The 517,897-nt window shown below is 38.8% G+C and overlaps 1 protein-coding gene across 1 annotated transcript; it reads left to right on the forward strand.

Annotated features, from left to right (window-relative positions):
- Window positions 1-67,959: 67,959 nt before the first annotated feature.
- TRPM3 (transient receptor potential cation channel subfamily M member 3) lies at window positions 67,960-453,148 on the forward strand. Its single transcript, XM_005154951.2, has 25 exons — window positions 67,960-68,118; window positions 323,354-323,433; window positions 324,119-324,323; window positions 332,155-332,368; window positions 335,951-336,075; window positions 341,820-341,991; window positions 358,629-358,803; window positions 369,114-369,237; window positions 383,578-383,650; window positions 391,145-391,245; window positions 393,039-393,173; window positions 395,784-395,834; window positions 402,448-402,588; window positions 403,951-403,980; window positions 405,110-405,399; window positions 406,268-406,496; window positions 408,869-409,036; window positions 417,514-417,654; window positions 422,000-422,128; window positions 424,239-424,490; window positions 429,814-429,988; window positions 439,116-439,266; window positions 439,805-440,004; window positions 440,904-441,036; window positions 451,699-453,148. The coding sequence occupies exons 1-25, from the start codon at window positions 67,960-67,962 to the stop codon at window positions 453,146-453,148; spliced, it is 5,103 nt and encodes a 1,700-aa protein (XP_005155008.1).
- Window positions 453,149-517,897: the final 64,749 nt, after the last annotated feature.

The following is a 517,897-nucleotide window of genomic DNA, read 5'->3' on the forward strand; positions in this document are numbered from 1 at the left end:
GGGTTGATGATAGCTGCATTATTGGGTGCAGTGGTCAATGAAGGTCAAAAGGACGTGGACGTGTCACGGCTATGTTTGTTTAAGGTGGTGCTGGTGTCATCTTGGTTTGTGAATGTGTATGAAGTGCAAAGAAAAGCAGTAATGCCTGAGTTTTAAAACTACATTTGTGTGAGCTTTTCTCTGTAATTACTTTTCCATGCCTGCTAGTCATATTTGTTATAGTACTTATGGGAAGGTTCTGTTCTTTCCTAGAGTTCACAAGCATGTTTTTCTTTTCCAATGCCACCTTCTTATCCTGTGTCTCATGCTAGTTAGATTTCTAAAGTAATACTCAGTATTGAAGTCTATAAGGCCACCATTGACTTGAGAGAATTTATGAACTTTTTAATTGTGTGGCCTGGATGTTTTGCAATTTCACATATTGGATTGTATTAACAATTGTAACTTGCTAAAAAATAAAGGCTCATTTGGCTGTTAACTCGCATAACTGGAATAATGGGACTGGCAAAGTCATAGAAGTCCACCTCTCTTTTTTATGTGGTTAAAGTCTGAAAAACAAACGAGTTTTCGATACAATAGAAGAAAATTTGGAAGAGAGCAATCTGGGTATCTCCTGAGATCAGCTTAGCCTCTTCTAATCTTGTGCCTGCTCTTATGTCCTTCCCTTAAAACATACTGGAAAAAAATCAAAGAGACTTGTGTTTTTGTTGAAAGCTTATGGTTGTTGAATTTGGTGACCTAGTGAGAAATTGGCTTGGTCAGATAGCAGAGAAATTTCAAAATAAGCAGTGTGTATAAACTTTGTCCTCAAAGGCCAACTTTTCTATTTCTATCGTATTTAAAAGTACAAATCAATTTCGATTGCCATGCCTGGGAGGCAAATTCTTTATTTCATCTTTGTCCAAGTTTAACAGTGTGACAGCTGAATGTCCTGATTTGCAATATTTTTTTTCTGAGGAAATGTTCTTAGGACATGCAATGGCCTGTCTTTATATATAATTTGTTCTAAGCAGAACATAAGAATGATGTGATATTTCAAGATTACTTTTGTATAAGTTTATAAGTAATAATGTTGTACTAGAACTGCTGTAAGCAGAAGTACATCTGTCTTTTTCCTGTGAAGCATTTCCTAGCTACCCTAGGTTCAGTTCAGGGTGTGCTTTTTATAATTGGTAGCTTTTAGGGATGGATATCAGATGATGATGTGTCATTTTAATATCTGTGAGGCTCTTCAGTGGAAGATGGTTTACTCCATCTGCAGGGTGTGAACTGTGATCTAATAATTTTCTTCCATCTCTGGTGCAAATAGCTGGCTCATATGCTCAGTCATAGCAGACAACATCACAGTTATCTGTGGCCTCATTTTTGTTTCTGAGAAATGATTCTATGATGAGCATCACTCAGTAGTATATATTGCACTTTTCTGCTTTTTAACAGGGTTTTTATTTGGTAATAGTGTAATACGAATTTTCATATGGCAGCAGGTTCTGGGTTACATTTTTCTTTTTAATATTCCTATATTTATATCACATTTTTCTGTGCTTCACAACAGTGAAATGCAAAGTATTAGAAGATGCGAGTACATATAATCACATAAATCATTGCAACATGCACAATTGCCATTGGGTTCCTTCTGCTAACTAGCAGACAAATGTAAATAAGAGTTCATGGAGACAGAACAAAAGAAATGGAAGGTTCAAGAAAAAATTGTCTGTACTCTCTTTTCCCTTACAGAATCACAGAATCACAGAATCCTGAAGGGATTGGAAGGGACCTCGAAAGATCACCTAGTCCAACCCCCCTGCAAGATCAGGGAAACCTAGGTACATCACACAGGAACTTGTCCAGGTGGGCCTTGAATATCTCCAACGTAGGAGACTCCACAACCTCCCTGGGCAACCTGTTCCAGTGCTCTGTCACTCTTACAGTAAAGAAGTTCTTCCTGATGCTAATGTGGAACCTCCTATGCTCCAGTTTACACCCATTGCCCCTTGTCCTATCACTGGATAGCACTGAAAAAAGCCTAGTTCCATCATCCTGACACCCACCCTTGACATATTTGTAAACACTGATGAGCTCACCCCTCACTCTCCTCCAAGCTAAAGAGACCCAGCTCCCTCAGCCTCTCCTCATAAGGGAGATGTTCCACTCCCTTAATCATCTTTGTGGCTCTGCACTGGACTCTTTCAAGCAATTCCCTGTCCTTTTTGAACTGAGGGGCCCAGAACTGGATGCAATATTCCAAATGCGGCCTCACCAAGGCAGAGTAGAGGGGGAGGAGAACCTCTCTTGCCCTACTAATAACCACACCCTTTCTAATGCACCCTAGGATGCCATTTGCCTTCTTGGCCACAAGGGCACATTGCTGGCTCATGGTCATCCTCCTGTCCACCAGGACCCCCAGGTCTCTTTCCCGTTCACTCCTTTCCAGCAGGTCAACCCCCAACCTGTACTGGTACATGGGGTTGTTCTTCCCCAGATGCAAGACTCTACACTTGCTCTTGTTGAATTTCATCAAGTTTCTCCCTTCCCAACTCTCCAGCCTGTCCAGGTCTCGCTGAATGGCAACACAGCCTTCTGGTGTGTCAGCCACTCCTCCCAGTTTAGTGTCATGAGCGAACTTGCTGAGGGTACACTCAGTTCCCTCATCCAGGTGGCTGATGAAAATATTAAACAGCACTGGTCCCAGCACCGACCCCTGAGGGACTCCACTGGTCACAGACCTCCAAGCTAGATTCTGTGCCATTGACCACAACTCTCTGCCTTCTTCCTTTCAACCAGTTCTTGATCCACCTCACTACCTGATTGTCAAGCCCACACTTCCTTAGCTTATCTATGAGAATGCTGTGGGAGACAGTATCAAATACCTTACTGAAATCAAGAGAAACTATATCTACCGCTCTACCATCATCCCTCCACCTAGTCACTTCCTCATAGAAGGCTATAAGGTTGGTCAAACATGACTTTCCCTTCATAAAACCATGTTGGCTGTTCTTAATAACCCCCTCATCCTTGATATGCCTAGAGATGGAGTCAAGAATAAGTTGTTCCATCACCTTTCCAGGGATGGAGGTAAGGCTGACTGGTCCATAATTATCCGGGTCCTCCTTCTTGCCTTTCTTATAGACTGGTGTGACATTTGCCATCTTCCAATCCTCAGGCACCTCTCCCATTTCCCACGATTTACCAAAGATTATGGAAAGTGGCCCAGCAATGACCTCCGCCAGCTCCCTCAGCACCCATGAGTGAATTCCATCCGGACCCATTGATTTATAGATGTCCAGATTGCATAGCTGATCCCTAACCCAATCCTCATCTACCAAAGCAAACTCCTCCTTTATCCTGACTCCTTCTGGGGCTACAGGAATCTGGGGCCCACGGGGAGAGTCTGCAGGAGTAAAGACAGAGGCAAAGAAAGCATTCAGCATTTCTGCATTCTTTGTATCCTCTGTCTCCAGGGCACCCACCTCATTCAACAGTGGGTCTATATTGCCTCTTGTGTTGGTTTTATTTGCTATGTATTTGAAGAAGCCCTTTCTATTGTCCTTAACCCGACTAGCAAGATTAATTTCCAAAGAGGCCTTAGTTGTACTAATTGCCTCCCTACATCCTCTAACAACTGTCCTGTATTCCTCCCAAGTGGCCAGCTCCTCTTTCCATAATCCATAGATTCTCCTTTTCCACTTGAGTTTGCCCAGCAGCTCCTTGTTTAACCATGCTGGTCTCCTAGATCCCTTACTTGATTTCCTACTCATTGGGATGCTCTGACCCTGAGCTTGGAAGAAGTGGTCCTTGAATGCTGACGAACTATAATGAGCCCCTTTACCACCTAGTACCTTTTCCCATGAGACTTCCCTTAGCAGTTGATTGAACAGCCCAAAGTTGGCCCTTCGGAAATCCAGAACTGTGGCCTTGCTAGGTATTCTATTCCTCCTACACAGGATCCTAAACTCCACCATCTCATGGTCACTGCAGCCAAGGCTGCCATTGACCATCACCACTTCAACCAGACCCTCCTTGTTGGTGAGTACTAAATCTAGCAGTGCTCCTCTCCTAGTTGGTTTGTCCACCATTTGCATTAAGAAGTTATCATCAATGCACTGGAGGAACCTCCTAGACTGTGAATGATTGGCTGTGTGAGTCTTCCAGCAAATATCGGGGTAGTTAAAATCCCCCATGAGGACTAAGGCATGTAGTCACGAGGCTACTTCCAGTTGCCTGTAGAAAGCCTCATCAACTCCTTCGTCCTGATCAGGAGGTCTATAGTAGACCCCCACAGCTGTATCACCCATATCAGCCTGTCCCTTAATTCGTACCCACAGATATTCCACTTTCTCCTCATCTGCCCCTGGACAGAACTCAATACATTCTAGTCACTCTCTCACATAAAGAGCAACTCCACCACCTCGCTCTGCTGACCTATCTTTCCTAAAAAGGACATAGCCATCCATGACCACATTCCAGTCATGTGAGGTGTCCCACCATGTCTCTGTAATTGCCACCAGATCATAACCTTTAGACGGCACACAGACTTCTAACTCCTCCTGTTTATTCCCCATGCTGCGTGCATTGGTGTACAGGCATTTCAGGGAGCGAGCAGAGCATGCTGATGGCACCCTTGGGAGGTGGGAGGCCTTCTGGTCTTCATTAATAGTAGAACAATGCCTCACTAGTTCAGCTACGACCCCCTCGCACTTTGAATCTAACCTGAAGCTCTGTGAGTTAGCTCTGCTAACTCTTGTCTTAGTACCCTTTTTCACCTGCAGGACAGGGTCTAAACTATCCTTTCCCACACATAAAACAATAGATTGATAGTCCTCCCTAGTCCGCCATCCTTCAAGCCCTAGCATGTTTCTCTTGGGCTTGTCCCTTACAGGCCCAGTTAAATCCCCTCCCCCCTTCATATCTAGTTTAAAGCCCTGTCAATAAGCCCTGCTAACCCCTGCCCCAAAACCCTTTTCCCCCTCTGGGACTGGTGCATCCCACCTGCCAACAGCAAACCAGATGTCTCATGTAGCAGCCCATGATTGAAAAACCCAAAACCCTGCCTTTGGCACCAGTCACGTAGCCATACATTAATCTGCAGACTCTTCCTATTTATCTCTTCACCCTTGCTTGTAACAGGTATAGAGGCAAACACCACTTGCGCTCCAGACCCTTTAACGAGTTGTCCCAGGGCCCTGAAGTCTCTGCCCTCCTTGTAATAATTTCATCACTGCCAACCTGAAAAACCAGCAGTGGATAGTAGTCAGAGGGCTGCACCAGATCAGAGAGTTTCTTTCTAACATCTCTAATCTGAGCCCCAGGTAAGCAGCAGACTTCGCTGTGGGATGGATTTGGTTGACAAATGGGCCCTTCTGTTCCTCTCAGAAGGGAGTCACCCACCACAATTACTCTTCTTTTCTTCTTGTTTGGGGAAGTTCTAAGGCATGGGGGTGAGTGACAAGCCCTAGGTGACTCACTAGATAGATGTACCTCTCCATCTCCATTTACCTGGCCCTGTAGTTCCAAGACCTCATACCTGTTATTCAAGGGCAACTGGGAGGGAGGAAGGGATTGCGAGGGTTTTCGCTTACCTCTCCAAGGAGGGACCTCCTTCCATACATACTTGTCCCTTAAGTTCTCTCCTTCTGTCTGATGGTAGGAGGGAAGGGGATCCATCACTTGTTCAACCACTTCCCTCTGCCCCTGCCTTAGGGTGTGGCTCCACCAATCTATTTCACTTTCGCATTCTCTGATGGCTCTCAACCTTTTAACCTCCTCCCTCAGTTCAACCACCTGCCTGAGCAGATCATTTATTTGTTCACGGCGAACACAAGCAGTGTCACTGGCTCCCTTCAATACAAGTGCTGGGCTCAGGCATTCGCTGCAGCCAGAGACCTGCATGGCTGCATGTCTGCAGGAAGGTCAGTCTGGATACCCAGATTATTACTCACTACCACTTTTGATCATGTTGTAACCATGACCTATCTGGTCAATCGATCCGACTACGTCTCTCCACACAAGCAAGCACTCCTTCCCCTCCTGAGTTCCAGGCAAGTCCTCTTGATGAGGCAGTTATCCCGCTTGCCTGCCCGCACGAACTGCTGCGCAGACTGCCTCGACCTGCTCTGTTCGCCGCACTCCTGGTCGCTGCGCTCCCGGGGCAGGTTTTTAACCACTCGCAGCTGGTGCCACTCCTCCTGGCTCCGCCCCCGGTGAATCAGCTCCTCGGGTAGGCTGAGCTGCCAGCTCCTGGGTAAGTACTGTTGAGGACTTGGGGCTCCCTCCTCAGTGGCTCTTGTCGCTCTGCAGTGAAGCTCCTGGACGCTGATCTCCCCGCTCCGCTCCGGTGTTGCAGGTGTCCTCTCTCCAGCTACTCACCTCAGCAAATGAAGCCATATACACCTTTCTTCTTTTGTTTTGCAGGGAAAGGGTTCTCTCGGTTCATAAGGGCAGGGATGCTGCTCTGTTTAAGTATCTTGTTCCCATAAAATATTCATTTCTCATATTTCCAATAAATTTTTGTGAGTAATTGTCCATCCTCCTTCTCCACTAACTCTATTTCCAAAGGATCCTGGGGAGTGGGTTGGACCTCTTCTGTTTTCTCACCCTTTTTCTCCCACCCCAAATCTTTCTTGCTGAGCGTTAGAGACCCTTTGCAATCTGGGAGTCAGGGTGGGTTTGTTCTTCCATAGCTATCATGTTGAATGAACCACATTAAATACTTAATGCTCCAGAGCACAGAATTAGAACCAATATGAAGCTTAGAAATGTTGATATCCAGTCTTCATAGGAATAATTGGCTGCTATTTTTCTTATGAAACTTCAGCTTCATTGCTTTCACAGATAAGTCATTGTGCACTCTTCCCTCCCTCCCCCCTCACCCTCCCCAAGCAGTCCTACGCAGACTCCATGACATCATTATTAATAGTGACATACAAGTTTCTAAAACAAAGCTAATAAAGTTCATGCTAACAAGCATATGCCAAGCCTACTGATTATCCAAGTAATAAGCCACGGTCTTACGTGAACTGCAGTTTCTAATTTCATATTTGTTTAATATGTGAGTTTTTATATAACTGTATTCCCAAAACAGATCCTAAGATTACCAAAATATTTTTTGCGTGCAGTTTATTTCTTTCCCTGTGCAAGCCTGGTGTTCAGGATCTATGAAATGATACATTGGAAATTGCCAGGAATCTATAATGAAGTTGTTAAGGCAGGTTGCTGTTGAAGGGTCCCAGGACACATTGCTTAACAGGGAAGCAAATGCTCTGTTAAGAGCACTGCCTGTTGTAAGCTTGAGTCAAAATCATGTATTCCCTCTCACAGGTGGAGGTACATATAATAAAACCTATATGTGAACCCACATCTACAGTTAGTTAACCAAATTCTGATCAAACACTTAAAAGACTCAGACACTGAGTTTTGATTGAAAACATTAAGAATTCTCAGAAATATTAGGCAAAATTAATAAAGCTGAACAAAGATATGCCATTTGCTAGAATATACCTGTGATATGAAAGTACAAACTGAGATGACATTTCTTGTCAGGCAGGCACACAGCAGTAGAGGTGCAGGCAAATCCTTGATCTCTAAAGACAGTCATTACCCGTGACATCTTTGTAAATTTTTAAACTTGTCACCCCACAGACACTTAACCTGTGAATTATCAATCAGCCATATGAGCTTAAAATTGTAGGAAGAAGTGTTTGAATGTACATGTGGTTTTTTGTTCTTGGGAATTGTTGCAGAAGTAATTTGGCACCTAAAGAGAGCATTTAATTCTGCTTTTCTTTTTGTAGTCAACACTAGCTTTAACTTCTACTTCTTGCAAACCAAGTTCTTGTATCTGTAAAGCTCCTTCTTAAACAGTTAATGAATCCAACTACATGCAGAGCAGCCATCAGTGAGACTTTCGAGACAAAAAACACCTAACAAAGTATTTTCCCAATGTAACGGTAGAGCAGAGAGGAGTATGGGTTTTGTGTGTGTTCACTGACTTTTGCAGATTTGTCTACAAAATTTTCCCTTGCATTAACACATTTGTGGTAGCATGGCTTATTTTTAATGTGAGATGGATAATTTGCATGGATACAATTGCATATCTTGTTTTGGAAGATGGGAAGCCAATTATATGGGTATCAAGATAATGCAGTCCACATGCACATACATAATTCATTAGGAATGGGGTATCCAGATATTCAGGACTGGTTTTTAAATCCAAGGCAGTAATAATGTATATATAAATTATTTAATTTCCAGCCAAGTAGCCAAAGTTTATCCAGAAAAAGCTTCTTTCAGTGAGTGTGTAGAGGCTGTCCCAGAGAAAATATGGAGGGATCACAGAATACTCAGAAAAAGAACTGAGTCATCACAGAAGAGGATGAGTTTAGGAACAAAATGTCTGCAAATGCTGGTATGATTTTCCTTTTTCAGATACAGTCATAAACAGGAATGCGTTCCCATGCAGGAAACAGCTCTTCCGTAAAAGGGGTCAGGGAACAGAGTGTATTAGGCCAAGGCAGTGGCAGAGCAAACAAAACAAGTACAGCAGCTACTGATTTCCTTCCTCTGTCATGCCACAGTGGAATTTATTGCAGAGCTGCAGAGAAGCAATTACTCTCGTTCTCAACACCATGGTCAGCTCTGATTCAGATAGAGTGTAATGCATGCTCCCATTCTGACAAATGCTTAGATCAAAAGGTATCAACTAGGGAAAATAGATGCAGGCAAGTGAATATATTTGCTATCAAAATACATTTCACTGAGATATTACCAGAAAAAGGGAAGTTCTTTCATGAAAGAAAGCATGATGTTACGAAGTGCTTTACTTTGAAGGAAGTTACATTTTTGTACCTCCAGTTAGCTAATGTTCATGAATCAAGAAGCGCTATGATGTGCAAATCTAAAACTTTACCCCTATCGATTTTACAAGCATTGTCAACAGATGCAGAAGAAGCCCTGCTGTTCATGACATGGTCTCCCACTCAGAGAAAACATACGCAAGCTCCCACAAGAGAAGCAGAGGTGTCACACTTGCCTGGCCAGAGCTTACAGCCAGTGTGAAAAAGGATATGGTTGAGCAGCCCAGAAATAAAAGAGAATCTGCAGCCAAATAGTTCTGAAGTGAAACATTTTGGAGGGAAGCTTCTTGAAGCACAACTTTCCTGAACCTTCTAGGAGCATTAAATACAACAGGATAGGTCAGCCTCTGGGAGGCTTGTGCTTAGATGCAAAAGATGTTTCTGGTGTGTCTCAGCTGCAGCCTGTAATGGTAGGGTGACAGGAGCCAGTCTGAGAGGAGTGGTTGCTTGCCGGAATGTTTGCACCAGCAAAGATCCAGCAGAGGCAGTGCCAAATGGCAAGGATCTCACATTGCTCTTCTACTTGGCACCTGTAGAGCAGATATTGCATCTTCTTAACAATATCTCCCTGCTAGGCAAAGCAACAAAGAAAGGATTGCCACCACATTAACTGGTTAAGGTGAAGCTACTAAAACAAAAAGCGGGTCACTTTAATTAATGCATTAATGTAAACCTCTAAATTGAAATCTTGGTGAAGGGAATTAGAATAACCTCTGGGTGAACTTAGCTGAAGCTATCTGCTGAGCTTCGTATTAAAAACACAAAGTGTGGGTTGTTGTGAGCACAGCTGAGAGTATCTTGAGTGGGAGCACTGCGGAATTGAAGGAAGGATTAAAGGAAACAACACAAATTATTGAAGAAGAGCTTTTGCTTGCTTTTAGCTCCCACTGCATCTTGAGCATTAAATTCCAGATGTTCCAGATGTTTGAAAACCTCAAACATGTCCATCTTCAAACAAAAACCTGTGAGTGATGCTGCCTCTCAGTATGACTGAGGATCCTGATTTAATCAACCAACAAATATGTTCTCAGATAGCTCTGCCACAATTCTCATGCCATTTTACATTTTAATTAAAAACACAACAGCAAAACATCAGAAGCTGTTGCCTCTTGAATAAAATATGGCAACCATGTATTGGAGACTAACAGAAATTGAACTTGGCTGAGAGGTAGGAGTCTGATTTTCTTTGCTAGCTAGACTTTTTCCTTCTAAAGCTGTGCTTATGTCAAAGTAATGGCTATAAGTCTGCAGGCTCTGAAGAGCAGATCTGCATGGAAATAAAGATAGCTTCCACTTCTCGGGATCAGACTGAAAGGTGCAGATGGATACAGAGGATGGCAACTGCATTGAGGTATTTGATGCCAGCTGATAACTGCAATAGCATCCTGCTCCAAAAATGCTGTAGCAGACACTCTGGAGCTGTTTCTTCCTAACCCAGTGCCTATGTATCTTCTTTAAATACTGTGCAGCAGATCAGGCCCCACACATGTCCTGGCAGAGGGTATCAGAAGGGGCTGCTTCCATTTCTGTCATCTGAGCCCTTTCTTCCTTGCCTGTTCCAGAGTTCCTCATCCCAGATCAGTTTGTCTCCAGATGTCAAATGTCTAAAACTCATTAGTCGACATTAGTTCAGCCTTAAACATCTATTAGATGTTCTTTCTCCTGTTCTTAGTCATTGTGGTTTCCCACACCCATCAAGAAAAAAGGCAGCCAGAAAGACTACACTTATTATTAACTCTTCCTCTTCCAATGGAAGGGTAAAGTTAAATACCAATTCAGTATAATCTGGAGAATATAAAAAAACTCCAATTTTTTTCACTTTCTACTGGCCATTTTAAAAGACTGCCATCAGTTTACTTTTTTCTCACTCTACCTAGATAGTGGAAAGACATTCCGCTAGCATTTATGTCTACATCAGTAATGTCAACAAAGCTTTCTGAGGTTTTTGTCATAAGCCATGCTGCACAGCTTATATAGCAGAGCAACAAAGCTGGAATCAAAATGATTCCCAAGTACTATGAAAAAAAAAAGCCTAAGGAGCCAAATAGCATTTTGAAATTATTTTTATTGTTTATATGTTGAGTAGGAATTATGTTATTCTTGTGCCAGTTTGGGGGTTAACAGTGTTTCTTTTTTCTTGTGGGGCTTCATGTTTCAGCAGAGGGCACTGTGACCTTACTTAGAACTCAATCTGTTCATTGGTCCATATGACCATGGAAAAAAACCTATACCACTTTTCCCCAGCAGAAGTCCTTAAATCATAGTGTTATATATGCAGGATTTACTTATTCTCCATTTTAATCACTCTCTCACCATTGTGGCTAAATGACTGGGAGGAAGTGAGAAAAAACACTTCATGGAATTAATACTTTTTTTTTTTTTTAATCTTACCTTTCTGCAGGGGAAAACTAGCTAAACGGAGGCTTGAACTTTTTTCCTCTAGGGTAACATATTTTTTCCAAAGTACAGCCTGTGGCATAGGCATTTTAACAAAGACTTCACAGTTCCTGCTATATCAGAGGATAACAAAAAAACACCCTTCAATACTTCCAGTCCTCACTGATCTGTACAAGTCACTGAAGCACAACTGCTGTTCCATGTGTTACCCACAACGGGCAAAAAACAAACCCACCTCCACTCTAATTAAAACTGGGGAAGTCCAGAACAGACTGTAAAATTGGCATTGCTGCTTTCCTCTGAGAGCTGAGCCATTGATACCAGCTTCAGACAGACCCTGGTTTCCCTTTGGTCTCAGCTTTTGAATTTCAGCACCAGCACACTGGCTTCAGAGGCTTGTTCTGCTGAGTGAGTATGTAGGCACTAGGAATTTGCTAAAAAGAGGAAGAAGTCAAGGGAAAAAGAGGAGGAAGAGCGTCTCACTCTGCTTCCTCCTCACCAGGCTGGGACGTTAATGCCAGCTTGCTCTGCTGTGAGGCATTCATAATGAACATCTCACAACTACTAGGGGAGGCACAGTTAGGAGTAGCAGAGGAGGCATGAGATGGTTCCCTGTGGTGCAGTGCGGCCATGAGCATCAGACACCACTAGCCAGCAGCATGCCCCGTCTCTAACCAAAGTTATACTAGTCGCTGCATGTCTGGTATCGAGGAGCTGTCTGTGGGACTTCATCCACTTAGTTAAACAATGTGAGCTGAACAACTCCTGTGTGAATAGGAAGCAGAGGTTTTGCTGCCAGTTACACTTGTACTGATTCAATCTATTCAGCTGCTACACAGAATGTGGCAGTAAAAGGACAGTAACGGAAAGAGATCTGTCATGTGAGTCCGTTTAAATAGCTGATATTCCCAAAAAGATAAATCAGTAATTCTTTCAGATGTGTTTGCATGTATCTGTAGCTATTAACAGTGAAAACGTGAGGTCAGGATAAAGAAATCAGATTAATACTGGCTCGTAGCACCATCCTTTTTTTTTTTTTTTTGCATTGAGTGGATTAAATGCAAAACTTTCAACTTCTATTTTATGGAAAAGTGGTATTTGTATTATTCCTCACAAGCTAGGAATGCTTATTTAAGGTGTCTCTGTTTATTTTTTATGGTAGTATACATCTGAGGAAAAACAATTTGTTTTTTGAGAATGACTTCTTTTTTCCCTCCTTTTCTGGGATCAATCATGTTGGGTTTGCAAAGCAGAAATACTAACACCAGTCACTTGTGCTTTAGAGTGAAGGATCATAATAGTATGTTCTAAGGATTGCTGTGATGCTATTTTTTTGTGACCTGAGACCCATTCTGTGTTGTTGACCTGCTGTTGTTGGTTGTGATTCATTATATGAAGCTTGTATCAAAAGACCTCTGGGAACATGAGGATCCTTGTGGTTTCCAGGCTTCTAATGCCAATGCTAGATAAAGGTAATACAAAAAAGGGAAATTCCTGGGCAACATGGTAGAGTCCTGTCACACTGGAGTCAGATGTCTTGAGAGTTACTTCTAACCCCATAGGAATGCAACATACCTGAGAAGCACAATAGTTACGTGTAGTTTGTAGCCAAAAGTTGGTGGCAAAATTGCCCACCACCTTGTTGACAGGTTATCCTACCAGAAGTTGTCAACAGGCTCCTTCTAATAAGACAAGTGTTTCTTCACAACATATTAGATAACAGATGTACCTGTGCACAAAAGCCTTATGCCATACAACACTACTCACTGTTACTATTTCACCCACTGCAGCCACAGAAGAGTTGCAGCAGTTCAGACATATACAAAGAAATCCTACCTACTACACTGCCTTTTACTAGCCACTGCCAGGACTGTATAAAATGGGAGGCATGGAAAACAAGGTTACATGTTTAATTTTTATGTTTTAAATGATTTAACATTGTGGTAAGAAGGAGGAAAAGAGACATTCGGTGCACCTGTACTGGCTTGAAAAGGAACAGGTAGTGACCATAGCAATGCAAATAAACAGTGGCATAAAACCTTCCCTTCATGTGAAAACGGAGTTTGCATAGCCAAATTGTCATTTATATCTGTGGGTTTAAAACATACCCTTTTGGTTGGGTGATAATAATTTGTAGCAAGCCCATGGCAACAGAAATGACTTAGAACTCCAGGCTGGCAGTGTGAATAGCATTTTGATCATATAAAGTCATCACTCACATTTCCTGTGGGTTTGGTTGCACGTTGCACCCATGAAAACACAGCTGTGCCCTGTCAGGCTTCAGCAGACTGCATTAGAAGTTGGTTTGGTGTAATGGCATTTCACAGGGGAGTGTCCAAGAGGAAGAAGTGGTCTGAAAGGGAACAACGGTGAAGGTGAGCAGCTGTGGTGCAGAGCAGGTGATGGTGACACGTGCAACATGTATGCAAGGCTAGGTGGCCCATCTGCTGCAGGAGGGGTTATGGGGTGCTGCAAACAGGAGCCTAAGGAAACGCAGCAGTGGCCATGGATGACTGGGGCTGGCAGTGGAGCTGGGTCTCCCAGGACCAGAACAGGATGCCCAGGTGGCCCCTGGGCAGGAGCACACTGCATTTGAGCAAACATCCATGAAACCTCCCCTCAGCCACACGGCTGCCACACTTCTGCAGCAGCCATTGGCAGACAAAGGAGCAGTGAACTCTCACAGGGCAGAAGAGAGGGCAAGGAGACTAGGATGTGGATGTCAAGAAAGAGAAAAACTATTTGGTTCATCTTTTGTTCTCAATCAGCTCCCTTCCTCTGCCCCCTCTTCATTTCTTTACATGCTCCTCCTGCAGAGGCAGCATCTTTCCTGCATCCGTATAAATTACACTAATTATGCTGATAACTCTGAATATACTAATTTATTTAAATCATTAATTCTATTTGATCATTTCCTTGCAAATAATTTAATTGACTCATTTGGGTCTTAATGTTCTTCCCTTTACAAATATTGCAGATTCTGTGATCATGGCTAGGTTTTGATTTGAAAGTGGTACAAAGGTGTTATTAGGTGGTGATTATTTATGCTGTAGTCACTTATGCCTAATTTTAGATCTGAGAGCTGTGAAAGTTATTCCCCCTCACACTTACCATTGGTTGAGGTATTTCATTTTAATTTCTGCACAAGTCCACCAATTCTCACCAATTTCTTTCTAGTATGCCTGTTCTCCTTCTCCCAATCTTTAGTATAGTTCTGCAGACTTTTGGTTAGCCCACTCAGCAGCAGTTTTCATAACAGATTTTGTAACATCTGCTGTTGTGTACACACACCAAGTCTAGGTTTTAGTAGCTCTCTGTATGACAATAAATACATGTCATTGTGTAACACAAAGGGAGCCAGCTGAAAATTGTATATCTGTTTTCTAAATGCTGAAATTTTAGCAATTATTTGGAAGCCCTTCATCTTGTGATTTGATGTGATTTAATTCTCCAGGCAGGGGCTTGCTTTTCAAGCTACGTGGGGTGCAAGATGACCAAGACCTTATGAAAATTTCTTGAATATGGACACTGGTTAAAGACAATAGTCTTCTCTGTGCTAAGGTTCAGAAACCTTGACCTGAAAAGGTGGCATGGTAAGGAGCGTAAAATCTTGAGTCAGCCCAACAGCAGCTGCTTACAAAAGCATGTCATTCAAACTCATTAGTTTACAATCTAAGCACATGTTTAACCCAGCAGGAAACACTGTATTATAAATGCTCTTGTACGCAGTACAGAGCCAAGAGCAGCAGACTATGTTTACCTCAAGACCAAGCTTTGTTATCCTGCAATGCTGATGTGTGAAGATCTCCAGGCATATTCATATAGAATCATAGATTATCTCAAGTTGGAATGGACCCATAAGGTTCATCAAGTCCAACTCCCTGTTCCTTGCAGCACTACCTGAAACCAGACCGTATGAGTCAGAGCATTGCCCTTATGCTTCATGAACTCTGACAGGGTTGGTGCTGTGACGACTTCCCTGGGGACCCTGTACCAGTGACCCCAGCAGCTTACTACAGTCAGGCTCTGATGAAGTAGTAGCATTTTGAAAAGAGCCTGTCTGTGGGAAAGGTATCCATATTGGCATGTGCTGCTTTGTAACAACTCCACTTCTCTATTAGGTGTTCCTGCTTTGCAACTGCTGGTTTCATATTGCAGCAAAAAATGGTTGCTTTTACGAGAGCTGTTAGACAGTTATTACAATACAAATATTTTAAACATGTTATTTTCTCTAGCAAGATGTACTGTTCAGATACTGAGATACTGTCCACAAGACAGTAAAAAAAGATGCAAATGGATAGATCTTTAAATATACTAATACTTAGGGGATCTTGCTGGTATCTTTGGCTCTCAGTGTTCACAGACAGTATACACTACAGCTGCTCTTTTGGGCCCCCATTTTCTTAAATTGAAGTGTCATGGGATTGATTAAATTCTCTTCCTTACATGGGAGATTATCACGTAACAGCTTCTGTATTCAAATGGTGATTTCATCCCCTTTGTTGGTGCAGAAGACTTTTTTTTATCACATCCCATATTGATAAGGAAACTTCCTTTTCTGAAAATAAACCTTTCTGTCACGTAGCTCTTCATCAAGTACATAAGATTCAAATGGAGATTTTGTGGAAAAAATGTTTTGAAGCAAGATCTAGTTTTTCATCAAATAGTTCAAGCTATCCAAGTTAACCATGCATATCACTATTCAACTTCCCCTGTCTATGCTGGACTTCATAAGTAACTGAATTTTTCTTATCACAATTTATTTCTGTGGAACTTATGGAATGAATAGTTTTTCCTTTTTCTCTCCTTTGTTTTCATTCTTGTCTCCATAGTGTTTATCTTTTATTTTTGTTGTTCCTTTCTTCTTGTTTTGAAAAAGTGGCATAGTCACAAAATAGGCTTGTACAGAAGAGCCATTCTATGCCTAAAACCTCACCTACAGACAAAGATGTTAGATTGCAGATCATGAAGGTATTTATGACAGATAAGTATGGTAAAGGAGAACTAGTCATCCTGTGCTAGAATTCTGTTAATCAGCTAATCTGATCTACTCAACTACAGAACTTGTGGAAGCCACTGCTTTGATATTTGAACAAGGGAAATTATGTATCTCAATCCAGAAGCATTTATAGGCTGTGTACCCTTTGCTCCTTACTGTTTACATGAATGCCAGAGACAGACAGCTCTGTGGGTTTTCATGGTAGTGACCCCAGAGCCATTGCCTTTTTTTTTCTGACACTGGTATTGCTTTGCTGTTCATCACCTTCAGCACGCTTACTTGCAACCCCACAGCTGCTTTCTGTTCACAGCTCTCTACCCTTTCACCCCCGCTGTGGGGACAGCATTTTCCAGAGCCCCCAGTGCACTGTTTTTCCCATATTGTTCCCACACTGCTGTTGATAAACTGTTGATCTCATGCTTTTGCACATGCCCATCCCCGTTCTATTGTTGAGGCAGGCTCTCATGGGAAGCAGTTGCTGATGGATGAGATTCATTCTCTCCTTTCCCTATCCTGCAGCTGCAGCACTGGCTTTCATTTGGAGACCCAGTAAGGCTCCTGCGCAAAGCTCAACAGCCAGCCAGGCACACAACACCTGCCCACACCAGAGCATGCTTCTGCCAGTGGTAGGGCAGCACAGGTGCCAGCAGCCAGCAGGGACTTCAAAGAGGTCTTGATGAAAACCTGTAGTGTTGCTATGGGAAACTGTTTTGAGGTATATCATCTGCTGCATGAGAAAAAACACTTCACCTTGGAGGATGTTCCTCCAGGGACACCCAATACTTTTATCTCTCCCACTCCCCTCATTTTTGCCTAATTTTTTTCTCTGTAAATTTTCTTTTCTCTGTAAATGTAATCTTTTTTCTCTATAAACGGCCTTTTTTACCCTCAGAGTTGATAAATGTCACCAGCTACAGACCCTGACCACACCTTGTTGTGCATGGAAAACTTTCCCAACCTATTTTTTACAATAACTTTCTCCCACTGCTGTGAATTTTTGTGAAGAACATTTTTGTGAGAGGCCTTACTTAAATTTTATAAGAATTGTTATATATGTTATATTTGTGTAGCATGCTTAGCAGTCCTGACCCTGGAAAAGAAATAAAGGGTTTTAAAGTAAAATAAGCCACATCAGTGTGAAAGCTGTCACATTCAAACTTTCTATCTCATTAAACGACATGCTGTGCTGCTGCAACCAGTGTCTAGATTTAGCAGGTTAGCCTTGTAGTAATGCTTCAGCAATCTGTCCTGTTAGGGACCACAGATGCAGCCATCTTATCCACCCCTTCATTTTCCTGTCTACCTCTTAGAGTGCTTCAGCGATGAAGGCGCAAAGAGATCATACAACTTCTCATTAACAGCCTGACTGAAAATCGGAGTTTTTCCTCTATGTCTTCCACTAAAGATTCAAATGTTTTTCTCTGGTCATATTCTGCTCTTCCCTTTCATTACTGATTACACTCAGGAAAGAAAACTGTGCTCCCTGTAAGACTTTTGCTCCATTTTGAAGCCTGTCTTAGCATAATAGTTTCCTGTGACTTGGCATATCACACATTCATGCATCAGCTTAAAAAACACAAACTAGTGAGCTTCAAGATGTTCTGCAATGGTGCATGCCAGACTCTTGTAAGAAAAATATTTGATGACAAATGCAAAAATATTGGTTGAGATACACTTCTTTCATGACTCTTTCCATTTGTGAAGACTTTTGCAAAGGTGAAATAGTTTGATTGACAAAGGGCATGCTTACATGGGCACACTGAAATCGCATGTAAAGCTGTGATGCAGCACTACCACATTTGACAACTGATACAAAAGTTTTTGCTGCTTTCACAGTAGAAACTCATGCCCAGCTTTACTGTGTTTTGCACTCTCTAAGTTTATGTTGACATGTTAGAAAGACAAGTTTGAGGTAAGAGGGATCTCCAGTCCTTTTATATGCTGTTATGTCCACTGAAATCTTCTTGGCTTTAAGAAAAGAAGATAAGGAAACATCTTAGTGCTGTCTATCACTACTTAGTTGCCCAGTTGGAGAAATTCCCACAAGATATTAGGAAAAATCTTTCTGTAGGGGTGGTCTGGGGTCAAGTTCCACGGGTGTCTCCATGCCATCTCCATCCTTAAAGCTATTACAGCTATAATAAATCCTGAGCAAGCTAGCTGTGACTGAGCAAAGGGCTAGACTGGAGACATCCAGCCTCTCAGCTTCTGTTCTGTAATTACATCAGTCTCCTGTTTCCTCTTCACCAGGCTGAACCAACACTCCTCCCTCAGGTTCTCATTGCATGCCAGGTGCTCCTGCCCTGTAACCTCATCAGTGACCTCCACTGCTCCTTTATGGACGTCTCTCTAGTGCTGGGGAGCCTCAGGCTCTCCTCCCTCAGCTTGATGCCTGTGGTCCTGCTAAAGCTGCCCAGTATGTGCTTGGCCTTTACTGGAACAATTAATCTCAATACCACCTGCCTACCTCCCAGGATGCTAAATATGCAGCACTTTCATTTGTACTGGTGAAAACTGCTGCTGTTCAACAATAAAAAGTAATTCTGGCTTGAATTTTGGAAGGCACTGCTTGATTTCTTTTGTTTGGATTATAACACCACGGTTTTATTAAATGAAAATATGCACACACACATGTACAACACATACATTTATGTCTGACTATTTAGTCTTTTATACTCAAGTACCAACATATGCCTTAACAGTACTGCAGGTGCAGCTATGGAAACCCTTTGAAAACTTGGCACCTTGTGCTGAAATTACTGAACTAGACAATCTAAACATGTTTGTATTGCAGAATACTTAAACTATACAGCTCAATGCAGTATCCTGGTTAAGTCTTACAGCTATTTTAAATGCTCATAAAATAATTCGAGACCTCGTGTGAGGACAGCAGTGTAGCATACGCATGATAGTCTCCATTTAGCCTGACCTTAAAATAGATTTGAAACTTTTATCTCGGCAAAATCAGTAGAGACGCATATTCAAGGATGGAAGTATAATGCAAAATTTTGCAAACTGTTTTCTCTAATTGTTTTTTAATGGCAGGGATTACTATCTTGCATGTGACTTGTAGAACATTTCACTGAATTAAAGTCATCAAATGAGGCTTGTAGGTGTCACTAACTCTTATGTGAACCCAAATATGTGGTATAAAGCTGAAGTATAAACATAAAATCAGAGTTATATTAACAGTCCAATTCCTCTATGGATAAACTTTCTTGATTTGTTTTGGCTTATTTTTCTCTTTCTTTGAAAGAAATTCAACACCTCCTGGAAAGCTGCATGGACTGTTTCTCAATTAGCATCCACTGCCTCATAATAATTTTACTGTAATATACTGATAATCACAACAGCATCTTACATACAAAAAATAAGTTTTATTTTCCTGAAGATAACAACTATAAGAAAGTAAATGGCAGAAATAGTGCAACCGCAGAAATAGTGCAACCATGGTAGTCTAGGTATGTGAGTGAAGCAAAGCCTGTGGACACTGGTGTTTTGGGGGAGGGAGAACATAAGCTCTCAGGAGCATAGTCCTGCTTGGAGTCAATCTGAGAGTGAATCTGCAAGCTCTGTTTCAGAAAAGTTTTGGTTACCTGGAGAGTGAAAGTTCCCTTCCTTGAAGATACTCTTTGAATATGAAAGCATGCAGTTTCCTTTGTGTTTCTTAAAGAAACAGTGTCCCATGTGTTTTGCTACCTTGTATTCTGTCTAGACTGCAAGAATTTTAAATAGAATGTTCTTCTAGGCCCTTCTAGCCTGTTTTATTTTACTTCCGTTTTGTACTTTCATTTATTTTAAACTAAATTCAATTTAACTTCATTTAATTTAATCTAATTTAATTTAATTTTACTTTTAATGTTAACCATGGTGCTTTCCCTTTGTCTTAAGGTATAAGTTTGCTCATTTTAGGTCTGAACCTGGTAGTCTTGCCTGTGTAGCACCTTCATGGGGAACTTTGCTAGCTGCTCATCTCTCTGTCACTGCCTGATTCCTCATTTTCCCATTGCTCTATTTGGTCCAAATCCTGTCTTCTCCTATCTATGGCAGCAGTTCCCAGTGATACTACTAACCCCTCATCCCAGTCTGTGTCATCCCTGCTGAGCTGGACCCTGTTCCAGAGCCCCAGGCCCTCCATGGCTACTGCTCATCTCCTCCAAGGCCCTATGGCACAGTCTGCACTTCTTCACACTGCACCCACATCACTTGCACACACTTCTTGATGAAGGTTTGTTTTTTGTATGGCTCCAGAGGTTTGGTCTGATTCCTGTGTCTAGTCTGATTCCTGAGTCTGGCCTTTCCACCGGGCATACCCAGGAGTTTTTTTATTTCACTTCTTAGATCTGGTTTGTTGTTAAGTCATTTAACATCTTACATCACTTTATGGATTGTAGGAGAATAGATCAATTTTTTTTTTTTGGGGGGGGGGGGGGCGAGGGGAGGGGGAGGAGAAGTAAAAAAAAAAGAAAACAAAAGCAATGAAAAAGTACCATTTTGCAAACAAAATGAGTATGAAAGAGAAACATCCAAAGAGAAAGGCCTGATACATTTCTCTATGCATTAAAACATTTCCAGATTTACAGTGTTTTTACACAGACTATTCTGTGGCAGATCCTTATTGCGGATCAAACTTTTTTCCTTTTCTGTAAAGTGATTTTTGATGCAAAAAGCTTTGCAGAACACCTTTTCACCAACACAATCTAGTTTTCTCTTCTGTGGTTTATTTTACATTAGCTGCAGTGCCAGCAGTGTCTTCTAGCCTGTGACTAGACCCTGGAGGAGGCTGAACAGTTTCCAAACTGTAATTAGACCTCACTCTTTTTTAATCATTTAATCAGAAGAACCCACAAATGTAAAAGAAATTGTCTAAATATTTATATACACAACAGAATCATGATACAGCTGATCTCTCATCATACTGGTTTACTCTCAGATTTGTACTACTAGAGGGCACAAACATGAGAGCAATAGACCATGAACTCACAGAGTCCACATAATATGACATACTGTTAAAAAAATGACAATGATTTTCATAGCCTTTATTAGCATGTATGCAGAGTGAATCAGACAGCTTCCACTCAAGCACAAACTCTTTTCCAAGTCTTCTGTAGCCATAAAGTATTTCTTCTGTGGGAGGGAATGCAAAATTGATTGACTCTGAGCAGATATAGTTAAGTACATGTAACTAGTGTATAGAACAGAATTAAGATTGAGAGGTTATTAAATAGTTATAAAGGGCTCATTCTTTTATTCTTAAATGCTTGCTTGAACAGACTGAGTAACAGCTTAACTTGTTAAGGAATCTATTATTAACTAGGTTGTTCCATCTATCTCCAAATATTAATATGGAAAAAAAACCATTAATATTTTGGATGTAAAGTATTCTCTCATTTCTGAGATTAAGAAACATTGCCCTGAGAACAGATAAGCAATAAGACGTCTGCAATCTAGGATTATTTGGGATATGTCCCCACCCTGGCCAATGCCAGCCCTGCACACTGGTGGTAGGTTAAGACAGCAGCATTTCTTGTCTCTGCCATGGATGGTAACATCCTTCTCCCACTAAATGGCAACCTATAGAGTTTGAAAATGCTGTGATATCTTTCTAGAAGTCTGAATGTCAGAGTCTACATGTGAGTGCTGTGAAAAATCCACATGCCACCTGGCTGGCTCCTTAAATTTTAGTTCAGACTCCTCTCTGCTTGAAGGATTTTAAATGTGTTGCCAAAACAAGATAAGAATCAGTTTGTGAATGACTTTCTAATCCTAAAAGAATTGAAAAAAGTAAAAAGGCTTTGAGTCACTCAATTTACCTGCCCAAGGGATTGTATTTCCTGCCAATTATACAGTTGGGAAAATTAAGTACATGAGCTGTACAAAGGTCTGGTTCTGTTCAGAAGTGATAACAGAAGTTAACTTTCCAGGGTCAAAGGGGAGACCTCCCCAGATAAGTTTTCTTGACCAACACCAGCTATTTGCTTTGCAATCTTTTAATATACACATTTTGTTTGAAGAATTTAAAATTACTTTATAAAGAAACACTACTCCCATGTTAGTGCTGAGGAAAACCAAAAAAATCCTTCCCGTAGTCACAAAGTGCATCAGCAGTACAGACCTTAGTGACAGTTAAGTCTTGTGCACCTCTTCTCCAGCTGAAAGCACTGTGAATTTACGGAAATCCTGTCTTTAGGAAAAATACTCGTGCAAGTGAAATTTCAAACTGCCTCAAGAAATTACGTACTTTTTAAAATTATTTTTAAAATTCTCATTACCTAGTTCCCTTTATACAAGATAAAATTCCCAATACAAAGTGGAGCACCCAAGTTTTCTCATTAGTCAAGCAGCTCAAGATATCAAGCATTTCCAACCTCTTTTTAAAAGTGTTTTGCATTATGTATAATCCACCAGACTACCATCTTGATCCTTCTAATTTCCTAGTGTATTACTTTAATTATTTTGTTTGCTCTCTCTGATAATATCAAAATCAAGCCTTGTTCAGACAATCCTTCGTGATGGAGAAGGAGAGTTTATATTTGATATTGGCATACAGAATGCAAAATGATGTCTATATAAATAATTGGTTCAGTTATTGTATTTTTATGGGGAGCAAGTTTTGCAGTAAATGTCCTATAATACATGAAATGCAGTTGAAGTACATTTTGTGATTTAGTTTCTACAATACGGGCACTCTGTTCTACATGTTTACAAACATACCAAAGATAACAGTCTTTAGGGCGTATAAATTACATATCTTATTTACAATTCTGTATCCAAATAAGTAATTCTTAATCCACCTTTCCTAAATGTGTAGCTATTACTGCCCTTCACTTCACTGATGGCCAACAGGAAACAGAGAAGTGTGTAGTGATTTTCTCCATAAAACACAAACTTAGGTTTCTCACAGACTGAAGATGGGAATTCTGAATCCCAGACCATAGAATACTCTTCAGCAGTATGCACTGTGCTGTGTCTCCAGACTAATTCTTCTGCAGTAATACAAACTCATAGGACTTTGCTCTGTAGGCATTCCCTTCCCATATGGTGGTATAAATATATTGTTGGAGAAACAGTTCAGCTGATACTAGATAAGGGAGAATCCAGGCTCTCTGGCTGTGGGGGGTGGCTGGTGCCTTGCAGCAGTGAACCCGAGCTCTTCTCTGATCTTTCACACTCACCCGTGGCTCTGAGCACAACCAGCCTTGGGCAAGGCTCCTAGGAAAACAGAGGGAACACAGTTCGGCTGGTCTACACATGGATTTGGGGATATGTTTATGTTGATTTAGAAAGGTTTGTAGCTCTTTGGCTTGCATCAGTGAATTTATATTATCATCATGTGGCTTTCAAACACAATGGGTGATTGTTAAGATTCTCTGTAGGAAAATAAAATAAGGAACATTGGCTAGCTAAAGAATTCCTTCTGCCTGCTGTTCTTCTGTTTGCCTAAGATTGCTGCAACTTTTTATGAAAAAGGACACACCTTTAAAGTAAATCTCAGCTGGAATATTTTCACTAACCTTAAAGAAAGGAAGGGACACTGTGGCAGCCTGGAGTTTTCACTGAAACTAACACAGGTGCAAGCATGTGTTGAGGGAAAGGCAATTTAAGGCCATGTATGGAAGAAGTACTCTGTATTTAATCAATCTATCAGTTTCTTTCATGGAGGTCAGAAAAAAAGATTCATGAAAGTATTTCTCTTTGCCATACTTCTGGTTTGGTTTTGTTTGTTGTTGTTGGGGAGGGAGGAGGTTGTTTTTATTTATTTTATTTTATTTTATTTTTAATAAGGAGAAATTTCAGGTCAGAATAGACACTAGGGTTCTGTTGTTTAGATAGCTAAGAAAGTTGAGGAAGCTTAAAGATGACCCAAAGTTATCAGCATTCCCCAGCTGTCAGCCAGCAGTGCAGATAAAACAATTGAATGTCAGTAATACAATGCTGGGTTTTAAAACCATAATAAAGCCTTGATCTTTCAGCACATCTGCTACAAATTTTCTCCATGTCATCCCAAAGTGTTCAGAAGTAGGATAGAGAGCTTCCTCCCTCCTGGTAAAGAGTGAATGCTGTGCAGAGATTGTGAGATGTCATGCTGGAGTGGCTTGACAGACAAGCCAAAGATACAGAGGTGGGGAAAGACATACATGAATGTTGGTATGATTTTCTTTGAACTGGAGAAATTAGACTGTCTAGATGGGATGTAATCTAAGTGTGAAAAAACTCAAAAATCCTTCTCACTTTTCTGCCCATAACATCACCAACACGTTTGCCACCCCCATGAAGACTGGTGGGTTAATAACTTTTATAAAATTATATTACTGTAAAACAAAAGAAAACAACAACACCAACAAAGTTGTTGCTTGTATTAATTCAAGATTATACTTGAGGGTACCTCTTGTTTAAGTTTGAAACTCTCCAAAAATTAGCTGTAATTCTACGTCTCAGCTCTCTGGACAGCCTTTTCTCCATAAAAGCCTGTCCGATTAGCACTTGCCTTTTAAAGTAGGGATTACTTTGTTTTTGCCATTTCTTCAGTGTGCACCTACACCTACACTACCTCATGTGAGCCCCATTTTTCTCTGTGTAGTCACCTTGAGCAGTCAGCTGGAAATAATTCAATATTTTAAACTTTGGAAATAAAATGGATTTCAACTAGATTATTTTACAGTTAATTTTTTCATAAAGCTTTAGAGGTCAAAAGATAGTATCTTTTGGCTCAGAGCCTGGCCAGTAGTTGCCTTCAAGACTTATTTTAGAACTGCAAAGATAGATAAAAGATTAGTTCATATCTGAATTAGTTTCTGTTTTGCTGATAGGTAATTGAAATGTGCTCTTCCTTGACTGGGGTTTTGCTTTTTGTTTTTCATTAAGGATATGAGCTACATGCCAGTTGCAAACAGAGGTTTAATGTTACAGTAGAAGTTTCTGAGCAAAAACTGTGTTTCAGCTTTCTGGCTCCATAGAAAAGCCAACATCACATCTTAAAATTATTGTAACTGAAAGGTATTATTCTGCTTAACTATAACAGGAAATTTTTTTTTCATTATCTTCAATTGTAGTTACAATTGCCAACTATCCCTGTAACATTTAACTCATAAAAACATCTTTCTGTGTGCAATCATACTTTATACAGCATCAAATGACTTACCTGTATTCACGTAACTTGACATAGATTTATCTTGTGTTTCTTGTGTGTTTTTTAACATTCAAGAGTTTTCCTAGAACGGTCTCCATCATGTGGAAAGTACTGCTGAATTTGAGGCTTGCTTTCCAGAATCATCCATTTGGCTTTCCAGAATTATCAAGACAGCTCACCACAAGGACAGGAAACTGTGATTTGAACAAACAGGGTATAATAGCTTTCACACCTTTGCCTGTCTTTACCCACATAGTGTCTTCCAGGAAGCATAAGAAATTCTCCTTGTGAGGTATAACCATGTTTCCAGCTCCTGATACGCTCTAATACAGCAGCCTGCAGTCACTGGAATGTCTGCAGGCACTTTGCTCTTTTCATATAGGAGACATTTTTTTCCCTGTCATTTATATTTCTGAGATGGATGGCCTCTGCCTTAGTTTTGTTTATTATTATGAACTTTTATTTTTTATTTTTATTTTATTCTCTTTTGTTTCTTTTTTGTTTTCAAATATGTTGAGAGTTAAGATGAATGTTGTCATTTGTAAATTACTCAGCTGCAAATCATACCTATGGGTTGGAACTGTTAAGTATAGCTTTGTGTAAGTATCAGAGACTCCTTTCAGGGAACTGAATTCTGATGTCCAACTCAGCAGAAAGAGTCTCAAGAGATTCTGAAGTGCAAGCAGTATATTGAAGGAAGCACAGCATGTTAAATATTAAACAAAGAAGGCAGAAAGTACATAATCAAAGGGGAGCTGTTAATAAGAGTAGCCAAACTGCAGACAAATATTATGGTATTACAGCAGAATAAAATCTGACTTAACAGGTAGACTTGTGCTGATCCCAGAGCTGTGGGTATGCTTGCATTTCATCTGTGCACTGCAGTGGGGCTGTTCAGTAACTGTTGTGAATAGTGTGATATCGATGAATATTGTAATCCCAAACAGGCCCAACATGTCAGTGGTACACAAAGGACTGCCAGTTTCCCTCACAAATTTGCTATGCTAGGATGTGCCTGGTCTTTTAGGCAGAGAGGATAGCTGCAAAACATATCTTTTTACAGTGTGAAATCTTCAGCAGATACACCATAAAACTTGCCACTCTCATGGCGCTCCTGCAGCCAATAAATACGCAGAGAGAAAAAAACAAGACAGAAAAGAGGCAGACCTGACAAATGCCATATTTGCAGTAAATAAGAAAATCTCCACAATTTTGTGTAGTGTAACTATGAGCAGAAAAATGTGACAAACTACAGTTCTGGTTTGAGATGAGAAGAAAGAACTCAAAAAGGTTTGCGGCTGCTTATTTCAGAAACCAGTTAGGAAAAAATCGTTTACACTGTTGCCTACAGGTCCTGCTCAGCATCAGTTAAAATAATAGATGTCATTTTCAATGCAAAAATATTTCTTTTCAAAATAGACTCTGACTTTTCCTCTTCTGTTGACCTTGTTTCTTACAAAAACTGTCTTAAATGCTCCTTTCCTGCTTCTCTTTATGTTCACACTAGACTTTGAGGGAGAGAGTGTAACTTTCAGATGAAAGTGTCTTCTTGATTTTTCCACCATGCATATATCCACAAGATAACACATTTTCTCGCTGAGGAAGAAAAAAATACGCAAAGAAATATGAAGTTTTTCATTAGCACAATCTTTTTAGACTAGATCAGACAAAGCCTGTCAGTGCAATCACTTTATAAGGCTATCATACATCCAGTAAGTCCTTTCCTTTGAAAATACTCACTGTGAGCTCTGGGTTTGGCAGAACTTAATTTGGAGACATTAATCTTTTTCTTAATGCCCCTTCCCTAAGACAGAATGTAAATTCACTAATTTAGACATCCCCAACTGTGAAATTGTGTATTTGGCATTTGATCTAAAAAGGGCTCAGCTGCTTCAGGTAGGATCCTTGTGTTCAACTGCTTCACGTGAAGGAAGTGGTTCTGGAGATGCTTCTGGAGAAGCCTGAGGTTCTTAATGGTGTCTTTGCCTCAGTCTTTACTGGCAAATGCTCCTACCACACAACCCAAGTCTTGGAAATCAGATACAGGGACTGTGAGAATGAAGACCTTAGGTCCACTGTAGGCAAGGACCAGGTTCGAGACCATCTTAAGATTCTGAGTGTGCACAAGTCCATGGAACCTGATGAAATCCACCCGCGGGTCTTGAAGGAGCTGGTGAATGAAGTTGCAAAGCCACTGGCCATCATATTTGAAAAATCATGGCAGTTGGGTGAAGTTCTTGATGACTGGAAAAAGGGAAATATAACCCCCATTTTCAAGAAGGGGAAAATAGATGACCCGGGGAATTACAGACCAGTCAGTCTCACCTCTGTGCCTGGAAAAATCTGGGAGCAGATTCTCCTGGAAATCATGCTAGAGCACATGAAAAACAATAAGGTGCTTGGTGACAGCCAGCATGGCTTCACTAAGGGGAAATCCTGCCTGACCAATTTGGTGGCCTTCTATGATGGGGCAACAGAACTGATGGACAGGGGTAGAGCAGTTGATGTCATCTACCTGGACTTGTGCAAAGAGTTTGACACTGTCCCACACGACATCCTTCTCTCTAATCTGGAGAGACATCAATTTAATAGGTGGACCACTCTGTGGATAAAGAACTGGCTGGATGAGTGCATACAAAGAGTTGTGGTCAATGGTTCAATGTCTGTCTGGAGACCAGTAATGAGTGGTGTCCCTCAGGGATCGGTGTTGGGATCAGTCTTGTTCAACATCTTTGTTGCTGACATAGACAGTGGGATTGAGTGTGCCCTCAGCCAGTTTGCCGATGACACCAAGCTGTGTGGTTTGGTTGATACGCTAGAGGAAGGAATGCCATTCAGAGGGACCTTGACACGCTTGTGAGGTGGGTTGATGCCAGCCTTATGAAGTTTAACCATGCCAAGTACAAGGTCCTACACCTGTGTTGGAGCAATACCAAGCACAGCCTCAGGTTTTGCAGAGAAGAGATTCAGAGCAGCCCTGAGGAGAAGGACCTGGGGGTGTTGGTTGATGAGAGACTCACTTGGAGTACTGTGTGCAGTTCTGGTGTCTTCAGCATAAAAAGGACATGGAGCTGTTGGAGCAAGTCCACAGGAGGGCCACAAGGATGATCAGGGGACTGGAGCACCTCCCATATGAAGAAAGGCTGAGAAAGTTGTGGCTGTTCAGCCTGGAGAAGAGAAGGCTGCGTGGAGACCTCATAGCAGCCTTCCAATATTTTCATTAGGGACTGTATTGATAAGACAAGGGGTAATGGGTTGGAGCCTAAACAGGGGAAGTTTAGAACGGATATAGGGAAGAAGTTCTTTACTGTAAGGGTTGTGAGGCACTGGAATGGGTTGCCCAGGAAGGTACTGAATGCTCCATCCTTGGCAGTGTTCATGGCCAGGTTGGACAAAGCCTTGGGTGATATGGTTTAATGTGAGGTGTCCCTGCCCATGGCAGGGGGGTGGGAACTAGGTGATCTTAAGGTCCTTTCCAACCCTAACTGTTCTATGATTCTGTCTTTGTTTAGCGTCTAATCTTCTCTACAGATTGTAGAGATTGCTCTTTTGTGACCTCTTTGATTACCCCTGTTCACACCTATCCTGGCTGGGTGATGTTTATGCCGAACACCTTATTTTCCGCCCTTTCCGACTGTAACTCCCAGCAGTCTGCGCTCACATTGGCTTTCTCTGGCCCTTAGATGTGCCCAGTTTCTGACAGGCTGTGGTTAACAAATCCAGGTAGCAAGTGCTCCTGTAATTTGCTGGTCTGCACAGTCTTCCTAGTGCTGAGGAAGGGGGTTAGCTTATAGTGCAGCAACAAATTCATTGAGCTATTTCCTTGGAGACTAGGGGACAGGAAGCAAGGAATGAGGATGAGGTAGTAGTGGCAGGTTAAGCTTGTAGGGGGTGATTCATAGATTTGCATTTTCATCTCTGAGGTTCCAGTGATTCCTTCTTTATATGAACTATCAGGTAGGATTAAAAAGAGATAGGATAAATAATGCATGGTGTTATTGGCTGAAAAATATTGCTAGAAATCACTTCAAACAGCATACTCTATCATATTTTTAGATTTTCAGAGCCCTTCCATTAGTGCACATTTAAACATGTAATATTTTCCAATTAAATGTGTTGTTAGGAATTATTCATTTTAATAATTAAAGCATTTCCAGAGCTCCCTGAAGAGCGTTACCATGGAAGATCAGACCCTCTGCTGGGAACACTCACAGCATGCTAGTGTACAGTATAGGCCAACTGCTTAATGTCAGTTGTGAAGAAGCATGAAATCCAGTCCTGTGGCACATTAGCTTTGGTTGCACATATCTGTCCTTCTGTGGCTCTGCCAAAGTTTTTCAAGATAACTTTTGAATTCTGTGGCTTATGGAACTTGCTACTCAGATAGGCTGTGAAGCTGTCAGCCTCCCACTGTAGATTATGGTGATGGCTTCCTCATACCTTCAGTCCTCTTAACTTTGAGAGCTGACATTGCCCCGCCTTATGCTAACCCATGTTCTTGGCATGCTTCTCTTTAATGATCAGAAATTAAGAAACATCTGCTCCTTGTGGATATTGAAAATCCAAAGGCACACACTGGAGAGGAAGGCAACTTTAGCCAATATTCTCATTTCCCACTACCATGCAGCACATTGGTTGGCTACCAGTTGGCTTGTGTGACTGTCACCCTCCCACTAGTGATGGCTGATGCTCTGTGTTTGTGGGTGGGCACATGAAGTGAGACAGACTACTAAGTGCTTTAAAACAAGAGGTATGATACAGAATAATGCTCCACTACCATCAGATTTCCAGTCTATATTCAAAGACACAAACCTGAGACTAAATTGAACAAAAGGAAACCTGGCAAATGACATGTGAAGATGGGAGTCATAGGGGCCAGGTATTCCCTGAACACCTTAAAATGTCTTTTGTTTTTATTTTGTGTAAATAGAGGAGGAAGAGGAGCAGGGAACTGGTTAAGATGCTGTGTTCTTTCAGGCAAGCAGAGAAAACTGGAGAAAACCGAAGGAAGATAATTATTAGTTAATTAATTAATTTTTAACTAAGGCAAGCAAACCAATAAAATAACTTGAAAGAGACAACATAAGTGCTACAAAACCAGCTGTCAACAAAATCTTTTTTTTTTTGTTATTACAGATCCCCTTGCACTACCTGCTTCCATATCTACAGGTAGAGAAATCAGATTGGTTAGCAGTACTGATACCCCTTAAAAATCTAACAACTATCCAGACCTCTTACATTGTCCTGGTGAATCAACAATGCTGTAAAATATTCAAAGGTATTCTTGATCTGATTTTTGATGTTTATTTCATACCCTTACATCCTTGGAATATTTACAAATGAAATTCACAGTGCATGTTCTCCAGACTGTAATTCAGAGATGTATGAGAGCTCATCAACAAGTTTGTGGGGAAGTATCAGTGGTCAAAGCTAAAAATATTTCTGAATAATTTGGCTTAGAGGAATTCCTTGGCATTGAAAGAATCCTTAGAAAAAAAGAGCTCTGAAACCAAGCAGAATCCCACTGGAAAGAACTGAGAGAACTTTTCATCTTGAAAATATCAACTAATTATCTAAAAGAAGCTGAAACCCAGACAAAACATTCAGGCTAATTATTTATCCATTCCCTTAACAACCAAAAACCAACATCTTGTCTGAAACTGGGATAGACTCTTCTGAAAAGCTTGAAAGGTCACAGCAGACAGGATGATCATTTTCTGCAATACATATAATACCTGGTAGCACACAGTTTTATTCACCCAAGGATTGGAAAAAAAAAAAGAGAAAATAAAAGCCTACCTGGTATAAAGAACTTTCTTTCAAGGACAAATATGTTTCATTGGTTCTTCTTTTCTGGTGTGTCTTTCTCCTCTCCTTCCTTTCTCCTCACCCCCCCTTCCCCCCCCTCCCCCCGAGAGTGAAAACACAGAATTAGATTAACTATTTTCGTGTGGGATTTGGAATGTTATGATATCCTCTCCTGTATTATAATTGATTGGTAACCTGCATACATTATGAGAGTGGAAGTGTGATTACAAGCCATAGGGATATTCTACAGTCAGTACTGGCTTCAAATCTTGCAGGATTGCTGCTTAGGTGCTGGCTGACAGAATTTAGCAGTGCATGGCTGCAGCAACCAAGGCAAATAAAATCCTGAGCTGCATCCACTGGGTTCTATGATTTGATGATTCCACAGTACTGGACAAACCTTAAATTGTCCAAAGATTTTGTTTAGCTATATCCAGTTATGCTTTATTTATTTTCTATGTACCAAGCTCACAACTTCCTCTACATAGTTATCTTTTTTTAAAAATTATTCTAAATTTATTTGAGCTTGTGCAGAAATTTTATAATCACCCTGGTGTCTGTGAGACATCAAAAACAGCTATACTCATTTACCAAACATCATCACTAAGGGTGGCCTGGATCTGGCTCTAGGTCTCTTCCTCTGTAGCCTAAGTAAGTGCAGTTTGTGTCTGATACTCTCTTGAATGTTTATTCGTTATAGAAGTGACTATCCAAAATTTTGCATAAAAAGTGTGTTTGCCTGCATTTCAGTATCACTTGCTAACCCCTATGAAATGGACTCTGAAAAGTGTTGGCTATTAATTCTTATGGTTTTTGTGTTTCTTAATTTATCATCGACTTTGACAAACCCAGACTGAGTTTCACAGTACTAACAGACAATAAAATAGCCTTAAAATAATTCTCACAGCTATTTAAACTGCTAAAATGACTTTGCACTCTCAGATGAGAGCAGTGCAAGCAGCTAACATTACTTATATGTCAGGTTGAACACTGATTCACACAAATCATTTCTCTCTTCTCAGTGACTTGTCTGGTTGTGCAGTTTGTTAGAGAAGCTCATTCAAGACACATTGTTAAACCTTGATGTAACTGTAACAAGTGAGTCAAATTAGGGATAAAAAGAAGCAATTGTTTTACAAGTTTTAAAAATGATAAGTGTTTACACTCCCAATACTGCAACCTTCTTTAGAGCTGCCTCTTCAACAGTTCACACTGGTGCCTCCAAGGTAATGAAGTAAGGTCACAGACATTTGATCTTGTCAGCCTCTTTTCTAGTGGGTGAGCATGAAAGTGGCCCCATGACAAAAGAGTCCAGACTAATATCACCTGGGCAGCCAAGTGTTGTACAGTAGAAAGAGAGAGAGGGAAATGGCCCTGGCGAGCATGCAGCTGAAGATTCAGAGCCACTACCTGAGTAAAACAAAGCAGTGATCTCCCAGCTATGGCTGGAAACCAGAGTAGGATAATCAAGCACTACCTTTTTCACAGTCCAGGGGTTTACTTCTGATGTACCTCACAGACCATGATGGCTAAATCTAAAATCAGAACCTTGTCTGCCCATTTTAATCAGAGCCCCTGCTGTGCTCATTCCAGCTGCCAGTCTATGATCTCCTGGCACCAAATCCTCCCCCTGTGCCTGCCATGGCAACCTCCCCCACCTCAACATGCTCTAGGCTGTCACTGCAGCTGGGACCAGAGGGAGTTCAGTGCCTCTGAGTTCCAGGTTAAACTGGAAAGTCTGACAAGGTTAAAACCCCTCCAGCCCTCTACCTGGGAAGACCTAACTGAGAAGACATTCCTGATCCTTTGAAATTCACAGCACAGTGTATAAAGGCAAACCAGCATTAGTTTCACTGCTTTTGCCTTAATCCATCATAGCATAAACAACAGCCAATGTGGAATGAATTTCCCAAGAATAAAGTCTGTAGGGCCAGTTCTGATCTCATAGGAAGTCCCTATATCTAGCACTCCTTTGGTAAGCCCAAAATCTGCAAATACTGTTGATTTATAGCTAATTCTTCAGGCACACAAAGATGCATAAACTATAACTAGACTGAAACACAGACAGTAAACATGCTTAGCTGTTGATAATAAATTCAAATAAATGGCAAATTCATATATGTCTGTACAAACATTTTGCTTATCTGAATTTCTCCATCATTCTTGGACAGAGGACAAATTTCCCTATGGAGTCCAGGATCCCCAATCTTACAAGAAGTTTCTTTACTGAGATGCAGGGTCTCAGTTTCTCTCTGCCTCATTTCACCTTGCAGTAATTTTCATTTTGCAATCAGTCATACAATTAAACAAGAGCTCTGTACTACACATGCACATTTTGTTCTCACTTCCTTCTCACTTCCTTGCTTCTAGGACTGATACTAATATTTCAAGTTTGCTCATAGAAAAAAACACCAAACCAACAAACGTTGCTTTGGACACCAGTTTTTCTTGAAGCTACACTTGTACTGTTTTCCTGAGATTCACCTCAGTGGAAGCCTTTCAAAAACACAGGTCTGCGTAGTCACAGTTTGCATGAATACCATTGCATAGGAGAATTTAAAGATGAGAAGTTTGTGACCTGACCAAAACAGACTTAAGTAGCTACTGAATCAAATCAGTAACAGGCTCTTAATGTTACTACACATTTCATTCTGTTTTTTTCACAGTCAGATAGATGACAGTGGCACTGTTTGTTGACTGCTAAGTGCAACAAATTTCCTCTGAAATTTTTAATACTTTCAAGAGTGAGGGAAATGGAGAGAAGGGAGACAATCACTCACAGTAATGAAGAAAACTTGGCCTGCTTACTGGCTTGTAGTCTCCAGAAAGAAACCCCTGAAGGTAGTCAAGTTTGGCTGTGAAGGTTTTGAACTAGGTTGTCATGAGACTGCTAGAGCTTGTTTGAGGAGGTGAGAGGAATAAGAGGCATTGGTCCAATTAGAGATCTGAAATACATCTCTGTAATGCCCTTCTCATCCTGGTATCTTCCCTGTTAGCTGACAGGATAATTAGAATATATATAACGACTACTTACACCCTCCCCCAACTATGCAGTGCAGATCTGACCTGTTTCTTCTCTGTTCATCTCCCCCTCCACCCACCTCCAACCTGGCTACCAATCTGTGAGAGTTTTTGCTCATTTGTTACAGTTGTGCAGGCTGGCCCTGCTGTGCATAGAAAAACAAACTGGCTCATTTCCTCTCTGCATTTTTACCCCATATGCACAACATCAACACAGGGCTCTCTCAAACTATATTACTATAGCAACTGGTCTCAGATGCCTCTTAGACCTATTGTTTCAGCAGAAACATTTGCTATTATATAAAAGGTTTTCAGCTGGATATATTAATCTTTTTTATTTTACTTTAATTGCTGGGTTTGTTCCTATTAACAAACCAAAAAAATACAAAAAAAAAACCCAAAAAACACCAAAACATTCAGAATTAGAGAATCAATAAGGTCATTTGGTATCTGGTAAGAAACAGCAAGATAAATACATAAATAAATAATTCAAAAAGAATTAGTGTCAAAATCTCACTTCAGGTGAGATGTTCCACTTCAATTTTCAGTGTTCAAAAACCAAACAAATTCTAGCAAACCACTTAAAGCTTCTTTTCATTGGCAATATTGCACAACCTATGGCAAGGAAGACTCAGGTTTATGAATTCTTTATTTTTTTTTTAATTCCAAGTTAGCTAGTCAGCCTAACCTCACAGATATTCAGATATTTATTTATGTGATCATGATGGATGATTCTTTGAGCACATGAGGATTAAGAAGAAATGTGTTGTTTTAGATTCAAGTCTAACATATGAATTTTGGGGGTAGGGAAAAAAAAGCAGCTTTCTTAATGTTCTTATTGTAAATTGAATGTTTCTGATTGTAGTTTAGTACTGAATAAGATTATGTCAAGGTTTTGCACTCATTGAATTGGCTGCTCCAAGGGGTGAAAATCTCAAGTGTTGTACTAGGTTTGAATGCATGTGTGAACATTTACATAGAAACCAGAGTTTTAGAAAAGCAATACAGTACAACATAAGAACAGCATATGTTTGTGAAGATGGTCAAGAAGCCTCTAAGTTACCCCTCTATGCCCAAGCTGTCAATGATTATCTCAGCAAGATTAGGAATAGTAGCAAACTCCATACAGAAATACTGTGCATGCCTGTGACTGCTTGAAAAGGGTAATGAATCTTACTGTAATTAAAAAACACACGGAGGGAGACATTTTATGTGCCATTTCCCTGTCGTATGTTACCTCGGTTGTGTTATGTTACCGCTGCATGTCACTGTTAAGACAGCAGCAGTGAAAGATTTTAGCAAGGTTTATGGAGTTCTGATGGGGTCACCCTGCTGCTTCCAAGGAAAGAGCCACACTCATTAAAAGGAAAAATAATTTTGACTTCTACACATGAGTAATTATTCATTGCATTATGTTGTTATAATTAAAATCCATAGAACAGCTAATGACAGTCTATGCTTTGTTTCTGGAGTTTACTTTGTCACTTTATTTCACATAGAATTTTAGTGGCTGCACTGAATTTTGGGTATTATTACAGTTATTTTTGTGCTTTATACTTCAAAACAAACAATTTAAGTGTCAGCCTACCTAAATATTGAAATGTGAAAACAACCTTTGAAAAACCTTGCAATGTTTCAAATTCTTTTCACTATACTACATACATACAAATGAAAACTATTACCCAAATAGTAACATGTTCACAAAATGTTTGAAACTCAGACATTGCTTCACAGCTGAAACAGAAGAACATCATAAAATATACAATTATTTTTCTTCCATTGACACAACTTAGAAGACTTTAAGTTACAGAGAACATGCATTTTGACAGAACAATTAATTTTTAGCATTCATCGATCTTGGACATTTAAGGTGATGGGTGTAATCTATGTTTTTACATTGTAAGATTTTAAATTTGTTTGGAGCTTTTCTTTTTAATGAAAAATCTTCATTATTTAGTTTTTCTTACCAATCCTCATATCTTTTGTTTTAAAATAAACTACACTGTAGTTGTTCTTCTCTCCAGGACAAAATCTGGAGAAAAGTCTGACTCACACCTGCTGTTTCATCCACATGTTATCTTAGCTGTCAAAACCTCATTGGAAGCAAATAATATGAGTGAGATGAAGAAGATAAAGACCTTTGTATCTCTCCAAGATAATGTCTTTCTTTTCTTTCTTCTTTGTTCAATAATTATGTGATTTAAAATTTATTACAATTTATTGTAAAAAAGTAAAAGTCTCTGCAAATAGACAAAAAGTGAAGAATTCCACTTCTTCAACATTTCCGACATACACACACATTGAAAGACAGTTTCCAAAGCTTAAAGCTTCCAAACATTACTCTTAAGGATACAGAGACCTGTCTGTATATGCTCCAGAAGACATTCTTGAATGGACCTGGTACTGATATCTTTTTTTTTTAAGGCAAAAAAATAAAAAGACTAACTTACAGGTGCAGAAAGCAGTATTTGGGCCTCACTGTATGTATTGTATTGTACGTATTTCCTTAAAACCAAAGAGGGCTGATTCTGCTCCCTTTTTTCTGCTGTGGAGATCCATATATGGAAATCCACATTGTATGAATGGATGTTGCCTGCTGTCGGGTACAGATCAGTGGTAGGCAGGAACCCAGGGACAGGCAAAAGGAGCTGGAAGCTTACATACCTCTGGGAACAGCCTTAGGAAATATTCAATGTTCACTTGGACCAGGGGATAATTTGCAAGAACATGCTTTACTCAAGGAGGGAATTCTGCTCTCCGTTTCTGGGATTTGTAATATTTTCAGTCATTAAGTAGCCATTAGACAACAAATGCATGTTACAGCATATATAACCAGCTTTCATGTGGGGATCAAAACCTGTACCCCCTCCAGGATATATGAGCCGCCTGCTGCACTGGGGTACTGTCCTCAGTTTCTCTCAGTCCCACAGGACTCTTGACTTCTGTTGTGGTGCAGTGATTAGGGTGACTGCTGCAAGATGAGAGAGAAATTTTAGATCCTCTGGAGCAGAGAAAGGAACTGAATTTGGCTTTGTCATGTAACAGGTGACCCTGCTAAATGATGGAGTTTCTTTTCCTCCTTGGCAGTCCTTGGTGACCGTTTTAAATGAAATCAGCATTTGCTGGAGTTTTCTGAACAGAGGTCTTGCTAATAGGTATTTATATGCAGTCTGAGGTACAGCTTGGCTAACAGGGTGCTCCTAAGGAAGCTGAGACAGGAATTCTTCTGGTTGAATGCCACAGTCAGGTCCTTGTGTGAAACCTGTACCTGAGGTTCTTGTAGTTTCGTAGTATGTATAAGGCTGTAAGGAAAAAACAAAAATGGAGGCATTTAAGGAACTATGTCAAATTTTACAGAGTGGCAGAAAAAGAGTCACAGGTCTGGGTTTACTGAATTACTGAAATATTTCATATTTAGTAAACTGAAATTAAATAAAGTCATATATAATTTCTGATTAAAAAAATCCCATTTTTCATATTGTTTCTGCTCAGAGTATTATTTTTTACTTCATGAGTAAGTCGTTCAACATCCTGAGACTTGTCTGAAGTCACATTGAGGCAAGCCTCAGTAACACAATCTGATTTTGTTGTTCTGCTAACAGTGACTTGAAATTTCTTAAAGATCCTTTGCCTGCTTACAAGATGGTGAAATGATCTGATGAGTGTATTGCTTTTGAGGGCAATAAGCAATGCTTGAAAGCAGAGCTCAAGCTCTGTAGGGGTGCTTTTTCTGGTAGCCCATGACCCTGAAGAAGTTAGGAAACAGCATCTCCTCCGTCCCCATGTGACACTGGCAAAGCTGATTCACTACAGCCTTTATTTATTCAGCCATAAATAAATAAAGTGAATTCTTAAGTAACCACCAACTGTTTTATTGTAGTTTGCCATTAGTGTGAAAGGTTTGCCAATTTATGCATCTAGCAAGTAATGATACCTACTAGGAAAAGGGGAAGCTCTTCTCACAAGAGAAAGAATTCATTCCCTTCCTGAATTCAACATGACTCCATAAGCAGAGAAAAATTAATCTATAAATAGACCCATTGAACCCATGTGCCACAATGCATTTCACACCAGTTTTAATAATCATGATCAGTGTCATTCATAGATTGTTTGAAGAACCAGCTGGGATAATTATCACTTGGCTTTGAATCCAGCATTAGTACTAGAATTAGGAAATTGATCATTTTATCTCAGGTGACAGGTGGCAAAACTTCTTTCCTCCCCAGGTATCGATTGTCTCTGCAGTTGATAAAACACCAGGGTTTACTGCAGGAGACAGCTTGAGGTGTACAGTGATTAGTCTTCCTTTGCACTCCCCAGCTCAACAGGCAGAAATGTCAGAGGAGAGGAGATCAGCTAAAGCCAGTCACGGGAACCTGCGGCAATAACAACATGCAAGAACTCTAAACTGCTGTGAGGGTTGATTCTTCTCCCTCCACCCCTGCTTCTTCCGCCTCCCTGCTGTAGAAATGCACCAGTGTTGCACTCTGCTGATAGACTTGAACCTGTCACATTTCCTACATCTCCCAGAATGAGGAAAAGGCAGCTGGATTCATAGCAGCTCTTCTGTGGAGAGTTGGCTGCCCAAATGAAGAATAAACAAGCAAATTTGGTGAGTTTCCTGTTCTATTTAAATTACAAGAAATGAAGATTGTGGTGGTGGTGGTAGTATTTTTTAAAAAGGCTAATTTCAGATTCTGGAATTGCTCTTTCCTAAGCCTCTAGAGACTGTCATGGTTGGGAAACTCTGGGAAGAAAATTTACTTTAAAGGTTCCCTCTGAGATCAGGTGCACTGTGGAGCAAAATGACTGTGAAGCCACAAACACCTGAAAATACCAATCTTCCCAGCTAATGCAGCATGAGTGTACTAGAGATATTGTATCATATGGCAACAAGCTGTTTCTAGATTTGTTATTCCAGGAAAGGCAAACAAAATAACTAATATAGAAAAGTTTCAAATCTCTTAAACAAGCTGACACTGTCCATGGAAGTGAAATGCTGAAGTTCAAAACTACCACACACTTTAATGTAATAGCTTTGTTAAGTAATACATAAAGCTCAAACAATAAATACAAAATAGAAGAGTTACATTTTTTGAAGGTATGAAAGAATATTAGTATTTTGCCTTCCCTGCTCTGATTGTTGAATGTTTAATTCATGTACACAGTATATACACAGAGTGCATGCCATTTTGGTCTTTGTTACTTGTAGATTTTTTCTACTTTTTCAGTAGCATTTGTTGTATGGGATAAGAACCATCCACTAGGCAAAATGACAGCTTGCTTCTGCACCCTGTTCTATAAGCAATATACAAATGCCTTTTGAGGGATGACACTTTGATGAGAACTTCTAAGGAGGAATATTGTTTTCCTTTGCATATGAATGAGATGTTTTCACCTGGGGTTTTGCTTTATTGCTTCGGACCTCACATTTCAATAGCGTAAAGAGACTAATTTTTTAATGTGCAATAATTATTTGTATGTAATTTAGGTGATAAAATACACATTTTCTAGCTCTGTGAAGTGTATTTTAAATGGAACTTACTAAAGTATCACTAGAACGATACAAATAAAAGGAATTTTCTCACAGAAGGCTAATTTGGAAAGAGTTCCCAACTATGGTAAGTGGCTTTTCTATTTCTGAAAAGATAAACCATGATGTGATCTGTCTTGCTTCCTGTGCTTTCCATACAATGATTTTACCAGAACTCTTGTTTTAGAGGTACTGCTAAGTCAGGTAAGTGCTGAGAGCTGTTGGCTGACAGTGGTGTTATGGCTGAGTGCAGAAGCAGCCTCCTTTGGGCAGAGCAGGGGCTGGACAAGAGAAAAAACACCACTATATGGAACTGCTGTCACAGCCCTCTGGCACAGGAGAGTAAGGATCTGTGTTATAGGCTTGTGGCTTGCTGTAAACATTCAAGTTGTTTTATTGACACCATTAAGACCTGTTTATAGATGTCTGGAAATGATAACATTCTCATTACTGAGAGAAGGGGCAGATGAAATGGAAAATGGATTTTCTGGGTCTTTTCCACTTCTATCTCAGGTTTTAGAGCACAAAGGTTTTGAGATGCAAATGGAGGGAGTATCAGGTCTGTCTTGCTTCTGTGCAGCATCAGAGGCAGAGATGTAGAGGCTCTGATGTTGTAAAGCATACCAAGGGAGCTGAAGACTTTCAGGAGTATTACCTTAGCAAGTGAAAAGTGCAAGGGCTTAGTTACTGCTTCTGAAGGATTCTTAAAAATACATGTTGTTTACATTCCTAGCTATACTGCTACAAGTCTCTGAAAAATATCTGAGGATGACAGCCTGGGGGGAACTCAGGATTGGACACTGATATGGCTTATAGTCTCTGGATCCCAAACATGTTTCTATAGTTGCTTAAAATTATATATAAAATTTATTTTAAGGATCTTAATTTTTATAGTACAATGATAGAAGAAAAGTATTTTTCTATACCCCACTCCCTCCACACAATTATAAACGCACAAATACCCTCTGGAAATTGCTGGCTTTTCATAAAGTTGCCTTGTGGAGATCTTCTGATCTATTTTTTTATATTTTTGTACTTTCCTCTTCTGATGCAAAGAATTGCACAAACTCAAGGTATCTGATGATTTTTAAGGTCTTATTCCCACTGATCTGAGTGTCATATTGTTCTCTACAGCAATGCTAACTGTTATGGCGTAGTAACAGTTGAAGGTGAAGGCAGTAATAACCAACAGGAGAGTATCACTAAAACAGTAAATGTAAGTTCACATGAGAAAAAAATAATATTAAAAAAGGAAGAGAAAATTAGAAAACAATGTTGTCTGATAGCAAGAATTCTTCAGAAAGGTGAGGTTCCTTTCAGAGAAGCATCAGTACATTTCAAAGTGCCTAGAATGTAATTTAGAAGATTTCATTTATAATAAAGATTAAAGGATTAGTTCTTTGCAGGTTTTGCTTCTAGACATAGAAAATGATTGCTCAGCTGTGCACGGCATGCTCCCTGTATCATGTTTCTTTATTGCAAGAAGAGCAGATGTAGTCACTACCTGTACTTTTTCAGGCTGCTGTGTTCTTGCAGATTAGTAGTACAGGACAAACTTAGACTGAACATTAGCAACCCAATCTTCATGTATACACATGAAAACATATTGAAAACCATTATTGTTTAGAAAGTATGTCTTGAAAAAAGACATCATGATGATATTTTAACAATATCGGCTATGAATATAATTCAAAGACTCCTGTTGCTTTTCTCCAAGAATCTGAAGTGTCACCATTGGCCAGGAAGAACCAAGTTTCCCAGGGTGGCTCTGTTAAAGCCTTCCTGTGACTACCACAAAAGAGCAAAGGAGCACACAGTTTTCTGCATTATGCATCTCTGAAGTAGCTTTCCACTGAAAGACTGAAGGGCTTTGGCCTCCTAGAATCTGGTTCAGTTGGTGTCCTCCAGCTCCCTCCTTGTCCCAAGCTCACCAGCCCACATCAGCAGGTGGAAGGCCTGCTTCAGATATCCCACCATGGTATTGCAAGTGACATGTTTTCAGTACCATCAGTCCAAAAAGCATGTGTGAATTAGACATCACAACAGTTCCCATTCACAGATCTTAAACGGTTGGATTCCTTCCTGAATCAGTACCAGATGGATCATTTTCTAGACTGTGGGCATAGCAGCCCACTTGCTGGCAGTAGCTGTTAACACTGCCATTTTCCATCCATCTGGGTATCAATCCGCTCCATTCTCTGACACTGAGCTCTCCTGGCTGAAGGATTGCCTCCCTGCTTTTGGAGTGCTCCAGGGGTCAGTGCTGTTGTTGATGAAGCATGCTGCATGGATCTTTAGTGCATACCAAATTGTGTCTTGCTGGGAAATAAATGATCTACCAACAGGCTGACTCATTCTCTTGGCTGGAGAGGTAATTCGTCAGTGTCTGGGTCAGCAGAAGTTTATTACAACTGAAAACCAGCTGTGGTGATGGGTATATGTGTATGGCACAAGGGTTATAGTCTTAAGAAACACGTGTGAAGTATTCATGGCATCCAACAGCCTCTCCTCCCTTCCACCATGAATGGTCTGTTCCTGATGGCATTGCTTCTTGAGATAAACTGTTCTCACAGAATTAGTTCTAGAGCTACACCAATTGCGCTGATCATGAATTTGCTTTTGTATGATCTTTTGTTATCTTCAGTATGAGTAGCACACAGAGTCACAGAGGAGAAAATAAATGTTTTGGAAGACACTAATTTGAAAGAGAGAGGGGAAGCAGCTTTTATGGAGGGCCAGGGAAGGTGTTTTGTCTGAAATTTAAGCAGATGCAGGTGAATTTTGCTCTGCCTGAAATGGCACCTTCTCTTAAAAGAACATGTACATGAATAGTTTGAAATATATTTTATGGACTGGATACTTTCTATGGAAGAAATGTGTATTTGCTAAGCTTTTCTGATAAACTTAAAATAAAAAGCGTCCTCTAGCTATAATTTTAAATATGATGGGTTCTGTTGTTGACAGCTAGTTACTCTACCATGATCTCATGTGTGATACATGAACATGGTGAAGTTGTCTGGATGAAATGTAGACTTCATCAAGGCCTGAGGGCCACTCAGAGTTAGAGCAAATGGTTCAAGAGATGAAGTTGCAAAGCTTTTATCTATCTAAATAAATGATATTTCTACAGTGCAGTATCTCTTAATGATTTCAAAATTGAGAACTGACGTGTCTAACATGAATAATTCCTTTAATTTTTCTCATGTTCTCCTTAATTTCTTACAGCAAGTTACAAAGTTTTCACAGAAAGTTGCAAGGTTGTAAAATTGCAGTTTTTATCTCTCTAAATAAATGAGATTTCTACAGTGCAGTATCTCTTAATGAGTTCAAAATAAAGAGCTGAAGAGTCTAATGTGAATCATTTCTTTGTTTTTCTCATGCTGCACTCCATAATTTCTTACAGTGAAATTTAACTTCACACAAGCACTGAAAAAGGTTGTCAGGTTAATAAGGGTGTTGTTTAAACTGCTAGGCTTTTGATTCCCGCTCAGGTGTTCCTGAAGACAGGGTTTTTTTGGCTGGTGTTTGCAAATAGTTAAATCGTGACATGTACCCTGTGAAGTGTGAGTGTCCAAGCATCTGCCAGGCTTGTTCTGAAACTGCACTATATTCTGGGCTGCAGGACAGAGCCACAGCGAGGTCAGATATTCGTGATCTGGCTTTGCCCTCTGGTGGTCCCCTCTAGAAAAATTCCCCAGGTTGGAGAGAGGAAAAGGTCTAAGGAAATGGCAGGCTAGTGTGATGAATGTTATAGTAACGATTTAGACAGGAAGGTTTTGGAGCCATCAAGGTTGGAACTAGATGATCTTAAGGTACTTTCCAACCCTAACTGTTCTATGATTCTAAGACTACGGAGGACACTGCGGAGGAGTTTGAAACAAGAAGGTTGAGTGCTCCTTCATTGAGGCAAGCTTAAGAAGCTGTTATTTTCCTAACATGCTGTTACTCGCTGCTGCTCTGAGCAATGCTTTGACATGACAAATGCTTAGAACTGAAAAAAACCCAAACCCCAAAGAAAGAAAGACTGCTTTATTAAACGTCAGTTCCTTACATGGTTATGAGGACATAACCCATAGGAGCCTGTCCTATACCTCAATATTAGGAAGTGTGGGAACCAGGAAGTTTAATTAGAGGCATCTTCTCCTTGCCCTTCAGAAAGCAGCCAGTAACACTAGGGGGCTTTCATGAAGTGTGGCTAGTCTTTCATTTCACAGGCAAAGGTATATGGAGGGGAGGCAACTCTGATTTTTGCCACCTGGGCACTTTATATGCTGTTAGTTCTACATGTGTGGGAATAAAACTTCTGCTTCTTCTCTTGACAAAGGAACCAGAAGGTATTTGCACCCTATAAGGGAAAGAAATGCTCATCTGCAAATGCGGTTGCAATGTAAATCAGGTTGAAGCAGCAATTAGAATAAAGAATAGCATGTTGTGGTTTGAGAAGGAAAGTGGCTATTATAGGTAATATCAAAAAATTGTGCAGGATTTGAAAGTCTTGATGTAGCTTAATTTAATGGTTTTGCTGCTTTTCATGCCACTTTAAACTAGAGAGCAGAGATTAATGCTTTTCAGAGAAAGGATGTGTGTGTTTTTCTTCTTAAAAAGAGATATTTTAGTTTGGAGAAAAAAGGTTCAGAATAGTCATTGTTATACCTAGTCATATAAAACAATTCTCCCTTTTTACTTGTTTTAGTATTTACAAGCAGAAAGCTGCCAGTTAAATGAAAATCAATGCAATGAAAGTGGATATGCTTATGTAGGGCTAATTTGTTCAGTAATTCGTCCTGAAAAGATCACACAGGGAAATGGCTACTGATAAATGACTAAATAAATCTGGGGCATGGCATGGGAGTATATGTAAAGGATCCATATCGCTATTGGCTCTGATTCCAGCATTAAGGTTTTTCTCATTCCATTCTAGTAAATAGTTTTTTCTTAACATAACCTTGCCTAAAATGCCCTGAAATAAACAGTTACCAGATAAATAAGCCATATAATCAGAATTGCTGTATCAGTTATCATCTATATTTTCAGAAAAAATTGTTTGCATATTTTAAAATCTTTAATTTTTCAAGTTTTTTTAAATTAAAATGCTATATTGGATGAATAACATTTATATAGTCCATTCAAAACAGAACCTTTATTTTTTCTGTCAATTAAATTCTAAATGCTACTCTCTAAAAACATGCTTTCCCCAGTTGCTGGAGATGAATAAGCAACACACTTTTCATTCTTTTTCTCTTTCTCTTCCTTAAGCATTTATGTTCTTATTATTTATTTTATGTTCTTATATACTCCCATATGAAGACAGGCTGAGAAAGTTGGGGCTGTTCAGCCTGGAGAAGAGAAGGCTGCGTGGAGACCTCATAGCACCCTTCCAGTATCTGAAGGGGGCCTACAGGGATGCCGGTGAGGGACTATTCATTAGGGACTGTAGTGATAGGACAAGGGGTAATGGTTTGAAACTCAAACAGCAGAGGTTTAGACTGGATATAGGGAAGAAATTCTTTCCTGTTAGGGTGGTGAGGTACTGGAATGGGTTGCCCAGGGAGGTAGTGAATGCTCCATCCCTGGCAGTATTCAAGACCAGGTTGGATGAAGGCTTGGGTGATACGGTTTAGTGTGAGGTGTCCCTGCCCATGGCAGGGGGGTTGGAAGTAGATGACCTTGAGGTCCTTTCCAATCCTAACTATTCTATGATTCTATTATCTATTATTATTCACATAATTATAGGGTCTTTTTCTCCCTCAAAGATAAAGAAATATAATGATCAGTAACTGCATGAATCTAGACTTGTAAAAGCAAACACCAAGTCTGGATATCTAGTTAGGTGGCAAGAACGCCAAATATTGTGTACGACATGGAACAATTGCTTTGTTAGCTAGAATTTATGCAATTCACGTAATAATAATAAAAAAAATAAATAAGCTGTTCTAATTATTCTTTAGTATCACTTGAGTTTTCTCAGTAGGTGTCTTCAAAACCAATATTAACAATGGAGATCTTTGTGGGCATTGACAAGAAAGACATTACATGACTAATGTACAGCATCTAGAAACATATAGAAACACTTGTGAAAGGGATGACAAATGGGTAAAGGAGACACAGTAGAATAAGTAGAACATAGGAAAGACGGAATAAAGAATTGAACTTGAAGTTAGAAATAAGATGTTCACATTTTTATACCTGAGCTTTTGGACAGGTTCAAGAACTAAAATATGATGAAAACTGTAAGTAAGGAAAATGGCCTTGTCAGGCACCTGGGTAGCTGTGGTCTAGACAATGAGAAGGAAGGAAAATCTAGACTGACACTGAGACCTGCAAGACGAAGGCAAAGAGACACAAGGCAGCATTCTGCCCTGTCTGGGTACCAACAACTTCTGCAGACACTTAGGTAATTGTGTTTTGGGTTAGAAGGCCAAATTCATTCTATCCCTTCTGCTGCAACTGCCTGTACCTTCTGTCTCTAAAGTCCTTTGCGTTTTTGTTTTTTTTTTTTTTTAGCTCTTTAATACTTCCCACTTCTGCTGGCTGCCGAAGAAAATAGGCAGGAACAATAAATTCCATAGTAGAGTCACTTGAGCTTAGTGATCACTTCCATATCATAGTTTAAGTCAACATCCAGCATATTTTACCAAAGTATACAGATTAAGAAGAAACATGGTCATACTTCCTTGGTATTGAAACACGCTTGCTGAAGATATGAGAAGCATCAGTTGTTTAATCACAAACAATTATAATTTGATTATGAGTTGGTATTTATGTAGCATGTAACAGCAATCTGATCACTAAATCCTGCTTGGAAAATCTGTTTTAAAGTGCTGTCAGGCTTCTTAAATATCCTAATATGTGTAAATCTCTTCATTCTGATGCAACTCTTGTTTTGTGCAGCTTACCCATTTATACCCTACCTCTAATGTCTAGTTTATGAAGTATTACTTGTTTTGTACAACTCTGAACCACTGATTTCAGGATTCTTCTGCTAATCAAAGATTTTACTAATTCAAAATAGTCACATAAGAAATCCGGAAAAGACTGTGACCTGCTATAAATGAGCATGTTGACGACAATAGTTTAGCCATATTTCAGTTTGAGATTGCTTCAGTCCTACATAAGCTTACACGGATGATAGCTTTGAGATTATTTACAGTTTCAGGATGAAAGGTCTCCCCCTTTTCTCCTAACCAGGAAATCCTGACACAGAACTCAGTCACACACTAGCTTCCTTCAGTACTATAAACTCTTCATATTTTGTACTTTGGGAATTTTAATTTTAATGTCAATATCATGTTCTTAAAACCAATTCTTTCATTGTGAAACCAACGATCAGTAGAACCTCCTAAATTTTTATTTTGAAATAGGGACGATATTGTAACTGAGGAATTCTCCACCATGGAGTGGATAACTACTTCTAGAGGTGTCTAAAGCTGCATGTCTGACTTGTTTGGCTGTATCACCAAGTTGCTCCTGGGTCTGTGCAGACCTGGCTCTCCCCAAGCCCACTTTCTTGCCAAAATGGGTCAAGAGTTGTGTTCCAAATGCCCAACAACCAGATAGGTATCATTCAGTTAGTCCCCACAGTAGTTCTCACACAGACTTGTATGATTTAAAGAATCACAAAATACACTGTTCTTGAGTGAAATTTCTTATGTAATCACTAGAGAAGGGGCTGTGCTGATCAACAGCACTGGTCATGGTTGAAGTATTTGCTCTGCCCAGGATGATATGGCTCAAGCACCTCCTGTAACCCCTGGGAGAGCCCTGCTCAATGATCTGGAAGCTGGTTTGAGCAGGGACAAGCCCTGCATCTTTTTTCAAGCTATGCTCTTGTGCAGAGTCAAGGGTTGGGCTCACAGGATGCAGATTTGTCCTCAGGTGGCTTTTTCCTCCTACCTGAGTGCCTTATCTTATAGATCCCTGTCCTCTCCTGGATAATGTTTTACCCACAGTTCCACATTTCTCTGCCTCTCTGAGAAGCTGTGCAGGTTTTTTGAGTGTTTTCTCTTTAATAGCCTGGTACAAACTGTTTTATGGTCAGGGAACAGACTCTGTCTCCAAGCAGAATGTGCTCAACAAAACAAAGCTGGCTTTTTCAAATGCATGTGCTGTGAGATATCTTCATCTTACTTGTAATAACCTAAAAAACCTAGCAGGCACAATACTACCATTAGCTTCATAAAATCCTTGTCACAGAGGCTCTGGCATACATACTGAATTAGACACTTAAATGAAGTTTAGAGCACTAAGCCTTTAGTGACTCATTAAGCTGTTAGAAAAATCCCCTATGCGAAAGAGTAACTTTAAACAAATGCAAGCTATTTCCTTTTCAGGTAAAATAAAGATCTAAAAAGTATACATTTTTGAGTTTGTGAATTGGGAAGAGAAACCTATATTTATTAATGTTAAGGATTTTGTGAACTACATCAAATTGTGGTGTGAAATTAATGTCTTATGATGTAAGAGTAGCTGTGTGTCTAGAAGGTATGTAGATGACAGAATAACATGTCAATTCCCTTGGAATGGACTGAAATTGAGTAATCAAAACAGAAAATGAAAAATAAGCATATGGCTAGGCAACACATTATCCACTATTCTATGTTTTAATTAGAGCTAAATATTTGAAGTGGAAAGTTTCGTCTGTGGTGTCATAAAACTACATCATCATAACAAACCTAGCCATATTAAACTTCCCAATCTCTATGGCAACAAGCTCTTTGTTTCAAATTGTAATCATTCAATTGCTTGTAGGTAAGCGAGGCACAATAAAATACAGTGAAATGCTGTTAAGAGAAACTTTTTCCTGTATGGAATGGGATTTTCTCTCATAACTTCTACAGTGAGTTCAATTGTAAACAATTGCATTAGGGCTTATTTAACTCTGTGCTTTAAATTTAAGAGGAAAAGACTTGGATCCCTCATTTAATTTGCTGTGGCATTTGGAAAATGTTTTTACAATTTTAGTCACAGGTGGTTAGTCTTCCTACTGAAGAACTCTCTTACGGGCAGATTGTTCACTAAGTTGTGTTATCAAAAGAAGTTTGGTTAAAAGATTTTTGGCCTAAGCTCAATTTGCACTCAAAATGTTCTAAAAAGTACTTACACCTTTGCTGGTATGGTTTTTCTTTTTTTTTTTTTTGTTTTTTTTTTCCCCCCAAACCAGAAATTTAGACTTTTTCAAAGCTGAGCATTTTGGGACTAAGAACTTTCTTGTAAATTGACTCTAGGCATGTATTCTAGGTTTTCTGCTGTCCTGCTGATGTATAACAAAGAGAATGGAGTTGAGAAACTTTGCTTCTATTTCCTTTAAAACAAACATGGCTTTTGAAAAAAAAAAAAAAACTTTATATGCCTTAATTCTACTAAACTTGTGTGGAACTTGTGGAGGTTTTTTTCTCCACTTTTCTGTCTCTCAATAAGCAGCAGTAAGCTTCTAAATGATATTAATAGAGCAATGTTACTGCTGCTTTTGCAGAGCCCAGGTGAACCCAACAACTTTGCAGAATACTCCAGCAGTCAAATTTTCATCTTTCTGACATTCTACTGGCAGAAGGGAACTGCAGGTGACTCTTTCATATCAGAGATCAAGAAAAACAAGGTGGAACGGTTTGACTCAATTTTGCGATTTGAAACAGATGTTAAGAGGAAAGGTCTTAATCTCCGACCACAAAGCATGCAGTGTTTTACGTAGGTTAATGCATTAAAGTGGCTGTCTGACTGGGTGATTCCTAGAGGTGGAGACACTGTGAGTGAGTGTCATGGAAACAGCAGTCGTCCAGGGATGGCAAGGAGGTCAGAGCACCAGCAGATCCATCTACAGGAGTTAATGCAGAGCCACCTGCAAATCTTAATGCAGGTAAGTGTTTATATAGAGGGATCTGTTTCATTAACCATTGTGATAATCAGTACCACTTTACATGGCTAAAGCTTATTTTGCAATGACCAAAGGAGTGATTAAATTGCTATATAACATCTATAACAACTGTTGAGTATACTACAGCCAATACAACTTCTGCCTTTGCATTCCTTTGCATCCTTGAATGCTTATGATCTTTTGGGTAACTTCTTTTCATAGGCCTGAACTTTATGCAGCTGTCTTTCAGAAACAAACAGATTTTTTTTAACTATATGACTCTATATTAATGCTAGCACTGAGGCAGAGATAGATATTAAGACAAAGTGCACTTTCCTAACAGATCTGCATGCTGTTATAGGGAGTGGTTTTTTTCATACTGGAAGTGCCCACTCCTCACTCAGAGGAAGAACTGCCTCATCCACCATCCAGGAGCATTGAGGTAGAAGGGCATCACCTGGTCACCCTCGACCTTGGTAGAGAGCAGGCAACAGGGCTCAGCGGAGGAGCTGTAATAGAAAACCAAACTTCGAGATGGTAGAGGTGACTTTATCCCTTTCTGTCTGGGGGAGATGAAGCTTTAGGGCACCTACAAGTGGGTGCAGCTTGGCTTTGTCTTGCTGCAATTTCATACACTTAGACCTAGAATTGAGAAGGACAAAGGCTGTGGGGGCTCTTCCTGCAACCCTGTGCCCCTTCAGTCAATTCTTAATTCTTTGGAGCCTGATCTTTGTACATGAGGATGAAACAAGAAGTGGAGAACACTAACCAGCTGATGAAACAATTGCCAGGTTCCTTTTAGTAAACTCTTACTTTGTGTACTGCCCAGGGGCCTCCCACTAAAGAAAAATCTATGAAATGAGTTGGTTATAATCAGAAATTCATGTAAGCAAAGTTCTTGAAAGGAGAGGGTTTGGCTCATTTGTGTTTTTTCTGCCCTGAATCAAACTACAAGTATTTTTAAAAGGAGGGGGGTGGGGGAGGAGGGGAGGTGTCCAGTAGCTGAAGACTTTTTTTTGCCAAATGCATGTCATGTCACTCATTTGTACCACAGATGCTTGTGCGTCACTGCCTCCTCTCAGATTTCTTAGGATGGTATGTTTAATGTAGCTCTTTTCCTGCTTTCATTCTCTTCTTTTGAGCACTGTATATTTGCTGCTGATTGAATAAAATGGGGAGAGAGATTTCAATTTCTACTGATACATATTTCCTAGGTCATTATTCTTTCTTCAATCAACAGTTCCATTTCTTATTTAATAACTCAACTCATAGCTTACTTTCCAGGCACCGTTGCTTAGGAAGAAATTTTGTGGGTGTGTTGTATTCTCTAGTCTTTCTTAGATTTACTATTTCTATTAATTTCTCATGTAGTAAAGTTTAATCTGCTAGTAACTAGAGTCCCCTCTCCTTTTCCCAGGAGAGGTGAGGAGAGGGGGACCGAGTGTCCTCTGGCATGGAAAGGAAGAACATCTCTCCTCTGTGACAGATGATCAGGGGACTGGAGCACCTCCCGTATGAAGACAGGCTGAGAATGTTGGGGCTGTTCAGCCTGGAGAAGAGAAGGCTGCGTGGAGACCTCATAGCAGCCTTCCAGTATCTGAAGGGGGCCTACAGGGATGCTGGGGAGGGACTATTCATTAGGGACTGTAGTGATAGAACAAGGGGTAACGGGTTGAAACTTACACAGCAGAGGTTTAGATTGGATATAAGGAAGAAATTCTTTCCTGTTAGGGTGATGAGGTACTGGAATGGGTTGCCCAGGGAGGTTGTGAATGCTCCATCCGCTGCAGAATGGACTCAGTCAGAGATCAATATGATCAGACAAAAAGCCATTTATTGCAAAGCATTAACTCTTTATATACTATTGCTTACACACACCTACAGCAATTTGGCATATCATGATTGGATACTTGTCTTGAAGACCCTTAGTGACTAACATATAATTGGTTAAGCACAGGTGTGAGAACTTGACCTCGAATGCTTGCCAACAGTCCACAGTTCTCATCACTCAGTGAATTCCAGCTTCTTCTTATCTTGCTTGCTTAAGCTTCCTCGGGCCTCTCATGGCCTTGCTGCATCTTTCAGAGTTATTCAGAGTTCATGTACCAAATATTCATTCTCCTGTGAGAAAACACTGTCTCCACATCCATCCTTGGCAGTGTTCAAGACCAGGTTGGATGAAGTCTTGGGTGATACGGTTTAGTGTGAGGTGTCCCTGCCCATGGCAGGGGGGTTGGAAGTAGATGATCTTAAGGTCCTTTCCAACCCTAACTATTCTATGATTCTATCAGCAGATCTGGTTGACAGAGGTTTCCATGTACTGTCACATACTTTAGGAATTGCATACACAAGAAAATCACTGCTGTAACACAAATGTCCTGAAGGAGCCAGTACACTAGAAAAACATGTCCTGGCTGTCATTGTAACATGGTGCTGAAGCTCCACATACACCATACGTCATGGCCCACAGTGCTTTAAGTCAAGGACCTGATCCTGGCATTTGTGCCTCCATAGCTGTTGTCAAGCATTTCAGTCATGGTTCTGTCACCCAGTGTGTGCTTACAGGAAATTTGATGTGTCTTTTTCTCTTTTGTGAGTTTAACCTGGCCCACAGTAAGAGATCTTAAAGCTGAATCAAATTGCTTTATATTTACCATAGTCTGTAGCTTAGTCTGTAGGCACTTACTACTACAAGCCAGCTTCATTAACCATGACAAATTGATCATTGCTGATATTCAGCCTATGAATGTGCCCGAAGGGAATAAATCAGGACTTCTTGATTTCCTCCCACAGTGAATTCTGGTTCTGCTGCTGCAGTTCTTTTAGACATGGAATTACTAGAATCTTGATTAAAAAAGCAGGGAACTTTTCTCATGTAAAGACATTTGTGTATTGCACCCTTCTACTCTTCTACTTGAATGGCCTTACAAATAATATTCTTGCTGTTTGCTGAAGTAGCCATTATCTCTAAATTCTGGAGCTCTGGGTGCTATTGTGTAAATTTAACATTAAATCATTGTTCACTTCTCCTATTCAAAGTGTGTAGTATAGCACTAACTGTCAATTTACTGAAGGGATACTAAAATGACCATTTTGCCTTTTTGTCCAAAAGCACTGGCTATGATTCCCCTTTTTTATGTGGTGTATCACTGTTAATTTGCCACTTGACCATAACCTTCCCCTCTGTGTTCTGAGTGCAAAGAAATCACAGCTCTCAAGGGGTGTGTGTAATGATGTACAAGACAGTTACCTTCACTGTCATTTAATTGTCATGTCTTCTGAATACTCTTTAAAGATAGGCATGGCATATGGTTGTCTTCACCTACAACTGCAAGTTTACCCTGTTATAATATAACCCTTGCAGACTTTGCTCCATTCTTTTGCTCCTGCCCTAATTACTGTAATATCCACATTTAATTTGCATGCAAGGTTAGGCAATCAGCCACATAATTTTCTTTTTAATCTTTCAACATTTATAAGATTGGGCCTGACTGTATGCATGAGAATAATCTGTGCTGGCGGTCTAGAAAATATAATTGTATGTAGTTGCTATGGTAAAGCTCTTATTAATAAAAAGTTGGGTGGAAGGGTTTATAACAACTGTCATTTTTTTCCAGAGTTCATCTTTTTGGATGAATGGGTACTTCAGGTTAGAATTTGCTCAGTTATTTGAATTGTCTGGGGTTTTATATTATAAATAAATGTTAATGTTGTGGGACATATGTTTTTCAAAACCCTTGTTTTCATGCTAATAGAGGGAGAATTGTCTTAGTAGCTCAGTACAGCTGCTGCTCACTTTCCCCAGATGCATCTTTTTCAGCCTTTTTATTGTGGAAAGATACTCAGTGGCAAGAGAGATGGGATGTAGCTTTTCACATACGTCAATAGGAGGAAAACACTTCACCACAAGGTCATTAAATTTTCAGTATCTGCAATACAGAAACATAATCTTTAAAAGAAACCAGTTTGGAAAGAGACCAGGCTGAAATGGCTTCATTCCGCTGAAGGCTGATTCAGGTGTAAATGTCCCCTGCAGGACATGACCCAAGGAAGGCTGGTGACACTCAGTACAAGCCCTGTGAGAAACTTCTCTCAACCAGGAGATATCAAAGCAGACACTTCTGTGGTTCTGCGTAGATTTTTGCCTTAAACGCAGTGTTCAGTTATGTGGCAACTGGCACTCTTATACTGTGTTTTTCTGAGGATGCTGGGGGAGTTTCTTAGGTAATCTTAGTCATACTAAGATTTCCTCCTTTTTCTATGTTTTGCAGCAGGTAAAAGCTCTTAGTCACTTCCAAGAAGGGATGCTGTCCTCCATTTCCTAACCCTGGATGATAGGTACAGCAGGCGTCAATGGCATACATGTTACTTCCTGGTTTAAATTAAGAATAGATGAGATTTATTTCACCCCTGTTTTTATTTAATTCCTTGCAAATGAGGGTAGATATCTTACAAGAGCAAAGCATTGCGTATGCAAAAGCTTGGGGGATTTAAATATGAAATTGAGATTTTGTGTTTTATGTGCCTAAAAAAATTGACTGTGCAAAAGGCTTCCAAATGAGAAGAATTAACTACCCATGTCTTATATTAGAATAGGTTGGCCATTGCAAAACACTTCCCATAGTGCGGACGATTTAATCCTGGCCTGAAAAACTGTGCACTGGAAGCCTATTCTCACCACCTTATCATATGTCCCTTTCTGATGTCAGTTGAACTCTGTGCTCCTAGTAGGAACCCTTAACTTCAACCAGCCCCTGACGTAGAAATGAAGGCCCTGCACCAAATAAACTTCCTGTAGTTAGGAAGGTGAAACTAAAAGAGATCTGGGCCATAAAATCTCATAATTTGTTCTCATGGGCAGCTTGTTCTGTGTTATTTCAGAATATGTCCCAAAGAGTTTAAGCAACAAAACATCTCTGTGTAAATGACCTGCACTCCAGATAAGCCAGTTTGGGTGTTGGATATACTAGCCACAACCTCTTTACTTCAGCGACAGAGTATGGGAATTATATCTTTTATAACATCCTTTATAATAAACTTACTGCAAACAGAACCCAGAAGTTATTCTGACTGAAAACCATTTATGGTTCCTCTTTCTGTGGCATTTGACCTCCCAAGTAGCTTTGGGAAAGTTGTGGGAAGTTTTCACATTTATCTGAGCTAGTTGTTGACTTTAGCAGCTACGCTGCTTCATTTTGCACCAGTAAACAGGCTCTTTAGAGGAAACACAGTACAAGCCACCAGGGCTGGATCTTTTTGCCACTTGTTTTTCAGCTGTGAGCCTAAAGATGCCAATATGTATGTAATTCTGTTTAGTTTAGCTCTTGTGATCGTTCATTTTTTTTCTCTTTCTGCATCTGCAGGAAGGATAATCTCAGAAACAGCAAAACTAAGTAGGTGACACTCTAATAGGAATCGATCTGTACAAACACAAAGGAAGAATACATTTCTTCTGGTGTCTTTATTCTGCATGAAATGTATTAGCTGTGAATAATGCTGATGTGAGCTTTTGCATGGGTGGTTATTTTACACAGAACTTGTTAAGTATTCTCTCATTCCTTATTTTCTTTTTGTGTTGTACACTTTGGTTTTTTTTATTTTTTTTTGTTTTGCCTTTTGGACCGAAGTTAGTTAAATGTCTTCATGCTATGCTGGTGAAGTTTTCTTCTGAATTAACTAATAAAAATAAAAAAGTTCTATCTACTTACAGAACAAAGAGAAATGCAACAGTTGTGAAATGATTAAAAAACCTCATAAATCCAGTCTTAACACTCCTGAGAGTGGCTGGTACTTCATTCCTACACATTGAACAGCTGTAGAAGACATCTGTAGGTTGTCAGTTTTGAAATATCTTTGCCTGCACAACAAACATTGGCTCAGATATACTCTAGTACATATCTAGTTCTCCAGTACCTTCAATAACAGAGACCTCCCATAACCTGAGTCATAAAAGGCTTAGATTTCTTATATTTTTTGCACATCTTGCAAATCCAATCAGGTTTATGTACTTTTTAAAAAATGTCCCATATTAGTCAGCTACCCTCAACTGATACCAATAAATATGTAAGGAGGTTTTTGCATTACTTCGTCACCATATACTTAAGCATGACACAAGCAGTCACTGCAGTCTGCATGAATGGAGTGTCTTCTGTGCATCCAGCATATAAGCATCATTCATGTTGCTTTTCGTGACATGGCAGTCTTGTTCTCAGTATTTCTATTTTACTGTGTTTTTCCCCTGAGATCTCAGGCTTCTCTGATATAAGGCACATTATTCTTTCACTGGAGTGAAAAGTGGTTTGGTTTTTTTTTTTTTTTGTTCCTGTGGTTAGGCCTTGATTCTTGGTAAAGTTATTCTTGTGATCGATGACGTTCCAAATGTTCTCTGTGTAAACAACCTCTTTGTGTCCTACCTGGGGCACAGTGACTTGGTCTCTACTTCAGTTCACATTTTTTTTTTCTGTTTAAAACATTTAGGAACACAGAATGTACTCCTCTTTCCACTCCCACTCTTCCACTCGACTCTTCTTTTCAGAGGTTTCTTAATTTGGTAAAGTCAATGAAAACCTTTTAACATTTCTGGATAATGAGTCTGCTGCAGCAGAACAACTAGTGTCCAGAAAAATAATGTGTTTGAATGACTTTTTCTTAAGTATATAGAAAAAATGTGTTCACAGAAAATAGCTTTGGGCTTTTTGTGTTTGTTTTTTGTTTCATTTTGCTGTTTGTTTTTTACATTCAACAGGCTTTCAGATCATCATAATAATTTGTCATATGGGGACTGGTGGGGATCAGAAGAGGTCAAAGTAAGCTATTTGCTTACCATTACTTCCTAGAATTGCTCATCTGCAGAATCATAAATAGATGTTATACATAACAACAGCAGGTGGCTAATTAAAAAAAAATACTGGGGTAGGTGTTAGGGAGTTATGCAAATCAATGCAATATTAAGAATCTGTTAATTTTATTTTTGCCTACCGTCAAATAAGTGCTTACTTTTTATTGATTTTTTTTATTTCTATTTAGCAGGATCATTCAGCAAAATTAAAATCAGGCTTATGAAATTTGAATAAGGGATTTTTAAAAATAAGATCTGCTATATATATATTCCAATGTGAGTGCAAGCTGGCACAGACTAACCACAGGATTTCAACCTTGTTTTGTCAATAAATTGCAAGAATGATGCCCTATATTTCTCTACAATCTCTATAACTGCCCTGGAGTGTTACACTGGCCATGCACTGGATGTGTAGGGCTATTACACTACTAGTAATTCAGTATTAACCGGATGCACATGTACACAATCTTTTTGGTCATTAACACTTTCAGAAACCTCTAATATCTTTTTCAGAAGAAATATTCATTTCACTTCCCTTTCTTAATGATGGGACTTCTGAGGAATACAAGATTCTGTAACGTCTTAAAAATATTGATTTCCTCACCACATGTCTTTATGACAGCTCTTCTCTGGCATTCCATTTTTCTCCTTGGCTTATGTGAAATCCTTTTGGCTTGTCTTATTTATTCCTTCACTTTATCTTCCTTTATTTCCTTCTTTCCCCATCTTCTCCCTCATCCCCTTAAGCCCAATATTTTCTCAAAACACTAAGCTAAAATAGTATTGTCTTCCTGAATTTCATCACAAACACACCTCCCCACCACACCACTCTTCTTGTTATGGTAGAATTAATACAAGATCAGCCTCTTAATACAAGAACTCAGCCCCAGTGTAATCCCTTTAAATGAGCTGTACCTGTTTATAACATCTGAATGTTTAAAATAATTTTTCCTGAGATGTTACTCATGCTGGCTTCTTTTTTAAAATGAATTATCTATAACCTCTAAAAATATAAATTTTATTTGTTATATTTTTTACTATGACACTATCTGGAAGAAAACTCTCGCACTGTACTTTTATAGCTCCATACCTGTAAAAGCAAGAAATTGCCATGAAGCGTGGTCATGCTCCCGTTATTCTATCCTCTACCAGAAGCTCTTGTTCCAGCTGTATATGTACACATTGAACTAGATCCTTGCACTGGTATGGATTGCTCATTTTAAACACTTAAGTTCCTTGGCTGACTGAGATAAATTTTAGCATAAATAAAGATTACTCTTTCTTTAGTCTCTAAAATGGATGACTGTGGCACAGATTCCGTGTCCTCTATCTTTTTTGCTTCCAATCCAAATCCCCATCTGGCTTCAGAGACTTTTGGAGTCCCACTGAGCAATGCTTTCTCATTGTAAACCAATCTTAAAGATTTATTCATACATATTGCAGGAAAAGTAATGCAATGTAACTCAGTGTGAAATCTTCTGGAAGGAAAACTTGATACTTCTTTATGAAATTTTTAAGCAAGTTGAGTATGTATTCACAATTGTTCTCTCATCATCTTCATGTGCTCACTCTTACACTCACACAGGCTAACACTTGCAAGCACCAAGATATATGGATTCAAGTGGTCATACAGGTGTTTCGATTCATGCCTACTCCATTCATACACCAGCTTTAATATTTCTGTTAAAAACGCATAAAGCATCAAAATGTGAAGTATTTGGAAAAAAAGTCATGAATAATTGACTTAACTGTTTTTCTATTGTGAAGTCTATGTCTTAATAATAAATAAAACATAATTCATTTGTACTTCATCGTAATAAATCTTTGCTACAAAATCAAAGTGCCTCTCATTTCAGTAGAAAAGAAGAATGTTAAGTGATAGCAAATATTCTTTTGTTGGTATAAATCATCAATCACTCTGAGTATTTGATTACATTAAGTGACATAGCTGTACCAAATCTGAGAAGGAATTAAACTGCTGAAAGAACCTGGGGTACCATGGTAACTATTATTTACAGAATTCACAGGTTACAATTGAAGTTAAAAAGATGTCTATCACTATTTATGGAAAATACCTTGTGCTAATACTTTTGTGCTAGTGAGGCAAACCACAAGAAGTCCATTGGTTTACTTTTAATCCCAGTCCAGAGAAAATACTCTTTATACGCTTTAAGTCTAACAAAAAACTTTCTAATTGTAACTGACAGACTAAGAACTTGGCTACACATAACACATTATTGGAAATGGCCCTTATAGGACATTTCCCCACTTTGAAGTGTGCACTGCTTTCTTCTACTCATTAGTTAAATTCCTTCAAATTGCTACAAGCAGAGGAAGGAATACAGTAGAGTAAAGCTAGTGTTGTATATTGCAAAAGTTTGTACAGTTTCAAGTGTTAATCTATTTATACATGTATATAGTTCCACAGGTAAATGCATTCATGCCCAAGAAAGTAACCTCTGTATTCTGGGATTTTGTTTAATAAAACTATTACAGAATGCAATGCATAGGACCAGCTTTCTTATCTAAAATGTTGGTGATGTGAAAATCAAACCTTTAATAGCTGACACTTCCGTACCTTGTGTAGAAGTACTTATGTATTCAACAGTACTTCATGAAGGAGACGGAGCTCCAACAAAAATCACTGGCAGTTCTATTAATTTTGAATTTGATATTGGCCCAAGTGCTTTGCTGGATTAAGATTTTAATTTTATTTGAAAGAAAGTATTTTGATATTCAACTCAATACAAGTCATAGTCTTTACGTATGTGAATAACATACAAATTATTAAGCTCCCATCTCTCAGGTGTCAGGAATAAGAATTAGATTAAAAGATCACAAAATTTGTCTTACACAAATCTAATGGCTAATGCTGGCTGGACTATTTCAATATTGATCCTCTACAGGGCTTCCCTTCTGCAAGGACTCATGCATGGTAGCCCAGATGAAGAAATTCTGGGGTCATCCCCATTCAAAGTTGGCCTTAATTCTAGCAGAAGGACTAGAAGAATGAAGGCAATCTTAAAGTGACAAGATTCTTATGGTTTTATCAAGAAAGAGGAATTAATAACTTTTGCAAGTGAGACACACCAGTTCTATCTATCAGATAAACACAGACCACATTCAAGCTGATGACCTCTCAGTGTTGGGAGGTCTTCTTTAGTAAGGGCCGTATGGTGGTTCCCACAAGGATTTCTCTTTTAGAAATAAAGTGAGTAAAAACATATCTTAGATTTACCAAGCTTTCCAGATCTTTTGAACTGAATGCCTCTGCTCGTTCCTTAAATAAATAAAAAGGGCATTAAAGAGACTTAGAATAATCTGAGAAAATAATTGTAAAATATTGCCCCTCCCTTGTTCCCTGGAAGTTTTTCTTCCTTATTTGCAAGTTGTTTTCTGGGTTGTCTGGGGTTCATCCCCTGCTACTCAAGCATTTGTATGACAGCTTTCTATAGAGAGAGCAGATCAGTGAATTAGTTGTGATATTGGATATTAATAGTCTAACAGGGAATAGAGATGCAAAATCAGAGGAAGGACATAATATTTCCTGATCTGAATAGATTAACTGCGGGATAAATACGTTGTGTCATCAAATGTGCTCTTTATGCTGTATTACCAAGTGCTAAATGTGTCTTGAAATTAATATTCAATTTAATATTTCTGTAAAAATAGGCTAAATTCCAAGTCAAACAATTCTTTGTTTTGTTCTGAACTCACTGTCTGGTTTTTGCATAAGATAAAAACAGCCTTAGCAAAAATACTGTAGAGTATTTGTTCATGCTGTCTGCTTGCTCTCAAAGGTATTACAAATGTTTCTGACAATGCTGTGGTGGGGACTGTGACCTTTTGATGTGAACAAACGGGAGAGACAAAAACTGAGCATAATTAAAACTTAAATGTTGAAAGTTTGATCTTCCAGCCTGTGCTCAAAATGCCTTCTTTCTGAGTGGGAGTTCACCTTGAATAAATACTACACTAACGGCTTCTAAGAAACCATGAAAAATGTGCCTTTGCTTGTCCTGTTATACTTTAATGAGATGTCTAGACATGTTTTAGAAGGAGGCATTATTAATCACTAGTATTTTTCTATACTGTTTCTTTCAATACTGATCCAGAAAACTCTGTTTGAGGTGTCCCCCTGTCTAAACACTCCAAGGCAAGAATGATCAGGTGGCTATGGCATTAGACAGAAAAAGAGAATACAGGTTAACAACACTTAGCTGAGTTTTAAAGTTGGTGTGACTCACATGAGGTCACTTTAACTGTTCTTCAGACATAAATTGCCAACAGTGCTTTTCTATTCAATTTGCTACCCTATGATGATGACTCAGGCAAACATATATAAAGTTCATTTTCTAAGAATCTGTATTATTGGTATAACCAATATCTGCCTCCACATCTTTCATATTGCATGGAAGAAAACTCCAGTGTTTAATCCAATGTTTAGTTTTGAAACAAGAAGCCTATTCCTGGTTAGGTTATAGCTTTTCTTTCCATCAAGGACAGACTCAGTTTTTAATGTAAAAGGTTTCATTTATAACCTTCAAAAAAACAGAGACTGCTGTAGATTTGTGCTTTAGAAAATAAACTTTACTGTGATAATTACCAAGAATTTCAGTAGAGATATTATTACCTAAAATCTATTAGTTCAGACTTTCTGGTGGCCCAGCCAGAGTATGAATTCTAAGTGAGTTAGTTTCAGGGCTGGTTTTGCTGCCTGACTATGGAAAAGTGACCAGTCACCTTCATTTATTGTACAAACAGTAAAGACTGGTCACACCTTTTTTTTCAAAATCAAAGTTGTGTACCGTTGGAGTCCTGCCTCTCTCAGAAGATGTTATGAATGAACTAAACAAGCATTTTCAAAGTATTAACCAAAGAATATTGGTACTGATTTATCTGTCTGTCTACAAAATCGGGAGAAATAAAAAAAGAAAACAAAACTGTGTCAGGCAATACAAATGATAAGCAGCACGTGTAGTACAGAATTTCTGAAAAATAGTCCTGCAAGACTTTGATCCTGGTGTATTTAACTTTCTTAATTAAAACTCTATAAACTGGAGAATGGAAAAAATCTTCCATAATGCCAGTGATACAAACCAGATGTGTATGACCCACTCCCAGCAACAGATCCTTGAAAGAAACAATTATATTGTTCCCATTTTGAGAAAAGTGAATAATTTACACCAGCTCTTTGATTATTACTTTTTCTGTGGAAGGCAGAAACTTTGTGAGAAATTGCTTTTTTTCTAAAATGGAAAAAACTTTGGCACAGAACTTTGCCTTTGAAAACTATTTTTATATCATGACCCACACTTTGAAAAAAAGAATTCACAGACAACCTTTCTGCCCTTCTGCCATTGTGCAATATCCTTGAAGTAATTACTCCCACGAAAACATAATCAAAGAAAAGATGTAATCTTCATTTATGTCTTTTTGTGGAGTTGGCAGAGTTTGTGAAATAGTTGCATAATTTTCTGAAGTTTGAGGTGGTCAAGAAAACACGATCAAAGAACTGGGAATGAAAGCACTAAAGATATTTCATATTTGTGATCCACTTGTGATGTAAGATCTTACAAAATGTTCATACTGTAAAAGAATGTAGAATTTTCCTGGGTTTAACTTCATGAGGTTTCTATCATCTTGTTTCTCCAGCCTGTCCAGATCCCACTGAGTAGCAGCACTGCCTTCCCCTCAGGTACCTACTACTTACCCCTAGTGTAGAATTGTTTATGAACTTGCTGAAAGCAGACTCCACCTATGTCATTAGACATCAAACAGTATTGATAGTTTTGATCTTCGAAGGCTGCTACTAGGAACGAGGCACCACTTGGACTTTGTGCTGTAGTTTATACTGGTCATAACTGTTTAACCCTAATGGCTCAGCAGTATGCCATTCATCTTATTAGGCACTAAATCTTATTAGGCACTAATACAGCCCATATCTTAGCAGTTTGGTTAGAAGGGTACTGTGGGAAACCGTAGAAAAGACTTTGCAAGTCAAGCTATGTAACATCACTGCTCTTACCTTGTACCCAGAATCAGTTATTCCATCACAAAAGGCAATCAGGTAAGTGAGGCTTGATTCCTCTATGGTAAACGTATTCTAGCTATTCCTAATTATCATCTTGTTCTTAATGATGCTGGAAATGGCTTTCAGGAGTACTTGCTCCACATGTTCCCAGGGACTGAGGTGAGATTGACTAACTTGCAGTACCCCAGACCTTCTTTGCCTCTCTTGGATGTTGGTGTGATGGTTTGGGGTTTTGTTGTTGTTGTTGTTTTCCCCTGGTCAAAAGGAGCCTCCCATAATTGCCATGGCCCTTCAAAGGTGACTGAGAGTGGCCTCTCACACTGATGTCAGCCAGCTCTTCCAGCACCCTTGGATGTTTTTTGTGAGGTCACATGGACTGGTGTGTGTCTAATGGGTTAAGCATGGCTTTACCACGGGAACTACCTCACTCTTACAGGATCAACTATACATGTATCCTAGCTTTTGTATTTGTGCAATGAAAGACAGAAAACAAGAACAGATAGCCAGTTTTTTCTCCACTTCCAAAAATATTGTCACCACACATTCTTAATTACTCATCCCTAGTGCATTTTTATTTCAACCAAGCTATTTAGCTAAATTATTTCCTGAAAGTCTCTGATAATAACTTTCAATTTAAATATTTATGATATTAATCTTGTTTATAATTAGTTTTTAGAGGGAAAACACAACTGAGGAAATTACTATGAAGTAGAACTAGACACTTGAATTGGAATCCTTCCTTCATTTTCAGGAAGGTATTCAAAGAAGACAGCCATCTGTCCTCCTCTGGTTTCATCCCTAGCTTTTGAACATATTGTTCAGTTTTACCCAATGAAAAAAAAACCCATAGAAATGGCAAAAGTATGATATTTAAACTCCCATAAGCCTCACAAAACAACAATAACAACAAATGTGTTTATACTAAACAGCAAGATGGAAATAAGCTGTAAGAAATCTGAGGTTTTACATTGACCATCTGACTGCCGTTCACCTAGCCCTGGGTGACCTGAAACATGTGTTGGTCCTTGCCCAATGAGACTGACACAGGAGTTATTAGAATAGCTAATAATAGGCTTGCTACTTCGCCTGAATATAGATAATTTACTAGATATTAGAAAATTTGAGGACCTTGAAAAGGTTAGACAGATCTAGCAGGTTAACAAATGGTTACAAGGGTGGTGCCGTAGTCAGGTTTACTTAGATAATGGGACTTGTTTTGGGAAACTGTGTTTACTGGAGGCTGATGGGGTTTGTCTGACAAAGAAGGGGAAGAGCTGCTTTGGTAGGAGATTTGCCAGGCTGGTCAAAGCAACTTTAAACTATATTTGCTGGGAGAAGGGGGCTTCGATCTATTCCAATACTGCCAGTCAGATATAGCACCTGTAACAAATGCTAAGAGCAATGCAAAGCTACTTCAGCCACTCCAGCCAATGAGTGCTCAACCACTCAGCTCCTAATGGCTTCACCAAGGGCAAACTGTACCTGACCAATTTGATGGCCTTCTATGATGGGGCTACAGAACTAATAGATAGGGACAAAGCAGTTGACGTCATCTACTTGGACTTGTGCAAAGCGTTTGATGCTGTCCTGCACTACATCCTTGTCTCTAAACTGGAGAGACGTCATTTTGATGGGTGGACCACTTGGTAGATAAAGAATTGGCTGGATGGCTGCGTGCAAAGAGTTGTGGTCAACAGCTCAATGTCCATCTGGAGATGGGTAATGAGTGGTGTCCCTCAGGGGTCCGTGTTGGGACTGATCCTGTTCAACATCTTTGTCTGATAGTGACATGGACAGTGGGATTGAGTGCATCCTCAGCAAGTTTGGTGATGACATCAAGCTGTGTGGTTTGGTTGATACTCTAGAGGGAAGGGATGCCATTCAGAGGGACCTTGACATGCTTGAGAGGTGGGACAATGCCAACTTCATTCAACAATGTGAAGTGCAAATTCCTACACCTGGAAAGCTGCTCAGAGGAAAAGAACCTTGGGGTGATCACTGATGGCAGAACACAAGCCAGCTTTGTGCCCAGGCAGCCAAGAACGCCAGCAGCATCCTGCCTGTATCAGAAATAGTGTGGCCAGCAGGGCCAGGGCAGTGGTCATCCCCCTGTACTCAGCACTGGTGAGGCTGCACCTCAAATACAGTTCTGGGCCCCTTTACTACAAAAGAGATATTGAGTTCCTGGGGTGGATCCTGAAAAGAGCAACAAAGCTGGTTAAGGGTGTAGAGAACAAGTCTTATGAGGAATGGCCAAGGGACCCGGGAGTGTTCAGTCTGGAAAAGTGAAGGCTAAGGAGGGACTTTATCACCCTCTACAGCTGCCTGAAAGGAGAATGGAGCGAGGAGGTGTCTGGTGTCTTTTCCCAAGTTACAAGTGATAGGCCAAGAGGTAACAGCCTCAAGCTGAACCAGGGGAGGTTTAGGTTGGATATTAGGAAAAACATCTTCACTGAAAGGGTGATCGGATACTGGAACATGTTGCCCAAGGAAGTGATGGAATCACTGTGGAAGTATTCAAAAAACATGCAGACGAGACCCTTAGTGACATGGGTTAGTGGTGGACTTGGCAGTCCTGGGATAAAGGTTGGGCTTGGCAATCTTAAAGGTCTTTTCCAACCTAGTTGATTCTGTGGTAAAATTCCAATTGGCTATAAGGAAAAGCTTTTTCATTAAGACCATGCTTAAGCACTGAAGGCATTGAAACACTGTCCAGAGAAGCCATGAAGTCTTCAGTTCTGGGGATTTTCAAGATATGACTGATTAAAGACCTGAGCAAGTTTATCTAAGTGTACCTACTTTAAAGCAGGAGGTTGAACCCAGTAAACTCCCGTGGCCCCTTCCAACATAAATTACACTATGGCTTCTGTCTTGTTTATGTAAAGTGTAGTGAAAACATTTTATAGGTTCTGAATGACTGCTTCCAAGCCTCTGGGTAGATAAAACTTGTCCCAGATAGTTCAGTGGATCTTAGACTCTGCTAGGCTTGAAGATTTAAATCAGGCAAATGGAGCCCTTTCACCACTTACTGATATGCCTTCTTCTACTGCTTGATAAATATTTGAACGTACTTATAAATGACTGTGAAGAGCAAACATGTAGATGAAATGAGAAAGGCTGAAATAAAGATACTGGGCTACTGCATTCATAATATGCGGTCATGTCCTTCTCTGCTCAGGATAAAACCACTTCCCTGCCAGGCATAGAGTCTGGGTGATTAAAGCCATAACAGCAATGTTTACTAGCATATGAGGAATAAACATATGGTGTGTATAGTATAAATATTAGAAACCAATTCTATGTAGGTGGTTATTACACATAAATGTTGCATAAAATCCTCTCAGATCTTGTAACAATCTGAATCTTAGTGTTACGGTTTACATAAAAGTGGATTGGCACTTAGATTGTCAGGTTCAGATGAATTATGGATTGAAATAAGAAGAAGGAAGCTATTTTCTGTGCTGAAACCTCAACCTTAACATCTGAAAAGGAACAATATTTTCACTTCTATTGACATGTGAACTGCTTTTCACAATATTTGACCTTCTGATGTTACTCAAATGACCTGTGTTATAAACTACTTTTACTGAAGCTTAAATTGCTCTTGGCTATGATTTTGTTCTATTTTAGTTTCAAGCTTGTAGTCTATTTAAAATAGCAAAGCTATTCTATATAAGAACATTCGCTTGCTTTTCTGTTTTATATTACATGGTACTGAAAGCTGAATAAGTAGTACAGCACTGTGTAACTAAACAGGCAATAAACTTCATATTCTAGCTACCAAAGAATTAGAAAAGACTATTGACAAATAAGTAACACAAATGTTTTTGTATCCAGTCCATGAATTCCTTTACAGACTCTTATTCTTCCCTCCCAACAAGACTGCTGAAGAGCATGTCTTCTGGGTTTATGTGATTTGAGTTTTTAAAAATTAACCTGCTTACAAATTTTTGTCGGATTTGAAAATCATTAGATTCCTCTACTGCATAGTTAAAGAAAAACACTGGAATTCAGAAATTTGATAGTTATGACTAGGAGATGAAGATATCAGAGGAGTTGATCTATAAATATCATAAAAATGATAAAGCTAATTGACTTAATCAGCAAAGATGACCCAATACTAATGTACCTCAGTGGGAAGTAAATGAAGCTAAAAGAATTCATGAGAATAGTTCACCCAAATGAACTAACTTGTTATAGTTAGACATGTTCGAATGAAAAGACCATCCAATAACATCTACCACCACTGAACGGAAGGCACCTAGTCAGGAGTCTGATTAGGGGTGTGAAGGACATTAGACTACTTAATGCCATAACAAAATCCTTAGTCAGTAGCCTCCAATCTGTATTTCATACAGAATTTAACATGTTCTTTGGAAACTCTCACCCATTTTTCTTGCTTATTATTATGTCATTTAAACATACCATAAGGCAAATATATCCTTTCATAAATCATTTTAAGTACAGTGGCTATAACTAGAATAATATTATTTATTGTGATGTCATATCATCTTTTAAAAATACTTAGCTTTTACATCACCTACTTCAGAAGCTTCAAGAGAGCACTGTACAACTGACTTTTTCAGTAAAATGGTACTCTGAGAGATCCTTGTAAGAAGGGCTAAATCATAAGTACAAGTGGTTTAGTGCCTGCAAAACACTGTGCGTTTAATGATCCCTGAAAATCAGTATCTATCAAAATTCTTTTTTAATATGGCTGTGTAGCGCAAGATGAAGTATTTAGCTTGTAATGCTGTTGCCTGAGCTTGTGCACTCACACGCTGACTAGCCATCTCGTTAGCCCAGGTGTGAGGACTCCCACTTCCTGAAAGTGCAAAGAGCTCGGAGAGCAAAGGAGAGGCAGCTTTCCTGTATGGCACAGCACTAGTGTCCTGTGCTTAGCAGGCTGAGCTGATAAGCCTGGTGTACGTGTTCCTAAAGTGCCTGTTTGGGCATACTGAATCCAGAAACCTGACCACGGGTCCTTCCGGTATTTGAAAGACCGTTAATTCCAGAAACACACCCACCCACCCCACCCCCCCAGTGAAATTTGAGAAAGAAAAGCAGTCCTCCCGCCCCCAAAGGTGTGCCGACTATCAGGTATCACTCCGTCTTTTGCTTCGGACTTGGTGTTTGCAGTCTCTCAAGTGTAAGCAGCAGAGAAAACCGATGGACTTGGTGTGGAAGTTGCGCACCTGTAAGCGCTGTTGGACTGGAAGAAACAACATGTTTATTGCGGGTAAACTAATTGTGCCACTACCCACACAGCTCTCGCTGGCCCGCTCCCTGGGAGGGTGTCACCCTACTCCCTCCCAGCACCCCTCCCTTCCCGGCGCCCGCCCCACCACGGAGACACCGGAGGGAAGGCAGCGCCGCTCCGCCCTGGCCCGCCTCCCCTATCCCCCCCGCCCGCGAAGTCTGGGCAGCACCGTTAAAAGTAAGGGCGGCGCGGGGAGGTGTGGGGAGTGTAGTGGTGTTTGCTGTAGTGGTGTTTGGTGCTATGGGGCAGAGGCAGCAGAGCCCCGGGGCGGCGGAGCGGGGTTGTGCCGCTGATGGGGCGGCGAGCGGCAGCCGCGGGCGGCTGGCAGAGTCCTGGCGGCGGCTGAGCTCTCGGCGCGGCTCTGCCAAGCGGGGCGGACCCTCCGCGGCCGTGCCGCCGGTGAGTGCCTGCGACTGCGACCGCTACCCGGAGCGGACTCGGGCTCCTCCGTGCGGGCACCTCGCGAAGGCGGATGCTGGGTGGGGGTGATGTTGAGAAACCTGTTGCACGTCGGGGACGAATGACCCTTCTGATGCGCTGTGTCTGACTGTAGTTTTAACAGGTGCAAGTTTCCCGTTTTCCTCTGTGTGTGCCTGTTCGCTTCGCGGCGAGGCTGGTGCTTCTCCGGCCGGAGCGGCAGCTCTCGTCGCCGGTGTCGGTCTAGGAGCCGCCTGGGAGTGCAGTCGGCGTGGCTGGGAAGTAATAGCTTGAGACTTGTGCTTGCATGGTGCGGCTGAGGAGGGGAGCTGCAGCTGTCATAAGCGAAAGACTAGAAAGCAGGTGCACTAAAAACATGCGCTTGAGAACCATAAGCGTACTTCGTGCGAAGGTGTATTCCCTGGCAGTGTGTCTGCCTTCAGCCAGCCGGGTGGGATATGTCAGGAATCTCTGAGGTGGATGGACAGGCATCTTGATGAAGATGCATGGCACAGCATAGATTGCCTACAGAAAAGCAAACATTTTGGCAAGGTATATACAGAAATTGAAAGAGCAAGTTGAGTATTCAAGTAGAAGTGAGTGGCATTAATTAGAATGCTTCATGGTCTTTCTCTGTGGGATCAGAATGCTAGTGCTATGTGCTGGGAAAACATACAAAAATTTTGGATGAACTGCTCACTGTCACAAGTACAACCTCAGGCCTCATGTGTTTAGAAGCAACGTTGTGTGTTTGTACTAAAAGCTGACTCCATAAGGTCTGGAGTAATATGCATCACTCAATAGATCAAGTGTATTATTTCAAAACCAAACACTGATATATAAGCTTTTGGGCTGGGGGGGGGAAGATGCCCACAGGTTGAATGCCAATTGGGGAAATAACAAAGATGAAGAAACCTAGGGTAGGAACGATGCCATGGCAACAAGAAAGCATCAGAGAAAGTAATATTCTCTTATGGAGGGGGAAGAGGATGAGCACCACATTCATCTGTATCAGACTGTAGATTAAAATACTATAATTTAGTTGTTTTGTTTTTTTTTTTGTTTTGTTTTGTTTTTGTTTTTTTTTTCCCAGGATACACTAACTTTTTGCAGTAGATGCCTTAAATTTAATTTCCAGGTGAGAGTTCTGTTTGCCACAGCTTATCAAAAATGCACAATGAAGTTGAGGATGGGGTTTGGTTGGTTTTTGCTTTTTTTTAAAGACGTGTTGAGTTTCTGTTCTTCCAAACAAAGTACTTCTTGTGGCTTACAGCAGAGATGAATTCTTACTCCTGCAGAACCCAGAATGTGACTCAGGTTACAAGTGTTTGGCCAGAACTGAAAGTCTGTATTAATCTTCAATTAATCTTTACATTTCCAGAATCTTTCTAAATGGATAAGCAGCTTCTTCCTATTATCGTCTCTCAAGCAGTAGTTAAGTGGTGTATTTACACTGGAATTGCATTACATTTAAACTTCTGAATTCCATGAATTGCAGGACAGATGGGAAAGGCTGACTCTGATTTTTTTTTGTTTGTTTGGTTTTGTTTAATTTGTGTTAGTTTTTTTATAAACACTTTTTTTTTGTGAATGGGTACCTATTAGTTTGTGTTTTCAGTTATACACTTTATTATAAGAGAGCATAGAATTTTTGAAACCACATTTCACTAAGAATAACTCACTAAGGATCATTTTCAAAAGCAGTGACAGAAAATACTAATCCTTAAGACATTTCCCACCACCATCTTTTTTACTCCCCCTCTTCTCTCCAAACAAAACCTGAAAAAAAAGTAAGATTTAAATCCTTTTAGCATTAGCTCTTCCCCCCCAGCCTTGCTAGCCTGATTCTGTTTTCCTTGTAGTAACTTGTATTTGTCTTCCTCAGTTTACTTCTTAAAGGTTGTCACTTCTCTGAGGAGTTTCGGGGTGTTGAATTAGGAGGGTGGCACAACTGACTCAGTGCACATGTTTTTTTTTTTTTTTTTTGCACACTGTTCTTCCCTAATCTTGTAATAATATTGTTCTGGAGTCTCAGATGATTTCTGTGGCTTTTAATTTAAGAAATGTTAGTTTTGGTCAGTTAGTCTTCTGGAAACTGGACGGGAAGTGTGGACTTGCTTTCTTGCTCCTAAAGCAGGCTAGTGTATCAGCCTTTTGTAGCATACCTTAGGGGAGAGGTTGCTACTGTTTGTAGACAGTTTTGGATAGATGAAAACATAGAAAATTACTTCTTTAAAGCAATCTCTGGGATTTAACCATGGGACAGACTTACTTCTTTAAAACTGGGATTTATTCAAAAGAAAACGTAGAGTAACCCAGGGTGGTGGTGGTGTGTGTTTCATTTTGCATAAAGGGTCTCATCTGAATGTCTTTTAAAGCCATTTAGGTAGGTGTTCTTGTTGTGCACAAAAACAAAAATTCAGTGTTTTGAAGAACTAGTTTATCCATGTTATGTCTTGGTTTAGATTTGCTGTCAAATGCAGAACTTTTAAATTAGTAACTGCACACTGTGTTCAGCAGTGAGAAAAGCTATTATTTTTCTGCATCATTCTTATCAGGTACAGTCTGTACATATCTTATTTTTTCAACCTTTCTTTATGTGATTGTAGAAACTGCCCATCCTGATGTTTCACACCAAATCAGTGAAAAAGTAATTGTAATCCTGAAAATTGACTTTTGTTTTATTTCTTTCATTTCAAAAGAATAATTTATAGTCTTACTTCTTTGCAAAAACAGTTGGGATTTCTTTTTATTTTGCTTAGTTTTTGTATTAGTCCTTGAGTGATGGAGGAGGATTTGTTTTATTGGCAGCAGTGGAGGAAGGGAAAGATATTTGAGATAGGTGATCTAGCCAATCTTAGCTCTTGCAAACCTATGTGGCTGCCTCTAAACAATCTCTATCTTTAAAGCTGGTATTTTTATTTATAATGTACTGACCCCAGTTACATTTTGAGTAAAGGGGTTACATATTGAGGATCTGAAGTACAGCTGCTGCATTAGAAATTAAGCCTTTTCTCTGGTTTTCCTCTTTCCATCATTTGCTTTTGTAACTGATAAAAGAAAGCTGCATGGAAACCCCCTGCTCAAATTGGTAAATGTTTTGCCATTCAGAACAGCAGATCACATTTTGGATGTTAAATTTATTCCCATAAAGAGGTATGTCTGTCTTCTTTCTATGGAGATAGTGAGTATCATTTATACTTACAGCCTCTGATTTCTATGAGTTTTTCAGCCCATTTTGACCAGGGTCTGCACAGTATAGTGTTCCAGTTTAGTAAAAAATGAGACGTGGCTATTCTCCTGTACAGTTTCTGTTTACAGCAACTTATTTTCTTTATTGTTCAAAGCTAATAGGTTTTTCTTATTGCTTTTGAGCAGAGTCTTCCCACAGGATATTTATATTAGCTCAGATACAAAATGGTAAGTGAGAAATGTACAGACACAAAAAATACAACTTTTCCCTTTTACTTTGCTGTGGCATCAATGAAATCACAGCTGTGAACCAGGTTATTGGTCCTGCCCTGGACACTGAAGATCAAATGGGATGAGTACAAAGGATTGGCAGGGAGAAATCAGCTACCTTACAGCAAAGCTGAGCTATTACATGTGTATGTGGTTGGGGAACAGTACACAATACAGTAGTTGTCGCCCAGTGGGTGAAGAGTTGGATTTCAGGGCGACTTGTTGTGGAGGAGATTTGAGGGCCTTGAGAGAGTTTAGTTTGCCCGCTGAGTTCCACATCTGTGAATTTAAGAAATTAGCTGTAGTTTTCTCTTTGTCAATTACTGTGGCAAAAGCATCTTTGCCAAGAGGCTGGCCAGCTTGGTGAGCATTGTTTAGAGGCAGCCATGTGTGTGACTTAGCTAATATTAGCTCTTGCAGATATTTTTTATCTCTAATATACATCCTTTTCTCAGCTCCTTCAATAAAACAATTCCCTCTTAATCATTCAGGGGCTAATTAACTAGGAGTTACATGGGAGAGAGATTACAGCCCAGAGTAAAGCGACAAAATCATGGGGCAAAGGCAGAAAGCGAAAATGCAGGGTGGGAAGAACAACTTGGGTATGTTAAAACAGGACAAAAGCACACCTATTTCCGGAGTGTGCATGTAACACACACAGCCTGGGAGCTGAGCACCAGGACAAAAGTTTAGCATATGGCTATAGAGCTGCAGCATCACTGGGTATCTGTGATGTGGTGAGAGGTCAAGTGGCTGTCATGCTGTGATGGATGGAGATGAGCTCTTCAGGAGAGACAGGCAGGGAAGAGGAGTAAGGAGTCTGCCCTCCATGTGAAGGAGCAGCCCAGATGTTTGGAACACAGGTCTGGATAACAGCTTGTAGGTCAGGGTTAGAGGAGGAGGAGTCGCTAAGTGTGACACTGTGGTGGGATGTGTTACAGACCACTGACCAGGGTAAAGAAGTAGATAGAGCTTTCTCTGAAAAATCTGAAGAAATCTCTGTGTCACAGACCCACACCTCACTGGAAACTTCAGTGTGTTAGGATGCCAGCCATCCAGAAGATTGCTGGAGGGTGTCAAAAATAGCTTCTTTCTGTTGAATGATCCCCAAGTCCTTGTGCAGCACACCGTGCAAACCTTGTCCATTGAAAGTTTGACCCATTTTGCTCATGCAAGCTATTGTTTGATTTTCTTTGAAGGAAACGGCTGTATTTGTCTTTTCTGCTGGTAAGCAGAAACAATGCTCTCATGACTTCTTTCTGCACTTAGGCAAGGCAGTACAGGTGGTGTAATTGTTGGTAATGAGTGGGAACTGCCCACAGGCTCCTTTCTCAAAATTAGTTGGCTTATTTCTCCTACAGCCAAGGAATTTGCAAAGTGAAAAAAGACAAAGTCGTATGTGCATTGCAGCACAGCACAGGTCAGGGTGTACTCAGCTTTACTAGTGTATGGATCACTGACTCCTTGATGTGCAGTAGTCTCCCTGTCAGGATCACTACAAATGGAGAAGGTGATACACTGATAGCAGACACAGATAAGGTAGGTTGTCACCACTTTCTTTGTTGTTACCAGCAAGGTCTGCCAGGCCTCTGCTCTTACTGACAGGTCTCAAGGCAGAGAGGAGCTACCAGCTGGGGACAATGGTCCAGTTGATGTTCATTCAAGAGCACTTGACCCACACACACCCCTGGGACCTGTGGGGCTGCATCCCGAGGTGCTGAGGGAGGTGGCTAATGTCCTTGTGCAGCTGCTCTCCATCAGCTCTCAAAGGCCATAGAGATCAGGGAGGTCTCAATGAGTGGAGAAAAGCAAATGTCATCCCTGCCTTCAGAACAGGGCAGCAGCAGCCTGAGAAGCTGCAGGCTGGGCAGCCTCCTGCCAGCCCCAGGTAAAACCAAGGAGCGAGTCCTCCTGGAGCCCACGCCTGGGCACAAGAGGAAGCAGGCAGTGATGGGCGCAGCTGGCGTCGAGTTTCTACATGCCATGCCTGACCCATCTCACTGCTTGCTGTGACAGGATCATGGGGTTGAAAGGAGAGCAGTGGATGCTGCCTGCCTCTGCTCTGGGCTTTCAGCACTGCTCCACCAACATCCTCCTGCCCGGGCTGTGAGATTAAGATCTGGGAAGGAGGACACAGGGATGGGTGAGGACCGGCTTGGATGATGGGCTCAGGGAGGTAGTTGTGGGTTGGACATTGCCTGGAGGCCGGTATTGAGCTGGGTCTGCTGGCTCTGTGCAGGGCATGCACTCTTTAGCACCGCCATCAGTGACCCGAGGGGGATGGAGTGTATGAGTGAGCCTGTGAGGCTCTGGGGGTGGCCCTGGGCACTGGTGGGCAGTGAGGTGAGCCAGGGCCACAGGTGTCCTCAGACAGCAATGAGGGCCAGCGGTGCCTGGGGTGGTGTGAGCAGGACATGGCTCGAGAGCCAGGGGAAGGTAGGGTAGGGTCTGTCCCCTCTGCTTGGTGTTTGTCAGCCCCTGCCTGGGTACCACCTCCAGTTTGGATCCCCAACACAGTAACAGCACTGTCAAACTGATGGGAGCTGAGGGAAGGTCATGGAGAGGGTGAGGCTGGATCCCTTACCCTGTGAGGAGAGACTGCAGCACCAGGGCCGGTTCATCTGGGAGGAGCAATGGCTTTGCAGGCACCCATCAGCATCACTGGCAGAATGGGAGGGAACAGAGATGTAGCCAGGCTCTTTACAGTGGTGAGTGGTGGGAGGGAGAGAGCAGCACAGGTGAAACACAGGAGGCCGAGGCTAGAGGGAAGGAGGAGCCTTTCTCCCAGAAGGACGGCAGTGGAGCTGGAGCCTGGGGGGTTCCACACACAAACTGGTGAAGTCCTGAGCACTGCCAACTGACTCCCCTGCTGAGCCTGTTGTGGACATGGGCTCATGACCATGGAGACCTCCCCAAGTCCCAGCCCACCTTAGTTACCCTGGGATTGTGTAAATCAACATTAAAATGTCCTTTGGCAATTTACAAGATACATGCTAGCACACCTAGTAACTTGTCTATAATCTTAATAACTTCTTGAAAAAAGTAAAAGCATACCAGCATTAGTTATCAGAAGTGAAAACACACTTCTTAAGAGAAGCAGAAATGTAAGTTCCAGGGCAGGCACTGGTAAAATAATATGATAATATTAAAAAATGGAAAGTAACACTTTTCCTGGCCATTCTTCTTGCACTGGTGGGAGGGTGCACCCCCTCTCACTTAGTCCTCCAACCCAGCCCTGGCTCCTTGCTGCCTCCTTCAGGAGGAGCTAGTTAAAAGCAGATGTCTGTTGTATTTGAATAATGCTTTTCTGATTGTTTAATTGTACAGAAAGTCTAGCAATAAAAGATCCAATAAAAATGGAAACAAATCTCAGTTAGTGGTGTAACTTCGAAGTGAGAGGAAGGCTTGAGTTCATGAAGCCCACAAGATGTGTTTGTGCGGGCTGTGCGTTTTATGTTGTGCTGCTGTAGAACTTGCAATGTAAAATGAATTGTAACAAATTTTACTTATGATCTGATTTTAACATCTTTGAAGAAAAAAAATTGGTTTCATTATAAATATTTAAGTTGTTGGTAGCTGAAGAGAGAATAACCAGTTCTCTGCTCAAATACTTTGAAATGCCTGACAAATTGGACATTTCGTCTAGCTTTTATTTTAGGTAATTGCTCTTTTTTCTCAATTTTGGCATCTATGAAATGTGTTTTTTAAATAATGTCTAGTATATAGTGGAGTGGTTTGGGTTTTTTTTTTTTTTTTAGTTTGTTTCTGTGTGCTGTGGATGAACAACAATTTTTTTGTTGTTTTTTTAGTTTTATTTGGATGGCTTCATTGCAAAGCCAAAGCTAATGGCTGTTTATACTTCAGACTAAGCACAGTGTTCAGCACCTCAAGATCAGTCTTCTTCATTAAGAATCTCTCCTGAATATACTGCCTAATATCTCCATATGGTTGGCTTCCAGTGAGGAAATCTGTAAAGAAGGTTCTTGTCATAGACCAGTCCGATGTACTTGGCTGGATGACAGATCCTTAGCTTGTTCTTTTACTTGTGGGGGGGGGGGGGAAAGGAGTATATTCTGGGCATTACTTCCTTGGTGCATGTGTGGTCCTGTCAAGCAGTGCAACAGCTGAATTTTTAAAGGTTAATTATTTATTATGATTTTAGGGATCATGTGTGTTTTGTTGTTTTTTGTTGTGTGTGGCTTTTGGTGGGCTTTTTTTTTATTTTTTGTCCCCTCAGAACTGTCCTGAGGAAAATGTTTTTGCTTGCATGTTGCCATTCTTGTGAAGGACTTCTCTGTTGTGTAGACTAAATAGTGTCTGATACTGGGAAAACGTCCTCTGTTAGTAGTATGGAGTGACTTTGAAATTACTAGATTTTGTGCTGAAGAGAAAGTTTCAGCTTTTGGGTTTAAATAATTCTGGAAGATGCTTGTATTAGGCAACCCTCAGAAGTCCCTTCCATGCTAAATCATTTTATGACTGTAGCTTGAGATTAGTTCTCTCTACCTTGTAGAGCAGAGTGTGGCGTAACTGACTGCACTCACCTGTCATACAAGTCACTACAGAGCTAGGGTGTGTGTGATTTTTAGCACAGAAGATGAGGAATACAGAAAAAGCAAAGCAAAACAAAACAAAAACACAAATGAAGAGAGGAAATTAATTCTTATTAAAATGGTAAACCAGAGCAATAGTTCAGTTTCCACAATTCTCATCTGTTTGTCTTCCCTGAAAATACATCAGGGGCTATTATATTTAAGACAGTGTGTCTAAGAAAAAAACAAGGACTGAAGTTACCTGGGTATCTTTTGTTCCTTCTTGTGAAAATTATAATAATAATAATTAATAATTAATGTACAGTCAATTCTGTATCTGAAATCAAACTACATATATTTCAAAAGGAGGTGCAAGTTTAGTAATTTGAATGACAGTGTTGAACTCTATGGGCAGAATGTAAGAGTTATTAATAGTTAGGGTTTCTGACTTTATCTCACTTGCTTCTTTGGGGCCTGATAATTTTTAAGTGGTGTCTGCTTTTCCTTTTTAATAAAAGATTGATTTCAAACTGAACATCCAGAATCAACAGACATCTCCTAGAATCTTGAGCACTTATAATTGTATGTTGTGGATGAACTGTGAGTCTGAGTTGGCAGCGTAGAAGTACTGTTCTTCCTGACCACCCTGCAAAAATTCAAAACAGGCCCCCGAAGGCTTGCTTTCCTAGAGGACCTTTTATCTGTTGCCTGTTTTGTACAGTTGCTCAGGTATTGCCTAAAAATACCAGATTTCATTAAAAAAGAGAAAAAAGTTTTAAATCCCAAACAAAAATTTAGGAGTAAGTAAAAAGGAAACTATCAGTGTGGGAAGATAAGAAATCCCTACACCTGTGACTAGGAGCATGAAAACTTGTATCTAGATTAGTAGACACCTTCAGCTTCCACTCTTTTGCAAGTGAGATCTCTGTTGTGTTTTGATTTGTGTGGGGTTTGTTTTTTTATTTTCTACTATTATTTTTTTTCACCATAGGAAGCAACTATTATGAGACATGCATGTAGGTTTTTGGAATTCACCTGAAGGTTATGGTATGTTCTATTAATCACATTTTAATGCAGACAAGTACTTCTCAAAGTATCTGAGATGTTAATATTGGTTAAGAAAGCAGGAGCAAATTTTTTGACACAGTTTGTACTTTCTAGTCAACCACTGTCCAGAAAGTAATACAGGTATCCTATTATAACTCATTTGCTATGTTTGCAGCTGAAAGAAACTCTTTACAGACATAATGTAATACTTTTCTGAAGCAGCACTTCAACAATCCTGTCAGATTTCAAAATGAAAATGTAAAAGAAGAAAGAAAAGTCTTATCTCCTGGAACAAGGACTTTTTTTCCCCCCTGTTCTTATGTTCCTTCTGCTTTTAGATAACGTATCTTTTTAATGACGTAATAGAACTGTTGTGTAAAGTATATGCCAAGCAGGCAATCTCCTGTTGCAACTTTCTGAAGTTTGCTGTGAATTGCAGGGAAACTTTCTTGTCATAAAACCGTGTGAATCACAGTGACTGCAGAAGTGCAAGCAGGAAAAGAAAAAAAGAAAAGTCTAAATAAGCAACTAAATGAAAACTTTTTGCTACTTATTGCCACAATTTAAGTGCTTCTCTGGAACTAAAGTGTAATGAGAAAGTATCTGATGGTGATGTGCTAATTTAGCTATTTCTTGTCTTTATTTTTCATAATTTCCCCTGAATTATAATAACATGATATTTACTGTTGTTATATTTTTCAGGATTTTATTTGCACATTTAATTATCTTTTTATGAACACACATCAGATGTTTACTGTTTTTAGTGGCTGAGTTGAGCTGGTTTATAGACAAGCTCAGAAAAAAAATTTAGATCTTGTTAACATAAGTGTAACCTTCAGTTATGTCAGAGTATTTATGCTTAATCCTATCATAAATCTAAGATCAAGAATAAATGTATGGAGAAATATGTATGTGTATATTTATATGTGTATATGTGTTTCTCAAAATACTGGAAAATCTTTTCCAATTTTAAGACCAAGAAATGAAGAAGTTTCTGCAGCAGAACCTTATGTTTGGCTTAACAAACGGTACCCTATTTCAAGTTGCTCATGACAATTTTGAAATACTGTTCAATCCATAGGAGGAGTGTTAGCAGTGTTAACTAAGAAGTGAATCACACAGGCTTCTTCTTTGTAGTTATCCTCTGCATGTTTAAAAAAATTAAAGAACCAGTTTGCTTTGGCTGTTGGGTCTTATGTATCCATGTACATGGTTTGAAAATGTTAGTTATGGAACAGTAAATTCTGTGAACTTAACACTTTCGTGAGGGGTTTTGCTTTCAAAGCAATCAAAACTAAAGGCAAAACCTGTGACTTCTTCATGAAGAAGCAGAAGTGGCTTTAATAATTCTGTGGACCTAATAGCATGGTGTTTCTGTTCTCTGATCACAGACCTCTGTTAGTTAGTACTCCTTGCTCCTCCAGCATGTGCCCTTACACTGATCTACAAGGTATTCTGGCACTGGGCTCTTCCTTCATGTTGAGCTATTATTCTTGCGAGTGAATAAGGTCATTCAGGAAGGTTAAGATGCCTTCTTCACTAGACTAGTTGGTACATTGAATATGCTAATGGGATCTTCTCTCCATTTTAACACTAGAACTAAGGAGACTCTAGCTTGGAATGTTGAAATTACTTTCTTTTTTGGAAAACCTGAAACAGGCTATATGTTTCACCATTTGCCCTCATTTTTTCCTTTAATTTTGAAGACAGTTAGTATGGAGAGCCCAAATCTGCAGTAAGTTTACTTCTTCAGTTTTCTCTAGTTCTTCAGTGTAAACAGCCTTTGTTGTTAAAGGATTCCCAGGCACCGAGAAGTTCTTCATGGTCAGATGTGCTCTAGGGAATTGCATTAGTGGTCCCCCAAGAGAAGGGGATCAAAAAAAAAAGGGGAGGTGGGGGAGAATGAAACAGAAAAATGTGGCCTCTGCATGTGGCTGGATGACTTAGAATCTCCTAAGAGGCTGGTGGGAAGCTTTGGATCAGGTGTCATAGGAAATGAGTAGTATGTAGTAGTATCAGAAATTGTGAATCAAGCTCAGGGACAAGTGGAAAGTTACTGAGGCAACAAGACAGGTGAAAAAAGATTTTAATGAGCTTGGCAGTGAAGGCAGATGTTCACAGAGGTGTGCATATTTGTTCTTAATTCAATTATCAAAATTGTGACAGGGTTGAATTTGATTCAACGTAATTGCTGTGGAGATGGACCTTTTGATTTTCAGATGCTCTTTTTGTTTTGAAGAAGATATTTTCCTAATGTTTAGAGTTATTTTAAAAGCTAATGTTAAAATATACCTGTCAATCATTTACACTGACAATGGAAGAGTACAAGATACTGTGTTGTATGAAAATACAGTTTAACCAGAATTAAAGGTTTCAGCCTCTGTGAATGATGACTACAAAGGCTCAGTTTCATTCCTGACACAGTGCATTTGAAGTTGGTAGAATGCGCTACCACCCAACCAATGCGCTACCAAGAATGCGCTTGTGCTGAGCATATAAAACCTTCGAATATAAGAATGCAAAAGTGTAGGGGTACTAGAAAGCTTTTTAAAAGTCAGTCTTAGAATACATTCATACAAGGCATTAAGGTGGCAACCCCTTAGTTATGATTTTCTCTGTCACTAGATTTGACAGTCTTACTAAAACTCCCTGATGGCTCTTTCTCTGAAGTACTAAGAGGACTTAGGGGATGTCTTATTTTACATTATTGCATCAATTCAGTTATGATGCAAGTAGAGTAGTAATGTTTTGTCCCTATGTCAGTGTCGAGTGTGACAGTATAGATACCAGTTCATGTTCCAAGTAGGGTGTCAGAACCAAGACTGCAGAATGAGCTGGTGAAAATCTAAGATAAGTAATTAAGAAAATGCAAAATAGAATATGTGGATTGCAGTGCACAACATTATTAAATGATGGTGCAATAGAAAGCAGCAGTTTCATTAACTGAGACACACTGCTGTTGATCACATGATTTTTCTGCAGTAAACAGGGAGTACAACTAGCAACATCCTGAAATTGCTCACAGAAGGATATTATTCAAAACCTAAGCAGTTAATATCCTTCTGTTAGTATTAACTGATTCTCAAATAAGGGATTAATTTTGAGTCAGTAAAGAAACACACTCATAGTTTTGGTTCATCTTGTGTTTTTCTTATTGTTATGAATAAGATGCTTCTAGGCTACAGAGATACTGGTTTGGATTTTGTTTCTGTACAAACAAAAGTTCATCACCACAGACTAAATAAACAATGGCTATGAGGTAAAGCCTATGTGAAAGTCGCTACTTCAATCACTGTAATCTACTGACCATGGTATCTCAACGGAAAAGCTATGGCAAATGGCAACTGCACAAAAATATCTGTTAAAAGCAGAAGTTTGCCTTAGCTATGTCAGCTGGTGTTTTGTGCTTTTTTTTAAAGGTGGAGAAACTCTGAACACTTTAAAGATCCCTATATGCTATGACTTAATTTGACTTACGAAAAATGCAGTTTAACCAGCTCTTTACACTCACCAAAATACTTGTGCTTTACTTTGCCCATCATAAAAACCTTTTTATCTCACTTTTCCTGTTTCATCAGCTGTGGAACTGTCTGAGCCTCCCCCATACCAGTGTCACTTTTTAGGATTTAACTATCTAAAGATGTCGGATTTTTCTTGGAAGTCAGTGATTTATCTATGTATCTTTCCCGGCTTGTCCTCTTCACGTGTTAATTGTTCTATTCTTTCCCTCAAACAGAAACTTTCTGCAGCACTGCAACTACCTCCCCTTTGCATATTTTTCTCTTTCCAGTCAATTTTTTTTACATATAAATATAGTATATATATGTATACATACATGTAAAGTCTTTTTGAAAGTTGAGTCATAAGGATGTGTTTATATTGCACTATTTTTGGAGAATGAGCAGAAGTACTGTTATATTAAAAAACACTAATGTGCTAGCAGCCTTCCAGTATCTGAAGGGGGCCTACAGGGATGCTGGGGAGGGACTATTCCTTAGGGACTGTAGTGATAGGACAAGGGGTAACGGGTTGAAACTTTAACAGCAGGGGTTTAGACTGGATATAAGGAAGAAAATCTTTACTGTTAGGGTGGTGAGGTACTGGAATGAGTTGCCCAGGGAGGTAGTGAATGCTCCATCCCTGGCACAGTGTTCAAGGCCAGGTTGGATGAAGCCTTGGGTGATAGGGTTTAGTGTGAGGTGTCCCTGCCCATGGCAGGGGGGTTGGAAGTAGATGACCTTGAGGTCCTTTCCAATCCTAGCTATTCTATGATTCTATGATTCATCCCGCTTTTCCATTGGATTTTAGATCTGTAGAAAGTACAGGATGCCTGAAGCAGTGATTATGCACCATGGGTGTTTCCATATCTCCTACCTGCTATATTTCTTTTGGTTCCCATAGCCTTTCCTCCTTTATTTCATCTTCTTAGAAACAGCAGTGTAGTTAATATTGTGATGCTTGGGCTTTTACCTGTCTCTTTCCGAGTCGGGTGAATTGTATTGTGGGCTGGAACTTAAGAGTTGTCTCAGACCCAGCCTGCTAGAATTGAAAAGGCTAGTGAGAATATCTCTAGATGGTCAGGGGTCTTGTGACGTAAACTAAACCACTTAAAGTTGAAACTAGAGGCAAGGCTTAACAAAGGTTCATGTCTAGATAAGTGTGCCTGTTTCGCTTATTATATATATATGTGTATATATATATATATATATATTATTTCTTTAACTTTTGGCAAATGGTAAAAGAACATCATGGCAGATTTGTATATGGACATTTCCTGGGCCCTTTCCAGCTGATCACCTGGCATTATAATAGGATAGCAAAGTGGTTCTGATACCCAGACACAGACTTGAGATAGTCTCTGACAGAATTAGTCTCATAGCTCATTTTATTTAATGTAATGATTTTGACTGTGTTATCTAGTCTCATACTGAGAGTATCAGGTCTATTCTAGTTGCATAAATGTTGAAATATTTTTAATTTCCTGGAGGCAGTGACTGTTAAAAAAAAAGGGAAAGTTCATGCAGTCTTATAATTGTGTAGTTATTCTTCACATAATAGCATGGCACTAGAAAGCTATAGTTAATTGTGCCTCCTGTGCTAAATGACCTTGCTGAGTGTGATGTTGTCATCATAGGCAGCTAGGGAGATCAGAGTTGCTAGCATCTAGGGTGTGTGTTTCTCAAACAGCTGTGTGTCTCATTGCAGACTGTGTTCTAATGGAAGGAGCACTTCAAGTCAAATTAAGAAAGTTGCTGATATTTCACTGTTCATTTCCAGATGAAGTGTCTATAACTTAATAATCAGACCTAGAACACTAGGAATAGGATCTCAAACACATTTTGTGAAAATCCATGGTTTATTATTTCAGTTTATTAATGTCAGAATTTCACCTGCTGTAATTGCCAGGCTTCTGGATCTCAAAGTTCGCCTTAGAAAGCACTGTTTGGTTGTCAGATAGGTGATAAGTCTCAAATTTTTATCAGGAAATTCAGCTGTTAAAATGTTGATTCCACTGTAACCAACTGGTGTACTGCTGGTGTGGTAGATGTGTATGCATGCATAAAATACACTTAACATTGGTGTTAAGTGCTGGTTATGGATACGTAGTTGGTTCAGTGTATAATGAAGCAGATACAAAAAGTATAGCTTACATGTATCTGGACATTGTAAAAACGTCCTCTGCTTGCCTTCACCTGTCCTTGTTTAATGGGCTTCCTTGATTTTTCTGGTATTTTCTGAATTACCCGCAACTATAGTTCCAAATGTACTGTTGAGCATTCAGAAATGCAGATATATGTGGTGTACGCATGCAGATGAGAATCTGATGCACTTTAACTGCTCTGGGTGTGCACACATGTGCACATAGTTCATCAGCTGTTTTCCTTCTTGAAAAACACACAGTCCAGGACAGCATTAGGTCACAGGAGCTGTAGCTGAATTAATGAATTCATTAATGAACCAAACCACGTAGAGGATTCCCAGATTTCTAGATAGAAGTTTGTCCTAAACACAGTCCCCCATACTGCTGTGGTTTTAAGGTGGACCCTCCTAACTAGGCATTACGTTGGCAAAGCTGCAATGTTTTTAAGAAATAGAATATTATATTTTTAGATTTTCCAGGGTTATTTGTGTGGATAGATTTTGTGGTTTGTGTGGGTTTTTGTGTTTGGCTTATTTTTTGTTGTTTGTTTTTTAAAATTATTTTTCCAAAAGGAAACTTCAGAGATAAAAGAACAAGACTTCATTTTCAGATGAGCTGGTTGTATAAATAATAATAAGAATAAAAAAATTGTTTAGATAACTGTGTCAGACCTCTGCAGTTGGCAAAATACGAGTTTTGAACAGTTGAAGAAAATGCTTCTACAGTTGGACTTGGTGATCTTAAAGGTCTTTTCCAACCTAAATGATTCTATGACATTCTCATACATGCAAGTAATGAAGAAAAATATTTTCACAGGTACAGTAGGAAACCTAGTGAATTTCTAAGCCTGTTTCGAACCATATAGTGTTATGTTTATATGGAATTTAAAGCAAAAAGAAAAATCTTTGTTGAAAAACTTAGTGTTTGCATCTGACATTTTAATCTCTGATGGATACAATTGCTTTTCATATTTAGATAGAATCTTTGTGCAGTTACCAGCATACTTTCAGATACTGATGTTGCCCTTGTCTCTTGCATAGAGAGAGCCAAGTTCATACACTTCCCAGGACAGTGAACAAATATTAAAAATATCTGAAATACAGATAAATGGCTGTCCTGGGTTCAGCTGTAATGGTTATTTTTCTCCTTAGTAGCTGGTGCGCTGCTGTGTTTTGACTTTAGTCTGAGAACAAAGCCGATAGCACACCAGTGTGTTAGTTGTTGCAAAGTATTGTTTACCTCTATCAAGGACTTTTCAGTCACATTCTCTGCCAGTGAGGAGGGGCACAGGGAGCGAGGAAGAAGCAGAGACAGGACACCTCACCCAAACTAGCCAAAGGGGTATTGCATACAACAGTGCGTTATGCACAGTATATAAACTGGGGGAGTCACTCGAGGGGCAGATCGCTCGGATCAGACTGGGTGTTGGTCAGTGGATAGTGAGCAACTGTATTGTGTGTCACTTATGTTTATTCTTGTTTTTTTTTTTCCCATCCTTTTTTAGTTTTATATTCTCTCCCCTTGTTATTTCTTTTATAATTATTATTAGTAGTGGTAGCAGTAGTTTTGTATTATACTTAAGTTACTGGACTGTTTTTATCTCAGCCAGTGGGATTTGCATTCTTTTAATTCTCCTCTCCATCCTGTCCGGGGGGGAAAGAAAGGGAAGAGTGAGCAAGCAGCTGCGTGATTCTGAGTTACCATCTGGGCTTAGACCATGACAAGGCAATATCACAAAGGTATGTGTTTGAAACTGTTTTAAGACTATATTCTTAAAACCATATGCTGTGTACTTAAACTGCTATGCTAAGTAACCTGGCATAGCTTCAATTTGCAAATAAAAAGAACTAAGATGCAATTGTGTCCTGCTAGTAAGAAATCACATAAAGACTTTGAAAATTTAATGTCTGCTTTTTTATATCATAAGTATGCCATTAAGAAAAATCTCTTATGACTGATTAAGGATCAGCAGTGCTGAAGTCTGGAAATACACAATCCTCACTGAAGAAGGAACCTTTTCTTCTTTGTCAAACGGAATTTTAAGCAGTGATTTGGCATATTATGAAACACATCCTATTGTTTATTCTAAAACTCATAGAGGTCTGATGGTAATACATAAAAATTAGGGAATTTTAGAAGTCTCTTCCAACAAAAGGAGTTTTCTGAGGCCCTGTTTCAACAATGTAGACAACCTGAGCCTGATCTTTTAATTTCTTAATACTTGCTCTGAGAGGTAAGGGTAATAGTCATAATTTCAAATAGTTTATAGATCAATACAAGCACCATTCCTGTTTTCAAGTTGCATTTAAAAATGTTTTTGTGCAGATGACCATCTGCTTTTTCTTTGTCTGCTTCAGCATAGTATGAGGAATGTGAGAGGTCTGAAATTCTTGCCTAATTTGCCGTGTTTCAGTGCAGGAGAAGTCAGAATTCAGTTGCTACCTGAAATGTTGAAATGTTACATTTACAGAAGTAAAATGGAAGTTGGAAAGGGAATAATCATCAGAATATTTTAAACAATCAGTATATTTGAAATGCATAAATGTTACAGAAGTATAGGACTTTATTAAAAAGTGCTTAAATAAAAAGTCACTTTTGGTATTATATATATATAAATATACACACTAATATTACTAGTATTTTATTTGTAGCCTTAGAAATATATATATTACAGAATTCTCAATTGAATTTGGATCCTGTCAGCAAATGCCAACAACAGAAGGAAAAACTCCAAAAAATCTGTTAACAGCATACAGTTAGGTCTGCCCTTTAAAAAGAAGTACCATAGCTTTTGGGAGAGAAAAGAAGCATAAAAAATTAATCTTTTTGAAGGGCATGTCTCATCACCATTTTTTTTTCTCTGAACAAAAGGCTGAAATTTTTGTTTACATTTTGTTTTCCAGTGTTACTGTGGGGATGTGTCTGCAGAACATTAGCAACAAAATATTGAAAACTTTAATTACTGTTGTAGACAAACAAGGAAGTTAGACATGTGTAGAAGTGTACAGGCTATAGTCTATCTACTGCAGCAAATAGTAATGGAAAGTTTATAAAAAAAAAACAACAACAAACAACTCAGTGCATCAAGTCAAATATTTGACCTGTTAAATTCTGAATGAGAGTGATATATGTTAGAATTAGTTCCAGATGGTAATGATAGATTTCACAAAGTTCTGTGTTTGGCCACCTCAGCTCTTGACTTAACCTGAATGGCATGGGCAACTGTTTACATGCTGTTTTCTCCATAAAGTTGTCCTGTTAGTTTTTAGTGAGTAACAGCTAGAAGTCTAGCTTCTTCTCTTCAAACATCTTTATCCATCAACAGTCCTTCTCTGTGCTTACTCTAAAAGAAGCAGAAGCAAATTTTACTTATCCTTTTTTGTTCTTTTTAACATACATGAGTAAAGGCTATAAAAACTACGAGTTACTGCTGTGTAATTCTGCAGAATTCCAAAATTAATTTCTCTTCTGGAAGTATATTTCCTGATATATTTTGGTGGCATATAGTTTTATTATCTAAACTCCCTAGTCACTTAACAATTGTTCAGTGTATGATATCGCTTTCTGTAGTATGAAATGATCTGTTAGCTGACATGGATAAGTTGTCCAGGTATTTCTGTGTGTAACTGGTGCTTTCCAATATTCTGTCATTGTCAAATGTGACTGCTGTTTACTGGGACAGTTTATTTATGTTAAGGCAGCTAATGAAGTTGTGGAATACGCCTGGCTTCCAGAATCATACATGAGGAAATCTGCTGGTAACCTCCCTCTTGTTTGATGCATTTTTATTCCCAACTGCTGTTTCATGTGGTTTTTACTTTAATAATTTTATTCTCCCATAGTTTATCTAATCTCTTGCTATGTGGCAGTGTACCAAATGTTTTATTACAGTCAGAAGAGATAAAATTTACTATACTTCCCCTTTGTTCACAAATCTGTCTCTTTATCTAAGAAGGTCCATCTGACATGCTTTGTTTAAGCCAAATTTCCTCAGATTTTTAGTCATAAGCATAATGGAAACAGCTAGCTGGTTGTGATTTTCCGTTTGATGGGTTTGGGTTTTTTTGTTTGGTTGTTTTATTTTGTGATTTTGTGTGTTCTTTTCCTCTGCACAGCAATATGAAAAAGGATGGGTTGGGGTTTTTTTTGTTTGTTTTTGTTTTTTTCTTTGGATGAGGAGGGCTTGGGAGGCTCAGAAAAACAAATGTATGGACTAATACAGTAACAGCTAACAGCACTAGTGATAGGGTTTAGTCCTGCACTTAAGTGAACAAGAAATGTAACTTCATTACTGAAAAGAACCAGGGAAACCAAAACATTTGGCATTTCTATTCTTCAAGCAGCCTTTTGATTGCCATTTGTGTGTAAGTGTCTACAGACTCCCACATATGTATCTCTTTTCTCTTAAGTCTTCTGCTTTCACTGAAACAAGTTACAATTAAAAAAAATAGCCTTGAAACCTGGCATATATTTGGCTTGAATAAACAGTGCCATTACATAAAATGCCAGACTTTTTGTAAAGGCAGACAGTGTCATTTGTGATACAAGTTTGACAATTAATTGAATCTTCATACTGAAACAAAGGCAGTGAGTACTGAATACATTTGACAAATAAATTCTGCTAGCAGATGGTGACACCCATCCTGTCTTTTGGTGAGATCTTGCTTTCCATTCTCCTTTCTGTGTGAGGGCTTCTGGAAAGATATCTGTCATTCTGGTCAGAGAGGCAGAGAAAGAAATTTGCTATGGGGCAGATGAAAAGGCACAGATTAGAAGAACTAACCTTCCTTGTAGCAAAGGAGGTCTGTGTGCACAAGGTAAACATGGGAGTCTTGCAAGGGGATTACTACAATGCATGAATAATGTCAAATGTAAGTATGTGGACAAAGTCTTGATAATGTCGATCTGGAACAACAGGGGCCCACCTTGAAATGAATTGTGTGATGTGATTCAAGTGCTGCAGAGGATACTGTGTTAGTTCTGAGGGTCTGCTGCATATCCCTAAAGCCATTTCCACAGGCCAGTCATTCATACCTGACAAGTAAGCTTATTTAAAGTTTAGTGCTAACCAGGAACTCTAGACTTGCCAGAGGTGTGTAGTTTCTTTTTTGCTCTGTGTCCTGATGAAAAGCTTGCGCACATTGGAGTAGTATAGCCAGATGAAGGCTGTGTGGAGACCTCATAGCAGCCTTCCAGTATCTGAAGGTGGCCTATAAGGATGCTGGGGAGGAACTCTTCTTTAGGAACTGTAGTGATAGGATGTATCCTGGGCTACATCAAAAGGAGCATGACTGGCAGGTCGAAGGAGGTGATCCTGCCCCTTTATTCTGCTCTTGTGAGACCTCACTTGGAGTATTGTGTGCAGTTCTGGTGTCCTCAACATAAAAAGGACATGGAAGTGTAACAGGTTCAAACTTAAACAGGGGAAGTTTAGACTGGATGTAAGGAAGAAATTCTTTACTGTAAGGGTGGTGAGGCACTGGAATGGGTTGTGAATGCTTCATCCCTGGTTGTATTCAGGGCCAGGTTGGTCAGAGCCTTGGGTGACATGGGTTGGTGTGAGGTGTCCCTGCCCATGGCAGGGGGGGTTGGAACTAGATGATCTTAAGGTCCTTTCCAACTCAAACTATTCTATGATTCTATGAAAACTGTTTTAATCATAATGCCTCTTCCTTACTGAAGAGTAATCATTTGAAGGTATCTTAAACTTTATTTTTCTACTATGTTTAAGTCTCTGTAAAAAGGCAACGAATGTCCAAGTGAGAAGTACGAAAATCAGTTAGTCTTTTTGTACTACAATTATTCACGGGAAACAGTATAATTCACAGGTTTTGCTGTTATTAAAATTACTTTGTATTGGCAAAGGAGAGAAGGCATAACACTTCACTGCTGTTGACTGGGCAGGCCAGTGCATGTACTTGTGTGACTCTTGCAGCTGATGGCAGGACCTTCCATTCCAGGAAGCTGCCTTGTTGAGAGCTTGCTGAAGATAAAACTTTTTTCCAGGTTCTCTTCCTTAAGTAGCATGTAATCTAGGTCTTTGCTTCCTGATATTCACCTCAGCCATACCAATAACAATCACAGATACTAGCTACAGTTTGTAAGATTGTATTATTTCCCCTGTTTCTTACAAATGTTTGCCTTTATGCTGGCTCAGTCATAAATTTTCTCCTTAGGGCTCAAGTTCTGCTTCCTAACTAACAGTATAGTAATAAATTTGACCACTGTGTAAAAACAATTCTACAAAACTTCTGCATGAAGATAGGAAATAAAAATACAGGCTGAGCAGATAATGGATTGAGAGCTGCCCTGAGGAGAAGGACTTGGGGGTGCTGGTTGATGAGAAGTGCAGTATGTGCCAGCAGTGTGTGATTGCAGCCCAGGAAGCCAACTGTGTCCTGGGCTACATCAAAAGGAACATGACTGCCAGGTCAAAGGAGGTGATTCTGCTCTTGTGAGACCTCACTTGGAGTATTGTGTGCAGTTCTGGTGTCCTCAACATAAAAAGGACATGGAACTGCTGGAACAAGTCCAGAGGAGGGCCATGAGGATGATCAGGGGACTGGAGCACTTCTCCTCTGAAGCCAGGCTGAGAGAGTTGGGACTGTTCAGCCTGGAGAGAAGAGAAGGCTCTGGGAGACTTGATTGCAGCCTTCCAGTATCTGAAAGGGGCCTATAGCGATGCCAGAGAGGGACTCTTCATCAGGGACTAGTGATAGGACAAGGGGGAATGGCTTTAAACTGGAAGAGGGTAGATTTAGATTAGGTATTAGGAAAAAAGTCTTCACTGTGAGGTTTGTGAGACACTGGAAGAGGTTACCTAGAGAAGTTGTGCCTTCCTTCCCCTTCCTGCTCAAGACCAGGCTGATAGGGCTGTGAGCAACCTGGTCTAATGGAAGGTGTCCCTGGCCGTGGAACGGGAGTTGGAACCAGGTGATCTTTAGGTTTGGTAGTTGTCAGAGGTTATTTTCCCTGGGTGTCTTTTTCACTGAATTGTTATCACTGTATCTTTTCTGAAAGATTAATGAGCAGAATTCTCTCAGGAAAGTACCAAATCAAAGCTATTTGTCTTACATCATTTCTTCCTCTTATTCTTAACGGTTTGTTGAGGTCATGTCATACTTTCAACGAAATAGTAAATAGAATTGAACTGATTATTAAATCAATTATGGACAGGCAAAGGACTGAATATAAGTTAGTGCATGAAAGTGTAGTCTAATTGAGCTGAGAAAGGGCTTGCTTACTGAAGGCTTACTTAGAGGAGCTTTAAAAATTATATTACTATTTTAATTGGGACATATGTGCATTGTGTTTGTTACTTACATCAAACTATTGTACAATTTGGATTAAAGATTTCAAAGGTTAGGGCACTTCTAATGTTTCCTAAGCTTCCACTCCATATCTACTTACAGTCATAAAATGTAGTTGATAAAAAATTACTGTATAATTATTGTTGCATACTTTCATATTTGTGCTGGAAAATAAATCTGTTTTAGTATTTTGTGAATCAGTGTTTATAAGCTGTGTTGCAAAACTGCTTATAAACATTAAAATGGTAGCACTGTTCTCCAGAGCAGAAGGTCCCTGCTGAGAGCTAATTGCAAGGAAAAAGCTCATCAGTGTATTATGTGGTTTAATTTAACCATCTGTATTACCTTGACATTACAAATAATATTTATCTCACTTTACAGCTGATTTCAGGAAGCTCAGCTGCCAAGATGCGAAGTTTAAAGGAATCCGATAGTAGGAAAACAAAGTATTCCTCTAGATAGGAAATTAAGAGCGAAGATTGGGAAAACATTATTTCAATCCTGTCAGTAAATATATTTGATGTTCCAACACTGGAAAACATCAAAGGCAATTCAAGTATTGTTTTTTTTAAAAAATTATTAAGTTACTCCTACTACACAATCCTTTGAAAATAATCTTCGAAAACTATTTGCACATGTGTATTTACAGAGGAAAAAAAAAAGAAAAAGAAACCAAAACAAGGAAACATACCACAGCTGAAGATTAAAGCTGCAGGATAGGAAGAAGTATAGATACGGGCAATTTCTGCTAGCAGTGAAGTGCCATTGTTATAACAATGTTGCCGTAATATTGCAGATATTTTGAAGATATGGGGTGTTGAGGTGGGGTTTTGTGGTGTTTTCTTATCTCACCCATAATTATTAAATACACACTTTTGCTTTCTGGAGTATGAGAGTATTCATTATTTATGTAACGGAGTGTGCAGAAACTCAAAAGAGGATGTAAAATGCTGGCACACTTCCAGGAAAAGACAAGAATCTTGACATGGGGCAGATGCCTTGATTAATTCTTCCTACAAAATGGTAGACTTCTTTGTTTGATGTTGTTTTTAAACCTTCTACACTTTGATAGTAGTGGTGATTTGGCATACATCTCGCAAGTCTGTGGGCTTGTTTTTTTCCTAGGGCTTCATCTTGTATCTGTTCAGGAATATCAGTAATGCACACACATATCCACTCATTCTGAAAAAAAATAGATAAAAATTCAGCAATATATTTGTATATTTGTATCTGCGTATATGATATGTGTTACTTAACCATATCAAAACCAAGAGGAAGAGGCTTAGGTTTTTGTCATTTTCTGCCTCATGCAGTCTTCCTCATGATTTCCTTAGCTGGAACCAGATCTGCTGTAGTTCTTGAGCCTGTTAAACCTCCACTCAGCACATGACTAGAGAGAAGTGACGGCATGATTTTCAGTACTATAGCTCACAATCACAGATGTGTTTAGACAGTCCTGTCTGTCATTTGTACTGTATGTGAACAGATTGGGCCCTTAAAAAAGTTTCTGCACTTCGTTTTGCAACTGCAGAAGCCAAACCCTTCTTCATAAATTGATATGCTGTTTCTCCTGAAGGACTTGTGGGAGGGTTACTCTGAGCTGTGCTGCAGAGATGTGTGCGTGAGCACAGGCTTGCTCTGTTGATGGCTCAGGGACCTCTGAAGGTATTAGGGAGATAACAGGCCCCTTTGTGAACTTTTTATGAACCCTTTCTACTTACAGCATAATGAGATTCTCTTCCGAGTCTCTTCTGATGTGTTATGTCTTAAACCACAAAACTTGCAATAAGGGTAGGGAAGACAGGCATTGTTTTAGGCTAACACAACTAGACTAGAGCTGTTTTCTTGCCTGAAAAAGATATCAGTGACTGTTTTTTATAGCATCTGTATAATGAAAATAGGATTTCAAAAGCAGACCATCTTAAGAACCTGAATGTACACAAGTCCATGGGACCTGATGAAATCCATCCGCGGTTCCTGAAGGAGCTGGCGAATGAAGTTGCAAAGCCACTGGCCATCATATTTGAAAAATCATGGCAGTCAGGTGAAGTTCTTGATGACAGGAAAAAGGGAAATATAGCCCCCATTTTCAAGAAGGGGAAAAAAATGGGTGACCCGGGGAATTACAGACCAGTCAGTCTCACCTCTGTGCCTGGAAAAATCTGGGAGCAGATTCTCTTGGAAGGCATGCTAGAGCACATGAAAAACAACAAGGTGGTTGGTGACAGTCAGCATGGCTTTACTAGGGGAAAATCCTGCCTGACCAATTTGGTGGCCTTCTATGACGGGGCTACAAAGTGATGGACAGGGGTGGAGCAGTTGATGTCATCTACAGTTGACGTCATCTACCTGGACTTGTGCAAAGTGTTCGACACTGTCCCACATGACATCCTTGTCTCTAAATTGGAGTGTCATCAATTTGATAGGTGGACCACTCAGTAGATAAAGAACTGGCTGGATGATCGCACTCAAAGAGTTGTGGTCAACGGTTCAGTGTCCAGCTGGAGATCAGTAATGAGTGGTGTCCCTCAGGGATCGGTGTTGGGACCGGTCTTGTTTAATATCTTTGTCGCTGACATAGACAATGGAATTGAGTGTGCCCTCAGCAAGTTTGCCGATGACACCAAGCTGTGTGGTTCTGTTGATACGCTAGAGGGAAGGAATGCCATTCAGAGGGACCTTGACACGCTTGTGAGGTGGGCTGATGCCAACCTCATGAAGTTTAACCATGCCAAGTGCAAGGTCCTACACCTGGGTGGGAGCAATCCCAGGCACAGCTACAGGTTGGGCAAAAAGGAAATTCATGGTAGTCCTGCGGAGAAGGACTTGGGGGTGTTAGTCAATGAGAAAATGAACATGAGCCAGCTTCAGTGTGCACTCACAACCCAGAAAGCCAACCGTATCCTGGGCTGCATCAAAAGGAGCGTGACCAGCAGGTCAAAGGAGGTGATCCTGCCCCTCTACTCTGCTCTCATGAGACTTCACCTGGAGTATTGTGTGCAGTTCTGGTGTCCTCAACATAAAAAGGACATGGTACTGTTAGAAGAAATCCAGAGGAGGGCCACGAAGATGATTAGGGGACTGGAGCACCTCCCATATGAAGACAGGCTGAGAAAGTTGGGGCTGTTCAGCCTGGAGAAGAGAAGGCTGCATGGAGACCTCATAGCAGCCTTGCAGTATCTGAAGGGGGCCTACAGAGATGCTGGTGAGGGACTCTTCATTAGGGACTGTAGTGATAGGACAAGGGGTAATGGGTTGAAAGTTAAAACAGCAGGGGTTTAGACTGGATATAAGGAAGAAATTCTTTAGTGTTAGGCTGGTGAGGTACTGGAATGGGTTGCCCAGGGAGGTTGTGAATGCTCCATCCCTGGCGCTGTTCAAGACCAGGTTGTGGATGAAGCCTTGGGTGATATGGTTTAGTGTGAGGTGTCCCTGCCCATGGCAGGGGGGTTGGAACTAGATGATCTTGAGATCCTTTTCAGTCCTAACTGTTCTATGATTCTATGAACTTCTCTTTGTAATATGCTCCATAATTAAGAGTTTGCAAAAGGACCCTCAAAAATTCATCTGGAAACGTTATATCAATTTATACCAGGGTATCCTATCTTACAATGTACGTGAATATAACATGGAGGAATCTGTTCCCTTATATAAAATGTATAATTGGAACTGACAGGAAACACTGGCTGGGTACCATCTTGAACTTACTGTAGCTCTTGGATTTTAGTATTCTTGTTGAATACTATGGGGCAAGCTTGCTCTCATAAGAAGTCAGTATTTCCCTGGGCCAAAGTTTCATTTTATTCTAGAACTTTTTGACTAAACACAGCCTCAGCTTAGTTTGTGGAAGTTTTTCCAATGAAATGGTTAATAAGTAAACAATTTTAGTTCCTTTTCATCAATAAGTAATGACAAAATGGCAGTAAAGTCTTTGTGAGAGACCATGCAGGCACAGTGGTGTGTGGCTGGCACAGAGACTGGCAGCAGCTGCTGGCAGCCACAGAGACTGGCAGCAGCTCTGGAGATTGCTCAGTCCAGTCATCAGCTCTGAGCAGTCAGCTGCAGCAGGTTGCTTAGAGCCATGTCCACTTGATTCTGAATACCTCCAAGAATGGACTCAGCACAGTGCTCTCTGGGCAAGTTGTGCCAGTGAATAACAACCATCATGGCTGAAAAGATTCCTCCTTCTGTTTAAATGGAATTTCCTGTATTTCAGTGTGTACCCATTCCCTCTTGTCCTGTCACTGGAAACCACTGAGAAGAGTGTAGCTTCGTTGTGTTTTCTCTTCCCATCAAGTATTTATATACATAGATAAAACCCTGTGAGATTCCCCTTTTGCTCCTCCATTCTCAGCCCTCTCACCTTCTCCTCAGGACATATGCTGCAAGCCCTTCAATCATCTTCATGACCCTTTGCTGGACTCCCGTGGCTTCATGTCACCCTTGCAGTGAGGAGCCCAGAACTGGACACAGCACTCCAGATGTAGCCTCACCAGTGCTGTGCAGAGACAAAGGATCACCTGCAGCAGCTTGCTGACAGTGTTCTTCCTAATATGCTCAGGATGTCATTGGTCTTTGCTGCAGCAGCATGTTGCTGGGTCTTGGTCAGCTTTGATGTCTAGCAGGACCTGCAAGGCCTTTCCTGACAGGATACATTCCAGTTGGTCAGATCTCAGCCTCTGCTGGAGCCTGGAGTTATTCCTCCCCAAGGACATGACTTAGCATTTCCCTTTATTGAACTAAATGATGTTGCTGTCAACACAATCTTCCAGCTTGTCAGTGTGTCCTTCTGAACCATTTGGTCTGTCAGCCACTCCTCCCATATTTGTATTATTTGCAAATCTAATGAGAAGTAGGTCTGTGTAGAAAAACCTGTCTTGCTGGAGATCACTGCGTGAAGAGTTTTATTTCCTTTCTCGAAAATGCATCAAATCTTTTCTGTTTATGACATTGATAATCTGATTCTGTGAATTGATTTTGTCAGTACCTTCAGCTCTGGCTGTTGGATGACATCACATTCCATGCTGAGAAGGAAAATCCTCCTTCCACTGGCAGCTCAGATGTCTTTGAATATATAGTTGAAATGGTCAATTAACATATGAAGTTGTTAAAGGTATTCAGAGGATCCAGGAGACTGATCAGATGTCTTGGCAGATCTGCCTGATAACTGAGCTCTCAGAGCCTGTGAGTTACAGGATAGGAAGGATGTCTGATCTCTGTGGTCAGTAGCATGCCAGTGCATTGCCTTATTTCTGGAATTTGATTGCTTATTAAACTATATCAGGCTGTATGAAACAGCTAGGCTGTATATCTTTTTTCTTGAAACAGGTCTTCATTCATAATTACATGGAATTAAAACATCTAATAGGAATGTGATTGAGGTATTTTATTTTTCAATTGAACAGTGGAATGACCCTTAATCATCTCTAAAATGTACCAAAAAGAAAAAAAAATTGAGAGAACATCTACTTGTGGAATATCTTTAAATATATTCTAGTATGTGATTTGGGGCAAAGGCTATTCAGTTTTTTATATTGTTCATACAAGAGGGAAAAAAGAGAACATATCTTGTAGTAATTCACACTAGAAGAGTATGTTATAATTCAGTTTGAAAGGTTTTTCATGAAATGTCTCTTAGTGGCCTGTATTTTTATTTTTTCTTAGAAGTCAAAGAAGACTTCTTCATTTTAAATAGGCAGTTTTAAACTGATTCAACTAAATTGTAGGGAAATGCTCATTGTGAATGCTTGGGATGTGCTTCAGGGAAGTCTTTAGGTTACATCCTTCCTTTCTTTTCAAAATGAGAGCTATTTTATTCAAGTTTTTTGTTCTTTGAAAATCAAAGTGAGATTCTGACACGTGGTGATTCTAATTCCTGGGGAGGAAGAGGAAATAATTTACTGGGTTGAATAGCATTAATTTAAACAAGTGTATGTAAAATTAGTTTAGGCAATTTTTAAGTAAATCCTGCTATTTAAATTACCTTTTTGTTGTGTTGATCATTAATTGCAGGATTCTGTCAAAGCTCAACAAAAAATGCCTGAAAACCTCCAGCTATTTTTATAATCAGAGTTTACCTGCATGCACTGCATGGCATTTTGGTTACAGACACATTGAACATTCAGTAATATAAACTAAAGTAGGATTTTATGTATGACCAGTTTTGCAGAACTGATGTTAGCTTTCCAGCAAAGCAGGCCAGTTTGGTCTGTGGCTGTCACTGCATTTCTTGATAATTCCTGTGTACCAGCAGGTATTGGCAACTTGTGACTTCAAATATTTAGCCCTGTATTATTTAGGATGTATTCAAGTATCATTGTTTGACTTTGTTGACAGCTCTTCTATATGCACAATAAAAATGGAGAAAGCTTCCAGCTGTGAGAAGTGAAATAAAGTAATGAGGAATACAGCAGTACAAGCAGGGTGAAACTTAGCTGCTCTAAGAGTCAAGGATTTATAGCCAAGCTGTACTCCCTTGCTGTAAGGAAGAGAGGAAGAACTGGGGAAAATAAAATCATGGCTGTATGGAGTTGTAGGTAACAACTAGTGAGTGAAGGAAAGTCTGAAAATTACAGTTGCAGATTTTTGTGGGTTTTTTTTTTTCCTAGTGGTAGACAGATGTAGTTATTGTTCCAAACATTTTTTTTTTTTTTTAGTGGGAAGAACTGAGATATGCATGACTCCATGATCATGTATGATCCTGACTTAAGATGTCTTTAGTTAGAATTGCAAATGCAATTCCAAATAGTCATTACAGTACCCTTTTTATCTAGCAAACGGGTCAAGATATTTTTATTATAAACCCCAAGAGTAACATTATTGTTATGAAGTTAGTAATGAAATTGCATCCTTGGAACCAGTACTCAGGATTACAAGCAATTCCCTCAAATCTGTGGGGAAAAAAAAAAGAATACTTTTCAAATATGTGGCTGGTTTATGCAGTATATTTTTCATAAAAAGTAAAAGCAAATATTTTTCTAGTAGTGCTGCAGTTGTATTATGATACTTAATATATTTCTTTTGTGTTCTCTAAACTAGATACACTTATTACCTGTTTTATTCTGCTTTTATAAAGACATTATTGCAAGACAAAATTGCAGTGGTGATGAAAATGTTACACATTTTAATGACATAAGCCTCATACTGCAGAACATGTAAATCATTGCAGAGTGAATGTAAATTGCTAGAACCATTTACAGCCTACTAAATTTTCACTCAAAATTAAGCAAATGGGTCAGTGAAGATGATGGACAGGTTTTGTGTGCATTAATGAAGCGGAGAAAGTATAAAGTGGCAAATGAAGTCTTCTGTAATATAACAAAGGTGGCTGGTGCCATCTTCTGGAGGTGGCAGTGATGATTCAGAGCACCTAGGATTCCAGACTGAAAACCATGGAAGTTTGAAATGCAGTTCAGGGCATTTGAAACAAACAAACAAGAAAATATATTATCTACAAAGCTAATGCCAAGCATTGAGAGAAGACATTGTGCAGCTTAGCAGCACTTGCTCTATCTGGGATATTTAGAGAGGTTTTTCAGTGCTGGTTTGCAATTTTTGGCAGCCCTGACTCAAGATAACTAGAAGCATTCATCTCTTTTTTCACAGAAAATTATCTTGTGTTAGTTATGTAACATTTTACATTAAATTCCATGGGTTATTAATTTTTAGTTTGGGGTTGTATCAGTGCTGGTTTTCCAGGAGCAGCCCAGCCATAGAGCTGTTGGTGTGCGGAAGCAGGTGTGTGGAAAAATGTATGGGACCAGGATCCTGTCCACTCTGCGAGATCACTGGCAGATTTTGTTGTTCCTTGCAGGTTCTGTTTTTCACTGCCATTGTGCAGCTATGTATATGTATAAATGTCTCCTTGATTGTTTGTTCAAATGAAAAGATACTACATTATCTTTAAAACCCCAAACTTTTCTGATCTGTGTTTAAATGCTGCAATTTATTCCTCATTCTTCCATTCCTTTGACTTCTGAGAGGGAGATTGTCTTCACTATGCAGTTGAAAACTTTTTCTAACAGTGTTGTGTGACTTCTGTAATTCAGGTCTGCTACTTGCATAAAAGAGCTTAGAAAACAAAGCGAAACAGCAAACATTACAGAACAGCAGGTGATGAGGATGTGGTCTGAGTCTTGTGTTTTTTACCGCTGGAATGAAACACTAGAATTTTTTTAGACTGATTTAAGGCTTCAGTGAATTAAGCCTCATTTTTTTTAAAGTTACTGATTTCTTAGAATTTAATGATTCTATCTTCACTTTTCACAGTGGTTTTGAGAAACACACCTTAGGGACTTTATGGGGAAGGTACTGTGCTCAGCTTTTAGAGGAGGTAGGAAGTGACTGGGGACAATATAACTACACAGCATGGTAGCTGGCAGAAAGATGGTCTATTTTGGTTATGTACATATGTGCAAGTGCTGCACAAAAATGCACCCAATAGTTAATGCTGAAGTAAAACAATAGATGGATTTTTTTTCTTTTTTTTTTTTTTCTTGGAGATCATAGCTTCCTGTATGCTTGTGTAGGTTTTTGTTGTTGTTCTATTTCCAATTAATATATAGCAGAGAAAATCAATTGCTTGCTGTTTTCCCCTTCAGTTTTGCTGTGATAGGATACTGCTGTACCATGTTGGTCCCTGCAAAGCTATTTAAATACAGGCCAGAGTATTTTATGCAAGTTGCAGGAGAGAACCTATGATTACTCCTTTATTTTTGTATTACAGCAGTATCTAGCTGGTAATGTGAAGATAGTTGTTGCTAATTGCCTTTATAAGCATGATAGCATAACTTTTTCCCACCCCTAGAATACTATCTGGGTACCCTATCCTCAATCTGTTCTTCTCAGCATATGGTAATGGTTGCATAGAGCAATATGGATCAAAGCTCCAGTGTCCATTGTTACTAGAAGCATAAAAATCCCAGTAACACAGCTGAACTGTACATAGATTGGTGACATTGTATCTCCTTTAGGGTAGGCTGATTCAGCTGTAAGTTGCCAAATAAAAGTTAAATGCACCTAATAGTATTTAATTTAAAAGTAGGTTCTTACTTATATGTCAGTTTCTCAAAAGGTGTTTTTTTTATTCAGGTATCACTTATCCTTGAAAAACTGTATTATGCACTGATGCAGAAATTAGTAAGGCATTGGATAAACCCACTTTTTTAGGGAAAAAGAATTGCTCTTCTGATTAAAAACATAGGGAAGTAGAAAATGAAACTTATTACTGGTATGTTGAATAGAGAGAAGAAAAGTTCAGATGCCATTTATGGTTGAACAGAATTCAGTGAAACTAATAATTAAAAAATCCCTAACCTATCCACAGTCATAATTTAATATTCTCAAGAGAACACCAGGATGGTTGAGGTCACTTTCAAAATAGAAATCAGTTCACTTTGCAGAAGGAAGGTATCATTAGGGCAGAAGAAATGACTCAGTCTTGTAAAGTGCTGAGTACCTGCCAATGTTTTCTTAGCATCATCTTTAGTATGAGGTGATATTGCATATATGTATACATATACACATACCTATTATGTTTTGCGTGTGAAGCCCATATGGAAAGACATTTATAAGAGACACTAAACACATGCAGGCTGAGGAATGTGGAAGGAATACCCCTCCTGAGAAGTGCTGAGCATGTTCAGCCTCCAGTGGGTAGATTTTGTAAAACTGGATTGCATTGTGATGTATAATGCTACAGGTGAATATTGAGATGGTTGGAAACAGCATATCCTTTTGCAAATTTGAAGGGGAGGTAAAAAGACAGTTTCTTTCCTTTATTTCCTGTGGGAGGGATGGGAACCAAAGTGTTCCTAGACTGTAATGCTGATGTGTGCTCAGGTAGTGGTGACTATGTAAATTAATTTGTGTGAGATTATGGTATAATCACAAATATAATCATATATGATTGAATAACTATTATAATTGAAAGCTGCTGAATGCTCAGCAGTGATGGGGAAAATATGGAGAATTACTTTGCTTAATGGTTGCTTTGCCAGCTGCTACTCAATCTCTGCATGCAAGATACTTTCATAGTTGACAAGTCAGGTTGCTTCATTGTCTCCAAGGAAGTATATACACATGGGGGAGTGGCTCCTCTGCAGAGCCACATCAGGAAATTGTTCTATCTGCTCTCTGAATATTGCCCTTTAAAAGACATCGTTAGTTGGGTAGTCAGAATATATCGAAGTATTTTACTGGTAAATACTGCAGTTGTAGTACAGTGCAATTATTTAAAATACACATTTACACGCTATATATTTCTTTAAAGCACTAAAGCACTAGTTTTCTTTTTTCTGTTTATTTGATTATTCAGAGAAAAATGTCACATTATTCAGAAAACATGTATTCAATTTAATGATAAATTTTACAGTGTTTACTTCTCAGCAGCATTTGGTGTTTAATACTACTTGTAACTGGGAAATTGTTCCTACTGCTCATCAGTGAAAACTGCTCATTCTATTTATTTGCCTCAGTGCAGTCTGCTCTGGCTTAAAATAACAGGTTAATTCTTTATTGTGACAGTTTGACAGTGTACAGAGGGAGGCTTGTACATGATGTAATCAGTTTGTTTCTCAGGTTTGTAGCATGGGAAATTTGTCTTACTGCACATGCTAATCCTGATCTTTTCCTCAGAAATACTGCCAAAATTTTTGCCTGTTTGTTGCTTTCAGCAGTTCCATCTTCTTCTGTCTTTCATTATCCTCACACTTTCTGACTCACTCATATTGCACATAATTCCTGGTTTTCTGTTCAAATGTAGTTTAACTAAATAATTTCGTTTGACAGTATTTGTCACTATGCCTTTTTAATTAAATTAAGTGCTTTAATCATGCACAATTTTTCCTAACTTCCTTTCTCACCTGCTTACTTTTTATCATTCTTGCTCAGGCTTATTTACATCATTGATGAGGATTTGTTTATGTTCCCCCTCTGCTTCTGTCTATGCACACAATACGTTAAATGTTCTTAAGTTAGTTTAGCAGGATAATATTCAAGCTTTCAGATTTAACTGTAGTCTTTTCTCCATCTGGGTCTTTATAAATACATATCCAGATCAATGCCTCCTTTTATTTATTTAATTAATGTGGCTTTTTTATTCTACCATTTCTTGAATTTTTTTTATGAGCATATGTTCTGTGGGAAAGGACAAATTAGCCCTCTAGTATTTGTACAATATTTGGTATTCTGGGTTTTTAAAAATAAATATGTGCTTGGCAGTGCCCACACATAAGAGAGAAATCTGGCACCAAGCACCTGCAGTTTAATTACATCCATTTTGTATTTTGTACTGAAAATGGGGGACAGGAGGAACTTAAAAATGGAATACAGTCAGGATTTAATACTGAAAATCACAAAGGTAGCAATGCTGCTCTCAAGTAAGTGTTATAACATACAGGTAATGTATTTAAAATCATACTTTTTACAGACCAAGAGAGTTTCCCATCATACAGCTCTAGTTGAAAATCTTGATTACTTCCATTAAAATTATGAGAGGAATCCGTAGAGTTGTTATGTCTCTCTAACAGAGATAACTGTTGAATAAAAAAGCTGAAATGGATTAATGCTGTTTTTTGCTTTCCTGATTTCACTTTCAAATAATTTTTGGCATGTAGGAGTAAATGTTTTAATCTACTATGCTATATGTAGAATATTTTCATAGAATCATAGAATCATAGAATGGTTTGGGGTGGAAGGGACCTTAAAGATCACTTGGTTCTAACCCCCACCCCCTCCCATGGGTAGGAACACCTTCCACTGGATCAGGTTGCTCAAAGCCCTGTTCAGCCTGACCTTGAACACTGCCAGGGTTGGGGCATTCACACTGTCTATTTCTAGCTTAATTCCTACTTTGGGGAAGGTATTTATGTCTGAGAAAAGTAGACAGTAATGAGGATGGCCTTCTTAATTAATTTCCATCATTTTTTGAATACTTAAAGAAATTAAGGACTCCTTTGTAGGAGAGTAAATCCCCGCTTTGTCAGAGGCTGCAGCTCATGTTATCGCATCAAAACTGAACATTGAGATATGGTCAGGAAGGTTCAAGACCAGGTGACAATGCAGATGTCTTGGCTTGGCTTAGGTCATAAAGCAGTCAACTCCTGCAGTCAGCTCCTGCAGATGCTGGGCCAAGCTCAGAAGAGTTAAGATCAAGTGGACTTTTGTACAGAAAAGGAAATTTATTTTTAAATTAAATTTCTTGAGTATTTTAAAATCAATTACTTATTAAAGATAACACAATATTATTTAAAATTTCAAATTTATCCTTTTTCTTTTAACTTCTTTTGCAGGAGCAGTGTCTGAATTCCGTAATAAATCTTCATTTTCACAGCAAATATTCACAACTATAAAACAGCGGAATCAAAAGTATCTATTAAATATCTTGAAAATTGACAGTAGTTTTCATTCCTATTTAACACAAATCACCATATCTCAAAGAAAGTAGCAGAAAGAGAACTTCCTGTTTCTCTTTTATTAGCTTTTGGTCATTTATGCTTCAATAGCCCCCAGTAACTGTAATAATAATAAGAAAAATGAAACAAAACCGCAGTTGAACAAATGCAAGGAAATAAACTAATGCACAGGGGAAAAGACATAGAGAATTTTAATACAGACATCTGTGTGTGTCTAAAAGATTAAGCCAGTGAAAGGAAAACACTTACTTTTAGTGATGTTTTGAAAAGATATGATACAATTGAGAATGGGCCATCTAATTACTGGAATGGGACTGAATGCTGTTTGGTAGTTCAGGTAGAACAAGTAGCTTCTTGAGTAGGGGAAAAATAGCAGTTTTGGTTTTGATCTTTTACCCCTTAAATATGAACAGATAAGTTGCAGTCAAGAAATGTGTCAAGTTTTTGTACTGCTTATCAACACCTGTATTAAAATCAGTCATGGCATTAATAAACACATTCAGGTGATACACATAGTCTCAGTTCAGTAAGTCAGGAGCTTTTTGATCATGAGCTTTTTTTTACTATGAGAGCTAATCATAAGGTGAAGATTAGAACATCATTTGTGTGAACTTGTCATGTCTAGCATAGCAAATATGCTAGAAAGTGCTCCCTTAGGCACTGGTGTAGTTATTTAACCTACTGTTTAAATGTCACTGCTTGGCTGATGTTTTTGTTTCTTCCTCTTCTTAGAGGCAGGAGTAGTATCTGGTTTTAGCTCTTTAGGAGCAATAATTAACATAAATTGGTGAGTCATACAACATTCTGCTGCAAGAAATAAAAAGAGAGACTTAATTCTTCTGCCACTTGAATTACGCACTCTCTAAGCAATTCCATAGTTAAAATAATCTCTAACAGGTTAGTGCAGTATCCCTTCCCTGTTAATGCAGACTTTAGCTAAATTTTGTGAATTGCTAAGAGGCCGCTGTTGCCATGAAGGAGCACTTTTCTCATTCTTACCCACCTAGCACAGAGCGGAGCAACAGTGGGGAACTTTCACTGACAAACGCTGTCAACCACTCATGCAAGAGGTCATTGGAGATGATTGTGGGAGTCCACACTGGTTTTACCAATGTATGAATATCATGCCAAAGTTATTGGAAGGTTTAACCTTTTATAGAAGTTTGAGAACTTTGTGTCTTCTGGCTGAGGTGCTATGAAGGTGTAGTGGATTGCAGCAGCATATTTAAAGTCCTGATTAATTAAGAACATTTAAAGGAAAAATTGTCAATGTTGGCTAAATGCATATTACACAATGTGCCTAAAGATACAGTGTCTTTTGCATATCCAAGTTTCTAATCAATCTCTGTAATATCTCAGTTTTGTTGTTAGTTTACTTCTCAGATGTTACCATAATTTCAGCTGAAATTGCAAGTATCTACTTAGAAGCTGCTATATCTGCTCCTAGAAAACTACTTGTGTTCCTGCTCTCTTTGCTATGTGTCTAATATTTCCAGTCTTAGTTACATAAAAATGTCTATAACCTTTTAAAAACCAAAGATAGTTATTTTTTTATCAGTATTAATTCTCATATACATTGCGTTTTATGAACCAGTGCATTTAATTTGATGGATTCTTAAAATAGTTTTGCATCACAGGCAGGAAGGAACAGAAGGGACAAATTATGTAAGCAAAGGACATGTCTAGGCCACAGATTAGACCAACATGCTCATAATTAGCTTTATTGAAAACTGTTGTGAAGGCCTCCTGAAACAACAGTGACCTATAATGTTTTATTTCTGTCTTACCCACTGTTCTGATCAAATAAAGGCCACATTAATACATCTACCACTGAAAGTCATTGACAGTATTTTTACTAAGATCCACTATCAAAGGTTTGTTCCACCTCACCCTGAGACTGAGTGATAAATATTTCTTCTTTATGTGAGATGTCTGCTTCTATATTTTATTTAAAGTCCCTGAAAGAAGAATGAAATTTTTAGCTCAATGTGTATGTGTATCTCCATGGAAAAAATGCTATTCTATTTGATCAGGCCCCTGTTGCCCAGAAGAAATGAAAACTAGAAAATCACCTGCTTTTTCAGCTGTCTCAATATGAGCGTGTCTCAGCTAGCAGAGCAGTTTATGTGCTTGCTCAGGCGAGTGCGAGAAATCTCTGACTTTACTGAGCCCTGTCATTCAGTGTCTGTAATAGATATACTATAGAATCTGTGTTTTACAAAAAAAAAAAAAAAAAGGCAAAATTCTCTTTGCATTGTCTTCCTTTATTTCTTTATCAGCATGATGGAGCTCCAGAAGGTGGGAGCTGATGAATACATTTTTAAACTAAAAGCTGTTGCATACATCACACTAAAATGTGATATAAAAAGTCTTAGATATATATTTGTGTTTTCTAGATTGCAAGTAGAATTGATAAAACTGTTTTTTTAGTGAAGAAGGATATAAATGTGCATTACTGGAGTATGATTTCTGAAAATAGGTTAATATGGAATTATAATAGGTTTAGGTGAAGTGTACTCTGTGTTTCAGCAATGTTTAAACTTCAAAGTCATAGCTCTTTTCCAAAATTTAGTAGTATTCTAAAAGGGATGGATTTTTTTCCTGAAGAATTTCCCAAAAGAAATATGACACCACTTGCTGGTTCTGTGTTTTTTCTGTGAGTCAAGCATCAGCCGTTTTTTGAACAGATACATAACTGTTTTTAAATACTAACCTTAAAATTATTCACATCTGTGAAAAATCTTTTGAGTAGTCTACTCATATTTTATGCTATGCAGAACATGCTAGGGGCTTATCATGGTAAACGGAGATAGATTTAGAGGAAAAATTTGGAGGAGAAAAAGGCTATTAAAAAGCTAAATTTTTAGAGGAAAAAAGCCTATTTTGATCATTTTCCTACTGGAAAATGAGGAAGAACATTCTATGTAAGGTATAAATTAAGACAGAAAACCAGTGATGGATTGTGAAGAAAGAGTGGCAGTATTTTCCTGTATTTTTCATCCTGAAGATACTGTTCTATAAAGTGTTTTCTGCTTAAGAATGTTGATGAAAACAAGAGCTTAGAAGGAATGTTGGTAGTATTCTAATCACTGTTATTTTTCTTAACAGAGATATAAAAACAAAATAGCTCAAAACTTAAATTTTTCTGGGAGATGTCATCACAAACATATGGGCTAAGGAATCTGTATTTCAAGATTTGCACACCCCTTATAATGAGTCGAGCATTATTCTAAAGCATGCAATTTACTTGGAAGAACAGTTTAACAACTATAAGCATATGTAAATTTGAGACTAACAGACCTGTGAGGTAGCACATGCTTAGTGATGCTAAAACCAAGTTTCTGTAATTGTCCTGGTTACAGCTATAGGGGTCATTTTCTCCTTCTTCGTAGCTGGTGCAGTGCTGTGTTTTTGACTTCAGCCTGGGAACAACGCTAATAACACTGATTTTCTTAGTTTCTGCTAAGTATTGTTTACCTCTATTGAGGACTTTTCAGTCTCATGCTCTGCCTGAGGAGGAGGGGAAGCCAGGAGGAAGCAGAGATGGGATACCTGGCTCAGACTAGCCAAAGGGATATTCTGTATCACAGCATGTCATGCCCAGTGTGTAAAGTGGGGACAGTTACCCGGAAGGGCTAGATTGCTGCTTGGATCGGGTTGGGTATTGGTCAGCAGGTGGTGAGTGATTGTATTCTCTTCCCTTGTTATTTCCCTTATCATTATTATTATTGGTGGTAGCAGTAGTGGTTTTGTGTTGTACCTTAGTTACTGGACTGTTCTTATCTTAACCCATGGGAGTTACATTCTTCTGATTCTCCTTCCCATCCCCCTGGGAATGGGGGGGACAAATAAGAGGGGGAGTGGGCAAGCAGCTCTATGGTTCTGAGTTACTGGCTGGGCTTAAACCACAGCAGTAATGAAGGAGTCATTGTTTGAGACTTCTAGTGACTGAGTATCTTGAATTGCCTGTTGGTTTTCTTAGTGCAGCTGATAGAGTGGGAAGAGTAATGGAGGATGGTCTGCTCTGGAAATTTATGTCTGTTTTTTGGCATGTGTTATAAAGAATCGACATGTATAGGAAATGATCATGGCAAGTCAGGGCAGTTAAAGGCTTGTGCAGAAAAAGGGCAGGTAGAGTGGCTTCCCAAAGAAAATGTAAAACTAGAGAAAACAAGCATAGAAGTGGCAGTCATAGTTAGGGCAGTGGTGTCTACTGGCTGTCACTCAATTCTTCTGGAAGATGCTATGGCCTGATATTACCTGCAGCCCGCACTGTTTGGCAAGAAGCACCCTGTCTCCCCAGGATCACCTATATTTGTCTTAAGAAAGACTCTTAAGGTTTTAAAGAGTTGGCTGTTTCACTGCAGCTCTCATGCTTAAATACCTTTCCCATTTTTTGTTATAGCTGTGATGTAAGGAATTAAAAACATGGGGGTTTATTCTTTCTCAGTAGTTTTGTGGATTTCTAGGTAGAATAAACTCGACTGTGCAAGTCCCCAGGCAAGCTGATCTAGCCTTAAAGCTAGCCTTGCTGAGGAGGTTGAACTGAGTGGCCAGTGCCCTCAAACCTGGCAAGCGTGTGTGTGTCTGTTCAGTTTCTAGCTCTAGAGCTAATTTCAGTATGCTCTCATAAGTATTTAAGATGAGTCAATTAGTGGTATTGTATCATGCTAGATTTTTTGCTTATGGTCTCATGGCTTTCCAGAGAGAGGACACTCCTGCTACTACTATTTGCCTGTGTTATGGTGACTTGAAGTAGTCATTGTTTATGTAAGTATGCATTAATACTTTTGTACTGTCTTTAATACAATTTGGCTTGTAAGAACATAATTTGTTTGAAATAAGTGAGAGCTACACTATTAAGTCTTTGTAAATTTATGATTAAGTGCTTGATCGGTATTAAATTTAATCTTTAAGAGATGTATTTTGCCTGATGCATGATTGCATGATTTTGACTATGATCTGTTCATCTAAATTTTCTACCTAGAGACTGACCATTCTGGAATTCTGTCTAGTTGAATAGGCAGATAGATAGAATCTCATATCATCTGAATAATAAATTTTGATTCTTTTGGACTCTAAATACACTTGCCATTAATTTGCCTAATAGAGTACACAGTACTCTATTAGGAGCAACTGTAGGATGCTGTAGGATGGAAATGTGTCTTAACCAACTAACCAACCAGCCTAACCAGCCAAATTTGTCTTAATATTGTCTGTATCTTTCTTTTGTCAGAAAATTGGTTGTCTTGACATCTTGCTGAAGTTTGTAATTTGTAGACAAATACTGGGATATACAGGATCTTGAAACCTTCTATTTTAAACTCTTCAGTTTGAGATTCAAAGTTACTGAACTTGGGTGCTTGACATTAAATGCAAAAAGAGGCTGTAATGATGATTTGTTTTCAAATAGGCTAATACTCAGGTGGTTCAGTGTGTGTGTGTGTACACTATGTAATCTTCTGTTGTGTTGCAAATTATCACGTAAAAAGCAAAAAAGATAGATACAAACTCCTTCAGATCTGAACAACAAGATGAAGTTGAATTGACTTCAGTTGTGCAAATCAGCAAGTGACTGAAAAAGTCTCCAAAGCTTTTATAGATAGACATTGGTACACACCACAGAGTCAAGCTGCTATTTTGCTCTCTCTGGACAGGAGCCCTCCCTTGATGAAGGTCTGTTGTGCATGGTACTGGAATATAAGTAGTTCTGGAGAAGTACTGAATTATTTTGAAAAACCACAATCAGTTAAAGTACATGGATATATATTGCCCTTTTTTTTTTTTTTTTTTTTCCCAATACCAGAACACTATTTGTATGTTGGCAAGAAATTACCATGACCAGTTTCTTTATCCTGTCTTTGAAGATGCTTCTTGTATCTTGGAGAAGGAAATAGATTCCATACAAGTGGAAGGGTTCCCTTACCCCAAATGTATTATTAGGCTTAAGGGAAAGGGACACAGGGATGCTTTGTGTGAACCTTTGAATTATCTGCATTCTCCCAGCCTACAACAAGACAAAGGGATATGGATATATTCCAGAATACTTGCAGAATTTTGAGGAGAAGCTTTGTGTATGGATTTTAGAGCAATTTGCCTTCTGTACTATATAAAAAACCATCTTATTCTGCTCAGGTCTTATTTTAATTTTGCTGTCTTTTTCTTTAGATTTCTGTCTTGTGATTCTTTTTGACCTTCATGCCACCCACTCCTATGCACAGCCAACTGCTCATGGAAGAAGGAGCTTTTAGAGTAATTAACATTTAAAAGCCTTACCCTGTATGACTACCTACTGACCTTGTCCAGCTTTATGGTGTCCCTTCCCATTCAGACAGTCTCTTCAGGCTTTTCAGCTGTCCATTAGATACACCAGATGCACTTGCTTGTTACTCACCTTCAAGGTCTGTTGCCCTATCCAGTTTTAATGAGCATGATCAAACACCTTTTGTTTCTCTGCCTCTTCCAGCTATAAGCAAAAGGCTCCTGATACTCTTGATTATGCTGTTTTATACTTTATTCTGGGCCTCTGATTGACATTTGTATCCACCCACTTCCCTACTGTTGTCTGAGAAGCAACCTCCGTAAGTGTGTAAGTGCAAACATTTAGTCATCTTGCTTTTTCTTTCCTGTGCTGTTTTTCTCCCATTCCCTCCTCCTTAGACAGCTAGGGATTTGTCACAACACATAGTGGATATACTTAACATTCTTTTTAGATGTGCTCATTATTCCCTTTAAATACATCTAAACATAATAGAAAGCACAGGTCTGATGCATCTGTTCCACAGTCCACCTATGCAGATAAATAACCAAGTTCCCACATAGTTTTAAAAGAAATATTCCATAGGTACCTACTGAAATATCTTGGGATGTTGGAAACTCTGTATCAGTTGCTGTTTTGAAAACAAGTGAGTGCATTTGAAATAAGGAATGTATGTGCCTGGATGTCACACCCCAGTATTCCAATATAGCGTCCAATTTCTACTCCTTTTTCTCCACTGAATTAGAAAACGTTATTTTTAAAAATAATTTTATGAAATAGGTTCAAATTTCAAAGCTAAGTCCTAACATGCCAAATTCATGTGAATTGCCTTGAAAATTTTGTAGTCCTGTGATGTGCAAGGTAAGTCTGAGGAAAATTAGAATTTGTCTTTATTTTAAGTTGATAATGCATAACAGAATTAATATTTTGTGGGAAATCAGTTGAGGAAGAAATACATGCTCATCTAAGTAGTGTTTCTCCAGATGTGTGTTTTGAGATGCAGGGTTAATTAGGACTGTATGAAAAACATATAGTGGGACATCGTGAAACCAGTTAGTATTTCAGTAATGTGTTATGAAGCAGGAAATGTTAAAAACTGATGCTTTTGACACCTATGGACTGCTGTAGAGTGCAGAATACTATAGACTAATATTTCAATAGTGGGCTGAAGAGTTGTGGAAATGAATGTGCCCACATACTATGTAGCCATAGCATAGAGGTAGGGATTTAGGATGTTTACTGCCATGATGATAAGTATTCTAAAATACACAAACCCCCAGTATTTACTAATTTATTTATTTATTAATGCAAAAGACCTAATTAACTGTCTGAGTTAAAATCAGTGTGCTGTATTTACAGTGAATTCATATTGTTCACAGCTTGTGGTTGCTGAAGGAATGATGTCTAGCCATGAAGACTAAATCAAGGACCCTGAGAACTATTTCAATAAAATGAGTCTTTTAACTATGTTGGAAGAACACCAGATTGCATTTTTTTTGATACCCTAGAGCCAGTGAGGTCTTTAAGTTTATTTAAAAACTGAATTACTTCTGAAGTCCCATATACCTGCATGATGTCCAAACAAAACACTTCCTGATAGTAGTTAATACTGAAATACAGAATATAAACAATTGTGGAGGAACATAAACTCCAAGGTGATCATTTGCTGTAACTTGTGTCTCCAGTCTTTGTAAAGAAGCAAACTGATATTTCTTGAGAAACCTAATCTCTTTATCATTCGTATTTCCTTGAAAATTTATATCATTTATATTGAAGTTAAATACCATGAGTTTGAATAATAAAAATTGTCTTACTATATGAATGTGCAACAGAACCAAATCCTGTGAATAAAAATAGTTCAGTTAAGATGGCCTTTCCTGGGTCTTCACATCATCACTACTACGAGCTGTCACCTAAAGCAATTGTATTTCTAAACCATATTGTCCCATCCCCAGAACACATTGAGTAGGTTTTGTAGATCATAGACGTAGGGCCCAGCAGGATTTTACCTAGTCCCTAGAATGTTGTAGCTGAGGGAGCTGGATTTATAGAGCATCTGGCTGTAAAACTTTGTGGTAAGTTGAAATTTCATCTCTTTTTTGGGATAACTCATTCCTATTAGTCAATCAGATTTAGCCTCACAAAGCCTCCCCTGTAGCCAGTTGCACAGAGTGCATCATAATACATGCAATAGCAATGTTGTGTTAAAATTAGTAATTTAAGACCAAAAATACATCCAGCTGATGTGGATCTGTGCACCCATTGTTCTTCATCATAAACGTTTGAGAGTTCACGTATGTATCAGAATGGAAATGAGATATCTAAATAATTTCTGTTTAGAATTGCTCAGTATCTTTGAGAACATAATAAGATCTCCAAACCAGAAAAGGAAATTTAGATGGGTTGCAGTACAAGTTTTGATTTTGTTCCCTAAATGTATTTACTAGGGAAATATATTGTTTTTCAGTAACTTTTACTTTTGAGTAAAAAAACACTCATCTTGTACTTCAAGCCTGGGGGAGGATATTGTTTAGCTGATATGGTATAATTACTTTTTATTCATTTTTTACTCCTAATGTACTATAAGTGGTTTCTCCTAGGACATTAGCTCATCCATATCCATGCCTCAGTCAGTAATTGCTGTTGATGCTCTGGGAAAATCCAGCTGTGATTTTCAGGAGTACAGTGCCCTTCCCTCTTGTATCTTTTCAACTAACCAATTTAAAACTTTCAGCTGAAGCCATAATTGCTTGCTCTTGGTTCTTGAGGTGTCAGATTAAGTTCCACAATCATGACAACTAGGTATTATTGTCAAAAGAGAGGTTAGGGAAAGCAAGTTGTATGAAGGCAGGAGAGACACTGAATGAGCAGAAAAGCATCTTGTTTCAAAGAGCTCACAAAGCCTTTTGTATGAAATTTGCTGGTTTAAATATAACTTGTAAAGTCTGAAGGTAGTGGAGCTGAGGAGTTATGGGTAAAACTGCGTAAGTACTAAATGTAAAGAAAATGCAAACACTTTTATCAATATGTAATAGAATTAAACTTCCTTTAGTGTACATAGCAGCATCATTTTTCTTCAATTTTATGTTGCAGAGCTTGTGAAAACCCATCATGAATAATTAAAAAAGAGGTTTTTTTTAGTTGATTTCCGTCTAGTTTTGAATAGATGAAGAAAACAAAACATGGAGATAGTTTGTAAAATCAAAATAATTTTATTTTCTTATTGTAGATTCCTGTGAATATGAGGTAAATTCTCATGAATATGTGAATATAGAAAGAATTACTATCCTGCATGTAGAGATGAAATATATACAACAATTGAGGTTTCATTTGGGACCACCAAAGCTAGACCAATAAACCTTTGTCTCAAGATAAATAACCAAGCCCTGTTTGAGGCAGAGGATTAATTAGCTTCATATGGACTAATAATTAACCTGGGGAAAAGGGGTATCTAGAAACAAACACAAACAAAAAACCCCCAAACCTCTTACTCTTTCTAGCCATAGAAAATTATGCTTTAATTATGAATGAGCCAAATATTATCTTTATGAGCTTACAGACAGCATAACAGAATAGCTCTGAGAGTAGTAACCTTATTCATTTAGCTCTTGAAATGTAGATATTATTTAGGAACTTTACAACGAGAGAGAATCTTCTAGCAGATCATAGAATCATAGAATAGTTAGGGTTGGAAAGGACCTTAAAATCATCTAGTTCCAACCCCCCTGCCATGGACAGGGACAACTCACACTAAACCATATCACCCAAGGCTTCATCCAACCTGGTCTTGAAAACTGCCAGGGATGGGGCATTCACTACCTCCCTGGGCAACCCATTCCAGTACCTCACCACCCTAACAGTAAAGAATTTCTTCCTTATATCCGGTCTAAACCTCTGCTGTTTTAAGTTTCAACCCGTTACCCCTTGTCCTATCACTACAGTCCCTAGTGAAGAGTCCCTCCCCAGCATCCCTGTAGGCCCCTTCAGATACTGGAAGGCTGCTATGACACGTGTTAAATATTAAAACCAAGAAAGTCTTCTAGTGATTATTATATAGTCACCATGGACACAAGTATGGTTTTCCACCTCTAGAATGAAGAATTGGAAAAATTAAGAATTTATTGGGCAAAATAGCCAAGTGCATACAAACATATTTTGGAAGAAGTACCAGAACGCCTTCTGCCCACATCAGAGGTTTAGGGAACTGTAGTTTTCCCTTCTTCATATAAAGTCATTCTTTGTACAGAAGCCAAAGTAAGGTCCTGTGTATTAAAACAATTTAACTCTTTGTATTCCTAGAACTTATCTCTGTTCTCTGTTATCTCTTCTCTGTTATCATTCTTTTTTCTTTCTTTTTTTTTTCTTTTTATTTCTTATGATGAATTCGTCACTGCTGGCTATATGATCTACTTTGAAGACTTTTGCAGTTTAGATCGATTTAGGTAATCTTTTAGAAAATTAATTTGTTTAAACTAATAAATTTTAACTAACCACTGTATGGCAGCTTTTACAATATGCATGTGATGTAGTTTAATTATAATTGCATCTTGAGAGCTATAGCTGCTGTATTTCATATATTAATACAAATTAAGGGGAACTAATTAAAGTAAGTACATACAGGTGGAAACTTATATATAAACAGAAAAGCCTTTCTGAGGTGTCATCTTCTCAGCTTCATCACCTTCTCTTCCAAGAACAGCATTTCACAAACATCTTAAATGATGAGCATAGTTTTTAGCAATCTTATCTGGATAATAAATATTTTATTTTTGTTTATTTTATAAAGCACATAGTTCAGGAGCATGAGTGCTAAAATTTTTGAGAGGAGAAATTTCTCCTAATAGGACTGAGGTGGCATGAAGAAAGATATCAACAGAGTAGTTTTACCAAGCAGTAATGTATTTTTTATTATTTGAAGAGCAAATAGAGATATTATTGTAATATTTAGCTCCAAGAGCTAATTTTTAATTAAAATTGCCAAATGTCAAGATACGAATCGTAAGTTGAAGATGGTGCTTTACCATGTTTTTGACTTTTAACATACTAGCCTCTTGTGTGACACCCAGCTATGTGCTTTAACCCAAGATATTTGCGCAGCCACATGCACCATCTGTTCCACTTAGTGAAGCATCTATCATTCCCTGAGCTGCAGCGTAAACTACAAAGTAGGGTTTATTATGTTCCAGTATCTGGGAATGCACAGTCACTGTAGCAACCAGCAGGCACAGCAGTCCAAATGTGCCTAATAGTGCTCTCAAGTTTTTTCCTCTGAGACCTGCACACACATATACCATAGTATTTTCATCTCCTGCTGTTATTTCAGACTTGCAAATGATCTGGATTAGTATTCCTGTGTCTCCAATAGTGTTTTCTTCACAGTAGTATTCCTGTGACTCCAATGGTGTTTTCTTTGCAGTTTCTGCTTTCTGGTTTTGGAACAATGTAGTAGTGAGCTGGTGTTAAAGACTGTCACAATTATAGCCATATATGACCACAAGAGTCTTAATGAAATGAGCTATTTATACTTTTAATACCATAAATAAATTGAAGCTGTGCAAAGTTCAGTCTCACTATCCACAGAGTAATTGTGGGATTATGTTGCCTGGATTAATTTGTACAGAGAAGATAAAGGAATGACGTAAATGGTATGCTTGGACTCTACTGATTGTTAAATAGGACAGCATTTCCTGCTATCAGTGTCAGATGAATACCCCATTTTAGCATGACAGGTTGGAGTTCAGAACTCTGAATACCTACAGTAATGTTTTTTTCTACCCTGAACCACCATGGCCAGACTGAGAGCAAGAGTATGGAAATTGATGGCTCTTACCTAGGAGAGCTTCAGTAAATAGATGCAGTTATTAGAAGAAAACAGACACTTTTCAAACCCAAGTAATGAACTCATATCGTACTCTGGAAATACTAAGTTGATGTCTTGGTTAGTAAGAATATTTGAATTGGTTCAAAGCCTGTAATAGTTTTTCTGTCTTCAAATGATAAGTTAATTAATCTGATTCTTATTTTGTCTACACTCTACTTAGCAGCAGATAAGTGAAAGTGGGGAAATACAAACATTCTGCTAAGAATATCTGGATAAGCTTGCATTTTAAACTGAATTTTATCTCAAAAAAAGTATGTGTTGCAAATTGTATCCAAATACATGTTATCCCAAATGAAATTTAATGGCATCTTGTAGCTTTATTTAGGTGCAGTTGATGTAGCAGCTGACTTCTGACATGCTGATTAGCCTTAAATCCCAATAGACTTAGTAACTTCACTAGTAGGAAAAGACAAAAGAGCATCCTACATGCACTGAAACTAGCTTAGTTTCTGGAATAACTTGTATGGTGGGTTGGCCTTGGCTGTATGCCAGAGTCCCACCAAAAACACTTTGTTGCTTCCTCTTCTCAACTGAACAAAACCAGACTCAGCACTGGGAAGTTAGTTTCATTTATTTCCAGTCAAATCGGAGTAGGGTAGTGCAATTCAGGGCCTAAAAGTTGATGGGATGTGAGTATACTTCATTGTGTCCCTGCATGTCTCCCTGGTCGTCCAGCTTCTGGCTCTGCTGCTTTTTATGGACAAATGTAATGAAAAAGTGGGACAGGTTAGCATTGTATTAATTGTATTCTCATGGCTATGGGAGTGACACAGGTACTAGGTGACAGCAGGTGGTAAAGGTGCAGTGATTTAAACACTATTCTACCTGTTGATATTGATATTTTAACCATTTCTCTTGTTGCCTGGATTTGGATGTTTGGTAACCCATGTCACTCAGATTTCTACATATCTAGATATTAAAGAAGTCCAAAATCTGTTGTTTCTAGGCACCATCTGCAGATATGCTTTAGGCATATATGCGTTCACAAAAAGAAAGTTTAATTGGTGTACCAAATTTGTAATAGATGATGTTAGTTGTCTGAGAAAATCTCAGAGTGAAGTAGTACCATTTTCTACGGGTTGTGTCCTTTAAGTATGAAAAATGGTGATTATGTATATTAGAGTCTAGTGAGTGAGAAAGCCTGTCTATATGCATGGACTCCTTAGCCAGCTGCCTGAAAGTACATGGATGCATTTTCCTCTGGCAATTTTGTATTTATTACTTGTATAGTTACGATCTGTGACTGAAGGATGATATTTATTTCCCTACTTTTTTCAGTTTATTTCTTCATGCATTTCATTAGATTCTAATGAAATTGCCACGCTTCTTAATTTATTTTCCACTTATTAAAGTGTATCTACTCTAAAATCAGAAGTAGAATCAGGACACTGCAGGCACTGAAGTATACTGTGGAGAAGAAAAGGTGGAAAGGCATGAAGTTGCTTTATGCTGCATGCCTCTCCTAAAACTCTTCTTACTGTAGACAGGTATAACCAAAGTATTATGAATGTGTCTAACTTTAGCCTTTCCCTGTATCCTTATCTATTGGAAGCACACTCTGAGAGCAGTTTTCTAAGTTACTTGTTTAAAATGACCAAGGTCTGTGGAGTTTGTCATGTTAGAGCAGATAAGAAGTACAACACGGTTGACTTTAAATTTTTGCAAGTGGTTTCGTCAGTGTTTATAGCACAGACAAAATAAGACTTGGAATCTAATCACAGATTTCAGTGCAAAAAATTTATCTTAACCTATTCCCTGAAGACTAATTATAATGGAAATTAAGAAAAACTCTTTCCTGGGGATATCTCAGGATAAACAGAAACAGCTGACTGGTCTTCAAATCCAAAAGAATCAATAATCTCACCACAGTGTGAAACCCTATTGCCCCTTCCTGCTTTATCTCAGTGGATTTTTTAAATTGAAACTTTGCTATATTGTTTTTATCTCTTTATGCATCACTTGTCACTTGTTAGTTCCATCTGCAAAGCACAGCAATACCATTAGTGTGAAAGAATTTTGTTCCTTTGGCTGCTGAAGTAAATTAGTTTGCAGTCAAAGCGAGAGCACGACACCTAACCTCAGTTAAAGGCTAGCTGAAATAAAGAGAATTTTACTTTAGATTAGAGCATATATGTGGTGCAAAATCTATTTAATCTAAGGCCATTAAATGTGAAATTTTGTTTTTAATGATATAACAGGTTATTACTGTGTTGTGAGATTTGTACTGTGATGTGTAAGAAATGCTTACTGTCTAGAAGCTTGTCTCTTACTAGTAAATATGTTCATTACCAGTTGAATTTAAATGATACATTATTACAGTTCTGTAATTGTAGAATATTAGAACAATTTGGATTGGAAAGGACCTTAAAGATAATCTAGTTCCAACTGTCCTGGCCACAGGCAGGGACGCCTTCCACTAGACCAGGTTGCTCAAAGCCCCGTCCAACCTTCCCTTGAACACTTCCAGGGGTGGGGCAGCCACAGCTTCTCTGGGCAACCTGTGCCAGTGCCTCACTACCCTCATTGTACAAAAAGTCTTTCTTATGTCCAGTCTAAATCTATTCCCTTCAGTTTAAAGCTGTTGCCCCTTGTTCTATCAATACAGGCCATGGTAAAATATCTCTCACCGTCTTTCTTAGAAGCCCATGTTAGGCAATGGATGGTTGCTGTATAGCTCCTTGGAGCCTTCTCTTCTCCAGGCTGAACAAACTTAACTTTCTCAGCCTTTCTTGGTAAGAGAGGAGTTTCATTTCTCTGATAATTTTTGTGGCCCCTTCCGAATCTGCTGTAACAGGTCTGTCTTTCTTGTAGTAGGGACCCCAGAGCTGGATGAGGTACTCTAGATGAGGGGTTTATGAGAGCAGAGTAGAGATGGAGAATCACTTTCCTCAACCTGCTACCCCTACTATGTTTTCCTTTTGTGCAGCCCAAGATAAGACTGGCTTTCAGGTCTGCAAGCACACACTGCTGGCTCGTACCTAATTTTTCATCTGCCATTATCCCGAAGTCCTTCTCCACAGGGCTGCTGTCAATCCATTCGTTCCCCAGTCTGTATGGATACTGGTGATTACCCTAACCCAGCTGCAGGGCCTTGCATTTGGCTCTGTTGAACTTCATGAAGGTCTTATGAGCTCTCTTCTGAAGCCTGCCAAGGTCCCTTCAATGGCATCCCTTTCCTCGGGCTTATAAACTGCACTCCTGAACTTAGTACCATGTGCAGACTTGCTGAAGTTACACTCAATTCCAGTGTCTGTGTCACTGATGGAGATATTAAAGCATTCTGGTTCCAGCATAGACCCTTGAGATACACCAGTCATTTCTGGCTTCCATTTAAACATTGAGCCATTAAGTGTAACTCTTTGGATGCAGCCACCAAACCAGTTCCTTACACATCTGATAGTTCATCCATCAAATCTATATCTCTCAGTTTGAGCAGCAAGAATATTGTAGGGGTTGATGTCAGAGGTTTTTCTGAACTTCAGGCAGATGATAGCAGTTGTGCTTCTCTTATCTGCTGATGGAGTCTCTCCATTGTTGAAGGCTGTTAGGTTAGTCAGGCACAGTTTCCTCTTCCTGAAGCTGTACTGTCTTTCTCTCATCACCTTCCTGTTCTCCATAGGTTTCAATATATCTTTTGTAAGAGTCTGCTCCAAGATCTCAATGGGCCCTGAGAGGAGGTTGACTGATCAGTAATTCCCAGTGTCTTTTGAAACAAGGGGAACACAAAATCACAAAATGGAATATATAAATCTTTAGAATTAGTTTTAAGCAATGTTAAGTTCGATGGCTTTGTAACAGTAGCAGTGGAAAATTACTGAGGTGCATATAATACATAGAAAAAATAGAGTACAGCTAGAGAACATACTGGCACAAGATAAATCAATATAGTTGATGTAGTCTTAAGAAAAACAGTCTAGAAAAACCGGACGCAGGGATAAGGAGTATCTGGGAATAGCAGGTGTCCAGGATAGGCTATGGGTAAACTAACTGATAAGTAGGAGGATAGGAGGGTTATTATGTCTCTGGTGCTAACGAACCAATTAAACTGGTACAAGCATCTACTGCGCGTGCTTCAGAGGCTGCCAGGAGTGATGAAGATTGTTGGAAGAAGTAAACGACCCTCAGAGACCACCACCACAATTCTGTGTGCATGCAGGGAGCTTTCTGGAAAGTGATGTAATCCATACGTAACCTCATGAATATGTATGTATGCCCGAGGGCTATATAAGGATGGCTTGTGTAGCAATAGGGAGACACACGTTAGGAGGAGCTATCCCCCGTGTCTCCTGGCACCGCAATAAAGAATATCTGCTTGTCAGCTTGAAAACTTTGTTGGCAAGTTTGTTCCTGGAGTTTTCTCCGAATCAGTTTGGCACCCCAGATGGGACCCTCTCTGCTCGGCTGCAGGACCCACTGAGGTCAGGGCTCCCTAGGGCCCTCGGGAATTTTTCCCAGAGGGACCCCTCGACTCATTCGGATCACTGCGGGAGCAGACAAGGACCATCTTCATAAAAGGTATTCTTTTCTTTTGGTCTGTAAGGTGCAGGGGGCATCTTGCATAAAGACTGCATTGGTAATTGGGTTGGTAAGCATATGCAAGGTTTGGAAGCCTTCCGTAAATCGAGATAAGAAATCTCGTAGGTAAAGGCGTATACCTGGCTGCTAGCGTGCATTTGGTATACACCCACAGGAAGCTGGGGGCTTCTTGTGGTTTGGGTCCTGCAAGACGCAGTGGGTGTCTTGTAGAAAAGGTTTTGGATTTTACTGGTATACACCCTCAAGAAGCAGGGAGCTTCTTGTGGTTTGGGTCCTGCAAGATGCAGGGGGTGTCTTGTGGAAACGGTTTTGGATCTTGTTATGGTTTGTTACAGTAAGGATTTTGGTCTTGTGATTTTGGTATTGGTGACAGGGTGTTATAACTGTGTTATTAATTGTGGTTTGTTTGATAGAATTTTAGTCTCTGTCTGTTTCAAGTGTTGTAACTGTGTGGAGTGTGTCTATGGGATCCCTAGTGTGTGTGAGTGAGAGATTTATAATGGAAAATCAGCAGAGTGAAGAGATCATGCAAAAGAGTCATTTAGGGTGCATTTTGGCACACTGGAAAGAACTGGGAGGGTCTCCTGGGGGCTTGGTAAATAAGAAAATGTTGTCCAGCTGTTTTGAAAAATTTTGTGACCGATGGTGGCCTTCGTATACTTTGGAAGATCAGGAAAAATGGCCTAAAAATGGAACCTGAACTATAGTTACAATTAATGTTGTTTTGAGGCTGCAAGGAAAATGGCATGAAGTAATGTATGCCAATATGTTCTTCACTTTAAGAGACCACCTGGAGTGACAGACGCAATGCAAAATTAATATAGCTCTGCCAGATCCATTAATTTTGGCTTTGGAAAAGGACAGGGAAAACCTGAAATTTAAGATGGAGAGATGTTGTTCAGCCTGTGATACTGGGGAAAGATGTTTAAAGTTAAAAAACAGTAATCAGGAAGATAGGCTGTAAAATTATCACAGGTACCTTCGAGAGGAGCACCCTCTGCATCTGTCCTATCTGATATTCATAAGGAGCAAGAGATCCCTGGCAGTGGCACCAAGCAGCAGATGCACATTCCGAGTTAAGAAAGGGTTAAACCAGAAGTGCTGTTGCAGAGACAGGCATCTGCAGCCCCTGCAGAGCAGGGTGAGAAACTGTGAGGAAAAAAAAGGGAACCAAGGGGGAAAGGAGGGGAGCTCGCGCAGCTCCTGTGTTTGAGCATGGGATGGGTGCTGGGGCAGGCAAACAAGTGGGAACAGACATGTTCATGGACAGGACTGAGGGGTTGTTGAATAAATGTGGACAGGAGGAAGCATGGAGAGCGTATAGGAATCGGGAACAGGTAGAAAAGGAAAAGCTGGGTCGTGCTATAGCCACGGCTGCGGTGGTTGCTTTCAAACTGGGGGGGGGGAGAGTTCAGACGCTGGAAGTGAGACTGCCCTGAGGGGAGTAGTGTCATAGCGTGGCTCCAGCAATTGAATTGGAACTAGTCTGACAGACACCTGGGGAACCTACCCTAGCATATCCACTGGTTAAAGTAAAAGTAGGAACTAGAGGAAATAAAGTGGAATTTTAGTGGATAGAGGAGCAACTTATTCGGTGTTAAATCTGAGAGAAAGGAATTTGTTACAGATGTGGGAGCTACTGGCCACCAAGAAAAACAGAAAAAAAAACAACTCACAAACAACCCGAGGCATTCTTTCTGAAACCCTTAAAGTACAAATTGGGAAAACAAATAGGAATGCATAAATTTTTATGCATGCCAAATTCTCTAAAATATTTCTTAGGGTGAGAAGCAACATTTAAAGAAGGAAGAATGGAATTTAGAGTTAAAAACAAGCAGTTAATTGCAGTTTTGAGTTTATCTTTAATTCAACGGAAAAGCAAACAGGAGGACCTCCCTGAAATAGAAGAAATCCTTAATCAGGTGTATCTGGGAGTATGGGCATCTTAAGCTCCAGGTAAGGTAAAAAATGCTTTGCCTGTTAAAGTGGAAATAAAAAGGGGGGCCTGCCCAATTAGAATAAAACAATATCCCTGAAAATTAGAAGATCAAAGGGAATTAAAAAAAAAGTCATTGATAAATTTTAAAATATATATTATTAATTGAATGTGAATTGGAATATAATATTCTGGACAGTAAAGAAATAGGGTGATAAAAGTTGCAGACTGGTTCAAGATCTCAGAGCAGTCAACAAAATTGCAGAGGATATTTGTCCAGTAGTAGCTAATTTGTATGATTTATTGACTAAATTGAATAATAATAATCAGAAATGGTTTGCCATCTTGGATTTAAAGGATGCTTTCTTTTGCTTACCATTGGCCAAACAAAGACATAATTTATTTGCTTTTGAATGGGAAAATACTGACACAGGAAGGGAAACTCAATTAACTTGGACGGTATTACCTAAAGGGTTTAAAACCATCCAGCAATTTCTGGAAATCAGCACGAGAACTAGGATCATGGAAGCCACCTGCTCAGATGGGGACTCTGTTACAATATGTGGATGACCTATTAATTGCTACAGAAATAAAGGAAGAATGTATCCAGTGGACAGTGGAATTATTAACTTTTCTGGGACTGAATGGTTATTGGGTATCCAAACAAAAGGCCCAACTAATCCAAACCCGAGTTTCCTACCTAGGATATGAAATAACAGGAGGACAGAGAGAACTTGGAGCTGCTAGAAAAGAAGCCATCTGTCAGACTCCACAACCATCAACTGGCAAGGAGCTCCGGACATTACTGGGAATGACTGGATGGTGCAGACTTTGGATCCATGATTACGGTGTTCTGGTACCACTATATGAACTGTTGAAGGGAAACCTCCCTCTTTAGAATGGATTGATTCAGCAGAGGGGGCCTTTAGAAATTTCAAAACAGAGCTAATGAGAGCTGCAGCTCTGTGACTTCCGGATGTAACTAAATCCTTTTGGCTATATTCCTATGAAGAACAGGGAATAGCTTTGGGGGTCCTTGCTCAAAAACTAGGACCCTACAGAAGGGCAGTGACATGTTTTTCAAAACAGCTGGATGAAGTGAGCAAAGGATGGTCCAGATGCCTAAGGGCTGTGGCAGCAGTTGTCATGAATATTGAAGAAGCTTGCAAATTCACCTTGGGGCAAAAATTACTGTGCTACTGTCCCATGTTGTATCAGCAGTCCTGGAACAGAAAGGAGCCCACTGGTTATCTCCTTCATGTTTTTTTAAATACCAGGCCACCCTTGTGGAACAAGATGATATAGAAATTGTGGTCACTAACGTTGTCAATCCAGCATCCTTTTTGCAGGAACAATCCACAGAGCCACTAACACAAGACTGCTTGGCCACCATAGAGACTGTATATTTGAGCCGACCAGACTTGAAAGAAAAACCTCTGGAAGATGCTGATTCTTGGTTTACTGATGGTAGTAGCTTCATAAAAAATGGTAAATGAAAGGCAGGATATGCCATTAACACCACTTCACAGGTAACAGGGGCTAAACCTTTACCCTCGAACACCTCTGCCCAGAAGGCAGAAATAATAGCATTAACCAGAGGCCTGGAATTGGCTAAAGATAAAAGGATAAATATTTGGACTGATTATGCACATGATGCTATCTGGAAAGAACGAGGACTTTTGAAAAACCTGCTACAGGAATTCTACAATTACTGGAGGCTGTTCAGCTGCCTGAAGAAGTAGCTATTATGTACTGTAAAGGACATCAACAAGGTGACTCTGATCAGGAAATTGGAAATCATTTGGCCAATTTTGAAGCCAAACGAGCAGTTGAACAATCACAAATCATGTCCTTAATCCCTAATGGCAAACTAACAATTGAAAAATCTAAACTAGGTATTCAAAAGAGGATAGAAAATTGATTGAGGATCTAAAAGGACAGGAAAATAAAGAGGATTGGGTTCAGATACCTGATGGGCGAATTGTAATCCCCTATAACCAACTCTGGAAGTTAGTTCAGGGAGAACATAATAAAACTCATTGGGGTAGCAACTCTTTATATAAATATTTAGACAAACAAATTGTAGAAAGAAATCTATATACCACAGTTCAATCAGTGACAAAACAATGTCAGCTATGTCTTAAGAATAAGCATAAAACTGAAAATAGAAATCAAACTGGGACAATTGTGAGAGGAAGTTACCAGGGACAGCAGTGGCAAATAGATTTTTCTGAATTATCAAGAAAAGGGGGTTATCGATATTTGTTGGGATTAACAGATACTTTTTCTGGCTGGCCAGAAGCATTCCCTTGTAGGATAAATAATGCAAGACAACTGATTAAAACATTATTTAATGAGATAATACCTTGCTTTGGAGTACCAGCGGCAATTTCTTCCAACTGAGGTTTACAGTTTAGTGCAAAATTGTTACAAGAAATTAGCAAAAATTGGAAATTGATTGGCAAGTACATGTTCCATACAGGCCTCGGGCCAGTGGGCATGTAGAAAAGATAAACCATCTGATCAAACAACAAATTAGTAAAATATGTCAGGAAATGAAATTATATTGGTACCAAGGTTTACCACTGGCTCTATTAAGAATTTGAACTAAAACTCGGTCGAAAGAAGAGGTTAGGCCATTTGAAATTTTATATGGAAGACCATAACAGTCCCAGTTTAAAGGAGAAAGTCTTCAGGAAGTGGGGGAAGGCTATCTCCAACAGGTATTGGTCAATCTGGGAAAAGAATTGGAGGAGATAAATAAGAGAGTAGCAGGGACAAGAGCAAGAGGTTTGGATTACCCGATTCACCCTTTCAGATCTGGAGACTGGGTTTACGTTAAGAATTTTTCAGGAGATCCTCTACAGGAGAAGTGGAGTGGACTGTACCAGATATTACTGACCACCTTTACAGCAGTGAAGATAAAGGAACAACCTGCTTGGATACATGATTCAAGAATAAAGAAAGCACCAGAACCAGAGAAGACATGGCAGATCGAACCTTCAGGACCTGTACGTAATTGTGTCGGTCATAATTTGGACTCATATGATAACTGGTGCACAAGCTTGGGACCAGAATTTATACCTGAAATTAATGCAAAATGTTACTGAAGTTTTTAATCATAGTGGCTGTTGGGTGTGTGCACAGTTGCCTAAATCAGGAGAAAGCCTGGAACTCCCATTAATTGGAGTTCCAATTCCTAACACTGTTTCATGGACAAATCTGTGGGTGAGCACTAGCAATTTGTATTCAAAGGGAAGGTTAAAATTTGGAATAGTTAATCCTAATCCAGGCAATAAATATTACACCTGTGCACAAAGATGTATTACACCAGGAACCAGGGTAGGAGATTATACTTGCTTAAATGTTGCAGATGTAAGTCACCATTCAAATTGCAATCACACTATTAATATAGATGGTATCCTAGTTCAGTGGTGACCTGTTCCTAAAGGGAAAGGATGGTATTGGTTATGTGGAGAAAATGCTTATAAGACTTTACCCCCCAACTGGAAGGGGGCAGGCACCTTAAGTGCTGTAATACCCAATTTTACTATTATCGACAGGTATCCTTCCAGAACCTGGATTAGAAGTCTTGTTAAATGGATTAAGCGAAGGTTTAACCCTACTATTGAACGGCACACTGCATTTCATAATTTTGTGAGAGGGCTAATTCCATTAAGTAAGTGAATTAGAGAAAGCAATTGTAAAAATCTCAGCAGCCATAGAGGAAATGGAAAGTAAAGACATTGATATAATACAGGCAGAACAACAAGACATAACGAGCCTATCTAAAAGTGGTATAAAACCGAATGGCTCCAGACATGTTATTGGCATCACAAGGAGGAGTTTGTTCCATAATCAATGAAAGTTGTTGTTCCTACATAGACCAAAGTGAGAGAATTAAAACATATCTGGAGGAAATTTGGAAACAAACTAAGATATTTCATGAGATGGGTGTGGATGACACCTCCTGTGGTTTTGAAGAAATATGAAAAAAGTTAACTTCATGGTTACCTAATCTCTCCTGGTTGAGGCAACTGGTTGCAAGAATATTGATGTTAATTTTTTTAATATTGATTACTTGTGGTATGATACAGTGTTCCCTCTGGTGTTGTAAACTATCTATGATAAATTATGAAGATTGGAAAAGGAATGAAATAAAGCACCGAGTAGAAATGGGAAATTATTTCAAAGGACTTTTGATGGTAATGGTAATATATAAAATGTTGCGAAAGAATTTGCAAAAGGGCAGAAAAAGGGGGGAATTGAAACAAAGGGAACACAAAATTACAAAATGGAATTTGTAAACCTTTAGAATTAGTTCTAAACAATGTTAAGTTCGATGGCTTTGTAACAGTAGCAGTGGAAAATTACTGAGGTGCATATAATACATAGAAAAAATAGAGTACAGCTAGAGAACATACTGGCACAAGATAAATCAATATAGTTGATGTAGTCTTAAGAAAAACAGTCTAGAAAAACCGGACGCAGGGATAAGGAGTATCTGGGAATAGCAGGTGTCCAGGATAGGCTATGGGTAAACTAACTGATAAGTAGGAGGATAGGAGGGTTATTATGTCTCTGGTGCTAACGAACCAATTAAACTGGTACAAGCATCTACTGCGCGTGCTTCAGAGGCTGCCAGGAGTGATGAAGATTGTTGGAAGAAGTAAACGACCCTCAGAGACCACCACCACAATTCTGTGTGCATGCAGGGAGCTTTCTGGAAAGTGATGTAATCCATACGTAGCCTCATGAATATGTATGTATGCCCAGGGACTATATAAGGATGGCTTGTGTAGCAATAGGGAGACACACGTTAGGAGGAGTTATCCCCCGTGTCTCCTGGCGCCACAGTAAAGAATACCTGCTTGTCAGCTTGAAAACTTTGTTGGCAAGTTTGTTCCTGGAGTTTTCTCTGAATCACTTTTTACCCTTTTTAAAAATGGATGCAATATTCACTTTCTACAGCCACCTGGGACTTTGATTGCCATGGCTTTCATAGCTGACTTTGAAGACATGCAGCAAGGAATGGGATACCTTTGTATGCTGTCACTGTAACAATAGCTGGGAAAGACTTACTCTCACAGTTTCACAGCAACAGCTGTGCTTCAGACCACAGCAAGAGAAATATTTTAAGTGTTCGTGCTCTTAAGACATGCCTTGAGCACTGACTTGACTTTCTTTCGCTAGATGATATAACTCCCATTATATTGTTAGATCCTTTAGATATTTTGTTTCCTGCTCCTTCTTCTTTTCCAAGAACCAATAGGTATATAAATGTACATTAATTCTCAGAAACTCTTGTTTCCATAACAGTGATCTCAGCCTGTGAGCAGGCTGTACTATTATATTTTTAATGCTGCTTCTAAATGGGCATTGTATGTGAGCTACTGCCTTTAAGGACATCGTCTTTGTTCTTCTGCATCATCCCTGCCAAGGGTGAATCATCCCTAAGATAGCTGGTTTACAGATAATTTCACTGAAGAAAATATTCCCCTGAGTTTTGGTCATTAGGGTGTTATTTTGTTAATAACTCTGATAAGCTTGAAAATTTTTTTATTTGTTTTTCACTAAATCTTCTCTTATATTTCTCTCTAGACATGATCATTTGGTAATTAAAATGATTTGCTAATTTAAAAAGCGTTAAGATTGAAAAGACTGCTCCTGTTTTGAAGGCATTTGAGTTGTTTTGGGTTGTGCAGTCTTAAAGATAATAATGAACAGAATTTGATTCCTTTTACTTTTTTTCTAATTAGTGGAGATCTGATTCCCTCGCAGAAATACTTGGGAACCCTGCCCCAGCTCCTGCATGAACTAAGGAAAAGACCAGGCAGTTTAGAAAGTCAGATTTGGGGTTTGGCTTTGTTTGTTTAGGGTTTTGTTGTTTTGGGAGGGTTGGTTTTGTTTTTTTTTAGATGAAGATTTTATCACATACTTCCTCTATTGATACAGAATCCCTTTATTCAGCTTATGTTTTAATTTTGATTATTTCATGATAGCAGTTAAATAAGACTTATATCTGTTGTCCTCAGAAAAAAACAATTTTTTCCCTTGAGGAAGTTCTCTTAACTTTTACAAATGACACATGAAACAAGATGGTTACTTTCACCAAAAACAAATTGACAACAACGTTAAAAAATGAGAATAAAGACAATGAATTTTGTGTGTAGTGTGATTTCATAGATCTAACAACTAAGTTGAATGTCCTTTTGGCATAAATGTTCTGTATATGGGGGCTACACAGATATTTGTAACACATTGTCAGTCTACACAGCTCCTCCATTGCTTCATGCTTCACTGTTTAGACTGGATGGCGACTCTAGTAGCTGATGAGAATCTTGACTGATGATGATGCTGTTTCCTAATTGGAACCACAGAATAGTTTAGTTGGGAAAGTTACAGCCCAAACTCCCATTCAAATTAGGGTCAACTTTGAAAGTAAATTTAATTCCTTATGGCCATGTTTATGCTCAGGGATTTAATTTTCAAACGAAATGTTTAATATTCTCATGTTAAAGGAATTTTGAAATGGTTGTATTAGAGGAACCTGAGATACTACATGGCATTGTGTGAGACTCATGATGCAAACACAAATAAAGAAATGTTTCATCTTAATGTGGTCATATAATAAGATGTGGGTGATTGCATTTCATGAGGATTTCTTATAAGGATGCTCAGTGAGGGAAATCGGCTGTGTAAACTGTGAAGGTTGCTGCTCATGTGCAGTTCATTTTAAAACTTCTGTAGCTCTCTCTCTTTCAGTTTTTTTTGTCCTGGAGAGAAAACTGCAATAATATGTTTTGTTATTAAAATGTATTGGATTTTTATTTTATGAAAAAACAATTGTATCAGGTGACATCAAAGACAGATCTAGCCTGGAGAATTTTTAGAGAGAATTTAAGGATAAATTAAGCCCATGAGGACAGTTTCTCACTGTGCTTTCTGAACTCCAGTTGTTTGCAGGTTAGGAATTTCTTTATCTGTATAATAATTTTAATAGAATAATTTTTTAGTTTTAGTAATCTGCTGCCTATTTCAATATAGACTGGCTACCAAGTACTCCAAAAAAGTGATAAATCAGCTGTGAAGCTATTGTGTGTTCAGGACTCTTGTGAATGCTCCATCCCTGGCAGTGTTCAAGGCCAGGTGGGATGAAGCCTTGGGTGATACGGTTTAGTGTGAGGTGTCCCTGCCCATGGCAGGGGGGTTGGAACCAGATGATCTTAAGGCCCTTTCCAACCCTAGCTATTATATGATTCTGTGTTTCAAGTGTTCATCAATAGACCAGTAAGTAGTGGTGTCCCTCAGGGATTGGTGTTGGCACAGGTCTTGTTTGACATCTTTGCTGGTGGCATGGACTTGACATGGATTGAGTGCGCCCACAGCAAGTTTGCTGATTACACCAAGCTGTGTGGTTCGGTTGATATGCTAGAGGGAAGGAATGCCATCCAGAGGGAACTTGACACACTTGTGAGGTGGGCTGATGCCAACCTCATGAAGTTTAACGATGACAAGTGCAAGGTCCTGCACCTGAGTTGGAGCAATGCCAAGCACAGATACAGGGTGGGCAGAGAAGAGATTCAGAGCAGCCCTGTGGAGAAGGACTTGGGGGTGTTGGTCGATGAGAAAATGAACATGAGCCAGCTTCAGTGTGCACTCACATCCCAGAAAGCCAACCGTATTCTGGGCTGCATCAAAAGGAGTGTGACCAGCAGGTCAAAGGAGGTGATCCTGCCCCTCTACTCTGCTCTTGTGGAACTCACCTGGAGTATTGTGTGCAGTTCTGGTGCCCTCAACATAAAAAGGACATGGAACTGTTAGAACAAGTCCAGAGGAGGGCCACGAGGATGATCAGGGGACTGGAGCACCTCCCGTATGAATACAGGCTGAGAAAGTTGGGGCTGTTCAGCCTGGAGAGGAGAAGGCTGCATGGAGACCTCATAGCAGCCTTGCAGTATCTGAAGGGGGCCTACAGAGATGCTGGTGAGGGACTCTTCATTAGGGACTGTAGTGATAGGACAAGGGGTAATGGGTTGAAACTTAAACAGCAGAGATTTAGACTGGATATAAGGAAGAAATTCTTTACTGTTATGGTGGTGAGGCACTGAAATTGGTTGCCCAGGGAAGTTGTGAATGCTCCATTCCTGGTGGTGTTCAAGGCCAGGCTGGACAGAGCCTTGGGTGGCATGGTTTAATGTGAGGTGTCCCTGCCCATGGCAGGGGGGTTAGAACTAGATGATCTTAAAGTCCTTTCCAACCCTAACTATTCTATTATTCATATGTTTTACATGGAACACTTGCAGTATGAAGAAATCTAACCTGTAAACTAAGACACTTCAGAGAAATTAAGAAAAAGTATTTAAATGTTCAATGGGCTTTGGAGGGCAATGAGTTTGCAGCAGGCCTTGTCATTTAGTCATTCATAATTCTGATGTCCTTATACTGTCTGGAAGATGCTCAGTGGGATTTCTTTCTTTTTTTTTTTTTTAATGTTATGCTTTACCATAACTGGATACTGCACAATATTTTTCTTCCAAATTCAGGAATTACATATGCTTTCCTAGCAGAACTATCCTTGTAGCAATATTTGGGATGAGTACAAGGCAGGGGGGCAGGAAAAGCTTCATTTACTGAAGGTTTCTATGATGTTACTTTCACTGTATCTGCATTCAAAATGCTGACACTTGAATCTTTCCAGCCGTTTCTGTGCTCTTTGTGTTTTGTAACTGCTTGCTTTGAGTTTCTTCTCTGTCACTTCATACTGAACTCCCATTTTTATTCAGGTACTTAATGATTATCTCACCTCCCTCATAAAATCTCAAAATCAGTGTGATTTCTCTGCTTAGGCTGTCAGTCACTTCAGCCCAGGAGGCCTTCTTTGAAGAGTCTCTCCTGCCTTGGTTTCCACGGTTCTGACCCATCCTTGTTCACTTGATGACTCTCATAAAATTTTTTCTATAGGACCTTTTTCTCCTCAGGTGACTGTCATGGGTCCCTAGCTCCAGAGTGTCTCAGAAATTACATTCGAAAACAGAGTCAGATCCTTTCCATGCCTGGATTTTAGTAAATCTCTCCACAGATCTTAGAACTTTTACCACTAGCACAAAGGGACAGACATGTTTTCTTAAAAATAGCCATTGTAAAACACTCCATTGCTTTTTCCTTCACCTTAGTGGCAGAAATTACTTCTGTGGCATTGAGCTGTTCTTTTCTGAACTCTTTAAGTTAATTTCATCATTCAGTAGATATTCCTTCCAGTGCCTACCATGAAACTCACATAATTTGACCTCTTGAGGTAGTCAATCTCAGCTTGAGAAGCAATTGCATCTGCAGTGCAATCTCACTTGCATCTTTCCTGTGGCATGATGCTATGTTTGGGATGCAGCATACTGAATCCAGATACTGGCACGAACACTATGCAGTCTCATTAATTTTTCCATTTACATCATGATTTAGAAAGGAAATGCCCTTTCAGTGATATTTTGGAACCTATTTTCCTATATAAATAGACTGATTTTTATTATTAATGGGCAAACATGCAAAGCTACAGATCATAAAGAAAGTCTTTGATTAAAACAAAAAAAATAAAAGTGAACAATGTTTTCAAAGGCTGTATAAAACTGGGTTCTTCATCTTTGGTATGAAAAAGGGCTACAGAGTTTTGTGTTTCTTTTGTGGTTGAATTACTTCCTCAAAAAATGATCCATCTAGGAAAACCAGTTATTTCTTAAAAATATAAGTCATGCAGCACATAGTTCTAACTTTCTTATTGACATTTGAGAATTATACTGCAGCCAGAATATTTTAGATCACCTTTTCTGTTTCAGAACAGCAGGATAGCACCTTTCATGTAAAACATTGACTTTTTATCAGTCGTAGTGAGAAACTTGTGGGATACAGCTTTTACAGCTTGAGCATTTCCAAGTAGATTTTCAAAGGTGAATGTAATGTGTTCTGTATGCGGTTAATTTGCCTTTGTTGTGAATGGAGCTGGAGACACCTAGTGGTTTAAATGGGTAATTCTGCAGACCTGAACCTTCCATTTATCAGTTACCAAAATAGCACTGCAAATAACATGCAAAATACCATAATATCAAAAATATAATTCAGAAAATAATAAGTTTTCACTATTGTTGTGACTAAATAGATTTAGTCCATTCACTTATTTAGTATCAAAATAACAAAAATTGCAGCTTTTGTTGACACATCTTTTATTTAATTTTTATTTCTAGGGATACAATACAAATCTATCGTCAGAAAATGTTCTCACATCACTACTCCTATGATACAAATGCTTCTTCTCCATTTTATTAAAATACAATTTTAAGAATTGGGTTTAAATTATATACTTCTATGGTGATTTGTAATTAGTGCTGACTGAGATTTAAGTGATTTACAATGCTTAAAAAGAAAAAAAAATTGCTCTGCTTCAAAAGTAAGGGCTTACTTCTTCAGTTTTTGTGCAGATGGTGCAACAGGTGTTGCCTGTCAAGGGCTTCTAAACTTGTATTTCTGCTTTGAAGTTTTCTTTATATGTAGATAAATATGTAGACAGCTTTGCAATTTTTTGGCACAATTTATTATTAGAGAAAGACATCTATAAAGGAAAGGTGAAAGCTGCTTTATGTTTATAAATTATTTTTGCTGCTACTTTACATTTCACTGACTAATTTAGCAGAAATATCTTGCTGAAATGTCATTCGAAGGTTGAATGCCATGGCAAAATATTCCAGAAACACTGTAAAACCAGTCTGCCAAAGCTTTCTTCAGGGACTTAAAAAACAGACTGTTTTCTTTCACTGAACAGCTTCCCCATTATGTGATTTTTACCATCTGAGGTGGTGATACTGCTCAGACTAGAGCTCCGAATTCCAAATATATTTCAATTTGTCATTTTCATAAATGACTAGTTCTGGTAAATATAGTTCAATTTTCCACAACTTGTAGATTGGATAAAATTTATTCAGTAGATCAGGATGTTCCCTGTAGGTGTTCTAGTATCTGTGTTGGCCAGTGGGACTTCCCGCGTGTGTCCTTTGTGCTGGAAGAGGTGAATACCCGTCAGCAGCCCAACAGAGATCCATGTCTGTAACCTGTCAGCCTTATGTGATCCTTCAACCAGGGGGACTGCATTCCCCCAAAACATACACACACATACTTTCACTTTAAAAATACTTTATTTAGTTAAAATCACAATTAGATTTTTCCTATGCTTAGACTCACAAAAAATGGTTGTACATGAGCTTGCCTAGACACAGGCAGTGCTGCTGAACTTGGTTGCTTACCCATTTAAAGCTAAGTGTCTGCTGCTGTAAATTTTTGTAAGTCCAGAACCCTTTTTTTGTAAACCTTTTGGGATTTTGGTACTTCATGGGTGATCTTTATAGCAAGACTAAGTCTCTTGCCTGCAGAGTTTATTCTGTGTGTGTAGAACAAACACAAGTAAGCATAGTGGAAAAAAAGTCTGTAGAATCATAGAATACCATGCTGGAAGGGACCTTCTGGTTGGGTTTTCAAGCAGCCTGATCTAGTGGGAGGTGTCCCTGCCCATGGCAAGGGAGTTGGAACTAAGTGATCTTTAAGCTCCCTTCCAACCCTAACCATTTTATGATTCTGTGATTCTATTCTGCGGTAGCCTCCTGATGTGTTTGCAGTGATGGCTTTGATGATACTTTGATGAACCAGCTGTTGAAACATTTTGTGATGCTTGCCCTCCTACTGGCCTCTCTTACTCGTTTCTCCCCTTCTTACCCAATATGGAAGTTTCTCCTGCCCACAACGATGCTGTGAGTAAGGATACAAAAGAAAACCTCTGACAGTGAAGTGTATCAGCCCAGTCTAAAACCTTTTCAAAGATGTGCTGAGAAAGACAAGGTAAAACCTCCCTCAGGCCTACAATGAAGATGCTGGTTCCCAGTTCTCATTCTTCTTTTAGTTAAACTCTGATCTAGTCTGGTTTATCTGCATCATTCCCACTGGTTATGTGTCAGTATAGTCATTACAATTGCTGTATATTAAGAATATGTAAAATTCCACATAAGACCGAAATGAGTGCATTCAAGGAGGACTTTTTGAGAAAGTAGTTTCTACAAGTATGCTGCTTCATGCAAGGAGAAGGAGTCTTTCCCTAACAGGGGTCAATAGAGGAATGCATGGGATGGATGTCTTTCCAAGAAAGGATTTGGGTACTTGTTATTGAGGTTTTAGAGATGTTGAGCAGGCAGTGCAACAGGAATGATCCAAAATGTTTTGGTACATATATGAGTCAAAATTCTACCATGTCAGTTGAGGATGATATCAAGTCCCCATAAAAAAAATAAGCAGCATGACATGACTATTTTTAATTTCTAGTGCACATGTATTTGTTGGCCTTTCTTAATTTTAGATACAGTCATTTTTATAATTTCTCCAGCAGAAATAAGTTTACAACTGAAATTTATGCTTGTACAGAAAACCAACCTGACATTCCCTGGGCACCTCTGTTAGCAGAATAATGAGACATTAAAAAGTTACAAATTTTGTTTTTATTTCCTATTACAGTGAATTCAGGGTTTAAAGAAAGTGGCAGGAAGACTCACTTGAAATAAAACAAAGCACTGAAATGCAGTGTTTTTTTTGTGTATGTCCGTGCTTGAGTGGAATAAATGGTCAGGAAACATATATAAAATTAATAGCTTGTTTTATTCACAAATACTTGTAGATACATGAATTTAAAAAAATAAGTTGTAACAAGCAGTTTCAATAAACAAGCAAAATCTAATGTTTCATACCTATATATTTAGATTGGACTGAATTATTTGAAGTAAACCTAAATTCATTTTAAGTGCATAGGTAATTATTTACAATGTGAAACAAACAAGAAGTGGCAGAGTATTTGATAATTCAGGTATCAGAACATTCAAAGGTACAGTTGAATTGTATTGAATATTGTAGTGAATATATTTAGCTTTGCAGTAAAGCTGCAACCTAACCTTTTGATTGTAGAGAAAAACAGTGCTATAGCTGTCCAAAACCTTCAAAGAATAATGTTGAAAATTAAAAACATGTTGGAGTATATAACACTATATCACCAGTAAGTAAAATGGATTTTTTTTTAAGTGCAGTACTTGGTATTCTAAAAAACAGTCTCTCATTTTCATTAATTTAATTTAATTTTTTTTTTTTCTGTCAGAAAATTAATAATATTCAACTTTGCAAAACTGCAAGATAGTTAATCTTTTTGCAATCCACATGAACAGAAAGTATTTTATTTTTTTATTGCAACATAGAGTAATTTATTTACTGTGAGGTGTCCCTGCCCATGGCAGGGGGGTTGGAACTAGATGAAGTTAAGGTCCTTTCCAACCCTAACTATTCTATGATTTTATGATTTTATAGTAGTTAAATGTAGTATAATCAAGCACACAAAATATGTAGGCTTAATGTAGGGCAACAGTTATAAAAACAGGTCATATGCTTCTATGAAGAATGTGAATATCTTTCCACCTACTTTGGTAGATCTTAGGAGCGGATAGTCACAGATCATAACAGCAGCAGCTGTTTCATCCATTTAGAATGACAGCAATAGCTGAGACACAAACACCCAAGGAAAGTATATTTTATGGCTGAGAAGGCTAGCTACAGAGTGTGATCTTCTGGATAGCACTACTTATTTTATCACTGAAGAAAAGACCTTTATCATAAGAGAAGGAGAAATTGAAAATACAGTTTTGCCTAGTGATAGAAATGACTGGCATGACAACGACCTTATTGTTACACAACCACCTTATTCTGAAGTTTTAAGATCCCAAAGCTATTAGATTTTCTTTGTTGTTTTTTTTTTCTGTAAGCACTTACTGTAAGAGAAATAAGAACAGAGAGGCACAGAGACTTTATTGATAATCATCCAGCAAATAGATGTGATTGTAAGATACAAACATAGGATAATTAAGGTTGACAGGGACTTCAGAAGGTCCTCTCATTCGTTTACCTGCTCAAACTATATGAGGCAAATCTATCTTAATGTGTAGCCTAAGCTAAGGCTTAGAAACACGTCCTTCTCTCCTCTTTTTCTGGAGGTATATGATAACTCTTTAGGTTTAGAAAATGTTTTGGAAGTATAACCAGCACTTAGCTTTCAGTAGTTATTTCAATACTAATAATTCTCACCTGTGAAAAGCAAGAAATACAATCAGTGCTGAAGAATGAAAAGTGGGTTAAAGAATGGCAGTATGAAAGATCTTCTGAGTTTGCTATTACAGTTTTAATTGTTGAGCATACTCTGATATGATGGTATTCCTCTACTCAAGCTTAAAAAAAGACACTCGTGAATCAGTCTTAATCATACAATGCTTGCATTGTTTTCCCTGTGTCTTATTAATTTTATGTTACTCTGTATTACCAAATACAGAATAAGCACTTGGTAGAAATTAAAAGAAGGAAGTTTTTAACTCTCTATTAAAAGTACATTAGTTAGTCCAATTGTGTTTTAAATTCAGTGAAAATATTTGTAGGGAGATTTCTGCATGTCTAAGGCTGATAAAATTTTAGAAAATGAACCCTTGTGCCTTAAACATTGATCTTTTTTGTCCCTGGGTTGTTCCCAGTATTTTGATAACTTCCAACAACTTTTTTTCCTCCTTTCACCAACTTCTTGCTATCTTCCACAAAGATAGTTTCACTTGTGCAGTGTCCCCTCGTAGATCTTGAAAACATGCTGATAGTAGCCAGCCAAGTTATTGTGAAGGACTTATGCTAAAACCAAGCAAGCAGTAAACATTTAATGCCTGAGCATACTGGATTTTTGCGTAGGTGGGCTGTTGGGAAAGTACAAATTATGAAGCGACTGTGTGGGTTGATTGGTTGTTTTACACAAGATCCTTATTTGAGCTACCTCTCAGTCCCCATTTTTTTCCTATTCCCCTCACCAACTGGGCTTGAAGATAGGTCCCTCATGATTTCTCTGTTCAGGCTGGGAAAGAGCCTGTATGCCACTAGTAAACAGCGTCACTTGTCTGATTTTTCATTTTTTCCTGTCTTTGCATCTCATTCAGTATTAATGTAGAGATAATGCATTTCATTTCTGTTGTCCCAAATTTTTACTGTGAGATTGAAACATTGCTTAGCTTCAAGAATTAGCATCAGAAAACACATGTAGGTTTCCTGCAGGATTTGGCATATACAAAACTCTGAATCTCTGACATATGATTATTTTATAAATAATATTCCTTTATGTACAGTCCAACCTTTTGTTGCACCAACAACTTCTAAAGTAGTGTGTCTTAAGTATTAATCTCCTTTATGTGCTTGTGCCACATATGGCTCTGTATTGCTTTTGGGCTTAATCTGAAGGATACCTCAAGGCCGCTTAAGAACTGGTGTTCTATAGTTGACAGAGGTCATGCTCAAAGAGGTAGGTTTACTGACGTGAGAAAACTGAATATAGAAGGCTTTACTTATTTATTTATTTATTTATTTTTACTGTGACACAATGTTGCTAAAAGATGGGAAAATGAAAACAATGAAAAACAGCCACGATCCACTGGACAGAGCATGAGCTCAGTTCAGTAGCCAGTATTGCATTAAGATCTGTGGTTTTAGACTTCTGTTACCTTTGCAGAAGCTTTTATGTGAGTATTTTGGGCTATTGGCGTTAGCAGTTGCATTTCCAGTAAAACTAAAGGAGTGTGCAAAGATAACTTCAGCAACAACTAAACCAACATTATCAGAAAGGTACAGTAGCTTAGGAAATGCAGAAGAAAATTTAACTAAGGCTATTCAAAACACCAGTTCTTCTTTAAAAGTGGAATTCACTGGTCATGGTTGCATGGATTACAATACTGCATGCAACATAGCCACATTGCTGTATTTCAAGGAGATCTATGCCATTTTGTCAAACATCTGCTTGTATTTTAGTAATAAAATTGAGCATTCATATCTTCGATGAATTAGTATCTCTGTTAAAGATCTTATAATCGTATGATAAAAATCATGTTGCAGTAGATCCTGAAAGTCATATCCATGTTAAATGTTTTGTTTTTTTTTTTTTTTTCCAAAATTGTATCCTTCCATGTACTACAAATAGTTTTATTCTGTTTCCTAGTTATACTGTCTCTTAATACACTGGCAAAGTAGCATTAATCTTCATGCAGGTATTATTCAGTGCAAGTAACTTCTTTTTTATATTTGGTCCAGGTATGAAAACCTAAGCACTGTTTGACACTATGTAGTTCTATTATTTTAGAAAGATGAAGTTCTAATTAAAAGACAGATCCCCTAGGCTACTTTTCCAGGATACTCATTCACAAGATTTCTTTTTTTTGTGTCTTAAAGGGTTTTTTATTCTGTTGTTACTTTTAGAACATTTTGGCAACATAATTTTTTATTCGTTTCAATGCCCAAGATATTTTTTTCCAAAGAATTCACAAGGGAACAGTTAATATAAATAATATTTTGCAGGAAAAAACTCCAGTAAAAATAAAAAAAAAAAACTTGTGGAATTGTGGCATAACCCTTTCCAGCTTCTCCATAAAGAAAATTCAAAGTCAGCTTTTTCTTAATTCAGACTGAAGTAATACATGCACTCAATTTGCATATGAGAGACTTGGGTGGGTGTTGCATGTTAGGCAGAAAGCACAACTTGTTCTGTTATCATGCAAATTGAATTTTGCTTTTTGTCAAAATGCTTCACAACCAGATTTTATCTGCCTATTCTGAGTCTTGCTAAGAAAAAAGTACACCCACTTACTGCCAAACTTTCCCCAAGACTTTTATGATATTTACCTCTTCACATACTCTCCCCTTTCTACTTCATTGTCTGTGTGTTGTACTTAGTGGCAAAAATATCTGTGCCTGGTTATGAAATTGACATAGTTGAATAACAATAGTGAGTACTGGAAGATTTTACAAAAGAGCCTAATATTTATTTAAGGAATATTATACAGGTATTACAATTTATTGTACTGGAATATATTAGGGAATATACTTAGAACTAACAGTAGTGCTAAGTGATTTTTTCTATATCAATTTTCTTGGTATTTTAACTTCAAGATTCACTACCAGAGAAATTAAATTAAGCTTTTTCATCTGATAAATGCATTACATATCCTTTGACTCTCAAACTGGAGCTCAGGAATGGATCTAGTCAAAGAACTCTGGAAATATATTGCCAGTTGTACATTTTCCCCTGAAAATATCAATGCATGGTGGTTTGGTAAAATTACAGAAAAGGATTGGGAAAATAGTGAAAAGAGTTGGGAAAATAATGAAGAGCATGGGGAAGATAGTTCTAATGATGCCAGATGTCCCAGTTTAATATTTTAAGGTAACAAATTTAGAAACTATTCTTTTATGTAAAACTTTTTTTTATAAACTTTTTTTTTTCTTAGAAAAGTGGCAGTTTTTCTAAATGGATAGTTGCAGTAAATGAATGCGGTGTGCTCTCTGAGCTGAGTTAAAAGATGGACTCAAGAATACAGGTAAATCTTTATGATTCTTTGGAAGAAAATCATCACCCTTGATTTGATTTAAAAAACACAAACTGACAAAGCCAAACATGACAACATAAATTTATCACACTACTATTAATACTACTTAGGTTTGAACATTTCTTTAAATAAAAAGATGAATAGCTTAAAGAACAGTTACCTCTTTATGATACTATCTTACTTATATATAGAATCATAGAATCATGGAATAGTTAGGGTTGGAAAGGACCTTAAGATCATCTAGTTCCAACCCCCCTGCATAGTTTCCCTTTTACTATTAACTGTTGCTCTGACAGATTGAGGCAACCTCTGCACTGAAAGACTGGCGCACAGATGGTGCACGGGGTCTGGGATCAAGTTCCTTTAGCAATCAGATTTTGCGTCTAACTTGTTTGATATATTTATATAAATTATTTTTTAACACTATAATGTTCTTTCTCCTATGCTTTTACAAGCTTGACACCTAAGGCTGGAGCCTCATGCCTCCTCCAGAACTTGGTTCATGTATCAGCTGCTGTTCTTTCCATCTCCCGTATTTCAAAATGTAATTGACCTGTCGGTACCTAGAGATCTAATGTTTGGGTCATCTCAGCACTGGGTTACTGAGGACTGCTAAAAAAGATGCCACATCTCTGAGCAGGAAGGCATAGCCTTCCTCATTACAATTTCTTTATATGCACAGCACTTCAGCTGCATAATGTGTTGAATGAACACTATAATTCTTACTGATGTTGAACCAGATGTTCAGTTCAGAGACATATAGTGGTTGATGCAACATAATTTGTACAGAATTTTTAAAAGCCTATGAGCAAGCACCAAAGTTAACACTTTCTTCTTCAGTTAATATATATCTTAATTAAATAATGCTTTTCAGAGTACCTTCGTACTTGACTAAAAGACTTAAAAACCTATACCCTCGTTGTTTCTCTATTATCAGTCTCAAATGGGTCTTTTTTTTTACTGCATTACAATGTGATTGACATTGATATTGGTCAAATAATCTAGTAAAATCTAGCTCCTGTCTCCTAATGGAGCTTTTTTAAAGGTTGGGGTTTTTTTGTTTTGTTTTTTTTTTTTTCTCTTCTTTCCATCCTTCACATCTGATGGGCTTTCATTGAACATGGCATCCTTTGAATGTGCAATACCTGTGTTGCATCAGCTCAGCTCGGTTGATCTCTTCCCTTTTAAGGCTTTATCAGAGAACAGAATCTATATATGCAATGTAAGAAATAATATGGAAGAATAATATGCAAATGTAAGAAATTATAATAAAAAGCTGCACCCAATTACTGAATTCATATTTTAATGTAATCGACGGCAAGCAATGTACAGTGACTGTTTCAAACTTCATTTACGAGAGTACTCACTCTTACTAGTACAACAAAACTGTATGTGTCCAGCTATATTGCTGTGTTCAATAGGAAAATATGATTCTGCAGAAATGTAATTTATCCAGTATAAAAATCCACGGAGTATTTTGAACAGGGATTCTAAAGCCTCCTATAATTTGGTTTCTACAAGTATGCTTTCAGATTAAATACAATAGGATTCATGAACCAAGTAAATTAGCTTTAAATGGCTTGTATGACACTTAGCCATACAAGCAATACTAATTTAAAAGTCATTGGGGTATTTTTTTTTTTTACTTTAAAATAATTTTTGTAATAGATATTCAGAATTAATACCGGATGATGTGCTATACTGTATTTAAAAATGAAAATTACCAAGAATTGGTAATAAAATAAAAATGAGAATTACCAAGATGTATTTTAAATCATACAGTGGATTAACTTGTATTTATAGAATCATAGTGTTACATTTAGAAGTGTTATTATTCAGACACTTTTTTAGTTAAATTTTTGGAACTTGTTCTACAGGTTTGATACTGTACACCACTAGATGTCATCGTAGTTGAATCCTACCTCCAGTTTTGTAATATCTTCACACTGCCTTTGGCCTCTGGATGGCATCTTTCAGTTGTTTCAGGTGCAAGGCTTTTTAATAAGCTGATTTACACAAAGCAGATTATTTTAATACTTCATTTAATACTACAGTGTCTTTAAAAGCCTATGTTCAGTTCACAAGCAAAAACTGATATGGATGCCTGAATACTGGATTTCTAATGAAGTCTAGGAAGATTGTACTCAAAAGACAACTGGAAAGATGTGAATATCAGTAGTTATATGATAGTGTTACTTGAGGGGAGATTTGTTGTGGTGTACCTTCTGTAAGAGTTAGGGACATTGTGATCTGAAAAATTCTTTGAGCCTCATCAGACAAATTTCAGGCTTATTGAGAAGAGGATGCAGTGTACTGTGCTTAGCATGTTGCTGAAATGCATCTGTGTACTTGCTTATTTGGCATTTATCTAGCACAGAAAGTGTAATAAAACTTCTTTTGAGTACTGGGACAGATAAGTATAGGTTATACAAGTATGCGTGTTACACAGGTATAATCTTTCAGCAACGCAAGTGTTTGATAAAGCACTGAGAGCATGGTTTGGTTGGACAGACTACTATTTTTCTACTTTTTTTTTTCCTTCATTTCTCCTCACTGTCTTTGCTTTCCTCACCACATGCAAGCTCACCTCTGTCCTGGCATCAGAAAGCCAATGAGGGAGGGGAGCAGGACCCCAGAGCCTCCCTCCTTCAGCTGCAGCCACCCAGAGAGATACGATTTCCTGCTCTCAGCTCTGTGTGGGATGTTTTGTCCTAGCTGTGTGGGTAGGTGTGCCCGTGGTGAAAATGTGAGTCACTTGCAGCAAGAGATGGTTGGCATCCTTTGCATCTGCAAGCAAAGCCCATCTGTGATGAAGGTGGGGAGAGAGGCTACGCCAGCTCCTTCCTCCATACAGAGGCAGCAAGGCATTTACTTCTCTTGCCCTGGTTTCCCTGCTAATCTGTGCTGCCAGTTTGTATGTGTGACTGTAAATTAAGCCTATGCATAGCTGGGTGGAGATTTTCCACAGCACAGAAGGCGTTGTTCTTGGGCATCTTGGGCACTATGAGGGTGGTGAGACCCTGGAACAGGTTTCCCAGGGAAGTGGTGAATGCTCCCTCTCTGAAAGTGTTCAAGGCCAGGTTGGATGGGGCTTTGAGCAACCTGGTCTAGTGGAAGGTGTCCCTGCCTATGGCAGGGGGTTGGAACCAGATGATCTTTAAGGTTCCTTCCAACTCTAACCATTCTACAGTTCTGTGATTTTGCACTGCAGCAACAGCTTTGCAAGTGTTTCTGCTTCCCCAGAACTGGAGTCAAATGGCCACTGGGCCACACTTGGAGACCTGTGAGGGCAGGCTGTTATGCAGGTGGGCTGTGACTCCAAGCAAAGGTATACAAAAGGGGTTTGCACTGTTTCTGTCGCAAAGCTCAGCTCTGCTTGCAGAGTTATTTTTGTAATAATCTCGTTAAAAAAATAATTTTATTGGTTGTTTAGTATTACATTAGAGAAATTTTAAAGCCTATTGAGATAGGGTATGATGGTACTTAGATCTTCACACAGATTTTAACAAGTCCCCATGGGCTGCAGTGCTAAATTTAGTCTCCCTTTTCTAAATTAAAATTCACAGAAGCTATTGGTTATACATCTATATTTCCTTCATTTACCTGTATGGGAATGTAAAGACCTATTCTTCCAAAGAAAGAAATTCAGCTTATCACTTGCATTCTCATACACATCGCTTTAAATGTACTTTTAAAACTTCTCTAGGATATTAATAAATTTCATCTCCAGTGTGAAATTAATCTTTAGACTTTCACGTTGATACCTACCAAGGGCAGGTGTTTGTTCTAATTAGATAGGTGTGCAGCAGTGTCATACGGAATTTGCTTTTAGAGACTTTTCTTACATACAGACAAAATTAATAGAAGCAGAGATAAAGCTCACAGACTGCTGAATATTGGTACAGGTCTGTATTGCGTTAACTTTTTTGCTCTTGAGTAAGCTCAAAACTCTTTTATTTTTTTTTTAGCCTGCATTGTTGTGTTAAGTGTATTTAGGTCCACCTCTGTGTATGGCAAATTAGAGTAGCAAGGGTTCTAGAATTCAAAAATAATTGGAAAATAACCCCAACCTGTCTTTTTGTGCTGGAAATGTAGTTTAGGACCTTGGTGGCTGACAGCTGTCTTTAAAAATGGCCACTAAGTAAGATGTACCCATGATCACACCTGTGGTTCTGGAAACCAGGTGATTTTCTGCAGAGTAATCACTATCCTCACTTCCTTTGCCTAAGAGTTAAATTGCAGCCTATTCTGCAATTAATTGCCTGCAATCTAGAAGCAGAGGGATACAGTTCTGCCTTAATTATTGACAAGAACACATCAGTATACTTAATGGGAGAGGTATGAACCTCTCAAGTGCATCTGTTCGTGTTTGAATGGCAAGCATAATTGGGAATACCTGAGAAAACCAGAGGAATATTATAAAGCCTCAGTGGAATGCTTTCAAGCAAAAAAGTTTCAATAAACTGAGTGCATTGACTAATGAAAGGTTAAATGAGCAGGCTGAATCATCAGTTCAGTCACTGCTCATTCTGATCATAATGATAAGATTACAGTGACTCAATCCACTCATTTATACAGTGTAGTATGTATAGTGCTTTCAGTTTGCAAATAATTGAATGAGACTTTGCTAATCCAATCTTGTATAAAATCTAATGTGCTTTATTTTAGACTGTTTGCTGTCATCACTGGGAAACATTTTGCATGGTGACCTGGCAATTTCATTTGTAGAGGGAAGGACTCCTTAACTTCTCTTTCTGTGTTCCATTTTCCCATGCCTACTTCCTGATACTCCAGCCCCAGCTATGTCTCCTGCACAGACCTGTCTGCAGTAATAGTAACAGCTAGTGTTGCACTGGGCAATTGCCAAGTATTACACTGCTGAATCTTTAAGTTCTTTTCCTGTTACACCTGGCTGCATTGACGCAGGTCCCAGTGACACCATTCCCATTGTGGGAGGTGCAGTATGTAACAAAAAACCTTCACCCTGGAGCCAAGCTCCTCCTGTTTGTTTCTTTGACATTATCAAAGTGTCTTTAGAGTTATGTGAGCTCCCAAAACCAAAGTCTTTTCTACTGCTGATGCCACTTAAGTGCAAGCAGTTTCAGCCTGCTGCTTTTTCTGTTCCTTCCCCTATGTCTAAATGCTTGTTTGTACCCAATAACATTGTCTATATTTTTTTCACTGTCAGTTTTAGATGGTAGGTTCCTTTCTTGGAGATTTCATTAGATTTCAAGAAGAAACGCTGAGTTTCCAAGTAACCTCAGAAGGGGCCAGAATTTTAGGTGTTCTGCTTTGTTTTTGCTAGCTACAAATGGTTAAGTACAATAGAAAAATAACAGGTTCTTTGTGACAGATGTTTTAGTTAGTGAATTGAACTTACTCCATATTGGAATTGTCTGTGAAAGTCTATTCTCTGCTGTACAAATTTCTTTATTTATTTTTTATCTCAGATAGTCTGCAATGGGTCTACTGTTTTGCCATAAATACAGGAGTAGCATGTGAGAGAACAGAACAGCTCTGTTTAAAATGTAGGATTTTAAAAGGTGGACTTAACCTTCCTGAACTCTCCAACTTTCTAAAAGTTGTAAGGAAATATTAAGGATGTGAAGCATACTCTTACTCTCTCAGGAAAACTTTAGGTAAAATGTATTCCCATCCACTGTGCAGGACTAGGGAGCCTAAGGATTTTTAATACAATATAACAATGGAAAGAATGAATCACGGGATAAAAATGAATGTTTCAGTGTTAATTAAGAGAAGCCAATTAAGAGCTCCCTACAAAAAAATTGGAAAAGATCAAATCATTGCATAAGATGTGATGTTTAAAGGTCAGAAAAATAACTTTATTCTAGCAACTTCTTTATGTGTAGTCTCTGCTTTCATTTATTATCATGCTGTTTGATGTGCCCTACACAGGAGTGCAGCAAATTAATGTCTTTATGAGCCCAGTGTGTTGCCATACTGAATTATACTCTAGAAGGCAGTGAAGGTAACAGGCTTTCTAGGCAGCCTTTACTGTTCTGCCATGTTCTCATGCACTAACTCATAACAAGACACCCTGAATGTATTCCATCAAATCTGATTTTATCATGTTCAAACAGGTTTGCTGTTATAGCCTTGAAATGTTTCTTCATGTTGGCTGTAAAGTCCCTTGTGGGTGTGATAACTGACAGGTGCTGCCATATTAAAACATAACCAAAAATGCTTTTGCAAACAAATAGGACACACAAACCCCTGATTTTTGTGGTATCTGTGATTTGCAAAGAAGCAGCTATTGCTGTAATGTAAGCTGTGTGAGAATAATAGCTTGCTGTTTTCTAATGTCTTTCAGAGGAAAAAAATCCTTGATCTTTAGAGGCGAACTAATAATTGAAAAACTAGGGAATTAAGTTTCTCTTTAAAATATGCAGAGAGGAAATGGTATCATTTGCGTTAGTCTTTCATGTGTAGCATGACTTAAATAGTAAGTGGTATCATGATAATAAAAGAACCCCAAACAAGCCACATTCAGAAACTGATAGCAGTTAATTTTTTCAGCTAGGTACTATTCTATATATTAGGTCTTTTTAAAGTGAAGAACTGAAACATTTTTCTCAGATGGCTATTTACTGCATAATTCTCTTACAACATTTGCAGAGTTCATCTGTGTAATTACTTACTCTGAAATTCACTGAAAGTATTTATACACAAAATCTCTGTAAGTAAAGCTACAGGAGGCTTAAACTTACTGGCAATATAGAGAGTGCCTGTTTGCAGAAAGGTGTTTCCTTTTGAAATTAAAAGGTTTTCATAAGTGCATATGTTGTCTGACTGCCTTTATTTTATTAGACCCAGGGCCTAAAAGTGCAAGATAAGAGCCTGGGTCACCACTGTTACCTCATGATAGTGACTGTCACTTATTGAAAGCTTTTGTGTGACAGTGCTTACAGTTAGAAAAGCATAATCCCTCTTCAAAAAAGCTTTTAGTTTAACATGTAGGGCCTGACTCTAGTGCACCTTGCAGTTCTGCAGACAACTTTACAGTCTCTTGAGCTGGCTGCCTTTTTTATGTGATTCTTTTGCAAGTATTGGGTTTCATACAACTGATTCATACCTGACATGTGCGGATTTTTTTTTTTGCCACATAAATATATTTTGTTGCTACACTTAAAAGGCAATGTTTGTATGATGCTTCAAGGATGTGTGTTGGAGCTTTGCTTCAGTATTGGCAACTGTCAGGATTTGTGGGTAAATGCTTTCAAAACCAGTGACAGAATTTACTTTATACAAACTGTTTTGAGTAGTTGATCTCATGAGGTTGGGGAAATGTCTGATTCAATTGAGCACTTAGCTTTCTGATTCCTTAATTTAACTGCAGTGCAGGTTTTATGCATTTATAATGCAGTTAAAAATAGAGGAGCAAGAATTAATGTAAGAGTGGTACATGCATGCAAACACTGTACCGAGCCAACCAAGAACTGAAATAACGTGTCAAAAATAGGTATTTTTTCTTGTGGAGGATTCTCCTCTCCCCCCCCCCCCCCCCCATTTTGAATAGAGGGAGACACTATACCATGCAGTAATCTCAGAAAGCTCAATCCAGCAGCTCCTTGAAGAGGAAAGTTAGGAGGTGATTTATCAGTGTCAGCACACACTTGGTAAAACAACATTATATTCTAACAGACAAGTACTCTTAAAGTTGTGGATGGAAGACAGCAAGTTTAATCTAAAATAAACACATGCTTCAACAACCACAGCATTGTCCATTGCAAAATATAAGTTGCCAGAAGCTACTGTTTGCTGGCAACTTTAAAATCAGAATTAGATGTTTTGTGATGTATATTTATTTCCATGCAGCAGTGATTCATTCAAGAAAGTACTGCTATTTTCCCACACAGTAGTTTAAATTGAATGACCCTTTCTGACATTTATGGATCCAGTATAAATCTATCTATACAACAAGGTATTTGTGCAATGCTGGTTGTTTTCATCGAGTTGCACTTAAACTTATTCCCTTTCTAAATGGGATTCAGCTTTTTTGGCTGATATTTTTATTCACAGGCATGACTTGTTTGTTTCCCATGTTTTATGGGAGTTCATAAGCAATAGATTTGTATTGCAGAAAGCCACCATATCACTGGTGCAGTAGGACCAGACTTGGCTACATACTGGGGGGGGCAGAGCACTACTTCTGCCATGGGTAACACATTCGCATTCAACAGTGGGAGGACAAGACAAGTGTCTTGTGTTGGAGGAAGCCTTGCATCAATCCACAGGCGGAGTTTGCAGAGCAAAAATAAAGCACCTGCAGACACACTTTTTGGTGGAACAGTTGCCCTCATAGGTACTATTATTCAACACCTGTTACGATTTCATGAATGGAAATTGTAATTTTACAAGGCAATAAAAATACTCCTTTTTTAGAAACCCTGCTTGAAAGCATTTAGAAATATGTGGGTGGAAGAAAATTCTAAGCTAAACAAAAAGATAATCTTCAGTAATTTCAGCACCTTTTGTTTAGAAGGAACAATATGGATAGTGTAAGAATTTGAGTTTAATGCATACTATTGTAATGTAACAAATTTCTAAGATGCTTAGAAATTCCCTTCTGTATTAGTTTTCTGCATCTCCATCATTAAGATTGTACAGGGCATTTATTTTAATAATGAATATTTTGTGCACAGTTGTCATGTTTTCTATAAATATTTATGAACAAGTTTTTGCAGTAGTGCAGATCCAGAATGGTTCAAATTTGTAGGTGTCAAACTCTGAAAGATGGGCCAATCTGTAAAAGGATTCTAAGTGGATGTTTTGATGTCCAGTTGAAGGTAGAAATCAAGTTGCAGTTCTGATTTTATTCCCTCCCCTGACACCCCCCCCCCCCCCCAAAGTTTCTGCTTTTATTTTCAATTTTATTTTCTTAAACTTAGAGAAGATCAAGGCTGAAGAAAACTGCAATAGATAGCTTGTGTGAGATGTAAAATTGTATGTGTCCAGGTTGCATATAACTATTCAACTTAGGTTTTAAATATACCACCTTATTTGCTGAGAAAACTTCATTCTTCTGGCCCTTTTCAGTAGCTAAAGTAATCTACTGGCATTATTTATTTATGCACAAGGATGACAGAATCATCCCATTAGCGGCTGTAAACAACAGCAAAGTATTTTTTTGAAAAATAAACCTATGCTTCTCCCCAAGTTGCATAAATACTTACAGGATGTGGTTTAATGAAGTCATTATCTGTTTTGGACCATGCTTTCGCTTTTTTATTTTTTAAAGTATATTTACTGCAAATTTTTACTCAAAAAGTACTGGAAACTATTTATATTAATAAATACATATATCAAAGAATTGTGGTCAATGGCTCAATGTCCGACTGGAGACCAGTAACAAGTGGTGTCCCTCAGGGATTGGGGTTGGGACCGGTCTTGTTTAACATCTTTGTCAGCAACATGGACAGTGGGATTGAGTGTGCCCTCAGCAAGTTTGCCGACAACACAGTTATGTGGTTTGGTTTATACGCTGGAAGGAAGGAATGCCATTCAGAGGGACCTTGACACGCTTGTGAGGTGGGCTGATGCCAACCTCATGAAGTTTAACCATGCCAAGTGCAAGGTCCTACACCTGGGTGGGAGCAATCCCAGGCACAGCTACAGGTTGGGCAAAAAGGAAATTCATGGTAGTCCTGCAGAGAAGGACTTGGGGGTGTTAGTCAATGAGAAAATGAACATGAGCCAGCTTCAGTGTGCACTCACAGCCCAGAAAGCCAACCTGGGCTCTCTGGGCTGCATCAAAAGGAGCGTGACCAGCAGGTCGAAGGTGATCCTGCCCCTCTACTCTGCTCTCATGAGACTTCACCTGGAGTATTGTGTGCAGTTCTGGTGTCCTCAACAAAAAAAGGACATGGAACTGTTAGAACAAGTCCAGAGGAGGGCCATGAGGATGATCAGGGACTGCAGCACCTCCCATATGAAGACAGGCTGAGAAAGTTGGGGCTGTTCAGCCTGGAGAAGAGAAGGCTGCGTGGAGACCTCATAGCAGCCTTCCAGTATCTGAAGGGGACCTACAGGGATGCTGGTGAGGGACTCTTCATTAGGGACTGTAGTGATAGGACAAGGGGTAATGGGTTAAAACTTAAACAGAGGAAGTTTAGATTGGATATAAGAAATAAATTCTTTACTGTAAAGGTGGTGAGGCACTGGAATGGGTTGCCCAGGGAAGCTGTGAATGCTCCATCCCTGGCAGTGTTCAAGACCAGGTCGGACAGTGTGATATGGTTTAGTGTGAGGTGTCCCTGCCCATGTCAGGGGGGTTGGAACTAGATGATCTTCAGGTCCTTTCCAACCCTAACTATTCTATGATTCTATTCTATGATTATATATATATATATATATATATATTCCGCCCACCCAAGAATATTTTGCATGTTGTTATTTGTCTCCTCATGCATAATATTCTGACTTTCTAGTTAAAGATGAGCTGAGGAAGATTTGTGTGAGTTATTTAAAAGCATGAATTCTGTGTGTAACTCCAATGCTTCACTGTAAGCTTGTTTTTTTTTAAGCACCTATATTCTAGTCAGCAGTTCTATGTTTTTTTCACCTACTTAAATTTATTAATTTTTTTTCAGTTACCACTAAGATTTCATTTTGAGAATCATCTCCTAGAAACTGACACACTGTGAGATCTTATAATTGAACTTATTGATGCAAAGTATTGGTGACTGAAATGCTAAATCATAGAATTACAGAATGGTTTGAATTGGAACGGACCTTAAATATCATCTACTTCCAACCCTCTTGCCATGGGCAGGGACATCTGCCATTAGACCAGGTTGCTCAAGGCCCCATCCAGCCTGTCCTTCAGCACTGCCAGGGATGGGACAGCCATATGATGATAAATGAATGCTGTTTCTGTGTAGTATGCATGTTTAATATATCTTGAGTGTTCTCACCTTGAAAATTGCTATAGCAAATTCTTGTTAAGGTTATTCCGAGTGAAATATTGTAACTGAATTTATGTGTTGCATGTAATCAGGAAAGTGGAAAGGGTTTGGAAAATTTTGGGCTCCAAGACCCTCTAAGAAATACTGAATTTCTTAGCTTTCCTGTTGCTACACCTCTTGCCAGCATGTTCTGTTTAATAGCTACCATAAAACCCTTTGTTAAAGAAACAATTGTTACTAACATTGTGTGGTTTATGTGTGGAAAAAATGGGCTAGGTGAACTGGGAAGCAGCTTTCAAAGTATTTTGAAGATTCTTCACAACTGTGTCTGACAGTGCATGGTGAATTGCCTTCTTTTTACTTTTTGCAGTAGCATACTTGATGCTTGCATCTATTGTTGGAATGAGGTGATGCTAAGTAGGCTATTAATGTTTTATAAATTACTGTTAAAAAAATCACACTCATGCTTTTCTAGTGAGCTCTGGATTTCTCATATGGCATGATGTTCTAAATGTTTATTGGAAATTAAAGAAGTGGTGGTGTTAAGTGAGAAGAAGGCCTTGGAGTCAGAAAAGAAAACCAACTGAAGTATTCCTTTTGCATCACATAAATTCATTTTTTGTATTATTCTGCTAGTAATATACTTTTTTTAATATATATTTTAATTCTAATTCTAATCGTATACAGCTAGAACAGTGGGGCAATATTAAGTGTCTAGGGGAAAACTGAGAAAACATATGAAGTACCATACAGAAGCTTTTTTTATAATAGAAATAATTTAGTCTCAGACTTTAGGTAGAGTGTATCAGTAAAGCCTGATTTCTTCAGCATGACTTCTATAGAAGCACGCTTCTCACTCAGCTGCTAAGATAACATGGGACTTGTTTGATGCAGTGACCCTGTCCACTCAACCTATTTATCGGTATTAAGGTTCTGATTTAATGGTACCTTACTGATTTAATGGTGCTATATGAGATGTATATCTTTTTCAGTGGATGAGGTGAAATGATACTGTGCAGCAACAAATCCCATCTACAGTCTTTGCAGAAGCCTAGCAGACTCTGAACTGTTCTGCAAAGTTTATCTCATGAATCAAGCAGCTGTCAGGATCTGAGTGGACGGATACATATTCCTTTAGTATACGTTCAACTGAATAACAGATGTACCCTATTTTATGAGCAGCTTATGAAATCATTTGCTTCACCTTTCTTACAGAATTAGTGGAGACAAAAATCGCATTCATGGCCAGTCTTCAGTTTTGACTTAGTAGGTGGAAATTAATGTGGCACTCTACAGATAAATTTTGAATCACAAACTACTGAGTGAAGGAACTTGTCAGTTTCAAAACAAAGTGATGCTTTGTCTCAGGAAAAGCTGGGGCATGGGACAAATGTGGTGTGAGCATCTGTACTGTTACCCAAGTACCACTCTTTCCAGCATAGTCAGAATATTTTAGGTTATTAGTGAAATCAGTTTGCAAATTAAATAAAAAGTGAAATGAATACAAGCAGTTAAATAGAAGTAAAGAAGAACTGAGAAGCTCCTAGGCAAGAATTGGAGCAATATTCTTGTCTCCCTGTTATTTGGATGGATACAATTAGTTTGTTCACCTGTCTTTTTCCTGATGCATGGTAACACTTTGAAGTGAAAAATGTGTTTTTGATACTCAGAAGAGTGTTTGGAGGTGGAAAAAATCACAGTGTGTCCAGAATCCCTCTTCAAATCAGTGCAAAGCTACCTTTTTTTGGAGGAGTTTTTTTCAAGGATAGTTGACCTTATAGTAAACTTGGGATGAACTTTTATAATCCTTTTTTGCCCTATACCCATGGGTCTTTCCTGCAAGTGATTACAATTTAATGATTTAAGTAAATGAGAAAATACAGCACTGAAAGCTGCAGCTGTGCAAATAGAACTGCTGATATCCACTTGCCTAAACTGAAGCAGTACTTAATCTTATTATTGATCTTTATGCTGAAAACAAAATCTCTTTTGTTTCTCATAGTTTTATCTTTTTTTCCTACTTTCATATATCCATGAATTTGAGTTTCAAAGCTTAGTGACCCTGTCATACCTCATTATGAATCAATTTTGCTAGCAATCTTAAACATACTCAGATTGTAGATAACTGGCTCTTTCTGTCTCTAATGAATTGTTTTCCTTCTTTGCTACAGTGACCAATTCTGTATAACTGGAAGGATGAGCTCAGTGCTCATATTAATTTAATATTATTAATATGATTATTTTTATAATTAAATATGATAATGATAATAAATTTATTTATTTATTATTAATATTATATTATTACTTAATAAATTAATGATGATTTAATGTGATTAGTATGATTTAATAGGATAATTTAATATTTAATTCAGTGCTGACACTGGAAAACTGAAACAGGAGCTATAAGCATTCTTCTCTGCAGTGAGCTCTGAGAGCCTAAAGTGTAGTTGTGTCCTGTCTTCTGGATGACAATGAAACTTAATCTTCTTTGCAGGCAAAGGGATTTGATAGGAGAATTGACAATGTATCAGGAAAGGGGTTTCGTTGTTATGTTTTGTCTTGTATTCCTTCTTTCTTTTTAGCATTTCCTGACTTTCTTCATAAACAAAAAAGAGAAACCTAGAGTATTAATGGGACAAGCACATTTAGATCAGGTACTGTGGAAGGTGAGAGCTGTAACAAGTTATTTAAAGAAGTGTTAAGAGGTTTTAGGGAGAAGATGTAACCATGTTTGCAGCAATGAAGAGCAAAAAAGTCTGAAAAAATACTAAGTGGAGAACGTCTAGCATCTTGATTAAGGCAGATCAACAGATCAGTGTGGCAAGTTTATGCATTAAGCAGTGACTGTGAGTGGACGAGCTCACAAGAAGCAGAAGGGGATAATCTAGCCTCCTACTAGGCATTGAAAGTACTTGTACCTCCTCTTTAATTTCTTATGAGACTTGGAAACAAAATTCTGTGGCATTTTACATTTTCAAAATTGAGAGTTTCTCTGAAGAGTTTAGTAGTAATATTGAAGTATGATTTTACTAAATGCCTTTTCTATATCAACTAAAAATAATGTATATTATATTTTTGCTGTCAGGTAATAATCTTTTGTCACTGCTGAGTGCAAACTTGATATATAGGTTGTAAAAAGGGATGTATGTTGCATTCATATTCTAACTTTTCTGGCCAGTTACAGCCAGCAGTTAAATAAATAATAGCAATTTCTTTTTATTTCCCCCAATATTGTTTAAAATCTCAGTTCTGATAGAAGTTGTTATGTGAGCTGAGTAGTGATATCTTAGTATAAAAGATCAGGAAAAATTCTTAAACAAAATATGTGAGCTCTATTAATAGTCTAGTACCAGACACTTACTGGCTTGATGAATATTTCACAATTAAACAGAGGTAGTGGCAGAATTAAGGGAAGAAGAAAATCACAATAACCAGATAGGCAAGGGATAATCAGCTGGTCTGTGGAAGACCAAAGTAAGTATGTTTTCAATAATTTTAAATAAAATACTGTTTTTTATTCTCTCTTGATGTCAAATGCAAAGAGATTTTTTTTTCCTCTCTGTGAAAAAAGAAAGACTTATTTCTTTTCATTATGTTGTATATTTATTGGAGTTCGATTAGAATTTTTTTTTTGTCTGCTTCCTGACAGCATGTAGTACAACTTCTACTTTAGCTAGGGATTGAAATTCAGTATTAATAGATATACTTAATAGGATTCATTAACAAACATAAGGTATCCCTCAGTTTTCATGTTTAACATTTATTTTGAACAATATTTATAATGAATGATTGTTACTGGTACTTCCGCGTCCCTCAAATACATCTCAGTGTCAATGTACAATTTCATTGGACAGATTGCAGTGACCCTATTGTAGTGCTATAGTATTTTGAATAATAAATACCTTGTGCTGTGTCTCACAAGTTGGTTCTTAAGTAGATGATAATGAGTGTTAAGAAATTAAAGGATAAATACAGAAATTCTAATTAATTTTATGCTGTGCACTCTCCACTCTATATCCATGTAAAAGTTATGAATTAAAAAGGAAAGTGGAAATAATGTGTCTTAACGTGCAAAAACATTTTGTTTAACATGTCCACTTTCCTAAGCTACTTTTTTCAAATAATAAAAAAATAAAACGCGGCATTTTTGCAAGCAATTTTCACTGCCAAGAAGCCATTCACAAGCAGACACTTGGCGAGTGAGGGGAATCATCTAGGGTATGCTTAGGTTTGAAAAAAAAAAAGAAAGGAGGTTTATTTGCAGGTATCTCTCTCCCTCCTCTGGTTATTGCTGTCCTGTGAAATTTTAATTCAGGCTGCCCCTACATCAGTTACCCACTCCATCCTGCCTCACCCCTAGAAGAGGTAACATACATATAATGCTTTCTGCTTCAGAAAAGTTTAGCTGGTTATGGTTAAAATGTCAGTTTTACCAAACCTCAGACAGTTAGAGTGAATATTGATAAGCGATAAAAAACAATGATGCATGTTGGTTTTCCCTAATGATTTTAATTTTCCTGTACAATATTTTTTAGAAAACATAATTTGAAGTGGTTTTATTCTGATGTTTTTTCAGCCTAAACTTTTCCTCAACAGGAAAAAGCAGTTAAGCAGGATTTTGAGAGACCTTTCCAAAAATTTAGTGCCAAAATTGCTCTAAAGTTCAGTTACTAAACTCATCTGAGACATACATGTTTGTTGTTAAACTGTACTTGTTTGAAAGAAGTAAGAATATAGGATAAATAATCTGTCATTAATTTTTCATATTGTAGTTGTGTCCACAAAGCACTGTGACTGGAAATAGGAAAACTGCATAGGCTGTGAAATATCCTGAAATACAGAATCCAAGTTACACTTTAGAGTTTATGTCACAAGTGTCAAAAATATTTCTAGAGGGACCTGAAGAAAGTGTAATCTAAGCTTGGAAAAAAGCAGATACAGTTTCAGATAGTAGCACTAGTTAAGACCATATAGATGTTTAAAATAGTAAATTAATTAGGGATTTTTACTTCAAAATTTTCATTGGGTGTCTTGATTTGCGTGCCAGTCATGAATTAATATGTTATAATCTCTGAAAGTAATTTGGGATTTGGGAATGAATATAGATTGCTGAAAAATCATTGATTAAATTAGGAGAGTGGAACTTGCTAACTGAAGCAAATGCCAAAACTCATCTCCATTCACCATGAAGCCCCTAAAGAAGGAAAAAGGCATGATCATGAGTGTATCATATACAAAAACAAAACAATCAGTCAAAAAAAAACAAAAAACCCAAACAAAAACAAAACAAATGAAAACAAAACAAAGAAAGACTGAAAGACATCCATGATGTTTCACAAATCTCTTACAAGAAAAAGGCTCAGCCTACCATTGCAGACTTTAGAAGCAAGAGAGAAGGTACAGTACTAGGTCATCTCGGCTAACCATGTTTCTGTTGACTTTCTTGTGAAAGTTGTGAAACATATTTTGTTGAAGTTCACTGTCCAAGAGTGGCCACTTGACAGTTAGTGAGTTTTTACATTGTTAAACCTCATCACATTTCTCCTGATTAATGTGCTTTTATTTTTAACAAAAGCCTTGCTTATGTTTTGTGCCGTTTTCACAAAAAAAAAAAAACAAAAACAAAAAAAAACCAAAACAAAACAAAGCAACAAAATAAAAACCAAACAACAACCAATCCACCTAACAAAACCAACTACACACATACATACACAAAAGTCAGCAACAAAATAGTGTTTCTAAGGCAAGTATACCTATTGAAGTGTTAATCGTTATCATTGAGTGGAAATTAAACAAGTCAATCAGGAGAGATTAAAGGACTTCATATGGAACAGTGTGTGGATTTCCCTTATCACACTGGAGCTCAAATTCTTCAGTTACTTCATGTTCTTATGTGAAATACAAGGCCTAAATAAAGCAGTGGTAATGTAACTTTCCCAGTAGCACACAAGACTTTGAAAGCAGTAATGATACAAGCAAACAGGAACATTGACTTGTGCCGATTCTGATTTTCTCTTAAGATCCATGAATGTTTGATCACATGACTAGAATTAATTTTCCCATCAGACCTGAATGACATCTCCTTATGGCTATCATCTAGCTGCTTTCCGTGCTGCTACATCTCTGAACTGCCAGTTAATTTCCAAAACAGTGAGAAAGAAACAGTTCAGCAGCAAACAAACTCCATAAAGCAGGAGGCTCCTAGCACACTGCATGTAATCCAGGACAGATGGGTCAAGCTTTGAATTAGAGCACAGACATGGGAAATCTACCCACAGGAAATTATTATGCATTTGTGTAGTAGTAGTAGTAGTAGTACCAAGGGAAGCTCATTAGGAATCTGGGTCGGTTGTCATAGCAACAGTATGCATAATGATTTCTAAAAGATGGAAAACACTTTAAATCATATCAGAAGCAGAAGAGTTTAGTTACATTCCTCTTTTCCAGGGTATTTTCAAGGAGAAATTGGGAGCTATTCTTTCCTCTAGTCTGCCAGAGAAAGCCAGGCTAAGAAATTAAAGGTTAGAGAATAGGGAAGTTGAGAGAAGACCTCTGTGTGAGAGCCACACATCTCAGTAAAGGTGTCTGGCACTCAGGTGGAACAGAAAAAAGGCAGATATGGTTTTAGAGTCACATCAGCACATATTTAGCATAGTACCCTGTTTCTCCTTGCTGGCCCACCTGTTGCATACAGAGATCCATCTGTCTAGTGTTCAAAGGTGTGAGTAACACATGCTGCCAAGTCCAAAATTATATGGAAAAATGCTCTGAGTAAAGGGTAGATACAAATTAAAAACTTAATCAAATTTGGAAGTCTCCCCAAAATATCATGTTGCTAGATGCTGGAATAATTTACTCTGCAGGCAAATGGCATCAGGAGGAGTAGTCAACAGCTGGTTCTGATGCTGTTGGTGCTTAGGAAGGTTTTCAATACAAACTAAGGAGACTAACTAGACATATATAGATATATAGATTATATTAGACTGTTGTGAGACAGGTTAGTGTTACCCTACTGGTGATGTGTTGTTGCAATAGTAATCCCACTCACGTTCCTCACAGGAGAAGGAAAACTCATATCTTGAAACCTGGGCAGATGGAGCTCGTTTAGCCCTGTATGGTCTTCCATCTAAGAGAAGGACACTCTTACAAAACCTACGACCTGAGGACTTTGCTGTCACCGTCCAAGCTTGCTACGCCCTGGCAGATAAACCTCAGGTGTAAAGGATGGTGCCAGTTCTGCGCACACTGTGCCTCACCTAAAACATCCACTACGGAGGCTGGAAGAGTTTACCCATTCTTGCAAAGCCCTGTAGTGACAGGCAAGGGATGAAACGGCAGGTGACAAGGTGCACTGGAAGCTGCAGATCCAACCCTGCACGCAGGCAGTTCAGAACATGGGTCGCTCAAGATTGTCCCAGGAGATGACAGTCCTGGTCGGAAACATCCTGAATACCTAAGCAGCCTTTTTTCCAACCAGAATTGCCTATCCCACACTGCCCTTAGTCATTGTGCTTGTAGTAAGTGTGGGTAAACCCCTTCCCAAATCTTCACTCGGGAAACCAAGCCATCAATAAATTATATATTATTATATATACTACATATTACATATATATTATTAAGGTATTAGATTATATACATTTCTAATTCACATAACCTTTAAGCTGAACTTTTAAAATGTAGAAATGCTAGCAACTTTTCAAAGGCCTTCTCATCTGTCCCTGTGACTAAGCCAGTGCACAGGCTTGATTAGTTTCTGTAGTTCTGTGTAGCATTATAAATAGTTTAGAAATTTATCTCTAATAAAGCGTATTTTATAGAAATCTGAGCAATAAGCTTTTGAATATAAGTGGGTGTTAAAAATGTATATAAACTGTATAATTACAAAAATATATATACCTATAAACATAAACATATATAAAACAATAAGTGGGTATATGAGAAACCAAAATACTTGTATCTAAGAGGGCGGTCAAAAATTTTTGAAGGCTAAACTGAATGTCTCATGAAAGAATAACTCCAGTTCAGGTTGTGGGGTAAAACACTCAGTAAGAGAGGCCCCTGTGGAAAGTAAAAACAAAGATAAATTAAAATCAAACCCACGCAGCATTTCACCAAGCAGGTCCTTCAACGTATTTCAAAGCACAGGCTGGACACCTCTGCTTGAGACTGTATGTACTGTGGAGTGATACAAGCCAAAATCTGAATGAGAACTCGGCTGGACACCACAATATCAGTACATGAAAACAGACAGACTGAGTTAATCATAGCCTTTGGGTGAGGCAATCCCATTTGGAAGCAGATGCAAGAACTTAAATGGATTATGTCACTTCTGGGATTTGGCACCACCAGCAGGCTCTGCACAGCATATACAAAAGGCACAGTATGGTTAAATGTATCGTCAACATCTGTGCCATCTCTCTGGTGTAGGAAGAGACCAGAGACAACACTGAATAATGAACTCTGTGTGCAGAGAGACTTGTGCCAAAATCCGCCATCACCTGACACTGCTGCTCGGAAAAGCTGACTACTGTGGGAGCTGTCCTGATGAGTGGCACTTGAGAATCGGAAAAGACATAATTTGGCAAACTTTGCCTGCCGAAAGGGATTAAAATAAATAATCTATGTCAGTATACCAAAGAAGGCAATGAGGGGTTTAGGTTTTTTTTTTTCATTCATCTTGTGTAAGTATGGACCTATGTTCAGAAGTAACCATAAAGCATGTCTACACAGGTAATCTGAATGCTATTAACAACTTCTGATATATTTTGGCATTAGTTTTGTGGAAATGAGGATGACAAGGAAATAGAAGAATCCCCTTTACAGGCCTTCTGTATGAAATTATTTTCCTTTTGTTAGTTGCCTCATACATTTGACTTGAACATTGCAATTTGCCATCTGCCCCTCATAATGTGCATGCTTGTTGCTGTCTTTAAATAGTCACATTTCCCACAGGTTCTTATCCCAGACAGCTTCAAAAATGCAGAATCAGGATTTGCTTATAAGCCCATTTGGAGAAAAGTTAGCAGATGTCATATGACAATAAAGCAAGTGCTCTGCTAAATCACATTTTTTCTGATGAATTACATTCTTACGTTGAAAAGTATGATGAGGCAAAGAATTGTATATAAAAGCTGCCTTATTTCATGTGGTCCTCTTTGCCCTCTGACTTCTGACCCTTTGAATAATGATAAATGCTGCACAGAACACAAATCTGTGGGAACTAATCAAGTGTATGCGCTGGGTAGGCACAAGAACAGAGAAAGACATTGAAAAATTGCTATAATTTCTGAACTTCAAAAGTTCAGGCTAAAGGTGATGTAAACTAGAAATGTATATTATTTATATGGCAGTTTGCACAGTGCTTTTCTGATCAGCTGGAATGGACAATTGCAGCCTTTCTGCTCTGCTTGCACTAAACTGAAAACTAGCACTACTTAAGTAATACTATATTTTTGTTACTTATAAAAGCTGTGTCATTACTAATACAATTTTATAACATATGAACTATCTTTCTCTAAGGTATAATTTGCAGTTCCTCCATAAACTGTAATCCAGGTGAATTACAGTATTCATTAAAAAGCTCCAATGCATTTATTAATATTTTCTTGTAAAGTCTAATATATCTTAACATGGTTTCTGAAAGTTTTCAGTTCCATGTCGTTTCAGTTTCTGATGATCTTTATACCCAGAAGAACTGTCTTCCACAAACATTGTACTATCATATGATAGGTAGCTATAGAGAACTGTGGATTGCCAGTATTATGCAGGGCATGAGTTTACACAGCTTGCCTACGGTTAGCTAGTTGGCAAGCATCTAATATATGTGTGGAGAAATGCTCCAAAAGACTGTTTTTCCTGTACCAGAAAACACACCCCTGTTTCCTCATTGACTGTGAAAAGAGCCAAGGTGACTATCTGAGATGTGGTGCTTAGCTGATGTTATTGTTAAATGTCCCATAATTATTCCTACCTTTTATGTATATTACTTCTTTGTTACCTGTCTCTCAAGTGAAAACAATGTCTATGACAGCATTTGGGAGAAATACAGTATATTTTTGCCCTGTTGTTATTCCCACTGCTGCTACTTGTCCTGCTAACAGAAAGAAGATACTGTATTTTGTGGATATTATATGAATAACGTATGAACTACTATGGCCATTCATAAATAGGTGGCCTTGCCTACTGAGTTAGCTTTTTTCCTCTCTTTATTTTTTTAGCTTGAGCATTCTATAATCATCTATTTTTTAAATATTTTCGAATTTTCAGATACTGAAAAATGTTTGGAAGTAATGATTTATTTATGTGGTCCAAGCTTAGTCATAGGAACACTTAAAATGATGTATTTTTAGTGATATATTTCTGTCACACCATCAATATCATTCCTTCATCCAATAGTTTTAATCTAAATTGCTCTTACTGTAAGCGCTTTGCTGTAATCCCTTTGAGATTTTAGCCAGTGCCACCATGCCTGTGTATGCAGAACTTTTACATTTTAATTAAATTTATTAGAAAAACAGTAGCAAGGAGCTTAAAATCCATTCTGCTTTAATTTTCTAATATCTGTGAGATTTTCAAGCCCTTCCAGATTCTCTACTTGCGCTAGAGAAATGTGTATTTGTTAAACAGTAATACTGTCACTTTTGCATTGAAGTTTAGACTGATTTTTAGTGGCATGCTTACCATATCAAAGTAATCCAAGATGGTCTGGGGTGTTGTTTCTTTCAGTATATGTAATCAATGTTAAGGGTTATAGAATCATAGAATCATAGAATAGTTAGGGTTGGAAAGGACCTGAAGATCATCTAGTTCCAACCCCCCTGCCATGGGCAGGAACACCGCACACTAAACCGTATCACCCGAGGCTTCATCCAACCTGGCCTTGAACACTGCCAGGGATGGAGCATTCACTACCTCCCTGGGCAACCCATTCCAGTACCTCACCACCCTAACAGTAAGGAATTTCTTCCTTATATCCAGTCTAAATCTCTGCTGTTTAAGTTTGAACCCGTTACCCCTTGTTCTATCACTACAGTCCCTAATGAAGAGTCCCTCACCAGCATCCCTGTAGGTCCCCTTCAGATAATGGAAGGCTGCTATGAGGTCTCCACGCAGCCTTCTCTTCTCCAGGCTGAACAGCCCCAACTTTCTCAGCCTGTCTTCATATGGGAGGTGCTGCAGTCCCCTGATCATCCTCATGGCCCTCCTCTGGACTTGTTCCAGCAGCTCCATGTCCTTTTTATGTTGAGGGCACCAGATCTGCACACAATACTCCAAGTGAGGTCTCACAAGAGCAGAGTAGAGGGGCAGGATCACTTCCTCTGACCTGCTGGTCACACTTCTTTTAATGTAGCCCAGAATCATAGAATCATAGAATAGTTAGGGTTGGAAAGGACCTCAAGATCATCTAGTTCCAACCCCCCTGCCATGGGCAGGGACACCTCATACTAAACCATATCACCCAAGGATTCATCCAACCTGGTCTTGAACACTGCCAGGGATGGAGCATTCACTACCTCCCTGGGCAACCCATTCCAGTACCTCACCATATATAGCTAAGATCTTTAAAAGATACAACTCCATTTGCTTTTTGTTTAGTTTTACGTATCTACTTGCAGGACGCTGTTAACTTCCTTCTGATTATTAATTTCATATATGTTAATGGACTGTTAGATTCTTCGTAACAAAAACTAACAGACAAAAAATATTTTTTAACATATTGAAAGTGTAACTGAAGCTAGAAAAAAGTAGAGACTTATCAGCATCTGCAGTACCTAAGATGATATGTAGACAGAGGAACTGAGAATTTTGAATTCCAGACCTGCATCTTGTTGTTTCCTTGAAATTCTTGTCGAAAACATTTTTCAGTAGCCACTAGATTCAACCTAGTCCAGAGGTGTCTTCTAAAAGAAGAGAAAACCATGTGAATTGTAGAGAGCCAGGTCTGATTCACTGCTTTTCAGGATCCAAGACCAAGCATTCTACTCACTGCACATCACAGTTAAATTTCCTAAACGGACATAAACTTTCCATTTCTAAGTCAGTCATACCAGTTGTAATTTGTTTACGAGAAAAGGGAACTTTGTAGCTTTCCCAAATCTGTGTTTTAATCTGTGATAAGTGTGCTTGTTTTTCACTGTGACAATGAGGCTTTAGTGTCCCGGCAAAATGGTTAATGCCCTTTCTCTGGCATTCTCCAAAAATTACTTCCTTGTCCTTTGCTACCTGCATACATGATCTGAATCATTTTGGTGTGAATCATGACTGCATCTCATCTTGGCCACATGATTAGCCTTTTAAACCTGTTAGTCTCTCTTCAGAAGGCAATTGGTAAGTACCCAAGTTTTTACCAAAGCCCCACATCCTAAGCAATACATACTACCTAGCAGTAAACCTAAACTTGCAGCTTAAGTTACCCCACTGATGAGCCAGGGGTTGTGATGTGTTAATGTTACACAGAGGGAAGTGTGCAGTCATTGCCTTAATAGTTTTATATTACTGTCAGAAGCAGGTAAACCTCCTGATTTATCTACAAATACAATGGATGTGTTAGAATGGCTTAAAACTGCATGGTTTCTAATGAAAGATGGAAATTTTATGTGTAAATCAAAATATTTCCTGTAACTTTTTTGTGGAGTGATGCTGTATTAAAATACAGTGGTGCTAATTCTGGTAGAAAGTAGTAACTTTTTCTGGAGTAAAAGAACAGCCATAGCTTAGACCCCTCTAACTTATATGATCAGAGTTATTATAATGCAACTGTATTTTCTGGCCTTCATTGCCAGCTATCTCTTGCTCTCAAAAAGATCAGCTAATAAATACATGAAGTATATAAAGCATAAGGAAGTGCTGATATTTATACTTAGGATCAGATTCAGCTGTTACTCTTCCTAAGGCATTGATACATGGTGTTCATAATGGGTTTAGCTGTACATGCTGGGTTTTCCACAAGATTTGTTTTCCTCTATGAGGACCTATGCTTTTCAGCCAGACTTTTATTCTGCCCTGGATAAGGATTCATGCACAGCTGTTTGCAGCTGATTTTATCCATGAGAAGCTATTTTCCTCGTACATATCCTTCCTCATGTTCCCCAGATCTCCATACCTACTGTTAAGGGTTAAAGAGCCTAACAAAATGGTATACAAAAATCATTGCCAAATGGTCAAGGCAGCTACAAATAACCTTCAGTCTAACCTACAAAGCCACAAAATTTAATCTCTGAGACAATGAAAGCCTAGCCTTTCTACTCTTCTCTCTAAAGGAATATAGCATGGAGTGTGCACTAGAAGTCTCACTTCATTCGCTTCCTCATAGGGTGCTTGCTCTTGAATCCTTGTGTTTTTAGGTGCACACCTTTACTTTCAAGCACCAGTTGTTAAACCAAAATGGGTACATAGAATGAGAATACAAGAAGAAAGGAGGAAAATTTGAACTGGCAGGTTCTGAGAAAAACTCTTCAGCATAAGGTGGGTAGAGTAAAATGCCTCCCAGTGTGTAGGGTGGTAGGAAGGGTGTATTGTTGGTGACTTCTTTGTTTTTACATTTTCAGTGTCTTGCAATAAGGTATATGTAGAGATCTGTTCTGTTCTTAGAGTAACATGTGATATATTACCACTTGCATTGTGCATCAAATTGTATTACGTACTACTCGCAGGCACGGACAGCTGTTCTCATATGTGCTCCTGGTGCTGGATGCTTCTGTAGCTGCACTGGAAGGGACAGGGTCACGGTGTTTTCATGTTTGCTCGTTATTTTAGCTGAATGTCAAAACTTTTTGAAAGAGCCCTTGGAAGAAGTGGGAAAAATGAGTTTTTTAGCTCAAACAGTTATAGTTTGGCTTCATAAAATAAAGCTGTTACTGTACCCTTGCACACTTCTTCCTATATTTTAAACGCTTACCTCAGATGATGTATATCTTAAAAATACTGTCGAAATTCTTCTGCCTGGGAAGTTAGAGAAAGCATAAACACAGTTTCTTGTAGAGTCACATGTATGAAAAAAGTGGGTTTATCGTATAGACTAAGAAGCTGTGTAATTAAAAGTGTTCTTGGGGATTTCCTGCTGCAATATCACATGAAAACATGGCCTGCAGATGCATCATTTGTCATTGTTTTTTCTAAACAGACAGGATGAGACCATACTCTACTTCAGAACTGACTTAAATTTTGCTACTTCAGTATCTTTTTAGAATAATAATGAATACAGCTGAAGTAACAACTACAGTGTCAGCAGAACAGGCTAGATGTTCTGTGAGAGAATTTTTGCAAGAGTATTTCAACTGCCTGCTAAAATAGCTCTTATTAAAGGATGGGAAAACCCATCAGCATAAGCAGCATATGTCACGATATTGCATAGATGCAGTGTAATTTGTTAATCTTTTTCATAGCTGTCTGAATGATTTTGTTTGGAAAGCTAATTCAACATGGCTAGGGACTTTGGCCTTCACTGTTGAAACCACACCAACACAGGCTTCCGAGACTTGTCTGCAGATGCTACCCCTGTGTAGCTTAATGGAACTACTGATGTGCTTTGCACTATGTGTACACAATTGTTCGCAGAAAGTGCCTGTCATCTGCCCCTCAGCATACTTAGGCATTCATACCACTGATTTCAATTTAGTGAATGCTTCTACTTCTCTTTAAATGATAAAGGGAATCAGATAAAAATTAATTTCTACTGCCTCGCATGAATAACATAGACAGCTCATTGATCCTCATAGAGGAAATGTTGAGGGTTTGTTTGTTTGCTTCCTTTTTGTTTGCTTTGACAATACATGAAGACAAAATATTTTATTATTCCAAGTATTGTCATAAATTCACTTTTACAGTCCTTTCGTGCCTTGTTCAGTGTTCAGTCAGCTAGCATTCATCCAGTGATTAAAAGAATTATCTTTGAACTGTATAAAATTCAACAATACTCCACAGTTCAATATTCTTGGACATTTCTGCATATTCTTTCTATATGATGTTCTAAGCTAATGTAATCCTGCTGCAAAATTCAAGCAATTGTCGAAGAAGCATTTCATGAAACAGATCTGTAAATCTTAGTTAAAAATCATAGACTGAAATCCTTCTCACTGCTTGAGATTCTGCATAGAATGCAGGCCATCTACAGGATGGTTTATTTTAGTGTTCTTTATTATTTAGTACTCAGCATTCTTGAACCACAGAAAAGTGAGATCATAGAATAATGGAATCATAGAATCATAGAATGGTTAGGGTTGGAAAATGACCTTAAGATCATCTAGTTCCAACCCTCCTACCATGGTCAGGGATGCCTCACACTAGACCATGTTGCACAAGGCTCTGTCCAACGTGGCCTTGAACACTGCCAGGGGATGGCAATTTTAATTTTTTTGTGGGGAAAGAGGGGAAGCAATATAGAAAAAACAGCTTAATAGGAGACAAAGTTCCAAGGTTGATTTTATATTTTTTTTAATGATGTGGTTGGCTTATAATGCATGCTACATAAAGAATAAGGGTTTTCTAAGCAGTGTAATGAGAGTCAGTGGTTTGTGTCAGGGTCATACACTTTGTAAAACATGTAGTTACTAACTTGATGTGTAGGTTCCTTTTCTGCCATTTGTTGTCTGTTTAAAAGGAATTTAGGTTGTGAATATGGCATATACTTCAGCATACCTAGTATTATCCTTCTTGCTATTCACAGTTGTAGTTTGTAGTTTCTTGGTGGAATTTTTTATATCAGGCTAAGGCGTGTAACACTACTAACTGATGCTGTCTCACATATGCATTCTTATAATTATCTGCCTCACCATGGAATAATATTGTTGTTTGTGCAGCCCTTTTCCAGCATGAGCTGTCAAAATATACTATAAGTATTGATTAATTAACCTTTCTGTACAGAAGTGCTTTACACTGGGAAGTTTGATCCTGGGAAGGATTGAAGAGCCACAGACCTGATAAACCCTTTGAGTGTCACACAATTTATTCCAGCAGTTGTCTTTAAAACTGGTGCTAAATGCAGGAAACTCTGCATTTGAATGCTGCAAGTGTGCAAGCAGGGATGTAGTTGCATGACTCTATGAGGAGAAATTTCAGAAAATTAGTGTAATGAGGGTTTCAGTAGAGCTACAGACACTGGCAGCGGACTGGATGTCAAGCAGTGACCTCCTTGACTCTGTCCTGGGCCCCGTAAACCTGCAATTGTTTTGATGCACCCATACAGCTGTCTGTCTGCCTCCTTATACATCTTGTCTACTGCTCCAGCTTCTACCAGTTTCTAAAGCTGCTGATGAACTCCATGCACTTCATTCATTAAAAAAAAAAAAAAAGTAGTAAAGAATTTAAGCATTTGCATGGTCTGGTTTTGTTTCATATTTTTTGTCTTTCTCAGAAACACCCAAATCTCAGCTGGTGGTGCAGCAATATGAAAGTGGTAACTGCTTTAACCTGGTTAAAGATGTTGGGAAGACTGGGTAAATCTCTTTTAGTTGAAGCTGGTCATAAGATTCTCATCACCAGAAATTTGATAAGCAGGGACAGAGGGAACGAATTCCTTTCAAGTGCAAAAAACAACAGTAGTAGAGAAGGTTCCCTATGAAAGTTGTGCCATGACTGGATATTTGGTGAAGATCTACCCTGATGAAACAAAAAAGATTTTATTAGAGAAAAAAAAATCATTTGCAGAGATTTCTTGGTATTTATTTGTATTGTGTTCATAGTCCAAATTATATTCAGATAACAAGCAACCAAACTGACCCAATGAAGTAATGAGATAAAAGTTTTTGAGGGCAATGTAATTTTCTAAAAATATAGAAAAATATTTTAGTGTTTCCGAAAGTCTCTGTATTCTTTTTCTGTGTTCTTCATCTTTTCAATCTGTGCTACATATAACACTGAATTTTATAATTTGTTTTCTAAATATCTTAGTGGAGCTTCTCTGTAATATCATTCATTGAAAACAGCACTCTTTGACATGTTTGTTGTTGGGTGCTCTTGCCCAGTAACACCTTCTTGAAACATATAGCATCAGCAAGGCATTCATTCTTCCTGACTCTTCCTTTAAGTAGATCTCTTGATGGTATACCTGTAGCTATTTGTTTTCTCACATAGAACACTACATTCATCTTTGTATGTAATCCAATTTCATGGTACCTATTAATTAGCCTAATGTAGTCACAAACGAAAATAGATACCTTTTCATGACTTTGTTCAGTTCTTAACCAGAATAAATGTGTGGAAAAAAATATCAAAAACACGGGTAATTCAAAGTAATTTGTCTTATATGTTATTCTTTAAGCTGAAATATATGTGTAAGGAAAGAACACATTGTGTTTACGGTTGCTGTTACAAATGCTAAGGAAATTATTTTGAATCCATTTTTCATGTGCTAGAGATGCAGTAGTCATGATGGCCTAAGAAATGAAGTTCTGTAGGAAAACAGCAATGGATTTTATTAGATTACTTGTTTGTTTGGTTTTTTTTTGAGAAACAGCTCAAACTATTCTATGATTCTATCATTCTATGATTCTGTCATTCTAAGTCTGAAGATTTAGGATCTAATTTTTCTGAAACTGTGTACATTTGAGTGATAGATAGCACCTTTCCCTATATCCTTTCTTAGTTTTTCACTACTCTGTTTTTTTCATTTACCAAGCTGTTTTGATCTATAGCTAATACACACCCAGTTCGTTTAGAGATAATGATTGATAACATTCAGAATCCAGGCATTCAAGCATGAAGGACTGTTTTTTTAGTTAAACACAAAATGGCAATATTCTGGGGGCAGGTTGGAGGCGGTAGTGCAGATCTGCACTGATTGTCAGTCAGTGAAACAATACCTCATGTTGAATGTCTACTCTAAAAATCAATGTTAAAATATACCTGTGTCTGATTTCAGTGAACAAGTGAAAAGAGTTTGAGCACAGGAACCAAAATTGGAAAATACTTACTTGTTTGATTTACAGTGATTCTGATTAAAAGTTTCTTTCTGAAGGGTGATTTCAAAATGTTACTGAGGAGGTGGCTGAGGAATATTAGCCTAGTTCGGTAGCGTTTACAGTTGTTTTCCAAGTGTAGCCTTTACTTGTACAGAAACATTGAAGAAGTAAAAGGTCTTGACTTAATATTTCAGATATATATGATGAATTTGATGCTTGTCATTTGACGAACAGTAGTGTCCCTGGCAAATACTCACTTTCACTTCCAGTGGTCATTTCTCAGTGAAGCAGTTGGTTTGTCTGATGCAGTATTAGTCATGGGAATGCACTGAAAGTGAATAACACCATTGTTGCATTGACAGAAAGCCTCCTTAATTTCATCATTCTGAGAAAAAATACTACAACACTAGAGCTGTTAGTAACTCAGCTGTTAGTAGATAATAATAGATACAGATCTAATTATGCAGTTAAAACTGTAAACATCTGATAAACTATATTTAGCATCACAAGTATACTATAATCTCCAAAATAAAATATAATGCTTAAATCCCCAAATCCAATTTCATCTCCTGTTCATAAATAGAAGATGTCAGACCAATAATTTCAGTCAATACTTAATCCTAACACAATTGGGGGTGCTAGGAAGCATATGGGTTATACTCTGAAAAAACATATTATGCAAAGCTGCTTATCTCTTGCCTCAGAATTTGAAGTGTTTCCCTCTGCAGGGATTCCAGTTTGCTATCTGCAGATCAGGAGGGGTTTCTTGCATATGTCTGTAGTACCAGTGTGGAGCAGCAAATTAAGAAAATTTCACTGGGATTATGGTATCTTTACAGAAACACAAACAATGTCAAAATGTATTTTTAGCTCTTCAAAATATCACTGATAATCTTAATTAAGGAATAATAACAGAAGCCTGTGTTTATCCTGGGTAAATCTTGCATAATCCCTAAGGTATTGTGCATGTTGCAAACCATGGAAATGGCACTGAACATTTCCTGATGTCTGGTTCCAATCTATCTCCACAGAAAGGAGAGTAGGGAAACATCAGACATTTATATGAGGAACTGAACAAAACTGGGAGGCAAAAACAGGCTTAGAGGAGGCAAGAAAATCAGATGGCACTGGTAAGGATTCATTATGGATGGAGGACTTCTAAATAATTTCAGCTGTGCACAGGTTTCAGTGCTGTCTAAATAAAAAATGTGGAAGTGCGTTTACTTCTACATCCAGCTAAAGAAATCACTGCAAATAGGCTGATGATTGTATTGCTCACAGAGATTTTTTTCTTACTGACCTGGGGATGTTTGTTTAGCTTTAGAGACTACTTTTTTTCCTTGCAGAAGAGAACTCCTGTATTATTAGGCTTCACGTTTTAAAAAGTACATGCATCAGGTTTTATTTCTAGCAGAATATTGGGGGCACTTTTCATATATAGTATACTTACTAGAACTTCTGTGTGCTGTTAGCATAAAAGTATGTACACCTGTGTTTCAGGCACTTGTGGCACATGGTCCACCATAGTAACCCTGTGACTTCATGCAAAGATCAGAGGGAAAAAAATAATTTTCCTTCTTAATGGAAAGGTAGGATGACTTAGAAAAGGCTGTACAAGATACATCTAAAAGAGTTTGTTGTTCTCCTTTCACATCTGAATCTATTAGAATTATAAATAACTTCTTACAAGTGGATTTTTTTTTCAAAATGTTCATCTAAGTAATTTCATTTTGAGAATAATAATGTCAAATATGAAATATAAACTATTCAGACATCTTTTTCCTCCAAACAAGGAGGTATTCCCACATAGCTGAAATAAGGCATGCAAACAAAAGTTTACATGAAGCTTGGGTTGGTGGTAGGGTGGGGGAAGTCTGAGGAAACGTAAGTGGTAAGCTTAATCAGTATTTAGACTGAAAAGATTCTTAGATGGACATATAAAGAAGTATATTGCTCAGATGCCACCCACCACAATATAACATGTATGGTTCTGGCTGGTTCTGTACCTGGGATTGTTGTACAGTGCAAATTTTCCTTTTGGAATTATATGATAATTATCTGAAGCCTACTCATATTACTTCCTCTCTTACTCTTTTTCTTATATTTATATTACAGGGCTGTTTAAATTTTTTTGTTGTTTATCTGATGATGGTGAGGAATTGTTAGGCTTTGAGTTTTGTTTTCAGTGAGGGAAGTAGAGAGTAGAGCCTTCTTCACAGGTCTTTGCGTATGAAGTAATTCCACTGTAATTTGGGCATTAATTCCTGTAGCTTCATAAAAGGAAAATAGAGCAAAATAAGTGTGCAGAGAGAATAGAAAATACAACAACAGAGAGTTCTTTGGGTACATGTTGGAGAGCTGTACATGTCTTCTACTTACTGCTCTTTCATACTGTAGATATTTGTAAGTAGTACCTAAATTTTTCACTGAGCAGAGCTTGGAAACCACAGAGACACAGAATATGAAGATTCAAAATAGACAGTAAAAATTTATAGCTGGATTAAAACAAATGCTTACAGTTGAAGAAGTAAACTTTATTTTGTGCTCTTGGACCAATATTAATCTTTCACTTTTTTTCTCTTGCAAATTCAGATGCAACTTATGACAGCAAATACAAGAGAGAAAAGAAAGTATCTTTCAAAATCTAATTATCAGTACATTATCTGTTGCAGAAATAACAAAATTGTCACTTTACTAAAAGCAAACATTATGTTCACAACACATAATGGAAAAAACATGAACAGGTAAAGATACTCAGCCTTGAAAGCTGAAGCCTGGATTTCTCTAGAATGCTGTTACCATTCTCACAGGCTGCTTTGTCTTCCAGACATCAGTTTAGTTTCCTGAAACACATTGTGGCACTCTTCCCTAACCACCACAGAATGCACATGTTGCTTGAGATTCATAGGAGCTGCCTTGCTGAGGCTGGCAGAGAGATGTAGAGTTAGAAGCTGTCAAAATGCTGCAAGGTGCCCTGAGTAAAAGCACTCATCACAGCCTTTCATTTTAAACATACTCGTGCCATATCTGTAGCCCACCACTCCCATGCAAACAGCATCCAGTGTTTGGAAACTGCAGTAGGGTTTACATTTGTGTTTTGTTCATATGTGACACTTGCACCTAAATAATTATGGTAGCCCTAATGTCTGCCCACTGTGCTGTTAAAATCTGAAACACTAGTGTGTACTTTTCTGAGTGGTAAGCAGAGTCTCAGCAAAACAATGTTTCATGCCAGGACAGTTGATAAAACCATCCAGCTACTGCCTTCTGTTCACTGGTGTCAATTTGTAAATCTTTAATTGCACAAAGAGATCTCTTTATCCTTTATGTAGACTCCAGCGTCAGAATATGTGGGCAGTTATGCAGTTAAAACTGCAGTTACTGACTTCGCAAGTTAGTATTTGGGTTCTATTATGAGCCAATATCAGTAAGATATCAGTAATTAAAGTGAAAATTTAAGCTTTTCAAATGCTGTAGAGAAGAACCGGGACCTCTAGTTCAGCCTTATTTCTTTTATATACCCTATTAATCTCTAACAAAAGTTCTTACTCCTTTCATGAATATTCCTTCCCGCATGCTACCTGGAACCAAAACTAGCAGTAGGCTACGTTGCACTGATTTTGTTTTGAACAATACACCTAATGAGATCCTGTCTTTCTGTGGGTGGAAATGCCAGAAGTCATTAGAAGCGGACTCTGACGTCATTCTTACTACTGTGCTAGTAAGTTACATAGCCACTCCCTACTGTTTTAAGATACAGAGGCAGATTTACCATAGTGTGCTTACATGGAAGGACACATGGAGCCTTGTTCTCTAGGTAGGGTTTAGTCATAAAAAGTCTGTACAATGGCAATCCAGGACACTGAGAGATGTTTCTCTGAGCCCTGCTTTTGAGTCAGTCATCCAGGCTTTGGGACAGTGAGTCCTTTGGCTTCTTATCTAACCTCTGCTCTGAACAGCACCAGCAGAAGTCTGCTTTTGTTTCAGCTTCTCCATTTCACTGAGGAACTAACCAATGATTAGTGTTTGTCTTGAGGATATATTTTTTTTTACATAATAAAATAATTCTTTATAGAATAGAGTTTATTCCAAAATGCTATATTTTATCCTTCCTTTTAATCATCCATGTATTGTATCGAACTCATGAGCAGTTTTTGTAATAACATAAATAAAAGTCAAATTGTACAAAGCTCAACATCTGAAGTAAATACTTGGCTATATCCTGAAATGTGAATCTTCTTATTTATATATATCTGTGATGAGTTTTACTAATCATCTCTATTTCATAGTAGCACAGGTGTTTCAAGAGCCTCAAGAGTGACACTGCTCACGTTAGCCTTCTAGTCATGGCAGTCTGTCTCCAAAGAAAAGAAAGTTAAACAGATCAATTATTAAGTACTTTCAGATATATTCTTAAAAAAATTAAAGGAAATGTAAGCTGTCTAAACATGACAAAGTAAGAAAAGGCCTTCAAAAATATGCTGGCTGAACTAGAAACAGACTAGAAATAGAGAGCAAATTTTCCTTGTACGAAGGAAGTTCAAAGAAGAGTGTAGATTTCTTCTTGCTAAAACTAATTATATTTTGATATAGCTGCAGATAATCTATATGGACAAAGACTATATAGATGTCTATTAAAGACTTATGTTAAACAAGCAAAGTGAATCATTCTTGAGAAATAAAACTGTGTTTTAAGATACCTTCTGAAGTCCTCTTAGTTTTCTTTATCAATGTAAAAATTGAGGTAATAAAATCAGTCTGTGAAGTGTCTAAGTTTGTGCCTGTGTGACATTTTTTTGGCAGTGTTATTAGGTATACTGCAGGGTGTCTTAACTCCCAGAGATCAGGATGGAAAGACAGCAGAATTGTTCTGAGATATCGGTTTCATGATAGTGTTCCTAAATTATTTTATTTGCATTTCTTTAGGCACCTGTTGAGGTTTTAACCCTGTCTGGCAGCTAAGCAGCACACAGCTGCTCTCTCTCTCTCCCCTGGCAGAATAGAGATGAGAAACAGAAGGGTAAAAGTAAGAAAACTCAGGGGTTGAGATAAAGACAGTTTAATAAGCAGTGCAAAAGCCATGCACAGAAGCAAAGCAAAAAAGCAATTAATTCACTACAGCCCCTGGGCAGACAGGTGTTCAGCCATCCCCAGGAAAGCAGGGCTCCATCACATGTAATGATTACTTGGGAAGACAAACACCCTAACTCCAAAAGTACCCCCCTTCATTGGTCTTCCCCCAGCTTTATAGGCTGAGCATGATGCCATATCATCTGGGATATCCCTTTGGTCATTTGGGGTTGGCTGCCTGGCTGTCTCAAGGACACTCCCAGCCAAAGCTAAAGAGATGAGCTCTTGAGGCTTTTTAAGCACTCTCAACAGTAACTAGAACATCCTTGAAGTACCAGGGCTATTTCCAGCAAAAATCCAAAACATAGACCCCTACCAGCTACTGTGAAGAAAGTTAACCCTATCCCAGCCAAAACCAGTGAAAAAAGAAAACCCACAAAACCACAACCAAAACCCACAAAGCCACAAAAAAATCCACTGCCGAAAAAACCCAACCCAAATAATTAAAAATTAAATACACACCAAATACAATTCTACTCAATGATGCAAACATTTAAATTTAAATAGAAAAGGGCTGAGCTTACTATCATTTTGTTGTTCTTTATTTGTGTGCAGTGTGCCAGCAGAAAGCAAGGTTTTTAACAAAGGTAAACATTCCTGTATTATCTTTCAGATGGCCAGCCCAAAGGAAATGATAGAGTGGTGAGGCTTACATAAAACCTTCTGGTTTCCCTTTTTAAAAAATTTCTTTTGATCCACTTATTTTGACAACTCTTGCTTGACAGCAAGGATATAAATGAACAAAAGAGAGAAAATGACTTGCTAATTACACACTCTGAAATATGAGATGATACAGTAGGAGCTGAAATATGAAATGCTACAGTAGGAGCTGAAATATGAAATGATACAGTACGGATTCAGGATAGTGTAGATTCTGAGTGGTAGATTCCCAGTGATTCAGTTTTCTCAAATACAATTTCTGCTGTACACATTTTCATTGAACAATGTCAAATACCAGTCTGATGTCTGTCTCTTACCCGCTTAGTTTCCCTTTTACCTGCACTGTATTTGTATTAGTCACTTTCTTGGGCATTGATTGGTAGAACAAAAATATTTTTCTAGAAGAAAGGAATTCAATACATGAATCCATTGAAGTTTTCTCATTCTTGCATATGAAAATGCCATGTAATGCTTTATAAATCATATCCAGTGAATGGTGCCATCTTTAGTGGACTGGAAAATCGTGCCACTCACTTGTAAGTTTAGGAGGGAAGGATTCTAATGAGGAAAATTTGATTTAGCAAGCTTACACATTCGATGTGCAACTGCACCTTCATCAGTAAAGGGGAACAGTGTGCCTGTGGGCTTCTTATGGAGATGTTAAATGCCAGAGAATCTGTACACCAGTTCTTAATTCTTTAAAAAACCCAGCCTAACCAATTAGTACTATGCTCTTTTTTTCAAGAAACAGTTAGCAAATGTTCTATCACCCTTCATTAATTTTATTTACATGCTTATTTGCTACATTTGCTAGATAGAAAATTCAGTCTTGTGAGTATACAGAATGGTGAAAATAGTATTAATTGGATACTGAAATGTTTTAAACAGTTACATTGTTCTGTAGTCCTTGCATTTGTCAGTAATGCTAACTAGCACGAATCAGTGAAACGTGATTGGCATAAGGCATATATAAAGGAATAAACTTCCTAGGGGCATTTCTGGTTTGTTTTAATAGTTATGAAGCTTATGTATCCATAGACTATATACCTCAAGCTACATATATAGGGAGCAAACTCTCTGAACCTTTATAGTCGTTCCTTGTGTAGAACTTGTAAAGCACATGCACAATAAATTCCTTCCATTGTTTATGCTTACAGGGCAATATTTGTATGAATATAGATAGTTTTGTGCTACTGCAACCCCAGTGTTGCTGTAATAAATAGCAGTCTAATGGAAACAGTGAATAAAGAGTGTCTGGCTGATGCTCTTAGTCATACAATTTGTTTTTAGGTAGTCCTGAGCAGGGAGTTTGATTCAATTATTCTTATGAGTCCCTTCCAACTTGAGATATTCTATGATTCTATGACTATACTAATGTGAGGTACAGAATTCTGTGGAAGAAGGAACCATTTTTTCTTTGTTCAGACATATTTGTTAGTTCCACAAGTAACCTGTGTGTCTCTGTTTCTCTTCACTGTGTCAACACTGAGCTAAGAGGAAGGAGCTGAGAAGTTGTAGGATAGTGCAGCAGTTTGGGGTTGTACTGTGGCATCCCATTCACTCAGTGCTATGTGATATACTCCCTGTAATGTAGATATGCAGTTTGTGTGTGCACACTCACACATGTGCATAGGGTCATAGAATCGTAGAATACTTAGGGTTGGAAAGGACCTTAAGATCATCTAGTTCCAACCCCCCTGCCATGGGCAGGGACATCTCACACTAAACCATATCTCCAAGGCTTCATCCAACCTGGTCTTGAACACTGCCAGGGATGGAGCATTCGCTACCTCCCTGGGCAACCCATTCCAGTACCTCACCACCCTAACAGTAAGGAATTTCTTCCTTATATCCAGTCTAAATCTCTGCTGTTTAAGTTTGAACCCGTTACCCCTTGTCCTATCACTACAGTCCCTAATGAAGAGTCCCTCCCCAGCATCCTTGTAGGCCCCCTTCAGATACTGGAAGGCTGCTATAAGGTCTCCACGCAGTCTTCTCTTCTCCAAGCCGAACAGATGCCAAGAAGCCTGAACAAAGTTTGTGCTAAGGTACCAGTGCTTCCATCTTAGTTCAGGTCAGGTAATCTTTAGTCTTGAGTCTTAAAAGATTTCAAGTCCTGTAACACAGGCTTAGAAGATATCTTCAGCTGCCTTACCCTCTGACAGTGTCAATACAACTGCAGTATGTTAGGATGGCCAATGATTCATATACTGAGGAAAGCAAAACACTCCATTATATAAAGGAGTTACAGACCTTTCATAGCAGAGGAACTGACTCAGTGATGCAAAAGGTCCATTGTGGTGTGATGTCATGTGTTCTTACTGTCAAGGCAAAGATCCCTTTCTGTAGCACTTCCTGCAAGCAGCTCTCTATGAAGCGGAAAATAAATACAAAGGTTTCTGCAAATGGTAGCTATGGTAATATGGTATAGAGAGGGAAACGTTCTTTCAACTAGTGAAGTATGGAGCTATTTTAGGTTTTGTGGGTCACAGTCTTAAAGTCCACCCAGGAGCAGCAAGAGACTTCTGTATCCTTCTCCCATACGAGAAGTATTCCCATAGTCTACACTATTTTAAGCTCCTTGGTAGATGCAGTCTGTACTTCCTCCTGCAAAATTTCCACCATAATTTTACTAACAAGTTTATTTTTAACAAGTCAATGCTCTGATAATTGTCTAGGTGTGTGACTACGGAGAATGAGGCCTTGCGCACAGAAATGCTATTATGCAAAATGATGTCTGTAAATTGTAACACCTGAAAGAAATGGAGTATAGTGCACAAACGTTAAAAGCTTGATTATTACCACATTGACACATCAAATTAAGAGAGATTCCAGAAGCTGCTGGGTAAACTGAAAATGTGTTTTTCTTCCAAACTGAAAAAATAGAGTGATACATAATTCTAGATATTCTGAACCGTATTTCTTCTTTTAAGTCTTTTCTAATGCTTATTGAAAACAAATGGCGTACTCTCCCAGCTTCAATATGCTTCAGGTTTGGCCTTTGCTGTGTTCTAAAACCATGCAATCAGTTGTGGGATATAGAGTAAGCTGCTGTTAATTTTTCTTAACTGCATTTAAAAAAAAAAAAAGGAGATTTTTTTTCTTCAAAATTTCCTTTTCACCAGGAGTCTCATAGTTAGTAACAAGCCATCTTTGCTTTTGCAGTGTTTTATTTGGATTCCATTTTAGTTAAAATAAACCTTTTAAAATATTTTTGACAATGAGAATTAATATATATACACTGCACAATATTTAATATAGACATATCATGTATAAGCAATTTTCTTTTTCTACATCTTTTTACTCCTTTTTTACAACATTCAGGCTTTTCAATGTTATGAATTCAAAGTTATTAACATCACAGTAGTGTTTTTTAGGTATCTCCACAACCCTTTGGCCAAATCATAAGGATTACATAACATTTTCAAGACTGTTCTGAAGGGTGCTGCTGATACAGAGAAGCTTATCAGTTTGGTGGGAGACTGGACAGTGTTCACAGAACAGAAGCTGCCTTCAGGGTTGCTAAGATTTACAAACAGCCTCATAACAAGGAAGCTGTAAATTATGCATGCTAGGATACCATCATCCCTCACCATCATATGTGCTCTTTTGCCCTATTCTTACACTCTTTCATAGGCAGTGCCTTTGGCAAATGCTGGAGACAGGATAGTTTGGTCTGACTGTCATTCTGTTCTGATGTTCATTATACTTGTATGAACATCAGTGTGGTCTCCATGCAATCTGTAATGCCAATCTGCAATTTCTCTTAGAAAAATGCCACTTTTCAGTAGACATCCTTTAAATTTGACACTCTCTGTATCAAACTAATTTTGGAGCATTGTAGAGTTTGTAGAGCGCACATTCATGCTGGTGTTAAAGGTGCATGCTCAAGAAATGGAAGAAAGTGCATAATCAAGCTAATTATTTAGCACAGTCATATTTTAATACTGTAAATATCTTCTATCATATTTTGGTACTTTAAATAGCTTCTCTCAATTAAGTTATTGCAACATTAATTAATTGGACAATTTGTCTTTGATATGTGACAGCAAGTTGGAGTTATGGGAAAAAGAAGTTACGTCAGAAAGTGAGAAAAGAAAAAAAGAAAAAATATATGCCTAAGAATGACATATCTCTGAATTATATTGGGTTATAATATTTTAAATATTATAAATTTAAATATATTATATTTAAATTGTATTATATATTATAAATTTAAAGTTATAACAGGCTGTGCTGATGCACAATTTGTACTGAGCACAAATGGAAAGAATGTGAGTAAACATTTTTACGGATATCATATGATTTTCATAAAAGTTATGAAGTTTTTCCAGTGCATTCATGTATTATAGTTTGTTTTTCTTGGTGCTCTGATCATTGGATATCACTTGCTTTATTTCCACAGCAATCTGATATGTGTCGCACAATCTCTTCCAAATGTGTTGCGTGGCGTTATTTGCAAATACTGTTGTGTAAGAAGAGAATAAAAGGGAGAAAACCCAGCACCAGAAGTACAAAAAGTAGAAGAATGCTAAGAAAATTTCTCAGCATGTACAGCATCAGCTTTGTTTTAAACTGTTTTCTCTGACAGGACCTGCCATATAATAAAACCTTATTTTCTGTCTGGTAGATTTAAACCTTACTTGGCTATCAAGGTGATGAACAGAACTTTTTCTCAAACAAGACAAACTGTTCTCAAACTTTGTTATTGACCAACACTTTAGGTAAAAAACGCCACCAGTTGTCTGTTAGATGTAATCCTTAGTGACAAATCGCTTTTTTAGTTTTTTCAGTAAGTTACTAGTCACAGAAGGCAGTTAAAGAAGAATTTAGAATATGTAACAAAGGTGCATTGTGGTTCAGTAAAGAAACCCCTGCTTTTTAAGATATATCCATCCTCCCGAGGCTGCCTGACTGGTAGCTGTCACACTTACGGCAGAATTTCCTAAGCTTGCTGCTATGAAAGTTGCAAATAAAATTGAATGCCACTGCAGATCTTAGAGCTTTCCTCTAATACTGACATTTGAGATGTTTTTACTACTACACAGTGTTGTTTAGTATGCTGGTATGGGTGACACAGTTTCCTATTGTTTATGGCCCATACTGTAATTGTAACCTACAGTTCCATCAAATAATAGAAGAGGGGGATTTGGGGAATATTTAATTACTTCTATAGGCAAAAAGCTTTCAAGCTTCCTTAATTTTTGTTCTTTTAAACTGGTATACTGATTGGTGGGGTTTTTTTTTTGCTTAAATATTGATATGGCTAGAAATTTCTAGACCTTTCAAAGCAAGTTTGTACAGCAGTCAAGGTTGCGTATCTGGAAAATCAGTTTGTAAAAGTTAGCATATAGTGGCTAAGAACAGCCTCTTCTTCCACCCACACCATTTGTTTATCTCTAACATTGGCTATTAGGGACGACTGAGAACAGGGCAACCATACAGTGACTTATTAATGACACTCCAGCCTCCAGCATTTTGGCACAAAGCCATTCAGACCTAGATGCGGTCTTTGTTGTTTAACTGATGGACTTTTTCTTTACCCCATGAACTTGCTAAATTTCTAGTGATATACTAGTGTATTCAGTGCATCTGGGATGTCCTGGGACAAAGCATTCTACATTAAGCACAGGCTGTGCAGAGGGGCAGGTTTTTAGTTCACTTTGTTCTAGCTAATTTTCTTTAATGTCTCTTGATTCTTGTAAAGAAAAAAAACTGAACATTTTTTTCCTCTTCACTTTTGTTATTCTGCTTGCATTTTATGTCTTCCTATCATGCCTGTTCCACTTATCTCTTTCCCAGGGCAATGACTCTTTGTCAACTTAATCATTCCTATTTATAATTAAAATTATCAATGTCACCTTCCTCAGAACTCTTCTGTTCTATATACCATTTTAAGATGAAGAATCAAACCTACACAATATTGAAAATAAAGTGTACTGTGGAATTTTATAGTAGAAAATAACATTATGCTGTTAAACTTTTTCCTTTCCTGATAAATCCCAGCATATGATTTGACTTTTTTTTTTTTTTTAATCTCTGCTGAGCTCTGACATAATATTCTCGTGGAAGTACCAATTATGGTGCTGAAATCTCATTTCTAAATAGTAAAAGCCACCTCAGAGACTATTATTAAATATACAACATCAGGATTGGGGTTGATTTTTATGCATTACCCTGCCTGCAAGAAAGTTCATAATTTTATCAGTAATTCAGTCTTGAAAGTTCTTAATGCCTTTCTTCATGTTAGGGCATTGTCTTTGATTTTTTTTTTTCTAATAGCAAGTATCAGTAAACTTTGTCACTCACTATTATTTTCTGTGGCATTCATAAATCAGCTGGATAGCATGAGACTAAAATGCACTGTGGAATATTGCTGACCTTTCTCTGGTGCAGAAGTTTGCCCTTCAACTCAGTTCTTTGTTTCAGTAGTGTTTAGCTACTAGTTTTCCATTTGAGCTTTCCTGGTTTAGTTTCTCTGAGGTTTTGTAGTATAAAATCTCTCCTCAGTACCTTTTGAAAACTCAGATAAGCTGTACCACCCCCACCTTCTTTGTCCATGTACGTATCAAATATCCTGAAGAACTTTTGGGTTTGCAAGGAATGTCCTTCCTTCTGAAGACTTTTGATGGTTTTAGAGTATCTGTGTTCCCACTGATTCTGTTCTAGAGCAGTTTGTCTCACAAATGTGTGAGGCTTTCTGCTTTTTCTCCCCTGAATCTTTTTCCAAACCCTGCAAAAATTTTGCTATCAGATTGGATGCCTTCCATTTTTGTGATGTCTCACAGTTTCAAACCAGATGAATTTAAGCTGAATGTCCCTAATGTTACACTATTGCTCACTTTGTCAAGACATTTTCTATTTCATTTGTCTTCACTTTAAAGCAGAGGTAATTCCTCTGAAAGGACTCCAACATGAGAAACCTCTTTCTGCTGTCCGTGGTGAAAACAACTATGAAAAATTAGTTTGCCTTCTGTTATAACCTTATCTTCTCTGAGAGATCTTTTATATTCTGGCAGTCATCTGCTGGATTTAAAAACTCTGGCAGACTTCCTCCTCATTAATGTGCTTAAACATGCATTTATTTATTTATATATATATATATATATATATATATATGCACTCATACACATACACACACACACACACATGCACACACATTTATACTCTCTGGAACTGCTTTGTGTTTTTAACCTGCCAGAGTTTATAATCCTTTTTATTACACTTCCTTAGAGGTAACATTGGCTTTCTAAAGATCCCCTCTTCAGTTTTGATCCCACTATACAGATTACAAGTGGACAGGCTGAAAAATGTCCAGAGAAGGGCCACAAAGATGATCAAACGGCTGGGCAGCCTGCCACATGAAGAAAGGCTGAGAGAACTAGGTTTGTTCAGCCTTGAGAAGTCTCAGGGAAGACCTTATCACCATGTTCCAGTCTTTAAAGTGTGGTTACAAAGAGGATGGAGACTTCCTTTTTACAAGGAGTCAGGTGGAGAAGACAAGGGCTAATGGGCACAAGTTACTCCTGAGAGGTTCTGGCTGGATACAAGAGGAAAGTTTTTCATGATGAAAACAGCCATTGGAATAATCTCCCCAGGGAAGTGGTGGACTCCCCAGAATTGGACACATTTAAGATTCAGCTGGACAGTAGTGATAGGGAAAAGGGTAATGGGTTCAAACTTTAAACAGGGGAAGTTTAGATTGGATATAAGGAAGAAGTTCTTTACTGTGAAAGTGGTGAGGCACTGTGAAGGTGATGAGGCACTGAAATGGGTTGCCCAAGGAAGCTGTGAATGCTCCATCCCTGGCAGTGTTCAAGGCCAGGTTGGATGGAGCCTTGGATGACATGGTTTAGTGTGAGGTGTCCCTGCCCATGGCAGGGGGGTGGGAACTTGATGATCTTAAGGTTCTTGCAACCAGTAACTACTCTATGATTCTGTGGTACTGAGAGATCTAGACTAGGTCATGCTTTGCCAAGAAAAGTCAGACCATATGATCCTTGAGATCCCTTCCAACATGGTATTCTATTATACTATGATTTCTAGCATCCTATTTTATCCTGTAATGCCCTGCTGACTTTATTTTGGTCTTTATAAAATCTACTTGGACAGGTGCTATACATTTGATCCAAGTTACTAATGAATACTTTCTGTGCTGTCTTAAAACATTTTTCTCTTTTAGTTGTTCTTCATTGTTTTGTGAGAGTTTCCTTTCTAAAGTATTATCATAATGAAGTTGCTGGCTTTTTTCTCATGCAGGGAAACTGAATCAAAGTATACTTTTGACACCTTTGGAAAGCTTTTCACTAGAAACATTTTTTTTATAATGTCTGGTGTGCTATTAAGGATAGCTTTATCTCTCCTAGGTTCCATGTATGATTTTGCCTAGGATTAGGATTTGTGTTCATATGCACTGAATTTGATAGAGCTAGCATCAGTCTTCTGTTGTTACCATGTTCTTTCCCTAAAGACACACTGATCTCCCTATACAAGTCACAGTCACTGTTCCTACCTTGTTAAGACAGAAAAAAGATTGTATATACGAAATTTTACTTCACTTATTTTAATTTTACAGAGAAAGAATTAATGTTGCCATCAGAATTTATCTCACTCCAAACAATTTAAAATCTAAATTAAAAAAGTAAAAAAAGAATTTTTAGGACACATTGGTCCCACCTGTCTGGATATCAATTATCCACTAAGCTAAAACAGGCAATAGATGGGGAAATCTAAGTAGACTCAAAATTCATTTTTAGCACCTTTCTTGTATTCCTATTTATGAAACATTAAATGTACATTACTACTTAGACATGTTTTCAGTAGTATTTTATTACTGGTTAGGAGCTTGAAATGCTGAAACATATCTACCTGCCAGTCCTTTATCTTGTGGATAAACAACACAGAGAAATGCTTGTAAAGCACCACCACTGTACTGAAATGGGTACAGACCACAGCATTCATTCTGCTGCTTCTGTGCTTTTTTTCCTGATCAGCATGTTCGTACTGGAGTCTGACTTTGCTCCCTGTGTTCCCATCCTTGTGCACAGCAATACAGCAGAACTAGCTAAGCCATTGCCACTGGTTTACCGCTGGTGTGCTGCTGCTGGTGATCGCTTCTGGTTAATATAAGAATCATACGATCCCTCATGTCACTGAATTTCTCAGCTGTTAAGTCATTTACCTGTAGAATACAACTGAGATACAAAATGGAGGTGTGAATCTTGTTTGCAGGACTGTAGTGGGTGTGGGCATCTTGTGAGGGGGCACATACTGGTAGCGTGGAAAACTGGATTACAGAGGCCATGTCATTCAGGAGTACATGCTCTGGTAGGTATGCCAGACATAGGCTGTACTAATACAGTGAGTGATGTGTGGGAATGAGTTTTGCTGACAAGAGGTACAGTTTATGTCTTGGGAATGGTCTGTAACTCCCAAAGAGCTGCAGAGCCAAATGATAATAATTCAAAAGCTGGTTAGTTCTTAGGTAGCTATTTCAGTAGGAATATGTTTTCTTTGTTTGAAACCATCAAACATCATATATAAGGCAAACACCCACTTTTTACAAAATACCTTCAGTTACTATTTAAGAATAGCAAACAGAAGCAGCTCTACAGTGATAATCAGCCAGCTGGGGCTCAGATGTGAATAAAAATCATCAATATTTTTCACTGTATAAAATTTTAATATGTGTTGCTTAATTGGAATAGTAAATTTATAGGCTCCCACTTGGACTTACTTGTCCTGATTCCTCTCCTCAAAAAAGTCAAAGTGCATATAATCCTTTATTACCTGGCCACTTGGTTAATAAACCACAGCAAATTCTGGTATTGAAACTTCTGAAAGCTCTTAGTGTGGCTGCATTGATCCTTTTCTAATCCAGGTCTGTCAGGAGAGTGGTTTGTAGACTTAAGTGTAAGGCATAAGTAGAAGGTTTTCTGTGTGTATTAATGCATTTCACAGCAATCTCTGAAAACTATTGCTACCTTCTCATTCCTGTCTTGGGAAAGTATTTGGATGCTGTTTACTTCCCTTTTATAAGGCACTTTGGAAAAGGAGGTATTTACTGGGTTCACTTTCTTTCCATATCTGTTGCATACAGTTGCTGTGCAAAGCTATTCAGTCATTCATATCCTGTGGATAAGTCTACATTTCAGTGATAGGGGATGTGAGATGATAAAGTAGGGCTAAGGCATTTAAAAAATTAAATTAAAATTGCTAAATATTGTAATTTTTCAGGATTAAAACCATTTCATGAACATAAATTTACAGTCAGTAAAGTGCCACTGTCATTTAAAAATTCTGCTGTTTTGCTTTTCTGAAGAGCCTGTTTAAGTACCTAGATTGCTGCAGACCAAACCAAACCTCAAATGTTCTTATGTAAAACACTTACTTCATGAGTTGAATTGGACTTTGTGTGAACAGGGCTTCACTGTTGTGAATGTACCTTAAACTATAACTTAACAATTCTGCAGTCGCAAGGGGCTGACTACGCCAGGACTCAGATATCATTGCTGGGAGCCAAGGAGTATTTGTTTGTCTGCAAATGTTCATCCACTGACTCTGAATGCCAGAAAGACTCTGCTCCTCTCTTTAAAAACTATCAGCTTCATAAACAGGAATAGATTTGTTTTTCAAGACTGGAGCATGTACCTCTTGCTGACGGGGAAGAAGTAGTTGCGGTCCTCTTCAAAAATGGGAAGAGGCTTCTTGTTTATGGGCCTTGGTCCTCACAAGAGACTTGTATCACACCAATAGCTGCTGGAGGGGCAGCACAGCAAGTGTGAGTGATACAGCTTTCTGGAGTGCTTTGGTGACAACTTGGTGACAGAACTGATGAAGGAGACAATGAGCTCCACTGTTGGCAAAGAGCAAACGACAGGGCAAGGATTCGAAGGTCAGGGTCAGCCATGGCTGCACTAACCATGAGATGATAAAGTTCAGGATTCCAAGATTAGGGGAAAAAAAAAAATCAGGATCACAACCCTGAACTTAAAGAGCACAGAGTTTGGCCTGTTCAGGGTTTGACTTGCTTAGAATAATCGTATGGGAGATGGTCTTAGAGAGAAGTGTCCAGGAAAGCTGGTTAATGTTTGAGGTGATCTGCCTGTAAGATCAAGAATGATCTGCTCATTACAGTCTAGAAATAAAGCAGGAGGCCTAGATGAATAAACAAGTTGCTCCTGACAAAACTCAGATGTAAAAAAACAACTGCACAAGAGGCTGAAGTTGGGTCAGGTGGCCCATGAGGAATTCAGAGACACACTCTGAGCATGCACAGATGGGGTCAGGAAAGCCAAAGTCCATTTGGAGTTGAATCGGGAGAAAAAAATGAAGGGTAACAAGAAAGGCTTTGATGAGTATATCAGCAAAAATGGATGAATAGGAAAAGTAGTGTCTATTGGTGAATGAGGTAGGGAACCTGGTGACACTGAAGATGAATTAGAAAACAATGTGCTTCATGCTTTCTTTGCTTTAGTTTCTACTAGGGAGGAGACAACAGGCCATAAAAGGCCACAGCTGACCAGCTGGGGATACAGACAAGTAAACAATCCTCTCACCAGCTGGATCTGTTTCAGGAACATGGGTTCCAAAGTTCGTGCCATCCCAGTATCAGCCTAACCTCTGTTATTTTTCTGTGGTCATAAAAGTTAGTGAAGCTTAGCTTAAGCCTGTGTATAGGGATTAAAGAGGAACTTCTTGTTGCTTCCTTTGACGGATGTATTAAATTTCACTTTAATCTTCTTTGGCAGCCCCCAGCTAGACACCTTTCCACTGGAGATCCCCCATGAACAGAGTCCCCAAGGCCACAGTGTGGGTCTAGAACTAATGAACACACCCAGTGCCAGGCTGCCCAGCAGTGTGTTACCAAAGCACTATATCACTGATGTTGAGAACTTTCTCAACAGAGTTCAAGGGAAGACTCTCTTATGAGCTTGTCTTATTTTTCTGCTTTCCTGGCTTGCAGTCTAAAGCAGTAGATTCTGCTTAGATCAGCCTTCATAGAGGCTGTAGTTGTTGTTAGCAGCACTTGAATTCTTAGCAGGAATTAAACACCTATTGAATTGCTTGTATCTCTCTTCGCTCAAAGTCTCTTTGCAAGGTAGACAATACATTTGTTTGACAACAGAATGATAGGAAAGTCACTGATACTCCTTTTGAAAAATTTCATGAAGTATCTTCTTGCTGTTTCCATTTTGTACTTGGAAATTGCCTATCTTAATCTATTATATGAATAATATATTACACCTCTCAAGTCAAATGCAAAAAGAAGATATGTATGACAGAAATAAAATTTTAGTAGTGCTCAGTGTAGTAAAAGTAGGCTCTTTTCCCTAGCTAAGAGAGAAAAAAAAATATGTTGCTCATGCCCAAAGCAGTCCAGATGGAATCTCAATAAGCAGAGTACTAGTGTAAATGAAATGAGTTTTATTTCAGGCAATGTACACTTCAGATTCCTGTTACATTTCTTTGCTTTCCTAACTATGTCACGCTAATATTCAATTACCAAGTCTTCAGGGATTTTTTAATTTCCAGTTATTCTGGAAATATTCTGCATTTTCTTTGTATTAAAAATATGTTCACTTCATGACAAGACCAGTTTCAGATCACTGCACAATGCTTTTGTTTTCCTGTATGCTTCTGTATAGTTGTAGTATTATATATTATGCCAAATAAAATACCTCAGGTAGCAAAGCATCTTATCTTGTTACATTCTTTAAAGTAATTTAAGTAAGCTGTGCTGTAACAAATTTTGGAGCTCAAAATATAAATCTAGGTTGTCATGGATACACGCATGAGAAGGTTTTCTTTATAAATATGTTATGAGTCTGACAATTTATTTTTAGCACATAAAAGTGGATTTGCAAAAAAAAAAAAGAAATAAAAAGACATAGTATATAACTAGGGTCAGTATTGGTTACTCTTATTACACTTAAGCACAATTTCTTTTTCTTCCTGTTCATCATCTCAAAATATTTTTAAACATTGACATTTATGTGGATGTCAAAATGGCTGATGAGAGCCCTGGGCTTTTTTCTCACCTGTTTGACCCGTTTGTAGCAAGTATGCCTGAAGAGGACTTTGGATGTTGCTTAACACCAGTTTGAAAGTTAGTTTTTTTATCTAGCACAGGGTTCAGAAGTGCTTTCAGATCTGAGGATATTTCAGCTGGCATTTTTCTATCCCAGTAGTTAAATTGGATACCATCATTATAACAAGTAGCTGGATAAGCTAAATAATTCATGGTACTTTCAAGTCAGTGGATATCTTCTGATATCATATGTTACATTTTTCTCCCTCTTCTCTGCTATATCATTTGGGCAAGAGGCAATGCCCTAATATGTGTTTTTCTGTTACTGGTGATTATAAAATTGAAAGTCATAAGCCTGTGATAAAAACTGAAAAGCCTGTAATAATAAAAAAAAAAAAAAAAGGAAAATAGATTGCTGAGAATAATCCACAGAAATAAGTATGTGAAAAAGTAATGCTTCTACAGACTTTTGGTCTGTAGAATTTTATAGAACAACAGACAGAGGAGACGCTGGTTCAGAGCTCCCAAACTGGGTGTGTCTTCATCTAACAAAAACAAAGCAAACCTTTAAGGAGAATTAAATGGAGGATTCCCATAGAACAAGTACAAAATATTAACAATTATTTAGAAAATCAAATTTCTTCCAGAGTACATAAATGTTAGTCTTCTGCTTGCTACATGAACTGTGGGTGGAAAACCAGATTCTATTTAGAATTTGTGCAGTTCTTTTCATGGAAACATTCTGTTAACTAAAGATCTATGAAAAATTCCACACATGATAAAACACTCCCCAGAGTTGACCTGTTTGAAGTTTATATCAAACACTGAGTAGTTTTTAAAGCAGGTATCAAAGATGTTGATGCAATTACTTTGTGCAGAAGTTCCCTGTTATTTTCTAGAAGGCTTTTCTCCCAAGAATCTGTTTATCCAGCTTCAGTAATCAGTTTTCACTTTTTTTCTTCTCCTCTGACTTAGCTTAAGAGCTGCAGCAAAATGATACATAAATCATAACCATAGGTGCTCTGTTTCATTAAGAATCAGAAAGTCTTCTTTATGAGTCTGAAAAATAATTCATGACTTGTGTCCTAAAGGTAACATACTTTAGACATAACACAGTAGACGCATAAAGTCTAGTGCCAACAAACCAGGAAGAATCTGCTTGTTTGCCTTCTGGGACTAAGACATAAATCACAAAGCCAAAATTTCTGACCTAGCACATACAGAAAGTGCTAAAAACATGAAAGAGAGGGTGAAATCACATAGTCCTAGAAAAAAATCTGTCATTTGCCAAGGCTGCCAGCATCACCATTGATTGATGAAATAGAACATGAAATTACTACATTAGGAAATTGCTGTCTCCCAAATTTATTTTCAGGTTCTAGTAGTAGAGAAAGAGCCTAAAATACAATATACATATGGTGTCTTTTCTTGTGATTTGAAAATCTTATTAATAAGGATTCATAACTAGAATTAGTAGAATTGTGCAAATCATGGGACTCAAATGAGTGCTTTAAAAATAACTAATATGTTGTGTGTATTGGATGTTAATGAACGGTCTGTAGTGAGGATGCTAACCCACCAAAGACTTGCTAGGTGTGCAAAAAAACTCCTCCAGAAAAGCTTTCCAGCAGCACTTTATTGCCAGTGGGATCTGTCCATTTAGTGACAGTGTGAGTGGCCAGACTTTCACAGTAGTGATAAGGGAGTTATGAGCACAGTGCAGTTCTAGAAAATGCATGCTTAAAGGCTACTTCAGAGACCAATTGCATAACTGAGTAATACTTTTAAGAAATAAAATCCTCTTTCCTTTTCTTTTGCTCTGTTTCCCCGCTCCTGTGGACTCTGCTGTTGCTATGTCTGAATAGTTATGTATACTCTCTTTGAAGATGTAGAAAAGCATGGGCAGCTTGTCTCCTTAAATAAACGTGGAGTTAGTCTGTCATGAATAGTACTACAGCTGAGCTCTACCAAAAAAAAAAAATAGATTCTTCCGCAGTACAATTTTACATTCCAGGTCCACTCTGCTGTCTGGTTTAAGAGTTCAGAACTGCATCAATAGGGGACTGATGTTGCTACTTACTTATTACGGGGGTTCACAACCAAAAATATTTAAAAATTCACCCCCCTAAAGTAATACAGGTTGGGCAGGTGTTTTTGGAGTATGAGTGATGGTTTTTCAAATGGACTGATTTAAGTAATCTATGAAGTGTGAAACAGATGTGATGCAATGTGAAAACAACAATGAGGATTTAATTTATAATTTCCTGATTTCTGTGATTTCTTTTGATCAAGGAAATAAACCATATTTTACATCTGAGCAGGAAAAGGGTTTAAATCCCATAACAACAACATCAGCAACAACAAAAGGGATTTAAAAAAGACAAGAAAAAAAATCACTGGGAAATATATTCCTTCCTGATGAGTATTTTTTTCCCCCAGTAATTTCCCAGGTATCTACAGTCATAGGATCATTTACATGCAATATCAGACTCTGGTAAAAAATTGTCTATAAACCACTATGAGAGAATGTCATATTTAATGGTGGAGTAAGCTCTTGATAAGTTTGGCTTTTCTGTGAGAGCTAAACCGATTTTTAGTTAAGTCAGTGCAGACCATTTCTCTGATATTTACAGGCATCTGCATTGGTGCCTTAAAACAGCATCCCCGGGAAGTGGTTAGGCAAATGCAAGCTGAGACTGCAGCTTATCTGATACAATTGATGCTTTTTTTACCATTTCCTTCATCAGGCAATTTTTACATCACCCATCTGTTGTGTCTGGTTAGGAGACTCAGTTATTGTCTCTGGAGGCTATTAACTACTTTTCCTACAGCTTTGATCAGTGATCAGTCTAAAAGCAACCAAACTTTGATTTTGTCCACAGTTTCCCACTGAATGCAGATAGATCATTAATGCAACAAACAGTATGGGAAGCACCTATATCATGCTATCTAGAGCTTATTGCTGTCTAGATGTACTTATAATTGTACCAGTTAAAATGTATGTGTAAAGTTACAGGTGTTTGAGCCCAGGATATAACAAGAATGTATCTGGACTTGGTATGTGACTTTAAAAATAAATAGCCTATCCCCTCTGCAAAGTACTAAAAATAGACTTGAACCTAGGTGGTCAGTTTGGAAGTGTGTTTTAAAGTAGACAAAGGAAATATTTATATGTATTTGAAAAGTGTGGTTTCGAATAATACTTGCTGTTTTGCAAAACTTGGTCAAGCTTTTTCCATTCTCCTTTTGTTTAATTTTATGAAGATCCCTTATACTTTTCCTTGTTATTCTTTAAAAGAAAAGCACAAATTGCTCGAGGGAGAGAAAAGATCAGCAGCTCTGTAAGTTGTCGTCCCATTGCCTGATAGAAGATGTTGCTGCTCAAAACGCATTAAGAAAAGATGCTTGTAACTCTTGTGAGAGTTTTATTTTCCAGTTAGTCTGGAACTTCACTGAAGGACATCTTAGTAAAAGTTCAAGTATACAGTTTGTTAAATTCATAGCACCTGTGTTATACGTATAATTTTAGCTCTGGACCAAGGATTTTTGCTGCTAGTTGCCAGCATTATGCCTGTTTGTGTTAAATTGATTTGACAGTCTTTCTACAGATGCTTCTGTGGTGCTGCCTCCTGTGTCTGTTCAGGGTATCAGTCACGGGTGCTTCTTCGCAAGTGTGAGGGTGCTCCAGTATGGTCTTTTCAGTTTTGGTGGCTGAACCATTCACTGGCAGATACATTTTACCATACGCACCTGGTTAGTGCCCAGGTTAGTTCCTCAAACCAGTATCAATAGTGGTACACAGCTGAGCAGCTGAGGAAAGTACTAAAGGCAGCACAAGATTAGCTGTCTGCACTGATGCATGCTGAAGATGATAAAAAAATTGGTGGAAGGGAATTCTCAGGAAAGCATTTGGGTCAGTAATGAAACTCCAAATATGCTCAACCCTGCCATTCTGAGCCAAGTGTTTGCAGGAGGCTTAATCATCAGAGATGGTGTCTGCTCTGGAGTAAGGCCTTTGTCTTTATGAGGAGGGTAAACCTGGTGGATGTGGGGGGGCTTTGGTGGTAGCGTGCAGATATACAGTACATGTGGAAAAGATCTTTTGGTTATCTTCATTCTTTATAACTCATTGGCAGAGGGCATTAGGGATTTTTATAATTCTTTGCTACTTTCAACCAAACTATCCAGTTCTGGAGGACTATGAGATGAGAAAGATGCTCTTGAGACGTACTGCATCTGTCTGCAGCAAATTACAGTGCTCTACTGCAGGACAGTTCCTGCTTAGGGTCTTTGTTGAAATGCTTAACAGTCAGGGTGAATTGCTCCCTTTCATGAAGTTAAATGTTTTTTCTGCATGTTATTTGCCAAGATAATCAAGACTAGAAAATGTTCTCCATTTATCTACAGGAAAACATTACACCAACATAATTCAGTAAAGTCGATATCTGAGCTGGAAATGCTAAAGAAAGTGAGATTACACATCAAAACTGATACAGCTTTAACACAAACAATTCAGATAGGAGCATGATGGCTAAGATGGAAACAAACTTTTAGTATGAACAGAAATCTGAATACTTGAGCAGCCTAATTCCTGTTGTATGCTGTAGAGGTTACAGAACTAACAGCTTGCCTACACTTGAAAGTCAATTTAAATTAAGATAGATTGTACTTTAAAATGTGGTATTTGTTTCTAAGTAACAATCAACCATGGACATTTCTAGTCCCAAAATAAATGTGTTATACGCCTATGTGTTTTAATCCCTTTCAAAGATAAACTTCAAAGGCTGCAAACTGTGATTAAAGAGGAAGGTGTGGTGAAATACACCATTCAAGGATACAGCTTCCATAGTTAAGGGCAGGCAGGTTTAGAATTACGTGAAGAGCAACTGAAGGTAAAATGGTGTGAATTATTGGGACTTTCTGCCAGTAGCTGCAGAGGTGAAACCACTAATAATGGTGAAGACTGCTTGTGACATACCACCTTAAATTTCCATTTTCTGTGTGTACAGTCTGACTTTAATCTGCACCTCTGCTTGCTTATTTTGGAACTGCGAACAATTTAATAGGGTGTGTGGAAGAGTACTTTGACAAAGGAGTGTTGTGTTTGTCTGCACTGCCCAGATCACCTGCTGTCTCACAAGTGCACTTCCACTGCTTCTCTGCAGAGGCTTTGTGGTGCCCAGATAAGAGCTGTCCCAGGAAAAAGCCAGATGCAGATTAGTTAAAGATGACCTCAAAGTGGTAGTGAGTATGTGAATAAAATAATCATAGAATCATAGAATAGTTAGGGCTGCAAAGGACCTTAAGATCATCTAGTTCCAACCCCCCTGCCATGGGCAGGGACACCTCACACTAAACCTTATCACCCAAAACTCCATCCCAGCTGGCCTTTGATATTCATCACACACCTATAATAACTTAATATAACATAAATAATAGCTTTTATTCTGGCCTTTCATCTTTTGTCAAAGGCTGTAATTTGTAGCTACTTACAATACCATTTATGTATGTCCTTGAAACTGTCCACAGAATTGCCTGCATCTAGAACAAATTAATCAACATTTAGTAAGCATGTAGACATTACTTTGATATGTATGTCTGTGTCTGAGGGAGAGGGAGTAATGACTGTGATTATGTGGCAGAAGACATGTGAATAACTTAGCAAACATAACACAAGAAAAAAACTACCTTGGGCATGCTGTGGCTAGAAAAGATGTGAGAGCAATGAAGAAATTTTATAAATTAATTATCAGTTGAGTTAAGCTTCAGGAAAAATCGGGTCTTTTAAGATGTTATGGCAGGCATAAAATTAAGCATAGTTTATCCAGACTTTATAACGCACACTAGCTTTCTAACCTCTGATTTTTTGCAAGAAATCACACAAAATAAAAGTGAATAAACTGAAATACGAGTGTGTTGGGGAAAAAAAGAAGAGTTATTGTCATTATAAATCAGGCTTCTGCTCGTTGATATACTCTTTGTTATTACTTAGGTTACTACAGACATGCAAAGTGTCTGGGTAGTAAGATGTCCTATGCTTCATAACTATACCTGTGAACTGCTTTGTTAACTCTTGACTTCTAAATAAGGGCCTCTAAATTACGTCTTCTTTTTCTGTTGTTGTCCTGCTATTTCCTCCACAAACCTAGAAGATGGCCAGAGTGGTTTATGCAGATCTACCACCTCTGCTTCAGGACGTCTATGTAGTACTCCCATGATGAGCTCTGCAAGCAAATGGGTGCAAGGGTAGCTCTGTTTTGTCTGGTATTTGCTACCCTACTGGGCAATGCAAGCCCTTGGGAAGCAGGAAGGTACTCCAAGAGCAAGAAAGCCTTGGCAAAGAGGGTCTATAACTGCAGTGTGAAGATGTGTCTTTCTTCTCACATCTGTTGATGTACATGAGAAAAACGGGTGTGGTATCATGGGAAAACTCTCCTGCCTCTTTGTGATGTTTGTCCCCAGTTAGGCAGTGGCTCCACAGAAGAGATTGCTTTCTGCCACACTTACAATACACCTTTCTGGTTTCCTCATCCTGCCTGCCCTTTCTCCTTTTGATTTACACATAATTTCTTATTTCATAAAGGAATTGTTAACTAGGCAGGATAGAAGACCAGTGCCTGGGTCTACAATGCTTTTAGCTAAATGTTTGCTCTCGGGTTGAAAATGTTGGACATCGATGGTGTGCTGAGAGTGGTCTTCTCAGCCATTTTTCATTCTGTAGCATTCTCAGAGGAGTTAAATTTTACAGTATCAGAACTTTCTAAGTGTAGGATTATTATCATACTAGATGCCAGGAATCTACAAAGAGGTGCTCTTAAAAATGCTTTCCATGAACAATAGGTTTAAGAATAATAGAAATCTCTCTGTATTGCAGGAAGCAATGGAATTTGCTATGCCTCTTGTGATACCAAAGGGGCTCCTTGGCAAGAGACAAAGGACTAGATGTGAATACTGATGGTCCAGTGAGCATTCTTCAGGCACAAAGTGTTTTAATATGAAAGTGGAAGATCTGTATTTTATCTCTAGCAAAGTAGGAGCATAAATACTAGTGGGATTGTTACATCTTTGCATCTCCTAATGGGTGTCAGATTGTAGAAAAGCTGAGCACATGCTTTTTTCCAGCAAACAGAATAAGAGATTCAAACTCTGAATTTTTCACTGAAGTGATAAAAAGCTGCACAAAACAAACAAAACCCAACATCCCCCTAATCTTTCACTGTATTTTTTAACCATTGTTAGCATCTCTGAAAAAAAACCTTTTCAGAATTTGCTTCTCTGCTTCCTAATCCTTCACCAGTTACACTTACAAAAATTGTTAGAGGCTGCTGCCAAGACAGAGAAATCTCCTTGCTTGACTTTTCTGAAATTTATACTCAAAATCAGTGTGGTATTGCTTATAGGCAAGATACATGTATAAGGGTTAAATTAGGGCAAAGCAGAGGTGAAATGATATGTTGAGAGGCACCCAAGGACTTTGTAGTGCAAGTGAAGTTCCCATGTCATGGTAATGTCTGTAAGAGCTTTCTTACTGCCACTGACTGCAATTAGTACCCTTGTACTCTGCAAATACAAATGACTAGGCAAGGGACAAGGCAATGTAAAACAGCAAAAAGACAGCAAGCTCTCTGGAAGCTAGAAGATACATTGGCCTCACTATTTTTTGTTTATTAAAGCTATCTGTTATGTTTCTTTATTGTCTTCAGATCTAGAGCCTCCTCAGAGATTTGTTACTCTACCCACTGAAAAGAAGGGCAGCATGCCATGATTGCTCTGTCTTCTTTGTTGCTAGCACATAGGCTGAACAGTCAGGTTTATGGCAGATGCCTGATACAAAACAGAAGTGAAAGGGTCAAGGTAAAGATGAGTATGACACCTTCCCAAGGAACTCCTTCTGATCTTCAAGGGTAAAGAAATGTTATTAGCATGGCTTGGAGTGTGGGGGATAGGAAAATGGCATGGTCTTGGAAGTGCTGGGAGTCCTTGTTTCTGATTTGTTTAATCTTTTATTTTCCTTTTACTGTGAACCTCAAAAACCTTATCGCTGGATATTATTACCATTATAACAGCAAAGTTATCATGCTGCATGTGCTTTACTTTACATGCTATTTAAAGTCATAATTATTTTTTTCTGTGTACTTAATTATGTCTCTTTACTGGAACATTAGTAAAATTGGTTTCAGAAAATAATTAAATTACTTAATATTTTACTTATGTTCCGTTTCACTACCAACAGCAAGTTTTTTTACTCTTTTTATAAAACAAATACATTCTGAGCTCAAGCAAGAAGACATTTAAATATGTATAATTTAGCCTAGCCTCCCAGTTATAACCATTTATGCCAGTCAGTGGCACAACTTTTTCACAGGGAAATGGCTCCAGGTGTTCTACACGTTCTGTTCCATACACAACCCACGGTCTGGTCTCTGCACCTTTGAATTTTTATCATTTTGGCATGTGCAGTGGGGTGGAAGAGGTGAGAGAACCCTTCTGGTGCAAAGTCAGCCTTGCACTATGTTCCGGGACATTATATTCTGGACAGAAGAACTTTATCCAGCACTGAGATTGAATAAGAACATTCACACAGTTCTTAAGAGAAGGTACAGTGAGGAAGAGCTGCCTGGTATGTGTATGTTCAAAAGAAGCAGAAATGCTTTCACCTCAATGCAAATAGGCTCTATCTACATGGGCCCCAATATACAGGTTTTGGAGAGTATCAATCTGTGTACAAGGGCAAGACTTCCTCTGGGGAGGCAGACTAGGAGATAAACACCAAACCTTCCCTGCTCTTGAGGGGTAACTACAGAGTTTTTTGGATCCTCTGTTTTCCTTGGAGGATTTGATGGTATTGACTGAGGTACTAAACTATCCCTGTTTTTCACAAAGTTGCCTGTCCTTAAATAAACTTTATAAAGCAAACCAGAAGTATTGTTTCATGTTTGAGAGTTTTAGATTTGTGACCCTACTGCAAACCATTATAGACAGTAATACATGATCCAGGCAGATTAGCATAGCCTCATGGAAACAGTATTCTTCATCTCTTTGCCCTCATTTGGAGAATTATTCATCAGCTATTGATGATGAATGTATATGCAGTAATAAGAATAAATTAAGAATAGAGGAGAAAAATATCTGCACTATGGAGATGGAAAGGAATGCCATGTGAAAATGGCAGATCAGTGAAATCTATCTGTAAGATCCACGTTTCCTAACCTGATTTATGGGATACTTAAACTGTACTGAGAAGTGGCTGTTTTCCTCTGTAGTCATTGCTATGCTTTATTACTATACTTACTATATTTACTAGTAAAAACTGGTCATTACTAGCAAAATGAAAAATTCCCATTGCTTTATAGGATATTTGCTTTTGCACTTCCTAACTCTTCCCTCATGTAATCTTCATCCCCTCCAAAAAAATAGTGGGGGAAAAGGTTTCCTTTAGCTGGAGAGCTGGCATTCAAGAGCATCTTCATTAGATGGGAAAGCCACTTACTACCCCTAATGGAAACGTAATTTGCTATACTTGTATTGCCCCAACTCTATTACTAATAGTGATTGCATGGCTTTAAAATAATTGTTCTGAGCACAGATTTAATATTAAAATGAGCTGAATTGTGAACTTGGTTTGTTTGACAGGTTAGTTTTTCGTTGTTGTTGTTCTGCAGGGGGTGTGTGTGTATGTGTTTGCCAGAATGTACATGTTAACACACTCTTAAAATACGGCTTCTAACCACTGCCAGTTGCCTCTGGTGCACCAGATCAATGAATCTATGCTTTCTAGGACCATTATATCAGTAAATCAAGAGTGAGTAATTTTTTTCTCTCTTATCTTTGCTGTCTGATTGTTGGCCCCTCCCCTCATGCCGGTTTCCCTCTTCTTGCAATGCTTTGGGAAAGAAAGTACAAGTACCCCTCCGCTTGCTTTATTTAAATTATCTCCTTTCTACCCGTCTTTTCGCCCTGGGAAGCGGAGGAGCGAGGCGGATGGCTCAGCGTGCCTGGGAGCGGCTAACCTGGCTGCTCTCGGAGGAGGGCAGGAGGGAGAGAGCAGAAGCAGCAGCTCTCACTGCAGCCTTTTTTTTTATGCGGGCTGCCCCTTTCCGCTCAAGCAGCGCAGCCTGCCCCGAGCAGCGGGCTGGTCGCCTCCATCCAGCCGCATTTGGTATGCATGAGCGCTGCTATTCCCACGCAGGAGCCAGCTTTCTTAAGGAGGATCGATCGGTGGTCACGGCCGCGCCACTCGCCCAGCCTAGCCCAGCCCAGCTCTCTGCCCGCTGTCCGCTCCGGGCGAGCCCTGCCCGTCCCGTCCCTGCCGGCCCCTCTGGGTCCCTGCCCCGCGGCAGGCGGGATGCGCACGGGGTGCCCGCGCCCGGGCGGGCGGTTTCCGCGGTAGGCGCTGCCAGGTCTGCGGCTGATCTCCCGGTGGGATTGATTTGCGGAGGGTCATGAATCAGACCGACGCTCCCCGGCCGCTGAACTGGACCATCCGGAAGCTGTGCCATGCCGCTTTCCTCCCCTCCGTCAGGCTTCTGAAGGTACGGTGACAGCCCGCTTTGAGAACCGGTGTGGCGCCAGCCTGTCAGCATCTGCCAGAGGACTGCAGACGCTGTTGCTGGAAAGTTAATTCAGAAATAGTCCCAACTTTACCTCTAATTAGCTTCCTTGCTACCTTTAAAGCCCCTTGCGAGTACCTGAAGATACCAAAATTGTCTGTGCTCTGGTTCGGCGTGTTTATCTGTCGAGAAAGGTCTGTGAGTGGGGTAAAAAGGGAGTAAGGGGTGGTGGGTACCCTCTGTGTTTGTTTGTTTTGTCTTAAAAAAATCAAGCCGTGAACTTCCAGGGATGAAGAAGGAGTCTGTTGCTAAGGTGTGTTCCTTTGTGAGCAGTCCTCTGCTATCGGTTTTTTAGCGTTGGCTCTTCCCTAGGAAATACACAAAGGTCTGGTACCACTCAGACCAACTTGTAAGTGGAGCAGTATGTGAGCGGCCAAAAAATACCTCGGCTTGTTGAAAGGTGTACACAGGAACAGGTCAGTTAAAGACTGGCAGAGTAGACAGAATCAGTGAAACTTTCTGATGATGATTATCTCTTTGCTTCCAAAGTGGCATAGTTTTGAAGGTGTTTCTGAAAGTGTTGTAAAATGTACTTTCCTAGGGGATAATTGTTTTGGGAAAAAAAAAATCACAGACAATGGAGGGCTCTTAGTCTCAGCACACAGAGTACTGCTACTACTGCATGGCCCACTGAAGCTGCATTAGAGGCATTTGTCATGGAAAACAAAATATCTTGAATCAACTTTGAGATGAAAAAAGGTTGCATTAAACTGAAAAGTCTTCTTTGTTCTTGGAACTTCTCAGTTAATTGGATTATACAGTGAAAATTTACCTAACATGGTCAGGTCCCTTGAGGCTTCTACACCTGTAATACATTTTATAAAATGTTGGATTTGTGATTGTCTCAGTTTATCTTAGTATTTGCTAGTTTTGGCTTTGAAATTAATATGCAGCCAGGTAAAACATGGGTACTCTAACACTGTATTAGAAGGCAATGTTTGATATAACCATTTGATACTTGTGTGGGTAGCTTCAAAATTAGGTCAGTCCTTACTAATGCAACATATTTGAGCAGTAGTGTAGCATGGTGATAGTGCACTTAGCAGGTCTGTATTGCATGGGTTAGTTATTGTTATGCAGAAGTGACTATACAGTGTATGATAACAGGTATTTATCACATCCTGACAGGAAGGCACTACCCTAGAAGATATTTCTATTTCCAAACCAGATATATGGCTGCTGGGAAGTACATTGTGAGCAGCTGTAAAAAAGAGAAGAAAACATAGGTTGCTGAAAAATCAAAATATAAGTCATACAGAACAAATCAGGAAGTGGTGCTGATTCTTTTGCAAAGGTTTTCCTCCCATCCCCCAACACCAAAAGCACATATTAGAATATCCATACTCTACAAGTCAGATACACGTAGGAAAGCCTAATTTTCCTGAGGTGTGAGAGCTCAGATATGGGGTCTTTTATCATCATTCTCAGTACCAGGGGGGAGAGGCAAGCCTGCAATATTTCTCTTTTTTCTTTTTTTTTTGGCAAAAAAATGTTGCCCCCTGTGTATGGTTTCTCGTCATTGCACATTTTAAGGGTGAATGTTGTGATTAATTATTAAAAGAGCTGACTAAAACGGTTTTTCTGAAGCTACAGCTATAGCTTTTTAGGGCTAGATGGGGCGTGGACCCTGCAGAGTTAACAGAAGCAGGGCAAATAACCAGAGACAAGCAACCCCTGCACAGAGGTTGTGAGAGGTGTGAGAGAGACCACAGCAAAGGAGGTGGGTCTCTTACACCTTCCTGAGATGATGAGCAGAGCTGGGTGACTGGAGAGGGAAATGCATATAGCAGCATCTTCAAGGATCCAATTCAGCTTAAAATTTTGCTTCTGATATATATTTCTTGTCTTTTCTAATGTTTAACATGTTCAAAGCTAGTGATTCACATAAGAGCAGGGCCCCATTGTCCTAATTCTGTGAAAGATACAATAGCCAACCTGAAGGAATTTTCTTGTCATGAAGAGCTCTTAAAGAAAGAGCATGACAGCATCAGAGTCAAATTACTAGATGAGCAGTATAAATATATTGTTGTTTTCTTCAGGGAATTTGAAAATTTTGATGTATACAAATTCACTCATCAGAATGGTGTCTGTGTTCTTTTCTTTTTAATGTATTTTCTCTAAAAATTAACCTTTTTGTTTTTATTTTTACAAATGAAGGGTGCTCCTGAGAATGCACAAACATTGGAAATGCCATTGCAGAAATCTAAGCTCATTTTTTTAATTGCCCTGTTTCCAAATTAATTGTGTGGTCTTGGGGGCTAATGCAACGTAGTTTCTCAGTAGGCATCCAGTAGACCCTTTTTTATATAGCCTTTCTCTGCAGAGAGTGCTCCCAGTAGCAGAATAAACTTTGCAAAAGCTGCTATGTAATGACTCATTTTTATTTTTTATTTTCTGCTTTATCTGTGATTGTCAAACTCTATTTCAGTGTACCTGGTAAATTTATTAAAATAATGCAAACTATCATTATGCCTTTGTAATTTCAGTGCTTTATTTAGTTTACCAGAACGAAACAACTAAATGACATCATTAAGTTCAAGGATACACTTTTGCCAGAAGTTGTAAAGAAAGAGAGATAGCAGAGATTTCCTGTTTCATAGAACCATAGAATGGTTTGGGTTAGGAGGGACTTTCAAGATCACTGAATGCCAACTCCTCTGCCATGGGCAGAGGCACCTTCCAGTAAACCAAGTTGCTAATTTTCCACATGAGAAAGTCACTGTGGCTTGGTCTGGACCTTGGTAATAAACAACACAAAACTTTCAATTAATGCAATGTTTTCTTAAAAAGAAGGTTAAAGTTCTTACCCTGTGGATGTAATTTCAGGTGTAGCATCAGTGATTTCACACTGGTGGATCTAAATAAACAGTGGAATCTGGGACCTGCATGGGGCCTATCAGTTTATATCGCTCACTAGAAATCTGTAGGATTGTCTTGAAATTACTGATTTTAAATGAATAATAAAAGGTGTTATTCAGTAGGTAGGCTATGCTTGTATTCTGTTCTGTTGAAATGGTGTGCAGTGCTCAGTTGCCTGAACTGACATTTGATACGGCTCTGGCCACAGTGGCCTCTCTTAACTTAGATAGATAAACTAGGATCATTTTCAGATGCTATCCAGCTTTGCTCCCTGTGCTTTTCTTCCAGGCGTACATTCCTGTTCTAGCCTACTTCACTAATATCTCATGTTCAGGTATGGTTTTATAATCCTATTTTCTCAGTTTTTCATTTTCTAACAGGCACAGAGAGTACTGGGAGCTGTATTTGAAGTACAGGTTGGAACAAATAATTGGAGAATGCTTTCACTGCTTGTGTCATCAGCTCATCCTTCACTGCTCCCATTTTTTCCCTAATAAATATTTCCTGTAGCATGTTTCATGCTGGTACTTTTTGTAGTGGTTTCTACATGCTTAAACACACACACTCTAACACACTAATGCCTTCCCATCTGAAGTAAGAGGATTAACAAGTGCCTTGAGTACACGAGCAAAGCAGGTGGCTTTGCGTAGAGAGGGGAACCGTAATTCTTCTCAGATGGTCCTATTAGTTTCCAGAGGTGGCTTTCCAGCAGAGACTTGCACAGCTTCTATTTCTCTACCTGAGTTACAAAGCTTGTTTCTTTGTGTGTTTGATCTTGCTACCTTAATTTTTTTTTTTTTTTTAAGGAAGGCTTAATATTGGTGGAAAGCAGCCCTGGTCCACTTTGTGCCATTGTACATGTAAGAGCTACTGTTCCAGTTGCAGGAAGCTCTGGTAGTTATGTTTCTGTTTGGTTTATGGTGGAGAAGAGTTTCTGAGTCTCCATATGTTAGAAGAAGAGATTGTGTCCCAAGAAAGGAAGCAAAGTTCAAATGGCAGGATTTAGAGAGAACAGATGCTTCAGAGCAGTGTTGTATGCTCTTAAAAAATGAATGAATGAATTAATGAATTAATGACATCATTCTAAAGACTTCTCTCAGAGGACCGTGTGCCCTGGGAGAGACTGCAGATGTTGCATTTCTGCTGGGACAGATGGACATGCTAGGGGATCAAGAAATAAGCAAAACACTGAAAAAAGACCAAAATCTCCAGACCAAAAACTAAACTGAGAGTAGACAGAGGACTAAAGATTAAAAGGTCTGCAATGTGCAATCACACAGATTTAGAGACATGCATGTGTAGAAGTACTACATTAAACATTTTGAAAGCAACAAATTACCCATGCTATTTTTTCTTAATAACACTACTAAATTTTTTATGATGAATTTGAATTGCCTGCCAGTAAGTAGGCTTGGAAGGCAGGAACTTTGGAAGGGACAGAGCAAAGGAATCACTGTGAATCAGAAGAAACAATGGAGAAAATATTTTGGAGAATTTTTTTCCCAGCACATGGCTCTGTAAAAATGCTTGCTCAGCTCTACTACATAAATACAAAGCACTTTTACTTCACCTGAGCAGCAGCCTAATCTAACTCTAGGAACCACTAGAAACTTAAGAAATCAGACACTAAATTGCTTACCAAATGAGGAACTAGGTCTTGTTTTTCTTACTTTTATTTGATTGCCCTACCAAGAATATATAAGGTAGCCCCAGAGAAAACTAAAAAGCTAAAAAATGGTTCATTAGAATGAGACACAGTGTCTTTTAACTGTCACAGTATATACATATGAGATTCTGTCTTCTGGGCTGAAATATGTGAAATAGAAGCATGGACAATATTTTTCCAGATACAGCAAGTTTAGTTATGTCCATAAAGTATCAACAGGAAAAAAGATGGGGAATCACTTGGCAGGCTTTATGAAGGTATGTGGTGAAACACCACACTGTTCAACAGCTTGAGTCAGATAAAATCCCATTGCTATTTTATTATCAAATACAACTTTATTTAAGGATACCTGGTTTCATAAATTGAATGAAAAATTTGCCTCTCCAGAATGGTGGAAGAATGAAACATGTTCTTTATAAAATAGTAAATATTTATGCTTCTGAGCACCTTACTGTGAGAAAAAGTGACTGTAAGAGAGAAGACTGTGTGATTTGAATTTGATTTTATTCCTCAGATGGATTTGAAGGGAAAAAAAAAAAAAAAGTTATTGGACTGATAGAATAGTCCATTAGCTCAGGAAAGATACTTCTGATAATTTTCAAAATCACTTATAAGTGGATTTGTGTGCCATAACCTTGAGATGGAGATGTTAGATTGTGTTATGGTCTTCATAAACAGAAGTGTAAACTTCTTGTCCTATTTCCTTCACGATCAATGAGAAAAGGAGCAGAAATGGAGGCAGTCAAAATGTGTAGATTTTTATCTCTTGGTTGGTCTTTTCATATCTAGTTGGCAGTAGGGTCATCTGTTTTTTCACTGCGTAATAGTTAAGAATTGATTTTGACTGTTATTTTAGCTAATTTACCATGTATGTCTGCCTTTCAAACTGCAACAAAGTAAAATGACAGGTTTATGAAGTCTTGACTGAAAAATTGAGATACTTGGAACATATCCTAATGCATACTATTGTCATTAGTGAACTGGCACACTAAATGTTTCTGAAAGTAATATGCACATTACCAACAGTAAAATGAGAATAGTAATTTACCTTTGCCTGCACTTAGCTGCTTACTGACTTAAATTGTAATAACAAATGAGCCACCACTATGCTTCCTTCAAAAGGATTTGATGCATTCTGGGAGGTAATGACAGTTTAGCCCTTAGGATCAGATTGCTTAACACACTGACATGTAGAAAGTATCAGTCAATGTAACAATTTTATTGTAAATTCTCTAATAGAAAAACTACTCACCCCTCTTGGTATGGTGGGATGCTGTGTATGGTATGAAAGATGAGCTTTAAGAATGAACATAAGTTCTGTTCAGAAAGAAATTACTTGATAAACCAGCTTCTGTTTTCCTGACAGGAAGATCATAGTTATCACTTGGAGTATTGCGTGCAGATCTGGTGTCCTCAACATAAAAAGGACATGGTACTGTTAGAACAAGTTCAGAGGAGGGCAACGAGGATGATCAGGGGACTGGAGCACCTCCCATATGAAGACAGGCTGAGAGAGTTGGGGCTGTTCAGCCTGGAGAAGAGAAGGCTGCATGGAGACCTCATAGCAGCCTTCCAGTATCTGAAGGGGAACTATATGGATGCTGGTGAGGGACTCTTCATTAGGGACTGTAGTGATAGGACAAGGGGTAATGGGTTGAAACTTAAACAGCAGGGGTTTAGATTGGATATAAGGAAGAAATTCTTTACTGTTAGGGTGGTGAGGTACTGGAATGGGTTGCTCAGGGAGGTAGTGAATGCTCCATCCCTGGCAGTATTCAAGGCCAGGTTGGATGAAGCCTTGGGTGATATGGTTTAGTGTGAGGTGTTCCTGCCCGTGGCAGGGGGGTTGGAAGTAGATGATGTTAAGGTCCTTTCCAACCTTAACAATTCTATGATACTATGATTCTATGTCTATTACAGTTAATAATAGATATTGAATAGTTTTGACTCTTAATTAATAGATTTTCTGGGGTCCATTATTTGTCCTTAGAAGCCAAAAAGCCGTGTTAGCAGCAAAGAGAAAGATTCTGCTTTCTGTTGCGTGTTCTACTCCTGTGCCATCAGTTTCATCATTTAAGGACTGCAGGAAAGAGACCTGGCTAGACCATTCCTGTGTCTTTGCAGGCTCCTGCTTTATCAAGAAATTCATTTAACACCCCAAATCAGGGAAGCAGTGAGTGCTGCAAAGTAGCTTCATGGCACCTTTCACAGGTGTGCTTGCATTACTGCTGCTCAGCTCTTAGCTGCACCTCTAGTACTTCACATTTTAAATCAAGTAATGGCAGCATGTGAAGGCATTTTACACCTGGGATTGAAGAACTGTAATATGTCATTTGGGGATTGCACATTCCCAAAAGCTTCTTATTTCTAGAAGTCATGCTTCTCACCAGCAGTGAGAGGTCCTGATCTGGGCATGTTCATGTCTAAGTTTTTTCTAACATTATGCCAGTTCATTTCTTCAGAAGGGAAAGAAAATGTGGAAGCTGATGCTGATTTTCTCTTTTTCACGTACAGAAAAAGACACTTTGGTTGATTCTGATGCAGTGTGCATTTTCTATGTTATCTAAGGTGAACCAGGGATTGTTAGCAGTTTGCCTTATTGACTGAATCTTTCCCATGAATATGACTCAGGTTGGTGACCATTGACTTCGAAGTGATGTAATAGCAAAAAGAAATTTTATCACAATTAAGAAAAAAGAAAGGGAGAGATCAAAACAAAAAGCCTAGCAATAGAAGTCATGTTTCTAGCCTACAGATAAAAGAAGTAGACCTATCAGTGCCAGTTTGAAAGAGAAACACAGAAACCCAGAATCAAATAGGTTGGAAAAGACCTAAAGCTGTAGTCTGCTAATTTCACTTAGAGGGAAAAGTGGTTTTGAGTTTCAGGTTGAAAAAGGCTTTGTGAATGCAAACTTTCTTCTTTTAAACCAGAGAATTCTAGGAAAAAAATGGCTTTTCTTTCTGGGTATGTCACCACCATGTGAGTGCTTCTCAAAAAAAAGAAGTGATAGAAAAGGTAATACTAAATTCTCACTATTGATTCAGCAGCTAAGGTACAAAAATACCTGACTCTTTCAAGGTAAGAATCCTCCAACAGCTACAGGCTTTTATCCTCTTGCATGTCAATCATATTTTTTAGACCTTTCCCTAAATCTGTCTGTTTCACTAGTGTCTTTACCTTCATCTTGGAAAATACAGCACAGTTTTGCCTTCTTCTGTGTTGCATGGCCAGTGCAAAGGTGAGGTATCGGAGAAGTCATCCAGGGTCATCCACATTTCCCGCACACAGAAGGATTTGGCTCATAAATGATCTCTGTTTTTTTCATGAGGCTCAGTCTTTCCAGATTTGAATACTTACGGAGGTGGCAAGTGGCCCAAATTCCGACTGATCTTGGTAATACACAAATCACTGCAATAAATTTGCCTATCAAAAAGTAGATGGTCTTGTTTCCAGAGAAATAAAAAAAAATAAATAATAAAACGCAATGCTACTTACTGTGTTAGTAGAACTCTGTATTAACAGCACAAGATTTTAATGTTCTGAAGTACTATTCCTTAGGTTTAAAAGGGTGCCGTGTGAAAAATTCCGGGCACAGGACCATGAAGTGAAGCAGAGTGGTTTTATTCCACCTGAATGGCTAACAAGGCTATGCTACAGTGTAAAAAGAAATGCCCTTTGGGGGTCTCTGGAAATTTATGTCAAAGCTGATAATAAAGCATGAAGTAATATCATTTAATCAAAGATATCTTTCATCCCCCAAATAATACGATGATGTGAAACAGTTTGACAAGGTGCTTTTTATCAATGAAGTTACTGAAGAAAATAATCAAGATTCTCATAATGTAATTAAAACAATCATCAAGCTGATGTGAGAAGGTGACTGAGAACAGTCTTTCAGTTGTCTTTTTCTTCATGTGTTGTTGGCAGATGCAGGGGCAGATGTAGTAGCTTACCAAGCCATCATGATTAGGAATATAAGGAGGATGCATTGCATTGTTTTGTTACAGAAGGATGCCTTCTTTAAACTTTGAGTTTTACTGAATTGGTGTAGCCTGTTGCTGCTGGATCTGTTGTAATGCACTATCACACCTAAGTTTCCCAGTGCAATGACTTGACGTGCATCTTTGCATACAGCTACAAAGCAGACCAAAACTACAAATGGATAAACTAATTGCAGGATACCCTGAGGACATTCCAGACTGACTTACCATGATTGTGTGTAGAATTTTCTAAGTTTTCTGAATAACAGAAAGTATTTTCCAAAAATATTCTTGTTCAGCTTTTGGGTTCAGTATTTCAAATTACTAGGCACTGTCTTATGCAGGAGGCCCTATTTGATTAACAGTTTTTGTCTAGCTGCAAATTTTGTGTTACCACATTAAAACTGCTAAGATCTGCACAGCCTAGCCATAATACTACTGCTTTCCTCAGGGTTTTTTGCCACATTTCTGCCCACCTCCCGACTGGCCCTTTTTCTGAATTGCATCACTCAAAGCAGTTTTCTGACATTTAGCTACTTAGCTTGTACTCACACAAGCAATAGTGGTGCCAGGTTACGATGGTAATAATGATAACAATTTGCTAGATGCAGTCCAATGACTGAGCCATCCAAAGAGGAGGTCAACTCTGCCTGCCTGAAGGATGGGTAGATCAGGCATCAGGATTGCCCAAAATGCTAATGAAGACAAACACAGAAGTAGTTAAATGTATCCCTTTGGTTTTGGATGTGATGGCTATAATTTTGTATTGTCTTTGATATCATAGAATCATAGAATTGTTTAGGTTGGAAGGACCTTAAAGCTTATCTAGTTCCAACTCCCCTGCCATAGGCAGGGACACCTTCCACTAGATCAGGTTGCTCAAAGCCCTGTTCAGCCTGGCCTTGAACACTGCCAGGGATGGGGCAGCCACAGCTTCTCTGGGCAACCTGTGCCAGTGCCTCATCAACCTCACAGTGAACAATTTTTTCCTAATGTCTAATCTAAATCTCCCCTCTGTCAGCTTAAATCCATTCCCCCTTGTTCTGTCATTGTGTGATCTTGTAAAAAGTCTCTCTCCAGATCTCTTGTAGGCCCCCTTTAGGTATTGGAAGGCTGCTATAAGGTCTTCCTAGAGTCTTCTCGAGGCTGAACAAGCCCAATTCTCTCAGCCTGTCTTCACAGGAAAGGCACCTCAGTCCTCTGATCATCTTTGTTGCATATATCTAGTTGCAAATTAATACTGCTTGGAACCCAAGTACTTTTTTTTTTAGAATTATTCAGCTCTAATTCAACTTTGTCTTAAGAAAGGATATAATGCCAGTTTTTTAGAAGTCCTACACTTAATTTCTGCTGTGAGAACAGGGTCAGCTGGGATACATTGTGAAAATATAACCCTATGTCGTGGTTTAAACCAAGTCCCCCAACTCCCGGAGAGTTAGGAAGGAGAATCCAAAGAATGTAGCCCCCACGGATTGAGGTAAGAATGGTTTAATTGCTAAGGCATAACACAAAACCCCTACTGCCATTCACTACTGCAAATAATAATGATACAGCAAACAGCAAGTGAAAAGAATACAACACCCCACCAGCCACCCACCCATAACTCACTCCACCCTGCCCGGCCGAGCACCATGTGCTCCCTCCTCCATTTTTCTCCAGAGCTCTACCCTCCAGCTCTCTCTCTCCCAGTATGCATCCTGGGCATCACGTGCTATGTTATGGAATACCTCATTGACTAGCCTGGGTCAGGTGTCCTGTCTCTCCTTCCTCCCAGACTCCCCCTGGCTGGAAAAAACCTTGAACAAAAACACCCTCAAAACATGCTCAAACCATGACACCCTAGAAGTTGCTTATTCTGTCCTGGGACTACCAGGACTACTTCAATATGCGTAATTTCTTACAGGTGTTTGTCTAAGTTCCTAAAGCCATAACTCTCTTAAGTGGTCTCTTATAGTGACCCTTTCTATGCCATCAGAAATACTTTAATTGGTGTCTGCCTGATCTTTCTTGCTGCACTTAAATTCTACGATTACTTGTTTTGCCCAGTACAAGCAGGGGGAACAGATACAGCAGCTTTTTGTGCTTAAAAATTCTTGAGTTGTGTTTGGAAATTGGCTAGTTTAATAGATCAGATGATGACATATGGCTCTCATCTTCCAACACAGATTATTAGATTATTCCACTATTTCCTCCATTAATTAGACTGGAATTCCCTTGCTGCTCACTTTTTTCTTGTCTTCTTGTCTTCAGGTATCTTAATGGAAAGGCCAGCAGGGACATGAGGGGCTCCTACACAATTTTCCATCCTAATCCTATCTTTATAAACTGAGGAAGGGTTGATAAGGAAATAGAAGGTTCCATCCCTGGCAGTGTTCAAGACCAGGTTGGATGAAGCTTTGGGTGATATGGTTTAGTGTGAGGTGTCCCTGCCCATGGCAGGGGGGTTGGAACTAGATGATCTTGAGGTCCTTTCCAGTCCTAACTATTCTATGATTCTATGATTCTATAACCTCCCTTCATTTCTGTCCTCAAGACTAAATAACATTTATGTTAAAATGCTTACAAAGTCTTTCTGATTTAACTGACTTTACAAGAGTGTGAGGTGACTAACAACTATCAGTCTTCAGGGAGAGCCTTGGGGGGGCACAATCACTTTCTGTTTGCACAGTAAAAATACTCTTTTTGATTTTTTGCATAGCAATAAAACCCAGTGTGTGCTAATGGTCACATTAAGAAAGAAATTTTAAAACTCCATATGGGGGACAATCAGCAGCACAGTTCTTATTAAGACACTGGTCTTCATGCATATGTGTTACCTTTAGTACATATAAATGATGGAATTTAATTTCTCTGGAATAAAAAGGTGGTTTTGAGCTTTCTAACACGAATTTGGGGAGGGGGCAACATGAAAAGAAAGATTTTCAGAGATGTCTCATGGGAAATTAAATGTAATCGAGTTATTTTGTCTTGATACATGTGATGAAGAATAATTTAAAGATCTGATCTATAAAGCCAAAAATAACTTGTGCAGTTTCTTATTAATGGTAACTGTGGGAGCTTTAGCTTATTCAGGATGGGACAGTAAATTGTTCAGAGGATTGCTTCCCCTTAGAAGCTTCTGTCTGCTATTGCTGATATCTGAAGATTTTTTTTTCTTTTGATTACTTTCATTTCTTAAGTAGTGCAAATTTCCAGTTTTATTTAATGTTTAAAAATTGTCAAGCATTACTAAAATGTCCCATGTTAAAATGGATGTCTGTAGAGTTAAAGCCAATAAGAAGACCTGTTTGCCCAATATTGCAGTCTGCCAGATATGTGACTACAACAGGAAGTCTTTAAGTAAGACCTGAGTAAATAAGAAGCTGAGAAAATTGTTTGCATTGAATTATTTGGCAAATTTAGGATCACAGTGCCATGAACTGTGTTAGCACATATAGTTTCCATTGATTTATTTAGGACCTACCTGAAATCCAGTTAAATCAATGGAGACACTTTTACCACTTTTTAGGGTGTGTGATCCTTATTTGCCAGCAGATCTTGAAGCTAGTAGCAGATGCACTACAATTGTCCAGGATATATATAATGTACATTATGTTACTTAAATTCAAGGCTGGGCATGTGTTCAGGTATCTCTGCTGCAAATAGTTCTGTGCATAGCTAATGTAAATTTTTTCCATATCAAATCCCAAGTCTACTCTCCCCTTGAAGTAAATTGAAGTAAATGAGGAAGGCAAAAAGCTGAAGCAAACTACTTAATATGATTAGCTAAATATGAGTAGGTGCAGAGAAATGTGTGAAACATTTATTAATTAAATTGATTAACAGCATAGCATAGAAAAAATGCTATTTTATTTTCTTTGAGCAATAAGAATATGCTCACTATCAATGGCAGTACTAGTGCTTGTTTGCATTGATGCAATCACAGAATGACATTTTGTTACAGTTAAACCACATCAATTGTGAGGTATTTGCTGCTAGTGCAAATATAGAATTGTATAGTGAACTATTCTACTGTAGGTTGTTTTATTGAATACACTTTATTTCCGTATAAGTATGATCACTTACTATGACATTGCTTCAAGCCTTGGTAAGTTGAAGTAGTTAAACTTGACAACATTTTCTGAGACAGTCATCCCAACCCTAGTTCAACTCTTAGTGCTTATTAGTAAATGCTTATTTGAAAGGCAGAGATCATTTCATGCCAGGAAGGATTTCTCCTCAGTGGTGGTTTAAGCTTGGCTGATGTGGCAGTTGGACACCAATTCTGGGACACATTCTCTTTCTTGGCCTTAGTTCAGATGGTGTTGCAGTATTAACTTGCTTTGGCTAAGCTGGTATTTAGGTAGGAGGGAGAAATCCTTTATTATGGGGGTGGTGAGGCACTGGAACAGATTGCCCAGAGAAGCTGTGGATGCCCCATCCCTGGCAGTGTTCAGAGCCAGGCTGAACAGAGTTCTGAGTAACGTGGTCTAGTGGAAGGTGTCCCTGCATCTAGCAAGGGGGTTGGAATTAGATGTTCTTTAAGGTACCTTCCAACCCAGACCGTTCTAGGATTCTATGATTTTATACGTCTCTTCTCTCATAGTATTTCTTCCTCGTGCCAAAATGCTGTTGCACACACTGAATATATATGTAGTCTAGAAAAATTCTCTTGCAGATGAAAAATCCAACTTTGGAAGCACCTGTTACTTATCGTCATGAGTAGAGCTAGGATTAACATCCTCAGAGTTCCTTATTTTTGTGTGCTCAGAATTAATATCCCTTGACTCTAGACTGATTTTTCAGAAATCACTGAAGCAACATTCTTGGGAAATAACAGTGCTCATACACAATCATAACAGCCTGTTACCTTGTTTCCTGAAGTTGGAGAACTCAAAATTGCTGAAATGAGGGCCTTACAATATGTCTGTATCAAAACTGCTCTATTAAAATCTTATGTCTTTCTAGGCTTCCTATTCTATGCTTCTGTGGTGCAATTAGGCTATGCCTCTGAATCTCAGTTTGAGATTTTCCTCAGATACTCAAAGTAGCTGTCATTAAAACACTTGCTTCCTGCTGTGGGGGATTTCAGTTTTTGACTGGAAGACCACAGGCAGCATAGCCATGTTGTACTTGTTTCAGTGCAAATAAGAAAGATTCAGTAAGGAATGAGATACCCATAATTAACTCAGGTAGTTGATATGTGATCTGAATACTCTGCGAATGCATAAATGCTAAAACAAGTTATGTTTAAAGGAGCAGTTATTTTTATATCCCACTTCTTCGGATTATATGCATATTAGTAGATCTCTGCTCGAATATTTTTTTTTCAAATTCCTTTTATAAAATTGGGTTACCTAAAAATAAAAAATAGATGTAGGATAGCAACAGAAATATTGACAAGATGTTTTAAGTAAAGTAAAGCAGATGAAAATAGAAATGTTAACATTTTTAATGTCTTTGAACTTCATGCACAGGATAAAATACAAATACGGTCTGGAACGTCATATTACTAGTATGAGTTTATTGCAATCATTAATCTTTTCACTAGCTGGTGTTTGCTCTCTGCTTCCTGATCTCATTCTGTAGCTAGCAGATTACTAGTCCCATATCCTAGCTAAAATTAGTTAGCTCATACATGTATATATACTTAGAATCCTAGAATCTCTCAAGTTGGGAGGGACCTATAAGTATCATCGAGCCCAACTCTCTGCTCCTCATAGAACTACTTAAAACTAAACCACGTGTCAAATAGTGTCATCCAGACACTGCTGGAATTTTGACAGGCTTGGTGCCATGACTGCTTCCCTGAAGAGCTTGTTCTACTGACCGACCTCCCTCTTAGTGAAGAAACTTTTCCTAATGTTCCAGTCTGAACTCCCCCTGATGCAGGTTCATTCCATTTCCTTCTGTCCTATTTCTTGTCACCAGAGAGGGAGGATGAGAACCTCTCTCTCCAGTGCCCCCTTTGAGGAAGTTGTAGACTGCCATGATGTTACCCCTCAGCATTCTCTTCTCCAGGCTGAGCAAGCCAAATGACCTCAGCTGCTCCTTCTACGTCTTAGTGTAGGGGCCTTTTCACCACCGTGGTCATCCTCCTCCAGGCACAATCTAATAGTCTGATGTCCTTCTTATACTGAGGTCCCCAAAACTGCACACAGTGTGTGAGGAGGATCATCACCAGTGCAGTGTAGAGTGGGACCCTCGATCATGTAGGTATGCTGTGCTGGATACACCCCATGGTATTGTTGGCCCTTTTGGCTGCAAGGGCACACTGTTGACTCATATTCAATTTCCCATGAATCCAAATCCCCAGGTCTCTGTCAGCAGGGCTGCTTTTCAGCCTCTTGTCTCCCAGTTTGTACATGTAACCAGGATTACCCCATCCCAGGTGGAGAATCTGGTTCTGGCTCATGTGGTTGGTTATTGCTGAGTTTTCTTGTCTATCCATATGTCACTGTAAGGCCTCTCTATCCATGAGGGAGTCCACAGCTCCTCTTATTTTATTATTAGCAAACTCAATGTACTTTCAACTCTGCATTTAGATAATTTCTGAAAACAATAAAATATGACTGGATTTCCTATTTGCTTTTTTACTCTCAGTACTAGAAATAGTGGTGGAAACTGGGGTTCACAGTGGACAGCAAGGCTGAACATGAAGCAGATATGTGTTCTTTCAGTACTGTGTTAGGAGTGTTAACCAGCAGGGGCCAAGAAAAGTCATCTGTGTTTGTCAGACCACTTCTTAGTGCTGTGTCCAGTTCTGGGCTCCCCAGAGCAAGAAGCATATGGACACGTTGTAGTGAGTGTGATGGAGGCCCCTAAAGTGGTCAGTGACTTTTGCACATGACATGCAAGAGAGAGATGGGTTTGTTTAGCCATAGAAAGGTAATGAAGGTGTAGTGGAAATCCTGCTTCTGGCTTTCTATGTCTAGAAGCAGGGTACAGAGGAGATGAAGGCTGAGAATTTTCAGAGATTCAGAGTGTCCAGACAAGAGTGATGGAAACAAGACATCATAAGGGTGTTTAAACACTGAAACGTGTTGTCTGGAAGGCCTGCAGACTTTCCAGCCTTGGAAACACTCAAAACTGAGCTGCATGGGGCCTGAGCAGTGTGGTGTCACTGGAGATGTCTGGCAAACTGTGTTTTCCTGATTTGATGTAGTTTGCAAAATAGTGTTAATCTTAAAGAAAATGTCTTCAGTTTCCTTTTTAAATGTGGGCAGAGATATATTTTTAAACACTTTCTGAAGCAATGCAGAACAGCACTACAATTGCTAGGCTGTTATCACAGGAGCTTTTTGACTTAAGGAATTGTCAGAAGAGTCTTCTAAAGTTACTGTAAATGCTTGGTGGCAGCAGATATATCAAGGGTGAAAGGTGACAAACATTGTATGTATTCTATGGAAGCGGAGCAGAGTGGTTATGAGGTACACATTACATTGAAATTATGTGCTGGAGCTGTTTTTGCTGTAGCAGCTTTATAGATGTGCCTCTCAGATTTATTTGAATGGCTGATTGTATCATAATTGTAGAAACTGATTTACAGCAACAGGCAGCTTTCAGAAAGTTCAGACCAGACATTGTGTCTGTGACTTTTTAGCATGCTAGTGATTGAGCAAGCAATTTATATCAGCTACATGCTGTCAAACTGTTATCTGTGACCTACTTAATTTCAATTGAATATTTACTTGTTTATGCAGTTACGCACAGTGGGGATGTCAGTCACTTTGGCAAGACTTGTTTTGATAAACCTTCATGAATAGGGCTAGGCAGCACTTGCAGCTATGATGAAGAAAGAATCCCAGAATATCCTGAGGCAGAGTTTTGTCTTCGGGCTCCTTCGTAGAGAGAAGCTCAAGATCCTGATTGTCTTGAGGTTGTACAGCTGCAACCATGCCTGCGAGGATGATAGGAATATGGTGTGCAGAATGAGGAAGGACAGTGTTTGTTGTCTCATGTGTTACGGGTTCTCTTTGGATGATCAAATCATAGAATCATAGAATAGATCCAATCCCCCGCCATGGGCAGGGACACCTCACGCTAAACCATGTCACCCAAGGCTCTGTCCAACCTGGCCTTGAACACTGCCAGGGATGGAGCACTCACAACTTCCCTGGGCAACCCATTCTAGTGCCTCACCACCCTTACAGTAAAGAACTTCCTCCTTATATCCAATGTAAACTTCGCCTGTTTAACTTTTAACCCATTACCCCTTGTCCTATCACTACAGTCCCTAATGAATAGTCCCTCACCAGCATCCCTGTAGGCCCCCTTCAGATACTGAAAGGCTGCTATGAGGTCTCCACACAGCCTTCTCTTCTCCAGGCTGAACAGCCCCAACTTTCTCAGTCTGTCTTCATATGGGAGGTGCTCCAGTTCCCTGATCATGCTCGTTGCCCTCCTCTGGACTTGTTCCAAAGTTTCCGTGTCCTTCTTATGTTGAGGACACCAGAACTGCACACAGTACTCCAAGTGAGGTCTCATGAGAGCAGAGTAGAGGGGCAGGATCACCTCCTTCGACCTGCTGGTCACACTCCTTTTGATGCAGCCCAGGATACAGTTGGCTTTCTGGCCTGCGAGTGCACACTGAAGCTGGCTCATGTTCATTTTCTCATCGACCAACACCCTCAAGTCATTCTCTTCAGGTCTGCTCTGAATATCTTCTCTCCCCAACCTGTAGCTGTGCCTGGGATTGCTCCAACCCAGGTGTAGGACCTTGCACTTTTCTTGGTTAAACTTCATGAGGTTGGCATCAGCCAACCTTGCATAGAATCATGGTTTTAGATTGATCATGGACATCAGAGCTCAAGGCAAACCCTTGAATGGAGATGCAACACTGATCAAAATTAAATCAATTAAATCTTTTTTGTCTTTTTAAAATTATTATTACTTTTATTTGGAAGAGGAGGAGGGAAGAACAGAGCACCGAGTGGGGCTGTGGAACACTTTCCAGTGTCAATGGAATGAATGTGTCATTCTGAATGTTTGCTTTGTAAAAGATTTTAACAAAATCTAGTAAACTGAGTGTTTCATTGCTCCCCTGCTACCTTTCCCATTTTCTTTAGATAGGCAATTTAAACACCATTATTTGTAGAGGTTTATTTTATATCTGCTCTCAATTGATGTGTATTTTGAAAAAAAATCTGTTTAAAATCTAAATTGTGTTTTACAAAGAACTTCATTTAAGAGAAATATATAGCATAATATTTTTATGAATAAGTATTTCCCCTAGCAGTGTACGGATATGTCCAAATCTTCAGGTAAACAACTAAGCAGTTGTTAGACTAGGGTCTTCCTGAAAAAAGCTGTGCTGTATTTGAAGCGTTGATCAAGGCATTCATATGGAAAATACAAGTAAAAGTTTTTCTACTTCAGTGAAAATACAAGTTTAGTGTTTTCCATGCACTCACAACCTCACAGTTCCTTTTTCAAAGGAAAACGTACATGATATCTTTTTGAAACACTTAAGAATTGTTCCTTCAGTATTGGTACTGGGGCTCATACCCATCAGTTGCTGTTTGTAGCACAGGCTTTTTTTTTTTTCTCTCCGATTGTTACACATTCCATTGCCTGAAGTAGTTTTCTCTTAGGTGTACTATGTATTAATAAACCAGTAAAGTGAAGGAATCACTCAACTGTAGCTGAGCTGGATGTATTCACATTCATGCTCATGCATTTCTCATAGTCATAGTGCTAGCTATGATATTGCACCTTCAGTGATTTTGTGTACATTTTGAAGGAGGCTATAAATGTAAAAGATCACAAGAACAGCTATTAGTCTTAGCTTGTAAGGGTAAGGAAAATAAAATCTGTTATCCACTGAAAGTATGTTAGCACAGCAGTGGGAACAAGATGTCTTCAGAAGTCCCCACCCTGCCCAGAGCTCTGTACTGAGATCATGAAACTCAAACCTTCTGGTTCAAGATTGCTTCAGATGCCCTGGAAGAATTATCTTTCTTTTTACTTCCTTCTTCCCAGGAATTGTCCAGAGGCTGTTTTCCTTTTCTTCTTGAGCTAATGACTGTACCTGGAAGCAAAGTATCAACTCACAGTCAAGTTTCTCTGAAGGATCCTGAAGGGTCCTGTCTAAAGTACTGTAATGGCAGTACCTGCATTTCTTTCCAAGGCTGGAAGATCTAGAAAGATAATTCAATTTATGAAGCATAGAAGATTAATCACCTGTTAAGGTTATGCAGCTATATCCAGCCAGATGACATAAGTGTTTGTCATGGTTTAAACCAAAATCCGCACAGTTCGCTCACTCACTCCCCCCCCTTGCTCCCCCAAGTCCTGGAGAGTTAGGAAGGAGAATCCAAAGAATGTAGCCCCCACGGATTGAGATAAAAATGGTTAAATAGCTAAGGTATAACATAAGTCACTACTGCCACTACTACTACAAATAATAATGATACAGCAAACAACAAGTGAAGAGAATACAACACCTCACCAGCCACCAACCCATAACTCACTCCACCCTGCCCGGCCGAGCACCGCGTGCTCCCTCCTCCATTTTCCTCCAGAACTCCACCCCTCCTGCTCTCTCTCCCAGTTGTATCCTGGGCATGACGTGCTATGGTATGGAATACCTCATTGACTAGCCTGGGTCAGGTGTCCTGTCTCTCCTTCCTCCCAGCCTCCCCTCCCCCCCAGCAGAGCACGTGCCTTGAACAAAAGGCACTTGAACAAAAACAAAGGCCTTCAACAAAAACACCCTCAAAACATGCTCGCTATCAAGCAACTGTTCCCAGCCCAGAAGTCAAAACACAGCACTGCACCAGCTACAAGAAGGAGAAAAATGACTGCTACAGCTGAACCCATGACAGCGTTATTCACTGGGCCCTGGACGTCAATGATGCTTTGAGATCTGCTGTTTCTTAGTTTTGGCATATGATGAAGAGTTTTGTAAGGTTTGAAAGTTTTTTAATTAGAACTAATTTAGCTGAATATAGAGATCTATAAATATTGAAAGTCAGTTCATAGGATTCTTTTCCAGATGGCTTTGAATTCTTTAAAAATATTAGAAATAGATCTCTTTTTTCTTTTTAAAACATTTTCTCAACAGCATATGGAAACAAAACCAATTAAGTAGAAGGATGGTTTTCTCCTCTGTATTTAAATGAAACACAGAGAAATATTATTTTTCTTAGTAAATAAGTGGTCTGTTATATGATGAAATATAGCAGTTCTGGTACAATTCATGTGGAAAAAAAACAGTTCTTGTATTCTTACTGTTACTGTTTGGAATATTCAGTGTGTTTAAATATGTCGTGCTTTAGCAGTGGTCATTATTCCCACCTAGAATTAGATGCCTAAGAAACATCATATTCACCTCTCAGTATTTTACAAACCCATGTTTGGATTTGTACTCAGGAATAGGCCCCCAGAACAGAACCTTCTCAGTTTGTGACACTTTCATGTTGTATGAGTCAACAAATTTAAGATTGATTAATTGACTGAGAACCAGAGAGAAGTCAAAGGAAGAAAGAAGGTAGCAGTAATTATTCAATAGGTAATTCTATGGGTTGGGACCCAGTGAGCTGAACCAGTACTTCAGTATAGTGTTGGACAGACTATATAGCTTTTCCTGATGAAACATAAAAACTAAGGCTCAGCTCATTCATGTAATCACTAAGTACCGACTGTTGTGTTTTGTGCAATGGTTTGCACATTATGGTAGGGTGAGTATGTATTTGTCAGCTTTGAATGACCTGTATTTCATTGATAAGAAAGTTTACGTAATCATCTGCATATTCCAGCCCAGACCTAATGCCTTCTTGAGACAGAATACATGATTTGCAGATAATTTGTTCTTTGTTGGTTTTGGGGCGTTTTGTTTTGGTGGTTTTTTTAACCTTCATGGTGAAGGATGGTAAATGTAAGTTACTGCCTCCAAGGCTAGGCAGAATAAAGATATAGCTGAAGTACTTGCAAGGTATGAATCCCTAGCTTCTGATGGAGTTAACTTACTTACTTTTTTAATGTAAAAACTAGATACATACTTATGAAACCTTTATTAAGTTAAAATTGTCATCTGAATTTAAGAGCAATAGTAATAATTATGTGCCTGGTCTTAATCTTTGCATCAGTCGCACAATGATGCATTTAACTGAGCTGAATAAAACAAGATGCCATGTTTTCCATGCCCAGAATCTGTGCTTAAACAAATAAAAAGCAGTCTAAACAAAATGAGCTTAACCTAAAATCTAATTTTGTCCTAATCTTGTAATTGCTAAAAGCAATTACCTGTTAAAGGAAAGAAAATTAAGAGAAAACCTTACAACAGTCTTCAGAATTACTGTTGGTAGGAAATAGTTACACTACCCCAATAAACGTGGGTTAATAGCCTGATACTGAATACTTGCCTCTTTGTCTTACCTAAGAGATCTGGGACACTTCACTGAGGTATGCATGCAGACAGTGGGGAGACCTATTGTATCAGAGAAAATGCCTTGCTTTAAGTTTCCACCTTAGCTGGTTTTGGCTTAAGTGGTAGCATGTCATCTTTTTCTGTTTCATCTCCTTGCAGTTCTCCTGACTGGAACCATATAAAAACCCAGAAATCAGGGGAAATGAGGCCCAGAATTCTGCCTCTGTCATTTTGTATACTCTGGGTTACCTCTACCTGTGGTACAAACATTTTGCTGTGGCAGTGGAATATGAAGCTATAAATTGAATTATGTTGTAAAAAAATTAGAGGTGATTTCAAAATAAAGTCCAATGATAGTTTCAGGGCTAACTCTAAAGTAGGTTGTGCTTTTTGGTTTTAGTTTGGTTTTGTTGTTTTTGGTTTTTTAAAATAAATAATAATGCATGACAAGTGATATACTGCTTGCTTTTCTTTGTGCCTGTATACCTAACACAAACAATTGTATTTACTCAAAAACATAAATTGATAATAATGCATTTCTTCAAAAACAAATGGCAATAACAACAGAATAAAACAAACTAAAACACCTGATAGTAGCTAAGTTTAGCACGTATTTGAATTCATTTCATTAATTCATGCACTTCAAAAGAGTTTTCTCCCAATTAAGGATACCTCATTGTTTGCTATGAAAGATAATGTCTGCTTCAGGAAGCTGAAATACAAGAATTGCAGACTAAAACTAAGATGAAATAGTAAGCCTGCAAGAGAAAAAAATTATAAGGGTGATGCTGAATTAAATATGATACCTCTATAAGCACCTCTGAATACATTCTTTATGTAGTAAATCTATGCTGCACATTCAAATTTACTCTATTCATATAGTAATCTATCATATCCAATTTTTCACAAAATGTTTTGCAAGCTGCAAGATGGATTTTTACAAAGTAGATTCAGCTTTCATTTCTTATTGTGAGATTGATTACTTTTGCTTGGTGTAGGTAATTTGTATAAGTATGACAGTATTTTCGTTAGTTACTCAGCTGTCTGAATTGAAGTATATATAGTATTGAATTCATATCAGCTATGGTTGTTGCTTGGGTGTTGAAAGTAGCAAAGACAGTAAGACTTCCATGATCCTTTTATGTTATGAAACTCAGTTTTGAGTGGTACAATTTTTTGTAGTTCTCTTTTGAATAAGTCTAGTCCAAATATAGTGCTGCTAATCTCAACTGGTAAGGTTTGTAGGTCTCTGGGTATTCATATGCTTCATTTGTAAGGTATGTGCTTCTGTTCTAATCAGTTGGCAGCCCCAGCTGTGCTAATTACACAATCCTCTGGAGGCTGGCAGTGATTCCAGTTCATTGGGTTGCATACAGCATATGAAGATACAGTTGACTTCTTTATTATCACCTTATGGAACATCATGAGGTTATCTCTTCAAGAAAGTAATTTTTATTTGATTGGCTTGCCTAAAACTTCACAATCTGAAGATTTACGACAGCTGTTGACATTTGACTTCTGCCTTTGTTGTAAGGATACAAATCTCTGTAAACCCACAAATTTCTGTGCTACAGGATAATTGCTTTTGTATGGAATGCTTTACTTGTATATAGCATCTTTTCCATGTGGATGACTTGTCTCTTCATGTTACATGCACTTTTTTGAACATTCACAGTTTGCATTTTTTTCCCGTAAGGTCTGTAAACTGGGCATTCCTGGTTGTCTACTGTGTAATGCGAGGTTTATAAGGCAGATTTTTGTCCATGGGATGACATCATAGTTTATTGGTGAAGGAAATGTAGTTATTTCTTCAGATCATAATTTTGACTGTGAGACTTACCTCTTTTGGCTTTGATTTCCAAGTGTTAATATTCAACTAGTAAAACTGTATTAGATTGCTTTGTGGGCACATGTGATAGATATGATGAGCTGCATTTAAAATGTTTGGATGCTGCTGCACATGGAGTATGCGCTTTGTTTATAAGTTCTGGCACTTTTTTTTTTCTTTGATACTTTAGTAGCGTGCAGCGTTTTATTGTTACAGTCCTCAGAAGCCCTGAGCAGGAAGTAATACCCTTATCCTGACAGAAGCATTGCAATTTCATAAATTCTTTCCTACTCCACAACAAACCTAAGATCCCCATCCTGTCCCCTGACAACTCCTGAGACATACTGGAAACCTCATTTCAAAGAGTCCTCTGGTCAATAGTAAGTTATTATATCATCTATCTTTATTATGTGTTCCAGTAAGTAAATACTGATAAAATCCTGCATGTTATCAAGGTGGAGTTTTAGTAAATTGCCTGTTATTTGATGAAATAATCTGTTTTTTCATTATGATGAAAATGTGGTGAATATTTAGGACAAACTTTATTTAAGAATATACAATTTTTATATAATTCACTGGGCATTTAAACATCAGTTAGAAAAAAACCACCGCAAAATATTAAATACTTCAAATACCTTTATTTCCCCCTCCCCCCCCCATTTAAGATGAAGTTATGTTTCAAGAACTACATCCCTTTTTCAAGATCTTTTCTAATTTCCAAAAGCTAAATTAAATTCTCATTTATTAAATGGAAATTAAAAATTGCATAATAATGAGTCAGTACTGTGGGGCCCAGTTCAGCTTTGGCAGAGCAGAGAGTCACAGGAGTTTGTGGGCTTATTACACAAGCCTTGTACATGAGATAGGCTGCTTATTTTTTCTGTCACCCAAATTCTGAGCCCACTCTCATCTTGATCAGCATTTATCTCCTGTTCAACAAAGAGCAAAAGAACAAACATTCAGCATTGCTTAAAATGGTTTTAGCTGATTCTTTCAGATCAGACAACTGTATTTTTCAGTGTCTGGGAAAACAGCTTTTTAAATTACATACTATCTAATTTTTTTTATCTATGTCTAGCCCTACCTACTATTCTGTTTTGAAACTGGTGTCCTGAGAATTTCTCCCAGATGCCCTTGACACTTTCTTTAGTAGTACTGAGCTAGCAGCTTCTCAGTCTTTAAAAAAAGCAATGTATTTTGTTTACAAGTCTACAATGGATGAACAGGATGTCTTCTTCAAGAATAAAAGGAAAAATAACAGAAGTAGATTTTATAAAATGGCTGGATTTGGTTCAAAGTCTGATTCCCCTTTTCCAGCTTTCTTTTATACAACCGACTTTATGCCAGATCGTATTAATCAGTCAAAAGCTAATGATTGTTGAAAGAAGGGAACCCTTCCTACTTCTTCAATGCCAGCTGCTTTTTCCCACCAGCTTTCTTTTGCCAGTATGAGCATTCATACAATCAAATCCTGAGCTGAGTAGCAACAGATCTATCTTGGAAAGATGTCCACATATATCAGCATAAGGGAAAGCGATGGAAGTGAGCTACCTCGGACAAGAGAAAAAGTGTGATCATTCTTTTTTTTTTTTTTTTTGGCTAGATTAAGTAGTAAAGTAACCATGGCTTTAATGGATGACTTTTCATGGCAGGCTATTTGTATTTTTTTTGAAAGCATATCTGTTCAATGCAGTGAGTTCTTGATACTGCCTCCTTCCTTCGTTCGTATAAACCTTTGCACTTCATATTTTTTTCTGTTTCTGCAGGCACTGGTGAAAATCACATCCATCCGCTTTACCAAGGAAACAAATTCAGTCTGTCTTAATAACATTTTGATTATTCTGCAAATTGTCATTTTCTTCTAGTGGCAAACCATCCCAGTGTATTCTTGCTTTTACCTCCCTCCTTACCCCTATACTCGTGTTAGTACCGACACACTGTACAGTGCATATCCAATGAATTATTGCATTTCTTGAGCATTTAAGTTCTTCTGGCTGTGCACGACAAGCCTTAGATTACCATCAGCAGCATGCAATAATTTCCAGCCAAATGCATTCTTTTGATGTGTTACTATCTAAATAAGTCATAGTCTATTGATTGTATACATAATTGTCTAAGGTATTTCATGATCCATGCATGGAAATATCTATATTCTAAGTGATTTGGGGCTTTTGCACTTCTTTAGTTTCTTTCCTGAGCAAAAGCAGTCAGAAGTGATGTTGACAGGGTCAGTGGGCTTATTGCTGTGGTTGCCATTATTAGTTCATTGTGTCAGTACGATTCATCAGTCCCTGGTTTTTTTTTATGTTTTGACCTAACTTTTAAATGCTTTTGAAAACGTGAACCCTACCAGGCTAGACCTTTCACTGTCTCACAACAGTCATACAGAGCTAGCAATTAAAAACCACTTGGTTTTGGTTCTTGTATGCAGTGTAGCTTCATGACAAATACATCTAATCAATGTAATTTTAAGCCAGTGAACTTTTACACAAGATTTCTTTTGATCTTCTTTTCCTTAATTCGTCCTTTAATTGTTTTGAGTACAAACTGTGTGTGCATACATATATACTGTACCTATATGTAAATTTGATATGTAAATTCAGTTAATTCTCTGTGCATTTTATCAGTCATGAAAATGTTATTACCAAGAGGACTAAGACTGGATAAGCAATGAAAACAGATGCTTCTCTCCCTTTAAATCATCTTAAATTGTGACCTGCAGGAGGATAAACAGCAGTGCTGGTAAAGACAAGTAAGCACATGACAGATGTTACCATGATTTTATTAGAGCAGTAAATACTAAGACATCACTGTCTTAAAAGATGCTGGACACAAAAAATTGTTTCAGAGGGAGACAAATAGAAAGACAGGTGTATCTACAATAATGGCTTTGTTTCACATGGTTTGCAGTGAATTTTATTTATTTTTTTTTTTTTAGGAAAAAGGTTTTTCCTTTTGACAATATTCCCTCATTTCTCTTCTATGCTCAGCAAATCTTGTTTAAAAAATCAAAAAGGCCCTTCAATTAAACCTATGTGAATTTGCGTAAGCCATTTACAAATACACATAGATATTTCTTTGCTGGGCTTCTGCACATGACATTTTATCTTTCTTTGCCCTTTTGGCAAATGTATAGCCTAAGGACCTGAGACCACTAAACAAACCTGAAGATAATCAGTATGTTTTTCTGTATTCTTAAAGCAGTGGTGAAATTACACTTTAGCTGGGTATTAGAAAGTGCAAACTGGGAAATAGATTCCCCCTCTGTGCACAAGACAGGTATCTAGGTGGAGGGAAGTAAGAGCGTGGAGGCAATGTTTTCTGTGTGATGCCAGAAAAACAAGAATTCTGTAAATCGCTACTTTTGTTAGGAAAGATGCTAGCCATTTGCAAATGCTGCTTCTATTTTTTAAATGTTTATTTATATATTTATTTATTTATTCTTTAGAAAGGAGTGGTTTTAGCCTTCTTCAGTCTATTTCTCTCTTTGGGGAATGACAAGAGTGATCTCTGAAAAGGGTGGAGGTCCCAGGGGAGAAGGTGACTAAGAGAAAGGTGATTAAGGGCAGTCTTGCAGTGCATACCCAGGAATAACTTGTGAATTCCGTAAGTTCTGAAAACTTGACGCAATTCGCAGACGGGCATTCTGCATGCTACCTCTTTTCTTCAAGCACTGACATTGTCAAAAATGTATGAAGACTACAACTCAGCAGGATGTTTTTGTGACCGGCATTGTACAAACATAATACACGAATGAGTCTAAAATCATTGCAGTGAAAATGTCAAGAAAGAGCCAGAGAGATCAGTGCAGAAATTGGGCGTTTGTATAACCCATACTGCAAGTCGTGTCACAGAGCAGAACAGCTGAAACTTTATCGCTTCCTCTACTTGTTAAAAGATTTGGTGATTTTTGGCTCTCAGGGGAACTGTGCTTGGTTACTGTGAAATGTGGAACTGGCTGCAGAACTAATTCACTTAAAAGTACCATAGCAATGTTTTACCTCAAGATAAGGACGTTATACATTGACTTCAATATAATACAATGCACAAGCTGTATTCTAATGCTCAGTATATTAGTAGTTGTCCAGCTTTAACAGTTGTTAATATTCTGTTACAGGTTATTAAAATAATTTGTTTTAGTATCTGTTGTGTCAAGTTATGCTCTCTCTTTATCTCCTAAATCCTATGAGAGACAGCTGCTTTTGGTGTCACATCTAGTTGGTGACTGGTCACTACCCCAGCGCGCGATGGCAGGGCCAGTGTCGTTTAATAGCTTTATCGATGATGCAGATGAGGGAATTGAGTACACACTCAATGAATTTGTGGATGACACCAAGTTGGCTGGAAGTGTCGATCTGCTGGTGGAGAGGAAGCTCTGCACAGGGATCTGGGCAGGCTGGATCTATGGGCAGTAGCCAGTAGTATGAGGCACAACAAGGCAAAGTGCTGGGTCCTGCACATGGGCCACAACAACCCCATAGAACGCTCCAGGCTTGGGGAAGAGTGGGTGGAAAGCTGCTCAGTGGAAAAGGCCCTGGGGGTGCGGATTGACGGAGCTGAACATGAGCCAGCTTGTGCCCAGGCAGCCAAGAAGTTCAATGGCATCCTGACCTGCATCAGCAATAGTGTGGCCAGCAGGGCCAGGGCAGTGATCATCCCCCTGTACTGGGCACTGCTGAGGCTGCACCTCAAATCCTGTGTTCAGTTCTGAGCCCCTCACTACAAGAGAGATATTGAGGTGCTGGAGCAGGTCCAGAAAAGGGCAATGGAGCTGGTGAAGGGTCTGGAGAACAAGTCTGATGAGGAACAGCTGAGGGAACTGTTTAGTGTTTAGTCTGGAGAACAGAAAGCTCAGGGGGGGACCTTATCAATCTCTACAGCTACCTGAAAAGAGGCTGTAGTGAGGTGGGGGTCGGTCTCTTCTCCCAAGTAAGAAGCAATAGGACAAGAGGTAATGACCTCGAACTGTGCCAGGGGAAGTTTAGGTTGGAAATCAGGAAAAATTTCTTTGCTGAAAGCATGGTCAGCCATTGGAACAGGCTGCCCAGGGAAGTGGTGGAGTCACCATGCCTCAAAGTATTAAAAGCCATGTAGATGAGGCCCTTAGTGACATGGGTTAGTGATGGACTTGGCAGTCCTGGGGTAACAGGGACTGGAGGATCTTAAAGACCTTTTCCAACCTAGTTAGATCTGTCATTCTTTGTAAGTTTATAATTTTGATGGCCTTTAAGTCAACTTGACCTGAGTTACCTATGTTCTTCCACCAGCTAATAGTTTCAGGTTCTCTGCCAAGGTACCGGACTTCTCAGAATACAGATTTTATTTTATTTTTTTATACTGAATTAACTTATGTTGTAACTATGATGTATCTGTAGACAGCAGGAAAAAAATACATGTTTTCAGAACAGTCTCGTGTTTGAACTTGTTGAGTCTCTGCTCCTCTAATCTTTCCTGGTGAAGGCTCTTTTCTTTGAATCCCATCAAACGTCCTTTAATGTTGTTTGTGGGAGTTTGACATCTAATGTTAGACAGCCTCATGTGAAAGTGCAACACCCTTCATATTGCCGTCTTTCACAACTAGCTACTCTTATAAGTGAGTGAGCAAATTACAGAGTGTTAGATGGCTGAAGAAATGCATGCCTCAGGAATAATATAATCTGGAAGTAAATGAAATAGTGGTGTGTTTCATCTATGGCAAGACAGAAGTATTACTGAGTAACTTTTCTCAGGAGAAAAAAAGTTGATTTGGTGTTTAATATATTCAAGTTTCCATGAATTTGTAACACTGATTTTGAAAAGTAAATGCAGTGATAAAACTGATATATAGCTGTTATAATTGAATGTCGTTGTATTACCTGATGAAAACAGTCCAAGTATTTTGAATTTTTTTCTTTCAGCTTATCAAAGAACTAGATACCAAGATTTGAATATCTTGGTTTGTGTGTGCAGAATACATAGAACAGGATTTATAATACAGCTGAAGTGAATGATACTAAAATAAATGTACCCAAATTACAGTAATTTTTGTTGTTGCTGCTGACTAGGTAGCTAATGGCTCCATTTCCAGCAATTCTTTCTTTGAGATAAATATAGAGTAGAATAACTTTCATAGCTCTCAGCTATAAGGAAACCTGTGCAAATTATCCATAGTAATATAACTGATACTCCATTTAAAAGATCATCAATCTCTTTATGCCTTGAAAAAAAAGCCTGTAGCCGGTAGTCCTGAAGCAAAAATCATCTCTTTACCACCTCCTCATAATTTGACAGTACTCCCCTCTGTATCAAGTTCCTCAAATCTCATGTATGCTGAACAAATCAGAGATTAAATGGTTATCCTTCATGTATGTATACTATGTAGAAACAGTATAAAGGAGCATAAACCAGTCATAATCTACCCATGTCAAATTCAAACATAGTGAGCAGCTATACCTCAGACATAGCAAGCAGCAAAGTCCCCAAAATATCATCATTCTCCCCCAGAAGCATTATCAGTGAGTTAAAAGCACTGTGAATCTCTGCAACAGCCTGTAGAGATTCATCAGGGTTGGCTGAAAGCAAATTTTTGGTTTCCTCTATTAAAATGTTGTTAGCTTCTTCGAATACAAGAAACAAGGAAAAGCAAAATCAGATCACTTTCCCTGTTCTGAGATTTTCCCTCCACTGTCATTGCTCTAGTTAAATAACAAAGCATAGTCTCAGAGTGGCAAAGTCTGTGTTATTTAGACAACTTTCTACCACTATTACTACTGCTATTCCACGTATTTCCGTATTTGTCGGGATTTTATCATTGTTGCAGGTATCAAGAGGTATGCGTGTTTGGTGAAGCAACACTCTTTTAACATGGGTCTTCTTAGAACTGAACTGTGACTTACTCTAGGAAGATGTCATCTAAGAGTACCTGCATTTCATTGTAAAGGAAATCCTCACTTTCTAGTTTCATGGTATAAAATGAAGGTTTCTTAGAACTACATTCAATTTTGGAAATTATTAGATTAATTAAAAATATACTACTCTTGTTAAAAAGTAGCATATTGTGACAATTTTTGCCATCTATGGCTTATCTAAGATAATGCATTAATTTATTGACAGGACTAATGCTGTGGCAAGAATTTGAGGCAAATTTCCTGCAAATAGAAGTATGATTTTTATTCTAAGAGTCAGATAAGTATTTTACTGTTCATATACTTACAGACGCATGAAGTAGTGGTATTTTTATATATGCTCTTTAATTATCATTTTGAGAAGCACAGGGTTCTTAGCAATATTGAATTTCTTATTTTATTAGCATTTTTAAGGCAGTCTTTCTGGTGATAATTTGGCTTGAAGGCAGAATAAGAGGGCTTCCTGAGAACAGAGGTTGTGTTGCCTGTATTGTTCTATTTCTTCAGTGATGAAGCTGGTTATTTGTGTTTAGGGAAGAGATGCACTTGGCTATCTTTTGAGATAATTTATAAATGCAGCATTTTTTTAAAGGGCAAACTTCAGTTTAAGTGTATGAGCATAAAAACTGACTCTCTAACAGAATGCCTATTTTGTAGAAATGAAGAAAAGTTATAAAAATATCAAAAGCCTATAACTGGATTTGAGAATAAAAGGAATTGTTTCTCTTTTTTCTAATGCAAGAGAACTGTATTTTTTAGATAGGTCAAAGTTTTCTGGTTTGGGTTTAATTTTCTTTTTTTAATTACTGTGTGCTGGAAAGGAGACAAAAGAAGAGTTACTGATACAGAATAACCCAACAAAAACATGACATGGTATTTAGTTAACAGGAAGCTTCTGCTCAAGTTAGTTAACACAAAGTTTCTGCTCAAAGCAAATGCTAGTCGCACGATTATTAAAAGGTCTCTCTAAATTATTCTTGATGGATCTGTTCCAGTTTGCATAGATTAAGTCATTATTGAAGTAGGATTTAAATCTTTTACTTGTAAAGGTGAGTTACTGACATGTCCGTCTATGGATATGTCAGAAGCAGAGATGGTAGCAGAAGGCAGACAGCTTCCAGAAAAATCATGTACAATCTATTAGTTATAAGTGGCAATGGGAATGTTGCATAAATCAAAAATCCTTTGTTCCCTGTTTGTCATCTTCCTAACCTGTTCATTTTTTCCCATGTATGAAACACTGCCACTGTAAGAAATGAAGAATGCTAATTGTTGAGGAAAGAAGCTACTTAAATGGAAGACACAGGAAAACTCCACTTATTATATGCCATGAATTATTCCTTCTGTATGCACAAATCTTTCTTTTTCTATCAAATGAAATTCTGTTTTTATTGAATTTACTTGTATCCTGTATTATGAATTGGTATGTATTCTCATTAAACACAGGCAGAATGGCAGTGGAGTTTAATACAGCAGTATCTATTAACAATCTACAGAATTTAGCACTTAGTAATACCCCAACTAATGCTTACCAGACAGAATAGTGATATTTTTACAATATTAAAAAGTTATAAAACATTATCTCAGTGCTATTCATGCTGAGAACCTCATTTGCAAAACATCCAGAGTGTTTCCACTCATGCTCTGCTAAAATGTGTGTTCACATCTTCCACAAAGATAATATTTTGCAAACACAATCAGAGGTGAAGTGCTGTACTGTAAGCAGCTAAATTCAGAATGTCTAGAGCTTTAGTGGAGCCAACAACCAGGATACTAAGCCTATAAATGATCAAACTTCTCATTGGAACTCTTTCACTTTACAAATACTCATTTGTAATGATATGTTTGAATGGCAGGAACAGTGTTTAAATCAGGATGAGCTTTGCTTGGATGCGCAGAGAGCAAAAAGACATTGCCATAGTTTTATACTCCTTTCTTTCAACTTTGGAGAAACTGGAACCAAAATACAGACCCTGTCATCTCTTTCTGACTTAGATGGGAGATATCTTTGCTTTTCTGAAAGTGCAAAGAATGAAGGTGTAAAATCTGGAACCATTAAGAGAATACAACATGCATGTGGTAAGGGAAGAAAAAAAGTCAAAGATTTAAATGGAAGAGTTGAGGAAAAACTGCAGGAAATACAAGGCATTGGAATCCAAGTGAAAAACCTGAGCAGTCTTTTTGTCTCTATCATGGATACAGGGAAGAAAAAATAGATGTGCAAGTCAATATTGTGAGGGGAAAATGTTTAGCGTTAGCTCTTTTCCAATTGTAAAAGAAGTTCCAAGGAAAGCTAGGCTAAAAATTTCTTTCAAAATCTGTTTTTTAAAGCTTCCTTGGTCCTTTACTGTAGAAGTTCTTGCTTCCCCTCATGCCCCCCCTTGTGTTCACTCAAACTTAGTGATGATTTAATTTCTCACAGAAATGAGTAAAGGTAGTGCCTGTTCTAAATACGTATTTTAGGATACTTTGTAAAAATTACAATCACAGAAATCTTGGTGATTTTATTCCCAGTTGGGGGAAAAAAAAAAAAGTAGTAACAGATACTTCAAAGACACATAGAAAAAGGAAAGGTACTTTAAATATTTGTTTCACAACTCAGAATCAAATCCAGAGCCAATATATGGAAAGCAGATGGGATTAGAAATGAGCAAAATTGACCTTCATGGAAGTGTATGCATCATTCATGATCTTCTTATAGCATGCAAGAGTATATAGCAGCCAGCAAATACTGGAACACATCCCTCAGTCAGCCCCCCTCATTTCTGCTGATGTCACTCATCTCTCTCTCTTTTTCTGTGTTGTGTAAATATTTTACAATGTTTCATTCTCATTCTTTCATGGTATTCTGAAAAACACATAAAAAGATTCTGTGAATCTTAACAAAATGCACTTTCCACCTTCATTCCTTTCCAGAGATCTTTTGTTTCAAACAAAATATTCTATCTCATCATCATGGACTGCAAAAGGAATACAGCTTGTGTACAGAACCCTTCAGGATGAGAGGATCTCACAAGTGTTATGAAATTTCAAATATTGTTTGAAATATCAGTTTTAATAAAAAAAAAAGATAAGCACTAATTGACTTACAGGTCAGACTGTGTCTTGAAGGCCACAGGTTGTGGATATGTATGTACTTGAGATGGCTTGATAGCTTATTACTAGCTGGAATCCTTGCTTGGTGAACTCCCTAGAAGTATTCTTCCCCTCACATCAAGTGCACATGCACTAGAGTAGTGTCTCCATTCCAGCTGCTGAAGGGGTTGCTCTGCTGCAAGACCAGCTTTGCTTGAATGCTCAGAGAGGGAAAAGAGATTGCCCAAGTTTTATACTCCTTTCCTTCCACTTTTGGAGAAACTGGTACCTTATCCTCTGCCATACCAGTGTTGGTTATAACTCAGAGAATTTATTCAGCGAGCAACTCAGGTTTGAATACTCCTTGCACAGGACTTGAGGGGAATGAAAGGACGGTGTACATTATATTCTTTTATCATCTGCAAGAGTTAGGATCAAGTGGATTGCAGCATCTCTGTGGTGTAAAGTACCCAGAGGATTGCTAGTGCTGTTAGGTGAAGCTGATGTATAGCATCTCTTCTTGTAACAGCTTGTGTTTGTGAAATTTTTCATAAATACTGAAATGCATTCTGAGTCTGAACAGAGAAAGAGAGGTGCAAGTTGTTATGCACTAAGGTAATATAAAGTGTCACAAAGCAAAAGAAAACGTTCTAAGTAGAATTTGATCTTCAACAGTGACTAATGCTTCCTCCTTTATAGAAATGCTCAAAATATCCTAGATATTTATGGAAAGCTTCAGCTTTACCCTGAGCAGCAAATGTTTGGCATATTTGCAGAAGAAGCGTGTGCATATATAGCAATCCCATGTAATGGAACTGTGAATAGTAGCAATATCCTAAATTCTATCTAATCCTAATTTAGTTCTTGTTTTCCATATTATGTGGACATTGGTTTTGATTTACTGGATTTAAATGTCAATGAATATTCATTTTTTTCCTCCAGTTTTCACTTACAATTCATGATCTTTGTAAGCATTTATTTTATTCTCCTCTTCAAAACAAATGTTTCTAATGTTCACTTCTTCATATACATGTGTCCTTTCCATCTTAGTTCATCAGGTGTACCACAGTCAGGTTTTTTAGCATACAGTGAGAACCCTAAATGGAACAATAAGCTACCTGTGTTGCAACTGCAACCCCTCTCTATCCAGACAAGACTACTATTTTTTAAATAGAATTAACTAACTTTCTCATGTATGTTTATCTGACTAACTAGATTTTTTCATAAAACTAGTTGTTTTTTTTGTTCGTGGTGGGGTTTGGTTTGGTTTGTGTGATTTTTTTGTTGGTGGTTTTTTTGTTATAGTTGCTGTTGTGTTTAGGGCTTTGTTGTTCTGCTTTGTTTTGTTTTCTTCTGGGCTTTTGCCTTTTTTTATTATAGTTGTGCTATACTTTGATTATGATGCAAGTTTTGTCCAGATGCAGTTCAGTAATTCTACTGTCTAGCTGAAGGTGGGACTCAGTTCATCCCTTACTGAGGTGAGTAGGCTGATTTTGAGTAAGTATAGCAAATGAAAGTTATCTTTGTGACCACTGTGCTTCCACACAAGAGGTTTTAGAGTCAGATTCACAAAGTTCTTACAACATGTTTGCAAAAAGCAATAGAACCACTTATGAAATGTCATTGCTCATACACTTAACATGAGTGAAATGTGTTAGGTGTAACATATTTCTGTATATTTACTTGTAGAACAGGGAATCTTCTCTCCCCAAGTGTGGGTCATCATCAGAAGTAATGTGGAGGCATTTTATGGCTTGGAAATACAGGAGACAAGTGTTTCCCTCCCTCCTGTGTCTGCCAGGACAACCCCATTTGCACTATTTCCCTGAGCTCTCTGTGAGCAACTCCTGCTTCAATTTTGTCTTGCAGTCAGCAACCTTCTGCTCCTCAGGGAGCATAGCCCTAGTATTGGAGGCTGCCTAGAGGAGACACACAGCTGTCTCTGCCTGGGCCCTAGGGACCCTACTGCTGTCTTCAGGCTGTTACCATAGCCTAAGGCAGGCAGTAGCTGTCAGCACAGCTGCCCTTTGCTCCTGGGAGACCCTCTTCTGCTGGGAGTCCTGAGTTAATGTCATGCCAACACTGTTAATCAGGACCCATTTTTTTCATAATACTTTCTCACTGGGATTCTGAAAATAAATAATAATTATTTAAAAATCCAACTGTGTGTGTGGAACATTGCAGATGTAGCTGTTTGAGCCAGATGTTCAAATAACGTCTGCCCCCCTCAGTGAGTGTTTCTGTTTTGTTTATCTTCTGCCAAGGTAGCCTGTGATGACATAAGCAGGGACAGTGCAGAGGCACAGCTCTTAAGTCTATCACTTTCTGTGCCAGTGGAAGCTATATTGAAGGGACTTTTCAGAGAAGAGCTAGCTCTGCAAATTAGTTTGTTAACAGTTGGCTTCAGAAAAAGGGAATTTTCTTCATTGCCAGATCCCACTGCATCACTATTGTATTGCTTTTCCTTCCCTGGATAGCCAGAGTAAGCATAGCACATCTCTACCCATTTGCACAGTACTTCAGAGAGTTTTAATGTCATTATACTGCATAGAATGGAATTGGCATTAAAAAGGCTTTAGAAAGTGGTTCTCCTGTATCTTCTTGATGTTCTTGCACTGGAATGAATGATTACAGTTAGTAATAGATAACAATAAGTAGAAAGTAAGAACTAATTTACTTCTTTCCTCTGAAATAAACTATAGAGCTTTTGTGTCTAAAAGAAGAGCCACATGCAATTTTAAATGACTACAAAAGCTTACAAAATTTAAATACTTATCAATTACATTTTAATACTTCGGGAGTTTTTCAGGTGTGCTCAATACATGAATAAAATAATAGTGGTTTCCTATAGTTTACATATATGCTTTGTTTGATGATTGTGATATTGTCTTTCTATATAGAGATAAAGCACGTATTTAATAACTTGTTTCACATCAGTACATCACAGCTGTTTATAGAGCAGGAGAGACAGCAGATCCTGTGTCTCCTTGCCTTTCTAGTTTCTATGACAGCAGAAATGAAAATAATAAATTTGGAAGACCTGGGTTTCTTTCATAATTTTGCAGTTACAGTCCCTTCCAAAACTGCTGTGCTTCACTGCAAGGGGTAGGAGCAAATGACCTTTGTGGAATTACCTAGAAGAAGAAGGAAAATGAAAGCTAATGATTGCCCTAAGAGATTCTTCAGATTCTCTGCCCTCACTAACTAAGCTTTGGTTCATATCTGAAATATTTTTATTTCTATGCATTTTAAGCACCTGAATTACCTTAAATAGTACTGTAGGGACTGGGAAAGATGATGTTTGGATATTATTCTTTAATCCTATCACAAGCAGAGGACACAGAGGGAGACATAATATTTGCTAGTCTGCCACTTAACGATTTGTTTTTTCTTTTGTGGTACAGTGTATTTGCTTATGTTTAAATGTAGGGTCTTAAATGTAGCTGAAAAAAGCAAAAAAACCTAGTTCTGACTCTTAAAAAATGCAAATAAGTACAATTGGGAAATACAGTTAGCCATTCAAAACAAATTGCTATTTGTAACATATCTTGAATAAGGGAACAAATTACTTTTGTTATGTTTGTTCCAATATGCACATCATCCTATGTCAGATAACTTTCAAGCCTTTCCCTTTTAAAATGGAGCAAAATACTTAACAGAAATAGTGTTGCCACCTCAAAGTCTAATGTATGATGGGACAAAAGCCTCCACCTTTTTCACTTATGTGGGCTATGCTAGCTAATTGTATTAGTCTTCTTTACAGATTTTGCCTTATACCACAAGCTTCCTGGACAATCTTATCCCAGTATTGACTATCCCAATAGGATTTTTTACCTATATGCATTTGGAATTGTGCTTATTGCAACTTCTGACCACACTGCCCCTTGTCCTTTCACTGTGCTTAAAAGCAAACTCTGACACCATCTTTTGTACAAGTCCCTGTATGTAGTAGATTTCAGCAATTATCTCCCACCCTTAACCTTCTCTGGCTAAATAAACCAGTTCCCTTATCTGATCTTCATACATCATATACTCCTATGATGAGCTTTTTGTATTTTTCTTTATACTGAAATTACCTCAGTGGAGAAGATTAATATGAATGTTGCATATCAGGATCCATTGTTACTACCCTTTTAGGCAGCAAAACCAAAACTGTCATAAGACAACATCCTTTACATAATGAGTAATAACTCACATTCTAAAAAAAAAAAAAGAAAATGACCCTGTTGTTTTCTTCATTTTCCTCACATAGTTTTCAGCTTGCTTTCTCTTCGTTATGCCTGTATATTATTCCTGTCTCTGACCACCTAGCTTCATGAAGTCTTTGACCATACCATTCAGTCAGTCTTGCTCTACCTATGACAATGTCACCTAAAATCCCCCCAGAATCGGGCTGAATACCTGTCTCAGAGAAAAGACTTCAGTAGCTTCCGTGGACCAGCATTCCCTAAGGCTGCTTCTCTTGAGCACAGGAGTCTGAGTAATGGCAGAGCTTTTTGGATCAGCTTACTGGTACAACTGCCATTAGGTCACTATATTCTTTATGATTTTCATAGTGATCCAGTGGCAAATCTGCCTAAGGCAATGACCTGGCTAGCCTCTGAACTGTGAATAGTCTACACTGTGTGCAGTCACTCAGGAAAGTATGTTAACTGTAATTAATAAGGCAGTCTTACTGAGTAGACCATATGAAAATCTACAAAAGAGCTTACATCCAACTTCATTCAATTGACTTTGAATTTAGGCAAAGAAGATCAAGACAAGAACAGTCAGCTGTCCTTACAATAAATGTGTAAGAACTATGCTGAGATTTAAACTTTTTGTCAGTTCATAGAACATGTGGAAGAAAAGTGGTTCTGTGGATTTCATCATTTTCCAGGTCATACACACTCTTAGAAGGTAGCCACCAGTGAGACATTTTATTGCTAGACTGTGATTTATAGCAATGAGAACAAAAAGAGAAATACCAGAAGTAGCAGCTTCTGTCTCAAATTCAGTTTGGAGCATTACAGAACTTCCCCCAACATCCAAGTTCTGGCCAAGTTCGTATCTGATTTCTTCTTTGACTGGACATCTGAATCAGTTTTGAACAAAATCAATAGCCTTTGAGTGTGGGCTAGGTGTATGTAAGTTCTTTGCTGTATAAAACACTGCAACATATAGACTGTATTGGTGGCTGGGTATAGAACATAGCAAAGTACCAAATACAATTTTCTTGCTTTCCTTATCTTTCCCTTACCTCCCATGACCCGCAAATCTGGAGAAGTCACTTAGGATTAGATGTACCATGTACACCATGGTTTGGCTGCTTGTCTAATACATCTTAAAGTAGCACTGAATAAAATGTGTTCATCCCCAGGTACAGTAGAATCATAGAATCATAGAATAGTTAGGATAGGAAAGGACCTCAAGATCATCTAGTTCCAACCCCCCTGCCACGGGCAGGAACACCTCACACTAAACCATATCACCCAAGGCTTCATCCAGCCTCGTCTTGAACACTGCCAGGGATGGAGCATTCACTACCTCCCTGGGCAACCCTTTCCAGTACCTCACCACCCTTACAGTAAAGAATTTCTTCTTTATATCCAGTCTAAACCTCTGCTGTTTAAGTTCCAACCCCTTACCCCTTGTCCTATCACTACAGTCCCTAATGAATAGTCCCTGCCCAGCATCCCTGTAGGTCCCCTTCAGATACTGGAAGGCTGATATGAGGTCTCCACGCAGCCTTCTCTTCTCCAGGCTGAACAGCTCCAACTTTCTCAGCCTGTCTTCATATAGGAGGTGCTCCAGTCCCCTGATCATCCTCGTTGTCCTCCTCTGGACTTGTTCCAATGTTTCCATGTCCTTTTTATGTTGAGGACACCAGAATTGCACACAGTGCTCCAGGTGAGGTCTCATGAGAGCAGAGTAGAGGGGCAGGATCACCTCCTTCGACCTGCTGGTCACACTCCTTTTGATGCGGCCCAGGATACGCTTGACTTTCTGGGCTGTGAGTGCACACTGCTGGCTCATGTTCATTTTCTCGTTGACTAACACCCCCAAGTCCTTCTCCGCAGGACTACCATGAATTTCCTTTTTGCCCTACCTGTAGCTGTGCCTGGGATTGCTCCGACCCATGTGTACGACCTTGCACTTGTCATGGTTAAACTTCATGAGGTTGGCATCAGCCCACCTCACGCTCTTCTCACTGTCTTAAGGACCTCAAATTCGACCATCTCATGATCACTGCATCCAAGACTTCCCTGGAGAGTCACATTTCCAACGAGCCCTTCCCTGTTGGTGAGCACGAGGTCAAGCAGGGCACCTCTCCTCATTGGCTCCTTTATTGCTTGCGGAAGGAAGTTGTCTTCTACACAATCGAGAAACCTCCTGGATTGCTTGTGCCAGGCCATACCGTCGCCTCAACAGATGTCAGGGTGGTTGAAGTCCTCCATGAGAACAAGGGCCTGAGAGTGTGAGGCTTTTCCTATTTGTCTGTAGAGTTCTTCATCCACAGGTTCCTCTTGATCAGGCGGTCTGTAACCGATCCCCACAGTAATGCCTCTCATTGCTGTTCTCCCTTTAACCCTGACCCACAAACTTTCTGTTAACTGATCACCTGTCTCCAGACAGAGTTCCATACTCTCCAGCCTATCCCTAACATAAAGAGCAACTCCCCCTCCCCTCCTACCGGGCCTGTCTTCTCTAAAAAGCCTATAACCTTCCGTTCCAACACTCCAGTCAAAGGAGCCATCCCACCATGTTTCTGTGATGCCTATTATATCATAGCCCCGTAGATGTGCCCACATCTCTAATTCCTCTTGTTTATTCCCCATGCTACGGGCATTTGTATAGAGGCATCTGATCCGAGCTCCAAATGAAGCCGGCTCAGTGGCTGGAGCAGCTAGAATATTACTACATTGCTCAGAGTATTTATTATAGGTGCTGTCAACTGACTGGATGTGTTGGGATGGAATGATGCTCCCCTCCCCCAACACAACTAGTTTAAAGCATCCTTGACAAGTCTGGCAAGCCTCCCAGCAAAGCCACTCTTCCCTTTCTTTATCAGAGCAGTTCCACCAGCCCCCAGTAGGCCTGGCCTACAAATGTGGGCCCCATGTCCAAGACACCCAAACCCTTGACTGTGACACCACCCTTTTAACCATGTATTAACCTGTCCAACCCTCCTTGCCTTTGGAAGGTCCTCCCCTGTGTCTTGGAGAATTGTCAAAAAGACTATCTGAGCTCCAGAACCCCTGACCACCTCTCCCAGAGCTCTGTAGTCCTTCTTTATACTCCTCAGGCTACTACTACTAAGTCTCTCTTTTGCATGTTTGTGCATACACGGATTTGTTGATCACTTTGATCATAATTACAGTCCCAGCAGGAATTGTTGCAGTCATTATTCTACCCATAGAGAAAAAAAAAACACAAGCTTTTGGAATTTGGTGGTTTCTCCCAGTAGACTCAATTCTCCAAAATGAATTAGCTGCCTGTACAAAGTAAGACAGCAGAAATTCAGGTCCATGTCTGTGCCTGACATAGCTGCTGTTCTTTCTTATGTTTGCAAAAAGTAGGAGAAGGAGGGTTTTTTTCTTATTGGTTGGTCACATGACATATGTCTGATTTTTTAACTCTGAAAGAAGGTGCTCTTACAGCAAGAAAATGGAACATAAAGAGTTGAACTGTGTCTAAGTTGACGTTTTATGAGCTTTTCAGTTGAACTGATCTAACTCAATAGACTTAATGCAGTTGAAAATGAACCATTTCCATGTTCTAAGCAAGACCCTAAATATGAACTGAAAGTATCACAATAAAGAATTGAAAGTTGTTCTCATAGTAAACATTATAGTTGAATCTTACTTTCTTCCATAATGCTGTTTTCACAAAAGGAAAAAAAAATCCATTAATAGGTTATAGCTATGTTGCAGTGATGAATCAGAAGAACATATATTTTTTGCTAAGCATGAACAATGCAGTCAATGTTGCATAAGGCATGAAAGCAGTCTGTGCCTGGAAGGACATTTTATTCTAATGACACAGATGTTGAGTAGGCAAAACATGCCAGAATCCCCAGCAGTAGGTAATTGGCATTTTTGGTCAAATTTGTACTTAATATAATTTATTTACTTTTTCCGATCCTGGTTGAAAAGGTTTGACTAAATACTCACTGAGATAAGAGTCCATTTACTAAGCTGTATGAAAACATACTTAATATGAGATATGGTTAATGTAATTTCATCTGGCATCAAGCAGATCAATAAGTGACTGAACTACTTTGAAATCAAAGCACAGGACAATTCTTTGTATGTGAAGAAGGAATGGTACACCCTACTGGAAACAGCAATTGGTACTGAATGCGAGCTGTTGCTCTTACACATTTCAACAGTATCTTCCAGCTACTACTTTCCCTTTTATACCTGCACTCCATGAGACTAACAATATGGAGTATTTTAAGTCAAGGGGTTGGCTTCCTGTGGATACAGATGTTTAGGACAGGAATCCAAAGAGAATCTGTGTACCTGCCCTGAAAATCTAGGCTGTGTCAGGCAGAGATACGGAGCCCTTGCAGCTACAGTCAAGGATGTTAAGTGTCCTAAAAAAAATCTACAGTGTTTGCTCAGTTGGGTGCCTGAAATTAAAATGTGTGTTGGTATGAATCTATCTCCAGCAGACAGATAATGCAACTGCTGATTTCACAAGTCTTGGGAAAATTTTTATCTGTGAAGCTCTCAGACATCAGCAAAGATAGGTGAAAAAATCAGCAGTGTAGCACATCTTAAGCAAGAGAGGGAAAAATGGATGGCTACTGATTTTTTTAAACAGTTCTTTTGCATGCACCTGACAAATAGCTGTGTACTAAAAGGCTGAGTTTGCCTGTAACTGGAATTTACTGCAGATTATTTTTAAAATTCCATTACAAATTCTTGAGTAAAGAAAAAAATGTATTCCTATATTTTCCTACTGTTTTTTTTTAAAGATATCCTTGGCTGCAGGTGTAAAAATGTCTTCTGTTTTTCTCACTCAAAACTTCTGGAACTCTTAAGGAGTAGGAGTGAGAGAAGTAGCTTCAGAAAGAAACTGAAAACCAGCAGCAGGTGGTGGCTGGCAGGACTGGGGCAGAACCTCTCCAGAGTGACAATAAGGTGCTGCCAGTGCAGCATCCCAGTGCTTGAGCTGAGAGAACAAGGCATTGCAGGGAACGTGTTTAACTGCTTCAGATTAAAAAAAAAATCAGGTATAATAAGAGCATTGGAAAGCTGGACTGAGTTACATCCATCCCACCAAGACTAAGAAAACATCTTTTTCACATGTGAGTGCTGTTCTGGCTTCTTGATTTGCTCTCCTCACCAGGATTCATGCCACAGTGATAGTGCTGTGGTATTGGGAGAGCATGAATTTCATCCATCATGACAGTAGTGCAAATGCATGAGTGGTATTGAGTGGGATGATAATCTTGTGCGTAAGTTTTGTCCTCATGGACAAAAAAAAAAAAAACCAACTTGATGAATCTGTAGTACAGGAGTTCACCTGCAGGGCAGGTGATTTCTTCTATTCCAGTAGTGGAAAGGCAGCCTCCTGTGGCCATGTTAGAATCCTTCCATGCGAGAAAAGGAGAGTGCTTAATATGGTAAGGATGTGTACTTTGTTACTGATTTTATTCTTTTGGTGTCTTATGATGATGATTGCAATAAGCAGTTTTTCCTTTGAGCAAGGTGCTGCTTTTGGTGGGTATTTGATATTTTTAAATGATTGATTTTTTTTGAGGTAAAAAAACCCAGGAAAAGTAGAGAAATTTAATGTCATCTAAAGAAAACAACAAATAGATTTTTCTTACTGAAAAAAAGAGATACTATTAATCAACCTTCAGAAATAACAAAATATCTTCTAAAAGTTATTTTTAAAATAGGAGTTATCTCCTGCTTAAACATTGTGTAGTTTAGTTGAAATAAGTAAAACCACTCTTTAGTACATTCTTGACAGGATTAAGATAAGCTGTAAGCAACAGTATTGTTTAATTAATTCGATTTTATTTGGGCAGCTGAACTAACATGGTATTAGCTGGAAAGGCAGCACTTGTGGTTCAGAATCTTTATACATCCTCTGATCCTACTTTTTTTCCTGTTTCATTTTCATGACTAATACTAGCATCAAATAAATAAGCACAAATGTGAAATCAATGCAGACATTTTAAAAGCTGGCAGTGAAAAACATATAATTCACTAAGTACAAGTGCACTCATGTACAGAACCAGTAAATGTATTTTAAATCTCCTTTAATAGCCATTACAGTCATTTCTGAATCCAGCTTAACAGTTCTGTTCTTGTCACATCTCATTTTATTGCTCGCATTTTAACACACTGAGGAGTGTTCTGATGATCTGTTTATGACTTTTTCATTTCCTCAATTGGTAGGTGTGTAATACTTATTTAAAATTAAATTCAGTGGTGCCAACCACAACTATAAAATTTTGAAGTGCAGCATATGCTAAATTCCAGCTATTTACGATAGACAGTTATCGAACACAAACTTTGGTTTCCATTAGGAGAACACAGGTAGCATTTAGCAGTCGGATTCCCTGTATTTAAAGTAGTTTATATGAAACAGATATGGTATCTTTGGGGCTGACACACAAGTTTAATGGAAAGCTGTGTGTTACGTATTCAGTGAAGAACTCATGCATAAAGTTTGGGATCAATGCTTCTCTGAACTACCCTTGTGTCTGAGTAATCTCCTGACACTGCAGCACAGGCATGAGCCAACAAATTTTGCAGCCAGTTTGGAATAATCCTAATGGTTTGCATAGATATAACTGTGTCAAGGTACCTCATGCTGAAAATCCATAAGGAAAGGAAAATGGGATGCTCAATTTGACAGCTGGCAATGGCTCTGGAAATTAGAACTAGAGGCAAATAATTAACCTCAGGGCTGAGGACTGGACCCTAAGCATCACGTCGCAAATCAGGCTGGTCAACAGCCACAGTCTTTCTGCAGGCAGTCAGAGGAGGCGAGTATTTTTCCAGCTAGTTTTGTTCTCCCTTTCTGTTGTACAAGTGGGTTTGCTTCCTTTCTGTTCCAAAAGCAGTCAGATGGAGGCAGTTTACTTCTCTGTATGTATTACTCATCATGTTGTGAAGACTCTCCTTATTTGTGCCTTGTTTGGCAATGTTTTTATGTTCTCCACTTGTTGGGATCCTGTAGGATCTAGGAAACACAGAAGAATACACTATCTGTGGCAGTACCCTGCATTCTCTACTGTTTCTTCCTTTATAAATGAAAAGGAATTTATCCTTATTTGTCTTTGTTTTGCTTTTCTTTTGTTGGGTTTTTTTTTGTTTGTTTGTTTGTTATTGTTGCTTCCAGTGTTGAGTTAGTGAGTAAATCTCATTGCCCAGGAGTTTGAATATCACTGCCAGAATTTACATGTGTTCTCAGTGGAAACATGCCATTATGGGAAATTCCTGCTGTTGAATGAGGAAGAAAATCAGTGTTTTGGCTGGTTTTAGGAAAAGGCAAGCTGGTCAAACTGTTAGTGGTAAACAGACCGTTCAACCACTTGGCGTTTCTGTGTGTATGTGTATGTTTATAGGTAAGATACTCATCTGCATGTGTCAGGTACAGTAATGTACTAGGTAACACAATGTCAGCAAGTATACTGCTTAGTAATGGTAAGATTATTAAGAAATTTGCTGGCAGAGCATCAGTTTCAACCTCCAGTCATCCCCCTGAACGTCCAACCGTGCTGCATCTTAAATACAATGTTAGGAACCCCCAAATTTTCCTTTTGCCGGAAATACACTGTTAATGTAACGAGGCTTAAGTCAATAGTGACATCCAGTGGTCAGACCCATTTTATTTCCAAGATTTTCCATTCCTCAGTCTAAACACCAGTAATCTAGTACAAACTAGATTCATTTAGCCCCTCTTTCTGCTGAGTATTTTCCATAGAAAGACAGATTTGGAAAAACATGAGCTGCTCAAAAAACTGTTCAGTGATTATGTCCACTAATCCATTTTGGCATCAGGACTGCTTTGAAAATTCCTTGGTTGCAATTATTGCTTATGTCTCTGATGATCAATATTTTTGGACTGATGATCAAAGCTTCACAATGCTTTGATTCTTTCCTGTATGTCTCAGGAAAAGATTCTTTTCATGGATGTCTCAGACCTGCTGAAAGCTTGCAGAATGGGATAGATAAGTGTGTGTCTGTGTGTATCTTTATGCATATATTCCAGTACTCCTACTGATTCCTGGCTCTGACACTCTACTTTTTCGATTTTATTATACACTTTGGGAGCAAATATTCACCTAGGGAAGACTGAAGTGTGACTGGAACTGATCACATATGCTAGTGAATCCACTCTGCTGTAGGCAAGCAGACTGTCTTTTAAGAATGTCTCACAGAACAGGCATCCACAAAGAAAGAGCAGGAATACAGTTCTGTCAAATATGCTTTTTATGCTTCTAAATATCTAGAGAGTTACATTACCTTTTTTATTCTTTATCTCACAGCTGCTAATTAGTGTGTAAATTATTGCCTGTTACCAGGCTGACCCCAGAAACTAAAATGATATGTATTCAAGTTAAAAAAATGTATTTGGCAAGTTAGTAATTCACTTAGTTTCCAATCAGGTAACATGAGGTCAGTCAATGAACTGGACTAAAAGATAACTGAGTCACATGATTTAAATAGGCTGTTTTATTTTATCAATTAAGTATCTGGGCTGAAATAAAATTATGTTTTGGAGAGGTGATATGGGTGTGTTTATTTAGCCCCCACAGTGTGTTGAGCTGTACTTTAATATTATACTCTATCTCAATGAATTGCAAACCAGAATCTGCTTTCTCAATAATAAAAAAAGAAAAGCCAAAACACTGGTATTGAAGTAATATGGTATTTTGTTGGTATCAAAATTATTTTTAATTTTCTATTATTATTAGAAAGGAGCTGTTCTATTGGAATTGCCATATAAATTTGTATTAAGATATTTATTTGAAACATTATTTAAAAAAAACCACATTCTGAGGGAGCTGTTAAGTGATTAGTGTATTTTTTTTCTTATAGTTTGGGGGGGTTGTCACACTTTTTAATAATTTATTTTGTCAATCTTCAGAAACACTGGAGGGGCAATCTGCTTTTCCTGCTTTGGGTGAGTTGCCTTTTTAATAGGCAAGCCCTGTGTAGGAAAAATTAAGTTTGAATTTTATATTTGTGTATCTGTTGGTTTATTAATCTCTTGACTGACTTTGAGTGGGTCACAATGGTGATAACAGAAATTACTGCCTTTCGTATGGGTGCATAAAAACTTCTGATGCATTTTTCTAGGTATATGCTTTCCCGTTATTTTATTTTAGACTTATACCTGGAAAAATCAGACTCATTGTTTTTGGAAGGGACTAATGCCCTCAGGAAAATACAAAAAAAACAATTTTAGTCTTGCTGTTTTGGTCATAAAGAAAGTTAAAAAGGTTTGCATGGTAAGCACTGGTTTTAATTTCTGGATGCAAGCCCAATCTCATCTTCAAGACTAAAATTTTTTACTCATTGCATTTTGTGGCTGTATAGTCATGTTTCATGTAGGATAGTAATAATGTAGACCTAATAATTGCAATGACAGATATGTAGCACTGCGATCAATATTCTGTGCACATAAAGAAGTTTTTATCCCAAGAAATGTCAGTACATTTCACAAACTACGTATGTATTAAGGCTATATTCTTCACTGAAAGGGGAAGATGTACATCATCTGTCATTACCAGCACCTGTCAAAAGCCGGCTCACTAAATCTAGGCAAAACACATAGGCCCTTATCTCTGAGGATGATGGCATGAAGACACCTTGCATGGCATGTTGCAGTGTGAAGAGAGGAAGTGGTGATACTTAGGAGCACTAAATAAATCCTTTGTAAGAAAAAATCATAGAGACTTCTAATACTTGGGATGAGCAGACATAGGATGTCACTAGAAGTTTTAACAGGAGACTGCAGAACTTGTTACAATTACTGAAAATAAAGCAATTAATTATGTACAGTGTGAATTCAGCATTCCACCGACTAAATGTCATGCATTGAAAATCACTGTGATATATCCAAAGCCTTCGTTTCCAGAGCTGACATTATCTTCCACCATTCATCAGTGAAGCTTAAAAATTCAAGCTGAAATGCAGATAAATAGTTGTGTTCACTTTCTTGGTGAGCAAGTTGCTCTTGTTTTCAGTGCCACAAACAGCAATTCAAGCAAAGCTTATGTTTTAAGGTTCCCCTCACTTGACTTGGTATATGCAAAATCAAGGAAAGAACACCAAGTGTAACTTTGTGGACATGCAGTTTCCCTTCCTGCTCCCAGGTGGAGAATTCAGGAGTGAAGTTGAGTCTAGGAAGAAGGGGTAGGGGGAAAGTGGGTTTAAGTTTTTATTTTTCATTACCCTACTCTGATTTGATTGGTAGTAAATTCAGGTAGTCTCCCTAAGTTGAGTCTGTTTTGCCCATGATGGTGAGTGATCTCTCCCTGTGCTTATGGTGAACTGTGAGCCTTTTGTTATGGTTTCTCTGCCTTGTTCAGGTGAGGAGGGGGTGTGATAGAGCAGGTTTGGTGGGAGAGTGATAGACTGGCTTGGTGGGCATCTGGCGTATAGCCATAGTCAACCCAGTGCACTAGCCGAAAAGAAAAACAATGCACCTGTTGCTGACGCATCCCAGGTATAAGGTGGCTGGAGGCCTTGGGCAGATGCCTGCTAATCTCCCAGATTAGTCTGGGAGCTTTCTGAAGTCTGAGTTTATGTTATGTAACTGGAGAAAAGAAAGCAAATCTCTGCATTTGCTAATTCGTTCCTTCATGCAAGTAAAAAATAATAAAATATTAGGAATACAACTACTTGTTAAATAAATGCAGTTCCATTCTGAAATAGTAAGGGTCAATACTAGCTTTCAGAAAATCAGGTCTTGAGGCCTCTTAGTTACCTTATCCTTCAAATACACATAATGCTAGTCACAGGTAACCTTAAATTTTATTATTGTTACTCTATGTAGACATACTAATAAGGAAGGTGAAGATGCTTAATCAAAGGCTGTAATTCTTGTAACCTAGAAAACTGATGAGAGTGCACAGCTTTTGTCCCACTCTTATTAATTTGCTGTAAATAATTATTTTTTAATGTTCAAATGAAATTAAAAAAACCCCAACCTTACTGCAGCAGCACCTTCCATCTAAAATGAGTTATTCAATGGTGAGTGTGCATCCCCCTTTTAAAAAAAATCATCAGTTTTCAAGGGAAGTGTGATTGCAGTTATCAAAAGACTTCCAACAGTTGTGTTGTAAAATTATTTCCCTTCCTATATAGTATTTCTACTGTAAATTTCTGAGTAACATCAAGACGGTAGGCAGTGCTTAGTCAAATTGAAAACAAAGAGATGTGACATGCACTGAAAATAAGATTTAGTCTGGTGGCATAGCAGATGTTTGCAGTGTTGTGTTTCATATACAGATAAATAAGTGACCTCTCTTGCTTCTGATGTAATCATTTTAGTTCCATCTGAAATACCAATATGTTATTTGCTCTGGTGATATTACACTGACCTCATGACTCCTATAATTTACCAGTTGTATTTTAGCTCTGGAGGAAGTACTGGGCATAAGTATGGAAGGTGGTTTCTCTGGACATAGGTAGCTCACCAGTTAATATAAATTGGTGTGACTTCCTTGAGCTTGATCTGATCCTTCTTTACTCTTTTCTATATTGGTTTTATACTTGCAATCTCAGGTTTTGTCACCAAGCAGTAAGCAGTCTCCTGAGGTCGTGTAACCTGATGAACTCTCTGATACCAAAGTATCAAAGCAAGGAGAACCATGGCAGGATTATAAGATTGCTGGCTACTGTTTTACCCTTCTCCTGTTGTGGTCAGGATTATCTCATCCTTTCATGTGAGCACAAGGCATTTTTGATAAGTTTTCCATATTTTTAACCCATCAGTGCACAAATACACATCTACTGAAGTTAGACGCAAGTAGATACTGAGACACTTGTTAAAGCAGGAGCAAAAATGCAACACTAAAGGCAAAAGTAGAGAATACACAATGAAGGTACATAATCAGTTCAGGCACAGAGAAGCATATATTGTATATCAAAGCAAGCTTTTTGCTTTTCTGTTTGTCCTGGTTTGAGCAGTAGCAGTCATTTTTTCTCTTTCTTGGTAGCTGGTGCAGTGCTGTGTTTTGACTTTTGGGTTGGGAATGGTTGGTGATAGCAAGTATGTTTTGAGTTACTGCTCAAATGCTTGGTTTGTCCAAGGCCTTTTCTGAGCTCATGCTCTGCCAGGGAGGAGGGGAGGCCGGAAGGAAGCAGAGACAGGACACCTGACCCAGGCTAGCCAAAGAGGCATTCCATACCATAGCACGTGATGCCCAGGATGTAACCAGGAGAGACCCGGAAGGGCTGGAGCTCTGGGGGGATGGAGGAGGTATTGGTCAGTGCTCCATCAGGCAGGGTGGGGTGAGTTATGGGTTGGCGGCTGGTGAGGTGTTGTATTCTCTTCACTTGTTATTGGCTTTATCATTATTATTTGTAGTAGTAGTGGCAGTAATGATTTGTGTTATGCCTTAGCTATTAAACTGTTCTTATCTCAACCCGTGGGGGCTACATTCTTTGGATTCTCCTTCCTAACTCTCCGGGAGTTGGGGGAGCAAGGGAGGGAGTGAGTGGACGAGCTGTGTGGCTTGGTTTAAACCACGCCACTGTTTTAAATAATTACTAAGGTATCTGTATAGCAATTTTGAGTAAAGTTGGAAATTTTAATGTTTCTATTTTAAAACATTTTCACTTGAACTTGCAGGTAAAATTAACATGTTTAAAGGGGGGAACTATTTCATGTTTCCTTTGTCCCAGTTTCTTTTAATGTCTTTAAAAGCATTCCTTAACAGAATTTCTTCTATAGAATAAGAAAGATGGGGACAACTCTTTAGCAGGGTCTGTTGCAATAGGTCAAGGGGTAATGGTTTTAAACCAAATAAAGGATAGACTAGATATAAGAAGCCATTTTTTGTGGTGAGGGTGGTGAACCACTGGCAGAGATTGCCCAGAGAGGTGGTAGAAGCCCCATCCCTGGAAATATCCAAGGTCAGGTTGGATGGGGCTGTGAGCAACATGATCTAATTGAAGATGCCCCTGCTTATTGCAGGGACATTGGGCTGTATGACTTCCCTTCCAGCCCTAACTATTCTGTGATTCTATAAAAATAAGAGCAATAAATACATTTTAAATTAATGTGAGCAAAAAAAATGGTTAACTTTTATCCATCTACAAAATCAGGGTGTCTATGTTATACTTATTTAAATTGTTTTCCTGTGACTAGTACAGACTGGTTACTGTTTTCTGTATATAATACAGTATGTACAGCTGTGTGCACAGATATGTATGAGTGTTTCATTGCACATTTAGGAAAAAATCAGGATGTACTTATGTAACTTGTCACCTCTCCTGCCTCAACATTAATATTTAACATTAATTTTACTTGTTCACTCATGAAGATTAATCATTCCCAGCATCCGAAACTGAATAATAATGCTTAATTCAAAATTATTATTTCTGATCTTGACATTTTCTTCAGCTTATTAGCTAATTAAATGCTTTGCTTGATGTTTGAGGAAATGTGACATTTTTGTAATGAATAAAGTACTGTTGCTCAGTTTATGCAGATATATTCTGTTAGGGGAAATTATATGAAAAAAATGGCTTCTAGTTTTTGCTCTATAAAGATTTACATACAGAAGCTAGTTTTCTGCTAAAACCTGAAGTATGGGCGAGCTGTATTTAAGGCTTTTTCAGCGCTGCAGGTGATATATTAGTGAGATATTTGATTCTTGCTCTCATCCCCTTAGAATAAGTCATAAGATCATCCCCAGTAAATTCTCCTCTCTGTCCATGGGTAGCCACCAGCACCAGATGGCAGTGACAACAGTGAGGATCAACTCCGAGCCTGCCTGGCTTTCAAACAAGGGGAAGATCTGACTTTTATGACCCTGGAGGCTTGATTTGAGGGTGCTGTGACTGACAGTCAAGGCTGTTAAGGGTTTGAATGAGGTAGTAATTAGCACTGATCCATGGCTAACACACAGTACAATCAAACCTGATAGCACAGAAGCAGAATTTATAGCACATCAGTAATGCTGTTGGGGCTGTTTCCCCTCAAATTTAAAATGTTTTATTTGTCAGTTTTCAGATTCTTCAACATATTTTATATATAAATCATTGTATTAGGGTTTTTTGCCTACTGCATCAGAACTCACTGGCAGTGCTGAATTTCTGGTGTGTATTTTTTGTGTTGCTAAAACCTCCAAAGATATTTCTTACAGAAGCAAATGCATTTGTATTTTACACTTACAAGAGTGTTGGCTGTCCGTAGCCAGCTCACTGATGGGTTGAATGACAAGTGAGAAATTCTGAACTAAGAACAAAGTTCTTGATGGAGAAAAGTACTGATACAGCCTCTGTTTATGTGACATAGGGTGCATAACCTGAAGTCTATAGTACATAAATGAAAGGCTTGTTACTTTAGAGTGACAAAAAGTGTTGTCATTAGTGCTTGTTCTTCGTGCATGGAAATCAACAGGAGGCATCTCAGCAGAAGAGTCCTCTCTTCCATGTTGTTTTTTTTTTGTGGAATTTGGTTGGTTGATTGGTTTGGTTTTGGTTTTTTGGGTTTGGTTTTAATTTTCATTTTGGTTTCTTTCTTTCTTTACACAGTATCTCTGGATTACAAAAGCATTTGGAGTGTGTGTATCTGTGTGAGTTGATGGATCTTTAGAAATCTGTGTGTTACCACTTTCACTCGTTTGTCAGGTGTGAAGGAAACATAATCCTTTCTGGAAAAAAAAATAATGTGATGCAATCTGGAGATACCATCATACGAATAGTACATCTGTTTAGCATATACCATGTTGGCAAATGAAGGTGTTCCCAAAAAGGCACAGTGCGAGACAGGAAGCTCTGCTTGCAGAAACAAATAAAATAAAATTATGCTGTTCACCCACTTCACCACAAATTCACTCTCTGTGATTTGTCTTCTGTCATCAGTCCCTTACTGTTTTCTAACTTTTTTATTCAAGTAAGGATCTGTTAGAAATCAGTGAACCTCCTTCAAAAAAGCCCTCTAGCCATTTCTTAGCTATTCTTAGCTTATTCTTAAGCTATTTTGGACTTAAGAACTAATCATTACCAGGTGGAAAGGCTTCTGAAGTAGTTCAAGTCCAAGGCTCTCTTGGACCTTGATAGGTACTTTGTCCTGAGGACATCACACTTAAAGGTCTGGGCATGATCCCACAGTTTGCAGCAACTTCTCCAGATGCAGTGGACAAAATAAGTGGTAAGATGATGTGCAGAACTGAATGAGAGCTAAAAAAGCGGTGTTTGCATATCACAGTCCATGAATCACAGTAAAGAACAAATGAGACCTTTATGCAGAGAGCTTGCAGGCAGACAGAATCGGCATCAAGATTTCTTGATTTCTACTTCAGTGTCATTATTTGCAAAGCTATAAAACCTTTGAATGCCTGCAGGAAGCATGTTCTGTGTGCCAGTGATAAGCAGCAGTAGATGCACAAGGAAAATACATTAAAAGTAGGGCAACTATAAAATTATTTTCCTTTCTATACCCCTCAAGCTTATGGTAGACAGAAGTTTAAAACGTCAGCCAGGAGGATCTTCCAGAGCTGTGTGTTTTAGATACTCTGCTTAGAGATATTGATGGTCTTCTTCATTAAATTATCATTGTATTAATCTTGCAACTCATCCATCTTTTTTATCAGACTGTATGAATGTATTTTATAGTTTAAATAATACTCTAGCTGAAAAAGATTTTTTTGTTTTTACACTTGCAGCAAAATTCTTAATTCCTGCTTTTATGAGAAATAGGGCATTAGCATTCCCTATTTCCTCTTAGCAGTCTTCATAATACTTGAAGTTTTCTATGTGATTTTCCCTCCTTCTTCCCCATTTATTTGTCTCAGGTGGTAATGCCTTGTCTCTTACACTATTGTCGTGGTTTAAACTAAATCTGCACAGTTCCCCCTCTGTTTCCCCTCCCCCCCCCTCACCTTCCTACTCCCGGAGGGATGGGAAGGAGAGCCGGAGGAATACAACTCCCATGGATTGAGGTAAAATCAGTCCAGCAATTAGGGTATAACAGAAATCACTACCGGTACCAATAACAAATCAATGTAAGAGGAGACAAACAGGGAGAGAGAATACCATACCACTCCCCGCCAGGAGGCCAGCCTGGAAGAGAGAGCTCCCCCCTCCCCTCCTGGCCAGCTTCCAGTTGCCTCTCCTAGCCCAGCCCGGAGTGTTAACCCCTTCCCTCCCGGCCAGCTTCCAGTTGCCTCTCCTAGCCCAGCCCGGAGTGTTAACCCCTTCCCTCCCGGCCAGCTTCCAGTCCCCTCCCCGAGCAGGACGTGCTGTGGTATGGAATACCTCCCCGACTAGCCCAGACCAGGCACCCTATCTCTCCCTCCTCCCTGGCAGAGCATGAGCTACTGCTGAACCCATGACAACTATGTAGTAGAAGTACTATGAAATACTATAAAAGTATTTCATACCTGTAATCATCTTTGTTGTCATTCTCTGTCATAATTACCCTAATGTACTTCTTGAATTCAACTAACTAGAGTTATGTAACAGTATGCTTTGTTCTCACGTCCTTTCCCAATAATTTTTAGGGTTCTCTGACTTTCTAGTGGCACTTGGTGCTGAAATTATCTTTTCCAGGAATTACCCCTGACAATTTCAAGGTATTTTCCAAAAGCGAATGACTCACTCAGAAGCCATACTTGTGCTTCTCCCTTTGGTGTTACTGTGTACTTTCTATATTACATTTACCATTTGATATCAATTTATTCAGTGTTATGGGAGGTCTTGATTTCCTAGTTTCTTAGGAATTGTGTGTTTGAATAATTCTGTATTGTATGGCATCCTGGTCATTTTCCAGTGTACTGAACTGTTCACAATACCTATAACCTTTCCTCCATTGTGGTGCTTGCCTCATACATCAGCACTGGTGAATGTGGAGACTACCTTCCATCGAATAACTACTTTGTTTTTTTAAGAGACTTTGCAAGAGACTGGTTACAGCTTCCCACAATATTCCTAGACACTATCAGCTCACCCAGCTGCTCATTGAATCTATCAGGGAACTCTACCCTATTTTTGAGACATTTTCATCTACAAAACTGTACTGATTTCTCTCCAATACAGTTACTTTATCCTTTTGCTTTCCTCATCATTATAGTATTTACTAGTTGCTTTGGTATGGATTATAAACACACCACTCAATTTTTCTAGTCATGATTTTGCAACCTTCTCTTATTGAAACCTTGCTGACTGCACTGGGCCAGGACTTTACGCAGTGGTCATTATGTCAGAGAACATGAAGGTACCAATTAATGACATTTCAGAAATACATTCAGATATGATATGTTTTTTTCAGTAGATTAATGCTTGATGATTTATTTCCCTTGGCTGTCTTAGCTGTCAGTTCTCTTTCATGAATTATTGTTATACCAAATGCCATGGTAGCCAGCAACTCAAACTCTGCACCTGCTTCTCAATCTGACATTTCTGATAGTAAAACAAAAAAAAAAAAGAACAAATTTATATCAGAATATTCCCTGTTTTTTTAGTATCAGCAGGAGATAACATAAAGAGCATTCCCAGAAGGTTAGAAATTACAAATTAGTGTCACATGTCTGTTCCTAAATAAAAACCCTCTGCTTTTCTGAGGCAAGAAATGTTTGTAACACCTGCTTTTTGACTCTTTGAAATGTAGGGTGTTTTTTAAAAACTAATTTTGGGTTTTCAAGTTTTAAACTTTAATCTTTCTTTAACTTCAGAAGACTCTAACATGCTTATACATCACTCATGCATGCTTATACATTACTTGTGCCTGAAACAAACCATTGCAGCACATCTCAAAATTGTGAAATACAAACCCAGTAATAGGTGCAGTTTCTCAAATCTCATTTCTTATTTTTCTTTTTAGATTTTGTTTCCTCCCCTACTTCCACCCCCTTTGTCATTGCAGAATCTTCATCCTGATACATTTTTCTCATTGCTGTATCTCTGTTCACTGCATGCATTCATTTCCCATTCACTCTCTTTCCTCTATAAGCAAAATAAAATGTCTTGGACAAGTTCCTGTGTGATGTACTCTAGGTTACCCTGCTCTTGCAGGGGTGTTGGACTAGATGATCTTTTGAGATCCCTTCCAACCCTTGGGATTCTGTGATTCTGTGAACCCAAACACACTTACTTGTATAGCTTACTTGAGTCTTCGCTTTGAGGTGTAGGGAGCAATCATTTTCAGCAGTGGAGAGTAGTTTCCCTTTGATCTTTCTCGTCTGATCAACCTGTACACTTGAAGATCAGTAGAAAAATCCTTAGATTTTCTAGCCTATTTAGATACACAACTTTCCCTTGAAGTATGCAAATGACTAGTTATGTACGTTAGTTAGACATTCCACAATAATTTATTAACATCCAGATTGCAAAATTCATGCTTTCAATCCAACAGTTTATACAGACTTCTCCAGTGAAACATTTAGTTAGCTAGATGGAAGATATTTTTCTAGGTGGAATTAATAACAACCCCTTACCTTTTAGTAAATGAATTTTTAATAGGAGCACAGCATATAGTGACACAATGTGTTAGTACATCCACATTTCATCTGAGAAGATCAGAATTGTTAGTTTAGACCACTGAACAAAATTAATTCAGGAGTTGTCGTATTATCTTAAGTCAGTTGCAAGGTTTGAGTGTTTCATAGTATTTCAAGGGTGTTTCAAGAGGAGATACAGGGGAGGTGCTCTGTGCAGCTTAAATAATTAGCTTACATCTTACAAGGATTGAGGATGCAATTGTGGAAGAATGTGGCCTTTGAATACCCATTTGTGCCACAAACCCAGCAGAGAACAGTAAATAAATCTGATGTTCTTGCAATATTTTTCAAATTAAAACTTGAAGATTGGTACCAGAAACTGCAATTCATGTGATCTGCCAACCTTGCTATATGAACCTACACAGCACCCACCTGTACTGTTTTTGGTGTCAGAAATCATTGACTTTTCCCTCACTTATATGAGGAATGAATTTACTTACAGAACACAAGTGAATTTTAGATTTCTGCCCATGTATTCATTTAATGTGTACTAGAAAATTTATGATAAATTTTGCAAAATATGAAACCAGTAATTTCATTTATTGGAGGAGGAAACTTTAGAAGTAAAATAAAATCATTATTTTCAGGTAATCATGTCAAGGCTTGTGTCTTGCCTAATGTTATGCATGTAGAGGCAGTATTCTTATGGATTTAGGCACCATTTTATGTATTTATGTGAATAAGTATTGAAATAATCAGGGTTTTAATCTGCGCTGCTACACACACAAACAAAAAAAGACCAGAAAAAAAAGGCATCCATGATAGCATATCTCATACATTTCTGTCTTTAAAAGTATTGTAAGAAACATATTGAAATGTAGAGCTCTGCTAAATACTACCATTTTATTGGTGACATTAAATTTTATTGTAAGCTGTTGGTATCTGTACATTGTACACTGGACTTGTCTAAATTGGTTTTGCAATTATTGTTTTGTTTACATTTTCTTCAGACCTCAGATGAAAGTTTTAAAATTCAGGTTTGATGCAGAAGAAGTTATCACCACATTTCCTTCATTCTGTCTGTCTTTAGTGTCTGTCATAGAACACAACTTGTATAGCTAGGAGTTAATTTACATTTCTTTCTTCTAATACAGGATAATTTTACTTGACCGTCATATTTAGTTTATCGTGCAAGTGCATGAGCTTTTATTGTTTGATCTCCAGCTATGGCAGTCTCATTGACTGTTTAAATACAATTCATATCAAAGTTTTAGTACAGCTATTAATAATTATTTTCATTCGTTTAATAAAATGCTGATAATAAACTGGCCTTTCTGATGATGAAATCAACAGAACAGATATATTTTACTGTCAGAGACAGTGAATCTGTTATGAACAAATGAATTAAAAAAAACAAAAAGTATAGAAAAAGTAAAACCAAAAAGGATAGAAAAGAATTCCTAGAAGTCCCTGCTATAGCATAGGCTATATGGCTGCCAAAGAGTGTCATGTTTTGAACTGTAAATAAGGTAATTGTACCTTGAGTTTTGATAAAGTATGTGGACTCACTGCCCTAGTTTATAATACTTAAGATTTTGCAAACCTCATCTGACCTCTCTTCTGTTTGCTTTTTTATATTAACATGTCAGAACAGAAAATGCTAAATTATCTGATTGTAATGTCCCTGTGTTGCATATGTGAGATCAGAAGATGTCAGGAAGTAAAGGTATTTTGAAAAAAGAAAAAAATTAATAGCATGGACAATTTAAATAAAATTCAGAATTACAGCCAAAACATTATTAGTTTTTTGTAGATACATCTGCTCTCTGTTCTTTCTTCTGATCTCAGTGCTTTTGCTGAATTCTATTACAGTAGACTTTCTGCCTGTGTGAAGACCACTTACATAAGCCTTGCCCTGTTCTATCCATCATTCACTTACGGTTTTCCTTTGTTGTTGAAGTTAAGTTGAAAATAAAAAAAAGCCCGAAACAGTAGTAGCTCAGATTTTTTGAAGATAAATTTTTGCTGGAATATATGCAATGACTTGTAACTCCTTGTTTCATAAAATAAGCCAATTTATTCAAGTTTCTTCTAAAGTCAGCATTGGTAAACAACATATAAAGCACTACTTTAAATTTCCATGTCTCATAGATTGACTTGAAACATTTTTAAAAATTGAGAGAGTTAATTATAAAGAACTTATTTTGTCTCTCACATTCAATGAATATTTTTTTCTGGTTCTGTGTTAATGGGATCTGCTGTGCTAACATAGAATACTGACAGAAAGCCCAGCAAATGTCTTTGCAAATTGTCACCAGGATCTGTCCAAACAGCATGATAAACGTCAAGTTTCAATCAAAAAATAAATGGTTCTGACCTGTAGAGACAGCTACTGCGCTGATGAGATTCTTGTTATTTTATATGCCATATACGGGCAGGCTCAGGGAGTAAGTAGATATTGTGGATGTGTAGCTGGCCAGAAGTTCTGGCTAACTGTTCTTCTTGTTTTAAGTTGAGAGTGTCTACCATTTTCAAGAAGAGTAGAGTAGAATTTTAAACTTTATATGAATTTCATTTAGCTAAGAGTTCTCCTGAAAGAGCACGGAAAGTCTTTAGTCTCGTGTTGAATTGTACTGTTAGATGTGTTTGCAGGTTTAGGTTTGCCCATTCTTTTCTCTTTCAAGATTCATTTTTTGCCCACTTGGAGTAAGCTCTGGCATCAGTCTCACTTCTACTATAAAACATGTCTGACAATGAACTGACACCTCCAAACAAATTTCACACATTGTAGGTAGACCTTGCTGGCATATACTTTAGAAGATGGATTTTGGTGGTGCTCTATTCTACACAGAGTAGGACTGAGATATTAGAAGCCAGGGTTCTTTCAATATTTATAACTTTTCTGCCTAGCAGCAGTGATGAATAAGGGTCATTTGCAGATCAGATTTTTAGGTAGATTGCTTATTTTACAAACCAAAATGTTGTCTTCCAGAACTTACTATTTTTTCCAGTAAGGCTGCCTGCAAGATGTTCATATTGAAGGAGGCTCTGTGTAAGTGTCCATAAAATCATAGAAGGGTTTGGCCTGGAAAGAACTTTCAAACATCATCCAGTCCAGCCCCCCTGCTATGGACAGGCAATTCTTTCACTAGTTTGGGTGAAAGACATGAAGAGTATCTCTTGCTGTACCTGTGTTAAAGCTAATGTCCTTTAAGCTCTGGCTATTCCAAATAAAAATTTACAAACATAAAACTATGATAAAGAGAAATTGTCGTACAAAATATTAATGATTATAAATATAAGAAAAATTAATGCAAATTCTATGATACCTTAAATCTACAGAAATTGTTTCCAGTCACTACTGTACTGAGTATCCCGTACAGGATCATACCCAGTGCAGTGTTTGTCCAAGAGTGGAGCTAAACATCTCAGTGATCACTGTTGCATCCATTTCCCTGTGCAGCTATTAGGACATTCTCAGAAAATGTTTTTCACTGCTAAGTTTGATCTTACTACGAATAGTCTGAAAAAAAAGTGCCACACACTTTGAGCTTGCTCCAGCACATTAGCATATTTTCCTATTTTCATGGGCTCTGACTCTCTCCAGACTGTGATGCTGACAGATTATCACTTGCTTTATCTTTTCAGGTACCAGTCATGTCAGTGTACTTTTTCATGATGAAAATCTGAACTGTTTGCTTTCAAGATAAAAAAAAAATGCATACTTTAGTAATGACAAACCATTTTAGATTACAGCTTACTTTTCAGGTTTGTTTGCTATTTGGTAGTGAGTATATTTTACTTGCACAGACTTGAAACAAGCCTAGGAACAAAATGGCTGCCATGTTCGGCTCACACTGAAAGAAATGTAATATTTTTATGTTCAGAAAATAAGTAGCATCCAACTTACCAAGCTACTTGTGCAACAGTACTCTGAAAACAACATAGAAATGTGATAAGAGGGGATGTAACCTACCAGCCTTGTCTTCACATGAAAAGAAAAAATCTTTCATAAAAAAAGCAAAACAGTTAAGTAATTTTACTAATGTTCTTAAATCTGTGTACGTGCCAAAAACACTTTGAAGCTTTCAATACAGGGGCATGTAATAATTTCTTCAGGTAAAACTAAACAGGAAAGTGCATGATAGGAGTCTGCTTGTTGTTCTTCAACTTCTACTGGGCATTCAGTCCCTGGAAGCAGACTATGACAAGACCATTCTAAAAGCATATATTGTGGACCCCTTAGCACCAACTGTTTCACTCTATTGATCTTCTCCGGCTAACACTTGATATTGTAGATATTGCCTAAATGTATTAACTGCACAAATGTCAAGACTCCTACTAAAGCAAGCTACTTAGAAATCAATACGTTATCTTAATATAAAGAAATAATATCCTTAATATTGTTATCTTAAATACAATATCACTAGAAATCATGAAACTTATACTAAGACAAATAACATTCTTCACAAATGCTTTTTAAAGAAATGTTCATATAACTATATTCTTCCTTCTGATTTTGGAGAAGGTCTTCCTTTTTCAGAGGTCTCTGTAAATTCTTCTAGGACGCAGATTTTTTCAAATTTTGGTCCATGTATGAAACCAATGCAAGATTCTGGATATGTTGAGAAGAGCAAGGAAGAATTGGACATTTTCAGCTCTGCCACAACAGTGCATGCAGCCCACATAACTATAATTGGAAGTTCTTAAAGTCTGAAGAACTTGACCCAGCAAGTATAAAACTAGTAGCTTTGCAATATTTGAAGGATTACAGAATTTATTTTTATTTATTTTTAGTGAAACCCAATACATTCTCCAGTCACCTTTTATGAAAAGTTCAGGTGCATGACACTTCTGAAAATCAGGTGTATCTGATAGCGAGAATCTCATGGCCCCATCATCTTAGATTGCATCTGTTCTGGCAGAAGCCAAGACCTGACTGACAAGAGGTTTGATAAATCAGCCTCCAGTTTCCAGTAGGGCATTACAGATGTTTATGCTTGCATTGTTCATAATACACTTCTGACAGCTGGAGTTAGAGATCAGTCTTAAAAGCTGTCATGCTCTTTTTCTCCAGAAACTTATTCTCCTTTTTTCTATTCTTTGTTTCAGTAGATGATGTCAGTCTGTTTTTAGTATTATCCACTTAACTCTGACCCTTGAGATGTCTGATTGAAAAAAGAATGACAATGTGAAGATAGCTACTGATGATAAAAAGTAAACTGAGCATTTTGCACCTCCATCACCAATTTACAGATCTCTAATACTTGAATACTTTTTGGGATCCCCTCTGGAATGCCACAGTACGTTTCTCAAGGGAGAGGAATGGAGAACTTCTGTTAAAAGAGCTGCCAGTTTGATAGAGGGGAAACAGACATTGTATATGTAATGAAGGTACAAATTATTTTGGCACAAAATTGTAGCACTTTCAGAATACTTACATGTTGTGCAATCGTAGCATTCTGAAGGATGCTTTTAAGTGCTTTGTTGTTGTTACATAACTTTAAATAGTTTTGAGGTAGGGATATCTGCATTTTGAGGTAATCCCGTTTTGTTTCTTTAATTCTTTCTCTTTGGATGTTTGTTCCATTATTGGAGTAGCATCATTTAAACAAGCATTTCTGCAAGCATTAAAACCAGTTACACAGATCTGTCTTTCTTTGGTGACTGACTCTGGTGTTTAAAATGAGGCAGATTTTAATAAAAACTTTTCCTTTTTTAAGGGTATTTCTCTCTTCATCTCTTCTCCTTCTTCCACATGGACCCACTGTGCCAAATAACTCATGTGTTCTTCATTTTTCTGCTTTTGCCAACACCTGTGGGCTCACATCCTTCTTCTTTACAGGCTATTTTAGGACCTTGCTTCTCTGTGACCTCGTTTATCCTGAGCAATTTGGGTAGGGAATGGAAAACATAGCTACATGAATCTGAGAAGCCAATCTAAAAATAGGAAGAACACTTACCTTACTTGCTTTATTTTCCAGTCTCTGTCAGGCCTAGGTCTGAAACTAATGAAAATTTTATAATGGGGTAATTCAGGAGTTTTTATCAAAATCCACTCAGCAATAAGTCACATACCAGTTCCAGGACTATTGAGATGATTTCTTCCATATTTCCATTAGGGACTTCATTGTATTTTGAATTTGAGGCCCTGAAGACAGAAAAGATTATAAGAAATACTGTATTTCCCACAGGAATAGAAAACATCTTATGCCTGAGATGGCGATTGGGTTTAGGCAAAATTTATTTTAGCTCCATATCCATACCGGAGATTATTTTACAATTAATGGTTTTTGTCTTCGCATACTCTGTATCTGAATTTTACCAACGTTATGGGATTGACCTAATGCTAAGCTTACAAACAAGTTTCAGAGTCAACAGGATTTGAAGATTTTGCAAGAAATGGGGGGAGAGAAGGAAGAGTCACTACGATGACAGATTCCGGGACTGAAAGTTCTGTGAGATAGATAGAAAAGGTAGTCATACAGTCAGATGAAACTTACCTCAGTCAAAGGTATGCATAGCTATTTATATGCCTTCAGGACATAAAAATAAAATTGAAAGTTAAGACACAACTCCTAAGCCTGAGGAAAAAGGGAATCAGTAATGTTGGTGTTTTGGGTGCATGGTTCAAGTCAAGGCAGCATGGTAGCAACTGAAAAACTGAACTTGTTTACAATAACCTGGTGAAGCCTTCTGAAACAGAGAAATTGGAGTCTGGAATGATGGAAGGATGAAAGACACTGAATTATGTTCGTTCTTTGGTAATAGGTGTGAGGAAGTATTCCTACCACCTTGGGTCTGAATGTTTTCTTCAGGTGGCAGTAAGGTGTTCAGGGATGCTCTTTGTTTCCTTCAGTATTTCTGCCAGCAAGTATCCTGTTTGCAAATACTCTTGTATGCATTTGACTAAAGAGTAAGCAAGACAGACCAAATTCAGTGATTAGAGTGCATGCACGTAGACTAGTGTCTGACTGCAGTGAATGCCTATGTATCTGAGAATACAAGGTTAAGAAAAGTCTAGAATAGCTTATCCCATAATATCCTAGGAGTAATAAATAGCAAGTTTAGATTAAAATCTCCTTAAGCTGATGAATTGGAGTTGTTCATATTTTTCATAATTCGTTATGGATGTTTTATCCATCTGACTGCATTCGACAAAATCTGGCTGAACTAACTAACAGGTTTTGACTAGCTAAGGGAGAGGGTGTTGCTTGTTTGTTTGGTTTTGTTTTAATGGCTAAACTGTTTACCATGTTTTAAGACTGGATATTGATGATTTATGTATTTGAGTCCTCCCATTTTACAGGTTAATAGACTACCCACCTTGAAGGCACATATGTAGTTCTGGTTTAGAAATAAAGATACTTTAATGAGGATTTTTTTTACTCAAGGCTTGAGCTTCCTGTTTTCAGGTGGTTTGAACCAGTACCAGAGCATGAAAGAAAGTTTTGCTGAACTCCAAAGTCAGATGCTGAACATCTGTGTAGATACACGTGTAATCAAAGACATGTAGAATTTGATTACTCCCTATTTCCATCTGCAAATATCGTAAATCCCCAAAAAGCAAATTGAGAGGAAGAGGTTGGAACAGGAAATAAATGAGACAACTGCAAAAACAAAATAGTAGAAAAAAAAGCTAGATGAAAGAAACAGTATTATGAAGAGGAATGTAGAGTTATTAAAAAGTGACAAGAAAAGCTGCAGAAGAAAAATTTCCTAACTGTTCAGGGTTTTTTTTTTTTAATTGAAAGGGTCTGTCAGCATATATGTGATATGTGGTTCTGGAAAACATGATCTAGTTGAAGATTTCCTTGCTCATTGCAGGGGATGTGAACTGAATGACCTTTGAAGATTCCTTTCAAACCAAACTATTTTATGATTCTGTGAGAAGAGAAATAATCAAGTAACAGACCAACAGCCATCTTCAGTTCCTTACTTTTCTGAAGTAGCTTAATCAAGTTGGTCTGGCTCAAACAAAAAGAATTTGTATAGTTATATACAAATGCTCATGAAAAGACAAAGAAAAAGGAAAAGAAATTATATAAATCATCTTTATATAGCTAGTGGTTATTTTGTTTATTTTTAAAACAACATAGTTCCAGATAATTTTTTTATTTCTAGAAAATTATTGTGTATTCCTGGAATTCAGCAGCAGCAGCTGAATCAACAGCTTATTTTTACATCTGTCATATCATTCTCTACAATTTCAATTAAACACTTGACGTAGACTTCAGTAAAACAGAGCAAGGGAACAAAATTTACTAGTTTTCTTGTTAACTCCATGGATGCTCCCAAGAGTCATTGACCTCAGAGCAGCAGCTGGATGTTCATTGTGCTGAATCGAGTATAAAGAGAATAGAAACTGTATGTACTGCTCTAGCAAATGCTCTGGGAACACCCCTGAGACACTCTCAGCCTAGTAATCTCTTTCTAGAAGGAATGAAATTGAATCTGTCTGTTCTGCTTACATACTGAGGAAAAGAAGCTTTAATTGGTGCTTGATTATATTATTTTACTTATGGTACTTACATACACAGAATTTCAGGTTATTCATACACAAAAATGAAAATTCTCCCTTACTCAGTGGTGCAATGGGTTCATAACTATCTGACATTTACCTTCCCCTGCTCCCTGTGTCATCTTTTACTATTCAATGGATGTACATTATCTGGTGAATTATTTTCAAGGCCCAATTCCTTGTAAGGGCTACATTGTATTTGATTCATAGGTTATGCTATTAAATTATGATAATTTCCTGGAAACTTAGGTAATATTCAGTGTTAGTACCTTGAAGTAATGCTTCTGGTAAAATTGATGACATAAACCAGTGTTTATTAAATTGAAACCAAGTCTGTTCTGCCTGTAGTGTAGCTGTTAATTACATTATTTCATATACCACCAGTAACTTCCATCAGAAAAATTTTCTTTCAAATCAACTTTTGCGAACCCAGTTAAATGAGATTTCTGGAGAAATCATAACTGTAGGTGTATGCTTAGGGAAATAGCAGAAGCCAGATTTTATTTTTTCTACTGCTTGTAGAACATTGTAGAGATTTGCCTGTGGCAGGATTCAGTTTATTTTCAAGGGGCTTGCAACTCTTTAATAAAAACTTGCTCAGGGTTGGAAATGAGCTAAACCAGCTCAACTACTAAGGATTTTCTTTCTGAAGCCTAACTAAAATAATTCATTATGTGCCTTAAGTAAAGGATCAATACTGCAAATTCAGTGAAATTGCAACAAATCTTAACTTTGCCATTGAGTCCCACACTAGAATTTTCACAGATGTCTGCTACTTTGTTAAAAGAACATATGAAGAGAGGCACTTTCCCAGAGTCCTACTTTGAAAAGTTGGTGGTTTTGACTGTATTTTAAATTCAGTTTAATTTAGAAAAGAAACAAAAATAAAGCACTAAAATAGAAAGAACAGAATCACTACAAGAAACTAATTCATTTTGCTCCAGGCAAAGAGCATTCCAATAGAAGAAGGGGTATTTAAGCAAATATTATGTTTAATTTCTACTTTTGGTTGTGCTCATGAGGCTCAGTTTCCTTTCCTTGGCAACAGTGTCAATTAAGAATGAACTTGATTGGAAACCTTTGAGTCTCACAAACACAAATAAAAGAAGAATCTGACTGGATAATGATTATTCATACTAAAAAACTTTAATGTGTGAGGTATTAAAGCTGATTAAAAGGCCATCTTTGAAAATAATTAGTGGATTTTGAATTTGAAAAGGAGTCATTAAATAGTCTCACAGGTTTTTTTCTTCCTCATCTTCTCATTGAAGAAATAAAACCAAGGAAGGAATAAGTGGTAACAAAAGGGGTGTTTTCTGTTTGCAGTGAAAAGCTTTTTATGCTTGTATTTCGTTCCAATAAGGGCTGCTAGTCACGATGGATGAACTGTTTTCCTTTTATCTGTGCTAGCCCATCTTTCTGTTCTTCCTTAACAGGCAGTTTCTCAAGTTATCCACTTGTTTATGAGACAAATGCATATGGTTGATACTGTTTACGTACTCTCTGTGAAGTTTATATACCAAAGCACATACTAGAAAATTAGAATTGAAAGCAAGTAGCGTATTTTTAACATACATGTAGCTTCTAAGAAGCATTATGGTGCACACATATTTTGATCTACTTAATGTATCCCAAAATTTATCCCAAAATTCCAGGATTTGCATTGTGAATTTATATGTCAGGAGACGTATTTCTGAATTTCTGTGAATGGGGGTAAATGGATTTTAAAGAATTAACTATCATATAATCTTGGCCTGAATGTTACTTTTTGCAGTTTAAAGGTTGTGTTTGAAGTATTTTGTGAGGACAAGGAAATGGGAAGAAGTATGTATATTATACAAATATGAAACAACTACATACTGTTTAGCTATGTGGGCAGAGCTTTTGTGAGATAGGAAGGAAACATTATGATTAAGACTCTGTGTAGGAGAGTCATCAAGAAAGAAAATTTCAGTTTTGGACATTATCCCTGACTTGTCTGTTGTGGTCATTTGCAACAGTGTTTGTGAGACAATACTCATTGGAGTTTTATTTGCTGTTGTTCCCACATCTGTTCATTTGAGTACAAAAGCGGAAGCAAAAGCTTTAAAAGTCTGGTCTCCAGCATGTTGTACTAGCTTGCAATTTGCAAAAATAACTCCATGAAATTTTAGGCAACTGATAAATTCTCTCTTTGTCTTTGGAAAGAAAAGCTGCTGGTCTGACAGGGCAAGAGGAAGGAGAGAAGAGGGGGTTGTTGCTGTCAGTTTTGGACAAGGACCCTTCCCTGAAGTCATGTCCAACATGTTTTAGTTAAATGCAGAATTTAGAAGAATGTAATCCACCCTTCTCATCCCTAGAGTATTTATTTTCCTAGTGAGCTGGAGGTAAAAGAAAGCCCTTTAGTGGCTTCACTGGTGGGATTCATTAGTAGGGTGACTTTTCCAAGTGTGGCAGGTGGCAGCAACAAGTGACATTTGTGTCCTAATAGTGGAAGGAAAGGTTTCTCTCCATGTGTGGGAAACAACTGTATTACTATCAGTGTATTTTTGACAAACTAATGAGAAAAAATACACTTTCTTAGAGGGAACAGAGCATAGTTCCATGTGCTGTGTCACATCTCTGTGCCGCATTTTCCTCCACTCCCCAAAAAAGTCATGTAACTCTCTTGCCTTGCCAGCATGAAAAGAGGTTCTCTTTATTTAAGGGTGCTGTGAGTAGGAATGAGAGCAAGACCTTTTTACATGTCTATATCTTTATATTATTATTGAGGAAGTACAGTTTGGAAAAAATAGAAATCCAGGAGTGATGGAAGCAGTCCCCAAGGATTTTTTTAACTGATGAACTGAAAGCACATTGAAAGTTTAGTATTCATTCTGAAAACTAACTTTCCTTACTTTCTGTTTGAGATTTGATTTCAATTATTTTAAAAGAGGTTTATCTACTGGATTAGATTGCAGAGCCATAACCTCACAGAGTTACATGTATACATATAAAGGAAACAAAAAAAATGTAAAATTCAGGACTTCATTTTCATAAATGCTGCAGTGCAAGGCAAAACTGGATTTTTTTACTCTATGAAGCTGTAAAAAAATTATTTTTTAAACTTTGATGAATTTGACAGACCTATCAAATGTCTCTTTGTAGGTAAAGAAAAGTGAATTTCTGTAATTACTAGCTGTTCTGTAAAGACTAGCATAGACTCAGCGTGAAAGGTCGTTGTTGTTCCTAACCATAGTATTCTGCCTGTTAGGCAACTGCAGAATGTGGCAACGAGTGGTGCCTTAAGCTCTAAGCTATCCAAATTTGAAACTATATAAATCTAAAATAATACCTGTCTGAGATAACAGAAACTGGTAGAAACCTTGTAAAGGTGTATAACACACTTTGTATGGGATAGTGGTACCCTCTGCAGAACATTTTCTAAACTCTAGGCCTGATACATTCTATTGTGCACATATGTCTGGGATTGCACGTGGATACATAACTAAAGATGTCTCAAAGAATGTGAAGTTCAAAACATCTTTTTCAGATGTTTTGGCATCAGAGTTGTCTTGCAAATTCTGCTATATAAATCCTGTCAGTGGTTCATGAAAAACTGTTACCAAAACATTATGTAATAGACACTTTGAAGAATTCGTAAGTTTTGAGAGAGTCTCTTCATGTATTTCTTAAACAGTAAATGCCTGCTTTCTGCTGGTATGTTTGTACACAAGTGACTGTACAAAAAGGTGACTTTTTACAAGAAACATTGCAAATGCTATTTTATTTTTGGAAGAGTGTCTTTTTATTTTTGGAAGAGTGTCTGCATACATGTATTCTTAAAAAAGACACAATTTTATATAATGTCATTATTTATATATAATACATGCTCTTATCTTCTTGAAGAAGTGGTGCAGAGAGAAGAAATGCCTAAGATGAAAATCTGATACCTCACAAAGCACTGAAATTGCAGCGTAGTCTCCAGTTCACCCCAGTGGTATCAGAGGATCACAGAATGGTTGATTTTGGAAAGCTTATCTGGAGATTGCCTAGTCCAGCCCACATGTTCAGTGGGGGACACTTAGAGTCAGTTGCCCAGGACCGTGTCCAGCTGGCTTTTGAATATCTTCAAAGTGGATGATGCCAGAACTTCCCTGAACAAACTGTTCTACTGCTTAGTCAGCCTCACATCCAGAAAGTGTTTCCTGATGTTTGGAGGGAGCTCCTGTGTTTCAGTTTGTGCCCATTGTCTGTCATCACTGCGCACCACCTGGTTCCATCTTCTTTGCACCCTTCTTCAGTTATTTTATGTTAATATGATCACTCCCTGACCCTGCTGTTCTCCAGGCTAAACAGTTTCAACCCCCTCAGCCTTTTCCGCACAGGAGAGATGCTCCAGTCCCTTCATCAACTTAGTGGCTCTTCACTGCACTGTCTCCAGTATGCCTTTGTACCTCTCCTTTGTAGTGAGCAGCCCAAAACTGAACAAGTACTCCAAGTGTTTCCTCACCAGTGCTGAATAGAGAAAGATCACTTCACCTGACCTGCTAACAGCATCTTCCAAATGCAGTCCAAGATATCATTAATCTTCTTTGCAACAAGGACACATTATAATGGCCCATGATCAACTTGGTTTCCATAGCACATTCATGGGCTTTTCTGTAAAGTTCCTTTTCAATATGTATACTGGTGCATGGTGTAGTGTGCAGGACTTTGTACTTTGCTGAACTTTAGAAGTTTCCTGTCACCCCATTTCTCCGGCCTGTCAAAGCCCATCTGGATGACAGCATGACCCTCTTGTGTATTAGTCACTCCTCCCAGTTTTGTGTAATCGTCAAATTTGTTGAGGGTATACTCAGGCCAGTAGTCCAAAAAAAAGATGTTGAGCAGGACTAATGGACCCACTACTGATCCTGAGGTACATCACTAGTGACTGACATACAGCTAGACTTTGTGCCACTGAGCACCACCCTCTAGCTCCAGCCATTCAACTCGTTTTGAATCCACCTCCCTGTCTGTTCCTTCTAGCCTGCACTTCATCAACTTCACTATAAGGATCTTATAGCAGACAGCATCGAAAATGTCACTGAAATCTAGGTAGACAATATCCACTGCTCTCCCCTCATCTGCCAAGCCAGTCATCAGAGAAGTTTTTTAAGTTGATCAAGCATGACTTCCCCTACTCCTAGTCATCTTCACATCCTTCATGTGCCTGGAAATGGTTTCTAGGATTTGCTGCTCCATCACCTTCACAGGGACTTAGGTGAGGCTGACAGGCCTACTGAACCCTGGCCAATTCTCCTTGATGTCTTTCTTGGAGGTGGGAGTGATACTTGCTTTTCTGATGTCCTCAGAAAACCAGAATACCACATACCAGGATTGATCAAAATTGAGAGTAAACTCATAATGACATCAGCCAACTCCTTCATCGTTCACGAGTGTATCCCATCATTGCCTGTGGACTTATGTGTGACCAGTTTGCTTAAGCATTTGTCACTGACCTGATCCTCTTCCACCAAGGGCAATTCCATTTCTTCAGGCTTTCACCCTGGTCTCTGGGACCTGGGATTCCTGAAGGTTGGTCTTGGCAGTAAAGACTGAGATGAAGGAGCCATTCAGTACCTCAGCCTCTTCCATGTCATGTGTCACCAGGGCCACCACCTCATTCAGCAATAGGCCCACATTTTCCCTCACCTTTCTAGTCAGGTATCTACCTATAGCAGCCTTGCTTGTTGCCTTTGACATGCCATGCTAGATTCAGTTACATCTGGGTTTTGGCTTTACCAAACTCCTGTGTGGATGCTCGGATGATGTTTCTGCATTCCCCCCAGATTGTCACCATACACTTTAAATAGCTGTTTCCCCCTGCCTGTTATTTGTTTGTCCATATGAAGACTATCAAGAGCAATGCAAACCTGACTAAACCACAGTCTGTCATGAATGCTGACTTAGTATTGAGTGGAGCACCCACTCCTTCATGTTGAAAATTTTTCTGCCGTAGCCAATACACAGATAGGACTGCAAATGTATTTACATATTCTTACAAAATACATCAGCCCTCAAAAACGTATTATCAGGTGTACATATTAAAAAGGTGGTTTACTGATTGCTCTTAATCTCCTTGTTTTGGTGCATTTCATACAGATATCCAAGATAATAGAAAGTGAATTTGGTATGGATTTGAGCTTATTTGAGCTTTCACATAGGTGAAAGATGACTGCGCAGTGTTGTACTATCAGAACAGCATGTGAGATGACCTATAGTGCTACTCCTATTTTTCTCTCAGAAATAACTGATGTTGCTTTCTTGAGGGAGAGCATATGCTGCTCTGCATCAATATTTTTGTATGTCTTGATCTACTTCTTTTAAATGACATTCTGCTCACCAGTCATCTGCTGGTAGGTCACATGTTTAAGATTACAGATAGTTCATTTATATCTGGCTTTGTAATTGTTTTCATGCAGTCTATTTAGCTGTTTTTCTCCTCCATGTCACTGTCAGCAGTAGACTTTTATTATTGGATACTCTAGCCTGAAACATGCAGAAGGTACTGGAACCATATTAGGAATTTATCTTGAAAGAAATTCATTGTGGTCCAGGAAAGTATACTGAGTTTATGATAAGAAAATATATCAGAAGGCTTTATCCTGAAGGGGTAAATTGGTAGCCATAAAATGTTCTTTGAATGCCAAATTATGATCTGATGTATTCTGTGGCATTTTTTTATATGAAGGATTGTAACTCTCCCAGTGGTTGTGCTCAATCTGTTTCGTAGTCAGCTCTAGCAACAGAAGCTTTTTATCTTTAATTTGAAAAACATATGCTTGGAGCACATGCCTCAGTCAGTTCAGGGATCTGGTCATAATTACTTAGGAAATTTTTACAGAAAGACAGAAGTAATTCTAGACCATTTAAGAAGCAGGTTTCACTGAAGCAGTATGTGTTTATGTAGCACATACTTGTCACAGTTCTGGAGAGCCATTTAGTGCCACTTGTAAACTGCTTTGTTCCTATTATGTGCAGTCATATTTGTAGCAGAGGACTGCATGGTGTTTAGACGAGGTTTGATTTACTCATTCTGACAGGTGATCCCTATTTACTCACAAAGTTAGAGAAAGTATTAGGTAGCCTTTCTACGGACTCCTTCCATGTGCTGCTCTTCCTGACTTATTTATTAGGAAACAATTCTGGGCTATGACAGACATTTTTCCTCTGGACTGACTCTTTACAGGGTGGCCTTTTCAAAACAGAAAAGAAGCCTTCACTAGGATGGAAGATGGAGAAAGCAAGCATTACATATGTGTATTTTGATAAGCTTAGTAGTGGGGGGGGGTTATCAGTTTGTAGGAAGATAACTAGGACTTCTCTGATCTTGTAAGTGTAAGTAAGACTAGGTTTAACTGCTTACATGTTCATGTTTTACCTCTGAATCTATTGTCTCTTGTTCTGTTGGGGTTTGTTTGGTTTTGGTTTTTTTTTAGGTTGTATTGCATTTTTCATATTCTAATTTAGTTTCCAGAAGAGTATCAAATGTAAAGATACGGTGGAATAAGACTGAAACCTGACCTTTGTGCAACACCTGAATTTCAGTAGAATTTAAGCAGCTGTTTCTGTATCTGTTCCTAAAGAACTCCGATGCAATAAAAGGAAGTCTATCTTTTATGTACTTTTGGTTATAGGAGTACCCAGAAAAAAAAAATATTTATAAGGAATAGCTGATGACTGACTTTACTACAAAAATTAGCAAATACAGCTGAGAGTAAACAGGTAATTCCAGACTGTCAGATTTCTGCTTGGGCATTTTCAGTGCTGATGTGTGCCTGCTTCTTTAATTGTCGTTTTCCATACATGACTGTTGCTGAGGTACGTTTTACCTGTGGTGGCATCTCCTCCTGCCTTTTGAGGGAAAATGAGAGTATCTGGCATCACTCAACTACCAGCTTCTAGACTGAAAGGACTGAATTAACTTGCTGAAATCTTAGCTATGGAAATCTGCTTCATCAGGAAGACTGAACACATAACTGTCTCTTGTTTTACAATTTCACAAAGATCACTGCAGATAAGTCTTTGGGTACTGTTGCAGTCAGCCTGATTATCTCAGAGCTTTCTGAAAATTCCATCTGTCTTATTAACTTTATGATGCACTGAATTCTTGATCTAAACCAAAGGCTGGTTTAGGTCTGTTTGCTTGATTTCTCTGCAAACTATTGAAACATCTTCAGCCTCTGTGTACATCTGGCAATTAATCTTGTATTTTCTGTCCTGCTTCTATGATATCTGTAACTATACCAGATGCAAAATGTACTTTTAGAGGAAGTATGTGAAAAAAGCTTCTGTTTCTGCAACGCTTCAGGCATGCATGGCCTGCTTGTCCTTCAGCAAGTTGCTGAAGCACCTTCAGTGCTGTTGGTGTCATTAGCATCTTGCATATCTTAAGTCCAAAGAAGCACTAATCAGGGAAATTAAACATTGTACATGAGAAATTTTTAATTTTATGCCCCAGTTTCTCTCTGACAAATTACCTTGTTTTTCCAGCATTGGATGAGAGGGTAGAACTAGCTCTAGAACTGAAACAGCCCGTGTTTTGAAGCATCCACAACCCTTCCCTATCTTATCTTTTTTTTTCCTAGTGGCCTTTGTTCTTGCCCACTCATGTTTCACATGTGGTTAAATGTGGCGGTAAATCTCCTACTGAGTGGCATGTCTCCATCAGATCCTTTCTATCAACAAATAAATAATGGAACAGAGAGGGTGCCATATAAAAGAGAAGTTAATGACTTTCATTACATCTATTTTTCTGGTGATGAGTCAACAACAATTACCTAAGTGATCAGAATATCCCAGAGCACAAAAAATGGTAAAATGTAAAAAAAATTCAGGTAAAACTTTTATTTTCCTTAAACACCTGAACATTCTTTTAATCAATACACAATTCATTTTTCTTTATAAAGAATATAATACCCAAAGGGATAGAGGGCCTTGGTGGGTGTAACAAAACTGCAGCCAGTGCTTACTTATGATAAAGAAGTATTTCTGCTTAATAGTGAGTGAGGTTTTTCTCTCTAGTGATATTTGGGGCTGTTCATTGACTTCAAATCAGTTTTTCTCCACTGTTTTGCAGAAGAGTTGCCAGGACTGAATCCCATCAGCTAATAATAAGCAAAAGATGCAGAACTGTAACCTATAGGGAAGCACAGTTACGCTAATTGGTGGTGGATTTTTTTTTGTCTGGGTTCGTTTGCTTGCTAACTTCTTAGTAAGTGGTATAGCAGGCATTGCACAAATTGGAAGTCATTCAGGAAAAGGAGGCTTGATGATCTGTGCCATCCTAGAGAGTATTTTTAAAATATGGGACAGAGGAGAATGGCACCTTCACCTTAAAAAACAAATGTTCGGGAAGGTTTCTGTAAGCATAGCTGAAGGAACAGGGGAAGAGAGGAGCTAGTTAATCCAGCAACAGTTACAGCTATTAACAGAGAAGCAAATGGTGAAAAAGCAGACCGGTAATAAATGTACATTAGAAAGGTGTAGGGGCACTTGACCTTATGAGCAGTAATATTCTGAAACAGCCTTAGAACAAGAATTGTAGATGTAAAGAAAAATTATGCTTCTCTAAAGACATATCCCATTATATATTAAGGGGATTATGTGATACAGTATCTGTGATAGGTACATAGGGTTTATGAACAACTGGATGCTTCCCTGTCATGTCAGCAAACACAGGTGCATCTCTGGGTTACTGGACATAATCACTGGTTTATTCTTAAATGTCCAGTAAGCAATCACATGAGTTTTTGGATTCTCTTCTCAAAAGTGCAGAAAATTATACTGGCAAGTGTGCTTAGAGCTGGCTGCTGAGGCTTTTACAGGTATTAATCCTGGTGAAAATGAGTGCTAACCAGATGTACAGATTCAAAAGGGCTCCACTAATTAGGCAGTAGCTCCTTCAGACACCAGCTGGTCTGCAAAGCCAGCCAGCAGTCTTCTAAATTGCTGTTTCCCAAGGTAGGCAGGAGAGTGTGAGTTGTTGGAAAAGCTGTGGTTAAGACCTTTTAGAAGGGAGGGAATCTTGTTTATTTGTTTTTACTTTGTGATCAATTAGTTTGTGTAAAATAGTAAGAATTCAGAATTTGTAAAATAGTTTGGATGACTTTGGATTTGTGCTTTTCAATGTCTTGGGAACAATTTTGTTTAATTGGATTGAGGAAGACACTAAGTGCCTACAACTTCTTCCATGCTGTATTCAAGAGTCCTTATTACTCAATTACATGCTTTTACATTCATTTTCATTTCTTCTATCCACCACACATCTGCCTCCACACATTTCTGGCTTTGGTTTTTTTTCAAGATCTTTCGATACTCTGCTTGGAATTTCCCTAGCCAGTATGTGGTCTTAAAATCCATTTCTTTTATAGTTGAATTTTTCTCAGTTCAGTTGTCCATTTTTGTAGTAGGTCACCATTTTGACTGTACAAAGTAGGACAGATTTGTTTAATCAAATTTTAGTCTAAAAACTGAGACATCTACAGCCATGAAAATTGCACTTATTCCATAGACTGGTTTAGTGAATGTTCGTCTCCACAGACTCTGCTAAAAGGGCAAGCAGAAGCCTGCTAATTAGTAACTCTGTCTTGAAGGTTTGGAGCTTGGCTTAGTTGCAACTGTTGGCTGCAATGTCTGTGTACTCACTGGTGGTTCATCATACTTTTTTTTCCTCCTTTGAAGTATAAGTATTTCTTACGGTCAAACGAATAAATTTTGACTGAAAATAGTAAAAATGTGGTCTTATGTTGTCCATGCATATCTATAAAAATCTCGTGGTGTTGTCATGTGTCTTTCTTTTTTTATTAACATTGGAAAAAAAAAAAAGTCAAACCTGCATAGGTTAGAAAAAGGGTCTTTGCTTTTTAGCATGAACCTTTTCATTGACTCTTTGTGCTCCAGTTTTTGCTTTTATACCAAAATAAGAGATCCTTGAAGTCTTTCACAACATACATGAATATTCTTTGGAGGTGGATTATTTTTATATATTTTTATTGAGGTTACATCTTTTCTAAAGCTTTTCCCACACCATTCTTCATAAGACTAGATGTCATCAGACTAGTTGGGAATCTGAGTAATCTGTGATGTTACCAAAATCCTGCACAATCCCATTTAGCCTTGCTCCTGTTATTTTCCATTCTTGTCCTCCTCTGCTTTTTGTATGTGTGCATGGGCTATGTAAACTGCATTCTTTTACTGGGAAATATATTCTTTATAACTATTTATTAGACTTCTTGTGGGTTTTGGTGCTATGTAAACTTAGTACCAATATCTAACCATAATAAAAATCTGCTGGAGTGAATGTGAAAAATAACTTCAGAAAGAACAATTTAAACTTTTTTTTTCCCCTTTTTTCTCACAGTAAGGTGCTTTTATTCCACTTTACCCATGTATCAAGGAGGAAATTATTCTGGTATCTATAATGGCACAAAGGATCCCTAATGAAATTGTTTAGAGCTTTGTATAAGCAACTGTACATCCTTAACAGATGTGCTTCCAGAAATCTATGGCCATAAAAATACACGTTAATTCTTTGAATAAATTCAGAAAAGGTATAAGTTATGTAAACTCAAAATTTAATCTAAAGTGATCAAATCAGTGGTAAGAAACAGTGCTTTTATTTCATGAGGTCTAATCAGGAAGTTTTAAAAAATGTAGACTATCTCATGTACAAAAAAAAAACCAAACCAAAAGAAAACCCTACCAAATTACTTTTTGGCTAGTAATGGAAATTTCTTTTTGTGCTGCGAGTTGCGATCATAGTCTGCAGATAATCTCATTCTTTAGTCTTATCCTTACTCCTTAATATGTTGGGGTTCTTTTTCTTTCTTTTCTTAAGCAAAACATCATGTTTTGAGGATCAGCTCAACAGGTGCAAGCTTACCTGACTTTTTCTGAGCTTACATCTATAAATCACCTTATATTACCTATAGATCTTTCCCTTCCCGTAACTCCCATGACATTAAGCAAAAGACTTAAGGTAGTAAATGGAAATTGTGTCAAACTTCTTCACACATCTTTCCAGTGATTTTATATAAATAATTAATCTGTGAGTATCCAATAGCTTAATCAGATACCTTTTCGATATCTACCCCTCTGACTGAACTCATTTGGTACACCCCTTTTCCTTCTAACATCAACATAACATTTTTATTTAAAATCTATCTATTATCAGAAAAAGTCCATGTCAGGCATTTTCTCATATTCCCTGAGAACTGGCTTCAGGTGATCCTTTTGCTAGAGCACACTCACTTTTACACTTTGCTTTCTACAGTCTTAATTTAGGGACCAATAGGCAAAAGATCCTCTTTTGCAACCTCTTTACTTTAGCTGTAGGTCTCACTATTTGTCTCTATTTGACTGCTGAAAGTAGACTGATGTGCCATTAAAAGATGCTGAATAATTTACATGCGCTAATAATGCATAAGCCCAGCAGCCATTTAGGGAGAACTCTGGAACAGGAGAGAGATGGCATACACAACAAAATACAGCTTTTTCAGGGGAGAAAAACAAAACAAAACAACTAAAAGAACAAATAAACAAAATCACCACCACCACAATAACAAAATAAATAAAAATAACTCAGAATTGCACTTTCTGGTCTTGCATACTAAAATGACGCATTGCTTCCTAATAATTCTTTTATCAGAAGACAGGTTTTCATTTTACATTATTTTGAAGGGCAGAAAATCTAATACCCAAAACCTTAATTTTGTTTAAATGAATTTTTAACAAGAGCCATCACCTATTGAGAGTCAGTTTTACTGTCTGCTTCTACACTTTATTCCTATGGCAATTTTGATAATTGATTAGATACAATTGAAAAACTGACAGGGGAGGAATTAAAGGGTTTATGCAGTGTCTTTTTCAATTGTGCTACCTATTACTGAGCTAGTAATATTGCAGTTAAATGTCATTTGAAGAGTTCATCGCATTCTGAATTTTGAACAAGGCCTCTAGGAGTTTATTTGAGGCTGATTGCTCCTTTGCTCAAATGATTCTCTTTTTAACAAAACATTCTTCTTCTAACATGTCTGTTCTGTTCTGTTAGCATATCATCTAGTTCCAATCCCTCTGCCATGAGCAGGGGCACCTCCCACAGCATCCTCTGGCATGTTCCATCCCTGGCAGTGTTCAAGGCCAGGTTGAATGGAGCTTGAACAACCTGGTCTGCTTGAAGGTAGCCCTGCCCATAGCAGGGGGCTTGGAACTAGATGATCTCTAAGGTCCCTTGCAACCCTAACCATTCTGTGATTGTATATACCGAAGCAAGACTCCTAATGAGACACCAACTTTCTGGAAGCTGAGACATCACTGAAGATACTCAAGTGTAGTCTGCATGGGGTTTTGAGGTGGCAGAGTTAGAAAGTGTGTATTTTGAAAATACCCTGTACATTCACAGGAAACTCATAGGCAGATCATATGTGCATGGCCTGTACAAGAGCCATGTCATACGGACTGTCCTTAGTGAGCTTGGGAACTCTTGGGTCTACAGGCACTTGGCATGTAAGCAAAGGAAATGAGCTGCAGCTAGTGTCATACAAGCAAAACCTTAAATAGGAAGCAAGTGCTGCAATGTCTTCTTCTTTCTTCTGGCTGGCCATGATGTTAACAGGGGAAAGGAGGTGTTGCCAGAATGTCTCTGTATCATGTTAGAGATGAATTAAGAAGCAAGAGGCTCAAGAGAGATGCTGTGTATCAGAGGGAGCAGGGTGGTCCCCAAACTCCTCTTCTGGCAGCTTCATTGAATGTTCTTTCTAAAAACCAGGCCAGCACTGCATATTTAAGATGAGAGAACATTATGTGCAAGACGAAGCATACATCTGTTGACTACTCCCAAAGGTATTTCTGTCAAAAATTATCAAGTTCCATATTTTACAAATGCTGTTTTCCCTATCAACCTTAAGCAAGTAGTGATATGAAGCCCTAACTATAAAGAATAAAATGCTGGAGAATCTTTTACAGACTTTTTACAACATTTACTTAGAGAATCCCTCTTTTGGCTATTTTTGGCTCACAGGATTTTTGGTTTAAAATATACAGACTTCATGTAGCACAAATACAGGGACTAGATTGAGAGCAGCCCTGAGGAGAAGTACTTGGGAGTGTTGGTTGATGAGAAGCTCAACATGATCCATCAGTGTGCACTCGCAGCCCAGAGAGCCAACTGAATCCTGGGCCGCATCAAACAAAGTGTGGCTAGCAGGTAATTCTCTCCCTCTACTCCATTCTCATGAGACCCCACCTGCAGTACTGTGTTCAGCTCTGGGGCTCCAACACAAGAGTGTTGTGAACCTGCTTGAGTGAGTCCAGAGGAAGACCAGAAAGCTGGAACACCTCTGCTATGAAGACAGGCTGAGAGAGTTGGGCTTGTTAAGCCTGGAGCAGAAAAGGCTCTGGGGATACCATAGCACAGGTTCCACTGCCTAAAAGGGGTGTACAAGAAACCTGGAGAGGGACTTTTTACAAGGGCCTGTAGGGACAGGACAAAGTATAATGGTTTTAAGCTAAAAAAGGAGGAGATTTAAATCAGATATTAGGAAGAAATTTTTCACTATGAGGGTGGTGAGGTGCTGGCACAGGTTACTCATAGAAGTTATGGCTGCTTCATCCCTGGATACGTTCAAGACCAGGCTGGACAGGGTTTGAGCAACCTTGTCTAGTGGAAGGTTTCCCTGCTTGTGATGAGGGGATAGGAACTACATAGACTTAAAAGTTCCTTCCAACCCAAACCATTCTGTGATGACCTTGGTTTCTGTTCTTGAGTACATGGTAATGTTTCTATATTTCTGTGAAGTGTTACATTGAAAATTGTTTTCTGAATTTCTTCTGCATTCATAAGTCATTCAGAATTTCAGATAAATGCGGCAGCCTTAGTATGTATCAGGCTAATGAACCTTTCCATGATGTTTTGATGAGACACCAAACCTGTTAGGTTACATTTGTGAGATGCTAGTAATGGGCCTGACTAACATAAACTGTGCTGTATGAGAGATGACATGAGATGGAAAATGGAGAGAGCAGGGCAACTGTATAATTATAAAAGGATGTGAAAGAATAGGAAGGCCTGTTTAATACTGCCTTTTGTAATATGCACAAAATCAGTTCATCCAATTTAAACTAATATTAGAATATTAGAATGGTTTGGATTGGAAAGGACCATGGGCAGGGACACTTCACACTAGACCATGTCACCCAAGGTTTTGTACAACCTGGCTTTGAACACTGTGAGGGATGGAGCATTTACAACCTCTCTGGACAACCTGTTCCAGTGCCTCACCACCCTTACTGCAAAAGACTTCTTCCTTATATCCAGTCTAAACTTCCCCTGTTTAAGTTTTATCCCATTACTCCTTGTCCTATCACTACAGTCCCTAATGTAGAGACCCTCCCCAGCATCCTTATAGTTCCCCTTCCGATACTGGAAGGCTGCTATGAGGTCTCCACGCAGCCTTCTCTTCTCCAGGCTGAACAGCCCCAACTTTCTCAGCCTGTCTTCATACGGCAGGTGCTCCAGTCTCTGATGACCCTTGTGGTCCTCCTCTGGACTTTGTCCAACAGTTTCATGTCGTTCTTATGCCATTCCAGACACCTGTGTACATGAAAGTGAATCCATAAAGCCTCCAAGAGAAAACCAGAAAAAAATGACAAGGGAGAACTTGTAAGTTAGTTGAGGAAAGAGGAGAGCAGGAAATAGTATTCCAGTTCTCCAGCAGAGTTTGCATTGCTTCTGGTATTTTGAGATCACTATTACTCTGAAAAGCAGATCCTTCTTGTGAGCCAATGACATATGAGTCAGGCATACCGTACAGAGAGCACCCTGATTCCTTTCTTGCTATAGTTTGCCAGCCTTGTTCCTTCCCCATTAATCCCCAACCTGCTCAAGTTAGCATATTATACAGCATATATCCTTTTTCTAGTTACATTTTCTAGCAAATAGCATACCTATACTTTACTTTTCACTAACTTCAGCTGTAAAAATACAAATCAAGCAGAAAAAAAAATGCTGTATGTTGTCTTAACCAATGCTGATATCAAAAGTAAGGGAGTATTGATCTTTTTACTGAAAGGAACTATTGCAAATACTCTAATAGTTATGGATCTGAGTATGGATTTCAAAAGAAATTTGAGGTATAGTTACTGAACAAGAGCACTCTTTGTTTACAATTGTCCTACTTTCCTTCTATAGAAAGTAGTCTTTTTTGCTGAAATTATACCCCTTCCCTCAGCTTTTCTTAAAAGCATGTTTATCACCAGAAAAGCTAAATCTTTAATGCTCCTTTTTCATTAATATTATACATACTACATCCTTTCTATACCATTTGGGGTTATCATAAAATGTGTGCAATTTCTATGTGCAGAAAACTTAATAGAACTAAATATTAAATATACTTAATTACCAGCTGCATCAGATGATCTAAATAAAAGTCTTCTAAATTAAGATTAGAGCCTTGCAGTAAAAACAGTAACAATTCCTTATCTTCAGTAATTTATGTTCTACTACCTGTGTTTGTAAGTGCATCCCGCTTATATCTGTACTGTATCAGTAAACGCCTGGGATAGAAACATTTTTTAAATTACTTTGCATTGATTTTTCAGAGATAATGAGAAATAAACCCAAATCTTAATCAGTCTTTCCCCTCTCCTTCTTCCTGGTCTCAATTTCACTCCCGAATTCTCTGCCTCTTTCCCTTGAGGAGCACAGGGGGATAGGGAATGTGGTCAGTTCATCAGACATCTCCAGTTGCTCTTTCAGATCTCCTCACACTTTTCCTCTGCTCCAGCATGGGAGACAATCCTCCGTGAACTGCTCCAGCATGGGTCCTTTCAACAGGGTGCAGTCCTTCAGGAACAGACTGCTCTAGTGTGGGCTGTTTCACATATTCTCATTCCTCTGTTCTAGCTGCTGTTAATGCAGCAGTTTTTTACCCTCTTCTTGAGATGGCTTAGTCTGTGTTTGTACCTGGTACAGTTGTTTGTATGGAGGCAAAGCTGAAAATTTGGAATTGGTAATACTTACATTACATTTTGGTATTGCTGGTACCCTAGGAGTTAGTTAGTTGGATGCAGTCAGAACTTTGCTGTGTATGGAGAGCATAGGAAGGCTCAAAATCAGGTCCTGTGTAAGCATAAAAACCTTTGTAAAATTTTCATTTTCCAATGTTTACAATATTTATAATGCAGTAATATTTCTTTGCAAATTTTGAAAATCAGTTTCAGAAGAGAAACAGGTCATAGACTGCTCAGTGGTGGATTATATAGGAAGATTTGAAGGGAACTTTTGTGTTGGCTAGGTTACAAGGGGAGAACACTGAAAGAAACAATTAGCTGTATTGGTTGTCCAGGAGGTAGATAAAGGGCTTCTTTCTATGCAAATTATGTATCTTATTACTCTGCAAAAGAATATTTCTAGCTTCAAAACCAAGCAAAGCAAGTATTTTTGCAGGAAAAACTGTTACCATGTCTTACACTCGAGTTGTACCACCTGGCCTACAGATATATTAGTGGTACTAGAAGGTTAGTAGCTTGATCAGTGATTGGTCACCATGCAATAATCTGCTTGGGTCTTGGCCAGATTCATTTTTGTGCTGGAATCTCTGCTGCCATTGAGATCAGTACTGACAGTTTGATATAACTAGAAGCAGTCTTTTCTTTTGGTTATTTGGGAGAATGTGCTGGCATCCAGGCAGATGTAGAAGAAATACAGCACACACAGAAAAAAAAAATAAAAAAGGAAAAAAACTACATAATTCTCCGTGTATCTCACAGATCAGACAGACCAACCTTATGTAACTCATAGATTTTATTTTGTTAGTAAAAGTTTGTGCAGTTATTTAAAACTCACCAGCTTGTACACCAGCATTTCCCTTTTCATGTTATTTTGTGGCAAGTACCCTTTATATTTTTAGCATTTGAAAGCAGTGTTTGAGAGAATTTTTTGTAACCTCTGTGTTTTATCAAGGTAGAGGTGAATTTCCTTTTAGGGCAAGTAGTGCCTAAAACTACAATACATTTATCAGAATGTTCCTACAAAAAAATCTACTCAGTGCAGTAGCACATCAAAAAGCTACAGTTCTAGTCTTGGTACTGAGTTTCAGCTCTGTATATGAGACTGAGGTGACAGCTCAATGCATTACAGGTGCCTTACAGGACTGAATCCTTTCATTGCTTGCTATATAATATACAACGATTCAGTTAGTAAAAAGCTGAGAATGGTTTCTCAGGCCAGGTGCAGCAAAATAACTGAGCTGTGATATAAACAGACATAAATGAGTAAATGCTGTTATTTCCAGGCTAACAGGCAGAAAAACCACCAAAACATAGAAAAAAAAATACTGTGTGAGAGTAGATAGGAAGTAAATAATGTGAATTGCCTAATTTAGAATGACAGCTCAATAGGCAAATCGTAATGAGACCATTGAATGGTGTCAGTTTTCCTTGGTACTAGTAGTGTGTTAAAAAAAATTGTATTGATGTAGCTCTGTGTTGGAAACCTAAAATGGGATGATGATAACGGAAAGGAAGCAAGATACAGTTTTAAAGTTATCCAGGTAAAATGGTTCTGTATCAAAGAGAAGAGAATGCTTTTATCTGGCTTCATCTTTTGCTGTGCTACTTCAGTATATAAAAACAGTGTCCAAACTGAAGCTTAAGAAATATGTAGTACTGTACCTATCTACTGTGCTCTGAACAGGAGTTCACCTGAGCAAAGGAAAAGAAATGTTTTCAGAAATATTTTACAAAGCTCAGACTAGTTCTTCTCATAATCTGTGTGAAGCCTGTTGACACCTTAAAATAAATCAAATTGACTTGAATTGCTTTAATTCATCTCTTTAATGTTCAGGTACATAGAGAAAATCAACAGCACTTAGCCTAAGTTCCAAGTAGTTTCTCCATAGAAAGTCAGCCATATAAATTTTGTTGTGATGAAAGTTCTAGCAACAAAGCTGGCATTAAAATAGCATGACAGAGAATGCTAGACCAAAAAACATGGCAAAGAACAGCTTTGCAGTATAAGGAAGTATCTTAACCTGGTGCTGGTACTGAATATCTCATGTTTCATCCATGGCCTCGTAATAACTGCTTGGTGAAATATGTAAAAGTGATTAAAAATTAAATGAATGCAGCAGAAAAAAATCACCCTTCTTTTTTTTCTGCATAAGCAGAAGCATCTCTGCTCCAACTTGAGTCTAACTTGATTTTTAGATATATCTGAAAAACATCTGCTGTTTTTCAATCATATTAAAACAGTAAGGTTTCTTCCATGAGTCTTCAATAATAGGCTTAAATGTAGGACATATTGTATGCTACTATTATTAGGATTTTCGATGGATTCTGACATACAGAGTCGTAATATATTTTCTTTGATCATCTACAGTGTTTGGGAAGCTGCCTTAATGTTCCACTTTATGGAGGCATATTTGGAAGTTGCATTCTATAAAAATTTCAGTACTTTAATATTTTAGACAGTCTGTGGTCTCCAAAGAAGCAGGAAAAACATGCAAGTCTCAGGAGGAAAAGGGAGTGAGGAGTTTAGTTTAGAATTATGGTGAAATAAAAAGAAACTGAAGCAGTTGTGGGGCTTTGTTACATTCTTAGTTTCATGGAACCAATTCAAATAAGGATTTTGTATCTTCCATGTGTCAGTTTCGATGTACCCAAAGTATGCATTGAAGTTTTAGCATCCAGTGTAATCCCAAGTAGTTTAAGAACTAAATTGGGATTGAGAAGAATGATCTACCCTGAATCAAAGACTACCTTTTCTTTATAACATCAAATGCTCTTGGATAGGTCGAATTCCAAACTTACTCTCAGCTGTGCTGAACCTCTTCAAGTTGTTTCTTAGGATTGAGTTCTCAATCAGCTAAACTAATTTTCTTTAACTGTCACATTTACCTCAAGAAGAATTTAATTTTTTTTAATGAAAATATATTTGTGATTTGCTGGGGAATCTTGCCTTATGCAATCAAAACAAATTGCTTGAAATTTCCTGTCCTTGCCCTGGTTAAGGGTGATATTACCTCCATTGTAAATCCAGGTGTTCTCAGAAAGAAAAAATGCTTCTTTGCATTTTCTCATTGCTAAGAGAAAGTATATTATTTTTAAAATAAGCATGCTACTTGTAAGAGCCAAGATAGAATCTATGCAATTTGCATCTGCTTATTAGTTTTGCTAGGTGTATATGCAAAACCATATTTTATTCTTTCTGCAGTGCTTTTTTAGTGTTTGACAGCTCACAAATAGTGTTCTGGTAGATACCTGGTGGTATCTGACACTGCTGTTTTCACTATGTATTTCTTAATTATACCATAGTTAGATTACATTTCCAAAATAGTTGGTAACTTGTTCATGACATCTGCTGACTTCTACAATTTAAGAAAAGTCTCCGTTCATGGAGGGTGTTCTGCCTGGCAACCTTGAGCTATTGTTTCCCAAACAATTACAAAGTGTAAAACCCCTTTGTGAAGCTGTGTGTATAAACAGGCAGGCAATCCTGTTCTGGAAGTCCAAGTGACTTACACATAGTTTTATTGTAAAGTCCAACACTGTAGTGCCATCTGCTGAAAAGGAGTGAAGACCCACTGGTGTGTGGGCAATTTTCCAAATGCCCCTTTCTTTCTTGGATGGCATATTGTCACTTCCCTCATACTTCTCTGCCTGTCTACAGTTGTCGCTATCATTTTGTCTTTTTTTTTTTTTTTGTTCTTATACTGAATCTCATTATGGTTTTCAATCATAAAACCATTTCTGCTGCAGTGTTTTCACTTCAGGGGGTGTTTATGTAGAAAACCCAGGAAAGTTAAGACACAGACTAAAAATATTTCGTATTAATCAGCCAGAAAAGATTTTGGTAACTTTAGCGTGCTCCGAGGTTCCACATACAGATATTGAAGGAAATGGACAATGTAAATCAAGAGCTGCTTTAGCTGCTTTCTGTTTTCAAGATTCCTGGGTTTGTTGTCTAATACCATCAGTGTGGGTTTCTTGCTTGGGTTGGTTCAGTTTTGGGGTTTTTTGGTCTATGCTACATGAAAGCACTATCTACCTCAAATAAAAGTTGTGAATCCAGTTTTTCCATAGCCTCTGCACTCAGGTCTAGCTATCCCTTTCTTTGCAACTAGCCCTCAGCTACCTCTGCTCCAAGCAATATAGCTACAGGCTGAAAGGCGAGTGCATAGTGCAGCATTGGGAATGGGGGAGCAAATCTGGGTATTGACAGTTCCCTTCTGACAGAGCAGGGACTGCTGTCCCCCCTTTGAATAGCCTTTTTGTCAGGAAGGTGACAACCACCATTGTTGGTGGATGGTGGATGGCATTGCTCCAAAGATGTCTTTGGGGCATTTTTAGTGGAATCCCAAAAACACAATGATAGCTTCACTCCTGTGGGAGAAGCTTCAGGTCTCATTTAGTCAGAGCTTCAAAAGTTGTTTTAGCAAAGTGATTCCTAGGCATTGTACTTATCATGACGGCTGCCATGAAATTCTTTTCCAACAAGATAACTTTTTCTTAATCTGTAGCTAAGAAAGTGCTAAAATTGGACTTTAGATTGATGAATAATGTTGTTAATGGCTGCAAAGAAATGGAGTGCAGTATGTGCTTACAACAAAATTCTGGGTGAAATAGTTAAAAGCTAATGAGGGAGATTGAAGATCTTAAAATTATGGAAAGGCGGTGCTTCTGTTACTTATGATCTGACAGTCGTAATCGTGGGTTAGTCACAATGTTTTGTTTCTGTATCAGTTCAAATTAATATACATGTAGGGAAAACACTGCAAGACACTGGCAAAGAGGAACACAAGGCTAGAAGTTGCACTTTACTGGACAAGTATCTTTTATGTTTCTTTGATAACAGGTCACCTTATTGTACCGTTACCTACAGAACTGGAGATTTCTCCTCACAGTTTGCCAGGAAAAGTTACCAAAATATGTCTATGAGCCATAATAGAATTATCTCAAAATATTTTGCCAGAATGACATGGCTAATTTTAAAAGCTATGTCAGCAGATGGTCACTGTCATTTATTTTGTTCTCAGAGCTTAGTATTTTTGTGGTGCTGGTTAAAATGGCTTGCCTGCTGTTCAGTTGTTTGCATTTGAATAATACTTCATTTTGCTGCTCAGAGATCCATAAAAAAAATGGATCGTTGGAAAGCATTTGTGTCACATCAATAGGCTCGTTATCTAAACGCACAAAGTTTTTCTAACTGTTTTCTCAGGCAAAATGATGAGCCCAGCATAGTAATTTTATCACCAGCAACTTAATAAACAGCTAAGGAAAAGAATAGTCAAAAACTCCAAACCCCATTTACTATATATCCCATTCATCTGGAATCAATTAAACAATCATTTTAATCTCACTAAATTACCACCCAATTAATAAAGAAAAAGATGGTTCCATCAGAGAAGAGACTGTCCATTTTAACTTCAGATCCTAATATTAGGGACAAAATAATGTCCCACTACTCAAAAGCGAGTCTTAACACCAGTTGAAAAAGGCTTAGGTGAAAAGTTGTAGTACTTGATGCGTCAAAATGCTTATTTGTGTAAAGATGTGGCTTGACCAGTTTTGATAAAATACATTTAGAAACTTTTCTAGCTAACTACTGTTCTTTGATCCTTCCTTACTAAGTGGAGATACATACACTTTGTAAACTTACTGAGTCCAATTTCTAAGTATTCAGCTAGTGAAGAATTTTTATGACTACATTTTCTCAATTATAAGAGTGCTTGCTTATAGCTGATAAATTATATGATTGCTCTGCAGAAGCAAGACATCCACAGAGTTGTTTTCTCTATAATTTTTCAGATGCCATCTTTATTGGCTTTGCTTTTCAGAACCATTATGCTTCTGACTTTAAAATCCGCATCATGGTAGCATGGTCTGTGTTCTGATGTGAGTATGGATAACTTCTAATTAAGGGAAATGAGGCTTATTCATGTCAATTTCATAAGTGTTTTCCAAATCTGATATTTAGTTCAAGTTTTAAATGCTGGTTTGCTATGACCTGTAAACTTCTTACATCATTTCCACTTTGTTTTCTTATCCTTTTAGTCATCTATTTCTGATGCCTGAGTGGGTATTTTGCTCAAGAGATTGTGCTGCTGAACATTTGCACAATTTGTAACACGATATGTAACAAAAATTAGTATAGGCACTGCTAGCTGCAGAAATAAAACAGCTGAGATTTAAAGTATATTTGATAATTAATTATTTTGCTTACAAGATGGCTTAAATATTTTCATCTAGCCGTTATAATTGAGGACCAAAATACATCATTATGTTCTGAAATACATTTCATATTTGAGATGCTTTTGTTTATTCATGTGTTTAGAGAGGTGTTTGGATAGATTTTCTTCTAAAAACACGAGATTTGTTATGGACAGTCACAGCTGTAAGTCTCTAGGAACCTTCTGTACTTGTGCTCCAGAAAATAGTTTAGTCCTCAGCAGCAATACAGGTAACTTGAGATGTCTATTGTGAAGAGGAGGTGTTTGATCCAGGTAAGTAATTTTGCTAGAATGAGACTTTACATGTGATGCATCTCAAGTCTGATACATGGTAACAAGTCAGATCTACTTATTCAAACTGAATAAAAAAAATCATAGAATCATAGAATCAGCTAGGTTGGAAAAGACCTTTAAGATCATAAAGACCAATCTTTACCCCAGGACTGTCAAGTCCACCACTGAATCACATCACTAGGAGTTTCATCTACACAGTTATTTTTTTGTTGTGGCAGTGTAATGTTTGAAGACCATCTGTTGGCACATGCACTGTGTATTGTGTCCTGAAGGTCTTCAAGTTGGTACAGCTCGCTCATCAAGCCTGTGTCACCACTCGTGACTGGCATCCATTTGGAAACCACAAAGAAAAGGTCTTCCCATGTAGTGTTTTCCAAAAAAAATCTAATTTATACTCACTGAAGCTGAGTATACCAAACTAGTGAGGAAAGTAATGTGGGGACTCACTTCGGAAACTCATTACCTGTCTAAATGCTAATGTATGTTTCAAAATCAGGAAACTTTTGGTGTCTCTTGTGTTTGATTTGTGCCTTTTGAGAGGAAGAGAATGTTTGATTGGGCTTTTGTTTCTAAAGCTAGACTTAAATAATGCAAATTCCTAGAAAAATCATCTATGTGTTTTAAAGTTTATTAATCAGATGGTGTTTTATAGCCATTCTCCACACTAAAAGAGGCTGGATGCTTGCTGGATTTTGGTGAAAGCTAAAATAAAATGTGGCTATTGGTAGGATTTTGAATGAATTGATGAAGATACTGGTTCTGTTGGCATCATGAGGCCCCAAAGGCTGTTTTTGTTGAAATTGCTAATCACATAGAAGGAAAATCAAAGATCCAATATTGTTATTTATCCACTGGTAACGTACTGCAATAATGTTATTTAATGTTTGTACTTTGCTTTTCATTTCCAGAGAGAGTCTATGTGTTGCAATTTCAATGACTAGAATAGAGCTGTTAATGGTGGAAAAATTGCATTTACCCTGTTGTCTGCCCTGGGAGATGCTGCTTTTTTAATACTCAGACAAAGAAAAAATAGCAATGCTATGACATAGAATTGAACCATACTTAAATTCATCAGGGTAAAATGTGTACTTAGCATACTGGATCTCCACAACTCAATCACAGTTAATTTTTATAATAATAGTAATGCAGCTGTTTAGTGATGTGAAAAATGCTTTGTAAAATAAACAGAAGTTCAGAATTTTAATTCTGCTTTAGCAGAATTTTTCTCTTTGCTTAAAAATATACAATTATTAATGACTTAAATTTCTTCAAAACTGAGTATTGCAGGTTCCTACTACATCCTTTTAGCAGTGAGATAAAAGCATATAACTATTTGCAACACAAAAACTACAGCTGAACTCCATTATGTTTTCTGCAGAATGCTCGATAGGGTTTTATTTTTGCCTAGTGTAGTCTCTGAGTTGTTCTTATACTTTGAAAAAGTGGATACAAAGAGTTCCATTCATGGCTCTCTTGCAAAAGTTCAGGACTCATTATTTTAAGTAACTGAGGGGAAGATGAGATTCTGTAATTTAAGTGAAAAGGGAAAGGCTATCACTGAGCAGAGCAGTGATCAGAACCCAGCTCTCATTTAGGCTCTGGGATACCCTTCTTTACACCCCTACTTTTTTTTTTTCCTCAGTGGTTCTGATCTGTCACATACATAAAATGGCTGTAATCCCCACAACCAAACTTGTCAGTCATTCTCTACCATAATAATGTGATGAGATTTTAAAAAGTCTGGTGACGAGTAGGATCTCATTTAACCAACAAAGAAAACTCAGATAATTGTTTCAAGCGCAAAGCTCTGTTACACTGCAGACTATCTCCAAGTGCTCTACATTGTCCAGGTTCTATGACCTAGAAACAAGAACTCCAGTACTAACAGAGAAACTTGTAATGTCAGGAGTTTGAATATAGAGAATGCAAGGGAGTGATGGCAGAGAGCCTTTTATGTGTGGCTTGTCACTTACATTTTACTTCTCTTGGAATATGTCTGACAAAAATTTATCTATTTATCAATTTATCTATTGTTTTAATTTTCTCTAAATTATTGTCTAGTAGAGAATAGCTTTTTAAGGGCAAACTGAAGGAAGGCATTGAAGTAAATGTGCAATTTTACGTGTCTGATATGATTCAAACTTACCTGTTTTAGAGCCCCAGGCTTAGAGCTGGCCTTTATTCCTGGTAAACATTGGAAGAGAAAGTTTATGAAAATTGCTGAACTGTAGTTAAGATGTCTTGGCTCTACATTTTTGCATGCTGCAATAAAAAGGCTGATTCAACTCATGCTGATCTATATAAGCTAGATTTCTGCTAATATGACTGCTAAAGTTAAACCATCATAAAGGTTGGCATGGCTTAGTGCTTGAGTCAGGCTCATGCTTTACTTTTATTTCAGTGATTAAGAGACTATTGATACCTGGGTTTGCAAGCCTGAATCTTGCTTTGTACTTCTGCCTGCTGTCAGGCATTTTGCTGTGATAACATACCCCTAGACAGATCTGTGGTGGAGTAACCTAACACTCCTGATAACCACTGCTTGTACCTCAGTGAAAGCATTAGTCCTGTGTTGCTCCTTCCACCATAAACCATCAGCAAACATTTCTTCCTTGAAAGATCCACTATGGGTAAATTTCTGAGACTGTAAGGCATGCTACTTCCTTATGGGCTGCACTTTATTCCAAGACATTTGGTCTTGCAGAGTTTCTCCATCATGTCAGGATGATTTCTTGCTTTACTCAAACAGGTGATGGTAGTCAGTGACCTCTGGAAAAGAATGTGATGAAATATATTGTGCATGCTCAGTGTGACCCCAAAAGTAATGATGGGTTCTAAGAAAAGAAGGAAATAGGAAAAGAAGGAAAATGAGCTACATGGTCTGAAGTCTTCTTTAAATTATAGCTATTCTTACTGTGCTATATGGTTTTCTTCACATCAACAAATGAAAAGCTTTGTTTTTCTAGGGAAGCCATTCCCTGTGATGGCATATAAGAGCTCTTATCCCTCTGCAAACTGTATCACGCCTTTATCAATCACATCACTAGTTGTGTCTATGCAGATCTGTGACAGTCACTCCAAAGCCTGGTTGTTCCACAAACCCTGTGCCAAGGTAGTGAAATGAGGACACTTTGCAAAGTAAGCATTGGTGAACAAAAAATAAGAAAAAAACATTTACTTTTATAGAATCAGAGAACAGGAAATGTTGAGGTTGGAAGGGATCTCTGGAGACCACAGAATCATAGAATCATAGAATAGTTAGGGTTGGAAAGAACCTTAAGATCATCTATTTCCAACCCCCCAACACCTCACACTAAATCATGTCACCGAAGGCTCCATCCAACCTGGCCTTGAACACTGCCAGGGATGGAGCATTCACAGCTTCCTTGGGCAACTCATTCCAGTATCTCACCACCCTCACAGTAAAGAACATCTTCCTTATATCCAGTCTAAACTTTCCCTGTTATAAGTTTGAACCTGTTACCCCTTGTCCTATCACTACAGTCACTAATGAAGATGATCTAGTTTAACCTCATGCTCAAACAGGATGAGCTACAGCAGATTTCTTAGGCCAGTGGGTAGTCAGGATTTTAATATATTCAAGGATGGACACTTTACAATCTGTCTAAACAACCCATTCCACTGTTCAAACACAGGAAGGTTTTTTCCTATGTTTAACTGTTTTTCAATGGGTGTTCATTGCCTTTAGTCCTGTCAATGAGCACCACTGAAAAAAGTCTGGCTCTGACTGCTTTGCACCCTCCATTTGGGTATTTATATACATCACTAAGATCACCCTGACCCTTCTCTTTTCAAGGGTGAACAGTCCCAGCTCTCAAACTTTCCTCACAGGAAAGATCCTCCAGTCCCTTCATCACCTTAGTGGCCATTCACTAAGCTGTCTTTCTTGTACTAAGGGGACCAGAACTGGACACGGGACTCCACATGAAGCATCACCAATGCTGAGGAGAGAGGAAGGATCACCTCCTTCAACCTGCTGGCCACACTCCTCCTCATGCAGTCTAGGATGCCATTCACCTTTCTGTTGTATTTGCAGATTGCTGGCTCATGTTCATGTTGGGCTTACAAAAAATCTGGAGAGGGGCTTTTTACAAGGGCATGTGGTGGCAGGATAAGGAAGAATGGAGGAGCTGAAATGAGGGAGATTTAGATTAGATAGTAGGAAAAAATTCTTAATTGTGAGGGTGGTGAGACACTGGAACAGGTTGCCCAGAAAATCTCAGGGTTTATGGAGCAACTTGGTTTAGTGGAAGGTTTCCCAGACCGTGCCAGGGAGGTTGGAACTACTTGAGCTTTAAAAAGGTCTCTTCCAACCCAAACCATTCTATGATTCATTCTCTAATGTCCAGCATGCCACATAGAACATACACAGCCAACTGGTGTATCAGCCTCTCCTCCCAGTTTTGTGTTGTCCACAAATTTATTGAGGGTGCACTTTATCCCATCTTCCCCAGACCATTACTGAAATTATTTAATAGTATATTGGTCACAGTATTTAACTAGCTGGAATTTAAGCAATCCCTTTCCTTCTTCCCTGTTAATTTCAAAGTGGTCAACTCCACAAAGATTTTTAGATGCATAATTGGCAGCATTTTTTCCATGGACAAGGTTTGTTTAAAGATTTTAGTTCTGTCTTCAGAAAAGTATTTCTGTCATGTTTGTCTTCTGAAGCTGCTGGGTTCTCTTGAACGTGCCAAATTTTTTAGTTGTATTCTAAAGCACTAACAATAGAAGCCTCATCTCCCTAAAATTATTAAAAAACTATGTAAGATGATAGCTATGATTAAACATTTCCTTTTCACTTTTTTCAAATAACAGTTTTGACCCCTCCCTTCTTTTTGCCAATTTATTGTCCTTCTGTTCCATTTAAAAGTGGTGTGTAGATTGATGCTACCTAAAAAGTGATTCAGCACTTGAAAAAGTGATTATGTTCTGTATGCCAAATGGAAAAGAATGGGTCTGAAGGCAGTAAACCCCACGCCTCTTAGCCAAAAATAAATGTCCTGGAGTGTGTAGCACCTGATGATATACATATATATGCTGTTTGTGCTGTGTGCTGTCTATATAATGCTTGTAAACATATTGTCACTGAACAAGGGGTGTTGATTCAGTGTTAAATGGGAACATTACATGAATGGGGATGAATTTCTGACCATTGAGGAAAAATGTCCAATATACTCTGTTACTTGTTCTGATAAGAAGGAAGGCTGAAGGTAACACTGAAGTATCCAGCTAGCTCAACTTTTGCAGGCTTTATACTTCAGTGGCAATCTGCTGAAACATAGATTTTTTAGAGCAGCTGAGTTCTACTGATTAGGACACATTAGCTAACAGATGAGAAAACAAGTTGCTTTTAGCTGAAAGCACAAAAAATAACTAGATGCTTAGAGAATCCATGAGCCATGTACTGTACCTGTTTCTTGGACTGTACTTTATGCTACTACAGCATATAGGATGCATTTAATCTTGCCATAGCAAGATTTCCCCTGTCACAGGAACTGGCCTGGGTTAATGTATGCAAGGTGTATGAGATGTAGCAGTGATCTGGACTGTAAGTTATTTTCAGGATAATACAATCAATAAACTCGAGTGGTGAAAACATCCTAACTTAATTTAGCCACTTCTACCTGGAGTGGTTTCAAAGATCACATACTTTAATCTCTTTAATCTAGTGCAACCAGTTATGTTGATGATGATGTCTGTTTTTTAATGAGGTTTAATATCCCCTTTTTGAAGTATAATCATGCCGCTTTCTCATGGCGTAAACCATTCTTAACAGCATGTGAGCAGATTTCTATTTGACCAAGTTGCTGAGCATTGAAGAAAGTTTTAAATATCCAGTGGCAGAAAAGCCATACTTATTTCATGTGGATACAATTCATGATACAACTTCTGTAATGTGGGATTTTCCAGTGTCTGATGTATCTGCGTGAAATTTTTTATGCTACCAGTGGGATTTCCATTGTACTCTGAGCTCTTGCTCAGCACATGAAAAAGGGGTAATAGTAATGTTTATGCATACCAAGGGCATACATTTGAAGATATTCAAGGATCATACTAGAAGGCCCTGAAAACTGGCTATAACCCCAGGCCTTTGTCTAATTTAAGATTTTCTATAGCATATTAGTGCTGAGCTTGTAGGAATCCAAAGTCAAACCATGGGATACATGAGGGCCGGTCAGAAATAAACTTTGGATGGATGTGACTATTAAGGGAGTAACAACAAACAGTTGTGAGTTATACATGGGCTGGCAAGAAGAAAGAAAGGTGCAATCAAAAGAAAAAGAGAGATGAAATACATCCAAGAGAGGCTTTGAGAGATAAGATTTGTGGCTCAAAACAGGCTGTGACTGTTGGAAAAATAAAATCAGATTACAAAATAACGTTTTTATAATACATCATTAGTGGAAATAGATGGTAATTAAGTTCTAAGACAAATTTTGGTGCTGCTGTGCAACCTTTGCTTGTATTTCCACCTACTCACTGCCTACAATGCTTTGAGCTCTGAGTCCCTGTATTGCTGTGTGAAGTGCCTACAACAACTAGGTTCTGACTTCAGACAGTGGTCCTGCAAGTTAGTGAAGTATAAATTATTAATAATTCAATTAATATTGCATTGATAAATTCATACACTTTAGACACTGTGCTTCCTGTATATAAGGCTTTCAAGTAGTGGTATCCCCAGCTTACTGAGGAACAAATGGAAGCAGGGAGACAAGCTGATTTGCTCACTGTAGCATAAGAAATCAGTCAGCGAAACTGGTTCCCAGCACTATTATGTCAGTGTCAAGTGGCACAGATGTGCTTTTCAGAAGGAACTGCTTCTTTTGTGTTCCTTCTTTGACATGTCTGTTTTACTTTTGGTACAGTCTGAAAAGAGCTGGAATTTTTTCTTCTTTTTTTCTACTTTTCTAATAATACTATATTATTGTTAGCGGTGTTTTTTTAATATATCCTATAAAGAAATCTTTAGTTGCTCCAATAACATCAGTTTTGGGTCCTCTTTCTCTTTGCCAAAAGAAATACAGAAGCAAAGCTTTTGTTTGAGGTAGATCACTAATCTTCTGTCATCATCTTAGGTCAAGTATGTCTTCCAGGTGCATTCCGATACTTTCTAGGAATTAGTTGCAGTTGGAAAAAGAGTTTACTGTAATTGATACTTATTATTTGTGTAAAGCTACATTTATGTTGTAGTTCTTGTATGTGTGTCTATCTCAGGATAAAAATTAAGTCATGGAAAAGAAAAAAAAATCCAAACTGTTAAACACAGAGATATATATGGGGTGAGATTTATCAAAATAATAGAAGCAACCTGATTGAGTATTATTTGTCATTGCAGCCATTAAAACCTGTGTTTCAAGATAACAGTGAGTTAGGAATTGCAGTTTGTGGCATTGAACTGATGAACTTCCCAAAGACTCAAACCTCTAACCCTTTCAATAGCCCAGTCTGCTGGAAATGCAAGGGGTTTTGCCTTTGCTAAAGATGAACAAAAGTGTCTTAACTGTTTCCTAGTAACTGAGAAGTTACTTTTTCAGTTCAGAGGAGCATGCACAGTCTTTCATATTCTTTGGATCAGAAATCCACTACAAAGCATAAACTGGTAATGAAGACACGTATCTTTTGGTCAGTCAGAGGGTGGGCAAAGCTCTTTCCTGGTGAGATTCCTCACCACAGATGAGACTCTAGGTGAAATTTCTGGATACAGTTCTGGCAGACCAGTATTGACCAAGTCTGGAACTGGGAACAAGGTGGTGCCCATTTGAGGGAAGCAGGTAAGCATCAATAGAGATCAATCACTTTAAGGTACAAGTCTTAAGTAGGAAGGAGAGCTGGTGCTGAGCTGAGCTGAGAAGATGGGGGCAGTTCAGCTTCCCAGACACAAAACAGCAGCAATGCGAGCAGATCTACCCCGAGGCTGTTTTAATCATCCAGTTTTGCCAGATGGAACTTACTTACCTCAAGCATAGCAGGGTAGCAGCCTAATTGTGTCAAGACTATAAGTAGGCTGGAACTGAGGAGAATATTCTAAATTTTGGGAGGTGGATGTAGTATAATGATCAGAATATGCGTAGTTCAACACAACATAATGTAGATAGTGTTGCCATAGTTTGTATTTAGTATCTTTAAACTATTAATTTCTTCGAGTAATGTGTTCTATGAGATAATTACAAACATAAGATACCTTTATAAGCCAATCTCCTTTTTATGCAGTATATGTAGTTCATGATGAAGTTTATTTGCTCGGTTGCATCAAACCCAATAGCTGCCTTTGTGCATGTTCCTAAGCAAGCAAGGACTACTTTTCCATGGAAATTCTGCTTAACAAACAAGTGGTAGTAACCTTTTGAAGAATTTTTTGTAGTTGATCATCTTTGTTAACACAGGACCTCTTTCCTGCAGTCTGATAGAAACACTCACATATAAAGCGCTGTTCAGTGCCTAAATGAGTGTCTGCTTCCCCAGTCATGTTAGGTAGGCATGAAGATCCTGAATGCATCTGCACTGTAATAAAAATGTTAGAGAAAAAAATGTCAGGAGTAGATTGTCTGCTATCTACTTGTGTCAAAAAGCATCAGTAGTTGTTCTCCTAAAAAAATTTTAACTGTATATTGCCAGAACTGTGTCTACTGTGTTCACTTAGTAGGACAGTATATTGCTATTCATGAAGTATAACAGCAGAGCTGTGATTATCCCTATTAATCATTGTTCATATAAAACTTATTTAATTTTTATTTAACTCCTCCCATTTGCTCACTTTCCTGTTTATCAGTGAGCCTGACTATAATGGTGCATAAAATCCCAGATTTGTTTGGAGGTTGTTTATTTTACACTTCAATCAGGTGACTGGGTTGAACACCAAATGGTCAGCTTCTATCCTTGAATGTATGACTACAGGTACACTTCTGGGTGCTTTATTTGAGTGGGTGATATGTACGCTTTGAAGGCTAAATTTAGTTCACTCACATAGTGCTGGATCACTGTAAGCTTTGACTACTGAGCTTAGATCCTATTATTATTCATTGTTAAAGATTGTAATCACGTTATCAAAACATAATTCATTAATTTAGCTGAACCCCTTCCAACTCTATGTGAAACACCATGCATGGTGAAAGCTTGTTGAACAACTGCATTACAGTAATTTTCTCATGGAAATAGTGTTGGGTTTCTTTATGCACAATGGAACACTCAAATACTGCAGATGGAAAGGTTACCTTGCCAGCAAATGCAGAGTAAACCTATGGTTCATCAGACTGTAAGCCTGGCAGCAGTTAAAGACAAACTAAAATGGATAAGGTCTCTAATGCACAACTGCATCAAATAAATCTGACAGCCAAAATAGTTTTCAGCTCTTCCGCTTCCCAGACAAGCAGGGAGCCTGAAACAGTATTTCAGGGAAAATATTCAGGGAATCCAGTTTTATTAAAATGCAGAAAATTATGGGGAATAGCAAAGGAAGAATGTTAAATATCCAGTGCAAATACCTAATTTGCAATTCCAAACATTTTGGTGATACACTGTAATGGAACAGACATCACATTATGTCTGATTTATTTTAAATTTTATGGAACATAAAAAGGAAAGAGACAGGACAAATGTTATGTAAAAATAATGGGAAAAAAAGTCAGCAGAATAGTACTAAACAATTTTTCTTTAAGAGTGCTTTTAAATATGTTTTTTTCTCTGCTTAAAGATAGAAAATAGTTTTCAAAATAAGTGATATTTTAGTCCTAAAAGAGCACAGATATATTTTTTCAGAAAATTATTTATCCAATTTAGAAATGTTCTCACCTAAAGAGACTGTCCTTTCATGCCAGAGAACTAGATTGACCTAATAAGAATCTTTAAAGATTGTTTATGAATCTTGGCTTCAGACTGAAACACTGAGCACAAGCTCTTATGCACCAAGATACTGCAGCCATGGATTTTGACTTTATTTGACATCCAGCTCACTCACAGAATGTAAAGAGAAACAACCAGAGCACAAGCTGCATTCAGTCCTTTAGCTTTCTGCTCAGAAAAACAGGTCCTTGGTTTATTACTACTTTCATGTGTGAAAAGTTAAAACCCTCAATGTGGCCAAGGGAGACTAAGAAAGGCAGTTGGAAGACTGTTGGTTAAAGAAGCCCTGATAATGCAACATACTTAATTGACTTTCTTTTACATGTTATAGGATAAACACTGCACTTCCATCATATGCTTCAAATAGTTAATTGTGTTTGCTGCATAATCCCAAAACTCTTGTTTATGCGTAATTACATAGTCACATGGTCACTGGTGAGAGTCTTGCCTGCATCAGGACTGGAGGTTAAAGCTACCGAGGTCTTTTATTTATCGCCTAAGGAAATACCTGCTGTTAAAAACTACATTATTAACATCATGCCATAACAAGTCTGCTTCAAGGAAGGTGTGTTCTCCTGCACAAGAATGCATGCAAGGAGGGAGATGTGTTTGTTGGTAGGTTCCCCACTTTACAGTGTAAAATTTTATGTAGTACGTGAGCACTGCTTTCTGCTGGTTTGGCTGTCCTGTCATTAGATATCACGAGTGATGATTCTGACATTATTACAGACTTCCAACCCAGGCTGCTGTGTATAGTTGTTTTCCATGGCATACATTGGAAACTCTTGGTAGTTGGGGCAGCTTCTCTGGCAGATGATAGATGTTTATAGTACTTCACACATGATAGAATCACAGTATGTTTTAATACCTCTGGCCTAATGATTTCAATATGGAAGAGCAATGAGTTTGATACAAAAGTTGAGAATCCTGACATTTGGAGACAGAAATCCTTCTGCTTTAGGGATGATGTAGAATTGGCTTGCTGCTCAAGTCTTACTCGGTGGTCACGATGTACCACTGTCCTCTCTAACAGTCATTAGCTAAAGCTTTGTTTTCTGGCCTACTAGGTATACAGTGAAGCCCACCAGGAGATGATGCAAATAATAACTAGGGACCACTCACTCGATGCAGTGCTTATCTGGGTGTGGACTGCCCATGTTGCCAACTTACAAGTAGACAAAGTGAGTTAGAAAAGAGCAGAACACGTGCAGCATAAGCAATGTGAAAGGAGGATGTAGGTAGTGCAACCTAATAAAAGCAAGTAAAAGGAAAGCAAGATTGATGCTGAAAATTATCCAGGTAAAGATGAAGCACAATCTGTTATTATAGGGAGGGGAAAGAATGAAAACCAGGACAAGGGAAAAATGTTAATAAGAAATGCATTAAAGAGAAGGCTGGAGGACTTTGATGAAGACAGAGTGAGAGTTGGGCATGTTCAGCTTGGAGAAGAAAAGTTACAGGGAGAGCTGATATCAGCCTTCTGGTAACTAAAAGGGGCCTACAGGAAATCTGGAGAGAGACTATTTACAAGGACATGTAGTGGTAGGACAAGAGAGAATGACTTTAAGCTGAAAGAGGATAGATTTAGATTATACATTAGGACAAAATTCGTCGCTATGAGGGTGGTGAGACACTGGCAGAGGCTGCCCAGAGAAGCTGTGGCTGCCTGTCGTAGTTTAAACCAAGTCCGCCAACTCCCGGAGAGTTAGGAAGGAAAATCCAAAGAATGTAGCCCCCACGGATTGAGGTAAGAACGGTTTAATAGCTAAGGCATAACACAATAATAATGATACAGCCAATAACAAGCGAAAAGAATACAACACCCCACCAGCCACCAACCCATAACTCACTCCACCCTGCCCGGCCGAGCACCGCATGCTCCCTCCTCCATTTTCCTCCAGAACTCCACCCCTCCTGCTCTCTCTCTCCCAGTTGCATCCTGGGCATGACGTGCTATGGTATGGAATACCTCATTGGCTAGCCTGGGTCAGGTGTCCTGTCTCTCCTTCCTCCCGGTCTCCCCTCCGCCCTGGCAGAGCACGTGCCTTGAACAAAAGGCACTTGAACAAAAACAAAGGCCTTCAACAAAAACACCCTCAAAACATGCTCGCTATCAAGCAACTGTTCCCAGCCCAGAAGTCAAAACACAGCACTGCACCAGCTACAAGAAGGAGAAAAAAACCACTGCTACTGCCCAACCCATGACACTGCCCCACCCCTGGACATATTCAAGGCCAGGTTGGACGAGGCTTTGAGAAATCAGGTCTAGTGGATGGTGTCACTGCCCATGGCAGCAGGATTGGAACTAGATGATCTTTAAGGTCCCTTCCAACCCTAGCCATTCTGAGTCTATGGTTCCATGAACATTAGGAACTGCATAAAGTTGACTTTTATATTTTATGAGCATCATAATTACTACTATTGGACCAGAGCAAAATTTCAGTTATATTCTCACTTTTGGCTAACAGAGCTTTCTGAAGCCTGTGCCAGAGATAATTAAAGAATGGTTCAAATGGCAGTCTCTAAGGCTTTGAAAATGTCTGTGGGAAATAAGCTGTTCATTTGTTCTTTACTGCCACAATGTATTAGAAGTGACACTACTAAAAATGGGCTCATCTTTCTGGTCCAGTAGACCAATTGAGACATTCACATTCTGCAGCCCATGATAGCACAACTGTTGGCATCACGTCTCACCTTCCAGTGGCTTTTCAGAAAGCCCTGTAATACTATGTGAAGCCTTTTAGTATCTGTGTTTCACAAGGAAAAATCCTGTAAAGATGTTAAGAGTGAATGAGAAGGGTAATCTAAGGCATGACTTCTTAAGCATGATAAGCTTCCCTGACTTCTAGTGTCTTGATTTCAGTTTGTCTTAATGAGTGTTACTTACCAAATATTAGCCTTCTGAAATGAGTGTTAATTTACGTTTTGCACCTTAAGAACTTTTCCTTTTATTATCTGTAGTTTTGAAAGCATTCATTTAGCAAAAATATATCCTTCATTCATTAAGATACTTAAGCATTTAAAAGTGCCCTGTAGTCAGAAATAATTCTGCATGTTCCTTTTTAGTTATCCTACTCTTAAAAAAAAAAAAAAGCTGCTGGCATCCTACATCTGCATGCACAATAGCAAAACTATCTTTGCAAGGCTGACCAGTTCAGTATTTCCAGGCTAGTTACACATCTGTTTGATCAGTGCCTTTCAGAGTCCAATTAGGTCTTCTAGAAGTACACTCTGTAGTCTCCATTAATTACTATTTTGCAGCTTTTAAAAAGAAAACTCAAATATCTTCATTTAGAGTTTTTCAGTTGCTTACTGATTTTTTTCCCATTTCCACTTAATTTTTCTTTAGCTCTAACACAATTTCAGTGTCTCACAGTAAGTTGTTTCATTTATAGCAGAGTTAATTTTATATGGGGAGAGGAAGGTAAGTGTGAAAGATAAAAGTCCTTACAACATAATCTCCACTATTTGCCTAACTTAACTAATTTAAGATAGAGGTTTCTGTTCATATGTTGGGCAGTAGTATTAATTAAGTTTTTTTTCAATGGTAAACTGTAATTCAGATATACAGTGAAGCTAGAAAAGCAGCAAACATGACGTTTTGCACTCATGGCTATTTATTTCACAAGCCTGACGCTGGGACTATATATGTTAGATAAAGCATCTGCTGTCAGTGAATTTTAAACAAAATTGGTAATATTCTCTTTCAGCTTAAATTGTAACTTGCTTCTTTTTCTCAAAAAAGGTGCTACTTGCACCCATAATAAGTTTTTCAGTTCTGTGGTGAAAATTTAAGCTATGAGTAGCACAATTTGAAAAAAGTCACGCAACTATTTTTCCCTGTGTGAGACTGTTAAAATAAGATAGATAGTAGGACTGTGTTATGCAGCCTGCAGTGAGGCCATGAGGCACTGGTGATAAAATGGAGATGAGCTCTGTAAAACCAATGGTAAAACAGACTTTCCCTGTAATAGATGCCTTTGTTATGATTTCAGATGAGATCTTAAAGTAGCAGATCATGTCCGTATAATTGCATTAGTGTCAGTGTTTTCAGAAAATGATCTGCAGTACAGTTCATTTGTAGTAGAAGAAATTGATGTGGTCTGTGGTTTATTTGGTAAATTATTATAGGATGGAGACTGGTGAAGGGAAATAGGGGGAAGTGGAAAAGACTTGCTGTCTATTAAAGTCTTATCTGCTGTTGAATTAATGTACAGCATAATACAACTGAACCCATTTATCTAAATTTGCATAACTGAGCAAAAATATCAGGTATAGGCAAAGAATGATTTCACTCAATTTGCCGGACAGTGGTAGACTATATGGGGTCAAGTTATATTACTCCAGTTTCACAAAGACATCTGGTATTTTCCTTTTCCAATACCTGAGGTAGTCTCCCAGGTCCCTCATGGGTGACAACTCTCCCTACCTCTCATCTGCTGTCCTGGGGCAAGAGAGAGTTCCAGGTTCTGTGCATTGGTCACTGCTGGGCATGGAGCAAGAGGGCACAAGAGCATGAGGGTCTGCCAGGTGCCTACATGTTGCATAGAATAGAAAAGTGAGAAACAGGATGGAAACCACCCTGCACAACTGCAAACCCCTTCTTCCTTTTCCTCCCTTAACTCTAGCAGTATGCTGAATTAGCTTCATCAGCTGAACAACCTCTACTTAAACATACTGATTCTCCACAGATTGGAGAGTCTATGGCTTTCTTAAGAACTGCCACAGAAGAAGCACTTTGACAACATTTTTTTTTTTTACTTTTTTTGTTATGGTTGCCTGTTTTTTTATATGCTGCTTTTAAAATGCTAGGGGAAAGAAAGCTAATTTTAAAAATACTGATGTGATTTCCAGAAAACACAATAGTCAATTTGGAATGTACTGGTTGTAGTGGAACATATACATATAAGCTGAACTAAAACTTCAGAGCTAAAGAATTCCAAATACATTGCTACTTGAAATATTGAACCATGTTCAGTAGAGGATTCACATTTATTTTTCATCATCTTAAACCAAGAAAGTTGAATTCTGTTCCAGAAATGGTTAAAAACATATGGTGTTCAAGTTGCCCTCTTGCAGGTTTTGCCACTATTCCCTTTGGATCTCTCTGGCAATGTGTTGAAAGTGTGCTAATGTGTTTACTGCACATCCTGAAAGTGAGATCCCAGCAATTACGGAACACAGGGCCAGCCTTGACTCATGTAGAGTCCCAGGGGCAAAAGACATTTACCCTATTGTTAAATAAGCAATGAAGGTTTAAAAATAACCTTCAATTTTCTCCCTTGACACAAATACAAAGAGACCATTAATTTCTGACTGCAGTTAGAATAAATGCAGCCTAGAATAAAAACAGCCCATATTTCTTTTTTTTTTCATCTCCCTTCCCTCTCCCCTCCAAGCAAATAATCTTGAAATGCCTTGCACAAAGGCTGCATAAATCATTCATACTGTAACTGGGGCCTGGAAGATTCAATGCAGCAGGAGGAACACTGTGGATTAGATTACAAAGAAAAATAATTTTACATTATATTAAGCCTGTCTATGCAAACAATTCTGACTTGTTTATTTTGGATCAAATTCACCTTCAGTGTAAGTACACATATCTCACTTCAGTTATCAGAGACTGAAAGTGAATTTGACTTACTAGATCTTGACTTGCTTAGATCTAGACAAAAATTTGACTTGTTTAGATCCAGATTCCATTTATACATTCGGTCACAAAAGAAAACCTGTGATTGAAGATGGAGGACAGCTCTTCAGTCTCTTGATGGATGCTAATTGCAAAACTGTGTTTGTGTTAGAAATTGGTGTTAGCAGTAAAAAATTTCTCCATGTTTTCTGTTTACAAGAGTTTTCATAGGTGCTTATATTTAAATCATTACATGAAATATTTTTAAATGCAGTGAAATGCGTGACTAATAGAACAAATATTAGCTGTTTAACATATTTGAAGTTGTAGCTGAAGCTGTCATGACTAACTGCATTTAGTTTCAAGTTTAGAGAAACTGAAATACATCTGAAATCAATAAATCATAGAATCTTTCCTTCCTTGTGCAATGAAATCTCTGACAATTAGTGTTTTGGGATGACAAAGGTGGACCAACTCTGGTTAAATAGTCATGCAGTAAATATGCAACCCCCCAAAATTTCATGACACAGGCATACTGTGTGCTACTATATGATTTGCTACTAGGAAAATCTTTCTCAAGCTTTTAATAACAATATAAAAAGCTACATTATTTGCTGTAAATGCTCAATATACCTAGTGAATGTATAGCTACCTTTAACTTATGTAATGTTGTGTTGTGTACGTATTGACGCCTGAGATCGTAATCACAGCCTTGATCTTCCTCTTTTCTGTGCTGTAAACACCGCACAGAAAATTTTACCACAGATTCCCAGCCTGCTGAGGTCGATGGCACGGTCAACTAATTCTATTAAACAACAACAGCCCTTACAGAAGTAAGCAAAATGTGCCTTCTTGAATATTGATAAAATATTTCAGCATGAAAAAAATGTATGTTGCATTAACAAGCCCAGGTAGTCAATTTTTTAAAATTTGCATCAGATTCAATATTCTTAATTTTTTTAAAAAGGTTGTGTGTTTTTACCTCTTTCTTTTCTTTTTTTTTTTTCTTTTTTTCTTATTTTGTTAATGTTTGGAGTTTTTTTTTTCTTTAAGAGAATAAATCCCAAAGCATGTAAAAATTAATAAAATCCCATCCTGTCATAGGATCATAGAATAATTAGGATTGGAAAGGACCTCAAGATCATCTAGTTCCAACCCCCCTGCCATGGGCAGGGACACCTCACACTAAACCATATCACCCAAGGCTTCATCCAACCTGGTCTTGAATACTGCCAACACAGGTCATGACAAAGCTAAACACGTGTGGGTTAGGGATGTTCTTTTCCAAATCTGTGATATTTTCTTCCTTCGTGGTTTCCTTTTTTGCATTCATTTCTGTCAAAGAGAATCAGGTAGAGTGTGGTTAATTTTAAGATTGAGACATTCTGCTTTCTGAGGCTTGTGCTGAACATTGGTAGTTTTATATCTGCACAGGGAAGAGTTGAGTTACAAAACCTAAGCATTTAAAAATCTGCAAGTTACCAGATTTAAGTAATTGAACTACAGATGAAACTTAGAAGTGATGTTAAATAAATGATAGCAAAGTTGGTTTAAAATTGTGGAGTGAGGGCATATACAGCTAATCATTTCTTGCCTTTGAAAAGGTCCAGATTAAACACTGTCACATTACTGGGGGAATTGTTCATTTTCCATTGCTGCAGCAAGAGAGAACTTGAATTTATGGGTAATAGAATCATAGAATAGTTAGGCTTGGAAAGCACCTTAAGATCACTCTGTTCCAACCCCGCTGCCATGGGCAGGGACACCTCACACAAAACCATATCACCCAAGGCTCTGTCCAACCCACCCTTGAACATCACCAGCGATGGAGCATTCACAACTTCCTTGGGCAACCCATTCCAGCGCCTCAACACCCTAACAGTAAAGATCTTCCTCCTTATATCCAATCAAAACTTCCCCTGTTTAAGTTTTATCCCATTACCCCTTGTCCTATCACTACAGTCCCTAATGTAGAGACCCTCCCCAGCATCCTTATAGTTCCCCTTCCGATACTGGAAGGCTGCTATGAGGTCTCCATGCAGCCTTCTCTTCTCCAGGCTGAACAGCCCCAACTTTCTCAGCCTGTCTTCATACGGGAGGCTCTCCAGTCCCCTGATCATCCTCATGGCCCTCCTATGGACTTGTTCCAACAGTTCCATGTCCTTCTTATGTTGAGGACACCAGAACTGCACACAATACTCCAAGTGAGGTCTGACGAGAGCAGAGTAGAGGGGCAGGATCACATCCTTTGACCTGCTGGTCACGCTCCTTTTGATGCAGCCCAGGATACGGTTGGCTTTCTGGGCTGCAAGCGCACACTGAAGCTGGCTCATGTTCATTTTCTCATCAGCCAACACCCCCAAGTCCTTCTCTGCAGAGAATCTCTTCTCTGCCCAACCTGCCTGGGATTGCTCTGACCCAGGTGTAGGATCTTGCACTTGTCATGGTTAAACTTCATGAGTTTGGCATCAGCCCAACTCACAAGTGTGTCAAGGTCCCTCTGGATGGCATTCCTTCCCTCCAGTGTATCAACTGAACCAGCTTGGTGTCATCAGCAAACTTGCTGAGGGTACTATCAATCCCACTGTCCATGTCACCAACAAAGATGTTGAACAAGACCAGTCCCAACATCGATCCCTGAGACACACCACTTGTTACTGGTATCCAGCCAGACATTGAGCCAATGACCACAACTCCTTGCATGTGGCCATTCAGCCAGTTCTTTATCCGCTGAGTGGTCCACCTATCAAATTGATGTCTCTCTAATTTAGAGACAAGGATGTCATGTGGGACAGTTTGAGAAATCTGCATAAATTTTTTAAGTATACCATGGACATGCAGTTTGCCCTTAAAGAAACTCATAGCTGATCTTACTTCTCAACAATACTGACACAAGAAAAATGCTTAGCAAAAGCATTTTTAGGTATTGAAAATGGGACATTTTCTACATCATACATACGTGTATAGGGCCACCATTCAGTTCAGCCCAGAACTCTCATAAGTAGCACCAGTTCTGAACTAACAGAACTAACCTTTTCTCAGATGTTGTCATGGGGAAAGTCTGCTTGATGGTGGTCCCTAAAAATGCCAGTACTGGATCCTCACTTTGTTTTGATGTCTTCAGCTCAGTTAGCTAAGGTGGTAATATTACAATATGTGCTTTGTGGTAAAAACTTCAAGACATCATAAAAAGGATAAAGTACGAACAAATTGTTTTCACTGCCAATGTTACATTACAGAGTAATGTTGGGCATACCTCTTTGTAAGATTTTTTTTCCTCTTTGTTTCTCTATGCTTACCCAGAACATTTGAATGGCTTTAACAAAGAAGTCTGAGGCACTAATGAGGAAGCTGTAGGGGTAATGGAGTAATAAAAAGCTGAATTAAATATTCAGAAACTTCATGTATACTGTGAAAGTTACATATTGTGTTATATTCATATATATTGTGAAATCCTGTGACATTCATTTTTTATTCTGTACTTTGGTTATTTAACTCTTGCCATTTTTTTCTCTTGTAAAAAAAGTGTTTTAATATCTTCTACCTAGCTAGCTGTCTTAATTTGAATGTAATCTAGCAAGCTGGGTGACCCTCATCCTGTTAGCATTGCCATAAAAGGGAAGATAATACGTTCTTCTGTAAGTTGAGAGAGAGAGAGACATTTGTAGCAAAGTAGTTCTGCTCTGAGCATGTAGCTTCCAGGTTTTAAACTTACTGAGTCCTGTGGCTGTGGAGACAGACTCTTAAAAATTGCAGTTCTGTGAGAAGAGGCGCATAAAATTCCAGAGTCTTGATGAAGTGACTTCATGTAAGGAAAACACAGAGATGAGCATTTTTTCATAAGTAAATCTTGCATTTCTGAGGCTTACAGTGTGATTTTTGTAGATCCAAGTTCCTGTTTCTTCCTTACCTTGAGCCTTTTGCAGGCATGAAAAGACATAAAATACTAACGCTTTGGACAGTTAGTGGGGAACTCTTGTGGTGAGCACTTAGGCTTCTTCCTTTTGGTGAAGTACCCAGCTTTCAGAGGTTCATCTGAAAAATGTTTGCTTTAAAACACTTCACTTAGAGCCATAGAGTACCCCTCAGATTTTGGCCTCTGTCTTCATGGTAGAATCATTGGTGTGATTCTAATCTTGCACATTTCCTTGCTGGGAAGTCTTTGACAGTTATACATGTAGATGAGTAGAGGATAACGGGAGGTTTGCAAGATATTACATAGTGCAGATTGCACTATTACTCTGAAATACCTTTCAAGTGTGAATGTAGAGAATAGGAGACATGTAGCAGATTTGTTGAATTAAGATGAAGTTTTGAAGAAATTAACCACTTTTGAGTCTGTAGACCATTGGCTAGATCTCAAAACAAGATCTTACAAAGAAAACTATCCAGTAACACACTGGTTTACCAGCCTGACTGGCAGAAAGATTGTGATAGGGCTGCTGCCAGGACTCCCAGCTGCACCCAAGTGATGGCACTGGGGGAGGGCTGCCACAGAAACTTGGACCACCTTCATCAGCGTTGTCCGCACAACCAGGTCCTGGTGTCTCCAGGAGCCACACAGGCAGTGAAGAGCTGATACAGTTAATCCTCCTCCCTCAGATCTCTTTTCTTTACTAACACTGTTGCTGTAGGGCTGCAGATCTGAGGTGCCAGTTCTAACACAGAAGTCTGAGCCTTTGGAGCTGCAACCTTCCCATACTCTGAATAAGTCCTTGTGTTTTCTCCATGCATAATTAAGAAGTGCCAAGGGCACTTTAAATCCTCTGAGATAGAGTGTTTGTATATCTTTTTATTATTTTTTTTCCTTCTGAAAAGGTGTAAATTACAGAGGAAAAATGAAAGAGAAAAGGAAGACAGGAGCAGCCCTTTGGGTTGCTAAGAAATCAAACTTCCTTCTACAGCAGCAGGCGCTGTGTCTTGACCTGTCGTTCCTGTGTGCAGACTTTTCAAGCAGGTGTGGCTGAGTTGAGCCTTCTTCATGCTGTGAATCTGTAATTTTCAACAAGTTGGATAAGATGAACCACTACACTCATTTTTGTCATAGTATGTCTTATTGTAAATCCTCTCCTAGATACGAAGTAGCAGACATGCTAGCACTGTTAACTCTATTACATATGAGTGTTGTCTGGAGAGACCCAAGGAAGCTCCATTAGAAAGCATTAAATTCCGTAACTGAAGCCTAACATATGCTAACATTTCCAGCATTGAGATAAAATCAGACAAGTTCAAAATCAGTTTCATCTCTGCATTTTATTGATGCTATACAACTAATTTCAGTCGTTTTGCCTGTCAGAAACTAAAAGTGAAGTTTAGCCAAATGCAGTCCTTACCTAATGTTGTTTTAAAAGATAAAACTAAAATTTGGGTATTCTTTCCTTCTGAAATTCATTTACATAATCTCTACTACAATGTGTAATTCTACAATACAGTTTGGTTTTACAGTAGTGCAAAATGTCATTAATTCCTAGTACAACTTCTCTTTCTTTTAAATTATTTCTAGCTATGCTTGGTGTGACGTGTCTTATTTGTGGAATATAGACTAAACTGTTTTTAGAATAAATAATGGAATTTTATGATGGTAAACCTGTCTTGCCGTAACAAGCTTACTTTGAATTATTTTGAATATGGGAAACATAGCATAGTTTAAGTCTCTAATAATGTAATAATTATTAATTCTATCTGATAATAAATTCAGTGTACTTATTCATATCTTCAGTTGGCAACGAACACCTTTCACCATAGCCAGAGTCCCACTGGGCTGCAGCTGGTATGGTTATATAGACTGTATTTGTTGCATGCAGCCCCCACAGCAACCTTATTTCACTCTTACCAGTTTTCAGAGGTGGCTAGAGCTCTGCATTGAATGAGCAATCAGAGGTATGACTCTGAACTGAGCCTTTGCTCACTAGCCCATTTAGTTTAGTACGAATTCTTATGCTGGGAAAAAAAGCAGGAGCCATTTTGTTATCACATCTCTCTCGTAGACACAGAAGTATTTTTCCAAGCTGTCGTGGTTTAAGCCCAGCCACACAGCCACGCTCTCACTACTTCCTTCCTCCCCTCCAGCTCCCAGAGGGATGGGGAGGAGAATCGAAAGGATGTAACTCCCATGGATTGAGATAAGAACAGTCCAGTAACTAAGGTACAACACAAACCACTGCTGCTACCACCAATAATAATAATGATAAGGGAAATAACAAGGGAAGCGAATACAACCGCCCATCACCTGCCAACTGATACCCAGCCCAAACGAGCAGTGATCTAGCATTTCCGGGTAACTGCCCTCAGTTTTACATCCTGGGTATGACATGCTGTGGTATGGACTACCTCTTCAGTTAGTTTGGATCAGGTGTCCTGTCTCTGCTTCCTCCCAGCTTCCCCTACTCCCTGGCAGAACATGAGACTCAGAATGTCCTTGGTCAGAGTAAACATTACTGAGCAACAACTAAAACTATCAGTGTTATCAGCGCTATTACCAGGCTGAAAGTCAGAAACACAGCACTGCACCAGCTATGAAGAAGGAGAAAAATAACTGCTATTGCTGAACCCAGGACACAAGTGTTTTAGTTGGTTTTGGTGATTTTTTTTGTTATAATCCTCTATTTCAAGTCTTACTAATTTTTTTCCTTTAAACAAAGAATTGCCAGTGTAAATCAGTCACAAACTAAAACTTTAAAATTCACATGACCCATTATTTTTAATTAAATCTTAAATTATCGTCCCCTAAGAAGGCAACAGTGAAAAACAATGTGGCACATATTTTTGTTTTGTAAGTTTCCAAACAATCTTTTAATAAAGCACTCTTCAGTGGGTCACTGACTGCAGTGGGTACAAGATTATTCCTTAAGTTTTTGTAATCTTTCTTAGTATTGATATTCAGCAGGGAATAAAGTCACATAAAAACTATTTACAGAAACCCTTATAAACACAACTGAATTTTAAATAAGAATTTAATATATTCCAGCATGTATGGTTTTTGTGTTTCTTTTTTTCTGATCAGAAAAAACAGTGCCAGATTTTACTCATACATTTAAGAAGACATTCTTGGTTGGTGGCCTTAATTTATTCTTTCTTAAAATTAAACCATACCAAAAGAGTGCTATTGGGGTCAAATAATTTTCAGATTTTGCTGAACCAGAAGCATCTCTGTAAGTTAGAAAACTGCCAGTTTAAAATACATAAGCCCTATAGTCATGTCACCCTCAGTAGCCTAGTGGAAAAGGTAATTATTTCATTCAGTGGTTTGTTTTTGTGAAAGAGAGCAACAAATTAAAACAACTAATCCACTTCACTGAACAGTATTTAGCAGAGCTCAGAGGCTTCAATTAACCACAGTTTAATAAAGGTACTAATCTGTATTAAATGAAATCCTTCAAGGGCTCACACTGAAACAATGAATAAGTAGTAATCAGCAAGTCCTGATAAAGGGTCCTGCTGTGCCAGATGGATGGAATGTGCTGTGTAATTGAATTCCAGGAGATTTAAAACCAACAAAAAAAAAAAGGAGAAAATGCTCAAGCCCCTTCTAAACAATAGGTGTTTGGTGTTTTGGGCTTTTTTCCATCACTAGTGTGTGATTTTAATATCCATCATATTCAAAACCACATATTTTAAAAAAATTGCATTAAGATCCTTACTTCAAAGTCAAGTCAAAACAAGAAAATAATTTAAAGCTGCTTACATGCCCTCCCTGTGAATGACCCCCACCATACAACTTTGCAAATAGTAAGGCTAAGTTCCTCAACTGCTTTTTTTCCATCTCTGTACTGAGTGTTCACTAAACTCAGAAGCTGTAGTTTGATGTAATTTCTGTGTTTAATTCCTTCCAGAATCCTCTGGAATATTGTAAACTGCACTTAACATACAGTGCTGGAGAGCACTGTGTTTTTAAAAATCAGTCATAATGTGTGTTTGTTTGTAAGTAGACTTCAATAACATTGTAAATTTCAAGATCATTATTTTTAGCACTGAATTGTTTTTAATAGACAGCATTTGATTTGTATTTAATGAAAGGCCCGTACTGTCATGTTTCCAAAGTAGGTTCAGCACAAGGAATAATGGTCTTCAGAGATGACGAGTTCTGACTTCTACCACTGCAGGTCTTAGTGCAGGTTTCAGAGCAGGCGAAAATTAAAAAAATAAAATTAACACACCACAAAAAGACAATTAAATTGACTATTAGAAATGTTCACATCGATCACTTTGTGTCTAGAGACTCAAATTCCAACTTTGTGATCAGCAAAATATATTACATATGAGTAATATGAGTAACTGTAAAACTGACAGTTTCGCCAGTCCTGTCTGACCCCTCAGCAGCATTGAACTCCACCTTAGCCTTTTGGGATGATAGGGTGGTAATTGTACTTCTCATACCAGCAGTGTTAATGTTTTACACTACATTGCAACTCTTTCTCTTGTATACCTTTCCAAGTAAAATGCGTCACCTGTAACTACACAGACTCATAGCAATGTCATAGCAATGCGTGTTAACCTTGAGCTTGTAACTTGGAAGTGGTTAAGAGTGGTTTAAGGAAGTAATTTAGCCTTTTTGAGGGAGAAAAATGTTTAAGCTATAGAACATACTTTCTTACTTCATAGAAAGTTGTTCCTCAAAATGCGTCTATTCACATGAAAATGTTTTACGAGGTATTGGAGTTAAAAACAGAGGATAAGATGTACCAAAAACTAGAGACGGCTCACTTCCTGAGTTCATGTTCACATGCCTTCCCAGTGGCTTGCCAGGTAGTTTCCTGTAATGGTACAAAAATTTTAAGCTTCATCCTTTGCAGATGGGTATCAGCCATCAACAGCCTTTATCATCAGGACTATTCATTTCAAATTTGTGGGGAGCATGAGATATGGGGCTGAAGTACAGAGAGTGGGAAAGTTTACAACATTTTGCCCACGAGTCAGAGTCTGTTTCCAAGGTTTCACCTGCTGTACTCATGCTTACCGTTTATTTCCAGATTAGTATAGTGGAGATCCTCCACCACAATTGTGTTTTATGCTTACACATGTATATGTACATCTGCAAGAATTATTGCATATGAAGAGCCATGCACTGGCAATATAATTTTCTTGTTGAGATTAATTTTGGCAGCTAATACATGAAACCAGTTCACCTGATCAGCTAACTGTTGTGGCTAAAAGCACAAGGAAGCATGGTAGCAACATGAAAGCATGAGGCTTGTTTTCTTCATTGGCAGGCTTCAGTCCTTCACATTTTCCAAAGTCATAATTCTGTGGGCTGCCCACACAGAACAATTTGCAGGATGAGGCCCACCCAAGTTCACTATAAGATTAGAATCCTAATAGTAATTCAAGGATAAGAAATGAAACTGTAGGATTGGTTTAATAGACTTGTTAAGTCAAATCCAGAATAAGCTGAAAGCAAGCCTTTCATTAAAGCTTTCAAACATCAAGCAAAGCTAAATCCATAGATTAAAATTCGATTGAAAATGCAGTGAAATATTTGCAATTATATATAACGTAGCTCAGAATTATGTTTTGCTACACATCATGGTTAACATAAATTCTAATACAATCACCTTTAAAATTATTTCTTACACAAGAATTTAAAATCCCACCTGAGTTTCTATGTCATGTCTTTTGCTTGAGGAATTGAACACATTGAACCAAGTTTCAAACTTTCTGGGACTAAGATACTAGCTGATTTTCTTTCAATAGGCCTTCTAAAGTAAGACCCTTTTTTCAGCTCAAACAAGAAACACTTGAAACATTTATTTTATATCTCCTGTGATTTTCTTATTTACTTAGTCTGTGATTCCGTTAGATATTGTAACATCATATTTGGTGACTATTTCCTTGTTATTAAAGAATAGTATATGTTTATTTCCATTTAAGCTACATGGTTAAGACTAAACATCAGGGAGAAAACAGGAATAATGGATTAAAGTGTGCAAAAAAAAACAAAAAAAAAAACAATCCCCTCCCCCAGAAAAGAGACAACAAAAAACACTTGCAATTTATTACACATCTTGGAAAAATATTTTTGCTTTTACAGTCACAATTGAGTCATTTGAAAACACTTGGAGTAATGATTGCATTGAATATGATTGGTTATAATCAACTTCCTTGGCCAATTAAGGAAGTGCATACCTGTGAGTTGATAGCACTAGTCTTTGTTTCTTAATTTAAATCAAATTAGTAAACACTGTTGACAGGAAAAAGCAATATTTTATTATGAAGGAGAGAGAGTAAAGGAGCAGTGATCGACATTTAAACATACAACCTGCATGAAAAACACTGCAGTGTGCAAAGTCTTCAAGTTCTCAAGTGTAGCTGTGGTTCTAACTGAGTCAAAAATACTAGAAAGATAATGCAGATTCCTTGGCATAACAAAATAATAAATTGTGTCTTGACCCTGATGGATACTTTCATGACATGGAAATATTACGGGCTAAATAAGATCAGAAACTACAAATGTGCTTCCAGTTTTTGCATGGCTGATTTTTGCTTTGATGCAGCAGTGTAGGTCAGAAAATTATCTGAACCTTTTTTTTTTTTTTTTTAAATTACAGAATCACATAATACTATAACATTTAGTGAAGAAATATACCTAAAAGTACAGGTACAAAATCATCGTAGTTCTACTAGGGACTGACTATTTAAGTGTTTTATATTTGCTGAACTATAACATTTTAAATGTGCTGCTTGCATCATTAAACAATAACACAAACTTCCCCCAATGCAATGACAGCATTGTATGTTCAAAGCACAAACAAAATGTGTAAGACCAGTTTCTTGTACTGTTCACAATACCTGAACCAGGGTTTATCAAACTGCATTTCAGATTGATCATTCACTCCAATGACTTCATAAATATTCTCTAGATGTTTTTGATTTCTTTACTCACAGTTATGCAAACATGCTGAAGGTATTACAATAAAACCATATTTTTAAAGGTATTTATATTTTATTTTCTAAATGTCTTTCTTTATAAAAGGTATTTATAAGGTATTACTATACTTCCGATTAATTAACAAATTTAATCATTAGGCTATACTTGAGTTGTGTTTTTCTTATTTCTCTTTTCCTAGACTGAAACATTGCATTAGATGGACAACTGAAATGTGGATGTTATTTTTCAGGAAAATCAAATGACAGCAATCTCTGGGTACTAAACAGAAAAAAAAAAAAAAAAAAAAGTTAACTATACAACCAATCCTAGATTCTAATAATGCCAAAATTTTTAAATGCCAAAATCCCTAGGAAATAAAATACTATAATGCCAAACTTCATAAAGGTGTTCCTAAATGAAATGTAACTGTTACAGCAGGGAGCAAATTTCCTTTTTCATAAATAAATTTATAAGATCCATACTCTGGATTTGCTATGTGTTTGTTAAAGCAACTGGCCACACAATGTTCTTAATGAAGAAAAGATTTTTCTGCCTTCCCCCTCCCCAGCAAAAGCCACTATGGGTTGCATGGGAGAAGGCCTATCAGGCAGCATAGGTTTCTGTGATATTTTCCATTGTGTTGTGACAGACAAGTCAGAGAAGAAGGGTCTGCTCTGAGAGGAGAGGAGTAGCAGTTCATGTGATTGCATGGAAGGATCCAAACCTTCTAAAGTGGGGTTTGGGGGCAAAGAGCTGCCGTACTTCTGGCTGCGGAGGCCAGAAGGCTGCTCTCTCTTCCCTTGTCCACCTCAGTTGTGCCTCCAGCTTCTTCCTGGAAGTGCCTCTTCCCTTTGTTTCCCACTAGTCATGGGGGACAGGTACAAGAAACGAAATTGAAAAAAAAGCATTTACCTTTAGTGATGTATTACATGTCTGAATGCTTTCCTGATCCCACTTAGTAGAAAAGTCAGAGTAATACCTGTGGCTTGCATGTAAGCTCTGAAGCCTAACAGTTGTCATTACTTCCTCAATACACTTTCATGTGTGGTGAAAATCAATTGTGAATCAAAGTCAAAATACCCATTTTGACCTAATCTCCTGAGAAATGTTTTCCGTAGCTCTATTTGACATCACTATCAAGACTTTATAGAATTTTACTCAATTTAGTTTCAAGTGGTATGTCACTGGCATAATTTATTAAATTCTTCCCTTTAAGTGTTAGCTAAGGTAGAACATTTGGCTTCAACATATCACTAAAAGCAGACAGCAGATCACGTAATTAAAAAATTACATCTGAATGAAAAATATTGGAGCTCTTCATTATAGTGCCATTTGAATGGAAAGGGAGAGAAAGCAATATTGTTGTAACCTCATTCAGAATATGTCTGCTATCTCACTGCAAGAACATACCATAAACAAGCTAATGTTCAAAGCACTCTTGTCAATGCCACAATCTGGCTATCATATTCTAAATGATACATGGGGCTTGACACATGCCTAAAAAGTATCTTTGTTTTTGATGTTTCCTAGGGCAGAAATTGGTAAAATCTGGTGTGTAAGGTAGTGGGAAAAGAAAAGTAAGAAATGCAGGTTATAAGAAAGTAAATTAAACAGCTACATATATAGAGAATCTGTACACTTTAGTACTTGTGTTTTGTATCATGAAGTTGGCAAGAGTTGTCCAGAAGGTGCCCATCCTAGCTTCCATGCTGATGAATCTCACAGGGAGATGGAAGCTATTTACAAGAATAGCATAGCGATTCTGACTGAAATTTTACCAAAATCGGGGGACCAAGTGCTCTATCTGGCATGGCCTGGACCCCCTGATTTAGTCCCGTGTTTTGGTTTGGTTAGTGTGCTCTGTGTGTGATATCCAGAAAAATCTTTTTAAAAGTGGGTAATCTCTGTTCATAATACCTCATCACAGTGGAGGACATGCCTTGCAGCTGTGCTGTAAAGACAGTTCCATAGGTTCTGCCATATTGTTCTCTGGACTAGAGCAGGATTAAGTTAGTGCCAGAGTTCAGTGAGTTAGAGTAAACCATGGTTTGTTAGAGATTGCTGTCCCATAATAATGGTTTCTCAGAAAGGCTGTTGTAATGATTTCAGCCCTCTGGGGATGTCTGCTGTGCACAAGAGTTTTCAAGTCTTAATGTGACTCAAGCACTGCATTTTCTGTCTCTTTCCCACGCCTGTTTCTGGTGTCCTTTCAAATACCAAAAGAATTTTTTAACCAGGGCCGGATATAAAAGAGGAAGAAACTACAAAATTTATTTCACATTAACATGTTAATCATGCCAGATTCCCCATAAAAAGAAAACAAATTTATAAGTTTTATGGCTCTTGAAAATATTGGCACTTTTCCATACTGAAAGTGATGGATGCATGTTCTCTGTGTTGTCTTTGGAGTATTACTATGCCCTGTTGTGTGAACCAGTCAACTATAATTACTGCTCCCACATTCTTCTGTCTCTCTCTATCCCAATAGTGATCATTTGATTTGGCAGCAGTTTGCAATTTTATATAATGAATTAAGAAATTCTTCACAAATGGTCTCTTCATGAAGCTGTTGACAGATTTGGAAAAATAGGCATGGAATTTATATTGTTACTGCAGGAGGGGGGAGAAAATACGTGCCTATATGGGGAAATCATCTACTATGAGCAAGTTTCTTTCAATTTATGCTTGGAATTCTAATGTAATTTTTTTATCTCAGCAGTTTCTAATTATTTCTTCATGTGTTGTATATTTAGTCATTATCTGACATTGCATTTTCTGAAATGTATCTTTTGTAGTTTCTTTCCTTGAAAAAAAAATCTGTCCCACTGCTTCTGCAGTGAAGTTCCACTGCTCTACACAGTTACACTTTCAGACAAAAATGAGAAACTTGAACAGTATATGTCCAATTTTGTCTAACAACCTTGAATGACTCAAAAAAAGTCACATTAGTCAAGCATATCTCATAGCAAACTTACAAAGCTAGCTTTTTTCCCTATTTAAAATGCAAACCATATAGGTAAATTTCCATTGGTGAATAAAAAAAAACCACACAAAAAAAGTAGGATTAAATATTTCCATAATATTTCATCCCTGCTTCATGTGGGATGTTGGTGTATCAGACTGGACTATGTACAAAGAATAGGTACATTTACAATTTTCCTGTGCCTGTAAAAAGGTGCAGCTGTGAAGACTTACAAGAGTACAACACTTTTTATAAGGGCATGTAGTGATAGAACAAGGGGTATTGTCTTTAAACTGAAAGAGTATAGATTTAGATTAGATACTAGGAAGAAATTCTTTACTGTGAGGGTGGTGAGGCACTGGCACAGGTTGCCCAGTGAAGCTGTGGTTGCCCCATCCCTGACAGTGTCCAAGGCCAGGTTGGACAGAGATTTGAGCAACCTGGTCTAGTGGAAGGTGCCCCTGCCCATGGCAGGGGGTTGGAACTAGATGATCTGTAAGGTCCCTTACAACCCAAACTATTCCATAATTCTATGATTCTATGATAATAACTGCTTCCAGATCTCTCTTGGTTGCTGCTAAAATCTGCTTAACTTTATTAGTGCAGAGATAATAGGATTTAGAAAACATTGAACTGGTTTCAAATCACATAGGAAGATTTAACAACACAATTTAAGCTCATAATACAAATTCCACTTTACCCTATCTGCTTAATGATGTGACATAATCAGAAATCTTAATGTTTCATTCCAATATCAGCAACCTGGGTAGTGTGATTATCATTAGAAGAAAGCATGGTGTTGTTAGTTTATTCCATATCAGGCAACTGACATTATCAGTTCTGAACAGTACAGGCTTATGTAATTCAAATTCAAATAGTTCCAAAATACCAGCAAAAAAAAGAGTTAAGAATTTCTCCTTATGACACAGAAAACTTAAGAGGCATCATAGCTACATTGGACTGTGCTGCCCGGTGATGCGAGAGATGCTTTTCTTTCAACTTCTTTGTCCTCTGTCTGTATTTGGTGATAGTGTATGTTCAGGGATGGGTTAATGGGGCATCTGTGCCTCCTACTATGAGCCTGACTATTCCTCCCTCATGCTCTGTCAAGTGAAGCAGAAAAAGGTTACCAACAGGACAGGGCAGAGGAGGCAGCATCATGCTTGCTCGTGTTTTGATGGATGAAGGTGATTTCAAACAGGATGACTGATAGGAGATACTTATATGGAAAGAGTCTCCAGGATAAAAGACTGAAGACTTTGGTGACACACAGAGGGGTGTAGAGAAGGAAAAGGATGTTTGCCCACTCAGAAGAAACATCCTCTGGTGTTTGGCCTTCTGGGTGTTACAGTGGTCTGCCTGAATTTTTCCCTTCAGCTAAAGGAAGCTTCCCTTCTGCATCTGAGAAAATGATGATACTGTCTCTGCAGAAGAGGAGGGAGACAAAAGAGCTGATCAGAAATATTGTCTCATCTCTTATAACTGGCTCTTCTCTTGTTCCATTTCTCCATAACGGTGTCTGGAGGAAGACTAGAGGGTGTTGGAAACAGGACCTCAACCAAGGTATTCTAGCAAAGAATGCCTCCTGGGGGGCTGCATTATGCAGCAGGCTCAAGAGGGGCTTGTGAGTAACTGCAGCACTGGAAGATGAAGTGAAATGTGAACAGTTGCATATCATTGGTCCATTTGAATGTTTAGACTTGGGGAGCATCTGGAATCCCTATTTCTTCAGGCCCATTCATACAATTATATACAATTTAATTGCTTCATCAACTCGGCACCCACACAATGGCTAGCAAAACCACCTCATTCAAAAGAAAGAGCAGACAGTGTTACAGCTGTCATACATTTATGGAGTAGCATGAGCAAATTAGAAATCAAGTAGTTCAGACCAAAATTAGAATCGGTGTAAAACTCTTATGTGTGCATTTTAACTTCATGATTTTTTGTTAGAAATCAATGAGATCTGTCTTAATGTGAATGTCATTTTTTCTTTCCTTAATTTGAGGAATTAGGAATAATGTTATGCTTTTTCTTAGGAGACAGAACCAAGTTTACTGTTACAAAAACCAAAGAGTCTGCCAGGGATTAATGACAGAAAAATATTTTCTGTATGTTCTACTTTCCAGTTATATATGTGCACCTATAGACTTCTGTGATGTTATGATTTAACTACTTTTGACGTAAATTAGAACTTTATATAGGTGTATTGCTGTTCTTTCAGATTTTCATTAAAACAGCTGGATTTTTATAGCTGTCCTTTACAATTAGTATGATCAATTCATTGCTACAATGGACTGGAATATTACACTAGATACTTCTGTGAAGAAGTTACCACAGTGCTTAGCAGTGTTGTTGAAGAAAACCAAGTAATTTTTCATAGAAATTATTAGGAAAGGAGTAGATACCAAAACAGTGGATGTCCTCTTGTCTGTATTTCACCTTTGGTGCACAGTTCTGGTTTCTCCCAGAAGGAACAATCAAATTAACTAGAAAAGGTTTGGGAAGGGCAGCAAAGATAATAAAAGGTATGGGAGGGAAGACTTGGTAAACCAATACTTGGGGGAAAATATAATGAAGAATGTATTTGAAAACCATGTTTGGCATGAAAAGGATAGATGGGAACTGACCATTGCCTCTGCCAGTAATAAAGATCATTGAAAGTATAAGGAGTCACATTCAGAATATACAAAAGGAACTAATTCACTAACAGTGGGGAGAAGGATGTTCATCAGCATGAAATCAGCAGGCAAGTTTGTGGAGGAAAGCCCATGGAGGCTTACAGAGCGCATAGAAATGACAGTATTCTATAACAGTCCATATTATATATATATATTCCATATATAATATTCTAAAGTTCTATAATATTCTATAAATTCTATAAGCAGAAGTTAGTTGCTAGCTGAGAAACTTAGGAAAAAAGCATTATATAGATTTGACATATTTTTTCTTTTCTCTAGCACCTATTTATGGCACTTCTAAAGAGAAGAAAAGTGGGCTAGGTGAACCCATCATTTGATCAAGTAGGTCTTTCCTACTGGAAAAAGTTTAGTTACTTACGTAAACAACCTTAACCTCACAACAGATTTGGAGAAATCATAAATATTTTCTAAATAAGCATCATGAATGAAGTCAATAGGCTTCATTCTACTGGTCGTATGCCAGTATCCATAAGAAGGAAATAGGAAAACTTTATTCCCTTGCACTTATACCAGTCTTAAGGAGATTTGTAGGAGCCTGGATGTCTACACCAATTCTTCTTGGAATGTCTGTTAAGGTTTCCAGTTAAGTTATCAATAGCATGGATAATAGTGACTGTTCATGTATGCTTGTTCTATATAATGTTTTAAAAATACATAAAGCGTAAATACAAATTGCATGGCAACCTTTGCAGAGATACACAATTTCATTACCTTGCAGTAAGAAAAGTAACAACTATAATGCTTAAAATCCTAAACTATGGAGTGGAAATTTTCTGATTATTTTTCAATTACTCTTTCTTCCAAGTGCAATATAAAAATTACTTCTGGTAAACAATGCTAACATATAAATTCTGTAATATGCTCTAGCAATAATGACTGCCTTCTATGCCCTCCTACTCTGTACTGAATACAACTTGCTTTTCAAGACAATTCAACATTGTTCTTGGAACAACTTTGATGCTGAAGTATTTGGGAAATCAGAAGAAAAACAAACCTGCAGAAGTACAGCTCAAGTGGTTAAAGGCCCAATGACGAGCCTCTAAGATACTAGTAGTAGTAAGTGTCAGAAAATGAAACATTTTGGGACAGCCTAAGGGTCCCTGTCTTAATGTCCAGAGAGCTCAATTCCTAATGTTTTAAGCAAGATATAAAAGTGCTTGTAATGCTTATAATTGGGAAACACTGAAAAAAGGGGTAGAAATTTGGCTTGCACACAACTAGTAATCAGGTTATATAGAAGCACTGTTATCTTTTGTACTAATCTAGCTATATAAGTTTACAGATGGAGGGTCTTTACTTGGAGACAGGGGGATTTGCAAAAGTGCCCATTTGATTGAGGAAAACTAATCTCATAAGCTTGCAATTGCGCTGATGTAGTTTAGTCACCAGATGCTTCTTGAAAATCCTATCTGTGATTTGTTTCAGTAATACTCCATTGCCTGCCCAGCTGTTCTGCCCCACTGCAAGGTAGAGAAAGGCTTTTAACAACACCTTTCTTGCCTCAGTGAAATCTATTTTATAATCTAGTTATTTCTTGGAGATAAAGTTGGAAAGCAGAGGGTGAGTACTGCCTCCAGTTCAGCTCTGCCACTGAAATTGCAGGTTTCTAAAATTGTCACTCCTGGTGCTTCATTTAAAACAATTTTAATTCAGAGGTCAGCACTTAAGCATCCCAGCTACATAACATGTTGAAATCTGCCAGAATTTATGTTCCTGAAAAATTTCTGGTTTTGATTAAGTTTTAATACTAACTCTTCTGTTGTATGAGGAGTCAGTACTGAGCTCATTGCTAACTGCTGTTTGAGAGTATCTCATTAACAGTGAGCTGTGTTGAAAATGTAAGTAATGTGTAGGTTTGTATTGTTATATGTGCAGCACCCACCTCTCCAAAAGCACTGTATTGCAGTTGCATCCTATTGAAAAAAACCCAGCTGTCTCTGCTTATTGGTTGTTTTTTAGTTACTCCTTTATGACACTAGTATGTTATGACACTTTCATTGTCGTAACATTAACACATCTTCAAATAAGCTATGGCAAAGACAGTTGTAATTTCCCATGGCATCCATGGCGTATGCCAGCTCTTCCTAAGTCTCTATCTGTGAAATATCCTTCACAGTGCCACCAGGTGAATATGAATAAATAAATGTTGTTTCTTGTGCTGAAGCATCAGGGTGAAAGATGTGGCTTCAGCCCAGGTTACTTTGCAAGCTGAAACTCGAATCCAGGAACAATCTTTAAAATCTTGTCAAGGCCAAGAACTGAAGTTTCACTTCGAAGTCAGGTTTGGATTTTTACTCGGTTATCTCAGTCATGCGAAATCTTTTTCCTTCCTTCACTCTTTCTCCACCCTCTCAAACAAACCAAATTCCCTTGTGTTAACATGCAATCAGTCTTTTCTTGCTGACTCCCAAATCATATTGTTTGCCTCATTGAGCTGTTTACTAGCTGCTCCCTTGGCACTGCAGTTTTCTCTGCATTTGTTGTTCTCCAGCAACCATCTTTGGTCTGATCCTGTGCTGAAGACATATCACAAGATGTGCACATGGTCTCTGTTGTTCTGAACTGTGTGGTAGAGAAATCTCACAGCTTTGCCAAAAAAGAATGTATATATACATATATATGCAGACAGAATAAGTGTATGTACATACCTCGTATACAATTAACATTAAAAATATGTGTATGTATTTTACACAAAACCACAAGGAACCAAGAAAGAAAAAAAATCTCATGGATTACCCAGACTAGCAGAAGCTTCTCAACATGTGCTATGGTATAAGAAGTTTAGAAGTCAATGCATATGCTGAGTCTTGCCCATCTTAGCCTGTCAGAACTCAAGTACATACAGAATAATTCAGTGTTTGTGTATAGATCAGTGCCAAGTGTGAACAGCATATTTTCCATGCATTACATGCAACCTTATTGGAAAGGAAAGGAGGGCATGTATGCAAATGTAGGAGTAAAGAGGAATTCATCTGAAATTGGGGTGGGGGTAAAAGTGTTTAATATTTGGAAAAATCGTGGAGTATTTGAACACATACATATTTACTATGTAATAAAAAAATTTAAGTGTTATTTATGGGGAAAGGTTATTCTTCAGTGTTGATATCAAGAGGGTGAGGTAAAGAAGTAGTCTCCAAATTTGTAAACATTCAAGTTGAGTTTTAAGTTACTAATTTTCAGTTAAGCTAAAAACAATGCAGTTGCTTGTCTCTGAAAGACAAAGATTTATGTTTATGACTTTCTGAAAAGTTACTTTCACTACAGTACAGCAACTGTGTTGAGAAACAACAAGAAACCCCAGCTTCTCTGGAAAAATGCCATTGTTGATTAATTGCAATATACTTTAACTGTGCATAGATTTCTTGCAGTTACCCAAGAAACACAGTGGCTTCATTCTTTGGAGATTAGCAACCTCTCTTGTGTGCTCAGGTTCTTTCCAGCTTAGTACACTGTTTCTTTTGAAAGATTTGTTTTCCTGGATTGAATTTAAGAACTCAGAGCACCTTATCACACTTTTGCAAGCTCACTCTCTAGGAGGGAAAGAAGAGAAGGGAAAAAAGCTCATCAAGGCTTGTGCCAGTTAAATCCAAGCTCTCAGGGGATTTGTTTTCTTCTGGCATCAGATTAGATGTACAAACCAAGTGATGTTGTGAGACTCAGGTAAGCATCCACCGAACCCTTAATGAGGCTAATCCCACAGCAGCACATTCCAAGCAACTAATAGACACAAGGGCTTCGGTCTCTCTCACATCTCTGCACTGCGGATGGACTGGGAGCCTTGTTCAGGGGGCAGTCACAAATGTGTTACTAGCAATGACCAGCAACAGGGAAATGTGGACAGCAGAGTTTGCTCTGGACAGACTTAAACACCAAGTTTGATGCTCAGGTAAAGAAGAGGGGGAAAAATGTTCTTGGTGGGATTTTGTAGCTAGGTTAATAGAGAGAGAGAGACTTAACCTACAGATCTAAGCTATAAGTAAACTAAATCCTTGTATAAGTATGGCATTTATTTTAGGAATTCATTGTAGGATTTATGTTGTTTTAAGAATTAATGTGAAAGGAGTTTTTATGAAATAAGAAAAGATAAGCTTCTTGCTCCACTATTCTTAAAAATACTTTGCTATATTTTTTCTAAGCATTTTACTACTTCATTAATTCACATTATAAACAAGACTTTGATGCGGGCTGTTTTGTCTTGAATGTGTTGATTTCCACAAGTTATTCTCATTTTGTTATGAAGACTCTAGGACAAGTAACATAATTTCTATACCTCTGAACACTCATTTCAAATTACCTGTGTCACAGAAAGATAATGGCATTGGGCAGTGAAACCGGATGCTTTCTTTTTAGTTTGGAAGGGCAAAGAATTATGAAAAGAATAAATCATGTATTTTGGCATTATGATTCTGTCAGGTAGGAGAGTATATTTTTTGAGACATAAAAGCTGAAAGATCTTTTCTCCTGAGGTGAGCAAAGGTCTTTTTAAATCAGACTATTATTTTTGCAGTACTACATTTGAAAAAGTATGATGAAAATTCAAATGCAAGTTATTATATTTAGTGTAGCTGGGTTTCTTTTCTACTTACAAAGACAGTATGAAAAAGAGTAGGAAAACAAATTTTAAATGTCAGTTTTCTTGGGTTTTGAAAGTGTGCTTGTATACCTAAAGAAAAAAATGTTTTAGTGAAGTACCTGTTATGGCACCTTTTTGTAATGGATCTTGAGGCTTAGAGAAATTGAATTACTGGCCATCTTTAGGAAAGATATATTAGGTCTATGTAGTAAGTAAATTCACCAAAGTAAATTTACTGCAGAAAAATATACAAAATTTATGGAATTTAATCAAGGATATTTTTAGGGAGTCTTGACAACATAAACGATAATCATATGCTATGTGAGTTTTGCAGTAGGAGCTGATTTTGGATATTGTGAAGAAAAATTGTATTCTAAAAACTTTTTATGTTTCCTAGAGAAGATAAAGGATGTTGCAGGCATGTGTTTAGTGTTAAACAACCATGCATATAAAACTGGCATTATTCTAGAAGTGTTCCTTTTTTGTCTGTGTGTATATATATATACAGTTTTGTCTGTGTGTTCCTTTTTTTGTTACTGTGTGTGTATATATACCGTTTACATATATATATACACACACCAAAGGGGATTCATAAATCTGCTGCTTCTTATCAGTGTGTGTTCTTAAGGTAATAAAGAAAGTTTGTAGTCTCTGGGAGCTTGAAGAGGATAAGTTTCAAGAGTAGATGGTGCATGCAGTAAAGTATGTGATTTCAAATGTTAGCACTGCAATACCAGAATAATTGTAACTTCCTTTCTTTCTCTACACACTCAACAAAAAGAAAAGCCTTATTTAGTTTAGCCTAATGTAGTTTAGCTTCAAAAGCTCTGCAGTAAGAGAGTCAAATGAAGTTCATAAGGTTCACTCTGGTTGCCTTGACAGTTCTAGAAAGTTAGGCTATAAAAAGCATTTCTTTGCCTGAAAAGACTACTAAGTTGACAAATTACTAAATGATACACTAGACTTCTGAGGTGATTTGACAGCATAATATAAAATACTGTAAAGATGATGATGATAATGGCTGATGATGATTATTGCCTGCAGTTCTATTTAGTGATTTTAATAGACTTTCCTTTTTCTTGACTGTAAAAGTCATGTTAGGGTGTCTGCCATTCCTATAAAACATGAAGTCTACCAAATATTTCAAATAAAAATACAAATAGAACAAAGATAAAATATTGTTATGTTACAGGAGTGACCACATTATTATGTTCAATGAAAAAGGTAAAATAATAACTTTTTATGTCCTCAGAGTGATAAGTAATGAATGTAGCTAGAAATTCTTATTATGGTATTTCATAATTTGTGCCAAGTTTCTGGGTTTAAATATGAAAAACAGGATGGAGATTCATTTCACAAGGTAACAGTAGATACTTGGTAAGGTAACTTTAGTTGGTAAAGGTAATAAATAGATTACTATCTGACCTTACATAGTAAAAAGTAATATTAGGCAATGTTATAAAGGCATTTTCTTATTTCCTGAGGAAAGATGCTCAGGTTTTCTTTGCATTATCCAAAGCTCATTTCATGTTACTGAACTTTCAGTTAACTTTGTCATAGTTAATATTTTATAGTTCTACTTATGCTGTGCAATTAAACAGGTCATTTTATTATGTAATCTAAAATTTACGTGTTTGAAATTAATTTTTAAATGAAAGTTTCAACTAGTATCCTTATCAAATGAAATAATTGAATTCTATCTGGGGAAATCTTTTAGAGAGCTTGCCAGAATTCGTATTTTATGGAGTGAGAACTATCTAGATAATGAAAAAGAATTCAGTCTCTTTTGTTGTTTCGGGATTTTCTTTTATTTCTTTCCTACCCATCTTTCTTTTAAAAAAGATTTCTTGTGTATCCAAAAATTAAGACTACGTTGAGAAAAATTACTTGATTGCCTGCAAATGTGTGGGGGAAGATATGGAGTGTAGCTTCATCGAACTCAGTTAGTTTCAGAGGTTACATCAGCTGGTCATCTGACTCTTAACATATCAAAGTTTGTTGTGCCTTGTTTCAGAAACTGATCTTTTTTCTTTTTTTCTTTTTTTTTGTATTAACATGTCCACCTGTGAAACTGTTTTCTGGCTCCATGTTAAACAGCACTCTCAGTTCTTTGGTATTATGGTATCAAAAGTTTTATTGTGAGATACTTATTTTCTAGTTTCTAGGATTATTTTTTCTTTTTTTTAATTAGAATTGACTTAGTTTTATCACTAGAAGGGAAACAGATTTATTTAAGTATTTTCAGTGAATAGGTGTGTTTTTTCCATGCAGAAGTCTTCGCAGTTTGAATCAGTTCTTCTCCAGTGATTCCTGCTATGAGCCGATAGATGACAGCAAGCATCAAAGTAATCTGGCTAGTGAATATGAAAACAATTTTAAGAGCTTTTGTTGGGTGCTTAACTCTAGAAGGGAACTGCAGTTCTAATGGAAAATGTTTGCTCTGTACAGAATGTGTACTGCATATCAGCAAAATCTGTGAAGTTTTCTTTTATGTTTGAAGATTCTCTTCAGTTGTACTAGGAAATGTGTTTAATAAGCAAACATTGCTCATGGTGTTTCCTTTTTTTTTAGGCACAGAAATCATGGATAGAAAGAGCATTTTACAAGAGAGAATGTGTTCATATCATACCCAGCACCAAAGACCCCCATAGGTAATTGCATTCTACTTGTATGAAAAATGAGTCAGTTGCAAGAAAATGTCTCTATATATGTATGCATATATATGTATGTGAAGATAAATAGTTTGTAAAGACTTATTTGGTCAGAAGGTGGTAGAATTACATTGGGAGTGATGGATTCCTAGAGACACAGTAGTGTCAGTTCAAAACTTATTTCATCCTAAATTACTAAAAAAAAAAACCCAAAAAAAGAAAAAAACAACAAAGAAATCAAAGCTGGATCAGTATCTATGTTTGATTTCCTTATCTTCTTAGTTCAATATACAGTGTCTTGAGTATTAAATTGGATGCATGACATGCAATACTGTCAAAAGAAAATAATTGCTGTGAACTACCAACTTAAAATGCAACTCCATGCAAAAAATGTTTATTTGGCCTTATGTCAGCTGAAGGCAGTACAAGCATTACCTTCATTTTGTGCATATTTAGAACAGAATGATCTTATTGAAATAAAGAAAAGTCCAAAGTAAACAAGATCATAGAAAGAAAAGGTAGTATGTTGCTTCCATGAGCAGAGAGTTCGTATAGCAAGAAACTGGTCAGCAGAGTTGAAAACTTTTTTGGCTTTTTTTAAAAAGTGGTAGGCCATTTAAGATTGTTTTTCTGTTTGGTTTATATATGCACATGACTGAAGTTTTCTGTTTGTTTAATGTCATAGGTGTTGCTGTGGGCGTCTAATAGGTCAACATGTTGGACTGACTCCAAGCATCTCTGTTATTCAGAATGAGAAAAATGAAAGCAGGCTTACTCGCAATGACATCCAGTCGGAGAAGTGGTCCATCAGCAAGCACACACAGCTCAGCCCAACGGATGCTTTTGGAACCATTGAGTTCCAAGGAGGAGGCCATTCCAATAAAGCCATGGTAACCATGTTTTTCTCTTAAATAATACTGCTAACTCAAAAAAGTCATTCACAAGGAATCAACAGCATTCTTTATTAACTTCATTTTAAAGTACTATTTAGTGTAAGACAGTAACATATGTTTTTATGTATCATGTGCCAAAGAATTGCTGAACAGAATTAACTGCAAAAGCTGGAGTGCAGCCTAAGAGGGGCTACCTTTGTGAAGACTGAAGACATGCTGATGTGCTGCTATCTCAGTTTTCTTCCAATGGTTAGCTTTCCCTCTTTTTCTGAATAATTTTAGAATTCAGCTGTGTTTTTTCCATTGCTGGCTTTGTCTGCAAAACTGATAAATTTGAAATGTACCAAATTTATTTTAATGTTTCTCCAGGCATATATCGGAGGGTAGACCAGTTAGACTTACTGGTTCATCTTTCAGTGAAATAAGAGGCCCAATAAGTGTCTAAGCTAGGAACTGGGAAATCACTATTCTGCCACAGATTTCCTTAGGCAAGCCACTTAATCATAATATAATGCTGTGGAGCTATACCGAAATATATTAATCGGAAGGCATTGCTGCACTAAGGTGGAGAGATGTTTCCAGCACCCACACTAACCCATGCATGTATTTCTTCTATGTGGCATGACATGAAAGGAAGAATCTCTCTGACTTTGTCTTAACTGCAGAACCCTCTCAGATCTGTCATGGTAGCAGATGGATTACAGATAACACAAAACTCAGGTACTATGCTAGCAAGAGCCAAATATTTTTCCCTGGATGGATACATATGTGCTGGAGGTGGAATGATTACTTAAATGGACAGTTTTGTTCACCCAGATGGAAGGCTTGTTTTGATAGAAATCTGAAAACACTTTTGCACCAAGAAATAGATAGAAAATTAGGTCATTTCTCTGAGAGTATCACAGGCACCTTATGTTCTGTTGCTAATCAGTCATCTAAAAATCTGCAAAGCCATTGCTAGAGAGAGACTCTAATGCAGTAAATAACATTTGCTTAGTGTGAATAAATTGACACCTCCCTCAGCACTGAAATGAACCAAACCGTTCCCACTCCTTGTTGGTATCTTCACAAGGAGTGGGAACAAAACAGAATGATTTCACCAAAACTGAGTAATATTCAGAGATATAGTAGCCATCATGCTATTAATCATATATGGATACTTCACATTAAATCTGTCTTTATGAAAAAGGGTAATCACTAGAACTTTTTGAGTCATGTTGAAGATCATTATAAAGCAATAAACGGCTCTCCCCAGACTAAAGTAGTCTTGGGCAGCCAAGAAATGATGAGGGGTTTAGGGAAGTTGTTGGTACCAATTTCTGTAGAGGATTTCTGTTCTTTGTTGGGATTTTGGTGTCCTAGCACAGTGGTGTAAGAGAACAGGAGATGCTCCAAGGTATATGCTGTATGCTCAAAAAAAAATATATACTTGGAGTGAAACTGTGGAGATGAAATTGGAAGTCAACATGAAGGAAAGAAAAATCTTGTCACAGAGTGCAGTCAGGAATGAAACCATGAAGAATTTAGAAAAATAGAAAACAAAAAGTGATTAAAAATTTGAGACTTAGAGATCAATACGGACAAAACACTTATTGCTGGAAAACCCATGAGTCTATTTTGACAGTACTAGAATCAGGAAGATAGTTCCTTCTGTCATCTGTTCTTAGTTGTTAAATTCCACTTGAAAAATTGGAACAGCCAAATTCTTCATTAATTAAGTAAGTCTATAAAAGCTCCAGAACTTCAGTCATCCCTCTAGTGGGAAAAGTGCTTCAAATTAAACAATTCACAAAATATCTCTTTAATTATTATCCTGCTTGGACACTGCCAATGAGAAAAGTATCTCTCGTTTGACAAAAACACAAATAAGGACTTTTGCATAACTAGTAATTGTGCATTTTTTTTTTCAAATGGAAACAAAATAAAGATCTTTTTATACTATGGTGTGTTTGCTACTGAAAACAGTATGAAGGTGTTCTTATGGTCGTATTTCCAGCTCAAAACATTATTTTAGGGTAGATTATAGTCAAAGAGCTGCCTAACTATTTGTTGCAATTTTATCAGCAGAAAGAATGAATCTCCTATTTCTGAATTTACGGGGTACAAGGTCTTCCCACAATATATACAACTTGCCGAATCAAAAGCTTCCTGTGAAAGGCAATAGTTTTCTCAGTCAAAAGAACCAACCAACTTTGCCATCAGAGAAGAGGAAAATGAGCTTTTAAATTATCTTAAAAATTAAGGCTTGGGAAAAAGAATAAGTACATAGTAAATCTTGAGAGCATTCTTTTTCAGGCAGTATATTTTCAAACTCAAAAGCAGAGAAGCAAAGAAGCATGATACATGGATATGTGTATTTGCTAAAAATATGCTACTTGATTATTTTCTTACAATTGGATATCAAATATCACTATAGCATAGGAGCTGATTTTTGCTGACAATCATGGTAGGTTAATATTGTGCCTACTAGGTAATGAAATAACTCTAAAAGCAGCAAGATTTTGTAAGCTGACCTATATTAAGAAAATCCACAGGGGAAGAATTTGGCATAAAATTCACCACCTGTTCCTTAATTTATTTACTGAATTGGATGCCCACACATGAAAATTATTAAGCAAGGGAAACAGAACTGAGTACTATTATCTTGGTCTGCTGAATTAATTCTGAATCAGGTTATAAGGTATCAGGTGGAATTTATTAATGAAAAACTCAGATTTATAATTGGAAAACTGGTAGTTAATAAGATTAGTGTGTGTAAGACTGACAGATAATTCTTTCTTCCATTGGAAGTAACAGAATTTGATTTTAATAATATATGTACAAACTTGATAATATGTATATTTTGCATGTATATTTGCAAGGTACAAGTGCAGTGATATCATATCAGTTGCCACCAGACAGTTAACAATGGTATTTTTGCTGTGAAAATGAAAATCAGATTGAAATTATAATAGAATATGTGGGTTTTGAACAAAACAGAAAAGACAATGCACGTTTACATATTGCCAACAGAACTGACTGTGCTATTAATTTCTTTTCCACAGACACATAAAACAAAAATTTTCAAACAGCATGAATTTTGTTAATACCACTCATTGAAGTAGTTAAAGTATCTTCAGTGGGGCAGCACTAGGCTACTTAAAACATTAATGTGAATAGCTGAGTATGCAGCAGATTATATAGAACTATGTAACCAACATTAGATAACATGGGTAAAGAAGATAGGTTTACCAAGTGGGTCTTTCAGTCTTCATCTAACCACAAATGATCCAGCAACACTTGATTTTAGATCTCTATCAAGCTCTTATTTTCTTTAAAAGAGGTTGATTCCATTAATGTTTCAGAAACATTTAGCAGTTTTTCTGTTTGCATTTACAGATGTTTGCAGCTGTAGAAGAAATTAAATTCAGTGTTAGATGCCTAAGCTTTCTTATGGTACATGACACATGAATGAACATCAATACAATTCCATTGTACATTAAAACTTTCTTAGACTTTCTAATATTCAGATCCTCATAACTTTATGATTTATTAAGGATATTTAGAAATCAGCCATATAAAAAGGTATATTTCTGCTTTAAAAATAATCATCAAAACTGTAAAAAGGAGCTTAAAAGCTATCAGTGCTTTTTAAACAAAAAAAAGACAATACTGTAACTTGCATGAACCATGAAAAAGGCAGCAAATACTGTTTTTCTCATAGTAAATTAATACTTCAAGAACATTTAAGGAATTTTAAAGATGGCATTGGAGGAAAAGGGGAAAGGAACCAGTCCAGTTTCAGTCTAGACAGTTTTTCTGTTGAATTCTGTGAGAATTATATCAGCGTTATTTTTTATGTGAAGGTCATACTTTAAGGGAATCATTCTTTAGCTTGAAGAAGAGTCTGCAGTGTGATGGAATCTTAATTAAAGTACGTGAAATAACCACCCAGCACCTGCATGCTTCAGAATGAAACAAAGGAGCAGCCTTAGACTGCAGATCACAAAATGCTCCCTGAATATATATTCTTTGAAGAAATACAATAAAATTCTGAATGTTTTCTATTTTATTCACTGATACCATCATCTGCAGTCATTGACCATGTACTTTAATGAGACAGCTGTACCTGAGTAACAGAGTACATTCTCTTTACAGCTCAGGAACTTTGACTTTTCCTTAGGGCACTGGAGTCCAACTTGCAAGCATCTGGCTGTTTGGTTGGTGATGGAAACAGTTATGTTTTAGAAAACCAGTGAAAAAAAGTAGAACAACTATTGGCATCAAATGGCACCCTTGCTGACTACTTCTGTTTAGGGATCAAACAGGCATGACAGCTTGAACATGATGATTTATCATTTCAGAGCATTATCCTGATGTGTCAGGTCAGTCTGTAAGTTCTGTGGTTAAAACAGCATTTTTGCTTCCTCTCTTGCCCTGCTCTGCTGACATATAACAACTAAAGTCCTGCATCCTAGCCGTGCACCCCTCCCATAAAGAAGGGTTTGAATCATTTGTCATTAGAACTGATCATTTCTACAGCTGACAAATACACCTGACATGGAATTTCAGGATAACAGAGCTGTTGTTTAGCTTAAATTTACATTTACATATTAAATCTGCCTCTGGAGGCTGTAGTAAAAGAAATCAGGTACTGCAGAAATACTCATTAATATTCTAAACAAAAACTGAAAAGGCCAGACATTCTGCCATAAGATTGAAAAAATTAATTTTTAATATGGATAAAAACAGTGTTAGAAGTGATTCTTTTTAATTTAATGCATACTATGAAAGCGATGACAAAAGAATTATTTTGTACTTACTAGTTAACATATTAAGTAACAGCAAAAGAGTCACCCCAAGCATACCAAACTGAAAATAGACTGCGTAAGACAAAAAAATGGATCAGACAGTCATAAAAATTGAGGTTTATGCACAGGAGGAAAATTATATTTGATGCCATTGCCCTTCTAAAACAGTAAAGTTTATCCATGATGATTTAAATTTTATTTTCCATGAAAAGAACTCTCAGATTTATTTTTGCTAAAATTTACTCTTTATAAAGTAAATTAAGTCTTATGAGCTTAGAGGGGGATTGCCTGCAGTATAAAGTAAAAGGAGTTGTTTGCAATTAAAGATGGCTATATTTCAAATAAATGTAAGAAAATAGTTCTAACTTTGTGATTCACTGTATAGATTTTAGTTATTGAAATCCAGATGTCTTAGTAGATAATAAAATTAATACATAGGCTTAAGAAGGTAGGGTCAGGGAAGTCACACATTCTGGGGTATAAAATGGTGCTAACAAAAAGAAACACTGGCTGGATTAGATAATACACATCTGATGCCATTTGTGCCTTCATCTTAATACCATCCTGGATGATGCAGTACCCTCTGTTTTCATCAAATTTGTATGGCCACTCTTAATATGATTTCACTTTAGTTATCTTCTTTAAATTCACAGTCTGTCTTCACCATGAAACAGAGTAAGTTACCCATGATCCCAAAATGTAATTCACATAGTTTGACCAGCAAAGGTTTTATGTAGGCCCCCTGAAGGATGTTGTCTAGCTATTAATGCCCGCAACAATAACTAGGGATTGCCCTTTGCAACCTCAGCTCTTCCTAAGGGCAGAGCAATACGAGTAAGAATCAGTCTCCAGACAACTCTGCTAATGTGTTAAAACTTTGACAACCCTCCAGTCCTAACCAAAATAGTTACCTTCGCCATCTGGTCAGTGGGATAAGGTGCCATGCAAGGTTTTTCTCAACTTCCACACAGAAAATTGAATGGATAACTACTGAGGATGCAGTTCATGTGTATATGAGCTCAAGGTTACAGTATGGTCTTGTCAGACCTGAGTATTGTATGTTCTTTGTCCATTAGCTGTTATAAACTAGCCTGGGTGCTGCAGAGGACATTACTGATTCACTGTAATATGCATTCTGATTCACATACTGATTCACATTGAATATGCATTCCCAAATTCTTGCTCAGCTTTCAGTCTGGCTGTGCCCCCCTTGCTTCTCTGTGACGGTTTGCCCAAACAGGCTTCTGCTTCCAGAAATGTTAAGAACAGGCATCAGCAGTGCAACAAACCATTCTTGCGAAGAAACCTATCAGCAATTTCTTCTGGAAAAGTCAAGTACTTATTCCTTACCCAACTAGAAAGGAGTCCACTTTACTGTCATATGATTTACTAAAAAATAACAATCGCTTGGCAAGAAATAGATACTGATGATGTTAAAGAGGGACAAAATTATTACGTAATATATATGGATATTAAGCTATCATAAGCTAGAACTAGGGATTTCTCTGACTGAAAGCAAAGATGCCTGTGTGTCATGGGTTCAGCCGTGGCAGTCATTTTTCTCCTTCTTGTAGCTGGTGCAGTGCTGTGTTTTAACTTCTGGGCTGGGAGCAGTTGTTTGGTGGTGGGCATGTTTTGAGGGTGTTTTTGTTCAAGGCCTTTTCTGAGCACGTGCTCTGCTGGGGAGGAGGGGAGACCGGGAGGAAGGAGAGACAGGACACCTGACCCAGGCTAGCCAATGAGGTATTCCATACCATAGCACGTGATGCCCAGGATGCAACTGGGGGAGAGAGCTAGAAGGGTGGAGCTCTAGAGGAAAATGGAGGAGGGAGCACGCGGTGCTCGGCCGGGCAGGGTGGAGTGAGTTATGGGTTGGTGGCTGGTGAGGTGTTGTATTCTTTTAACTTGTTATTGGCTTTATCATTATTATTTGTAGTGGTAATGGCAGTAGTGATTCTGTGTTATGCCTTAGCTATTAAACCGTTCTTATCTCAATCCGTGGGGGCTACATTCTTTGGATTCTCCTTCCTAACTCTCCGGGAGTTGGGGGACTTGGTTTAAACCACAACACTGTGTTATCTGCCTGGTGGCTGTGCTCACAATCCGTCAAGCGAAGGACTGCTGAAGTAACTCTATATGCATTGATTAAATCAGAAGCTTGACAGATTTTTGTTCAATTAAAAGAGTCCTTCCAGATCTTAACAGCTATAGAATTTTACTCTCCTATGGCCCATATCTGCTATGTAACTAAAATTCAAAAAAGTATCATCTATTCTGTCACAGGCTTTGTGAAACCGTACATCAGCAACAGAAAGAGCAGGAGAAAGAGCCCAGATAGGCTTGTCCTGAAGACAGGTATATGTGACACACCAATGTTATAGAAATTTTGAAGACAATTGTAGTCCATGAGATCACACAGATGGGTGTTATCTACCTTGGGGAAAATGCTACAGTTGTACAGAGAAAAACCAAGAGCTGCAAACGTGTAAATGTGTTCCATAGCATTTTCTGGTCCTGTACCTTGTTAGGCAAATTCATGAATCTGTACAAACCACTCTTAAATCGTTCATTTGACAAGTACCTGTTCAGAAGTCTTGCTCAGTTAAAATTTACCTTTGCTTGAACAACCAAGTTTTTTTTTCTGCTATTTCGTACCTTTGTAGAGTTTGACCTTAATTTGAAAATAAGACACAAGTGAATGCACAGTTGTGACTCTTGACTGCCCAGGTCATCTTTGGTCAATAACTTAAATTTTTGCTCCAGCTTTTAGATCCATAAGTTAAAGACATCTTTCAAGCATTGCTAAGCATATCGAAACAGTCAATGACTAAATAAAGAAAAACTGTCCAGAATATGAATTGCAGGTATTCCATAATTCCTAGTTACCTATTTTCATAACTTTTGAAAAATCATGAAGTTAGCAATTAGTTAGTGCTTCTGTCATAAAGGTTGCCTTTTTTCAGTCATCCATTTGCATACATCATGTGTATAACCAGTCTTTCTTTCTTTCTCTTTCACTACTGCCCTTATTCCTGCAGTATGTACGTGTGTCTTTTGACACAAAGCCTGACCTTCTTCTGCATCTGATGACCAAAGAGTGGCAACTTGAGCTTCCTAAACTTCTCATCTCTGTGCACGGAGGCCTTCAGAATTTTGAGCTTCAGCCAAAACTCAAGCAAGTTTTTGGGAAAGGCCTCATTAAGGCTGCTATGACAACTGGAGCGTGGATATTCACTGGAGGAGTAAACACAGGTAACAGCAACATTGAAATGAAAGCAGAGTGGCTTCTAGGAGTTCATCACAGAAAAAAATCAGGACTGATGAGATAAGAAGCCATTCTGTGTTTTATTTTATTAGTGTTGGCTGTACTATGTGCAAACAAGAAAAATATCAAGTTCATACTAGCCTTAGAACTGACAGAGAATAAAAGGTTTGCTAAAGCATGAAAAACACTGGGGAGCTGAAAATAAAGCCTCCTGTAAGGCAATTATATTAGCATATTGCCAATGAAGATTTTACAACAGTAAGATACAGGGAGGAACTACTAATGAGAAACTGAAGTTGAACTCTTACTACGTAAGGTGGAAAACACTCATACAGAAAAGACCTCTATTTTATCTTATAAAATTACCTGAAACATGAAAAGAAGAAAGATTCTTTGTTGTGGATGTGGTAGAAAACTTTATTGTGAATAAGTATCACTATTTTTTTTTCCTTTCTTGTAGACAGCTTGACCTATTTTATTTTATTGTTTTTCTATTGCCCCTGCAGCAGGAACAATAACTTCACCATTTGTACTCAAAGAACATCTGTAACATCCCAGATGGGTGTCCTAGTGACCCAAGATAGCAGCTGGCCCAGCTCTGCTGGGAGAAAGCATGAAGGTTTTGGGGAAAAACTGCAAAATATGGTTCCCCAGATAGAAAAGGTTGAGCAGTGGCTTCCCATTTACCCTCCCTGGAAGAGGCAGGAAGAAGGACAGATTCAGGGAAAAGTCAAACAGTTCTGCTAGAGATAAATCCAAAAAGTTTTGAGCTGGGACAGGTATTTGAAGATTCTTATGTTATTCTCATTTGCTGCAGTAACAAAGCTATCATTTATTAATTTACTAACAGCACAGACTGTATCTTCTTATTGTCTATGGAAAATATTGTAATCACTCTATCAGGCATTAAATTTAGTGCAGTTTAGGTCAGCTCCTCCATATTTGAATATGAATGCTTGATAGGAGTCTTGGGCTTGTTAGTTTCCGAAGCACGTCAAATTTAAAACTTGTTCTGGTTCAGCTGTAACAGTTGTTTTTCTCCTTCTTAGTAGCTGGTGCAGTGCTGTGTTTTGACTTTAGTCTGGCAACAACACTGATAACACACTGATGTTTTAGTTGTTGCTAAGTAGCTCCTACCCTGGTCAAGGACTTTCAAGTCTCTCACACTCTCTTGAGGGGCTCAAGAAGCTGGAAGGAAGCAGGGACAGTTCACCTGACCCAAAGTAGCCAAACAGGTATTCCATACCACAGCACATTATGCCCAGTATATAAACTTGGGGGATTACCGGGAAGGCCCAGATCGCTCTTGGGTTGGGCTGGGTATCAGTCAGTGGGTGTTGAGCAACTGTATTTTGCATCACTTGTGTTTAGTGTGGATATTTTTCCCTTTTTAGTTTTATATTCTCTCCCCTTGTTATTTTCCTTATCGTTATTATTATTGGTGGTAATAGTAGTAGTTTTGTATTATGTTTTAGTTATTGGGCTGGTTTTAGCTCAGCCTGTGGGACTGACATGCTTTTGATTCTCCTCCCCACCCAGGGAGGAGCAGGGGGGAAAAAGGGGGAAGTGAGTGGCTGCGTGGTTCTGATATGCCAGCTGGGCTTAAACCATGACAAAACTATATTCAGTTTTATCACAGTACCAGTATAAATAGGAGAAAAAAGGCTTCTGGAGTATCACATATATAGAATACCCCCCCCCCCCCATCTCTGCAGAACAAGGAAGAAAATCAGGTTAAATGTTGACTTGTATACTATGGTGTTAATAGTTACGTTAGTTGACATCGTAGTGTACTGAAGATGGCAGATATAAATTTTAAGTTAAAAACAGATTAGAAAACTGTAGATAATACTGTACACTTATTGCAGTGGATTAGCATAGGAACTGTAGAAATCAAACTACAGAAATCTTGTAAACAAGGGCTGACTGTAACATGCATTTGGCAAATGCACATCTGCTTCAGACCATTTCTCATATCATCGTAGTTGCAAAGGACAAAACAATACAAATGAACCAAGGAAGTCCACATAATTACTGCTGAAAAGGATTTTTTTTTCCTGTAATCAAAAATTACCTAAATAAAACAATAAAGCTGAAGTTACTGAGTGTCATTTTAAGAACATATAGTTCCAGAAGCAGTTCTGCATCACCAGTGATATCTCATTGCTGGTTTTGATTTCTGGAGGATAGCAATTTATTGCTCTGGGGCTAGGTTTTCAAACTCTGTAGGTGAAAATGAAGTAGTTTATCTCTATGTGAAATCTCACAAATTGGCAAGTTCTGAGTACAGTTTTTTCTGTTGATGATGAATTTTTAAATCAGATTTCTCTTAAGGAAAAGTATAATTAAAAAAATTCTGAAATACTGCTGTTGGACTGAGAATCAGTGATGTGACAGAAATGGTGCATACATGGCTATAGCCATGACTGTTCAATAACTTAAATTGTTCTGAATATTCATGTCAGGCAGAAAGCTGATTATTCCAAGCTGCAGAATGTTTTTGGAGTCAAGAGAGATTTCAGGTTGCTGGATCATAGATTAATTCATACTCGATTGCAGGTACAGGTTTGGTTGGGATTTTTTTCTTATTTTTCCACCACAAGAAGGAAATCAGACTCCTGGACTTAAAGGTTTAGTTGTGGAGTTTTTTCTTACATGGTTCATTTACAGTGCAGAAAAACTACAGCTGAAAACACATCCATTGTGTTACTGTTGTTAATTACAATCTAGTCATCTTTAAAGTGTGGACTCCAAACTAGAAGCAAACACACAACTGAGTTACAGATAACATCCACAGCCAATCCACAGGTTTGTTTCAGTGCAACCACATCACAAAAACAGTTATTGATACACAGGTAAAAAAAAGTATTATATGAAAAGGATGGGGGAACGGCACGTGTCCACTGCAAAAAGATGCCACTGAAGCAGTGACAAAGCTGTCCTAAAGCATACAAGAACCATTATCAGAAATCACTTGGAAAAGAGCTGGCAGAGTCATTCTTTCTGTGCTAATTTTTGGTTTCTCACTGATCCTCAGGGGGCTTCTAAAACTCTGCTGGAAGCTATGTGAGGTGACTGAGTTTGTTTGGAAAGAATGGTAGACTAGCTCACCACAGGGTGGTGTAATGATGTTTTCACATTTACATCCCTTAGTCAGACAGAAGGGAACATTTATGTGCCATACTTTTTTTTTTTTTTTTTTTACAGGGGAATGGAGGGTGTAATTCTTGTGCTTCTTTCTGTGCTTGGGAAGGATGCAAATGCTTACATGTGCATATACATTTGTGAAGACAAGTGCAGATATATCAGTTACAGTCAGCTGTCAACATTTGCATTCCTGTTTCTAGAGCTCTGTAATTTTTTCTTGCTACTTTAGTATTTTTTAGAGTAGGTAAAATAGACTTACAATATTACAGTAATAATAATCAACAGGAGTATATTCGTGGCTTTCCTTAATTGTAAGTGTATGCATAGGTGTTTCCTAAAAAAGAATTCTGTACTAAATCCATACCACAGTGAACAAAAAGGATGTAATTATGGATTTTTGCTTTACGCTGTTTCTTCCCCAGGAGTCATTCGGCATGTTGGAGATGCGCTGAAAGATCATGCCTCAAAATCTAGAGGGAAGATCTGCACCATTGGTATAGCTCCCTGGGGGATTGTGGAAAATCAAGAGGATCTGATTGGCAAAGATGTAAGACCTATATGGACATAGATCACCTCCAATCTGTATAAGTCTTCCAGTTGTTTTTCCTCTTCTCTCTGTCCCTCACTTAGTTTTGCATAGAATTACGTCTGCAGCAAAAAATCAGTACATACACAGGCTTTCCATTATGTATTTTGACATAGGAACGGTAAAAAAAATCCCACAATGTGCAGTTGTTAGAACTAAATTATAAAGAAAGTTTGTTTAAAAGTTCATTGAAAATACATTGAAGTTTCATTCTTAGAATGCTATGACCCTGAAAAGTGCTTAAGAAAACACTGATTGCAAAGCTTAAAGTCTGATTAATTTTGAAACAGTACCAGAATGTGTTCTTTTTTAAACCTATATGGTCACTCAGAAAGATTAACCTCTCCTATTTTAAGTACATATGCAGTTTACTTATGCTGGTTATGTATTACCTAAAGCTTCTCTGAGCCCTCTTTTTTAACCCTCATTCACCTCTAGTTCATTCACAAACAACCTGCCTGAGAACCAGTGGGGTAACTTTGAGTGGAGAAGAGACATAGGCTTCATTCTGCATAATGAATGTTTTTCATGTCTACATTACACTACAACATTCTTCTCTGGATGTTCAACCATTAGCAAGCTTGGAAGGGGAAGAACATTCAATTATCAGTTAGGTCAGAAGGAATTACAGTGAGTATGAAGAAATTGATCCAACTGGAATTCATTGCAATTCACTGTTAAAGTACAGCCATTAGAGGCAATTGTATTAGCAGGAGGTTTTCTACCCTTAATACTACCAGTGCTTGTATAATAGGATTACCAATATATACAGACAGGACTTTGCAGCAACAATTCTGAGTCACTAATAAACTCATCTAAGATGCAGTGCAAAAAAATGACCAGCAGAAATAGCTAACCACAAATATGAGGTGTGTCTTGTTATGTAAGTATAATGTACACATCCATTTCAAATAAGCAGTCTTTGCCAACTGAGTTCTGGAAGCTTTGCAGGAAGAAAGAAGGCAAGAAAGTACATCAAATTAGTTGTGAATTTGGGGACTTTTTAATTTCTCCATTAGTTATTTCCACCTGTTCCAAAGCTACCAGCTTCTGTTCACAGCTAGTCACCACCTGTTAAAGGACCTCTCTTACAGAAATAAATTAATTAAAATCATTTTCTCAGCTGTTCCACCCAAATTGAACAGCCTCTTTCCCCACCCCCACCCCCCAAATTCTGGTTTCATTAAGAGACTTTTTCCTTTAAATATCCTTCCAATTTAACAGGAAGCCAAGAAGTTGAATGCAAACTTGATCATCAAACAGAAAGTGGCAAAAGTTTAAAAAAAGCATAAAGAAAACAAGTTTGGATAAAGTCTTCCATTAAGGCAGCCACAATTATATCAGTAGGATTACAATTACAGGTTCATCTCTAAATAGTTCTGAAATGCATCTGTGATAGACAAAATTGAAGTTTTTTCACCAAGCCTCCTGGACCCAATTATTTTCATAAACTGATTGATCAATAGCATGATGTAATGCTGAAGCACTTCTGGTTTTATTCATCTTTAATGCACATGTAATGATACTGTTTATGCTTACCAATATTAAATTCCACCTTCCATTTTATAGCCTCCTCAGGCTGCTTTATGAAAACTTTCTTTAACTCTTCATAGTCTGTAGCTTTTCACACTCTTATTAACCTGGAATCTCTTACAACTCTGTTGAACAGAATGTGATGCAGCTTGAGGTAGACTACCTGTATCTCTAAATCTTCATAGTAACAGTTTCTGCAAAAATTGATTTTTCCTCCTTAATGTTTTCTCTCCCTTCCCCTCAGTTTTCCCCAGACACTAATACCTCAAAAGACTTTCCCTCTTATCCTGTGTGTGCATTTTCTTCAGAAACATTTGGTGAGGAAGCTTTTTGAAAGCTTTTTAAAAATCAAAGTGTACTGTATTGACTGGCTCATTAGAGGTGAATGCTGTGAAATGAACCAAGAAGGAGAAATATAAATAGTACCAAAGCATGTAAAATGAATCATCATTAAGCAAGAAACAAAGACCACAAAGGATTATGCAGGGTGAGGGGAAAAGTCAACCAATAGTAAAAGGCTTGTCAAACTCCAGCATCAGTGTGGCTTTATGCCTATATGCACTACGTCTAGTTAAATTATGATCAAAAGTGAAGAGTTGTCAAAACATACCCTTCCAGCATCAGACATATACAGAAAATTGTCTTAGTCATGGGATTTGGAGGGGGGGGAGAAAAAAACAGGGGGGGTTATTGCCATTGCACATGACCCAGTGCATGTTTCCTCTTTGCACCTTGTGGCAAGTCAGGCATGCCCAGCAGAGCTGAGCTTCCACTAATGCACCAGCCCTTGCCTTGCCTGTATGGATTTTGAAGTCATAGCTGAGGAGTTTTATTACATTTACCAGTCTATCTGAATCAGTCAGGCCTTGGGAATCCTAAGGGCTTTCCTCAGAGCCATAAAGAGATCTGGCCAAGCTAAGCAAAATATTACTGTTGTCTGCCATTTGTTACATTATGATGGTTAAAGATCCCTAAAGAGACCCATCTTACTCCTCTACTGTAAAAGCAATATAGCAGAAAATAGTGCTCCTCTCAACACACTTAGATTCTAATTTAAAAACAAAGCACACAAGGGAAAAGTAGTTAGTTACCTTACTTCCAATTTGCTGATAGAAGAACTAAGAAAGTAAGGTAGCTTGCTCAGTCTTGTAGAAAACTTGGATTATAAACAAGTTTCTCCTAACATACACAGCCATTCTTCCTTTTAAAAAAGCGCGCTTTGGGAGTCTTCATAGAAGGCACATCTTTCTTTTCAGTGTCTGTTTAGTCCTCAAGTAATCAGTAAGTATAGATTACTTATATATAATATAATATTATATATACATATGTACATATATATATTATTGTCACTGGATTTGCTGTTCCCAATTTTGACTTGATTTTGGTAGCTACTTTTCAATTCCTTCCAGAAAGATGTTATTCTTTAAAAATAAATCAAATTGCTGGGGAAAAAAATATAAAATAAAAAATAGATTACAAATAATCATAAATAGTTCACAGGTTTTTTTCACTATACCTTTTACCCAATGTCAAAGTATCAGTGCCCCCTTACAGGCTGGGTCAGGAAATAATTACAGTAAGGAAAGCTGTGACGAAAAGAAATTCAGCTCTCTCATTGCAGACTACAAGGTAGGAAGCATGCCTGGGGCAAAGCTGAGGACTAGCATATTTGTAGCATACACAGGGAATTTGGACCATCATGCTTCCAGGATCCTCTAAATTAAACCAAGAACCACTCTATTCCCTGGTGTACCCCAGAACAGTAAGGCTGTGAAGAAGGCTTAATTTGAACAGCTTCCCTGCTTCAAAGCATGGCTGCTGTCACATTCATTAGCCTATATTTAGAGGGGTTATCTTAAACACAAATGCTTCCTTTCAACTCTGCAGAGAAGCATGCCAGGGGACATTATTCCCTCTTCTCAATGCAGAAGGAGGATGAGAGCATATTAAAGTCAAAGTTTTCCCAACCTTTAAACTTACCTGTAAATTGTAAGGAATTGAAAAGAATAAAGGAATGGGAACTGCAAGAGTGAGAAATTGAAAATCTGCTGAGTGTTGTGGAAAAGCAATTCACCTCAAGGAAACAGCATCAAAGCCTGGGATTTTCTTGCCTTCCTGAAGATTTTGCTTATCCTTTAATCAGGAAAACAGTTTGACAGTGTGGCTTGTGAAATTTATTATTTAAAGAAATGTATTTCAGCTGTTGTGCATGCTGTTAACAGTTCAATTTAAAAGAATTGTATTTTCATTTTCACATCTGTAACCTTTATTATGATTCACCTTGTAGCTAAACAGCAGACACAGAACCAAAGCATAGCCTTCTAGTCTGCCCTGCAGCAGCTTTTCTGAGTCAGTGTGTGGAGCCTTTGGTGCTGCAGCTACAAAGAGCTGCAGATCAAGCTGTCAGCATTACAAAGTTTTGAGCTGTGGCTCTTAGGCACAAACCAGAAGCTGTCAGTAGGATCACATACACAGCAGCTTGTAATCATACAGTGAATGAGCAACTCAAGTCATTCCTCTTCTGTTAGATCGCACTGGCCTCTGCCCACTATATTATTGAGAGATGATGCAGGTATTAGTTCAAAACATCTGTAATTGTTTTAGTTTGATTTTATTTGATTTTTAGGCATGTGTGAGACTATTTTTTCTTTCTGACTGTGGCATGGGATACATGATTTCTGCATCTTCAGAAGCTAGTTAATGAATGTGTTCCAGCTACATATCAATATTTGCTAAGCTATATATGCCTGCAAAATAAATATTTTATGAATGGGGCACCAAAAGAAACAGGATAAAAGAAACTTGAGCCAAGACTATCACCTGTTCTCACAGTGGAGTGCACTACCTTGCTGTTGCCCATCTGCCTCTTGATCTTTTCAGAGCTATTTCCTCCTTTTGCAGGACTTACAGAGTACTTACCCTCTGTGTGACAGTTCATAACAGCAAAAGAAGTCTGTGGGTTTCCCCTTGACGTTCAAGAGTTGACCAGAGTGCTTCAAGCATTCATAAGCGATAATAATAAATTACTAGCACATATTATTTATAAAGAATTGTGTCTCAATTAAGAAAAAGGGAGAGAGGCTTAGGAACAAGTTGATAAGTTGATATATTTCTGTCTGCAAGCATTTTTGTAAAAACTTAAGTGTATACTTGTGCATTAAAAAGCACAAGATTTTGTTAGATTTGCAAAATGAACCATGCCAGAGCTGTGAAGAAAATTCCTTGCAGATGAAGTACAGCCCCGCTGAGTTTTGGGACAAGTCAATTCAGGATTTCTTCAGCTGGGACTTTATTCTACAAATTTTCAGGGGTTATGTCTTTCTGAAAAGACAAGACATACATAAACAATGCATTTCTTGCAAATGTCTTTGAATAATCAGCCAGGATCCCTCGACATGGTGCAAGTGCTTTTGTGACATCAATGCAGTTAGTCTTTCTTATGTCATGGGATACCCGCTATAATAGCTAACAGCCAAATGAGGTGCAATGCTAATATTTTGCCTGTCTAGAGGCAACAATGTACTGTTAGTAAAAGAGTTTCTCATGATGAAAACAAAGGAAGTGTAGCAAATTTTCTGTTGTACGAAACTTTCTAAAGCTATTGTGAATACCAGCAACTGCCTTTGTACTATACCATTCTTAAATGGGCCAGTAGTTTTTTCCAAGGAAATTGAAAATGTGGTATGATATTGCGTGTACACCTCTCCAAGAGTTTCCAAGACACCTGGGCTAGAACAGGCGACATGGTGCTTGATAGAGTTTGTGAAGGAAGAATCAAAGATTTCAGTCAGATGAGATGAGGACTTATGGCAACACTACTGAAAGACAGGATGTACAATGTGCATATAGTTACACAGACCTTTGGAGGACTGACTGTTAGCCTGACTCGACACTGAAACAGTGGTCATCGATGGCACTGAAACAGATTTCTATGGAAAACCCTTTAAGTAGTGTCTGTGTCTAAAAAGCCAGTGTTTACAGGATGTGGCCACACTGGTCTAAGAACTAAGGTTATTTTCTACTTTACACACAGAAGACAGCCGTGCTTGAGTGCAGTGCTTAAAGCAATTTTTTTTTTCTTTTGTATCATCTTGCCAGCTGGCATCTCATAATTGGTTTAGAGAGTCTTTTCTGTTTCATACATTTTTTTCTCCTCTGTCTCTAAAATGCAGGTGGTCCGGCCATACCAGACAATGTCCAATCCCATGAGTAAGTTGACAGTGCTCAACAGTATGCATTCTCATTTTATTTTGGCTGACAATGGGACTACTGGTAAATATGGAGCCGAGGTGAAACTTCGTAGACAGCTGGAAAAGCACATTTCACTTCAGAAGATAAATACAAGTGAGTAACATTCTGTTTGTATTCTTCTATAATTGCAATTATATGAAAGACAGTATGAGTTTAACTAAGCAAGATGATCTGTGTATTTTGGGGAGTAGTCTACTGTCTAAAGTGGTGAGCATGAGCTAACAAAAGCAAATAGTGCTGAGCAAAGATAGTAAAATTTTATTTTAGAGTCTGGGCACAGCACAAATAGCTGATTTTGTTTCCAATAAGTTTCAAACAGTGTTTGTCATGGCTTTTCAGGTTTAGCTTAGGTCTTTGCTACCCTCAACTCCTTAAAACATTATACAGTTCTGTTCCCTACCTTTTGTAAAGAGTGGAATTAGAAAAGGTAGAGAAAAGGGTGGCAAAAAGTAAGGAAGAGCTTTTTATGATACTTTGCACATTAGATGAGAGGTGGTTGAAGTGTGTAGAGTTATATAAAATCGTGCATGACTGTAAGAGCAGTGACTGGATAACTCAAGCAGTCCCAGACCTATTGATATTTAGAAGCAGAGAAAGTACCCCACAAAAGTGTTACCAGGTATTTGCAGTATATTTGTTAATTTTTCCCATGCAGCTCTCATTAGCCACAGCCAGAGGCAGAGTATTTAACAGTCCTTTAACCTCATCCTTTACAATCACAATGATAAATTCCCCATCATGATTAGACTAAAGCCCCAGGTTTTCTCTCAAAAGGTTTTTTTTTTCCTTTTATAAACTTAGACTCTCACACATCAGATGATAATGAATTACAAGCTGGGTCAATGAGGATAAGTTAGCATGTTAGTCTTACTGTATAAAGTTTTCCATATGATGAGCATAGTCTGTGCTTAAATTAAAATGGTGTGCTACTTATACCTTTCAACACCACTGCATGAACAACACACACCAAAGACTTATTATTTTTATTACACTGGAGTATATATTGCTTTTTCTCAGAGAGCAGTGCATAGGTGTGAACAAATGTGTGTGCATCCTAAGTGGTCTGTGCATGCCTATGTGTTTCCCTAGCAGTTTGAGATAGTGTGATCTAATCCTAGGTTGACCAGCAACAAAGATTCACATTTTAAAATGGTATATATGAAGTGCTCAAACTGTAGGAAGCTGTGTTAGAAATAATAATCATTTTGAGAACATTTATAAGAAATATGTGAGCTTTTGCAGTTTACAGCACAACATTGTGTTGGAGAAATCTTTATTTTAAAAAAATAAATTTCTTTAGAGAGATCTAGCAAAATTCAGTTTTGAACAAGAGGCTTATCTGCTGAAAAGTAGTTGATGGATGAACCTTCAAACTTTGATGGTTCAAGTCAAATTCTTGCCTGTCCTCTCCAAACACCTACAAAAAAATGAAGGATTTCTCTTCTCTGGTTTCTTTCTGCATCATTCTCCCCTCACCTGGCACGAGTATCTGTTTTCCTTCTCTCTTTTTCTCTGAGGCACTCTAACTTCATTTAACCTCTTCCTTCAAAATCTGTCTCTCTTATAAACTAAAAACACTTTGGTCTCACAACGCTTCAAAATACTTATGTGAGAGAGCTGTTAAGAAGAAAGGTTGCTGGTAAGATTAGTATGTCTTGGTTCAGTTACATCCTGAATGTGTCTGCCACATTTTGTTTTCCTTTGTTTTGTAAGAAGGTGACTGAGTCCTGGTTGTCCTCTAGTTAATAGAAAGGTGACCATATGGATGAGAGTAGTTACCACATGTCCTGTTGGATCAGCCAAACAGATGGTCACTTTCAGGTGCCTTTTCTTACCCTCTTTTCTATCAGACCAATGGAGATCCTTCACCCTCTCCCTGTAGAGGCACTGCTGTAAGGGCATCTTCATCCAGATAGGAGTATGTGCGGCCATGCATGTGTATCATTCCCATTTTCCAGTAGTAAGCATATGAGGTGTCAAAGAATACTGACAGCATCAGACTTTTGTTTGCTGGAGAGTTGGGAAAAGGTACAATTTTTAGGTAATCACCAAACAAAGGAGCAGAGGGCAAGAAAACCAAATAAACAGTTGGTAACTTATTTCACAGACTACCCCTGGACAATAGTGCTGAAAGCAGATTTTATTCTTATTTTTAAGCCTGCCTGACTTTTACATGCTAGGCTTGTCATTTCGTCTTATTTACATTCCTTTGCTTCAGTTATCTTTCTCCAGTGCAGTTCTCTCTTCTGAATATTAGGGATCACACACTAATCACAAAGGAAAATTTCAATCTTGTGCTCATATATTAAAGACAAGTAAAACTGTATTCCCTTCAAATAAGATTAGGACAGTGGCAGTCTCTTTTATAAAATTTAAGATTAAATCAGGTCATTAGGTATGCCAGATAATTCTGAGAGACTCGGCTACTTTTGTTCCTAGTATGGCATCACTCTCTGTCATCCAGCAGTATCTAATTTCCTGAACGAGTGTACTATTAAATAATAATGACAAAAAGCTTGCCTTATGCCCCCTTGTGAAGACTGGAGCATAGATTTCATTGATATTCTGTTTATCTTTTTAGCTTTTACAGCTCCCATAGCTCTTATTTTGTCCACAGCAAATATTCAGGAATTAAAAAATGCTTTCCTGGCAAATAGAGAGTACAGTTGTATTTGTGGGTCGGTACGAAACTGCAGCTCAGGACAAAGTCACTCCATTGTGCATTTAGCTAGAAGTCAGTTTGATGGTTCAATGCCCAAGGCAGGTCTTCCTTATTTTCACAAGTGAAGACTATTTTAACACAGACCAGCAACCTCACAGTAAGCCACAAGATGTCTCAAATTCATGGTTTTGAAGTGCATCATTTTGTAGTAAGAAATGCTGAAAGTAAGATGAACTTTTCTAAAACTATTTCAATATCAAAAGGAAATATTCAAGGTTCATGCAGAACAAGCTTTTAGTTTCCTTTCCTCCCCTTTCCTTTCCTCCCCTTTCCTTTCCTTTCCTTTCCTTTCCTTTCCTTTCCTTTCCTTTCCTTTCCTTTCCTTTCCTTTCCTTTCCTTTCCTTTCCTTTCCTTTCCTTTCCTTTCCTTTCCTTTCCTTTCCTTTCCTCCCCTTTCCTTTCCTTTCCTCCCCTTTCCTTTCCTCCCCTTTCCCTTTCCCTCCCCTCTCCTTCCCTTCCCTTTCTTCCCATCCCATCCCGTCCCTTCCCATCCCTTCCTGTCCCATCCCTTCCCTTTCTCTTTTTTTTTCTTTCCTCCTGTTTGCATTAAGGCCTTCAGTTCATGTTGTATAATTGCTACTAACTGAACTGTTACTTCTAACTGAAATATTCTCAAATACTTAAAAAGCTTACAACACAATTGCAGTCACTCCCATCATAAATGTCTACTTCATATGAATAATCCTACTGGAGCAGTGGAGAAAGACAAAGACAGAAATTGGTTTTTTACTTGAGATGGTCATGTGTAGCCTTTACAAAAGTTTTAAATTTGAATGAAAAAGATTGTGAATTAATTAGGAATGGTATAAGTTTTTCTTTAGAAGGACATGTATAATCATCTGTCAGCAGAATCAGAATCTGAACATGGTGCATAGCATAGCATAACATAGCATAGCACAGCACAGCATAGCATAGCATAGCATAATAAACCCCTGTGTATTTTGCCAAAGAATCACTCTGCACTGCACAGTCAGTTCCATGCACCAAAGCATGTTGGTATTTCTTACAAAGATTACCTTAGGCTGTAAAGTTCCACCTTGTGATAGTCTTACTCTTCTTTTGATAAGTACACACCTGGAAGAATTATGTCCTAGACCATGTAGGATTTCATGTGGAATATTACTCTTCAATATCAATCTGCAATGTTCTTAATTTAAACATGCTGTTTGGTGCTGAAGGTTTGCTTTACCTCTACAGTATGCTCTTTGAAAACAGACAGAACACAGGCATTGGTTCCTTTGTTCCTTGTATTTAATCTTTCTTCTTTATAGTGTTAGTGGTTATAGTTGAGTTTTGGTAGGCCTATAAGAAAAAGTTTCCTCCAAGTAAGGAATTGATTAAGTAGAATGATTGGGTAGAGAAAGCAATTTGGACAGGGTAATATATTGACAGTGTCTGTTCATGTGACCCGTGGACTTCCCTTTGTCATCCTATGCCTGAGAATATATGAAGGGGGCTGGGACGGCAAAGGGACGTTCAACTGTCATCACTGGCATCTTCTCTGACCATTGCACCATCATCAAATGCATTAGAACTGTCATTTGCTTCAGATTTTTCCTTCATATTCTGTGCATAACTACATAGCTGTTTCATAACTACATAGCTGGAAAGATGTAGGTACAGACTTCTTTCTAGGAGAGAAAGATGGCTGCAGGTTTAAGTTCAGTGAAATCTTCATAAAACTCATAAGTGTTTGAACCTTGATTTATGTCAGATTTTGTTAGAGATTGGAAACTTGGGGCTTTTCATCAAAAGCATCATGATGTTGGTGGATCAGGCACTGGTGACAAACACATTGCAGAAAGGGCTGAGAAAGAGCATGCTCTTAAAAATTGTTCTTGAAGCACAGATAAATATGCAGTTGATTGAGTGTGAGTGGGCTCATAAATTCCTCTCATGGACCTGACTTTCAATAGATAAGTTTATGGAGAGCGTATGTGGTTTCATATGACTGATATACAAATAGACCAACATAGGTAATTTAAGTTTTGTAATATTTGGATATTTTAGATTTATTGAATTCACTACAAAAATCAGAACAAAGACATAAAACTAAGAATCATAAATTATTATACTTTTTAGCAAAATTTGTGCTGTTCTGTATTTCAGCTGTTGTAGTTTTCTAGAACAGGTGAGAAAGGGATCATTTTCTGAGATTATATAGTGTCAAATATATTGAAAAACATGTAAAATATGAAAAGGAAAGGCTCCTGAATATGAAATTTGAGGTAGTAGAAGCTGGTTATGTTTTTGTGATAACCTTCTGAAGTGCTGACTACAATATGCAGTATTCACATATTCACATCCAAAGGGAACCAAGAAAAGTACCAAGACTAGACACACTGTGAATATTACAGAAACTGTAGTTGCTCCTGAGTCTCCTAGGCCATTATCTACAGCTGACATATTCAAGAAGAGTGAAAACAGTTGGGTCCTGTACTGCTGGCCTAGTAAACAGTTGACTGCTAGGACAGATAGGTTAAGTTTTAACTGCAATCCATAAATGTTCTTGTGGATGTGACTTGAAATGTCAGCTTCGAACAAAATATTGCCATCCTGCAGAAAGTTATCAAGTGGGTTGCTACAGACTTGTGAGGCTCACAAATGCGGGCGTTTAGTCTTACATAGATTATTACAATGTCTTGTCTATTCTCAGAACTCTAAAATTTGTTCTCTTGCAAAAACAGGTATGAAAATCAAAATAAGATACCACAGTTTTTTCATCATTTTTTACCTGTTACCATCTTTGTTTTCATTTGGAGAATATTTTAGGAACAGTCCAATATTAAATGAAGGTATGGTCCAGGTGTCAAGTCCACAGATTTGTCAATGCCTCATCTGGCAGCATGGCAGATATATCACTAGGTAGATTTAGACAAATGAGGAAGGAGCATTGGGCAAATAAATATGAGTGAAAGTACTGAGATGAGGGAGAAGAGAAAGGAGAACCGGCTGGGGTACATGAAATGCAACCATACTCGTAGTAAAGAGAATTAAAAATAGAGGAGATAAAAGGGGATTATAGATTAGACACAAGAAGACTGAGAGGAAGTGAAAGTGCTACTTAAAAGGAAACTAAAGGACACTAAAAAGGAAATTCGAAGGATGAGAACACAGGATGGAAGTTACCACAACAAGGGGAACAAAAAGAATGAATGTAAATCACAAAAGAAACAATAAAACTGGACAAAATAAAATTCATAATAGTAAATTTTTAAATGGGGTTGGGAAGCATGAAAAGGAGAAAGGAAATTATAGCAGGTGAAATTCAATGAGTCTATGGCAGACAAAAAGTAAAATAATTAATTGAGAACCAAAAATAAGTCCCATGGTTGTGAGCTCTGTTTCATTCTGTCACACACAATCCTTTAAATTTGAGAAGAAGTAAATATTCTTAGAAGTTGTTGTATTGATATACTGGATCAGTTTGGTTTCTCTAAATATAGGGCATATATTGAAGCCTCCAAACAAATGGAAATTCTACTTAATTCATGAAAATAGAAAACTGTTGTTCAGAAAAGGGAAGAATGAGTTCAGGCTTCTTCTTAAAAAAAAAAATCTAGCATTTTCTCTGCTCTTAGTATTGAACACTCCTTTCAGGGATTAAAATATGTATCTGTCTCATCTTTGTCAAATCTGGAATAGTAACAACTGTTCTGTCTGGAGAAAAAAATGGAGACAAGGAGTGAGGAAAAGGGAGAGCTCACTGTCAGAAGTGCAGCTATGTGAAAGTAAGTTTGAGCTGGTTCTGGCATCTCTTTCCATCATCCTGTGAAGGCAAGCTGCATTCCCCTTTTTCCAGTCATGTTCACTTAGTAGTTAATAGTGTAATTGGTCTGGTGGTAATATACTACAGCTGTGATTTGCTGTAGATCCATGGTACATGCAGTTGATCAAATCTCTTTGCTATTGGTATTGATATTTTAGCCAAAATTGTTTCATACACATCAGGAGGTGTTTCCAAAAGGGCCTGAAGGCGGAAAATAATAGAAATAATAGCCCGGGAAAAAACAAACAAACAAACAAAAAAAAACCCCAAGAAACAAACAACAGAAAAAAAACCACCGCACACCACACTGTAATGTTATTTCAGTGTAACCTGACAGAAAGTATCTGTGTTGTTTCAAGATGTTCTCTGTTATTACTTAGCCCCTCTGAGGCAGATGGGACATTAGGCAGTACCACATAGGTGTCCAGCAGTGATACTGGGCAAACTTTTTAGACTGCTGTACATCTAAAACCGTTTTATATCTGTTTGAGCAGCACTTACCCTGTGGTTAGACACACTCTATTGACAACCAGAAAACAGTATCTGTTGACTCTCTGTTGCAGTAAGGCAAATATTAGTTCAGAAATTAAAAATTACATTCCTCAAACTTTTAAGTTCATGCTGGGGGGATTTTTGCTTATTAAAATTCGAGAGCATATTTCATTGTTTATTCATTCTGTGTAAATACTAGGATATCCAAGTGCTACACAAAATGTTTCTGAAAGCCACAGGGTTTATGTGGTGTGTTTGTTTCAGCCTTTGCTGATGCAACATGCTGTTGCATATTCTGCTAGGCCTATGAAATATAGCAATGATCTGGAACTTGGACTTTTAAGACAAGACTTCTTGAGCTAAGGGCTTTCTTTGGGTTTTTTTTTTTTTAATTCCCAACTTCCAACTTGTTTTTCAAGACAGCATAAGCCTCATATTCTGCAAAAAAAAAAAAAAAAACTTAGAAAGATATACTATTTTGCCTTGTTTCAAATATGAATTATTAATTAATGCCCATTAGTTGATTTCTACTCAAAAATTGTAATTCATCTCACATATTTCAGTTAAAATTAAGATCAGATTTTATCAAAATGTAGTTAAAAACTGTCAAAAAGGTCACAAGCACATGCACATTCTTGTTAAGCTTCACAACACTCTTTCTTCCACTGAGAGTTAAATGGGATTTTCTACAGAACACTCAATCCTGAATTGTATCCTCATCTGTTGAGTAAGTAGCCTGTACGTGAGAAACACATAATCTGTTAGATGCAATTAAGGACTTGCTATACTGGCACTTACTTAAGTATTAAAGGCTCACATGTGCAGGTGTTTTTAATCCTAGTTAGTAGAGTCACATGTATAAAATCATTATTTCTTGAATTTTTTATTTAATTTTCATAAATATGGGATTGAAATGCAGCTTAGTTTTACTTAGGTTGTTACACATCCCAGATATTTGTAATAATCAGTGAGGATCAAACTAAGATGGTTAGAATTTACCAAATTAAAGTGAGGATCAAAATACCTATTGGTAATAGAGTTGTAGTAAATGCATTCAGAATTCATTTGTGTTAAGATTAAATAAACCTCTGAAAACAAGTTTCAGGGCCAAGTTACTAAAAACTTGTATTTTGAAGGTTCTAGTTTTGATCATCATATCATACAGTTCTGTGTGAAAGTATATGAGGACTATCATATCTGTAAGGGGAGGGATGATTACCTTCAGTATTTGAAAAGAAAACATACTCCGTTTTGCTTTACAGTACTGGCCACTTGCCTTTACATTTATTGTTACATTTAAGCCAGATACCCACCAAGAGCTAGGCCCTTAAATGGTAGACTAGGCTGCAACTAAAAGTGGGATTGTGTCATACCTGAGAGCAACAGAAGTACTTGCTGGCTAGCAAGAGCAGCAGTTTGTCAGGGAGGAGAAAGGCACCAGCACAGGGCTAGTGAAACAACTTTGAAACTCAGGGAGCTTTAACTCCAGAGGAATGGGTAGCACATAAGTTCCTGAAGTCATATGTGCAAAGGAAGCTACGATCCAGAGTAAGCAGCACCTAGTTAGAAAAGCAAAGGGCAGAGAGAATCTTTTCTTAATATCTTTGGGAAAACTTCCGTGTAATGAAGCATCGTTTTCCATCAGCTGGAGCAGCATTTAAATCAAACAAGAAAACCAAACAAACAAACAAAAAAACCACAAAAAAGACCAGGAAGGCAGGGAAATCTGGAAGAATCAAAGGTCCTCATTATGTAAAATTGCATGTGCAGGAAAAGCTTAAAATTATCTGACTTTGCATGCAAATTAATTCTACTTCTGCACATGAAAGGGTATAAAGATTTGAGTTTCAGGAAACCTACAGGGCATTTATGCTAAACAACCTGTGCAAAATGGTCTATATACTGTGCAGCTGCAAACATTTGCAGGCACACTAAGATGTATATAGCAGTTGATTTATATTTTTGAACTTCTATTACTCTATTGCTTGGCTCCTAAAAGAGCCTAGACTTTACCCCTTACAAAAGCCATATTTCTAAAAGAATTTTGCATGTTCTAAAAGAATTTTGCATGACACAATCTATGATGTAATAACTAGTGGAGAAACCTGCTAATTTATGTATCCCACTGTCTGCAGTACATCTAGCATGAGGAATGTTTAGTAACCTGTTGACCTGGAGGGTGGTGCTGTGCAAAACTGTAGAGGCCCTTTGATCATGCAAATATACCTGATTTCATGACAAACTGATGAGTTCTAGCTCAGTGTTGCCTTATACATCCCTGTACACAGCTGTGGTAGGCTCAGGATTTCTAGGAAGGGTGAGAATTCTGTTTCCACACTGCACAGAAGAGCAGAAGGTTAGGCTGACTGCACATGCATTGTGCATAGGGTCATGGAAGCTTACTCTTCCTACCCTTTGGCACAGATTGGGCTCACTGAGTTTGGCCACGGTAACTCTGTCTTATGTCCACCATAAGCACCATAAGCCTTGAATTCTCTTGCATCCTGCTTCTGGAGAACTTGTACAGCTGCATGCTGTTTGGGAAATGTGACATATTTCCAGCTGTACACCATTATGTACCCACCGCTATGCAGTACTTGCTTCACTGGGACAGCCATGGGCCCCAACATCCTGAACAAATCCAAATAATTAACAAATTGTGCAGCCAAACTTTCCAGGTAGAATATTAATGTAGGAGAACCCACTTGTCTGTCCTGATGAAGGAGAAGTGGCCAGTGGGATATCAGCTTAGATGCATCTACTGTCACCCAGTGTTAAGATGCAGAAATTAGAGACATTTCTGCCAAGAATAGCGAATTAGAGCCTCTTAGTTTTATTTGTGTTGATCTCAGGGGTGAACTTAGAAATAGTATGCAACATACCCATATGTCCCAGTTACTCCTATAAGCACACTTAAAAACATGAGTAGTAAATGCATTCTGTAGTAAATGAGGCATTTTATTCACTTATTGGTCTATAAAAAAGTGGGTTACTCATGTTTAGGTCTTCATAAAAAGAATTAGTAATAATTTATAAGACAGTTGTAGATTATTTATAAATATACTCAAAATATAAAATATTCATGTTTTTCCAAGAACTGGGAAAACAAAGTAGGTCTTCTGCAAAACATGGTGTATTTTTTAAAATCCCTTTTCACAGAGCAAAGACATTATGCAGGGTTTTTTTTTTTGCTTCCATTTTCAAATTCATTTCTTCTAGTTTGGTGTTTTAACTTACATATTCATGTACTACCTCTATGTCTGTGGGGAAATAGTATTATTTATTAACATGAAGGCCTACAAGTTGCCACTGATGCTCATAAGGACAAATATTCTGGTATGTATGTACTCTCCTGAAATCACAATTGCCAAAAAGTCTCTCACTGGGTCTGTTGTTGGCCGCAAAGGCAATAACACAGTAATGAAGCTTTAGGTTGACTGTATAAATCTTTTCTGCAATATTGCAGTCTAATTTGCAATATTGCACCAGCAATATCCATAGTAGCTGACAATGTGAAACACGTAGCAATCTAGCCTTACCCTGCAAAGATCTATGCTTATTGAAATGCTCTAAATAGAAGCTATTTTTTTGGACATTAAGGTAATTATGAGACTCAGAGAAGTGATTTTAACTCAGAGGTCTTTGGTCCTATTCATCTTCTTTTTGGTGAACCATGACATGAAATGAAAATAAAAACGCTATTTTGTCTGTATTCTATTAATTATGTCATAAGATACTACCTGGCTTTTATCTTTTTATGTATTGGAAGTGCTAAAATCTCAGTATGTGAGATGGAGATGTTATTTAATGAGAAAGTCATGTGAAAATTTGAGTGAGATTTTTCATACATACCTGCTCTTGAATACAAGCTGAATATTTCCTTTGAAAATCCGAGGGAAAAAAATTGTCTCTGGCTTACAAACTGTTTTCAATAACACAGAAAAAAATCTGAGACCATTAAAAGTAGGAAGATCTTTGATTTTGATATCAGACCTTTACCATCTTGAGACATTTTAAAGCTTGGCATAAAGTTGGCATCTTCTGGATATGTGCTATGAGAAAGCAACCCCAGTACTGCAGTCCAGTTTCTCATCAGCATGGTTTTATCTCGACAGTGTTTGTTTTCTGACAGTCTCAACTCAAGCAAGAAACTCTTGTTATAATGATGATGTCCTTGACTTTGCAAGGAATATATTACCTTTCAATTTAGCATGTTGCCTCCTAGCCTGACATTCTCCTTCTGAATGAAGTTACTGAAACAAGAGGCTCCCTGTGGATAAATCAGACACTTTTAGTCCAGTTAAAGAGAAGTCAATCAACTAGTGTCTTCCTAATCACTGAAGTTTTTCTACAGAATCATAAAAAGGTTTGGGTTGACTCCGAGGTCATCTAGTCCAGTGCCCTGCAATAAGCAGAGGCACCTTCCACTAGACCAGATTGTCCAGAACAACCTCTAGTCTGGCCTTGAGTGTCTCCAGGCATGAACATCTACCACCTCTCTGGGCAACTTGTTCTAGTACTTTACCACCCCCATTGTAAAGAAATTTTTCCTCATGTGCAGACTGAATCTCTCGTCTTTTGGTTTAGAACCGTCACCTCTCATCCTGTAACAACAGGCATTGACAAAAAAAAATATCCTCATATTCCCTGTAAGCCTCTTTTAAAAACTGAAAGGCTGCAATAAGGTCTTCCTGTAGTCTTCTCTTCTCCAGGCTGAACAATCCCAACTCTCTCAGCTTTTCCTCATAGAAGGGGTGCTTCATCCTTCTGATAATTTCTGTGGCCCTTCTCTGGACCCTGTCCAACAGGTTCATATCTGTCTTGTACTGAGAACTCCATATGGGGTCTTACCAGAGCAAACTAGATGGGCAGAGTCACCTCCCCTAACCTGCTGGCCACACTCCTTTGGATGCAGCCCAAGATATGGTTGGCCTTCTGGGCTGTGAGCACACACTGCCAGCTCACATCCAATCTTTCATCCACCAGCACCCCAAGTCCTTCTCCTTGGGTACTCTCTTGGGGGTACTCTCAACCCCTTCATTCCCCAGCTGGTATTGATATTGGGGGTTTTCCCCAGCCAGGGTGCAGGATCCTGCACTTGGCCTCCTTGACCCTCATGAGGTTCACATGGGCCCACCTCTTGAGCCTGTCCAAGTCCTGCTGGATAGTTTCCTGTCCCTTGGTCATGTCAACTGCCCCACTCAGCTTGATGTCATCTGCATACTTGCTGATGGTGCACTCAGTCCCTTTCTCTATGTCACTGATGGAGATATGAAAGAGTACTGGTCTCACTGTGGACCCCTGATGGATGACACTAGTCACTTGTGTCCATCCAGACACTGAGCTGCTAACCATTATCCTCTGGATGGGGCCATCCAGCCAATTCCTCATCCACTGAACAGTCCACCTATCAAATCCATCTCTCTCCAGTTTAGAGAGAAGGGTGTTGTGGGGGACTGTGTCAAAGACTTTACACAAGTCCAGATAGACAACATCCATAGCCCTTCTTTTGTCCACTGGTGTTGTAATTCCATCATAGAAGGTCTCTAGGTTGGTAAGGCAGGACTCACCCTTGGTGAAGCTGTGCTGGCTGTCTCAAATCAACCCCTTGTCTTCCACGTGCCTTACCATGGATCCTGGAAGGCTCTGTTCAATGATCTTCCCAGGCACAGAGATGACAGGTTGGTAGTTCCCAGCATCCTCCTTTCTACTCTTTTTAAAGATGGGTGTAATATTGCCCTTTTTCCAGTCACCAGGGACCTCGCCTGGCTACCATAACTTCTCAGGTATCATGGAGAATGGCTTGGCAGCTACATCAGCCACTTCTCTCAGGACTCTGGGGTGGATCTCATCAGCTCCCATAGACTTAGGTATGTTCAGGTTCCTCAAATGGTTGTGAACCTGATCTTCACTTACAGTGGGAGGCAGTTCTAGAAATGTACTTTCTAGTTTTTCCTCCTCACTAATAAAACACTATGTTTTTCTAAACAAAAATTATTTATGGGGAACAGTGAAAATTACAAGAAAAAAAAATTAAATCTGTTTGCTGAAACACATGGAGCACTTCCACAAGAAAATGAGAAGCAGAAATCAACTTTGTTTTTAAAATATTTTATTTCAGAAAGACATCTACAAGAATAATTGGAAGAGTTACATTTCAATCTGAAACTTATTCGTATATGATAAATTAAGGTTTACATGAGTTGGGCTTTTTCAGCCTCATTGAAGTTGTTTTACTAGCCTCATATCAGAGGTTGTTTTCATGCTGGATGTGTTCCTGCAGGATCAGGGGAAAATAAAAATGCCATCTGATTAACCACACTGAAAAGCAACTGAAATACTTGCAGAGAACTGCTATATGCCATGCAACTGTTGACTAACCATGATTATTTATACTTTTAGAATTACATAGCTGCTCAGTATCTAGCAGAATACACCAGGACTGAACAAATTTTCAGTAGACTGAAGGAACCTGCTTTAGGAACAGTTTGACATACACAGGATGACTACTGCATCTATAATGGTTTTTGAGCATCACTCCGAAGTCAGCAAGTTTTTCCCTTTTAGTCATATAAGTATGTGAAGAATTCATTGCTTTGATAGCCAGAAATCTTATGAACTCATGCAAAACTATAAATGGCCAATGTTCTGTATGTCATGGGGGTATTCAGACATATTGTCTCTTCACCCTTCAATTTTCTTAGGAAGATGAGCCAAACTCATCTAATTTTGTCTTTTAGGATGGGGTCTTGGTTTTCCATATGCTCCATTTGTTCCAGTTTGTTCTTTCTGAACATGGGTGAGCATAATTACAGACAGTATTTTGCATGGAATTTCATGAGTGGCTTGCACATTGGCACTGATGTGCCCATATTTCCTACTGAAAATGCTTTGCTGTGTGATCCTGGAAGGATCATAGTGCTTTCTTTGTTGTCTTGCTATGCCAAAGACTCAGTTGTCCTGTGATCAGCTGGATGATACCTTTCTCTTTTCTAGTATTTCTTCCTAATGAGTTCCCAGTTTACAGCAGAATTCATTAATCATAAAGTAAGTTACTTTGCATCTTGCACTATGAACTTTTTCTATTAATCCTTATTTTCATCCAGGCCATATTTGACTCATTACTTAGAATACTTCTTAATATTATCTTATTAGAAGGTGTTACTACCAGTTTTACTTCTTGTTTCAAAGTCATCAATAATAATGATAGGTTCAGACTAAGTTTTTCAAGACACTTTATTAGTAGTACTGTTCCACATAACAACTTTACCCATTAATTAATTGTATACATTCAAAACTGTGCACTTATATTCAGTTTTGCTAACAATTTCATATCCGGCATTATAGAAAATACTTTACAAATGACCACCTTTGGTAAATGTTAGGATCAGGCCTTTAAACACAGCACTGAAGGGGTTTTCTTGGTCCATAATGAAAGAAAGTGGGCCCTACCAGTCAGTTTCCAGTAGAAAATACTACAGTGCCACAGAGGAATGCTAATTAAAGGTTTCAGCTAGTTTTGGGCCTCCTAGTCAGAGTTCTTGTTAGAGCTGCCCTGTGTTCAATCTTTTGAGCAAGGACTAAAACAAGAACAGTGAAGGGAAGTCCTTATTTAACTATCAAGAACTCATATCTTAAAAAAGCTACCAGCAGAACTAAAATTGGTGTATTTGCTATACAGTGTGGTATAAAGAAAATCCATTAAAAAGGCAAGTACTCCTAGAAAGCTGAAAGAACTTGGTAATGTTACATAGCCAGACCAGTAATAATTAAACGGTAAAATGCCTCCTTCCAATTCTGTATTAAAATTTTAACTGAAGAGAGTCTCTCATCAGCCATGTGATTGTGTTGGGAAGTATCATAAAAATATTCCACACCAAGAGTTTCATTTTTATTCATCTTCCAGTAACAATTGTCTCACAAAAAAAAAAAAAAAAAGAAAGAAAAAAAAAGGAGGTTTTGGACTAGGCATAACTATAAACAACGTTTCTTTTGTCACCTGGTAGGAAAGGAAAACCTGAGCAGCCTTGTGACATGAAGTTCTATGCTGCATGTTCAACTGCAACCAGATGTATCACATTGCATGTATTAATATGGTAAAAAAATCATATTATAGGATTCTCATGAAGAAAAAAGGGTTTATTGCTAACATTTCGAATGCACTTTTAAGGAATGCAGTTTTAAGCATGCATAAAATGAATGTGGGAAAACAAATTTTCCAAATTAAATTCCTCCTTAGCTTAAATCCCTTAAAGTTAATGGAAGTACATATGGGACTTACAATTCACTCTTCTTAAACAAAGTTTTTCATTTTTCTTTCTTATTTAACTCTGTTCCCCAAAACTGCTTTTTCAGTAAGACTTTGGAAAAGAACTATCCACCTAAAGAACTTAACTGCTTAGGTAAAGCAGCAATTCAGAGAAGTCCGTATTACCAATTAAAAAATTGACCAGTGAGCATTATACAAATCATTCTGTTAATCACCTTGTTGTGTTCTACCCTTATTACTCTCTTTCATTAGCCCAGATTTCATAATTTTGCTTATAGTTATTACTTATTTACATAACTATTTATTGATTTTTTTACCATAATATTATTTTTTATAAACTTAAATAAACACCATGCACTTTCCTTAAGTTATGTAATTAAAAGAGCCACAAACTGACAGTAGATGCAGCCATAACAAAGAATGCTGGAAGTCTCTCCAGGAAACACAGTGTTTACTTGTAAAGTGGTTCCAGAGGTGCTTACAATATTTTGTTGTTTTGTATAAGGACTGGTGGGGTTTTTAACTTTCTAAGGAATAGTTCACTTAATTTTTTGACAGCAACTAAAATCAACTAGTTCTACTGCCTGAATCCTTTTGAGTGTTCCCAGTCTCAACTGGTCAAGAAGCAACAACCAGCTTTTTCAGTCATGTTAACACCACCCTTGTGTCAGATTGGCTTTCTCTATATCCAGATTTTTCTGGCAAAGTCAGTGCTGCAACTTTTGCGGTGGGCTCCCATCTAATCATGCTACAAGTGTTGAAATTAAGATGTCTCTCCTCTGGTTCAAGCACTAGTTCAGCTCTCTCTGGATATCTGCAAATCAAGGAATATGCTGCCAAATTTTGAGAGAATTCAGAGAAAAATTGTAAGACCAACTAGAACTGGAAAACAAGCATTGCATTCACTTGTAGCAGAATATGCTTAGTTTACCAAACAGAAGGTGAAAGTGCTATCCAGCTGCAACCATCAAATGCATCTTAATACAGCAACAAAAATATCATTGAGAGGATTTTAAAATAGCAAGCAAAGCTTCTAGAAGACTCAATGATTGCAGACTGGCACCATGCAAAAATCTAGATTACAAGCAAGCTACAAAGTCATGACTGAGCATGTTAGGAAGATTTGTAGCTTCTCTGTGCTTTCAAACCAAGATTCAGGATTGAAAGAAAAAAAATAAACATGGTTTATTTCAACCTTAACTATTACATTTAAAACAGTTCTAGAAAATCCTGGTTTGTGCAGTGGAACTGACAAAGTAGCTATACAGTCCCTTCTGTCTTTAAAATCTATGATTTTCTGAATGTCATTTTCTCTAATGTAGCACTTTACTGTCACAATACAGTAACTTCTGTGTGATCTTTTTTTCTATGTTCTGTTATGTTTTGTTTGCTGGCTTTGCATTTTTTGTTCCTTCTCTTTTTGGGTTTGGTTTCGTTTGTTTGTTTGCTTGTTTCGTTCGTTCTTTCTTTAATTCCAGGAATTGGCCAAGGGGTTCCAGTGGTTGCCCTTATTGTGGAAGGAGGTCCCAATGTTATCTCCATTGTTCTGGAGTACCTGAGAGACACTCCTCCTGTTCCTGTTGTTGTATGCGATGGCAGTGGCCGGGCATCTGACATCCTTGCCTTTGGTCACAAATACTCTGAAGAAGGAGGGTAAGTCACTCCATAGTGTTCTCTTTCTTCATCTACAGGTTCAACTTGATGGTGAGATAGGGCCCAGAAAATTATTAGCAATATAGTGCAAAAACAGTGACCTCCTCACATGGCTGTTTCCATTATCAACACAGGTAAAATATTATAGGTATCCAATTAAAAAAAAAGGGGAGCTAAAGCAGCTCTACTGACACTTGGTCAAACATGCCTTCTCAAGCATAACCACCTAGAGTCTGTTGCCCAGGACCGTGTCCACATGGCTTTTACATATCTCCAAGGATGGAGACTCCATGACATCTCTGGACAGCTTGTGCTAATGCTCAGTTAGCCACGCAATAAAAAAAAAAAGTATTTCTTGATGCTCAGAGGGAGCGTCCTGTGTTTCAGCTTGTGCCCATTGCCTCTGCTCCTGTCACTGGCACCTCTGAAAAAAGTCTGGCTTCACCTTTTTTACAGCCTCCCTTTGGGTATTTATATACATTGATGAGATCCCATCTGAGCCTTCTCTGCTCTAAGCTGAACAGTCCCAGCTCCCTCAGCCTATTCTCATATGTGAGGCAATCCAGTCCTTTCATCATCTCTGGCCCATTGCTAGATGCTCTCCGGTATGTCGATGCCTCTCTTGTACTGCGAAACCCAGAACTGGACACAACACTACAGGTGTGTACTCACCAGTGCTGAAGAGACAGGGTCACCTGCCCCAGGATACCATTATGATTGCAGTGGCATATTGCTGGCTCATGTTCAACTTGGTGTCCACCAGAACCCCAGGTCCTTTTCTGCCAACCACCTTTCTTGCTGGGAGGCCCTCAGAATGTACTGGTACATGGGGTTGCTCCTTTCCACGTGCAGGCTTCTGCTGTTACTCATTGGAAAATACTGGAGCTTTCTTGGCCCATACCATTGTGGTTGCCTTTGCCTTATCCTTACTTGGTAGCACCAGGCACTCTTGGAGGGTTTGCAGGTGTTCTGCAATGACTGTGAACCTTGTTCCCGGAAGCCCCCAAAGTAAAACCAAGTCTGCTGCTCAGAGTAGGAAATAAAGAAGAATTTAATAGATGAAATTGGAACAAAGACCTTCTCAGATTCCTATAACTAAGCACTGTTTCATGCTTTTTGTCTAAGTAGCTGCAGTAATCTTCTGATCAAGATTTACCAGGAAGGGACAGATTCATTTTTTTCTGTTAGAATATGTGAACATATGTATTCACACCTACAAACAGGGTTATGCAAATAATGAAAACTAAATCCGTAAACACTGGGCTCTAGACCAACAGCTATTATGTGGTGGGTTTGGTTTTTTTTAAATAAATGTAATCATGTGCTTACTCAGTATTCAGCCTAAAACTCCTACTTAAAATACGGTAGTTTTCCACAAATATTTAGATCTGCTTTATACTGAGGTTTATACATAATCAGTGCTGAATGTGGGATAGATCTGAATGTGCCAGGTTTCATCTGAAGTGTTGAGATGCTGCTTCTCTGTTTTCAGTGACCTCACTGTTAACACATTTAACATAACCTTACTCAAACATATTTTATCCCTTTGCTTGCTATGTACCTATACAGTTTCTGTCCACCTTGTCTGTGTTCTCATGTCTTCATGAAAAGAATATAGCAAGGAGAGAGAATGAATGCAGCTTATTTCGATATATAAAGGGGATTTTTAAGATGGAAAGAGATTTTTTACAAGGGTCTTTAGGAATAGGACAAGGAGAAATGGTTTTAAGATGAAAGAGGGGAGTTTTAGGTTAAATATTAGGAAGAAATTCTTTACTGTGAGGGTCATTAGACACTAGAACAGGTTGCCAGAGAAGTTGTGGCTGCCCTATCCCTGTAAGTGTTCAAGGTTGAGTCAGATGGGGCTTTGAGCAACCTGGTCTAGTGGAAAGTGCCCGTGCCCACAGCAACAAGTTGGACTAAATAATCTTTAAAGGTCTCTTCCAACACAAACCATTCTAATATTCTGTGATTCTGTTTTATCACCACAAACTCCTGCCTGTAAGAAAAGCAAGTGATAGAATCAGTAGAGGCAGAACAAACAGGTAATTTCTTACCTGAGACACCAAAGTCTGACTTTGTGAAAGCTATAGTCTAGCTTATTATGGGTCTTCTTTCTGTGGTAGTGCCATTCCAGGTGGTGCCTGCAATCCTATCAAATAGCGTAATTATTTTTTCTCGTTTACCTTGCACTAACTAGAACGCATTAACTCTGAAATTTTAAAAGCTACCTAGTGGGAATTCTGTGTGTTTGCCCTGCTTAAGAAAGCAGTAGTTTAAAACACAGTAATATTTTTAAGAATACCACTAGTAAAATACCAATATTATTTACGTTTGTAAAAATGTTTTACCCAAATGCATTAGACTTCAGATACAAATTGGGTACTTTTCTCCTTATGTAACTTACTTTTTAATAGTACTAAACTATATGAGGGGACTGCTGAGTAATTGGCACATTAACTGAGTTCCGCTACTAGCTTCTTCTTTTTGATGGAATCTAAGTAGGTTATATGAAACTGTGTCTATTAGACTCAAAATCAGTGTAGCACATCCAAGTTGCATGCAGAACTTAATTCTGTCATCCACTGTGCAATTACAGTCCAAAGCCAAAAACCTATTTTTATTCTGGCTTCTGGCTGCGAATCTGTGTCTTTTCCAAGACCCAGCATATCTTCCAACTGCTGTACACTGAATATCTGGTATAAATCAGTCAAAAAACACATGGCACAAACAGACTCATCAATTGCAAATTGATATTATTATGCTGTTTTTTCAGTGTCTTAAATTTTCACTCATTGCTGACGAATATGCGTTCATTTTCCACATACAAGAACATGTGTATATGTGTACTAAGCACTGCTGTGAATTTACAAGTTTATTTGAAAGTTTGTTTCAGCAGGAGGGAGGGAAGGGGAACTGTACCTGGAGGTGAAGGAAAACAAAATATAGCTCTCTGCTTAAGTGTGGTGCCAACATGTCCTCTCAGAGGGATCCTGAAATGTTGAACAGCTGCATGTCTGCCCAACAGGTCCCTTTGTATTGGGTTTCACAGAATTTTGATGTGCCTGCCTTCCCCCCCTCGTGATTTATCCTTCCAAATAGATTTCACATAGCAGAAAATTGAACAATATTTTATATTATTCAAGGTGCAGTACCCCTTTGCAATGCTAGTATATGTGTGTCCTTGAAAAGAGAAGAAACAAGCTTGCAACAAGGCCTGATTATAGGGTTTCCTCATGAAAAGGCAGACATTTCCCTCACCTAGGGCAGTCTTTGGGTGCATATTGTAAATGTAAGCTTGCCTGCACTGCCTTGCAGGAGGTGCTGCCTGCAACTATGTGATGTATTGAGAACAGATCAGAAGGACTTGTGAAGCATACCTTGAAGTAAAGATGTCTTTAGAGGCAGATAAGTTTTGAGGCCTCAGTATCTCATCTCTCTCATTGAAGTTCCAGGGGGAAGGCAAGGCATATATGCAATTTCCCACTGAGATGAGGTTTCAGCTACTATCAGTCACAGATCTGCAGAATTAACATAGGTGGGTTTTTTTAAGTTTGACATAACTTTAATATCAGGGACTACATATTTTGCCTTTGTCTGAAAAGTCTTAGGAATGTACAAGGTGGCTACATTTCACTACAAGCAAATAAAATTCTATTAAGAATTTTAAGCTGAGTAAGTTTCCAGGATTTTTTACAACTTAATGACAAACTACCTATGTACGCGGAATAACCTAAATGAGAACATGTCTTAAATGCAACCTTCCCCATGTAGTGAATTGGAAGAATTATTTGGTTGCTCATCGCTATTGGCCCTAATTTAAAGGTCAGGTTTTCCAGACTTTTAAGCACTTAATTTCTCATTTACTTAAAAGTTGAAAATATGTTGAACAATGTTGAGAGGTAAGATCTTTAGATGAATCATAAACACTCAAATTTAGTCCCTACCAAGATCTAAGCAAGTATCCTAGTTGTTAATAACTCCTCCACATAAAGCCAAACTATTTTTTACTGTATAATAGAGGACGCCTTCTCATTTCATTGTCTTTCATAAAAGCACAAGCTGAAAATAAAGCAACTGTAAAGTGCAACTATTTATAGGATTGCTCAGCAGGTTTTAATCCTCAGAGATTTTTTCAATTAAACACTGAATTTAAAATGAGAAAAATCAAACACTAGATTAAAACTATGTCACTTCCTAGACAAATATTTCCTTACAGAATGACAAATGACTTGCAGTGTTTGAATGCAGTCTCCAAGCTCAGTTTATAGCATATTAACTGCTCCATCAGTTCTACTCCTGCAAGCATGAGACCCTTAAGGGGTTCAGTTCAATGCCATAAAAATGTACTTCTTGTGTAATATTCACAAGGGAACATAAAATATTCTCTGTGCTTTAAATGAACATCCTCATGTAAGAATCATTAAAAGATTACCTTTGGATTGATGTGTCTCTGAACCCACTGTGGCATAGATATTAGGCTTCATAACTGAAATATATTACTTAAATCTCTTTTTTTTTTAAATAGGGAAAATACAGGGATTTTTCACTTCAAGCAGAAGGAATTATAACGTAGGTATGATATGGGTCTTCTGCATCCCTTATGGTGTATGCCATTTCACGTTGCGGATTTTGATATCATTACTTTTCTCTTGTAACAAAGTACTTTGCAAATCAAAATCTGGATAGAAGAACATAATTTCTTTTTTGAAATACAATCATCTCTCTTTTGGCGAAGGGACAACTATTTAATAAACATAGTCAGGGAATAGTGTAAAAGAACAGCCACCAGTGAAAAGCTTCAAATTAAGCTGATTCCTCATAAAAGTGCTCAGAAATCATTCCTGTTTGAGTGGAGCAAAGGATTACTTACATTATTTTCTTTCTTTTCTCAAAAAAATTCTATGCAAAATATATGAATTTAAAAAGTATGAAAAATTCACTCAGTCCCACAGAGTTGCACAGCTGTGTCTTGTTTGTAATTCCAGTGGAAGAAAATATCAGTGAAGCCTCTGGTTGTTTCTTGCATATGGTGTGATTGTCTAATGTGTAAATTGTAATTAAAACAGTAATCCCCTAAGCTTCACATTAGGGAGGATAGGGAATAGCTTTTATGTCACACTGATATTTTATGGATATATTTTCTTTATCCTGAATAAAAAGAATTTTAAAAAAGAATAAATGAAAAGTTAGAAACATATGCAGGCTGTTCATTTAATGAAATGTTTTATTTAGAAAATTTCAATGTATTTTGATAAGAATAAGTTTATAAAAATCTATCATGAACTTGCATTTTGAAATTGGGTTAGGGCACAGTCTTTATAAATCTCTAGCACATCGTACAACTCCAGTACTAAAAATCTCTGGAGAAAAGGTCTAAATAATTTAGGGAGCTGCCTGTGAGCCAAATCTTTCAAATCCTCTCCGATGTTCACTACAAAATCTTACGCCATGAGTCTGAATTATTGTAATGTATTGAGGGAATGTCTATTATCTCTATTACTTCAAAAAAAATTATTTTTGAAGAGGGAGGATGCCAAAATGCTGTAATCTGTTTCTTCTCCATTGGCCATAGCAATGACAGGAGTTCTATTTTGCTATTTAATCTTCCAGCATGTCTTGGCAAGAAATAAAATATCACTTCATTTACTTGTCAGTTTGGTGTTTTTAAGTGGCCTTTCCTGTTGGATCCAAGAAATCTTTCATCCTTTCTTCCTATGGTAAGGCCATACAGATCAGTTCTGATGCTCTGATGCATGAAAACTAATGTTATCATCTTTCTTGGGGGAAGTGGAGAGGGGGGGAACCAAACAAAAAAAAAGCCAAAAAAAAACCCCACAAACAAAAAAAAAATCCCCCACTCTAATAACAATTATGAGTAATTATTTTTCTGAAACTGAATGTAGGTGTTTAAAATCTATATAGCTCTGCTTTAGATGCCAGGTTTTTGATAGTAAATATGCAAATTCCATCAGCAATCGGAATGCATAATCTAGGGGAAAAAATGTTGGATATCTGAACTGGTAAGAAAATGGGCTTTTCGTAGGTAATTAGGGAATGAAAGAACAGATTTTAACTATATGGGGAATGAAATGAAAGAACAGGTTAAACAGTCCTTCTGTAGGACATTTCATTTAGGGAGGAGGAAGTTACCTGAAGCATTGCTTCTATGAAAAATTTAATGGAATTTAGGGAACCATGCCCCAAAGCAGGATTTGTTTAATACGTTGCAAAATATTTTCAGAACCAAAGCCTAGCAGAGAGATGATAAAAATATTATCTTCATCTGACACTATTCAGTTTTGTTAGGGTAGGAGGATGCTGACTTTGAAGGAAGTCATAATCATAGAATTTCAGTCTGGTAAAGTGGGCAGTTTTACACCTATGGAGCTTTATGCATATGAGGCTTGTAGTCCATACTGAAAATACTGTTCCCAAGTGTGTGGCCAAGAATCTCCTGAGTTCTAGGTTAGACCTCTCATCACAAGACTCAAGGAGCCATCTCTTTACCTCTGAATCTAAAACTAGGAATCTGTGACTTTAAAAATGTGTGCTAAGGCTGTTTGTGTAACAAATGTGATTGTCTTTGCACAGTGGATAAGTCATCTCCCCACCTGCAGGTCACGGTTATTTTGCTCAGGGTAGTCTGTGAAGTTAGTAGTTTAACATGCATTGGGTTTGGTGAATGCATCATAGATTTAGCCTTTAACAGTCTGGCACAGTTTGCATTTGTCCCAACTGGGTTACCCAGTTGGGAACTTTGATCTGATACCTTTAACATTTATAGATTCCTAAGGAGTAAGTGTGATACAGTCTTGATATGACTGATTTCAGTTTACAGCTTAACTCAGCTACAATAACTTTATCAGAAAACTTGCTATTACTGTTTCTGTTTTTATTAGAATCACTTCAAGTTTTTGATCTCACAAAGACATTGAAAATGTGTGCTGTAGAGCTGCAGACCAATGAGCTGTTAAAAAGTATTTTATAAGGCTAGAAAACTGCTTAAGTCAAATGATGGCAACAGGAAGTTTCTGAGCAGTAGTGCTTCAACAGATGTTTACCCTGCAGTTGAAACCACTTCTTGATACTTTTTTTTATTTAAAAATCTCCATATCTTTCACATGGAGCTTGTTCTACATGCTGTTTAAATTTATGATGACAGTTTCTGATAGCTTTAATTTAGGAAAGTGATGTCTGCTTATGAAGCCTCAGGACTTAATTCTGCTTTCAGTCAGTGCTTACAAAAGCAAATTTCTCTTGCCGTGTGTATAAGCCTGACAGAGAGACAATTTCTGTAATGAAATTTCAGGTTTGGATTCTACACCTGTTTTTTTAAGGAAGTTTAATTGTGATGAAAAAACAGGATTATTTTCAACCCTGATCTTTGGAAATGTTTTCTGAAGTTCTCTAATTTCAGATTCTTCTAATTCCCTGGATTTTTCCATATACTTTTCAGACTTCTTAATGTACTTCATTTTCATATGTCATTTCCAAAGGAAATCAGAGCATTATTTACATCTCTTTTTAGATCCTCCACTTTGTGTTTTTAGAGATTAACTTCTTTTTATTTTCTTAGTTTGAAGGATGGACAATTCCATAGCTCTGAACCACTTATATTTACCATGAGAGCACCATTTTGTTAAACACAGTCTTCTTGATTAAAGCAAATTTACAATTTATTTTTTTTAAGAGCCTGAAAAAGGGGCTTCAGAATTTATATTGCATATGATCTACTAATCTGCAACTCAAAGTAATGTTAGTGCTTTTCAGGATGTCAGCCTTTCCCAGTTGATTCTATTTAACATGGAGCAAATCTACATTTCTGCCCATGCCCTGACATATTTTTTCATGCTCCCATGTGCTTACAACATCCTTTCTTCTATCCAGGTCAGTTTATTTTTCTTATAACCCACACACAGAATGCCCTTTGCTGTCAGCTCTCATTACTGCCCACCAAGAGGTTTTGACTCATCATATGTTGCCCTTTGGTGGGGGAAGCAGGTAACGCTGTGGGGAAGGGGTGCTTACATGATGACTGAGCAGTAAATGCAGTGTTGCCAGCTCTCTGGTATCTCAGGAAAAAGCACCTCTGGGGCCGTAGTGCTCCTTGGTGAAAAGAGGAAATGCATTCAATTCAAGAGAAGTCTATAATAAAGTAGAAGGCAACATAGTCATAGGCATAGAAAGAACAGGGATCCACAGCACAGTCTTAAATCCCATGTAAACTCATTTTAATCCAAACACATTGACATGTGGCTTATGGCTTCTTTGTGAAGTGAAAGCCCTACTCAGCAGGATATTTACAGTCAAAGTCAAATTTAGAGAGCAGAGAATATATGCACTCCATATGCTCGGCCTTCTATATTCTCCTATGTGGCTGTATACCTCTTTCCCATTACCATTTTTTTTTAATCTTTTAATGGCATAGGTATAAAGATTAGATAGTTACATCATATTTGAAATTCAGCTGTTTAATGAATAGCCTGCAGTCTCATTTGGGCTTCCTTGCTGCACAGAAGTACAGGAAACTTTTACCAACAGTATTAAATAAACAGGGGGTTGCTCATTGCTCTCCAAAAGCAGCTTCCATAAGATAACAGTGACTTTTAGATACTATGCCGATTCTGATAATTCTTTGCAGTTGCTAGAGGGCTTAATCTTTGTTCATCTTCTGTCATGAAATATGAGTCATGAAGATTCTGTGATTTTCATTTCCTCAGATGATCAACAGTGACTTAGTCTGTAAAATTTTCTGACTCAGCTAATTTGAAACACTCGGTTTTGTTGTTTGGGCTTGGGTTTTTTTTTTGTGAGAAAAATGCTATAGTGTAGAAACTTTCATACATTAAAGAATGCATGTTCTAAATCAGAGCAGACTAATTTTTGAGACAGTAAGATATGTAGTGTTTCACCCAGAACAATCCTAAGGAGTAGGCTTTTTTAAAGCAAAGATCTAGTCCAGGTACTAATATTTATGTAATGTTACTATTTATTTAGGATGTTGGGCCACTCTTTGCAAGTACTAACATTAGAACTGAGGAGGAATGTAAAAATGGTTACACTTTAAACTCATGGAAAATTGGCATGAACAAAAGCAAAATGGTTTCTTTGAGTGGACTCAGGAACAGAGTTTTTTTTCTTACCTGCTCGTGTGCAGCTTCAGTAAGGTGAGTCGAAACTGTTGGGATATTCAAGCTAAAATCAAAAACACTAGCAACACGAATACTCTCAGTTTCATAAAATTAACCATGAGTTGAATTTTCACTCATGGATAGAAAGAGATCTTCAGCACCTGAGTGTTGTTATCCCTCAAATCCAGATTGTCAGGATGTTTCTGGTTTTTTGTTAGGAAATCCCACAGAGCTGATAGTTTGAATGACCTGTCATGCAATAGGTAGGAAATAAAGTAAAAACTCTGGACATGAGGGACCCCAACATAAAATGAGTTGGCAGTGTCACTCACAGCCCAGAAAGCCAACCAGTATCCTGGGCTGCATCAACAGAAGCATGACCAGCAGGTTGAGGAAGGTGATCCTGTCCCTCTACTCTGCTCTCATGAGACCTCACTTGGAGTACTGTGTGCAGTTCTGGTGTCCTTGTCATAAAAAGGACATGGAACTGCTGGAGCAAGTCAAGAAAAGGACGAAGATGATCAGGGGGCTGGAAAACCTTCCGTATGAAGATAGCTCCATGTCCTTTTTATGCCCTTGTCATGAAAAGGACATGGAACTGTTGGAGCAAATCCAGAAGAGGGCCATGGAGATGATCAGGGCACCAGAGCAGCTCCCATATGAAGACATACTGAGAAAGTTGGGGCTGTTCAGCCGGGAGAAGAGAAGGCTGCGTGGAGACCTCATAGCAGCCTTCCAGGATCTGAAGGGGGCCTATAGGGATGCTGGGGATGGGCTCTTCATTAAGGACTCTAGTGATAGGACAAGGGGTAATGGATTCAAGCTTAAACAGGGGAAGTTCAGGTTGGATATAAGGAAGTTCTTTACTGTAAGGGTGGTGAGGCACTGGAATGGATTGCCCAGGGAAGCTGTGAATGCTCCATCCCTGGTGATGTTCAAGGCCAATCTTGAGGTCCTTTCTAACCACAGCTATTCTATGACTCTATGATCAGTGTGTTTTTCTAGAACCGTATTTCCCAAATTTTCTCTGATGGTTCCAGCAATTCTTGTCCTCAGACCTGTGAAAAGCAACCTGCGGTGATTGTTGTCTAGTTCTTACTTGGTAGACCCTTTGCTGAAATCGCAGTGTTCTCTCATATCTGTTTTTCTAATTTATGTTTTCCTTTTGAATTTCAGACTTATCAATGAGTCTTTGAGGGATCAGTTGCTAGTTACCATACAGAAGACTTTCACATACACCCGAACCCAGGCACAGCACCTCTTCATTATCCTCATGGAGTGCATGAAGAAGAAGGAGCTGGTATGTCCACGCTTTTGCTCTTAGATGCAAAGAGAGAGAGCTCAGTGCATTGTTCTGGTCAATCTTTCAGGTGCCTGTTGAAGCATTTCACAAACACTGTGATCCAGAGACTCTAAAAAGTTATTATATTTTGCTTTTGTTTGCCTTAATCTGCATTTTTTCACTTAGAGTGATTAATCCAACCGATCTGTTCCTATGTAAATTCCTCTACATTTCTCTGACACAACAAAATCCAGCTAGTAGAGTATGGGTATTATTACAGTTCAATCATCCTCAGGCATATCATGATTAAAATCCTACCTCATTCAACTACAGAAAACCTCATGAGGAAGCATAATTGTTTATCTATCACTGGTATCCTATTTTAATGGTGCTGTAAAATTCACAAGTATCACTAGGACTATTAATTTGTTATTGAGATGTGTGACATGAGAAGAAAAAAGCTGGCCTCAAAGACTTCTATTCTGCAGCAGCAAGGCTATCCCTTTAACGCAAACTTACGCTGTCTTGAGGAACACAAGATCTGTGAACAATTTTGGAGAGCTCCATCAAGCTGCTTTTGCAGAAGTAGTTTTGAAGCAAAATCACATTGTAAAAAAAAATGGGATTTAGTTCCAGGTGTTTCAAATGGATTGAATAGATGTGCTTAAACAGCAGAGGTTTAGACTGGATATAAGGAAGAAATTCTTTCCTGTTAGGGTGGTGAGGTACTGGAATGGGTTGCCCAGGGAGGTAGTGAATGCTCTATCCCTGGCGGTGTTCAAGGGTGGGTTGGACAGAGCCTTGGGTGACATGGTTTAGTGTGAGGTGTCGCTGCCCATGGCAGGGGGGTTGGAACTGGGTGATCTTCGGGTCCTTTCCAATCCTAACTATTCTACGATTCTATTATTAATTCTGTAGCTTAATCTTTCTTTTAAGCTTTGTTCTCAGTTCATATCACAGCTTCCTGGAATTCCAAGCTAATGACAGTCTGCAACACTTAGTGTAGGGTAACACACAAGGGGAAATACTGGCTCAAAGTTTCATTTTCTGAAACTGAGTTTTTGTGACATCATCTACTGCAATGCGTTTTAATTGAAGTTGAAAGTATGGCATAGAGTGGCTAATACCACTGGAGGATATCAGGGAAAAAGAGTTAGGAAGTGTTAAAAAAACAACAAAAAAGCAAAGGCTGCCCTTCTACTCAGAACTTTGCAAAAGTTCTGATTTGAATGCCATCCAGAGAGACCTTGATACGCTTGTGAGCTGTGCTGATGCCAGCTTTATGAAGTTTAACCATGAAAAGTGCAAGGTCCTACAACTGGGTCAGAGCAGTTCCAAGCACAGCTACAGATTGAGTGGAGAAAAGATTCAGATCAGCCTTTCGGAGAAGGACTTGGGGTGTTGGTTGATGAGAAACTGAACATGAGCCAGCAGTGTGCTCACAGCCCAGAAAGCCAACCATGTCCTAGGCTGCAGCATGATCAGCAGATTGGAGGAGGTGATTCTGCCCCTCTACTCTGCTCTTGTGAGAAATTCTTTACTGTGAGGGTGGTGAGGCACTGGAATGGGTTGCCCAAGGACACTGTGAATGCTTCATCCTTGTCTGTGTTCAAGGTCAGGTTGAACAGAGCCTTGGGTGATATGGTTTAGTGTGAGGTGTCCCTGCCCATGGCAGGGGGGTTGAAACTAGATGATCTTAAGTTCCTTTCCAACCGTAACTATTCTATGATACTATGGTTCTATAAAATAGAAGATACTTCTTTATATGGTTTAACTTGCCAAAACCACAGTATTCTGTTCTGTACCCAACAGTTCATGCATCTATCAAAAAGTGATCAGCCTTCCTCATTAGTTATGTATGAACATGACTATCATTTACATGTATCACAATGACCTGGCATGTTCCTGGGACAATGGCATAAAGGAGATGATCCCCAGGACAACTTCTGATGGAAGACATGACAGCATCATGCAGTTCCATTATGCTGTTGCAAAGTATATGGTTCATGATACTGGACAGCTGTCCCTGCTGCCTTCTTCCTCCCTCAACCAGAATTCAAACTGTATAGTAGCCTTTGAACACCCTTTAACTATTCACAGTCAGTCAGTGCAGCCCATAAGGTTTTTTCTTCATGTTCCCATTCACACAGCTCATAAGAAGCTAAAACAGGCCATTTGATTATAACCTTGCCTGCCACATGGGGAAGGGGGAAGAAATGTACTTCCTAATATCTAATCTTAATCTCCCCTCTTTCGTCTTTAAGCTATTCCCCGTTGTCCTGTCACTAACTTGCAACCTAAGTGCTGTCAGATTAAACAAAGCAGGTGTCATGCTGAAGTAGCTGGGTGCATTTAGCTCAGATCAGGACAACCTGCATTATAGAGGTGCTTGCTATTTCCTGTGGTTTTGTCTCAAACAGCAATGGATCCAAACTGTCAGAAATGCGCAGTGCATGATCACACTGATACAGGTTTTTGACTCATCTTATTGGTTACTTACACAAAGTACTGGGAAGCTATTGAGTAATTTAGCAGTTTCTTTTCTCTTTGGACTATGAATAAGAGCTACTCAGTGTTTTTAGTTTTGTCTGACTCAAAAGTCTCAAGTAAACCTGCTATGTTTCTGGAAGACTTTATGCTGAAAAGAACTTGACTTGATCATATACTTGCTACAAAAAACATTGTGCTTTACAGCTGGATGTGCAGGCTCAGTGAATTTGTATGCTAATTAAACACCATCTGCAACCGTTTATTAGCATACACATAGATATGCTCCAAATTAAATATTAGCTAAATCAAATGGACTTTTAAGAATTTACCAGTAAATTGTCACTTCATTTCTTTGGCCCTTCTCAAAGTTTAAAAAGACCATTCAGATTTAAGTTTTTAAAGAAACTGGCTTATAAAACAACAACAAAAATATTTCAGTTATGATATTTAATGATGATGGAATCTTTTTTATAGAGGAGGCAGAAGGGGGCTTGGTGATTTCTTAAACAGTCTGTAGTTCCCTCAGTGTAATTGCTGTGAATAGCATGTAATTTGGCAGTAGAGATCTGGAGCAGGAAAGCATCATGTAGCTACTGGCTTGTTGATTGCTGAAGGAACTCCTGTCTCTCACATGGAAGCACTCTGTGAGATTTCCAGCAACAAGTGTACTGATGGAGATGCCAGGTGACAGTGACTGTAGCAACTCCCCTAATTTTGATGAAAATTATATGATGATGAAGGTTATATCTCCTATCCAGTCAGCGCAAATCAATAGGATTAGTCAAGACTTAGACACTACTTATGTAAGTGTTAAGATGATGAGTACAGGGTAGTTTTAACTTCTGCATGCCTTACTTGGTTTCTTTTTGGTAAAGAGATAAAACGGAATTTGTTTTTTCAGCTGCCAAGAAGTCAGGTGAAGTTAGTTGGTCTTTGCAACTGACTCCGCAGAGAACAAAATCTAACCCTAGGACCGGGGTTTTTATTTCAGTAATTCAGAGAAAAAGTTTCTTGAGCAAAAAAGAAAGAAAAAAAAACACCAAAAAATCTGTTTTATTACACTAAAGCCTTGTAAAGCTTTTGATCCTACCAGCTGCTTTTCAGCTGCTGCCAGATGAGGTAGAGCTTCTGCTAACAGAAAGCACAAGAAAGTCACTCCCACTGCTGAAGCAAAAGTGCTCAGTTTAAGCAGTTATTTGGTCCTTCTTGAATCTCTGGAGTGCCATCTTCAGCATAAGTCCACAAAGTTCAGTATACCTTTTGTTGCTTACATTCAGTAAGCAGATATTTTCTGTTCAATCTCTTGCATGCTGCCTGCACAATTATCACAGACAGTCACCTAGCAGCTACTAGCACAACTTACTACAAATCTTCTCATACATATTCAATGATTAAAATTGCATCTACAGAAATTAAATTTAGAATGTTTCTGTTCACTCTAAAAATACAAGCTTGTGAAAATGCACATTACCTCAGATACACGATTACCAAGTAATTCTGGGAAATGCACACAGAATCCTTATACAGCTCTGTCAATTATCCCAGTAATGAAAGTGAAGGCAAAACAGCAACTTCCACATTAGAAAATATAGACCAATACTGCAGTCAGGGAGTTGAAGGGTTCAATGCTGTAACAACTGCACAATAACTCCACAATACTGTTCAGAATCCAGGCTCTGTTGTGTCTGGGAGCTGTAATTTCTTTTTTATTTCTTAGAAAATATAATTACTATTTCTTTGGCTTCAGATGGAGCATGAAGACCCATTCATTAGTGCTATAATATCTTGGTCATAGACAAGGAGCTCACTGTATGAGATGCAGATTCTGTGTAGGTATAGTAGTGCCTGCAAATTTACTGTCCAGTAGAAATATCTTACATTAAGTGAGGTGTCTTCTCCAAGTATTACCTACTTAGCCTCACCAGCAAACCAGCTAGAAAACTAACGGTTTGTGACTATTTTTGCTGCTTTTTTCTCTGTGTTATCATGACATTGTTGTCAACCTAAATACAGAATAGGCACATGCCTATGTCACATTGCAAAGCAACCTAGGCACCTATGTACTGTCAGACTATTTGAAAAAACTGTTGCAAAGCAAAACTACAAACTGAAGTTTAAGTTGGAGAAAGGGCCCCCAACTTTAATACCATTGTCATTAGGACAATGACTTGCAAGAAATAATTTTTCAGTATATGCAGCAGTGGGAATGACCCAACTGAATTCTTGTTTTTCCTGAAGTAACAGAATATTAAGTCTATCCATCTCAGTGATGAGCTTTTTACATGACTCGTGTCTTTTTTATTAAACTTTCCCTTGAAAAACAATTCAGTTTTACATTGCTTAGTTTCTGTGAGTAAGAGATGGATTACAATTAAACTATTTCACTAAAAGCCCAGAATGACATTATTTTGCTTGGCTATTTTTTACAGAAGTTTACCTACCCAGGACCACTAGTTTAGCAGAGGAGCAGAGATGTTGCAGACCCAAGGTTAGGTGCCAAAAGGAGCCTATTCCTGAAAGATTAAAACTGTATGAGACTGCAATTTGCTGCTAGTTCTTAGTTTCCCAGAATGAGCTAATAGGACATATGTGGGGACACTCAGCCACATAAAGACCTGAGTCTACTGAGACTCTTAACTGCAAAACAAAGCTCAAATGGTACACACCATTTGTTTGTGGGTAACAGCTGCTTTGGGACCAGTATACTCCTGTATACTAGGTTTCAATTGGTCTTACCTCGTATTAGTTGGGGTTCAGCTGTCAGAACCTTCCAGGTGATAAAGTTTCATTATTTTATTCACAGTGCTACTCATGTCCCTTTCTACTTATTTAAGTCATGTTAAGTTTTCAGGATACCTATAAATATAGTGTCTTGCCAATACTTCCAGGCACCCTGTCTTAATAGAGGAGATGCAGAAAGTGAGCTACATCACATTTACTCCACATTCCTTTCCTGAATCAGGGTTATGGAAGAGCTCAGATTACACCAATGTTTGAATGAAAAGGCCTATCTCATCACTCAAACTCATTTCTCTCCTGATCACTGTTCTTAAGCAGTTCCAACACTGCAAGTCTACCTGGAAACACGTCTGTGTTTATCATCACAGTCTGTTGATGTACATAGCCTTTTCTCTTCAGTCATTACAGGGTTGACATTGCTGTCTCAGTCTGGAACAAGAGCTAACAATGACAGAGGGAGTCAAACATTTACACTAATTTCGGTCAAATGATTTCCTGTGCACCCAGATGGCTCTTGCACTGCAGAATTGCTGCCTTTCTTATAAGCACTGATTTTTCTCTCTCTTTTTTTTTTCTTTTTTGTTCCCTACTTTTTAACCAATGAGTTTATGGCAAATTATTGGATCAAACTAAGATTTAAATTATTGTAATGCTACCACAACACAGAAAGAGATGTAAAATTCAAAAACTTCGCAACCAACATTCAGACTCCTCCCGTCATATCTGTTCCCTCTTATTTCCTCATATGGAAGTCTTACTCCTCAGAACAGCAGACTACTTAATTTAGGTTTTCCCTAAACATAATTCTCTCTAATCTTTTTATTCTTTAATCATTTTATTTGGCCATCCCCTTTATTCTGCAGTATTATCCATTGACTCACCTGCTCACTTTGATCTTTTATTATGCTTCTACATCAAGCAGCTTTTTCCCGGAGTTAAATGAGACTATTCATTTCAAGAAAAAAGTAAATGCTTTTCCCTCTTATCTGAACCATTCTGAGGTTTTGCATAACTCACCTCCTTTAATGTTTTGTTTTATCAAACTCTCATTTTTGTTTTCAGGCTAATTTTACTGTGAAATATCCAGGTAGGCCCAGATTAATAACAATGGTCAACATGTACTCTGGAAGAAACAGCCTGTTTTGCAGAACCAACCCATGCTCTCAAACCGTAGAGTTTCACAATTGCATCTGCTTTTTTGTATTCACAATTGCATCTGCTTTTTTGTAGAAAAGGGAGATCTTTTATCTGACTTACATAACCAAGATACATACAAAGAATTTGTGTGTTTGTTGGAGGCAAGATTTAAATACATTTAAAAAAATCTGGAGATAACAGGGAAAAAAAAGATCACTTTGAATTAGTTTTAAATTGCTGTACTTTTTCTCCTGGTGTCATAGTGAAATGATGGTGAGAAACAGCTCCATCTCTAAAAGCACAAATAATTTGAAGCATTCTGAAGATGCTATGAATACAGTATAAAAAGAGAGCACACTTGGCTGCCTCCTCTGCTGTCATCACTGCTACCCTGTTTTTTAACTCTGTGTTCAACCATCCATTGTCTAGTCAGCAGGCACTGTCAATCTGAGGTGTAGAGAATGATTTTTCTTGCTTCATTTCTCGTCTCCTTCATGCCAGTGAGTAAAATGCCTTTCTGTTCATGTGTGCACTGCACTCTACTTATTTGGTGGTGGTCCTCTTTCTATGAAATACAAGCTAAAATCTTAGTATGTTTCAGCTCACTCTTCATACTCAAAGTGGTTGAGGTTAACCCTACTGTGAAAAACTAAATGTTCACATGCAATAGAATATTTTAGAGATACCAAGTGCAGCCTGGTGCTCAATAGCTATTCAAATTCAATCCTGGGCCCTTATACTCGCCTTAAACAGAAACTCCTCCTTCTCTGCGATGTTTTTGAAGTCCTAGAAAAAGTAGTGTGGTGGCAGGGAAGGACTCCGTTTTTTGGTTAGAGAAGACATAACAAGAGTAACTGAATATGCTAGTGCTTGGAAAGGATTTTATGTCCTGTGATTAATTTCACCAAACACTGTTTATAACTATTTCAAAACAGGTTTTTATATTAATTAACATCCTATGACCTGGTAAATTTGTAGTTAATGCCCAGTATCTGTGGCTGCTGACACTACCTATTGCTCTTTTTTCTCCATCTAGGGGTAAAATCTACTTCATCCATGTACAGCACAAACCTGTTTGCAGTGCAGCAGCTCATACTGATGAAGTTTTATCATTTATATATCCACATAGGCCTGAATAGAGCTTTCAGTTTGACAATATCTTCCCTCTTCAGCATCTGCTCGACTTTCCTCTTATCCAATCCTTTGATTTGGCAGCTTCCATTAAGGAGACCACATGTATGCTTAGCCAGCTGTGATTGTATTTCTAAGTTATCCCTGCATTTACATGCATACAGGATTTGGGAAGTAAAAAGTGGCAGTGTAGTATCTGTGTCTCAGTGTGTGAATAATTTCTGAAAGTCTGTCTGGTATTCACTGCTCTCAAGTAAGACATTATTACCTGACTTCACCTATGGAAGAGCAATGTGGTATCAGCATGGCAGCAGGAAACAACAGAATGTATTAGGTTAAACTGAGCCTGTTGAGCCAGAAACTACATGGAGGAAAAAGAAAGAAAAGGTAATCTGTCAAACACAAATTAAGCTGGTGCTAAACAGAAAGTGGAGCTTTTTTAAAACAAGTGCTTTTGGTAGAGTTTAAAGTCAGATAATATTCTACATGCTTACCCCCCACCTTGCTTTCTATCCTTTCTTTCCCTTTTCTCCCCTCCATCTCTGCTTTTTTTACTTGCTTGCTACTTGCTCTGCTTGAAAATCAGGTTCCTACCCTGCTGGACTGTAATTACTGCTGGCAAGTATCACAGTGTGCTGCAGTCTTTGTGCTTGCAGAGAAGGTCTGTTTTGGCTCAGTGATTTCCTAGCATATTTTCCTAGGAAGAATTAGGACATAGCTAGGACTTTTTCCTGGAAGTTAATCCCGGTCTAATTGCAATCTTCAGTAAAATCTGCAGTGAGGTAGAGGGAAGACCTTTCCATGGCTTTTAGGCAGTCTTTTGCTACATTTAAGAGCAAACCTCAGGCATTTTAGTCAGGCAGGTTTTTGTGGAGACAGATGAGAGGTAGCCTGGTGACAGGGTTTTGAATGGTGGGTACCAGCTATGTTCTCCTGAGAGGAGCCCAGAGCAGTAGAGATGGTGGTCCTTACCTGGCTGCCCCAAGAATCTGAAGTAGCTACTACCTATTGTACTTTGCAAGTAGATCACTATGGGCATATCAAGAGAAATATAGACATTAGAGTTAAATTTATCAAGACTCTGGATGCCTATTAATGCTGATTTTTGCAGCTTCTTGGTGCAACCTTTATTGGTGACTCAAAGGCATTTTTGCTTGTCTGTTTTCATCTGAAGGTTTAACTCTTTCTTCAGTGCAATGCAATTTGTATTGTAAGGGGTGTTAACACCAGTTTCTATTATATTTGTAAAGAAGAGAAAGAAAAATATATAAAAAAAAAGCTTTCTGTTGGAAGTCATAGTTGTTCGCTAAGATGCCTCAGGCAATTACCTGAAAAAGTCATTTCAAACCAATAAATAGTGTGAACACCAAGCAAAGAAAGGAGGAAACAATAAAAAATAATAATAATAATATAAAAAAGACTAATCCCAAAATACCCAAGGTAGAGGAACAGAAAATAAATGTTTTTTTAAAATAATTGGGTATGACATCAACTGTTGAAACTACCAGCTACATGAAAGTAATAATGTGGTCCAAATCCCTGAGAGAAAAGAGTACTTGATTTTTTAATTTTTTCTTCTTTGAATATAAATTTGTCTTTTACTCAAAAGAAATAGCTGGGTAGAGTAAAAGGCAGGTTGTTTCGCTAATACAATGCCTTTATGCTCAGAAAAATAAAAAAAAAAATTAAGATGCAGTTTGAATCAGATCAGCATAAAGAATTTTTTTCAGTTTAAACTAATATTCTTTTTTTTCCCAGCAGTGCAAAAGAATGGCTAGTGTTAGTCTGACTAATACTGAAACGCTTACCTTATTTTCTTTTGGCAGGGTAATCAAGTCTTAAGTATGTATTACTTTTTAAACCCTACTTCTTGTTTGTTTTGTTTTGGGGCAGGGATTTTTTTATAACTAAATGTTCTGGATTTCATATACACATCTTACTAAACTGGTTTTCTTTTTATTTTTTCACTGGAATTGTAGAGAGGTTGAGACTCAACAACAGGCTTAAGCAGCACTACAGTAGGTCTTTTGAAAGGTGAATGGGCTCTTAGGCACTCTCCCTTCCCTTCATTTAAAGAAGACCTTCCTTTTTATTTCATTATTAATTCAGTTTCTGAGTCTTTAATTTACTGTTATTTTTTGCATCTCAGTATCCAGCAAGAGGGAGCTGGCAATATAGTTTACTGACCCAGATATTTTCCTTTAGCACAGCAGTTTTATACACATTAGTGCAGTGGAATCTGTAGCACATTCCAACAGGGCTCTGTTGGACAGGGCTCTGTCTGTCAGGACACTCTAGTTGGTGTCCTAGTTCAACAGCATTAATGTGGTGTTTCTCATTATCTGCAGTGATTTACTCACCAGCATACTTGTAAATGGCAACTAGCAAGATATCAAATATATTTAAGACTCTTGAAACTAAATTAGTATATTGCAAACGTAAAATTCTTACCTGTTAATTGGGAGAAATCACCAGAAGAACAAGTCTCCAGCAGGATAGACAGACACTTTTTTCGAGATCGAACAGTATTGAACATTTGTAACTGTAAAGTCTGCATAAATACTTCAGGATGTGTCCCTGTTTCCTCATGCCTCTGACTACAAATGTTAAAGGATGCTAGAAAAACTACAGGGGCTGTGTAAGCAGAAAAGTAAATTCATGTTTTAGGAACAGTTGCTGTCTCATCATAACTGTACTCATAAAATGCAGAAACAAAATCCATACTTTCATTCTGGACAGGCCAAGAGAGCCTTTCACACAAGGCACTAGGATCTCATCCAGGTACAAATTGGGTCATGTCTGTTTCGGTGTTTTACAAAGCTTGATTATTTTCTCCTTTTATCCTCATTTGAATCTGGCAGAAAAAAAAAAAAAAGGGGGACAGCATTTGGGGATGCATTTCTAATAGAAGTTGTGAAAAAAGGCAGGGGGCACATACAGCCCTGAATCATTAATGAATCATTCAAGCATGAAAGCAGCCTAACATAAATCTTCATTGGATAAGAAATGCAGGTCTGCTGTAGATACATGAGGTTCCTCACAGGCTGTTGGTCTGGAACGCAAAACACAGAAGTGGTATTCCTTAATTCCTGCTGCCTTGTTCCTGGGTCATGAATAATTAGTGAAAGAGAACTGTAAGCTGCAACTACATGGTTTGGTAATGATCTGGCTTCACCAGGTAAGGTACAAGTCATGATGAGGCAAATGCTTCAGTATGCTGCAGCTTTAAGCCTCATCTCCCAGAATTCATTCTGCAGAGCCGTGCATGCTGAAGTATTTTCATTTAGCTGTTTAAAAGCAAATGTCCCTATAATAAAATATCTCTGACAGCTAGTAGTGAAAGCAACCAGCACATCATGCAGAGATAAAAGGTGAACAAGATACATACGAAGAATGCTGCAGATCAGGACTGATTTTATCAACAGAGATAAAGATTATATTGGCAGTGTGACAGTGTTGACTCCTTGCCTGATTATAGTGCAGTCTTATTTTAAATCCTCCACTTTTTGAATGAACAAAAACATGGGTCAAGCTTTAGGGCAACAGTGGAAAGAAGAAACAATTCATCTTCCCAAAATCATGGTAAACCATGGCAGCGCAAAGACCTGCCTGTAAGGTCCAGATTAGTAAAAAGCTGCTTCACCAGGTTGGGAGGCAAAGGATGTTCAAAGGATAACTAGCTGTGAGAAGTGTTCATTTGTAGTCAGATTTTCTGCTGTGTTCATGCAATTTTGGCTGCTTATAAGCCCAGTCTCCACACTTTTTGGGGGGTTCGTGCTGAGTTCTAGCTGATAGCCTCACACAGCAACATTAACTTTGATTAAGCCTACTTGCTGAAAATCTGCCTGGACTAAAGGCCCCTTAATTCAGACAGGAGTTCACCCATCACAGAGACAAAATAGCTATGGATAGTTACAGTTAACCTAAACCATAAGGGAGGTTGAACATATCTGTTTACCACCTTAGAAGATTTTGTGCATTCAAAACAGGCAAAAGTCCACAGTATCAGCTAAGTCTTTGAGATGCTGAACTCTCAGCACCTTGGACTGAAGTATCATGATATTTTGCATTGGTTCTGTCTAAAATTCTAGTTAAGTCTTGGGCATGATCCCCCAAATGGTAATAGTTCTGGTATGAGTCTCAGCATTCTTTCTACTTCCATCTTTTTTTCCCAGTTATTCATCTTCTTTATTTTATTAATTGAATTCACTAGACCTCTTAAAAATAAAGTAACAGTTACTGTGGAAAGACATCCTTTTTATTCTAATGTAACAAAATTACATACTTCTGTTTTATTTTTAACAGAGCAGCAATTTGTTCTGCTGAAGTGGGTTTTTTGGAGGCATGCAGGGAGGAGGGAAGAAAGAGAAGTTCAAAATTTAGGATTATGTATGATCTGATACATGCAAAGTGCTTCACTTAGTTTTCCTGTAGTGACAAGCTGTTCTGTGCTTGCAATTTATATGAGGCCCTTTAATTAAGCTGGAGTTCACTGCGCTTGTATTTATTTTGAGATGTACTTTGTTCTTCCGCTGAACTCCTGTTGTTCAGTATTTTTAGTCCCTGATGTGCAGACTGCTTCACCTTTGGCTTCCCCTTCTCCTTCACAGGAGAAGGGCGTTTTGCTGAGTGGTGGAGCCACCAAGCACAGTGACGCAAATTAGACATTCCCAGCATTAGCTGATCCAGTTGCCAGGCTGTCACACTTCTCTTCAGTGCTACGGAGATGCCTGTTGCTGCAAAAATCATGTAGGAAATTGCAAACCATTGTGAGGATGTTATGAACAGATTGTGTTGTGACAATACTGTATTCAGCCACTTCTTGCCAGCAGCTCCCGGAGCTGCCCGTGAGAAGGGAGATGTTCCTCTTTCCTACCTGGTAGGGTAGGAAGGTTTTTCTCTTTCTTCGGCCTTTTGACCTGCCTGGCTGGCTGCTAACCTCTGTGGCATAGTTTGTCATCTGTGGCATGGGAAGCACATCATGAACATGTACAGTGGAGAGGTTGATCTCATCAGCTCACATTTTTATTGTGTTTTGGGATGGGACATATATAGAAATGTGTGTTTATACCCACATGACCTGTGCTCTACAGGTTGGACAAGCAGACAGCCTATACTGCAGGAAAAGCTTCCATGCCAGTTGTTGAGGAGATAAGAAAAAAACATCTGGAATCACTTCTCATTTTGAGGAAAAGGTGGTCAAACACTGGAACAAGCTTCCTGGAGAGGCAGTTGATGCCCCAACCCTGTCAGTGGCATTTGGCATCTGGCCTTTGGCATATTAAGAGGTGCTTGGACAACACCCTTAATAACATGCTTTAGCTTTTGTTCAGCCCTGAAGTGGTCAGACAGTTGGATTAGATGATTGTTGTAGATCTTCCACCTGAAACTATTACATTCTATTCAAGCTGTGGTATGGGGATAGACATCAAGCGGTTTGCCAGAAACATCTGTAGAGTCAACGGGGAGAAAGAAAATACAGCGTTAAAGTATAATTTTCAGTATTTGTGCTGTGTCTCGGGAAGACTTTGAAGGGTGTAATTGGAAAACAAGTCTACTTCAACTGGGGAGGATAACTAACATGAATGTTTTCTCACATTAATTGTTTTAGTCATCATCCAAATCAATTGACTGGTTGAGCTAAGCCAGTTTCTTATTACTTCATCTAGTTTGCCTTTTCACTGTCTAACATCCTGTACTACTGTCACTGATGCCAAAATCTCTCTTACCAGCCTCTGAATACCCTAGAGCTCTCGAGTCAAGTGAAAGTAGAATAGGTGCTACAGGAAGGCTACAACGAATTTTTTTGAATACACTCTTGCAGAGCTGTTTTAGCAAGCAAACTGAAGTTTGTCACCAAAGTATTGTCTTAGCCTTGACCACTTTATATACTTCCTTTCCCCATTACAGTACACTGTTATTTGTGTCCTGATGTTTCCAGACATCAGATGCTGCTACAATTCAGTGGTTCTGTATGAATAGGAATCTAGGAATGTGGGGGCAACAATGCTGCTGAATATGAGTTTAAAATATGTTTGCACAGTTCTGAATTAAAGATAACACTTAAGTAAAAAAAAAAAAAAAAAAAAAAAAAACAAACATTGAAACAGTTCATACTGGCAAAAGGAAAAAGAGAAAAATATAATAGGTACTCAGATCAAAATGTTTCATGAGTAAAGGAAAGGCACTGATGAAAAGCTTCACAAGAAGCAGAGGCCCAGGAGCAGCTACTGCCATGGCAACCAAAGGAGCATGGGGATTTACACTTCTGTATGTCTTAGTGCAGTCTTAGCCAAGAGTGAAACTGGCTTGAAATAACAGCCTCCCTGTGTTCATTCTTATTCTTTATGAATTGTGTATCTCATCTCACTGCTTCAATGCTTTATCTTATAGTGATGGGTCACTGACTACACATGTTTCTGCATGTGTTAGAAGCTTAATTCTTAGGTTATTTATCTGACTTTCTGCTATATAAAATCGTGAGTTGAAATTGGTTGCTAATTTCAGTCAAAAATACTTATTCAATGCCACATGCCATAAATCAGGTCCAGCACCAATTATATACCTAATTCCTTCTAGTAATGCATTGTGAATACTAAATCTAATGTTAATCTAACACAAGAACATTCCTTCATCTCTAATTTCACCCTGTATCACTGAACATTTTTCTTCTTTATACAAATTTTATCTCATAAAAAATACTGTGTATTAATCCTATTTAACAAGATTCTCATAAAATGTATGAAGATCATCTTGTAGCCATCAGGACATTTTGAGATCCAAATGCTGCTGCCCTAATTTAATTTATTTTTTTTAAAAGTGCCCTGGTTTCAATGATGGTATTGTGTTTTAACATTTCAGATCACAGTATTTCGCATGGGATCAGAAGGACACCAGGATATTGATTTAGCTATCCTGACAGCATTATTGAAAGGTAATCGAGTTTCACTCCACAGTGTGTCTGTATGAACCCAAATGGACTCTGTTATCTGTGCTGTGCTTAAACCTGTGTTTCTTGACAATACCTACAAATTTATACTGTGAAATTGAAGCATGCTTTTTGCTCTAACTGCTTTATACAAATCCAGCTCTTTTTTAATGTTTAAATAGCTATTGTTTTTCCTTCCTGAATTTTTATTCTCCACCCACAACTACTAATGCATCACAAGAAACATCAGTGTTGAACCCCACTAGTTACTTGAAAAGATACTCATAAGAAGACAGCCAAAGAATGTCTCACACGTCGACTACCTTGGCGGCTTGTAGAACATCCAGAAAGAGGTTATCTCCCTCTAGACAAAACTGGCACTATTGTCAAAGTGAAATGATTCCTGTAGTCATCCTAGGGAAGTCTAGGAAATTCAAAGGATTTCTTCCACCCTCTGCTTAGCTGATAAAGCTAAGAATTTTGCTGCTGGAGTAGTAGGGGGTTTAATGTTAAGGTCTCTAGATCTTTCTAAGCCATTACATTACAATTTAAAAGATTGTCTGACAATAAATATGCTGTTGCTACAGGTCAATATAAACCCTGGTCTTGCCTACACACCATTTATCTTGGCTTTCTTCAAAATATGATACTGTTGGGTAATTTAATATCTGCTTGTGAATACAGAAGCAGGTGTGATTTGAAAGGCTCTGAAGCATATGTACTTACCTGATGGATGATTGCTTATCTTGGCAGTGGCTAGGAGGTTCTAGCCTTCCTTTTATATATTTCCAAAATCGGTTTTCACAAATTCCATGTATCAACCATGTTCATCTTGTTGCTGTCTGGACAGGTTTATGCTATGTAGTACAGGCCATACTACCCACACCTGAATAAGAGAGTCTGTGATGCCATATGGAAGACTTGAATTTAAATCATTACAAAAAATATAATAGGTTTACTAGGTATTCAGATTGTAATGAGAATTATTCTTGCTTGTTCCAGGACTCGGTTTTATTCTCAGTTTCTTCCTGTGCAGGCATACAAAAGCTGTATGAAGAAAAAAGACAGAAGGCATCAATAACTTCAGCTAACTAAGCAAAATAGTGTTTTACCTTTTACACAATTACAAATCCCATTTCAAACGTTACTTCAAACATTTAAGACAATAATCTGAACAGAAGGAGTAAACAAGTACTGGTCACCTCAAAAGTATGTTTGCAAGCTGCTAGCTACCAGCTAAGGAAATGAACTGGAATTATTCTGCTCCAGTAGTCTTTGTCTCTTTAGTCTTCTGTAGGTTTGCTTTCTCCACTACTTCTGCTCATTTCCATCAAGATAAAAGTTGTTTGAGCTGCAGATAACATGTCTATTTTGCTGCTATCCTGAGGTAACAAGTTTTGGCCATCGGCATAATTAAATCTCAAGACATTTTAGACATCCTCACACAGAAACAATATAAATCAACATGAAATAAGGAACAAGAAATTTATTCAAAGCAAGGAATGAGAATTGCATCTGTCACCAAATTCCTCTTTTCTATCCTTAGGAAATATTTTAATTGAAACTTTCATTTAATTTATCTTAAGTATAACTGGATCCTTTATTATCCTCACTGTAAAGTCTATTCATATTTGTTCTGAAGGCAATCACTGAAACTATTGCTATTGATTTATATTAGTGAGATACAGATTGTTTTACAGTTGTGATTCTACTTTGTCTAGGTATATTTCCAAAGTTTGAATCCCAGTAATGGATCCCTGAAGACTTTTACCACCTTGAAAGCTGCCTCTTAGAAGGTGAAAAAATTGCATCATAGACCTAGGAAGGATTGCTTTCTATTTGGAAAGTTCTTTTGCAGTATTTACTTTAGTAACTGTAGTACAGGTGCAGTCTGTGTATATGAGTAATCCCCTCTGATCTGAAATACATATTTTGCAAGTGCCTAACTGGTCCTGTTGTCTTCTTGGTAAAATAAAATTACCTTTACTCTCCATAAAAGTAGTGCAAGACATAGTTGTGAAGTTCTGTTAGCTCAGAAGGTGCCTGCATCTGTGTAAGTAATTTTCACATCTCCTTTCATGATTGCCAGTCAATCTTGGTAGTCTGCTGATGGGCAGGAGTGCTTGTGTCTTGCTCAAGAGTCAGAGGAACTACAACTTACACCTTATCTTCCCTGCTCTTCAGCACTTTCTGATTATGAAGGTACTCGGTGAAGATTAAATTTATCTGGTGCCTCTTGTTAATCTGAGCTTTGTGATCACAGGGAATGAAAGTCTATATAATTCTGTAATCAATGTGTGCAAAGTCAGTCAAGTCATTTGTTCTTATAAAATGTCTTTGTACAAAGTTTCTGGCCCACCCTGAAAGAAATGCTGCCTTTCCATAAGTATACCTCACCAGGGTGATGGATAGTTGGGTTTTCATCAAATCAAGAAATCTAAGATGGCAATGCTGAACCACTCATCTGTCGATTTACTAGTAACCAAATCTGAAGACTGAGTCTGAATTACCTTGAAATTCATAAATTTAGATTCAGAAATTAATCTCTTGCACCTCTTCAGTATTGTGTGAAAAGAGGGCAGAGAAAAGTATGGAACTGTGTGAGTGATTATTGGTCATTTTTTCTCAGTCTCACTGATGAGGATTTTGCAGTTCTTGCTAGCCCGTATTCAAGGCGTGTACCAGATAATTACCAATCCCACCCTGGTGTGATTTATTCAGCAACTAGGAGGAGGACAAGGATTGGGAAACAGGAAGTATCATTTCCTGTTTGCTTTGTAAAATTTGTGATGAGCTAGTCTCTCTTTAAACAAGCCATCAGGCACACTGCCAATGCAGGAACTTTCACAGACCCCAAACCCTGCTCTGAATATGAGACATTATTTCCCTGTTTGTTTTCATGAGTCATTTGTTTAATCTTGTCAGCAGATCTATCTTTCTTAGAAGTGATTTCCAATAAACTAGGGAATGGCATCCAAACTGGTTATCAATTTGTATTGAATAGATGTCACAACAGCATATGGCTTGTGAATTCCTTTAAAAAAAAAACAGTTCAAGAGACATGTAAATATGGGAAGTTTCCAATTGCATGAATTTATAGCAAGTAAATTTATTGACACAGTTTAACTGTTTGTGCTCTCTTAACTTGAACAGTTGGAACTCAAAAATTAATTGATTTTGTCCTTTTGCAGCTGCTAACTGAGCAGAAGGCATACGACAGGGAAGTTAAAGACAGCATATGGAGATGTTCTAAAATATAATTGGTTTGGAGTGGCATCAAAACCCTAGTTCACGAAGCTCTTACAATGTCTGGAGCGCCAGACATGTTTCAGATGGTGCTCTAAAAGCTTCCCCAGGGCAATCGTCAGCACCTGGAAAGAGGTGCTGGGTGGTATGTGGTAGCATTAATACCATGCAACCCTCTGAGATGAGCCATGTCAAGCTAATGCAGACCTGATGTCTCTGCATACTTTCCAGCCTGTGAATAAGTCATGATTCATGCCCATTGAACAGTTATCATGCAGTATCAGATGGTCTTAGAAGACATTGTGATGGTCTGCCAACCATGAAATCGCTGACACAGAAGGATTTCAGAGTTAGGCCAGATATCTGGTTACTGCCCTTATAGCTGTTGTTGCTGTCTGCTTTGTTATTGTCAATTGATTTGCTAAATGCCAGGAAGGTGCCTGTAGCAAATGCAGTGGAAACACAGCCTTTTCACCAAAGAGTTGCTGAAACACAAGACCTGCTGAGATGTAGAACAGAAAGTTAATTTGGGTTGCTACTTTCTATAATCTAACTATTTTCTTTAAATGATTATTCAAAGAGGACACTAACATGCTTAGGAGCACTGTGGAAATAAATCTCCAACAACCTTTTTGTGTCTAGATAGATGAGGTTTGTGTCATTTCAGCTTTGAAGATTCTGAGCACTAGTTGTCACAGACTATCCCAAGAGAATCTTTTAGAGGTTTGGATTGATCACAGTAAACTTTAGCCAGTATACAAAAGCCTGTAGTCTTATCTGTTCAGTAATCTGGGATCATGCAAGGGCACAACACTAATAGTCTGACATGTACCTTGGCTCACCTGGGGTACAGAGTCAAGTTTATGATCCCAGGCTTTATCATCAAGGATTATTGCATTTTTGATAGACTGTATGACTTTTCACCAGAAGAATCTATGTAAGACATCCAAGCACTCCTTGATGGCTGCCTAAGAGCATAAAGTTAGCATCTGCAGGAACTAACAGCTGATTCAGATCACCTTGTTCATTTAACTTTGCAACATCTTCGCATTGTCTATCTATACCCAGAAATATCTATACTGAAATAAAATATTCCCAGTCAGTGCATTGCATTCCAGGTTCAACCATTCTTCTACAAGCAGAGGAAGGCAAGGAAGAGTCCCATTGCTGACATGAGTCATACTGTCATAAAACATTCTTTTGAGGAATATATCTCAGGCCCAGTCAGACATCCAAATACTGAGTACATATTACAGAGACAGTAGTCAGAGTGCCTAAAACACTGTTTAAAGCAGTAAGTATATTACAGTAATGAAAAAACTGTAACACAACTAAGCAGAGAATCTTTCCAAGAGATAAAATGAAATAGAAATATACAGAAGTGCTAATTTCTCACTACTGACAGTGTTAAGGGCCTAAGATGTGGGTCCAGTGTGATCCCAGTATTGCAGCAGGTTATTAAGTCTACCTTATTTTTTGATTTCCCAAATATTCACTGGCTTTGATTTGAATACATTACAGGGGCACTCCTGCATGAGATGATTCCTCTAAGAGGTCACTGTTTCTTCTTAATGATTCAAATTCATGTTCTTTGGCATTGAATGAAATCAAAGAAATGATTGAAAGGAGACAATATCTTAAGAAAGCCCACCTCACATTTGTTCTAGGGAGACTTTCTTGTAGTAATGGAATTATTTTTACTTCTTAATTCTTGATAGAATCCTGAATACTTTTTTTTTTCATTTGAATCAAAAGTCATCAGTTCATTCTGGAATAAAATTGATTAAATAGCATCACCAGCCCATATGCTGCTCTGCACAAACTTCTGTAGCTTTTATTTTTCTTTTCCTCTTGTGTAATGCCAGTGTAATCCACATTCACCTGAAAACCACAGAGGGAAGGCAGGAAAGAGGAGAAAGGTGCAAGACCTTTGCAGCAGCAAGCCTCACTCTGGGAGCAACCATCCCACTCTGGCTTTCTTTCCTCTCTGCTTGGTGTTTGGAGCAATAAGCATGCTCAAAAACAGTTCTGATGAACTGCAGGGCTTGGGGGCTTTTCTGGAGATGCAGCCACCCCCATGTACCCAGTTGCTCTTTCACATGATCAGATCCACCAGAAGACCCTGTGGTCATCCAGCAGCCCTAAAGCATGAAAAGGCACAGGAAGGCCAGGCTTCTTGTCACAGACTGGGGACAGAAGGTGTTCACCTGGCTTCTCCATTATTTGGCTTGAGTTTGGGCTGAAGTGGGGGCAGTGTAAGTAGCCCACTTCCTTCCCCACGTCCATCTTATCTACTTTTGAGCCAGAATGGTTTCTAACCAGGCTGCACCCTTGGCTACCCAGACAGCATGCTGGAGATGGAGCTTCCCCATCACATGTGCAAAAACATACCAGGCTGGGGGATCGCCGTGACTGTCCCTGGGTTTTGGAGTTCATGCATGTGCTTCCTCCACTGCTCACCACAGAGCTTGCCTGGGCACCTGCCAAAGCTTTCACTTTTGCAGGTGCATGGGTAGAAAGAAGATCCAATGACATTTTGAGAGGATCTGTTGTTTGCTTCAGAAAGATGGAAAACTATTAGCTCTCTGTACTTAACTTACACTATCATACCCACTGCGGGTAGTATTTTTCTGTTTTTATAAATATAACTGCAGAGACATCTTTGCCCTTCCCAAAGGTAAATATTTTCTGTTCTTGAATGTTGTATGTTGCTTGTGTAAGAAACTCAGAAAAGTTCAGATGTTGTTGGCATCCCCCATGAAGTCTCCTGTGAGAGCTTTTGTCTGTGTCTTGTTATATAGCAATGAGAAGCTGAGTCCTACGTACTTCTTAGTCATAGAAAAGTCTTTTACTGTTTTTCTCTGGTTTTGTGTTCTTAATTTCTTTCTGTCGTTCTGCTCCTGCATCACCTACCTTTTTATCAGAGCTCATTTCTGTCATAAAATGAAAGTGGATGATCTGCAGTCCAGCACCTCCCAAATAATTACTGCAGATACTGTCAAGTATTCAACAAAGTTTCATGGCAGTGAACTGGCTGAAAAGTTGAGAGTTACAAAATTAAACTTTAGGGTAAGTTTCCCAAAAGTCTGCTGACCATACCCTTCACAGGACATTTCAGTGGCCAGTGTGTTCCATTTTATGTTTTCTGTGCCTCCAGTTTCAGAGTCCGCTTTCAGCTGGAGCATTGTGTGATTTTGAATAGTACAGAAATGAGAACAGAAGCAATGAAAAGCTCTTGTTTGTCCTCACTCCATGATACCAGTACAAAAATTAATAAAAACAAGAAAACAGTGGAGATATGAGGCCTTTAAAAAATGAGCCTTTATACAGTTGCCTGATCTCCTCAAGCAGCTGTGTAGTCAAAAGTCGAAGAGCCCTTTATTTATTTGGTCGATCAGTTCATTTGGGCCAGTTCTCCCTAAGACACTGAAGCACAAATACTGTTTTATTATTACAAATCAGCTAATAACTGTTAAATCCTTACTGAAACATTACAAAAGCACAGCAGGGCAGGAATGTCCCACAGCGTACATTAAAACTTCAGGGAAAAACATAACCTGCCTTCCAAAAAACAAACAGCTCCAAATGTACCTTATCATCTGCATAGTTTCTTATTTAATTTGAAAACATTGACAACAGCTTTATAACATGCTTTCTTACATGACTATTGCATGTGTGAAGAGAAATTTGTCCCACCAAGACCTGCCATAGGGGAGAAATTCCCATGCTTGTACAGGATCCCCACCTTATCAGGTGGGAATGTATAAAATGTGTATAAAATGTACAACTCTTGAAATCAGTAGGTCTGTGTGAGTTGAACCTCTTCATAATTGCTAAATGCAGAAGTATGTGTGTGCTCATACGCACGTGTGTGCGTGCGCATATTCTGCAGCTGGGTCAGTATCCCACCTGGCTTCTGCTCTTGCTTCCCATCCAAGAGGAGAGAAAACAGTTCACTCCACTGCAAGTTGCATCTGCTAATGTCATGTCTACCTACTGTATTTTTCAAGGGGGATGTGAGGAAAAAAATAATATTCATGAGACAATCTGAGAAGCATGGATTCAGATTTGCTAAACAGTATTTTATTTCAGGGACAGTGTAAGCCTTTGGTTTGTTTTAATATTTATCAGTTGCAGAAATGACATGGACATCTGTGAGAGGAATTACCATGGTGGTCTGTTGGCTGAGTCTAAAGTATTTCTTGTTTCTTTTTTCTCCTCCTCTCCTCCCTGCACCCCTGTATGTATACACAGGAGCTAACGCATCTGCTCCCGACCAGCTGAGCCTAGCATTAGCGTGGAACAGAGTAGACATCGCCCGCAGTCAGATCTTTATTTACGGGCAACAGTGGCCGGTACAGTATATATACAGCATCTTCTACTGAAACACTTTAAACGCTACTCAACATTAAATCCATTCTGTTGGCAGTGGTGGTCTAACACAGTATAGATTATACTGAGTCATGCTCCCAGTCAAACACAAAGTCTCCGTTCACAGCTCCTGAAGGCAGGCAGTTCCAAAGATATTAATGTTTGCTTGTTCAAGGAAATGGTGACATCTAGCGATGCCTTAACACTGAGACCACACCTTTAAAGAAATGGGAAGCAACACTTTTACACTATCAAGTAATGATTCTGAAAGCTGAGAAAAGTGTCTGTTTACAGCCGTGTTACAGTGTGACTATAAACTAATGGCAAGGCAAAATTTCTTTTTGCTCTTCAAGCAGTGCTTTTTATATGGAAATACTGAATTTGATGATGATCAGATGTCCAAAGTAGCTGCACAGATGCTGGAAGTCATCAAATGGACCACAAGAGCTGATCGGCAATGCTACTGCAAAAGTGCTGTGGCTCCAAACCTGAGCTGGTGTTAATTTCATGCCCAGTGCTGCTCTGCATTGATCTGTTTCACGGCTGCCCCATCCTATGCTCCAGCTGCCAGCTGTGGGGACAGGCTGCCTGACCAACACTGTTCCCTAGGGGCCACATGGGGAGAGCTTCTCTGCAGCAGTGGGAGGGCTGTAAATAGAAGGTATATTGAGTGCTGTGTGGGGCAGAGGAGGAGGTCGACTCCCAACTTGTGCTGCAATTTCTACAGTGCTGGTTGTCAACCAGAAATAAAAAAAAAAAAATCCAAGCAGGACTCTACCTGTAGCTCCTTAAAGCCTACCATGCTTTCATTCAGAAGGCGTAATTGGATCATAGTATTTATTAGTGTGACATTTATGTTGCCACCATCATGAAAATTTTGTAAGCTATGATTAGATGAGCATTTACAACCCCACACGGAAAAAATATAACAAAAGGAAAAACTTCTGTTTAAATATCCTTGCTTTAAATGTAATGTTTGTAGCTCACTGCTCCTTAAAGCTAGTTTAAAAAAAACTTGCCTTTTCAGTTATGGAGTGAATTATTTATGCAAAAAAATATATGGACTATTTATCTTGTCTTCAATATTGGGCATAATTATGCATCAAAACATAGGAAGGATTTTAATGCTACTAAACTATCCTTATCATTATGGCTCCATCACCACATTATAGCAAAAATTTGCATGAATACTGCAAGCTGAAATAATTTCACAAACTAAAAGCTGGAAGTATGAGATAATTTCTCATCCTCCTGACCTCCCCAGCCTACAAGAGACAGAAAATGAGAGATTTGCATGAAAAGAGCTCTTACATTTGGCCCTCCAAAGAAATGGTGAAGCTATTTCTGCTTCCTGGGTGTCAAAGTTTCCCTGAGTTTCCACACCATGAACAGCAAAAAGCTAGAATTAAAGTGAGTGTGCATATAACAAATGTGCCCCATATAAATAAAATGTTGATAAGGAAAGTGAAAAATAAAGATAATAATGAGATGGTGAATAGAGTGAAGGTGTGGTCACCAGTTTCCTACATTCTAGTTCCTTGGTCCTACTCTGGATTTCCTAGGGTATGTAAATCTTTACACTCTGACACTCATTTTTGAAATGCTGCCCTGAATCAGAGAAACCAATGTAGACTAAATCTGTGATTATCCCAGTTTAAGCTAGGAACAGCAACCCTCAGAATTTTGTCAGGATTTCCTCTTGTGCCAGAGTGATGGGACCAGCTGGATACAGCCTACAATGCCCAGGAACAGCCTGAATTAATTGCTTGTTTTGCAGGTGGGCTCCCTTGAGCAAGCAATGCTGGATGCACTGGTGTTGGACAGAGTGGATTTTGTGAAATTACTCATAGAAAATGGAGTAAGCATGCATCGTTTTCTCACCATCTCGCGGCTAGAGGAATTGTACAATACGGTAGGACCAGCCTAAGGCAAATTTTCTATCTCTGTATTCATTGTTGTAGCTCCCACTCATATTCCAACAAGATGATGCACAAAGCAGCCAATATCTGTTGCAGGAATATTCCGGTTTAGAAGTCCATATTGTCTGTTAGTTTTGTCTCTCATGTAATGGAACATGCTGTGTCTTGCCCACCTAATCTGCCATATGTATTTTTTAAGACATGGTTGAAGCCCCACACAATACCAGATGATTTCTGGTCATTGTAACTCCAGTATCACAGACCTGAGATTTAGGCAGGTGGCACTGGTTGGTAAACAGTTACTGGTGAGTTAGGACCTGTAGGAGGTGACAGATGACTCCTGACAGTATAAGCCATTATGCCTTCAGAAAAATCTTGCAACTATTAATCAAATTCAGCCACTAGAAAACAAATAGGCGCAAACTTCTTGGGGTAAAATTATTAATTTGAAGGTGAATTGCAATGATCTCAGGAGGTGTGTTACAGTGAAGGACTTCTCCATGTCCTCACCAAATGTTACAAAAATTATAGTTTTGACTTGTAAAAGCCTGTTTGAAAGTTTTACATCTTTGTCTTTAAAATTAAAGTAGAAGCAATTTGAACCTGTGTGTTTTGAGTTCTCAACTGCAATACACATTCTAGCATTCACATCATTATTGCCTACCAAGAGGAACCAGTAAGTTGGAATTGCTAAGTGGTATGGAAAAATTCTGAAAGTATTATCTAGTTCTTAGTTTTGCTAGTTCTGTCTGTAGGAGAGAGCTTGTAATACAGTGCACAGCCCTACTCAGAAAGTTTTTTTCTACCAGTACTTTACAAAAACCCTGCCATCATAAGCTGTCACGCTGGGCCATTATCCAGAGATAACAGAAGTCAGTTTTGATGATGATGACCAGAAGTCAGTCTTTCAAAAAATATCAAATATGAAAAGAACTCATTAAATCTGTGCAAGATATAAGGGAACAGGTATCCCCTCTACCCTTGAGACAGAATCGCATCTGATCTTCGATCAGTTTAAACTTTGCCTATCAACTAGCATTTATCTATTAAGAATAGAAAGCCTATGAGCTTTCTTACTGCAGACATAAGCATTGTAGTGATTGTACTAAAACCAGTTCTTACACGGAATAAGTTAGAGGAAAGCTTTCAGTTCCACTGCTTTTTGACCTATGAAAGCACCATAAATTATTTATGCAAGATTTTTAAAAGATAGAGGCTGTGAAATGCCTAAACTACCAATTTTGATATATGATCTAATGATTCCATAATAGCCTTAGCACTAAAAGAATTACAAGCCAATTAAAAAATGCTAGGTTACAACACAAGCCTGAGAATGACCTGGAAGCTATAAACCAGTGAATTTGACTTCTGCCATGGCAAATTTGTAAGAATACAATAAAGAATAGAATTCATCAAACCAGGGGATCTATTTTATGTTAAAGAAGAGTTTGTGTGGTTTCTCTAAGAAAATGTTAAACCTTAGTAATCTGTTACCATTTCTGAAGCCAAAATGCAGGAAAATAAGTGTGTTGCACTTGGCCCAACTGCTTTTACAAAACGGTTTTGACAATATTTGAAAGCCTCAAGTGTTATTCAAGAACTATAGCTGTCATGGCATAAAAGATAAGGGGTACTTGTGGTTTAAAAAACTACTTGAAGGATGGAAAACAGAGAGTAGAAATACATGGTTTGTTCTTACCACAAAATGACATTATGACCAGGCTCATCCAAGACCCTGTCCTGGGACCACTGCCTGTTTAGAGATGATCTAAAACATAGTAGCTGCTGAAGGGTTAGTGTTTGCAGGTGATGCAGCATTACTCAGAGTAGGCAAATCTGAAGTTACATGTGAAGAATCACAAAAAAGTCTTATCATGCTCTGTGACAGGGTTACATAAAACTAAGTCATGGCAAGTACAGAGTAGTGTATATATGGAAGCACTGACTCTGCACATATGCAGTGGTCTTACCTATCATTGGTTACAGCCAAAGAGACCTCCCATAAAAGTATCTAAAAATATCATCATGTCAAAAGCACAATAGAAAAGAAATACAACATACAAGTTAAATTGTAGGAGTCTGCTGTAGAAAGTTTCACACATCAAGTGGAGTCAAAAGAAGACAACAAATTCACTGACTGTGCAATGGTGTTAGTGGCTTTCAGACAAGAGATCCTAGATGAAAGGTCAGGCTCCAGGGCTCTCTGAGCGACCAGCAGTGGAACTGGAGATCCTGAGTGCAGGAGGGCTGACACTGAAGGAGCTGGTTTTCCTTCTGCTGTCTCCTAGAGGCTGCATGTTGTGCTGGGCTTCTGCTTTGCCTGAGCTAGGAGAGCAATTTGATACACAGCTTTCAGTGTGGCAGTTCTTGCAGTTTCCCTACTGAAGGTTTGTGTACAAAAGAGAAATGAGGTGCAATAATGCTCTTGTGATATTTAGGTTTGTGGGTTTTTTTTGATTGATTGATTAGCACTGTATAATTGAAGTGATCTCAGTCACCTAATTTTTAAATAACTAAGGTGAGAAAGCCTTTTTAGCATTTACATCTTGCCAGTCTTTGGACAATGCAAAACTATTTTATTCTTCTTTATTTGTCCTTTGCAGAGACATGGACCATCCAACACTCTGTATCATCTAGTCAGGGACGTCAAAAAGGTAAGAGTCCAGTAGACGGTAGGTTGGAGATAATGTTGTGACTGCTTTTTATAGCTAGACACAATCTCTGCTTTGCATGTGCTTTCAGTGAGAGCCTTCTACTTCCCTTGCCATTACAGTATGTCCTGTTTGTATGTACCAAATACGATGTTTTGGCATACAAAGCACTATTAGCAAGTTATTTGGCTTGCTTTCTCTGTAGTTTTAGATGCTTGGGTGGTAGTGTTTTTCTAGCATAATTGTAGGCTCTTACATACCATGTGGATTTATGCTGTTATCTGTATTTTTCCATACCTGCAACTTTTGTCAAAGCTTATTTCCATGTTGTTAGTTTACCTCTGAGCTTGTAAATAGCCCTTTTGCTGTGCTGGATCCTGTTGAAACAGTTTTTTGTTCTGTATTTTGTGGTATTGTATTGTATTGTAGCCATCTTCCTCAGCACAAAAAAAAATTAAAAGAAGCAGTACAGCTTTCCTCTGCACCTCTTACCAAGTTAATTTCAAACATCTTGAATTATAAAGTCATTAAAAGGACCAGACAGAAGCACAGAAAGGCATAGTGACAGGAAGGAAATAAGAAATACCTTTAGCAATGTGTTCAGGATTAAAAGTGTTACAGCAATAGCAATGGATGAAAATCCCTTATCCTCTAAATATATGGATCAAGTAAGGAGATTGAGTCTGCAGCTGACCTTATCAGTATGTACAGATTACAACCTTGCACATTACGTAGATTGGACCTCACAGGTAACATGCTTGAGAATTTCTGTACGTGGGACTAGATAGACGATTGAAAAAGGAATGGAGGTTTTTTGTAAAACTACAGGTTTTGGTAATTTCTTCTGTCACAGCTGAGCACAACTGAAGGCAGCTAGGGGAGGGGAGTGGCAATGCTTCATAAATCATCTTTCTCTTAAATAATGCTGCAGAATAATCAGTAGTTATGTTTAGGGAGGTTCTGATAGTTTTCTTTGGCTAGCATGTTATATTGCATCATTGTTCAACTACATATAGTATATTAAGTGACCATTGGAAAGTGTAGAAAGCCTACAGAGGAAAATGAAACTGTTCTTAACACAGAAGTCCCCTTGGATGGAGCAGAGTAAAGCTAGAATGCATTTAGACTGGCTGCTTCTCTTCAAGCCCAAATTACCAGAATATTTTTTTTCTTACTTAATATGTGCCTTCAGGAGTTTGAAACAAGCATTATTTGTCTTCTTACTTTAAAATATATTTTTCTAAATCTTTGCCTCTCCCAGCATCACTTTTCCAAGTCCTCTTTCAAAGGCGGTGCAATGTGTATGTGGGGTAACTAAATAGTATCTCTTTCTGAGTCCCTAATGAAGGTTTTTATAGGAGCTCTTGAAAAAAAAGGCATCAAAGTAAGCAAAGATTATCAGAACTCATAGGAATATACTGATAGACATTGGCAATAAACCTGCACTATGTTCAATGACATTATTTATTCCATGGTGATTGCTAAATGTTCAGTGATGGACATTTTTCCATAAATGCATTCTTTCTTTCCTCTGATCATATGTGAAGTCTCCAATAGTCCCCACCTCATGAAGTCAGTGTGCACTCTCATGGGAAAATAGTTAAAAGCTTTAAAAACAGTTGGGTGCAGCCCTCTAGTACCTCCATCAGAAAAATGCACCTCTGGGCCTGTATTTCTCATCTTGTCACTAGTTGAGAAACAATCACAGTTCAGTCAGAGGAAAATGACAGCACCATACCCCTGATATTTGATCAGATTCCTTACCGGGCAGCCAAGCTGTAAATCAGTCAGCAGATCTAACAACAGTTTAAAAAAAAACACCTCCTTGGAAATAACTTCTTAATGGACATCACTGTATGACAGTCAAGTGTCTCATCATGCATGAAAACCAGACCACCTGCTGATGCTAGTTTTTTGAGTTTGTATCTATTTTGATGCCAGTTACCCAACCTCTCTGATCTAATTACAATATCACAAAATATAAATGCAAAAATGTGGTGTGTCTCCTTGAGACAACACTTCATGTATATGTACACTCTGTGCTTTATATGCATACAACCCAATTTTAAAACCTGCACTTTTTAAAAGGACATATGCTACAAAAAAAAAATTATGTCTGCATCAGTGTGAATTCTCAAATAGAAAATGCATGCTTACAAATTATAGAAGCACTATTTAATTTACTACTATTGTATTACATAGTCATATAAATCACTAGCAATTTTTTGTTTGTTTTCTGGAAAACCGCCCTGCCTGCTTAATAAAGCAGAAAATGTGAACTCAGGGAGTCACCATATCCTGTTTGTGGCAGCTTGTAGACACATATGTGCACGTGCATAGAAGCACACAGAAAAACATAATACAACAATTTGTTTTCTCTTTGGATATCCAGGTATTGCTGTGAAGACTGTTAGCCTGGGCAGCATATTGTGAAGGCCTGGAGACACAGTCTTAAAGAATTTACAGCTTTAGACTGTAAATTTAGTTGCTTTAGAGACAGCTGTGCTCATATCTCTTTTAGATCCTCTCTGTTCCGTAACTACATAGTTATGTAGGAGACATAGGAGACAGTTCTGGCTGCACTGTTTTCATCATGGCCTTTTTGACATCCCCTGTCAAGGGTACAGAACTTGACATAGAAGGTTAATTTCCTTCCCTAGACGGTACAAACCAATATAACCAGACTAAGCAGGAGGAAATCCCTGTCTGTAAGTGAAGGTTGCCCTCTACAGGATGTTTTTAAAAAGTCCTTCCTTCCCTAGGTCAGCTGGCAGATGAATATCAGTAGAAATTAACAGATACGTTTTTTCTTTAATCCAACAATTGTATATAATCAATATATCTTAATACCACCCTGGGGTGATGCAAGTTTTCAAAGATTAGTTTGGACTGCCACTGTCTCGCTACATTTTCAGAGAACTAACAAGCAGTACAGAGAATTTTGAAAGTACTCTTTTTTTCCTCAGAATGCAAAGTGAGAGGCTTGATACCTGCTGAATATAAAAATGCACTTCAAGTGAAAAAATACTGTAATTGGTTAGGTGCAGCTTTAAGTTGAAGTTTCTTCAGGAAAAAAACACTGCATTAGCACAGAAGAGCTTGTCCGAACATAGATTAAGGTTAGTTGGTTATTAACCAGGGTACCTGTCAGACTCAGAAATCAAACCTGCACTGTCATTCCATCACCTTAGCTGTACTAGCATTAACCCATCCAAATTTTTTACTTTCTCGCAGTGGTTCTGGCCTACTTGCACAGCTGCACCTCATTTGCAAGCAGACTCACCGCTGCCAGGGTAATTTGAGGTGTCTGCTGATACAGCAAGTGCTTTGGCACATGCATAACTCCTTGGACAAGAGTGGTCTGATTAGCTTTACTAGACTGCTCATTTTGGAAAAGTAATTGTGTGTTAGCATGGAGCCATTCATGTGCATGTGTCTATAACGTGTATTTCTGCTGTGAATTTGTGAGAGTTTTTTCAGGAAAATCTTTCAATATTATAGTGGGAGGTTTAGATGCATCTTTTATCTAAGTGACTGTATTGGATCTAAGTCCCTTTATAAAATTTTAGAAATCAGAATTTCATCAAGAAGCTAACACATGCTGATGCCTGTTGTGCTTTCTTAATTGTAAGTATTTTTTCCACTTAATAAGTATCAAAGCATTCAGTTTTAGTGTCTTAAATTAAGACAGCAGGAGTCTGTTGAAGAACTACAACACTGTCTTGGAGCTACAACTCCCACTTCTAGCAGTGACATTGCCCTTGTTCTAGTAAAACTGTCAGTGCCTTAAGCATTATGGAGAGATAAGAATATTTTAGGGAAAAAACAAACAAAAAACATAACAATTTCATTTTTAGATTTACATTATTTTTCCTTAAACAGTTGAAAAATAAAAATGACAGCATTCAAATCCCATCCACCAGGTTGGCCAAAAAGTAGGACAAATGCAAAAGGGTATGTTAAGGGATATTGCTGAAAGACAGTTGGCAGATCATCTTTTGTCACTAAATTAGTTTGATCTTCTGTCCCTTTGCATCCCAGCCCATTGCTAGGCATGGTACAACATAGCACTACCTCCCTCTCACCTTCCTCAGCCTTTCAGTGTGCCCTTTGTACTGTAGTGAACAGGGAGGAAAATAATCATTGCTCTTCCTGGATGAAGTACAATAGGAAGGAATATCTTTGCATCCACTTCATCTCTTCTGCAGAACCAGTTGCCATCTGCTCTCCATTAGCATTTCTCTATTCTGAATCTAATAAGCACATCTGCAGAGAAGCCAGGCAGATATCTGCAGATATACAGATATTTCCAGCAAGACATGACAGTCATAAAATTGCTCTGTGCTAATAACTAACCTTCTTTTGATGACCACATAAAAAGAGCTACAGGCTAACTGTAAGCTGTGCTGTATATCATTATAGGAAATGTGATTATTTTATTATAGTGCACTGGAAAAGTTTAAAGCTAACAATTATAATTTCCTAGTCTTTCTGCAGTGTTGGCTATACAAGGTAATTTTTTACTAGAGTAATCTCTTTTTCTAAGGCTACTGCTTGCAGTTCACAGAAGTCTTATTTACCTCTCTTTCCACCTTTAATTTGTAGTCACATCTCTTGCACAGCATACAGGACAGAGAAGCATTTGTAAATCTGCAGGGTTCTTTACTGTTAGGGTGGTGAGAGACTGGAATGGGTTGCCTTGGGAGGTAGTGAATGCTCCATCCCTGGCAGTGTTCAAGGCCAAGTTGGATGAAGCCTTGGGTGATACGGTCTAGTGTGAGGTGTCCCTGCCCATGGCAGGGGGGTTGGAACTAGATGATCTTAAGATCCTTTCCAACCCTAACTATTCTATGATTCTATGATTCTTAATGACAGCTCTAGATCTAGGTGACCTATTCACAGTTTGCCAGATCACGCCTTCTTTTCTGGTAGGGACCTGATGATTGAACCATTATGGTCTTCCGAACAATTCAGAGGCAGTGATGTAGAGAAGGAGGCAAACTTCGATTTGAGGGCATTCCCTTCCCATTAGCCCTTTCCTCCTGTAAAGCAATCAGAGTTGTACTTGTGGAGCTCCTAAGGCAAGGAACAGAAGAGCAGATGTGCCCACGCTGGGATTTTGTTCTTCCATTGCCAGAGATCCCCCAAGAGCACTTCACCAGCACATCCATGAAACCAGACCAGCCTGAAGTTGTTCTGGCCTGCTTGGTGTCTCAGAAGCTTACTGCTTCTGGAGAATAGAAATGCCCAGTTAACTCAAAGGCAGACTCAGATTTGTATGCAATAAGAGACAATACGTTACTGAGAGCTTTCTTCAAAGCTTTGCAAGCCATAAGTATTAGAGGACTCACAGCCTTATTGTTGCTCAGGCTTGACAGTGGAGAGAAGGAAGGTATGTGCAAGGATGTTCACAATGTGAGGGCAATAAGACATGGACATATTTATCATTCTTTCCCTTGAAAATAAAAGGTGCATGCTGAAGACATTGTGTGTGTAAATATATATATACACACACATATATATAATATTTAACATAATGATAAGAAAGGAAAAGAAATGGAAGAACAAGTAGGTAGATGACTTTTTCAGGATCCTGCTAATGACAGGACAATTCATCTCCTGGGAGACAATCTCCTTGGTACTGCTGGGAATTAGGTAGCAAGACTACTGTGCTTAGAGTGGTTTTCAGTAAAATATGTTAGGACTTCAAGGAGGGTCAATCTAGGAAAATTGCTAGGCCTGTAGTTCTTGAACAAAACCCCAAAGAATTCGCCAAATGTATTTTGTTTATTACAATTTTCATATTTATTTTCATATATACAGATTATTTCCTCATACTAGATGTGGAATTTAAGCAAAAATATGCATTTGTAGAAGAAATGCTAACAGACTCTCCTTGCCTCTAGCAACAAGCAATAATAATAACTCATGCCCTTGTGTAAGTTCTCTAGAGCAGATAATACAGCCCTTTCCCTCTGCCCTTCCTTCCCTGGAACATGGGAAGGAACACTGACATGGCAGGGGGGTTGGAACTAGACGATCTTAACATCCTTTCCCGCCCTGACTATTCTATGAGTCTATGATTCTATGATGGGAAGATCACACGCAGGAACTGATTCCATGGGAACAAATCATATTGCGTGATGTCACTTCACCAGGCCTTGGCAGTACAGAGAAGGCAGTCCAAAGAGGTGCCAGCAGAGACATGAGATGCCAGGAAAGAGTTGTGGGGGACAGATGGTGCACAAAAGGTGCTATCTTGGAGGACTAGTGTTGAGCAACTGTGCCTGACCTTTCAAGTGTGCTGATCCTCATGCTTTTTGTTCTGCAGTCATGTTCCTTGTTTCCCCAGCTGAAGAATATGAGTACTGTGTACTGACATTGTCTTCTGTTACTTCCAACAAGTTCTTCATCTTCTTATTTAACCTGTGTCTTCTTTCCAAGCGAGAATATCCAGGTTTCGGTTGGATCTATTTTAAGGTGAATTAATTAACCAGCCTAATAATATGTTCCTGTTTTTAATTTGTTTTATTCTGATATAATTATAAAGTATATTTAACAACAGCAATAATAAGCATTTGCTTCTCCCCAACCATCCTTCTTATTTTCATTGCAGGGAAACTTACCTCCTGATTATCGGATAAGCCTGATTGATATTGGTTTGGTGATAGAGTACCTGATGGGAGGAGCGTATCGCTGCAATTACACCCGAAAGCGTTTCAGAACACTGTACCACAATTTATTTGGGCCCAAGAGGGTAAGGAGCAAGTTATTTGCAATCTGTATGACAGAACCCACTGTCAGGATTTACCGTAGCTTCTTAGTCGGTTCTGGGCTGGGGGGATATATGTGTACATGCATTCAGTGTGCAGATTCATTTCCATTATGTATGTAGAAGCTGTTTCACCACAGCACACTGCAAGGCAGCCACCGATACAAAATTTTCTTATAAATTTAGTGAAAAAATTATTAGGTGCCGCTGCCCTGATGTGATTAGGACATAGAACAGTCTCATCAGGCTCTAAACTTGTAATTATCAGTAACCGCAACTTTTGAAAGGCAAGTCTTTTGATGTGTACAAATTACACCATAAGGCAACTAAGTTAAACTTGAAAAACTTGTGTTTTGATAGATGCATTTCCTTTCTCATGGCTCATCTTCTTGACTGTGACCTGAAGGTATCAGGGCAAAGAAACACGTAAATCAGAATTGGCTTTATTGGCTGGATGTGGCTCCAGCAGAGTCACTGGGCTCCAGGCAAAAAAAAAAACCCTCTGGTATTTTTGTGGTTTCCATGTTTGATAAATTACAATACTGTGAATCCAAAGTAAGTTTGCTACCATTATAAGACAGAAATATATTTATTGTCATCCGTAATACCATGGACCCAATCCAGCATGAATGAAAATCTGCTTGATGGCTCCCAGTAAGATTTGTACTTCTTTCTTTGCCTACTTTTAACTCAGATTTTAATTTCCTGTCTCAGTTCAGATTTTAGCAATGCACACCATTGAATGTTGTTCTAAATGGCTGCAAAGAGCAACAGCTCTGTGAAACAATTAGATACAAACACCTGAAATGGTTTGGTTTGTTTCCCTACACATTCCTCACTTTTGAGAGGAAAAGTAGTAAGTGTAGCTGCTGGAAGAGACATCCTCCCCTTAATCACTCCATCAAGAAAAGTGTTTGAGTAACAGTTTCACAGATCTCTAACCAGCATATGGAGGAGCTCCACAGCAGTCAATAAAAGTGTGCCATGGGAATGGTTAAAACAATGATATAATCCAGAGGAATCCATTCATGCATTAGCAGTAATTCCTACCTCTTTTCCACATTGTACCTGAACTAAGGTATATGTCTTCTATTGCGTGTTTTGGTGGAATAGGATCAAACTCAAGGTTGAATTAAATATATATATAATTATTTGATTTATGTATATATGTATATTACATTACATTGCATATGTATGACCTATATTATACATTACCTATTATATACTCTGTATTATATGTTATACATCACTTTACACATGCATGTATGTATGTATGTATACACACATACTTGTAATTTTTCATCACCCTTCTGGGAGAAATAACATTTTTCTAACTTTTTTGTACAGCCAAAAGCCCTGAAACTGTTGGGAATGGAGGTAGGCGACCTGTGATAAATCTTAATGTCTTTTCCTTCTTTGACAAATGTACACTATATCAAGATAATTTTTAAATTCACTGTACTGAAGGCACCCAGAGTTGTTTTCAAGTTTTGTATGAGAAATGTGCCACACAAATTGAATTTTTCATCCAGATAACTTTTTTACAGAAGGGTCAGATTAAGAAACATTTCTTAATAAAACTCCAGTGGATAGACAGCAGAAAAGAATGCTCTTCCCCCTCTATGGATCATTTTTCTTGTCACAAAGATTAAACAAAATGTTTCAGTCTGTCAGGCCAAGCAGAATTCCAGTCAGATAACTGTATAACTCTGAAACGTGTTCAGAGAAATGAAGCAGTTGTGGAGAATGATGCAGAAATCTTTACATGGGCAAAATTTCTATTAGTTTTGTTGACAGTTTAGGCTACCCCCATGCTTCAAGGAGATGGCATGTTTTCTTGTTTATTTACTTTATGCAACAGCTTTCATTTTGCTGTCCACAGGTGCAGCACAGAATAGGTCAGCTTATCTGATAAAAGCAATAGGCTAAAATGGGAAAAAAACTAAAGGCAGTAGAAAGAACTAAGTGGTAGAGAAAGAGGGATAAAAATGCAGTACAAAGGCAGGATGGAATGGTGAAAGGAGATTCCCATTCTTTTAAGACCTTTTAAGAAGGTAAAGGGAGGAAACACAACAATAAGCAGGGAGGGAGTCTTCAGCAGACCATAACATCCCCTGGATATGTATTTTCTGGAGGTGGAATGAGGCAGATGCATTACAACAGATGTTATTTTTAGAGTGCCTTCTTAGCTTTATTTTAATGATTGCTTTTCCAAAATGGCTCTGGGTATTGTGTGACTGTGTTCTGTGTGCTTAGGAAGATAGAACAGTTCAGTGACAGTCCAAAGCTCTTTTTCACTTAGGTGTGAGGTTATTGACTTCTCAATTACAGTGCATGGACCAATACTTTTTTTAATTATTTTCCTGTTTTAAATATTTTGTCCAAAATAATGAAGGGGCTGGCCTGCAGGGAATATGTTTGACATCTCAGGTACTGACTCCAATACACTGTGTGAATTGGTTCAGTTTCTTCACTGGTGAAAAAAATTTCTCCATAATTCTCACAGGATGATGTCCCTTTGCGGAGAGGGAGAAAAACAACCAAAAAAAGAGAAGAGGAAGTAGATATTGATTTGGATGACCCTGAGATCAACCATTTCCCCTTCCCATTCCATGAGCTGATGGTGTGGGCTGTACTGATGAAGCGTCAGAAGATGGCCCTCTTTTTTTGGCAGCATGGGGAAGAGGCTATGGCTAAAGCACTAGTGGCCTGTAAACTCTGCAAAGCTATGGCCCATGAAGCATCAGAAAATGACATGGTGGATGACATATCCCAAGAGCTGAACCATAATTCCAGGTGAATTTTCTTTCATGTACGCTTTCCTGGATTAAAAATAAAAAAAAGAAGGGGGTGTGGTATGGTGTGGTGTGAGGGGGGTAGGAGAGGTAGAGAGGCTGCTGACCATGCCTGCAATTTGCTTATCTGTACCTTGCTTCCATTTCTAATTTAGGAAAAATGCAGTCCCTTTAGAGGAAATCTAAATGGCTTTTAAACAGCCTGTCAGACAGAGAAGCAGAGCTGCTAGCAGTATAAGTTCTGAAATGAGAAGACAGTGAAGTATCTGTTTTGCCTATGTGTTCTTCCTGAGGCTCCAAGAGTCAGGCTGCAACTTTTCTCTGTGCTTTTTCAATACTCTTTTCATCCCAGGCAGAACAATTATTGAAATACTAATGAACTTAATGTTGGGCAGAAGTGTTAATTAACCAAGAGCTCCTGCTTTGGTGAGCAAGCCAAGATAATAGATTCCATAGTAATCTTTCCTGATGTTAAAGGTCTGAGACACAGAATTTAGAAAAGGGTATTGGACACTCCTTTTTCCAGGAGACTTGACCACTAAGTCATGGGCAGGTAGTATAGAAGCAATTCTCTAAGCTGAGATAACCAGAGGGTTTCAAGTAGGAAATGTCAGGGAGGTGGGCAGGCAGGTGGGAGCAGACAGCTGGTAGGTGTGGGTGCTCACCACTGCTAAGTCAGGGCACTTATTTATATGCCTATCATTAACCACTCACATTTGAAAATGTGGGTTTCCATTTATACAGTCAACATCACGATTTGCATGATGGAAGGTGATGCCTCCCTTACAGAGGCTGTCAGTTGCAGAGAAATATTTTCTGCAGCAGGGTGCTTGGGTTAATGGGAATAAACGAATGTCCCTCTGTTGCAGGGACTTCGGCCAGTTGGCAGTGGAACTGTTGGACCAGTCATACAAGCAGGATGAGCAACTGGCAATGAAACTGCTGACCTATGAGCTGAAGAACTGGAGCAATGCCACATGCCTGCAGCTCGCAGTGGCAGCCAAGCACAGGGACTTCATTGCTCACACTTGCAGCCAAATGCTGCTCACAGACATGTGGATGGGTCGTCTCCGGATGCGCAAAAATTCTGGCCTAAAGGTCAGTAGTGTTTTAAAATAAAAATAACACTCAGTGGAGTTCTCATAGATTGCAACAAGGTAATCTTCAGAGCCTCCTCTAGTATCAGTGAGAGCTATGAGAATTGAGCCACAGAGTTAGTATGTCACCCTGCCTGGTGACTTGAGGAGTTAGCTAAGGATTTTAAAGATACATAAAGAAAAAGCATGTGTAAATGAATTAACCATTAGTGAAAGGTGCTGATCTGACAACCTTCCCCAGAGCAGGCCAAAGCAATCACTACAAATTTTCTTGCAATCCCCTGCCAGTCTTTCTAATGACTGACCTGAAGGAACTACCTTTGAGTATCTAGAGGATAATTCAATTTTCAAAGCTGTTTAAGCTTTACTTCTACAGATAGCAAAACTGCTAACAAAGTAAATACTGCGAGATAAATTTGTGTCCAAGAGCTGGTATCTTTCACCTTCACCAAAATACTCACCAGTCAGTACATAAACAGGACATAGCTTTTCCTCCCAGATGGCTGAGAAATACTTTCATCAAGTGGTTCTCTCTCCTGCATTAAATGAGTGTGTAAGAAGTGGTAACTGCTCAGCTGTCTTGCAGTATGAAAAGATGTTCAGTAACTGTGAGAATGCTTATGAATACATGCACTGTCATTGTACTAGGTCTAATCCGATGGAAGTAGTGAATAAATGCCTGATAGCATTCTCATCATACTCCTGCAGAACTGTGTATAAATATTGTTCTGCTTACTGATAGAAGGCATTCTCACATTTGGAGACATCTTTAGTGCCTGTTTTTCTGACTTGGCCCATGGTCCCATTGCCCTTCAGGGGGCTGCTTCTGTGTTCAGTGCTTGGCTTTGCAGATACTCAGCTTGGGTAGATGGGGATTAGTGAAGCAATACATTTCCCAAAGCATGTTTTCTTCTTTGCAGCATGCATATTTTAAGCCATAAAATATAGACCTTTCTTTCACAAAGAATAACCAAAGGTAACAGACTGTTTCCTTTCAGCTTCCTGTAACATCAGGGCTTCACAAGGGTCCCTTACTCAGCTTTTAGCTTGTGTTTTCACTGAAGTTCATTAGCAGGGCCTGTTTAAAGCTAAAGCAGTCTACAAGCTATATGAGCAAGAGGCAGCATGGCAAATAAATTTGCAAGCATGAGTAATGAATTATTTCCCATAGACAATTTTCTCTTGCTGAAACTGGCAAATGGATTAACGTGATTCTTTGGAGTCTCACTGGGGATATACAGCACCAGTGGGAGGGGGAGAGGCAATTGCTAATCCAGCCTGTTCTTAAAAATAGCCTCTCTGAGAAGCCAGGTCTGCCTGTAGCCACCTCACCCTTTTGTGACAAGCCAAGTTCAGGAGCAGTGAAGGCAGCTCTTCCAAGGTAGGGCACAGCATTCATATATGCTAACTGCTCCTCATTGCAGAATCTTAATCGGATGGTTACAACAACACATGCTGTCTGTCGATATGATGAACACAAGCAGTCATTGTCTCTGACCTGCCAACAAGCTAACTACATGGTTTCACTGTCATTTAGGGAGAGATTTGTAACAAAATAATTTTCCATGAGATTACAGCAAAACCAGGGAAAGCTATTGTGCTTGTGAATACAGACAAGCCACTTATTTTTGTATTATTATCATAACTTTTCAGTTATGCTACTGTTTTAACTCCAAGCATCATTCATTGCGTATATCCAGTCAAGGTAACAATGGTTTCTTCACTCCCACATCATGAGAGAGGAAAGGCAGAAAAGAATGAGCTGGCATTAACATGAGCATTACACATCTGCTAGGTTACTGAAGCAAAATCTAAGAGGACTGCATAGCTAAGCACATCAGCACGTGCTGTTGCTGGCTTTTCTTTATCTCCTCAGATTCACACATGTTTAAACCTTGACTGCCTGTGTGAATTAAGTATATGGACACAGAGACCTTGAGACCTATTAACCCACTCTGTAGAAATTAAGATTGCTTGTGTGTCATTTACACCAATATTTTCTATTATGTAAAATGCGGAAATTTTCAGGTCCAAAGACTGAACATCCCCATGGTCCCACCTATGTAATATTTTGTAAATATATTCTGGTATGTAATAATATGCATCGGATGAGGAAGCAAATAGAAGCAGTATTCAAGAGAGGCAATTTGCCATAGCATGCACAGCAATGCTAAGAGAAGTCACAGGCTTTGTTTCACTATGGACTTCTGATAACTTTACCACAGGTGACAAATTCAATTGTCATAGAAACTCATGTGCATACATATCTTCCTTTTCCTAAATGTCCTGAGGGGGTTGTTACTTTTGATGCTAACTATCATGATTGTAATTTGTTTGCTGTGATGATTATTGTTATCATTATTATTGCTTTAGGTAATTCTAGGAATTCTACTTCCTCCTTCAATCCTCAGCTTGGAGTTCAAGAACAAAGATGATATGCCTTACATGACCCAAGCCAATGAGATCCATCTTCAAGAGAAGGAGCCAGAGGAACCAGAGAAACCAGTGAAAGAAAAAGAGGAGGAGGACATGGAACTCACTGTAAGTGTTAACAATAAATCACCAGCCTCAGTGCTGTCAGTTTAATATTCCCACCTCTGTAGGTGTTGCAGGCTATCTGATGGCTAAATTTAGCAGATGATAGGATACCACTCTTCACACTTCCTTCTCAACCAGGAAAGATGGCCTCATTGTGCCTTGATGTTGCAGCAGTGCATGGTGGTGCTGAAGCATTATGCTGTGATGTAATATCCTTATACTTTGATTCAATTTGATACTGCATTGTCTGAGTTAATGAGATTTCAGAATTGAAAGAACTCAGCTATGATAGATGAGTGGGCCTCTCTGGTAGACAAGAATACTGCTAAATCTTCCTTTGGGTGGAAATGTCCAAAGATTCATAGAAGCTAGAGATTTTTTTTTTTTTTTCTTTCGAGTAACTTCATTGGAGGGCAAGTAAGTGTGCAAACAGGCAAGAAAAGTATGAAAACGTGTTTTTAAATTTATATTCATTGCCTTGCATACTTACACACATGAATTTTTTAATCCACTGAATACATTGTGAGCAGCTAGACAGCTCATCCCTTATTAGCAGCTTCCGCAGCTCAGCAGAATTGTGAAAGGGAAGACTTGGCTGTGTTAGTAACATAACCTTAGAGGAATAATTTGCATCACAAAGAGAATCAAATAGCTAAAGTTCTGAAAACTATACAAGTCATTAACTTCTAGTCTCTTGATCTCAGGCTCAATTGACACTTTTTTAATTTGGGCAATTATCATATGAGCTGTCATCAGACCTGCCTTAGCTTAGTTTGGTTCATGGTGTCTTTGAAAGGCTGAAAACTCAACCCCAGTTGGTTAACGTCAGGATAGAGGCATGGAAGAAAAAGACATTTTCCTCGTTAATTTTTTTTTTTTTAAGTAAAAAAAAAACCAAAAACCTAGACTGTTTCCCACAGGCAAACAGCAGGAGCTGCCCACAGGACCCCGTCTGCAGGCAGGCAGAAGGACCTGCCTACAGGACCCAATATGCAGGCAAGCCGAAGGAGCAGCCTACAAGACCCACCTACAGGACCCATTTGCAGGCAAGAACCTGGCTGTTGGGAAGGACCAGAAGCCAGAATAGCAGCAATGGCCATTCTCCTCTCGTTAGCTACTAATTGCATTTTACTATCTCTGGCTTCTGATCCAATTATGAAGTGCCTATTCAAATCAAATAGCACTTTGCAAGCTGCCTTTTTCTTGGCAATGGGGAGAAATTTGGGAAGGAAGTAATTTCCATCTTTCTGCAGTTATCCCAGCTCCTGGTTTCTTGTCTACAATGCTGTGTTTCCTATATACCTTCTGACTCCCGCTACAAGAAAGTGATGTGTGAACTGGATCTGCTTTTCCAGATGAGCTTTAGATGTTCCCTCCTTTCTCCCTTTCATGTGCTGACAGTCCTATTTCTCTTCCCTGTCATTGACTCTGCCCTTAACTCTTTCAAATTTGATGCATCATTCTAGTGAAGTTTCAGACACAGCCTTTTCTGTAAAATAAGAACTGTTTCTATGGAGACCAGCAAGTTTAGAAACAATATCTTTGGTACACTACTGCTGACTTAATATTTCTGTTTGTAATCTGCACTGGACTTCTGGACTGCACAGCTTCTTCACCCAGGTGCCCTTCAGTGGTAAGGAGAGATGATTCGTTGCTAGCAAAGAACCCTTTGCACATATTTCTGAGGGTTTAGATGCCATTGCCAGTCATATTTAGTCACCTTCAGGTACCATGTCAGGGAGAGTATTCCTACCTGACATGTTTTAGGTAGAAGAAAATCATTTTAGACTGAAGTTGTGCATTGTTCCAGCCTTAGTCAAATGGTCTGGCATAGGTTAGGTTGGGTCTCTTCTCCACTGATAAGATCATGCCTGCAAGATTTTGGAAAGTTCCTCTGTGAAGTTTCCCTTTAGACACACTTAAATTTACCTTTTTCATAGTTTCATTAACATTAATAATTGATTGGAATATGATATCACAAATGTTTGATCAGTTGCTGAACTCTGGGACAATAGATCAATCACTCAGCCTAAACACTGTTTGCAACTATCGTATACAGAATAACCTACCTATTTTTCTTCACATTTTTTCCTTTTCAGGACAAACAAATAGTTTGTTTTAAAAGTTATTACTTTGGTTTATTTTATTCATTTACTTCACTGGCACATATTTGTTTAAAATATTTATAATTTTTTTCCATGGTTTAAGTTTCTGAGCTTTGTTCGGCTTAAAACTTAAACAAACAAAACTGAATTAAAGCTCTTTTTGGTCAACGTCAGAAGTCCATTTCTGGCAAATTACGTATCATCCAAAAAATCTGCCTAATTCTGTTTCTGATCATTCCCATGGAAAACTTCTCAAGTCTCTGTATTCCTATAATATTATGCCCATATGCAATTATTATTTTTTTTTTAACTACGGCTGAGTAGAGATCAGATCTAGTCAAGCTCTGTTCATTGATTTCTTGTGAAGTCTTCTGCACCCTGCACTGCTAAGCCTACGTGATATTGATAGGCCAAAGGAGACAGTTTCTTGCTCTGCACTTATGCAGAGTGTTGAGGTGCAGGGCCACAACGATTTTTGTGCTGGTTTACACCTCATTTGTGCAGAATAACATGGTCACAGAGACTGTAGCAACAGTGAAGTAAGTCTCTGTAGGGGTGCATTTTCATGCAAGTATGTGTTTGTTTTATGTTCCTCTCAAATGATCTGGTGGGTAGCTGAACATTTGGATATACTATAAAGATGTAATGTTTATTCACTGTAAACTACTTGTTACTCACACCTGCTTTTAACTTCATAACAGATATATGATGGCTGGGCACACATTTCTTTAACACCTAGATGCTAGGCAACAGACTTCCCTTACAACAACTACCCACAGAAACATAGAATCATAGAATAGTTAGGATTGGAAAGGACCTGAAGATCACCCAGTTCCAACCCCCCTGCCATGGGCAGGGACACCTCACACTAAACCATGTCACCCAAGGCTTTGTCCAACCCACCCTTGAACACCACCAGGGATGGAGCATTCACAACTTCCTTGGGCAACCCATTCCAGTACCTCACCACCTTTACAGTAAAGAATTTCCTCCTTATATCCAATATAAACTTCCCCTGTTTAAGTTTCAACCCATTACCCCTTGTCCTATCATAACAGTCGGCAATGAATAGTCCCTCCCCAGCATCTTTATAGTCCCCCTTCAGACACTGGAAGGCTGCTATGAGGTCTCCACGCAGCCTTCTCTTCTCCAGGATGAACAGCCCCAACTTTCTCAGCCTGTCTTCATATGGGAGGTGCTCCAGACCCCTGATCATCCTCGTGGCCCTCCTCTGGACTTGTTCCAACAGTTCCATGTCCTTTTTATGTTGAGGACTCCAGAACTGTACACAATGCTCCAAGTGAGGTCTCAAGAGAGCAGAGTAGAGGGGCAGGATCACCTCCTTCGACCTGCTGGTCACACTGCTTTTGATGCAGCCCAGGATACGGTTGGCTTTCTGGGCTGTTAGCGCACACTGAAGCTGGCTCATGTTCATTTTCTCATCGACCAACACCCCCAAGTCCTTCTCCGCAGGGCTGCTCTGAATCTCTTCTCTGCCCAACCTGTAGCTGTGCCTGGGGTTGCTCTGACCCAGGTGTAGGACCTTGCACTTGGCATGGTTAAACTTCATGAGGTTGGCATCAGCCCATCTCACAAGTGTGTCAAGGTCCCTCTGGATGGCATTCCTTCCCTCCAGCGTATCAGCCGAACCACACAGTTTGGTGTCATTGGCAAACTTGCTGAGGGCACACTCAATCCCACTGTACATGTCACTGACAAAGATGCTGAACAAGACCAATTCCAACACTGATCCTTGAGGGACACCACTCGTTACTGGTTTCCAGCTGGAACATGCTTGAATACTGCTGTCATCAGTGTTCCCTCAGCACCAAGGAATTATCCAGAATTTATCCATGGAGCTGCCATATTAGACATTCAGAAGTAGAAGGGCACTAAACTTATTTGCCAGAGACATTTTGTATTTGTACAGGCCTGATCAGTTCCTTAATTAGTTGCTGAATTTTAAGTCAGTCAAAAACCCCCACAGTCTACCTTTCTCCCAAAATAACACTGATTCTGGAAGCCATGAATAGGAGCATCATTATCCCTCCACAGTGCCTTATTGTTCAGATATTGGAGATCCCTAGTAAACAGTCTTGTTTCTGAACACAGAATAACTCATCTAAGTCCTTTAGAAGATGTTTCAGTTGTTTTTCTCATTTTGTTCTAATTTTTCACATTGAATAAGATATTTGCCCTTGAGTTTGGACTTCTCAGCAGCAGCAAAGCTAGTTTTGTGGCCTCTGGACTCACATTATCTCATCTGTCATATGTACGTATGGCTTTTTCTCTGTGACAAGGGCTAACCAAATCTTACATCACAAAAAATGCAGTTCTTAGGATAGGAAGGTTTGAAGACTAGTGTTCTTGAGCCCCGGGCCCATCTCACCTGTGCTGTTGGAGGATGGTGCTCACAGGCATCTGACAGGCCAGTAGCAAAACACCCCTTCAGCTCATCTGGAAAACAGCAGCAGCAGACACTGCCAGTGGTCATGAGGCAGAAGTGCTGGCACTCTCTATAAGAAGGGATCTCCTTCTGTTTCTCCAGTGGTGTTGGAAACCTCCCATACTGCCACCACACAACTGCCTTGTCACTTTTCATGCTGTTTGGCATGCTCAGCAGCCAGGAGTGAGCTCTTAGTATCTTAGCCCTGCTCTTCCGAGGCTTAAAAAAACACTGAGCACATGCAAAATTCGATTTTGCACACCTATAACTCAAAGGCATTAAACCTTTTCCCCTACCAGTATTTCAAGGACAAGAACAGTAATCCTAGAGGCAGCATATCCTTATAAAGCTTAAGATACAATAGAGTGTGCAAAGGTATGTGTGTATATATATGTATATACCCAACTGTGTACTGTTTCCACACTAGTTCTGTGTGGATATGGGGTAAGCCTATATGTATGTCCTGGTTTCAGCTGCGTCTTATCTCAGCCCATGGGGTTTACATGCTTTCAATTCTTCTCCCCATCTCACCTGAGGGAAGGAAGGAGGGCATGAGCAAGTTGCTGCATTGTGCTTAGCTGCTGACTGGATCTAAACCATAACATGTAGCATTTAGATTTCACTAAGAATAAAATTTGAGGATCTTATGATCATTCTAGCATTCCTGTTATTTAATAATAAATAGTATATTAGGGGATCATTAGCATATATTAATGGAAAAATACACAACCCCAGACTGTCCTGGTTCCCTATCAGTGAGCGGTGAACAGTCCTTAATTGCATAAACCAAAATCTGGAGGAAATTAATAAATAAATAAATAAATAAATAAACACCAAACCAGAACCCTGATTAGAAAAGTCTCCATGAAAAACTATGCACACATCAATCCCCTCAGGCTAAAATGATGCAGTTGTACTGTACTTTACAACGTAGTTGAGCTGCTGTCAGGCTTACCTCGCATGACTCATGGTGAATCATGGACAAAATTGTGTATTAGAGAAAGAAATGCCACCCACACAGAACAGTGTCTTGAGTCATTCCCACCCTACTGCTTCCCGCTCCAAGGGAAAACACATTTGTTCACATTTGGCATTGCAGCTATTCTGTTAACACAGTCAGTTAGGTTATTTCTGTATGTTTCTAGTGGGGAGGCTTTTCAGTTTGTTAATACTGTGATATAATTACAGCCAGGACATCAGATCAAATTAATTCCCAGCCATCTCAGAGCGATTCCCCGTCTGTAGCATGGAGGAGGGGAGAGGTTAGTATTGCTTGATAGATTTAATTCAAAAATAATTATAACAAGATAAAATTACAGCATCATTATCAACAAGAAAGCAATAGCAAACAGGAAATCAGCATTCATGAGCTAAACCAGAAATCAGGTACCGAAAGAGCATTGTCCTTAAAATCATCTACAACTCACCAACTCCAGTGAGATCTAAGGGGTATCTCAGAATTAGTAAAGTTATTAAATTGTGAAGGATTTAAGCTCTGTGAAATAATCCCTTTGACTAAAGCACAGCAGTGCTCATTTGTTAAAGCTGCCAGCATTCACTTTAACTCTGCTGCAAAATTCGTGAGCACCAGAGGACAGCAGAGACAAAGCCTTGGGAAAAGCTATGGAAAACCGTAGCACCAGATGGCAGCTTTCCCTAAAACAGCATCAGGAGGTAGAGTGAAGCAAACATAAAAAAAAAATAATACCTTTTTGGGCTATAATTTCCCCAAAGCATTTAGATCATATTCCACTTTTTTTTCCTAAAATAGACAATCCATGCTATAGATCAGGGGTTGGTTTTGTAGACTTCAGGAAGTGATACCTGGAGTGCTGCTATGGTTGTGTAATCTCTGCTACTACAGGCATATTCAGTAAGTCTCATGTTCTTGCAGACTATCTGCTTACCTAGTAAGAACCTTTTTCTTATGCTTAATGCCAGACTTCATCTTCTTTGGATATTACAAAATTCTTGATGGAATTTAAGGGGTTTTATATGCTCTGTGAGAACCATCAGGAGGTATTATATTTCATTTTTAAATATGCATTTTTATCTAAATTTTAAAAAGTTAACATAGAAATCTTCAGGCATAAACAGGTAAAGGAAATACGTAACTTCATCAAAGCAGACTACGGTTTTAAGAGGATCTCAGTACAGTGTACTTGTGTCCTGAATATTTATTTTATTTTATTAAAAATGTGTAGGGCAACATCTGTGTGAAGTCAGATTCAAGAATATAAGGGATCACATGGAAAGTACTAATATCAGAGGAAAAACTAACTGCATAAATGAAACAAGTGAGAAATATTAGGCAAAAGCCATCTAGGGCCATACATAGTCCTCGTGTTACATTATCTACATTGACTGAAAGAAAAAAAATCTATAATTCATCAGTTTATCATTACAAATTACTGTTTTAGTGGTCCACAAGCCTATATGAATAGCTCCACATGAGGTCTACAAAAAAAAAAGAAAAGGAAAGACTATAATTCTTACTTTGAAAGATATGAGAAGCCCATCTCCTGTTCTGCAGGACACCAGAACCAGAACAAGTAGCTCACCTGAAGCTGGTTAGTTAAGTATGTGCTGAACAGCCTCTTGAATCAGAAAGCACAGAGATAGATAAAAGACCTCCTCATTGAAAGACAATATGCTTGGCATCCCATTATTCTCTTTACAGGCTTAGTTTTCCACATTTTTAAGTTGCAGATGAGAACATTATCTTCAGGGGTGGTGAAAGTTTGCTTCAGTTAACATAAAAATATGAAAGTGCTTTGATCTACCTGTAGAAAAACATTATAGAAGCAAGTAAAAGTATTATTGTGCAATCACTGCACACTTAGGACAGTTGCATATCAACTCTTGTAATTGCTTTCATGTGCAAAAGTGTTGCAATCTACAGATGCTGCACAAACTAAGCAGTAGGAACTTGCTCAGGGTACAGTGATCTAAAATCTACTCTTAGTCTACTATTTACAAAAAAAATGCTTTCAGAAAGAACATTTAATAGATCATGATGTACTCTAAATAAAAAGGAACAGCTTTTCAGCATTAACTTCAGTGAGTATATAGTTTAGCCATATGTTCCACCTCTCTGCAGCTGACCATAAAGTTAAGAGTAAACAAAACATCACCATCTTTTGCCTGTTTGGTTTGCATTTATAGCTGAGGACTTCTTAAGTACGTGTTTCTGAAGCTCAGCATAGCTCTCTAGTGGGTCTGAATCACGACAGTAAGATCAAACCTCAAAGTCAGTGCATGAGCAGTCTGGAACTTCACTATGGAAATAGCTACTGTTGTGTAAAAGGATTTTTCAATCCAAGACAGTGTTGCAGTGAACTCTACTGGTTGCTTCTCTACATTCATGTCAAGTTCCCTGTGGTATCATCACCTGTAACAGCTCCAGTGATCAACATAGAAAGTCACTGGCTTCATTGTTTCCAATCCAGCAATTGCCAACTCATTTTTCCCACTGTTGTTCTCTCTCAGTCTCAGCCTTACGAACTTCTCTTTGCTTAAAACCAAAACTTACCTGTTTTCTGTCTGCATCTGTTTACTGTATAGAAGTACGCCACAAAAAGCTGTTGTCAGGTAAAATTTTTGCTGTCCATACAGCAAAAAGAATCAATGTTCTCCATATCTCATTTTCTGTTCATCAGTCAAGGATTGCACTCAGGTGCTGACAGATGATGCCAAGGCATTGCTATTTCGATTTGCAAACTATTAAAACAGAAGCTTCCCTGCAATTAAAGGTAATTTGAGAACAAAGCATTTTACACCTGGCTATGGTCACCTAGTTTTGTCTAAAGATCAAGAAATCATAGAAGTTTTGAATAGTTTCATTTTAAAATTAAATTCAAAAAAGAAAGGTAGCTATGTAAAAACTTGTTTTTTCACAAAGAAAAATACGAAAATGTTCTGTCTTGTAGGCAATGCTGGGACGAGGGAATGGAGAGTCCTCAAGAAAGAAAGAGGAAGAAGAAGTTCAGAGCAGGCACAGACTGATCCCTGTTGGAAGAAAGATTTATGAGTTCTACAATGCTCCCATTGTTAAATTTTGGTTTTACACAGTAAGAAATCTTCCCTGTTGTATTACTGCTCTTTGGACAAGTATGGAAAGTGGATTAAGGTCATCTTGTGTGTTTCATTGAAAGCCTGCATCTATGTGCATTGGAGGGCTTACCCGTAAATAGTGTAATAAAAACCTCTTGTGAAGGCCAGCTAGCACTTGCAAATCTGCCTAATGGTTAAAATTTGAATGGTTTTGTATGTTTTTCTTCAAACACAACAATAAGACTGTTTGCTGCTCCCAAAAAAAATCCCTATAAGAGAATTCCCAATGGGAGAGAGCTCCCAGTAGTAAGTCCAGTGGAAGGCTGGTCTGAATCAGGACATCAAACTGTATAGTAATTGATGGAAAAAAGAAGCAGATAGAGCATGTCTGTCTTCTTGGAACATATTTTTTCTTTGTTCTGTTTTGACTAGTCCACAGAGTGTCTCTCAGAGAGTGTTTGTGTAAATACTGACAAGATAACAGAGACATGAATAGCAGTTATTGTACATTTTCCTGGGACAAATTATTTCAAATCAGTATAATCTCCTTGTATTATAAAGAAACATATCTTGCAGATGGAGCAGGGGAAAAAAAAATCATATATTCTTACTAAAGTAAGAGTGGCAAAAACTTTACAGGGTATTCTCATAAATAAATTAATAACTGCTTTATTAAAGTTGCTATGTGGATACAAAGTGTTTTGGCAATTGGTCCTTCACTATCAAGCTGGAAGCAAGGATTGGAAAGAATTCCATTACTGTTTCTCTTACATCAGGTGCTTTCTGATATTTTCATTCAAAACTGGGCAGATGGAGTAGAGATTAGTTATTAAATTGCACTAGAATTTAGAAGGATGATATCAAAAAGTAAAAGGAACACTGAAAGTAGTCCTTTCAGTCTCCTTGGCTGGAATATTCAATCCCAGTTCAGCTCCTGCATCATGTGACAGGTATGGTTTGAAGGACACAAAAAAGAACAAAAAAAAATGTTTCAGGAGATCTGTAAAATATGACTTAAGGGGAAGGATTTAGGGAAGTAAGGTTGTTTTCTCAGGAAAAAACATGTCTGCAGAAGGCATGTAATAGTTTTCAAATAGGAGTAAGTAGCTGCAGAGAGGAGCAAAATAGCATAATCTCCAAATCATTGCTAAACAGAACAAGAAGTAATGATTTAAATTGCAGCCAGGCAGTTCTAGGTAAGATGTTAGGAAACAGCTTCTAACTCCTCTGACAGGTACAATTACTAGTGATTTCTAAATCTGTCTTATAAAAACCTGTGTTCACTATGGTACACTGTAATTGATCCCATCTCAGCACCATGGAACTGGCCAGAAGATTTCAGGTGGTCACTCACAGTTATGTTTTCCAGCATTCTGCTGAATGCACAGCAAATCACAAAGAACACATCTTTCTTATAAGAAAAATTGGTTTGCTGAGATCAAGGCAATATGTCTACAGAGAGCAGGAAAAACTCACATCAACAGAGACTAAACTGTCACGGGCAGTTTATACCAGCAGATAGCTCCAGTTTGGCAACTTAGACTAACTGCTTGCTGAACTGTATGTCCATTGAACATTAATCAGGCTGATGAGTCTAGAAATTGCTCATCAGCAGCCTAGTCTCATTATCAATTGCAATATGTATTATACAGAACCAGAAAAGTCTTCACACTGTAAACAGAAAGAAGCATCCTGGCTCTCCCTGTTAGTTCAATTCTGAAATGGGAGAAAAAGATCAATATTACATTTCCATTTAGACCTGTTCCTACAGTTTTGTGTCCTGAGGCAGGTCTCAGTCAAGGTCACTTATTGAAGGTGGATCTTGGCTGTACTGAAGAGCAAATTAACTTAGATTCTGGCTGCAGTGCCTGACCAGTTGGTTATATTGAGAAACTCGTGGAGATCAAAAGCAAAGACATTCAAATGAGGGTTAAAATTGCACAGCCTGTCACACTTTTTACGAGCACACAGGCAGAAGTACTAATCATAGGTTTCAAAAGAAATCCTACAAATTTTACATTCAAAAAAGCAACCATACTTATGGCTACTGTATGTCATGTAAAATAATTCGATTATTCCATATCTACCTATCTGCTATTACTCTAACTATATCCATCTTCATTCTTAAAATGCACAAGAGTGGGTTAAATGTGGGGATCTTTGAGTAAGTAACATTTTGACTCAGCAGATGAGCTGAAATAAACAGCTTTTTTTAAAGTAATAAAATTAGCCTTTCTGTCTGGACATGCAGTAGTTTCAAAACATAACTACTCTGGTCTGGTTTCTGACTGTTACATTGAAAACAACTTTCAGTGAGTCTTGAGTACCAGCATGGGCAGCTGTATTGAGGTTTGACCACAATGTTGATCAGGACATCCTCCTGGAAGACAGGAGCAAATTGCAGTTCCACAGAGAGAGAAGGAAGGTGTCACTTACTATCTGAAAGGCTTGTTCCTTGGGTCCTTGGGTTAAGGTGGCACAGTTTCACCATCATTTTATTTTTAAATCAAGATCCTTTTTTTCTTTTCTTTTTTTCCCCAAGCAAAATTTTACAGCAACTTTCTGTAAATTTGAATTGCAAATGAGCAAACACACAAACAAAAAGTAACAAAAAACCTTTAGTTATTTGATGGGTCTTGTGATTTCTGACGCCTTTGTAATGTTAATGACACTATTCCTTTACCATACTAATTGCAAATGCTCACCAAAGACTGCTGAGTCAGACCAAATTGGTATGCTTTGCTGTTAATTAATAATCAAGAAGATTTAAGAGGAAGTGTGTTAGTGGCATGTCACCTGGCTCTTTGCACTACTATAGTAGAAGGCATTATTTCAGCTAGGGAGGTGTGTGTCCAGTTCTGCCTTCCCAGACAAAATTTCTGCTGACTCAGCTGGCACCCTAGATCCTAAATCAATATTGCTCTCCATTTCTTAGGAGTGTTAAGGGAAGACCAGACTCTAGACATGATCATTGCAATCCACCATCATGCACAGAGACCAATTAGATCATTTCCTCCTCTGTTTTATGTAGACAAGAAGTGTTTCAGCTGACTGTCTTCTCTGTACTGATAGTTATGGCCAATGTAGAGAAATCTCCCAAGTGTCCTTCAAACCAGCAACTGGAAGAGAAACCAGAACCCTGTGGCTTTTACACAGAGCAGAAGTGATGTTCACTAACAAATACAGATGGACTATAAATCCTGTTCTGTGAAGCACTGAGCACTGAAATAACCGTACCCAAAAGTATCCAGCCCCTCTGTGGTTGCTTTGTCTTGAGTCTGACACCAAGTACACAATAGTTGTGAGTAACATGAGCTTGAGGAAGAAAACCCATAATGAACTATAAAATGAAATATAGTTTGGAATAAGCTTTTTTTCCTAATATGTTCATGCACAGTATTGTATCATATTTTCTCTGACTTAAGTTTGGCTAAGATGCATTTTTTTTGTAGAGCTGCTGTTTCAAAGGCAGAGTAGACAGGCAGTTAGATTCTGGCCACCACAGATCTCAGCAACAGCCATTCACACTTGCTAAAGTACATGCTCCAGTGTGGCACTTAGGTTTCTCTAAGTTTTATGAACTTGATGATGCAATTTGCCCGTCTTGTCATCTTTTGGCTGACCAGTGCATCACATTCAGCATGTAGAAAGAAAGGAAAAAAGCTAAAAACAGAACCTACACTTTCCACTGTATGAAAAGTTAGGTCAGAAGGAAGGCATATTAAAGATGGGAAGGCAAAACAGTTACACATAAAAACTTAGAAAAAAATATAACACAAATGAATGTATAGCTATGCCTGGCTACTTGCTGCAGAAGTGTGAGTAGGAGTGGCAACATTTTGGGTTGGAAATGTGGTATAGGTTAGGTCAGCGTCACACTGGGTAGAAAGACCTCTAGCAACACCCAGGACTTTCTGAGCCACAGGCAAGGATTGTGCAAAAAGGGTTTGGGAAAGTCAGAGTCAACCTAGAACAGGGAGAAAAACACAGAGGAGTAGTGCTGGAGGAGTAAAGGCTTTATAAGCAGATGAGGGAGAAATCTTCAGGTAGGTAACAGTCTTGCAGTTGACATAGTGGTATCAGACTTCCCATCACTATGGGATGGTCCAGGATGACTACATTAATAAAATTTTATTGTGGAGGCAGATGTAGCTTGAGGAGAGGACATCTGTGCATGTATGTTGCAGAATACACACTGTATGTGATTTAATGTGAGCATTTTCAGGCAACTCAGAACACTGATTGTTCTTTTGTCTGTTTTACTCTGGTTACAGCAGAATTAGGAATATCAAACCATACCCAAGAAACTGGGTCAGTTATATAAATATAGTGAGTATTGATATTCATTTTGTTTCTTTACAGCTGGCATATATAGGCTACTTGATGCTTTTCAATTACATAGTGTTAGTGAAGATGGACCGCTGGCCATCTACACAGGAATGGATTGTCATCTCATACATTTTCACTCTGGGAATAGAGAAGATGAGAGAGGTAAAGTCACCCCAACCAAAAAAGACAGAATGAAAAAGAAATAGCTTTGCTTTTTTTTTTTTTTCTTTGTTTTCGGGGTGGGTGGGGGGACTGTTGTTTTTTGAATATTTGTTTTTATTATTTTTCTCAGGATAATCTTTGATGAACAGGTTTATCACAGAATTGTCTTTTTTTTCAGAAAAGCAGATATATCATTAAAAACACAGCACTAAAAAAATCTATCTTCCTTCATTTCAAAATCAAGTGTCTCTTTCTTTTTCTCCTATGGAATTTCTCTTTTCAAATTGCTGTGTGATGCACATTTAATAGCATTCACAAGTATGAGGCAGCTTTCTGATATATCTCAAAACATAGCTATATTCCTTGACATGTGGCCCAGAAACTGAAGTTTGCTTCAGGGAGAGGACAAGGAAATATGCTGTAACAGAATGGACAGAGATTTGGGGATAGCAGGAAAAACCTGTGTTCAGATTCTCAACCCAAACAGAGTTCATTCAAAATTTACAGCTGTTCTGTATGTCCAAGTGTGTCATGCAAAGGATGTAAGTAAAAGCAGCCATAGCTGGAGGAAGATTCAGATCCACACTGACTATTGCAGCACGTTTCTAAGAGAATTTCTGTCTTCTATTCTTCAAAAATTTTGCTAATTATATCAAGCAACAGCATCATCTCCCTAAAGATGCTGACGCACACACATAGAGCAGAGACAGCATTTAAGGTGGCACTCGGTCAGAGGGCAGAGGGAATTGTTCTGCCATCCACCACCCCTCATGGTCTCTCCCACTTGCAGATACCACTGTGCCCTTTTCACTTGGCCAAATGCACATTTATTCCACAATGACACCAGAGGCCAAATTCAGCCCTGATGTGAGTGGGTGCAAGTCCTGTTGACCTCAGCTAAAACAGCATATTTGTACCCCTGGGCTGAATTTGTTTCCATCTGCATTTGTATTTTCTGCAGCAAATGCTTTTGAGGGCTAGACTAAAAATGGTCTTGCAACAACCACTTAGATTTCAAAGGCAGATTTCAAACACTGTATGGTAAACTCTACACTATAAAAAACAGAGAAGAAAAAGAGGAAAAGTCACTGCTTGTGTGGCCTATAATGAGAGTATTTCACTAACCTAAAGAAAACCAGTGGCAATAGCCACACAAGGACTCTGCAGCACTGATAGAAATAAAGCACCGGGGCTCAGTAGATGGGAGGCTGCTGGCAGGAATCGTATGTGCCATTTTTGTCTAATCATTCACCCCAAATTGTCCTTTCCACAAAAGTTTATCAAGAACATTTGTCGTAATGGATTTCTAAGCAGATGTGGGAGATTGTTCACAGAAGACAAGCTTAAAATTCACTCTGAAAATGAATTATAAGAAAATTATAAGAATAACATTCATCTTTTTAAGGAACTGTATGAGTCTGCTCAAATGTTCTCAGGCTAAATTTAGAAAATTAAAACAAACAGCTTGTTAACTCACTAAAAGCTACGAATTATTCATAGAAATCACTTGAGGAATAGTTTCAACAGTAATTTAGGAAAACAATCAAGTCTCCCAAATGATCTTGCAAATAGAATGACGATAAATTATAAGATTAATTATTTTTGTGAATTATATTCTCAGCTGTGGAACTTAATTTTCAAAAATAGGTCCAAGTAGTAGCTAGTATCTTTCTGTTTAAGTGCTAAATCCAGATCTTAATGGTTATTCATTATTTCTTGACAGTTTGATACACATTTTAGAATATTTTTTCTTAAAATTACACCTTCTTCAAATGTTAATTTTCTGATGAAATATCTTTCTACATTTTTCCCTCTATACCAAGTCTCTAAGTAGGGTCAACAAATTTGAAAACCAGAAAGATATGCATATATTTCTTCTGATTTCATGGGTGTTTTCACCCTTTTTCTTTTAAGTAAATTGCACATAGATACGAGCTAAGATTGAAATGGAAGATTTCTCAAAAAACTCAGAGTGCATGAGGCATTTATACAATAGCAGTCTATCACATTTCCTTTGGCCTGTGTAGCATATATCTGTTTACTATAGATTTCTTCAAGCTTAAATTAAGACAGCTCAGCTCCTTTCCTCTCCATTCCCTCTGTCCTTCAGATATTGATGTCAGAGCCTGGGAAGCTGTTACAGAAAGTGAAAGTTTGGCTCCAGGAGTACTGGAATGTTACTGACCTTATAGCTATCCTCCTGTTCTCCGTTGGGATGGTGCTCCGTCTGCAAGATCTGCCACTGCGGAGCGATGGACGAGTGATATACTGTGTTAACATCATTTACTGGTATATACGGTTATTAGACATCTTCGGAGTAAACAAGTATTTGGGACCGTATGTTATGATGATTGGGAAAATGGTAAGAGAAGTAGTGTACTCTTTTTGTGTTTTACCAGCATGTTCTTGACTCAATGCCTTTTGCAAATGGTATCGTTGCAGATTTATCTGTATTTTTCCTACACATCAGGATTTTCATGCAAGCTAGAACTCAGTGCCTTATTGAATCAAAACCTCATCACAGATTCCCAGAACTGAGGATTAGACTCCCTGTGTTCTGTCACATAATGTATTACTTGTCTTTCTCTGACATCTCACATCTCTTCAACAGCAAAGCCACCCATTTACAGCTTTGCACCTCATTTGAAGAAAATACAAAGGATGCTTATTCTCAGCTAGTTGTGAAGAAGGGAGGTTTGTTAAGGTTAAAAAGTGTTTGGTACCTTGAGACTCTCAAAGTGTGTTTAATAGGCATGGTATATTCAAATCTGTAATGGTTATGATTAAGGCTGTGACCTTTCTATAGTCTGCTCCACGTCAATATGTTCTTCCATCTTTCTTGTTCAGGTGTGTTCTTGTGAGATGAGGAATCCATTTGCATAGCTGCAGCCTCTGTTCTCTGGCCACATCATGTACATGTACATGTACATGACATGCCAGGTATATGAACAGTTTATGTAATAGTACATGCATATGTACATTAAATTCATGTAATAGTACATACATACAGGAAGAACCAAGAGAGATTGCTACCAGATGTATAACTTTTGACTTTTCGCCTTTTTCTTTTTATGTGTCAGTAGAAATGTTGCATTAAAGCAGCATTTTACCTGTATGAGTTAAAGAAAATGGCTGAGTTTTCAGATGCATGTCCATGATGTTTGAGTACTTGCACATGTAGCTAATATACATGCTCACGTTTTATATGCAGTTATCCAGCATTTGTTGTGTAATTTGTGGCTGTTTCATGCATTCCGGGGTTTGAAATTTATTTAAATATATATATATAAATAAAAAAACCTTGAAGCTGGTATTCAGTAAAAAAAGTAAACCAAATATTAACTTTCCTAAATATGTTTTAGGATTTACATGTGGACAATACTCAACAAGTCCATAATAGGACTTGTATCCAACCTTCTTCCTCGCCATAGTGGGAAAAGGGCACACGTATGAATGCATGAACTGTCACCTCTCCTTGGTGTTACATTAGTCACAAGCAGCTCAGTCACTCAGTGATTCTAAGCAGGTATAAAATCGAAATGTAAAATATATGTCCAGTTAGGCTTCCTACCTAAGAGGTGACAGAAAAACCATTGCCTAGTGGAAAAAAAGAAAAAGAAAAGAAAGAAAGATAGAGGAAAAACACAAAATAAAGTAGTTGTTGAATCATTATGTCAAGCAAACAGGATTTTGAAGTGTGCTACCTTCCTTTAGGGAAGCCAGTAGGGTGTTGATGCAAGGGATTTTGCAGGGCTCCAGAGTACAGAAGTGAAAATACTCAATTCTTGCTGGAATTTACTTTAAAAGGACAGCAGGACAAAAGAAAGAAACAAATACCAAAAAGAAAACTGCACTATCATCTGTTTCTTTCATGCCCCACTTAGACTACGTCCCTCCATCGGGGAATCTGGTTGTCACTAGGACTTACACAACACACAATGTATAAAACTCAAAAAAAGACCAACTACCCTCCTAATCTGTTGCATTTTTCACAGGTGCCATGCACAAAAAGTTCCAGAGTTGTGGTACTAGCAAAGGCAGTCTGAAAAACAGTTCAGTAATAAACAGATTGGCCATGAATAAAAAACTTTTAGTAGTCACTGTTTTGGATGGCTGAAAGGAGTCCAGCTTCACTAATAGTATTAACAGTTACTTTATTTTTCTCCTGGGGTCAACACAGAAAGACAGTAGTTGAAATCAGCAAAATAATATCATTTCCATTCCTTTGTCATCCTTTGTACAACAAATCAAGCCTCACTCCACCAGCCTCACCAGCCTCTATAGTCCCAGCACCCACACAGACAGTGTTGAATCTAGTTACCAGAGTACTCTGAAGGTGTGGGTTAAAGGAGGAAAGTTCTTTTATTTTGTGCCTTCCTCTTCGTTGATTTTCTTACTTCATCCACTCAGCAACTCTGACACATCCACTTTCCTCACACATGCAATGCCCAACTGGTTTGAATTACACAAATTTGCGTCTCACATCCGTTTTCTGGACCACTTACTCCCCTAAGTAATGGCCAGTCTATTTATATCATTCACAAACTTCCCTGGGAGTTGCACATGCTTGCTGCTGGCTACAGTGGGTTCCCTTGAGGATTTTTGTTTAATTCACATATCCATTTACTTCCTCGTGCTCTGTCTTTTTGTTTCATGGTCTTGTAAATACCATTCAGTACTGTGGAGAACATCAAGCTGGTTATATGTGTTACTACAAAATGTTACATGTGTTTCTACAGAGTAAGGCCATCACAGCTTTTGAGTTCCTGAGCACACCATGTTTAATGCCTGAACTTTTATGATGAGTTTCTACTCTAATTATGTTTTAGGCTCAGGAGGAAAAAGTTGATTCCATCTTTACAATGTTAAGGAACTTTCTGGTCACCTCCCTCTACATTGTATCCAACAAAGTAGCTGTAATAGGTTTTCCCTCTGGGATCATGAACAAACATGTAAGTGAAATTAAGCAAAGGATAGGAATGGGCTTGAGTGGTTTAAAAGCAATGGAATAAAGCAAAGGTAAGGTTAGGAGAAGGAAGCTGAATGGTGAAGGTTATTAGCTACTAGTATCACTAACAGGATATGTTCATTATAATGTGCTTTGCTGATCTCTGCACAGTGATAGAATTACAGGGATGAAAGGAAATCACTGTAGCACATCGAGAGTCGGAGGTATATCAGTTCCCTTACTGTGTGGGAATGTCTACATTTTCTTAGCTTATGTGCAATTAAAAAGAGGAAACAGAAATAACTTTATAAAACTGCACCAACAGTTTCTGTGTTTATCACTTTTTCTAAATAGTGACTAATGCAGACTAATGAGTTCCACAGAATGATTGAAATGGTCATTGCCTTGTTAAAAAAGCAACTGTAGTTTGACCCTACAGGCCAAAGAGCCCGATACAATGTCTATTCGAGTCAGTAGAAATTCACCTATCTCTTCACTAAATTTCAGTCAAGCTACTGAGGTTTTAGGATACCCAACCAAAGGGGGGAAAAGCTAATATGCAGCTTCAATAGAGCATAGCACTGAAAATTTCATTTCTTGCACCATGAGGTCAAACCTGTAATTCCTAATCAAAAACACTGGAAGGATTTAAGAAATTGTCTAAAATTGCCACCAAATACTCATTATGTTTATTTACTTGCATGACATTTTAAATTAGGTATTATATTGCATCATATTGCTTTATATATTTCTACCTGAAACAAGTTTTCATCAGAGAAGAAAGGAGAAATCAGGTTTTATCTCCAAATTCCTTGCCTAAAAGCAGTAAGAACTAAATGTGGTTGTCCATTTCAGGATGCTGTCTGAGGTAAAATGAACTGGAATGCCTTTTCCAGCAGGTTTTCTTGAAAGATTAATACTCTGAGTAACAGAGGAATGTTAGTGATTTACTTGTCGTTTTTTTTTTCTTTAAGGCATCTATTTTCCTCTCCCATGTCCCAGATTCGGGGTGGTTTTGTTGTTGTTTTTTTGTTGTTTGTTTGTTTGGGGGGGGTTGTTTTGGTTTGGCTTGTTTTTTGCTTTAATGTTTTTCCCAGCTTTTTTTTCACTTGTTCCCAGTTCCTTTCTAGCTCCTTCAATACCTCCTGCCAGAGCCCTGCCCTATAGATGTCTTTCTCCCACAGCCTCTCTCTCAGTAGATAAGTGAATATCCTTTTTTGTATGCTGCTATGCTCTTTTCTCTCTTAGATACTTTCCCAGTGTTACTTTGACCTCACATCTCTCTCCTTGTGCCTTAAAACTAAAGAACCCTCTTCTACTGGCTTGTCATGAGCAACCTTACTCCTGAGCTGCTTCAGGTTCCCAGTGGAGTTACAAAGCCACCAGTTGAAGTGCAGATTGCTTGCACACCTGCCTAGCAGGGAAGGTAGAATGCAGCTGAGACAGAAAATGCAGAGACTGAAACTTACTAGAACTTTGAGGTTTAGAGGAGTTTTGGGTTGAGTTTTGGCCAGAAACAAAAGTTACATCCAAAGCTGTAAAAAACTCTGTCATAACAAGCCTTGTAACTGAAGACCTGTAAGTCTTTAACTAAAGATTTTGGAGGGATCTTTACTGTGGGGTGATGAGGCACTGGCACAGGTTTCCTGGAGAAGTTTTGCATGTCTCACCACTGTCAGTGTTCAAGGCCAGGTTGGACGGGGCTTTGAGCAACCTGGTCTAGTGGGAGGTGTCCCTGACCATGGCAGAGGAGTTGGAACTGAATGATCTTTAAGGTCTCTTCCAACCCAAGCCATTCTAAGATTCTACAGTTCTATGATCTTACCAGGGACCTAACAGGACTCTCATTATTTTTACCATCATTTGGGGTTATAAAGCATCTCTGCTGTACCTGCATGATGTCCATTGCTCTGCTCTCTGGGAGGTCTTTTCTAGCACAGCTCATCTTCTAATTTTCAGCCTCTATTCACCACTTCCTAGTATTGTTGTCCTACTTTCTCCAGGAACACTTCGAATGGCTAGGCACTGTTTGCAAGCACTGGTTAAACTTGTGCATGTGCTAATGAGCCCTTCCAACAATGGAGAAGAATAGTTGAGTGTCTGTTAACTGCATTACTTTTTTTTTTTAAATATGGTCTTTGTCAGACTCCCCCACCAAGCTGGTTTCTAGTCCAGCCAGTATCACAGCTTTCCTTTCTCATTGTTACCACCATGGTGTCCCTTCTGCTGTAGTAACAGGCTGTTCTGACACCCATTTTTCCTTATGTTAGACGCAGCTCCCTTCCTTTGCTCCAAGACAATGGCTACCAGTAAATAAAATAATCCATGTGAGCCCTTTTGTTTTGATACAGTTTCCACTAGGTACCTATAAACAATACATCATCTTTTGAGCTGTGCCCAGGCCAAGCTGCTGATTCCAGTGAACCTACATTCTTGTTCAGGCAACTGGTGTGGCCAGATGGTATCTTGTATTTCCAAGCCTTTGCACAACATTTAAATTGTTTTTAAAAGCAACACTGGATAAAACCAAAGACACAATAATACTGCTTCACTTATTTGAAAGTAAAATTTGTTATGTTTAAAACTGAGAACGGCTTTTCAAATTTGTTTTTGAAAATTCTGTTTCTAAGATTCATAAACTTTTTTTTTCAGCATATAATAACAGGAATATGGACAAATAAGTTCTAATTCTTGTCCCTTCTCTCTTTCTCTCTTTCTTTCCTGTCATTCTATTCAGATGATAGACATGATGTACTTTGTCATCATCATGTTGGTGGTTCTGATGAGCTTTGGTGTTGCAAGACAGGCTATTCTCTTCCCTAATGAGGAGCCTTCCTGGAAGCTGGCGAAAAACATTTTTTACATGCCTTATTGGATGATCTATGGAGAAGTGTTTGCAGACCAGATAGACCGTAAGCAAGTTTATGATTCTCATACTCCAAAGTCAGGTATCCAACTTTGATCAGATGATGTCCTATTAGATCATGTGTGTGTGCTCAATAAATGGCTCAGGATAGAGGAACTCCTTCATCACAGGGAATGGTCCCAAAAATATTTTTTCAGCTAATATTGGGATGTCATTTTCCAAATGCGCCTCTGGTGTCACTTCACAGCTATTTACCCAGAAGTCTGTAATGCTAAATTATCTTGCAATATAAAGAATGTTTTAAATGGTTCCTTTTTATCAGTTGGATGACAGGGATATCTTCGCAGGGATACACCATGAGTTCTTTGGTGTACCTAGGACATGAAAAAAGTCACTTCTTTTTTTTTCTCATCCATTGGTTTGATTTTAGACCTAAATATTTTTATCTAACTTCGTACTGATCATTAAATCTAATAATACTGGATTAGACTTTCAGCTCCCGCACTTCATGAGTGTCTAATCCAATGTGTTTTCTCTGTTACCTACTCACTGCCACCAGCTTTACGCTAAACAACGTGATGCAATTCTTTAGGGACAGTAGACATTATTAGAATTTTGTTTTATTTATTTACTGGAAGGCATGACTGTGCTCACATCAGTACAAACAGAACAAAAGCTAGCATTTTATATACTGACTCTGAGGATTCAATTGGCTGGTGATCAGGAGAATGCCAGTTTTCTATTTAAATTAAACCTTCTGGTGCCACCCAGTGTATTACAGCAAAGGAGATGGGAGGTCATAAGAAATTATGTGGTAGATGCACAAACTAAAAATCACAAACAATGTATCTTTAGCAATTACTGACATACAACTGATGTTCATCATTCTCATTTAAATATGCATTAGCCTTGGCAGCATTTGGAAGTAAGCATCTTTTCCAGTGGCAGATGGCATCCATTAAAGCTCCGTTTAGGATATTCCTTTTCATCCTATGCACCACCTTAGGGAAGGGCAGTGTTTTCATAATTTATCTTCTTGTTCAATACTGACAAAGTTTGAATGAAAAAGGTGCTGATTTCTCCAAGCTGATTAAAGTAATAAATGTATCTATGTGACCAATAATTTCCCCAGCTTAACAGAGTTTCAGATGAGCTGACATATAAACATCCATGGCAGGTATTTCAGCAGTCCCATTTTCATTTCTGTACTCCTGGTTAGCACAGAATCATTACTGTGGATACAGGTGAAAACTCTTTTTTATGTTTACTTCACTTTGTTTTCAGAGGCAGCATGGCATGCAAGGAAGTAAAAAAATACCTAAACCCACAAAGCTTCTCACTGAGTTGATCTTTCTACCTGGTTCCCTCATTTTTATCCTTTTTCCTTTTCTTTTCTTTTAACAATTCATTGCATTCTAAAGGCATGATGGCTGGGGGTGTAAAACTTCATCTTGCTTCAAAAGTATTATGGAGTGATAAAGGTTCATCCTATTAAACTATGACTTCCTTCCACAAGGTGAATTCTGTCTGTCCCTCTACAAGTGGCCATTTATTGATATTGTACTAAGTATCTATCATAGTGCAACAAACATGGTAATTGGATGAATATAAAGGTTGTGGTTGGTTGTTTTTGTTTTTAAAAATTAAGTGCTGATTATAGTTTAGAATCCCAAAACCTGAGAAACTAAAGTGTCTTTGTATGAAGTGTGGGTTTTAAGTATGAAAAGAGGGTGGCAGGCTCCATGCCCTTGCATGAGGATTCAGGGATAGTCTTGGGTGTTATTCAGATGCCCAGCATTTAAACCTCACAAAAAAAGGTGCAGCATAATTACTTCTGAGTCTTAGGAAAAACAAAATTCCTGATTATTTCAACTCCAGCTGTAAATGTAGATACGTTATTGTTCTCTGTGTCAAGGAAACTAGGAGTTGCAGCAAAAGTGATGAGGCTGAAATGAAAAGCAGCACCTAGTTCCTTCTTCCTGAGAGACAGATGATGCAGGGAATTAGAATCTGCCACTCTTGCAGCACAAAATGTTTGCAATATGTCATGTCTGAGGCTTGGTTGTCTCAGAAATGTTACCTCTGGAATAAAGCGGGAGCATAAGCACACAGGTTGGTGATCCTATGACACAATCAGAATGACCTGATTGGCACCCAAAAGGTTTTATTAAGTATACTTGCATTTTTTCACAATTGGAAATACGTTTTCAAATATATTTTTGAAGTTGTTCTAAGCTAAATCAGCCACTGCATTCATGTTAGAGTACTACAGTGTTTGTACTTTCTCAAATAAGATAAACATGTTCTAAAATTGTTCCGTGCTGCATCTAAACTGTAGTTGAACTTTACAGCTTGGAGCACTATTTTTATTATTATTATTATTATTATTATATAAATTATATTAATAATAATAATCTTATTTTATTATTATTACTATTATTTTAGCAAACCAAAAGGGTTTCTTTGTGGGTTTCATTAATGTGTTTAATATTGCCACATTATCTGCAAGTTTGGGATTCAGCAAAAGTGCTGATCTTGGAAGGGCAATACATTTGAGCCACAATTTTGGAGAATATCCTGCTGTTGAGAAATGTACAAAAAAAGAGAAGTATGCACTCTAAAATTTCTAGTTTACTTTTTGTTTGTTTGTTTGTTTCCTTTTCTGTTGATTTGTGGAGCGTGCCATGAAGGCTGACCAAATACAATGTCTGGATTCATCTCATCAGCTGGCAACCTGTTCATCCAGTGGTTCTACTCTTGATTTTTGTTTCAACACACTGTACTGCTAAAACACTAGCTAAATTCCTTGCTCTGAAATAATGCTTTCATACACATTTACATTTTTAACCCATAATTTCTGTATTCATTTCAGTTTTTAAATACATATGTTAATTGGTATGTGCATTAGTGTCCTGTTGACGTGTGATCTTATCTTCAGCTCAAAAGTGGGGACAATTAACATTCACTTCTGGGATTATGAATACACTATTCAGTGGCCTCATTTATTATCAATGATGTAAATAAAGACTACATTCCTACAAATTCCTGACTATCAACAAGTTGTTGATACGGAAGGAAGGGGAAAGAAGGCAAAACTTTTAGAACTGTGTTCAAATTTTCAGAAAAATTTAACAAAAAAGAGCAAAACAATCTCAGAGTTGTTCCTCTCAGACTAACAATTCATCACAGGTGGAGCCACCACTTTCTAAAAATCTTGTCATAAAAAGCAGGGGGTTTGTAAAAAAGGATTCAGAACTAGAATGGTCAGCTGAAACAGTTCTTGGATGAAGTTTCTGAGAAGCAAGAATATCTGAGTATGCACTTTGCAGTGCCTAAATCAGTGCTGGGGGTTGGAACCACAGTAACACATGCAACAGCAGCTCCTACTTATGATGGAGACATCCTAGGTTCCTGGTGCTGTTTCAGTCCTAGCTACCCATGAAGTCCATAGCTCAGCACCACAGGGGGTTGGGGAATAGGAAATCAGAAAAGATAGACTTTACTATCACAATGCAACCATAATGGTCTTCCTCTAGATCTTTGAGCAGGAAGTGATCAGTATGTGGTCTATAGACAAAGGAGGCACAACAAAGATTTATTAGGTTGTATTGTTCCTCCAGCTATATCCAGCTATTCAGCTAATTCTTTGTAGCTGATCTGACAGTGACAGAGTATTACATCTACCATGTTGGATCCTCAGGAAGTTTTAGTAATTACCTGAAACGGCCTTTGGAAGCATGTAAAGATCAGAGATTAGTTAAGCTACCTCATAGAAAAGTGCAACCAGTCAAAATACCAGTCCATGTGAAACTTCATTAATGACTAAAGCCATGCTGGGCTATTGAGTTTTGAACTGGGCCTTGAAAATCTCGGGGATTCTTGGGATTCAAATAAAAGCTCAGACTGGAGAATTAAAAGGAGGCAGTAAGCTAATCAAGTTTATGAATTATTTAAAGGTTGGGAAATGAAACATTAAGTATATTTCAGGAAAGGAATAATAATAAGAGCTTGATAAATTGAAAAAATTAGACTGGCATCAATTATGTAGTTGAATGAAGATATATTATTATCCACTGTTAGTTGGGAGAGGAAGGGCGATCCAGGTCAGGGAACCGGTGGTGGTATATGCAGCTGTCTCACTTGTGGGTTCCCTTTGCTAATGCAGCTGAGCCTTGTGCTACCTGATGGGATCCATGGGACAGCAGCCAGCCACTTAGCTGCTTTAGTGAACACCTGTCCGGAAGGAAATCCACAAACACTATAAAATGTCTCCCTCAGTTCCCTCCACTTTCTTTGGCACTATTGCTGGCAATTTGCAAAAATAAAAATAATTACAACAGAGTTGTCACACGCAGAGAACTTTGTTTTCATCTTACCAAGTTATCTGTGCCTCCAGAATACTATGGATGCAGAAGTATATAAGAAATACTAAAGAGGAAAGAATTATTCAGGGAGTGAGTTTCCTTGGTAAAAAATGTAGATAGATGCCACTGAGAAATGGCAATCACCTCAAGGAAATCAGCAGTGGACCTCACATTTTCCTATATTAAGAAGGCAAAGCAACTGAGAGTACTATTAGCCAAACACGGGTTTGGGTTTTTTGGTTTGGGCTGTTTTTCAGATTTGCCTAGTGTCTTACATGTTAGGTTTGCATCTGGATTTTCTTTCCAGCTGTAGTCTTTCAAATGCCATCTGGAATCTGAAGCTCAGTTTGAGTTTTGTTTGTTCCCTGGGCCTACTCCCTTATTGGAAAAACCTACATAGATTAAGAGAAAAGATGGGGTCTCCTCTTTCATTTGTATTGGAGGAATGCCAAGTAACAAGAACGCAATCGATTCAGAAGATAAGACAGGATTATACACAGACTTTAAATATCCAATAAACTGAAGATGGAAATATAACTACTACAAAGGACTTTTAAAAAAGTCTTTAAATTTCTTTGTCTGATAGATTTATTTATTTGTTAAAGTTATTGAAGGTTTCTTCATATAAATGAAAATTTTAATTTAGATTTGATATGATTTTAGACGTCTGATGCTTTTTATGTCTCCACTGGAGCTTCCTATAAGGGATGTCATTTCTCTGTGGTCTTGTACCCATTTTCTTTTCAATCTGTATGCAGGTCTGCAGCACAGACAACGTTTTTAGCATTTTTAGACAAAGGCAGTGGATAAAATTTGTGCCCAGCCTATATAAAATGTGAAAGTCTCTCTGGCCTGAGTTGCAGTAATATTTCCCTTCCTAGCATTCCTGTGAGGTTATATTTTAGGTTCCACTTGGTTAGATGTTGTTCATGTGGGAGCAAGTAGGTGAGAGAAAGCACTAGAGAGAACAAGAGAAATATAGGCATTTACTATAAACTGTGATTAAAATACCAGCAGATTGGAGAGTTGCTTCAAAGTCATTTTTAATGTGGCTGAGGGCAAGAGGCAACATGTCAAATCAGAATGATGTAGTGAAAGCAACTTTTTTGAAGTAATGAGGCACTGTTTAATTCCCAGGATGCTTCTGGTGATGAACAGAGCAATGGTGTGAGATTCAGTTTCCAGTTTGTTTTTTTTCTGTGTCAGTGAAGAAGTGGACAGCCCCAGGCAGCTTGCTTAGCCTTTTCTCAATACTTACCAGCCTGGCAAGCTGGTAAAGTTGCTTAAATATTTCATTTAAAAAAATTATAAAATGCTTTCACATCCCCTGATTTCAGTGCAGATCAAAATTGGAAGGTGCCTAAATACTTATAGACAGGGTGAGGAAGGTGCACTTAAAATGTCCAGATTTGAGAAAACATAAAAGATGTGTTGGTTTGTTAGTTACTATACACACAAATTGTTTTCCTTATTCTTTAGAACTGTGATCATGTGAACCCATTCTGCAGTTTTGTGTCATCTCAAACGAATCATCTTGTATTGTAAGAGTGGTATCATAGAATAATAGAATAGTTAGGGTTGGAAAGGACTTTAAGATCATCTAGTTCCAACTATCCATTTTTATGTGAGATGCTTCATCAAAGTCAGAAAGCTATTTGGAAACAAAGCTGTTCAATTATGCACTTTCCTCTCTCCAACACTTCCCACAACTACTTTGGAAGTTTTGAAGGACTTTTGAAGCTGGAGAAAGAGTCATGACTCAGAATTTGTAAGCATTGTTTCCCAAACCCTCCACCGAATAAACAGTAAACATGAACAGTGTTCGTGTCATGGCAGTAATTACAGCAGGGAGACAAATTCTTCCTGAGCTCTGCTGCCACTCTAGGCTTGAAACACACAGAGGCATGGGTTATTGATGTGTGCTGTGCAACTATTTGCTGGCCAGGAAAGAGGAAGGGTTAGGTATGCAGCAGGAAAGGCCCACACAGGAAACTGTAAATGGGAGCCAGGAGGGAAAAATAAGCACAGGAGGAGACTGTGAAAAAGGAAACAAGAGATGCAGAAAGTATGTACATCTACAGATGTCAAGATGCAATATTTGAAAGCTGAGTTAAGTTAATGCATGTAATTGAAATTAAAACTACAGCCATTTATGTTTTTCTAAAGCCTGAGGTCAGGACATAATGTGCAACATTTACCCAATGGCCTGTAGGTATCAGGCTGAATGGGTTTTTCAGTTACCTGAAATAGACGTGTAGTTGCATGGACAAAATTTGCTTCAGCAAAACATTTCACTGCAATCAAGTGCTGTGTATGTTTTTTGTTAAAACAAGGCTGTAATGTAAAAAGATGAGTATGTTTTTGTACATGTTGAAATTGTTCTTTGAAGACCTTTGAAAAAGTTTGTTATTAGAGTATGTTACTTCACATACATAATTAAAATGGTCAAACCATGTTAGACATGAAAGGCAGGTGCAGATCCCTTAGGGATGAGGCACAGCACACAGCAAGCGAAAGCTTTGGCTTTATGGAAAGTGTAGCATTTCCATGGAGGGAGCTCTGGTTCACTGACTGATCAAACAGGGACCTGACACAGTGGAGTCCTACTTGGGAGTGAAGCTCAAGTGAAAGTACTGTAGGGGTGAATAATACAACTTGCACTGATTACCAGATCATATTTATGCACTGTCCTATTTTGCTCAATAGCAAATAGCAAGTGCTGTTGTCCAGATTCTGAGATCCGTGGCTGGCCATCACATTGGTACTCAAGACAGGGAGAAAGCAAACTACTCCATCATACCAAAGCAAGGAAATGAGATGTGCCTGTGACTCGTACATACTTAGATTGGGGAGGATGATTTTTTTTTTTGTTGTAGGAAGTCTAATTTGGCCATCACTGTGCAGAATAAAACCACAGGGGTACATTACTGGTATTCTAAATGCTCTGTTGTAGGCAAATAAAGATGGAGAAATAATTTTTATATTGGTAGATATCAAGGCTGATTTTTACTTTTCAGATCAAATTCTCTTTTCTCAATATAAAGAGGTTGGGTAACATACTTGTAACTAGACTTTGAGCTGAGTGTTTGATCTCATTGATCTAAGGTTTAAAATGTGTTCTTCACTGATTTCTTCTTTTTTGCATCTCACCATTATTTGTTCTGTTCTTCAGCACACTAAAGGGCAATGGATTTCATCGACTGATACATGATTTTTCTGTTACTGGTGAAATCATGATAGGTTTTGGTACTGTGTTGTGTTGGTCTTTGTAGCTCTGAATCAACATGTGAGCATGTTAGTGTTTCCGCAGAAATGTAAGTCTTGCACTTGAGTGCTGACACTGAGCAGTATCGAGTGTCCCAGTTTCTGCTGGGTGGAGGCTAAGTGCACATAGCCCCATACTCACAGCCACTCAAAGATGGCATTTTAAATGTCCAAATGAAACTGCTTTTTGCAGCAGCATAGGAAGTGTGAAATTAACACTAACTTTAAACAATCCTCAAGGTGATGCTGTCTGAGAAATAAAGAATTGTGTACCTCTAGCCTGTAAAAGCAATAAAATGTATTTTTGTAAGTAAGAAGGACTAATGATACCATGGGTCCAGATATAACAGAGCTGCTTGTAAAAGTTGAGTTGTGAACCAACTTCAGAAGGACCTTTCTGAGAGGAAATTGTAGTTGGTATTGGAAATCATGGATTTGTTGACATAAGATGGAATTTTACAAAACACAGGGCATTGGCAAACTTTGTCATCTGTGAAATCAGTGGGAAACTCTCACTGATACCAGCAGGAATGGAGCCAGTACTGAGCACTTTGAAAATCCCTCAGTTAAAACTTCTTTTTGATGGAGAAGAGGGGAAGCTAGCTGTAGTGTTGTGCAAAATTTGCTAAGATGGTTTGTATATGTAAGCTGCTGCTTCAATTCTTTGCTTGAAAGGCTGATTACAGAGGTGTTTAGGATGAGTAGGACTGAGGCTAGAAAAACATAAACTAAACCCATGCTTGCATATGAATGTCACCCACCACAGCACATGAAGGCACGTAAAAAAATAATAAAAGCAATGTTTTAACAATGTTTTTTCTCCCCTTGCTTCACTTCCACAACATTAATACTAAGAATGTTTTGGTTCCAAAGCATTCAGGGAAGAAACAGGTGGCACCTCTGCTGCCTACATGTCCCTTTACCTGTTACAGTAAAGACTTGATAATCTCCCCCACTGTTTCTAGGCATGCAGTCAAAAGTCCTTAATAGCAGAGGGTCATTATGAGTATGTCCCAGAAGGGCTGAGGGCAGTGCACACAGTAGTAAATGTCTCCTTTTTAATTTACTTTCATGTCCTTCTTTTTCCTTATGCTGTTTATCACATTATCACATCCTTGTGCTATTTATCACGTTTTTATATCAACCAAAAAAAGAACTTTCACCAATAGAAAAAAAAACAAAATACGTAAGGTTTCTCCAGGATTAAACATTTTGATCATTTTATTTGCACAGTCACTAATTACTACCAGAATACCATGATATTTTAGCTGTAGGCAACCAGACAGCTTACTCACACCAGGCATGTCTCCTGCAGTTTCTGAGGGGAATATCATGATGTTCATGGCAAATAACACACGATAACAAGAACTGTAGCTTGTGAAATCTGTGATACTAGGTGCAGGCTTCTTGGAGGGGAGCATCAATGTAATTATTATTTGGAAGATAATTGCTTTGGCTGGCAAATCTTTATAAATATATAAATATTTCTGTAAAGTGCACTGAAAAAAAAATAAGATTCATTCCCATTTTGCATCTCATTCCCAGCTCCTTGTGGTCAAAATGAAACCAGAGAAGATGGCAAAATAATTCAGCTACCTCCCTGCAAGACAGGAGCATGGATTGTTCCTGCCATCATGGCCTGTTATCTCTTGGTTGCAAACATCCTTTTGGTGAACCTGCTTATTGCTGTTTTCAAGTGAGTGTTATACTGCAAACACAGACTTGGGGGATGCATGTTACCTAAAGCCTAAGAAAGCTACTAAACTGAAGACTTTGGCTAAGACCCACTTTCAGAGGGTGTAACAGTGAGACAGAGGGAGTAGCTTGTCTCCAGGTATAGAGGGAAATGCCAAGTTCTTCACATTGTTTCATTTCCAACAACAGGCGCTCCATGGGAATCATGGCAGAGAAGACAAACTACTTAAAGTTCAATTGTTGCATCATTCACTCCTAATAGGGAAAAGAAGAATAAAAATACTTTCCTGTCTCATTGGGTTGTTGTAAGACTCAGTGATTGTGCAGAGCAGATGTACAGTGATAAGATACTTCAAAATGACTTGATTGCCACTGTGCTTTGCTGAAGCACAAACTTACTCCTTTCTTTTGTTTCTCTTTTTGCAAAGCAACATTTACTACTGTGAAATATGTCTAGATAAGGTGTTGTCATATCAGCTTTGGCAAAATACCCAAAACCATTTCAATCTGATTGTTGTTTCCCTCCTCTTGTCTTCTAGCAATACATTTTTTGAAGTCAAGTCCATATCCAATCAAGTATGGAAGTTTCAAAGGTATCAGCTGATCATGACATTTCACGAAAGACCTGTTCTCCCACCGCCTCTGATCATTTTCAGCCATATGACTATGATATTCCAACACCTCTGCTGCAGATGGCGGAAGCATGAAAGTGACCCGGATGAGAAAGACTATGGATTAAGTAAGCCTTAGACTATTTACAGAGTGGCACTTTCCAGTGCCCTCGGTAATATCTAGTGTTTGACATGAATAAAAGCCAAGTCCAGCCTTTCCAGCAGAAAACTACTTTTAACTGCAAAAATCTTACCTGAATCAGTTTTACCTGCATTGCCCAACCCTTAGTTCTCCTCAAGTATTAATGAGGCTACGTTTTTCTGGGGTTTTTTGGGATTGTTCCCCTCTTTGTTCCTTCAAAGGAACGTGGTTTTGTTTTGCTGTTGCTAGAAGTCTGTTATTGCTGGAATTCTTCTAACAGTCCATTGCATTTCCAGGTCTCAGTTTTACTTCAGAAAACACGAAGAATGCGTTCTACTTTTTGAGCAAACAGCACATACTTCTGCTCCAAACACTTTTTGCCTGGATAATCTGAGAGATGGAGAGAAGTAACTACTTTGTAGACACATGTTCCCTCCTTGACACTGACTCAAACTGGAGGACTAGTTTTTCCAATCGCTTTTAATATGAGCCCCCTTAGACGTCATGGAAACCCTGACAGATTATTTTGATAACACTTTCTCTCCTTTTCTCTTATCTAGTTCATCAAAGTAGAAGATCTCCATCTCCACCAATGCACATACCAGAGGCAGAGAGCTTAGGGATTTGCATCTCTTCCCAATATTAGCCATGCCACAGCCCACTTTTCTGTGAGGAGAGAGCTGGAGGCATGTGATGGCACTGGAGATGGCAAGTGCAATTAGCTGTATCTGTCTGCTTTCATACCAGCAGATAATTAAATTAAAATGCCAGATAAATTTGAACCCTGCTTTGAAAGTTTATTCCATGAATTCCACAATAAAAGAAAGGTAGTTAATTTCATGTGTTAATCTTTGCCAAATTCACATTTTCCTATTGTTTGCACAGAACTTTTCATAACTGAGGATGAACTGAAAAAAGTCCATGATTTTGAAGAGCAGTGCATAGAAGAATATTTTAGAGAAAAGGATGACAGATTCAATTCCTCCAATGATGAAAGAATCCGTGTCACTTCAGAAAGGTGCACTTTTCTGTTTTTTTATCTATAAGTTGATCTGGAAATGTGTTTCTGTTGCCATTCTCACCTTTCCTTTCTTCTTCTTGAAAGGGAAATATATGAGGTATTTTTAATATCTTAACTAAAAAGTAGAATGATAAAAGGTGGTGAATTTCTTTTCTCCTTTTGGTTTTTTTTTTTTTGTGCTAAAGCAAATATTCCAATGTTCCTCAAAGTTTTGAAAACATGAATCTTTCCAATTGTATTAGAACACAACTGACATACGTAGTGAGAAACACAAATTATCCTTACATTTCAGTTCTTAAAGCACAGCCTTAGGGGCACAAGTGGTCAGAACACAGTGGGACAGTAAATGAGAGTTCCTAAATTAAAACTATGGCTTTAGCGCTAACCTACTAGCCATTCAGTCTTGTTTCAGGACAGCTTTGCTAAATAAGTTTGCTACATTGACAGCAATAGGGACTTTGCCATTAAAAGGAAATAGATATTTCACCTACAGCAATAAAATGCACAGAGGACAAGGGTAATATGTTAATTTAGTGGAAGTTGCTAGTCTTCAAATTGATCAGTCCTAGAAATTCATAAATCTGTTAATCTGCTGTGGTGCTTATATGCTTTCATCGCACAACAGATGAGCAACAGAGTTAAATTCTGAGGACAGAGTTTGTTGTTTGATTCATAGTACTGTTACCAAAATATATTTTAGGGCAATATCTTGTCAGATATTTAAAAAAAATTATGAACTACTGAATAGTCCATTGCCTGAATACTACACAATAAGCTGAATATAGAGGTCAGCTGACTTGTCATTGTAATTGATTACACAGATGTAACACTTTTCTCCATACACACAGTCTTCTAGCACTGCTCCTGATGCAGCTATGCTAAGACATGTTTTCTCTAGGCAAGGAAACACCTTTTTAATTTGGTTTTGAAATAAATCTATCCCAGAGCAGGATTAGTTGATATAAAATCCTTTAACTGTCTGCATTACTGAAAACAGCACTCCTAAAATACATAATTAAGAAAAGGATAATAGAGGGGAAATACGGTAAGCCATGGAGTGGCTTAATATTAAAGAATTGCCAAGTAATTCATCTCTGGTTGGTCTGGAAGAGACAAATGAAGAATGAAATTATAGAGGTCTGTATAATTATGAGTGCAAGAAGAGGATGAGTAGAAATCAATTGTTTGCTGTCTCTCCCAGAACAATATATAAGGCAGCAACAGATTAATCTAGCAGGATCCCAGATTCAAAATAAAACAGAATTGGTGATTTTTCCATGCAGTAAGTAGTGGAACAGAGCAAATTCTTGAAAGCTGCTAAGGTCTAAAAGAAGCTGATGGTGTCAGCTAAAAGTACACATGGGTTCAAACAGAGACTAGGTAAGTTTATGGAAGTAAAATCCAGTAAGGACTGCAGAATACACTGAGATCATATTGAGTCCATTAAGTTCCTGAGGAGTAAATGCTTAGAGACTGGAGAATATAAGGGAGGAAGAATTACATGTGCTTCAAAGCAAGATCATGGGCTAAACTGGTTGGTGATCCAACTGAGTGCCTTTTTTTTCTTATACTTTCATAGTCTAGTGGTGAGAGAACTAACCTGAAAATCATCAATGTGGGTTCAAATCTCTGTTTGGCCATAGCTTTCCTTTTGGTGGCCGTGGAAAAAAGAGACACATTTGAAGCCTCTGTAAATAAGAAGTAATCCAGCTGAGACCTTTGCATTTGGGAAGTGCTCTAAGGCCTTGAAATCCAGTCTGTCTCTGCACTCTCTGCTGGACCTACTTTATAGGAAAAGAGCCCTTATCTCTATTTTAAATGAATAGCCTAAAGCACCTCATTCCAGAAGAGAGTTCAAGATTATGAATCCTAAATGAAGACAAGCACCTGAGCCCTACAGAGAAGTTCTTTAAAAATCCATTTACCTCAGTCAACAGTGTAATGTGGAAACCAATATGCCCCAGCTGTGTAAGGGAGACAAGGGTAGTGACCCCATGACGTACTGGGGCCACTCGCAGACCCAAACACACTACTAGTACTTGCAACAATTAACTCCCAGGTGAGCACAGTTTCTCAACTCACAATAGGTCTCTTATTTCCTCGCCAAACCAACTGCAATGCTTTACCACATTAGGCAAGTTCAAATACACCAAAGATCTGAGGAATACTTTAAAAGATGCTTGAGAAATCAGAGATACCTAAGTATACTAAATAACACACATTTTAAAAACTAGATGCCCATGTCTGTCATTTTGCCTGCAGTTATGACCAGGGAAGATTTCCTTGAAGTGTTCTTAATCTAAAACTTCAAACATTTGGGGTTTTTTTGTTGTTGTTTTTTTTTTAACCAGTGGAACACTGAAATATTTAAAATCCAGATTTACACTTTATAATTTCTATGTAAAGACATCTTTTTATGATAAACAAGATTTAAAGAAAATATAGAAGATGCAAGACTACAGTTTCTCTTCCAATGTCCAGTCATTAGCCTGTAGCAGTAGACCAACTACCAAGCACACTGCCATTAGATATCAGTTTAGTCATCTGTCCAATTAACTCAGCTTTACACAATGTCAAATCCAACCAGAAAGCCCCACACATGTGAGTGAAGTTCTCCCTGAAGAACTTCCATTTTCAGGAAGGTGGAGGATACAGGATCAAGAAGGAATGTCTGGGACAAAATCTGCATGACATACCTGCACCTGGACCTGAACTGCTCACTGCATTCCCTTCATATGTCTCTGATATGCTCATCTATTCCTTGAGCAGTTCCTATTTAGAGACGGATTTATCAGAGTGCCCCCAGTCCTGCTTGGAGGAAGAACAGCTGCATATCATAGGTGCAAAACACAGTACTCCTGGAAGAGGGAGTACAGGGGCTAGCACTGGAAGGGAAATGGGAGATGGAAAGAGAGCCTTGCTCTGAGGCTCAGCCTAGGTAGGTTCCAGAGAGAGGTTAGGAGCTAAGGAATACAACAGGACATCCCATTTCTTGCTGCCTTGGCTTGGGTGTAAATGAACAATTTCAGCTAAGCAGTCAGTGGCTTTGCTTTGTCAGGACCACAGCACCTTGTCTGACGCACCTACAAGAAGTTTCAGTTCCTGCTTTCACCCTGGCATCCAGTGGGGCCTCTTTTTGGTTCAGCAATCATTTTTCTAAAAAAGAATACCACCGAGGTGTCTAGATTTGGTGTCACCATAGAGAATCTCTCTTTTACCTGATCCTTTCACATTCTGAAGTTAAAAGCATGAAATGACATTTGACATTGAAAAGCATGCTTGACATTTGTCTTTCCCTGACTCCAGGTAGTAACTTGGTGGAGTAGCTCACTAACTAGAATCTGTCATAAGCACATGGAAGTAGCTGCAGGTTAGTGATACACATCAGATGTAGTGATTGACTAGTCAGAAAAACACAAAGCAGTACAAAGCTGTAGGTGTTTCCCTAATTGTATTTATAAGGTTAGTCAAATCTTGGTGAATCTCCTGGTGACCCATGAGGAAAACAAAGTTGGACAAATTCACTTCTTTGCAGCAGATGAATCATAACTTTTTCTGGAGAGCCTTCCTTTCTAATCACCATGAAGTTTTCGGTGGCATATTTTGACCAGCACAGAGGCATGAGTAATTTGATAAAAAAATACTGCATTTTTTTTCTTGATCTGGCATGAAGCCACTAAAACAATCTTTTCAGAAGGTATTTTATCTACATGGACACGTCTTGACTCTCAAACCCAATGCAAAACCTCTTGTTGATTCCAAAGGGAGCAGAATCGCATCTTAACAGTATTTAAAAAGCAGATAATCTGGCTGGAGTAGATGTTATTATGTCATCTTTGGTACTATATGGTGTTCATTACTACAGCACCCTTACCCTTTATAGTTTGCAGTGCAATTACACTAGCAGGATCATGTGAATTACAACATAGTTATTATCTTCAGTTCAGAGATGGCATGCTGAAGTGCACAGAAATAGATCTGGGTTGGTAAATGGGCCATTACTGAGCCTGCTGGACCCAGCAACATATGCAGAGTGACAACAGGAAAGGTCTGTGAATCCAGCAGCATCTCTCTGTGGTCACAAAGAGTTAAGTGGTCTTAGGCTCCAATGGGAAAGCAGCAAGGACAACCCAATGTCCTTAGCCTGCAGAAACCACTGCATCTAAGAGAATTGGCTGACCACTTGCATCAGGAGTGCTTTACCAAAAGGTTTCAGGCAAAGTACCATTGGCCTGTTACAGGCTTGAGAACTGCTGTCAGCAGTTTCTTTAAATCAGACCATTGTACAGAAACTTATAACAAGCAGGTAGATACCTTTGTAAGTGACTTTCATTGTCTACAGTCTTTGCAGCAGCTGAAAAGGATTTTGAAGTACAAATCATACCTTAAAAATAGACATAGGTTCACAAAAGAGACTTGTGAACTAGCATTCAGTTAATTGGTCTAGTGCTGAAAAGAGTGACTTACTCCAATTAAATCATTATTTCAGTTACATTATTGATGACCTGACCTCCAAAAGTTAAAAATAAATATAACCAAAATGAATGCCAGCAAAAGCTATCATCTCCCAAACCATAATTTTAAAGGCTTATCAAAAGTACTATAAAATCTTTGCCAGCTTCCTAGTTATGACCTTTTATTTATTTCCTGATTACTGAATATTATCTTCAGATAACCTAGGCTTGTTTCACTATTAGACATTTTTGAGCTTAAGGGGAACACATTTAATGCACATTTTACATGTAGCCTCCTCTTTTTCTGTTTTCATTCCCATCTGTTAGGATGTCTTGGGCCTTCTCATACATTGGATAATTACTGCTGTAAGGAAAAGCACAGGTGCAATGGAGGCATCATATATGGATATTATGAGATTTACCAAAAGGTTTATAATGTCTCCAACATACATGGGGCAAAAAATGCAAAGCAAAACTTGGACATTCTTATTTTGAAATAGGATTATATTTCAAAACTGTTGCTGAAGGTAATACAGCTCTAGCTGTCTATTCACTGAGTGCAAGATAATAAAAAAGTGTGGCAAAATAAAAGATTTTGTGTATTAAAACTTTCTGAGGACCAGATTATGGTTGTATTTCTCCAGAACATATTCTTTTATGTCCACAGTGTTTGGCTGATGTGATTTTATTATGTTTGTAGTAGGATTACTTCCAGAGCATAGTGCTATTCTGTGTGATGAATGATTGAGCAATTAATATAAAATATCACTAGTTAAAAGAATAAATATTAGTTAAAAGGTTTGGGAGTGGCCATATGCAATGTATATAACAAAAAAATAACTAAATTCAGGTAGTAGCTTTGGTTTTGGAGATATCATCACTCAGGCTTTCTCTTTATGAGTAATATTACAGAGTCAATCCACTGTAAATACAGTTATGTAGTTTTCAGTTATCTATGCACATTTCTTTGTACCTCTAGTTTCTGAACCCAGACTGCACTATCCTTACCTTGTTGAGTTTCTACATAAATTTCCCACAGCCATCAATGCACTCACATCTGTGATAATTCCATAGCAACCAACAGAATATGTAACTCGGAAGTCTCTCTTCATGTTGGCCAGCAATACCACTAGTTTTACATGCTATGCCTCAGTTAGTAGCTAATAGATCATATTCAGGGAAGGCAGAACAAATACATGAATGTGTACCTGCAAGGTATGACTAGGTTCTTCTTGGGATGCATTAGTTGCATTCAGTAGCATTGCACAGCCCTCATGTGAATGCAGTATGCAAGACTTATCTCACTATGAACAGTTGTACTCATATTCCAGATACCAGCCATGACTCAGCTGGCTAAGTTTGTATTAAGAATTCTTTCATTTGCATACATCTCTCAAAGAAAAAAAAAAGAGAAAGAAAAGAAATTAAAGAAAAAAAGAAAAAGTTCAATTAGCTTGTTACCTTCACAGAATGACAGAATGTTATAAATTCTTTCCAGTTCTTGGGTAGCTTTAGCTGGGCAAATGTTTCTTTTTGGTCATAATCTGATCATTCTCAGTAAAATCCAGGTTTCTCAAATTGTTCCATAGGACTGGACAACTATAAAATTGTGATGTTGCATCTCTTCATCACCTTGGAACAGTTGTGTGTGAGGCACTCAATTACAAGCTGATAGATATTTCAAAATTATAATTGTTTTCAACAAAATACCAGCTCAGATAACTAATAGCATGAGGAAAAATTCAACTGCTTTCCATATAGAATCATAGAATCATAGAATAGTTAAGGTTGGAAAGGACCTTAACATCATCTAGTTCCAACCCCCCTGCCATGGGCAGGAACACCTCACACTAAACCATATCACCCAAGGCTCTGTCCAACCCACCCTTGAACACCACCAGGGATGGAGCATTCACAACTTCCTTGGGCAACCCATTCCAGTGCCTCAACACCCTTACAGTAAAGAACTTCTTCCCTATACCCAATCTAAACTTCCCCTGTTTAAGTTTCAACCCATTACCCCTTGTCCTATCACTACAGTCCCTAATGAAGAGACCCTCCCCAGCACCCTTATAGTTCCCCTTCCGATACTGGAAGGCTGCTATGAGGTCTCCACGCAGCCTTCTCTTCTCCAGGCTGAACAGACCCAACTTTCTCAGCCTGTCTTCATACAGGAGGTGCTCCAGTCCCCTGATCATCCTCGTGGCCCTCCTCTGGACTTGTTCCAACAGTTCCATGTCCTTTTTATGTTGAGGACACCAGAACTGCACACAATACTCCAAGTGAGGTCTCACGAGAGCAGAGTAGAGGGGCAGGATCACCTCCTTCGACCTGCTGGTCACACTCCTTTTGATGCAGCCCAGGATACGGTTGGCTTTCTGGGCTGCAAGCGCACACTGAAGCCTTTTCATGTTCATTTTCTCATCGACCAACACCCCCAAGTCCTTCTCCGCAGGGCTGCTCTGAATCTCTTCTCTGCCCAACCTGTAGCTGTGTCTGGGATTGCTCCGACCCATGTGTAGGACCTTGCACTTGGCATGGTTAAACTTCATGAGGTTGGCATCAGCCCACCTCACAAGTGTGTCAAGGTCCCTCTGGATGGCATTCCTTCTCTCCAACATATGAACCAAACCACACATCTTGGTGTTATCAGCAAACTTACTTATGGCACACTCAATCCCACTGTCCATGTCACCAACAAAGATGTTAAACAAGACCAGTCCCAACTGCGATGCCTGAGGGACACCACTCGTTACTGGTCTCCAGCCAGACACTGAGCCATTGACCACAACTCTTTGCATGCGACCATCCAGCCAGTTCATTATCCACTGAGTGGTCCACCGATCAAACTGATACCTCTCCAATTTAGAGACAAGGATGTTGTGTGGGACAGTGTCGAACCGTTTACAGAAGTCCAGGTAGATGACATCAGCTGCTCTACCCCTGTCCATCAGTTCCGTAGCCCCATCACAGAAGGCCACCAAATTGGTCAGGCAGGATTTCCCCTTAGTGAAGCCATGCTGGCTGTCACCAAGCACCTTGTTTTTCATGTGCCTTAGCATGCCTTCCAGGAGAATCTGCTCCCAGATTTTGTGAGGCATAGAGGTGAGACTGACTGGTCTGTAATTCCCTGGGTCATCCATTTTCACCTTCTTGAAAATGCGGGTTATATTTCCCTTTATCCAGTCATTGGGAAACTACAGAATTATATCCTGTGCTTGCAGTAACAGTAATCTGTTTTGTTGGAGAGGTCAGTAGAACAAGAGTTAGACTGGTGCCTAAATGATAGAAGATCATAAAATCATAGAACAATTAGGGTTGGAAAGGCTCTTAAGATCATCAAGTTCCAACTCCCCTGCCATGATGAGTAGAATGAGATTCTTTGAAACTGCTAGTTTCTTACCTGTAATTACTTGATCATTCTTCTATTGAAGTCTGATGACAGCAATACAGTTACTTCTTTGCACTGGATTTGCTGTGATTGTGCTTTCAAAACTCATGATCTTCAACAGAGAAAGTCTATATTTCACAGGAATGTGAGACTTGCTGTAGGAAGTGGTGTCACACTCCTCCCACTTCTTTCTTGCACAGGCAGGTTGCTGTTGCTCATTACCATGAGGCAGTCAGACCTTAGTGTTTCACCAGCTGAATATCTGTGCATTAATTAACAAAGCATAAATGCTGCCCAAGACTCATTCATTGCTAAAATCTGGTTTCCTTCTGGGCAAGAAAGAGTGTTTATCATGTTGCCAGTTCCAGGTTAGTTGTCCTTGTGGAAATTCAACTAGCACTAGTAGAAGATGATACTTATCAGAAACCCTGGCTGTGATTGACAGGGTGCCAATTAATATTTGAGTATGAATTGCACCAACAGTCAGAAAGTAAGAGACTTGTGAACAGAAAAGTGTAGGAATCCTGCCATTTGGTATCTGTTATTTCTCTGTTCATTTTTCAGTGTCTACGGGAATGGGGAAACCAAAATTGTAACCTTAAAAATCACACAAAGATAACTGTATAAATATGTTGCTTTTTACACTATTTTGGCAGATAATGGAGGTCCCTGGCCTGCCATAGGAACTACAATCAGAAAAAATAATTACAAGAATTCATTTCATATGTGCTAAAGACATTTTCACTGTGTAAAATTAGGGAACACCATATAAAGCCTTTAGTAGAGATGTTTTAGAAACCAGAAAATTGAAATGGTTGAAAGCCATCAGTACGAATTAGTAAGAATTCACCTTAAAGTCAAAAATAATTTTAAAATGAGACAGACCAATAGTGGAGATCAGGTATAGTGAAGTTTAAATTAGGGTCACACATTAAATTATTACCTATTAATACTTTAATCTTTATATGTTAGAATATGTAGCTAACAAGTAACTTTTAAAGCCATCATGTCAATCCCTAACCTATAAACACAGACTACACAAAGCACAATCATACTAATGGAGTGATCTTACTGTGCATACCTTATCTAGGTTGTGTATGGTTGGATCAGAACTTCCTCCCTGCAGTTTTTATGCATACTTTACTTGATATTACCTACATTCAATGTAATAGCTTATACTTTTTATTTATAGATATATACGTATTTATGAGCTCATATGTATATATAGATGAGCTAAAGATTAATCAGAGAACAAAGAAATTATCTCCTTAGCTCCACATAGCACTAGCTATGTTTTACTCTGGGGCAAACACCATAAAAAAGCGGGTTGTTACGTACCTTCTATGGCACATTGACCACTTTCATTACATTATTTAGTTCTGCAAATAGCTGTGGTGATCTTGCCTGTGGCACAACTTGGGTCGTCATGTGGTGTCTGCTCTAAGTGTTATTCATTCATAACAACCTAATTAGAAGCTTTGGGAGCAAAGAGGCAGCAAATCATAATAATGTTTCTGTAATAACACAGTCCCTGGGATAGAATCATAGAATCAAATAGCAGCTCAGATAACTAATAACATGAGGGGAAATTCAACTGCTTTCCATATATAAACTATGGAATTATATCCTGTGCTTGCAGTAACAGTAATCTGTTTTGTTGGAGAGGTCAGTAAAACAAGAGTTAGACTGGTGCCTAAATGATAGAAGATCATAGAATCATAGAATGATTGGGGTTGGAAAGGACCTTAAAATCGTCTAGTTCCAACCCCCCTGCCATGGGCAGGGACACCTTACAGTAAACCATATTACCCAAGGCTCTGTCCCGCCTGGACCTGAACACTGCCAGGGATGGAGCACTCACAACTTCCTTGGGCAACCCATTCCAGTACCTCACCACCCTAACAGTAAAGAATTTCTTCCTTATATCCAATCTAAACCTCTGCTGTTTAAGTTTCAACCCGTTACCCCTTGTTCTATCACTACAGTCCCTAATGAAGAGTCCTTCCCCAGCATCCATATAGTTCCCCTTCAGATACTGGAAGGCTGCTATGAGGTCTCCATGCAGCCTTCTCTTCTCCAGGCTGAACAGACCCAACTTTCTCAGCCTGTCTTCATATGGGAGGTGCTCCAGTCCACTGATCATCCTCGTGGCCCTCCTCTGGACTTGTTCCAAAGGTTCCATGTCCTTTTTATGTTGAGGACACCAGAACTGCACACAATACTCCAAGTGAGGTCTCACGAGACTAGAGGGGCAGGATCACTTCCTTTGACCTGCCTGTCATGCCCCTTTTGATGCAGGCCAGGATACGATTGGCTTTCTGGGCTGCAAGCACACGCTGAAGCCAGCTCATGTTCAGTGTCTCGCTGACCAAGGCCTCTTCAGGGCTGCTCTGAATCTCTTCTCTGCCCAACCTGTAGCTGTGCTTGGGATTGCCCTGACCAAGGTGTATGACCTTGCATGGTTAAACTTCATGAGCTTGGCATTTGCCACCTCTCAAGCACGCGAAGCTCCCTCTGGATGGCATCACTTCCCTCCAACGTATCAACCGAACCACACAGCTTGGTGTCGTCAGCACACCCAAATTTCCCTTTACATTACACAGCAGAGACCCTTGGTTTAACCCGCTGGAACAATTTCTTGAGCAAGCAGTATTTATGTGTTTAACCTTTTTAGCAGGATTTTGAAATAGATATGGTAGTGTGGACTGGCTTTGAATTTTAAGACCTATTTGTTCATGTCTGTCTTGTCATCCTGTTAGCTGAACTTCACTGCTTTCTAGAAGTTAACATGTTGAATTCTTCTCTTTTTTTAAGGGTAGAGAACATGGCCATGCGACTGGAAGAAGTAAATGAACGAGAGCACTGCATGAAGGCATCTCTGCAGACTGTTGACATTAGGCTTGCTCAGCTGGAAGATATGATGGGACGGATGGTGATTGCCCTAGAAAAATTGACTGGCATAGAAAGAGGTGAGACAACCAAGATACGATCCAGGACCTCATCCGACTGTACTGATGCAGCCTATATTGTGAGGCAGAGTAGCTTCAATAGTCAGGAAGGAAATACTTACAAGCTTCAAGAAAGCATAGATCCCACTGGAGAGGAATCCATGTCCCCAACATCTCCTACGATCACACCCCGCATGCGAAGCCACTCTTTCTATGCAACAAACATGAAGGACAAGTGTGGGCTGGAAAAGTTTGAAAGCATTTTTAAGGAAAGGTCTCCAAGCCTGCATCGAGCTATCAGTTCCCACTCAATAGCAAAAGAAGGAAAGATTCCCTTAGCCCCTACCAGCACTTTGTCAATTGCCCCAGACTCCAGAAGGCCTTCGTCTTGTATTGACATCTACGTTTCTGCCATGGATGAGATGCATTCTGACACAGAGCCTCTCGACAGCTCCATAAATATTCTTAGTACTGGAGATGTAGCTCTGCAGGCTCACATAGCCTCTTCCATTTTGGCTAACAGTGCGTACATTAGCAGTACACCTGGCGAAAAAATCTCTGGCAGGAGTCTTGATTGTGAGGAAACCTCTGGAATAGAAACAAGAGCATTTTCTTCAGACTATTCACAAATCACAGATTGTCAAATCCCCTGGGATTCAGACCCTCCACTGTATCATGCTTTAGAGCGATCTAAAAGCAGTCGTTACCTGGCTACAACTCCGTTTATTCTAGAAGAAACACCAATTGTGAAATCTCACAGTTTTATGTTCTCTCCATCTCGGAGCTACTTCAGCAGCCTTGGTGTCCCAGTCAAGACCGCAGAGTACACAAGCATTACGGACTGTATTGACACAAGGTGTGTGAGTGCTCCCCAGGCCATCGCAGAGAGGGCCAGTTTCCCTGGAAGTCTTGGAGGCAAAGTGGAGGACTTGGGATGTTGCCACCCAGAGAGAGAAGCTGAACTAAGCCACCCGAGTTCTGATCATGAAGATATTGAGGCCAAAGACAAGAAGGGAGTCACCTTATCTCCTCAAGATGGCAATGCTACAAGAGCTCTGCCTAACAGCATCCCAATTCCTAAAATAGAGCGGGCCAACAGCTACTCTGCAGAGGAGTCGAACATGTTATATGCACAGCACACACGGAAGAGCTACTCTATCAGTGACAAACTTGACAGACAGCAAAATGCAACAAGCCTGCGAAACCCTTTCCAGAGGAGTAAGTCCTCAAGGCCAGAGAGCAGGGGGGACAACCTCTCCATGAGGAGACTGTCAAGAATGGGAGCTTTCCGCAGCTTTGAAAGCAAGCACAGCTAGGCCTAGACAAAGCTCACCAGCAGTCCAAGGGTCACCTGCTCTCCAGTCCATCTTTCTTAGCAGAGTTTAAAAAAACCCTCTCGTCACTCTTTGCCAACTCCAGCTGGCATTAGGCACTGGTCAAGAGAGCACGTTGTTGGTCTCAGCATTGCCCACTGAGTTACTGCATCTTGACCCAGTTGACATTTGCACTTAAGGAAGAAGGGAGGGATTAAAGCTGTACAAAGTTTTCAGTAAACAGCAGTAATAACAAGCCCCTTTATGAAGTCACAAGAAATAAATTTGTAAAATTAGTAGGTTCAGAAATCTGCCTTTTATTATAAAGCATCCTAAGATCTTTGATCATTATTAAAGTTTTCAGGATGCAGGAATTAACTGGCAAAAGGCATGTACAAGTTAGATGTTCTAAACTTCAATCACAACTTCTTTTTCATCTGTTTCACCATTGTGATGGCTGATGAAAAGCATTTATTTCTGTAGTAAATGGCAGCAAACACACCTAAAGTCTCCCAAATCCCTTGCATCCCACACTTCTGGAGATGAAGAAAAATGAACAAGATAACAACCATAACGTTCACTTGTCTCTTTTTGTATCAACTTCTAGTGCCACAAAAGTTTGTATTTTCAAGAGTAGAAATGGAAATGAAATGTCTTTTGTACTGCAACTTAAATGGAGGAAAGATTTATGTTAAAATATCAGGTGATAACCTGTATAAAACAGGCATTCTAGATTCTAGTGCAGCTGAGCAAGCTCAGGATGAATGTAATTAAGTGGAATAGTATATATTTATTTTTTTAACCGCATTTGTCATCAGTATGTTGTCTCACTAAATCAAAGGATGTGATGGAACAGTAAGAATACGGTGAACAGAGCACAGCACTGTAGTATTGTCAGGTTCTCACTGCTCCATTTCATTAGGTATACAAACTGGGAGATCTGTCCACCAGGCTGCTACCAGGCTCTTCTCGCTGTTCTGTTTGAGCTGCCAATTTTTCTCATCATTCGCTTACATTATTCCTAAAAATATACACCTTTTTTCATGATAACATGGCTATAATTGAACATTTCAAAGTATACAAGATATAGCAAACAGTCTCAGTCCAGATTAATGCAATTAGACTGAAGTTGCTTAAGGGAGAATGTTTTTGTCGGAGAACTGGATAGCACTAAAAGGTGTATATGCTTTTAAGGTAAGTTAAAGGACCAAAGTGAAACTGTATGTGTCTGTAAAGAGCAAAAACCATCTGTTGAGACTAGGATTCCACCATTCAGCAGCACACTACACAGTGTGCATTTTAGTAGGCTAAAGTCTATCTACGTATGGCTTTTGATTGAAGATAGTCATAATTCCATTGACTCCATACATATTCCAAGGGTCCATAATGTCAACCAGAACTTCAAATTTCTCATGAGAAGATACCACAGTGGTCACAGGTGGAAGGGTATGCAGAAGACAGGAAAAGGGTGGAAAAGCATAAACTGCAACTGGATCAAAATTTCACATCCTTTGTAACATCACAACTTCTAAGCTTGTAAAGAGCTGAAGGTAATGCTATTAAAAATTAAAACATCTCTACACAGACCAACATGTGTGTAGAACCAACTTCTTTTTATTATTAAAAATTAACATGTAATTGGAGTACCTACTCCCCATTATTTAAATGGAAATTATTTTCTAAATCTCTAACACAGCTTTGAAAATGCAGGCTGATACTTTCTAACTGGGAGCTCACCCTTGGAGACTTTGAGCACCATATGAGAGCTAAGTCTGAAAAGCAACAAACCCAAACATGAAAATAATTATCACCCTCAAGAAAAGAGGCTAAGAAGCTGAAAATATTTAGTTACTGAGTCACTACATTGGAAAGTTAAGGAAATAAAGAAATGCAGCGTGGGGACTTTAAGCACAATGTGTTTCATACTTCCTGCACCACCGTGTTCCTTGCTTTCTTCTATTTGATCAGGCTTTTAATGAGCTAAACTCCAAGACACCATGTTTATGCAACTGCCTTGCCATCCATGTGCAGCATTGCAGTCACATGGCAACACTGAGAAAGGTCAGAAACCTTTCTGTGCATTATGAAGCATGCTTGTGACAGGCTGATTGTTGAACAATAGCAGAATGCCTTAGGGCAAAGGAACTTGTGTTTAACAATCTGCTTCAAATGTGCCAACTTGATAGCAGCCTTCTCCTAAGGCTTCTCCAAATATGTCTATCCTTGGTGAGTAGAGGGGGATATTCTCACTTTGTTTTCTTTGTTACTTTTACGAATGTCTGCTGAAACTGTTCATGGACTCTTCTACCGTCACCGTAACACTGGCCGACTCTAGAGGAACTTCAGATTCCGTAGAAATTCCTCAGCAATGCATAGTGAATTAGTTCAAGGTTTAGGGCTGTCTTCTGGAGTAGATTTCATTGCTTAGTTTGTCAGGGTAAAGGAATTTGCCAAACCCAGAAGCTGTTCGGGATACAGCACTTTATTGACCTGGAGCAAACATTCCAGGTAAAATTAAACAGGACACTTTATTTACCTCTTAAAATTTGCCATTATATATAAAATGTAAAATCAGATGTTAGAAGTGATTGCAAGATGTCGGAACACTACTGCTCCTGAATGTTTCCCATTTATTCTACAATGTGGTTTCTATAGAATATATTATGATGGATGTTAGATTATTTTATCTTCACTTGGTTTTTACAAATTGCATTAAACTGGTCCTTTCTGAATTTGTTGGTTAAACACCCATTCCTTGCAATAGGACCAGATTTCCCACTCCCAACATTACAACCATTAAGTGAAAGTAGAGGTCTTACCATCCATCATCATGTAGCTATAGCATGTGCCATATGACCTATTCTGTATCAAAGGATAGCTTATGAAATATATATATATATATATATATATACACACACATATATACATAACTCCCATATGTATACCAGTATAGTTGTGACATGTGGTACTATTAGTGAACGTTACAGGACAGTTTTAATATCATATTATGAGGTCTTGTTTGTAGATCTGTAACATTCAATAAAATAGCACATGTTGCATCGCTCATTAAGTTCCACTATCCAATTATTAGCTTACGTATGGAATATGCATTTCTGGTCACAGTATGTGTTTGGTTTGTTTCACACATTTCTCTTTATAGCTCCACTTAAATGTCTGTGTGAGCTGATGTATAAACCTCTAACGAGCCACTGTGGGCTGTGACAGGTGAGTCGTGATAGTGTGAAAGATGAACTGGCATGTTATGCAAAAGATTATAAATGAACTTTAATAATATTTTGAATCTCAACTGAACTTAGCTCTTTGTTTACATATGTTGGTCAACTGAGGAAGCGTTGTACAATATTTTATAAATATTTTCCTATAGTAATCTGTTCTGTTGTTTCCAGTTTAAGTGATGCTATTCTGCAGTTGGGGTATGCACTTGTCCTAGGTATTGGATTATAGCACATTATTCTTTCACAATAACAGTGTGATATGGCTGAAGTAGTTTCTCTTCCTTACAGTCCAGTCTTCTTTTGTGTCAATGAAAATGCATGCATTGTTCCATGAGTTTCTTTGGATTACTATGAGACTTAACATTTTGCTATTGCCTGCCTGTAAAGATGAATCCAGTTAGGAATGAATTCAAGCTTTTGGATGTTTACATTATTTCCATTATGTTTGATCTTTAGCAAAGTAAGTGATTTTTTTAAATTCTTTTTAAATTACAATTGTATTTTATGAAATTGAAATACTCAACACAAAATGCGAACCTGCAGCAGTGCTCAGACATTTGGCTCTCTTTTTTTGGAAGAGATAAGGTGCTACATTATTGTTCTTAGCACAAGTGCCAGTTAACAAATGGCAGTGAGGGGATAATTTGAAAATATAATTAAAAACCAAAACATCCATTCATCCACATAAGGAAATCCCTCTGGGTTCCAGACGTAGATTGCTTTTTTTTTTTTTTCATTTTCCATTTATAAATTTTTGGTAAAAAAAAAAAAAAAACAAACGACAAACCTGATTTGTACCTTTTGTGGAATGGATAGCCTTTTGTCAGGGGATAAATATCTTAGGTGTATTTTTTGTATGAGAAGAAAATTATTCATTTCTTAGGAACTGCCAGTGTATGGAAAATGCAAATACACAAATATCTGCTCAAAAGAAGTGCTGGTGGCAGCACACAGCCTTAGTCCAATGACTGCAGTTGGAGCAACCAAGTATCTGTCCTGAGAGGAAAAGTTGTCAAAAGTATTAGCTTAGAGGGAGACACTGAAACAAAATTCTCTGTAAACGCATGGTGCAAATTTTCAAAACAAGCATAAATGTTTTGTTATGTTGCTCAGGTTAGATACTTAAGAGGATCTGATGATCACCAGAAGGGAAGATGTGAGCTGGTCATTCCTGGATTTCCCTAGGAATACTCAAGTAGTTGTGATGTCTCTCCCCTGCTTAAAAAGTAACAGTATATTTGCATTTTTGCACAAATATACACAACTGTTTCAACAAAGGCCACATTTTCAGTTCTGTTAAAAGATACCAAGTATAGATTTCATTCTTCAAAAGAAATGGGAAAGCATCCTAGCATGAATTTTCCCTCATCCACCTCAAATAACAGCATGATTCAAACTGGATAGGAAAAAATAACGTGTCGGGGGTGTCTGCTTACCTAACAAAACCCTTCATTCCTCTAGATGTTATTCACTGGCCTTGCCACACATTGTCATAAAAGCATGAAAGCATAATGTTGAATGTGGAGGGACTGAGTTTCTGCACCCCAGCAAGTTATCCTGCTTTATAGGCAATCACATGTTGACCATGAAAGATCACACAGGCTTCTCTTCTGAGATCAACTACAATTATGGTCTTAGTGATGCTGGTGCAAATCTGCAGAAAATCCACTGCAGATTTCAATGGAGTACTCTAACTTTTGTCAGAGGATGGGTTTATTCTGTGTTTTTAACTATATTACTTTGAGTCATGACACAGATTATCCTAAATCATCAAATGGGATGTCTGATAACTGAGCCATTGAGCCACACTGGTTGTGAAACAGTCTCTGATCTTTTAATGTTTGCTGTATGCTTTCAGATCTCTTGTAGAGCCACACAGTACTTATTTCAAAAAGCTATTAGGAAAATATGTTTGATTATGAAATTGCTGCTGTTTCTGCTGCAGGGAAGTGATAACTCTTGTTTATTTTAGCATTTGGTAGGAAGGGAAAGGGACAGAAGTGGGAATTGGCTGTGAAATGAAATTTAAGCCTGCATAAGAGTAAATTGTGTTAAAGTTGTATCTTTTTTCCGCCACTGCAGTTGGTGTACATGAGGAGAGTCTATATGCTGCTGCTGCTGTCTGGAACAGTGTTTGCAATATACTATACTAATAGCTATTTAATCATTTATTATTTGGGCTATCATTTGTAAGTGTGTAACAATCATTTATAAAGGGAGAACAATTATTAAAATGTCATTTTAAACAAATTCCTACTAATATGAAGCTTTTCAAGTATGATTTGTCTAAATGTATATCACTAGGGAAAACAGTCATTTCCAAAGGTCTACTGGATTCACAATGCACTTTTAGACTGTGTTTAGATACGAAAGCAGAAGTTGGCAATTACTGCTGGAGAACTTTCTGAAATTTCTGTAACAATTGTTTTGCAATAAAAAAAAAAGAGATGTAGTTCAAAACATCTGTTCTTACCGGAGCATTTATTTATGGTCACTTGCTTTCAAAGCAACAAAGCAACAATGCAATGGCAGCTGCTTTTCTCTAAGATCTCCAGCTGCTCTAGTTCTACCTTTAGTTCAGCTTTAAAGAAAACCAAAAGGTTTGCACTGTGCTTACAGACATCTTGAATGTTGTAGTTTCCACCTCTAAGAGGAGGTGTCATTCAGGTATTCCTTACTCCAGCCAATATTAGACCCCAGTTTGAGCAAAGACAGACGTACTTCTCAGTGTGTTCATTTAAAAGAGGGAATAGTTTCTTTTACTTGTAGCTGCCATTTCAGCAAAGGGGAAAACATAGGCATTGACTGCAGATAGTCTCTAAATTGCTTCCACAAAGCATGCTCCTTTGTATGGCAGTCTCCCTGGATGGGTGGCATTGCTGGTTGTTGTAGCTAAAGAAGTTCATTAAAAACAGAGGGCAACAAGTAATCTGCTAGTATCTGTAACCTCCTCTGAACTGGTATCTCATGTTCCTCAAGAAAGAAGTCGTCTTCTCTCTCTTCATGCAGCTACAACCAGCACTGACACTTCCTCACAAAAATGCTGAAACAAAAGGCACTGACACAAAAATATGTCATGGTCAGGATCTGCAGCCTCCACAAATCATCCTTCTCAGTAGTAAAGTCTTTTAGCTAAGTAAAAGAAACACAGGAAACAAATAGCCAATTGAATAAACTGTTCAGATACACAGAACAGTTCTGCACAGATCCATCACACTTCAGGAGAGGGATGGTTCAGAAAGGCACTCTTTATTTCAGATTTCTGAGAAGGAAATGCTGAATTCGTCCATCAGAATTTATCCATTCTGTTCTCACATGGGCAAGAGATGGAGCAAACAGGGGAAGCTGGTGGCCACAGTCATCTCATTGTGGCTCTTACTGCCTTGCAATGGGTAAGAACTCATGACAGAAAGAGCTGTTGCTCCTCCCTGAGAGATGCTTTTTTCACCCCAGCTTGTGCATTCCTGTGGAGCACTCATTAAGCATTTCCATGCAATGCTATGGAGAAGAATTTCCACAGGGAAAGGCAGGAGGCAGCAGGGCAGGGAGAAACGTGCAGCACTTTGTCGGTGACATGGACAGTGGAATTGAGTGCACCCTCAGCAAATTTGCCAATGACACCAAGCTGTGTGGTTCTGTTGATACACTGGAGAGAAGGAATGCCATCCAGAGGGACCTTGACACACTTGTGAGGTGGGCTGATGCCAACCTCATGATGTTTAACCATGACAAGTGCAAGGTCCTGCACCTGGGTCAGAGCAATCCCAGACACAGCTACAGGTTGGGCAGAGAAGAGATTCAGAGCAGCCCTGAGGAGAAGCACTTGGGGGTGTTGGTCGATGAGAAAATGAACATGAACTGGCTTCAGTGTGTGCTTGCAGCCCAGAAAGCCAACTGTATCCTGGCCTGCATCAAAAGGAGCGTGACCAGCAGGTCGAAGGAGGTGATCCTGCCCCTCTACTCTGCTCTTGTGAGACCTCACTTGCAGTATTTTGTGCAGTTCTGGTGTCCTCAACATAAAAAGGACATGGAAGTGTTAGAACAAGTCCAGAGGAGGGCCACGAGGATGATCAGTGGACTGGAGCACCTCCCATATGAAGACAGGCTGAGAAAGTTGGGGCTGTTCATCCTGGAGAAGAGAAGGCTGCGTGGAGACCTCATAGCAGCCTTCCAGTATCGGAAGGGGAACTATATGGATGCTGGTGAGGGACTATTCATTAGGGACTGTAGTGATAGAACAAGGGGTAACAGGTTGAAACTTAAACAGCAGAGGTTTAGATTGGATATAAGGAAGAAATTCTTTACTGTTAGGGTGGTGAGGTACTGGAATGGGTTGCCCAAGGAAGTTGTGAATGCTCCATCCCTGGCAGTGTTCAGGTCCAGGCGGGACAGAGCCTTGGGTGATATGGTTTAGTGTGAGGTGTTCCTGCCCATGGCAGAGGGGTTGGAACTGGATGATCTTAAGGTGCTTTCCAACCCTAACTATTCTATGGTTCTATGACTGCTGTTCAGTGAAGACTGTGGCATCTTCGAAGCTTTAAGAAAAAACAAAAAAACAAATTTGTGCCAGACAGTTGTCATTATGTTTCTTTTCAGGTAACACTGTATTTCTGGTCTCCCTGGGATTTTTCAGGTAACAAACTACCTAAATTCAGCCAATTACTGGGTGCTGGAAAAAAACAGTTATCTCCAGCTTTGATTTTAACTCCCATGAGCTGCAATCTTGCAGCTTTTAAGGGCAGTGTTTTAGTCTCTTAATCTCATAATTGCATAATGGCAAAGAACTCAATTTAGTGTTGACCATGGCAGTCATTATTCTCATGACTGAATACAGCATGAACTTACAGTTATGTCAACCCTCACTATATTTGCATATCAAGCCTGAATTTCATCCTATTTATATGTCTGGAACAACAAAGACTATATAAAAGTCCACACATTAATTATGTTGAAATTTTCAACTGACTGCAGGCATAAATATTGTATATTTGTGTTATATTTTTGGGAAGCAATAATGGCAAGCATTATCTGAGAGAAGGTTACTGCAGTGTGTTTATATGAAATAACAATAGTAGCCCATGAACAGTTGCAGACATCCCACTGCAGATGATGCCGGCTACTGTTGTAGATAATTATGGGTGTGAAAGGAACAGCTATGAGAGAAACTGTCTTGGTTAGCCTGAATTTCAAAACAAGAAATTTGACAACTGTACAGATGGTTGGAGAGACTGATATGCTCCTACCACCTTCCAAAACTGAAACCTTTTGCTACACCTTCCTCACTTAAACATGTAGCCAAATGTTAAATAGTCACATGCACGCCACTGAATCAGCCTGTGGAGGTGATAGAATTATCTGTACAAGATATTCCAGTGGTTTTTGTTTTCAGTATGCAAGATGAGAATTTTCTTAACAAGCTTTGAAAAAATAACATATCAAGACTCTAAGACATTACTGAAAATTTTAGCACATAATCTTTTTTCCCGTTTTTGAAAGATGACAAAAAATTCGACTACCAGTGGTAGTTGAATTTCACTATTCACTAATGAAAATCTTGAAACTAAAATTGCATCTTTAGGAAAAAAAATATTCTGAAAATACCAGGAAAAAAAAAATAGCAAATCTGACTGAAAAATTACTTTTTAAAAAAAAAACTTCAGAAACATTAGTTGCAAACCTGAGTTCTAATCCACAGCTACTGAACTACAGTAGCTGCACGGTAATTTGAGGAGAGGGACCAGGCAAGGGGTGTGCAAATGGGGAATGGGGAACAGATGACTTAAAGGAAAATATGAACAAGTAATGAACTCTAAAATTCACATCACAAACTATACAGCTAGATCCCACTTTTTTCCAGACTGGATGCTTAGAGAACTATACCATAGCTCTGCAATTAGTAACAGGATTAGTTTATGAAGAAACCATTTCTACTATGCTATTTTGCTAATACTGTAGTATGTCCTTCAGAAAATCATAACTTACACAAGCAACTTACAGCAACAACAGTTTATTATAGAATAAATATTCCCTATCTCAGCAAAGCTGTTGAGTGGTTTTTGATGAATATCTAACAGGACATTCATGCTCTTTGCTCAGGCCTTATCTGAGGGATGGTGAATAGCTGCCCTGTTGCAAGAACAAGCCAAAGATTCAGAAAATTTGGCCTAATCTCCAGTTCCGCAGATCACTTTCACCCTGAAGCATTTTGGCTTTTTAGCCAGAGCAGATTGACTTCATCTCCACTCCAGTTTAGCTATGTCAGAGAAGAGCAGCAACCACCATGGGAAGTACACAGGAATGCAGGCACGTTCCCTTCCCTTTCCTCACTGGAAAGCTAGGGCCTACATTACCACTGCTGTCCTTTAAACATTTATCTGGAACTTTTGTATACTTACTTGGTTTCTCAACAAGTCTAGAAAACAAACCACACCTGCTCTAGTCCAAACAAAGTCTCTTATAACATGTCTGGGTATTTTCAGGCCATAGCACACTGTGGACATTTACAGGGTAACAAGTTCTCATTAGCAGTAGCTGATCCTACTTACTGACCACTGATGATGATAAAAAATTTCAACTGTCCATTTTGTTTAGGTGATGGAGGTAACAGTGCCTTGTAGCAGCTCTGTGGTTTCCTAGTGTTTTCGTTAGGTAGGCTGAAGTGTCTTTACACTACCACAGTGTAATGTGTACTTCCATTTGCCCATTTCCATTCGCCATCCAGCATCAGGGATGGGTGCAAGCCATCCCCCTGGGGGATGGACAGGGCCACTATGTCTATTAACTTCAGCACAGAGTTTGCAGGAGAATATGGTACAGCCAATAGATGGAGGAAAAAAGGACACGGTCAGTTTATCACCTCAAGACAGGCTTAACAGTAAGGCTGGGAGACAGGATTGTCTGTATCCCTATTCTCTGGTGTTCATTCCTTTCTGAGAAGTGATGGAACTACATCAAATAGGTGTGCTATAGCATACAAATCTACCCTAGATAAGTCCATACAATACATTGTAGCCCAAGATACAGATCAAGGGTAGGATTGAAAAAAAAATTTGAGTGCTTTAGGCTTACAAATCCCATAGTAAAATAACATGTAAATAAATAAAATCAAATGCAGATCATTATATACTTAAGCAACATATATGAGAGATTTTAGTGGCATGTTGGAGTGTTCATCTCAGGTAATCACTGAAACACAAAGCTGATTGCTGCATCTTCCCTCTGCAAGGCAAGTGCATGAAGCTGCTCTCTTCAAAGCCGTATTTTCTCTCCCTTGTCTTCAAGGAAGTGTACGCATTTGTGTCCTGCAGATAAGGCAAAGCAGATAAGCAGCTAATTTATGGATCCAAACAAGGCTTAATACGGGGCAGACACTGAAGACAGAACTTCCTGAGAACAGGAAGTTAGGCATGAAATTTTTAAGTTCAGAAGCTATACAAAATAATCATATATTAAAAACATATTAATCCAGAAAGAAGACTTCTAATGTGAACTGCTGTTCTGTTGAAATTTAGAATGGGATTTTCTCTTTTAAATAAGCATTTACAAAAGTGTGCACTACAATACAATGCAAAATAATGCAGATTATACATTATTTGTTAAAACTGTTCTGAGAATGCTTGCATCTTGCCTCTACTGAAAGGGAGGCATTTAATAACTGCACCTTTCTGTTCTGGTGAAATTAACCCTACAACCAAATGCTACATTTTAACACAACTTACAATCTAAGATAATTGAGGGAAACCACTCATTCATTGCACTGAATGCTAATATCACAGAATCATAGAATCACAGAATCATAGAATGGTTTGGGTTGGAGGGGACTTTAAAGACTGTCTAGTTCCAACCCTCCTGAAATTGGGTAGAGACAGCTTCCACTAGACCAGGTTGATCAAAGACCCCTTCATCCTGGCCTTGAATACTTCCAGGAATGGGGCAGCCACAGCTTCTCTGGGCAACTTTTTCCAGTGTCTAACCCTCATACCTACTCTAAATCTACTCTCAAAGCCATTCTTCCTTGTGCTGTTACTCCAAGCCCTTGTAAAAAGTCCCTCTCCAGCTTCCTCACAGGCTCCCTTTCAGTTCTGAAAGGCTGCTGTAAGGCCTCCGTGTGAAACAGGGACTGAAACTAGCAATGCACCTGACCCAGGTGAGGTTGGGCTTATGTCGTACCATGGAAGTTCTGCTACCAACACACTTATGTCTATGGGACTCTTCTTACATTCTGAACTCATCATTGTGCCTTATAATGTGACATTGAGGGTGGACCTGGCTGAGCTGCCAGGTTAGTGCAAAGCAGTCAGAACCTCTCTACCATACTGAATAGATCTCAGAATCCCAGTTACATTGTTGATAATGTAGCACATTAAGTACTGCTGTCTGTAAATTTAGGCAACTTCCTGATTTGAAAGGATGGTGTTGGTGAGCTTTTCCTGTATCTAAAGTTTTTTATGCTGAAAGCCAGAGACATTCAAAAGCTGAATGGAGGCAAACTGGAAAACATGCATTCTGCAGGGTAAGGAAACACAGTATTTCAAACCTTTTTCCTTTGTCATCTGCCCTCCCACAGAGCCCTTCCAGAGGAGTAGTGCTCAGGCTGAACTTAGAGTCGAGTGCCAAGCTGCCCTTACCTTCAGCCCAAGTTGGTGCTACGCTACCTCACGCACGCCCCACGCACGCCCTGCGCACATCGGACCCTTTGCTGCCTCTCCCTTGCGAGTCACTACACCGGTCTTTTAACATGATGTCATTCTTACCAAAGCGGCCGCTGGATGTCACTGTTTCATCTCCGAGAGAAAGCCCTGTAGCCGCACGTATACGGCAACTGGCACCCTTACAGACAAAAGACAGAGCTTCCGACCGTGCCCAAGGACGTCTGTTTGAAGCATCCCTTAGTAAACGAACGGGTGATACAAGAGCATCAGGGGACAAGCAGGACCCCTACTATAACAGAAGTGATAGAACTGAGCCTGTATGAAAAGGTTTTTTCTGTCAAGAGACTTCTGACAACTGTTGAGACAGGGAGCCAAAGAAAGTGTACTGATTGCGCAGTGCAACTGGCATCTACCTGGCACTGTGGAGCACTATGGCACACTGTCCTTGGGGGTTGTTATTTAGAAAACAATATCCTTGAAGAGCAACAGGGTGATAATTGTGACCTTCATTTTCTGAATTTTTGGCACCATTTCCTTGTGTCCCATAAGGCTGAGCACTCAGGATGGATGGAAGTCAGGGGCAGCCTGCTCTCTGAGCAATTCAGAAGGACTACAAGGATGTCATGAGGGTATGCAAGGAGAAAAGAGAAGGGCCAAAGCCCAACTAGAACTTAACCTGACTCTTGCCATGAATGACAATAAAAACATTTATATAAATACATTAGCAACAAAAGAAGGGCTAAGAAGAATCTCCATCTCTTTTTGGATGCAGGAGGAAACACAGTGGCAAAGAATGAAGAAAAGGCCGAGTTACTTCATGCCTTCTTTGCCTCAGCCTTTGATAGTAAGACCAGTTGCTCCCTGAACACCCTGCCCCCTGAGCTGGAAGACAGGGATGGGGAGCAGAATGAAGCCCCCATAATCCAATCCAGGTTAGCAGCCTGCTACACCACTTAGAAACACACAAGTGCATGTGGCGTGGGTCTATGATTCTACATGCACTAATGTATAATGCAAAAAATCCTGTGAAGGCATATCCCTAATCAGGACCTAAATCGCCAAACAGGGCATTTCTCTGCCTCTCTTTCTGCTCCCATATACAAGACGCAGGAGGAAGTGTGTTTATACTATATCCACCCTTCAGGACCAAGAAACTTTATTTTTACAATATTCATCCAGGATATGGGAAAATTAAATACAATCTCTCCTCTAAGTCAAATTTGTCTAAAACAAATCCCTCTCTCCACCTCCCCAGACAGCAGCTAATCACTTTTTCATCTGTGAGTATTCCTGGGCAAATCACTCCTAGCCAGGAGACTTTAAAACTGTTCATCGAGCCAGAGGGGTCCAAAGCACAGAGCAAAGCAATGGTAAGGCATTTCCCTGGTGCAATCTGAAGAGTCTTAGGGCAGAGATTGTAAAATGTGGGAAATCTTTCAAGTTTCAGAGTGCTTTTTATATGCTATATAGGAAGAGAGGACACCAATGACACATGTTCTGAGTTGGCCTATTTTAAGCCTCTTGGGCTTGGAAACCAAAAGAAAAAGGCAGAGGGGGAAAATCCTGCTTAATGATTCCTTAACAGACTTCATGTATCAGCCAAGCTCCTGGCTGTTTGGGAAAATCCTGCATAGAAGGTACTGGGTATGACTGCTCCAAGAAACTTGAGGAAAACCTAGTTTTTGAGGAAACTTCAGCTGTGAACATAATGCACCTAATGCATTAGGCAACAGCTAGGCAAATTTATCAATCTACTTTTTGTTCATAGATGTTTCAAGTGCCCATGATATTCCAACCAGTTTGAAGATCCAGTGCTACATCATACTGTCCTTCAGTTCTGTATCTGCCAACAGAAGCATTTCACAGGAGAAAGGACTGAAAACAGTGAAGACTTCAACCAGTCTGTCAATCTGGCATTTAGGAGGGGTCTTCTGGTATCCTATCTTTTTATTCTGTCAGGTTTAAGCACAGTCAGTAACTCGGAAGCACGCAGCCACTTGCTCACTCACACCTTTCTTCCCACCACATGCTAGGTGGGATGGGGAGGAGAATAGAAAAAATCTATTGAGATAAGAACAGTCCAGTAAATAAAGTATTATATAAAACTACTCCTGCAACTACTACTAATAATAATAATCGTAGACTCATATAATCATAGAACCATAGAATAGTTAGGGTTGGAAAGGACCTTAAGATCATCTAGTTCCAATCCCCTGCCATGGGCAGGGACACCTCACACTAAACCATATCACCCAAGGCTCTGTCCAGACTGGACCTGAACACCACCAGGGATGGAGTATTCACAACTTCCTCGGGCAACCAATTCCAGTACCTCACCACCCTAACAGTAAAGAACTTCTTCCTTATATCCAATCTAAACCTCCCCTATTTAAGTTTCAACCCGTTACCCCTTGTCTTATCACTACAGTCCCTAATGAAGAGACCCTCCCCAGCACCCTTATAGTTCCCCTTCCGATACTGGAAGGCTGCTATGAGGTCTCCACGCAGCCTTCTCTTCTCCAGGATGAACAGCCCCAACTTTCTCAGCCTGTCTTCATACAGGAGGTGCTCCAGTCCCCTGATCATCCTCGTGGCCCTCCTCTGGACTTGTTCCAACAGTTCCATGTCCTTTTTATGTTGAGGACACCAGAACTGCACACAGTACTCCAAGTGAGGTCTCACAAGAGCAGAGTAGAGGGGCAGGATCACCTCCTTCGACCTGCTGGTCACGCTCCTTTTGATGCAGGCCAGGATACAGTTGGCTTTCTGGGCTGCAAGCACACACTGAAGCCAGTTCATGTTCATTTTCTCATCGACCAACACCCCCAAGTGCTTCTCCGCAGGACTACCATCAATTTCCTTTTTGCCCAACCTGTAGCTGTGCCTGGGATTGCTCCAACCCATGTGTAGGACCTTGCACTTGGCATGGTTAAACTTCATGAGGTTGGCATCAGCCCACCTCACAAGTGTGTCAAGGTCCCTCTGAATGGCATTCCTTCTCTCCAATGTATCAACCGAACCACACAGCTTGGTGTCATCGGCAAACTTGCTGAGGGCACACTCAATCCCACTGTCCATGTCAGCGACAAAGATATTAAACAAGACCAGTCCCAACTGTGATGCCTGAGGGACACCACTCGTTACTGGTCTCCAGATGGACATTGAACCATTGACCACAACTCTTTGAGTGCGACCATCCAGCCAGTTCTTTATCCATCGAGTGGTCCACCTATTAAATTGATGACACTCCAATTTAGAGACAAGGATATCATATGGGACAGTGTCAAATGCTTTACACAAGTCCAGGTAGATGACATCAACTGCTCCACCCCTGTCCATCAGTTCTGTAGCCCCATCACAGAAGGCCACCAAATTGGTCAGGCAGGATTTCCCCTTAGTGAAGCCATGCTGGCTGTCACCGAGCATCCCGTTGTTTTTCATGTGCCCTAGCATGCCTTCCAGGAGAATCTGCTCCCAGATTTTGCCAGGCAGAGGTGAGACTGACTGGTCTGTAATTCCCCGGGTCATCCATTTTCTCCTCCTTGAAAATGGGGGTTATATTTCCCTTTTTCCAGTCATCAGGATCTTCACCTGACTGCCATGATTTTTCAAATATGATGGCCAGTGGCTTTGCAAATTCATTTGCCAGCTCCTTCAGGACCCATGGATGGATTTCATCAGGTCCCATGGACTTGTGTACATTCAGGATGGTCTCAAACCAGATCTTTTCTTACAGTGGGCTTAGGGTCTCCATTCTCACAATCCCTGCATCTGCCTTCCAAGACTTGGGTGGTGTGGTCAGAGCATTTGCCAGTGAAGCCTGAGGCAAAGAAGTCATTAAGAACCTCAGCCTTCTCCAAATCCAGGGTAGCCAGTTCTCCCGAAAGCTTCAGAAGGAGGCCCACGTTGTCCCTAGTCTGTCTTTTATTTGTAATGTACCTATAGAAGCCCTTCCTGTTATCTTTAACATCCCTAACCAAGTTTAATTCTAACTGGGCCTTAGCTTCCCTAACCTGGTCCTTAGCTTCCTGGACAACATCCAAGTATTCTTCCCAGACCATCTGTCCTTTCTTCCACCTTTTATAAGCCTCTTTTTTCCTTTGACTTTTCCTCAGCAGCTCCTTAGCCATCCAAGGAGGTCTCCTGGCCCTCCTGCTGCACTTCCTTCTAGTTGGGATGCAACACTCCTGAGCTTGTAGCAGGTGATCCTTGAATAGCAACCAAGAGTCTTGGCCCTCCCTGCCCTCTAGGGCTATATCCCATGGAACCTTACTAAGCAGATTCCTGAAGAGGCCAAAATCTGCTATCTTGAAGTCCAGGGCAGTGAGCTTGCTGCACGCTCTTCTCACTGTCCTGAGGATCTCAAATTCGACCATCTCATGATTGCTGCATCCAAGGCATCACATTTCCAACGAGCCCCTCCCTGCTGGTGAGCACGATGTCAAGCAGGGCACCTCTCCTTGTCAGCTCTTCTATTACTTGCAGAAGGAAGTTGTCTTCCACACAATCGAGGAACCTCCTGGATTGCTTGTGCCAGGCTGTACCGTTGCCCCAACAGATGTCAGGGTGGTTGAAGTCCCCCATGAGAACAAGGGCCTGTGAGCGTGAGGCTTTTCCTATTTGTCTGTAGAGTTCTTCATCCACAGGTTCCTCTTGATTAGGCAGTCTGTAACTGATCCCCACATTAATGCCTCTCATTGCTGTTCTCCCTTTAACCCTGACCCACAAACTCTCTGTTGACTGCTCACCTGTCCCCAGACAGAGTTCCATACTCTCCAGCCTATCCCTAACATAAATAGCAACTCCCCCTCCCCACCTGCCAGGCCTGTCTTTTCTATAGAGCCTGTAACCTTCCATTCCAACACTCCAGTCAAAGGAGCCATCCCACCATGTTTCTCTGATACCTATTATATCATATCCCCACAGACATGCACACATCTCTAATTCCTCTTGTTTGTTCCCCATACTACGGGCGTTTGTATAGAGGCATCTGATCCGAGCTCCAAATGAAGCCGGCTCATTGGCTGGAGTGGCTGGAATATCTCTACATTGCTCCAAGCGTTTATTATAGGTGCAGGCAACTGACTGGGAGTGCTGGGATGGAATTAAGTCCCCCTCCCCTAACACATCTAGTTTAAAGCTGTCTTGACCAGCTTGGAAATCCTCTTACCAAATAATAATAAGGGAAACAACAATAAAAAAACCAAAACAACAAACTCAAGTGATACACAATACAATTGCTCACCACCCACTGATACCCAGTGATTGATACCCAGCCTGACCCGAGTAGTGATCTGCCTTTCTGAGTTACTCCCCCCAGTTTATACTGGGCATAACATGCTGTGGTATGGAATACCCCTTTGGCTAGTTCGGGTCAGGTCTCTTGTCTCTGCTCCCTCTCGGCTTCTTGTGCTCCTCCTCATTGGCAGAGCATGAGACTGAAATGTCCTTGACCACAGTAAGCGCTACTTAGCAACAACTAAAACATCATTGTGTCATCAGCATTGTTCTCAGATTAAAGCCAAAACACAGCCCGGCACCAGCTACTGGGAAGGAGAAAAAAATAACTGTTACAGCTGAACCTAGGACATATTCATATCTATTTAATTCAGTGCAAAAACTGAACCACAGGAAAACTTGACTACCGCATCCAACCAAGAAGCTGAGCTACCACAAGACTCTCAGCTTTATTTCTCTTAGGGCTCAGAGCAGCATAGGATAACTTGTAATACATATGCTTCTGCATCCATAAAGAAGAGATTATCCAGAATTGCAAAGAAATCCTGGCAGTCTCTGGCTGCCAGTCTATCGTTCTGAAACCTTTACAGTCAGTTGTAAGTCCAGCTCACTTCATTTTACAGCAAGGAGTTTAGTAGCCTAAAAGCTGTTCCTCTGCTTTGCATTTTGTGGTTTCATCAAATATAATTTAATCAAAACAGGCAACTTAACTGTCAAAGCTCTTCTACTCAATACTCTTTATGCTTCATGTCTTTCTCCTTCTGCAATCAAAATACTGAAAAATAGTACTAAATGAACATTCAGAAACATTAAGCAAGCCACACTTATGGTGCTTGTGAACCAGTTCATATTCCCACTGTGTTGAGTAGGACAGCCACAACTGAATGGAAATGGAAGCAAAACATGCATGTCCAGGCCAGGAATCACTTGGCACTACGGATATGCAAAGAAAAAATAAATCTTGTGAAAGCAGCTACCTGACAGGAACACAGAGATCAAAATCAATATTTTACTACCCAAATAAAACAAAGCTTTCAGAAATAATCTCATCATTAACAATTGTCTTCTCATAACAAAAGGAATATGCAAAAGACCAAAGTTTCGCCTTGGTTAGGCCCAAACTGGTCAACTGTCTGCTCCACTGAAGCATCCAATTTACTCAAGTTAGGCACTTAAATATCTAGCAGCAAAACTCAACACAACAAATGAAATCAATCTGACCAGCGCTGATAGTGTAATCAGTGATATTGTCTCTCTGTTCCAAATAAAAGACATCTATAATCAAATGAGTAAGAGATGCCTCAAATTTTTCTTAACAGGATGTATCAACCTTACTTTTCTTACGGCTTTCTACAAAAAAATCATTTCAGCCCACTTCTCGTCTATGCTGGTGGTACATAAACCATGTGGGCTGCAATGATTCATGAAATTTACATAGTAGCTGCATGCAAAGTTTTATCTCCTTTCAGTAAGGCAGGCCAGCTTAACACCCCTGGACTTTAGTGTAAAAGCTATTGTTAGAGTATCAGGACAAAACATGGTCCCATCTGCCAGCACTATGGTCCCAGTAATTTGGGCTGAAATAAAAGGTTTTATAACTATCCTTTATTCTAGTTATAGTAGCACATTGCAGGCATGTATTTCTATTACTGCCATTATTATCGATAGCCACATTCCCAAATCTAACATCACTCTTTGTAATGGATGGGAACCTAGCTGAGAGTTGATTCCCACTCATGACTGAAAGACATAACAAGGTATGATTTTTGTCAAAATATGTTCAATAGAGTATGCATGCTTATGTTCATTGTGTGTCAGAAATAGGCAGGAAAACATAGGTGTGCAGCTGTTCTATGACCTTTAATAAACTGTGCATGTTATACAGCTAGTGTACGGTTGTTCTGCTGTGTACCATGTCTGTCAGCAGAACAATTTGGTGTAGTCAGCAGGATATGAAACAAAATGGATTTTTTTTTTAAGATAAAGAAAACTGTTGCTAAGACAGATATAGAGCTGGATATTCCTGGCTAGGAATAATTACCTTATTGTACTTGGGTTGCTGAGTGGCCGTGTCATGGTTTATGTGTGAATTGGGACTCCTGTTTTATGAAGGCAGAACGCCCTGATGTAGTGAAATGTTTACAAAAGGTTCAAGCAAATGCTCTAGGGAGATGAGGGTGGATTCTGCTGGCTGCATATTGAAAGCAGTGTCAGCAGAGGAAGCCAGTATGTAAGGATAAGATTGATTTGGAGAAACAAGTATGCAGGGAAAAACAGTTATGTTGCAGTGCCGAAATCAACTATTAATGGATAAATTGGACACATCAAACTGTAACACTGTAGTGGCTGTTTGGGTAGCCCAATATAAATTTAAAAAGTGAAGGGTCAAGTAAACAGGAAAAAAGTGCACACAGTGATCATAGAGGCAGGAATAAATAGCAACCCTAAGAAGTGGGACTGGAATGTGTGAGATTCAACAACTTAGGTAGTAGTTCAGACAGGTGAAGTGTTTGCTGGCATAATTTAGGGGCTTCAGGAATTAGATTGGATTCAGAGATAGCAAAAAATTTGTAATGTTAGCCTCCGACTCATTTGTTCAGGTCGCTTTCCAAGGCACCAATGTGGAAACTAACTTATTAGGCTGTAGCGAAAACAACCCATCGAAGGGGAATGGCCCGCTACAGATCGACCCTGGTATACTTTACAGGATTGTATTCAGTGTGTTAAGGAGGAAAGAATGCAGACTGCTGGTATTATTGGAGATGCAGACACTGCTGCAGGCTGCACTATCAGCTCCAATTCAGAATAGGATCATTAAGACGGTACCACATGCAAATGAAAGTGTTACGATAACTTTATTGATAAATGAAACAGGAAAGCCCATAAGAGAAGTCAGAGAAAAGATCCATCAGTTAGGAGACTTGGGGGAATAGGGCCCCAAACAAAACACAAGAGGTGATAAGAGGAGGGATGAGGTGATAGAGAATCAACACTCTCTAAAACAAGTGTTTGCAGCCTTGTTGGAAGATAAGATTGAGGGGATTCCCACCAATGAAATGTGGAGACTTCATGAACAGTGTGGGCTGCATATATCTGTGAAAAAGGTAAACAGCTCAAGTTCAAACAAAGGTGATGACATGACAGATAAAGCAATTTGACCTTCTGCTCCCACTTTGAACCTCGACGGGATGGTACACTTCCCAACGGAGAGTCCCCATTGGTGAGTCAACTATTCAGGGGACAAAAAGAGGTGGGATCAGTATGCAGAACTTTATTCATGGCCAGATGTTAAGATGTTAAAACAATTGAAAATAATTAAAAACGGAATTAAATTAAGGCCAAGCTCCAGCACAAAGATGGATGAGGAAACACGATCATCCTCATGTGGAGCTTCGAATTTGTTGAAAAAGTAGGTCTTGGCAAACTAAGGCCCTCACTGGAGTGGAGGCCTCTTTAATTTATGGTAATACTCAAACAAAAATTAAAGGGAAAAAGGTTTTGATTACAGGACTAGGTGGCAAACTGAAGCAGTACAGACAAAAACTGAGATGAAAATTGGCACTCTGCTGAAACAAACTTATTCAATGATGACTGTTCCTATCCCTGAATATATAATTGAATTAAGATTAGCAACCCAGCCCAATACAACTAAAACATTGGAAGTGGTTATTTATATTGTGCTATCCCTTGCAAATTCAGATCAACAATGGTTCACACCTTACAATCCAGAAAGTACAACAATTTGCTGTTGTTGTACAACAACAAAAATACAACCTACAATGGATATTTCATATACCATATTATCCACAAGTCAGCAGACTAACTGACAGATGAATGGCTTGCTTAAGGAACAGTTAAAGAAATTGGTGGGAAGCAAATTAAACATGTGGAGAGATCATTTATCTACAGATACTGAACAATGGACCCATTGAGGAAATGGAAACCCCTTTAATGAGGATGACTACCCCTAGTTTGCAAATAAAAGCATTTACAGTAGCAGAGACACTCATACTGGGAAATAAAGGAGGCAGTTTTAGCACCTGATCAAGCACTTCTGAATGCTGCAGGATTAGATTAGTATGCTTTGCAAATGCATGTATTGAATGCCCAAAGCATCTGTGTCATTAATAGTAGTATTGGAGTGTATATTCCATCAGGTTACTTTGGTTTGATAGCCCCAACATCCACTTCACCAGTCAAAGGCATTTGAATACTTGGGGGCATCACTGATTCAGATTATCAAGGGGAGATTAAGGCAATTTTGCTGAATAGTGATGATCCAGGTATCTTAATCCAGCCATGAGACCATGTTGCCAAAATGTTAACTTTTTCCTGCAAATAAGTAGGGAGGAAGCCCCACAGTTTTAGAGACTCAAGTGAGTAAGAAGGAAGCCCCATAGATAATTACAGCTTGAGGGAACTGTGGATTTGGAGCCATTGACCAATTGAAAGCCGAGCCATCTAAAGTCATTGCCACTGGAAAAGACAATATGGTATTAGTGATTAAATCTGGATGAGAAAAATGAGAATATGTCCCTGTGAATAAATGCTATTTGAGAGAATAATATTATTCTGTTTTATTTTTGTGTTTTACAGAAATTACAGATCCTATACGTCCTCATATGTCTTACGGTCCTTTTGGGGGGATGGCATTACCCCAGGAAGCTATCTGAGAAGGATTGACAACTGGCTTGTGCGCTGGAGGTAAAAGAGCAGCACCGGACCTCACAGATAATTATACCTGTAATGTGAATGAACCTTGCCTTCCCAGCTAATTCATCATTTTCCCCAGGAGTACATCTGTGAATAACCAGTTCATCAGGAAAATGCTATGGATGATTGTTTATACAACACCAAACAGATTAAGATGTAGTAACTATAGGTAATGCTAGCACTGTCACTATTAAATGTTGTAACCTTTCTAGTGCTTATAATCGTTGTGCTAATTGTACTGAAAATCTCTTCAACCTGAGCAGTACTAGTGGGAATAATAAAAATAATAATAGCTGTTCTCAGTGTGCATAAGTTAATATACTCATCTTATTACCAGTATGGAATTGCCATCTATAGAACCAATCATGAGACATTGTGTCTTGTGCGCCTTTGTCATGATCAAGAATCAAAGGACCAGACGCAATGGATGGGAACCTACCTGAGACTTGGCTCCCACTCACAACTGAGAGACGTAACCAAGTGAGTTTTTTGTCAAAGTGTATTCAGTAGGGTATGTATGCTTATGTTCATCGTGACTGTCTGTTGGAAAGAGGCAGGAAACATAGGTATGCAGCTGTTCTATGACCTTCATACTTGGCTGCACCAGGGCTCCTGGCCAGTGCTCTCAGTGAAGACAACAGTGGGGTCATGAGAAATTGCACTGCCCACAAGTAAACAATTACTGATCTAGCATAAAGCCAGTTGTCTTTCTAAGGGTATAAAAGCAGGACCCCCCTTGTAGCCATATCCAAAGCCTCACCTATGGGTGTATGCACTGCACAGGAATTTTCCCAGTTACTTCAGATTCCTGGTATTGGCTGCAACAGGGCTTCTCAGCTTGAAGTGTGGGCCTGGATGATGATTTGGTGGTAATTGGTGATGGATTTCTTTTTAATCTCTGTTTTCTCTGTGCAGCAATGATTTGATGCATTGCTAATTTTCCTCTCTACTTTACTCATACATATATATCTGTTTTGCTTTATTGTATTTATTTACTATATATAGAGAGAAATATACCCAATTCGCATTAGTATGCATGTTTGCTTTAGAGTGTTAATTTGCTTTAGTGTGCTTGTTTAATAAACTGTGCATTTATGGAGCTAGTGTATGGTGATTTTGTTGTGTACCCTCCCTGTTAGCAGCATGGACTCCTAAAGTCTACCTGTGCTCAAAAACGAGAGTAATACAGAGGTGATGATTAGTGAGAGCTGTAATCAATGAAAAGTTAAGGGTAACCTTTAATGACCATTTTGTTCAGCATTTTCAAGCAATTTCCCCAGCAAAATCTTGCAAATAAAAGAATTAGAACATTTACCTGCTGACACCTGCTAGCACACAGTTGACACACACACACACAGATGGTGCAGTGAGCCAAACTGCAACTCATGAGGCCAATGTGGTGTGCAGGGTGAACTTTGCTAGCCAGCTGCCACCTTTCCTCCTGGAAAATTTAGGTGATATGAGAGATGAGTGTGGATGTGGAGAGTGTCTGATTCGGCAGCCTATACGTGAAACTGCAGCTGTAGCTAAGCACCATACAACACTGCAGTAACTTCAGACCAGGATAGTGATGCTTACATACAAGAGCTGTAATGATCCACTTCACACACATCCCAGTCATCCAACTCCCAGAGAGAAAACATTAGGTCATCCCAGAGTAATGGCTCACCAGCTCTGCACGAAGAGAAACTAAGGTTTGTAGAGCTCAAGATGACTTTGTTATGACAACCCAGGACACTTCACCCCCCCAGTCCAAGCATGTAGAGTCACAGGTACATCTAATTTCTTTGCTTTGGTACGATGGGGTATTTTGCTTTCTCCCTGTCTGCACATACCCATGCATGGGAACCAACATGATGGTCAGCTATGCGTATCAGAATTTGGACAACAGCACTTGCTGTTTGCTAATGAGCAAAACAGGACAGTGCATAACTATGATCTGGTAATCAGTGCAAGTTGTATTATTCACCCCTACAGTACTTTCACATGAACTTCACTCCCAAGAACGACTCCACTGTGTCAGGTCCCCGTTTGATTAGAGTCAGTGATCCAGGGCTCCCTCTGTGGTAATGCTATGATTTCCTTAAAGCCAAAGCTTTCACTTGCTGAATGCTGTGCCTCATCCTGAGGGAACTGCACCTGCCTTTTGCTCCTAAGCAGATGTGATTAAGTAAGTCAGGGGGCATCCACAGGTGAGGCTCTGAGGAGATCACAGGGCATTTGCTATTAAGCGTGTAGTCACTACTGTCCTAAATGAGGGTATATGTCCTAGGTTCAGCTATAACAGTTATTTTTCTCCTTCCTAGTAGCTGGTGCAGTGCTGTGTTTTGGCTTTAGTCTGAGAACAATGCTGGTAACACACCAATGGCTTAGTTGCTGCTAAGTAGCACTTACCATGGTCAAGGACTTTTCAGCCTCTCATGCTCTGCAGTGAGGAGGGGCACAAGAAGCCAGGAGGGAGCAGAGACAGATCACGTGACCCAAACTAGCCAAAGGGATGTTCCATAGCACAGCATGTCATGCCCAGTATATAAACTGGGGGGAGTTACCACGAAGGGCAGATTGCTATTTAGGTTGGGCTGGGTATCAATAGGTGGGTGGTGAGCAATGGTATTGTGCATCACTTGTGCTTATTGTTTTTTTTTTCCCTTCCCCTTTTTAGTTTTATATTCTCTCTCCTTGTTCTTTCATTTTATTTTTTTTAACCTTATTTACTGGATTGTTCTTATCCCAGTCAGTGGGGTTTACATTCTTTTGATTCTCCTTCCTATCCCACTCAAAGCTGGGGAGGGAAAAGGGAGAAAGAGTGAAAAGAGGGAAGTGAGCAAGCAGCTGTGGGGTTCTGAGTTACCAGCTTAAACCAGGACAATACAACATAAACCATTATTCTCTTTCAGTGAGCAAGTCCCACCAAGACAGAAGGAGCAGCTTCAAAACCGAAGGCCCAGAGGCAGAAATGGAGGTATGTAACAGAGAACTAAGCAGTTGGGAAGGAGGGTGTTTTAATAAGACACAGCTTGCAAGACCACCTTGAGGTTAGAGCTTTTAGCTGTGGTTAAAGTCCTATTTCTTCAGTTACCTATCTTCTGGTCACAGGCTGTTGATTCATGTGCATTCATTTCCAGAGTCATTAATAGGAATACCACTTGTGGTCCACCACAGGGGTTCAATGAACAGATTCATTGTCTTTCTTGGCACAGATTTACTTGGATTTTGATACAGAAGGTGCACAGTTGAGTGCTTCACAGGCCACTAACAATGTTAGAACCGCTGTTGTCTGTACTGGTTTTTGGCATGGGTATGGTCATGTAAGATTTTTGAGCTTTGTACCTTTTCTGTAAAGGTGGTGGATTATGAACACCAGCTAAAAGGGTCAAACCACTCTCAGATCTCACCATTCTTCCCTGCAACTTTTCATTGTAATGTTAGAAAACTATTTTGCAGTGTACTCAACACAAATATTCTCCTTCTCCCCTAAAAGCTTTTCTGTGGCCTTCTCATCTGTATTTGTACAGCAACCACGCCCCCCCCCCAGAAAAAAGAAACAAAAAATTAAGTAGTGTGATATTACAGATTGATCCTACAGCTTGAAAACATTCACTTTGTTTTTCTAAAAAAGCACTGGAAAATGGGTAAATAACTAAAAGACAGGAAGAGTTATTTCTACAATAAATAACAAATTCTCAAGCAAGCCTTTCTTTTGAGGCAATTTTTGTAATTTTTTTATTAATACAATAATATATTCTTATTAAGTTCACCTTATCACCCTCTACTGGAACAATCTGCCAAATACCTGCAAAATGCTTTCTTAGTTTTTTAGTGTTTTCAAGCAGCTTATTCCCGCTGGCCAGATAATAAAAGAACAGGACATTCTAGATTCTCTGACAAACTGGACTATCTTCAAATAATCTTCAAAATTAATTCTTGCACGTATTAGTTTAAAGCATGTTTTTTAGAAGAATCTCCAGCTAGCACTTTTAAAACTGCTGCTTCAGTGAAGGCTTCAAGGAAAACCCATTTCTTAGGCTTTTAGTTGGCAGGAAAGAGGCAGTCTTTTCCCCACTCATATCTAGGAAGCTAGAATCTAGTATTTCTACTTCTGATTAGTTAGGGTATTGCTCAGGATCAGATATTTGAAGATGCTTAGCACCTAATTCTTCATGGGTAGTTTAATACAAAAATACTCCAAGAGCTGAGCTTTTCTCTTTCAGCCAAATAGTCTTTCTGTAATTGAGTTTCCAAGTTTATACAAAAGGATCACAAACTTAGCCACAGTAACTTACTCATACTATAAATAGATATTTATTGACATTCTTCAGCTATATGTCTGTCTCACTATGGGATCAGCACAATATGCCTGTTTTAATACAAACAGTTCAACGGTTCCTCCACAGCTTTCAGGTCTTTCAAAACTGTAAGCAGTAAAATGAATGCCCAACTTTCTTTCATTGTATTTTGAAGGTACAAGGAACTCTAGTAAAAAACCTTCAGTTTCTTTGTATCCTACATTAAAAAGCATTATCAAAGTTGCAAAGCCCTGAAAGGTGTCATCTATGCATTCTCTTTCTGCATAAAATGATAGATTTACTTGAATACCACTCCCTCCTCCCCACTACCTACCCATAGGATTGGTTTAAATTAATGAGCAGCTATCCTTTTTTCTCATCTGTCCCTGCATATCTTTCTCAGCATGCTCTTGAAGATCAACTTGTAATTTCATTATGACTTTTCCCCAATCATCTTTGTTAAATTATCAAGTGTTTTTGCATATTTATGAATTAATTTGCTTCCACAACAACTTTGACACAAACCTTGACAATCTTGGTTTACAAAAGCATCTGTAATTGTGGAAACCCAATTTGAAAAGCTTGTCATCCAAACATGCAGCATGTTTTATACTGAGTGGTAGCCACCTTAAGCATTCTTGATGGATTTTCTATAGCTTAAGCATATATCGCCTTTGCATGTGGTTTCAGGTCAAGTACCTGGAAGACAAGGGCAATTCGGTGACTGTGAAAGGTTTAACTGAAGCAATAAGCAAAAGCACCAGAGCTTGTGGCAGAAACAGCCACAAGCTGAAGGACCCCAGTCCTTCAGAGAAAGACTTCATGTTAATTTTCTTTCATTTTCCTGGAATCTCCCTGTCTCATTCATGACCACTGACTGGAAGCGTTCCACTGGGAGGTATTTTATGGCAGAAAATGTTCTTTTAGAAAAATCAAATATTCTTTAGGATGTAGGAAAACTGTAGAAGTAAAAATAGTTCTTCTTCAACAGCCCAGCCAAAACCAGACAATTTTCCTCCAAATGAGCATGCTGACATCTGTCTACTCAGCTGCCACAGCTGAGCTCCCACCTCCCTATGAGCCAGGCAGGGGACTGGAGGCTTCACAGTCCCCTGCCTAGTGGCACCAGGAATGGAAGGGCCTTATCATCAGCTTGTGCCCTCAGGAAAAAGAGTCAAAATTAAATTCAGGCATCCAGAAAGCTGGAATTATACTTATGTTCCCTGATAAATAAATTATTCTTCTAAACAAAAAATCTAATATCTATTCAAGAAGAAAATTATTGAAAAGAACACACCAAAATCCAAATGCATTTTTCTCCATGTGGGGGGTCATTAGATACTAATCAACTTTATTGAAATCTGACTTCTCCAGACAAAAGCTGCCTTTGCTGCACACCCCCTATTCATTGCCAAAGTAATTCCGCCCTGTGGACAGAATGAAGAAAATCCTGTAGGCAAGATGGTGTATAATCATATAATTAAAGACTGCTGAATACACAAACCTCAGGGGTATAACTGAGGCTTTATGGGCACCTCCAGCTGTAGCTTTTCTCAACTTGTGAATGTGCAACTTCAAATGATTAGTATTAATAGTCTGGGACATCTATATTACTTGCATTTTTCTTACAGGAAGAGGATAACCCACTTATTCACCCCTGCCAGATATTCCTCATGTGTAATTATATAGGACCATAGCAGATATGGAGCTCACAGCATTGCAGCTTTGTGGTTGATTTAATGGAATGACTGGTATCAACTGGTGTCAGCAGCCAGGGTCAGCTGCCAGGCAAGTGTGCCAGGCCTTTCCTTCAACAATCTGCCACAGACCACAACCAGCTCCCAAACACCAGTTCCCTGTTGTTGCCCTGCCCAGCTCAGAGCCCTACCTCTTCCCTCCAGGACACATGATTCACTCTTGTCTCCACACCCTGACTCTCAGATATCAAGGAAGGTCACGCAGCTGAAAGATGGTTCTCTGAGCAATAACCTTATTTCCAAGTCTAAGGTGGTTTACTTCAATTGATAGAAAAAGAAGGGTCTCTATGTTGCCAAAAATATGAAAGCAAATATGCCTAACAGGTCTCTTTCTCTGACTTGACATTAGCTATATTTTATTTTTCTTCAGTGGTATGAATCCTGACTTACCCTCAGATAAAAATCTCACAACAGATTTAGGCCAGTGTTTTAATTTGTGTTACACATGGACTCTGAAGGGAGATCAACAATTCCAAGTCTAGTTTTCAAACAACAAAAATTAATTTTAATGACTTTCAGTAGTTCCTAAGTTCTCCTCACTCTTGCAGGGCTGTGAAAGACCCACATAAAATCCAACGCACTATCCTGATGTAAAAGTCAAATGGAAATCAATCTGGACAATGCACCTAACACACAGATGTTAACAAAGCAGTGCAGCTGGTGCTAAAACTGAAAGAATTTTGTCTTTATCTGCAGCAATATGGAAAACTACATCAGAAAGGAAATATAACTTTCAAGTTGATTGTGACCTAACACATGACCTGCTTTTGAAATTAAAGCCCATACCAAAAGCATCTGATCTTACCCATCAGCAGAACTAGGGGCTGCATTCTCCTCTGGTTGCTGCTGTATAATATCATAAACTTCAATAGGAAGCACCAAAATGGATAGGGAGGTAGTTTAACAAGCTGTAAACCTAGCAAAAGCCAAAATCAAAATGGCCACAGTGGACAGCAACCCATTGGACTGAGCCACTGTTGCCTCACTGTTGATTCAGACTCTCAGCAATGACCAACTGTCATGGTTTGAGCATGTTTTGAGGGTGTTTTTGTTCAAGGTTTTTTCCAGCCAGGTGGAAGAGGGGAGGCCGGGAGGAAGGAGAGACAGGACACCTGACCCAGGCTAGGCAATGAGGTATTCCATACCATAGCACGTGATGCCCAGGATGCATACTGGGAAAGAGAAGGCTGGAGGGGTAGAGCTCTAGAGAAAAATGGAGGAGGGAGCACATGGTGCTCGGCCAGGCAGGGTGGAGTGAGTTATGGGTCGGTGGCTGGTGGGGTGTTGTATTCTTTTCACTTGCTGTTTGCTGTATCATTATTATTTGCAGTAGTAAATGGCAGTAGGGGTTTTGTGTTATGCCTTAGCAATTAAACCGTTCTTATCTCAATCCCTGGGGGCTACATTCTTTGGATTCTCCTTCCTAACTCTCCGGGAGTTGGGGGACTTGGTTTAAACCACAACACCAACACGTCATGGATATGACTGCACAGTCATGACAGCCATTCAGCTTCATGCCCCCTTCCTGTTCTCTATTTATCCAGTCAGTCATGTGGGCTAGCCTCTCTCATATGCTGCTTTTCATGCCTGGGAAGGACTCCCAAGGGTTCTCATTACTTTATGAAGAAGTCCTGTGCAAGGCTCAATGCCTACAGAAAATTTGGACAGGTTGCAGATGGGATGGTATGATGTGGTCAGGTTACTTTCTTCCACTTACTTCTCTTACAGTCCTTTATAATACAGACTTGTAAAATCTATGTCTGTATTTTTAGCCAGTGCCCGCACAGCAGAGAGGTCCTCCTCCCTACCATGTGCTCCTCGTCTCTGTGCTAACGCCAACACAGAGTAACCCCAGCAGCACTGCTTCACCCAGTGAGACAGCTGTGAGCAGCAGCAGCCTGGGGTGCAGCTACATCTCTCCTCTGCAAGAAATGCAAGCCCATGCAGTGTTTATTATCCAAAGTTGGGGAGAATTACCTGATGTCTTAGGATTGCCTCCATGTGGTACCTGAAATAGACAAGGATTTGTATATTCCATGTTTGTCAGCTCTCAGAGGAGTTTAGTACAAACTTCTCCCGTTGTACTGGAGAAATCCGGGAGTTTAAAAAGCCAGCTTTCGAAGCAACACAAAAGAGAATATCGAAATATATCGAAGTTATGATTAAGTCCATTAAACACCCTGGGTTTTTTTCAAGCATACTTTGTCACTTGCTGTATTTACTAAGTATATCTGGTTCATAAAGGAGCTTTGTCTATTGTAAGGCCTGACTATTACAGAGGCCTTAATGACTCTTCTTGCTCTTGAAAAAGTTTCATTTTCCGGGATGATCATCCTTTTATCTGTGGCTACAAATGATTATAAAGTTATTGGTCTGCACAACATAGCAGGAGAAAGAAGGCAAATGGCTTGAGTTAGTCTTCTGCCTTATATTCTGTGAGGCCGTCATTAAAATGTCCTTGAAAACTGTCCTTTACAGTGACAGTAGGTAGAAGGTACCATCCACCTTGTGTCACTGTAAAGGCATGATATAAAACTAGTAGCCAGACTTGTAAATTATTAGTAGCTTAACATCTGGGTTGACCAAACTAATTCTAAAAAACATTCTCCTGTGTGATCTATAACCAAAAGAGATTTCATTTTTTTTTAAATATATATATATATTTCCAGGTGATTGGAAGATGGTTTTTTACACAAATAATTTTACTAAACAAATCAAAGATGACAATCAGCCATAGTCAAACATCTTTACAAAGTTCACACAATGCCACAGATACACAGCATTGCTTGTAAAAATTCATAAACTGACTAACTCATGGCCTGAGATTTCAAAATTAGGCATTTAAATTCACATTCAGACATCTGAGTGAGTTCTCTAATTTCCAAAACCTGCTGCACCACCACCACAAGCAGTTCCTACCCATTCTTTTGCAGCCTCTTCTCAGGAAGAAGAACTCATCACAAGAAAATTCTGCCTTGCCAGACTTGTTAAGTCTGGTTTCACATACATTTCACAGAATATACGTTATATATTCAACAAATCTGGCAGAGATGAAAAGTGTCCCTATAATCATATCCAGGAGTTAAAAAAAAAATAGAAAAACAATTATACATGTATTCAGATGAAACATTTCTGTCAGAAAATCTGCCAAGGAAATGTTACTTAATAGGGTTTTCTAGAGTACAGTTGAACTTTCAGGTCATCAGTGATAGCGGGAGAAGCCTACTTAGATGTTTCATAAAAAATGCTATGCTAATTTAACTTTTAAATACAAATACAACCATTTTAAAATAGGGTTACAAGCTCTGATGCCTTAGTAGCACTGATCTTTCATTGTAAATATAAATAACATTTTGAAAATCAATAAATGCATGAGTCAAGAATTTCAACACAAAAGTTCAGAAAAGCAGCCTTTGCTCTGATACATATTCTGTTACCTTCATCACTGAGAACACACGTATTCCTAAAATACTCATGTATTCTAAAATCACAGATTACATTCCTGACATGACTCATATCTTCTGCATGTGAAAAAGCTACCCAAAAGTAGGCCCACCTCCAACTCCTTTTAAACAAGCAAAAATCAAGTATTTCTTTCTTGGCATCCAGATTTGGCAGTGGTTAAAAGTCCTTAGTGTCTAGTGAATATGTCATGGTACCAGAAAACTTCCATAGCCATTTCCACATATAACAGCAGGTCTGCAAAACCCATACACAATACACCATTGTAACATGCCCTGTGAAGGCAATGGGATCTGTTTGCCTCCTATTCCAGACTAGAAAGATGCTTTGTTTAATTTATTTACCTTTTCAGTGACCATTTCCATTCAACTATGGAACTCAACAGAAGCTCAACATTGAACTGGGTCAGGGCAACCGCAAGCACAAATACAGGCTGGATGCAGACTTGGACTGAGAGCAGCCCTGCACAGAAGGACTTGGGGGTGCTGGTTGATGAGAAGCCCAACATGGCCCAGCAGTCTGTGCTTGCAGCCCAGAAAGCCAACCATATCCTGGGCTGCACCAAAAGGAGCGTGACCAGCAGGTCGAAGGAGGTGATCCTGCCCCTCTACTCCACTCTGCTGCAGGTGAGACCCCACTTGCAGTACTGTGCTCAGCTCTTGGGTCCCCAGAGATTAGCAGAGACACAACATACAGATGGGCTCCTGATCAAGGAGTGGAATTAACAATGGACACTATTGCCCAGGTTACTCACAACTGTGAAGCATGTGCTGCAATTAAGCAAGACAAGCAGTTAAAGCCTCTTTGGTATGGAGGACAATGGCTGAAGTACAAAGATGGCGAGGCCTGGCAGACTGACTGTATCACACTCCCACCAACCCATCAATGCAAGCACCATGTGCTTACCATATTGGAAGCAACCACCGGATGGCTGAAACATATGCTGTGCCCCACGCCACTGCCCGGAACACTATCCTGGGCCTTGAGAACCAGATTTTGTGGAGAAACGGTACCATAGAGAGAATTGAATCAGACAGTGGGACTCATTTCTGGAACAACCTTACAGGCACTTGGGCCAAAGAACATGGCATTAAGTGGGTATACCACATCCCCTACCATGCACCAGCCTCTGGGAAAATTGAACGGTACAATGGGCTGTTAAAAACTACACTGAGAGCAATGGGTGGGGGAACTTTCAAGCATTGGAATACACATTTACCAAAGGCCACCTGGTTGGTCAACATCAGAGGATCTGCCAACAGGGCTGGCCCAGCCCAGTCAGAACTTTTACATATTGTAGAGGGGGACAAGGTTCCTGTAGTGCACATGAGGAATTTGCTGCGGCAGACAGTCTGGGTTATTCCTGCTTCAGGTAAAGCCAGACCCACTAGTGGTATTGGCTTTGCTCAGGGACCCAGATATACTTGGTGGGTAATGCAGGGAGATGGGGAAGTCCAGTGTGTACCTCAAGGGAATTTGATGCTGCTGCCTGCTATGTAATACTTTTATAGCCCACCAATCAGATGTCTTCAGGTCACCAGTGACTGGCCCTGACTTCCCTATGACCATCATCCCAACAAAGAATGAACTTCGATGAAAACAGATGAGCTCAGCAGTGTCATCAGCAGGCATCAGTCCAACATTGCACACTGTTTCTCCTGCTCTGAAAGATTGTTACAACAGATGGAGCCTGCCATCATGGATTGTATGAGCTAAGCAGCTTTATAGGGAACAGTCCATACACTAAGGAATGATACCTCTTTCTGTGTGTGCAAGACAAGAGTGCTGGTATATTGAAAAATGTGGGATCTGAGCATGACATGAATCGTATGGAATAAGGGGTAGATACTGTTCTGGGTTCAGCAGTAGCAGTCATTTTTCTCCTTCTTCGTAGCTGGTGCAGTGCTGTTTTTGACTTGTAGCCTGGCAACAGTGCTGATAACACCAATGTTTTTAGTTGTTGCTAAGTCATGTTTACTCTGACCAAGGACTTTCTGAGTCTCATGCTCTGAAAGGGAGGAGGGGAAGCCAGGAGGAAGCAGAGACAGGACACCTGACCCAAACTAGCCATAGGGATATTCCATACCACAGCACGTCATGCCCAGTATATAAACTGGGGGCAGCTACCCGGAAGGCCTAGATCACTCCTCGGGTCGGCCTGGGTATCAGTTGGCAGATGGTGAGCAGTTGTATTCTCTTCCATTGTTATTTCCTTTATTATTATTGGTGGTACCAGTAGTGATTTGTGTTATACCTTAGTTACTGGACTGTTCTTACTGTAACTGGTGGGAGTTACAGTCTTCTGATTCTTCTCACCATGTTACAAAGGATGGAAAAGCAAGGAAAAAGGCTGGAGAACACTACTGATGGAAACAGTGGGCTCCCACCAGGAGAGAAGCAGATGACAGAGCAGAGCTGTGCTGGGGTAGGAAGGACACATAGCACTCTTACCTTCAAATGGCATTGAAGGAGATTGCACTGTGCACTCCTCCAGAATTTCTAGCATCTGACTTCACTCTGGCCACAATGCCTCTATCTAAGGACTGCTGACAACACACAGCTGCTCCCTCCCTGGACACAGATGGAAGCCTCACTTCTGAAAAAGAAAATAATCATGACCTTTTCATTATTTTACATCTGTGCACCTGCAGATAGAAACAGGAGGCACTGGCAGGCATTGATCATCTACCCTTCCCTGCAGCTCTCACTGCAGTCTGGTTATTTTTCATTTATGCATCAACACATGGAAGGCAGCACCACCCTCTCCTTCCCTCACTGATCTGGAGAGCATCAGTTGTCATCACAATAATGATGACTAACTCCAAGTCATTGCCTACCCTGCAAGCTCTACCTCCAACAAGGCAGAGCGGTGCAACCATTGATGACATGCTCAGCCTATCCGGCTGGAGGCCCTGCCACTGGAAAAAGTAACAGCTTGTTATGAGTCATTGTTATTAATTAATCTGATAACTCCCTCTGCCTTGTACAGTAACATTAGCCCATGGTAGACACGAGGGCTATTCTCTTTTTGTACCAACTTAATAATGCACAGGCCCACAGACAACTGAAAACAGAGAAAATGAAGTTGTCTGCAGCTTCCAGACTGGAAGGGAACTTTACAAAATTGCCAGAATTAGTTACAACACTTCTCATCATTGCCCAATAAAGTAGTACTGAAAGAAAATCATTCAGAATGAGATCTTCCACACTGCTGCATGCAGCAAGCCCAGAGCTATTGGAGACCTACCATTTACTCCCATGGGTGCACAAATTAAGTTGTGAACTGCTGGAAAGAACTATAAAAAAAAAAAAACAACCTTCCGCTGTCCATGCAAAATTCACTTGGAGAAGGAACATCTTCGTTGTAAGATCCATGTGCCACATCACCCTAATGAATAAGACTTAACTCCTCCAAATCTGAACAGCTAACAAATGGAGTAATTAGGGATTAAACTAGTTTTGCTGTAGCCAGTAGTCAGGACACAGCAAAATTATTGTGAGAAATGGCTTTGGCTCTCTGAAGAATATCAGATCTTTACAGAGTTTGTGGAAATTGGGATTCTAAGGAAGAAGTCTTAGTGAGTATTGGAAAGGCTGAGCCTGTACAGTTACATACACACAGAAGAACATAAAAGCAGACCATATGGGTAAAAAAAGATGTGAAAGCAACCCCTCAGTGCAACAAAAAAACCCAAAACCAACAAACTCGTTGCAAATGGCAGGGATATCATGAACATAATACAGCAACTGTTTTGCAAGGGCATATCCCAGTTTTCAAAAACTACAAAGAAGCACACAAAATAAATAAATACATAACTAATCCCAAAATACAGTTAATACTCGTAGCTACTGGACAAGACATGAAGTAAAAAAATGACATTCCTAATGATACAAAAAGAGAATTCTGCATGAGAGTAAAATCTGAACTTCTTGGAGAGCAGTGGCTCCAAACACAACATTACCACAGTCACAATCTAGAGGGACACATACATATCACACGATTTTAGAAAGGAAATGCCAGCTTGTTTCACAAAGTGGTGTAAAAAGCTAAAAAAATCATGTAAACTCTTAGTCTTTATGCCAAGTCTGCACTCTGTTCTGCACACTGCCCTGTTCTGCAGTGCATGGAAAACCAGGAAGCTTTCAAAAAACCCAGGAAGCTGTGTTAGGAGTCAGGCAATTAAGATTTATTAGCAAACACTGAAAAGGCAGGTATGTCTTAAACCCTGCCATTTACTTCAGGGCTTAGATTCAACACTGCCTAGTACTAGAAACACAATTATATGACCTGAAGGCCATTGTGCCTCATGAAAGAGCTTTATGAAGCCCACACATTCATTCCACGTAGCTATGTTTGCATAAGATAGGAAAAAAGGCTGTCCCACCTCTGTTCACCATAACTCCAGCTCCTCTCTCCCCCAGACCCTGTGTCTACAAGCTCAGTGAGATCATTGACCCAATCCAATAGCATAACAACCTAGAAAAGATCATTTGCCACATATCAACTCCCTGATCAAGAACCAGCTGCACAGATGCTAGAGTATGAACATGTTCAGAGGAGGAAGAACAAGGCTGTTGGTATTTTTAGGAATGTCCAGGATTCAGTTTCAATTGACCATAGGCAAAAAAGGTCCAAGCAACTTCCTGGAGCACTGTGCTTCTGGAGTACAAACTTAAAAAACTTAAAAACATAGATCATTTAGGTTTCACAAGGCCTTTAAGATCGTCAAGTCTAGCCATTAACCTAGCACTGGCAAATCCACCATTAACCATGTCCCTAAGCACCACATCAAAGACTTTTAAATATTCAACCACTTTGCTGGCAGCGAGTTCCACTGCTTGACAACCCTTTCAGTGCAGATTTTTTTCCTAATACCCAGTCTAAACCTCCCCTGGCACAGCCTGAGGCCATTTCCCCTTGTCCTATTGCTTCTTACTTGGGAGAAGAGACCGACCCCCATCCTCACTACAACCTCTTTCAAGGTAGCTGTAGAGATTGATAAGGTCCCCCCCTGAGCCTTCTCTTCTCCAGACCAAATGCCCCCAGTTCCCTCAGCTGTTCCTCATCAGACTTGTTCTCCAAACTCTTCCCCAGCTTCACTGCCCTTCTCTGGACCTGCCCCAGCACCTCAATGTCTCTCTTGTAGTGAGGAGCCCAGAACTGAACACAGGTTTTAAGGTGCAGCCTCACCAGTGCCAAGTACAGGCAGATGATCACTGCCTTAGCTCTGCTGGCCACACTTATTGCTGATACAGGCCAGGATGCCACTGGCCTTCTTGGCTGCCTGGGCACAAGCCAGCTGATGTTCAGCTCCATCAATCAGCACCCCCAGGTCCTCTTCCAACAAGCAGCTTTCCAGCCATTCTTCCCCAAGCCTGGAGCATTCTATGAGGTTGTTGTGGCCCAAGTGCAGGGCCCAAGTGCAGGACCCAAGTACAGCTGTTGAACCTCACACAATGGGCCTGTCCAGATGCCTCTGCAGAGCCTTCCTACCCTCCAGCAGATCAACACTCTTGCCCAGCTTGGTGTTGTCTGCAAATTTACTGAAGGTGCACTGAATTCCCTCATCCAGATCACTGATGAAGACATTAACCAGAATTGTCCCCGGTACTGAGCCCTGGGGAACACCACCCATGAGCATCTGCCAACTGGATTTATCTCCCTAGATTTATCACCACCACTCTTTGTGCCCGGCCATCCAGTCAGTTTTCTACACAGAAAACAGTATACCCATCCAAGACATGAGCAGCTGTAGGAAAGGGTGTCTAATGATGACTTGATGAAGTCTAGGTAGACAAAATCTACAGTGTTTCCCCCATACAGTAGGTGGGTCCCTTGTCATAGAAGAAGATAAAGTTAGTCAAGAAGGACCCACCTTTCCTGGTTGACTGGGCTTGATCACCTGCTTGTCCTGTATGTGTGTGCCACATGATGGCATTCAAGATGATCTGCTCCATAACCTTCACTGGCACCAAAGTCAGACTGACAGGCTGGCAGTTCCCCTGATCCTCCTTCTGACCCTTCTGGTGGATGGGCATCACATTTGCTAACTTCCAGACAACTGGGACCTTCCCTATTAGTTAGGACTTGAGAAACAATTAAAAGTGGTTTGGTGAGCACTCCCAGTTCAGTGAGTGGCTTGGTGGGCTCTCTCAGTACCCTTGGTAGATGCCATCTGGCCCCATGCACTTGTGTGTGTTTAAGTGGTGTAGCAGGCTGCTAGCCTGGATTGGATTATGGGGGCTTCATTCTGCTCCCCATCCCTGTCTTCCAGCTCAGGGGGCAGGGTGTTCAGGGAGCAACTGGTCTTACTATCAAAGGCTGAGGCAAAGAAGGCATGAAGTAACTCAGCCTTTTCTTCATTCTTTGCCACTGTGTTTCCTCCTGCATCCAAAAAGAGATGGAGATTCTTCTTAGCCCTCCTTTTGTTGCTAATGTATTTATATCAATGTTTTTATTGTCTTTCATGGCAAGAGTCAGGTTAAGTTCTAGCTGGGCTTTGGCCCTTCTCTTTTCTCCTTGCATACCCTCATGACATCCTTGTAGGCCTCCTGAGTGGCCTGCCCCTTCTTCCAGAGGTCACAAACTCTCATTTTTTCCCTAAGCTCCAGGCAAAGCTCTCTGTTCAGCCAGGCTGGTCTTCTTGCCCACCAGCTTACCTTTTGGCATATGGATATGGCCTGCTCTTGCCTCTTTAAGATTTCCTTCTTGAAGAATGTCCAACTGTCCTGGACTCCCTTGCCCTTCAAGACTGTCTCCCAAGGGGCTCCATCATCCAGGCTTCTAAACAGGCCCAAGTCTGCCCTATGGAAGCCCCAGGCAGCAGTTCTGCTGACCCACCTCCTTACTTATCCAAGAAATGAAAACTCTACCATTTTTGTGAATGCTGTGCCCAAGAATGCCTCCAGCCATAGCATCAACCGTAACTCCTTCTCTGTTCAAAAACAAGAGGTCTAGTGGGGCTCCTTCCCTAGTTGGCTCACTAACCAACTATGTAAGGAAGCTATCTTTCACACACTCTTAGACTGTTTTCTTTCTGCTGTATTGTGGTTCCAGCAGACATAAGTTGAAGTCCCCAGTCAGAACAAGGGCTTGTGAGTGAGACTTGTTCCAGCTGCTTATAGAATATTTGATCTGCTTCTTCATCCTGGTTGGGTGGTCCTTAACACAATCCCACCAGACAGCTGCCTTGTTGGCCTTCCGCCTGTTTCTTACCCTTAAGAATTCAACCCTCTCATCACTGTCATTAAGCTCTAGACAACCAGAACACTCTCCAGCTGTCCTAGGTTCAGTTGTAACAGTTATTTTTCTCCTTCCTAGTAGCTGGTGCAGTGCTGTGTTTTGGCTTTAGTCTGAGAACAATGCTGGTAACACACTGATATTTCACTTGTTGCTAAGTAGCACTTACCATGGTCAAAGACTTCAGTCTCTCGCGCTCTGCCAGTGAGGAGGGGCACAAGAAGCAGAGAGGAAGCAGTGACAGGACACGTGCCCCAAACTAGCCAAAGGGGTGTTCCATACCACAGCACGTCATGCCCAGGGAAGGGGGAATTGACAAAGAGACTGCAAAATATAAACAAGTCCTCAACCTCTGGAGGTGGCTCATGGCAGCTGTGAAGAAAAGGTATCTGTACAAGAACTATGTTATATGTCGCCCACGCAACTGGACCATGATAAAGAAAGGCCACCAGTACCTGAGGGCATCAGCTGTTCTAGAGATCATCTACCTCAAGTCGGACAATTGGAATACACCCTTAGATCCAGATGAAGTTGAATGTACACATCCCATATGGCAGAAATTTACATGGAGTGCACCATCATCATATGCCCGCTCAATGAACTGGAAGGAAGCAGCAACACCAACAGTGGATGAGGTGAGCCTCTGGCAGAAAGCTCCAGGGAAGACTCAAGATCAACCCCTCAGCTTTTGGAGTCAGGGATACAGAGGATCTGAGGCCAGCTATACCCTAACTGAGAAAGAGATACTGGCAGCCTATGAAGGGTTTTGAGCTGCTTCAGAAGTGATCAGCACTGAAGCACAGCTCCTCCTGGCACCCCGGTTGCTTGTGCTGGGCTGAATGTTCAAAGGCAGGGTCTCCTCTACACATTGTACAACTGATGCTACATGGAGTAGGTGGGCTGCACTAATTACACAACAAGCTCACACAGGAAATCCCAGTCATCCAGGCATTCTAGAAGTCATAATGGACTGGCCAGAAGGCAAAGATTTAGAAATGTCACCAGAGGAGGATGTGTTGCTTGCTGAAGAGGCCCCACCATATAATAAACTGTCAGAAAGTATGTCTTGTTTACTGATGGGTCCTGCCATACTGTGGGAAAGCATCAGAGATGGAAGTTAGCTGCATGGAGTCCTCAATGACAAGTTGCAGAAACTGCTGAAGGAGAAGGTGAATCGAGTCAGTTTGCCGAGGTGAAAGCCATCCAGCTGGCCCTGGACATTGCTGAGCAAGAAAAGTGGCCAGTACTTTATCTCTATACTGACTCATGGATGGTGGCAAATGCCCTGTGGGGTTGGTTACAGCAATAGAAGCAGAGCAACTGGCAATGCAGAGGTAAACCCATCTGGGCTGCTGCACTGTGGCAAGATATCACTGCCTGGGTGCAGAACCTGCTGGTGAAGATACGCCATGTGGATGCTCATGTATCCAAGAGTCAGGCCACTGAAGAACACCAGAACAACCAACAAGCAGATAAAGCTGCTAAGACTGAAGTGGCTTAGGTGGACTTAGACTGGCAACATGAGGGTGAACTAGGTTTGGCTTGATGAGCCCATGACACTTCAGGTCATCAGGGCAGGGATGCAACATACAGATGGGCTCCTGATCAAGGAGTGGAATTAACAATGGACACTATTGCCCAGGTTACTCACAACTGTGAAGCATGTGCTGCAATTAAGCAAGACAAGCAGTTAAAGCCTCTTTGGTATGGAGGACAATGGCTGAAGTACAAAGATGGCGAGGCCTGGCAGACTGACTGTATCACACTCCCACCAACCCATCAATGCAAGCACCATGTGCTTACCATATTGGAAGCAACCACCGGATGGCTGAAACATATGCTGTGCCCCACGCCACTGCCCGGAACACTATCCTGGGCCTTGAGAACCAGATTTTGTGGAGAAACGGTACCATAGAGAGAATTGAATCAGACAGTGGGACTCATTTCTGGAACAACCTTACAGGCACTTGGGCCAAAGAACATGGCATTAAGTGGGTATACCACATCCCCTACCATGCACCAGCCTCTGGGAAAATTGAACGGTACAATGAGCTGTTAAAAACTACACTGAGAGCAATGGGTGGGGGAACTTTCAAGCACTGGAATACACATTTACCAAAGGCCACCTGGTTGGTCAACATCAGAGGATCTGCCAACAGGGCTGGCCCAGCCCAGTCAGAACTTTTACATACTGTAGAAGGGGATAAAGTTCCTGTGGTGCACATAAGGAATTTGCTGCGGCAGACAGTCTGGGTTATTCCTGCTTCAGGTAAAGCCAGACCCACTCGTGGGATTGCTGTTGCTCAGGGACCTCCATGTATTTGGTGAGTAATATGGGAAAATAGGGAAGTCCAATGCGCACCTCAAGGATTTGATTTTGGGGGAAAGAGCCAATGAACTCCAGTGTATGCTGCTGCTATGCAATATAACACTCCTACAGCAGCTAAATGCCCATCTCTGCCACTCTGGTCTTTGAAATTATGGGCTGTCATGATCATCAGCAGAGAATAAACTCATGGGAAAAGCCAGAAGCACCAGTGTGAATCTCCCAGAATTGTCCTCAGGTTACCAGTAACTGGCCCTGACTTCCCTATGACCATCATCCCAACAAAGAATGAACTTTGATGAAACAATACAAGCTCAGCAGTGACCAGATGAGTTCCGCAGTGTCATCAGCAGCCAACAATCGACATTGCACACAGTCTCTCCTGCCCTGGAAGATGGTTACAACATATGAAGCCCAATATCATGGACTAAATAACTCAGTGAGCTTTATAGGGATAAACCATGGACTAGGGAGTTATATCTGGCTCTGTGTGTGTGTGTGTGTGTGTGTGCGTGTGTGCATGTACACCAAAAGACAAAAAGCAATGGTACACTGAAAAATGTGGGACTTGAGTGTGATGTGAATTGTATGGATAAGGGATGGACACAGACCTGAGTTTAGCTATAACAGTTATTTTTTCCTCTTTCCTAGTGGCTGGGGCAATGCTGTGTTTTAGCTTTAGTCTGAGAACAATGCTGATGACACAATGATATTTTAGTTGTTGCCAAGTAGCATTACCCTGGTCAAGGACTTTTCAGCCTCATGCTCTGCCAGGGAGGAGGGGCACAAGAAGCAGAGAGGAAGCAGAGACAGGAGACCTGACCCGAACTAGCCAAAGGGATGTTCCATACCATAGCATGTCATGCCCAGTATGTAAACTGTGGGTAGTTACCTAGAATGGACTAGTCACTGCTTGGGTCAGGCTGGGTATCAGTTGTTGGGTTGTGAGCAGTTGTATTGTGCATCACTTGTGTTTATTGTGGTTTTTTTTTTCATTTTTTCTTTTGTTTCCCTTTTTAGTTTTATATTCTCTCCCCTTGTTATTTCCCTTGCCATTATTATTAGCAGTAGTAGCAGTAGTGGTTTGTGTTATACCTTAGTTACTGGACTGTTCTTATCTCAACCCATGGGAGTTACAGTATTTCGATTCTCCTCCCCATCCCACCTGGAGCTGGGGGGAAAAGGGGAAAATGAACAAGCAGCCACATGGTTCTGAGTTATCATATGGGCTTAAATCACAACACCAGCATACAGGACTACCCCATCACCTCTCCTTCCTTGCCTATCCCTTCTGAAGAGCTTGTAATCATCCACTGGAGCACTCCAGTTGTGCTGGATCCTTCTTCTTCCCCCCCCCCCCCCCCCGTCCTTGAAATTATGATGCCCTGAGTATCAGGTTATGATAATTTTCCTTCACAAATATTTGTCCACAGCCTACAAAAAGTAGTTCACCCCTGTTTTACAGAAAGGAAGCGACCTTGCAGGGAATTACCTTTGGATGGGTCTTGAGTAGTTATGGCACTGCAGCCTTCCAAAGCACAAGGAAAGAAGACTGAACTAGCTTTCAAGGGCTGTGGATAAGATAAAACACACAAAGCTGTGAAACAGAAATATTAACTGATAAGAAGCAGGGACCAGTGCAGTGTTAGGCTCAGTCTGAAAAAAAGCTGAAAGGCAGGGCAGCTGTAAGATGAAGGACACAAAGCAGAGGAAGAAGATTGTCAATGAGACATGGGACAAGGGGCGTCTTGTGATGGAAACAAAACAAGGAAAACAGATGTGTGCCAACAAGAGGTTGGACTACGAGCCCCCTACTCTAGCAGGGGAGGAACACATGACACAGAGCGAACACATGTCCCCCACCATGCATAGCCCTATAGCCTGTAACAAGGCTACACAGCCCCCAGTGTTTTAGCCCACACTGATGCACCTCTTCTCTGCCTGTCCTCCCAGTGCATGGGGTGCTTCAGCTCCAAGCTCACTGCTGCACATCAACGACAAAAGGTGCAAATCAGACCAAAATGGTGCTATGTGTTCACCCCCTTTTGCACCAAGGCCTGGAGCAAGTGCTACCTGTGTGGTTGCTCTTGCTGGATGCATCTGACCCGAAGGAACCAGCACAATTTTCAGAGAGCACATGGTATAACGTGCCTCACATTATATAGGGAATGGATGCCAAAGTGAAAGTGGTGGATTTTTTCTGCATGTTTTCACATTTGAGAGGCAAGAGGCTTGTCTTTTATTCGGGGAAAATCAGCAGTAAAAGGAAAAAAAAGATCCTTGCTCACTGGAGTTGAACCACAGACTACCAGAGGGTGCATCATTTAGCTATTCTTAAAGGATTTGATGAGGTGCTTAATGAGCTGGAACACACCAAGGATATAACACATAGTAATGATATAAATCCCAGTTTGCTACCAAAACAAATATATGCAGATGGCACCCAGTCAGGACTGAGACATGAATTAAAAGTCAGTTCAAATGGACTAGGTGGTGAGATTAGTTACTGTGAAGAATACACAGGCACTGAGTGGGTTAATACTATGATCTCCATAATGAAGTCAAATTAGAGAGAGGCAGAAAGTCTTTTAAAAGCTGAGAATGTGTGAGGTTTGCATGAAATACAGGAAATTATACAAAAGAGCTACCAAAATCTCCAGAGACTCCTGTTTAATTTTGATCCAAGATTGGCACAGAATTGATTGCACAAAAGAAGCAAAATGCCTAAGTGTGCTGCTAATCCAGTCACTCCTTTTCATGAAGCTTTTACAGAGACAACCCATAGTAGTGCAGTACTGAGGGACATGCCTGTGATGCCAAAGCATCTGTGCTCCTGAGCTTGCTGACTTGAGCTTGCTGAAAGCTGAAACTGCTTGATTTGTTCCTCTACACCTTTCACAGGGTACAAGGTTGTGGAGATGAGGTTCTCAATTACTTCTTTGCATCAGTCTTCACCAGCAAGTGCTCTGACCACACCACCCAAGTCTTAGAAGGCAGATTCAGGGACTGTGAGAGTGAAGACCTTAGGCCCACTGTAGGACACATCAGACTTGAGATCATCTTAGGAACCTGAATGTGCACAGGTCCATGGGACATGATGAAATCCATTCGCGGGTCCTGAAGGGCCTGGCAGATGAAGTTGCAAAGCCACTGGCCATCATATTTGAAAAATCATGGCAGTTGGGTGAAGTTCCTGAAGACTGGAAAAAGGGAAATATAACCCACATTTTCAAGAAGGGGAAAATGGATGACCCAGGGAATTACAGACCAGTCAGTCTCACCTCTGTGCCTCACAAAATCTGGGAGCAGATTCTCCTGGAAGGCATGCTAGGGCACATGAAAAACAACACAGTGTTTAGCCAGTCACTAAGGGGAAATCCTGCTGTCCCATATGGTGGCCTTCTATGATGGGGCAACAGAACTGATGGACAGGGGTAGAGCAGTTGATGTCATCTACCTGGACTTGTGCAAAGAGTTTGACACTGTCCCATATGATATCTTTGTCTCTAAATCGGAGAAACATCAATTTGATAGGTGGACCACTCATCAACAGCTCAATATCCAATTGGAGACCAGTAACGAGTGGTATCCCTCGGGGGCAGGTGTTGGGACCGATCTTGGTCAACATCTTTGTTGGTGACATGGACAGTGGGATTGAGTGTGCCCTCAGCAAGTTTGCCGATGACACCAAGCTGTGTGGTTTGGTTGATACACTGGAGGGAAGGAATGCCATCCAGAGGGACCTTGACACACTTGTGAGGTGGGCTGATTCCAACCTCATGAAGTTTAACCATGACAAGTGCAAGGTCCTACACCTGAGTCAGAGCAATCCCAGGCACAGCTACAGGTTGGGCAGAGAAGAGATTCAGAGCAGCCCCGCAGAGAAGGACTTGGGGGTGTTGACTGATGAGAAGCTGAACGTGAGCCAGCTTCAGTGTGCGCTAACAGCCCAGAAAGCCAACCATATCCTGGGCTGCACCAAAAGAAGCATGACCAGCAGGTTGAAGGACTGTAGCTATAGGACAAGGGGTAATGGGTTTAAAGTTAAACAGGGGAAGTTTAGATTGGATATAAGGAAGAAATTCTTTACTGTGAGACACTGGAATGGGTTTCCCAAAGAAATGGTAAACGCTCTATCCCTGGCAGTGTTCAAGGCCAGGTTGGACAGAGCCTTGGGGAACATGGTCTAGTGTGAGGCGTCCCTGCCCATGGCAGGGGGGGTTGGAACTTGATGATCTTAAGGTCCTTTCCAACCCTAACTGTTCTATGATTCTAGTCTATGATTCTTTGTTTGATTCTATGAGGTGTTCCTCAAATCTTCGGCTTTTTCTCTCTCAGTAGAGTCAGCAGCACTTCCAGTTTACTCTGAGAACTGAAGTATGGTGTTCATGGCAGAAGAGGGAGTAAATGAAACATGCTTGTTGAATAACGGCAGGCAAAGAAACAACAGTGCCATAAACCTATTTATGTAAAAGGTGGTTTGCAGTGACTTTTTCTCCATCTTGTCTCAAAATACGTTTGTTTAGGGATTCTGATTGCTTTGCGGGTGCTTGGGTTTTCTAAACAAAACCAACAACAACAACAAAAGAAACTTAAAAAAACACACACAAACACCCCACCCTAAGTATTCACGACGAAATGAGCCCTTGTGGAACTTCCTTCTCTCCACCCCTTCCCCTTTTCCAATACTCTTGCTCTCTCCGCGCCCTCCGGATGTATCTGCGCTGTCCCCGGGGCACATTGGGACGTGGAAGTTCAATCCCAGTTCAGTGGCGGGCAGGGAACATTCCGTACCCGGCTCGGCTCTAGCGCACCGTCCACAGCACGGTGGCAGCAGCGGCGGAGCGGGGCGACAGCGGCGGAGCCGAGCGCGGGCCGTGCCGGCGATGCGGGCACTGCAGGTCCTGCACGTCAGCATGTGGCTACTCCACGGAGTTTCCCCTTTCTCCCCTGCGACGTGAGCACTGGGATTTCAGGACCCTCGCTGTAAAACGAGTGGGGAAAGACCTTTTTCTTCGCTTCCCCCCTCCGCTCCTTATCCGGGTTTAATTACGGGAAAAGCATTTCCAAAGAAACGATCGCGCCCTTCCCGCTCCCCCCCCCGTTCTCCCACACGAGGCTCGGCCGAGGGCTGGGGAAAGTGTTGTTACGTGTCAGCAGCACCTGAACTGCAGGCCCGCAGCCTGCAGCCGTCACTGGCCTCGGGGGAAAATGACTGAATGAAAGGGGAACACCACCCGCAACCTCCTGCCATCTTGCACGGGGCAAGGACCCCTGTGGGTTGCCAGGTCCCCTCCAGCCATGAAAAGTGCGGCCCTCTCGTCTCGCAACTTACAAGCTGTTCAAAAGGATCAGTGACAGTAACTGGCACACGTATTGGACCGGATTTGCCAAGAGGCGGCTGCAGCGGGAGTGCTACAGGAGGGTGCTGATTGAAGGGATGTTTTCAGCTGCGTGGGGATGTCCTCTGCTGACCTGTATATGTAAATTACAGTGATTCATGACTTCAGCAGTCGCTAGATCTTGTTATGCTTTAAATATAGAAAAGTGAGACTTGTACTATGCTCTCATCATCTAATCTGGTTTTTTCCCCGTTTCTGAAGAAATGCAGGCAGCTGCTAAAGCCACCAAGTGCTCCACATACTTAAGTACACTGAGCGTCATTCTTGCGTGATAGCTGGGTGTGAATAAAGCATGAGTTCTTACAAAAATAAATAAAAATAACCCAGCACTAACCCCGACTACATTCTTCTGACGGTCAGTTCCCAGTGTACAGGAATACATGAGCTTCAGAATGGGTGGGGAGAAACTCTGAAATGAATCATGAAATTTACAGCCAAAAGAAAGCATACAAAGTCCAACGGCATAGCTCAAGCATTGGCTTTCCCATTGAGCAATCAGGCCTTGGCCATTGTTACCATTTTATTGTACATGTATTATTTTTACATTGTGCTATTTTTATAACTGCAGTGCTGGAAGCCGAAAACAACTTGATTCCCACAGAGTCAGATCGGAGATCACAGGGAAACTGAGAGTTTACTCTTTTCTACAAAGCCATGCAGAATTTCTGCTTAACCTCCTTCATTTTTTTTTGTATGTTTTTTTCTATATTTTATCTGATATCATTATTTGCTTTAAATTGACACCCGTTTCCTCCTCACTGACTGTCATCCATCTCCACCAATTTCTGCAAAGACACAGAAAGATAATTTAAGATGGAAAAATATTCCCTTAAACTCATCCATGGTTGCCTCCTTAACTGAATGGATTAAAGTCTGTATGCATATTGGAAATTAATTTGTATCCAAATAGTTATAATTAATATCTGGGTATAACTGTGTCTTTATTTCAGCTTCAAGGGAATGATTTCACAAGCTTTTTTTCTGTATTTTTTCTTTTTCATAGTACATAACGCTGCCCCAATTTTACAGACAGTGGTGAAATATAAGGAGGGTTTTTTAAACATTTATGTGTTGTCAAAAAAGATGCAGAGAAAAAGACAAGCACCATAGAATGCTCTGAATTGTTTTCATGTAAGGTGGATTTAGAGATCAATACTTATCGTACTATAGCAAGCCTTCTACATCATGTGTGCATGTGCACACACATATTTTCCATGAACCTGCACAGTGGCTAGAATAGCTTTTGCAGTGCTGCAAACAGAAATGCATGGCTTACAGAAGATCAGCAAGGCCTTTTTACTCACATTCATTGCCAGAAATATCACTATCTAAAACTCAAGAGGAAGCACCCTATACCTCTCAGGGAGGATTTTGTGAGTCTCTGCATTTCGTCACTTTCATTTTCCAGTTCTGGCTTTTAATTTCAGTGGTACCCAGAACATTTGATATGCTGTATACTGTTGTTTCCTTAAATCCTAATGCTAAGCTATAAAAGCAGAGGCAAAGCTGTTGCATATTTGGCTCTCACCCTGAAATGCAGCTGAAACACTTTGCCAGACTAGAAACTGCAACGTGTTTTTATATATATGTAGCTAAACAATGCTATTACAAAGGGGGAGACTATGATAGCACAGCATAGTAAATGAAAGGAAATGCAAGAGGCTGAATCACAGAGAATGCTGAAGGCAAGCAAGAGTGTTTCAGCTTGTGCCTTGAAACAGCAAATTGATGGAGAAACTCAAGAACTAACTGAATTGTTCAGAATTATGCTTGCCCTATCATGCGTTAAATGGGCTCAGGCTGGAGATAAAAGAGGAAGAGGAAAATATGGTGGTCGCCCACAAAGCAACATCAGGACTCATGTCAAAGCATTAGCAATAAAAGCAAATGTTGAAACTGGAAAATGTCCATTCCTTCCCTCCAAGAAGTGAGGCCAAACATTTCAACTTGCCTTTCATTCAGCAAAAGAATAGGAAGAATGCCTTCTTCTCAAGCATCTTAACTTACATGTGTCATTTCCAGTCTTCCATCCACAACACTTTGCTTAACCAGTTTATTCCTAAAGAGTTTTCTTTCCTGATGGTGGGGTATAGTCTTCTATTTTCCCTATGCCTATGGTTGAGCTCCCAGGCACAAGATCTCTTCTTTTGGCAGTCTGTTACTATAGAGACAAAGTAAAAAGTGCATATATCCATCATGTCACAATGCTAGAGAACACCCCTGGTGCCAACAGCAGAACAAAGGAAAAACATAGCTGTTGCTCTCCCCAGCATAGATGTATGTGGTTATCCAGGTACTCCAAAAAAGAACATCCTTTATCAATCTGCATTTACCAAAGGGACTAGATGCTGCCACAGTGGTGAAGGGAGAGGCGGTGCAATGGTACAGCCCCTAAAGGTGTAAATGAGTCACAATCTAAATGGTGGGGATGACCTGCAGAGGTGCCCTAGTGTTGCCTGGTAGCACAAGAACATGTGCTGTACTACTTAATGCTAGTAAGAGGATTGAATTATATTTTAAATCCCTTTAAAATCATAGCTGGGTTGATTTTTTTCCTCATAACACATGTGATGAGCTATAAGGTATTAATAGGGAATTGCTGAGATCCTTTGGCCCTCTTTATCAGTAAATCGGCCTTTTCACCCACTATTCAGGTTTTTCCCATTATGAATTAATGCTCTCTCAGGACAACTACTTCCTCTGATTTTCACTCTCTACGGGCACTCTTGGAATGCAAACACTGAGGAATAAGTCCTGAGTAATTTATGTACTTTATTATGATTTTGTTTTCTATGTTAATATTCACGCAGCAGACAGGAAGCAGATATCTGACAAGCTTCCTACAGTGCAGTCAGTAAGCATATCCAAATACTAATTCTCTCAGCAAAACTCAAGCCCTTTGTGGCACTGAGTGGCAGAGGAGCGTTTGCCTTCATTTCTCTGTGAATGACTGAACAACCCCAAGTTATCTACATCTTTGTATTTAAGCAGAACAGAAGTCAACAGGCTTTTCTCTCCCAGTACCATAGAGTAAAAGGTCTAAATATAGGAGCATGGGGAAATAAAGTGTCCATCATTATGTCAGCTGAGATTAAGAGAGAATGATAGAACCACAATTTAGCCACCCACAAAAAATTATATTCACTTCAACTTGTATTTCTTATGTCCTAGTAAGAAATTACAAAAAGACCAATTAAAGCAAAGGAATATGATGCAGAGTACAATGCCTGCTCAGAGACCCATTTCAGTTTCCCTTCTCCTCTATGTTTATGTATTTTTGTGCACAGTGAGATACCCTGGCCTAGTAACTACTCCTGCTCAGTGATTGTCTTGATCCTTAAGAGCTGTTCAGCCACATGCTAAAAACATGGTAGGAGTTAGCTTTGATTTCTTCTCTTTTGTTCTAGAGATTCATTCTTATCATGTGCCAGTCACAGGAATAAAAGTAAACACATGAATGCTGCCACTGCAGCTATGAGCTCCCCTTGCTCTTTTGCAGTGGAGTACTTTGTAATTAAGCTGGGCTTTTTTTTTTTCCCCCTCTCTCAGGTTTCTGTAATATCTATGCCAAACCCAGCACTTCTTGAACAGCTGAAAGCAAAAGGTGTTAAGAGTACACAAGATTATTAGGCTTTCTGTTGCATATTAAAAACAAACTCTACAAACATGCAGATGTGTGGAAAGTTCATATATTTTACAAACATAGTAACCGTACACACATAGCCAAAATATTTGGTGGCTTAGGGCTCAGGTCACAACCACTTTATCTCACTTGTTTATATTATAATCAAGCCTATTGTTTATCATTTCCAGCCCTATAAAGTAAGCAGTTTAGAGAACCGGGTTTCTGTTCATCAGCCAACATCCACACATGAAGTGTAGGTGAAACAAAGCTAAAGTACTAATTCATTTTTATTTCCTTTTTGAAATATAAATTCTTTGCTAGAGAGGAGCAACACTTTTAAACAGTTGTAACACTTGTTTCTTGGTGGTAACAAACGGCAGTTTATAGTTGTAGCTGTCTGCACAAAGCTTCATGCATATCAAACACCCCAGTCTTCTCCAGCAGTAATGCAGTCTCATTGTTGGTACTGGTTTCACAGTCTCATCAGGAGCTTTATTATTAAGCTTCTGGCTGAAAAAAAGAGTGTTCAAATGAAGCAGGATGGGTGTATATACACACACTCGTAGGCATGGAGAACATAATGTGGTTTTTGTGGGGAAGAGCATCAGGCAGTTTAGAGTTAAAAAGTAGCTTTCTCCCCTCCAGAGTCAGCCCGGCAGTGCTGCAGAGCTGGCCCTATGCACGTCAGGAAAGAAAATTGTTAAAATGACTTGAACATTAACAACACATACGTGTTTTTAATAAAAAACATTGTCTAGCAATACCTGTTTGACCAGATCCCATCATCTGAGTCATGATGGGTCTGACCAGTGGCCAGACAAAAGAATTCCAGAGAATGAAGAGACACTTCAGAAAAATAACTTTAGTAATTCCAGAGGTAGCATTGTACCACATCAATCAGAATGAAACCAGTGGGAATTAGAAATTACAGTTAGGAAATGATGTTCAACTGTCATTGCAGAGAAACTCATGTCCATATGAGGTAGCTAAAACGCTGCCATTGTACTTTTCAGAAAGAAAGATCAGAAGTTGAAATCTCCTGTTCAGATTCTAAGATAATTACACTCTGGACATATTTCTGCAGCTGTGTAAGAGGCATTTCTCAGTTCTGCCCTACATTTTTGTGCTGTTTGAGAATTTACTTTTCTTCATTCCTGTGAGGAAGTAGTTCCTTTTGGTGAAGGATGAAATGACAGTTCCCATGCTTTGCTCTTCAGCTATTTGGAGATTCATCATGGGACACAATACAGAATTAATATCATGATCATCTGCTAACTCCCTTGGCAGTCCAAGATGAAGTTACACAGTCTTAAGTATCTATTAGCTTGGTTGCCTCACAGAAAACCCAGGGGATGCTGGACTATAAGGATCTTTATTTTCCAAATGCAAATGGAAAATAGCTTTGGGTCAAGGATACACCCTACAGTTGGCACAGTCTGTAAAATAATTTGGCAGTATATACTCAATCCCTACTAGCCACTAGGCAGATTACTTGTGTTTTCTTATAGTTCTCTACTGCGTTTTGTTAGAAAATAAAAATGACTGCTTGAAATAGCAGGAAACCAACTTTGTTAATTATTTCATAAATCATCCACTTACCAGGAACAATATCATCAACATAACAGAGTTCTTCTGGAGGGTTAGTTCACTTTCAAAGACAGTCTCTAGAGCACCAGAAAAAAATAACTCATTAGACACCAAAGAAGTTCGCTGTCTGCTGACACTCTGAGATACTGTACCTTTGCAAAAAGAAAAAAAGGAGAACTGATAAAAAATGGCTGGATTAGTTTGGAAGGTTCCATTAGTTGCTTATTTTGACAGGTCAGTTAGCATCAGTCACGGAAACAAAAAGTTATTTCAAAGATACATTAATTTATGGTCATTATGTTCCTATCCAGCCTCTTTCAAAAGCTGTAAGGCTTCATCTTTCTTATTGACTACTGAATACCTCAGGGGGTTAATTTGGAGAAGTAAACCCTGTTTTACATTTGTCCTAGGAGATTTTTTTCACAATAGATTGCTCATGAAATACAACAAACACAAGAGTGTTTATTTTTTGCATCACATAAAAAAGATTGCAACAGTGAAGAAAGACTGATAACTTGAGATACTTAGCATGTTAAGTCTATCCAAAGTATTGTACTGTGTTTTTACAAAGGTACAAATCATTCTGGATAGCAGTGAAAACACCAGCCACACACAGAACTTGGTAGGACAAACAATTCAAACCCATGGAAAGACAGTAAGTGATAATGGACACCATGACTACAGAAAAGCCACTTAGGGATATATATGCCAGCTTGTAAGAGAATTCTTGCATGAGCTTTTCCCAAAGGTGGGACATTAACGACTCTGAGGCTGTGCATTTCTGCATGCTGAAAGAAGCTGAAAGGCACTATATGTGTAATGCAGATCTCCACTACCATTATCCAGATAAGGCAAGTAATGTTTGTGATTGTTCTAGTATTCGCCACTCATGGGAAGAGAAATATTGGCTTGAACTGGTACCATACTTCACTGGAATGTTTCCAAGACTTTTTCATTCTTGGGGGACAGATAAATCCACAATGAAATAATATTACTTATTAAATGTGGCAGTCTCTTTGAAACTATCTGACTGAGAACAAAGGTTATAGTGATAAACTAGAAGCTGGTGAAGGGGAGGATATTAAAAATTATCTTTGAGAGAACAGAGGATAGCAATCCCAAAAAGGCCAAGGTTTGCATTTGAACAATGTAATCTGAACAAGACTAAGTACTCCAAAGTGAAGCAGCTACATGATCTTCTATACACCAGCTTCTCAAAGGCAATGGTGCACACTCTCAAGGACTCTATTAACTGGTCAAGATAAAATGCAGTTTGCATCTATTGGAAAGACTGAACTCTTTCTGTCTTCGCAATGATCTCAATACCTATTCCATAAAGTGCATTTATTTTATAAGCTAAGAGAGGAAGAAGATAATTACGGAAATTCCAACTAGTGCTTCAGCAACCTGAGAAGCAGATAAAATTAGCTCTCATATTGTGTCCTTATTGGGTCCTGCTGAGCATTATTATTCTCTGTGGGCCTTCTGTGGTGCAGAGTCAGTAAATGCTTTTATGGGAAAAAAGAAGAAGAAAAGACTTTGTGCTGGTCTTTTTCACATGTGCAGTAAAAAAAAAAAAAAAAAAAAAAAAAAAAAACAAACCAGGATTACGAGTTCCTGCTCTCTTTTTTTTTTAAAATAGTAGCTGTAGTAGAACAGCACAGACAGTGAAATCAACAGCTTGTTGATTTCAATCAAAAGTGCACGCTTCCCAAGATGGTATGTACATGTAAATCTATCTAAGTGTGCATTTAATCACCTTTCCTGGCTTTCATATTTGGGTGACTTCTGGAAGGAAAAATCAAGATGTATTAATTTCTGAAGAAATACCAAAACTTCTTTTGTTATGGTGTAATAGACAATGCTGTTTAGTAGAAATAGAGTAGTAATGGTGAAATGAATGCTGAAATTCTCAAAAGAGCTACTGGTGTAAACATCAACAGGTAAATTGAACTTCCATCCACAGTCTCACACAAAATACAGTCAGATGGATACTAAGAAGAACAACATAGTCACTTAATGTTATTTCTATGGGTAAATGTTTACTGAAGTTGACTATTATTTGATCTTACACTGAATTCTAAGCTGGACAAGTTTTGGATCTGAACAAAGCTCTTGGCAGATTCAGCATTGTTTGCAATAAGCTCCTTGTACGTGTAACTACTGGGTGGAGCTAAACAACCATCACAGTACCATGAAGTACCACTTGCTATGCACAGATGACTACTTAATTAGCAAGCTTGGTGTATTAGATTAATATTTATAAAGAATTTAATGTGAAATGCTGGCAGCAGCCAAGTGCTAATTTTATTGTAATTCTGTTCATAGAAGCATGCTTTAATGTCTTTGGGCTTTAGGATGCTGGCATGAAAACCAGACAGGCAAAATGTATGTTTGCATTATAGATCATTAGGAAACATTTGATATTTTCAATTTGTGTTACAGCTTTTGGCTGGTTTGACTTGTCCAGGAACATGTTAAATATAACTGGACTTCTGTTTCACATACATTTGTGAGAGAAGGTTCTTAGGCAGAATAAAGCTGAAGCATAAAAAGGAAAGTTTTCCAGGTTCTGCCAGGTGATACTTGTGTTACGGAGTAACAAAAGCACAAAATGTAATCAGTTCTAAATAATGATAAGTTTGATGGCTTTGTAACGGAAAATAACCGTGTTGCCTGAAGGTAGTTGACTTAGTCTCAGGTCCTCAGAACCTTAGTACAAAAGGTATGAGAAAAGCAGAATGGAAGAACAGGACCTGGGGGTGGGGAGTATCTGGAACTAGCTGATGGCCAGAATGGGAGCACTTAAACTAGCTGGTAAGTACAAGGACAGGATGATTGCTATGTCTGTAATGTTAATTAAGCTGGGAAAAGTAAACGACCCTTAAAGACCACCATCACATTTTTGTATGAATGCGGGAAACTTTCTGGAAATGATGTAATGTTCCCAGTGACCATATAAGGATGACCTGTAGAGCAATACGGGGACACGCGTTAGGAGGAGCTATCCCCCGTGTTTCCTGGCGCCGCAATAAGGAATACCTGCTTGTCAACTTGAAACTCTCTTGGCAGTTTGTTCATGGAGTTTTCTCCGAATCACAAGTCAGGTGAAGAAAGCTTCATGGCAGTAGATAAAATTAAGAAAGCCTAAATAATAGAGTTGTTTTTCCTCTCTACCTAACTCCTTCAAGGAGTAAGAAAGGATAGTTTGTACTAGTTTTGTATTTGAGTAGCATGATTCGGAGAAAACTCCATGAACAAACTCGCCAACAGAGTTTCAAGTTGACAAGCAGGTATTCTTTATTACGGCGCCGGGAGACACGGGGGATAGCTCCTCCTAACGTGTGTCCCCGTATTGCTCTACAGGTCATCCTTATATGGTCACTGAGAACATTACATCATTTCCAGAAAGTTTCCCGCATTCATACAAAATATGATGGTGGTTCCCAGCTTAATTAACATTACAGATATAGCAATCATCCTGTTCTTTTACTTATCAATAGGTTTTAACTACTGCCATCCTGGCCATCAGCTAGTCCCAGGTGCTACCCACCCCTTGGTCGTTTTCCATTCTGTTCTTGTCACACCTTTTGTATTGAGGTTCTGAGGACCTGAAACTGCCTTCAGGCAAAACGGTTACTTTTCATTACAAAGCCAAACTTATCATTACTTTAGAACTGATTACATTTTGTGCCTCTTTGTTTCAATCCCCCCTTTTTCTGTCCTTTTGCAAATTCTTTTGCAACATTTTATATAATACCATTACCATCTAGAGTCTTTTGAAAGTGTCCTGTTTCTACTTGATACTTAAGTTTCATTTCTTTTTCCAGTCTTCATAACTTATTATAGATCATTTACAATACCAGAAAGAAAATTTTGTTATACCACAAGTAATTAATATTAAGACAATATCCTGCAACCAGTTGCCTTAAACAGGAGAGATCAAGTAACCATGAAGTTAACTTTTTCCATATTTCTTTAAGCCCCCAGGAGGTATCATCCTTGGCCATTTTATGAAAGATTTTAATTTATTTCCAAATTTCCTCCAGATTTGTTTCAGGAACAGCAACTTTCACTGATTATGGAACAACCCCCTCCTTGTGAAGCCAATAATGTCTAGAGCCATTCGGCTTTGTAATATCATTTTAGATATCACCCACAAATTTGTCCATGAGATAGTGTTGGAAACTGGAATGCCAATTAATGGACGGCCCTGATCTCCTGATTCAGGCAACTGTGCACACACTCAACAGCCACTACAATTAACAATTTTAGCAACATTCTGCATTAATTTCAGGTATAAGTATTGGTCCCAAACTAGTATGCCAGTTATCATATAAGTTCAAATTACGACCGATACAATTTCATACACCAGGAGCCTGAGGGTTCAATCCGCCATGTCTTCTCTGGTTCTGGTGCTTTCTTTATTCTTGAATAATGTATCCAAGCAGGTTGTTCCTTTATCTTCACTGCTGTAAAGGTGGTCAAACTCTCAGAGATGGCCTTCTCCCACTTCCAGAAGACTTTCTCTTTTAAACTGGGACTGATATGGTCTTCCATATAAAATTTTACATGGTCTAGCCTTTTCTTTCGACCGAGGTTTAGTTCAAAGCCTTAATAGAGCCAGTAAGGCTTGGTACCAATATTAATTTATTTCCTGACATATTTTACCAATCTGATGTTCTGATCAGATGAACCATCTTTTCTACTTGCCCACTGACCTGGGGCCTGTATGGTACATGTAGTTGCCAATCAGCTTCTATTTTTGCTAGTTTCTTGTAACTATTTTGCTCTAAAGTGTAAGCCTCGGTCAGAAGAAATTGCCTCTGGTGCTCCAAAACAAGGTATATCATACAACGATGTTCCAATTACTTGTCTTACATTATTTATTCTACAAGGGAATGCTTCTGGCCATCCTGAAAAAGTATCCGTTAACACCAACAAATATTGGTAACCCCCTTTTCTTGGTAATTCAGAGAAATCTATTTGCCATTGCTGTCCCGGATAATTTCCTCTCCCAATGGTCCCAATTTGATTTCTGTTTTCAGTTTTAGGATTATTCTTAAGACAGAGCTGACATTGTTTTGTCACTGATTGAACTGTGGTGTATAGATTCCTTCCTACAATTTGTTTGTCCAAATATTTATACAAAGAGTTGCTACCCCAATGAGTTTTATTATGTTCCTCTTGAACTAGCCTCCAGAGTTGATTATAAGGAATTACAATTCGCCCATCAGGTATCTGAACCCAACCCTCTTTGTTTTCCTGTCCTTCGAGATCTTCAATCAATTTTCTATCCTCCTTTGAATATCTAGGTTTAGATTTCTCAATTGTTAGTTTGTCATCAGGGATTAAAAGAATGATTTTAAGATTGTTCAGCTTCTTGTTTGGCTCCAATATTGGCCAAATTATTTCCAGTTTCCTGATCAGAGTCACCAGCTTAAATTTATTTATTTATTTTTTTTAAAAAAAAAGTTTTCATTCTTTTCAGACGTTACCATGTCCATGGACCACAAATGCATATTTAGAATCAGTCCAAATATTTATCCTTTTGTCTTTAGACAGTTCCAGGGCTCTTGTTCAGCATGTTCCAGGTTTCAGAACACCATAATCACGTATCCATGTCTGCATCATTCAGTCATTCCCAGGAACGTACAGAACTCCTTGATGGTTGATGATAGTGGTGTTTGATAAATGGCTTCCTTTCTAGCAGTTCCAACTTCTATGTTCTCCTGTTGTTTCATATCCTAGGTAGGAAACTCAGGTTTGAATTAGTTTGGCCTTTTGTCTGGATACCTGATATTCATTCAGCCCCAGAAAATTCAATAATCCCACCATTAACGAGACATATTCTTCCTTTGTTCCTGTAGCAATTAATAGGTCATTCACATATTGTAACAGAGTCCCTCTGAGTGGGTGGATTCCATGTTTCTAGTTCCAGTGTTAACTGATTTCAAAACTTGTTGGACTGGTTTTAAACCCTTCAGGTAATACTGTCCAAATTAGTTGAGTTTTCCTTACTGTGTCAGGATTTTCCTTATTCAAAAGCCAATAAATTCTGGTTTTCTTTGGCCAATATTAAGCAAAGAAAGAGTCCTTTAAATCCAAGACAGCGAACCATTTGATTATTATTCAATTTAGTAACAAATGCCTATACCCCCCTTCCTTGGCAGTTAGTTACATTCAATGCTTTAGCTATATTTTCAGCAAGATTTACAAAGAGATTTTTTTAGCAACTGTGGGAATTTCATATTGGACTCCAGTTTCCATTTCATGATAATACATGATGTTGTATTGACTCTTTATATATTTCTTTGATCTTAATACTAATAATCACATTTGGGTCTTCTTCAGTTCCATATATTTTAAGTCCAATTTTAGTTACTTTTTTTCTGTTTCTAATTTTTCAGTTAAATTTACTGGCTTGCAGGCACGGGTTGTACAGCTATTCCTGCTATTAAATTTAGTCATATCTCCAGCCTGCAGTATTCCAGCATACACAAGACCATCCTTTTCTTCCACAGAGGTGTGATGACTGATATCTAGCCGTTTGACTAGGTACATCATCAGGATTTATGTGACATTGGTATCCACCTGGGCAAATATATTTTGGTTGGCTACTGTAGTACCGCCTCTACTCTGAACTTCCACAATTAGTATCTAAATCATCATCTATAATATCACATGCATCAAAAATTATTGACAGTGAGGTACTCAAATTGGTTATAACTTCATTATAACTTATTCCAATTAATCTTCCGTCTGAATTTGTTCTCACTGAGTTTGATTGTATATGCAACTGCCTGTCTTTGTTCCTTTGCATTCATAAAAGGTGTGGTAGATCAGCATTTGAGAGGTTACTCTCCCTTGTCTAGTTGTGGTAATGCATTCACTACAGTTGTGAATGATTTTAGAAGCCACGGCATTTTCCCATATGGTTCCTATCAGAACCGACACCAAAAGAGGTCCGGTCAGGATCATAGTGCTCAGCGGTCACAGCCCCAGGGGTTGCAGCCCTCGGCAGACCTTTTCAGCTGCAGCACCGATTCCCTCCGGTCTTGCCCTCTCTGGTAGCTTAAAGGTATATTCCCCGTCGGCTACTATGGCAGTAGTATTTGACCCACAACAACTGTTCCAATGAGGTGGTAATTTCACACCGAATGCAAAAGAACTGTAATTGATTTCTCAAAAAATTGTTCCTGGTCTCCCCTACGAGTAATAATATGCTTCAAACAATTGGGACACTTAGGTCTAATATACAAATTGCAGTGTTTGCATATAGGACATGGACTGGTACTGGCCCTTATCCTATGGTTTCTTAAAATAATTTCAACTATATCTGCATTTCCCATATCAAATTTACAGGAGTCAATATGAATTCTCTCAGTTACTTATCCCAAGTCCTCTTGAGGGTCAACTTGGCGTCTCTGGGTTCAGTCACAACTTTTCCATTCTTTTATGGGTCCTTTTACTCAGGACGCATGTGTCCACCTTTTTTCAGCAGTTCTTATCGCCATTTCTGGAACTTCAGATGCCCATACTCCCAGATATACTTGATTATGGATTTCTTCTATTTCAGGGGGTGTCCTCCTGTTCGCTTTTCTGTTGAAGATATAAACTCAAAACTGAAATTAACTGATTTTTAACTCTCAATTCCATTTTACCTTCTTTAAATGCTTCTTCTAGTCCTAATATAGATTTTGGAGAATTTAGTATGCATAAATTTATGCATTCTCCTTTGTTTTTCCAATTGTCTGAAAGGGTTTCAGAAAGTTTTTTGTTTGTTTTGTTTTGTTTGTTTTTTTTTTCCTTGGTGACCATTAGCTCCCACATCTGTAACAAATTCTTTTCCCTCTGACTTAACTCTGAACAAGTTGCTCCTGTATCCACTAAAATTCTACTTTATTTCCTCTAGTCCCCGGTTTTAATTTAACCAGTAGATCTACTAGGGTAGATTACCCAGGTTCCTGTCAGTCTAGCTCCAATTCAGCCACCGGAGCCATCCCATGCATTTCCCCAGCATTCATCCCACTCAACCACAGGAGCTGCCCGAGCTCCCCTACTTTCCTTCTTGGTTTTCCTTAACTTTAAACATCTTTCCCCAGTATCACGATCTGAACAACATCTCTCCAGCTTAGCTTTCAAGTTTTTCCCTGTCCTTTTCCAAAGCCAAAATTAAGGGATCTGGCGAAGGTATATTAATTTTGCATTCCATCTGTCATATCTGCATACATTACTTAATTCAATTTTCCTTGCCACCTCAAAAACAACATTAATTATAACAATGTATCATAATTAAAAGTGTAATTTTTAGGCCATTTTTCCTGATCTTTTAAACTATACAAAGGCCACCATTGCTTACAATATTTCACCAATGTTTTCTTATTTAGCGAGCCCCCAGAAGACCCTCCCAGTTCCTTCCAATGGGCCAAAATGCAACCTAAAGGACTCTTTTTCAAGATTTCTCCACTCTGCTGATTTCCCATTATCAATCTCGCATTCACACACACACACACACACGGGATCCCACACACACACTCCACACAGCTACAACACTTGAGACAAAGACTAAAATCGTATCAAACAATTAATAGTTATAACCTGCTGCCAACACTAACATCACAAGACGAAAATCATCACTATAACAAGCCACAGAATAGGCACTCCACAGTTACAATACTTGAAACAGAGACACATTTATAGTAGTCTGTCACCAATACCAAAAATCACAAGACCAAAATCACAACTGTAATAAGCCACAATAGAAGTCAAATACCAGTAAAATCCAAAACCCTTCCTATAAGACACCCACTGTGTCTTGCAGGACTTTCTATAAGACACCCACTGTGTCTTGTAGGACCTTAACCACAAGATGCCCACTGCCTCTTGTTTTACACCTTTACCCAAACCACAAGATGCCCACTGCCCCCTGTGTCTGTAAACCACAGGACGCCCGCTGCCTCTCGTGCGTAAAACCTTTTGTTCACTGTGCCTTGCGGACCCGAACCACAAGATGCCCACTGCCCCCTGTGTCTGTAAACCACAGGGCGCCCGCTGCCTCTCGTGCGTAAAACCTTTTGTACAAGACACCCACTGTGTCTTGCGGACCCAAACCACAAGATGCCCACTGCCTCCTGTGATTGTAAACCGGTAAAACCTTTTCTACAAGACGCCTACTGCCACTGCGTCTTGCATGACCCAAACCACAAGATGCCCACTGCCTCTTGTGATTGTATACCGGTAAAAACCTTTTCTACAAGACGCCTACTGCCACTGCGTCTTGCATAACCCAAACCACAAGATGCCCACTGCCTCTTGTGATTGTATACCGGTAAAAACCTTTTCTACAAGACGCCTACTGCCACTGCGTCTTGCATAACCCAAACCACAAGATGCCCACTGCTTCTTGTGGGTGTATACCAAACGGACGCTAGCAGCCGGGTATACGCCTTTACCCACGAGATTTCCTATCTCGATTTACGGAAGGCTTCCTCACCATGCGTACGCTTACCAAACCAATATACAATGCTTTCTACAAGACGCCTTCTGCCACTGCGTCTTGCAGGATCCCCCCTTAAAATATAAAAGAATACCTTTTCTGAAGATGGTCCTTGTCTGCTCCCGCAGTGATCCGAATGAGTCGAGGGGTCCCTCCAGGAAAAACTCCCGAGGGCCCTAGGGAGCCCTGTCCTCAGCGGGTCCTGCAGCCGAGCAGAGAGGGTCCCATCTGGGTCGCCAAATTGATTCGGAGAAAACTCCATGAACAAACTCGCCAACAGAGTTTCAAGTTGACAAGCAGGTATTCTTTATTACGGCGCCGGGAGACACGGGGGATAGCTCCTCCTAACGTGTGTCCCCGTATTGCTCTACAGGTCATCCTTATATGGTCACTGAGAACATTACATCATTTCCAGAAAGTTTCCCGCATTCATACAAAATATGATGGTGGTTCCCAGCTTAATTAACATTACAGATATAGCAATCATCCTGTTCTTTTACTTATCAATAGGTTTTAACTACTGCCATCCTGGCCATCAGCTAGTCCCAGGTGCTACCCACCCCTTGGTCGTTTTCCATTCTGTTCTTGTCACACCTTTTGTATTGAGGTTCTGAGGACCTGAAACTGCCTTCAGGCAAAACGGTTACTTTTCATTACAAAGCCAAACTTATCATTACTTTAGAACTGATTACATTTTGTGCCTCTTTGTTTCAAGCAGTAGCTGCTCCTTGAACAATAACTGTTTTTTTTCAGACAAAGTCTGTTTAGAAGACAAAGCTAGCTGTGGTGCTAGAACTACTGTATGCTTCATCCTGCAAAGTTCTTTTGCAGCTGTCTTGTTAAGTTGCTTCACTCAAAAACTAAACCTCTGCAGCTGCTGCACAAAGCTAAAGTATTTGATTTCAGAAAAGGCCACCAGGAGCTTGGTGTTTTCACACCAGAATTTGGTGTTTTCATTGATATAGTGTGTTCTCTGTGTATTGCGAAGAAGTAGACAAATTGGTTCAGAGTCAGCTATACCTACCCAGTCCAGGCCTGCCTACTCCTCTCGGCAACAAAATCTACCTGAAATGCCAAACAGCATGTTACTAATCTGGAGGTCCAGCACTCTGACTGAGCTCTGAACCCACAGCATCATGTGTCATTTGTCTGATTCAGTGTTGATATTTGTAATACAAAAAAAGTAGCACTCATCTTAATGCTATGCGTACTAATTACTGTTCTTACGAGGTTTCAAACGAGTGAAATATATATAAATAGCTGCACAGATATATAAATAGCTGCATTCAAAAGAAGGAACACACATTTGTAGGAGAATCACGTCCTTCCCCAGCATCTTGCCTCAGAAATCAAGCACCTTTTAGGTCATCTGGTTGCCCAGGTCCTTGGACGTATAGTTAAATTCAGCTAAACAACATCTTGATTAATATTTTTTTCCATTCTCTTTACAGTTATTTCTCTACATACTGCACTATGCAAGTCTGCAATGACAACCTGCATCACTATCCACCATGGTAAGTCACACACAACACACAAAATACATATTAGAACATGCAGCATGCATTACGTTTGTGATGGCAGAGGTCCTGCACTGTTAGAGGCACTAGTATTTGAAAAGATTAGGTGGAAAGTTTTTGGCAGTTCTAAGGAGAGGGGTGGGGGGAGAAAGAGAGATTCTGCTGCAGACAACAATGTAACTGCGGTGACAATTTTCTCACTCTTGAACTTTTGCATTAACAATTGTCATGCTTTGCCAGTAGTGAGGCATCCCATGCTATATGTGCGACAATATCTATGTGCTTTCCGTGGGCATGTGGGGGTCAGAGCTCTGAAGCAGGCACCTGAAGTTCCATATTCGATGAGAGAGAAGAGCTGGATAACTCAGGCTACACCACGCACCTTGCTCCAGCACTGCCTGTGCTCCAATCTGGAAGTTATGCAGCCAAGTCAGCACAGCTAGTATGACCTGACCTCCTCTTTACCCCAGCAGCATTGATAAGCTTTAATTGAGCACTGTGTTAATTGCCCACACTGGAGCTGATTTGCTATCAACCATCTCAGAAACCAGGGCAGATCATGCTTTTTTCTGCCCTACAGCAGCAGCCTTGGAAAGCCTTTTGAAGGAGTGCACTGGGTAGCAGGACATTTTGAGCAGCCAGGACTTAAATACTAAGGAAGAGCTATTACCCTTAGCTACAGTCCTCTCTGGAAATTAGGAGTCTTACTCTGTCAAGCCAGAGAAAGGCTTTCCCCAGCTTACCTGGACCCCAGCCCTGGTGTGCTCTGAGACTACAGCTGTCCCCAGGAGATCAGTCCTCAAGGAGGACTGGAGTTTACCATTTCTTGAGGGGATTCGCACCCATAGCTCTCACCTAGAAACCAAGCACTCAGGCTGTTGGGCTATGCTGGAGAAGATGTTCTCCATCCTTTGTTTCAAAACCATTTGACGATGAATGGGAGAACGAGCCTCTTACTTAAGATACTTGTGGTGAAACAGGGCGAGATCTGAATCTCAGGCTCTTTAAAGGCCTCCTAGCTCATTTTACATTCAAACTTAGAGATATCCCAAAGCCTGAGCTGCTTTGAAGCTTTTTTTGAAGCAGTTTCTTAAACTTTTCCCAAGCCCACTGCTACAGACAGCATGATGGACCTGACAGGCTTGCTACAGCTGCCTTGATATTCTTAGATGGGGCTGAAACCCAAGCAAGTTTACAAACTGAATTCTTTTTTACATGAAAATCTAATTGCCTCAGGTCACACACAGAAGCCGAGTATCAGGGAAATTCAAGAGAAGTTAGGAGTTTAAGCTCTTTTAGCATTAAGAGTCAGCTGTGGAGCAGGTCTTTGTGACTTTGATTTGTGTGAAGTTTATGTGCCCGTATGCTGCTCTAGGTATCCAAAACCTCCTCTGGCTCTTTCACAAAACAACAAAAATCAAGTTAGCTAAAGCTGATTTGCCACAGACTTCAGCTTAAGCTAATTTTAGTGCAAGACTGACTAGAAGAAATTTTCCCTTAACTCAGTACAGGCTAACAGTAAAAAATGATGGAGCATAGAAAAGGAGTGACAGTGAAAGCAGAAAAATGCAGAAAAGCATTTTGTGAAGTCTGAACAAACAATCTGTCATTTTCTTCAGTTTAAGGTTATAACAGCATTTTTCACTTCATTCTGAGTAAATGTAACAGTTTCGAAAGCCTTAATGAGTTAGGCAATGTTCTCAGCTGGTTATTACTAAACAAAGCCTGTGCTGGTACAGATCTACCATGAAACAGGGTCTGCTATTGTACTGTTTAGGTAGATTGTTCCAAGACAATCTTTTCTTGAACAGGGATATCTTCTTTAAGAAAAATAAAGGGACTAGGAGGATGGGTTTAAGGGCAGAGAATCTCTTTTATCCTTAGAGATGGTTTATGATAATGTGGTGCCTATGTGCAAGTACAGGCATATTCAAGTGCAGTACTATTCATATTGTACTACATGTACAGAGTCTGTTTAGTAATTAAATCGTAAAAGCTGAAAAAGCATTAGGGCATGAGCTGTAGAATACATAGGACCCTTTCACTGGTACCCATAAACACAAGGGAATCAACATGAGCATATTACTGAGCAGCACCCAAAGTTATGGAAGGAAGTTAATGTGTTTAAACCCTTTGCTTTTTCTGTCATGTATTCCAGACACTAGCTCTGAACCTGCACAGATCAACCCATGTGGATATAAGATCAGAGAATC

The sequence above is a fragment of the Melopsittacus undulatus genome, chromosome Z, assembly GCF_012275295.1.
Source record: "Melopsittacus undulatus isolate bMelUnd1 chromosome Z, bMelUnd1.mat.Z, whole genome shotgun sequence".
NCBI lineage: Eukaryota > Metazoa > Chordata > Aves > Psittaciformes > Psittaculidae > Melopsittacus > Melopsittacus undulatus.

Coding starts and splice junctions, on each gene's coding strand:
- TRPM3 (XM_005154951.2), top strand. CDS start 67,960: ATGGGGCAGAGGCAGCAGAGCCCCGGGGCGGCGGAGCGGGGTTGTGCC. Junction 369,238..383,577: donor GCATGAAGAAGAAGGAGCTG/GTATGTCCACGC, acceptor TTAACATTTCAG/ATCACAGTATTTCGCATGGG. Junction 393,174..395,783: donor TAGAGGAATTGTACAATACG/GTAGGACCAGCC, acceptor TGTCCTTTGCAG/AGACATGGACCATCCAACAC.